This window comes from Lontra canadensis, unplaced genomic scaffold (assembly GCF_010015895.1).
Source record: "Lontra canadensis isolate GAN:19392208 unplaced genomic scaffold, GSC_riverotter_1.0 scaffold1, whole genome shotgun sequence".
NCBI classification, from domain to species: domain Eukaryota; kingdom Metazoa; phylum Chordata; class Mammalia; order Carnivora; family Mustelidae; genus Lontra; species Lontra canadensis.
The window spans coordinates 88,458,118-89,019,546 of NW_022630995.1; the positions used below are offsets into that span (position 1 = coordinate 88,458,118).

The 561,429-nt window shown below is 37.3% G+C and overlaps 5 protein-coding genes and 1 long non-coding RNA gene across 11 annotated transcripts; 3 read left to right on the plus strand and 3 right to left on the minus strand.

Annotated features, from left to right (window-relative positions):
* The first annotated feature begins 203,542 nt into the window (after nt 1-203,542).
* Nucleotides 203,543-350,169, plus strand: PDE5A (phosphodiesterase 5A). Of its 4 annotated transcripts, none has more exons than XM_032858621.1 (21): nt 203,543-203,982; nt 224,586-225,174; nt 236,537-236,626; nt 263,884-263,955; nt 266,037-266,126; nt 268,506-268,643; nt 270,674-270,741; nt 282,095-282,203; nt 283,214-283,301; nt 293,680-293,855; nt 297,234-297,293; nt 316,195-316,341; nt 321,241-321,366; nt 322,936-323,030; nt 331,491-331,578; nt 335,883-335,983; nt 337,930-338,007; nt 340,244-340,307; nt 345,949-346,023; nt 347,630-347,713; nt 349,263-350,169. In XM_032858621.1, the coding sequence occupies exons 1-21, from the start codon at nt 203,861-203,863 to the stop codon at nt 349,398-349,400; spliced, it is 2,598 nt and encodes an 865-aa protein (XP_032714512.1). In that variant the 5' UTR covers nt 203,543-203,860; the 3' UTR covers nt 349,401-350,169. The 4 variants fall into 4 exon arrangements, with proteins under 4 accessions (XP_032714512.1, XP_032714537.1, XP_032714520.1 ...); XM_032858646.1 differs by lacking the exon at nt 203,543-203,982 and adding an exon at nt 204,435-204,563; XM_032858629.1 differs by lacking the exon at nt 203,543-203,982 and adding an exon at nt 204,890-205,459.
* Nucleotides 350,170-355,858: 5,689 nt separating this feature from the next.
* Nucleotides 355,859-391,587, plus strand: FABP2 (fatty acid binding protein 2). The gene is made up of 5 exons (XM_032858656.1): nt 355,859-355,873; nt 388,219-388,333; nt 389,492-389,664; nt 390,836-390,943; nt 391,275-391,587. Exons 2-5 carry the CDS (start codon nt 388,267-388,269, stop codon nt 391,323-391,325), a joined length of 399 nt encoding a protein of 132 aa, XP_032714547.1. The 5' UTR covers nt 355,859-355,873; nt 388,219-388,266; the 3' UTR covers nt 391,326-391,587.
* LOC116868387 lies at nt 358,892-415,110 on the minus strand. The gene is made up of 3 exons (XR_004382807.1): nt 414,970-415,110; nt 378,894-378,958; nt 358,892-359,024 (listed from the first exon to the last, which is right to left on the minus strand). It is a non-coding gene; the product is annotated as an uncharacterized LOC116868387 (long non-coding RNA).
* A 106-nt stretch (nt 415,111-415,216) lies between these two features.
* Nucleotides 415,217-418,346, plus strand: CUNH4orf3 (chromosome unknown C4orf3 homolog). The gene is made up of 2 exons (XM_032858673.1): nt 415,217-415,450; nt 416,974-418,346. Coding segments are annotated over exons 1-2 (207 nt in total). The 5' UTR covers nt 415,217-415,244; the 3' UTR covers nt 416,975-418,346.
* A 2,837-nt stretch (nt 418,347-421,183) lies between these two features.
* Nucleotides 421,184-486,171, minus strand: USP53 (ubiquitin specific peptidase 53). 2 transcript variants are annotated; one of them, XM_032858687.1, is made up of 16 exons: nt 485,887-486,171; nt 470,629-471,297; nt 459,415-459,507; nt 455,217-455,351; nt 452,466-452,579; nt 452,240-452,322; nt 449,508-449,613; nt 448,546-448,692; nt 447,579-447,728; nt 437,283-437,445; nt 436,341-436,493; nt 434,719-434,865; nt 432,937-433,675; nt 431,779-431,855; nt 423,781-423,883; nt 421,184-422,852 (listed from the first exon to the last, which is right to left on the minus strand). In XM_032858687.1, the coding sequence occupies exons 2-16, from the start codon at nt 470,770-470,772 to the stop codon at nt 421,865-421,867; spliced, it is 3,342 nt and encodes a 1,113-aa protein (XP_032714578.1). In that variant the 5' UTR covers nt 470,773-471,297; nt 485,887-486,171; the 3' UTR covers nt 421,184-421,864. The 2 variants fall into 2 exon arrangements, with proteins under 2 accessions (XP_032714578.1, XP_032714584.1); XM_032858693.1 differs by lacking the exon at nt 448,546-448,692.
* Nucleotides 486,172-501,816: 15,645 nt separating this feature from the next.
* MYOZ2 (myozenin 2) lies at nt 501,817-539,159 on the minus strand. Of its 2 annotated transcripts, none has more exons than XM_032858703.1 (6): nt 538,995-539,159; nt 538,364-538,456; nt 521,384-521,553; nt 515,428-515,557; nt 509,872-510,055; nt 501,817-502,245 (listed from the first exon to the last, which is right to left on the minus strand). In XM_032858703.1, the coding sequence occupies exons 2-6, from the start codon at nt 538,437-538,439 to the stop codon at nt 502,011-502,013; spliced, it is 795 nt and encodes a 264-aa protein (XP_032714594.1). In that variant the 5' UTR covers nt 538,440-538,456; nt 538,995-539,159; the 3' UTR covers nt 501,817-502,010. The 2 variants fall into 2 exon arrangements, with proteins under 2 accessions (XP_032714594.1, XP_032714602.1); XM_032858711.1 differs by lacking the exon at nt 538,995-539,159 and adding an exon at nt 537,449-537,521.
* Between the last annotated feature and the right edge of the window lie 22,270 nt (nt 539,160-561,429).

The window sequence follows — 561,429 nt, forward strand, 5'->3', positions numbered from 1 at the left end:
AATGTCAGTGGATATAAAAGCTAATAAACCTTTCTTGTCATCAGAAAACTGACAGAACTATTGCTGCTATTTAGCTCAGTACAATAAATAAAGTATGAAGGAAGTGAATAGGATTGAAGCCTAATACAGAAAGACCTCAGCCTACTTGGAGGTAGTAGTAATTAGATCTGAGCCTAGTCTTACTCTACTCTAAACAGGAATTAGCCAGTTCGAGTGTTGACTGAAAGAAAAACATACCATCTATGGACAGGCAGAGACAAGAAATCAGGTGCTGTGAACTGAATGGGAAAATGTGACTAATGTAAACCTGTGGGACTTTTGGGAACTTCAGGCTATTATTGTGGAGACTTGTTGATTTTCCTGAACTTTCTATGACATTTCTATGTGATGGGAGTGAGAAGTGTTCAAAGAAGAGACTTTCCAAGTGTAAATTATAACAAAAAGGCAATTGACTAAAACTGCAAATTTAAATACAGATCATCAAATAAACAAAGAAAGTGAAGTGACAGAAAAGGTAGCCAGGACAGGATTCAGAAGGGCAAGAAGGATAAAAGAATTGACTGTATGGGGCCACTGAAATAAGAAGGAGGTAGAGGTACTGGAACAAACAGGTAGATGTTTTTAGGTAAATAGAACAAAGTCAGTAGACTAACACTACCTAACTTCAGGCCTTTATAAAACTATGATTATCGGGGCGCCTGGGTGGCTCAGTGGATTGGGGCCTCTACCTTTGACTCGGTTCATGATTTCAGGGTCCTGGGATCAAGCCTTGTGTCAGGCTCTGCTCAGCGGGAAGCCTGCTTCCCTCTCTCTCTCTCTGCCTGCCTCTCTGCCTACTTGTGATCTCTGTCTGTCAAATAAATAAATAAAATCTTTAAAAACAAATAAATAAATAAAACTATGGTTATCAAGACAGTATGATATTGGGGAAAAAAAGACAAATAAATGAATAGAACAGAACAGAGAGCTCTGCAAAAGACAATTTTAAGAGATTAAGACAAGCCACAGATGGGAGAAAATATTTGCAAAAGGCACATCTGATAAAGTACTAATACCAAAAATTTACAAAAAATTGTTAAAATTTAATAATAAGAAAAATAATCTGATTTTATTATTTTTATTATTTATTTGTTTATTTAGAGAGAGAGAGTACTCACATGTAAGGAGGAGGGGCAGAGGGAGAGGGAGGAAAATCCTACGCAGACTCCATGCTGAACACAGAGCCTCACATGGGACTTGATCTAATGACCCCCTAAGATCATGACCTGAGCCGAAATCAAGAGTCAGATGCTTAACCGACTAAGCCCCCCAGGAGCACCGATAATCTGACGTATTAAGGGACATCTCACCAAAAAAGATATAAAGGTGGCAGGTAGGCACATGAAAATGTGCTCAACATCATATGTCACCAGGGAAAGGCAAATTAAAACAAGATACCACTACACAACTATTAGAATGGCCAAAATCTGAAACTCTGACAGCGCAAATGCTGAGAGGATGTAGAGTAACAGGAACTCTGATTCGCTGCTGATGGGAATGCAAAATGGTTACAGTCACTTTGGAAGTCAGTCTGTCAGTTTCTTATGAAACTAAACATACTCTTACCCTATAATCCAGGAATCACACTCCTTGGTATTTACCTAAATTCGTTGAAATCCTTGTCTACACAAAAACCTAAATATGAAAGTTCATACCAATTTTATTCACAACTGCCAAAACTTGGAAGCAACCAACACGTCCTTCAGTAGGTGAATGAATAAATAACTGTGGTACATACAGACAATAAAATATAAGTACTAAAAAGAAATGAGTTATCAATCCACAAAAAGACATGGAGGAGCCCTAGATACATATTACTAAGTAAAAGAAGCCAGTCTGAAAAGGCTTCTTACTTCTTCTTACTGTTTGAGTCCAACTATTTGACCTTCCAGAAAAAGCAACACTGTGGAGGCAGTAAAAACATCAGTGGTTGAAAGCGAATAGGGAAGAGAGTGGGATAATAGGCAGAGCACAGAGGATTTTTAAGGCAGTGAAAATACTCTGTGTGATACTAAAATGGTGGATAGATGTCATTACACATTAGTCCAAACCCACAGAATATACAATACCTGGAGAGAACCCCAGTGTGAACAATGGACTTTGGGTGATAATGATGTGTGAGTGTTGCTTTATCAATTACAACAAGCATAAACTAGTGGAAGATGTTGATATACTGGTGGGGGAAGCTATATATATGTAAGGGCAGGAGATATATGGGAGATTTCTGTATCTTTCTCTTAATTTTGCAGTGAACCTAAAGCTACTCTAAAAGATAAAGTTTATTAATTTAAATAAGTAAATATATACATACACACTTCAACAGTCCTATTTCCAGGTGTTGAGACATCAGTTACTCAGCTTTTGAAAATTCCCCAGATCATGTAATTCTTTTTTTTGTTTGTTTATTTTCAAACAATGGTTATTTTGGATCACTGACCACTTTAAAATATCTGAGATATTTTATCACTCTTAATTTAACCCCTGAATGATAAGTTATCTCAAATTACTTGAGTATAGATAAAAAAGTAGTCAGAAATGGGTATTTACATTTCTATTTAAAGAAGCCTACTCCTTCTTGGAATAAAATCAACCTCTTTAAATGAAAAAAATACATTGCCATTGATATAGGTGACAAAACCTCATTCAGAACTATGCGATCCTGAGAGGAATTTAACTTATATTTTAGTGTCACTCTGTGTTTTTCAGGTTCTCTTCCCATATGTATCAGTTAAATTTCCAGGATGGTGAGGGACATAATAACTGGAATTATTATCTAATTACAAATATGAGTATGTTTTTCCTAAGTTTATATCCTGAAAATACATATGTCAATACATTCTTCCCAAACTTAATCATATATTAAATATTCTGTGAAGAAACTAATACTAAATAACTTTATGATAAATTAATTTGTTAGAAAAGAATAATATATAATATCAATCTAACTGAATGTGTGATTAGATTATAAATATTTTCCTAGGACTACCTAGAATAAATATGAAAGGAGAAGAATGTCTTAAAATTAAACTTTAACTAAATCTACAATTAAGTACATATCTCCTATGTTGTCCTCTTGGCCTGAAGAAAAGTTAAATCTTCACAAAATACACCTCGAAAGCATTACTATCACATTCAAACCTATTCTCCATCTACTTCATGTGCATCTGAGTATATATACTCTGCATATAAGACAACATTTATGTATTTAATGCTAGGGATCAAAACTGAAGAACAAATGTTGGTAAACAGGAATAAAGATAATTTTGACAATCCGTGTTAATTTATAACATATCTATTTGTAGTTCTGTTGCAAAAAGCAGCCATCATTTTCAATATGACCTCTATGTCTTGTTTTAAAGAATTATTATGAATTTCCAGTGATGGCAGGCAAAATAAGGACTAAGATTCAGGAGGAGAAGGAAACACAGGGAAAGGAGTCTAGCACTTCCCATTGTAGTGTATGCTGATTCCATTAAAGGTGATGAGAAGCTGAATGGGGCTTTTGGCCGCCTTTTGGGGCCATAGAGGATAGTGTAAGAATCCAGAATAGTGGCTTTTTAGAAGGAAGGAGGGAGTAAGGATTGAGAAAGTGCAACGATCTTTACATTGACCTTAGTGGTGGTTATACAGGTGTTCACTTTGCCCTAATTCATTGAGCTGCACATTAGTATTTTGTGCACTTCTCTGTATGTGCATTGCACTTCAAAGTAGACAAGCAAAAATGTTACCATGCTAAGGAATGTCAACTCGTGCTTACACTCTTAAATTCACTTCAATAAGCACCATCAAGCATCTTCTCGTGCCAGCCGTGATGTTGAGTGTTAATTTTACAACTTTAAGTAAAAGACAAATACCATATGATTTCACTCAGATGTGGAATTTAAGAAACAAAATAAACAAACATGGGAAGGGAAAAAAAGAGGAACAGATTTGTAACTATAGAGAACAAAATGGTGGTGGAGGGGAGGTGCTTGGCAGGATGGGTTAAACAGGAGATGGGGATTAAGAAGGGCACTTGTGATGAGCACTGGGTATTGTATGGAAGTATTGAATCACTAAATTCTACACCTGCAACTAATATTACATTGTATTTTACCTAGCTGGAACTTAAGTAAAAACTTTTTAAAAGGCCATAAAGGTTTTAAAAAATAAACTTATGTGTAGAAACAAAAAGAAAAAAAGAGAGATATGTCCCTGTTTTCATCAAGCTTACAATCTAGGAAAAATGTGGCATAATGAAATGCTATCGTATGAAAATTCAAGACTTCAGCAATTACACTGAAAGCCACTAACTTAATAAAGGAAATTACGTCAGTTCTAAATGATAACTTCTGAAGCATATATCATAAATTTATACATTTAATATTTAGTTTTCTATGGTCATGTTTTTGCTGTGTTTTTTTTTTTAGATTTTATTTATTTATTTGAGACAGAGAGAGTGTAAGTAGGGGAAGGAGCAGAGGGGTCTAGAGAGAGAGAAGCAAACTCCCTGCTGAGTGGGGAGCCTCACATGGGACCTGGTCCCAGGACCCTGAGATCATGACCTGAGCCAAAGGCAGATGCTTAACCAACTGAGACACCCAGGTACCCCTTTGTTATGATTTTTAACGTTAACTATATTGTAAACTCCCTGTGGTCAGAGTCCATATTCTATTCATCTGTCCATCCTCTATTCACTGCACAAGGTCCAACTAAGAGACATAAGTAAATAGACTGGATGAAGAAAAAAATCAAGATATATAGAATATCTTCTTTAATGTACCTGGTTGTTTGTGTGATTTTTGCTTTTTTTTTTTTTAAAGATTTATTTATTGATTGATTTGACAGACAGAGATCACAAGTAGGCAGAAAGGCAGGCAGAGACAGAGAAGGAAGCAGGCTCCGTGCTGAGCAGAGAGCCCGATGTGGGTCTCAATCCCAGGACCCTGAAATCATGACCTGAGCTGAAGGCAGAGGCTTAACCCACTGAGACACCCAGGAGCCCCGTGATTTTTGCTTTTTAAATATAAGCCAATTCAAGGAAAGAGACTTTATTCTTTAGATTTTCTGGAAGAAATTAAATTTCATGAATAAATTTAGTACTTAATAATTCTTTATTGTTTATTAAATATCCGTTGTTCAACCTCCAGTTTTTAATCTTAGACTTATTTGTAGCAATCAAGTAATAACTAATTTTCAGCACTTTAAGGATTTATAATTTAGTCCAAGTTTTTAATTTTAGAGATGAGGTAAATGAAGCCCAAGAATTCATAAAGTAATAATGTATAATACTTAAACAGCTCTGACCTGCAAATTTTCTCTTAAAAGATGAAAACTTAGTCTGAGATCACTTTATATGTCTCCAAATCTGTACTGTACTGGTGGTTTTTTAATTCATTAAAGAAAAACACTTCATATTCAGTGCAAGAAAAGCAGTGTGATTAGCTTCAAACAGGAAGCAAAAAAGTGAGATATACACAATCTTCAGGTGAAAAAAATCTGCAAGAATGTGTTTTTAATACCAACAAATGGTTTCAATAGAGTCAATGACATTTTCTGGGGATATATAACCACAAGTTTTGTTTTTTTTTAATTTTCTATTATAAAACTTGGAAAATAATCTATATTCACAATCATTTTCTATCTGCAATCAAGGAACTTATAGTCTACCTAACCACAGATTTCATATTTGTTGTTATTTTAATAATTGCACCACAGTTTGAAAAGATTCAGCCAAAGAATTGAGTCTCTACCTTAAACTATCTTATATTCAAAAGGAAAAGTCAAATAGACCACCAAATTCATTAAATTAGACTCTTGGGATATGTGACCACTTTCTAAAAGAAAAACCACATTATATTCACAAAGCAGAGAAAGGCTTTCACTTAGAAGACTTTTTCACAAGACAGGGCTGAGAATTGACAGTGAGGGCCTCTAGAGACCATCTCACTAATTAATGTCTCTGGTATCCAAGGGTTTATTATCTCCATCGGGGCCTATTCATAGGTGGAAAATAAACCTGAAAGTGGATTCATTTCCAAGTTGTTATGCTAAACAATAAAACTAGTCATGACCCAGTATATTATTTCTCCTTACCAGGAAACACTTAAGAGATTTGAGATGATGAGTGAATGACATAGATTTTAAAATTAATGTCATTTAATGAACCATGGATTTAATGATGAGTATATGAAAGAAAAGTATTCGATTATTAAAAGATTATCTAAAATTACAGATTATACAACTTCTTGGGCACTTGATCTTTTTAATCAAATTCAGTTAATAAAAACTGAATAATGAGTCATTTAATAGAAAAATTCTTGCACCAAAGAGATAATCTTCCTAGGTTCAAATGTTTCTTGGAGTTAAAGGTTGATTTAGAAAGAGATGACTGTCCCATGAAGACAAATTGGATAATAAATTCAGAGGAAAAAATTTGCTTTGCCCAAACATTTTGTAATCTAGAAATTAGAATGAAAATTAGCATGTAGAATATTTTCATAATCAAAAAGTTACAGCAGAGTTTCTATGTCCATTTTTTTCTCAAGTCACATCACTTCACAATATTCTTCCATACATGAATATTTTTGGTGTTTTATATTTAGAAAAATATGTTAGCTTCTTATTTTGCAGAGATAATATCCAGAGGAAGTTAAAGAAGCTGAAAACTTCATAATCAAAATCCTAACCCTCTGATATAACTGAAACAATATCTCCTTGAGTTATATTCTGGCACCAAATAGTAATTCTGGAGAAAAAATAAATACTAGTAAGAGCCCTGGACTTCATCAGCAACAGAAAAGACCAATATGTAAGACTTTCTCAGAGCTTTGCTACTTTAATGATAACCGATACCCCATTCAACCTGTTGAGAAAACTAGCAAAAGAGCAGGGGTATTGCATGGAAATGGCAATAGTGAGCAAAGACAATGCTCCCACTCCTGGCCACTGTGGCACGTGAGGGAAGACAACTGATGTCTCAGTCAAGGCAAAAATAAAATGAAGTAGAGATAACATTTGAAAATATGGTTGAGGATATTAGGAGAGTCTTTTAACCTTAGAAAATGAATTCCTTGAGCTACAGTGAAGAAATTTTGAAGAGGGATAAATAAGAGATAAACAAATATAGAGAAATGATGATAGCATCATGTAGACGATGGTTCCAAAGAATTGAGGAGGGCAGTAATTAAAGTTGGGCTTTGTCTGATGAGAATAATTATAATTATAATTATAATAATTAAGTTCAGTGAAATTAGCCTGTGAAGGCTTTCTCTACTCATGCTCACTTCCCCTTAATTTTTCCATCCACATCAATCTAGATTCTTTTCCCACATTCCACTGAAATTGCTCTTGCTAAGTTTAACAATGGCTTTCACATCACCAAAGCCAGTGAAACTTTTCTTCCAAATGATCTAACCTTAAGGAGATTGACCACTCTGCTTTCCCAGCACCACACACTCATGCATTTCTTCTTATTCCACTGGCTGCTCTTTCTGTCTTCTTCATTGTCTTTTCCTCTCACCCTAATATAATATTTCCTTCTCTTTCTCTACTGTCTTCTGAGGTAATACCAGCCAGTTTCATAACTTAATACCATTATCTCATGATTATCTACAAACTTATATCTGCAGTCTAGGCTTTTCCTTTGAGATTGAGTTACATTTATCCAACAGTTTACTTGACATTTGTACTTGGGCCTCTAATAAGCATTTCAAAATTAATGTGACTCTCAAATTCCTTTCTCTTCTATTCTCCCTCTACTACCACAATAATGTTGGTAGAATAAGTAAGTGAAGGGAAAACTACTAAGTTTAAATGGTGTACTGTGTTTCTTCTTCTACTTATAAATTCCTATTTTCAGCAGTCCCTTTCCAGTTCCACATGGTCTGCTAACAAGAATGTAATTATTGCCGTTGATTCATACCTTTTCAGTCATTATCTTCCTCTTTCCTTTTCCCTCTTCTGTTTCACAGTGAAGATCTGTGAAATCAGTGACTTGTTATTCTTGCCATATGGTGTCATGAGAAATAAATTATCAATAGGTTTTTTTTTTCCCAATACTTTTATTATTTATCAGAGGTGGGAGGCTCCTGGCAATTTTTATGAAGCTATAATAAGTAAGTACTTGCCTAAAATTTGGCATTGCTATGATTTGACCTTTATCTGTCTTTCTCCCTACTTGTCTGTTTGAAGGAAGTTCCTTTTCTATATGGGAGGATAGGTAGAACCTTTGATGTACTACTGGTGGAGAAATGTGCCAAGATTCGGAGAAAGCCTAGAAAAGGAGGTAAATGGTCCTATATAAATAAGGACATAGGGTCTCTCTTCTAAAATAGGCAAAAGAGACAGAAATAAAATTATAGAAATAGCAGCTGCCACATGAAATGGGATTGAGGGAACACTGTGTTGTGTGGGATAAACTCTTTTAACTGCTTCTTGAGGACATCCGTGAAGGTCTACATCTTTCTTTAAGGCTCTTGGAGTTGAATTTGTAAATATTTTGGATGTGTTACTGTGGGTCCTAAGGTCAAAGCAGTGTTATATTTGCATTACACAATATTGCACACAAAATTTACTTAAGCTATATTTAATTAAATACACAGTATATGGCCATGTTTCAGATGTTTATAAAAGAAAGAAATATATATTTCAATGATAATACCAAAAAGTTGAGAACCTGCATACTAAGTCCTATGCTTCTTCTTGATTTTAATGTGACAAATTTATATCAATTGTCTTTATTTTAGTTATTATGTTCTCTATAGAAGCAAGATAAGGTTTAAATCCCACAATAATACTGATTAGTGACTTATCTTGTAAACTAGAGCCACAGTGATCTTGAGTCAATTGGTTTGACTATGTCCTTTTTTCTCCCTTCTTTTTCTTACTTTAGGAAAAACCTCACATGTTTTTCTGGAGAATTTTCTTTTAGTAGCAGTAATTTAGAGTGGCAGTTAAGCTTGTAGACTTCCACTTTTTTTTAAATTTTATTTTTTATAAACATATAATATATTTTTATCCCCAGGGGTACAGGTCTGTGAATCGCCAGGTTTACACACTTCACAGCACTCACCATAGCACATACCCTCCCCAGTGTTCATAACCCCACCCCCACTCCCCCCATCAACCCTCAGTTTGTTTTGTGAGATTAAGAGTCATGTAGACTTCCATTTTAATAAATGATTTGCCTCTGTGTTTTCATCTACAATTTGGGGATAAGAATAATTTTATATACCTTACAGGGTGTTTTAAAGATGAGTTAATGCACATAAAACTCATAAAATAGTGTCTGACACAGTGTTTATATCACTACTTATTGCTCTAACGCTCCCATACCTCTGGTTCTTGCATTCCAATGAAAGCAGAAACCTCACCTAGGCTATCACTCATATTAGTTGTTTTCAAATAAACATTATTTTCACTATTGACATTAATTTCACCTCATTCATGACTATAATTCTTGGGGGAAAAAGTCAACAACTTGATCTTTTACTTTTGAGGAAAAACAAACTTACTAAATGAAATCCTTTAACCCACCATTTATAAATCAAACTAATCTTGTTTCAAAATAGTGAGAAAAGTAGGTAACTTGTTATACATTTTCAGACTTCACTTTAAGTAGGAAAATTCTTTCTTGAGTTATCTATTCAAACAAAAATTGAGTCTAATGAAGAAAAATCAGAGAGGTACAAAACTGAATGGTATCATACTTGCAGTTATAATATCCATCTATTCTAATTTGAAAAAAAAAGTATTATCTTTACAAAAATTAAATAGCTCAAAAGGTTCTCAAACATGGACTGATCTATAGCCTAATTTCTAAAAATTAGAAAACAAAGGTAAAATCTGTCCCTTCATTTTATCTTTTTGGTTTCATTTTTACAAATGAAAAAGCCCTGAGATTTTAACATTGTTTTTCTTGTTAGAATCATGCAAATTTAAAACATTCATATTAAATTAACTAAAAACAGAAATCAGGATAGCCTGGAAAAAATAAGCTTATCTTTAACCAAGTAAGGTTCAAGAAACATATTAAGCAATACTAGGCTCAGGTACCATTTTAAAATAGTTTTGGCACAACCACTGGAAAAATTGAGAGCTTAGAACTGTGTCGCACACAGTGTCAGTAAGCTTTTATTCTGCCAAAGTGTACAGATGATAATCAGATGGATTATTTTAATAATTCCATAAAAGAAAAACAAACTTGGTTCTTTTAAGGATTTATGAACTTTTACTAACTTAAAAAATGTTATATAAGTGTATTCTCTAGATTACCCATCTGTCAATCATTAAACTATAAAATACAAGTACAGTATGATGCCTTTCAGTCCCGTTGGCTTTCCCTCTTTTAAATGCAATAAAATAAAGTTAGTGCTCTTATCAGACACATGGGGAATGCTCACAGCAATGACAGTCTTATTGTGGGTTCTTTTGAGTTTATAGTAGTGATAAAGACAATTTTTTTAATGAAGGTAAGAATTAGGAGACAAGTTTGGAAAATGTTTAAAAGGTTATATGAAAGTGTAGATACCACCACTATTGTGACTAAATTCTAAGTAATTGCTAGTATCCAAATACACTAGAATAATTAGTCGTCAATAAATTTCATCATTTTATTGACAAATGTAATTTACTTGTTATGAAAATATTCTGTATTCACCAAATAATGCTTATAATAAATTAAGAGATAAATGAATCTCATCCTAATTTTTCACATTTAATTTTCATAGTAAGTATGCTCATAAATGGTGGTACAAGTTTTCATCAATCAAACTTTGAAGTTGAGAAAAAAAAACCTTCTGGATTAAAAGAGTAGTTTTAACAAACACATCCCATGTCACTGTCTCAAAAATTGTCACCATAACTGCATATTTCAAAGACAAAAATTCATAAAACAGGAGAGATGACAATAGTAACAATCATTTGAAACCTCAAAAAAAAAAAAAAAAAAAAAAAAAAGAAATCCAGAATGCCTGGTCCAAAATCAACAGTAGTGAAATCTAAGAACTTGGGTTTACACAGAAGAATCCTCAAAAGGTTCAGAAATTGTAACGGCTTTTTTTTTTTTTTTTTTTTTTTTTTTTTTGTAGTGGATGGGAAATTAAAATAAAGAGGACTGGGCAAAAGATGTGTGATAATTTAGAGTCTTAGGATCTCCTAGATATACTTTCCTCTTCATAATCTGATGGTGTCCCTCCTCAATTCTGATTAAAGACTGGAGAATTATTTTCTGGAGAAATGGAGGATTGACTAACTAATATTTACTAACACATAATAAATGTTGAAGGCTGAACCATAAAACTCAGTTTCCCTACTCAGCTACCAGGGCACTGACCCTTTACACCCCAAAGAGGATTTTATAAAAAAAAAAAAAGGTCTTAGAAACCTAAAATCTTATGAAAACCTCAACTACTGAGATTCTCCAGCAAAAATCCCATTCAAAATGAAACAAGATGGGATTGGGAGGGAGACAAACCATAAGTGACTCTTAATCTCACAAAACAAACTGAGGGTTGCTGGGGGAAAGGGGGTTTGGAGAGGGGGGTGGGGTTATGGACATTCAGGAGGGTATGTGCTATGGTGAGTGCTGTGAAGTGTGTAAACCTGGCGATTCACAGACCTGTACCCCTGGGGATAAAAATATATTATATGTTTATAATAAATTTTTTTAAAATCCCATTCATATCATTCTAGAACAGCTGAAGTCAATAATTTCCACCTATATTTTCAGTTAACATTTTAGTTTCCCACTCTTAATTATGACAATGAAATCAAAGACAACAGAAATGTGATAAAGTCTTTACCATGGTTCCAAACAGACAAAGTAACTTTGAAGAAATTGACACAATAGAGAAAAAAACTTAAAAATTTTTTGCTAATATCTTCAGAAAGGTAAGAAAATATATTACATCTGTGACATAAGAAAATGATGATAGTTTTAAAAAAGAACGTTCAGAAACTAATAAAGAATTCTTCCCAATAAATATAGATAACCAAATATGAAAAATTCAATAGGAAGTTTTGAAAATGAAGTTAAACTCTCCAAGAAAGGGAGCAAAATGATAAAGAAATGGAAAGCAAGGAAAAAATACATAAAACTAGAGAACCAAGAAAGTTAACACCTGGATAATGGCAGTTGAAAAAGATGAAAGACAGAGAGAGAGGGAAAATGGAAGTATAGAAGCCATTAATAAAGTAATTTGAGAAAAAAACTTGTAAATGAAAGACATAAATTTCTAGAATGATGTTTCACGAAGTACTTGGATGAAGGAATGAAAAAAACCCTCTTGAAGGTATATCATTGTGATATTTCACAGCACTGGGATAAGGCAGGGAGATTAATTTATACATAATAAGGAATCAGATAGTCTGAGAGTACTCAGGAATAGTAATGGAATTAAGAGAATTGAAACAATCCCATCAAATTCAGAGGAAAATACTTCCAACTTTATCCAAACCATAATTCAAAAATAAGAGTAATATGAACATCTTATAGATGCCTAAATTTTCAAAACTATTATCTCTCTTATATATTTGCTGAGAAATTAACAGAAGGATGTCCTCCGACAAACAAGTCAAGAAATAGGATATAGAAAACAAGAGATTCAACACAGGAGGGAAACAAAAGATTCTATAAAATTGAATCCCAGGGGCATGCCAAGATATCAAGTATTCAAAGTGTAGTGGAAAATGTGTCCAATTAGAGCAGAAGGACTGAAGAGACATTTATATTGAGGTCAATTATCAAAATGCCCCTTTTCTTATATTATCTTTTAGCATGATAAAGTATTGGAAAATGAGTTCCCCTAAAACAAGGGAATATATGTAAAATGAGAAAGAGCAAGAGTGAGAGCAAGAGAATGAGGGAGAGATGTAAAATAAACTTGGAATCCAACTTTGGAGAATGGCAAAGGGAATTTTCCAAAGATAATCAGAAAGATCCTTGTCAACAATTGTTTCTTGTGTTTTCATTTTTAGCCATTCTGGCAGGTATAAGGTAATATCTTATTGTGGTTTCATTTGCATTTCCCTGATGATTAATGATGTTGGTTATCTTTTCATGTGTCTATTGGCCATCTCTATATCTTCCTTGGAATAATGTCTATTCTACCCATTTTTAATCAGATTATTCAGGTTTTCTGATGTTGAGTCACATAAGTTGCTGATATATTTTTGTTTTGAGGTAATTGCAATAGCTTATTTTTTGCATTTGTTTCCCTTGCCTGAGGAGACTTATCTAGAGAAATGTTTCTACAGCTGATGTCAAATTGCTGCCCATGTTTTGTTCTAGGAATTTTATGGTTTCAGGTCTCACATTTAGGTCTTTAATCCATTTTGAGTTTATTTTCATGTATGGTAATAAGAAAGTAGTTTAGTTTCATTCTTTTCTGTGTAGCTGTCCAGTTTTTCCAGCACCATTTGTTGAAAAGACTGTTACCCATGGTATATTCTTGCCTCCTTTGTCATAGATTAGTTGACCATATAAACCTGGGTTTATTTCTGGGCTTTCTGTTCTGTTCCATTGATCTATGTATCTGTTTTTGTGCCAGTACCATATTGTTTTGATTGCCACAGTTTTGTAACATAACTAATATATAAAATTATGGTACCTCCAGCTTTGTTCTTCTTCAAGATCGCTTTAGCTATTTGGGATCTTTTGTAGTTCCATACAAATTTTAGGACTATTTGTTGTAAGATTATTGTTCTGATATCATGATATTGATATTTTGGTAGGGATTGCATTAAATCTATAGATATTTTTAGTAGAATAGACATTTTAATAATATTGGCTCTTCCAGTCCATGAACAGGGACTATCTTTCCCTTTGTTTGTGTTGTCTTCAATTTCTTTCATCAGTGTTTTATAGTTTTTGGGAGGAAATGTCCTTCGCCTTCTTGGTAAAGTTTATTCCTAGCTAGGTAATTTATTCTTTTTGGTGCAATTGTAAATTGGATTGTTTTCTTCATTTCTCTTTCTGCTACTTTATAATTAGTGTATAGAAATTAAACAGATTTCTGTATATGAATTTTGTAACCTGTAACTTTAGTGATTTCATTGATCAGTTCTAGAAGTTTTATGGTGGATCTCTAAGATTCCTATATATAGTATCATGTCATCTTTAAATAGTGAAAGTTTTACTTCTTCCTTACCAGTTTAAATGCCTTTTATTTCTTTTTCTCATCTAATATCTGTGGCTAGGACTGTCAGTCTACTGTGTTCAATAAAAGTAGTGAGAGTGAGAGTGGATATCCTTGTCTTGTTCTTGATCTTAGAAGAAAAGCTCTCAGTTTTTGACCATTAAGTATGATGTCAATTGTGAGTTTTCCATGTGCTTTATTATGTTGAGTACATTCCTCCTTTTTTTTAACCTTTTATTTTTAATTTAAATTCAATTAACCAAGGTATGTGTTAGTCACCATACAGTACATCATTTTTAAATTAACATATAATGTGTTATTTGCCCCAGGGAGACAGGTCTGTGAATCATCAGGCTTATACATTTCACCATACTACATTTCACCATAGCATATACTCACCTCCCCAATGCCCATAACCCAGCCACCCTATCTTTCCTCCCAACCCCCCCAGCAACCCTCAGTTTGTTTCATGAGATGAAGAGTCTCTTATGGTTTGTCTCCCTCCCGATCTCATCTTGTTTCATTTTTTCCCTCCCTTCTCCATGACCCCCCGACCTGTTTCTCAAATTCCTCGTACCAGAGAGATCATGTGGTAATTATCTTTCTCTGATTGACTTACTTCACTTAGCATAATACCCTCTAGTTCCATCTATATCATTGCAAATGGCAAGATTTCATTTTTGATGGCTACATAGTATTCCATTGTGTGTGTGTGTGTGTGTGTGTGTGTGTGTGTGTGTGTGTGTATACCACATCTTTATCCAATCATCAGTTGTTGGACATCTAGGCTCTTTCCATAGTTAAGTTGTTGTGGACATTGCTGCTATAAACATTGGGGCGCACATGCCCCTTCAGATCATTACGTTTGTATCTTTAGGGTAAATACCTAGTAGTGTGATTGCTGGGTCATAGGGTAGCTCTATAATCAACTTTTTGGGGAACCTCCATACTGTTTCCAGAGTGGCTGCACCAGCTTGCATTCCCACGAACAGTGTAGGAGGGTTCCCCTTTCTCTGCATCCTTGCCAACATCTGTTGTTTCCTGACTTGTTAATTTTAGTCATTCTGACTGGTGTGAGGTGGTATCTCACTGTGGTTTTGATTTGTATTTCCCTACATCATTAGTTTTTGATGCAGTATTCCACGATTCATTGTTTGCATGCAAAAACCAGTGCTCCATGCAATCCATGCCTTCCTTAATACCCATCACCAGGCTCTTATCACCCCAGCCACCTCCCTTCTAAAACCTTCAGTTTGTTTCCCAGAGTCCATAGTTTCTTGTGATTCATCTCCCCCCTTTGATTTCCCCCCTTTATTTTTCCCTTCCTTCTCCTAGCATTCTCCATGCTATTCCTTATGTTCCACAAATAAGTGAAACCATATGATAACTTACTTTCTCTACTTGACTTATTTCACTAAGCATAATCTCCTCCAGTCCCATTCATGTTGATGCAAAAGTTGGGTATTCATCCTTTCTGATGGCTGAGTAATATTCCATTCTGTATATGGACCACATCTTCTTTATCCATTCGTCTATTGAAGGGCATCTTGGCACTTTCCACAGTTTGGCTATTGTGGACATTGCTGCTATGAACACTGGGGTGCATATGGCTCTTTTTTTTCACTACCTCTGTATATTTGGGGTAATATCCAGTAGCACAATTGCTAGGTCATAGGGTAGCTCTATTTTTATTTTTTTGAGGAACCTCCACACTGTTTTCCAAAGTGGCTGCACCAACTTACATTCCCACCAACAGTGTAAAAGGGTTTCCCTTTCTTCACAACCTCTCCAACACTTGTTTCTTATCTTGTCAATTTTTGCCATTCTAACTGGTGTAAAGTGGTATCTCAATGTGGTTTTGATTTGAATTTCCCTGCTGGTTAATGATGATGAATATTTTTTCATGTGTCTGTTAGCCATTTGTATGTCTTCTTTGGAGAAGTGTCTGTTCATGTCTTCTGCCCATTTTTTTTATGAATATGTTTCTTGGGTGTTGAGTTTGAGGAGTTCTTTGTAGATCTTTGATATCAGCCCTTTGCAGTATCATTTGCAAGTATCTTCTCCCATTCTGTGGGTTACCTCTTTGTTTTATTGACTGTTTCCTTTGTTGTGCAGAAGCTTTTGATCTTGATGAAGTCACAAAAGCTCATTTTCACTTTTGTTTCCCTTGCCTTTGGAGACTTTCCTGAAAGAAGTTGCTGTGACTGATGTTGAAGAGGTCATTGCCTATGTTCTCTTCTAGGTTTTTGATGGATTCTTGTCTCACATTGAGATCTTTCTCTTTGACTTTATCTTTGTGTATGGGGTAAGGGAATGGTCAAGTTTCATTCTTCTGTATATAGCTGTCCAATTTTCCCAGCACCATTTATTGAAGAGACCGTCTTTTTTCCATTGAATTTTTTTTTCCTGCTTTGTCCAAGATTATTTGACCATAGAGTTGAGAGTCCATATCTTGGCTCTCTATTCTTTCCATTGGTCTCTGTGTCTGTTTTTGTGCCAGTACCATGCTGTGTTGGTGATCACAGCTTTGTAATATAACTTGAAATCAGGCAACGTGATGCCTCCAGCTTTGTTTTTCTTTTACAACATTTCCTTGGTGATTTGGGGTATTTTCTGGTTCCATACAAATTTTAGGATTGTTTGTTCCAGCACTTTGAAGAACGCCATTGGCACTTTGATCCGGATGGTGTTGAAAGCATAGATTGTTCCGGGCAGCAAAGATATTTTAACAATGTTTATTACTCTGATCCATGAGCACATAATATTTTTCCATCTTTTTGTGTCTTCTTCAATTTCTTTTATGAGTGTTCTGTAGTTCCTAGAGTATAGATCCTTTATCTCTTTGGGTAGGTTTATTCCAAAGTATCTTATGGATTTTTGGTGCTATTGTAAATGGAATCAATTCTCTAATTTATCTTTTTTTGGGTTATATTGTTAGTGTATAAGAAAGCAACTGATTTCTGTGCATTGATTTTATATCCTGCCACATGACTGAATTGCTGTATGAGTTCTAGTAATTTGGGGGTGGAGCCTTTTGGGTTTTCCACATAAAGGATCATGTCATCTGCGAAGAGACTTTGACTTCTTTGCTGATTTGAATACCTTTTATTTCTTTTTGTTGTTTGATCACTGCTGCTAGGACTTCTAGTACTATATGGAACAATAGTGGCAAGAGTGGGCATCCTTATTGTGTTCCTGATCTCATGTGAAAGGTTCTCAGCCTTTCCCCCATTGAAAATAGAACTTTCTGAGGGTTACTGGAGTGGAGGAGAGTGGGTTATGGACATTAGGGAGAGTATGTGCTATGCTGAGTGCTATGAATTGTGTAAGACTGATGATTCACAGATCTGTACCCCTGAAACAATAATACATTATATGTTAATAAGAGAACAGAACTTTCTCCAGAATAGACCACATACTGGATCACAAATCAGGTCTCAACGAATACCAAAAGACTGAGATTATTCCCTGCATAGTCTCAGACCACAATGCTTTGAAACTGCAATTCAATCACAAGAAAAAGTTTGGAAGAAATTCAAAAACTTGGAAGCGAAAGACCATGCTGCTCGAGAATATTTGGGTCAACCAGAAAATCAAGGAAGAACTTAAACAATTCATGGAAACCAATGAGAACAAAGACACATCGGTCCAAAATCTATGGGATATAGCGAAGGTGGTCCTAAGAGGGAAATATATAGCCATCCAAGCCTTACTCAAAAAAATGGAAAAATCCCAAATACACAAACTATCTTTACACCTTAAAGATCTGGAGAATCAAGAAAAAATTAAACCCAATCCATGCACAAGATGGGAAATAATTAAGTTTAGACCAGAGATCAACGGATTAAGAAACCAGATATACAGTAGAGCACATTAACAAAACTAGAAGCTGGTTCTTTGAAAGAATTAATAAGATCAATAAACCACTGGCCAGACTCATCCAAAAGAAAAGAGAGAGGACCCAAATTAGTAAAATTATGAATGAAAGGGGAGAGATCATAACCAAGGAAATAAAAACAATTATCAGAAATTACTATCATCAGCTATAAGCCAATAAATTAAGCAACCTGGAAGAAATGGACACATTCTTGGACCTGTAAACTACTGAGTCTGAAACAGGAAGAAAATGACAATCTGAATAGGCCAATAACCTGTAATAAGATTGACGCAGTGATCAAAAACCTCCCAAAAAACAAGAGTGAATAGCCCTTTTAATGTACTGTCGGATCCGAGTACCTTGGTGAGAACATTTGCATCCATGTTCATCAGGGATACTGGTCTGTAATTCTCCTCTTTGGTGGGGTTTTTGTCTGGTTTGGGGATCAAGATTATGCTGGCCTCATAGAATGAGTTTGGAAGTTTTCCTCCCATTTGTATGTTTATTTTATTTTATTTTATTTTATTTTATTTTATTTTATTTATTTATTTGACAGAGAGAGATCACAAGCAGGCAGAGAGGCAGGCAGAGAGAGAGGAGGAAGCACGCTCCCTGCTGAGCAGAGAGCCCGATGCAGGGCTCAATCCCAGGACCCCGAGACCACGACCCCAGCCGAAGGCAGCGGCTTAACCCACTGAGCAACCCAGGCACCCCCCATTTGTATGTTTTGAGACAGCTTCTGAAGAATAGGTAATAATTCTTCATTAAATATTTGGTAGAATTCCACTGGGAGGCCATCTGGCCCTGAACTCTATTGAGAGATTTTTGATCAACAGTTTTAAGAAAAGAAAAAAGTGGTTGCTTCTTGGGAAGGGAATCAGATAGTGAGAGTTGAGAAAACTGTACAGAAACCAATGTGTTTTGTCAGACACAGCTGACTTGAGTTATTGAACTGGAAGATTAGAAGAAATTGTGTATTACCCAGAAGAGGGACAAATGGAAATAAATATGAAAGAGGTTGAGACAAAGAGGATAAAATGTGAAGTTTTTTTGTTGTTGTTAAAATTTTATTTTTAAGTAATCTCTACACCCCATTTGGGGCTCAAACTTATAATCCTGAGGTCAAGAGTCACATGTACTACCAAGTGAGCCAGCCAGGCACCCTGAAAATATGAAGTGTTGAGAAATAACTGATTGGAGTTCCAGAAAAGAGGCAAAAAAAAAAATAATGAAAAAAGAAGTATGTAGAAATAATACCTCAGGATGTTGCATTTATAGAGAACTACAGTGCAGCATAGATTCAGGACACACAACTTATCCCAAACAGGATAACTATAAATAAATTAACCTTTGGGTATTTAAAAACACAAATTATGTTAAGGGTTTAATGAAAATTACAAATTGCCATCAAAGGAAAAAATAGTGACATCTGACTTCATAATAGAGAAATCAGAAGATATTGAAAATTAATGTAATACTATAAACCCGAAATTTCATTCCCATAAATAAATATAGATTTATATGTGTATTTTATATACTGGTCATTAAACATGCACAGAAAAATTATACAGAATATACGTCAGAAAGAAGGAAGTTAACTCCAAATGAAAACTATGAGAAACAAGAAACACTGATTTTTTTTTTAAATGTGATAATATATGGGTAAATTTAGATATTTGTAAATATAGGAACACATTATATCTTTCAGTACAAAAAAGACAGTCCAGAAATATATGAAAATAGGAAATCATATAACTTCTTAGTGAAAAATTATTATAAAAATTATAAAATTAATTAGTGAAAAATTAAAGCTTTCCATTGTACATTGTATAAAAGGAGGGCAAAATACTAATTAACTTCAGATTTTGATAAGTAAAGTATGGATGATAAAATTTATAAGACAACTACCAAAAGGATAGAAATTGTGTATCACTTACTGACTGACAAATAGCTAGAGAAAAATGTAGAGGGAAATACTAACTCAATCCAAATGAACTGAGAAAAAATGAAAAGAGCAGAGAGAAGAAAGGCAGAATACATAGAAAACACAAAATAAAATAATATTAATAAATTAAAATGTATTAGTAATGACAACAAATCTAAATTGTCTAAATTATTCCTTTAAAAGACAGACTTTCAGACTTGAAAAAAATTAAGTTATATGCTGTTTAAAAGAAACATTGAAAACATAAGAATACAGACAGTTTGAAAGTAAAAAAAAATAAGAGATATGTCAGGCAACAAATAAAATTGTTTTATTAATAAAGTTATATTAATGTCAACAAATTAGACTTCAGTGCTAAAACCCTCACCAGGATTGAAGTATGCCACTATATAATACAAAGCATATATGCAAGTATATATAAATATATAAACAAACATTGATAGAAATAAAAGGAGCAATAATCACAGTGGGGATTTCAACACAGTTTTCTCAGCAATAAGTCAAGAAGATTTTTCAGACGCATGTGTACTCTAATTTCAGTTAACAAGCTTGACTTATATGTAAAATACTACATACAACAATTATGGAATATATATTCTTATCAAGTCCACATGGAATAATTTAAAATTGACCACATGCTGTACCTTATGCTCACATAAAGCCTTTTATGTGTATGTTCATAGAATCATTATTCATAGTAGCTTAAAAGTGGAAATAATCCAAATGTTCATTTGCAAGTGTAAGGATAAACAAAATATGGTATATCCATATAATGGAATACACTAAAAAAATGAAACAAACTACTGATACATGCAATAAAGATACTACGCTACTGAACAAAGTCACAAAAGTTTGCATATTGAATGACTAAACTTACATAAAATTATTAGAAGAGGCAAAATACTATGCATTTAGAAAACAGATATGAGGTTGCCTGAGACTAGGAGTAGGAGAAACGATTGACTGCAAATACACAGAAGGGAATTTCTGCGGGCTGGGGTGGGGGACGGTCTGAAAAAGCTACCTAGTGTATGATTCCAACTTCATGACATTAGGAAAAAGCAAAGGTACTGTGATAGTATAAAAGTCATTGGTTGCCAGGGTTCTGGGATGGAGGAAGGATGTCAGAATGGCTTAAAAAACTAGACCCAACTATAAGCTATTTTGTTGGATCTCATTTTCAAATCCAATCTAACATTTTCTGCATTTTCATTTTCAGTGGAATTCTTATTCTATAAATATTGATGTAATTATTAATATGATCGTGTCTTTCACCTTGCTAGTTGATTTCTATTTGTCCATCTCTTTTTCCTTTGTTCTACATTTCATAGCCTCTTATCTATTATTTGAATATTTTTTAATATTTCATTTTATCTATTCTATCGGGTTTTTCATTGTGTATCACTTCTTAGTGGTTACTTAAAGATTATAATATTCATCCTTAATTTATCACAGTGTTTAGTTAATGGTATACAACTTCACGAACAATGTAAGAAACTAACATATGCTCTTCTTCCCACTGTGCTATTGGTATGTACATATTTTATGTCTACATATTTCAAATTTCACAATGAATTGTTACTGTATTTTCTTTACTTTGCATGTGGGGAGGGAGTTCTTTTTTTTCTCTTTTTTCAAGTTTTTACTTAAATTTCAGTTAATTGTATTTTCTCTAAACAGCCAACAGTATTTTGAGGCAAATTTTTAAAGTATATTTTATATCTATCCACATATTTACCTTTTCCTGTGACTTCCATTTTCTTCCTGAAAATCTAATCCACCATTGGAATCATTTCTCTTCACCCTGAAAAAAACCTCTTTAATCTACTATTCATGCATGTCCCCTATTTCTGCTAGTGCAGAATAATCTTGTTCTTTGAAAACATTTTTATTTCACTGTAATTATAGTGGATACTTTCATCAGGTAAAAAGTATGTGTTAACTTCCTTTTAGTATTTAAAAGATGTTATTCCATTAGCTCTGGCTTCCATATATTTAGTCAGCCACCTGTTATTCTCAACTAAGATTGTTTTTAAGGTTTTTCTTGTTGTCTCGGTTTTGAATAGTTTGACTATGATGTACCTAGTCTATTTTTCCTGCTTGGTGTTTGCTGAACTTCTGCGGTCTGAGACTTTAATCAATTTTGAAAACTTTTCAGCTACTCTCTCTTCATTTTGTTCCCTGCCCAATTCTCCTTCTCCTTTCCTGGGACATCAGTTAGATGTATATCAGGCCACTTGATATTTTCTCCCAGATACTTGCTTTTCTGTTATTTTATTTTATTTTATTTTAGAGAGATAGCATGCAGGTGCGAGTGTGGTGAAGGGGCAGAGAGAGAGGGAAATTCTTTTATTTATTTATTTATTTATTTATTTATTTATTTATTTGACAGAGGGAGAGAGATCACAAGTAGGCAGAGCAGCAGACGGAGGGGGGAAGCAGGCTCCCTGCTGAGCCGAGAGCCCGATGTAGGGCTCGATCCCAGGACCCTGAGAGCATGACCTGGGCCTAAGGCAGAGGCTTAACCCAGTGAGCCACCCAGGCACCCCAGAGAGAGAGGGAAATTCTTAAGCAGACTCCACGCTCAGCATGGAGCCCAATGTGAGGCTCAATCTCACAACCCTGAGATCATGCTCTAAGCCAAAATCAAGAGTCAGATGCTCAACTGACTGAGTCACCCAAGTGTCCCTGTTTAGTAATTTTTAAATTATCTTTTTCCGTGTGTTTCAGTTTTGATTATTTCTATTGACCTGTTGCAATAATTTATTCTGTTTAATTCAGTCTGGTGTTAGTCCAATCCAATAAATTCCACATGTCAAATGTATTTTTTCAAATAAAGCTTATTTTCTGGGCAGTTTTAAGTTCATGGCAAGACTGAGCTTACTTAGTAGAACAGGGGGAACCTGGAGTAGGGGGAAGGCAGGGCTCTTATGGCTTCCTCAGATTCCAATCAAACGGCCCAGTTTGGCTGCCTCCCCTTTTCTTCACAATTTTTCTTTGCCTATAGTAAACTTACTATTGCATTTGCCTATGATTTCCAGACTACCCCCAAGATGCAAATGGCCACTGACCTGTCAAAACTAGGAAAGATTTATCTTTGGAATTTATTTAGACTTACTTGATTCTGTAACTATGTGATGGCTTAAAGTAAAATACCTATTTTTTAGTTCATCCATTTATTTCTCACTGCTATAGCGGAATTAATGGTCTGTTTTTTGTCCTACATCCTAACCAGAAGTGCAGTGTTTGATACATTTGGCTATTCACTACTTGGCATCCAGTATGCCATAATATTCAAATTTTCCCTTGCCCAAAATTCTTTCTTTTTCCTAATGTTGGCTTTCCTCAGGATTATTTCCTCTATCCTTTTTCTTGTTCTGTTTTCTCTCTCAGGATGCTCTCTCTCTTCTTTGTCTAAACGTGAGGGGATCACATGATAATGTTAAGCCTTTCTGAAACATAGAATAGCTTTGGAAATTAGAGACTTCTTAAGAACAAAGAATAAATGACTCTAGTTTCTAAAGAACAGAAAAGGGTAAGATTTTAGGGCAAGAGAGTTTATTTAAGTAAAAAACCCCATACTTATTGACAATCATGTTTAAATGTTTCACTATAATTTGTAGTCTAAGGAAGAAATTATAAATTTTATACAGATTCTTTCACCACCAATTTACAAATATAATTTGCTTTCAAAGAATCATAGTTTTATAAATAACAAAGTGAAGTCTCATAGTGGTTAGGCAGCCTTGTAATTAGCTTTCAAAAATCATATTAAAAAAAGCTGGGGGGTGGGAGAGTAGGGACAGAGTGGTTGGGTTATGGACTTTGGGGAGGTATGTGCTATGCTGAGTGCTGTGAAATGTGTCAGCCTGATGATTCACAGACCTGTACCTCTGGGGCTAATAATACAGTATATGTTAATAAAAATAACTTAAAAATAATTAAAAAATAAAAAAATTAACATGTCCATAATACCAAAGATACAAAACATAAAACAATTATAATTGGTCCATGAAACTATATATGATGACAACACAGATTTATTATTATGTTATACTCCAACTTACCAATTTCTTAGGAAAAACAAATATGGATATAAAATAACACTTTTATTAGACCATAAACATGTTTCTTATTAGATCTGCCATCATGTTTGGACCATGGAAATACACGCTAATGCTTAATGTTACAGAAAAGTAACTTACACTACATTACCGTCATTTGTGGAGCTTAAATCAAACTCTACAGTAAAGCTTCCCACTTCAGATAATAGATAGATAATCCTGTCTCTTATGTAGTCGAGAATAATCAAATATTCAAAAATTTTTTAATTGGGCATCAATGCCTTATATGTATTGGACATGAGTTATTAAAAAACAAAATCCATATCTACTTCAACTTCTTAAAAAGCTATATTTCTTAAGTTTGTCCAGTGAAAATATCAAAGCAAAGCCCCTCATAATCTCATATTCAAAGCTATCCAAATAAGCATCAAGTCCAAGTAAAAATAGTGACCTTGTTATGAAAACACAGCTTCAATACAAGTTTCCTAGAATCTCCTTCCAAACAGATTCAGAAATTCTGGAACTACTACTCCATAGTAGCTTTGCTTCCCAACTACAATATAAAATTAGACTTTAATCTTGATACGGCTTAGATTTAACTAATACTAGTCTTGAATCCTAGAATCCCTGAGTCAGAACTTTATAAGCCATAAGCACATATAATCTCTGAAATTTTTAGAATAACAAATGCTTTATTTGTGAAATGTGCTTTAAAATACTTCAACATAGATAGTATGGCATTATGTATCTGCTCTTTAGCTTAACTTATACCCTAGAGTCAATCAACTATCATAACTGAAAATTCACATTCCAGGGATGGTCACCTAAGTACTATAGCAGAAAATTCACACTTCAGATGCAGCTACTCCTAGGGCTTCAGCTATTTTCATTTCTGATCAATACTAGATTTTTCTAATTAAAATGATGAATATTAAAAATGGGGTTTCAATAAATAAAATCTTTTAAAAATGGGGTTTCATTAGTGAAATTAATGCTTCTTTGTCAGCATGAATATTAAAAATGAGTTCTCAAGGTAATATTACTGATATTCAAGATATGTGGGTTACCTTAAGTTTTGGAGACACTCTCACCCTTGCATGAAAAGTATAATAATCTAGGAAGCCCTATTACCTGAATCTTTGGGCACAGAGCTTGAGGTGTTGGTTTTACCGTTCCGAGATCTAGACTGTGGAGTGGAGGATTCTTTTTTTCTGATGCTAGAAATAATTAACCAAAACCTGCTTTCAGAATATTATTGCAATTGTTTCAAGTAACTGTTTTGTCTAAGATGGGCTTTAGGGAATCTAAAAAGTTAGAGGCTGGAACTTTATCAAACTTTCAGAAGAGGATGTACCTACAATTTTGCTCACCCTTGGTAATCTGTGTTTGCTTAATAATTTGGTTTCAGATTTGCATTTATTATAATCTAGTAATGAGGTTGTAGGGAAATCAATAAACTGCACCTCACCAAAAACATTTTGGCAGCTACTAATGTGTTCTAAAGGGACCTTAGCAGTTGAAGGGTCTCAAGCCTGTTTGCATAAGTATTTATCTCTAAGCTCAGAGCCCTGACATGAATGGTTTCCTAAGACTCATTTTATAAGCCTCTTTGAGAAGCTAGGAATTAATGTATGAAAATATACCAGGAATTAGTGTATGGAGAGGTGTTAGCAATTAAACATCTCATAAGGTGTAAAAGTTTCAGCAGTTGACAGTGAGAACATATTGAATACAAGTTCAGGGAGCTCCAGAACCATAATTTTGCACATCAGCTATGATTGGAGGCATCACAGACGTAGGAGAGACTAGGAAGGAGGAGCAGCAGACCTCTACATTATTGGCTGTTGGGAATCTATGAATGTTCTGAGAAGGAGAGAATACCTATAAAGAAACATTTTGCCTTACACAATAGATAATTAATGCTTATTAGTAGTTTGATAACTCATTACAAGAAACCACAAGTTGATTCTTTCAGAAGCAAGCAGATTTTTCCTCATTCAGCTTTCAAACATCCACAATACATGCTTAGTCACATGTTTTCAATGCATTTACTCATTGAAGGCCATTAACATACAACCTACACTGAGCATTTTGTTTCCTGATACAGGGTCTGAACATCTTCGTCCAAGTCCCAGGATCACCCGTCTCCAGATCGCAATTTCTCTCTGGTCCCCTTCCTTCCTAGGTTGTCTGTGTTTTAGAAAGTATTTAGAGATACTTGACCAATTGGCATAAGTTTACTGGCAGAAACAAGAAATGGAACAGGTGAAAAGAAGAACAGAACTTTTCTCCAAGTACCAGAACCAAGAAACATTCCAATTGTGACCATGTTCTCTTATATCAAGAGCCTAACATTTAAAGCAATTCCAAAGAAAAAGATTTTCTGTATCTGTTTTGGTTAAAAGGAAAAGAAGTGAGTTCTGATTAACTTAAGTTACAGGAAAAAAAAAAAAATTGGAAAGACCCTAAGTGTCTTACTGCCCCTTAGGTAGAGCTCAATAATCAAAATTCAAGAAGAAAACAAAGGAGACTTAGTAAAAGGTGTTGGTAGTCTCTACAGAGTCATTCTGCCATAAATTACTCTGTGTGGTTTTTTTTTAAGATTTTATTTATTTGACAGACAGAGAGCACAAGTAGGCAGAGAGGCAGGCAGAGAGAGAGAAGAGGAAGCAGGCTCCCTGCTGAGCAGAGAGCCTGATGCGGGGCTCGATCCCAGGACCCTGGGATCATGACCTGAGCTGAAGACAGAGGCTTTAACCCACTGAGCCACCCAGGTGACCTAAATTACTCTGTTTTAACTTTCTCTTCCTCTCATGTATATCCTCTAGAGATTTATATTTCTAGGATAAAGAATCATTTTGGCATTGCTAAGATCATTTGCCCACTCGTATTATATGAGAGTAGAGCACGTTTTGTACCCGGCAGACAAAAAAAAAAGCTACTACACACTGAAGCAGGAAAAAACATTCTTACACATGAATAAATTCAAGTATATGTGTGAAATTAAAAAGTATGAATTTATATTCATACCATCTAGTCAATTATTAAAAGTATTTGATTAAAGAAAAAGAAATGTTGACATTTTTAGTCCTTGATTTAGTCCTTGATTATAAGCCTCCTACATTTGAAGTTAAGGTGGAGAGACATTTGCCATTATGAGTTCAGGATAAAACTGATTTGTGTATGCTTTCTGAATCTCAGAGGTTCAAGACAAATCTTTACATTTATTTTCAAACACCAAGAAAGGATCAAAGCAATGGAAAACTCAATGGAACTAAGAGTTTGTCATGCATTTCAAGAGCAGATACTGAGTTTGACAATGTTTTCTGAGGAAGCTGCTATAATGCTGATGAAATGGCAGCTGAGGAAAACAGATTTTACTCTACAAATACTCATCAAATGATACTAGTCTACGCACAGCACCATAGAGAGACACAGCAAAATCTGCCCCCTGGGGAGCTTAAAACATAATGGGAAGTATAAACTAAATTCTCAAAGAACCATAGAGCGTATGGATTACAAAAAAGAAGGGATAGATTATAAGTAATTAACAGAGTCCAGATATGATTTATGAATGAGCAGAATGTAAAATGAGTTCAACAGGAAAAAAAAATCAACACTTTCTTATTTCTTACTCTTTAAAAAAATTTTTTTATTTATATAGTTAACAGAAAAAGAGCACAAGCAGGGAGAGCAGCAAGCAGAAGGAGGAGCAGTCTCCCCACTGAGCAGGACCTTGGGATCATGACCTGAGCTGAGGGCAGGACACTTGAACCAACTGAGCCACCAGGCTCCCCTTATTTCTTACTCTTTTATAGAGACTTTACTTTCTTCACCTCATTTAATCCTCAACACTGTCCTCTAGAGTAGATATTTTTGTCCACATACACAAGCTGAAGCACACAACAATTTAGCAACTTACCCAATGTTACCCAGTTAACAAATAGCCTAGTTCTGCCTCATTATACAACTCATTCATTTTTGGAGTTGTGCTTTGAAACATGATAGTGGATAGACTATGGTTTTAAAGACAGGTTCAACAAAAACAACCTTGTCTTTTAATGCTTAGGTTTGCTATGAAGAGATTTCCAAGACAGAGAAAGAATTACGAACCAGGTATGTTTCAGTTCCTTATTTTAAAAAATCATACTGGAAGAACTTTTAGTCAGAGCTGGCTGAATTTATAAAAAGGCACTATTTACTATTCCTTTGACTCAAAGCCCAGTTAAAACAAAGGAAAAATTTTTTTTAAAAAATAAGGGAAGGATTCTGATTCTAGTACAGACAAAGTAAATACCATGCCAGGCAGCTCCCCCCCAAAAGAAAATAACTGTAAAATCCAGACATCATACAAAAAGCAATTGCCTGAAGGCACTGAAGTACAGTGAACAGACTCTTGCACTATGTAAACATCTGCAAGGAAAGAGAGGAGCTATACCAAGAAAATTCCCATGTTCATGGCTGTTAGCAAGAGGCTAGGTGGTGTTAGCATGTCACGCACAGGATAGGTGCTGGTGGGAAGATTACAGTTTTTCTGTCCAAGAGAACAAGAAAACTAAAATCATGTATACCATGGATGCTAAAGAAAGTGGGGAAACCCTTGAAGGGAAAGAGCCATTTGGAGACTAAATCCTAAATCTGTCTACCCATATTTTTTGCTGGCCCCTGAAACATGCATGTGTGGCACAGAATCAAAGCAGATTAGCAAAAGAAAAAAAATAAATTAAAGAACAAGAATTGACACTATAGTTCCATTAAAGAAAGGGAGTGCATATGTCAATTTCAGCCATGATAATAATAGCTTGATAAAGAAATAGCACTCATTGGAGAAAAATAACAGAATCCAAAATCCCCCCAATTTAATAGTCATAAATATCTGGAATCCAATCCAAAATTGCTTAATATACCAAAACACACACGCACACGCACACACACACACACACACACAAAGTGAAAGACATTTCAACCACAACAAAAAATCAAACAAGATCTGTCTTGAGAGGAAAGAGATGTTGAAACTAACAGGGAAACTTCTGGAACTATTCTGAATGAAGTAAAACAAAATAAACTCATAATAAAATTATAAGAAATCTCAGCAGAGATATTTAAGTTAAAACTAACAAAATGAAATCTTTAGAATTGAAATATATAATAGCTGAACTAAAAATTTCACAGGGTGAATTTACCAACCTAAGCCTAAAATAGATAACAGAGGAAAGTTAAAAAAAACTTGAATTTAGATCAGTAGTAATTATCAAATATGAAATATATCAAATTGGGAAAACAGAACAGAGACTCAAGGACCTATTAAATAGCAAATGATCTAAAATATAATAATGGGAATCCCAGAAGAAGAGAGCATGAAATAGAAAAATTACTTGCATAAGTAAGGGCTGAAAATATCCCAAATTTGATGAAACAAGGAAACTTCTAGATATTTAATGATGCTAAATGAACATCAGAGTAAACACAAGGAAACCCTTGCTTATCTTTCTTATTCCTATCAAACATGCATTATTTAATCTTTATCAAATCTTCAAAAGATAGGTAATAATAGTATCCTTGTTTTTAGATTAGGAAACTGATACACACACTAGGAAAAAAGTTACTTAAAGTGCATAAACAAGGTCTTAGAGCTAATAAATGACCAATCAATGATTTAACCCAGCAAATTGACTCTGGTGGCCCTGCTTTTAATACATGACCTTACACATACACTTATTTGATATCCCTGAGCTCTTGAAGAGCAAACTAAAAATACGAAACAAAAAAATATTTATTCACATATAATAGAAGAAATGGAGACATCATGGCCAAGGAAAAACTAATAATGATTACCACTGACCCAGCTGTGGTGAAGTTATTTCATTTCACGCACACACACACACACACAGAGAGAGAGAGAGAGAGAGAGAGAGCGCAAAAGGAAGTATGGGTATCTAAACAGAAAAAGCAATTCATAAGCAAGCTAGAAAATATTAGACTGGCCTTAAACTCTTGTACAGCTGGGAGTAGAACACATCTAATCTATTTAAAAAAAACTACTTGAAATCCAGCCAATTAAATAAAATTCAAAACTTAAGAACTCAGCAGGGAAAAGTCCATATTAAAAAGAACTGTTTGTGAGCTCTGAAATTTTTATACTTCCACTGAAAAAGAGTTAATTAAGACTAAAAATTGGATATTATGGTGACAAAATGAAATATAGAATTACAAATCTTGGTGATATTACTACCAAGTATTAATATCAAATTAATAATAAATACTTAGAAGCAGATGAGAAAGTGGGAATTAGTATAGGTATGTGAACCGGTTATTGCCACATAACAAATTACCTCAAAATTTAGCTGCTAAAAATAACACACATTTATTATCTCCCATAGTTTCAGTGTGTCACACAAGTCAGCCCTATTCAGTGAGGGAGGGAATGGCACAAGTGTGTGAAAGAATCCTTAGAGGCCATCTTGGCAGCTGGCAATACCCATGTGTTCATTTTCTCATCTTTTATGATAGGGAACTTATTAATATTGTCCAAAGTTGAAATATGAGATTACATAACAACTCCAAATTCAAGTTTTTAAATTGCATGAAACTATTAAAGAGATTTATTTTCAAGTTGCTTTAATTCATTTTGGTAACTACTTGGAATTTTTTCTGTCATATGTCAATAATTTATACCAGAATTGTTCAATATCATGATAAATTTTCTTACCAAAGTTTATAGCTTATATGGAATGATGCTATGTTTAAGGATTTCTCTATGGAGTTTAATGTTATTTTATTTTGGAAATATAATTTAATATCTAATCTCTCATTTTAGGAACAATGTGAAGAATACTAAATAGAAGTAGGCTTTTATACCTTTTCAAAATCTATTTTACAAATTTCAAGATTAAGAAACTAACAGAATTATAGAGAATGTACAGATATATATATATATAAAATATAAAAGCACTGACATGTCAAGGTAAAAATAGAGAAAAGTCACCCTTTTGCAATATGGAAAAAAAAATTCCTTCGATATGACTTTGGAGCTCTTCCATTCTCTATCTTGATCTTATCATTCCATCTCATTTCCCATTTTTTCCCAAAAGAGGACTTAATTCTTTAAGATCAATGTCTTCCTGTCAAAAACATGCTATTTAAAGACTATTAAGAATTTGGAGTTGTTAAATAATGTTACCCCATATTTCAACTTTGGACAATAAATTCTCTAATATGAAAGATGAGGTAATAAACACAGAATATAGCCAGCTGCCAAGATGGCCTCCCAATGATTCTGATCTCCCTTTATTTTTTACAGTGGTTTGTATCATGTCCTTAAAGGAATGTGATTTAAAGCATGGACTTCCTCTCCTAACTCCTCCTAACTGCTATTTCTCTATCAGAACCTTAGATGCTGGTTTTAGAATTTGTCCTATTCTCCCTCCTCCTTTTCATGGACTTTCTAAGGCAGGAGAAGTATTCCTAACCACCACTTACTTAGAGGAGGGGTATGAATTTTAACCAAAAGGACGTGTCACAAAGGAACACCCTAGAGATTAGGCAAATATAAGGACCCTTGAGCCTCCTCTTCTTACCTCTGCTGCAGTCATCTTAAGATTCTGCCTCTGAAGAGAACTGAAGAGAGAGAATTCAAAGACTGGTCTCATAGGGTGAAGTGATATTCTCTAAAGTTTATTGGTTTTGATTAGTTTTCTAGTTTCTGCTGCCCTGGAAGGCTGCCATTTCATTTTAAACAAACATTTAACACAATTTCTCCTCTGGTTATTATAAGCAAGAAAAGTGTGCTAAAGTCAAGTGTTGGCCTGATTTTATGGAATGGAATGTTATAGGAATTACTATTTATTCATTCAGTCATTTCATAAATATTTATTAACATTAACTCTGTGCCAGCCACTACTTAGGTCCTAAGACTCAGTGATGAACAACAAGAACAATAAAATCTCTTTCCTTAGAGTATTTACATTCCTATGAATTGCTCATTGCCCTTGTAACATTAATTGGTATTCCAGTTATACACTCTTGCATAAAGAAAACACCCATTGGAAATTTTATTTTTCAAAGATGGCCCCACCACTATATCCCACCCAACATGCTCTAAATACAATATGACGCTGATGCTCCTTCAGAACATGGGGTTTAGTAGAATGACCAATTCATCCTGGTTTGCCTAGAACTTTTCTGGTTTTAATACTGAGGGGTTCTAAGAAACCCCTCAGTCTAAGAAACCCCTCAGTCCCAGGAAAGATACTCTGGACTTGGGCACCTGAAAATTATCTTCCCTACCCTTAATCTAGGTGGCTTACGACTACATTAGAAAGAACATATATGACTTTTAAGACCAGGTCATAAAAGGCAATAGAGCAGTCATGTCTCTTAGAACCTAGCACCCAGCTCTGAGGAAGCCTATTCTAGGCCATGTAAAGAGGCCATAGGGAGAGGACACAAAGCCACATGATGTTCCACCCAACAGTCCACTGAGGTTCTCGCTAACGGCCAGAATCAACAACCCGAAATGGAAGGAGAGATGTCTCCATATAACTTAAGTCCTCAGCCATCAAGTCACCCCCAGCTTTCAAGTATTCCCAGTTCAGACATTGTGAAATAGAGATAACCCCGCCCTGCTGTGCCCTGACTTCCCGACCCACACAAACACTGAAACTTAATGGTTTTTATTGTTTTAAGTCATTAAGTATGGGTTTGATTCGCTATTCAGGAATAGATAGCTGACACACTTTCCCAAAATTTGGTGGCTTAAAAAAAACACTATCCTAATGCAGCTGTTAGTTTCATGGAACAAGAATTCAGGCTGACTTTGGCTGGGTGATTTTTTTGTTTCTCACAGCAATGACTGAGGCTACGTAGTGGTAGTCAACTGGCTAATAGACCACTTTGAAGAGTCCAGGACAGCTTCACTTACCCGTTTGGCATCCAGGAAGCTATAGCTGGAAATGAGGGCTAGCTAGGACGGCCAGCTGAAGCACTTGTCCAGCATGGCAGGCTCAGGTTAGGTAGATTTCTTATGTGGCAGCTCAAAGCTTCCCTAAAGTGTTTGGGGGGCCCCCAAAAAAGCTGCAAGTTTTCTCAGAACTATCTTCAAGTCTCAGAAAGTATTTGCCACTATATTCTACTAGTTAAGCAAGTCATTAAAGCCAGCTTGGATTCCAGGAGAGAGGCATTGGACTCTACCTCTCAATGGGAAGAGTAGCAACAAGTTTGTATCCATGTTGCATCTTCCATATTTGATATCACAAGAATAATACATGAGCACCAAGAGTTACAATGATAAGACTGAGACTTTAAAGATAACAGTGCATCCCTCTTCTTTATATTTAGGTTGGGATATACCCCTCAGCTGCTATTTGGACACTCAACCAAATGTTAACCATTTTATGATTTCAAAGGCCATTATATTAAGGTCAGTATGTTATGCTAATTATCTAAAAATGGCAAATGCCAAGCTTCTGTGTGTATATATTGGGAATTTGAAATGGGTCATGTGGATTACTACTATAAGTATATGTTACTTTTGTAAATAATAAAAGTTATTTTTAAAACTAAGATTCTCTGAATCTACAGCTAATCTTTATTAACAGTCTGGGAAAATTATGTAAATTATAAATGAATATAGGAATCAGTGGAAATTCCAAGCATAAGGCAAGGGATGAATGTTCTAAATTTCAGACTTAATATTTTCACACATGTTGTTGCAAAGTATTTTGCTTTCTGTTATAATTGCAAGTAAGATTCTGCCAAGGAGTTATTAAAAGCAAATTTAACATTAAACAACGATTTTCACATCAATAGCTGCTTCCCAGCAAGCTTTCTATCTTAGGCACATGGAGCTAGTGGTTATTTCAATGAATTACAGTCACTGACTTAATAATCAGTGAGTGACCATTGGATTCCTGCTTCATGACTTGGGTAGTTTCAAAGTCCAGTTTCCAATCTACTATTTATTTCATTTGTACATTCCACACTAAGAATCTAAGAATGATTTCTTAAAGAAATTTTATTTGAATGTATTCCTTTTTAAACCTTAGTGTATCTTCCCAAATAAAGATAAAAAAAATTAAGAGAAGTTGAAACTAATTAGACATATTCTTCATTTTAGATTAAGAGAGATGTGAGCTCTCTTACTCTTTCAGTTTCTTATTTTTCTTGATCATCATTATTAATACACTGATTTAGGGCCCACTATATACAGGGCTTGCTGAAAAACATCATAATTTCAAAAAGATACAGAAAACAAACCTTATTTTCAAGGGTTTACAATCTTGTTGAAGATCTGTGACATATATATTTAAATAGCATTACAAGGTAATTTAGAACTGAATGTCAGAAGGACAGATGCAAGATCCCTTGAATATAGTTGAGCTTGAATGATGTTTTCTAAGAAATCATGACCTGAGATATTACATCTCCCTTTTGGAGAACCAATCTCTGGTCACCTCAGCTCCTAGGGACATCATTCAAGGTATCTTCAGAATTAACCTCATGCACTCTTTGTGGAAGAGTCCTCATCTAATTCTCCATCTGACTACTGCAAAGAGTTGCCTTTGATAAAGAGGCCATTGAAAGAAGCTATTAGTTTAAAACCAGGAAATTTAATATCAATAGGAATAAGGGGAAGATAGAAAAATAGAGAGAGAAAGAATACTAAAATAGTCTAGAAATGGTGTGACTAAGGCATGAGAAAGAGCAGGAAGAGTGAAAAGGCTGATACTATTAGGGAGCACAAGTTCCCTTAATGTGAGTTATCTAATAAGAGGTCAAAGTGAATTATCTAATAAAACTGAAATGATATGTGACAAAGAATCACAAAACCTTGGTGACATACAATAAGAATTTACTGCTTGCACAGATGTGGTGATCAGGCTGTTCTGCTCTGATCTTGCATAGGCTTGCTCACAAGGTATCTGGAGATGAGTTGGCTGTCAGATAATCTAGAATCACCTTGGCTGCCTCATCTGGGGCAACTTGGATTGCATCTCAGGTCAGTCATTTTCCACCAGACCAGGTCAAGGCAAACAAACTCAATTGTACATGTACTTTACAGGACTCTTTAGTAGAAACAGAAGCTCAGTGCCAGAGAAGATCATGAGTGTATACATTATCCTACATGACCTGAAGCTTTGCAGAAATCGTGGAAGGGAAACTGGAGCCAATCTTACCTTGACTGAAAAAGAGAAACCAGCTGACAACTAGTGTATCCATTTCCTGTTGCTGCAACAGCAAATTACCATGAATTCAGGAGCATAAAACAACACACAAATATATCACAGTTCTGTAGGTCAGCAGTCTGGGTTGGCTCCACTGGTTTTTCTGTTCTGATTTCACAAGGTCAAAGTCAAAATGTCAGCTAGCTGAGTTCTAGGAAGTTTTATGAAAAATCCACTTCTGAGTTTACTTAGATCATTGTCAGTTTCCCAGTCCTTGTGGTTGCAGGACTGAGTTCCTGGGTCCTTGCTGTCTATCAGCCGGGGGTTATTCTCAGTGTCTAGAAGCCACTCACATTCCTCACATGTCTTCATCTTCAAAGTCAGCTTTTGCAGGTTGTGTCCTTCTCATACTTTGAATCTCCCTGACCTTACCCTCTAATTTATCTCTACCACCTCCAGCCAGAGAAAGTTCCCCACTTCTTGGGCCCACAAAATAATCCAGAATAATCTAGTTTAATTACATTAAATTACTTAATTAAGTTACCCCCATTAATTACTGTAATCCTAATCACATCTGGAAAATTCCTTGTGCCATGTAATATAACATGTTCACAAATCCCATGAATTAGGGTATGGACATTTTCGGGGGCTGGTCACCTATCATACCTTGGAATCAACATTTCAAAGCCAATCTTTTCCAATGAATAGTTTACCACAAATTCTGTAGTCATAAGCTCACATTGTCTCACTCTGACTTTTTACATTTTATCAATTGCCAGCCGGTATGTTATACCATGTACTCTCCTTTGGGTTTGGGAAAAAATACAATGGCTATAGCCAGGGAAGAGGATCTATTCAATTCATGATCACTTTTTTCTCTTCACCACTAGTTAATAAATAACTAGGGCAAAGGAATAGTCAGTAACCTAATTATCCTAGAGCATTTCCTTTTCAAATACAGAACCCTGTCACCCCCACCACTAGACCCAGATTTTCAGACCAAGAACTCTAATTCATTTACAGGTTTTAAACATGTCCAAAACGTGTTTTGGATTGAAATTATGTCTGCCCTGTTGTGGCCAGCGCAACAAATCGACCAGGAACATAAGGGTAAGAGGATGAAGAAAAGAACTCGAGAAGCAGAGAGATGGGGGCAGGAGGAGCACTGAGGAGGATGTCCAACAGTGCTAAGTTTATTCAAAGCATTAAGGTCATATATATATATAGTGATATTACAATAGGAGAAGCAATACATCTGAGTCTAGTTAAACAACCACGAGTTCCCATAATAAATTTCACACTTAACTATAAGCAGACCTCCTGACGCCAAATGGCGGATGCCAGTACAATTGTTCTGTATTGATACAGCAAACCTGAAAGTAATTTATGGGCTGTACTAGGGCAGCAAGGACCAGCCATGAACTTATGACCCCAAACGAATTGTTCTCATTTGTTTAACAAGCATGTGGGAAGTCACGTAGGTGAGCACACAACACATAGCACAGACCCTTTCTCAGCGTTACTCAACTTTTCCCATCCTAAACCTTTTGTTAGGTTATTCAGACTTTAAAGGAGGCACAAGTCAGGGCCTGGTTTGGTCCTCGTCTCCAGCCTTATTGCGGCCTCCCATACTGCCCCAAAACTCTTATGTTGAAGTCCTAATTCCCAGTACCTTAGAATGTGACCTTATATGGAAATAGGGCTGGTATACATGCATTTAGTTAAGATGAGTTCATACTGGTGTAAGGTATGAGTACCTACTCCAATATGACTGATATTCTTATAAAAAGGGGAAATTTGAACAAAGACACAGTGAGAACCCCATGTGAAAATGAGGGCAGTAATCTGCAAACAGAGAAATGCCAAAGATTGCCAGCAAACCACCAGAAGTTAGGAAGAAAGATGGAACAGAGTCTCCCTTATACCCCTCAGGAGGAGCCAACACTGTCAACACCTCATCTTAGCTTAGCTTCCAGAACTCTAAGACACCTTAGCTTAGCTTCCAGAACTCTGAGAACATCTTAGCTTCCAGAACTCTGAGACAAAAAATTTGTGTTGTTTAAGCCATCCAATTGTTGTGGCATCCAATTTGTAATGGCGGCCCTAGCAAGTTGATACACTAATTAATTTAGATAAACCACTAGGGGGGGAAAAAAAAAAAAAAGCCTGGGCATAATTACAGCATTTTTAAGGGAATGCACATGTGACTACTTTTAATTATAACCAGTGGCTTTAAAAAAATGTATTACTTAGGACAGCTGTAAAGGAAATAGCTGGGAGGGGGTATGCCAGGCTATGAGCAAAAATAAATATTTATAAGAAATATATATATAAATAAATAATATAAATAAATAAATAAATATTTATACCAAATTATTAGGATTCTTGACCTTTTGCTCATGCAGAAATTAAGCCTTTCCCTGTCCCCTTCTCCTCCATCTAGGAATCTCCCCTATATATTTCTGAAAGTCTTATTTGAGGTCTTGCATTTTCTTGTAACCAGTCTGCTTTTTGTGTCCCTCTGCTCCAGCTTCTTTATCTAGGTAACCATCCATTGCTTCTGCATCTGATGCCTTCTGTGGGGGCACCGTATGGCATGCTCAACAGTCCCAAACCAGTGGCCTCCTGAATCTTAAGGTGACAATGCAACAGTGGGCTCTGTGGCTAGGGGAGGAGGAAGAGGTAGGATTGGGGATGATCCTCCTACCAAATCTATGCTCTAAGTGTTCTGATGGGCCCTAAAGCAGCACGCTTGTATCTGATGTCTCACTGAGTCCTTCATGATTACAATTCCTCCACCCTTCACCTCTCTTTTTCCCCTGGGGTTCAAAATTCAATCTTATCGCCCTTATTGGCATAATGTCTTCACCACCCAACTTCCACAAAACACTTCCCTCCTTCTACTACTGAAACAGAAGATTGACAAATCTTGCATATAGATCCCTAAAGGGATCAACAGTCTATCCATTGCACAAACAGCCTGCTTCTATTTCCCCTTCAGGTTCAACTAGGATTTCCAGCACCATAATAAAAGAGTAGCTAAGATAAGTCAGAGAAAGGGGAGCTTACTGAGAAAAGAATCAGTAAAAGTAACTTAACAGAGAAGGTGAGATTTTTTTCATTTTTATTTTTTAAATTTTAATTTCAGTTAGTTAACATACAGTGTAATATTAGTTTCAGGTATATAATATCATGATTCAACACTTCCATATAACACCCAGTGCTCACCATAACAAGTGTACTCCTTAATCCCCATTGCCCATTTATTTCGCTCATTTCCCATCCACTCCCCTCTCTCTAAAGTTCTCTAAACTTAAGAGTCTGTTTTTTCATTTGTCATCAAAGGAGGTAAGATTTTTAAGAGGAAACTGTGGGATTTAAATAAATAGAGAGACAAAAGGCATTCTAGGCCACTAGTAAAGAAGAAAAAATTGGCTGAACAAAATCAAAAGTAAGATTCATTTCTCTCAGTCATTGCAATTTGTCGCAGGCAGCCAGTAGAAGAAATCATCCTTAAGTCAAACTCATGGAAATCTCTCCTTTCACTGTCTCTTATTCTCAGAAAAAATCTATATTCCTGGGAATGAATTAGTCAAAAAATATTCCTTTTCCAATCTCTTAAGAACGGAAATTTTAGTGAGGTTTTCTTTTGTTTTGATTTTTAACCCAGATCACTCACCCTGGCTTTGTCTACATTGAGTAATTTCAGTTTGTTTCACTTCACCTATGCCACAATTTTGTTTTCAGTTGAATTTCCATGCACTCTCCTCAGGTGAAATTGTTTTCTTCTTTTCTCCTCATGAGAAGCACCACAAACTCCAAATGGCTCTTTCTACCTTTCTGTAAAGCTCTAAGGAGTAGAAACATCTCCCCCTCCATTAGCTCTTCCTAGCCACTTCAGCCTTGTTCACTGTATCCTCAGTGGCGGCAGGACAAAGAAAGTTACCTATCATTCACATTTAAAGCTGAGTGGACCTTATCTAGGAAAAGCATGTCTTTTCTGCATCTCAAGGTATCTAGGCCACTGTGAATCCAGACCTAACTTCCATACCAGGCCTCTCTGCAATCATGATAGCTACAATATAGGTCTGGTTTATGCCCTCTGAGGGTTGTGTGTGTGAGTTTCTGTACCAGTGTGTGTGTTGCAGCGGGGTGGGTTCTGGACAGTGCTTATGTACAGTCACTTACCCTAAAGCAGAACACACAGAGGTTCTAGAGTTACTAATATCAGTGATTATTGTATCATGGCTCATTTTATGGCTGTAACAAATCTCAGAGGAACATGTTTTAGTGAACAGAATTTGCTCAGGACTTAAAGTGCTCTAATCATTTAATGTATCAAGTGTTCTTTTTCCAAGAAAGGGAAAGTTACTTGCTTGTTAAGAAAACAAGCATTACAATTGGTTGACAAAACCCAATTGGAATTAGTTATGAAAGGTCATATAAACAGACACATATTTTTGTAGGGCTTTTTAAAATGCAAAATGTCTATAGATAGTAAAATAATTCCGGTGGTGATACAGCAGCATTGTGAAGTCTTTTTTAACAGTCTGTTTAATGTAAAAGAGATGAAATTAACTCACGTTGAAAAGGTGATGAAATACACACTAATCTATTACTGAAAACTTACCACTTAAGGGTTTCAATCCATTACATTTCAATCTTGATTTTTTTTTTTTGTAGTCACTGAAATACACTTGCATTAAAAAATAGGTATGGTAATCTGTGACTGTCACCGTTATTAGGGTGCAGCTGAAGCCTGTTTAAAGCTTCCAAAAGAGTTGTGTGTGGTTTTGGGGTGGGGGTTGTTGTTGCTGGGGTTTTTTTGTTGTTGTTTTTTGTTTTTTTAGAGTAAGTGCTATTTGGAACAAAATTTGTTGGCAAGAAAGAGAAACAACATTTTCTGAAGATTTATGATGTCTTGGGCACTTTGTCATAGAGAGCTTTAACTTGCACACCAACTTTCAACACAGGGATTATTATTTTGATTTTATGAATGTGAAAGTAAGAATCCTAGTTGAAGGAACTTGCCCACTTAGGTTCACAGATGACCATGTTTAGATTCTAGTCTATATCTAACATGCCAATTTTTTCCAACTCAAATTTTTGCCTTTGTTTTGTTGGTCTGGAATACTCTCCAGTTTCCAGGCTCTAGCTCTCCTTCTTACCTCTCAGCCTCTTGTTGGTATCCTCTCCAAACTCCCTCTGTATCCCCAGTCCATCACCGAGCCCTAGTTCAGCACCTTGTTCCTTTCCTATAAAGTACTGAAAATACCTCTTTACTTGGTTGGTTGTTTAGTTTGTTTGTTTAGTCAGCTGGCATTTTGCCTATAGCTTAAAATGTCAACTCACCAAGGACAGGGACCATATCTGTCTTACTCACTTCAGGACAGCCAAAGCTTAGCAAAGGCTTGCTGAATAGCAGATAATTCAGTAAATACCAGTTGATCCTAAATGACTCCTGGCTTTTTTCACTCACTACATTTCCTGTCATGGGCCATTAATTCTCCAGGAAAAAACTATTTTGTTCATTAATTCCCAAAGTAAAAAATGCTAAAGATAAAATAATAATGAAACGTTCCTGCTAGATACTTTATAGTATCATATTACTGTTTCTCATACAAATCCTTCTCATTTCTTGTATCACTTGAAAATCAAGTTGTTTCAACATCCCTGTGATAAAAATGAGTATGGGTTTAACTACCCCTACAAAAGATCAATGTGGAATACTCAGAGAAGAGACAGTCTCAAGAGTACCATGTTTTGTGGAAGACCCAAACTTCTGTGCTCATGACACTACTTTTTATCTTTTTCATGATAGGGGAGTTGGCAGAACTGTATGATGTGTGCTACAAATATATGTGAAATGGCATTATGCTGCTTTTGGGCAACTAACATAAACTAAGCATTGTTCTGTCTGGGGATTCAAAGAATCAGTAGGGGGGCGGCCTGGGTGGCTCAGTGGGTTAAGCCTCTGCCTTCGGCTCAGGTCATGATCCCAGGGTCCTCTGTGCTCAGCGGCGAGCCTGCTTCCCCCACCCCGTGCCTGCCTCTCTGCCTACTTGTGATCTCTGTCAAATAAATAAATAAAATCTTAAAAAAAAAAAAAAGAATCAGTAGGATATGATTCCCTGTCCTTAAAGAACACAGAGACAAGTAAATAAGTTCATGTTGGTGTAGTTTCATGTTTGCAGTTACTAAAAGATTAACACTGACAGTCACCTGTCTCCTAGGAATACAGAACTGGAGGAACAGAGGGCAGAGGAACAAGTGAAGAGCAAAAGGGTTACAAGTTTTTATTTCTTCTTTTATTATTATTAGCCGCAGTGCAGTGTATGCGCCAGAGCTGACCAAATCCAAGCCAGGACTTGATTTGTTAGAATTTGCCATTTGTTTCTCACTAGTTCCCATTGCTGGTTGCCTAGTCATAGTCTAACTTTACTAAAGCCCAGGGGAAGTTGAGAAAGCATATTTCACTTCTCACTCCGTTAACAGTGGGAAAGCTGTGGGAAAGTAGATATAATAACACTTGCTGCCAAAAGTCTAAAGACCATCAAACATGAGCATACCCAGGTGGGAGCTCCACACACAAGTGTGATCACACCACAGATCAAGCATAATTTTGAATTGGAGATTTTATTAATTAGGTTTGCCTAGTTTACAACAAATTTCACTGAAACTATTTATCTGCCTAGTTTTATGGCATCGAGATCCAGAATGAGTGGTCTTTGTGTTGTATTCTCTCATAAGGTATTTTATGCATTTAAGACAATAGAGACAATAGACAACAGACAACAGCAGAATCTCAGAGAAGGAGGCATAGAGAAGGGCCTCAGTTGTTTCCTGAATTCTTCAGTAACACCTGCTTACTATGTAATTTTACCTTCAAGAATGTTATCTCCAGGTCCACCTGGGTGGCTCAGTCCATTAAGTGTCTACCTTCAGGTCCAATCATGATCCTAGCATCCCGGGACCAAGCCCCACATCAGGCTCATTGTTCTGTGGAGAGCCTTCTCCCTCTCTCTCTCTCTCTCTGCCTGCCACTCTCCCTCCTTGTGCTCTCTCTCTCTCTGTGTGTGTATGTGTGTCAAACAAATAAATAAAATATTTAAAAAGAGAAAAAATGTTATCTTGAAATAGAAAGATCAATGATGGAAAATGGTCTCTACTATCTATAGAGATGTTCGCTGATTTGAACCACAGCCTTAAAGAGGTATTTCCCAAAGCTTGCTTTCCTCTCTTTTCTTTCTTTTTTTTTACAATAAATGAAAAAAAAAAATGTTAAACCATTTTTAGAGCGAGAAATACAAAGCATATTGCTCTAGTGCCTGCTTTAGAGACAACTCCAACTAAAATGCTATTACACTCAGTGGTAAAGTGACATCCGTTTTCCTAGATTTCTGAACAGCCTTTAAATTCTGTGAGTATGTGTGATTTTCTTCAACTCTCTACAGTACTCCAATATTCCAGCTGTGTGGGAAATGTTTAGAGGCAAGGTTAACAGATGCATGGGTCATGCAAGAATACCATACCCAACTACCACCTGTTTGAAATAAAAAAACATTAACCCCAAGATTTTCAGTACAGACACAAGACAGTGCCTTTAGGTTCTAGCTCTTAAAGTAAGGGGCTAGAGTTTAAGGGCATCATATCAGAGTCAGCATCTTGGTCCTCTCTCCATGAAATGCTAATAGGAGACACACTTCAAGATTTTAGGACACAAGTTCTGTACCTATATTTGTCTGTCCTCTCCTTTCCTCTTTCTCCCTCCTTTCCTGTTGGAAGATATTTTCTATACAGATTGAAAAACAGTCTTGTTTTGTTTTCCTTAACTCAAGATTATTCCATGTGACTTTTCTTTTGATTTATATTGCACCAATTGTTATCTTTCTATCTTTACTCTAGTAACCTGTTATTAAACTGTTTACTTTACTTATTTAACCTTTATTTTTCTGTTCATTTCCTTATATTTTACCCTTAGAATTTGAGATCTATTTATTTCTAACTTTAATTTTCTTTTTCTAATCTCCATTCTTCATTCTTTGATTTTATCAACTTCTTCAATCTGGGGCTGCTACTAAGATTCATATCAATAAGACTCTCTTTCCTTTGTTAAGTATTTTGTTTTCTTTACAGAAACTTTAGGACTTTTCCCTTCATCCTTCATGCTCCAAAATCTCTTTACCAGGTAGCCAGGAGTATACGTATATGCTGTGAATACATCCCACTCAGGATTTGGGGATTTTTCACCACATCTTTATTTCTGGAAATTGTCTATCTTTTCTTTCCCTTAAATATCACTTCCATTTTCACTATTTTCTCCCTGTGGTACTCATTCTGATAGATGTTAGAACTCCTAATGCTCATCCAGGTCTCCACTTGTAAATTTTTACTTATCCCTCTTTGACATGTGTCATTTTATGCCATTTCTCACATTTCCAGTTCATTAATTTCTTCTTCAACTGTTTCATGTTGTTTTTCTGGAAATGGAGTCAGAGTTTAATGTGAATAATTAGACTATATTTCATATATTCACATTCTCTAATCTTTGCCATTACTGTTACTCTTGTTTCATGGATTCCTTATCTTATTCCTTATTTCTGATCTTTGCTTATAAGTCTTAGGACATATATGGTATCTATTTTAATTTCCTGTATTGATATTTCTATTAAGTCTGTTCCTCTTTCTCCATGACCAGGTAGAGTATCAGTGGTCTTTCGGACGAGCTATCTCTGTGCCACCAGGACATTTGCAGAAACAAGGGCAAGAGCTTTTCTTTCTACTTGAGTTTCCACTCACATGTCTCTGGCCCCAAAGCAGATATGTGACATATGCTGCCTGGGTGATAAAGGGGAGAGACCCAGAGCTTGACCTGATTGACTGCTCTAGTGCAGAATCCCTGAGTAAGTGTCCTGGAAGATGTCTGCTAGGACTCCTCTGCTCCTGGCTTCTGCTCTTGGCAGCATGAAGAGCGCTGTCCCCAAACTAAAGTGTTCCATTAGTCCACATGGACTAGAGGCTGGATCCTTCATTATATTCACATGTACCAAAGTACAGGATTTAAAAGTAATGGCTCTGGATCTGTGAGCAGTGGATGCCAAAATATAATTCTACTGCTGTGTGTGGGGGCATGTGTATACACATGTACACTAATGGATTTGTTTATATAGAGAAAAAGATTTAACTTTTAAGCAACTTGGAAAGTAGAAGTGCATTTTATTGTATTTATTCATATTACTTAAATATTTTACACACAACTCTTCTATTTATTTTTATTTTTTAAGATTGTTCTTTTTTTATTATATTCAATTAGCCAACATATGATACATCATTAGTTTTTGATGTAGTGTTCAACAATTCATTAGTTGTGTATAATAGCCAGTGCTCATCACAACACGTGCCCTCCTTAATACCCGTCACCTGGTTACCCCACCCCCGCAACCCCTCCCTTTTGTAACCCTCAGTTTGGTTCCTGCAGTCCAGAGTCTCTCATGGTTTGTATTCCTCACTGATTTCTACCCATTCAGTTCCCCTCCCTTCCCCTGTGGTCCTCCATACTATTCTTTATGTTCCAGCTTTCCTATTTAAATTTAAAACAATTGTTAAAACAGAAAAGAATTATAATTTTGTAATGAATAAATTTCTGAATACTCAAATTTACAAGCCAGCAGGAGTCTGCATCTGTACTCTCCCACTCTCACTTTTCCATTGGAATACATCTTAAATGAATTAGTCTTCAGTGTTATGCCATTGATGTAATTAAGAAAAATGTTCAACAATGTCTCTGTAAACTTTGTCGTTGTATTTATCCTATGAATACTGTTAAGAAAACAAGTTACATTTTAACGCACTATTTTATTTTTTTGAAGATTTTATTTACTTATTTGAGAGAGAGAGAGAGTATGTGAGAGAGAGAGAGAGAGAGAGAGCACCAGCAAGGAGTAGGGATAGAGGGAGAGGGAGAAGGAGACTCCTCACTGAGCAGGGAGCCGGATGCAGGGCTCCATCCCAGGACTCCAGGATCATGACCTGAGCTGAAGGCAGACACTTAACCAACTGAGCCACCAGGTACACTTAACTCAGTATTTTAGTACCAGGGATATTGTACAGGTCTCCTGAGTAGCAGCCTTGTTTATATCTTAGCGAGTTTGTGATTCTTGCAACTAATTACCATTTCCCTCTCAACAATGGCTGCTGAAAAGCTCTGAGTAGATAGCCAACCCACTTTTAGCAAGCAGACAGAATCTGCAGCAAGCATTTGTTACATTCTTTCACTCCCCACTTCATCTTGTTTTTCTATAATATTTTCCCTTTACTTCAATTTCCTCACTTATTTGTTTTTATGTTGTATATTTTTATACATTGCCTGAAATCTTTTTTAAAATAAAGTAGGGTATAAATAACTGAAATGGTAAATATGCAAAGCAAACACTGCCAGGACAAAGTGACATTTCCATTTATGACCTAAATATTACTAGTTTTACTTTGGTACTAATACCCATAATTCTTTCATTTCCCCTCCATAGCCCTAGGGCAGTCATTTATTCTTAATATACTGCTGCGTCTATTAAGCATCCATGAGTGTTCTGAAAGGAAGATTGGTCAGGGAAAAGGCAAAATTTCATCATAATTTTCAATGGGTTCCCAGATGAAAAGTTTCCTCAGGAGGACCATACAGGGAAAAGACTATATTTATCACATGTTTAATAATAAACAATGTGGAGTTTTAAGCTGTCATTTGCATTTCCCACCAGTTAGATCCCAAATGAAATCATGATCCATCTAAATTTATTGACTTCATTCTCTTTATATTGTTGCTGTTGAGCCCCACTGACATGCAGAAAAGGGTTAAAAGCCACATAACTGAAAAGAAACTTGACTTTCATTTTATTATAAAATACTCTGCTGAAAGAGAAAATTCTAAAATATTCCTTTCAATCTCTTTCTTATTTCCATATTTCTGGCAAATATGTCACAATAAAGCTGTTTTTATTACACAGTACTAGCTGAGCCTACAACATGACAAGGACCAAGAGGTAGAAAAAGAAAATTCTCATAAAACTAGGAACAGTCATGATCCCAAACCATAAACTGTAAAGAGTATCTGCCAAATCCAGAGAATGCCACAAACTAATAATATACTGCTCTCCAGAGTCCCTGCAGGGAATGGAGTTCTCAACAAGTAGATGGCATAGCCCAGGCTCAGCAACTATTATTTACTTGCATCGTAAATGAGTTCTGTAAGTGCCCAGTTCCACCCACACAGAATGGAAGAGTAGAAAGGACCAAAGGAAAAACTACTTATACTTGCCACCTTTACTTCCTGAGACATAGCTTCCTAACTCAGCAGTTAGAGTGGGGATGAGGCAACAAGTATAATCGTATTTGCGGTAGATACCAGAGTCAGTTAATAAGAGACCTAAATAGAGAGTGAAGGGCTATCAGTAATTTCCACAAATTCACAATTTGTGGAAATTACTGATAGATAGCCCTTCACTGTCTACTTGCCCAAATGAAGGAGAATGTGCCCAAAAAGAAGACAGAGAGTAAGTGAGAAACGTTTAGTGATAAAGTTCATGAACTGAGGCTGGTGGCTGCCCTAGCCTCCTGCTAGAACTAAATGGTGGGACCAGGAAAATCCATGGCCTGCATTGGTAAAATATTTATTTAAATCATCACCTGTGATAGCCTGCAATGAAGCGCCTTTTGGAGTCAGTGCTTTGACAGCCCAAGTGGCTGCTACACAAAATATTATGATAAAAAAGAAGAATCTAAAGTTCATGAGGCTATCAATAAGGTCTTCTAACTACATTATTGAGGCCAATAAAAAAAGAAATAACCAGTTCAATATTTTAAATTCTCAGGTCAAGTTATGATGAATATAAGTTAACTCTCAACCTCATCAGGCCTTTCTGGAAAATTTAGGACATTGATTGGGAAAGAGGGGTAGCATGATGATTTGAATGGGTGCATTTGGGAAGACCCACATAACTTTGAGTACCCCCAGATTCCTAAGTGCCACCCTGGTCAGCAGGAGTTCCCCCTTCCCTGTCTGATAAGTAGAGACTTCCCAGACCAGAGATCCTCTAATGGCTTCACCTGAGCAGGATACCTTCCAAGAGAATGACAAGTTTTGTCATGCTGTATTTTCATTTTCATTGCCTCAAGATCAATAACTAAAATCAAATCCAAACATTTCATTGTAAGGATGGTACAAAGTGTAATTTAGAAAGTGAGTGGCCTACACACCAAAAGAATTAAAATATTTTGTTGTTATTTTTACCTGGTGATTAGCCACAGGGAATATCCTGGAAATGGATTCTAAGACCACTGGGGAAGGGACAAAATTATAGACCAGGATGAATTTGTAGACATGGAAATTCCAAGATTTAAGAAAGTAGAAATATTGGAATAGGTTAATCAGTACAACCATCTCCTGACTAGATCTCCTAAGAGGGATCAAAGTATACCATCTACACCAAAGCACAAAGAAATACATTTAGTTAATATCCTGCCAAGAAAGACTGAAACACACCTTCCCTGTAAATATCTCCATAGTGGCTATCCTTCCAGATTGAAAGATGCTATTTAACCAGTCTCCCTGATTTCAATGAGCCAAAATAGAGCATCACTTAACTAGAAGGGGAAGACAACCATGATAGACAGCAGGACGATAGCAATTATTAAAATGATTTGGCCTGCAAGATCTTTGGTATGAGGTAACTGATGAAGGGCTGAGACATAGGAACAGAACTAAGGTTCTACTTGATTTGTATAACACTAAAAAAAACCCCTTCTACATCTGATGAACAGAGGCCTGTCTTGAGTCAACATAAAGGAATTAAGGCTTCTCATCCAATTTCCAGGACTGAGTCACTAAACACAATGATAACCCCTGAATGAGGATGAGACCAGGTAGATTTTCAGGAGGACCTCGCAATAATACCACAAGTATAAATTTTCCTAGAAGATTCCTAGAAACCTGCTCCAAAAGGACTAAGGACATTTATCAGGACGTGATGGTTAACTTCATGTGTCAACTTGACTAAACTAAGGGATGTCCAGGTGCAGGTAAATCTGAGAATGTTTCTGGAAAAGTTTAACATTTGAATCAGTCAAAAGAGTAAAAAAGATACTCCTTCACCAATATGGACAGGTTTTGTCCAATTTGTTGAGAGCCCAAACAAAACCAAAAAAGGCGGAGAAAGGGTGAATTCTCCCCCTTTTTTCTTGAGTGGGACATAATCCATCTTCTCCTGACCTTGGACACTAAAGCTCCTGGTTCTCAGGCTTTTAAACTCTAGGACTTAGATCAGTGTCTCCTCGTTTCTCAGATCTCAAGCTTCATACTAAGAGTTACACCATCAGCAACCTGGTTCTCAAACCTTTGGACTTGAAACTGAATTATACCCCTGGCTTTCCTGGTTCTCCAGCTTGCAGACAGCAGATTGTGGCATATTGCAGCCCCCATAATTGTGTGAACCAATTCCCATAACAAATCTCTTCTTTCTTTCTTTCTTTTTTTCTTTCTTTCTTTCACCCATCCATCCATCCTATTGGTTCTGTTACTCTGGAAAACACTAATACACAGGGTAACTATGTGTTGAGAAAAGGAACTATCCATACCTTCCAATAATAATTGGATACTGATTCTGAGATGACATAAATCCCTGAGGGCCCAGAATGCCATTGGTCTAAGAATTAGAAAAGATGTACTTAGGGGCAGAGTTATAACTGGAGCTTTAGATCAATTCCATCTCAGCAGAGGCTCAGTGCATCTAAAAACATGCTTTCAGTTATTTCCTCAGTTCTGGAGTGCTCAGTTGGAATAAACATACTGTTACAGACTAAATCACAACATTGGTCCCTTGAACTATAAAGTAAAGGATATTATGATAGAAACAGCAAAATGAAAGCCTCAAGGATAACTCTTCTCTACCAAAATAGCAAGTCAAAATCAGTTCTTCACGTTTAAGGGGATTTCATACATTAGTGCCTACAGCGAGTACTTGAAAAATACTGGAGTTATAAATCCTCCTCTGTCCACATTTAATTGGCCCAAGTAGAAAACAAATTGGCCTTAGAAAAATCAGTAGACTATTGTTAATTTAACTATGTGGTGATTGAATCACAGCTGCTGATCCATGTGTAGGGTGTTTAATGGAAAAGGGCAATGTGGCCCAATACCCTATATGCTCCAATTCTCAATCTCTCTCTCTCTCTCTCTCTCACACACACACACACACACAAATACTTACCTTCAATCTCTCTCTCTCTCTCTCTCTCTCTCTCACACACACACACACACACACACACACACACACACACACACAAATACTTACCTTCAGCCAGCAGGGACAGAGATTAGGTCATCATTATTGCTCTACAACTCTTGGCTCTGTACTAGAGTTTGGTCTATTAATACTTATATCATCTTACCATTCCATAGGCTATCATGCTGATGCCCTACATGGTGATGTAATGTTAACAGAGTCTGGTGGGCAAGAAGTATCAGGGTACTCAGTAGCAATAAGAACCCTAGACACATGAAGAGATAATTCCTAGGAAAACCCAATGTCCTTCCAACTCTTTAAGTTTTAGGGAGCTCAAAACATGTCACAATATCTCCTCCAAAGTGAAAGACAAGGTGCTATACTTTGCTTCCTAATTACAAAAAAACAGAGACACAACTTCTGGTGGCCTTTTGGATTTTATAATAAATATTTGGGTGTGTTTCTTCCTCCAACTCACTAAATAAATAATCTGTAAGGCTACCAACTAAGTAGAACCCAGATCACAATAAAATATTCCAGTTAACCCAGTCTGCAGTTCAAACAGCTTTGGAATCCAGCAACTTGAGTGGGGATCCAGAGGATTTATTATTGATCCAAAGATCTTTGACAAAACAGACTATTGCATGGACCCAACAGCAAACCCTAACTAAAGATTCATAGACAGACCTCTAGGATTCTAGAGATATGCTATACCATTTTTAGAAGATAAATTCTCTGCTTTTACAAAATTTTGTTCTCTTGCTACCAGTCTCCTTGGGAGAGACTGAGACTTAACTCTGAGATACCAGGTAACATGAAATGTGACTATTCATCATGAACTGGGTATTATCTAACCTAGCCATAAAGTTGACATGTGAAAATGACATATGTAAGACTGTACTCTGGCAGGATCCAAAAGCACAAGTAAGTTGTATGAACATATGGCCCCTGCCTGTTCCTGCTGTGCTATCACTACTCCTTGCAGTTAATACCACTTATGAACACCTAGGGATTTCCCCAGGGTCAGTTGACTGAGGAAGGAAAACTCTGAAGGTGGCTTGCATGACACACCACACCAGCCAAAGAGGTCTACTGAAGCATTAAATATTTCTTACTCATACTCAAAGCAAAGAATATCACTGAAGACACACGCCAAAAAATCCCAATAGAAGTAATGGAAAAACTGGGAAACTCTGTTGTTGTTCTCTGAAAGTAAGTGCTCTGCACAGAGTTTGTGCATTAAAATAATAATTACTGAAATCAGGAAGTCATGTTAACAAAATCTGCTGTAAAATTTTTTAAAGATAGTAAAAATACTATTAAATTTTTGTCACAATAGTGTATAATTATCAATACCTTGATACATACACACACACACACACACACACACACATTTGTAATCCATCTGGACATATGGATTCAGATGGCTATGAGATGCATTGAAGGGGGCTAAATTGAGGCAGAAACCTATCAAGATCATAGAACCACAGAGACATGTGGTACTTGAAACTGTCAGGTCCTGGAGAGGGCAGGAGTGAGATATGGCACTAAAAATAAACAGATTAGCTGAACATTTGTATATACAAAATAACTCCCAACTCTGCCCTCTACCACATACACACACTTATATACCACAGACACATACACATCACATACAAGTTTCTGTCCCCAGGGAAAGAATTAGACATAGAAATGTAAAATTTCAGAATAAATTCAGATTGACACAAATTTCTTATCAGAAACATTGGGTGCTAGAAGACATTTTCTGATAATCAACTTTTATTTCCCATATTCCCTCTCTTAGGGAGCTATGAGAATAAACTGTAGCAAAATAAAGATGTAAACCAAAAATATGTTGGAATGAATCCAGAAAAGCAAGGAAGGAAGCACTAACTGCTGAGATGACAGCTGTGTGGCAAGATTAGAGAGCAATAAGTCTGGAGAGGAGCAGGGAGGTGGAGCTCCAAGAGTGGGGGATTTCCATGATACCATGAGGAGTCTGAAAATGAGAAGAGACTTCCACTGCAGCTTTCAATATGTAAAGAGCTTGGAAGCTGTCACTCATCCTCACAAAAGCAAAGTTGTACAGACTGCAAATCAATGACTTCTCTTAGATCAATCAGAGAATGGAGATTATAGGACAAACCACCACCTCAAAATCCAACAGAGAGACAAATACAGAATCACAGCTGAAATGTACATACCAGAAGCAGAAGCCACTGGAGCCACTAACTGGTAGAAACACAGAAATGACAACCTCTGTGAATTGCTGAATTGGACTAGCCTGAGTGAGGCGCCCAGTCTTAAAAGATCCACCACATTCTCATGAGTTTTACCTCCAGGAACTCCAGCAGATTCTCACCTTAAAGATAAAAAAAAAAAATCTTCTCATGTTTTGGGCTAGGAGAGGTGGATGTTACCATTCTGGTGAAATACTCCAGGGTGCTTTCCATAACAAGGTCTTCCCTCCAGAGGGAAGACCAGAGCCTTAGAGGATCTGAGGGAAAAATAATTAGTCAACTCCAGGGCTCTCTAGCCTCCCCATCTCACAAAAAAAGGCTAAGAAATGCTTCTAAAGGTCATAGCCAAGGGATTCAAGTCCATTAGTAAAAATGAGATTTAGGGGCACCCAGGTGACTCACTCAGTTAAGCATCAGGCCTCAGGGTCCTGGGATCCAGCCTCACATCAGGGTCCCTGCTTAGTGGGAAGTCTGCTTCTGTCTCCCTCTGCCCCTCCTCCCACTTGTGCGCTCTTTCTCTCTCTTTCTCTGTGTGTGTGTGTGTGTGTTTGTCTCTCAATTAAGTAAAAAAATTTTTTTAAGTGATATTTAATCAAATTAAGATAGAAGGTTGCCCTTCCCCATACCTTGCCACCACGTCAACAGGGCTTCAGTATAATGACAGTGAATGAGGGCACCTAGGTGGCTCAGTCGTTAAGTGTCTGCCTTCAGCTCAGGTCCTAAAACCAGAGTCCTGGGATGGAGACCACACCCAGGCTCACTGCTTGGAGGAAGCCTGCTTCTCCTTCCCCCACTCCCCCTGCTTGTGTTCCTTCTCTCACAGTGTCTCTCTCTGCCAAATAAATGAATAAAATCTTAAAAAATAAAAAAAAAAGTGAATTATAACAGAGAGAGCTGCAAAACACAGATTCTATTTAAGAAGAAGTTCTTAGGGAAATTCAAAGAAAACAGGGAGAAAAAAAATAAACCAGAGAAAACTGAAACCTCTGGCACTTACAGCTATAGCAAACATCTAAACACAGCCACCTCCTAAGCAGATTAATAAAAAAAACTCAAATTAAAGGCCTAATGGCCTTAGTTCCTACTACTTGTTCCTACTTAGTTCCTACTACTATATCACATGCACTTTCAACAAAAATTATAAGGTATGGTAAGGCAAGAAAAACACAGCTGTAAGAGACACAGCAAGCAACAGACCTAGGCTTAGATGTGATACAGAATTTGGAATTATAGATCGGGACTTTAATATACTATGATTAATATGTTAAGGGTTCTAAAAGAAAAAATAGACAAATATAGGAACAGATGATTATTGTAAGTGGGAAAATGGAATCTCTAAGAAAATGATAAAAGTCAAAAATATCATAAGAGAAATAAAGCCTTTGCAATACATGGGTGGACTCATCAGTAGAATGGTGAGAGAACTGGTGAGCTTAAAGATGTACCAATAGAAACTTTCCAAACAGAAAAGCAAACAGAAAATTCAATGGAAAAAAAAAAGTGTATCCAGAACGGTATGTCCAAAAACTGGGACAATTACAAGAGTTTTATATATACATAATGATAATAATAGAAGGAGAAGAAAGAGAAAAAGAAACAGAAGAAATACTTGAAGTAATAGTGGCTAAGAATGTTGCCAAACTAGTAACATACACTATAAACCATACACCCAGGAAGCTCAGAGAAGCAGGATGAATACTAAAAAAAAAAAACAAACAAACAAACAAAAAAAACCCACCTATTTTAAGGGATCTAAATTCAAAGAAGAGAAAGACAAAGACAAAGAGAAAACCTTGAAAGAAGCCAGAGCATAAAAACACTTTACCTACAGAAACCAAAGTACACTGTACACCTATAAATTCCCCTTCTTCAGTAAATTCTCTCAAATGTTTCTGATTTTCTGTGTATATAGACTGAATGGTAAGGATGAGGTCCACAGACCAGTATGATCACCTCTTAACAAGTCCTCTGAGTATCTGTTTCTCTTGAGAATGTGCAAGAGATATTTCATGGTTTGTTATCCTCATCTTTCAGACTCAGTCAAAATACTAAAAAGACATGAAAATTCCTAGTGAATGCTCAGTTAACATATATATTAAATATATATACTTTATTTTTCTCTTATACTTGCTATTATTGATATTTATCCCCATTCAGGCAGTGACCAATGTCTCCATATCTCTAGAAGAGGAGATAGAGAAGAATATACAGAATTAAAAAAAAAAAAATGATTTTGGCTTTTGGTGTTCAGCAGCAAAAGCCCAAGTACAAGCGAAAATTGAGAGAGAAGAAATGACCAGGCAGGGCCACAGTGACAACCAGAGAAACAGAAAGAATGAAAAGGTGAGGTCTGGTACATAAACATGACTGTGATCCAGACCAGATGCCCTTGACTCTACTTAGTCTCCCCCTATTCAGAGATAATCAGAATAATGGAATATAGTAATTAAGAAATAAAAAGTTCAGAAAGAAAGAAAATTAAGTTCAGCTCAAAAGCTAAAGTTAGATATTTTCAAAATCAAGTATCTACCAATTTATACAGGAAATAGGGGCGCCTGGGTGTCTCAGTGGGTTAAAGCCTCTGCCTTCGGCTCAGGTCATGATCCCAGGGTCCTGAGATCGAGCCCCACATCGGGCTCTCTGCTCAGCGGGGAGCCTGCTTCCTCCTGTCTCTGACTGCCTCTCTGCCTACTTGTAATCTCTGTCTGTCAAATAAATAAATAAAATCTTTAAATAAAACTTATACAGGAAATATCTAGAACACCCAAGAAACTGTTAAGACAGTTTATCTCTAGGAAGCAGAACAGGAAGTCAGTAGGGAGGAATAAGAACTACTTTTCTCTCAGAAACTTCTGAAATATTCATGTATTTTTGGAATTTCACTTATTTATTTAACAAAATATGTTATTTTTATTAAAAAAAACAGGGAACACAATCACACACAAAATAATGCTAAGAAAATGATTTAATGCAAATTTTGTTCAGGTCTATGAAGATGACATAAAAGAAAGTGAACAAGAATTCAGTGGGAAAGGAAAGCAATGGAGAAGGTAAGAAAGACCAGGAACCACAAAAAGAAAGTCAGCAATAAGGAAAAGGAAACATCACCTTCTTGTACAAATAGCACAAGGTCAAGGGCCTCAATTAATCTATCTACAGCCACCGTACTATTAGAAAACATGGACAAACTGGTGTGTGCCCAAAAGGAGACAAGCAGGCAAGTTAAGGATCTGGGATCCATACGGGCTAAGGAAAAAAGACCCGCTGGTATTTAAGGAGGACATCAGAAGCCTGACGAGGGACTGCAGCCACCAGCAAATAATTGAATGTCCATCAAATGGCAAAACGATTATGCTTAATTTTTGCATCTAGAGCAAAGAATTAAAACCAAAGAGTCAATTAAAAGGAAGCAGATTTATATTCTCTAGTGTTCCCTTAAAATTAGATACATTAATTAAAAACCAATCAGGGACATCCCTTCTGACATCACAGTCAGAAGCACTGTGAACTGTTAATTCCTTTGCTTTGCTTTGGACTTAATAGCAAAAGTAGCTGCGTGTATGCGGAAGGAAAACTTAAATACTTAAATACACTTTTCATGTATGAAAAGTGAAGGTGAGTCTACTGTGGAGGGACAGCCCTCCACTGGTGAAGCAGAAGAAATTGCTTTTACCTTTTATAGTAAAGAGGAAGGCATAGCTGTAACCAGCTCCAGATAACCAGGGTAGCATGACTTTAAGGATGCAATAGAAAAGTTTCTGCAGAGAGGGTGTCCAAAAAAGAAATACGGGTTAAAGAATAATGAGAGAAAACAGTGATGATTAACCTGATCCACTTCACACGGCCTCAAGTCAGATTTTCCACTCCCTTCATGACTTCTTTCTTCTTCTTTAGAATAATGCCTACCAGTGAGCAACAATATGTCTTAATTCTGAATGTCAATCCTAAAAATTTATGTGTTTGCACAAGCGCCCCTGCATTAGATTTCTGATGGCTAAGAAGTGTTCAGAATAGTTCAGCATGATAATCAAATGTGAGCATTATTTTAGTATGGCAAAATAATAGTGTAAAAATAGTCTACATCCCAGTTCTCTTCTAAACATTAATTACAAGAAAACAGGCACTTCTAATTATCTTTAATTAATAAGGAATTCATAAATGACAGCATGCTATTCGCAGGTCAAAATCAAGATAGTATGTGCTATTTAACAATCTGAAGGCTGGAAAATTAAATTGGTGGAAAGGAGAGAGAGACCAGATACAAATTAAATTGGTAGTTGTCTCCTTATTAGGTGTTTTCAGGGGGCACTAAATAACTAAATAGCAAAGGTCTTCATTAAAACAAGAAAAGTTTTCACAGTACTTGTCATGGAATAAATAATGATTCAGAGACTTGGTTAAATGTTTTCCCTTGGAGTCGAAGACAGCAAGAGTTCTCTAAACTGATTGTGGCAATAAATTCTCAACACATACATATATCAAATCATTATGTTGCACCTCTTAAACTGACACAATATTTTATGTAACTTATATCCCAATTATCCAATAAAACTGAAAAAAAGGAAAGAAAACCCAGACTTCTACATAAAATAAATAAAAGAGCTCTTAAATAAGAATCATAAGACTGAGTAGGTGTAGCTACTTTTTTTTTTTTTTAAGATTTTATTTATTTGACAGAGAGAGAGAGAGATCACAAGTAGGCAGAGAGGCAGGCAGAGAGAGAGAGGGAAGCAGGCTCCCTGCTGAACAGAGAGCCCGATGTGGGGCTGGATTCCAGGACCCTGAGATCATGACCTGAGCCAAAGGCAGAGACTTAACCCACTGAGCCACCCAGGCGCCCCTCATAGCTACTACTGTATAGCTCTACACAACTGTACAAAACTTACTCATAAGTTAACTTGTTTAATCATCACAAGAACAATCTTCTTTTCTAATCCTCTTTCCTGAACACCCTCTTCAAATTAGAGGTGAAGAAACCAAGAACTGGAGAAATCAAATTCTTAGCCAATGCATTAGAGCTAAACAGCTAAGTCAGAGTTCAACACATGGTGACCTCAAACCCATAAACATTCACCTTGGAACAATACCTCCTTCTCTGAGATGCTGGTTCTGTCATTAACAAGCCCCATGACATCAGATAAAATGATTAATTTCTCTGGATCTTACTTTCCTCCTATGTAAAATTCTCTGAAGACACAAATTCCAAGTTCTCTTTTTTGTCTGCAATAACAATCCATCATTCCTCTAGTACCAGCATATCATAAAGCCAGAAATAAAACATGTGATCATACTGTGAAGTCTTTTTTAACACGGGTGATTATTTCCCTCAGAAAAGTAAATACTACTTGGAAAATCAATAAATATGTAATCATTAAGTTCATACTTATTGAAGACTGACTGTGTACCCTGTGGTTGACATGGAGAATGTAACGATAAAAAAATAAGAAGAAGATGACTGCCTTCACAGAGCTCAGAGACAACTGGCGGAAAATGGGCGAGGCAAGGAAGAAATAGAGCATCATGTGTTACTGGAAGAAACTGCACATGAAAGAAACATGTAATAGAAACCAGGAAGGCAAGCAGTCCCCTTGCAAACCAGTGTGGAAATAACCTTCAAGGACTAGAGATTAAATAAATAAACAAGGAAGAGAAAGACATTTTATGCAGAGGGAGCTGAAGATAAATATAAAAGAACTAATAACCTAAAAGCTAATTTGCATATTTAACTATTCAACTTCCCAAATATACCCATAATTGCCATTTAAACCACAAGACCTGATATTGCAGAAATGATCCTAAATCAATCCAATTCTACAATCACACAAAATAATTTTCACAGAAGTTAAGTGGCATGACAAAGGCAATCCAGTTGTGCCTGATTCCAACATTAGAAGTCTATGTTTCTTTTTACCACTAAGCTTTGCCACCTTCCCACACATATTTTTCCTTGAAGATCACTAAACACAAAAATGATCCTGGCGCAGAAACGCATTTAAGGACACTGGATCACTGAAATAATGAGTAAGTCAAGAGAAAAATACATAAATATAAACTCACTGAAGAACCAGATATGAACCTGCTCTAAAGCCATTTGGAAAGCCTCCTGATTCTGTTATACCCACACATTAGGGCATCTCAAAGAAAGACACCTTTTTATGGAAAACGGTAGTCAGAGAATTTTCTCCCCTATAAGGTTTAAGAGGGAAAGCCATCAAGCCCACAGAACCGTAAGAGTACAATCAGGTTCATTTTACATAAGCAATAGCATAATTTTACTTGTGGCTTTGCAATAAATGGTAATTTATAGATTTATATATTTTAATAAGGTATTACCATCCTATAATTTTTAAACCAAAAAGGTAAAACAAATTTGAGTTTTCATTACTGACTTTTGCATCTCAAGGAAAGATGATCAATGATTCTTTCCAAAGTCCATCACATGATATTCACTTCTTAATTGCATGTCTGTTGTAGTGAGAAAAGTAAATGCCCTTAAGCATGTGGATTTTATATTTAACAGGTGTTTCTCCAGATTTGGCTGGCTTTGAAAAAGGTACAGACCTAGGAGTAACATTCTCAATGACAAACAAAATAAAAAAATCAATACACCAGAGATTAAAGCCCCCAAGAGAACCTTTAAATCACCCAAGAACCCTTTTTCTTCAAGAGGAATCCTAGGTGGAGCCTGGGTCACATGAAGGACCCCAGTCTCTCCTGACCGCACCCTTTCCCCCCAGCCAGGGCAGGAAGATAGGTTCTTTCACAAGATATATAGGTTAGGATTCTCCGGCATTCCTTTGAGAACTGATTGTGGTCACTATAAATTTCTACAGGCAATTGACATAGAAGATATGGAATTCCCACCAATAAAAACAGAAATCACTGATAACTCACACTTTGGCTTTTTTTTTTTTCACATGCTACTAAAAATAGCAAGCACTTTATTTTTAATGACTATATTCTACATATGTGTGTGTATATATATGAAACTTTATGCAACATTCAGTGCATAACTAACTGTAAGTAGGCCCATAACTAATCAATCAAAAATGTTTTCAAGGTATAAGCTTAAAGTACAATTTGAAAGAAAGAGGCCACTTATATTTAAGTTATATCTACCTGTCATCTTTGCAGCTGTTCCAGCTCCTAGCTCCACCAGTGACCAAGGGTGGGCATGGTTGCTTTTCACTAGTTTTCCAAAAACTTCTCCCAAAAATGTGTACATGCAGCAGACTTTTCCAAAGTTTGGTGCTATCAAAGTGATTTACATCAGAAGAAGTTAAGAACTTAAAATCAGATATTAGACAATTGTGCTTTCTGAAGACTGTGATTATCCTGCCGTGAGAAACTATTCATCTCTTAACTGGTAAGTACTTTTTTTTAAAAGGTTCCAGAGTCCCACAGAAGCACGGTTCCTTCTCCAACCTCTGATTACTAGTAACATCTTACAACAAGCATTTTAATCTAGCAATTTGTTTCATCTTAGTAGTATGAAGTATGCCTTGGTGTTTTCTCTGTCCTAACCAAAGTAGACTATATAGGTATTTTTCTTGAGGAGAGGTTCTCTTTCCAAAAGAAACTCTATGGAAGCTGTTTTTTTTTTAAGCTGAAAATTGTGTCCACTAAAGTAATAGTAGTTTTGTTTACTTACTCTTTAAAATTATTATGAACAGTGACATTAGCAAGGCAGACAAAGACCCAAGATGGGATATGTTAGTTCTATAAAACTCCTCATTTCACATTTACTCGATCAACTTTTACTGAGTGCCTACTCTCTGCAATGTGCTATCATAGATGAAGAATAAGCCAAAGAGATGTGGACTCTGGAGACTACAATCCCAAAGGAGTGATGGATCATGTTTTTGAAGTCTGCATACCCAAACTTGTTTGAGGTGATATGAAGAAAATAACTGAATGCAATGGTAGAGAGTAGTAAGGGAGACCTTCTTGGAGAAGATGGTCAAGAAGACTGTCTGTAAGGAGGTGACATCTGGGCCAATCTCCCCAAAATGGAAAGATTGTGGTCACCTAAGGACTTATGTTCAGAGTCTTGCTGGCAGGACAAGGCTCTGAGGAGAAAAAGGACTGAAAGGAATCTAGTGGGGCTAGAAGCACCACTCCTAGGCACAGAGGCACACATCTTTTTCCTACCTTGAGTCTACCCTTTATAACATGGAGCAGCAATGCCAACCTAGAGAAAAATGTGATCAACCAACTCCTATGATTCTACAGGCCACCTGCTAAGCAGTAGTAGCAGGAGCTCCTTTTAAGTGGAAGTTTGAAATGCTGTGTAGTGGTGACACTGTAGAAAACATCCGCCAAGCCCTCAGGACATGTCCGGGAACTGTAAATAATGATCCATCTGCAACTCATTTGTTGCCCCCTTCAAAGAGTAGACAAGTGACAAACTTGACTGATGGCTCCTTTTTTGTTTGGTTTGGCTTGGTTTTTAAATCTTGCTTATAAGTAACAGAGTCACCAAAATGCTATGCTTCGGCAGGGACCTGTGGCAGTTACTTGATGAAATGTAGCAACTGACATTGAGATAAGAATCAAAACCACTACAGAAAAGCCTTTAGAAAAACACATATGGAATAGGATAGCTGATGTTTTTCCAAAACACATGATGTTGTTTTATTCATGAGTTAGTGTAGTTCCAGTTGGATTTAAAGAAGTTCAAAGCCACTTCCCTTTCTATTCCATTGGATGGATAACTTCTATAAAGAACCACCAGGGCACCTATGCCTTATAACCTACCTCTCTGGCATCACAAATAAAGGCAGAAATAGGTACATGGAGCAATTTTTTTTCAGGATAAATTAATTTTTTTTTTCAATTAGAGACACTTATCTGTAGTCTCACCAATGTGTCCTCACAAAAATGAGCAGGGAAAAGTGGATAAAATCGTAATGGCAATTATTACTATCTGCAGATCTCAATAGTGATTCACCTACAGTGTAGAGTTCCTCAAAGCTAAGAAACTTTAGACTATAGGCTTTTTATGTAATCATAGGAAAATGAGAAGGAGTTCAAAAGCCATTTGAGATGAGATCTGGAAATTCCTACCTCCTTTTCATGGAAGCCCTCAACAGCTATCCTAAGTCTTATCTTTGAATGTGAGCTGGATGAGAATATATTTATCTGAAAAGCAAATCAAGGAACACCCAGGTGGCTAAGCTAAGAATCTTACTCTTAGTCTTGCAGTCGTGAGATCAAGCCCTGTGTTCAGCTCTGCATTCAGCGCGGAGTCAGCTTCAGATTCTCTCACTCCTCCTCCTCCTATTCACTTTCTCTCTCTCCCTCCCCCTCTCTCTCAAATAAGTAAGTAAATAAATAAATAAAGTCCTTTAAGAAAAAAAAAAAAAGAAAAAGTAAAGCAAATCAAATTCCATGGTTTTCTCTACTTGTCCTTATCTGTAAAAGAGGGTAGAGTTGATACATGAAAAATAGAGCCTGCCCATAAATGAGCATGTCTATTCACTAATGAGATTCTTCCAGCCATTACCTTCCATCCTGCTTATTGGTATTATTATTATCATTTATAATAAAAATACCTGCTTTGTTTGAATACTGGCTTTGTTTGAAAAGGGCTTGCACACAATGTCCATCAGCAATAAAAAACCTAGGACTTTACTCATGTGGTAATTAAATCTATAACCTATCAGCTCACATATACAGAGAGGCTGAGTCTGTTCTGGGTGGTAGAAGGGAGGAACCTAGGACCCTAAGAGGAACATTTCTCAAATTCCTTCACTCCAGGAATATGCACCCCAGGTGGGCAGGTCCTGGTACACATAGGAGGTAGGGAATTGGCAAGGAGTACCACTTATTCATGGGAAGGAGAGCCAAACAAGAGGTGAAACCCTCAGCAGACTGGTCCATCCAGAGCTCAGTACAGAGGGCAGCAGCATCTAGCTCTTCTGTAAAACCACGGTTTGTGTTATAGCTCTTGGGTTGCATTGCGCTTAAGTAAAGATTGTCCTACAATCTCGGGGGAGAGGAAGACCCAGGTTGGGTTGGGGTGAGGGAAGAAAACCACCAGCACAGGCGCTAGTAGGAGTATACGTCAGACTTGGGAAATGCAACACTAAATATAAGGAGCTATTCTATCCTCAACTCTACTGCTTCCTTGCTATGTGATTTTGAACAACATAATCCCACCTCTCAGTCTACATTCTCATGTCTGTAAATGGGAAATAATAGTAATGCCCATCTTTGTATGTTGTTTGTTTTTTTCTTTTTTCATTTCTTTTAATTAAATGAGTTAGTGCTTACAAAGTCACTCTTTTTGCACACTGCCCTGCAAAAAAACAAAACAGTCACTAGTAAATCCCAAACACACAGCTGAGGAGTTCTCATGTGCAATTTTCTAATTTAATCTTCACAAATATCTTAGGAGGGTTAGCAACTTAGAAATCAAGAGACTGAGGCATAGAGAAGTAAATTAACTTACTCAGAGACATACAATAAGCCATCTGTCTGACCCTAGCTCTCCTGTTCTTAACCACTATAATATAACAACTCCATACAGCTAATTCTCAAAGATGCTCATGATTAGCATTTCAGTGGCCAATATTCTCACTGATTTGCTTTCATTCAATAAAACAATAAGCTGCATTGTTTATTAAGAATCATCTTTTTAAAATGAGATCAAAGCTATGTTTCTTTCAAGTGGGGAAAAAGACTTTTTTCTGAAAAGACTATGTAAAGGTTATTCACCATCAACAAATACTACCTCACTGTAATATCATAATAAATCTATGATGTTGGAGAGTAGTCTGGGTTTTGAAGATATTTAAGTGATATCAAATAAATAGTAATGCCAGTAATCATTTACTGACACTATACATTTAAGCATTTTTTCTGGTGCTTTAGGTTATGTCTAATCCCCATGATAATATAAGGCAGTGTCCCTCTCAATTTCAGAAATGTAGAAAATCAGGAAATATTGCCAAGGGCTCAAACCCTTAAACGATGAAGTTAGATTCAAATTCAGGTCTCTCACTCTTCAAGCTGTGCTTTTTCTAGTTCAACAAAAACTGTCATAGATAGATACCTCCTTACTCTTTCTTAACTGCTTTTCCTTTCCCTTACTCAATTATCACGCAAATTCAAGCCCTTATCATGTCTCGCTGAAGCATTAAAAATGCCTCTGGATTTATTTCTCTCAAAACCACCCTACACACTGTCACCAGAGTTATATAAGTAACAGCAGTGCAAATTTGACTGTGTCTGCTATTCTTAACATGCTTCAACAAGTCCCTTCAAGTACATGCCAAAGCCCAACCTTCATTTGGCCTGTGAAGCCCTCTGTAGCTGGCCCCATGTCTCATATTTTACTTTCAGGTAATACAAAACTGCTCAGAGTTCCCCAAGCATACCTTGTTGTTCATTTGGCATTGCCTTTTTACTCTCTGTGGCTGAGTAATCTTCTGACCTTTCAGTCACCAACTTTTTTCCATCCCCCAAACCTGCCACATATGTTTACCTCTTAAGAATTATCCCAGAAATCTCTAGAAATAGCTGACCACCCTTTATTCCTCAAGCTGAAATAGGACGATCCTGTCAAACTCATAGTGCTCTGTATATACTTCTCACCCATTATTTTGAAATGTTCTATGTATGTCTGTCTCTCTCTGGGACTATATTTTATTTAGCTTTGTTTCTCTGGTGATTGGTAATACCAGAGATTTAGTAAAGAATTTGTTAAAATACACTTAACTGGCTTGCTCAGGTTTCTGAGAAACAGAAGAAGGAAGACTTTAACTTCAGGTCTTCTAAGGCTAAGACCAGTGTTCTGTTACATCCAGAAAAAAACACATCTATACAGTAGCAAATTACATTGCACAGACACAATCTTGAAACAGAGATTGGGGCAGAAGAATTAGATCAAGTGCCCATCACATGCCTGAAATTATTGTCGTGTTGGAAGCAAATGACAGAGAAATATTTTTAGGCAACTTCTCTTTAGCTACTACAGATTATCAAGGTGTGATACTGGTATCAATATCATTGGTAACAATATGTGGTAAATCTTTACCGATTTCTAGCATGGATCCGTGTATTTATGAAGTGTCTATAATACAGCAGGAAAAGTTTGCATAAATGGAATATATTTATACCACAACAACCTTTAGTAATTGCATAATTACTGCATTGCCTGGTACTATTTGCAGACATTCAATTATTAAATACAGATGCAGAAGCAAGGGAGGAAATCACAATTTTTTTTCTGGGTAGGTTTTCAATCTAGACATAATTAAAGACTTACTTAAAAGACAAAACATGAAAGACCCTCCACAAACCAAACAGTTAAACATACATTAAATGAACATTACAATTTACCTTAGAATTAGGAAAATGAAAAATACTTTATCTACTGCCTGCAAGGCAAGAACATATAAATTAAATAGCGAAAGAAATAATTTTAAATCAACTCCTTCAGTCTGATATTATCTCCTTGCTGGATTTCAAATTAAAATAGTTTGCCCTATTAGGGAAAATGCCTCAGTTTCCTTCACTAAATTCACTCTTCAGTCTTTCTTTTAAATGTGAGTGCCTCTTAGATACTGCTCTTGGCTCTTTTCTTCTCTCTTTTGCACTCCCTGGGGATTTCATCAAGGAACTCCATTTTAACCGCCATTCAGAACTAGATTACTCAACTCCTATAACTCAATAGCAAAAATAGAAATAAATTGAATTTTTAAATGGGCAAAGGACTTAAATAGACATTTCTCAAAAGAAGACATATAAATGGGCCACAGGTATATGCAAAGGTGCTCAACATCACTAATCATTAAGAAAACACAAATCAAAACCACATTCACCTCATACATGTTAGGATGGCTATTATCAAAAATACAAAAAATAACAAATATTGGAGAGCTTGTGGAGAAACAGGTACATTTGTATGCTGTTGATAGGAATGAAAATGGTGCAGCTGCTATGGAAAATAGTATGAAGTTTTTTCTGAAAAACTTAAAAATTACCATATAATCCAGCGATCTTGCTTCTGTGTATATATCCAAAGAATTGATATCAGGTGATACAGCTGATATATTACTATCTGAAGAAATATTTATACTCTCATGTTCATGGAATCGTTATTCACAATAGCTAAGCTATAGAAACAAATAGGGCGCTTGGGTGGCTCAGTGGGTTAAGCCTCTGCCTTCAGCTCAGGTCACGATCTCAGTGTCCTGGGATCAAGCCCCACATCGGGCTCTCTGCCTGACAGGGAGCCTGCTTCCCCCTCTCTCTTTGCCTGCCTCTCTGCCTACTTGTGATCTCTCTCTCTGTCAAATAAATAAATAAATTCTTTAAAAAAAAAAAAAAGAAACAAATATCCATCAACAAATGAATGGGTTAAAAAATGTGGTATATAGGCAATGGAATATTATCCAGCCTTAAGACAGAAAGGAAATCCTGCCATATGCAACAACATGGGTGAACCTGAAGAATAATATGCTAACTGAAATAAGTCAGTCACAGAAGAACAAATACTGCATGAGTCCACTTAAAGCTATCTAAAACAGTCAAACTTATAGAAGCAGAAAGTTGAATGGTGGTTACCAGGAGCAGGGTGGAGAGGCAACTGGGGAAAGCTTGTTCATTTCCCATTTCACGAATATATATTCACGAATATATATATACTCACGAGTATAAAGTTTTGGTTATTAAAACTGAGTAAGTTCTAGAGATCTGCTGTACAGCCCAGTGCCTTCAGTTAACAATACTATATTCATAACATAATAAAAAAAGAGTTATAAAACATATATGCACTAAAAAAATACTGTTACACCCTTAAAGATCTGTTAAAAGCATAGATCTCATGGTAAGTGTTCTTAGCACAATTTTAAAAAGAGAGAATGTGGTAAGTGTTCTTACCACAATTTTAAAAAAGTTTCTGACTTCAATCCAGTTGTTGCTCCTGGTTCTCTATACCCATACAAATGCCTTCCAGGTCAGAAAGAGGGATAAGGCACAGTAGGAAGATTCTGAGCTCACCTCATCCCATAGATAACAGCCACATCTATACAACTCATACTGAAAACAACCTGTAGACTAGTCATAGAGAGAACTAGTCATAGAGAGAAGGCCACACTGAAAAGGGTAGGAGGGGTGGAGGGCCAGTCTGGAACCAATCCTCTCCCCAACCTCCAATTATGACTACCCACAAATGGTAGGGATATCCCAAGCATGGAGGAACAAGACCCTGGCTTGGGAACCTACACTGGGAAGAGTCCCTATAACACTGGGCCTTGAAAATCAGTGGGGCTTAACTCTAGGAGCTTTAAAAATCAAGAGAGTTTAACTCTGGTTGAGCAGGAGGGTGATAGGAAACCAAGTCCTCACCATTAAAAAAGCCAGCATGCTAAATAACTTGTCGAAGACAAAGCACAAAGTATCAGTTTGAAAAGGACATGGGGTATAAAGGAGACTTATTGACTAATCTTAGAAAGTGTACCAGAGGGACAGGTAGCTGCAGATTTCTCTGGAACGAAAGTGCTGTTGGGCACCTCTTTTCTTATTCTCTCCCAGCTTAGATAACCTGGTGTTTACAGGAACCAGTTCTAACATTCTCCATCTACCTTGCTAGCACGATGTGCCCCACCCCAGGGTCTCCCTTGCAGACCCGCCCCATGCAACCTACCCACTTTGACAGGCATCCTTGCAAAGCAGTTCCTACCCCACTACACCAACAGGCAGCCCCAGAAGACTGGGATCATTCCAAAGTGACTCCTGCCCTGGAGAGCAAGGAAGATAACTCCACACACCAGCCTGTACACAGTTCTTGCATTCAGGCCTGTAAGCTGATTGTTTAGGGAGCAGGCCCTACCTTTTGGTGTGTCTGCAGCTGTGTGGCAGAGACTAATTGCAGACAGCTAGACTGAATGCCAACCCTGCCCACCAATGAGCCTGCAGTGGCCACAGCTGAACTTCTCAAAAGCCTGAGGAGCAAACTCTGTCCATTGTGCCCACAGCAGGTAAAGTGGGTTATCGTTGCTAGCTGGTCTAAAGGTGATCACAGCTCAGCCACAATAGGAGGCTGCACACAGCCCAAAGATACCCACAGAGTACTCGGTTCTGGTGACATGGGAAGATTTATCTATAAAGCACCACAGGATATCCTCTACACAAAGCCACTACTTTCAAGACCATGAGATGTAGCTTAGCTACCTAATACACAGAAACAAACACAGAGAGTTAGACAAAGTCAAGACACAGAGGGATAAGTCACAAATGAAAGAATAAGACAAATCACAGAAAAATAACTAAATGAAATGGAGATAAGCAATCTACTTGATAAAGAGTTAAAAGTAATGGTTATAAAGATATTCACTGGACTTAAGAAAAAAATGGATGAATTCTTGGGGCACCTGGGTGGCTCAGTGGGTTAAGCCGCTGCCTTCGGCTCAGGTCATGATCTCAGGGTCCTGGGATCGAGTCCCACATCAGGCTCTCTGCTCAGCAGGGAGCCTGCTTTCCTCTCTCTCTCTCTCTCTCTCTGCCTGCCTCTCTGTCTACTTGTGATCTCTCTCTGTCAAATAAATAAATAAAATCTTTAAAAAAAAATGGATGAATTCAGTAAGAATTGCAACAAAGAGATAGAAAACATAAAAAAAGAACCAATCATAGCTGAAGAATCCAATACGAAAAAAAAAAATGGATGAATTCAGGGAGAACTGCCACAAAGAGATAGAAAATAAAAAAAGAAACCAAAAGAACCAATCATAACTGAAGAATCCAATAACTGAAACAAAAAACACACTAGAGGGAAGCAACAGCAAATTAGAAGATGCAGAAAATGGCTCAGCAATGTGGAAGACAGGGTACTGGAAAGTATTGAAGCTAAACAGCAAAAAGAAAAAAGAATAATAAAAAATGAAAATAAGGAATTCTGTGACATTATCAAACACAATAACCTCTTCATTAGAAGAACACCAGAAAGAGAATAGAGAGAAGAAGACAGAAAATTTACTTGAAGAAGAAATAGCTGAAAACTTCCCTAACCTGGGGAAGGAAACAGATATCCAGGTCCAGAAACACAAAGAACCTCTAACAAGATGAATCTAAGGGTGTCCATCCCAAGACACAATAATTAAAATGCCCAAGAGTAATGATAAAGAGAAAACCTTTAAAAACAGCAAGAGAAAAGAGCTATCTACAAGGGAAATCCTGTAAGGTTATCAGATGATTTTTCAGAGTGCTAAAAGGAAAAAACCTACAACCAAGAATACTCAGCAAAGTTATCATTCAGGATTGAAGGAGAAATAAAGAGATCCCCAGACAAACAAAAGTTAAAGGAGTTCATCACCACCAAACCAACTTCACAAAATGTTAAAGGGACTTCCTTAAGTGGAAGGAAAAGGCCATAACTAGAAGTAAGAAAATTAGGAAAAGAAAAACATTTCATAGGTAAAAGCAAGCATAAAGATAGTAAATTGATTACTTACAAAGTCAGTATAGATATAGAAACACAAAAATAGTAAGTATCTATAAAAATTAGTCAAGGGATACACAAAATAAAAAGATGGGAAATATCATACCACACATGTAAAATGTGGAGGGGATAGTAAAAATTTAGTGTTTTTTAGAATGTGCTCAAACTTAAGCAATCACCAACTTAATATAGACTACTATACATATAGGATGTTATTATAATGAATGTAAAGGTAACCACATATCAAAAACCTAAAATAGATACACAAAAAATAAAAAGGAAGAAATCCAAGTGTAACACTAAAGAAACCCATCAAAGGAAGAGAGCAAAAGAATAAAAGAACAAAGAACTAGAGAACAACCAGAACATAATTAACAAAATGGCAATAAGTACATACCTATCATAATAAACAATCATACAAAAACAAGACCCCTCTATATGCCACATAGAAAACATTCACCTCAGGGGCACCTGCATGGAGCTCAGTCAGTTAAGTATCTGTCTTCTGCTCATGTCATGATCCCAGGGTCCTGGAATCAAGTCCCATATCAGGCTCCTGCCCAGTAAGGAGGTTGCTTCATCCTCTGTATGCCACTCCACCTGCTGGTGCTCTTTTTTTGTTAAATAAATAAGTAAAATGCAAAGAAAGAACGAAAGAACAAGAAAAGAAAGAAAGAAAGAAAGAAAGAAAGAAAGAAAGAAAGAAAGAAAAAAAGAAAGAAAGAAAGAAAAGGAGGAGGGAAGGAAGGAAGGAAACATTCACTTCAGATCTAGACACAGAGAAAAAGAAGAGCTGGAGAAACATATACCATACTAATAAAAGAAAAAGAAAGGCAAGGGTAGTCAGACAACATAGACTTTAATACAAACACTGTAGCTAGAGGCAAAAGGGGGCATCATATAATGATAAGGGGGTCAGTCCAAAAAGAAAATATAACAATTGAAAATATCTACGCACCCAACATAAGAGCACCCAAATACATAAAGCAAAAATTGACATACATAAAGGGATAAAGGGTAAATTAATTGTAGGGGACTTTAATACCCCACTTACATCAATGAATAGATCATCCAGTCAGAAAATCAACAAGGAAACAATGGCTTTGAATGGCACAATAGACCTGATGGACCCAACAGATACATACAGAGCATTCCATATAAAAACAGCAGAATACACATTTCTTTTCAAGTGCACATGGAACATTCTCCAAGATAGATCATATCTTAGTCCACAAAACAACTCTCAATAAGTTTAAGAAGACTGAAATCATATCCAGCATCTTTTCCATCCATAATGGTCTCAAACCAAAAATCAATTACCAAAAAAAGTGGAAAAAACACAAACACACGAAGGCTAGAAATCATGCTACTAAACAACCAATGGGTCATGAAGAAGTCAAAGAGAACATTTTAAAAAAACACATGAAGACAAACTAAATTGAAAATAGTACAGTCCAAAATCTTTGGGACACAGCAAAAGCAGTCTAAGAGGGAAGTTTAAATTAATACAGGCCTACTAAAGAAACTAGAAAAATCTTCAAACATCCAATCTTACAACTAAAGGAACCATAAAAAGAAGAGCAAAGCCCACAGTTAGAAAAAGAAAGGAAATAATTAGAATTGGAGTTGAGGGGCGCCTGGGTGGCTCAGTGGGTTAAAGCCTCTGCCTTCGGCTTGGGTCATGATCCCAGAGTCCTGGGATCGAGCCCCGCATCGGGCTCTCTGCTCAGCAGGGAGACTGCTTCCTCCTCTCTCTCTGCCTGCCTCTCTGCCTACTTGTGATCTCTATCTGTCAAATAAATAAATAAAATCTTAAAAAAAAAAAAAAAGAATCGGAGTTGAAATAAATTTTAAAAAGACTAAAATAACATAGGGAAGATTAATGAAACAAAGAGCTAGTTCTTTGAAAATATGAACAAAATTGATAAAACTTTATAAAATCAGAAATAAAAAAAGAAATAAAAAGGAGAAATAACAACAGACTTATAGAAATATAAAAAATTATAAAAGAATACTATATAAATTATATGCTAACCAACTGGACAACCCAGAGGAAATGGATAAACTCCTAGAAAACAATGATCTTCCAAAACTGAATCAGAAAGAAATAGAAAATTTGAACAGATCAATTGCTAGCAAAAAAATTGAATCAGTAATGAAAAAAACTCAAAATGAACAAAAGTTCAGGACCAGATGGCTTCATGGGTGAATTCTATCAAACATATAAAGAAGAGTTAATATCTAGTCTTCTCAAACTATTCCAAAAAATAGAAGAGAAAGGAAAACCATGAAATTCATTCTACAAGGCTAGCATTATCCTGATTCCAAAACTAGAAGACAGGAATGAAGGAAGATAGGAAGGAAGGAAGGAGGAAGGAAGGAAGAAAGGGAGGAAAGAGGAAAAAAACTGCAAGCCAATATCCCTGATGAACACAAACTCAAAAATCCTCAAAGAAAATTTGGGCAAACTGAATTCAACAATACCTTAAAAGGGTAATTTGCCATGATCCAGTGGGATTTATTCTAGGGATGCAAGAATGGTTCAAAATTCCCAAATCAGGGACGCCTGGGTGGCTCAGTTGGTTAAGCGGCTGCCTTCGGCTCAGGTCATGATCCCAGCGTCCTGGGATCGAGTCCCACATCGGGCTCCTTGCTTGGCGGGGAGCCTGCTTCTCCCTCTGCCTCTGCCTGCCTCTCTGTCTGCCTGTGCTTGCTCACTCTCTCTCCCTCTGTCTCTGGCAAATAAATAAATAAAATCTTTAAAAAAAAAAAAATTCCCAAATCAATCAAGGTGATACATCACATCCAAGAGGAAGGACAAAAGGCCATATGATTATCCTAAGAGATGTGAAAAAAAAACTAACAAAATATATCTGTTCATGATAAAAAACACTCAATAAAGCGGGTTTAAAGGGAACATACCTCAACATAATAAGAGTCATATATGAAAAACTCACAGCTAATATACTCCATGGTGAAAAGCTGAGAGCATTTCCCCTAAGATCAGAAGCAAGACAGCAATGTCCACCCTCACCACTTTCATTCGCTATAGTACTAGAAGTCCTGGCTACAGCAATCAAACAAGAAAAACAAACAAAAAAAGGCATCAGAATTGGTGAGAAAGAAGTGAAACTGTCACTATTTGCAGATGACATGATACTATATATAGAAAACCCTAAAGACTCCACCAAAAAACTATTAGGATTAATAAATGAATGTAGTAAAAGTTGCAGGATACAAAATTAATATACAGAAATCAGTTGCATTTCTATACACTAATAATGAAGTAAAAGAAAGAGAAATGAAGAAAACAATCCCACTGACAATTGCACCAAAAAAAAAAAAAAAAAACTGAGAATATATTTAACAAAGGACGTAAAAGACCTATTCTCTGAAAACTATAAAAAACTGATGAAAGAAACTGAAAACGAAACAAATGGAAAGATAGATGATACTTATGAATTAGAAGAATTAATATTGTTAAAATGTCCATACTAGCCAAAGCAATCTTACAGATTTAATCCAATCCCAATCAAATACAAAGAGCGCTTTGCACAAAAGGCAAACAAATAATCCTAAAATTTGTATGGGATCACAAAAGACCCTAAATATCCAAAGCAATCTTGAGAAAAAAGAGCAAAACAGGAGATATCACAATTTCAAGATATATTACAAAGCTATAATAATCAAAACCGTATGCTACTGGCACAAAAATAGACACATCGATCAATAGAACAGGACGGAGGGCGAAGAAATAAACCCACATTTATATGGTGAATTTATCTATGACAAAGGAGGCAAAAAACATACAATTGTGGGAAAGAGCCAGTCTCTTCAATAAATGGTGCTGGGAAAGCTGGATAGCAGCATGCCAAAAAAAAAGTGAAACTTAACTGCTTTCTTTACATTATCACAAAAATAAACTCAAAATAGATTAAACTTCTAAATTAAAGAACAAAATGTGAGACCTGAAGCCATAAAAGTCTTCAAAAAAACAGGCAGTGATCTCTTGGAAATCAGCCTTAGCAGCATATTCATAATTATGTCTCCTCAGGCAAAGGAAACAAAAGCAAAAATAAACTATTGAGACTACATCAAAATAAAAAGTTTTTGCACAGCAAAGGAAACAATCAATAAAACAAAAAGCAAGCCACTGAACAGGAGAAGATACTTGCAAATGGTGTATCCAATAAGGGTTAATATCCAAAACATATAAAGAACTTCTACAACTCAGTAAAAAAAAAAAAAAAAAAAAGTCCTATGACGAAGACGCAAATAGACATTTTTCCAAAGAAGACATACAGATGGCCAACGGACATGAAAAGCTATTCAACAACACTAATCATCAGGGAAATGCAAACCAAAACCACAATGAGATATCACCTTACACCTGTTAGAATGGCTAAAATAAAAAAGACAAATAACAGGTTTGGCAAGGATACGGAGAAAAAAATAACTTTCATACACTGTTGGTGGGAATGTAAAATGGTACAGCCACTGCGGAAATTAGTACGGACATTCCTCAAAAAATTAAATATATAAATACCATATGACCCAATAACTCCGCTATTGGGTATTTACCCCCAAAAAACCAAAAAACACGAATTCAAAAGATACATCACCCCTATGTCTATTGAAGCAACCTAAGTGTCCATCAATAGACAAATTAATAAAGAAGATGTGTGCACACATGTGCATACACACACACACACACACACACGCACAGCGGAATACTATGAAATCATAAAAAAGGATGAGATAAATCATTTGAGAAAACATGGATGGACCTAGAGGGTATTATGGTAAGTAAAATAAGTCAGACTGAGAAAGACAAATACTATATGATTTCATTCATAAGTGGAATCTAAAAAAAAAAGAACAAATAAACTTAAAGCAGAATCAGACCAAGAAATGTTATCTGTAGGACAGTGTGAGCTATGTGATTGGAGGTATCCACCCTTGGATTCCCCACTAGATTAACATGGGGATCTGTACTAGAATAAGGATAGCCAGAAGGAAAGTAGCAAGCACAAAGCAGTTTGTTATATAAAGCAGAAGTATACTGTGAAGGTGGGAGAGGAGGCAGGTTGCAAGAAGTAGAACAAGCCCTAGCTTGTTTTGGGATTGGGTATTTTGTCAGCTCTCTCAGCTGAGAGGAGTTATGACATACAGTGGGGTGGTCTCTAATGGAGGTTGCTTCCAGTCATTTGAGAAAACCCTCCCACGAGTTGGGAGCGGGAGTTCTTGACCTTACAAGGTTTGTACTAGAACAGTCAAAGCAGGCTTTGCAAGGGGAGGAGGGGCCAGGGCGGAGAGGGTTATTAATGCGAATGCATTATAATAAGTCTGGGGGTTACCCTGAAGCAGAGGTAGAGGGAGAGAGAGCATGCTCTGCACCTGTGGCTCTTGATTTGTCTGCCCCAAGGTCTTGGAAGCCAGAAGGTCAGGATGTCATGCTCCTGGGGCTTTTAATGTGTAGTGTATTTATCACTGTCCTTGCCTCCAGCTCATGTCTCTATCATTCCCCTTCACGGTCTTGGAACTCTGCCTCAGGATGTTCCTTCCTCTGCTTGTGTCTAGCTTCTTCTTTCTACCTGATATAAACACACAGAACAAACTGATGGTAGCCAGAGGGGAGGAGGATGGGAAATTGGGCAAAATTAGTGAAGGGGAGTGGGAGACACAGGCTTCCGGTTACAGAATTAATAAGTAATGGGAATAAAAGGTACAATATAAAAAGTATATTCAGTGATACCATAATAGCATTGTATGGGGACAGATGGTAGCTACACTTGTGGTGAACATAGCATAATGTATAAACTTGTCAAATCCCTATGTTGTACACTGGAAACTAATGTAACATTGTGTGTCAACTACGCTCAAATTTAAAAAATAAAAGTAATGTTGTAATAATTTATGGGGACAGAAAGTAACTACACTTACCTTGGTGAGCACTGAATGACAGAATTGTCAAATCACTATTGTGCACCTGAAACAAATATAACATTGTATGTCAACTATACTTTGATATTTTTAAAATGCCTTCCAGTCACATGCAGGGGGATATATTACAAGTTCCTTAGCCTCAGCATATCTATTGAACCTCATGATCTTCTGTACAAAACCTAGTCCTTACACAGATTCCTTATACTGGTAAATGGCTCAACCCAGTTGCCATCCTAGCCTCCTCCTCCTCTCTCCCCTACATCCAGTTTTTACCATGACCGTGTCAGCTGTGCATCTCTTAACCTGGCTCCTCTTCTACCCAGTTGTAACTGCCTTAATGCAAGCATCCTTTATCTCTCACTGTGCATTGCAACAACCAATATTCCAGCCTCTACTCTCTTTTAAAATCACTGCTTTATTCTGCTGTCAGAGACAGACTTATTTCCACACTGAAAATCTGATCACATTACTCTCCTGATTGAAACATTTCTGTGTACACTCACCCACAGGAAAGAAAATCCAAAGATGTCTCTTCTAATATGATTCTGGCTTACCTCCCCAGTCTCACCACCTACCCCCAACATCTTTAATTGCCTTTTTCCTTCAACTTTAAATGACTCATTCCTCTATATATTTGCTTATATGATTTCCTCTGCAAAATTTCTCTTCTGTTTTCCCCCTCCTACACCTTCCATTCTTCTTTACTCCTTATATATCTGGAAAAAATTTACTCATCCTTCAAAATCAGCCAAAGTTTAATCCTTTCTTGGAATCCTTCTGTGGTTTTCCTAAGGACTTCTTGCTCAAACTGTGATCACAAAAGCATCAGACTCTTCCAGAAGTTGGTTAGAAATGCAGAATTTCAGTTCCACCCCAAATGTATTGGGTCCCACTCCAGGTGGTTTTTACAGATGTTAAAATTTAAGAAGCAGTATGCTAGATCAGAGCTACTCCCAACAGCACAGCTGCCTTAGCAGCACCTGGGAGCTTACTGGAAATACAAATCATTATCTGATTTAAAAAAAAACAAAAAACACACAAAAACTTGAATCCAGAAATGATAAACAGACAACCAATTTTTTTAAGAGGTAAAAGACATGAACAAACATTTCACCAAAGAAAATATACAAATGGCAAATAAGCACATGAACAGATGTTCAACTTAATAAGACACCTTGAGCTATCACTATATAAACTGTCAGAATGCAAAGAATTAACAACAAATCCTGACAATACTCAGTGCTACTGGCAAGAATGTGGAGCAACTGGAACTCCATACATTGGGTGTGGGAATGCAAAATGGTACAGCCATTTTGGAAGGCAGTTTTGTCAGTTTCTTATAAAGTTAAATATGCACTCAGCATATGGCCTAGCAACCCCACTGCTCAGCACTTACCCAAGTGAAATAAAAACAACATTCAGACAAAAAATCATAGATTAATGTTTATAGAAGCTTTATTTATGGTTTCTAAAAAGTCAAACCAACCTGAATGTTCTTTAACTGGTGAGTGAATAAGTCAACTGTAGGCTATCCATACAGTGGAATACTACTCAGCAATAAAAAGAAATGAACTGTGGATTTACACAAGAACACTTAGCAAATTTATTATCTAACTGAAAGAAACTAGACTCAAAAGACTCAAAAGACTACCTACTACATTATTGCATTAAATGACATTTTGAAAAAGGCACAATTATCTGATGTAGAACAGATCAGTAGTTTCTAGGGCCTGGAGATATGGATAGGGACTGATTACATAGGAACACGGGGCAATTTGATAAGATGATGGAACTATTCTACACAATGCTTTTGGTGGTGGAATGGTTATATGACTCTTGTCAAAACTCACAGAACCATATACTAACAAAGATAAATTTTAACATACATAAATTATGCTTTAATAAAAAGTGAAAAATATTTATATATTTATTATATACATACTATATGTGATACCCACCTTAAAAAATACATGAATGAACTGTTGTTAAACATGAAAACTGATATAGCTCTCTTTTTTACTTGACCGTGCAATTCCATCCCACAGGTTTTTACCCTAATAATATAATATTTTGTACCTGGAAGCCTTTTATTGATCATTTTACTATACTTTCCTATACCAAAAAAAACATATAAACATTTACAGTTTGTTTTCTTTCTTATGACCAACAGAGTTTAAAGTTTCTTCTGGCCTTTGAGTTATCAGTACAACTCTTATTAGTTCATAATTAATCAAAAGAACTTATATATATTACAAATTTTAGTAAATAGTCATTAAATTTAAACATTTTACTAGAGTATACATCTTAATAAGCTGAATGTGGCTATGTTTTTCCCAATTAGTTCAAGTATTTACAAATAAATAAGTTTATGAATGGATCCATGTCTATTTTTTCTTTTTATAGTTAGAAATAATAAGTAAATTAATTCACAAAAATAAGTAGATAAAAACAGAAAGGGTTTTGTTAGAACATTAGCACCATTTCTTTTAAGTCTTCCAGTTTCATGACAAATAAAAATCACATAATGATCTATTAGAAAGGGGTTTCTTTTTTTTTTTTTTTTAAGTAGTCAGCTAAAAACTTGGGTTACCATCCAATTTTATGGAAAGTAAAAAGTTAGGAACTGTTTGACGTGCAAATATATTTGTATTCATTACGCTGAAACTTAAATCTTATGTACTTTCTCCAGTTCTCTTGTCCATCTCTTCCTTTTGCTGTCTTTTTCAGCATTTTACTTAAACAGAACCAATCCTCCACTTTTATCTTTAGATGAAACATTGTATTTCAAGGCATGGGGCCTGGTTTCCTGAGTAGCCACCAAGATGCAACCAAGAGGTATGGAGGAGATCCTTACAGAGGTAAACCTTGATCAAGGGGAAGAGCAGATGGGATGGAGACAAGGAGAAAATGTCCCTCTCCTTTTTCTCTTTCTTATGGACTACTCCAGGTTGAAGTTCCTCCATCCGAACCTTCCAGGAAAGTTCCAAACGCAGAGTGAATTGTGACTACTAATGTCTCTTTGTAGTTCACTATTGTGACCAGCATTGCAGCACATCTTTATTTGCCTGTTTTCTTTTCCCTGACCTCCACTTGGGCTTGTACCTCCCAAATAAAGTGTCCTATCGAGAGCTGTAAAAGGCTTGAGATTTCGCCCCTGCTGGTTAGCTAACAAGTGAGCCTGCCACAGTTTCAGATGCTGAGAGAAGACACAAGTCAGATGAAGGACTTTGTTACTCACAGCACAGCAGTCACTGTGTACTTTATGTTTATGTTGGCTCTCCTTGCCCACCAAGAAACGGGGGAGTGGGGAGTACTTTTGTATACAGTAGATTTGTGTTACTGCTGAGAAACTCCAAGCTTTGGAAACTCCCAATATTTTAAAGGGGCTGCTAGGAAACCTGTCCAAATTTTTTCCCACAGGGGCATATTATCTTTATTATCTTGGTCAGAAAAAAAAATCTGCACTCTGTTCCCAGAGTTGACACTATCCCTATCTTTCCAGGTTCTTTGCTACACAAACATCTTTCAAAACATAATCTTGGACAAAGCTGTCACAGATGTACAGAAACACCATGGAAACTTGCCCCCCCACCCAAAAGTCTTTAATCTTTGCCTTCAGTTCCACTTTCTAAAGGACAAAGCTAAGATAAACAATTATCAGAATCATGCATTTTTTTTTCAATTTTGGGACATTTCCCAGATCTTCTGGATCCTCATTTCACCCTTTTTCACTCTATGCAATGTTCTGGGAGGCTTTATTTGTGTTTAGTCAATGAGAGCTACCACCATCTGATCTGAGAGTGGAGATTGTGGGCAGAGTAGTTTTTTTCCTCTGTACCTCCCTGTAAGGTCATGGTGTCAGCTTCTTTCAGGTGGCAATTGGTCTGACAGCTAGGGTCTAATTTTATATTTTGATAGTAAGACAGAGAAAATGTTTAACTTTTTTATCAAATGAGAATTCATGGTAACTAGAATAAATCTTACACAGCATGACTTTAAAAACAAATTTTAATTACTTTAGTGAACAATATGCATTAAATCTGAAAGAAATCACATTGAAGTTTGTTTCACAAGTAGGCAGAGGGGCAGGCAGAGAGAGAGGGAAGCAGGCTCCCCGCTGAGCAGAGAGCCCGATGCGGGGCTCGATCCCAGAACTCTGGGATCATGACCTGAGCCGAAGGCAGAGGCTTTAACCCACTGAGTCACCCAGGTGCCCCAAAGGTTTTTTGTTGTTGTTGTTGTTGTTTTAAGATTTTCTTTATTTGACACAGAGAGAAAGAGCGAGAGAGGGAAAACAAGCAGGGGGAATGGGAGAGAGAGAAGTGGGCCTCCCACTGAGCCTGATGTGGGGGCTTGATCCCAGGACCCTGGGATCAGGACCCAAGCCCAAGGCAGACATTTAACAACTGAGCCACCCAGATGCCCCACCCTTCACACTGAAGTTTTACCCAGAGTTTTTTTCCAATATATTTTGAAAATTCTGATATTTTCAGAATAATCAGATTATATATATTTAAAGTTTTCCTACTCTGTATTCTTTGGCTATTCTTGGGTGCTTTCAGGTACTAGACAATAATGAGAAGAGTGGAAAAGGATTTCCATTGTTTAAATAATGTAGAAAAGGCCATTTTTAAGCATTTAAAATTTGTTACTGATGCTCTTTCTACTTTTTCCTCAATGGACTCTTCCTCAGACGCCATCAATTTTTTTTAAATAGTCAGAAGATGAAAGAAACAACATTGTTTAAATAAAAACTGATATTACTACCTTACCTTCTATGCCACATATCTGAATTGACCACATTCTTAAGTCAAAGTACTAGTTTCAACCCCAGGATTTATCCTTAATAGAAATATGTATAAACTCAGGGAAGACTCAAAGCCTTATAGCTTCATGGTACTGTGATTAATCATTGCGGAGACTTCTTTGTAAGGCACCCAGTAAGGTTTACCCTTCAGGCAATGTTCCTTAGTGAATTATAAGATAATGAGGAATTTGAATATCCTTTATAAAGTGAAATTTGAGCTTTTGTGAATATAGGCTTGTTTCCAAACAGACCAGTTCTGGGAGAAACTACAAGGGGAAGTAAACTATAAGGAAATTTGTTGTCTTAAAATCATTCATGCTTAGTTTCTTGGAAAGGCACTATCTCCAGGTTGATGAACATAGCACTATGCTACAGCATTCTTCCAAATATTCCAAAGAATGTTAAAAGCTCATGAAAATCACGAGTTACTGATTCATGATAGTTCAAAACTAACCAGTAAAAGGATAAATTCTATTTTTATTGTCCTATTGAAAAATACATTATAATTAACATAATGCTAAAAAAAGGACGGGGGGTAATCTTAGGTAAATCCGTATCATCCTACTATGTTTATCAGGCTCAAAGTTCTTTTGGCCTTCCATCACTCCCATACCTGTCTCTCCAGGTATCCATGTACCAAACAGCTTTACTTGCTGCAGCAACATACATTCCTAAATGGAGTGTGAATCAGTGAGCCCATTATCCTGATCTTTTCTAGGGTATATTCTCAACTCCTCTAGACTGAGTCCACAAAATCTGATAGTGGTTAGTTTGTAGACCCCTTTTATTGTCTCCTTCTCTATTTTTTTCTAGGTACTGAGAAAAATGCATTAGGCAAAAACAAGGAAAGCTCTTCTTTTTGCCACCATGAAATACGAGCACCAACTATATTTAAAACACAGAGAAAATCCTGCATAATTATAGGTTCTTTAAAATATGGTTGGTTTTAGGGGCTCCTGGGTGGCTCAGTGGGTTAAGCCGCTGCCTTCGGCTCAGGTCATGATCTCAGGGTCCTGGGATCGAGTCCCGCATCGGGCTCTCTGCTCGGCAGGAGACCTGCTTCCCTCTCTCTCTCTCTCTCTCTGCCTGACTCTCCATCTACTTGTGATCTCTGTCTGTCAAATAAATAAATAAAATCTTTAAAAAAAAAAAAATATATGGTTGGTTTTAAACCTTGTTGCTTTTATTGCATTAGGGAACTGTTTAGTGTAAGATGGCATGTTTCAGAGGTCCCAAATATAATTTTATAGTGTTCAATGAATAGGTTCCACATTCAATTCTAAATCTGTTTAAAAGATATATTGTAATTTAAGATATATTGTAATTATGCACCATTCAAAAACTTCCTCAATCCCTAATTAGGATACATTGCCACCAGGTGGCAGGGGAATACCTTCATTTCATGAACTGAACCATTTGGCAAAAACTAGTCCTGCTATTTTAATTATTTGCTTTTTATTATAATCTAGACTCAGTTGGAGACTAATATTAACAACATGATATTAATAATTTTTGCACTGATATAAATGGATGGATCACTTTCTGTATCCTCATGGCATTTTCATTACATATCTACTATGGCTCCAAACATCATGATTTCTTATTCACTAATGGACGGAGGTATGGTCTCCGGGGGTCTTCAAGACTGTTTCAGAGGCTTCGTTAAGTTAAGAATATTTTCTTAATAATGCTAAGACATTATTTGCCTTTTTCATTCTCATTTTTTCACAAGTGTACATATAAAAGAGTTTTCCAGAGACTACACAACATGTAACAAAATTGTAATTCTGTTAAAGAAGTGTATTATTGTTGTATGTTTGTATTTGAAATTTTCTCAGTTTTAATTTCAAATGTGGTAAATACTGATAGATATTAGTTATACAAACAGATATTCTTTGGGATCTTCAATAATTTTAGTGAGTCTAAAAGAGAGTTCTGATATCAAAATAACTTGAGAAAGTCCTACTCTAATTAATTAATTCATTTTAATTAAATGTTGATGTACTTTTCCGTTTCTTCTGAGGACAGAGGTCCTGTCAGATTTACCTCTGGATCCAATCCTATTGAGACCCTAACATTAACCATGCATACTAGCTATTCAGTAAAGATGTGCTGAAAAACACTGATAACTAGAAGATGTTACTGGAATGGAACACATTTTTTAGTGGAGACATATTTTTTAAGTTTACCCATTAAAATTAAATAATAAAATATTTGATTCAAATATAAGTTTTCATGTAAAAGCTTAAACCAATTATAATTTGGCTCCTTTATCACTCGTCTTCCATTGTATTAACAAATGTATCTGTCTTCTCTCCAAAAATCAAAATTTTAAAGACATTTTTTTACATGTTAAAATTTACTTTCCTATGCATAACCTGTCAAGTTTTGGTCCCAAAATATCTCTAAGCTTCCTCCTAACATCCAATTATAATAAAGTTCATGGATACTATAGATATTCTTTCTCAGATATCGGTTCTCAGCACTATTAATTCTAAAATTCTAGTTTGTTACTTTTTGTGAAATTAAGACTTAACAGTGGCACTTCACTTGTAAATATGACTTTGATTCTCTGTAAATTATTGATGCAAACTTTTTCTTTTAAGTTAACATATTTTACCATGGAGCATCACATTCTAAACATCCCTGGTTTTTTTTTTTTTTTTCCCTATAAATGTCATAAAGGTTTTTATAAAAAAAAAAAAAAACTTCGAACAGAACTATCACAAACATTTTATCTCAGTTCTAATGAAAATATATCAGAAATCATCAAAACTAATGGGAAGTCATGCTTAATTATGCACTGAGGACAGGAGTATTCAAATTATTTAAAACACAAAGATACTGTTACAACACAATACCATGAAATTGGAAATTGATCACTTAAAATAGTTATTATATGAGATATGAAGAAATAGCGATGCTGAGAACATCTTCTCAAACACAGGCAAATACAACTTCTTTGAGGAAAGCTAGACTAAGAAACAGCACAGCAATGAGAAATAGCCTTCCAAGCACACCCCCCACCCCCACCCCCCCAACACACTACTTTGAGGAGAGCTGGGGGATGACATACCACTTCTGACCACTGTGAGTACAAATCTTTTTTTTTTTTCAATTTTTATTGTGTTACGTTAGTCACCATACAATGTATCATTAGTGTTTGATGTAGTGTTCCAAGATTCACTGTTTATGTGTAACACCCAGTGCTCCAGGCAATATGTGCCCTCCTTAATACTCAATCTTGATTAAAACTGTCAGCTGGGGGCGCCTGGGTGGCTCAGTTGTTAAGTGTCTCCCTTCAGCTCAGGGCAGGATCCTGGGGTCCTGGGATTGAGTCCTGCATCAGGCTCCCTGCTCAGCAGGAGGCCTGCTTCTCCCTCTCCCATTCCCCCTACTTGTGTTCCCTCTCTCGCTGTGTCTCTCTCTGTCAAATAAAAATAAAATCTTAAAAAAAAAAAAAATGTCAGGTAGTTTTACTCAATTCCTATACCTAAAATGTTTAAAGGAATTCTTTCTTTATAAAAACCTGAGTTAAAACATTGATAATGACAGGATCCAAGGCACAGAACGAAAAAAACCATATAATTAAGTTTAACTGGGTATGATTATGGATAGGCCAAAACCTTATAAATAATACTATGTGATTCTGCTATTTCACTCAATTATTTCAAGCTAAAGAACAAGTTATACTCTAAACTTCAGGCAGGAGCTAGGAAAAGTTTTCATTAGTCAATTAACATCTTTCATTTTTTTGCCACCCAGGGGTTTTTACTGTAAACTAACTTCCTCTGTATTCCACACTATCCACATCTCATATGAGACTTGTTACAATTTTTTAAACCAGTAAGTGAAATAAATACCAAATATTCTTAGGTTATCCCACTGCAATTGTTCTAAGTTTCAGTTTTATTTAAAGATTATACATAAACAATTCCTGTAGCATTTGAGTTCTGTTGTTAGTTGTGTAGAATTTAATACTCTTTCTCCCCATCCAGTATGTGCTATAAATTCTTGCAGCAGCTGCTTATATGCAAGAAATGGGACTTCTAGTTGTGCTGTACATGGCTTTCAATTTCTCTTTTTGTTCTACCTGCAGGCACCTTGTGTTTCTCTACAAGGTCTAATAAAGTCCTTCTTTTATGTGTTTGTTTGTTTCCAGAACCCCTCATCTTTTTATTTGCCTCATACTGCATCAGTGGAAAGGATGAAATAGATCAATCCTTACCTTATTTAGTGAGATGATCTTGCTAAATAGTTGACATAAAAAAGACTCCTTCTCACCAATTTCACATGATACTGTGTAAAATTCAATTCCTATGGTAATAAATTATGATTCCATGATGTTCTCCTAGTCAACGAAAAATCCCCTTTCACCATTGACACCATTATAATCACTACAGTGTGGACAATACTTAGCCCTTTTTCATCCTGCCCCTTCTCAGTATGGAATCCATATTCCCCAAATTCACCTTTTCACATTTTTCAAAAATACTCATGTTTCAGAGACTATGGATTCTGAAAAACAATCTGAAGGGGCGGGGGTGGGAGGTTGGGGGAAACAGGTGGTGGGTACTGGAGAGGGCACGGATTGCAGGGAGCACTGGGTGTGGTGCAAAAACAATGAATACTGTTACGCTGAAAATAAATTAAAAAAATTAAAAAACAAAACAAAACAAGAAAACAACAGAAAAACCCACAACCAAATACAAACCTTTTTTTCTGCATTTCACAGCACTGGTTATTTATATGTGTTTTCCTTATAAAATCTTTGACTTTATAAATTGTGTACAGTTCAATTTTAAACCATCAGCTCCTTGAAAAGTTGTGCAAATAAAGAAAAATATGAAAAAAAATACTCATGTTTCCAACGGCAACTTAAAGGACTTTTAAAGAAATCTGAACTCTTGTTTAGTTCCATGGGTAACAACAACAAAACAGCAAATTATATTGTCTGAAAATGGCCAAAGATTTTGTCACTTTTTCTTTAAACCTGTGAGATGTTCTTAGAAGTTACTAGGCTTCCATTTAAAAAAAAAATAATAATCTTTGTTTCCTGAATAGAAACAAACTTCCTACATTGGAGGTTGATGACAGGGTTCCCAGCTGGACTCCTCATAAGCCTATTCAATACCTATTGCTTTTCTCTCTGATAGGAAAAAATAAAGTGAAGACTTGACATATTTACTTAGGTTATTCATAGAAAGAAAAATTCTACTACTGAAAATAAAGGGAGACTTAAGACTATATTAATTAATCAAATTTTCAGTTTAATTGCTCTACTCTCCTTCTTATTTTAATAATCCTCAAATTGTAGTGCCCCTGTAAGTCACCTGAACTCACCCAAGGGCAGATCTGGGAGGTGGGGAATAAATCAGAGATAGGCTAAGGCCAGATAGTCTTTATCTTGTACATTCTCTTCCAACCATGCTATTGCTGTAGGGTAACTGAGGATTCACATTTCCTAAAATCTCCCTTCCCTCCCTGGTTTAGCCCCCAAGCATCAGGAAACAACCCCTGGATGTGATTTAGGGGGTGGCCCTACCATGAGAGTAACGAAGCCTAGCAGAGTCTTCCTGAGTAGCAGGAGGGATGGAATTGATTTGTCTGAAAGCACTGACAAGGTTGAAGAGCAGACAGCCACTCTCTAATTACAAATCTCCCCCTCATCCTTCTCAGGGCATGTTATCAGCAAATTACCAGAAGAATTAGCGGTAAAATTCAAAGAGATAAGGTAAGAAAACAATTCAAAAGGACAAAACAACAAGCAATACATGAATTAAGGTAGATAATCAATAAAGGCTGTTGATTGACTTAATAGCATACATCTGTCTTTGTAGTACAGAGGTTCTTTAAGAAGAAGAAAATAAATCATTCTAACAAAACAACACAATGTATGAATTCACTTAACACAACTGATGATGATAATCACAAAGAGACTGATGATAAAGGATGGTTAATACAGTTCAGGTACTTTTATCAAAGAGGTATGGTACATTATATATGTCCACAAACACAGACTTTTCTTTTTCGTCTCTTCATCTATTTCTAAATTCATGAGCACTTTCATTCATTTGCTCAAAGAAATAAATAATGCATGCCTGTTACATGTAAGATGTCAGGCTAGTTATTAAAAATGAAATAAAAATAGACCAAATAAGATGATCTTTATGAAAACACACTGATAGTTTTAACATGTTATACATATGTATGATATTATTACCATTAATACGAGGAAGATTTATATGCTTTAACAAAATAAATTTTGGTCCTCTCTTGGGGCTTAGATTGGCCTAGTTTGTAGTCCAACACAGACACCGACAGGCAGAAAATCTCTTGAGTAAAGCTGCCATTACAAGTGCCCTATCCTGAGTAGACTGAAGCTAACAGTAACAAGAGGGAGAATCCCTATGGGAAAGAATGAAATATATGGCTTGGCTAGGAATCTATGCCCAACTATGGGCTAAAGAGCAAGATCTAACAGAAGAGGCCAGAGTACTGAGAATAGGTTGGTATGGATTACTACTGATCTGGGATTTGATCAAACCCTATTTATAAGCCAGTAAATTTGCCTGAAACTATTTCAAAAGTACTAGTAGAAGATATAAGACTTGTGGGTCCGAAGTAAAAGACTATTTCTCACACACATCAAAAGAGAAAATGTTATTTCACTTCTCAAGAATGTTCCCTGAAAATAAAACCACAAGAAATGGTCCAGGTAGAGTAGTCATGGCCTTGCAATCTTGGTATACCCAAAAAGATGTGAAGGAGTGAATATTGAGGCATATCTCCCAACAAGTACTAGAGCATATCAGGCAAATGTGTCAGAACTAAGAGTACAAAGTGAAAGGGTACTAGAATTCTATTTACTATCTGGCTAGTAGATTTACTGATGACTTAAAGCAATCATCTCTCAACCCAACTTAGTCGGAACATTTAAAAAATCCACATATCAATGATTCTAATCAGAATTCAATCAAACTGGTGTATCATGTAGTTTTCCTTGAGTATTTTTTAAAGATTCACTTATTTATTTTAAAGAAAAAATATGAGCACATGTGCCCACATGAGAGCAGAGAGAAGGGCAAAGGGAGAGAATCTTCAAGCAGACTTCCCACTTAGTGAGGAGCTAGGTGGTGGCAGGGTTCAATCCCATGACCTATGAGATCATGATCTGAGCCAAAACCAAGAGTTGGATGCTTAACCTACTAAGCCACCCAGTTACCCCACCATGAGTATTAAGTGACTCTAACATACAAAGTTTAGACTCCTGATTTTAACAGCCCATGTGGGATTATATCATGTGTCTCCATCTTCCCCAATGATAATTATCATACATAGCAATGGTTCTCAAACTTTAGCAAGCATGAGAATTATTTGAAGGGCTCTAAAATACAGCTTGCTAGGCTCCAAACCGATAGTTTTTGATTCAGTAGGTATAGAGTGGGGCCTAAGAATTTGCAATTCCAATAAGTTCCTTGGCCATGTTGCTGCTGACCTGGAAAATTCTTTGAGAACCACTAATTTAAAGCAATGCTTCGCAAATTTGTGTGAATACCTGAAGTCCTTATTAAATTCAAATTCTGATTTGACTTAAGTTTGAGGTGAGTTCTCAGAGTATGCATTTCAAAAAGCTCCAGATAATGCCAAAGTTATTGGTACATAGATCACATTTTCAATATCAAGGATCTGGGATTCCAGGTCCCATTTGAGACCCACTGAATCAGAATCTCCAGGAAGAAACCTGAGTTATGCTATCAAACACCACAGATGTTTCTCTTAAAGACAAGGAATAGTTACAATCTTGAAAAGTTGAATGTAAATAAAAATAATGTGATCAAATCTGAACTTTTCATTAACTTAGATCTAATTCCAGATAAATTTTATTTTATGATTCATGTTCAACTAACAGTAACTTTTAAGCCCCAGCAGAAAGCTTACGAAGGGTAGCAGAACACGTTGCCCCAAAGTATGCCATTTTGGCATAGGATTATTTTGAGCCAAAACAATTAAGAAGCAAATACAAGAAATCTCTTTTCCCTCCCCCATATGCCTAAAAGCAGAACATAAGCTCTCTATTGGGAAGGACAATAAATTAATCACTAAAGACAACTCTAGATCCTTATCAGCCCAAAGATGGCACTAGAGGCATCTGTATACAACAAATCTGAAACTAAACCTTATTTACCATTAGTTTCTCCATGTATTTGCCTTACTACAATTTGCCACCCCTAGAAGCTCAAAGTTCTCTTTCTTTTCCTTGCTACTTCTCTAAAAATTTATCCTCCTATTAAGATGCTATATAAGCCCAAGTTCTAACCATCCCTTTGAGTTACACGCTGTTAAGTGTTCCCCTGTGTATGCACAACACACATTTCAATAAATTGCTGTTTTGTTTTGTTTTGTTTTTCTTTTGTTAATCTGTCTTTTGCTAGTCTAATTTACAGGTCCCCAGTCAGAGAACCCAAGATGGGTAGAAGAAAAGATTTTTCCCCTCTCCTACATTTGGAATGAGAGAAGTTAAATTTCTTGTGTGGGGTCATTCTGAATGGGGGCCAACATGGAAGCCAGAATTTGAGCAGCTAAGATCCAGCCATAGAGAAAGTTGGTCACAAGAGAATTCTGTGGGAGTCCTAAATAAAAAGAGAACCTCAATTACAACAATAAAAGCCAAATGTAAAGGCTATTCAGAAAGATGTTCATTATGGAAGGAGGAGAAGATGCTGAAAGGACTCTAGCTGACAAGCCAAATAATCCAAGGGTGGGAGAAGTGGCTGGAAAACAAACCAGGGGAGAGGCACAAGCTGCGGTATAGTTTTCATGGTTTCAGAAACATGAGGCCATACACTGGCAGACCAGAATAACTTCCACTGAAGCTGTTTTGTTAGTGTTGTTTTAAGCCTCAAAACCCCATCTGTTCCCATAAAATAATTAAGGATCTGCCAATAAATGCTTAAATGCTAAATAAATTTATAAAGCAAATATTTTTCTCTAAATATAAATTAATACTTCTGAATTTATGTTTATATATATTTCCATCAAGTTGTGTTTCTTAAAACACACATCCTGATATTTAAAAGAATAGCATGTTTAAGAGAAAAAAAAGGAAAACAGAGAAAAAGTTAAACTATATTTTTATTATTATAATATTTTAACCATGGTTCTCTAATGTTCCCTTTTATATCATTTCTACCATATACTTTGCTCATTGCTGTCAGTAAGTAAAAAATATATATATGTTCAAGCTTTTAATCTAAAAAGAAGCTGAAATAAGTTTAAGGCCCTCTGAAGTCAGTACATAGGAGTCAAAACATACATCTAATCATCTCTGATGAACTTCAGTATTAAATATATATTAAACATGCTCTACTCTCAAGAGGATTCATTTTTATGCTTGACATTACAAATCTTTATTAAAGCAGAGAGCAAAAGGTGAGGCTCAGAAGATGACTAAATCATGAAGCAGAGTTATCAGCTGAAATGTGCACTTTGGAGTGTGTATTTTTAGCAAATGGCTGATATCCACAAGCATGGAAGAAAAGTTTTGCCTTTGCAGATTCTACATGAGGATTAATAATTCAGATATACTGTTTCTATTATGTTTAAGAGAACTTAATAATCAATTGCCTCCTAACCATCTTTATTTTCCAACTTTGCCTCAAATACGGCTCTTTCCTCAAGGATAATATTCACTTCCCACCTCAATTATCATTTCTATTCAGATGACACTAAATCTACCTCCTCATCCCAGTCTTCTTTTGGAATTTCAGACTCACATTCTCATATTCCAGCTGTTTATTGACCGTTATTCCCTAGATTACTTATCTAAACCATAAATTCATCTTATCCTAAACCAATTTAACAGCTTTCTTCCCCAAAGGAGATCCTTCTCTGGTTTGCAGGTAATAGTAACTCCATTTTTTTCATACTTTAATGTTCACAACTGCTGAGTCGTTTTCAACTTTTCTTTCTTCATCCCTTAAGTTCTGGCACTCATCAAGTCAAAATTTTTCTTGTGCTCTCTCTCTCTTCTGATGCTCATTTCCTCCATCTTATGTATGTCCTTATTATTTTTAAATAAAGTTTCATAACAGAAGAAGAATAGGGTCTTCTGTTTTATTGTCTGTCCTGAGCACAGTGACAGATTATTCTTCCTTAGCTGTAGGTCTTGACTCTGTAGCTCTAAAACCTTTAAAGGCTCATCACTGCCCATCATATTGATAGTTTCAACCTGGTATTTAAGATCCTTCTAATACACAGACCTGGTACACATTCCCAATCCTATTTCTTACTACTTTCCGTCATGTTCAACATGGTAAAAAGAAGAGCTTCAAGTTTTGGACTCACTGCATTAAAATCCCTACTCATCAGTTATGTGACTATGGGCAAATTACTTAATTTTTCAAATCCTGTTTCATATATGATTCTTACCTTGCAGCTATAGTTTGAGCTTTAAATGAGATAATCCAGCAAAAGAGGTCAGTACATACTGCTCTTACCTGCTTTCTTCATGTAGACAAACCTCAAATGTTGTGTTCTCACTCCATTTAGCTTACTTCATCTTCTATCCTAGATGTGATCTCTGCCTTATTTTTTAGCAATTTATACGAACCTTAGAGCAATAACTTTACTCTGTATTAAAATCATCTACCTAAAAAACAATCATTTACAAATTTATAGAATCTTTGATGTCAGTAATCTTGTTTTATCCATCTCAGGATCTCTGAGGCACTCCACAAAGTATCTTGAATCTAGTTTAGTAAATATTTGTGCAATGAAACTGATTTGACTATTTCCAAGAAAAAAACAAGATGCAATAAAAAAGCCCCTAACTAATCCCGGGGTCTTTTGGAGATAATCTACTAATAAGAGATGAGGCTGCAGGATGGAGAGACCATATATTCAACTACAGAGAGCAAGACTACCTTCTTGCAAAATTTATTTCCAGTTATGGAAACATAAGACTAAACCTTAGGGCCATGTCCCCAGGAGGGCTCAGAAGACTAATTGTTCTGTCCCATTTAAAGAATCCAGTGCCACTATAGGAAAGCAGACACCAAGAATTACAAACCTAGAGAGGTCATAGAGAAGGCCAACAGAGGTGATTTCACCAGATGATGTCAGACGTGACCTATGACACAAATACTGTACACAAAATCAGCATAGACAGGCATGGGTCTATCAGGTTAGATACACTTTCAAGCTATTTGTTATCATTCTATAAAATATCTCTTTTCATTTTTCTTATATTTTGCTATTAATTCATATTTCACATGGATGAATATGCAGTATGATGAAATGCCATTTATTGCCTACATATCAGTCCCTAAATTCTTATAAGGATAACTTTGGTAGTAAAGCTATTTTTATTTCACCAACTAGAATATCTTTGCATACACTTGCAACACCTTAAGAAGCATGGAGGGGCTCCTGGTGGCTCAGTTGGTTAAGTGTCCAAGTCTTGGTTGGTTTTAGCTCAGGTCATGATCTCAGCTCAGGTCATATAATCTCAGGGTTGCTTGATCAGGCCCTGCCTTGGTTCCATGCTCGGCAGGCAGTTGCTTCTCTCCCTCTACCTCTCCCTCTCTCCCTCCCCACACTGTTTGTGCTCTCTTTATCTTTCTGTCTCTCTAAAATAAATAAATAAATGTTTAAAAAAAAAAAAAGGAGGTATGGAAGTACCTTCTTCTTTAGTATCAATTCAAAGAAAATATTCTGATACATTTTCCCTTTGATCTGGAGATTACTGTGTTTTAATCTGCATTGTCAATGATGCTATTTAAAGTACTTTTAATTAATAGCCAAAGAAAACAACAAAAAGAAAAAACAAATGTGTAGAGAATTTCTTAAGGTTTATTTTACAGTTATTTCACTCTAGAAGAGAAGCAAAGGAGTATAAATACCAGGTGTGTTCATAAACTCAGATTAAAGAAGCACCAAGTCCATGCTGGAGGTTGCTGACCTGACCATCTAGATGTTTTGGTTCAAACAGTTTCCAAGCTTTGTTTCCCAATTGAACCAACAGTACCAGTAACCTAACTTGTAAAGAGTAGGACTTGAGAGATATGGAACTCCCTTTTTTAATAAAGCAGCCATGGAGAAGGAGCAGGCCTCCACTCTGGATTACAGAAGCAAAAGAGGGCTCACTGAAGGAGGATCAAGGCCTGGTCAAAGACCCATGCGGTACATGTCTTTCTTACTCAGAGAAAACAACAAACCCATCTCACCCTTTGGCTTTTGCTGGAATAGAGATCCTTGACAAGGATGCTTTTGGAATCACTAACACTGCATCGTTACCAGCCACATTTATCCCAGTAGATTATACTTAACTCATGCAAATATCCTGCCCTGTGACTAAGGGTGCAAAATGGGGGGAACTGGTACTCTTTTTATTTTTCTTTCTTTTCATTGCACCGAATAGACTCAGACCCTTTTTTGTTTTCTTATAGCCTAACGGTAAGTATTCATTTTTTTAAAAGATGTATTTTTATTTATTTTAGAGAAAGAGAAAGAGAGAGAGGTGGGGAAGGGCAGAGAGAGGAAAAGAGATTCTCAAGCAGATTCCCCACTGAGCACCGACCCTGACACTGGGCTCAATTCCAGGACCCTGAGATCATGACCTGAGCTGAAACAAGAGTCAGGCACTTAACTGAGCCACCCAGGCACCTCAGTAACTATTCATTTGAATGAGTTCATACAAATGGATTAGGAAAGAGTGGCATAAAGTAATCTTTCAACTTCAAGTGTTTCAGCCAATTCAGTGGCCATCGTTAAAAATCCTTCACAATATGCACATCATGAACCAGTTAATTTTGACTAAAGCATTAATAGTTTAAGGTTTGCTCTAAACAGTTATTGGAAGTCATTTTAAATAAGGCTAATAGAAATTTTAAAGAATCCTTCTGTTTCTATCTTTTGAAACAACTTCAGGAGAATAGGTATTATTTCTTCTTTGAATGCTTGGTAGAATTCTCCAGGGAATCCGTCAGGTCCAGGGCTCTTGTTTTTTGGGAGGTTTTTGATCACTGTTTCAATCTCATTACTAGGTATTGGTCTATTCAGGTTGTCAATTTCTTCCTGATTCAGTTTTGGAAGTTTATAGGTTTGCAGGAATACATCCATTTCGTTTAGGTTGCTTAACTTATTGGCATAAAACTGTTGATAATAATTTCTGATGATTATTTCTATTTCCTTGGTGTTAGTCATTATCTCTTCCTTTTCATTCATGATTTTATTAATTTGGGTCCTTTCTTTTTTCTTTTGGATTAGTTTGGCCAGTGGTTTATCAATCTTACTGATTCTTTCAGAAAACCAACTTCTAGTTTCATTGATGTGTTCTATTGTATCCCTAGTTTCTATCTCATTGATCTCTGCTCTAATCTTGATTATTTCCCTTCTTGTGTATGGGGCTGGTTTAATTTGTTGTTGATTCTCCAGTTCTTTAAGGTGTAAAGAGAGCTGGTATATTCTGGGTTTTTCAGGTTCTTTGAGGGAGGTTTGGATGGCTATGTATTCCCCCTTAGGACCATAGGTTTTTACACCGAAGTGTCTTCATTCTCATTGGTTCCCATGAATTGTTTAAATTCTTCTTTGATTTCCTGGTAAATCCAAACATTCTTAAGCAGGGTGATCTTTAACTTACAAGTGTTTGAATTCCTTCCAAACTTTTTCTTGTGGTTGAGTTCCAGTTTCAAAACTGTGATCACCAAGACATCATGGTACTGGCATAAAAACAGACACATAGACCAGTGGAACAGAGTAGAGAGCCCAGATATGGACCCTCAACTCTATGGTCAAATAATCTTCAACAAAGTAGGAGAAAATACACAATGGAAAAAAATAAAAACAGTCTCTTCACTAAACAGTGCTGGGAAAATTAGACAGCTGTGTATAGAAGAATGAAACTCGACCATTCTCTTATACCACACACAAAGATAAACTCGAAATGGATAAAAGACCTCAAAGTGAGGCAGGAATCTATCAAAATCTTAGAGGAGTACATAGGCAGTAACCTCTTCAACATCGGCCACAGCAACTTTTTTCGAAATATGTCTCCAAAGGGAAAGGAAACAAAAGTGAAAATGAACTTTTGGGACTTCAGCAAGATCAAAAGCTTCTGCATAGCACAAGAAACAGTCGACAAAACAAAGAGGCAACCCACGGAATGGGAGAAGACATTCGCAAATGACACTACAGACAAAGGGCTGATATCCAAGATCTATAAAGAACTCCTCAAACTCAACACACACAAAACAGATAATCACATCAAAAAATGGACAGAAGACATGGACAGACACTTCTCCAAAGAAGACATACAAATGGCTAACAGACACATTTTTTTTCATCATCATTAGCCATCAGGAAGATTCAAATTAAAATCACATTGAGATACCACCTTATACCAGTTAGAATGGCCAAAATTAACAAGTAAACAATAAGTGTTGGAGAGGTTGTGGAGAAAGGGGAACACTCTTACACTGTTGGTGGGAATGCAAGTTGGCGCAGGCACTTTGGAAAACAGTGTGGAGATTCCTTAAGAAATTAAAAATAGAGCTACCTTATGACCCTGCAATTGCACTACTGGGTATTTAACCCCAAAGATACAGATGTAGTGAAAAGAAGAGCTACCTGTACCCCAATGTTCACAGCAGCAATGGTCACAGTCGCCAAACTGGAAAGAGCCATGATGCCCTTCAACAGATGAATGGATAAAGAAAATATGGTCCATATATACAACGGAGTATTATACCTCCATCAGAAAGGATGAATACCCAACTTTTGTAACAACATGGACAGGACTGGAAGAGATCATGCTGAGTGAAATAAGTCAAGCAGAGAGAGTCAAATATCATATGGTTTCACTTACTTGTGGAACATAAGGAATAACACAGAAGACATTGGGAGATGGAGAAGAAAAGTGAGATGGGGGAAATTGGAGGGGGAGACAAGCCATGAGAGAGTGTGGACTCTGAGAAACAAACTGAGGGTTTGGGCGGAGGCTCAGCCTGGTGGTGGGTATTATGGAGGGCACATATTACATGGAGCACTGGGTGTGGTGCATAAACAATGAATTTCAGGACACTGAAAAAAAATAAAATTTAATAAAACTTTTTTTTAAAAAAGGAATCCTTAATGAAAGTATCAATTTTGTCCAGATGGCAGGTTCATGTTCCTGTGATATGAGGACTAGAAGTTACTGTGGTGCCTAGGATAGGGCCTCACACATTGTGCTGTGCATCCAGTCTCAATAATCAAGAGATAATCCATATTAAGACTGACCTGAAGTTCCATCAAATACGTAGCATATGCAGTTTTCCCCTAGATCAATGCTTCAAAAGAAAATAGAAGACTTATGTAACCTAAAGAAAAAGGGAAATTTGCTACCCACACAGGAGATAAAAGAGTGATCCTCTGTTCTGTGGCTGCTATTTTTTCCCCTATGAAGTATGTGATATCGTGAAATCATGATTGGAATACTTTCTATTAAAAAAAATTCTCCTAAGGAGAGCTAAGGAAAACTCTCAAAAAGTAAAAAGAACTGAAACCAGGATGCCTAGTTGGTTCAGTTGGTTAAGCATCTGCCTTTGGCTTAGATGCTGATCCCAGGGTCTTGGGATAAAGTCCCACACGGAGCATCTTGTTCAGTGGGGATCCTGCTTCTCCCTCCACACCTTCTCCTTGTTTGTGCATGCTCTCTCTCTCTCTAACAAATAAATAAATAAAATCTTTTTTTTTTAAGCTGAAACCTTCAAATAAGAATGTATTGAGTAGTAGCTGGTCTCAGGATTTGTCATCTCAGTAAGTGAGAATACACAAATATGATGATTTTTCCTTATCTGCCCTAATCTCCAGTGGCTCCCATTTACCCCAGGTAAAATTTCAAGTCCTGCATATGACCTACAGATCTTTCTAAGGCTGGCCTCTGCCTCATCTTCCATCCTCCTCCTTGCCTGCTGTTGTCCATCCACCTGCTCCCACCCCCGCCCTCTCTGCTAACAGCCTCACTGAGTTCCTTTTCCCAGCCTTTGAGTTTTGTGCACACTCCTCCCCTTCTCCTTCTTTTCCACCTTCTTCACCTGACTAAATTATCCTTATCTCCCAAGTCTCCATTTGAATGTCATCTACTTGCAACCTCCCCCCCACCCCACACACCCAGCTTGGGAGACCCTCACTGATGTTGTCATAGTGTCCATACGTCCCTCATTACACACTATTGTAATGGTGGGTTTGTTTTTCTTTGTCTGTTTTAATTGTCTGCATTTTCCATAACATTATATATAATTCAGTGGGGTCTGTGTTGTGTAATAGCATTCTTCAAACTAGAGTAGTTGTATTCCTGGGTGTACACAAAAAGTTTCCCAAAAACACATGGGTAAAAGTAGTTTTAAGGGACTCTGCTACCAGACCTTCCACTTCCACGTCTCCTTTCCCAAAACTTATCTGCCTAAAAACCTGCCTAAGATCAAGGCATGAATGCCAGTCCTCATTTCTCACTCTCTTTTCAAAATCACCCTTTTCTCACTTCATGAAAGAAAAGCCTACCTCTCACAGATGCCAAATCTTAATATGGAGCATTTCATAGGATATAAAACCATCAGGAAGGCAAACTCTTCAAAGAAAAAACTGAATAGTGTTACTGCAGCCTTCTTTAATTGAGTCACCATCAATCCTATAGCGTTGTCCCTATCTTTTAGAAATTTCTGTTAATATAAAATGTTGGTGGGAACCTGTGGTATTCGGCCTATGTATCTAAATCAAATTTATTCTGGGAGTGACACGGTCACAGTGATGATCATTTTTATTTTGCTCACCCAAACAAAAATTGTATCTATTTAGGGTATACAATATGATGATTTCATAAACATATACATTGTGAAAGAATTACCAAAATCAAGTTAACACACCCATCACCTCACATAGTTAACCATGTGTGTTTGTGTGGTAAGAATACAAAATCATCTCTCATAGCAAATTTCAAGTAGACAATACAGTGTTATTAACTATAATCACCATGCTGTAAATTTGATCCCCAGAACCTATTCATCTTATAATTGAAAATGGTACCTGTTGACCAACATTTCCTCATTCTCCCAGTCCTCCGGACCCCTGAGTAACTATTATTCTATTCTCAAGTTCTGTAAGTTCAACTTTTTTAGATTCCACATATAAGTGAGATCATATGGTATTCGTCTTTCTGTTTCTCTTTTATTTCACTTATCATAATGTCCTCAAAGTTCATCCATATTGCTGCAAATGGCAGGATTTCCCTACTTTTATGGATGAATCATATTTCATTGCGTGTATTTCTTTTCTTTATCCATTATCCATCCATCTTAGGTTGTTTCCATAAATTCTTTCCGTATCTTGGCTATTGTGAATTATGCTGCAATGAACATGAGAGTGGAGCTATCTCTTATATTTTGTTTCCTTTGCATATATACCCAGAAGTGGAATTGCTGAATCAAATGGTAGTTCTATCATTAATTTTCTGAGGAACCACCACACTGTTTTCCATAATAGCTATACCCATCTGCCAACTTTTTTCTAAGAATTCATACTTTTTATGATTCTTTTTTTAAGATTTTATTTATTTGTTTCAGAGAGAGTGATCAGAGAAAAAGAGAGAGTGAGTGAGTGGGGGCAGAGGCAGAGGGAGAGGGAGAAGCAAACTCCCCGCTGACCAGGGAACACCCCCCCAACCTATACACACACACACACACACACACACTTTCACCAGCCATGGGGGTTCAATCCCAGGACCCTGGGATCATGATCTGAGCCAAAGGCAGGTACTTAACCAACTGAGCCACCCAGGCACCCCAAGAATTCATACTGTTGAAAGAGAGCCCTGTGAAAGTGAAGCAAAAGGAACTTTGAAAAGAAATTTTGAAGAAGGAAAGCTTATTTCCAGGTTATAAACTCATCCATACATGACCCCATGCAAAGATTCATTTGTGGTTCTCAAACTATTCATTTCCCTAATTAAGAATTAGAATTCCCGTGCTTATCATGAGCATGAACATTAATACATTTATTTGAGCTTATTCTTTTTTCAAAAAAAGTTAATAAATATAATTTAGATGACTGACCTGACATTTTCAATGAATTGAATAAACTAATTGGAACTCCAGTGACTTAGTGCTGGGAGTGGGGCAAGGGGGAGGAATACACACACACAGTATTGTCACTGCATACAAACACTTTCAACTAACACACTCTATTATCAGAGTTTATTGAAATTAACAACACTTCAATTTTTCCACCCCTTTCTGTGTTAAAAATCAAAATAGTGTGTGTCTAAGAGAAAGAATAATACTATGTATGATTAATTGTCATTTGTTAGCTCTTCAAAAGATGCTTTTGGTGTATTTCCCAAATACTGAGAAAATAAATGACTCTAAGATTAGGTAACAAATTCTTTTGTAAATTCGAATCATTTCTTTTCAATGAAACTGAAAGAGGATTTGATTATTAGCTAACAGAAAACTGAAAATAGTATTTGACAATAGGAACATATATGATGAGTATTTTTTAAGTTTGTAGATGTCATCACTATTCTTTCCATTCTCATCTACTTTTTATGGGAACAATGCTTTTTAAGCACTTACAGCTATATCAGTCATTCTCAAAATGCTGTCCAAAAACACTTAGCAGTGCTGAGACTCTCAGGCATCCATCACATCCTCCCTTTTCCAACTACACATGTGTATGCAGCCAGATTTTCTTCACATATTTCAATCAAAACAACATACTGCAAAAGATTTAAATGCATAAGTAGAATGAGAATCCAGTTGCCTTTTTAAAGGAAGGCATGAGATTTGCAATTAAGGAAAACAATGTCAATATTTTCACTATTTTTAAAATATACATCCTTAAAAATATGTTACTTATGATTATATGTAATGGGTTTATTACTTCTATTTTCAAATTAATAAACAAATATTTTTAATTTCTCAGTTATACCTTCTAATACAGTAAACATTGATAAAGAAAACCCATATAAACTAAAGCTCTTTGGGGTACTCGACAATTTTTTTTTCCCCAGCAAAGCAACATGCTTCTTTATTTCCCTAACCCTGCTCCTTAATCTTCCCTCAGGATGGTGATGGGCTGGCTGGGAGGGCTCCCTCTGACTTGGGCCTTAGACACTCTTAGGAATTGCCAGGGCTGGAAAGTTGGGTAGGTTCGAGGACTGCCATCCCAGCTTTACTCTGACTCCACCTCCTGGGAAATCACAAGCCCTTTCCGCCCCCCACCCCCCTTCCCAGATAATGCTGCTGCTTTTTAAAAATTCCAAGTGGTCTTAAAAAGAGAGAGGGTGGGGGCGCCTGGGTGGCTCAGCGAGTTAAAGCCTCTGCCTTCGGCTCAGGTCATGATCTCAGGATCCTGGGATCGAGCCCCACATCGGACTCTCTGCTCTGCAGGGAGCCTGCTTCCTCCTTTCTCTCTGCTTGCCTCTCTGCCTACTTGTGATCTCTGCCTACTTGTGATCTCTGTCTGTCAAATAAATAAATAAACTCTTTAAAAAAAAGAAAAAAGAGAGAGGGTGATGGGGTTTGAGGGGGAAGAATCAGAGGGTTACCCTGTTTGGGGAGGGGATCATTGAGAAAATGGATCAAGCCAAAACTCAGTATTGAGTGTAGGAGGGTCCACCCTGGTTTCCTGGGGGCAGGCAGAGGGTTAGAGAAGAGATTCAGGAGGGAAGGTGATCAGCAGGTCCTTCTGCTGCCTCAGCTGCCCCTGCCAATGAGGCTTCAGTCTCCCCAGCTGTAATCTGCCCTCCTCAAATCTACCCTCCCTGACCATGTCTGTCTCCCTTAAATATCATTCAGTGGTTCTGAATGATATTAACACCATACACTAGGACCTCTACTTCCTTACCTCTGTCTCTTCTAACACAATGTGCCATATTGTGCTCTAAAAGACAAAACTGTATGCAGTTTTCTAAACCTCACATCTTTGCTTGATCCTTTGCCTGAAATGTTCTGCCCACACTTTTTATCTTAGATAATTTGTATTCAGTTATGGCAAGAAGACTTCAAGAAGACTTCACTGATCTCATCAGTCTGGAGGCTAAGAGTCTTGATGTATAGTTCTAAGTCATCTGTACAATATCTTTATTTATATATATGTATCTTCCACCAGACTATGATCCTATTAGGATATGGATGTTGTCATACACATCTGTTTGTCTCCAGCACCTTATTACGGTGCTTTAGTTAAGTCATTCCACAATCAACGTTGAACTAAAGTTTTGGATAATTACACACAATTCAGGGACATACTTGGGCAAACAAACAACATGAAATTATTGCTCCTGGGGAAAGTTAAAATCTGTTTTAAATGAAGCTTCACTAAGAACCTAAAAGAGAAACACAAGAAGTAAAGAAGGAAAGTGCAGAGGCCTTACAAAGCAAATTTGGTAATCCTAAAATAATTCAAATCTAGTTACAGATTATCTAAACACATTAATCTTTTATATTTCAACTCTATCAAGTTCTGATGCTGGTTGCATGTTCCCAACAGAAAAAAGCTAAGTTATCTGGAAATTTAGGATATGCCATCCTCTTTCCCATCTCTATGACTTTACCCATGCTGCTATTCATTATATAAAATACCCATCCCACTCTTCTTCACTAGCTAACTCATACATCTTCAGTCTCAGCTTATTTGTATGTCTAAAGATAGACATCACAATAGTTAATTGCAAAAAGCATTTCACAAAGCAATATGTATGGTTTGACTCTGTCTCAAGATATATTTGTCTCTGTACATTCAATCCAAATATATATTTTCTTACACAAAAATATTCAAGAAGGAAGGGTAAAACATCTACCTCTAAGGAGTGGGATGGAAGAATTTGTTCAGGAAATTTTTACTTCACTTTCATAATGTTTGAAAAGAGTTCATATTTCCACTTCTGGGAAGTCTGATGGAACTGTCCATGTTGGATTAGATGTTCCTTCTTCCCACTCCACAGCATCCTGGGAAAACTCTAGTGATAGCACCATCCCAAGGAGTTTTTGCAGTATGTTATTTGAGTATCTGTCCCACTATCCACAAGATTTTTGAAAGTGAAATTTATTTCTACCCTCCAAACTGAATAGAAATTGATTTTTCTATTCTAGAAATTCAACAAATATGAACAGTTGATTTGAATTCCCCATGACTATCAGTCCTGATGTTCCTCCCCTTCCACCCACCAGGAACAGGAGTAGTCAGTTTCAAGAGAAAAAAGTGCTCAAAGCTTTGGAATTTAGTTTTTTTAGATACATCCTGAGGTAATAAATTGTCCACATTCAGTCAAATTTGCAAATAGCTTTTGTAAATTTAGGAGACTAGCTATTATATCCTTATTAAAAATATATCAATCCATTGAAAGTAGGTACTCAATTATTTGTACATAAATGTTCATAGCATTACTATTCACAATGTCCAAAAGTTGAACATGACCCAAATGTGGACACATGGGTACATAAGTTGTGGCATATGCACACAATGAAATATTATTCAGTCATAAGAAATGAAATACTGATACATGTTACAACATAGATGAACCTCAAAAACATTATTCTAAGTGAAAAAAGCCAGACACAGAGGCCACATATTGTATGGCTCCATTTATATAAAATAGCTAAACCAGGTAAATCCATAAAAACAGAAAGCATGATTGGTGGTCACCAGAATTTGGGGCAGCGGAGAATGAAAAGCAACTGCTTAATGGATACAGAGTTTATTATTGTCATGATAAAAATGTTCTGAAACGAGACAGAGGTAGTGGTTGCATGACACTGTGAAGGTACTAGTAGCCGCTTAACTGTTTACTTCAACAAGGTTAATTTTAGGTTATGTGAATTTCACCTCAATAAAAAGAAATACTTCTGATTAGAAGTAAGACAAAAATAGTTACATAGGGGTTAATTTTATAAATATTTCCCAACATAAACCAAGCTCTAAAGGGGAGGAAAAATTAGCATATGATATAAATCTTCTTCATTTATGGAAAGCTAAATTTCCGTGACCATATTCTATTTTGTTCAAGTTTTAAAGGTTTGACTGGGAGGACAAAACAGAAGAACAAAACTCTTGGGATACAAGGTCTGTATCAATTAATTTTTGGTATGCCCTTACTATAAGAGAGATTAGTTGAATTTGCAAGGTTCACTTTTCCACAGCTCTTAAATCTGTTTTTAAAAGCTAAACTTAGCTGAGCTCTTTCTCATAACAATCAGAAAAATTCTTTTGTCATTATTAAATAATCTATCTCAATACATGCCATAAATTTGAAACTGCAAAAATAGATAACTCAAGAATATGAGACTTAAATTCTTTGAGAATGATGTAATCAAATTTATTTGGATTCAGCTATTAATGTTATCCCAGATGGCACTGCCTTTGCTGTCATTTCTATGAGAAAATAGAAATGATTTTTCCACTTGGAAAAATTTAAGGATTTTTAGAACAAAATAACATATGTATTTTGTTAATAATAATTAATGATATCTCAATGACATATAATAATAGATGTGACTCTTTATATGCTTAATTTATGGTGAAAATCACTTAGGTTTAATAGAAAGTCACAGAGGAATACATAGTATACAGTAAGGTGATATTAAAGTGTATGATATCATTTCTAGAAAAACTATTAACATCTCAAGGGAAATTGTCTAACTTACGGTTTCAGTTAAACCTGCTCAACAAATGCTGACTCTCTGTTTTATGCTGAACATTGTAATAGGAGATAAAAAGATAATAAAGACAGAACTATTTCCTTTAAGAAACTTACAATCTAACGGAAGCCACAGAATCCAAAAAGTTGTCACTAGAGAGCTTTATGCATAATAAAGTATGGGCACATTACAAATGTAATACAAGGAAAGCAGTAATGAATTCAATTTGGAGAAACCGGAAGGGATAGTATGCCAACTGGCCTTCTAGGAGTTCAGTGGGTGGGGAAGGTGCTTTAAATGGCCTAGACCTATAAAACAACCTTGTCATCTTCAGAAACTACAAACGATTTGATGCTGAAAGAAAAGGAAGAAGAGGAGGGTATGGAGAGAAAAAGAAGAAAAAGAAGGGGAGGGGAAGGAGGATGAAAACAGGAGTAAGAGAAAAAGAAAAGAAGGTAAGAAGTAAGAAGAAGGAAATGAGGCTGGAGAAGTAGGCTGGGACCAGATTAAGAAGGATTTTGTTGAGCTAGAACCTCCTCTTTTAAGCTTCAGGGAGTCACCGACAGAACTCATCTGGAGAAAGACATGGTCAGGTTTGAAATTTGGAAAGGTTGCTCCAGTAACAACGTGGAAAAAGAAAAAATTGCATGGGCAAGTCTGAAATAAGGAAGATCAAAAGGAACTTATTTTAATAGTTCAAGCTGGAAGTGAACAGTGCTTGAACTAACACAAGATCACTGGTGATGTTGTAGAGAAGACAGACTTGATAGATCACTTGAGTGACCACCTGGGTAGTGAAGGTGAGAGAACAGAGGAAGCACTGGATAACTTAGAATGATCTGGACTTTGGATAGCAGTGGTATCATATCATTAACGCAGACAGCAAAAAGAAAAATAGAATAGCTTCAGAGTGGAGAAAGGGCAACCACATTGCTCCGCTCTGGGTATGTTGACTAAGGGACTTATAAAACCTCCAGCTGAAGGTACATATTTAAGGCTATCTGTTTTTAAATTATACTCAGAGACAGATGATATTATCCAGGGAGAGAATATAATGAAAATAGGACTAATAACCCTGGAGAAAAGCAAAGCTAATCATACTTCAAGGAAGGGGTGCTCTAAAGATGATATCATAGAAATACAAAGAAATCCAGATAATGTTGTCATGGAACTCAAGGGAGAAAATAGTTTAAAGGAAGAAATAATCAACACTGTTAAATACCACAGAAAAACTGAGTAAAACAGTGACTGAAAAACATTCACTGGATTTGGCAATTGAGGTAAAAATAATATAGGGGTAATTTCAGTGGAATTGGGAAGGTGGAATTCAGATTTCAAATGGAGGGCAATAAAACAAAGGTATTTTATTTTATTCTCTTTTGTTATGTATTTATTATTTTATTTTATTTTGTTCAGTTTTTTAATGTTTTATTTTACAAAGGTATTAGTCCAGGAAGATGGTGGAGAAAGAGAAATAAAAAAAGCACTAGCCAGGGAAAGAAAATTGTCGAGGAGTATTTTAGGCTTCTTTTTAATGTCAGTTCATAGTCTTCCTTTTAAGAAAATAGATTCACTAGCAGTTTGGCCTCTAAAATGTTCCTGGTTGCAGGAAAATTCACTACTAAAAATTTTGAAGTCATTTGAAACAGCAGAAATTTTAAGATTTTAGGAAATCCTTGGCAAAAGAGAAAACAAGCTTCTGAGAGCAGGGCATCATAATGTCAGATATTGGCATGAAAAAGAATGTCTTTCAGAGGTGTGCATATCACAAAGCTACTGACACTGTGGAGGCAGTAATGCATGGTGGTTAAGAATGGTTCTGGGGGCACCTGAATGACTCAGTAGGTTAAGCATCCAATTTACGTTTGCAGCTCAGGTCATGATCTCACAGGGTGAGATGGAGCCCCACGTTGGTCTCTGTGTTCAGTGAGGAGTGTGCTTGAGATTCTCTCTTTCTCTCTCTCTCTCTCCCCCTCTGCACCTTCCCCCACTCACATGCCTAGTCTCTCTGTCTTTTTCTCTCTAAAATAAATAAATCTTTTTAAAAAATGGTACTGGAATCCACCTATCCAGATTCAAGGCCTGGCTCTACCACTTGCTCTGTGACCATGCCAGAGTTACTCATGTTGTCCTAGATCTCAGTTTTCTCACCTGTGAAATGGAGAAAATAACTCAATCTACATAACCAAGTTCTTCAGGAATAAATGAGATAAAATTTCTCTGGTACTTAGTGATAAGAATGATAATTCTGATTTAGTATATTTTGCTAACAAAGATGATTATGTTGATTACACACAATTTGTATAGCTCATATTTAGAACTATGAAATTGGATGAGACCATGAAGACAGTGAGTGTACGTAGAAAAGAGAAGTCTAGGGCTGTAAGAAGTTCCAGGGCTGTAAGATATTAGGATGTTGAGAAAGAAACAGTGAAGGATACTAAATTGGAGCAGCCAGTGAGGTAAGAGGAAAAGTAGGAGTGCAGGGTCATGGAAGCAATGGAAAGTCTTTCAGGGAATGATCAATTGAGTAAAATGATACTAGTACGTTAAGTAAAATGAAGACTGAGAATTGATCACTGGATTTAGCAGGAAAAAACAAAACAAAACAAAACAGAAATATCTGATGACCTTGACAAGAGAGAGTTGGTGGACACAGTTTGTGTCCCTATGTTAGCCCATGTGTGTGACCTTGATCATTAATGGGCAAGCCATTGAGGAGGGCAGATTTTTGTCCATTACTGCATATGATCCAAATAAAGAACATGAAATGTGCCTGATGTTTTCTGGGGGCTTCTGGAAAAGAAGTCTACATCCTCTTCTCAGATAGCTAATGGAAAGACCCACTTTTTGCCACTGGATGTGACCAGGAAGATCGCTATCCCTGGGAATTGCTGGCAGACATCTTATAATTCTGAGTTCTGCCACAGAAGAGATAGGAGCTAAGCAAAAACTAGTCACTAATGACATAATTATCCAGTCATCCAAAGTTCAATAGATCTCTACTTATTTTCCCCAAAGTCTATTAGGCTCAAGATACTAGCAAATACAATTTTTTTATATAAGCCTTATTATATTTTTCTGTTATCTGTAAAAGATGTATTCTTAACTGATAGTTCAGCTTATCAAGGCTGAAACTGCATGAACTGACTGAGGGGAAGGGCAGTAGTTACTGGAAGAATTTTGGACAGTCAATAAAAATAACTCCTATCACAAACTGTACATGACCAAATCCTGACCTTTGGTATTTCTATTTCCCAGTTTTAAATACGTCCTAACAATGTATAAAATCAATCAATTTTTAAAAACTAGAATCTGTTTTAAGAGAATTCTAAGACAATAGTGATCAAATTTGAATATCTTATTTTCTATCCAATTCTGGCTTAAATATATCCATCCACCTTGAGCCAAGCAGCAGTTGGTGGCGGTAAACCACTGAGTATAAGTAAGATGTTGAGTTCTGAAAAGATCCTGGCAGAGGAGAAAATGTGGGGCTTTTTCCAACATGGGCGAGGCATGAGTTTGAAAGCCAAATTCAGAAACTCTCAAGATTAAGCATTTGATGAATGCTGGGGATAGCTTCAAAGTTCTGTGTACCCCAAGTATCTAAGGATGACTTGGCCCCTTATGGGGGTTCTTAGTCTGACCCTCACAAAGCTCAAGGACTATATCTGGTATGCTGAAACTTCCCTTTTTCTGAGTGCAGGACAGTGTGAATAGAAAGAGAGGCAGGAAGGTTCTCTCTGCTGTCTAGATAGTCTGGATGTCTACCTTCTACACAATTCCCCAGGGAGTTAGGCAGGTAATGCTTTGCTTCCCATCACTTATGGAACCTTCAAGATTTGTACCCAGGTCTACATCCAGAAAAATAACAACCTGTTAGAATAACAACCTGAAAGTGAAAGTTCAAAGAATATAGGTACCCAACGAAATAGAGCTGCTGGGGAGATTTACAACAAGTTGGATCAAAAAACTTGAAGAGCATTTTAGTGGAGTACACACACACACAATCTAAATATACATTTACGTCTAAATAGATATTGGCAGACTGTCTGGGAATGTGTTTTTAAAAGTACTAAATAAGAATTCTTGAACTGAAAGTCAAATCAATTTAGACTAAAAGTATTTCATTTTCTCCGCAAAACCTAGAAGTTGGGGATGGTGGCAGGGTGGGGTTAGATTGGAGAGACTGGATAATAAAAATATTCCAAACCTCTCATCTGGTGGGAAGAAACAGAGAAATGAAGCAAGTGAAAGTCTGCGAAAGGATTCATCTTACTGGTGTGAGTGTAATGATAATTAGGAAGTATGCCACCATGGAGAAAAAAACCCAAACATCTCCTTTCACAATGTATATATATATATCAAATCATCACGTTGTACATTTAAATATTGTCAGTTATACCTCAATAAAAGAGAAAAAAAATGGAAGAAAGCAGGGAGAAACAGAAAAAAACAAGAATCTCGTGAGGTTTTTAATTTCTTCATCCTGCTGTGCCTCTTGGACATCATCTTCTGTGACTCAATATAGTTCTTTTAAGTTTGGTTTAAAAAAAAAAAAATATATATATATATATATATCTTGTTTTTAGACAGTAGCAGAGAGATGTATGTCTGACTTAGAGCTGCAGAAGAGGGGTACATAAAGTCAGGTAAAAGGGAACAGGATGAATAGTAACTTGAACAAACCAGAGAAATAAGAATAAATTACAAAAATAATGTAAAATAAGGGCAAAATTAAGGAAAATAATAGAATCAATCAATTAATATCCTCTATGTCAATGGACCATACACTTTCATGGAAGAGTCAGTCATATTGGATTAAAAAAGAAGAAACAAATTAGAGAAAATTATTTAAAATAATTAGAAAACTGATAATAAAGAAATAGGCAAGAAATAACAGGGAAATGCAAGCAAAATAAAAAAGAGGAATACCAAAGTTATTATCAGACAATACAGAACTTAAGGTATTGTCTTAAAGGGAAAAGCACTAAATTAGATAAAAAGGGAAGTCGTGTCATCATAAAAGGTACAAAAGCATGCACTCTATGAATGCACCCAAGTGCTAACCATATAAAGCAAAAACTATTACAATGGAAGGAGAACTAAAAAATACACTTATAGCATGAAAATTAAATACATCTCTTTTCAAATGAGAGACCTAGCAGAAAAAGAAAGACCTATAGAAACTGAAAAGTGTAACCAACAATTAAAAATATATACCTTATATATATTTTAATAGAGAATCAAATATCTCTCCACATTCTACCTCAGCATAATCTTATTAGTAGGAGAAATCTGTATGTAGGAATGACCCAGCACCTTTCTCTGGCAGCCTAAGGCAGGAGAAAGGGAACAGACAGAAAGAGAGAGGAAGGAGAAAAGGAGGAGGAGGATAAGGAGGGGGAGGGGAGAAGAAAAAGAGAGGAAAGAGGGTAAAAAACAAGAAGGAGACAGAGAAAGGATCAGAGAAGAGGGAGAGGAAGATGAAAGGGGGAGGGGGAGACCATCAGTTGAAATTCTGTCCCTGCCTCTCTATGGCCTCTGTGTAATAAGCAGCGTGGCACATTGAAATGAATGAATGGGTTTTTAGCGTTTTAGAAGGTAATAGTATTTAGCAGTGACACAAACTTTTCTGCCTATTTATCACATGCAAAACAAAGAACACACTGAAGTGATATACATAATGATACTTTATTTAGATTTTTTGGTTCTGCACAGTCATTAAATTCTTTTCCTGGAAAAGCTATTATTAACTGTGCTAATTGTAGTTCAGTTCAACAGCTCTCAATGGCTTGTCATGTTTAGAGGGTGTTTTTCAGTAAGCTTCTGAAAGCCCTAATTAATGGAAAAGACCAGACTCTCACTGCTTCTTCTATACATGCTTAAAATACAAAAGGGGCCTGATGAAACCATACCACCAAGTGATCAAAATGGACTTTTTCTAATCAAACAAATGTGGTTTACACAACCACAAATCTAAGTAAGACAATACATGAGCTAAAATATTTACTATCTCCAAGAATATTATAAAATGCTTTCATCAGAATATCTCAATTCCTTTTTGCCTTCTCATCAAAAAGAAATAAGTAGCCTCAAATATTATACTATTTAAATTCCATTATATTTAGCTATTTAATTTTTCAGAAATTCTATTATGGAATTTTTCAAATATTTATAAGTTGAAAGAATTTCACAGTGAAGACCTATATACCCACCACCTAATTCTAACATTAGCATCTTACCATCTTGTTTCATTCCATAACTATCCATCCTTCTATTCATCCATTAATCCACCTTGCTCTTTTCTTACGTACCTCAAAGTAAATGGAAACGTCAGCCTACTTTTTTCTTAAGTGCTACAGCAAACACTAGTGATTCGGTTTTTGACATGGACAAGATACATTTATCTCCGCTGCAGTAAACAATAAGATGCAGGGCACATATATCGGCATAGAAGCTAGGATCCTGGATATATGAATTTCTGCCCATGTCTAGAAAATAAGCAAGGCAACAGCTAAAGTAACAACCCAAAGTTCTGTGGAAAAATGAAAGCTACAGAGATTTTTAATAATCCTGCATTTCTAAGAGGAGGGCAATAAGTTCGTTTTTCCTTAGATTTCTTCATCTAAACCTATCGCAGACTCCTATAAACTCAAGCCAAATCCCCTGATATGTCAATGGGGAAAAATAATGTTTAAGAATTTTGCTACTCCAGGGGCGCCTGGGTGGCTCGGTGGGTTAGGGCCTCTGCCTTCGGCTCAGGTCGTGGTCTCAGGGACCTGGGATCGAGCCCCGCATCGGGCTCTCTGCTCAGCAGGGAGCCTGCTTCCCCCTCTCTCTCTGCCTGCCTCTCTGCCTGCTTGTGATCTCTGTCTGTCAAATAAATAAATAAATAAATCTTTAAAAAAAAAAAAAAGAATTTTGCTACTCCAGCAATAGAGAAGATTATAAAGAAGAAACAAAAAGATCCTGAAACCTATAATTGTTAACATTTTGGTGACTATCCTTGCCCAAACATCTCTATTCATTTATTCATTCATTCACCAAATAATTTTTGAGTGCCTACTGTGTGCTATGTGACACAAAGCCTAATTCTCAAGATGTTTATATTCTAGTCATATGTCAGGCAGCAATAGATGCTCCAAAGAAAAGCAAAGAAGGGTATTAGTGTCAGAGAGTAAAGATGTTACTTCGGGTAGGGTCATCAGGAAAGTCATTTGTAAAGAAGTGACATTTAAACAGAAGTGTGGAGGTGAGTGCAGGGAGATGGAGACTGCAAAGGGGACTGCATGTACTAAGGACTGCATGTACTAAGGCTGTGGGGTGACATGGCATGCAGGACATGTGAGAAACAGTGAGGACCAGCTTGGCTGGAGTGTCCTGAGGGAAGAGGAGAAAACAACATGAGATTAGATCCTGCTCAGAGTGGGGTGAAAAGCCCCAGGAGAGTAATGATCAGCACAATGCTGATCAGAGGAGGATCATGATCTGCCAGCTTTTCAAAGAAACACTCCAGCTGTTGTGCACAGCACTGTGAGAAGGCAGGCATGGAAGAGGGAAATGAAAAAGAAGATTCTTGCAGGAATCCAGGTGAGAGCTGATGGTGCTTGACCTGGGGAGGGGTGGTGGCAGTAGTATATACACATACCTACACAACCACACGCTTCAGTAATTTTACATGAATGGGGCCATGTATATGCTGAATGGGTTGTTCAAACTTTTCTTATGTACTCCTTTTTCTTCTCTTTTCCTCTTCCCTCATCCTCCATCCCACACTCCAAGGTGCTCCCTTCCAGCAACTAAGGTAAGAAGCCAACCATTTATGCCACCTTTCACATTTCTCTCCATTTTCATCAATTATCCATGGAGGACTTCTATTTAATGTCTTGCTTTACAAAAATTGAATTGTATTATCTGATTTTATTATGTGAATGGCCAATATTTTTGCTCACTTTTCTATTTGATTATTTGTCTTTTTCCTACTTTGCAGACACATTATAGGTATTGACTCTTTTTGTGTTTTGTTTCCCAATTTATCATATGAATTCTGACTTTATTTATGGTTTTATGGTATTTTATCATTCTTTAAAAAATTTTGCATAATTAATAACGTCTATCTTACAGTTTTTGGGGTTTCTGATTTTCTTTAAATATTCTCCCCTTAGCTATACATATATTCCAACTTCTCTTCTAAAATTTACTTTTTGTTTTTGGTAATTACATGGTAAAATACAAGTCCAATTAATATCTGATTTAATTCCTTGTACAAATTCCATTTTGAATACCAGAACTTGTGTTTTGTTTGGTTCTTGTAGTTTTTAAATTATCATGCTTTTCAGAAAGTATGGATATCTCCTTTATTACAGTTATCTGTATGCATGGCTCTTTACCAAGCCCCTTGAGGGCAAATTCTTGTCTTTTGTCTTTATGTCCCTGTGCTGGTCCTGAGCTTGTTGGCCCTCAATTCCATTTCTCATGCTCACCACCAACCACCCTCAGGAGACATTGGAGGAAACTTTCTGATGCCTGCTGCCTACATTTTCCCTGCTCCCTCCAGTTGGGTTCAACTAATAGGAGACCCTAGGTTGAAGGGTGGGAGGAAGGAAGAACTCAGAGCATTCCTCCTCCTTCTCTGAGTCAGTCAGCATCTCTGGAGACAGCTAACCCTCCTTTCTGATCCTATATGATCACCTCCTCCCTTTGGAAACCCAGACAGTAGTGGCTTCCTGGCATCACAAATCTCTTTTTTAACCTCACTGTCCCTTCTTTGGCTTCTCAGCTTTGCTATCATCTAAGTAAACCAATTCCCTGCTTTAAATTCCCTATATTTTCTTGGTTCAGCCGCTATACTCTCTTCAACAGTATTTATCCTTGTGTCTCAATCAGAGGAAAAGCTCAAATAAGTATTTTTTAAGCAATGATTATGATGATGGCCTTCCACACTTCAGCACAATTAGTGAGAGCTGTTCATTCTTACTTATTCAATACCATATGCAATATAATGGACGAAACATTGTTGACGGAGTATCACTTAATCATTACCTCCAAAAATATAGCATGCAGTTTCCCCATCACCACAATGATGGCACCATCCTCTGGAAGTGCCAAAGGCAGACCACCCCAAAGATGCGCAACTTTGGCATGAAGATTACTATGAGTTAAAAAGCAATCAAAACTCAGTAGATTCAGGAAAAGTTATCTCCCCCACAGGTGCCTAGAAATAGTTTAGATAGAGAACCTTCTCCAGGAGGAGAGCTATCACCAGATCTAACTACATTATACTATAAACTAGATATGGTAGACAAGAAAGAAGGTAGCAGGGCCTGTTTGATCAAAGTCCTCTATGGCCCATTGTTTTTCTGAGTGGCCCAGCAAATATTAGTTAACCAAACATTTATTCTTTTACATCTTCCTGTGAACTGCATACCTTTCCTTTGAAGTCTCAGACCCTTTTCCTTAGTTCAGAATGACATATATACCTCCTTTTGCTGGACTCTTTGGAATTTCCAAGTCTGTGTGGTTTCTCCATACACAGGAAATTAAATTTGATATTCTCCTATGAATCTTTCTCATGTCAATTTGATTTATTCCACCTGGAAGGACCTATGGGGGACAGGAAATTCTTGCTCCCAAATACCTCATTAATAGAGTCTATAGATTCTAGATTTAGTTCAAAATTTCTCTGTCCTTCTTTGCTATTTGGCAACATCTTTTCCCCTATGATTCTACTAAATGTATTGGTTATTAAGATCTTTTCTCCCTAGGCTTCCATGCTCTCTACTATCCAAACTGAACTGTCAACTTTTACTAAGCACCTGACAAGTATCCACTGAGATCCAATATCTGCCAAGCGCTATGGAAAACAGAAGCTAGAGTCACCAAGAAAAGTCTCTCTGGGATCTCAGCAATTTGGCAATTATAATGCAATGTGATAAAGGATATTTTGGTAGGCAGAATTCTGAGAGGGCTCCCTAGATCCCCTACTTCTGGTGGACACACCCAGTATGATGACTTCCCCTTACCTAAAGGCAGAATTTGTGAATACGATGGGATATCATTCCCATGATTATGTAATGTTACAAATAAGCTCCTATCTTAGCAGACCTCCTGCTGATCTTGAAGTACCAAACTGCCATGCTGTAGACAGGGCCACATGGTAAGGACCTGAATTGAGAGTGGGTCGCAGCCCACAGCTATTAAAAAACAAGAACCTTAATTCTATCACTACAAGGATATAAATTCTGCCAACAATCTAAGGGAGCTTGGAAGCCTAATTTTCCCTAGACAAGCTTCCAGACAAAGACACAGCTGGCTAACATCTTGATCTTAGCCTTAGTTCCTGAGCAGAATATCAGAGATACCTGACCCACAAAAACTGGGGGAAAAGAAATTTGTTGCTTCAAGCTGCTCCATTTGTGGTAATTTATCATATGGCAATAGATAAAACAGATTGGACAGGAGTAAGCTGAGGATGTTATTAGTACACACAGGAAAAGACCTAACCCAGCCTATGGTCAGAGAGGACTTTTTAAGAAAGACCTCAAGTTTAGACCTGAAGACTACATGGGTTGGTCAAGCAAGGAGGAGGGGAGTGGGGAGAGGAGGGATAGAGAGATAGTCCAGATAAAGAATATGGAAGTGTGAGTGTGGGCAGAAGAATGAAATGGGACCATTTCCTTACACCACACACAAAAATAGACTCAAAATGGATGAAGGACCTCAATGTGAGACAGGACTCCATCAAAATCCTTGAGGAAAACACAGGCAAGCAACCTCTCTGACCTCAGTTGTGGCAACATCTTCCTAGAAACATCACCAAAGGAAAGGGAAGCAAGGGCAAAAATAAACTATTGGGACCTCATCAAGATCAAAAGCTTTTGCACAGCAAAGGAAGTAGTCACCAAAACCAAAAGACAACAGACAGAATGGGAGAATATATTTGCAAATGATGTATCAGATAAAGGGCTAGTATCCAAAATCTACAAAGAACGTATCAAACTCAACACCCAAAGAACATATAATCTAATCAAGAAATGTGCAGAAGACATGAATTGACATTTTTTGCAAAGAAGACATTCAAATGGCCAACAGACACATGAAAAAGTGCTCAATATAACTCAGCATCAGGGAAATACAAATCCAAGGCACAGTGAGATACTGCTTCACACCAGTCAGAATGGCTAAAATTAACAAGTCAGGAAACAACAGGTGTTGGCAAGGATGCAGAGAAAGGGGAACCTTGCTACACTGTTGGTGGGAATGCAAGCTGGTGCAGCCACTCTGGAAAACAGTATGGAGGTTCCTCAAAAAGTCAAAAATAGGGACACTTGAGTGGCTCAGTGGGTTAAGCCGCTGCCTTCGGCTCAGGTCATGATCCTGGGGTCCTGGGATTGAGTCCCACATCGGGCCCCTTGCTCAGCTGGGAGCCTGCTTCTCTCTCTGCCTCTGCCTGCCTCTCTGCCTGCTTGTGTGCATGCTCTCTTTCTGACAAATAAATAAATAAATAAAATCTTTAAAAAAATAAAGTCAAAAATAGAGCTACCCTATGACCTACAAATTGTACTACTGGGTATTTACTATTTTTATTGTTTGGAGATATGAACAATGGGTTATTAATTCATTTTTGTCTTTGTTACCAGTCAAGTGCATGCAGAGCTAAGCTTTTCTGAGTGCACATTACATACCCAGCATTGTGCAAAATTCTCTACATGGATTATTTTATCCCACGCTCAGAGCAGACCTGTAGACATATGTAAAAACATATTCCTTATTATACAGACAGGGACAATAAAGCCTCATAATGAGCAAAGCAGGGATGCCAGTATCAGCACTGTGTGTCTACAGCCCAGGTTGAAACCACTATCCCATGATTTTCCTTCAGGTCTCAACCTGGCCATTACTGCATCCAGGACCACTGAGGCAACGAAATAATGTTGGGCCTAGGAAGTTGTCCCCTCCTCAGAGAGTTTTACATTCTGGCACAGACCTGGGGAACTGAACTGAGACTGCTTGGATTTTTCCACAGTTCTGCCATTTATCAACTCTGTGATCTTAATCCCATAGCCTCAATTACTTCATCTGTAAAATGGAGTCGGTAACAACCATCTTACAGGGTAGCCATGAGAATTAAATAAGATAATGCACATAAAGTGTTTATTCCCAAGACTGGCAGCTTGTAAGCACTCAAGAAAAATATGATTACTATTATTCTGCTCCTCAAGGGAACCAAAGAAGATACAAATACTTAAGATAATGCGCTTCCTACTGGTTGAAAAAGCAAAATTCCTCTTGAGTCAAGCATTTCTTCTTATGCATTAAATTGATAAATGTCACATGTGTTGAAAATTGAAATGTTCCTTTGAAACACTATCTTAACATTATTTAAATTATTTATAATAACCAGAAAGAAGACAGACTATAAATGAGTATTTTTATCTTTGTGACTTTTAATGGTGAACATTAAATAATATTGTTGTAAACTATGAAATATTTCAGTTGATTTCCCAAATTTCCAATAACTCTGCAATAAGGTAAAGAGGATGGTGTTCGAGAGAGAGGCTCAAAGCAGCTGTAAACAGAGTACACTGGAGAGGAGCAGTACATTCAGGACAGGAGGTTGAACTGGCTCTTTCATTATTTTCAAAGTAGCTAATGAAAGGCAAACCTCAAAATGTTCAGAGCTCTAGACCTTTGCAGATAAACACCAGACATGGTGAGTATAATTCATGTCCAAGGCTGATTTACTGAAAATACAGATGTGGAGAGAAAATTTCAGCATTTTAATCTTTCCTAAATATGGTCTCCCTGAAATACAGTGGGGAAAGTCTCAGCTGCAAGCCAAGAGATGTAGGCTCCAAGGCTGGCTCCTCCTTAACTGGCTGAGTGGCCTTGGCAAGCTGCACCATCTCACTAGGCTTCGAATCCTTATCTTTAAAAAAGAGAGGATGAGGAGCTCAGACTGCAGGACCCCACACACTCCCTCTAGCTACAATAGTCAGTGGAATAAATGACTTGGTATCTTCATTTATTTTTGGTGTCTTATTTTTAAAGTGGGTGATCACCTTTGAAAGCATACATTTTAAGTAAAAACATGGATTTAAGACATCTTAGAAAGGCATCTCAATGGCCACTGGCTGGAGGAAAATTGACTGCAATTAGCAGCTGGAGCCAATACAAAATGAAATGACACAGCAAGAATATTCAAATATTTTCCTAGGCATAGAAACAGATCTCTCAGGATTATCATTTTTTTTATTATTATTATTAGAGAGATAGAGAGAGACCACAAGTAGGCAGAACAGGCAGAGGAAGAGGGAGAAGCAGGCTCTCTGCTGAGCAGGGAGCCTGATGTGGGGCTTGATCCCAGGACTCTGGGATCATGACCTGAGCCAAAGGCAACCACTTAACCAACTGAGCCACCCAAGTGCCCCAGGATTATCATTTTTAAAATCACAACTATTTCAAAAGGTGCGTGGTTAGCAAAAAATGTGAAAAAATAAGGCACAGCATGTAATAAATATAATGTATTTTACATGGAAACCTCAAGTATAGAAAGCAAAGCCTCCTTATGAATTACTTTCAGACATTCAATTTTCATTCATTCATAACAGCTCAAATTTCATTTTCTGGGTGATTTTCATTCATAACAGCTCAAATTTCCAATGAACTTCTATTTCAAAATATTATACAAATTTTAAAATAGGCTTCAGTGTAATTGTTCTTCTAGAATTCATCTGGATATTCTTTTTTTTTTCTTCTTAAAAATTTATTTATTATTTATTTATTTATTTTCTTTTTTTCTTTTATTTATTTATTTAATCATTTTTTAAAATTTATTTTCAGCATAACAGTATTCATTGTTTTTGTACCACACCCAGTGCTCCATGCAATCCGTGCCCTCTAATACCCACCACCTGGTTCCCCCAACCTCCCACCCCCCACCTCTTCAAACCCTTCAGATTGTTTTTCAGTCCATAGTCTCTCATTGTTCACCTCCCATTCCAATTTCCCCCAACTCCCTTCCCCTAACTCCCCATCTGGATATTCTTGCTTCAGAGAGCTGTGTAAGTCCAAAGAAACAGACTAACCCTTTATCAGTGTCACATAGGAAGTAGGAATGCTAACAGCGACGTCGTACACAGTCCCTCCAACCTTCCCAGACGAGGACTATGTTCCACTAAGCTAGACTGGAAGCTAGATTGGAAGCACTTGTCAATGGTCTAATGGAAAATCATTTCAAAACTGATGAAATGGCATTTCCCTTGGTGACTCATGTGAATGTTACTGGCATCCTGCAAAATCTCTGACTGATTCCTGATTTATGAATCAAGTTTTTGTTTTCTTTTGCTGTTATTGACAGTGTTACATCTCCTGTTTTATTTTTGTTTTGGTCTTCCCTCTCCCAGGAACTATTATGAGTAGATGTGTTAATCTGTAGGCATATTTTGAAACTGTATCTTTCTTACCACTGTTTTTCTGTCAGAAGATGATCTAATCTCTAAACTATATTACAAACACCCAGTTTTATTCTGGTCGTCCTGATGAAATCAAACCCTTGAAATACATCTGAAATCCTCAAATCGGTCCTCTCTGTGTCCCTCAAGATACATAAACTAAACTGCCAAACCTCTACCAGGAGAACAGAAGACAGGTACCTCAACAAGTGAAAGGGTAAGCAAATCAAAGAAATAATCTACACAAGGAGCCCACACAGACACATGCACATGCATATACACGTGGATCCTTCTTTACGCTTTGACCAAACACCACAGTTAAGAAATATTAGGAAATTTTAGATAAGCCATATCCACGTTAAGCATAGGATTACCACCAATGTAATTCTGTAATCACCGTTAGTAAATGGTAATTGTGTGTCTTCTAGGCAGTCTCGACACAACTGATCTCCTCTGAATGGAAGGAGTTGCCTTCCAACATGGGTGACCTGCTGCTTTGGAGCTTTTACTTTGGTTGCTCTCGGAAGTTTAACAGTCATTTAATCAACCTTCAAGTACTCACTGAACAAGCTCTAACTAAACATTGTGATTTGAGTGCTGAGATTAGTGAGATACTGCTCCAGGGAAATTGATGTTTTGAGTGTTTCTAGGGCAACAGTTAATCTCTTCCAGCAGCAAGTCTGTTAGAAAATAAGGGGATGGGAATATTGAAAACTTTTTAAATTAAGGGAAACACCATATTTGAAGATTAAGGTTGATGAAGAGATGCAATCAAATACACACTAATGATGGAAAGGACCGTGCTGTTTAAGTAATGACATACTTACTCAGAAGAGCAGAAATCGAGAAAATTTCACTTGATTAAATAGTTTTTTGTTTGGGTAATTTGGGTTGGGTTTGATTTTGTAGGTTACCTTCTGTGGTTTTTCGATAGAGTTTAACTATTGATCTGCCTAGAGATTTGGCTTCAGGGGAATCTGAAGTAATTGTAGAGCCCTGATGGCAACAGAGATGAGTCTAGATGCAGAGTCATACAATGTTCAAGCAAATCCATAGAACAAAGACAACTATTTATTTGCCTTTCTTTTTTTCTGTTTTCTATGATCCCACCATTCTTTTTTGCGGGGGGGGGGGGCAGTCCTCATATGGATCTTCAAATGTCTCTTCTTTATTCCTGAACCAAGGGTGCAGGCCCCGGGACCAGCTTTTGGGACCAGACAACTCCTATACATTTTGGACTTTAGCAATAAACTTAGATACATATTGGCTGAAAGCAAGGGTTGCACTTTTACTGCTGTCTTCTTCTTCTTCTTCTTTTTAGATTTTATTTATTTATTTGACAAAGAGAGAGAGGGAGAGAGCATGCACCAGCATGGGGAGGGGCAGAAAGAGATGCCCCACTGAGTGAGGAGCTGGAGGTGGGGCTCAATCCCAGGACCTTGGGATCATGACCTGAGTCGAAGGCAGATGCTTAACCGACTGAGCCATGCAGGCACCCCCCGATCCCACCATTCTTCTTAGAAGGAAATTTTCTCCCTATTATTTATTTCCATTATTGTAAGCCTAGAAAACAGACATTCTTTAGCAGGATATTCTCAATTGTAGTATTGTTTTTCTCTTCTGAAGTCTGCAAAGGCTCAGATCAGGAACTAACAGTTTCCTAGAAATGACTGTCCTTTTTACACTTTTTCCTCTGGTTCATGGTGAGCAAGGGGTTGGGAAGAGGAAGACACAAGTTGTTTTGATATTATATACCTTAAAGGGAGGAGGATGGAAGTCTTTCCATTTTTAGGAATCCTATTGCATTATGCATATATGAGTAGAAAGGATCCAACTGTTACTAACTGACATAATATTTCACTAACTGATGATACTCCAGAGAGAACCAGAAATTCAAAAGGCTTTACAATAAAGGCTTTACAAAAGGCTTTACAATAAAAAGAAATGCTACAGCAGAAAATCTGGGAAGAAAATTAAAGGGAGCAAAATCACAAACATAATCACATAACCTGTCACCCACCAGATTAGTAATCTCCTTGGATGGGTAGTTTACTATTTGTTTTGGTGGGAAGGGTTCAGATTGTAGAGAGATTAAGTAACCATGATATACTCAATTCAAGGAAAAAAGATAAGCTGATTTAACACTTGACAACTCGTTCAAAGACAGGAAAGTCTTCAGGAAGTTTGTGTCCAGGAGGTTTCTGGGTCAGGGGAGTACTCACTAGTTTACTGTACCAATTTACCCTACCTTCTTCTTTTTAACAAATTTATGTTGGCCATACATCATGATCTCCTTCTAACATCCACCAAGAGGCAAAAGCTTTGTTTCTCTTCTTTTTTTCACCAAAGAAGCTACAGATAGAGAGGTGCTTTATTTTGTTTAATAGGGTAATTTGAAAAACAGCTCCCTAAAGAATCAGAGTTTAATCTCAATATATATAGAAACAAAAATGTAAGTGAACGGAAATTTCCAAACAGTACATTCTGTGACTGGTGACCTCTGTAAGATGTGTATCTGCTTGTTTTTCTTTTTAAAACAAATGTGCTATTTTAACACCTACTCATCTATCAATGTTTCCAACTGACAAACAGCCAATGCAGAAGGGTTAGGAAGAACATGGATTAATCATTTCCTTGGAGGTGGAAAGAAAAATGATCACTCACAGTGGGTTTAAAGGCAGCCCTTCTGCAAAGGGCTAAAGTCCTTGGGGAAGGGAGAGTTCCTAGTGCTTTACAAAATAAATTCTAAAAAAATCAATGCACTCTACTTGCTTTACCTGAGTATCTCTTAAAGACCAGGAAAGAGAAGTGTCATTTTCCAAGTTTTCTCTGATCTAATCATTCTTTTTAGAACCACCTTTCCTCTTCATTGTTCTAGAGCATCACCATTATGCTTCTCCAAGGACTAGGCAAGTTAAAAAATTTAAGTCCTTAAAAAAAAAAAAAAAAAAAAAAACTCAGTAAAGATTACTTGATTATGTTCTTTGGTAAATCTATTTCTTGGCCATACCTAAAAAGGAAAGATCACACCCAAGGACCATGTTAGAATCCATTTATTGTGAATGCACTCCTTACTAGCTGCCAATTAAAAAAAAAAAAAAAAAAAACTCAAGCAGCAAATAATTTAGTTAACATTGACCACCTGAGTCCCAGGCCTGAGCTGCTGAAAGAAATGAATGAAGTTAAGAAGCTTTTTCTTGTAACTTTTAATTCTGGCAGATTAAACAACTAAGTCTCTTTTCCCTAAATTATTAACATTTCCAGGTAGGGTGGGATTATTCAGAGGTTATTTTTCAAAAAATTCCCCAAACTCTGGCACAGGATTAGCAATATCCATCTAATGTCCTTTTCATTTAAATAAAGACCAGTGCTGAAGGAGGAAAAAATTCGTTTTAGTTATATATTGTAAACAGTCTAGTTGACAAAGAGCTTTCATAAGAATATTTATTTTGGTGAAATAAATTGGCCCTGGTGCACAGAAACTAATTTGAAGGAAAAAGGATACCAAAGACACAATGAAAGAATATAAATTAAAAAGTAATTCAAGGGAAAGTTTCAGTGACTGGTAGCAAATCATTTATTCATGTCCATTTATTGATATTACACTTCCAACAACATGCTATAAGTATTACTAAAATCTTTATTTTTGAGGCACATTTATTTATCCCAAAGTCTTAAGGAACTATTCACTCCATCTAATATACTCTTTCAATATATTTGGTGTAAGATTCAACTATAGCAAATATAGTAGAATTTTCCCGTTCTTCTCCCTATTATGTTGTCCGTTTTTCTACAGGTACTTGGAGGATCATAAGTCAGAGTAGTTGAGGTTCCATGTCCATGTTAGATAAACTGATTTGACAAACTCTTAAGTTTTGAAGATCATTTTATAGCTTGTACAAATTCGGTCTTGTCCAATATGCTGGAGCTGACTCATTCTGCCTTGTAAGAGCTCATTATTAAACTTTCAGGAGGTTTTCAAGCCAACTGACATCCCAGTGGTAGTCTGAAACTGGCCATGTAGGAGCATTTAAACCATGTTAACTGTCAAATGTTATGAATCAGGACTTCCCTAACCCAACTTCCAGAGCTGGGTAATAAACATTTACCAGTTAGCACACCCCTAGTCAGAGCTATTCTTGACTTTTTCATAAAATGCCAAGGAAAATAAAAACTATTATATAATACAACTTTGACCAAAAAGGCTTCTGAAACATTTTATGTTTATTTTTTCAATCAATAATTTTAAAATTTCAAGAACTGGTACTACTACTAAATTTAAAGAATATGGGCCAATTGAATCACATTAGATTATGCTTACTCTGTTTCTTATTTTAAAGTTGGAAATGATGTCCTTCAAAGATATATGCTCACTTTATTCAAACCCAGTAAGTTAGTGAGTTTCTCCATTTATTCGTCTCTTCCTGCTGTCCCACTTGTTCCTAGGATTTAGCTCTACTGATAGAGCAATTTGACATCCTAAGAATGCATTTATCTTACGAGTAACTTTATATATGAAAAAATATATATTTACATAATTAGTCATTGAACATTACTCTGTTGAAGTAAGACCAAAAAAAGTCAGAAGACAGTGGTCAAATCAATAGAAATCAGAGTAAACACAAATGTAAAATACAAAAATCCCAGAGGAGGAGACGGCTTCCCAGGTCCAACATTATTTGGCGACAGCGGTGGCCAGGGAGGACTTCGAGCATAGAAGGACCAGACCTAGCCCTAAAGAGACACCATGCTTTAGTAATTAAGACTTAAACTCTTGACAGTTCCTAAAAGGCAGTCAAAACACATTAATACAGTTTGTACATCAATCTATTGAAATTTAATCCAACTGAATTGTCATAGCAAAAATACGGTTGTTTCATTAATTTCACATCTGAGCAAAGCACAATGCTGGTAAAGAGAGCTCTTATTTTCCTGGTGAAAAATGGGCCCTGGGTCTCTGCATAATAAATATTTAGTGCTTTTGTTACAGTGTTCAGTTTCAGCCAGATCGTTAAGTAGGAGAGTCATATGTGTTCCAACATGGGAAGGGTTCACAGTAAGGGGAGAGATCCTTAACTTTTCTTTTTTCCTGGGTTTGGCTCTTGCTTAGTATCCCTCAGGAAATGAGCGGTTCAGGGATGTGCTGCCACATCGCAATTCTGAAAGAAGACACCTTCAAACCACCAAAGTAAACCTTCCTCTGTGGATAAGGTAGCAGGCTGATCATAGCACATTTCATCCCTGACCAAAGAACAGAAATAACTACTAAAGCCAAAGGCTCATTCCAGAAACATTTCTGACCAAACAGTTTTCTTGAGCTTTAGCTTCACGGTTTCATATTTAATCACTTCACCATTTTGCTGGTTAAACAACTCTGATATGAAATGTGAATCCGAGAAAGTGCCGTTTCATTCCAAACAGCTGGAAAATTGGTAATTCTTTTTTCTCTGCCACTTGTTATAGATTCAAGAAGATCATTCCAAATCCCCGCTATTTATTTTGTTCATTAAACTATCTTCTTCCACGGTTTTTCAGAAACTTTAACTAGCAGTTCTAATGTCTCATTTTAAATAACTGTTTTAAACAAATATGCTAAGCTTACTACCAAATTCATGGCAGCAGATTCAGACTCGAGTTCTCCAGAGCACTTGGTCTACACTCCACATAACACCTAAGAACCAAGTCTTCTAGGTCACCCAAGGTGAGCTCTCCTGATCAATGAACTGTTACCTCTTCTCTGATTCACATCATTGCTGTGACTTATAATTTTTCTCTAAATTGTTTTAAAATAAATCAAGTGTCTTTGTAAAATTGCATAATGTAAACATTATAACACTATTAATTTTCTTTATTAAAATCCTACTTCAATGACTAACTCTGAAAAGTTAAATGACAAGTGGCTTTTTCTTAGAATGTACCAGATACCAGAAACATTGCTGCTTTCACCAGTGATATTCATGAACCTGATCAATGTGTAATCATTTAAGAAACCTATTAGGTTAGAATATGAACTGGTTGGTGTGAATCTGGATGTGTCCACCATTTTTTATTGTCCGTGAGGGCATTGAGAATTGTCAGGTACCTCCCAATTCTCTGCTAAATTCTCTCTGCAGTGAACAGGAGGTGACCAGGAGGGACAGGAATGCAAGGGTTCCCTGACCGTGTGCCATTGACTTTGAATAATTTGAGGCCATGCATTATAATACTAGAATTTCAGAGTGTCCAAGTACAAGGTGATCTAATCCAGACTGACTCCTATTCAATGACTCTCTGAGTGGGTCAGAAAGAACCAGAACAGAACCAGCCCTTTCTGCCCCTTTCCCAGGGATCTGAGAACTGGTGGTCTTGGAAAGCGCTCCAGTTCTGGCTCTAGGTCTATCCCTCTTACCTACAGACCCATTTTTAAACTGATAGGGAATTCTGGGTAGACAATATATCTATATGAACCACATATCTATATGGTCATTCTCTAGATGTGTTTGGACTCTTCACTATGAAAAAGGCATTGCAAATCCCACAGAGCCATCTGATTCCAGGTTGGTTCCCTGTTAAGTTCCAGAAGTTTTAAGCAAAGGAAAAAGCCCTTCACAGCTGGTCTCACCTTCAGGTGCTGACACACTAGATCTAGGGGTCCCCACAGACCTAACTTATTGTAAGCCCAGCAGAATATTATATAACACACAATTTTTCTTCTTGTTGGCAGCAATAGTTTGGATACCAGAATAAAGTTGTGGGTTTTTTCCCTCCTGTTGGATTACAATTTTACCAGTAATCTGAAAATCACAATATTAATGTGTCTATGCTGCTTTGTCAATGTTATTAAGTTTGCAATGTCAGCATTTTGCCTCACTATATATACTTAATACTCTTCTTGGATGTGCCTTTGAACTGAACAAAGAAGGACAAGCCTTCCTGTTTTTCTATTTTCCTTCTTCCTCTCCTTATCCTTTGGGCTGCTATTTTACAAAACACTTTTAAATTTATAAAAGAATGGTCTCTCATAAGTGATGAAGTACAAGAATTTTAAACCCTTTAATTGCCATGCATGTTTCCAATCTTAAACACTGAATTCTAATTTAGTGCTCAACATTCTAAATTAACATTCGAGGAAATTTTTTAATCTAGCAATGATGCAAAATATCAAGTTGAAAATCAATCACAAAAAGACATAACTTTTCCACACAATTTAGGGTTTGTTTTTCTGTGCGTTCAGATGCCTGCAAGAACACTAGGGAAAGAATGCATGCCATTTTCAGGTCATGTCAGCTTTCACTGCGCAAGATACAACCAATTCAAAAGAATTGTTTAAAAAAAAGAATTTTTAGCATTCTCTTCATTTCTTACTAGATTTTCATCTAGTGAGATATAGCTTGTATGAATATGTCAGCTTATGTCTCATTTTCCCCAAATTTGTGATATTACACTTTTAACTTACAGGCTGAAAGTGAAAAAAAAAGATTCACATTGTTTACATTTGCTTTTGCCTGACTAATGGCAGTTGTAACACAAGGCCCTGGCCAATGTTTGAGGAAAGCTGCCAAGTACACACAGACAAGCCAAAAGTCACTAAAGATAAGCAAGTTACAAGGAACGGTCTGTGGTGGCACCAGATACCTGTGTAAAATAATTCCTCAAAATAAAAGAAAATTCACTTAAGAGAAATGCAGCTTGTTTTAATAAACTTTTCTCTAGTAATTGATATCTTTTTAGGAAATCCCATAAATATACTGCTGGATCTTCATGATTGTTTGGGCAGCTTTTCATATGAGGGCTATAAGTCACAAGGAGACATAGTCTTAGTTCCCTCTGTTCCACACAAAGACAACCTGGGGCCCTTGATTAATGCCTTGCTTTCAAATTCATGCTAAATGTTGTTACATTAACCCACTAATCAATTAAGCTATTTTTAAGAAATAATAGATTTTTTTTTAATATTAACCAGGCTTTAGTTGAATAAGCTGAGCTGTAGAAGTGTGGCTATATGTCCAATAACACTTGGATGAATGTAATCGAAAGTAGTTACAACTTAATACAGATCAATGAGACTGCATCAGAGCATATGGCAAAATATTTCCCGGCACTTGTATGTAGTTTGTTTTAAAATATACGGGGCGCCTGGGAGGCCCAGTCATTAAGCATCTGCCTTTGGCTCGGGTCATGGTCCCAGGTCCTGGAATCTAGCCCTGCATCGGGCTCCCTGCTCAGCAGGAAGCCTGCTTCTCCTTCTTCCACTCTCCCTGCTTGTGTTTCCTATCTTGCTGTGTTATCTCTCTGTCAGATAAATAAATAAAATGTTTTTAAAATAAATGATAAAATAAAATACATTAACGCAGTCTTTGGAATTTTAGATACATTTGTATCTTCTATAATATAACTATTTATATGTGTGTTAATATAACCATCGCATTGGCACATACTTACTAGACTCTTTCTAAGGTTAGGGTTATGGATTGAAATTATTGCTTTTAAAAAAAAAGTATTGCTTTAAACACCTGAGTTGAGACAGCTCTACTTTCAGCATTTGAGTCAAAGGATCAGGAATGGCCAACCAACAGAGGCACTGACTCAGGTTCAATACCTGACTGACCCTGACTCACAAGTATCTCTGACTCTATCACCCCTCCCACCTCATTGTCTCTGTTTAGTTCCAGCCTTCATTAATTCTAACATGGCTCATGACAGTAGCCTCCTCTCTACTTCTGGGCCTCCAATCCACCCTCTACTCCACAGGAATGTAGCCATTTGACCCCTGTCCTTAAAGCTCTGGAAATTGTTCAGTTGTCTATATTCCTTATAGTTCAAACCCTAATAAGTCAATCAATCAACTGATAAATCAATCTCTTCAGCCTAATGGCTAACTATCCATATGTACTCCCAAATACCCTAAACTGTAATTTTTATCACAATGGCTAAAATACAGACTATGTAACCAGACTGTCGGGGTTCTAACCCCAAGAGTACTACCTTCAAGATGTGTTAGCTTCAAACAAAGTACTTCGTTTTCTGAAATTTCAGTTTTTCCCATCCGCAGAATGGGGATCAAAGGTGTTGTTAATGTTGAATGACACATACTGATCCTCAGTAAAAAGTAGCTAGCAATAATTGCTGTTAAGCACAGCAAACACTTAACTCATTCTTACATCCATGCCTTTACCCAAAGTTCTCTGGCTGATGTGCTCCTCCCACCTGGCATCCTTTTCTCAATGAACTCCCATTTGTCCCTCAAAGCCTAGTTCAAATGGCAACTGCCTTTGAAAGTCTTCATTTACCATTTTACTTGGGGAAAAAAGTAGCTTTCCCCAATGCAGTACATTTACAGCATTCTGTGACTATTGCACTATTACAACCTGTGTCTTCATAAATCTACATATAAGACTTCTCCCTATACTGTAAGATCTGCATCGAAAACCATAATATCTTTGCATCCCTATATTCTGTTATGGGTGAACTATGCCCTCCCAAGAAAGTTATAGTAAAGTCCTGATACTCAGTACCTCAAAATGTGACCTTAATTAAAAATAGAGCTGAGGCAGATGTCATTAGTTAATACAAGATCAAAGTAGAGTGGAGCCCTAATCCAATATGAACGATGTCCTTATAAGAAGACAGCAACGTGAAGACACAGAGTCACAGAGAAATCATGGCATGAAGCTAGAGGCAGAGATGGAGTGATACATCTACAAGCCAAGGAGTGCAAAGAATTGCTGGCCTTCATCAGAACCTATGAAGAGGCAAAGAAGGATTCTTCCCCAATACCTTCAGAAGGAGTGTGGCCCTGCCAATACATTGAGTTCAGACTTCCGGCCTCTAGAACTGTGAGACAATAAATTTCTGTTGTTTTAAGCCACCAATTTGTGGTACTTCTTGTAACAGCCCAAGGAAACCAATACATATTCCCAGATTCAGCAGAAAGAAAAAAAAAAAAAAAAAACCCACAATATATTTGAAGAATATTTGAAGAAGCAAATGACTTTAAGGATTTCACTTCACCAATTTGGACTTACATAGAAAAACAGGAGTATTTATAGATGGCTATATTAGAACATCCTAAGTCTGGGTTTAAGAATCTATAAGTATGCAATTTCATAATTGAGTGTCATATTTCAGCTTCCTTCCCCATCTAAAAACTTAAGATGATTCATTCTGAAGACTTAGAAAATGTTGCCATATTCCTCCTTACCCTGTACCTGCACTGACTGTTCATAAAATGGAAACTATTATTATTCATCAAAGCAATGTATAAAAGTTTTTCAACAGAGGATTCATAAAAAACTATTCATCTCTATATGATATCTGTAATCTAAGGCTATTATGTCTTAGACTCTAGAAATTTTTTTTCCAAAGCATTTTTATTTACAACATATTTGCTACTAGTGATCTTTTAATTTATTATAATATACTTATGCTGATAAGCGTCTTATCTAGAAACATTCATTCACATGGAAATAACAGTGTAAAGACAGAGGAAAGTAATCTTATATTCTAGGCCAGAATCAAGGTCTACTCTTTACTTTAGTAACTGTAGCTACCAAAGAAGGGGAAAAAAATTTAGAAAGAATTTGTAAAGAGAAATGTAATTTCAGTCACTGTGGTTAGAAAGGACATTTATTGTATAACTGAAAATTCCAAAGTATACAAGGAAGGCAGAATGCCATACTATTTGATGCCTAAAATAACATGTTATTATAAAGTAAAGCAATTTCATTTTTGGAGCACGGAAAATCCAAGACTATGAAAAAATGTGCTTTCTGAGATCTCTGTGCTTTAACTTCAAGAACATGCAGTGAAGGTGTTAAATCTATCATGAAAAAGAAAGCTCTGCCCTCTCTGAATCAAACATTCCATTTCTGACACTTAATGTTGCCTCTAAACAGAGGTCTCATCTACTATGCTCAGGTCTTCGAGCACAGGCATCACAATGAAGGAAGCCAGTACAGCTACAGTCTGGTTCTCCAGCTTGTGGAACTCCCATGAGTGTACACACTGAACCCAGTCTGCTAATAATCCAACAGGCATTCAATAATCATGAGTTACGTCTTATCCTAGGCCCACCACTGATTTGCTGTTGGCAGCTTTCGGCAAATTCTGTTTCTCTGAAACTCAGTATTCTCATTTGTAAGCAAGGATAATGATGGTATCTGCTTCCTAGGATTTGTTATGATAATTAAACCAGAGAAGACTGATAGTGCTTCACATAGAACCTGGCATATGATAATTACCCAATAAAAGGTAACTGCTATCTTTATCATCATTATTACTGGAATGTGTTATAAACTAGTAAGCAAGTTGAGGGTAGGACTGTGTCTATTACTTACAGGATGCCAAACACTAACACCTGAAGCCAATGAATAAATAGTAAAGTAAATCTGTGTGCCAAATCCAGCGCAATGCCTCCTTCTGCAAATAAATGTTTACTGGAACACAGACACTCCTGTTCTTTTATATGTTGCCTATGTCTGCTTTACCCAGAAGATGTACATAATTGTAAAAAAGACTGGATAGGCTGCAGATTCTGAACTATTTGCTATTTGGCTCTTTAAAAAATAAGTTTGTTAGGCCTGCATTAGAGCCTTGCCATTTACTATGTGGTCCTTAGCTCATTAGAAATGCAGACTCAGGCTCCATTGACCTACTGAATAGAAACTATACATTTTCACAAAATCCCCAGATGATTCACATGCATATTAAGGGTTGAGCAGTGGTGTAGGCCAGGGGTTAGCAAACTTTCTGTAAAGCATCAAATGGTAAATATTTAAACCTTTGTTTCCAGACTGTTATACCTGTTCGACTCTGCCTTCCTAACTCAAAAGGAGCCAAAGAAAATATGTAAATAAATGGGCATGGTTTTATGCCAATAAAGCCTGAAATTTCAATTTCATACCATTTTCATTTATTACAAAATATTCTTTTAATTTTTTTTCAACCATTTTAAAATGTTGAAACCTTCCCTTAGCTTGTGGACGATACAAAAACGGGTAGCCAGTGGGATTTGGCCTGCAGATTAGGGTGCTTAGCCAACACTTTGCCTCCCCCCCCAAACTCCCCCCAAGACTCTGAACACCTACTTATATTTTCTCACTATGTACCTTGATAGAAGTTATCTGTTACTTACATAACTTATCCTAGAAAACATTTCTGTCCTTCCTATATAATTCTAACTTGTAATGTAAAGTTCCTGTCAAATGATGTCATGGTGTACTATATCCTTTTCATTGGCAGAATAGAGCATAGCATAGAGAGGCTGACCTAGGAAGCTATAGGTATGTAGACAGACAGGTAGACAGCTAAGATACCTGCCTCCAAAAGAATAGAAAACTAATCACAATGAAGAACTCTTTGCTCCTAAATTTAAGCCAACCATACTGAGCATTTCTAAATATATAGTCAGGATTCCTGTCTATTTGATATGCAATGTACTCCTTCTTGGCCCTTCAAGTAACTTGGAAAGTTACATAGAAGTCCCAACATCTTGCCCTTCCTTCTTCCAGAGGTTAGTGGGTCACAAGCAATTGAGAAGGAACAGCCACAGAGGGTTCCCTCTTTGGGGAAAAGAGCTTTACCCCAGCCTCAGGGCCCTGGGCCATGCTGCTGTGGGAGAGAGATGGCTAGAGGAGGGGATTCCTACATGCCTTTTATTTAAGCCATACTCACTTCTACTGCTTATACTGAGATGATACAAAAATCAGTTTCATAAAAGAAGCTTAGTTCATAAAAACCTTTAATTTATGTTCAAAGCTTATTGCAGCTACGCGCAATAAATGGGTAGATAAGAGAGCTTTGTTGAGTAAACACAACGTTAATAATTTAGATTTAGCAACTGAAGAAACATGAAAAGATTCATCAGAAGCATAAACTATATGAACTATCTGAACAACCTTAGAGGAAACATTTATATATACATATACATTGACAATATATATTTTTTACATTTTTAATTCAAAAGAATGTGTTAGAGTAGGTTCTGACTCCTGGTCTAGGCTATTGCCACATCTTGTTTGTTGTTGTTTAAGCTTACTGACTCTGTTTTATCTTTCTTTTTTTTTTTTTTAAAGATTTTATTTATTTATTCGACAGACTGAGATCACAAGTAGGCAGAGAGGCAGGCAGAGAGAGAGAGGAAGAAGCAGGATCCCTGCTGAGCAGAGAGCCTGATGTGGGGCTCCACGTGGAGCTGGATCCCAGGACCTGGGGATCATGACCTGAGCCAAAGGCAGAGGCTTTAACCCACTGAGCCACCCAGGTGCCTCTGTTTTATCTTTCTAATCATTCAATTTTCCCTCTCCTTTCTAAGATAATTTGTTTTGTGGGACAGGCTGAGATAAAAACCTTTCTACATAATCTGATAAATCCTTTAATTGTAAATCATTCACTAATGAAGTATTTCCCCTATGTATTAATTAGGAAGATTTCGGCTACAAAAAACCCCAGAAAATCCTGACCTAACTAGCTGAAGTCTTATGAAATTTATCATTTCATATGAGAAATTCTGCACTGAGGCAGCTTCAGGGCTGTTTAATTCAATGCCTCAACAACATAATCAAGGATTTTTCCATTTCTTTATAATACATTAGGATATAGGCTTATCATTAGGTCAACTATCTTATATCGTAACCAGACAAGGTACTATCCAGTAAAAAATACTGTCTTTTTGTGTCTCTTTTTAATTGTGACAAAATTTTTCCCTAAGCCCCCAGAAGATTCCACTTCATAGCCCATTGACTAGAAATGCATCATACCTATTACTAAGATATGAACAACCAAGAAGAATGAGATTACCATGATTGTAATGAATGGGAAGATATGCAGCCAAGAATACTCTGTCCATCAAGGCTGTCATTCAGAATAGGAGAGATAAAGAGTTTTGCAGAAAAGAAAAAAAAAAAAAAAAGCTGAAGGAGTTCAGGACCACTAAACCAGCCCTGCAAGAAATATTAAGGGGGACTCTTTGAATGAAGAAAAAAAGACCAAACGCAATTCAGAAAAGTTTATAAGAGAAAGTGTCTTTTATGTATGGACCTATGTATGCATGTGCACATGTGTGGGGGGGGGTTGTACTTACATAAACTGTTTATAAAGGAAGCATATCCAGAATAAGGTTAAAATTACCGATTGGATTCTTAAATGACATAACTACTATGTCAGAGTCCTGGAATAACTGTTGCTCAGAAGCTTCCAGGGTTCTAAGGGTTCTCAGAAGGTTCCAGGGTTCTAAGAAATCAACCAGGAAGTCTACAAGCAAATGTGGAGAAGTTTCATTAAAAGTTCACTATCTAATCTAAGGTGATTTGAGTACTTCTATAGGTGTTTATGAGATTTTATCACATATCGTTATGGTTCATAAAACACGTCATTTATACAAACAATAACCACATAAGTCAAATTCTCTAAACTTTCAAGTTACCATTAGCTAAACAATCAAATTACTTGCTTTGATTTAGCACATTGCTCTGGATTTTTCCTGGAAGACTAGATATTGAGAAAGCAGTTAAAGACACAGCTAAGCTTCTGATCTTTATTCTTTCTCCCTAGAAGGCATTTAATAGTACTTAGCTGTTGCAGACAGATAAATGATGTTGGTTTATGTATATTTTCGTTTATATCAAGTGTTAAGACCTTGGAGTCCAAAAGATCATTTTGGTTTTTCTAAAAACAAGGAAAAGGTAGGGCAAAGGCATTCCCTCATAAGTGTGTTTTACTCAAGTTACTTTTGCCATGTCAGCTTTTCGGAACAGAAGATGAGATCTCGATGAAGATCAGACCCTTATCTTACACAGCTAACTTCTTTTTCTTTTAATTCCAGTATAATCCCAGCATAATATCTAGCTCATTTCTTAAAGGCCCTTCCAGTCCTGTGCAATCCAGGATCCCATGAAGACCTGCACAGCAAATCCAAATTGTTTGATAACAAGATACCATTCAAATAAACGTGACTTTTAGTCTATGTGACTTTTACTCAAAACCAAAATTCAGGATATGGAATTTTCTAAGATCTCATTCTAAGACTTGTTGTGTACACTATTAATCAATGTTCCACGTACCTTTATTTAAATCTTCTTAAAAGGAAGAAAAGTTTAAATCTTCCCACCACCAAAGTGAACTACCATCTTAGAGCTACAGATGAGCAGCCTCATGTGTTCATAAAGCACCTCAGAGATCCCAACAATCTTGAGCACTCCTGTTCACATGCCTCAGCCTCTTCTGTCCATGGAGGTCACTGAAGAAGCAAATTCACTGATCAACATCAGTTGGTTTTAAGATGACATTTTGTGGTACTGTAGAGAATATTTCACCAACATTGTAAACCACTCATGTAGACTTCTAGAACAGAGAATACAAAACTGTTATTTTTATGATTGCAAATATCAATACATTATGGAAAAATAATATTAACAAATATCTACATTTGTGAAACATGAATCAAGACATGCTCTATTACTTTGTGTTCCTTTCTGAAATTATTTCCATTCTATCTAGTTCTGGTACTTTAAGCTCAGTGAATGAGATAAAAGGACAACCACGAAGCTATCTATCACTAAAGCAAAAGGAAGAACATAGCCCTACTTACTTGTTGATAAGATTTCTAGAAGCTAAAAATGGAATGCAAAACAGGAAATAATAATTTATTTATGAATAGTTTATTTATGGACCAAGCAAGAGTTTTACCCACACCAATGTGACGCTCCCACCTATCCCACCGCCCCTTTCCACCTCATGCGTGACTTTAAATGACAAAAGCGAAAATCCTGAAAAAGATCAAACTCTTAAAAGAATGAGGGTGCATTAGGGACCCTCTTACAGCTGCAGTTCACCCCCTGAACTTGTGATTATATTTGAGGGCACTGAAATGAAAGATAAAGTAGAAGGCAGAGTTGTTCTGCGAAGTTCAGTAGTAATGACCAACTGATATTTTGCCAGAAATTCAGTTTTCCCTCTTATTCTCCTAAGCACCATTAACATTTTTTAATGTGATAGATTTACTAAGGTAAATTTATTCCATCTAAATAGGAATGCATTATCTCAATTCATTTTTATAGCCTGAACTTTTAAAAATGTTCTGCAAAAAACAAATCCCCATCATTGCACCCTTATCCATCCTCCCCAAAACATTCCATCACCAATTTTTATTTTTTTTTTAACATTTTGTTTATCTATTTGACACAGAGAGTATAAGCAGCGGGGACAGCAGGCAGAGGGTGAGGGAGAAGCAGCTCCCCATCAGGCAGGGAGCCGGACTGGGGGCTTGATCCCAGGACCTCAGGATCCCAACCCTAGCCCAACCGACTGAGCCACCCAGACACCCCCCAACCCCCATCACCAATTTTTGTTAAAACCCTCTCATTGTGTGGTTCCAAAGACATTTCTGATTCCACCCCCACTCTCGCGCCACCTCGGGGATGCGGGGATGGCAAGACTAGGATGCCAGACGTACCATGGCTACCGGAAGCACGGAGCGGGTGAGTGTGGCAGGCACAGTGGTTTGTGTGAGGCCAGCAGCCCAGGTGGTGTCTCGAGGGAGCCGTCCTGGCTTGTGCCGCGAGGGGAGGCCGAGAACAGTGGCCTGGGTCAGGCGCCCGCAGCAGTGCCGGGTATTTTCAAGCAGGCTGCCATTCACAGGGTTCCCCCACCACAACCCCTGAATTTCTGAGACCGGCTGGAAACACTGGCGTCTCTCTCACAGAGCCGTCGCTCCTCGGCCGGTGGGCGTGGGTGCCTGCAGCCCTGCGGACCGCCAGCGGCGGCTCCCGTGAGTCTCTCTGCTTGCGCACACCTCCAGGCTGCTCCTCAGCACTGGCCTGTGCCAGTCGGATCCGGTCCAAGCCTGTCGGACCCAAACCTGTTCCGTACACCTGAGCGGAACTCGGGTTAGACCTCATGCAGCCCAGCCCCAAACCCGCTCGCCTTTGACGAGCGGTAGAAAGCAAGCTTGAGCCAGAACCCTTCTTGCCAGGAACTAGAACCCTTCATATAGGTCTACAGATCTGCTTGCTGGGTGGAGGCCACTGTCCCACACTTGAAATGGACTGTGCTCTTCCAAACCCAAGCCCCTCTCGCAATGGCGAGAAGGCTCTCTCAGTACCCGCGAGTTTTCCGGCCAGGCTTTCCCGTCATGACCTTCAACCCAGCTCTCCGCGACCCATTGACATGCAGCGAGGGACAAGGGCCCTGGGAAACGGGATCTCTCCTCAGGAGAACAGGAGGAAGAGGCTGGAGAACTTGATACTCCCACCCGCCCTGCGCTAGGAGAAGGGGCCTCAGCCAGCAGCCGGTGCCACGCAGCCTAGCAGGCCGGGAGAGAGGAAGAGGATGGTAACTCCACACAGCCCCGGCTTGCGGTGTGCCAGAACTGCACGGAGGTTGAGGCAGCAACGTAGAAAAAGCCTTCTCATTGGAGAGACGAAACCATTTTTGGAGCCAGGAAAGAGAGACTTCGGGACACTTTCCTCTTCCCTCCGGTCCCAGTTATCCTTCAGATAATATTATGCTAATTCACATACCTGAATTTTCCATTTCCCTATCTCATTCTCTGTGCCCAAAGTTTCATACAACTTACGTCGACATATGACATAGGTTTTGTTTTAAAAAACACCACGATACGTGGATCCTATGGTAAAGTGTATGTTTAACTTTTTAAGAAACAGCCAAACTGTTACACAAAGTGATTGCAGTGTTTTCCGTTCTTACGGGAGACACAAGAGAGTTCGGATTTTCTCTGCGTCCTTGTCGACAACTGAATTTGTCAGCCCTTGCAAGGTAAGCCGTTGGGATGGATGGATAGTGGTATTTTGTGGTGATTTTAGTTCGCATTTTCCTAATGATTGATGATGTTGAGTATCTTTCCATGAGCTTGTTAGCCACAAAGTGTCTTCTTTTATTAAGTACTCAAATCTTTATTCTTTTGCTCGTTTCTTAATTAAAGTGTTGCTTTTCTCGTTATTGTGTTAAAGAAGTTCCTTGTATATTTTGTGGCTATGTGTGTGGATCCACCTTTACTCAAATGTATGTTTTGCAAATATTTTTCCCATTTTGTGGCTTGCCTTTTCATTGTTAGTAGTGTCTTTTGACAAGTAAAACTTTTGGTTTTGGTGAAGTCCAATTAACAGAATTTTCATTTATGGCTTACAATTGTGTCTTGTCTAAGAAATCCTTGCCTAGTTCGAGGTTGTAAGGTTTTACAGGCGAGACACACACGATACCAGGCGAGATAGGCGCAAGGCAAGGTTTATGAAAGGCGCCCTCGACTGAGGTTCCACGACTCAGGAGAAGAGAGTGGGGGAAGCCGGCAGGCGGAAGGGGTTGAGTGAGCTTTTATTAGGCCAGGACAGGGCGGGGGCTCATAACCATATTTGGTAAGGTTAGACTTTGGGGGTTGGAAAGTCCCAAAGTGGCTGGTTTCTGTTTCTCGCATGGTTTCTGTTTACTCAGGGTGACGTGTCCTGACAGATGTCCTTCTGGCGGGAAAGTCCTGGTAGGGGAGGATAGCGGCCTGGCGGCCATTTTATCGTTCCTCCTGCATTCCCAGGGCCGCCGCCCCAAAAGAGGTTATAAAGATTTCCTCCCATTTTTTCTTTAAAAAGATTTATAGTTTTAGCTCTTATGTTTAGGTATAGGAGTGATTTTGAATGATTTCTTGTGGATGGGGTAATGAGAAGGCTGAGCTCCATTTTTGTGTGTGTACGTATATCCAGTTATTCTAGCACAGTTTACTGAAAAAAAAGGCAATCTTTTCCCCCACTGAATTTTTGACACCTTTGTTGAAAATCAATTGATTATATAGTTGTTGGTCTATTTCTGCATTGTCATTTCAGTTCCATTTATATGTGTATTTGCCATTCCTATACTGCCTTGGTCCTGTAACTTTATAATCTTGAGATCAAATAGTGTAAACTCTCCAACTTTATTATTTGTAAAAAAAAAAAAAAAAAAAAAAATCACTTGCAAATTCTAGATCACTTGAATTTCCCTATAAATTATATAATAAGCTTGTCAATTTCTCCTTAGCCTCATTTATGAAAGATATTTTGTTGAATATATAAGTTTGAACATTTTTTTCAGCATTTTAGAGAGATAAGCCTATTGTCTCTGATTTGCATATTTTCTGACAAAAAGTCTGCTGTTATGTTTGTTTCTCTGCATGCAATGTGTCTGTTTTCTTGATGGTTTTGTTTGTTTTGTTTTCTTGATGCTTTAGTTTGTTTTGTTTTCTTGATGCTTTTAAGATTCCTTCTTTAAAGCCTTTTCAGCAGTTTGATTACAATAAGACTTGGACAGATTTGATTCATGTTTATTTGACTTGGGTTTCATTTTTGTCTTGGTTTTGAAAGTTTATAACTTTTTAAATCAAATTTGAAAAAAGTTTGGCCATTATTTCATCAAATTTTTTTTTCCTTTCTTTTCTGGAATTCCAATTGCACAAGTGTTAAATCATTTGTTACTGTCTCAGAGGTCACTAAAGACTAATTTTTTTCAACCTTTGTTTTTCCCTGTGCTTCATTCTGGACACTTGTATCACTATCCAATATGTATATTGGACTTGTGCTAAAGTTCTTGTCTGTTGATTAATTTGATTATCTTTTTAATTTTGGGTCTGTTTTATTGACTGACGTTGCTCCAAGTTATGGCTCACATTTTTCTGCTTCTTTATATATGCATTGATTTTAGTTGGATGCAGAACATCATGGTTTTATGTTCTTGAATGCTGAATTTTGTTATATCTTTTTGGGTGAATTTAGTATATCTCTAATGCTGATTTAGCCCCACTTTTAAGGTGAGTTTTTTCTGGGCTGTCTACTAGATGTATCATATATTCATGAAGGTCTCTTCACTTGGGCTTATAAGAACTTGAATAATTCTCAGACCTTTACTAGCTCCAGGAATTGTTCAGCATATCGCTTGCTGGTAATTGTTCTGTCCTCTGAAATTGTTTATGTCCAGTAAATTATTTGTAGATTGATATTCAGCCAGAGATTTGATGGGACTCCTATGAAAATACCTGGAGCACTTCTGCATAGCTTCCTCTTCTTATAGGCAGTCTACCCCACAAATTCTAATTGCCTTAGCTTTCCCAAATGATGATTTCTGTCTCCTCAATTCATTGATATACCCAAGTTTTGTTTGTATTCCCCTTCCTGTACTTAAGTAGAAATTACACAAATTCTACAAAAGTGGAGCTCACCTCATGTGTTTCTCTTTCCTCCAAGATTATTGTCCTGTACAGCCTATCATCAAATTTCTTAAAACAGTTATTTCCTGAACTTTGTCCAGTTTTCTAGCTGTTTATGGATGGAGGTTGATTAATTACAAGTTTTTGTTCTCTCTTACGGCCAAATTCTGACAAAACTTAGAACAGAGTTTGGTTTTAGAAAATCCTGTAATTTAGTGTCTTAGACATATAGTAGAATTCAATGTAAATTCAGCTGTTAAAAAAAAAAGTTAGCTGCCTTTGTCATTTAATCTCACAAATCCTCTGGAGTCCAGTCCTACTAGCAGGAAAAAAATAAAATTGGCCAAATAAAAATAACTCAACTTCTTTTGATTTTTAGAATATTTGGGAGAAGGAATTAGTCAATTAAATATTAGACACAATTGTTTCTCCCCTCTACAGAATCTTCTCTAACTTTCCTTCCTTTGCAGCTGGCTTCTGGGTCTTTGCCAGCATGGTGAGTATAGGGAGGTCCACATGCTGAATGTGGACCACATGGTTCTGGAATTTTCCTTTCCTTCTCTCATCACTGGATAGCCCACAACAGTGCCTTCTGAGGTGTGACTGGTCTGGTCTTGTTCCATGATGTCACAACTGTTAATGCCTCTGGATCTTGTCATGTTCCCTCATCCTAACGTCCCCACAGTGACTCATTTCCGTTCTGTTGATTGTCTCAAATCTGTGATCCTCACTGGAGACCCAAGAACCATCAGCTGATTTTCCTCATTATGCCCCAGTATGCAGAATTCTTTGAGGCAGCCTTCAAACATTTCCTCAGATATTGCTTCTCTGTCCAGTGACTACATAGCACAGATTCAAGGTTGAATATAAGGCTTTGCTAAGGAGTTTACAGCATTCCATCTTCCCTCTCTCTGGGGGCATTAGTACCCAAGTAGGTGGGAAGGTCACTAATATCTATACTCTCCTTTTTCTCTAGTTTCCAAATCCTATTCTTCTTAGTGAAGGAAACTTTCTTTCCTGTCATAAGGAAACTTCCTTTGCAATATAGTCTCAGTTCTCCTTTTTTTTTTTTTTTAAAGACTTCATCTATTTATTGGACAGAGAGAGAGATCACAAGTAGGCAGAGAAGCAGGCAGAGAGAGGGAAGCAGGCTTCCTGCTGAGCAGAGAGCCCGACTCAGGGCTCAATCCCAGGACCCTGAGATCACGACCCGAGCCGAAGGCAGTGGCTTAACCCAATGAGCCACCCAGGCACCCCAGTCTCAATTCTCTTTATGCTGTCTTCTTATGTATACAATACTGTAGGAATTGCGTGAATCAAGCCCAGGCTTTCAATTGTAAAGATAAATTTTTGGAATTCAAAAACACTCTTGTTCTTTAACAAAGCGTGGCTTCCTGACTAAACTTTTGCAATGGATTAAAAGAAGCGAGCTTGAGGACTCAAAGAGGAATAAAAGAACTCTTTGTTCTGTACCTACTTTCACTCTGAAGCAATACCATTGATCCAACAGTTAAGGCAGCCAGTAATCATCTAGGACTAGGAAACAAAAAGTAAAGAAAACACTGATTTAATGCCTGTAAAAAGTATTTTGCTATAGTAAGTCTTTGCATGAGAATTAACTTTCCTTATATCTTGCTCATCCTTACTAACATCCCCATGGCCTAGCGGTAATAGTAGTAAGAGCTAAAACATCATGATTGTGTGAGGTATATAATCACTGGTCTATGTATGTACTGCTGTAAATGCTTTAAACTTACTTAACCCTTCTAACAAGTTCATGTCCTATGAATTATCATTACACCTATTTTACAGAAGGGAAAGCTGAGGCACAGAGAGGTTTGACACCAGCCCAAGATCACCCCGACACTCTATCTTGAATAAAAGTACTAATCTTTCATTTTTAAAATATTCATTTACAGAGTAAGCATAACAGTTGCAATAATATAAATGAGGCAATATGTGTAGCAATGAAGCAAAAGCTTCCTGCATCCACACTGCCTGAATCCAAATTCTGTGTTTCTGAGATACTAGCTGGTACCTTTGAGTTCCTTGACCTCACTGTACTCCGGTGCATCAAGTATAAAGCCAGAAGGATGATAAATGTATATGCCTTTCAGGATTATTATGAGGATAAATGAATTAAGATCAGTAGAACTTGGACCCAAACTTGGCACACAGCAAGTTCTCAATAAATGTTAGCTTTTTTCAAAGTCTGTCCTACCTTATCTAAAAGCCTGGAGGCCAGGTGAATTTAGAAATTTGGAGACTTTTTTATAATGGCAATATGGAGCATTACCTGAGTGGGGTCTAAGAAACACTCCATGACCAAACATTAAGGTTTCTATAGCAAAATGTATGAATATTCATTTTAAGTGAGATAAATAAAGACTAAGAATAGCCACATGTCAGTTCACGTCAGATTTTGTTGCTGAATCAATTATTTCAAAATTTTAATTTTCAGAGATTTTTTTTATTTTAAAATTTCAGATGAGGTATTATGGACTGTATGATTCCATATTGTGTGAGGATTAAATGAGATGATCTATGTGAGCTAAGCTAAGCATAATGTCAGGCCTATAGTAAGTAAATTTTCCATACATGTACCTTTGCCATTGTTATTGAAATTAATACTATTAATATTATGTTAATCCCATAAAATATTTACAGAGCAACATCTTCATGGGTTTTTTTTTTTTTTAATAGAATTCTCCTAGACATTCCCACAGATAACTTCCTATGATATTCCCAGGTTTCCTTACTGTATCATATTTTATGTCTGGGCATGAAACTCGACTGTCCATACTCTTTACATCATTCATCTTCCTTGGTGAACAGTCCTTGTTCAATTCCCAAGTTTTGTCGATGTCTCATCAGGAAAGACATGGTTTCACAGGAAAAAGGAAAAGCAAAATGAAGAAAAAGGAACAAAAGAATGGCTGTTATTCTTTGAATATTTTTTTCTGGGATCTGTGCTAGATACTTCATATAATTATTTTGTTTAATTCTTGCAACTACTTTTTGGAGTAGGTATTGTCATTCCCATTTTACAGATTGAGGAATTGAGACACACAGAGGTTAGGTGACTGCCTAAAGACTTTAGAAAGAAGCCCCTGAAATTGTTTATCTTCTCCTTCCCCCTCACCCCAGCTTGTGAGGAGGAACCAAAGTTTATTCACATTTTCTAAGGGACACACGCTGTTCCAAATTTTAAGAACCACGGAAGTATAGATGTCATGAAACTTCTAGATACTGTGGGTAGATTAATGAGTACTATCAGATTCCAGAATCGGGTGGAATTTCTTCACAAATCCTCCCTCTAACCTATGGTAGAACATTGGTCCCTCTTCAAGGATAGGGATTAAAAGACATCCCAACGAGAGCATTTCTGTTCTCAGAACCACAGGGGTACAACCTTCCCTTTGCAACTCACCATCAGCACTTTCCCCACAACCTCTATCTTGTTCCCTCCCTAAATCTGATTTGTGTACTCCCTTCAGTCTGTCTTACTCACTAGGTTAAAATCTTCTTTGAAAGCTGGGCCATGCCTAATTTTTCTTTCTATCCATCTCCAAACTACAATATTTTACACATAGTTACTTCTTGGTCCCTGAGCCTCTCTTTGGTGTTGCCACTATTCATATGGCACTTTATGTATTAAACTACATGAAACCTCCACTGAAAAATGTAAGTAAATTTTGGATTTTAAATTAGTAAGCATTGGCAAATAGAAGGCATTTCTTTTCTTTCTTTTTTTCTTTTATTTCCAAGGGCATATCCATTGACTCCACTACATTTTCTGGATAATACAAAGATACCAGATATTTTGGAATAGAAAGTGTATGGCTAACCCTAACATTGGCCTGGAAAACTCCTCAAATTGCATCTTGCAATTGTTGTCAAAGGAGTTCACTGAAACAGCAGTATTAATTTAATCACATATGGGGTTAGTTTTTATGATGAAATAGTTCAGAGGAATACGTTTGAGTAAATTCTTAGTGTTTTATCTGAAAGTCCATTCTGAAATAATAATAGGTAGGTACTCACATTTTTTCCTAATGTCCAAGTAAAATACCAAGACTTGGTAGGGCAAATCAATTATCTGGTCACCCAAGAAAACACAAAGTTTTGGGGAAAAGAGTTTCTTTTCACCTTATGCATAGGAAATCCAAATCAACCAAATAAGCCAAGGAATAAAGAACAAAATGTAATAAAGAGGTTCAGTTTCCATTTCATTGTCTGTGCAGTGAACATTAGAATTTTCTTTAAAAATTTTTAGAGAGATAAATGTCCTCTATGTATACTAAAGAGATGAATTTGAAGCACTTCTGATTTATATAATCAATTTTTAAATTGAAATTTTATCACGAAGCTAATAAAAAAAAAAAGGAGACAGTAATTAAAAAAAAAAAACAGGATGAGTGAGACATTCTACAGTTTCTCAGTTGAAAGGAAAAGCACTTCCTTTTCTCATAATAACAGAAGCTCCCTGGATAGTGGACCATATCTGATTAGAATGTATGTCCCTCCAGCAGAGCAGTTGTGTTTCTTTTCCCAGCCGCTGATTGGGTCAGTCGGTCTCAGGGCACTCAGCTGACCACCAAGTTATTACATTCCCAAGACTGAAAACTCTCCTTTTTTTTTTCCCAGCACTTAATGCATCATTCTTCTCTTTAGAATCTCAGGCTCCTTCCTCTGAGAAGTAATTCAAAAAGACTGCTTAATTGTGGCTCTTTCAAAGTGGAGCATGATCAGTTTTCTCTTCTTTAATTCCTGGAGAGTAAATGGAAAAATATGTTTAATGCCTGTGGTTAACTATGACCACCATTTGCTCAATTAAGAGAATGGGAATTTGGAATTTTTTCACTGAAAAAAATAATTACTACACAGTTACTGTATTTTAGCTTTATTTCAGGAAGACAAGAATTCCATTGGATTAAAAATTAATGGTAACATTAGGGAATAAAGAATTCATTAACCAGGAACTAGGTCACTAACCTAATTTATTTCCAATGCTATACATTCTACAAAAGAAAGACAATCTCTTCTAGCTTACACAGAAATGAATGAAAGAATGTGTGATGTGGGATCATTTCTGTGGCTTACAACTCTGGAGGGCAGTGGTTGTAGCCTGTGGAGCCAGAGTGGAGAAATGAAGCTGAAAGTGCTTTGATGTCTAAATTCCACTGATAACTTTTAAGCAAAAATAACAGTAGAGCGAGCTGTGGAAATAGTAGTAGAAGAGAGAGGATGTTTCAAGAAAAATATTCACACAATTGTTTAACATTGCGCTGATCAAACAAAATAAAATTGTGAGCCATTTTCTTCTAAGGAAGAAAATAGGATGTTTACATTCTTAATTTTTCCTTCATCTGAGTCCAAGTATGAAGAATCTAAGAGTCTAAGGCTGGCTGGATCTTTCAGTAATGCTCCTTCAGAAAAGCCTTCAGTGAGGAATAAAGAAAGCCAATGTCAGGGAAAGAAAGCTGTTTTAATGGGAATGGGGAAAGCTGAGGAGAAAAAGATGAGGATATGAAACAATGAATTCAAAAATGGAAATGCCTCCAAAAATCTATTATTTTTTTTCTCTGTGGTTCTTAACCAGGCATAAGCACAAGAATTACTTAGGGAGCTTTTTCATTATGCAGTTACCAAGATGTCACCCTAGGCTTTTTAAATCAGAAACCCTGAAAATTGGACATGGGCCTGAATCTTTTTTATAAGTTCAATCAGTGGTTCTGAAGCATACTTCCTCTTCAGAACATCTTAAGAACATCTTAAAAACTACAGAATTACAAGCCTATAATCCACATTTCCCCCAGGCTTGGCCACTCTGTGCTTACAAAACCACAATAACAACAATGGCTGAAAACTCATGGTCCTCTGTGTGTAATTGCACAGTCTCATCCACCTATTTCTGTAGTCCCCAAATGCATAGCATGGGGTTGGAAAGACCTCCTCCCAGATTTTTCTGTTTCTCATCCCTTGTTGAGGTCTCTCGAGCAGAACCACTTAAGAGTGGTAGTTAACACTGGCTCCTTGATCAGAGTGCTGACCCCTAACCTGGTTCTCCAAGAGGCCAAACCCTCAAACCTGAGCAGCCTTTGCCATCTCAGATTCAAGCTGTGTTATGCCCAGACATGATGAAATGGTACTCCTCCATGGCCGAGGAGCACAGGCTCACAAAGACTGAGACCCAGTCTGAGGACTATAAAATGCTTCTCCTTCCCTCCATACCTCAGCACCACATTACTAAAGCCTATTTACGGCAGTTGCTTTTATTGGGTTTATCATGTCCAACTATCATGGAAAACTTGCAAGACATACCAGAAGACAAAACAATTTGAAGAGATAGAGCAAGCATTACCACCAAACATGGTAGGAATATTGGAATTATCAGACAAGGAAATTAAAACAACTATTTATATGCTAAGAGCTCTAATGGATAACATAGAAACCATGCAAGAACTGATGGGCAATGTAAAGATAGAAATGGAAATCCTAAGAAAGAACCAAATATGCTTCAGATAAAAAATACTACAACAAAAATGAAGGATGCCTTTGATGGGCATATTAGTCAACTGGACAAAGCTTAGGAAAGAATCTCTGAGCTTGAAGATATGACAATTGAATCTTCAAAAAGCAAAAAGAACAGAGACTGAAGAAAACAGAATACCCAAGGATTGTGGGACAACTACAAAAGGTGTAATATATGTGTGATGGAAATACCAGAAGAAGAAGGAAGGAAGAGAGAAACAGAAATATTATAACAGTAATTACTGAAGATTTCCCCCAAATTAACATCAGATGCCAAACCACAGGTCCAGGAAGCTTAGAACACCAAGGGTGATAAATGTCAGGTAGAGAGAGAGAGAGAGAAAGAAAGAAAGAAAAAGAAAGGAAGGAAAGGAAAGGAAAGAGGAGAGGGAGAGGGAGAGGGGGGGAAGAAAAGAAGAAAGAAAGAAAGGAAGAAGGAGAGGAGGGAGGAAGGAAGGAACCTACCTATATGTCACCAATATCATCTTGAAATTACAGAAAATTAAAGATTAAAAAAAAAACTCTGAAAGAAGCCAGAGGGGAGAAAAACACCTTACTTGCGGAAGAACAAAGAGAAGAATGACATCTGACTTCTCAGAAGCCATGAAAAATAAGAAGAGAATGGAGCAAAATATGTACAGTGTCAAGAGAAAATGATGCTCTTCCTTAACCTGTTCCTCCTTCATCAGCTAGATTTCTAAGCCACATGATAGGTGATTCTGTGCCAGTGAAAACAGAACCCTAAGATTCTTTCCTGCAGCCCCTGTCTGCTCACTGTGTGTTATCCATTAATTACAGAGACAGCACCCTGCCCACTTATATCCCTTTCCACATCTGTCTCCAGGTGCCTTACTCTTTGGAGACACTTTCCTACTATGTAAGCTACTCTACCCAAATAGCCTCTGTGAGCTTTAGGCTGTGCATTTCATCAAATCCATGTCAAAATTTCAAATTCCAGTTTAGGTTGAGATGAGATCCCTGTTATATTAGTAATTCTTCTATGACAGTACCCTTTTCTCCCAACTTACATAAAATCTAGCTACATCCAAGAGGATCACAAGGTCTTTGATCAAGTGAGTTACTAAATACCAGCCTCTGTAGTTGCCCAGAAATGCCATTAACAGCTGTATTTTCAAACCAAAGCCCAAGTACCATTTGGATTGCCACATGGGTAAAGGGAAGAGAAAGGGTGAGAGGGTATTTGGTAGAAAATGTATCCTCATATCTCCAATCCTAAAAACTGCTTGAAGAAGTTGCCTGTACCATGTCAACATTTCATGATCTCCTTGCTCCCTGCACCCTTGCTCTGTTCTCTCCTTCACCCCCATTTCCCAAATCTTCTTGTCAGGGCTTTGTATTTTGCAAGTGGCCCCACCATTCAGCCAGTTCTTTAAGCCAATAATTGGTTGTCAAATTGGGGTCTGTCTTCTTCCTCCCACCTCCCACAGCAAATTTAGCACTACATCCTATTGGTTCTATACTCTAAATTTCTATTGATTCTTTTCTCCCCTTCTTTGCATCACCACAGTCTCTAGTCTTGACCAACATCATAACTTGCTGAAACTAAGGGGAATAGCTGGAACTGACTTCCTCACATCTAGTTTTGTTCCCTGGACAATTTTTTCCTTTGGTACAGAGTTTTTTTTTGTTATTGTTTTTTTGTTTTTGTTTTTTTAATATCTGCTTCTCCCACTCTTAGAAATCTTAAAATCTTCCTAAATCTCCTGAATGTCAGGGCCTTCAACTATAACTAAGGATAATGATTTCTACACCAATAGTTAGTATAAGAATTTGAGAGAATATAAAATATGTGTATAGAGAATAGGTGTATAAAAAGCTTTATATAATATATTGTTTGGCATGTGTCAAAAGTTATCCTTATTTTTTTCTAAGGTAACTGGGAGCATTGGACTAAATGAAGAAACAAAAGTCCACTCTAGCTCTAAACTATTATGATTTTATGTTACCAAAAGAAGCTGGATGAACCTAAATTTTAAACTTGATGCCATACCCTTCAGATATTCTGTTGGTAATAAAATAGTGAAACAGATGGACATGGATATGATGCATATTAGGCTATGTTGAAGGTGATAAAAATCACTCTTGTCTCCATACTGTATGTTGCTAACCCCAGCTCTGTCATCTTGCTTTCTGCTGGGTCATAGATCGTCAACAGATTGCTCAGGCTAGGGAATTAAAAGAAGGGAGTCAGTGCTTCAAATAAGTCAAGCTTTTAAGCAAACTGAAATAAATTTAATATAAGCACCATTCATCTCATCTTTGCCTCAAACAGGGGTGGGGACAGGAGGAGAATTCCCAAAGGTGGAAGTGATTATGTTTTTCAAGTTAACCCAGAAGAAGGGAGGAAAAAACAATCAAGAGAGGCATAACAGATGGTCTTGTGAGAAAATTAATACTTTTAAACTGAATTAAACTGAATTTAATTTAAGGGTCCTCTCGGGTTCTCCTCCACAGGAATTTGAGGGTCAAAACTCTGGAGAATGAGATGTTTGTGGTATTTTCTCTGATTCCTAGAACTCTTTCAGGTGTTCTGGACCTGTATGTGTCTGATAGCTGGAGAACAGGCTGACTCCTAAGTGTGGAATAACTACTTAGGAGCCAGCTTAAGGAATGTGGTGTCCCTCAGCACTTTGAGATTCAAAATGAAAATGTGAAATCTGTATCTATAAGTATGTAGACAGTACCTTTTCCAGAGGCGTAAGTCTGTGTTCTAGTCTTTCTCTGATCCTCTTTTCTAGATTCTAAACTCCTGCCCCATCATCCCATTCTTGAAATGAGCTTCTTGGATCAATGGCCCATCACATACTCAATCATCCCTGGAGTTCTTGCAGACGTAGGAATTCTGCCATTTCCTTTATAATCTGTAGTAGATAAATATATCTTTCTCAATGAATGAAGCATTAGTTTATTTGCTTAAGGTAAATAAATGAATGAATGAATGAGTTTGAGAACGCCCCACAAAGCTAGTTCTTTGAGCCTGAGTCACAGAGTCTTCATCTACAAATTGTGGGTAAAATGCCTACTTTGTTGATTGTTACAAAAAACTGAAAGTTATAAATGAAAAACCTTATATTCTGCTTGGCACAGAGTCTGGAGTTATCTTTTCCTGTAATAAAGTTCAATGAGATCCCAAATTTGGGAATTGAAATTTCAGGCATATCCCCAGAAAGATTTTTCAAATCATAAAGATTTTTCAAATAGCCTATAGCTCATGGTCCGAATATACATGTTTTAAAATGTCATATAACTGATGAGACCCATTAAACTTCAAGGACTATTTGGCTTTCTATTATGAATTCCAATACTTGAAAACCTTGAGGGAAAGTCTTCTGTAATAGGGTACATCAAATACAAGCTCTGTTTTTGCTTATTTATACTAAATAGCCTCTAGACCCCAGTCCACTGCTCTGCACAAGATTTATTTACAAAGTCTTTAGCCAGAGCTAGAGTTCCATGAGTTCTGAATATACATGAACTTCCCTCTAGCAAATTATTTGGGGTTAGTTTTTGTGATATGACTTTGATTTCAACATATTTGTCCACTTAGGTTTAGAAAATACATGGTTATGAACAACTTTTTTCCAGTGAGCGATGTTTTCATTTAAGGGTATACTAGGTAGAACAAAGACTAAATGTATTGAATACAGGCCTCCGTGGGTTATAAATTTACTTTCTGGACAGTGACATGATCCTTACATCCTAAGCAAGGCAGGAAGTTATGTAATTTTTAAAATGTTTAGTGAGATCAGTTGACCCATATTTTGAAGAGCATTCAAATTTCTCCCCATGGAATAATATGAATCCCATATAAACCCACATTTATCTATTTTCCTATCTTTTAAAATGTAGAAAAATTCAGTTTCTTTTGCTAAGTAAATTACATGTTATTCTTCAAGATAATTGTCATGTGACTGCATTAGTTGGCTAACCTTGTGTTCTTGCTAAAATACGTTATTATTTGAAAAGAAATTGTTTTCATATGAGGTATGGAGAAAGAGATTCTAAAAATACAAAATCCTCATCCATGTCTTCAGTGTTTAATCAGGTATTTTAAGCACACTGGTAAAACTGAAAATGGTAAACATATTTGAAAGTGACATTTATTCTTAGAATTCATTTTGATACTATTTTTTGTACAGCATTTATAAAATAATTTTCTAAATGAGATATTAATATACAAAATTTCATATGGTGGAAAAGCTACTTCCCACAGAAATCTGACTCAAGTACACACTTAGTAATAAGCTAAAACATTGGTTTATCTTGAGATTACTGGGTGTGCATATGATAATATCCCCACAAGCACCTGTAGAACTTTTAATACTATTTAAAATGCTTTTACATACATTACCATTTATCATTTAATCACAGGTAGTTACAAATATCAGTAAATTCTTTGGATGGTCAAAATGCAGGAAAAAAACTAATTTCATATTTCAAGTAACTTTTATCAGCATTTTGCTTATAAGTAAGTAGAGGACTTTACCAGAAGAAATAAATATAGGTTCAGAGCAAATATGTCAGAAAAGTGGTTTCTCATTTACAAATAAGAATGCCTATACCACGACTACAATCAGTCTTACTTAATTCACTCTTAAATATATAACAGCATTATACTAAATGGGCTCACTTGGGGCACAGGCCAGATACCACAAAGCATAGGAACTAGATCCTGACACGTTAAAGCTAGGTTAGGAATTCGAGAGGAAGGAGCCAAAATCCAGAAAGAAAATGGAGGGTACAAACCATTGTCCTTAAGAAACACAAGGAATCATAGCTGGGAAAACCAAATATTACTAATAGAACCACAGTCTGGAACAAGGCTGCCCGTGAGAGTGTGATCCAAGGGGCAACAAAGAGGTGCAACTGGAATTGTATGGGAACATGTGGCAAGTCGTGGGATTATTGGGTATGGAATGGGGGTTGCATGACCTCATGGGTCAGCTGGTATGAGGCACAGAGGTGGATCTTACTTAAAGGTGCACTTCAGGAAAGAGAGAAAACACATCAACTCTTATTTGTATTAACTAATTATAGTATTAGTATTAATTCATTACAGTATTAGTTAGTATTAACTAATTAACTAATACCTGGTTGTGATAACAGTTATTAAAATGTAATTCTAGATGGAGATTACTTGCTTATCCAGAATGCTTTAGTGGGAGTAGTCACACAATTGCTGACTTCTGCTTATTGATTTAAAATATTATTCATACTAAATATTTGGGAATCCTGTTCTGTAATTAACATCTGTAAATGATTAGAATGATTATTAAATATCTACCAGATTCCAAATAAAATTACTTTTATGTCATTTCGAAGAGGATGAAGCTTAAATTTTTCATCCTGATAAATAAGAATAGAAGAATTTCATCATTTTGACTAACATATGATAGGCATAAGAAGGGAAATGAGACATCACTCCAGAGGGTGACCTCACCAGGGCAGGAAACAGTTTTTCTGGGAACTGCACAGCATTTACGTCTCTTGATAATTGCACCTTTAGTGTCTTGGTTTGCTTCTTGAACTCCTACTGTGCTATACACTGCCAACCAGTGTGAACGAACACTGGGGCTTTCCCTAGTTTTCAGTGCAACCAGCAAGTGTGGCTGCTGCAGACACAAGAAATTGAGGGATGTGGTTGATGTGGATTCATTTAAAGCCCAATTACCAAGATACAGTTTGTGAGAGGGATTAGGGAACTGGATTTCTCTTCTGTGCCCAGAACAATATGTCTTTGCACTCTGAGATGTCGCATGATAAATGTAGTGGACATTTATATGTGCCTGGGTCTTTTCCAATATTCTGAGAGACTGCTGAAACACACACACGCACACACACACAGTCTCACAGTCTCTCTCTCTCTCTCTCACACACACACACACACACACACACACACTCTCTCTCTCTCTCTCTCTTTTAGCAGCAAGGCAAAAAGACCAAATGTGTTGTAATAAAACTTATTTCAATCTTCAAACTAGAGAGATTGGCATCATCATTAATAAAAAAAAAAAAGTTATTTGGGTAAGACTGCCTGAAACCTCACCCAGGCCAGAGGTTTCTTTCCATCATGACAGCTTTGGAGAAAATCAGGAAAAATCTCTTAGAGATTCTGGCTTCTTAACCCTAAATGCCACCAGGGAAGTGGTGTCCACAGTTAGCTGTCCTCTTTGCCTCACCCTCACCTGCTCACTCACACACACACACAAACACCCCTATGCACATATTCTCTACAATCTTTACCTTCTGTTTTGAGATATGCGTCTTCCTTCTGCTCTTTCCTCAGACCAGAGAGTCACATGCTTTGAGACATGTACACAGAAACGCATAGGCAATCTCCTAAATATTTATTTGGCTAACAGTCCAGCAAATTCCAGTACTCTAAGGATTAACTAGTCACTCTATTTCTTTTGGAAGGCCCTGCTATAACCGAAGCCCAAAATTTTGTTTATCTTCCACTGTTTATCTTTCAAGGAACGTGCTCAAATGCACTCATCATGACAAAGTACCTGCTGTGGAGATACATTTTTAAATTGTGAAACTTGAAGGCTTTTTTGCAGGAGCAGCAGTTATTATCTGATTTTTAAATTTTTTTTACATTCTTTGTAGGAATGGACAAAATACAAGATTTTTAGAGATTTTCAACAACTTGAAGCCGTGCTTCTAGGCCCTCCTTAGTGTATAAAGTTAAGCAGATCTACTTTTATGTTAAATGGATATTTGAAACCTATAAATATAAACAAATTTCACCTAATTGTTTGACCTGCTCCTCCTGCAACAACACTTTTTGGAGAACTGCTAGCAAACAGTAAAAGAAAGATTTGCATTTCAGAGCCCTTTATTTCCTCAATCATGCACTAGTATAGGTTCTCATGAATAATGCAAAGATTCAGTGGCAGGAAGAAAAGAAATGCAAAGATGGAGATAACAAATGACTCCACAAACTGTAGCATTAATCCTTGAATGACTGAGAATTGATTATTAGTGAGCTCATTTTTTTGTTTCAGTTATTGACTAGAGAAGGATGGCTTTGCAGAGGATCATAAAACATGGTTGAAGAGAGGATCTCCCAAAATGCTCAAGTCGGTATTTTTTCCCTAAATGGATGTGAACCCCAGGAATATTTAAAGTAATATGGTATCACCAAGAAAAGAAATTAAGTAAGATCTTAGTTCTTTCTCTAAATATATTTTCTTGGAAGTAAGGGAGCTAAGGAACTCAATTGCTTGTCTCAATGGCTGCATTTTTGGCATTTATATGTAAACAAATAACTCTAATATGATGTAATTGCTATATTCACAATATGTGCTATGGGAGGACAGACAATAAAATATATCAGTAGCAATTAAGTATACACTCTTAGCCTTTTCTTGACCCACATTTTATTCAATTAACATTCAATAAACATTTAGTGGGCACATACTGTATGCCAGACATTTACATTTTAACAATGCCAACTATTATCTCAAAATTTTTTTAAAAAACAAAGATTATTAAATAAATGGGGATTAACAGAGATAACGAATGATTTGTCTTGGGAACGTGAGAGAGAGAGAGAGAGTTCAGAGACCTCCTGGGATCAGTAATGTGCAGTAAATGTTTAACAACTGGCTTTTCAGGTTTAAAAAAAAAAAAGGAGGTCTGATTTGTAGCATTCATGAATTAATATGATATAATTGTCATGTTTGATTTCAAGCTGTATTCTGACATCCCCGAATGCAGCATTGGGAAAAGATACATATAACGTCTTCTCCTGATTCATTATCAACCCACTGTAGCCATAATTACATAATTGTTAGTACCCACTGGACAACTTAAGACTGAGAGCCTATTTATGACTATGAAACAGGCAGAACTGGGAGACTGAATAGCTTTGCAGAATGACTCCTAAATGCACATGGACATACTTACCTATGCTCCCATTGTCTTTATCTCTTGTCTTCTCTTGATTTTCGAGTGTCCACTCTCAAATGCTGTCTTTCTTTAGCCCTCTGCTATGTTGAGCATCTGATCTCTGCTACTACAAAGAGAAAACAACTTCTGCTGTGGGAAGCTGACAAACACCTTGAGCTACTTCAGCAACATGGTTTACAATTTTGTCACACAGTATTAAAAAGGTGTGTAGTCAGCATTGAGATTTAATAAAATTAGTAAATACTTCTACTTCACTAAGGAAATTCTTAAATAAAACTTGGGGTTTTTTTTATCAGGAATATGTTGAGATGAAAAATCCAGTAACTGTAAGCTTTCATGGGAGCTAAATTTTCAGTTTACCTATTATTGCTTTGCATGTCAGTGCAAATGTCAAAACAATTTAAAGGGCAAATAATATCTTAGTGTTATTATGAAAATAACTTTTAACCTTGCAGGCCCTGTGAAAGGATTTCTGGGTGCCCTAGGGGTCCTTGTACAACACTTTGAGAGCTACCCGCTAGTCCAAAGTCACAAATATCTCTTAATTTTGGTTACTGCAAGAGGCTCCCCTCACCATTCTGGCCACTTTGTAACCATTCAACGACAAAGAGCCAAAGTAGACTTGGAGTAAGGCAATTCTAATCATGTCTCTTCCAACTCAAAACCCTTTTATGATTTCCCATTACTCTTAGGATAAAATTAAAAACGTTACCAAGGCTGACAAAGCCCTCTGTGATTTGGCGTTTGCCTACTTCTGCAGACTTACCCCTCGCCCAGCCCCGTTCTCTTCAATCTATTTGTAACAACCACACTAGCTTCTTTCTTTTCCTCAGACAGAAGAAGACATTCTTGCCCCCAGGATCTTTGCACATGGCCTTCTTTGTACTTATAATGCTTTCTGCATTCTCCATTTATCAGATTAACTTGACCTATCTTGCAGATGTCAACCCAAGTCTCACCCTAAGAGGCTTTCCCTCCATGATCCCCATTAGATTAGAGCCTTCTGTTTTAAGTTCTCACGTTCTTATAATTATATAGTGCTGTACTTATTTGTGAGCTCTGCCTCTTCCATGAGACTATAACTCATGGATGAGACTGTGTCTGTCATGCTTCCTACTGTATCCCTAATACACAGACTAAGGGCTTTGAATGCTGTCTGATTTTATTAAATGGTGTCACCTACCATAAAAAAGAAAGAACTGGATGATTATCTACAGTAAATGTCATTCTGTCTGCTCCTTTGACCATGTGTAACACTGACCTTATGGGCCTCAACTGAAGGAACAACAAAGCACTTTAATCCAACACCAACATATCTCATAAATACTTTTATAATTTAAAAAAGTGCAAGCTGGAGGTGAAGAGAACACATCTCTCATTCCCTACATGAATCAAATTGGAGCCAGACTAGTATGGCTATACTCAAAACTGAAACTCATCTCCAATAATGAGGGTATTTTTACATAGATAAATATGTCATATCTAAATTCCTTTCCTTTAATTTGATGTCTTTCCAAGGATGTTCCTAAATTCTTCATATAAACATGCTTTAGACAATCAGCAGTCATTTTATTATCTCATCTATTCCTCCATTTCAGTAAAAATGTTGAGTCAAGTCTGTAACTTCTTGACTTTCTGGAAAAATTATTATACTCCCAAGCTTAACACCATGGTAAGTTTTACCTCTGAAAATACTGTGTCTCTCCTACTATTAGAGAAAAACGTGCCATAAATCAAGTAACTCCAGGAGGCTCAGAGTTCTCTAGAATCTGCCCAATATGACGTGCACATGTCTTATGCCAAGAGAACAACCAGCAGGGGACTAGACACAGTAGTTTAAGAAGGTACCATTAGATATTATAAGTTTTAATGTTTATTTTTTGCTCAGTTCAAAATAAGCCACCAAAATGATTTAAAACTTCCTGAAATACTCCCATAAATATTCTTTGTTAATGCTACTTAAGATGAAATTGATGTGTCTTACACAATGCAGTGTATGAACAAGTAAGTCGTAAGACTCAGGATTGCTTGGTGATAAAAAATTTTGGTTAAATCACTAAATATTTTATTTATAATGTCTCAACTACATTTGGAAGCATTGGAGACATTGTTTCCTTTTCTGTTTCCTGCAGTATTCCTCACAAAACTAGAGTTTGTTTTAAAAAGACAAAGATTAAACACTGCAGTGATTTATTTCTCTGCTTATGTGCAAACACCTTTTTCTTTTTGTCTTTGTGAATTTTTGAAATCTAATATTTATTATTACATTTGTTTAAAAAAGAGACAGGTTAAAATGCAGCTCGAAAAAGAGAGGATGGTAACTATAAGAGATCTAATTACAGTGACCTACTGTAACTGGGTCAGCAAGAGGCTAGGAATGAATGTATTTGTAACAGAAATAGGAAATTTTCTGGAACATTTAAATAGCTGATATTGTACCATTGCCTTGGAAACCTACTTGGATGTAACCAGTCTTTTTTTGTTGTTGTTGTTGTTAGGCTTGAGAAAGGAATTTCAGATGGAAAAGTTCAAATATGAGATTAATATCTAGAGGAGAGCTAGTGGTTGTGTTTGGAAACCTAGACATCAAGAACCCACTGAAGGGGACTGATTGCTAGAAGAAAGGAAGACCTGGGAATCTCCACAATGTAAGTTTGGAAGCATCATGGAAAAATTCTCTCCTCTGCAGTAGTTGAATTGCTATTGGATGGTTTGGAATTTACCTATGTCCTTTTATATTAACAGTTTCTAATTTCTTTTTTTATTTGTACTGTTTGGTTGTAGGCTAATCACCCAACTGATGAGTCACAAAGGACTCTATAGTTCTATTACACCTCCTTTAAGGAAATCTTTACTCACCAAAGTTTGTAAGAATAAATGACTCATCTATGGTGTATTATAGACAACTTTCTTGATCTCATAAAAGCTGACTGTGCAATTTGTGTATTATCCTGCTTCTTTTTGCTTTTCTACTTGCTTCCTTCATTTTTTTTAAGACTTTATCAGCTTATTTGACAGAGAGAGAGAGAGAAAAAGAAAGCACAAAGAGGAGAAAAGGCAGGCAGAGGGAGAGGGAGAAGCAGACTCCCCACGGAGCAGGGAGCCCAGTGCAAACTCAATCCCAGGACCCTGAGATCATGGCCTGAGCCAAAGGCAAACACTAAACCAACTGAACCATCCTGGTGCCCACTAACTTGCTTCTTTTAGGCATGCTTTTTCCATGGCTAGTGCCTTCTCCAGACCTTGAGTTAGAGGAAGGTAAGACTTCAAATTTAGGCCAGCCATGTTATTAGACGCTTGCTGGAAGAGGTTATGGAAAATAAGAAATTGCCAGCATAAGTGAAGGTTTTTTTAATTATCAATGAATTTTATTATCTATTTTATCTATCTTAATTATCTATGAATAAAACTGATTCATATTAAAAACTCTCCCTGTCTTGGCATGCCTGGGTGGCGTAGTCAGCTGACTGACTCTTGGTTTCAACTCAGGTCACGATCTCAGGGTCATGGGATTGAGCCCCACGTCAGGTTCCAAACTTAGTGCAGAAACCACTTAAGAGGTTCTCTATCACTGACTTCTCAAACTATCAAAAAATGAAGAAATGGCTGATAAAGAAATACTGATAATCAGATTAAGATAAAAAGTTGCATAAGAGCAGAAACTACAAAAACTAATTTAGAGCCATTAAAACTATTAATAAATCATTTATAAATTAATAGCAGATTTGTTAAATGATGAATCGCTTTCATTATTCATTGATGTGAAGCAGGTCTAAATGAGCCCTTACATGGAAACACTCTGGAGATGGTTAATTTTATGTGTCAATTTCACTGAGCTAAGGGATGCCCAGATAGCTGGTAAAACTATTTCTGGGTGAGTCTGTGACGGTATTCCTAAAAGAGGTTAGCATTTGAATTAGACTGAGTAAAGAGATCTGCCCTCACCATTGCAGATGGACATATTCCAACCCACTGAGGGCCTAAATAAAACAAAAAGATGACGGAAGGGCAAGTTTTCATTCTTTCCTCTTGAGCTGCGAGATCCCTCTTCTCCTGACCTCAGACATCAGAGCTTCTGGGTTTTGGACATTGCAACTTTGGCCCTTACATCCTCAGCTCCCTTACTTCTCAGGCCTTCAGACTCGGACTGAATTATACCACCAGCTTTTCTGTCTCTTCAGGTTGCAAACTACAGATCATAGGGCTTCTTGGCTTCCGTAACAGTGTGAGCCCATTCCTATAATAAATCTCCTCTTACATATATACATATATACATATATACATATATAGCCCCTTGATTCTGTTTTTCTGGAGAACCCTACCCAATACAATTCTTTAATATTTATATACTTAAGCATTTAGTCAAACTACATGCCAGATACTAGACTAACACTGAAGATTTTTTAAAATTTTTTTTTAAAGATTTTATTTATTTATTCAACCCAGAGAGAGAGATCACAAGTAGGCAGAGAGGCAGGCAGAGAGAGAGGAGGAAGAAGGCTCCCCACTGTGCAGAGAGCCCTATGCGGGGCTCGATCCCAGGACCCTGAGATCATGACCCGAGCCGAAGGCAGAGGCTTAACCCACTGAGCCACCCAGGTGCCCCTGAAGATTATTTTTTTTTTTAAAAACTTACTCTGAAGAAGCCCATTTTTGCCCGAAAGAATAAATGTATACTTTTAGCTTAGTAGAATTTAATATTAATATATTTGGCTCCTTGAAGATATGCAAGGACACTAAACCATTTAACATCCAAAAAAACCTCACTTTTATTTCTAAATATGTCACCATCACTTTAATGTGTTTCATATTTTATATTTTTCACATAAATAATACTAAACCTTTCTCAGATTAATACAAAATAAAGATATTTTTAATATTTTATTGTACTTTATAGTGATTATGTGATTATTTCTTTAGTATAACACATTAGCATATGGTATAGTATAAATATATGTGTATTATATTAAATATTTAAGGTTTTTGCTACATTTTTAAATAATAATTAGTTTAAAATGTTCCCAGTATTTAAAGCATAGATTTAGTTTTGTGTATAGTGGATAACACTAGTGTACTAATATAAATATAAATACTAATATAAGTATTATATTTCCCATAATAAATACTATAGGTCTAACTGTACTTACATAACCATAAAAACAACCGTAAGTATATGGACTAATATAAGATAAGTACTAAGAGTTTCTTTTCTAATTTCTTACATTAGGTGTTAACACCTGACATGTAACATCATTAATAAAAATTATGAATTGATTTGCACATAATGAAAGAAAAAACCCTTCCAGATACATTGAGCATGGGCTGTGGAGCCAAACTACAAGATTGTTCAATTCCCAGCTCTTCCACATACTAGAAATGCCTTTGAACAAGTCATTGTTCTTCAGTTTCCTGTGCTCCAGTTTCCTCATGGGAAGGTAGAAAATAATACTCATCTCTTCATTGGGTCGTTGTGAGAGTTACATAAAAAGATTCATGAAAATTGAAAGGATGGGCGTCTGGGTGGCTCAGTCAGTTAAGAGGCTGCCTTTGGCTCAGATTGTGATCCCAGAGCCCAGGGATCGAGTCCTGAATCAGGCCGGGAGTCTGCTTCTCCCCTCTCCCTCTGCTCTCTCACTCTCTCTCTCTCTGTCAAATAAATAAATAAAATCTTTTTTTAAAAAAGAAAATTGCAAGGAATATTGCAAGGTAAACTAAATACATTTGGGACCCTGTGTCATCTACTTAGAGGAGGTATTTGACAAGGGGGAGCTTACCAATGTCAACATACTATTACAGTATCTGTTTTCACAGAAAACTAAACCGGAATTTATATACTGGAAGATTTTTGCTCCAGGTGCCTAAATTTGTAGATAAAACCTCCAAATATTTTCATTTCCTTAAGGAATGTTAATGTACATACCTTTTTCTTCTCAGCACAAGATTGGAAAATCCATACTCTTTTGTAATTTTTGTACTTTGTTTTGAAGAATATATTTTGGACATAGAGCTATTGCAAAATATGTCCCCCATGTTGAAACAAGTGCATTTTTCTCTGAAGAACATGTGCATGAAATTTGAAAATAGGGGCTTTACTCTATCTGCCTATAAAGCCAAAGAACGGATGTATTAAAAATGGAAAAAACTCCTAAGAAGACTTTTCTATAGTGAATACTGCCCTAGAAAAGATGCAGTATTTGTGAAAGGCTTTCATCCAAAAGCATAATCAGAAGTTTTCAAGTCGAGCATTGAATTAGATTTCTAAATGCCACCATGCACTCAGTAAACAGTTAACTGGCCAGACAAATCACGTTGGGAAACCTGAACATGTCAGTAATGCTGCCAACTTCTCAAGCCTCCAGGATTTAGACCTTTGAATCCATGCTTAAGTCAGAAGTATAGTATATGAAATGTTCCACGAGTTTAGTTTAAACCTTACCTTCAAAGGTATACACTTGGGATTCCGTTCCCCAGTTGATTCCTCAACTGTATGCTTTTAGGAGATTTGAAGGAAGTAATTGGCTCCAAACTGGAGAGCTAAATAGAGAAATGTGGGCAGTAGACAAGTGTGCTTTTGAACCCCTGTTTCTCTCTTTGTATTAGCTTTTTTTTTAAAAAAAATATATATTTATTCATGGGGGATGGTGAGGAAAGGCAGAGGGAGAGAGAGAAGAACCCCCCCCCCCAGCAGACTTCCCGCTGAGCACAGAGACTGACACAGGGCTCAGCAGGGCTCAATCCCAGGACCCTGAGACCTAGACTTGAGCCAAAAACAGAAGTTGAGCACTCAACAGACGGCACCAAACAAGCGTGCCTATTTGTATTAGCTTTGAGACTATTAGTTTACAGAGGTATGAGAGCTCAAATACAGTAGACATTTATCTCCTCCTCATTTTAAGTCCAAATGGGAGTTCTTTTTTGACAGATGGTCTCCTTTGAGCAGAAATTCAGAGACCTAGGCTTCTTTCAGTTTTGGCTCCATTCTTTTCAACATGTTTCCAATATGGCCATGCTAGCCTACAGCCAATCAAAAAGGGAAGGAATAAATAGCATCAGGTGGAAAGGTTTCCTGGGCCAGGCCTTCCACTCATACTCCACTGGTTGAAACATGGTCACATGCAAAGGAAGTTGGGAAATATAGCCCAGGATATGCCAGGGATGACAGGCAACTGTGCCTTACCCTTCTGAATAATCTCCAGCCTGCAGACTGTATAGTTTCCTCTCCTCAGTCACTAGAGCTTTCCCAGCTGCCTCCATCATCTCTTCAATTGCAGGAGGAAAGTAGACTCATTATTAATTCACAGTAACGTGTCAGCCCTGGGTGTGCATTTTAAAAACAGAAGCCTAGAGAATGGTTATTCACTCGCAAAAGACACACGTAGGAGTTTTGTTGTTGTTTTGTTTTGTTGTATGTTGTTTTGTGGGTGGTTTTGTAAATCAGGATAAAAAAACCTTTAAGCACGAACTCCTTAGTCCACAAGTGAGGCAAATTCTGAAAAGCAGTCAATTTTCTGGAAAATGGAGGGGGGGATACAAATTAAGGACTAGATATTATAAATAGCATCTATTCAATTCTGGTTTTTTCCTCATCTCTTCAGTTATTCACAATGTAAAATAGTGGCAGGCAGGTGTCTGCTGGTATTAGGTGAAAGCTGCATCTTAATTCAATAACAGAGACCATATGTCTTAATTCCTATGCTGAGCTGGCACTCATAAAAGATCTAATAGAAATCTTAAATGTAACATGTCCCCAAACTGGAAAGTTGACTTTATCCTCTACAAACCTGCTTCACACACATCCTTTCCCTTTTCTGCTGATGCAACTCTATCTGAATCCTTCCACAGGACTAAAACTTCAGAGTCATTTTTTACTTTTATCCTTCTCTCACACATTTTATCTAAGCTTCCAGGAAATACTGTTGACTCTATATTCAGAATGCTCAGAACATAAGTGCTTCTCCCCATCTTCCCTGCTCGGTGTCAAACCCCCATCCTCTGTTGCCTGGATACTGAGAAAGACCACTAAATAATTTCAGTGCTCCTACTTCTACCTAACGTCGTCACCATGACCACCTCCATGCTCTTACACACACACACACACACACACAGAATCTACTCTCAACCCATGGGGGAGGAGGAAGGGGAAAAAGGAGAAGCAGTGAAATTAGGAGGCTATTGCAATTATGACGTTTAGAAATAATAAGTGCTCCTACTATTCTCTCTCTCACTCAGTTGGCTTCAACCATAATGACCTCATTGCTGTTTGGGCACAAACTAGATATTCTCTTATCTTTCTTCCCAATGTTGCCTTCTAAACAAGACTTATCCCTTGACTATCCTATTAAATATTCCAGTGTGTTACTTGTCCTCCTACCCAGAATTTCCAAGTCTTCTTTTTTTCTTTTAAAGATTTTATTTATTTATTTGAAAGAAAGAGAGATCACGAGGAAGGGAGAGGAGTAAAGGGAGAAGCAGACTCCCCATTGAGCAAAGAGTCTGATGCAGAACTGGATCCCAGGACCCTAGGAGCATGAACTGAGCCGAAGGCAGACCCTCAACCAACTGAGCCATCCAAGTGCCCCCACCAGAATTTCCAAGTCTTCTTAAACTGATTTCCCTTTTTCTTTTTTTAAAATTGAGGTATAATTGACATATAACATTATATTAGTTTCAGGTGTGCAGTGTGATAATTTGATATTTGCATATATTGTAAACTATGTAAAATAAAATATATACAGTATATAAATAAATAAAATAAAATATATATAATATATAAATAATATAATGAAATAAATATATAAAAATATAACATATTTTATAATATAAAATACATAATATATTTAAAATATAAAATTATAATATAAAAATTAAAATACAGATAAAATATGGCCTTAAATATATGAAATATATTTTTTAAATTTCAAATATCATTTAACAAAATAGATAAATATAAATAATATATTAAATATATTAAATAAAATATAAAAATAAAACTACAAGTCTTGATAACATCCATCATCTACATAGTTACCAAAAACAATTTTTTTGGTGATAAGTACTTTTTAAGATCCATTTTCTTTGCAACTGTCAAATATGGAATACAATATTAATTGTAGTCACTATGATGTACATTACATCCCTGTGACTTATTTACATTATAACTGGAAATTTGTACCTTTTGACAACCACCTTCATCCATTTCAACCACCACTCACTCCCTGCTTCTGGCAACCACAAATCTGCTCTCTTTATCTATGAGCTCATTTTTATTTGTTTGTTTTAAAGATTTCACATACAAGTGATATTGTATGGTATTCATCTCTCTCTGACTTATTTCACTTTGCAAAATGCCCTCAAGTCCTATCTATGTTATTGCAAATGGCAAGATTTCGTTTTTTTATGGCTAAATAACATTCCATTGTATCTATATATCCTATTTTCTTTATTCATCCATTGATGAACACTTATGTTGTTTCCATGTCTTGGCTATTATAAATAATGCTACAGTGAACATTAGGGGTGCATACATCTTTTCAAATTAGAATTTTCATTTTCTTCAGATAAATACTCAGAAGTGGAAATGCTGGGTCATATGGAAGTTTTATTTTTAAGTTTTTGAGGAAAGTCCATACTGTTTTCTGTAATGACTGTACTAACTTACATTTCCACCAAGAGTGTACAAGGGTTCCCTTTTCTCCATATCCTTACCTATATATGTTATTTCTTGTCTTTTTTATAATAATCATTCTGACGGGTATGATGTAATATTGCATCATGGTTTTGGTTTGCATTTCCATGATGATTAGTGATGTTGAGCATCTTTTCATCTCTCTGCTGGCCACCTGCATGTCTACTTTGGAAAAATGTCTATTCAGATGCTCCACTCATTTTCCAATTGGATTGTTAATGTTTTGCTATTGAGTTGTATGAATTTTTTAATGTATTTTGGATATTAATGCCTTATCAGATACATGATTTGTAAATATTTTCTCTCACTCAGTACATTGCCTTTTCATTTTGTTGATGGTTTCCTTTGCTGTGTAGAAACTTTTTCATTGATGTAATCCCACTTGATTATTTTTGCTTTTTTTGCCTTTGCTTTTGTTTTCAAATCCAAGAAATTATTGCTAATGATTTTTTTAATGTAATATACTTGATTTTTCTTTTTTATATAATATATAATGCTCTCTAACATACTTTATAATTTGCATGATTTTTATATTCATTATTTGCCTCTCTTCCAGAATTGAAGCTTCATAAAAGCAGAGATTTCTTTTGTACTATTTTCCCATTGCTGTCTTTCCAGTGCCTAGAAGAATACCTAGAGCATAATAGACATTCTATAAATATTTATTGTATGTTGATTGAATTTTTCTACATAGTAACATAATTTAACATTGATGATCCTATAAATTTTAAGCTTTTCTGTGTCACTACTAACTGATGGAGAAGTTTAATCAAAATTCTTGGGACCAAATTTCTTAAGGTATGTTTGATGGACAAAATACTCTTGCCAGATAAATTTATAAAATATGGCTTACCATACCTCCATACCTCCATCTTGGAGATATGAAGTGTATTAATATATTATAGTCTCTGAGATAGTCTGCTGTACAGATACCTGTTTAATTCTAATCCAGCATTTCCTAAATTTACTTAATGTACTTCTTTTTTTCATGGAACAGCTATTATCATCCCTATGGAATGTTTGCTTACACTGGGGAAACACTGTTCTAGACCAGTGGTTTAAAAATAATAATAACCAAATGGGTTTTAACCCAGAAATATAGGTTGGCTTAATATATTAAAATCAAGCATTGTAATATACTATGTTGCATATTACACTATAATGTAATATAGTATATTAGCTAAATAAAAGATAAAAGTCTCATAATCATCTCAATAGATGCAGACAAAGCATTTGACAAATTCCAGATTTCAAAATTCTTTCATGACAAAAACATTCAATCAGGGGCACCTGGGTGGCTCAGTCAGATGAAAGTCTGCCTTCAGCTCAAAGTCATGATCTCAGTGTCCTGGGAACGAGTCCCACATTGGGCTCCCTGCTCAGCAGGGAGTCTGCTTCTCCCTTTCCCTCTCTCTGCCCCCTGCTCATGCGTGCACTCTCTCTCTCTCTCTCTCTCTCTCTCTCAAATACATAAATAAAATCTTAAACACACACACAACACATTCAACCTGATAATGACATAAAAAATAAAAAAAAAAAAAGCCAGCTTATGTCATCAATGGTGAAAAACTGAAAAATTTCCCCCTATGATCAGGAATCAGAAAAAAATGTTCAATCTCACTATTTCTACAGAACATTAAACCACAGATACTAGCCAGGGCATTTAGACAAGAAAAAGAAATAGAAGCATTCAGATTGGAAAGGAAGAAGTAAAACCGATTTCCATTTGCAGGTTACATGATTTTTATGCCAAACACACACATACTATTAGAGCTAATAACTTGAGTTCAGCACTGTTGCAGGATATAAAACCAGTATATGCCCTTCAACAGATGAATGGATAAGGAAGTTGTGGTCCATATACACTATGGAGTATTATGCCTCCATCAGAAAGTATGAATACTCAACTTTCGTATCAGCGTGGTCAGGACTGGAAGAGATTATGCTGAGTGAAGTAAGTCAAGCAGAGAGTCAATCATCGTATGGTTTTGCTTATTTGTGGAGCATAAGGAATATCAGGGAGGACATGGGGAGATGGAGAGGAGAAGGGAGTTGGGGGAATTTAGAGGGTGAGACGAACCTTGAGAGACTGTGGACTCTGAAAAACAATCTGAGGGTTTTGGAGGGGAGAGGATGGGAGGTTTGGTTAACCTGGTGGTGGGTACTATGGAGGGCATGTATGGAGCACTGCGTGTGGTGCATAAGCAATGAATTCTGGGACATTGAATAGAAATCTTAAAAAAGAAATAAAAATTAAAAATATTTTAAAAAATCAGTAATGTTACTATACACTAAAAATGAGTAAACCAGAAATGAACCTAAGACCACGATTCCATTGGTAATAGAATCAAAAAGAATAAAATACTAAGAATAAATCTAACAAAAGAAGTGTAATATAAGTACACTGAAAACTACAGAACATCATTAAAATTTAAGTCAATGAAAACCTAAATAAATGGAAAGATATGTTTGAATGGAAAGAATCAATGCTGTTAAGATGGAAATACTCCCCACATTAATCTATAGATTCAACACAGTCCCAATCAAAATACCAGTTGACATTTTTATCTGAAATTGACAAGGTGATCCTAAATTCGTATGGAGATTCAAGGGATCTCCAAATAGCAAAAACAATCTTGAAAAAGAACAAAGCTAGAAAACACGCTTGCCTACTTCAATACTACAAAGCTACAGTAATCAAGATGGTGTGGAACTACCCTAAGGATAGACATACAGATAAAGGAAAAGAATTGAGAATTTTCACAGCAAATTAATGATGGAGCGGAGATTCAAACCCAGATCAGACATCAAAATATATGTTTGTTTGTTTTTTTACTACCACCTAAGTTTTCTGGGTTGTTCTCTATATTCTCCACAATATCTACCCCAGGACCATGTCCTTAATAAACACTCAATAGTAACCAATGAATGAATGAATATGCTCTAGTAATAACAGCTATCCTATAAGGCAGTGAGCAGAATATAAAGAAGGATAATTACATTTTTAAGTATAATCCACCAGTAATATTTCAGCCAATAAAAGAAATTAAAAGCTGTATTTGTTTGAGCACCTGAGTGGTTCAGTTGGCATCCAACTCTTGAGCTTTGATCGGTTCTTGATCTGAGCAATGAGTTCAAGCCCTGCATTGGAGACTACTTTAAAAAAAAAAAAAAAAAAAGCTGGGGCGCCTGGGTGGCTCAGTGGGTTAAAGCCTCTGCCTTTGGCTCAGGTCATGATCCCAGGGTCCTGGGATAGAGCCCTGCGTCAGGCTCTCTGCTCAGCGGGAAGCCTGCTTCCTCCCTTCCTCTTCTCTCTCTGCATGCTTCTCTGCCTACTTGTGATCTCTGTCAAGTAAATAAAATCTTTAAAAAAAAAAAAAAAGCTGTAATTTTCTATGTTCTGAATAAAAACACAGATGGAGTTTCTACACTCTAATTCTTCACTCTTCAGAATAGATTGGTAAGAATATGAAGATAAAAATTATCAGTCTGAAATATAAGAAGACACCACCGAACTTAAGACCAAAACTAAAATTAATTAGGAGGCATTAATTAGGAGATTAATTAGGATTAATTAGGAGGCATTCACCTCCTAGTTCCACTTCCCCTGCCAAGCTATTATTTTCAGCAAGATTAAGATGTGTTAGCTACACGGGAGGGGATATTTTACATACATACTACAGGTGGCTTTTCTGGGAAGTCCCGGGGGCTCTGCAACCTTTAAGATCCTTGGAAATTTTTAGTCTTGGAATAGATTCACAAAACAAAACAATCCTAAGAAGTTTAAGGTCATCAGTGACTAATGTGCTCCATCTCAAAGCTGCCTCCTCTGACACAGAGAAGAAAAAGCTGTCACAATCAAGCTTAGAGGCGGTAAGTGGTGGAGCAATAAGCCTGTTTCTAACAAATTCAGATTTGACCGTTGTCGTTCTCCTGTCCTCGTGGAGTAGTCCACAAGAACGTGGCATATTCTCCAGAAGCTGAGGGAATGCACACCAGCCCATCTGCCTGCAGGCTGGGATGGACGCCCTACAGATCGGGCTCTAGGGAGTACTTGTGGCAGCTGCTTGACAACACAGGGGAAGGATGTCAGGAGGAGATTGGGGGTGAACGCTAGGCCAAACTGCTTAACTTCTTATTAGTCTCCTTTTATAGACTTGAGAGCTAACCACAAGCAGTTGCGTGCTTCGATAAAAGTGGATCATAGAAATGGAAAAAAATGCCATATCTGGCACACACCGTAGACTCATTTCTTTGGAGAGTTGAATGTAAACAGTTGTCTTTTATGGGGTGGTAATGCCCAGCAGGTATTTTTAAAGCATTTATATTTTATCTTGTAACATTATATAAATTAAGCTATTTTTAGGTAAAACAAATAACATCTGAATATTGGTATTTCATTGTCACTAACCCATAAAAGTATCTGGAATAACTTGCTTCATTTTTAGAAACTTAACTTTCCTCTTATGAAAACAACAATAATAAAAGTCATTTTTCTATTCCTGTGTTAACAGAAAAGCTATTGCACAGATAACATAAAATATCACTTTGGTATGAATTTAGCCCTGAAAGAGTGATGTGGGCCTGGGCTGGAAGAGTACAGGACCTTATAGGGTACCTTCTTGAGAGCTAAACTCAAAAGGTTAATTTATCTTCCTGCCCTTGTTTATCCTTTGCTCTGATTTTAGTACTTATCTCTTATAACTTGTTATATTATGTATTTTGTAAGGTACCTGCTCAAAACCCTTTTGGAAAAAATGAGGGTATAAATAATCAAATTTTAATGAAACTGTATAATCTGCTGGGCTTTCTTGAGCACACACTGGGTAATTTTGGGGATGATGAAACAAAGGAACAGTAAAAATATCCCAATGTGTTGCTTAGAACATCTACTTGTTAACCACTTAAAATGCATAAATCATGGGGTGCCTGAGTGGCTCCGTCGCTTAAGCATCTGGCTCTTCATTTCAGCTCAGGTCATGATCTCAGGTTCCTGGGATGGAGCCCTGTGTTGGGCTCCAAGCTCAGCAGGGAGTCTGCTTAAGATTCTTTCTCCTTCTGCCCCTCCACCCACTCACGTGCACACACACACTCTCTCTCTCCAATAAATAAATAAATCTTTAAAAAATGCATAAATTATATACAGATAAGGCTTACCCTAACATTTGGGGGCAATTTTGAAACATAAAACGCTAAAAGTAGAATTAAATATTTATTAACATACTACACTAGTCTGATTATTTTGTATGTATTATGTATGTTATGTTGTTAATAACCATCCCCATTTTCCACATGAGGAAACAGGATCAGAGTGGCTAAGCATCTTGCCTAAAGACATGCCAATGAAAAGTGGCAGCCAGGATTCGAAGCCAGGCAGGCTAGCTATAGAGTCTGTTATACTATAATGTAGCATTAGTTCTCGAGACAACAGAAAACAGGTGTGTGACTAGGTCTGTGATTACCAATCCTAAAGGCTCAGCAGCAGCATCTTAGGAAGGGGATGTGGGAGGTTAAAAACACATTCTGACATATGGGCCCCACTTGAAAATCATGTATATTCTCTAAAAACCCTGCAGGTGATTCTCTTCTTGCCCCCTGGGTTAAGAACTATTGAAACAGATGAACCATCGACTTCACTTTACAAACTGAAGAGCAACTAAGACTTTGAAAAGATATTCTATATTCTGAACAGGCTCACTCAAATCTGTGGAATATAGGAATGCTACGATGAGGGCAGTGTCATCATGATAAAACAGGAGAATATTCATGACCCAAAGAAACCAAGCCATATCCAGGCTCTCAGCTATTTTTCTTCTTTCAACAAAGACAGCATTTATAGCCATAGGAAGTAATTATCTATTTCCAAGAGAATACAGAGATATAAGTCTTGAGTGAGCAAGGGCAGATGGAGGGTACCTCCTTACAGCCTGTGTCGGTTACACTTCCCATGAACAGAAATGGGAAGAGGTACCATTGTAACAAAAGCTACCCACTCAGCTAAAGATAGAACCACATACTTCATTTTCACTACATGAACAAGAATGTCCTTTTTAACTTACATTTTATGGTTAAAACAAGGCAAAATATCTTCCACAACTTTAATTTGTGATAGACAGTCACAGAGATTGAAGGTTAATTTACTGTGCTCAAAAACAAGACTTTATTTGGAGGAGAGAAAATAAGAGGAAAGGAGCAAGAAAGCAATGCAATGAGAGAGGCTTGGTAAAGCATGATCAAGAAATGAATTAAAATTAACATGTACTTTTCTTGAGAGGTGTTGAGTCCACATAGAGACATGTGACGCCGTGCCTTTTAATGTCAACCCTCCTAGCCTTTTCAGTTGTTTTAGTTCCTGGAGTTTCCCAGTCGCATGAAGGATTTAGCAAATTATAAAGACCACATCTGTGAATTATTTGCTGGACTCTTCACTGTATGTTTCATTCACATCAACACTGCTAGATACAGTTGTGTTAGGTACCAAGTTCCTAAAAAAAAAAAAAAAAAAAAAGTTTGTCCTTTTCCAAATAACAGCTTGCTTCAGACTCTTTATGCCATGATGGGGGTATAATAGAATATGACCTCCAAACCTGTCCATGCTTACTCTAGCACTAATATTAAACTGATTTGCTAATGAGGTGACTTAATAAAGTAGTAGTTATAGTTTTCCACTTCTATTTCACTACAAGCTTCTTAACTTTAGGGAATAAACTGCTGTTCATACCAGAAACTCACTCTTTTACCTAATTTTTATATTGACAGCCATGTAGTAAATAGTCCTTAGCTCTTAGGTGACTTATTTTTTTTTTCTATCTCCTTGGGCTTTGCATTTTATAGAGCTGTTTTACAATTAGAAACTATAAAATAATGCCTCAAGAATTGGGAGAACTCACCCCACATAAATTTGAATTAACAGAAGATACATTGTTCTATATAATCCTCTAGGGACTTTCATTTGTGAGGTATTATACTAGTTGTTTGATGCTAAGGAATAAATCTGCCAAACAATATAGAAAATGATAACAAAAGAAGGAATAATAATAATCTGGAATTACAATAATTTGGACAAGGTGTAGGTGGACATTTTCCCCAATATGACACAAGTAGTTCAAAAAAAGTAGGCTAAACAAGTTAATACTCTGCATAAGAATACAGAGCAAATCGTATTTAAAATAAATATTTTCTGGCATTTTTTAATTTTTGAGAGAAAGAGAGTATGCATGTGTGCGCCCACAAGCAGGAGGGGGTGATGCCAGAGAGGAGGAGAGGGGAATCTCAAGCAGGTTCCATGCTCAGGGCAGAGTCCGATCTGGGGTTTGATCCCACAACCCTGAAAGCATGGTCTGAGCTGAAATCTAGAGTCGGATGCTCAACAGACTGAGCTAGCCAAGCATCTCAAATATTTTCTGGCATTTTAAAAGCAGGGTATGCTGTCTTCAGGGGAATTGAAGGGTGTATCTGAGAAGAGTCAAGCGCAGAAGTCACCAGGGCTCATCTTTCTCCCTTAAACCGCACTCTGCAGTGTCTGAGTTTGCCAGGCAGACCTGGGGGTCTCTATGGGGTTGGCAGGTGTATGTGGAGTCAGCTTTGCAGAGAGCCCCATGGTCTTGATTTTGAGGCACAGTTACAGAACACTGCCATTCTAACTTCATTCCCAGCTGGGTTTGTAATCCAGCATTACCAGCCATTAATACATTGACTCTGATTTTTTTTTTCTTTTCTTTTCTTTTTTCTAGTATTTGTGTCCACCTTCTACCACTTAGAACTCAGAGAAGAGAAGGAATGATTCATTGACTCCTAACTTTCAATGGCCACCTTAGGCAAAATATTTTGCTTCCCCACATTTTTCAGATATAAAATGAGGAGATTGCTCAATACTAATGTTCTCTCCAGCTATTTCATTTACAACTTTCCTAGGTAACATGTTTTTTAAGCCAGATTCAACTGGTTATAAGCAAAAGTAGCCAAATGTGCATTGCTTTTAAAAACTATAATTATATCCATGTGTTCAACTGAAATTTGTCCAAATTTGTGAGAATTTAAAATAGGGATTAGAAATACAAAATGACTTCTATTTTATATATTCCTCTCTTTACCTTTAAGATAGATAGTAGATCAAATATTTTCTTTCCATTAAAGGAAAGTAAAAACTAACAATATCATCATCTTCTTACAATCTTTCGGTATAGAGTTCATCTGAAATATTCAAAAGGGAAAAAAAGTCTATATGAAAAGATGTGTAGATCTAATCTGTATTTGTAAAATAAAAATCCCACAGCCTATCATGTCCAAAACTGGATTGCTGTGAACTGAAGATTCAAATAAAATTGCACACACACCCCAAAATAATCCAATTAAAAATGGGCAGAAGACATAAGCTCACACTTTTCCAAAGAAGATGCAGATGGCCAATAGACACATGAAAAGATGCTCAACATCACTCATTATCAGGAAAATGGGAATCAAAACCATAATGAGACATCACCTCACACCTGTCAGAATGGCTGAAATTAACAACACAAGAAACAAGTGCTGGTGAGGATGTAGAGAAAAGAGAAACCTCTTGCACTGTGGGTGTGAATGCAAACTGGTGCAGCCACTCTGGAAGACACTATGTAGGTTCTTCAACAAGTCAAAAATAGAACTACCCTATGATCCAGTAATCACACTACTAGGTGTTTATCCAAAAAAACACAAAAATGCTAATTTAAAGGGATGCATGCACTCCGATGTTTATAGCAGCATTATCTACAATAGCCAAATTATGGAAGCAGCCCAAGTGTTCATGGACAGATGAATGGATAAAGAAGATGTGGGGTGTGTGTGCGTGTGTGTGCGTGTGCGTGTGTGTGTATATATATACACACACACACATAACTCAGTGCTTATCATGGTAAGTGTATATATTTTATTTATATATAAGCTATCCTGCATATGGACTATCCTATATATATATATTTTATATAATAGGATATATATGAATATTACTCAGCCATTAAAAAGAATAAAATCTTACCACTTGAAATTACTTGGATGGAGCTAGAGAGTATTATGCTAAGCAAAATAAGTCAGTCAGAGAAAGACAAATACCATATGACTTCACTCATATATGGAATTTAAGAAACAAAGAAAATGAACAAAGGAAAAAAAAGAAAGAGAAAAACAAACCAAGAACCAGACTCAACTACAGAGAACACACTGATGGTTACCAGAACGGAGGGGGAGAGGAGATGAGTGAAGTAAGTGAAAGGGATTAAAAGTATACTTATCAAGATGAGCACTGAGTGATCTGACCGCTGAGAAATATGTAGAATTGTTGAATCTCCATAATTTACACCTGAAACTAATGTAACACTGCATGTTAACTATACTGGAATTAAAATTAAAAACTTAATGAAAAAACAACAATAACAAAAAACTCAAATAAAATAGCAAAGTATTCTAACAACATATTTTGGCCTAAAAAGAAAGAGGATATAGAAGAGAAAATAGTTCATTTTCTGAACATCTAGATGTGTTAAATATTATGTCAGAGACTTTATACATCCATGTAATTGAATTTCGTTTCAACAGCTTTGTGATGTACGCTTTTTATACTCCAATTTTTATAGAGAAGTCGATTAAGTGGGGAGGCTGAATGCATGATCAAGCATACATTGTTAGTAAGATCTAGGGTTTGAATTCCTACCTGATGACCTTGGAACCCACGTCTTTTCCAGACCACTGCCACCATGTGCTCTGTGGGCTGCGGTGGGTGATGGCAGTGGACAGTGTGTGAAGCAGCCCCCAGCACACCATGGTGATACAGTGGTTTTCCCCTTCTGACAGGATAAACTCCCTCTATACTCTCATCTTCTTCTTTTTTTTTTTAAGATTTTATTTATTTATTCGACTGAGAGAGATCTCACAAGTAGGCAGAGAGGCAGAGAGAGAGGGGGAACAGGCTCCCAGCTGAGCAGAGAACCTGATGTGGGGCTCGATCCCAGGACCCTGAGATCATGACCCAAGGTGAAGGCAGAGGTCTAACCCACTGAGCCACCCACGCGCCCTATACTCTCGTCTTCTGTGCTCTTTTTTAAAGAGCATCTATTTTGTCATAAGCCTCACATCCTCAGGAAAAAAAAAGTCCCATCATTTTTAGAGGGCTGTTGTTTCCTTAAATGTTAGAAGGGATGAAGTCACACATCAGGCCATGGCAGCTGCACTTTGTTTAATGTTTGATAGTGCCTTTGTCTTAAGATCAAATGGAATTATTACCAGAACCCTACTGAAATATAAAAGGCAAATGGAAAAGTGACAAAAGCAGGGTTGGGTCAGAACTCCAAAAAAGATAATAATGCAGAATTAATTTGATGTAAAAAAAGCAAAACCTGTGGACAAAATAGCAGTAATAAAGATGTATGTTACAAGTGTTGTGAAATTTGTTTAAAAAACAGATTTCAGTTATGCAAGGTAAAGGAGTAAAATTAGGAAAAAAATTTCTTCTTTGCTGTAGAGGGAGAAAAAACTAGTAACAGACAACATTAACAACACAAAGTCTAAATAATTTTACTCCTTCAAACATTTTACTTCTTACTGAAAAAATAGCACATGCATATTAAGGTGTATTCATTAGCCTGCATATACATAAATATACATCTCAGTGCATTTTCATAAAGTGAACACACACAGGTAACCAGCACCCAGGTCAAGAAAGAGTACATTTCCAGGACTCTGGAAATCATCCTCATGCCCCTGCCAGTTGCTTATCCCTCCACTCAAAAGTGTCTATCCTGACTTCTCACACTAGATATCAGTTCTGCCTGTTTTTGACCTTGATCTAAACAGAACCATGCAATGTGTTCTTCCTTGTGTCTGACTTCTTTTGCTGGACATTGTGTTTATGAGAGCTCACCCGCATTGTTGTGAGTAGCAATTGTTTATTGCTGTTCCCTGCTGACCAGTATGCCGTTGAATGAATAAAGCACAATTTATTTATCCATTTTATGTTTATAAATATTTGAAGTGTTCCCAGTTTTGACTATTATGATGCTTAGAAATATGCATATTCATAAATATGATTTTCTCTTGGCCATATATCTGTTACATATATACTTAGGAGTGGGATTCCTTACTCGTTGGCTGTGCATTTGCTCAGTTTTCATATTTATTGCCAAAAGGTGGTCTGAAGTTGCTGTACTAATTAACATTCCTGCTAATAGTGTATAAGAGTTCCGGTTGCTCTAAGCATTCCTTGAGTTTGTATTATCTTTTTCATTTTAGATTTTCTACAGAGTGTGAAGTGGTATCTTTTTGTGCTTTTAATTGTATTTCCTGGCAACAAATGCGATTGAGAACATTTTCATGTTACTGGCAATTTGGATGTGCTTTTGGGTGAAGTACCCTTGTAAGTCTCTTGCAACCTTTTCTAATAGGCTTTCTATTTTTTTCTTATGATTTATTGGAATGTTTTTTTAAGTGTATTCTGATTCTGAGTCCTCTGTTGGTTTATATATTGTAAATATCTTCTATTCTGTGGCTTGCCTTTTTACTTCCTTAATATATTTTTAACAACAGAAGTGTTAAAATAGTATGATTTAACGATATGTCCCCTTATGGTTAATGTTTTCTGTATCCTGCTTAAGAAGACTTGCCCTCCTCCAAGTTCATGGAGACATTCTCCTGGGTTACCTATAATTTTACTGTTTCATGTTTCACATTTAGATCTCAACATCACTTCGAATTGATTCCTGTGCATGGTAGGAGTTTCCTTTGTCTTTTTGAAAAAAAATAACAATTATAGTCAATTATCCAGGACAAGAGATAGAAGGAAATGGCACTAAAATGAGAACATCTATTTTGTTGCAAAGCAGTCTTAAAATCCAATGTATGTCCAGATTACTTGAGTTTGAAGACGGGATCCTTATTTACAAAACAGATAGGCAACTGTCATTGTAGGGTCAGCAGCTTTCCTCTGAAAGGATAAAAGAAAGAAATAGAGTGACATTTTTAGATGCTAGACAGTACAAAACCCCCAGTCATTTATTGAGGCAAGAGAGTAGGCAACTTTCTATTCAGAATAGTTCTGTAGCTTCAGCAGGGGCCTTGGAGACAAAAAGAACTGGACTGACTTCTCAGGACTGCCCCGTACCAGCTGTTACTGCTGCCCTTACTTAATTCACTGCGCATGTAAAGGGGGGAGGCAATTAGATACCATACATGTCTGTTCATCATTGTGTCTCCAATACTTACGACAGCTTACATCACATAGTAGGAACTTCATACTGCCTTCCCATCTGCCTTACACTATCATTATTAGTTATTTACACTCTAATTGGAATAAACTTAGAGATTTTATTTATTTGTCAGAGAGAGAGAGGGGGAGAGAGCAAGCACAGGCAGACAGAATGGCAGGCAGAGGCAGAGGGAGAAGCAGGCTCCCTGCCGAGCAAGGAGCCCGATGCGGGACTCGATCCCAGGATGCTGGGATCATGACCTGCGCCGAAGGCAGCTGCTTAACCAACTGAGCCACCCAGGTGTCCCTGGAATAAACTTAGAGGCTTCACTGAGGAGGAGAAAGCAAGAGATCATGAGGTAACTTGGAAAACAAGAGACTACTTTCACAACGTTGTCAAAGAAAAATTAGAAGAGACAGCTTAATGCTGACACCCAAGAAGAAAGTAGAACATCATCATTTTGAAATGTCCTTGAAGGGCCAAAAATAGAGTAACCAACATGCCTTTGTAAGCCCAAATAGTGCTAGAAAGGCCAATTTAATTTCCTGATATATGACAAAGCAATATTGATAAAGGGAAAACTTCACATTTGATTTCTTTAATCATCAGTAAGGCCTTTCATTTCATCTAACCAAACATTCCTGGGAATATACTACATTCTTGCTCCTCAGAGCATGGTCCTTGGCCCTGGACCAGCAGCAGTATCACCTAGGAACTGTTAGAAACAGACCTGGACCCTTCCCTAGACCTACAGAGTCAGAACCTGCATTTGTGCAAAATCTCCAGGGAATCCTCATGCACTTTAATTTTAAGAAGCACTGGAACAGATAGTTCAAGTACCTACTAATCTGATAACCCACATTCAAAAACTAAATTTAGGAATGGAAGGAAGGATAGAATGGTTAGGGGTGGTGGAGTCCAACTGAAGAAATGGCAACCATCCCGTATAAGGTTCAGTTCCTTTGCTAAGGTCATTCTGACTGCATGTCTTGGGAACTTGGCACTGCGTGATCTTGACAAGGGTTATTTATCTTTCCACATATCCCAGTTTTTGTCTGTTTTCTCCTCAGTCTCAAACAAAAATCATAAAGGTTAGATCCTTTTACTTTTGACTTCTATCTTAATTCAAAGAGGACCACAGACAAACCGAAGGAAGAGCGAAAGGAAGGAGACAAAGTGTCTAAAGGAAATTGCAGCTGACATGACTGTCTTATCTCTCACTCTGCCACTAATTCAGCCAAAATCCATGCTTCTTCTCAACTTCTGACTTACAAGACAAAACTCTCTATCTATACTTTCTGTGTCCTCCCTTTGAAGAGAAAAATCAGCATGAATGGATTGGGCTGCAGAGTCTCTAAAAAGTATTTTTTGTCAGTTGGTTTGTGGAAATAAACTCTGATGAGTTAAATAAATGGAATAGGTGGCCCCAATCATAGTAGTGGTCTGTTGACCTCAACAGTTGGGTTATTGCTAGACAGCTAAGTTCATTCTGTTAAATGGGTATCCCAAAGACTGACTGTATATAATCAACTATCTTTGTTACAAGATGATTATGAAATAATCATAAGAGTAACAATCACTAATAGGTATTGTTTGATTAATATATACCAGGCACTGTGCTTAGTATCGTCCATATATCCCTGCATTTACATTTCTTAATAATATAATTAGATGTGTTAGGTCGCCCTTATATCAGTATTCATTTTTTGAGTTCAAATATTAAGAGAAAGTAAAAGTCACTGTAACACAAAATATTCACTAGTAAATTGACCACTTACAGAATGAATTGTGCTCAAACATCCCTTCCATTTAATGTCGGCATCCCAGTACAAGAGCCAAAGTTTTTGTCCTTCAGTTTCTTATTAATTGAGTCAAACATCCAGAAACACAGTAAAAACCAACAACAAATCATATCATACTTGTAGATTTTGGGAAAGATGTGTATTTCATAAGTTGATAAAAAAATATGTTGGAGCACTATTCAAATCACAATCAAAGACGTGAACAAATGAGGACTTGGCAGAATTTAGAGCAGTTAACAACTGAAAAAGAAAATCAAACTGTTGGCAGGTTATGTTTTTCAAAAAAGAGGAATTTAAATATCAAAAAATATTGATCCCACTTTAAAAGCCAAGTCTGAAGTGAAGATTGTCTATCATGCTATCGTATAACTTTACCCCTCCAAAATTATGCCAAAAATTAATACCTGCTTCATTCTGTCTTTATGCTAAAAATAGCTTATCTTTGCAATGTTTGACAATGAATTAAAATGAATTCATTATTAGATAGTTTGGTGTGAATGTTTAAAGATGAACTCACAAACTTCTTATAATTTGCTATAAAATTTATGGTATTTGAAGCTTATTCATTTTAAATGGGTTTTTCTTCCAGTATGAGTTCTGCACAGGTAAGGAGGCTCTCCTATTTTATTATTACCCATTTTATATATAGGAAAACTGAGGCTTTACATGGATCTGTAACTTGACCAATAACACAGTCAGGCATCTAGTCTGCAACATCCAGTCTCCATTCTACAGTGCATTGCTACTAAAATTAAGATTCTAAAATCATTCTAATAAGAAGAATTTGACCAATGAAGTCAACAAAATGGAAGAGAGGAACGTTAAATCCTTGACTTTTAAAGTTGTTGAAAGCAATATGATGGTATGATATAGAATAGGACCTACTAGTTTAGAAGCCAATAAGAATTCATTATTTGGGGGTCAAAATGCTTCTTCGTCCTTAGATAAAATGGATACAATTGGCAATAGAAGAAAAACAATTCTAAAAAAGATGGATGGATCACTTAGTTCAAAGCAAATTTGAAAAATTTTAAAACATCTGAAATCATAAAACCATGTTGTCCAAGCCCAATGCTACACTCTGTTCAAGTTTATACACTGTGGGTATATGATAAATTACACATTCAGATTGAAACAAATGCTGCATAACTGGAAACTCTTCATACACTTTCCATTTACAGACATCCCTGTAAGTCCCAGACTTTGCAGGTGTACATGCTAATTATAGCAGTGGTAAATTTCCTCACCATGTAGACTTCATGATAAATGGGATATGTTCTGAGCTTCAGCTTCTTTTAATTCTGGTTGCTAAAACACATGGCTTTGCTCATTCCTGCTCTTTAATTTGCCTCAAATTTTTAGTTGGATAAGCATTATATTCTTGGGGGAAGGGGAGAAAGGGCACTTTTTTTATCGTCCATCTTCAGAATTCCCAGTGGCATAAATTAAGTGTAATTTTATTAGAGGTACAAACAATAAGAACAAAAAATTTTACTGGTGGGAAACATATACTTGAAGAGGAAAGTTAGATGCTTACCAATACCAATCTTAAGAATCAATGAAAAATATTAATCCCCTTCTTAAGAAAAGTCAATGTAACAAAGAAATTGAAAACAAAACAAAATGTTTTTTTAAAGATTTTATTTATTTATTGGAAGAGAGAGAGATCCCAAGTAGGCAGAGAGGCAGGCAGTGAGAGGGGCGGGAAGCAGGCTCCCTGCTGAGCAGAGAGCCTGATTTGGGGCTCAATCCCAGGATCCTGACACTATGACCTGAGCTGCAGAGGCTTAACCCACTAAGCCACCCAGGTGTCCCTCAAAATAAAATATTTTATATTCAAAATGAATTAGTAGGTAAAAATGAGACATAATCACTCATCATTGATGAGACATATTTAAGGTAGTGTAACTTTCTAACATTTATCAGTTACAAATTATTCCACATGATTTGCTTTCCTTCCTTTAAAAAATCACTGTATAGTAACAGACAGAAATATGGATGCTTATTAATTTTGACTTCTGCTTCAAGATAAAATAAATGTGCATAATTGGTAAGGTGAATTATATGGTGGTCAATGTGTAGTTGTGCCTATTTGTGAAGGTGAATGCTACTATTTAAGCTGAATTTTCAGCTACGCACTCACATGAGAGTGAAATTAAAATATTTGATCTGAGCTATTTAAGGTAAGATTATATGGAATGGGTCAATTAGGTTATACACAGCTACATAAATACACAGAAGCTTAAGGAAAAGTCAGAGAAATCTTTTTAGTGATAATAATAATAATAATGAAAATCACAGGCACCCTACTGAGGATCCACGGTGAATAAATTGTGACTGAATGAAGAAAGCATTTAGTCAATGACTAACCTAAAGTCTCCGAGCAAAAGTGAGAAATACTTAAAGTGCATGAACACAAGATCATTGGATGAATGTTCTTCTGAGCCTGGAAAAAACAGAGCAACAACCCTATGAGAATATATTTGGGACATGTCAACAGAAGTCTCTCAAAAGCTCTAACGCTGCAGAAAATGTCCTGTATCATCTGGCCATATCTTATCAGCTTGGGAATCCATCTGAGCAAATCATTGTCACTATTTTTTTGCAAAAGCTGGAATAATCCTTTCTTCAACTAGAGACTGGAGTGCTGGCCACAATCACAGTCACCTCATTCGTAAGACTCAGCCAAAGGAATGTGTCTGTAAAGGTACAAACAGCCACTATAACAAATGTCACTCCATACGACTGCATGTTCAAACAAATTACCCAACTTCTAGAACGCACTATCTATGCTGAATATCCATCCCCATGTTGTGCAGCAGAAAGGAATTTATAATTTGTGTGTTTATAAAAATTTCAAATAATACTGATCTGGGTAGGTTAAATGCATTCAAAAACAAAGTAATTGCTAGTTATCAGAAAAGAATAAAGAAAAATAAGAAAAAAAAAAGTCTAAAGTCACAAGGGAGACAAATAAATGTGTTATCTTTTTTCCCTAGTCTTAAACTGACATAATGCTTAAATGTAGGATAGATGGGAGCTAGAAAGTATTTTTCCCTCAAAATCAACATGAGTCAAATCTTAACAGCATTCAGAGGTCTTATAGTGCCCCCCCCACAAAAAAGGGAGGGGGGAAGCAGGAGAATCTTGGAAGTATTTTAGGAATAATAAATAACAGGGAGGAGTCAAGATGGCGGAGAAGTAGCAGGCTGAGACTACTTCAGGTAGCGGAAGATCAGCTAGATAGCTTATCTAAAGATTGCAAACACCTACAAATCCAACGGGAGATCGAAGAGAAGAAGAACAGCAATTCTAGAAACAGAAAATCAACTACTTTCTGAAAGGTAGGACTGGCGGAAAAGTGAATCCAAAGCGACGGGAAGATAGACCACGGGGGGAGGGGCCGGCTCCCGGCAAGCGGCGGAGCAACGGAGCACAAAATCAGGACTTTTAAAAGTCTGTTCCGCTGAGGGACATCGCTCCAGAGGCTTAACCGGGGTGAAGCCCACGCAGGGTCAGTGTGGCCTCAGGTCCCGCAGGGTAACAGAAGGATTGGGGGTGTCTGAGTGTCGCAGAGCTTGCAGGTATTAAAACGGGGAATCCGGCTACAGAGACAGAGCCGAGGAGTGACTCTCAGCTCGGGGTTACCTTGAACCGGTCGCAGGCTCGGTCAGCTCGGAGCGCGGCCGGAGGCCGGGGTGAGGGGAGTAACTGGGCGCTGTTCTCTGAGGGCACACTGAGGAGTGGGGCCCCGGGCTCTCGGCTCCTCCAGGCCGGAGACTGGGAGGCCGCCATCTTCATTCCCGTCCTCCGGAACTCTACAGAAAGCGCTCAGGGAACAAAAGCTCCCGAAAGCAAACCCGAGCGGATTACTCAGCCCGGCCCCTGGTAAGGGCGGTGCAACTCCGCCTGGGGCAAAGACACTTGAGAATCACTACAACAGGCCCCTCCCCCAGAAGATCAACAAGAAACACAGCCAGGACCAAGTTCACCTACCAAGGAGTGCAGTTTCAATACCAAGGAGAGCAGCGGAATTCCAGAGGAGGAGAAAGCAAAGCACGGAACTCATGGCTTTCTCCCCATGATTCTTTAGCCTTGCAGTTAATTTAATTATTTTTTTCTTTTTCAATTTTTTTCTCTTCTGCTAATTTTTTTTTAACTTTTACCCTTTTCTTTTTTAACGTTTTTTAACTAGTTTATCTAATATATATATATATAATTTTCCTTTTTATATTTTTTCATTATTGGTTTTCTTTTTTTTATTTGTTTTTTTTTTTTTCTTTCTGTTCCTTTTTTTATCCCCTTCCCCCCCCCCCCTCACGATTTGGGATCTCTTCTGATTTGGCTAAATCATATTTTCCTGGGGTTGTTGCCACCCTTTTAGTATTTTACTTGTTCCTTCACATACTCTTGTCTGGACAAAATGACAAGGAGGAACAATTCACCACAAAAAAAAGAACAAGAGGCAGTACCAAAGGCTAGGGACCTAATCAATACAGACATTGGTAATATGTCAGATCTAGAGTTCAGAATGACGATTCTCAAGGTTCTAGCTGGGCTCGAAAAAGGCATGGAAGATATTAGAGAAACCCTCTCGGGAGATATAAAAGCCCTTTCTGGAGAAATAAAAGAACTAAAATCTAATCAAGTTGAAATCAAAAAAGCTATTAATGAGGTGCAATCAAAAATGGAGGCTCTCACTGCTAGGATAAATGAGGCAGAAGAAAGAATTAGCGATATAGAAGTCCAAATGACAGAGAATAAAGAAGCTGAGCAAAAGAGGGACAAACAGCTACTGGACCACGAGGGCAGAATTCGGGAGATAAGTGACACCATAAGACGAAACAACATTAGAATAATTGGGATTCCAGAAGAAGAAGAAAGAGAGAGGGGAGCAGAAGGTATATGGGAGAGAATTATTGGAGAGAATTTCCCCAATATGGCAAAGGGAACAAGCATCAAAATCCAGGAGGTTCAGAGAACCCCCCTCAAAATCAATAAGAATAGGTCCACACCCCGTTACCTAATAGTAAAATTTACAAGTCTTAGTGACAAAGAGAAAATCCTGAAAGCAGCCCGGGAGAAGATGTCTGTAACATACAATGGTAAAAATATTAGATTGGCAGCAGACTTATTCACAGAGACCTGGCAGGCCAGAAAGAGCTGGCATGATATATTCAGAGTACTAAAGGAGAAAAACATGCAGCCAAGAATACTATATCCAGCTAGGCTATCATTGAAAATAGAAGGAGAGATTAAAAGCTTCCAGGACAAACAAAAACTGAAAGAATTTGCAAACACCAAACCAGCTCTACAGGAAATATTGAAAGGGGTCCTCTAAGCAAAGAGAGAGCCTCAAAGTAGTAGATCAGAAAGGAACAGAAACAATATACAATAACAGTCACCTTACAGGCAATACAATGGCACTAAATTCATATCTCTCAATAGTTACCCTGAATGTTAATGGGCTAAATGCCCCAATCAAAAGACACCGGGTATCAGAATGGATAAAAAAACAAAACCCATCTATATGTTGCCTACAAGAAACTCATTTTAAACCTGAAGACACCTTCAAATTTAAAGTGAGGGGGTGGAAAAGAATTTACCATGCTAATGGACATCAGAAGAAAGCAGGAGTGGCAATCCTTATATCAGATCAATTAGATTTTAAGCCAAAGACTATAATAAGAGATGAGGAAGGACACTATATCATACTCAAAGGATCTGTCCAACAAGAAGATCTAACAATTGTAAATATCTATGCCCCTAACGTGGGAGCAGCCAACTATATAAACCAATTAATAACAAAATCAAAGAAACACATCAACAATAATACAATAATAGTAGGGGACTTTAACACTCCCCACACTGAAATGGACAGATCATCCAAGCAAAAGATCAACAAGGAAATAAAGGCCTTAAATGACACACTGGACCAGATGGATATCACAGATATATTCAGAACATTTCATCCCAAAGCAACAGAATACACATTCTTCTCTAGTGCACATGGAACATTCTCCAGAATGGATCACATCCTCAGTCCTAAATCAGGTCTCAACCGGTATCAAAAGATTGGGATCATTCCCTGCATATTTTCAGACCACAATGCTCTGAAGCTAGAACTCAATCACAAGAGGAAATTTGGAAAGAACCCAAATACATGGAGACTAAACAGCATCCTACTAAAGAATGAATGGGTCAACCAGGAAATTAAAGAAGAATTGAAAAAATTCATGGAAACAAATGATAATGAAAATACAACGGTTCAAAATCTGTAGGACACAACAAAGGCAGTCCTGAGAGGAAAATATATAGCGGTACAAGCCTTTCTCAAGAACCAAGAAAGGTCTCAGGTACACAACCTAACCCTACACCTAAAGGAGCTGGAGATAGAACAAGAAAGAAACCCTAAACCCAGCAGGAGAAGAGAAATCCTAAAGATCAGAGCAGAAATCAATGAAATAGAAAAAAAAAAAAAAAAAAAACAATAGAACAAATCAACAAAACTAGGAGCTGGTTCTTTGAAAGAATTAATAAGATTGATAAACCCCTGGCCAGACTTATCAAAAAGAAAAGAGAAAGGACCCAAATCAATAAAATCATGAATGAAAGAGGAGAGATCACAACTAACACCAAAGAAATACAGACAATTATAAGAACATATTATGAGCAACTCTATGCCAACAAATTTGACAATCTGGAAGAAATGGATGCATTCCTAGAGACATATAAACTACCACAACTGAACCAGGAAGAAATAGAAAGCCTGAACAGACCCATAACCAGTAAGGAGATTGAAACAGTCATCAAAAATCTCCAAACAAACAAAAGCCCAGGGCCAGACGGCTTCCCGGGGGAATTCTACCAAACATTTAAGGAAGAACTAATTCCTATTCTCCTGAAACTGTTCCAAAAAATAGAAATGGAAGGAAAACTTCCAAACTCATTTTATGAGGCCAGCATCACCTTGATCCCAAAACCAGACAAGGATCCCATCAAAAAAGAGAACTACAGACCAATATCCTTGATGAACACAGATGCAAAAATTCTCACCAAAATACTAGCCAATAGGATTCAACAGTACATTAAAAGGATTATTCACCACGACCAAGTGGGATTTATTCCAGGGCTGCAAGGTTGGTTCAACATCCGCAAATCAATCAATGTGATACAACACATTAATAAAAGAAAGAACAAGAACCATATGATACTCTCCATAGATGCTGAAAAAGCATTTGACAAAGTACAACATCCCTTCCTGATCAAAACTCTTCAAAGTGTAGGGATAGAGGGCACATACCTCAATATTATCAAAGCCATCTATCAAAAACCCACCGCAAATATCATTCTCAATGGAGAAAAACTGAAAGCTTTTCCATTAAGGTCAGGAACACGGCACTGATGTCCATTATCACCACTGCTATTCAACATAGTACTAGAAGTCCTAGCCTCAGCAATCAGACAACAAAAAGAAATTAAAGGCATCCAAATCGGCAAAGAAGAAGTCAAACTATCACTCTTCGCAGATGATATGATACTATATGTGGAAAACCCAAAAGACTCCACTCCAAAACTGCTAGAACTTGTACAGGAATTCAGTAAAGTGTCAGGATATAAAATCAGTGCACAGAAATCAGTCTCATTTCTCTACGCCAACAACAAGACAGAAGAAAGAGAAATTAAGGAGTCCATCCCATTTACAATTGCACCCAAAACTATAAGATACCTAGGAATAAACCTAACCAAAGAGACTAAGAATCTATACACAGAAAACTATAAAGTACTCATGAAAGAAATTGAGGAAGACACAAAGAAATGGAAAAATGTTCCATGCTCCTGGATTGGAAGAATAAATATTGTGAAAATGTCTATGCTACCTAAAGCAATCTACACATTTAATGCAATTCCTATCAAAGTACCATCCATTTTTTTCAAAGAAATGGAACAAGTAATCCTAAAATTTATATGGAACCAGAAAAGACTGTGAATAGCCAAAGGAATATTGAAAAAGAAAGCCAAAGTTGGTGGCATCACAATTCCGGACTTCAAGCTCTATTACAAAGCTGTCATCATCAAGACAGCATGGTGCTGGCACAAAAACAGACACATAGATCAATGGAACAGAATAGAGAGCCCAGAAATAGACCCTCAACTCTATGGTCAACTAATCTTTGACAAAGCAGGAAAGAATGTCCAATGGAAAAAAGACAGCCTCTTCAATAAATGGTGTTGGGAAAATTGGATAGTCACATGCAGAAAAATGAAATTGGATCATTTCCTTACACCACACACGAAAATAGACTCAAAATGGATGAAGGACCTCAATGTGAGAAAGGAATCTATCAAAATCCTTGAGGAGAACATAGGCAGCAACCTCTTCGACCTCAGCCGCAGCAACATCTTCCTAGGAACATCGCCAAAGGCAAGGGAAGCAAGGGCAAAAATGAACTATTGGGATTTTATCAAGATCAAAAGCTTTTGCACAGCAAAGGAAACAGTTAACAAAACCAAAAGACAACTGACAGAATGGGAGAAGATATTTGCAAACGACATATCAGATAAAGGGTTAGTGTCCAAGATCTATAAAGAACTTAGCAAACTCAACACCCAAAGAACAAATAATCCAATCAAGAAATGGGCAGAAGACATGAACAGACATTTCTGCAAGGAAGACATCCAGATGGCCAACAGACACATGAAAAAGTGCTCCATATCACTCGGCATCAGGGAAATACAAATCAAAACCACAATGAGATACCACCTCACACCAGTCAGAATGGCTAAAATTAACAAGTCAGGAAATGACAGATGCTGGCGAGGATGCAGAGAAAGGGGAACCCTCCTACACTGTTGGTGGGAATGCAAGCTGGTGCAACCACTCTGGAAAACAGCATGGAGGTTCCTCAAAATGTTGAAAATAGAACTACCCTATGACCCAGCAATTGCACTGCTGGGTATTTACTCTAAAGATACAAACGTAGTGATCCGAAGGGGCACGTGTACCCGAATGTTTATAGCAGCAATGTCTACAATAGCCAAACTGTGGAACGAACCTAGATGTCCATCAACAGACGAATGGATAAAGAAGAAGTGGTATATATACACAATGGAATACTATGCAGCCATCAAAATAAATGAAATCTTGCCATTTGCGATGACATGGATAGAACTAGAGGGTATCATGCTTAGCGAAATAAGTCAATCGGAGAAAGACAATTATCATATGATCTCCCTGATATGAGGGAGAGGAGATGCAACATGGGGGGTTAAGGGGGTAGGAGAAGAGTAAATGAAGCAAGATGGGATTGGGAGGGAGAGATAAACCATAAGTGAATCTTAATCTCACAAAACAAACTGAGGGTTGCTGGTGGGAGGGGGGTTGGGAGAGGGGAGTGGGGTTATGGACATTGGGGAGGGTATGTGCTATGGTGAGTGCTGTGAAGTGTGTAAACCTGGCGATTCACAGACCTGTACCCCTGGGGGAAAAAATATATGTTTATAAAAAATAAAATTAAAAAAATAAAAGAAATAATTTAACATATGCTGAGTCCTATGAAATATTTTAGATAAGAAAAAAGAATAGCTCCATCCTCTGAGAACCCTACCTCCCATTTATTTCAGAGTAATATAAAGTGAAATATTTGCTTAGAGGGTTTGTTTTTTTTTTGAAAGATTTTGTTTTTTTAAGTAGGCAGAGAGGCAGGCAGAGAGAGGTGGGGGAAGCAGGCTCCCCACTGAGCAGAGAGCCCAATGCGGGGCTTGAACCTAGTATTCTGAGATCATGACCTGAGCTGAAGGCAGAGGCTTAACCCACTGAGCAACCCATGTGCCCCATTATAGGTTTTAAATAGAATGGAAATTTTTATAATCCTTTTATGGGAGGATGATAGCAAACCCTGTATAACTGCTATGACATACCAGTTCATACCCACCAAGAGGACTATAATCAAAGAGATGAACAATGGCAAATGTTGGCAAGGATGTATAGAAATTGAAACTCTTATACATAGCTCACGGGAACATGAAATAGTGCAGTCACTTTGAGACAGTTGAGCAGTTCCTCAAAGAACATAGAATTATATGACCCAGTAATTCCATCCCTAACATTTACCCAAGAGAATTGAAAACATATGTCCACCTCCACAAAAATTTGTACATGAATGTTCACTGAAGCATTATTTGTAATAGCCAAAAAAATGGAAATCTTTTTGAAATATCCATCAATTGAAAATGGATAAACAAAATATGGTATATCTATACAATGGAATATCATTCAGTCATAAAGAATAATAAAACATGCTACAAGATGGACGAAACTTTAAAATATGATGCTACATGAAAAAAGCCAGACGTAAGAAGCCACATATTACATAATTCCACTTACACTAAATGTCCAGAATAAGCAAACCACTAGAGGTGGAAAACAGATTAATTGATCTGGAGAGAGGGTGGGGATGAGGAATAACTGCTAAAGGGGGTCAGAATTTTTTTGGAGATACTGAAAATGGAATTGGAAATGTCCTGGAGTCAGACAGTAGTGATGGTTATACAACTTTGTGAATATATTAAAAACCACTGAATTGTACACTTTTAAAGGGGTGAATTTTATGATGTGGGTTATAGTTCAATATTTAAAAAATAAGTGTATAAGTGAGAAACTCATATTAGGAAAATAGTTCTGTTTTGGAAAAAAGAAATTTTGTCTTATAATCTAAACTTCTGCAGTTTAAAAGTATTCATTATATGATAGTGCATATCAACTGTTCCCTGTTCTTTACAAAAGATGAAATAAAAATTAAAAAAATGAAATTATAGGATTAATAATATATGGTCTCTACCTGCATAGTTTTCCCTGTACATTGAAGTAGACAAACAGGTAAATAATTACACTATATGAAATACATAGAAAAAAAAGATGTATATACAAGGTATAATAACACAGAGGAGAGATGACCTAATTATGGGGAGTGTCAGGGCTTAAGGGCCTTCAAAGACATTATAAGTTGATCTGTTATTTATTTATTTATTTATTTATTTATTTGAGAGAGAGCACATGAGCAAAGGGGAGGACTAAAAGAAGGGGGAGAGAAAGAGGGAAAGAATCCCAAGCAGACTCCACACTGAGCATAAGCCCCATGTGGGGCTCGATGTGGAGCTCAATTTCATGACCCTGAGATCATGACTTGAGCAGAAACCAAGAGTCTGATGCTAACTGACTGTGCCATTCAGGCACCCCAAGCTGATCTGAGTCTAGATGGAAGATACACATTCAACAGATACAGAGGGTGTGGAAACGTATTCAGAGACAAAAGGTCAGAAAAACCATGTCCACCTCATAGACCTACAAGTCATTCTTTTTGGGCCAGAAATGTCAAGTGTTTGACATCAAGAAGAGCTGATGAAGTTCACATGTTTTATTCTTACAAGGAATCATACCGCGAGCTTTTCTGTAGGAAATGGAGTACCATCACAGATGTTATTTCGGAGCAGTGAAATGTTCAGATTTCAATCAGGTAAATGATGCTGGCAGCAAAGTGGGCAAGAGATGGAGGAATACAAGAATGGAAATGGAGAGATCCTTACAGGAAAAATGCTTGTGGCATGTCAAGTGATGAAGCACTGTTAGTAGGAATGGAGATAAGCAGACCATTACAGAGATACTTAGAAAGGCCCGGTAAGCTAAAAGAAGAGGAAGAATTGAGAATGATTCATGTCTGGCTTAGACAGGAAGGGCTTCAGCATTTGTATTGTTTGCTTTCCTAACACAATTGCATTTAAATTGTATTTTTGAATTTGAAGTGTCTGTTCTAGGTTTAGACATCTAGTGTGTAGAATTTTGGGTTTGCAGCTTTGGGGAGAAAGTATTTGGAGGTAGTGGGTATATGAATCGGGAGGAGGGTCCTTAGCACATATCTGAAGTATTGGGAACAGATAAAGTTGAATAAGCAGAAATGATAGGAAAAAAAAAAAAAAGAAGAAGAAGAAGAAGGCAAAGACCAGAAACCGTTAGAAGCCTAGATTATGGATAAGCCAGAATATGGTCTGGCACATATTGCTCAATAAGTATTTGTCAGATGAATGGACAAATGCCTTCATGTTTGATCCCAAGAATGAGGGGATAAACATGGAATCATGGAAAGAGGGATGCCATTTTCCAGTTTTATGTCGCAATTAGAAATAAAGTCAGTCTTGTTCTGCATTGATGGGCATAAAATTTTGAAAGTTTTCAGCTCAAAAAAGAAATTACTGAAGACATTAATAAGAATACAATGGGGACTGAAGACTGATCCTTGTTGGGAAGAGAAGGAAAATCCAGCAACTAAGAGAGATAAGCAAGCAGCCAGTGAGTTGGGGTAAAGGGAGATCAGACAGTTGCCTTAGAAACACAGTGAAGAACATGGAGAAGGGATTGTCACCTGTGCCAAATGCTGCTGATAAGCCAAGTTGAATGAGACTAAGAATTTTATACTGGTTATACCATAGAGGTCATTTGTGACCCTAACAAGCACTCTTTTCTGGAATGGATGTGGAATAAAGCATAACTGCAATGGGTTCAAGAGACAGTGGTGTGGAGGAGAAAAAGAAGTGGGTTTGGGTGAAAGATCCAAGTAGAGAAGGAGAAAATGAAGAAAACAGCATCAGAGATGGAGCACCACAAAAGGGAGCAGAGAAATTAACGGAACTATAGTGGGATGTGGAGTCAAAAGAGGGCTTTTTTTAAATAAAAATAAGGTAAAAGATATTACAACATGCTTTTATGCTGATGTGAATAATTTACTGCAGAAGAAAGGATGATGCAGAAGAAAGGGTCCACAGAGCCTCATGGAAGTGAAGGAGGAACTGTATTTGACACAGAAGTGAAAGGATAGGAGCCGAGTTCCTGCAGGAAGAGCAGAGGATCTGGGTCCAGATGTAGGAACATTGATAGATTAGGTGGAACTTAATTTAATTTAATTTTGCAGATAAGAAAAAAGAGTAATAAATGACTTCTCAAGAACCAGGAAGCCAGCATAGCTAATTTAATTTCTGTCTAAACTTAATGTGACATACATTAAATGTTGGTCTAAATAGCATCATTACTTTAAAATAATACTGTTATTTTTGTCAAGTAATTTGTCTCTTAGGAACTGTAAGAATAAAATGGTATAAAAGTTCGGATACAGGAGGTCGTTGGTTTTTATGTACCAAATAATATGAAAGCAATTACATTGGAATCTATGTAAAAGAAATTTTAACACAACCGGAAGATTTCTAGGGTCACTTGACTAGCTTAACATTAAACAGGAAGCCATCAATAGCAATATTTACTTTAGGAATACATATCCAAATCAAACAAGCTCAGAGGGGTACATTTCCTTGCAAAATAAACAGAAAATGAATAGCCTAATAGCTGTCCTCACAGTAACGGTATACTTGCAGAGAACACTTTTGAGGAATTACAATTTATTTTACTTAGGGGGCATTCAAAAATCCTTTATCATTGAATATATGAATAGATGAATAAACCTTGAAGAAACAGTGAGGAGCTTTCTAGAGCCTATGAATAGTTGAATTATTCTTCTATTCATGACTTATATCCCCTTCTAGAACAGTGCCTGTCTGGGACCTAAAGCAACAACTACAAAACAAAGCAAAAATAGTTTTATAAACTCTAAATCCGTAAGTTTTTATTGAAAAAAAAAAAATACCATAAGGGATACACTTACTTACCAACGTCAGGCTTTTATTGGATATTGGAAAGAGGCTTGAGCAGGCAAGGTGAGAAAGGGTTCCAAAGACATTAGGAAATATTATTTTATAAATGTAACACTCAGTGAATGTTTGAGATGATAACCCTGATCACTATCTCTGTTTTGCAACTTGTTTTGCAACTAGATTTTTTTATATAGTTAGTGATTAGGTTTTCCTTACTGTAAATAAAGCAATTGGGATACTGTCTCAACTATTTGTTCATTTTCCAGTTGGAAGGTAGTTACCAAATGATCAATTGGGGACAATACTGTGATTATATGCAAACACATTTTGAGCAACAAAGCAGATATCCTGCTACTTATTCAATTTAAAAAAAATAGAATTACTGTTTTTTGCATAGTACATAAATACAAAGCAAATGCAAAATACAAAGAAGAAATCTCTCTGAGACTCCAAATGTCAATCCTCTAGCTTACATAAGAGTTGGATTTGTTTTAACCCCTTTACTCCAAATAAATGTGCCATAAATACTAGTTGGGAAGGAAAACAAGCAAACTTAAAAAATAATCTTTCTTTACAAGAAAAGAAATGCCGGTTTTTTTTAAGTTTATAATTTGATTATTGGCCAAAATAATCACTTAACAAATAAAACCATTTAAGATTTTAAAGTAAATTTGGGCCTTATTTTATACTCAAGAGCATATTTATTCAAGTCACAAGCATACTTTTGAAATCTGAGTGTAACTAAAATGATAATTCATAAGTTGCTAATTATTCTTTCCTTCTAGTTCTTTAAACCAGATGGACACATTATTTTAGATTAATTGTTTGAGGTAGTCTCAATTTGAAACCCTATATTGATAGTTCTGTGATAATTTAAATTCAGAATGGTTTTTAAAAATCATGTATACTATTATCATCTACTCAAGTGTCAAATGTTCTTAGTGCTTGAAACAAATTGTAATGGCTCTGATTCTAGCGATTTTCTTTAAATGTGCCTAAAAAATAATTTATGGTATTTTCTTAATTAGTTGGATTTTTAAATTCTGTAAGGATTTTTTTTTAATTCAAATCATTTTGCATGATGTTAGAAATATGCAAGAGTTCTATAGCACTCCATACCTAAATTACATACTCATCTTCACTCTTCACTGTCCTTTGCCAGGTAGATTATTACTTGGGTTTCTTGCTATCACAGGAAACATATAATTTCACAAAACACACAATGTACAGTGTCAGGGAACTAAAACTTGATGACTTCAGATGAATGGGCATATTTGAGTTGGCAAGTTTTTTAACCAATTAGGTCTTTAGGGGGTGTGTATATGGCTCTGTGGACCTCTAAGTATAAACTTCTGGGTTTGCAACAATCTCATCATATTGATCCCATGAGAAGGACTGTCTTTTTTACTTCTTTTATTGACTCAAAGCCAGAATGTACTGATAGCAGAACTGTTGATGAGAATAGAATGTTGATGGTTTATACGTTGGCATACTTTCAGCTCTAAGTGATGGAAAACCCAACTAAAACTAGTTAAGCAATCAGAGATTTATGGGCGCAGTTGACTAGAAGAGAAGGAGGTGAAACCTTCCAGGGGACAATCCTGCAGCGCTAGAGGTCTCTTCCCACTCTAAACAGAAGCTTCCTCTTCAGAGTACTAGCACAGTAGCAAAACTGTGACCAAAGAATGATGGTAATGTCTAGAGGAGCGTCACTCTGAGAATCTCTGTCATTGTGATGATGGGTCATTCTTTGATGCCCCTTGAGAACCTCTCCTCATGTTAATTAGATCACAGGTCATCTCTGGCACCCGTGGCTTGTTCTAGGGATGGCGTTCACCTAAGATGTAACAGAACCACCCTGGAAGGAATAGTGAGCTCAGGTTCTCCTGAGGCCCATGGGAGGTGTGAGGAAGGGGAAGATGCTTGAGTAAGGTCCAGGTACTATTGGAAAGAAGAGAGAAATGAATGCTTATGGGCAGCAGAAATGTCTATTTCAAATGGTGATGGGTGATCCTATATAAAATATAACCCCTCCAAAAATCAAAACCAAGTAAAAACTCTGAGAGAGCACTACTCTTCCATAGGTAAAGAAGAATGTTTATTTTGTAGTTTTGGAATCATCATCAGGAGACTGTCTCTTTTTTTTTTTTTTTTTGTCAATGCTGTCTTTCAAATACATGGTGTGTTTTCATCCTTTTCGCCAAAAGGAGTTATATACCACGTTGGTCATTTCATAGCTACTATTTTTTAAATCAGGCTGTAACTTTGGAAATGGTATCAAACGTTTTCTTTGCCTCTCCCATGTGTTACTGTGCATTTCAGACTATGTTTTTGCTAACCTTCATTGAACCAAACTTTAATGAGCCCTTCTCCCAGTTTAAAGCACTGTGCTAGGGGCTCCTTACCATCCATCATTAGCTATTGGCATATGTATAGTTTAGGGAATTGGTGAAGGAGGTAAAGTTTATGCGGGATATACTGGGCTAGCTTCTGATAAGATTTGTTTAGCGTGATTAACTGATACAAAATAAGAGATATGTAAACTGTTGTTATATTACAGCTTATGTTTATGTCTTGCTTTTGTCACTACACTAAATGCATTCAAGCGTCCTACTAACATTCATCCTTCACTTGCTACTTGGTTTACATAAGATCTTAATTAACACTTATGAAAGCAATAATATGGTTAGAGATCCAACTATTATTATAACCTGGAAGAAACTCCTGAACCCTATGAACGTATTTCCTCGTTTATAAAATAGAAATAAAATCTATGTCACTGAATTGTGGGGAAATTTAAATAAGATAAGCTATGTAAAATCATAATGTGTGCTATAAAGTAGGCCATCCATAAAGGTTAAGCAACTTCTGGAAAATGCCCATTGATGGAATCTCCCAATTAAAGAAGCTGATGTTATAGGAAGGTGAGGCATATAAATGCATTTCCTTTAATTTTATGGAATTACAAGATTATTTGTTTGATTTGTTTTTAATGAAGAGCAACAATAAAGAATACAGAAACTGAGGGGAAAAAAAGGAATATAGAAATTGGTGTTTAGTTTCAGATTCCAAAAAATACATAAGAAGGAACCTAGAAATTTTTTTCCTCTTTATTTTTCCAACAGAACACAAAGATGTATATCCAGTGTGATCTGCTCCACAAACTTAGAGAATAAAAATTGATGCATATCTCTTATTTCGTTCCAATTAATCCAATCAGTAAAAACAAAACTTATTAGTGGAGAGCTCAGTATATCCCTTTAAACTTCACTTACTTCTCCCCAGAGTTTCTTTATCCAGTAAGTTACTAAATAAGGTGTGATTAGGGGGCAGTATGGTCAACAGCATGCTTTGAACATGAAACTCAAAACTTGCCATTCCCATGATCTATCCCAAGTTTCTTCTATTTGCTGCTGGGCCTCCCTGAAACTCAGGTATCAGGACATCCTTTATAATTCTCTGCTTGGATTCAAGACTGTCCACCTTTTGAAGGGCAAACTGGTAGGTAGGTTAAACTACTTAAGACTGAGACTGCCATGAGCTATAGTAAGTAACATGCCTACCTCAAAAGCTTTGCTGACTTTGTATTTTTATCTTGGCTCACCCCTGAACAACCAAAAGAAAAATGCTTGATGAAGTCTAATCAGAGTACCTAGCCCACTTAAATATTTTAGACAGTCCTGACTCAGAAAATAGTCAACCATAAAACAATGGGAAGCAAAATTTTCCATTATCTAATGTGAGTATTTATTCATTTGTAACTTGACTGGAAAGTACCCAGAATATTAGGTTGAACCATATGAAATTGACAATTTTTCTAATGTTTTAACCTTAAAAATGGCAATTTCATATGGTATGCCATAATATAAAGTCTGATAAGGGTGACATTACAAATTACAGTAGCATTCACCTGAAGTCTGGTGACCCCCCCCCCCAAAAATACTCTTCACTCCCCACCACCTACCAGCAGTCATATTTTAATGTGTTGGGTATCTTCTGTCCAGGCCCATTCTCTACCTTTCTTACCATCACTCTACTCTGTGGTCCTGGAGCTGGCCTTTATGAACTGGTCTAGCCATATGGCATCCACTTGGTTTAGATAAGTAGAAGATCAGAGGGCAGGAGGACAATGAGACAGGAGTATTTATTCACCCTCTTTCTACTCTACCAACTCATCCATGGTTATCTGCATTCCTTCCTAAAGGCCACAGCTCTTGTCAGACAACTTTACAAATAGCTCCCCTCAGGATTCTGGTCCTGGGAGAGACAGTGGTTCTCAGCTGTTGAGTCCTGGGAGAGACAGTGGCTCTCTGCTGTTGAGTCCTGGGGTTCTACACCATCCCTTATTTTTTTATTTCTTTAAACACTCTTCACACTTTTATAATAATTCTTTTACCAGGTTTGAGCTTGACCTCTGCTTTCTTCAGAAAGCCTGGATGAAACAAAAAATCATTTAAGCTAGGTTTTCCAAAATTGTACTTCCCACACATGAAACCATATGTCATTTGGAGGGGGGGTATTTCCTCTCAGCACCCCTGGAACCAGATGGAGGGGGAACGGTATTCCAGGTTGCAGACTCAGCCATGCCCACACGGAACTGAAGGAGTCTTCAGATGATTCCAACCCCAACCTCCATGTCTTCCACCTGAGATTCCAGATATGGCAGATTAGAGATGCTGCTGGACCTTCTCTGAATCCCGGACCCACAGAAACCGTAAGACACAACAATCTATTGTTGCTCTAACCCACCACATTTTGAGACAATTTGTTACACAGCAACTCATAACTACTCCACTTGTCCTCTCTAGTGTTTGTGCTTTCAGGAGCTCCTGGTCTGTTTCTCTTTCTCACTCTCCATCATCTCTGATGTCTGTGAGAAGAGGAGGCCCCAGCAATCACTGAGCGCAGTCACACAGAAATGAGTCGCTCCTGGGGCGACTCATTTCTCCTGTTTTCTAAGTCTTTCCTGGCAAGACTTAACAGTGTGAAACAGGGGTAAAGAGCACACACACTACAGCTGAACATTGTGGTTTCTAGTGCTAGTTCAGCCACTTACTAGCTGTGAGTCCTTGGGCCCATTATGTAACTTCAACACCCCCTGGTTTCTTCCTCTGTAAAATGGTGATAATAACACAGAGCTGATAGTAGTATTAGGGTGATTAAATGAGTCATTATTTGTAAAGGTCTTACAAGAGTGTCTGGAGGGGCATGTGGGTGGCTCTTTGGTTAAGTGTCTGCCTTTGGTTCGGGCCATGATCTCAGGGAGCTGGGATGGAGCCCCAAGAAGGGCTCCCTGCTCAGCGGGGAGTCTGTTTCCCCTCCCCCCTGCTCCTGCACGCGCCCTCTCTCTCTCAAATAAATAAAACCTTAAAAAAAAAAAAAAAGAAGAAGAAGAGTGCCTGGAATATAGAAAGTGTAATATATAAATGCTTGTTAAAGAAAATAATGCAGTGTGTTAGAGAATAATGGCTTCCCTCACAAACAAAGCAAAAGGGTAAGACTTACTGAATCCAGAAAACCTTAAGGATGACCTTCAAAACTTAGTCTTTTCTAAAGTATTTCATTAAGAGTAGCATGCTACGGGGCACTTGGGTGGCTCAGTGGGTTAAAGCCTCTGCCTTCGGCTCAGGTCATGATCTCAGGGTCCTGGGATCGAGCCCCGCATCGGGCTCTCTGCTCAGCAGAGAGCCTGCTTCCCTCTCTCTCTCTCGCTCTGCCTGCCTCTCTGCCTACTTGTGATCTCTGTCTGTCAAATAAATAAATTTTTAAAAAATCTAAAAAAAAAAAAAAAAGAGTAGCATGCTAATTACTTCATAGAAGTATATAAATGTACTGTTTCGCTAGGCAGATTTTTCTGTGGCTATCTGAAGAATAATCCTGAGCCTCTTTCCATAGTCTGTAGCTTTCTCCCCTGCTCCTGAGACATGTGTAACAGGTCTGACACATGAGCTGAGATTCCAACAGGAAACAGACAATGTCCTTAAACTGGGGTAATTCAGGATAGTTTAATTAAGGGGCTAGTTTTAAAAGGTGAGCAAGATTTAAGAAAGTCACAAACAAAAGCTAGTAGAGCTAGGGATAGCAGGGAGCCATTATCTCTGATAGGCTAGAAAGCATGAATAGCTATATGGAGAGGGCTGCCTTCAAGACACTCTGTCAGAGAAACATGGCCAACCAGTGATGACACAGCTGGGAGGTTACCAGGTGTCTGCTTATTTACTGCTCCATAACAACACACACCCCCAAACTAAGGAGTGTAAAACATTATGTATTATGCTCACCATTTTGTGGGGCAGAAATCCTGGCAGGTCATAGCAGAGATACAATGCCTGGAGCCTCAGCCTCAGCCGGGGTGGCTTGAAAAGCTGGAAATGTCTGCAACAGATTAGTAGGGGTCAGATGCTTGGGGTCTTAGTTCTGCTATTGGCTGGGTTTCCCGATTCTTCACACACTGGATCTGTTGGGGTTGCAATGTCCTCCAAGTTGGTGTCTTCACTCACATACCTGCCTGGAAAAGTTGGAACAGCTGGGCAATGGCTGGCATTGTTCTCTCTCTCCATGGGGTCGTCTCTCCCTACAGCCCACTCCAGCAGGGCAATCTCGTCAGATTTTTTTTTTTCAAGATTTTATTTATTTATTTGAAAGAGAGAGTGACTGAGACAGAGAGTGTGAGCACGGGATGGGAAAGAATCAGACTCCCTTACTGATGAAGGAGCCTAATGTGGGGCTCAATTCCAGGGCCCCGGGATCATGACCTGAGCAGATGGCAGATGCTTAACTGACTGAACCACCCAGGTGCCCCTGGGTTGTCATATTTCTTACGATATATATCAGATCTCCAAGAATGAATGCTCCAAGAGACCTGAGCAGATGGGAGCTGCAAGATTTCTTATAATGACTAGCCTCAGAAGTCCCAAAATGTCACTGTCCTGCACTCAGTTGTTTAAGCCAATCATTAGGCCAGTCCCAATGAAAGGGGAGAGGAGAATCAGATTTTACCTTTCAGGGGAGAAGTAGCAAAAAATTTGCCACCATGTTTAGTCCATCATATTGGGCTAATAAAAATTCTGAGCTCATTCTCTTCCTACCTCATCATTTCTTACTGATGTTCCCTGTTAAACAAGGCAACCACTAGCCAGAGGGCAAAAGACCTTGCTGATGTAATGTTTATAGATCAGCTTCCCGGGAACACAGTAGGACCTGGGGGGACAAAGAGAAGATATTCAGTATGTCCAATGACTTTCCTAATGCTCACTGCTTACTTTAGGGCTTTCGAGCACTGTGCCAGAGTTATGTAGGAGTATGTTCTTGAGAACATAGGAATGACCCTGAGGACACAGAGAATGGTGTAAGCCCTCCATTACCTTCATTTGTACCTCCCACCATGGTACCATTTACAATTGCAGTTTTAATCAGTGTTCACACGGAGTTTTCACTTGGACTAGAATTTCATTTCCAGAATACACCCTCCATTCCTGTTATATCACTTTTTCAAAGCCTACAGGAAAAATGGTCTCACCTCTGGTTGGAATCCCCTCATTGAAAGTGAGTCTTACCTTAGGGAAACCGGCAACACGCCAGTCCATATGTGCTAGTATGTTGAGGCTTGGGGTTCAGTACATTTATACCTCAATAGTCTAGCAACATTAGACCTGTGCCTGCCCTCGTCCATCATGAAGTTTGCTTTAAAAAAAAAAAAAATGTGGGTAGAGGGCCGGAAATGGTAGAGTCTCAGGGAAGGCCTTAAAAATTATATCCTACATCCTCTTTACTTTCTTGTTTATCTTGGAAATCAAATAGTTAATATCGTCTTCAGCAAAGACTAGTAAAGCATTCATATCAGACTCCATGACTGGCTGAAAAGAGAGAATTACAAAATGAATTAGTAACACCAAAGAGGGGAAACTGATTTCAGAGGATAGATTTGCCGTAAGTTTCGAATAACATGCTTGATTTGGAGGAAGGAGTTTGATGGGAAAATGATGCTAGAATCCCCATTATATAGTTATTCTCTCAATAAGAATTATTAGTAAGAGTTAAGAGTGCCTGGTGTAGGAATTAGTAAGAAGAGCTTAGTGTGCCTGGGTGGCTCAGTCAGTTAAGTGTCTGATTCTTGATTTCAGCTCGAGTCATCACCTAAGGGCCATGGGATCAAGCCCAGCATAAGGCTCCCCACTCAGTGAGGAGTCTGCTTGAGATTCTCTTTCTCCATCTCCGTCTGCCCCTCCCCCTGGCTCTCTCTTTCTCTCTCTCTAAAACAAATAAATGAATCTTAAAAAAAAAAAAAAAAAGAATCATTGAGCTATATGCACTGGGCACTCTAATTATTAGTGTTGTATATTTATTATATCACTTAATAGTCACAACAACTCTATGTGGGCTGCTCTTACTTGTGTTGTAGATAAAGAAACTGAGGCATGTAACAACTAAAGTTGTTACATAAATTCCCTATGGTTTCGCAGCTGCAAATATATCGCAGATGATACAAACTTCCAATCTAGAGAACAAAAATCAGTCCCATTACTTTATAATCATTTCTTATTTTATAAAAAGAAAAAATGTATTTCCCATCAGACCATAGGAGGAGTGACTTTTGGCTGTTTAAAATATACAAAGAAACAAATTCCCTCTCATCATAAAATAAACAAACCAAAATATTGTCACTAGTGAAGAGACACAAGAAAACTAATTCAGTCTCTGAAAACATTCTGAAGAGGAATTTACCAAAATGTTTTCAGCAATGGCAACACAGTTTATAAAAATATATAGCCTTCCAAGGTAGCTACTGCAAAGAGAAAATCACTGGCATTGATAAATTCTAGAGTTTTAAAACATTATTGAAACATTTTTCAGATTCCTAGCCCTAAAATAAGAGATTATGCAGGACTCTCATGCTGGAATAGCTTATGAGAAGCTTCTAATTGATGCACTCAGTGATTTCATCGGCAGAGAAGAATGAAAACAAATGAACTTGAAGGCATTGGGGTCTGTTCTATGGATGTAGTTCCTTCTTTCTATTGATTTATTGATTAAGTCTCTTGGGACTGCAATTATGTAAAGACAACATTTTCTGTGAGCATCGCTAGAAAATTTTACCATGGAGCTTCTAGATTTGAATGGCTGCAAGTTATTCCCTTTCAATACATTGTTAATTTCCCTATAAGAAAAAAATGGGAAAATGGAATCACTGTGACTGTATCTGTGAAGAATGAACTTCTATTTTAATCTAGATTTCTATACAGCCTTTGTTTATTTAAAAAATACAACTTTTTCAAGGCATGGATCAAATTTGAGTGAAAATTTTTGCTAATTTTGAAGGCTGCTTGAGTTTTGCTAAATTGATTTTCATTAAATTATAAAACATAGGTTTTTTAAAAAAGAAAATCAGTTCAAAGAAGTTTACCCAAAAGATGAAAATTATCACCGTTCATGAGGTTCCTTCTTTTTCTCTTGCTCAATAATTAAACCACACTTTTCCTTAGAAACTTGGGAAGAGGCAGGCTCCACCATGGTGTCTACAAAAAGACATGAGATTTCTAAAATGAGACTGTCCACATCAACTGAAAATTTTTTACCTGTAATTTATATTTTTTAAAAAAGACAAGTGATTCTCTAGACTAGAAATTCAAGATCAATAAATCTCTGTTTCTCCAGATTTTCTTTTAAAAGTACACATTTTTGTTCCTCCAACATTTAAAGAGTCTATTTTAAAAGACCTACTTTTAAACTGGTTTTTAGTTAAGTGTGTCACACCTGGATACAGTTGGCTTAAAAGTGTTTCAGTCCTTGCTATTTCTTTCTAAACTAATTATTTTATTTTTAGTCATTCTGACTAGTGCAGGATATTTTCTCCAGAGAATGGAATCTCTCTTTTAATAGGAAAGTGGATGATTGGGAGGGAGACAAACCATAAGTGACTCTTAATCTCACAAAACAAACTGAGGGTTGATGGGCGGAGGGGGGTTGGGGGGGTAGGGATATGGACATTGGGGAGGGTATGTGCTATGGTGAGTGCTGTGAAGTGTGTAAACCTGGCGATTCACAGACCTGTACCCCTGGGGATAAAAATATATTATATGTTTATAAAAAATAAAATTAAAAAAAAATTTACTCAAAAAAAAAATAGGAAAGTGGATGAGAAGAGGATAGATATGTTCCGGGTCTGAGTATTTATGATATATGTTATGTTTCTATGAGCGGTTAATATTATTTATCAATGAAAACCACATAATCGCTCTGTTTAACATACTCTCCATATGCAGGTGAAAGGGCAGTGAGGAACCTGAAGAGCCCTTGAGATCAATCTGTCTCTGATACAGGACTTCAAAGCATTATCAACAGATGGTTGTCCACCCCACTTGTAAAAGTCTCTAGGGAAAAATTCCACAGTTGTTTTTCATCATAAATCCATCTGTGTCGCATCCTTCTGTCAGGAAAGTGTGTCTAGTATCTGTCCAAAATCCCTCCTGTTTTCATGGAAGTCCATTTCCTCTATGTGTGACCTTCGCTAATACAAAAAACAGCTGCTCACCATCTTCTATGTAATGTCTTTTCACATGGATCAGCCTTTGTATGTCAAACTGAATTCTGGGCTGCCACAAGAGACTTAAGTAGAAAACCCTATGTTTGATTTGGGAAAGAAAATGCTATGTACTGATCGGAATAATTGCACCATTACACAGTTTCATTATTCATAAGCTGGCTCGGTCTTTGAAATGAAAAATTATGATCTAATTTAAATTCACGCATTTAAGATACTGGGCTGATACCAGCTGTGCAACAGTTTGAAGCGTGTATTCCAACACTGTCCTCAGAAAACTTTCACAAGAGCCCAGGGCTGCTGAGAGTAAATGTGATTTTGTTAAGTGTGATAAGACTTCCAAGACCATAAAAAGACATAACCCTTCCTTAAAGATCAATTACTAATGTATTTACATACACTATACAAAGATACTGCCAAAGTAATCTAAGAAAACTTTTTTTTTTTTCAAATTGCCCCCACAAATATTTATTTTTGTGCTACATCTACTCACTATGCTTTATGACACAGTGTTATCCTAGAAGGATTCCTGAGGTGGCCTCCATGGATCCTTCTGGTGTTCATACCCTGTTGTGATTCCCCTCCCCTCATGTGAAGGCAGAACCTTGACTTGCTCCCAACAAACAGAATATGGCAAAGGTGATGGGATGTATGTCATATGTGAATGTGTGGTTATGTACATAAGATTATAGTCCCATCTCACTGGGGTCTCTCTTGCTGGTTCTGAGGAAGCAGGCAGTCATGTTAGGATAATGAAGGCAGGGAAACAAAGGTGCTTCTTGAGGTACAGGGTGGCTCCCAGCCAACAGCCCTTTAGGTCTCCAGCCAGAACTCAGCAAGAAAAAGAATCCCTCAGTTCAACAACCACAAAGAACTGGATTCTGCCAACAGACTGAGTGCACTTGGAAGCAGAACTTTCTCCCACCGACCCTTAGATGAGATTGCAGTTCTGGCTGACCACCCCGATTGCCTTGTGAGACCTCCCCTGAGCACAAACACAGTTTATTATTTTTAAAAGACTTTGTTTATTTGACAGAGAGAGAGAGAGATCACATGTATGCAGAGAGGCAGGCAGAGAGAGAGAGGGAAGTGGGCTCCCTGCTGAGCAGAGAGCCAGATGCTAGGATTGACCCCAGGATCCTGAGATCATGGCTTGAGCCAAAGGCAGAGGCTTAACCCACTAAGCCACCCAGGCGCCCCAGAAAACACAGTTTAGCGGAGCCTAGACTCCTTATTCACAAAAACTGGAAGATAACAAATGTGCATTGCTTCAAGCCACTAATATTGTGGTAATATTGTTACAAAGTAGTAAATAACTAGGTCCTCAATCTCAAACTAGGTGTGTTTGTTTGGAAATCCCTCAATCCGATCCTCATGTTTAGATTTAGATTCAGGAATAACATAAAAGTGATATTGTGTCCTTCTCAGAATATCCTATTAAAAGGTGTGTATGCTTGGTTTGTCCCAGTATAAGTAATATTAGAGACCACTTGCTTAGAAAGGTATCCATAAGTTCTCTCCATTGTAAAGATACTATTTCCCCATGATAACTAATAAAAAACTTACAAGGAGATACTTTAAGACTAGTAAAAACCCATTCATCATCAAACTCTCCCTGATTAGTTTTAGCAAACATCAATGATTCTCTTACTACGTAACTCCTTTTGTATTTATTAGTTAGCATTCTACTGTAAGGGACATTCTCTTCTTTCCTATTTACTTACTTATCTAGTGATTTATTTATATCAGAGTGAAATTACAGTTTCTTGTTTTAGTCAGTTGTTAAAATTTGTTACTATTACTGTATATTTTGATATTCCAATTGCTCTAGATTTATCCTTTGAAAACTCTCTGAAGATACATCATCTGCCCTTCTGATTTATTGCCATCATCTTAAACCTTTCTAATTTTCTAGCTAAACAAGATTTTCCAGGCTTATCTTATGCTTTTTGTGTCCTAGATCTGGATTTTTTTCTCCAAAGAGTTCTGATTTCTTTTAAAGTGAGGAATGGTATTTAGAAACCAAAATCTGGGTAATAAGTGTGCTCACTGCTACCGAAATGTCATTGCTTCTAGTACTTCTCAGTGACAGAGCTGAAATAGATACAGAAATATATTCAACAAAATATGTGTAAGACAAATATACTAAAAATACTGGGAAAAATCTTAAAAGACTGGAATAAGTGGATAAATATACTATGTTCATGGATTATAGGACTCATTATTATTAGGATGTCAATTATGAAAATGTCTTAGCATCTTATAAGGCTGCAAATCTATATATTGGCTGGAATTGTGGTCACATCTGGGGGCCAAATGGGGAAATATCCACTTCTGTGCTCACACAGGTTGTTTGCAGAATTTAGTTCCTTATATTTGTAAGACTGAGGGATTCATTTTCTTACTGACTGGAACTCCTTTGTAGGCTGTCAGCTGGAGGATCCCACAGCTCTTATAAACTGCCTGAATTTCCTCATCATGTGGGATTTCTCCACATGATATAACACATACATACACACACACACACACAAACACACACACACACTTAATTTTTAACCTCCAATTCCATTCAACACCACAATGTATCTTCTAGTCTTCTCCCTTCAATAGTGTGAAAATTGGAACTCATTATAAATGCAAATATATTAATTTTCTGAAGCCTTGAATATACTGTAAGGTTGCAAAGGGGACAGAATATATTGGTATTTGAATAAAAATATATATGGTATTTGAATTAAAAAAAACGAGGCAGGGAAGTTTCGTGACTTTAATAATTCACATTCCTTTTTGGGGAAAGGAATTTGATCATCACAGATTTATTTTTTTCTAGTTGTATGAGCAGAACCTCAACAGTAGAGGTAGGTAAAAGTCAAATCATGCAGAACTTTGTAAGCTACTTTAGAGAGTTTGGGTATTATTCTAGTACAATGGGAATTGGAGACCTTTCTGTTAGGCCTCTATTGCACATTTGTTTGTGTAAACACCATTAACAGCTTTTTAAAAGTTATTTTCTGGTAATGTTTATTATTTACTCAATCTTCAACTCATTCTAAAACAAGATTGGAGGTGCTTAGTGCAATCTATACCAGTAAGTTAAAACATTAAGCAATCTAGCAAATAGGGATAAAAAATAAAACAGAGCTGGGAAACAAGAGGTCAGGGTGAAGTCACCTTTAAGAACTTTAAAGTTACAGAGGTTTGTTACAAATTTTATCTGAGATTTCTGGAGACTAGAACAGTTTGAAATAACTCATCCCCCAATCTCCTGTGATATGCTCACTTCAAATAACAGGCCTTCACAGGAACCCCCAAACTACCATGTACACCACACAGAATTCAGACTCATTAATGGCAGAATCCTCGGATTGTTTTTCTTGCACTAACTTTTCAAAAAACTTTCTGGTTTCTGATAATTTAACCCTTTCAGTCTAATAGAAAAATGGACAGGGAGTGCTTGTTTATTTAACAGCAGCCAACTGAAGCAAACGATTCAAGCCAAAAATTCACTCCATTTTTGTAGGAAAGTATAGTTTTAAATTGTAATTGACCCTCTGTTAGGAGAAATACATGGATTTCCACAGGGAAAAACTGAGCACTGAGGACAAAGTCTCTAGTTCACGAGCACTGTAGTCACACATCAGGATCACAGTATTAAATTAGAGACAACTTGCACATTAAAATCTGATATAATTTATCACACGTTATTTCACATTCTACTGCTTTGCTTACTTTTTGTTGGTTTCTGTTTACTTGCATACATCAGTAAAGTTTCAGAAAAACTTCAATTATAGAAGGACAGTTATTTAATGCAGGAAGAATAAACAATTGCATTGGGAGACTGGAAGACATTTTGTAAAGTTCTTATACTATCAATTTAATTATGTATTTCTGTGTAGTAATACTCATTCTATGAGTAATGTCTTACATTCTTGCCAAGAATATTTTGAAAGGACTTTGTTAAAAGTATGTCAGCTAAATCACTATGGGTATATCACCACTAATGGTGTCATTCATACGTTGTGAAACATACAACTCCAGATCTAATTTTGTCCCCAAATTAGGTCATTGCAAATTATCATATTAAAACTGCAAATTGAGGGACAAGGAGATGGAGATGAGAACAAAGCAAAAGGAAGACACCAATTCCTTTTTGTAAAACATGATTGGGATAGGACAAAACAGAGTAGAAAGGCTGAGCCCTTTGAAACGGATACTTTTTTTGTGGGGTGTGTGTATTAATTCCGTTTAAATATAAATATAATTAAACTTCGGCTAACCAGCCCGCTCCGCACTGTACCCGGGTAGCACCTGTGCTCTCAAGTTAACCTAATTGTACAGAGGTGCCCGTTTTCTAACTTCATACACAAGCCATCACTATTATTTGAGTTTTCCTTTTTCTTTTCCCGGAAAGTCTTGTTCCAGTCATGAAAAGGGTATGTTTGATGCAAAGACACGTAGTTTATAATTATTACTGTCGTTATTACTAACATATTAAGTACGGGAATGTCTTTGTTGGAAGTTACCCACCAGGGCCTGCAAATCTGCGGCACACACTTCCCCACCACCCCCCGCCCACCGCCCCCCACCGTGCCCGGCGCTGGCTAGGCTCGGAGAAGGTCTATCCCTGCACCGTTCAGAACCAAGCCCTGGGTTGGAGGAAAGCGAGGCGCGATGGTCATTGTTCACTCAGGCCTGAGGAAAAGTTGCCAGAATACCAGCACCTCTTACTTTTGGCGAAAAGTTCCCCTAACTCCAGCTTTCAGCACTTGGGATGGGCGCACACATCGCGACTCTCCGTTTCTTACTGTGGGGCACTCTGCAACACACCCAGAGTCACCTCTGCGCGCTCCACTGGAACCCGCTCAGCACACAGCGCACCCCAGCGGCGGCGTGGCCTCCTTCCAGCCATGGCCACTTAGCTTCCGGAGAGCTAGCCAGTTGCCTCCGCCGCCGCCTTAGAATCTGGGGACCCGACAGACTGCAAGACCAGTTTCCGTTGGACCCCAGGGAGGACGCGCGGCTGCTGCGCCTGCCCCCACCCGCCACACCTGGGAGCGGTGAGGACCAGGAGAGGCGGGGCGCGGCGAGAGGCTGGCGAAGTGCGGGAGCGGCTTCGCTGAAAGCCAGCCGGACTGGAGCAAGGAGGAGGGGGAGGGTCTCGAGGCAGAGTCCTGCTACTCCGAGGGAGGGACCCCAGCTGGGGTGGAAAACAGCACAAACCAGCTGCAGAGACGCTGGGCGCGGATCATGGAGCGGGCCAGCCCTGGCTCCGGGGGGTCGCAGCTGCAGCGGGACCAGGATTGCGTGGAAGCGTGGCTGGATGACCACTGGGACTTTACCTTCTCTTACTTTGTTAGGAAAGCCACCAGGTAAGAAGAGGACCCCTGGAAGACCCACCCGGGGCTCTGAGAGTGACCTGGGGGCGCATCTCTCTCCCTTACTGAATATTCCTCTTCCTTTACCATTAAACAACCTCTGTTCCCAGGCCCTTTGCTTTTGAAGTAGGTCTTTGGAGCTGTTAGGGTGTAAAGACCTTGACTTCATGGCTAGTACAGTCGAAAAGCCCAAGTGTGGGATTCGATCTAACTTGCTCACAAAGTTCAAATACAGAAATGTACATGCGGACGCCCCCCCCCCACCCCCAGCCCCAGTCACATACCCCGGCTGCCCTGGTATTCCCTGAGAGCATGATTATTTACATACGTCCGCGCTCACGGGCCTTCCCGCAGCCCTTCTCTAGCCTCCTGGTACCCCTAAATATCCTTAGCCAAACCAAAACAGTTTTTGAGCCCCTTCCCTGCAGCTCCGGAAGCACCATTTCCAACTCGGTCCCAGCGGCTCCGCTCCTCCCCTGTCCCCCCTCGCTCTGGCCCTTGGCGGGGCGGGGAAGCCGGGGTAGGGGCGAGACCACGAGGAGCCCAAGGCAGCAACATGCCGGAATCTTCCCAGAGTAAGTGCTGTCGCCTTTTGCCCCCCTCCAATCCCTTGCTTGGCCCGGGCCCTTCCTTTCACTCTTTTCTTGCTCCCAAGGCGGCGCCGCTGAAAGGGCTCCGCGGAGGGGTTCGCGGCGCGCACACAAAGGTCGCTGGGGAGGCGCGGCTGGAGCGGACAGCGGGGGACCGACGGGTCCCGCGCGGCCCCAGCCGACCCCAGAGTCCGGCTCTTCTTGGTCCGGAGCCAAGCGCCGGGGCGGCCGCTGCGGACCGCGGGGAGGAGGGCTGCCTGTCCCTTGGGAAGTGGCTGCCGGGGGGGGGGGGGCAGTTGGGGCGCGCGTGGGAAACGCTCGCTGTGGAGTTGGGGAGGAATTGAGGCTGAAGCCGAGGAAGGAGGAGCTGGAGCAGAGAGTGCGAGGCGGGCGGATCCCCCGAAGCCTGAGGAGTTGGTGAGAAGCCGCTGGCCCGGGCAAGATTCCTCACGCGGACTCAGGCCGACTCCTGGAAGTGCCTCTTTGGGGAACGGTCCCGAACCCGCCGCCGCTGCCGCCTTGTCCAGGCAAGGGCCGTCGGGCAGCTGACGCTGGCTGCCTTGGCCGCCCGGAAAGCGCGCTCAAGGCGGTGATGGTAGAGCGGCCGGCCAGGGCAGGGCGCTGGGCTCCCACCCGCGGGCGCTCGGTCTCCGCTGTGCCGGGCGCTCCCCGCCAGGGGGCGGCGCAGCGCGGGGCGAGCGGGCGGCAGCCGGCGGTGGCGCGGTGGCGGGGTCGGTAAGGGAGCAGGCTTCGAGTCAGCACCTCACCTGGGCACGTCGTCGCCCCCCGGCGCCTCCTGGAGTCCAGAGTCTGCGGAGGCCGCATGGTCTGCACTTCGAACTTCCCATGTTTGCTATGTTGCCCTTTGGAGACAAAACAAGGTAGTCCCTTCAGCATCGCCCCCACCCCCACTTCCCACTTTCCCTTGGGGGCGCGGAGCTGGGTGTTGGGTGATGGCGCCCGGGGCACAGCAAGGGGGGGATGCTTCACTGAGAATGGACTGTTTGATATTTTTGTCTTCCTTTATTCTTTTACGGTGAATTACTTGGGATCTGTGAAGGGGCTCGTTTTAAGGCTGTTTCTCCTAACGAGTTTGTGTCGATTTCATCACTTTTGGGGGTTTTGGACTGAGGCGACAGCTTAGGGCAAGTCTTATCTCTTCCGTTTAATTACTCCGCCCTCCTTTCAAAGTCCTCTTACCCCGCTTTGGTAGTCTTCCTTCAAAATCCCAAATCTGGAGCAACCAGAGGATAAACCCTGAAAAAAAAAAAAAAAAGATTTCTTTTCAAAGGACACTTTCCTGCGAGTTTGGGGTGAGGCACTAAGGCCATCTAGATCTGGAAATATTGATTGTTGTGGGCCCTCAGTTTTCAAAGGTCACCTGCTACCCGAGACCATCTGTCCCTAGTTTCCTTTCACCCTTGTCCACTTCCACTTCTCTGTCCTTACTGAATGGGAAGGGGGCAGGAGAGCCGGGCTGATATTTTTCAGTGTGTCGGGGTGTTCTTTGGAGGTGTTCTGTAGGCAGATTATTAGTAGTTGAAAGAAAAAAGTGATTTGTCTTATAAATCAGCATCAGTGTCCTCTTTTTTCCCCCTCTCCCTTTAGAGACGGAAACTTGGGATAGTTTGGTGATCGTTTCTAAGTAGTCATAGATAAGAACACTTCACTCAAAGCCTGCTGGTTCTTTGAAAGTAACATTTTACTGGAAGTTAAATGGAAAGGGTTAAATTTAATTTTCTTTTCACCTTTTTCTGCCAAGTAGCATTCGACTAAAATCCTCATTTCTCAAAGTTACACTGTTCACTGTAAAATTTAGATCATCTGAAACTCTATCTAAAGACTTTTTTTGGCTATGGTTTTTATATTATAGTTGATGTTGATAATATGACAAGTATGTGTGTACATGTACATTTTTATATATTTGTAAGAGTTTATGTTGAGTGTAAGTTGAAAACGAAAGTGTAAAATATTTAAGAGTAGTACAGGCCCTCATTAGGAGATATAAAGTGCTGAAAGTTGTCAGTTTAAAGAATATAACCAATATAGTCAGAGGTTCCTGTTTGGGCTTATATTTGGTGGCATTAACTGGAGATTTAAGTTTGAGAGATTAGACAGTAGTTGGTTATAAAAATTCCAAACTTCTAAACCCAGTGTGATTGATATGGTTGTGGTAAAAACTTATTTCAGATGGTCTAACTCTACAGCTAGGGTCTTTTTTTTTTTTTTAACTGGAAGCTGTTACTTTGCTTTTTTCCCTTTGTTACACTTTGTAAGCGTAAAATGAGTACTGTATGTGATCCAGGACCCCATGAAACAAGATAGTTCTGTAGAAATATTTAACATGTTTTAAAATTTTAAATAAATTTGGAGTCACTTAGATTGGCCATCTGTGCTTGTAAACAGGTATGTTAATGGAACTATTTCTACTTTATTCGATTTAATTGTTGTCTTTGGACATTCATGCATGCTTTTTTATCCTATCCCTGGACTGAATGATCTGTACTCAGTAGTTGTCATTGAACAGAATGAAGGTTTCTGGCATTCCTAATTCTCATTTAAATACCTGTGAGTTTTCATTGACCTTGAAAGAAGTTCTGCTGCTGTATTACGTTGTTTCCTATAACTGTCTTCAAATACAGAGTTAAGCACCTAGTTAAAAGCTGCAAGCTTGGGGCATAGATGCTTTTGAGTAATCACAGCCTGTTTATGTGAATTTGAGTGTCACTTGAACAATTCATAACAATCTATTGGCATAAAAATTCATTTGAGACTAGTAAACTACAACATATGGAAACTCCCACCCTCAATTCTAGACAACTTTGCAGTTCTACCCCCCTGAGATTCTTTGTTAATTAAGGGCTCTAATCTTCATGCATTTGCAAATGAAGGCTTCTTGGTGCTAATGCCACTTTAACAGCTGTCGTTGTTTTTGACAGCATTTTAAAATAATGTTACCTTTCATTAGTTAACTAATCATTTCTGCCATTGTGCATGTTTTAGATCATTTAGTATTGTAGGGGTAACGTGATTGACTTTTTATTGCTTTGTTTTGTACTAGGCAAGAGCTTGAGAATATTTGGCATATAATGGAAATAGGAGTTACTAAGTGAGGACAAGTTTTTATGACCGCTTGGATCAAAGTCCAGAAACAGAAGTTTTACACTTCCATGTAGCTTTCTATGATAGACTTTTTATTTGACACTGCAGAACTGTGCTGAATTAGTTGACATTCTGGGTCCTGTATTTGGGATTTTTTTTTTCTTTTCTCTTCTCTTTCTTACTTTTTTCTTTCTTTTTTTTCATCATTTTTTCTTATCTCTAAAAACTGTAACATTTTTATTTGCAAGATATTTATACTAATCAGATGATTGGATATAAAATAAATATTGCCATCCACTTTTTAGAAATACTGTTTCTGTAATTGTATAGGAATATAATTTTTAATTTTCAGACAAATGATTTGCTAAGCATATTTTATTAAGCTGTCACTAGTGTTGAAGATAATAAAACCCTGTGGTTATTGACTCAGTCTGACTTTAATATTATTTATAATATTTTTATGATGGTAATTCTGATGCAGTAATGACCTTTTCTTTTCATATGGCTTATAAGCAGGGTTCTTTTGGCCAACTTTAAGCTGTTTTTTAGTGCCCTGAAAGTACTCATGTGTATCAAGTTCTTTCCTCCTAGAAGAAGTTATAGGAACCCCTAAAATGATATTTTTCAGTGCCCTTCCAACGATAGTGTTCTCAAGGTTTCAAAATAAGATCCACTTTAAAGTCTGCAGTGCAAGCTCATGAGTCCTAACAATGTGGTAGAATTATTGCAATGACAAATAGTCATAGATGAATATCTTAAAATAAATCTATTTGCTTTGCTAACAAAAACTTAAGTAGGCATATAGTACAATTCAGTAACTTTTTTTTCAGATCTGTAGAAATCACCAATATTTTCATAAGATCATGTTTCCAACACCTCAAGGTGTACAATTTTTAGCATTTTGAATATGTTGTGCAATAAAGTTTTCTTTTAAAGTAATTCCACCTAAATATTTAGATATTTAAAATATCTGAAATTGGCTTTTAGGTTTTATAGGTAAAGTCTGTATCTTCATCCTTATCTGATTACAAAGAATGTCTAAGATACCCCTTCCTTTAGATTTGAAACACAAATTAACTTAGAACTTTGCTTGAACTTCCTAATGCATTTTAATAATGCTCAGGAAAGATTTCTTCTGTAATTGAAAAGGCTACACAGAACTGTTTGGTGTTTATTAGTTTATAATTTTTCAACCTAATAATTTATTAAATCTGTAACTGTTATGTTGAGTTATATTTGTTCTTTGTTCTCTGAGCTGGTTTTAGGATCACAGGCCCTTTCTACGATGAAAGCCTTTGGTAAGGACTGCAGGGCAATTGAATAAATCACTGGGTTGGTTGATCGTGGAGGGTTGAAAAATGAATTTAGGATAATTTCTTGAATTTCTGAATTTAGGATGCAGGCTAGCTACTGACTTTGCAGGACTTCCTGTGAAATTAGTTTAGCTGGACAGATGTAGATTCAGTTTGACCAGTGTTTACAGCTGATTGATGTGGTCTTGGAGATATCTGTTATATCAGGTGTTCAGTAAAAAGTCCCTGTGAGCTACATACCTAGGAATAAAAATTGAAGAAAGTATTTCCAACATGAGTCATTCATTTGTTATTTAGCCCTGTAATCTTATTTATTGACTTGGCATTCCCATTTAATTTGAATTTTATATATATATATATATATATATATATATATGGTGATATAAATGCTTTATTCATTTTCTTTAACTGGTAGGAATTTACACTTATTGCTAACCAAATGTTTAAGGCAGGTAAAGCAAACTGAGTGTTAAGTTCTTAAGAATCATTTTGCTAGGGATACCTGGGTGGCTCAGTCAGTTAAGCGTCTGCCTTTGGCTCAGGAAATGATCTCCGGGTCCTGGGTTTGAGCCCTATCTCTGGCTTCCTGCTCTGTGGGGAGTCTGCTTCTCCCTCTGCCCCTCCCCCTGCTTGTGCAGGAGCACACGGGCATGCTCTCTTTCTCTCAGATAAATAAAATCTTTCATTTTGATAAGTATTCTAAAAAACTTCTAAAAAGCTCTTAAGGATATCTATTTATTATTTCTCTGGTTTGTAATTTGTACTCAACATACTTTTTCAAATGTTTTCTGCCATTGCTTTAGCTTCTGTATTCTTCAAGACTTTTCCCTTGATTGTCAATTTTAAAATCAACCTTTTGCAAATTATCTTCTCTGAATAATTTTATTAAATCTAAACTTGGGAGAAGAAAGATCCCCCCTCTAGTATCATATCCCTAGTGATAACTATAAAAAATAGCAATCATTATTTCTACTCTTTGTTGAATACATATGCCAAAGTTGTAAGAAAAGGTCCTAATCTTTTAAGCTGATGAAATAATTAAAGCACACACACACACACACACACACAGGGTTTTTGAATTAGAGGGATCATGTAATCCATTGTTTCTTACACTTAAATAATGTTCCTTTGTTAAAAAAAGACATTCTTATTCATCTCTAGTATATTAGTTAGAAAGTGTTTGGTCGTAACTACTTCAATTCATACAAAATTGACTTACATAATTAAGTACGTGGAGATTGTTTTGATTGTAAAATTCAGCTGATCAAATATTGTCAAGATTCTGCTTGTCTTTATATCTTTTTATCTGGCCTTCCTTCAGTCCATCCACCCATCCATTCTTTCTTCCTTCCTTCCTTTCCATCCATCCATCCATTCATACTCCATTTTTGGGCCCTATGTTGTGTTGGCTTTATTCTGTATGCTTTCATTATATGCTGGAAGCTATTTTCAGGGCAACTTTCTATGGGTCTTAAAATTCTCATGTTAGATAAATACCTTGTTATTTATGTCAGTCCTTTCAAAATTACACTGGCCTTGCTTGGGTCATGTGCCTGCTCTGGACCAATCACTGTGTCCAGAAGAATAGGGTTATCCAAGTACTTTGATGTGGCAGGTAACCTGTAAGATGAAATGCCTTTAGGGGACAGGGAATTCCCAAAAGAAAGTGATACAGACACACCCAGAAGTTCCAGATATCGATCACACCTAGTGTTGGACTTCCTTTTATTTAATGTTAGTTAAATGTGGAACTCTTAAGAGTAGGTATAATTTAATCATAATTACAGCATTTTCCCAATTATAATACCAAAATAAATTTATAAGTTAACTGTGAATAAAAGTGGTACATCTCCAGCCAGATGCTAATTGACAGCATTTATTAAATCAACATGGCAGAGTGAAGATGGCGCTGACTGCCCAGTAAAGGGTTTGGTGAGGTCAGCTCACCTTTGCTACAGTTGCCCTGATGATTCACTTCTCCTACTGGGTCTGCTCAGTCACCAAGCTTTTATTCCCATAGCACAGCATACCAGCTTATAGTTTGTACTTGATTTGAAAGCATATTTGCATATATTAAATTTGTCTCTTTTTTATTTTCTCTTTTATGCTAGAACCACGGAGCTATAGTGTGATTGTAAACATAAGTATAAACCTGGTAGAATTGCAGGACAGTGCTTGATTTTAAGGTGGTCATCCCAGTCTTTTAAAGTATATGTCTTTCACCTTTTTGTTTTGTTTTGTTTTAATTATCATCATTGTGAAAATGCAAAATTAATAGCTTTTCATAGAAAAATTACAGATATTCAAGACATACTTGTTTGGGACTCTCAGGCTTTCACATACCTCAGATTGAAAAAGGCGAAGCCAGTGCTATCTTCCCTTATATCAGCTACAAAATGAATCAGATTATGTATTTACAGCGTCGGTGTCTGTTAGTTATTATGCTTCCTTTCAGCTATAAGTAGGTTTTCCTTTAAGGAATATTTTTCACATATGTGACTGTGAATGCACGGAAAATTACAGAACATGTTTCGTTCAACTCTTGGTCAAATTTGAATGTAAAACCATAAGATGCAATTCTGTATTTTATTTATATTTGGTCCCAGTTAACTTCTCAGATGTTTTCATAACTAAAGTGAACTTGGAAATACTGAATAACTTCAGGCAGAGCATTCATTTCCTTTCCATGACAGATCCAGGAGAAGTAATCACTATAAACTCAGCGTAGAGATTATTCAAGGGTATCACTTGGACGTGCTCCAAATCTTCCCAGGTTCATTTAATAGCCTGTTATAGTATAGTCATCTTTTTTGTCATCTAAGCCAGTGCTTTTCAAAAGGGTTGTTATTGGGGGTGCCTGGGTGACCCAGTTAGTTAAGTGTCTAGCTCTTGATTTTGGCTCAGTTTGTGATCTCAAGGTTGTGAGATTGAGCCCCACATCTGGCTTGATCCTGGGTATGGAGCCTGCTTAAGATTCTCTTGGGCGCCTGGGTGGCTCAGTGGGTTAAAGCCTCTGCCTTGGGCTCAGATCATGATCCCAGGGTCCTGGGATCCAGCCCTGCATCGGGCTCTCTGCTCAGCAGGAAGCCGGCTTCCTCCTCTCTCTCTGCCTGCCTCTCTGCCCACTTGTGATCTCTGTCAAATAAATAAATAAAATCTTAAAAAAAAAAAAAAAAGATTCTCTCTCTCTCTCTCTCCCTCTGCCCCTCCCATGCCCCCCCAAAAGAAAAGTTGGGGGGATGCTATTAGCATTCAGTGGTGACCTTTTTATGTTGTTGTGAGAGGCTGTTCAGCACACTGCAGGATGTTTAACATCTCTGTGGCCCAGACATTAAATGCCAGAGCACCCCCATCAATTATGATCCACATTTGCAAGTGCCTCCAAGGGCATATTACTACATACATATTGCTTGTGTTCTAATACTAAAAACATAGTATTTTGAACTGTTTAATATTGATTTCTACTGATGGTGGGTAAGGGCCCTAGGTGGGAAAAATCTTAGCTTCAACTGTAGAACTATCTCTTTAAAAAAGTATGACCTTAGGTGCTTTGTCTGCCTTCTCTGTAAAATGTAAATAGCATTATTTCATAGGCTTCTTAAGAAATTTAAAGGAGATAATGCATATTCCTTTCTCGTTTTTTAGAGTGAATTTCAGTAGTTTACTGTTTTACCTTGAGAATCATTAGCACTTTAAATATAATCATATATTTTAATAGTCATTCTTTTATTCTGGTAGTGGGAATTAGAACCAATGAACAGTGATTTCATAGATTTTAAGAGACCTTATTTTTTACGTGAAAATTAATTAATGATTTGAATAGAACCATTTATGGATTGTGTGAGGTTCTGGAAAGGGAATTTGAATGAGAGTCCAGACCTCCCTGTGTTGTCCACAGCCCAATCTGGCCCAAATCAATAACCCTGAGCTTTCAAGTGGGAGCGGGTAGGGAATCAAGGCAGAGAAATTCATTAGTGAGTTTAAAAATCTCTTTCCATTCTTTTTTTTTTTTAATGTAATTTGAGAGAGTGAGAGAGAGAGCACACAAGCAGGGGGAGCTGCAGAGAGAGAGAGAGAGAAAGAGAAGCTGACTCCCCACTGAGCAGGGAGCCCAACACTGGGTTGATCCCAGAACCCTAGGATCTTGACCTCAGCCTCAGCCAAAGGCAGCTGTTTGACTTAACCACTTGGGGCACCCCCTCTCTGAGCATTCTTGATTCTCACAAGGAGAACAGATTATCAGATTCTCAAATTAAGTAGTTTTCTTCTTTAACTACTTTCCAAATATGAGTAGTGGATCCAGGTCAAATTATGCAAGCGGTATAACTGAAACTATAAAATTAAGATCTAAAAGCAATTTTTGTGCTTTTCCTATAGATAATTTTGGCAGATTTCCATATGAGTTTTTAACCATCCCTTTCTAGACAGGAAATTAGTACACTTTTCCTAATCCTGGTTTTAAAGTGATTAATTCACACAACTTAAGAAAAAAAGCATTGGCTAGAAAGAAAAAAGGATTATGTTTTAACAGTAAACTTAAAAACATGGGAATGCATTGTGTTTTGTGCATTACTCAGGGCCTGCAACTTTTTACTGTTTTATCTGAGACACCCTGCAAATCTCCCCAAATGTTGCTGCTCAAGGACTTGCTGCATAGCCTTCCATGAAGCCCAGGCTTCAGCCTAGTTAGAGAAATTCCTCATGAGCCCCTTAGGATAGGAACTAAAATGGACCAACTTCAGTCCCCAAATCTGTAGCAGAGTGTTAAAGTATTATTTTGTCTAGTATTAAAACCATTCTCTAGTTTAGAATTATGGTTATTATGAAATATTGCTGTGGTTTTCATTACAGGTAGTTAGGTATATATTTTCTCACATTTGTTGTCAGTTATTTTATCTTCGATAATTTGAAAAAATCATCTTTAAATCTCTAATTTATTTTTGCAAAAAATTAATTTTTGAGTGATAATGGAAAAACAAGTTACGTTCTTGCATTTATTTTTCTGAGCTAAATGTTCAGCTCTTGATTCACAGACCTGTACTCCTGGGGCTAATAATACATTATATGTTTATAAAAAATTTAAAAAATTATAAAAAAATAAAATAAAATGTTCAGCTCTTTATTTTTATATATTATTCAGAAAATTATGTCATATGTAAGTGGAGTTATTAGTCTAGGGAGTCTTAATGTTTTTTCAGTTCTAATTTGAAAAAATACTATCATTAAACCAACTATGTTTTTCATATGTGTTTCTGTAGAGACATTAATGTTTCTAAACTAGGAGCTTAAGAAGCAGTGGCTAACATCTAGTTATTCTGTACAAGGCCACTGAATAAATTATTTTTATTTTTACAAAAAATTGGTTTTGAAGATACACTCCATTTAATAATGTTTGATTAACTTAAAAATAATAACTATCATATATTAAATATTGTATTGGACATAGAGTTTGTGTGTCCCAGACTCTGTGCTATCATTTTATATGCATTATTTCCTTTAATTTTTTACAAAGATTTATTTATTAGAGAGAGAGAGAGAGAGTGTATGTATGTGTGCATGTGCAAGCTAGGGGAGGGGCAGAGGGAGAGAGAGAATCCTCTAACAGATTCCTGGCTGAGCATGGAGCCCAACACGGGGATCAATGGATCCCTGAGATCATGACCTGAGCCGAAATCAAGAGTCAGCTGCTTGACTGACTGAGCCAACGAGACACCCCTACTTTAGTTTTCTTAAGTACCAGAGGGAGGTTTGTCATTATCTCCATTCATTTATGGAAAGAGTTAATAATGTACCTAAGGTTTTACTGTTAGAAAGAAGTAGCCCTGGGGTTGAAGCCCAAGTTTGTCCCACGTAGGGCGCTTACCCACCAGGCGCTACTGGAGTTTAGTGTCAGTGGTAAGGGAAGCAAAGCAAAGGCTCATAGATTTAATGTCATGTGGACTCTAACTCAGGAAAAGGTTCAGGTTTCTCCTAGGGCCATTTAATGTGCATGCGCATTACTAAATAATGGGCCTGGAGACTTTGCCCAAGTGGGTTTAGTTTCCATATATAATTTTAGAGTATAAAAAGTGGGAACTCTCAAATGACATTTTAAAATAGAATGGCTGAATATTTAGGTACTAGGCCATCACAATTATATTTTTAGTATTAGAACAAAAATACCCTAAGTACAGTATATTTTCAAGAATTTTTATCCTTTGATACATTATTTTAGGCAAAAATACCAAATACATTAAACTATTGCTCTACAATTAGGTTTCATTTAATTGTGTTTTTAACTTAGGAGAGTTACAGTGTTTATATCACAATTTTACTTTGCTTTGTAAATTTTTCTTCTTTTTTCCTCAGTTTTCCAGATGCCAAGAAATGTTATATAAAACCTAGGCAAAGTATTTTAATCATTTTCCCTTTTCAGGACATCTGGAATATTAAATACATATTTTAAGGCATTTCTGTCTTTTTTAAGATTCATTTTGTAAGATGAGTGAGCACTTCAACGTTGGTAGAAAGTTAAGTTATTGCTGCATAGAGTCCTTATGGACTCAGATACCTGTGTGCGTGTGTGTGTGTGTGTGTGTGTGTGTGTGTCTTTTGCCAATCGTATTTGAAATACTATGCAAGAGTTTACATCTCTCTGTCCTGTCAGTAAGTTGTGCACTTCCTACTTAATATTTTTAGATAGAAGGCATTTTGAGGAGGCTGTTACATATCTAGATTAGTGGAAAATTTCTAGAACACAAACTATAAATTGTAGTTTTCTTTCCTGTGATAGGTTTTTAATAATCTTGAGTAAAAATGAGAAATTGGAAAAGGAGGAAAAGTTTTGATTGTTAACAGCGTGTGTGCCTTACGGTTACCTTTCATATTTTCAGTGAGGATTACTAATCAACTTGTAATATTTTTAGAAAGAAGAAGAAGTGTACTCAATAAACAAACTTAAGTCTATTTTAATATCCATAAAAAAGGTATGGCTAGGTTTGAACCATTAAATTAAATCATTAAGTTAGTTGATGTTACCATTTTAAGAATGATACACTTTTCATCAACTTAGAAAAATATAAGCACACAGGGTTCTGCCACATTTATAATTTTGAGGAAATAAACTCTGTTATAACCACTGTAAAAAATGACAATTCATCTTCTAAGCTTTCCCACTACCCCGAGTTTTTTTTATCTTTTTTATCATTCACAAATGAATGAACTTGGTCATCCCTCTGTGTATTACTAAAGATTCAAAATGTCCAACTAGAAATATCCAGCTCAGCCTTTTCCTGCAGCAGCTGCTAGAACCCAGCTTCCTGGCCTTTTGAGTGCATGAACTCATTTGGTTTTGTAGGGCGCTCCACCTACTTTGTAACACCATTTTAAAGGGTGCAGTGCTGGTAGTGTTAATAAAGAACCTCAGTGAAATCAAAATGTGTTAAACATTACTCTTCATGACACTGATTTTTAAATCAAATTGCCATTGCATGAGCAGTTTGGACTGCAAGAGTCTTCCCTAAAGTAGAATATTAAGAAAATAAATTTCTGATTGGACTTACTAATATTTAAAAGGATTTGAAATGTAAAATTCAGGTCACATTTGTGACAAGTCATGGCAAGTTTTTGATAACTGCCGTTTAGCTTTATTTCCTGTCATCGAATTAGTATCAATATTTTGGGCTCTTTACTTGCTCAGTGTGGGAAAGTGTCCCGTTGTGAGCCTGAGCAGCATCTAAGGTATATACAAGTTTGAAACCACAGATGATACTCACATTGTGTTACCTGAGAGGAATAACTCCCAACATGGATTTTGGTACCCTCCAGGGTTTCTCTATTTATTTTAAGACATGCTGTAAAAGTTAAAAACAAACACACACAAAACGAAATTTTAATTTAGCCATTTAAAATGAGTACCACTCATTTATGAGGTAAGAAATTCTTTGTATCATAAAATAAGGAAGGATATAAGTGAGTGGAATTTGGTATGGAGAGAAGGAATGATTTGGACGGGATGTTAAACATCAGGATCTTGTCACTGAATGTAAATTTTTGGCACCGATTTTCACAACATTTCCCTTGACCGGGGCTTTATTTCAAGTGTCTAGGTCCTGTTAGCTTTCCCTTACAGCCTTGTAAAGTGAAATCAACTGAAAGACTTAAAAGAGGGCCGCCCTGCTTTTAATTGCTGACAGCTTTGCTGGGCAGTTAGCAAGGACATGCTTATCCACGAAAGCAGAGCCCCTAAGTGCTTGTACATTGGTTCAGAATAACTTACAGAACTGTGTCTCTTTCCTTCTTTTTGCTCCGATAGTTAGGCTGCAACTTGTATAGAGTTATGATAGGACTCTTATTTTTTTGGAAGAGGGAGAACTTCGTGGGATTCTATTAAGAATGCCATTCTGTAGTATCTGCTTTGGCCGAGGGCTTTGAGTCATCAGGTTGCCTGTAGCCATCCTGTTTCCAGACCTGTTAGCCCACTCAGCCTCTGTACACCAGGAGCACCTTTTTTCCCCTCATTGTTTCTCTGATTCTTAGAACTTTATGAAGAAAGGAACAGCCACCGCTTCCTACCCCTGCCTTGCATCTCCATTGGAATGAGTGCTTAGGGTACAGGAAATAGCAAAATCTTAAATATATGGAGGAGATTTTGAAATGCCTTTACAAGTGTTTTCTAATTTGATTCCTGTATCAGCCCTGCAAGGGTGAGTGAAGGAGTAAGGAGGTCCTTCTTCCATTTAAAAAAGAGGAAGTAGAGAGGGAAAAAAGTTATTGAGTTGACTGACCTAATGATCACCCACAGGCCTGTTGAGAAAGGAAGCCTTTGTTGGGGGGGTGGGGGTGTCTTCATGGCCTGTTAATACAGCTGCCCTTGTTTACAACTGAAAGACTGGAAATCCAGAGAAAGTTGTAAATGGTTCAGGCTCACTTCTGTGTAGTCTTATAGCTTCTGATGGCCTGTTTGGTATTCTTGATTTTATACCCTGCTGAAGACAGCACCTTGCACTTCATCAAGATGTCAGTAGAGATGGTATTTTCCCTGTTTTTATAGAAGATGAAGTTGAAACTCAGAGGAGGAAAATTGTTTGCTTCTGGACATACAATTCATTTGTAGGAAATCCTTAGATTAGATTAGAATTTAGGATTCCCAAAAACTTAGCCCCTTGATGCTTTGTAGTCCCAAGGATTTTTAGCAATTAGTCAGCCTCTCATTTATGAGTCAGTTATAATTTGTTTTTTCTCTATTAAATACATGGTGTGGTTTTGAGAGTAAAATGAAAGACCTTGATTTAAAAAGAAATTTTATACCACAAATCATTAATCTATAAGCTTTCCAAAGGTTCAGTTATTATACAAAGGATCACAGTGTGGTAGTCCTTTGTGCTCTTTAGATGGTAAAATTAGTGTTAGTGCTTTGATAGCCTGGAGCTCATTAGTATGCTGTATAGAACCTACCTTTTCTTTGTTGTCTATCTGCCAACAATTTCAGTTGGGGAAAGGAATATAGAATGAGTGGTGTGGTCAGAGGAAATACAGGATACCCAGTTAAATCTGAATTTCAGATACCACTTAGACTAAAAATTATTCATTGTTTATCCGAAATTCAGTTTTAACTGGGTGTTCTTTATTTTTCTTTGCTGAATCTAGCAACCTTAAGAATCACTGTTCTCTTGAACACATTCATTATACATATTTTTTTCAGTGCATTGTTTTAGATTTATAAAACATGACCTGATTTTAGAGAAACAGACCTGGGATTTTTTCAGGACACAATCCTTCAGAATCTTTATTTTCTGAGTCCTTTGAGACATTTTTTACCTCAATGGCTTAATGTGCCATCTTTTTATGATCTGAGTGCAAAAAATTAAGTTAGAGAATGTGTTATTTTAAGTGATCTTATTCTCTCTATGCCTTGTATGCTTGAATTTGAGTTTGACTCTTCTGGATGCAGCCAGAAGTTACAGAGTGCCTCCTTTGGGATAAGCATTGATGTTCTGGGAACATTTATATTCTTACAGGCCATAAGACTTGGAAAAGGAGACCTGGATTTGACTCCTGATTTTGCTATCAAATAGAGATCTTTGGTTCAGCCATTTATTTTTAGCTTCATAATTTAGGAAACAGGATTGTTAATGCCTGCCTTACCGGGTTTAAATAAAATGGTGCCCCCCTTTTTCTCCCAGTATCATTCATATAAGTACTTTTCAAAATCCTAAAAATTAAGGAAGAGAAGTGAAAATAGAAAACCTATCCTATCCACAGGAGTGATTTGCCCAGTCAGAAGTACCATCTAGGTTTCTTGAATCCCATCTGATGCTTTTTTTTTTTACCCTTATATCTGACATATTCACAGTTGTCTTTTCCATCTTTGTTCATTTGTATCCATTTACACTTAACTTCATATGTTGGCAAAATCCAATATGTATATAAATTAACTCCTGAACACAACATAAACTTCAGTTTTGGAGGCGTGGTCACTGAATGGTTTGCCTGGGGAATTTAGTACTCTCTGGTGTGCAGCATAGTGCCTGACACACTCAGATCTTTACCTTAGGAGAATAATTCATTCTGTAAGAAAAATGATATTTAAGCATGAATCCAATTAAAATGGGGAAAAAAAATCAGTAGAAACGATTGATTGCAACTTTATCTTGAAAACGGACCCAGAGATTATGAAAGTAAATTAACCTTGTCCTAGATTTAATAAAATTTATATTATAATGAATATTTCATGCTAAATTTTAGAATAAACAATTTTTAACAAAACTATTACATAATCAATTAACTTCTCCATGTTTGACTTTTATGACAGGGTGAGAGATTCTTTTTTTTCAAGAAATAGTTTTTCAAATTAATATTTTGAAGGTTTCTTCAGATTTTTCAAGGATATTTCTTAGTCTTGAAAATAATTATTTAAATAAAATTCTCTTTTCAAGTAACTTATGTCATTTTCCTTGTTGATTATTTTTGTATTTGTTAGCTGGTCTTTAATTGGGCATAGCCCTTAATTGTTAGTGGCATTGTATAATATTATAATTGTCATGTAATGTAATTGTAAAAAAAATAATATATTGTAATGGTTCTCCAACATTGATCTACTTCTAGAAATTCTGTATCTTATATAAGAATTTTAATTTTGATTTGCAGATTATTTGTATTTGTATAGAGACTGAAATATTAAAAAATTATCGGAAGAGGATTAATAGTCTTAAGAGGAAAGGCCCACTTCATATGGCCACCTGGGTCATACACTACAAAACTTTAAGGGATGTGTGATGAGAGAGAGATGTGAGAAATGATTTAATTTTATTTGTGGGTTGGTTCCTAAGTAAGTGTTTTGATATTATGATAATGTATGTTTTCCTGCATAAGCATATAACTACAGGGACTCAGATAATCAATAATGTGGTCATTATAATGTGGTCATGAGAAACCCCATCCCCCAAGACTGCTGGTTAATAAAAATTCTTGATTGAATGAGTGAATGTACAAGATCTGCTATTCCGGGGCTGCCTGGGTGGCTCAGTGGGTTAAACCTCTGCCTTCAGCTCAGGTCCTGATCTCAGGGTTATGGGATCAAGTCCCGCATCAGGCTCTCTGCTAGGCGGGGAGCCTGCCTCCTCCTCTCTCTCTCTCTTTCTCTACTTGTGATCTCTCTCTCTGTCAAATAAATAAAATCTTAAAAAAAAAAAGATCTGCTATTCCTGTATAATTTAATATTAAATTCCCTCACCAAGAAAATAGCTAGAAACAAAAACACTTGTGAGGCAGATACAGTAATAAAAAAACATAGAACAAAGAATTTTTAAGCACTGGCTCTATTTAAAACATATAGTAGGTCCTTCAGGTTATATGAGAATAAATTAACCATAGTCAGTTGAGACTTACATCATACCATAGTCAGGATGAGACTTACATCCAAGGAGTAAAGAATATTAACAGTTAAACCACAGTGTTGATTTCTTGTAACAAATATACCAGCATTCATATATTCAAAGACTGTTGTCCCTTTTGGTGTAGTTAATTTAGGAGCCTTACTTTTGATCCATTCACTTTACTCAAGAATTATTTATTGTAGACAGACTATGAGACAGGCATTTTCTAAGACAGACAAGTAGCTCTGATGAAATTTACATCTGGTTGGAGGGGACAGACAATAAAACAACAGATTAACCAATAAGAAAAATATCCAGTAAGAAGCATTTAGGCGCTGGGAGGTGAGAACATCATGTGTCAGAGGCCACTCTAGGGGGCATGACCAGGGAAGATTTGTCTGAGTGGAGAACATAGAAGCTATGATCAGCCAGACGTAGGTGAGGGGAGAACACTCTGGACTGGGGACAGTTAGAGCTTGGGGTGCTTGAGGAGGACCAGGGAGGCCAGCCTGGCCAAGTGGAACTGTGGTAGGGGATTAAAAGATTTTGGGTTTTGTTCTCTATTCACTGAGAAGCCAAGTAGGATAACTGACGATGTTAAGATATATTTTGTTCAAAGATTGCTCTGACTGCTGTGGGGAGAATGGATTGAATGGGGGCGAGTATAACATATAGAGACCAGTGGGGGCTTGTGGCCACAGTGGACTTGGACCAGGATTTAATGCAAGAGATAGAAATGAACAGATTGGGATATAAGGTTTGGGGAGGCACATTGATGCGACTTGACTTGGACATGAGATTTGAAAGAAAAAGAAATTTAGAGTAATTCCTACATGTTGATTTGAGTAACTAGGGAGGTGATGGTGCCCTTTGTTAATAGGAGGAAAACTGGCAGAGAGTGAGATTGGAGTAAGATGATGGGTAGGGCATTAGGAATTCTGTTTTCACCATTTTAAGTTGTCTGTTTAGATAGCTGCATGGATCTGTCATGTAGATATTTTGATTAAAAAAAAAAGTTGGGGGCGCCTGGGTGGCTCAGTGGGTTAAAGCCTCTGCCTTTGGCTCAGGTCATGATCCTGGGGTTCTGGGATCCAGCTCCTCATCGGCTCTCTGCTCAGCAGGGAGCCTGCTTCCTCCTCTCTCTCTGTCTGCTTCTCTGCCTACTTGTGATCTCTGTCTGTCAAATAAATAAATAAAATCTTTAAAAATATATAAAAATTCGGAAAAAAGTTGATCACCATTTTCCAATAAGAAGATAAGAAATAAATTGGACTTAATTTTATAATGGTAGCTGAAATAAACGCCTCTTTTATATTGATTTAACAATTTAAGTTACATGTACATATGTTTAAATCACATAAAATATGTTAATTTAGACATAGAGCTTTTTCCCTATCTGTATTTTACAAAACAATTTTAGTCAGAAACTTCCTGTACATTTTTGACAGCTTCACATGCTTTTTTGATATCAATGTCTTTGGCACTGCTACTGCAATTTTGGGGGGTTATGTAAGTGTTTTTTCTTAAAGGGATCTTTGAAAGGTTTTTATAACTGTATCTAACACTTGAAATTCTGAGGTCATTCTGATAATATCTGTTATTATTTTTTTTACCCATTCCTTTCTAGACTGGTACTATTTCAGAGTAATAGATATCTACCAAATAATACAGTGTTGTTCAAAACAAAATAATCAATAGAGTATCTCAAAAATGGAAAACTTAGTAGAGATTCAGAAATGAGTCAGCCTCTTCTTTTTCCCTCTGTATTCTTCTTTTTTCACTTAATAAATTGTGGAGATTATTCACAGCGGCTCATACAACAATTTTTCAGGACTGCCCTAGTATTCCATTGTATAAATGTATCATTATGTATTTAAACAGCTGGTCCAGGTAGCTTGTTTATCTTTGCTATAACAAACGGGTGCTACAATAAATAGTCTGGAACTTCTTTGGCCACATGGATAAAATCTCGGGAACAAAGGATAAATGCATTTGAAAATTTTTTAGAAATTGCCTGTTTACCTCCAGCGAGGTGGTAAAAAGATTTTTTTTTTTCTGGAAAAGTCTCTTAAGGTAGAGAAGGAATTTTATTTTACATCATTCAGTATCAGAAGATTGTGTTGATCTGGACCCAAGGCCCTCAGATAAAGGAATCCTATTTAATATATACATGCATGCAAATAAAGCATAATATTGAATGAATAATGCATTTTAAAATAAATTGTCACAAGACTGCATGCATCATATATACAAGAAAGATAGAAAACAAACTTGAATCTCTTAAACGTGCATCTTAGTCATAGTATAGATTTGTAGGTAAACGTTAAAAATAGTCCTTTAACATTAAAATCACAAAACATTTTGCTATAAATGTAGTTTTATCATTCTATTGTGTAAAACTAATATGTTATTTTCCTTTTTCATATTACTACAGCCAAAATGATTGAAGAGTGTCCGTATACCAACACTCTCCAAAATAGTGCATTGTCCAACTTTTTGTCCTGGCCTTTTAGTGAAAATAATCAATATGTCATTGTAGAGTGGGGATTGTTTTGCTTTTATTATGGGCAAATTCTTTTAAATATCATCAGTGATAGCTAGTTTTTATCTTTTGAATGTGAATTTGAGTCTTGGGAAAAGTCAAATCCGCATAAGAGATATTAAGTTAGCTGTTACTCTGGGGTTTTTTTGTGTGGTATTTTTTGTGGTTTTTGTTTGTTTGTTTTGGCTTTGGTTTTGGTTTTGGTTTTGGTTTTATTTGTTAGTTTTGAGAGGAGGGCTTAGTGAAAAACAAGATGTAACTTTTAGAGGAAACTAATATACTTATTTACCTTATAAATTTTCTTAAAAGTTAGTTTCAGAAGAAGAGCCCCAAAAATGTCTAAAGTAATGTCACTGTCAATTGGTATAAGATTACATTTTTTTCAAGGGAAATCATTTGAACTGAACAGTCATTTTGATGTATATGATCTGATGATTGTTTAAAAAAAAATCGCCTACCATGAAGCCTTTAGCTCAAGTGGATTTCTTTAACAGAGAGGTATATTTAAGACAAATGACTTAAATTTTCTTCGACAAAATTTTTAAAATTAGGTATTGCTTACTTTTTAATTTTCTCCTTTATATAGGAGTAGATAATCTGGAAGAAGAGATAATTGTTACTATTGTTGAACAAGCATTATTAGAATAATATTTACAGAAGTCTATAATCTTTGTATATACCAGATCAAATTGTTTATATTTTCCCCCTTCTAAATCTAATTTCTAAATAGCAATATAGATAAAACTATAAAAAATTAAGCATATTATTAGCTAGCCAAATTTAGATAAATATTTGTTTTAAATTTTCAAACGTTTAACTTCAGAACAAAGTTGTATGTTTTTGACAGCGAGTTATTTTTTATATTTATATTTTCCTAAGACTTGTCAAATTTAGTGTCTTTTATGCTAATGTAAACTGCTTTTGAGAGAAAAAGACTTGCTGCTTTATGCACTGTAAATCAGATATCTAAAAATCTATGTTTATAGGCATCAGACTTTACTAAAATGTTTATTGAAGCAATTGTTCTTTATAGTTTTTCAAAATAAAACTGTCTTAAATAAACTGCCTTGTTTTTATTTTCTATGAAAAATTGAATTATTATCTAATCAGTTTGCTATGGGAGAATTTTTAGCAGTTTTCAGGGATAGCCCCTTTCTTTCTTAAATGTTTACTAAGTCTGCCTTCTGTCCTGCAGAGAAATGGTCAATGCCTGGTTCGCTGAGAGAGTCCACACAATCCCTGTGTGCAAGGAAGGCATTAGAAGCCACACGGAATCTTGTTCTTGCCTCTCGCAGCCGAGTCCTCGTGCAGACAGCAGTGCGCCTGGAACACCAACCAGGAAAATCTCTGCCTCTGAATTTGATCGTCCTCTTAGACCCATTGTTGTCAAGGATTCCGAGGGCACTGTGAGCTTCCTCGCTGACTCAGAAAAGAAGGAACAGATGCCTCTAACCCCCCGAAGGTTTGATAATGACGAAGGGGACCAGTGCTCAAGACTCTTGGAATTAGTGAAAGATATTTCTAGTCATTTGGATGTCACAGCCTTATGTCACAAAATTTTCTTGCATATTCATGGACTTATCTCCGCCGATCGCTATTCCCTGTTTCTGGTCTGTGAGGACAGCTCCAATGACAAGTTTCTTATCAGCCGTCTGTTTGATGTTGCGGAAGGTTCAACACTGGAAGAAGCTTCAAATAACTGTATCCGCTTAGAATGGAACAAAGGCATTGTGGGGCATGTGGCAGCATTTGGTGAGCCCTTGAACATCAAAGATGCTTATGAGGTAAATAGGGAATTATTGAGATGGGGGAGTGGGGTGAGAAAGAGAGGGTGTGGGACAAGGTGGAACATTGGACACCTGCCGTGAATGATGGGGAGGGTGGGTATTTCAAAGTCAGATGGAATAGGATCACTGACATGTAGGAATTTGCATACTTACTTAAAACTGGTAAGTGTGATAAGAACTTTCTCATCTTTTATTTATTTTTGGAAAGATTTTATTTACTTATTTGAAAGAGAGAGAGCATGAGTAGGGGGAAGGAGAGGGAGAAACAAAGAATCTCAAGCTGACCCAGTGCTGAGCACTGAGTTCCACTCAGGGTTCAGTCCCACAAGCCTGAGATCATGACCTGAGCCCAAACCATGAGTCTGATCCTTAACCAACTGAACCACCCAGGTGCCCCAGAACTTTTCCATCTTTTAAATGAGTTTCTTTACTGGTGTTTCAGTCAAGGATATGGGCCATAGAGAAATCTTGTCTTGTTTTTCTCCTTCATGATAATTTAACATGGCTCATCTCACAGTTGTATTCTCTTCTTTTTTGCCTACTGACTATCCATATCCTTATCTATTGTCTGCACAAGAACTTCGGAGGATTTCACTGAGATTCTAAAATCCTAAGTCCAAAAACTCAAAAAACCAAACCAGTAGTCTTTTTCCATTCATTTGTTCATTCAGATTAATAATGTTCATTTATTTGAAGTCCCATTGACACAAAAATCTGATTGTCTTTCTTTTCATCCTTTTTTCATTTGTTTGTTAAATAAATTTATGTCTTCAAAAAATAGAAATTGTTGCTCTAAAATATTTCAGTGGAAATACTGGGTATTGCACTTTTTTTTTTTTTTGAAAGATTTTATTTATTTATTTGACAGAGATCACAAGTAGGCAGAGGCAGGCGGGGGCGGGGGGGAGCAGGCTCCCCGCCAAGCAGAGAGCCCAATGTGGGGCTCAATCTCAGGACCACAGACCACGACCCGAGCCGAAGGCAGAGGCCTCAACCCACTGAGCCACCCAGGTGCCCCTGGGTATTCCACTTTTGTCTTTAATTATGGACTTAAAGATCACACTATATAATTCTTCTGATTTCCCATTTAAAATGATCTTTTTATTAGTAGAATTGTGTTTTTTAAACAAGGCATCTTACTAAATGACATTTTGTTTATCAGGTGTTTTCTAGCACCTTGATAGAATAATTGATCTAGCCAACTATGTGATGCCCTCTAAATGTTCCGTGGTGGGGTGCCTCGGTTGCTCAGTGGGTTAAGCCTCTGCCTTTGCCTCAGGTCATGATCCCAGGGTCCTGGGATCGAGTTCTGCATCGGGCTCCCTGCTCAGCAGTGAGCCTTCTTACCCCCTCCACTCTGCCTGCCTCTCTGCCTACTTGTGATCTCTCTTTCTGTCAAATAAATAAATAAATACATAAATAAATAAATGTATGTATATATGTATGTATGTATGTATGTATGTATGTTCCGTGGTAATCCCAGCTTGCAACTCCTCTGTGTAATTTAAGCAGTCATTACTGTTTTATTCACACCTGTATTTCTGATGCTTAATACAATGCCTGGCATATAGTCAAGTCTTAATAAATATTGACTGAATGAAAATTATCTAGGAGGTAGGATAGATAAGTAGCATAGAAAGCAGATCGTAACAGATGCCAAGGAAAATGTAGTAGGTTCAGGGAAGCAGGAGATAACATTACTTGGGGAATTGAGAAATGTTTTTTTGAGGAAGCCGTACTTGATACCAACCCTGGAAAATAGATAAGATTTGAATAGATTGGTTTGTGTACATGGTGAGGTCCAGATGTAAAGAGAAGTTGAAAAAAGCAACAGGGCAGGTGCACCGTGTGGTGCTTGTATGGACATGTGTGGGCAACAGTCGGTATTGACATTGAGGAGCTATGGGGGCAGAGCATGCAGATTACTGGAGCCTTGAATGCCAGGCTGAGGGGTATGTGTGTGGTCCAGAGCCATGAGGAATAATTGAAGATGGTTTCAAAGGGGAATTGGTATGATTCAAACTGATTTAGCAGGATGAATTGTACAGTGCTCATAAAATGAAAAATACTGGATACTAGGAGGATAAATTACTTAATGGTGTGAGGAAATGAGGATCTGAACCAGGGCACTGGCCTTAAGGAGCAAAAGAAGGGAATGGATTTCCAGTGAAGAAGTGGAATCTGCCAGAGTTGGCAGCCACTAGCAGATGGAAATGAGGGGGAAGGAGGAGTCGAGGATGACAGGGTTTAGATGTGGGAGAATAAATATGGTCACAAGGGAGTAATACTGAGATATGATAGTTTAGGTAGGTGAAATCATGAGATATTTTTCAGAATCCCCTGTATACGAGCAGTCTATTCCATTTTGATTCTTCATGGAGCTATCTCCATGACTTCTGTGAGCTCTGTAGTAACGCCACACCGTAGCGGACTACAACAGGGGTATTAAGGACACAGCTGAAGGATTGCTGCCAAATTTGCAGAATTCCCTTCCTGTCCTAGGTGACAGCTGGGTTTCCGCTTTTCAATGGCACTATAGTCCCAAGTACAGTAGGACCATAAATATGCTTCAGCTTTGCTGAGAAAGCCTTCATTTGTCTATGTGGTTCTAAGTTTCTGCAACTCTGAGAATTTCTTCACTTATGTGCATTTTGGCTGAATATGCTTACCATTTTCAAAGTTTGGACAGTGTAATTTTTGTTTCGGTTAGTAATGACTTAATTCTTGTGCTACTGTCAGAAAGAGGCCCATGTCCTTGATTTGCAGTGCTTCCAGGGTGAAGCCTCTTAGCCTGTGGATTCTTCATGGTGCCGCTTCACCCTCGGTAGCCTTCGTCCATGTTTACAGGGGCCTTAGCAAAAGTCATTCGTGTCCCAGGAATTTCATTCTTAAGGTGTGGAGCTGACCTGTGACATACAGTTTGCATCTGTGTTGACAGTGGAAGTGAGTTGGCTATTGGATAATTCATTATTCAGCTCCACCCATAATTTGAATAATAAGAATTGTGTCTCATGGTTTCTTGAGAAGTCAGAATAGGAAAATGCATTCTGTCTTCTGAATCCTACCTCTTTAAACATATGTCTGTAAAAATAACACCTTACAGCAGTATTTCTTAAAGCCTGTTTGACCACAGAACCCTTGAAAAGTTGCAGTGTAGCAATGGAAAACCATGAGGTGGTCATGAAATATAATCGAGTTCAGTTTGAAGCTAAAAATACGTAGCAGTCTCATAGATAAGTCATTCGTAAGAAGTGGTCAACATTTGACTCATTTTTTTTAAACTTTATGACAGAATGATATAAATTTGAGAATTGAGCTATTTTATTACTAATAAGATAGCACATTCGTATATTTAAAGTATAAAACAAGATCCACAGCTTAAACCAGTGATTCTCAATCAGACCACAAGTATCGGTGAGAGGGTGTTTGCTGCCTAAATCGCACAGCCCTCCTGCATCAGCCCCATCATTCGTGTAACTTTCTTGAATGTGGCACAGCATTTATTGATACTAAGATATAAACACATAATGATCAGAACAACTGTATAAATGTGTTTGGTGTTCTCCTTATATGTGAAAACTAGAATTTATTATAGAGGTTAGCTCAGTTGATTATGGAGGCATGGAAGTTCTACAATCTGCCTGTTGCTTGCAAGCTGGATAACCAGGAAAGCTCATGGTGTAATTTAGAGTCTGAAGGTCTAAGAATTGGGCAGCCAGTGGTGTTAAGTTTGTGGCTCTGAGTCCAAAAGCCTGAGAGCCAGGAACCTCATTGGAGGGCAGGTGAGCAAAAGAAGGTAGATGTTTTAGCTTAAGCAGAGAGAGTGAATTTGTCTCCTTTGCCTTTTTGTTCTGTTCAGGCCCTCAGTGATTTGGATGATGCCAACCTGCTTGGTGAAGATGTTTGCTCAGTTTTTTGATTCAAATGCTAATCTCTTCTGGAGACATCCTTACACGCATACCTGAAATAATGTTTTACCACCTATTTGGGTATTCCTTTGCTTAGTCAAGTTGACACTTAAAACTGACCATCACAGATTGCCTTGAACACCTAGTTTCATGTCCTACGGAAGCCTTGAGATTCCCCAAGATTTCCTGTCAAAGGATTTATGTGGTCAAAACACTCCTCTCTGTCCCAAGTCAACTGAGATGCAAAACGTGGGCTCCTGTTCTGTTTCCATAGGAAACGGAAGACTAGGGAGAAGACTTGCAGGGTTTTAGGGAAGGGTCTCATTGCCATTCATGCAGCCTTTACCATGTAGCTACTATTCTTCCCACCCTGATGACTTCCTTCCTCCTTTTGTATTCCTTATTTAGATAAATCAGTCTCTATCATCTCTCATTTGGCATGTCTCACTTTATCAAAATTTTTTTACTAAAAAAATATAAGCTCTTTCAAATGAATTTCCTATGAATAAAATGATGTCCAAAATGAATTTTAGGAGAAAGAAGTAACACCAGCAATTGTTTTAATCTTGATAAGTCTATTAATCTGTCATGATCTAATTGTGCCCCAGGGACCATAGTTTGGGAACTGCTATATCTTTGTTCAGTGTTCTAATAATCTTTAGGGACTGTATTAAATGCCACTCTGTGGAAGAAAACTAGCCTATAAATCGGGAAGAGTACTGTATTGTTTTCTGTTATTTTGATTTTTATATAATTTCAAACTTAAGGAAAAGTTGTAAGACTTAAAAAAACTTACATATATACTTTATGCAGATTATCGGTTAGTAATGACTTAATTCTTGTGCTACTGTCAGAAAGAGGCAGTTGTTTATGTTTTGCCCCATTTGCTTTATCGTTTTCTTCTTCTGTATACAATGCATGTCAGTAATACATGCATACTATTTTTCTCTTTTTTAAGACCTTATTTATTATAAAGAGACAGAGCATGAGCAGGGGAAGGGGCAGAGGCAGAATGAGAGAGAGACAGAAAATCTCAAGCTGACTCCATGCTGGTTGTGGAGCCCAATGAGGGGCTCAATCTCATGACCCTGAGATCATGACCTGAGCCAAATTCAAGAGTTTGTCACTCAACCCACTGAGCCATCCAGGTGCCCTTATGCATACTGTTTTTCTGAACCACTTAGTAAGTTGGAAACATTTTTACTAAATACAATTCAGTGAATATTTTCTAACAATATTCATTTATACAATTATAGTACATTTTTCAAAATCAGGAAGTTTTTTATGATACAATGCTATTACCTACTAGTCCATAGTCAAATTTAGTCTATTGTCCCACTCATATTCTTTACAGTTCTTTTTTTCCCTCTGATCAAGGATCTAATCCCAAATTACATAATGTATGTGCTTTCCATGTCTCTTTAGTGTCCTTTAAATCTGGAATAATTTCTCAGTGTTTCTTTATCATTCTTGATGTATATTTTGAGAGTACAGGCTATTCTGTAGACTGCATTTTGATGAGATTCAAGTTAGGTACTTTGGGAAGAAATACCACAGATGTCAGTGTTGAGACCTTGTTTGATTTTCTAGAACAGTCAGTTCTCCCCTTCTTCGACACCAGCTGGGTGTCCTACGATCCAATTCAATTCTGATGCTAGTAGTAGCATCTAGTAAATAGCTTCTGACACTGTACTACTACCCATTAGCACAAACTCCACAGTCTGAAGACTCAGTCCCACTAGATTGTCCCCAGTTCCCAGTTCAGATACCAACCACAAACAGGGTCCTCTGGCTACTCACATATTTTTTTTTTTAAGATTTTATTTATTTATTTGACAGACAGAGATCACAAGTAGGCAGAGAGGCAGGCAGAGAGAGAGAGAGAGGAGGAAGTAGGGTCCCTGCAGAGCAGAGAGCCTGATGTGGGGCTCGATCCCAGGACTCTGGGATCATGACCTGAGCCGAAGGCAGAGGCTTTAACCCACTGAGCCAGGTGCCCCAGGCTACTCACATATTTATGTCCATGTACAAATCAGGTGATTTCCCCACTTGGGTTCAATAATTTGCTTGAATGACTCACAGAACTCAAAGGAAGCACTGTATTTTATTTTATTTTATTTTATTTTAATTTTATCTTTCTTATTTATTTATTTAATAAGAGAGAGAGAGTGAGTGAGCATGTAAACACAAGCCGGGGAGAGGCAGAAGGAAAAGCAGACTCCCTGCTGATCAGGGAGCCCGATGCAGGACTCTGTCCCAGGACGCTGGGATCATGACCTGAGGCAAAGGCAGAGGCTTAACCAACTGAGCTACCCAGGAGCTTAAGGAAGCACTATATTTACAATTACAGTTTTATTATAATGGATACAATTCAGGAACACCTAAATGGAAGACATGCATTAGGACATGGAATGGAAGGTGGGGGGACACAGTAATCCCATGCCCTTTCCAGGGGGTGTACCACCATCCCAGAACATAGATACCTTTAGCAATCCAGACACTCCTCCAAACCTCATTGTTCTGAGTTATTGTTGTTGTTGTTGTTCTTGTTTTAATCAAGGCTTCATTATGTAGGCATTATTGATTAAATCCATTGGCCATTGGTGATTAATTTCAATCTCCAGCCCCCTCTCCCTTCTGTGGAGGTTAAGGGTAGGGCTCAAAGTTCTAACCCTCTTATAAGTTGTTTGGTTTTTCTGGTAGCCAATCCCCATCTGGAAGCCGCCTGGGGTCCACACCCCTATGACTCATCTTACTAGCATGAAGTCAGGTATGGTTGAAAGGGGCTTGCTATGACTATCAAAAAACTTTCCTGTTTCTCAGGGAATTACGAGAGTTTTATGAGCTCTTTGCCAGGAACCTGGGACAAAGACTGAATATATAATTTATTAAATACCCATAGTCTTCTCAGCATATGTTAATAGGAAGTATGGCATGTGAAGTTAGTTTACCCCAGTGTTGTTGATGTTAATGCTGAAAACTTGGTTAGTGGTGTCCACTAGGTTTCTCCACTATAAAGTTACAGTTTTCCTATTGTAATCAATAAATATCTTATGATGAGATACTTTGATATTGTGTAAATATTCTATTCTTCATGAACCTACATTTACCAGTTTTAGTGTCCCTGATTTCCTAACTCCATCATACCTTCTGTGTTTTTTAGTTGGCATTCTCGTGTGAAGAGGAGTTTACCTTCTTGATTCATTCATTCATTCATTTACTCATTAGTAGCACTGTGGGCTCATGGATTTTTATTTTGTATAATGAGTTATGATCTGTTTTTATCTTTATTTATTCACATTCTCAAATTATATTGAATTGGCCAGGTTCCTGTGTCTTTTTGATATGTCGTTGTCACTCTGGGCTTTCTTGCTTCCTTGTGGGCTGAAAGTTCTAACTGGCTTAACAATATGTTCCATGCTCAATTTATACTTTCTCCCTTTTAGCCCTAGAATCATTCTTTTTCCCAGGAAACTCTGGTTCCTTTCATTAGAGGGAATGGTAACCAAGATAGAAGCTAAGATGTGAGCACTAGATGCATTCATTGCTTCTGGTATGTGTTTGTTGCTGCCAGTATGTCAGTAGACAGGACTAGGAATAAAATATATAAATACACATTTCTGTATTTTATTTATTTTTATATCTACTTCCTATATTAATAACAGTTTCCTATGTTAATAACAGTGAATTCTTACTGATATCTCCAATTTCAATCTAACACCTCAAGGTGCAATTTGGTTTTATTCCTTCTTTTTCTGTTGGGTTGTTCCTTCTCCAAAAATAAAGACCCAAGCTTCCTTAATCTTTGTGCATATGTTTAAGCCAAGTTCCAAGCTCTTCACTCCTTTGTGCACATTCTGTTAGCTTTCCCTTCAGGCTGCACAATTCCCATTAACATTTCTTGTAGTACAGACCTGTGGTGACAAATTCAGTTTTAGTTTATCTGAAAATGTCTTTATTTTGCCTGTATTCTTGAAGGATATTTTCACTGGATAGACAGTTCTCACTTAATGGTAGTTTTCTTTCAACATTTTAAAAAGAGTTTTCCTACATTTTTTGGTCTTCCTTTTCTCATGAGAAATCAGCTATCCTCTGTATTTTCACCTTACAGGTTTCTTGCTATGTATCATTTTCATACTATATGGGTAAGTTTAAGTTTTTCACTAACTTTGGGGAAACTTTGGTCTATGTCTTTAAGTATTTTTCCACTCAATTCTCTTTTTTCTCTTTGGCACTCCAATTATATATATGTTAGACCACTTGATGTTGTCCCAGAAAACACCCAAGGCTCTGCTAATTTTTACAAGTGTATTTTTCCCCCTCAGTCTTTCTGATTAAATATTTCCTGTTGATCTGTCTTCAGGTTCACTGACATTTTCTTCCATTGTTTCTAATGTGCTGTTAAACCATCAATGAACTTTTCATTTTAGACATTGTACTTTTTAGCTCTGGAGTTTCCATTTGGGTTTTTAAAAATAGCTGTTTTGTTTTGTTTTTTACAGTTTCCCATCTATTCATTATTACCACATTTTCCTTTAAGTCCTTAAGTACATTTATAATACTGGGTTTAAATTCCTTGTCTCTTAATTCCAACATCTGAATCATCTTGGGGTCATTCTCTTTTGACTACTTTTTCTCCTCACTGTGGGTTACAGTTTCCTGTTTTCTTCACATGTTGTGAGTTTTGATTATATGCTGGACATTGTACATGTTTTCTTGCAAGGTATTTGGATCATAATAGTCTTTTTTAAAATGGGGCTGACATTTGTTCTTCCAGGCAGTGCAATTACTTTTTGGCCTGTCAGGCTTGGTGTTATTGTTGGAGTGGATCCATTTTAGTTTGAATTCGGTCTTAGGGAATGCCCTCCAAATCTAGGGAATGTTTCTTACTCCTAAGGATTGGCTTTTCTGTGTCTCAACTGAATGCTTGAGGTGGAATAGCTGAGCTGGAACTCCAGTGTCTCAAAACCTTTCTCTAATTGGTATCACCATTCTGCTTTCAGCCTTCAATACATAATTTTTAGCTGGTTCTCTAAGAGTCTTGCTCTATACATGTCTGAAGCAAATAGTCACTGAGTCTTTTACCACTCCTTTTATCTCTTCCTCTAATCCCCCAACGTAGCTTTCTTATTAGTTATTTTTCCTTGCAAATATTAGCCACTTTAGTAGCTCCAAATTCCTTTCAATTCCATTTGGAAGCCTTGATACACTTGGGTACTGCCTGCCTTCTTGCCAGCAGGAAAATGGTCCCAGGAAGAAAGCCAGAGTGGTTGTCCTATCTATTTCCCTTTTTCATGGTCGGTGATTTAGTTGTCTTCTATATTTGGTCTAGTCTTACAGTTTTCAGTAGGGGGGCAAATCTGGTACCAATTGCTTTATTTTAGCAAGTGGACTTCCAAGGCTTATGTTTTTGTTTTTGTTTTTGTTTTTGTTTTTGTTTTACACTGTCATGTTCTCATAAATAATGAAAGGAATAATCACAGTAGTAGTACTGCTCCATTTTTTTCTTTGGTGTTTCCTGGACCTAAAGGAGTTAAAAGTTTTCTATATTGCCTTTGCACTGAGTACATTGTTAGGAAAATTCTTTGAGATGCCAGAATTCACCTAAAGTGAATTTGAAACATACATTATTCCCACTCCTTCAATGAAATGGAATCCAGGGCTGCTGTTGATTTTAAATTCCCAATATGCCCCCAAAGCTGTGAAAGCCCTATTAATTTCAGTTTGTTAAACTCTATTGCTTTGATTAGTTAAGTCCTCTTCTTTATAAATTGGTTTGTAATTCAAATATTCATTAACAAAATAATTTCTGAGGATGCATTTTTATTCATGTTTTGATTATTAGCTTGTAGAATAATCCACTATAAGTTAATAGTTGTTTTACTTCTTTAATTCATCAATACCAGTGTCCTATCTGCCTTTTTAGTATGTTAGTTTAGAACGATTTTTAAAAATTTATTCAGCCAACATTTTCTCTGTATTTTAATATAACTTTGAGCATGTTTTCAAGAAAAAAAGCAAAAATGCAGTAGTATTTATTAACAATATAAAATATTTATACTGATTTTCTGCCATTTTATAACTTTCCTTTCGAAATTGTCTTTAATGCCAAGTGTGGCTCTCCTGGGAAGATTGGCCTCATTTCTGACCCCAGTTGACAGAATCTACTGTAATCATTTACTTCATTCACAGCTTTGGCCTTGCGTGACTTTGAACTAATTAAAAAATAAATAAATGACCTTCAAAGATGAGGGTTTTCCAGTGTGGCTATTCCATATTCTCTGAAGGGAATTCCAAAAACAGAGTTTTTAGAGCAGTGTTGCTATTATTAGGTCGAGTATGTAAACTTCCCAAGGCTTTTGCTTTGAGGGGAACAACACTCCTTTAAATGTTCATGTTCTGGTATGTTTGTTTCCATTCTAATCTTATTGCATATAGTAGTATCTGTCCATTTCCTCTAGCATGTTTTCCTTCTTACCTACAGTCTTTGTTTTAAACTATAATAAGCTAAAAATGATCACATCTGATGACTATGATATCATTTGTTAATGAATTCCTTCATTTATTTAACAAATGCTTTTGAGTTCTTGTGGTTGTATTGGGAATACGGTGAGGGACCAAAAAAAAAAAAAAAAAAAGCCCCTCCTGGAATTTACCGCCTAACTCTAATCTTCCCAATCTAAAGTTCAAGGGAAAATAGCCTGTATCTTTCTTTCTTCAACCCACATTAGAACCTTTACAACTCTCAGAAGTCCTTTGTGATTATTGGATATGCGTGACATACTTTGTAAAAGGGAAAAGAAGTACAAAGATTAAGGAGTTGTTTGCAGTCTGATTGAGGCCATGCAGTTTTGTTTTTTTTTTTAATGCACATATATACATGAAAATATTTAAAATTCTTTTTTTATGCACATATATACATGAAATTATTTAAAATTCTTACGAACACCTGGGATAGAAGAACAGAATACTGAGGGAATATATAAGCAACAATTACGAGGGAAGTAAAGTCAGTGTTAGGCAGGTTGTTTTGGAGTGGTAGGTTTTACAGGAAAAATTTCAGAGCAAAGATGCTTTCCTTTGGATGGCACAGAAGAATCAGATAGTGAGATGGGAATAGGCAAATTGTATTATAGTGGTGGAGAGTTGCCACTTTTCCTGAATCTAAGGAATGCCATCTAAATTGGTTAATATTTTGAATTTCCTTTATTTCTGAACATATTTTGTCTGTATTTTTTTGTTTCTCACGAACACTAGCTGCTAAAAAAAGTAAATTTATCTTGGTCAAAGATGATTTGTTTACATGATATGATGTCTTTCCAATGATAAAATTGTCGTTCAGAGCAATAAGGTAAGTCGAAAGTTAGATTTTTCTAATCTTATAAATCGGAAAAATCAAATCAATCTTTGAACAGATCAGTCATTAAATTGAATTTCTTTTTCCTTACTAGGATCCTCGGTTCAATGCAGAAGTTGACCAAATTACAGGCTACAAGACACAGAGTATTCTTTGTATGCCAATTAAGAATCACAGGGAAGAGGTAAGCCAATTTTCCGTTTTATAAAGGTCATTTGGAAACATTCTCTTTTTTAAAAAAAAAGTTTTACTTTGCATAGTTATGAAATAATACTATAGGGACAAGTTAATTACAAAGTGCTTAAATATTCTACTTGCTTTTTTCTTTTTTTATTATTTAGATAGGGCTGAATCTTGATAGAGACTTTACGTTGACTTAGAAATACATTTCATACATTTTATTTCCTTACCCCCTCTCCTCCATCACCACCCAGGACCTTATTTTATCCTAAGATGCATAACTGTGGTTGTGGTTGGAATCTATTTCATATTATATTGGAAGTGTCTGAATAATGCTCATTTCATAAATGGTTATTCAGTTTTAATGGTTATCAGCTGATATTTGGGGCACTTCAAAATGAGGTTTTGAAAATGTGAAAATTGTGGCTAATTCCAAGTAAGTTTCACTGTGAAATTATAACAAGCAAATAAAATGCTTGGGCTTATATTTCACCTAACTAAAAGTTTGGATTCTGTTAGCACTGAATTCCTTCTTTATTAATAGTTACTTAAAAAAATAGTTAATAAATTATCAATCAAATTATATCTTTCAGTTAAATGCTCTCAACTCTGGCTGCAGTTACAATCAAATGAGGAACTTCTAAAATATTACCATTTAAATCTGAATCTAAGAGCAGGATATAGACACTGATATATTTTTAAAGCTCTCCAAATAATTCTGAAGTGTTGCCAGGTTGCAAAAATCACTACTCTAACTGAAAACAAATAGATTGAAAGCACCCGTACTCGGGGATCTCAACCTTGACTGTTCATTAGAATCACCTGGAAAGTATTTAGAAATTTTAATGCCAGGCTTCACTTTAAATCAGAGTCTCTGGATTTGGGTCTCAGGCATCAGTATTTTAAAGCTCCCAGGTGATTATAGCATGCAGCTAGGTTCCAGAACCACAGAACCACTCCTAAAGATACTAGAAACTCTTTGATGATTCTACTTGACTTATATTCACATTCTGACATCTTTCCTTTCTCTCCTCCATCCAGTCCTTTTCCAAATCCCATTGATTTTTTTCCCATTGAGAGTTTTTCTCACTTCAGTTCCTTTCCTTTCTTACCTACTGCCGTAATTCAGATATTGCAGTAATGCTTGAACTTTAAAAATATTTTCGTAAGAGGCTTCTCTACTTGCAGCCAGTTTCTCTCCAATCCAACCTGCTAGATGTCCTGGGAATTTTCCTAATACACAGCTTTCTAAACCAGTGCACCTAAAACATTAATGTGCACATGAATCCCATGGGGATTTATGAATTCCATAGCTGCAGGTGGGACCTGAGATTCTTTTCTAACAAACACTAATTTGATGCTGACACCCCAAGTCTGCAGATCACAATTTGACTAACAGGATCGTAAACTAGTCACTTCTCAGTAGTCTAAAATAAATTCTCGGTGCCTTGGAGTTGCTACATGGTTTTGTTTTTTGTTTTTTTTTAAGATTTTATTTATTTATTTGACAGAGAGAGACACAGCGAGGGAGGGAACACAAGCAGGGGTAGTAGGAGAAGGAGAAGCAGACCCCCTGTGGAGCAGGGAGCCCAATGCAGGGCTTGATCCCAGGACCCTGGGATCATGACCTGCTCCAAAGGCAGATGCTTACCTACTGAGCAACCCGGGCGTGCCGCTACATGGTTTTTTAAGAGGAAAGTTAGAGTCAAAGTCACTAAAAATACCTGCAGTTAAAACATGATTATGAGATTGATTAATTTAATTGGTTCATTAATTAGGTGGATGAATAATTAAAATAGAAAAGGCCATACATGGATTAATGATGAGTTTGCCAGATATAACAAATAAAAAGCATGACCCATGCAATATTGGGGGCATAGTTATGCTAAAAATTATATTTTGCAAAAAAAATTATTTTTTGCTCCTCTGAAATTAAATTTGACTAGCCTGCCTGTATTTTATCTGAGAGCCCCCAGTATAAAACCATAGGCTGTGATTCTGTGCACTTGAGAAGACAGCGTTCAGATTCCAGTAGTTAAGTATATGGTAACATTGTGGCCCACAAAACAGCCTTGTAGTGGCCAAGAGGCCCAGTTTGAATCATGCTCTGATTAAACGTCTCTTTCTAAATAGAAACTGGGGCCCGGGGGAACCCATGAGTATGTGCAACAAAATCACCAGGACGAAGTGCGTGGGATTCCCCTTCCGTAAGAGTGACTGCAGCACATATGTGTTTGTGTATGACGACCTGAGAGGATGATTTAAATTAAACAAGCAACAACAGCCCCAACTGTGTTGAAGTATAATTTAACACGAGAAAATTCACCCATTTTAAGTGTACGTGTGATGAGTTCTGACAGACGTGCACGCATCTGTCGTGTAACCACCGCTGTAATCAAGATACAAAACATTTCTGTCACCTCAGATGTTTCTGTGTACCCCTAGCCGTGACGGTCCTCGCCCTCCCTCAACCCGGACCTCTGACAATCACTAGTCTGTTTTTGTCTCTGTTCTTTCTGCCTTTTCTAGAATGTCATGTAAACGGAATCCTGCTGTAGGTAGTCTTGTGTCTGGGTTCTTCCCCTGTGTACATTTGTGAGATTCATCCGTGTGGTTGCATGCGTCAGTCATTTGTTCCTTCTTATTGGCAAGGGATGGATTCTCCGGTGGGAATATACCATTTTGATCATTCATTCGTCAGTTGATAGATACTTGAGTTGCTTCAAGTTTTAGGAAACAAGCCCCTGTTCTGAAAGAAGCCACTGTCAGAGTTTGCATACAGGTCTTTGTGTGGACATAATGCTTCCATTTCTTTTGGGTAAATAGACAGGAGGTGAATTGCTAGGTCATTATAGTTGGTGTTTAATTTTATGAGAAGCTTCAAAGACTTTCCCAAAGTGGCTGCACCATATGCATTCTTACCAGTAATATATGAGTTTCAGTTGCTTCAAGTCCTTGGCAACATGTGGTGTTACCAGTTTTTAAAACTTTTAGCTGTTTTAGTAGGGATGATTTGAATTTGTTGTTTTGTTTTGTTTTATTTGAGACAGAACATGAGCAGGAGTGAGGGGCAGAGGGATAGGGAAAAGTAGGCTCCCCCACTAAGCAGGGAGCCAGACTCGGGGCTTGATCCAGAACCCTGGGATCCTGACCTGAGATGAAGGCAAATGCTTAACTGACTGAACCACCCAGGAACTCCTAGGGTGATTCGTATTTGATCACATGAATATATAACCCCACTCTCAGCCAATGGCTGTCAGCTCACTTCTAGATCTGATGACAATGGGTCCAGCTGTAGGCCCCAGATTGTGATTGTCCAGCACTCCCCCTAAGATTCCAGCTGGGTTCCTGAGAATCCTTGGGAGGCCTGCCTCCATGTTCCTGCATCCTCCTGCTATCTCCTCTTCACCCTCTAATGACCAGATAGGAAACTAGGGCTCTTCACTGGTCTCCCCACAAATTCACTCACACCAAGCATTTCATGGGACAAAGAAGCCTTCAGTAACTTCACTGGAGACTTAGTCACATCACTGACTGGAGGCCTTGCTGACTCCCCATTTTCAGCCTTCTCCCACCTGCTCCCTCCCCTGCCCCCAACACTGGCACTACTCAGTTCATGATTATGTCCTCTGAGTATTTTCTTCAGAGAAAAGGAATGAAGAGAAACAGAAGAATAGACATACTCTGCTGTCGTTAAAAAGAAAAGAAAAGAAAAAAGTTATTTGGCTAACGAAGAACAAAGGCAACTAAGAAGTTGCAATATATGACTTCCAGAATTATTTTAAGATTTATAGCTATGTAGACAAACCCAAGGCAGTGTTTACTTTTGTAAGTATAGAGTACATACAGAAGTACTCTTTTTTCTCACAAAACTTTTGAAATTGAAATGAAGAGGCATCAGTAAGGCTTTTTGGGAACAGTTGCTAAGACTGCTCTGGGCTTGAATCCCATCTTCACCACTTACTTGATAAGTAGCCAGGATGGAATTGGTTAATCCCTTCCATTTTCAGTTTTCTCATCTGCAAACTGGGTGTTATGAAAGGGCCTACCTTGTTGTGAAGGACAGATGCATTCCTGTACGGTGAGGGGTTTACCATAGTTCCTGGCATACTAAAAGTCATCAATAAATGCTTTTTTTGTTGTTGTTTTACTTTTTATTTTTTTATTTTTTTCAGTGTTCCAAGATTCATTGTTTATGCATCACACCCAGTGCTCCATGTAATACGTGCCCTCCTTAATACCCACCACGAGGCCCACCTCCTCCCCTCCAAAACCCTCAGTTTGTTTCTCAAAGTCTACAGTCTCTCATGCTTCGTCTCCCCCTCCGATTTACCCCAATTCACTTTTTCTTTCCTTCTCCTAATGTCCTCCATGTTATTCCTTATGCTCCACAAATAAGTAAAACCATATGATAATTGACTTTCTCTGCTTGACTTATTTCACTCAGCATAATGTCCTCTAGTTCCGTCCATGTTGATAAAAAAGTTGGGTATTTATCCTTTCTGATGGCTGCATAATATTCCATTGTATATATGGACCAGACGTTCTTTATCCATTCATCTGTTGAAGGGCTTGGCTCTTTCTGCAGTTTGGCAATTGTGGACTTTGCTGCTATGAACACTGGGGTACATATGACCCTTCTTTTCACTACACCTGTATCTTTGGGTAAATACCCAGTAGTGCAATTACAGGGTCATAGGGTAGCTCTATTTTTAATTTCTTAAGGAATCTCCACACTGTTTTCCAAAGTGGCTGCACCAACTTGCATTCCCACCAACGGTCTACGAGGGTTCCCCTATCCCCACATCCTCTCCAACACTTGTTGTTTCCTGACTTGTTAATTTTGGCCATTCTAACTGGTGTAAGGTGGTACCTCAATATGGTTTTGATCTGAATTTCCCTGGTGGCTAATGATGATGAACATTTTTTCATGTGTCTGTTAGCCATTTGTATGTCTTCACTGGAGAAGTGTCTGTTCATGTCTTCTGCCCATTTTTTGACATGATTATCTGTTTTGTGTGTGTTGAGTTTGAGGAGTTCTTTATAGATCTTGTATATCAGCCCTTTGTCTGTAGTGTCACTTGTGAATATCTTCTCCCATACCATGGGTTGACTCTGTTTTGTTGACTGTTTCCTTTGCTGTGCATAGGCTTTTGATCTTGATAAGGATCCAAAAGTTCATTTTCACTTTTGTTTCCTTTGCCTTTGGAGTCATGTCTTAAAAGAAGTTGCTATGGCCAGTGTCGAAGAAGTTACTGCCTATGTTCTCCTCTAGGATTTTGATAGATTCCTGCCTCATGTTGAGGTCTTTTATCCATTTCGTGTTTATAATAAATGTTATTTTTTAAAAGGAGACATAGAACTAAGAGAACTTTTCTGAGAGATAAGGGATGATAAAATTACATGAAGAGATCATCAGCACCATACGATAACCAACCAGCTAGGCTCAAGTGATAATGAGTACAGTCCCTGACTTGGCTGATCTGTTACCCTCCAACTTTCAGCTTAAAGAGAAAAATGCTTTGCATTGTTTTTGCTTATAAATGAGGCAGAATGAATTTGGTGCCTTCCCCTTGTGTTACTGAGTAAACTAATACCAATTCCAGCTAACTACCAGGGAACCTAAAATTAAGTGTGATCTTATGAACAATCGATAGTTTATTTCATTGGCTGTTTAAAAATGTCCTGGTACTTTTGAATGACCCGTTAAGACATAGGCACTGACTCTGGAAAGCTGCTTGAGTGGAGAAGCTGAATATTGAATGCTAAAGTCTGAACTATAACATAGTCCAGGAAATTGAGGAAGATTTTAAGATTCAGTGAAACATATAATCTCATTTGTATCTTTTTCCTGTTCAATATTCCATCTAATTAAAAATTTTCAGGAGTTCTTTTCATTGATGTTGTAATCTTAAGTGTAATGGATACAGCAGTGCCTTTTTAGGAGTAAGAATCATAGATACTGTTAAAGTTCTGTGACAGAAATTTTTGAAAAGAATTGTAGTGAGTAAGTTTTGACAATCTTTCCCTTTCCTGCTCCCTGCCAAGAGAATGGGGTTAATGGGAAAAGTCCAGGGGGAAAAATACTGGAGAAGCTTGAGGAGACTAAAATCATTTATTTTAGAAAGGTCAAAGAGCTGTTGGCTAGAGAAAAATAAATGAAGACAAGAAGAGGAAAGGTCAAGGGAGAGAAGAGATCCAGCCCAGGCTGTGTATTAGAGTGGTTTGAAGAGAGTGGGGTAGGACCTTGGAAATAACTGCTGTCCCATGGAAACTATTCTAAGGACCTGGCATATATTACTTCATTTAATCTTCCTAGAATCCATAGGAGGTAGTCATTATTTGTTCCTACTTAATAGGTGAGGAAACAGAACATTTAGGAAACTCATCCAAAGTCACGTAACTAAGAACTGGCAAAGCTGAGATTCAAATCTAGGGAAACTCTAGGTGAAAGAAGTCAGACAGAAAAAGACAAGTACCATCTGATTTCACTTATATGTGGAATCTAGAAAAAAAAATAAGGAAACAAAAAAATCAGAAATAAATACAGAGAACAAACTGGTAGTTGCCAGAGGGGAGGAAGGTAGGAGCAGGTGAAACAGGTGATAATGGATTAGGAAGTACAAACTTACGGTTAAAAAATAAATAAGATACAGGGATGAAAAGTATAGCATAGGGAATATAGTCAGCAATATTGTAATAACTATGTATGGTGACAGATGGTAACTACATTTGCTATGGTAAGCATTTCATAACATATGTAATTGTCAAATCACTATGTTGTGCACCTGAAACTAATGTTGTAGGCCAACTATGTTGTTGACTATGTTCAACAACAACAACACAAACTAGGCAATCTGGCTATAGTGTAATAATGGGGGAAGGATGGTTTCTTAAAATTCTGCTGTCTGCATCCACTTTCTTCCCCCTGCAGTTAAGTTATTTGGGGGCTGAAGAAGGTGGTAGGAAATACACTGATTTTTTTTTTTTTTTTTTTTTTTTAAAGAGAGAGTGTGTGTGTGTGTGTGTGTGTGTGTGTGTGCACAAGCAGGGGAAGCAGGAGAGAGAGATACACTGATGTATCTAGCATAGCTCCATATGGAGACAGGATTTGAGGGTGAAAACAAGGAGTGTTCTGATGACTTTTAATAAGTGTTTAAACCATTCTGCAGACAGACATTTTTAATTTAAAAATTTTTTTTTAAAAAGCTACAGAAAGAGGGATCAGAGTCACATCCTCTATAGTATCCTAAGAGGAGTCTGTCCAGTAAACAGGAGGAAATTTTCACCAGGGATAAAAGAGTTACAGGAGCATGTTTCATATTAATCTGGGCCAGTGTGCTCCAGAGAACCATGATAGGCACATGAAGCATTATGAGAAAAGTTGCAGCAAAGTATGAGTTTCTAGGGCTGCTGTCAAGTTTCTTTCATACTTAATGCTGCATTTTTGGGACCTGGGCACTTAGACCAGTTTTTATTTTTGTCACTTGGCATTAGTTATTTCGGTAATGAGACAATTCTTTTATGTTTAGTAAAGAAGTGCAGGGAAACTCAACTCTTTCTAACACAGATGACCTATTTCTGAAATACTGCCCTCCCCTGAAGTATTGCTCATTATGACATGGTAGAGATACGTGTTCTTTTGTATTAATAGGCATTACACCAGTGAAGTAGAAGGCATTATTTCGAAGTAATGTGAGTTCTTTGAAAATTTCTTACTGATCTGTGCTGGAGGTTATAGCCAATAATGTCTCTCTCTCTTTTTTTTTTAAGATTTTATTTATTTATTTGAGAGAGTGTGAATGAGAGACAGAGAGAGGGAGAGAAAGCAGTAGTAGGGATAGGAACAGAGGGAGAGGGAGAAGCAGACTCCCCGCTAAACAAAGAGCCCGATTTGGGGGCTCGATCCCAGGACCCTGGGATCATGACCTGAGCTGAAAGCAGAACTTAACCGACTAAGCTACCCAGGTGCCCCATCCACTAATGTCTTTCAGGCTGGGTTCTTGGTTGTGTGTCAACTCTAGTTACTAAGTAGAAATCTAATTTGGAATCAGATTTTTTTCTCCTCTTTTTTTTTTTTAGCATCTTGATTTTTATCATACTTGATGATGTACCCATAATTCTCCAATGTGGATATAAGTTATAATAGAGGATACATGATAACTTTTTTCCAGTGTGATAAAGGAGCATTTTAGCTAACTATCTAAATTTATATCTTCTTTAATTAAAAAAAAAAAAAAGAAAGAAAAACACCTGAAAAATCTTAGGACACTTGGGTGGCTCAGTCCGTTAAGCATCTGACTAGATTTCAGGGTAGGTCATGGTCTCAGTGTCCTGAGATTGAGCCCTATGTCAAGGCTTCACACTCAGCTTAGGGTCTGCTTGAGATGCTCTCTCTTCCTAGCCCTCGCCCCTCCCCCAGCTTGCTTTTATGCACACTATGCATGCACATATGCTCTCTCTCTAAAATAAATAAATCGTTAAAAAAAAAGACAAAATGAATCTAAAAATATTTAAAAACCTAGTCTTCATGAGTTTTTATAAGTACTTTGATGAATCAAAGAAATTTAATGCATATTAAAAATCACAAAATAAAGCAGTGGAATCAGATGTATAATTCTAGCTGCAATTTGCAAACATAATTTTTTCTAGAATTTAAGTTATATGACCTTCTCTGCTTGTTTTAAAGTAATCTCATATTTTTTCCCCCTCTGAATTCTCTTGTTTGAACAAGTAACTATTAAGTCACTGCAGTAAGTAGAACCCTGGTCTAGGCAGGGTATTAAAAAAAATGAAGCAAAGAAGATACTTGCTGGAATTTTTTTTTCAACTTCTAGATGTTGTACACCACACATTAACTATCAGTACATGCTAATAAGACAGATGTTAAATGAGTTCATTATTCAACTCACTAATTTGAAGGAAAAGACTGGATTTTGAGAGCTCAAGAAGTTACAAAGGAAAGATACATGCTGTGGTCTCGTTTGGCAGATTCTTGCTGTTTATCCCAGAGCCTTAAGGGAGGCACATACATGCTTTAATGAGGGGGCTGAGGCAGAATAGATGCTTTCCAGTGATCTCGTGCTCACAGTGTTGACTGGGTCTTAAATTTGACAAGTAAGCTTGAAACAGATAAACATCATGGCTTTATGCATAATCCTTCAATTCTAAGTCAAGCTAGATGAAAATGCAGCTACAAAAAGAAGCAGAGTTGAATTGCAGACTGTCAGGGTTTAGATCTATTTTAGTCTTAAAGAATTGGCTAGTTTTATGATTTAAAAAAAAATTAAAAGTGTTCATTGCACTTATTCCCCTACGATACTCTTTCTTGTAGCTTTGTTTTTAGAAACAAAACAAAAGTAGTCTACAAAGTTTCCATTTGTTCTGGACTTGATGTCATGATGGTGATGATCTCTTCTCTTTGCTTTTCCACATTGCCCTTTAAATAATAAGTGTATTTTACAAAGAAGATGGTAACCACTTCCCTAAGGAAAAAAACATTTGTTAACAGCAGCCAATGAAAACTCCAGTGCTAATAGGTTAAATCCCTGAGGCCACGCTGCTGACCCAGGAGAAGAAAGGGTGAATGAGGGCTTGAGGCTGATGATTACATTCACCATAGGCTGTATTTCCCCAAATCTTACCTTTAATGGACAGAAAATTTGGTCCAGACTGAAGGTTATGTGTTTTATTCAATATCAAGTTTATCTTCACTGGTAATTTTGGAATAACTATTCCAGCACTTGTTGGAATGCATTACATTTTTAATGTAACCATTTATAAATTTAATTTTGAGAAGTTTCATATAGGCCCTGAATAATGAATGTTAGAGGTCTGGAACAAGTTGCGGATAAGCATAAACAATTTTTTTTTGTAGGATATCTAACCCAGAACTACATAATTAGGCCCTTGGAGGGGGTCTTTAATTATTAAATAATTTTCATTTTCTTCATGTACTCTTAAAGAATTAAGGTGTTGTCAATGACATTGTTACTCTCAATAGATACAGGTGCACACATCTGTGTTCACTTTTTAAGAGCCAAGTCACTTAGGTAAAATGCTTTATGTAAACTGTTAAAGTACTCTGTATTCTTTCTTATATGCTCATCTAAAAATCTCTACTTATCTCTACTTACTTCTACCAGAGAATGGAAATGAATATTCCAGGCTCAAGAAAAAAATTTTTTTTTTAATTTTTATTTATTTATTTATTTATTATATTTAAGAAGATTTAAAGAACAAAGAGCAGGGGTGCCTGGGTGGTTTAGTCTTCTAAGCGCCTGCTTCCGGCTCAGGCTCTGATCCTGGAACCCTGTGATTAAGCCATTGAGTGTCTGGCTCCCTGCTCAGCGGGGATTCTGCTTGTCTCTCTGCCCTTTCCCCCACCCCAAACTCATATGCTTGCTCTCTCTCTTTGTCTCAGATAAATGAATAAAGTTTTTTAAAAAAGAGCAAGAGGGACGCCTGGGTACCTCAGTGGGTGAAGCCTCTGCCTTTGGCTCAGCTCATGATCTCAGGTCCTGGGATCGAGCCTCAAGTTGGTCTCTCTGTTCAGGGGGCCTGTTTCCCCCCTCTCTCTCTGCCTGCGTCTCTGTCTACTTGTGATCTGTCTGTCAAATAAATAAATAAAATCTTTGAAAAAAAAGGAGCAAGAGATGATCTTATAAAAATTTTGAATGCTATTTTTCTTTTTTGCATTACTTCATAGCAATGAAATAAAGTGAAAGTAACCTAGATTTAGAATCCCAGATCTATTTGATGATTACATATTATTTCATGATCATCAGTATTGTACTTGTGGTCTTATTCAACATGACAAATTGCCCTAAGCTTAGTGATTTTGAACACCAACATATATTCTCTCAGTTTGTGTGGCTCAGGAATTCCTGCTGAGTGGTTCTGGCCCAGGCTCCCTGCAGGGGGTGACACTAGGCATCTAGGCAGGAGGTTTGACTTATGCTTGAGTACCTACTTCCCAGGGGGCTCACTCACATGGTTGTTAGCCAGAGGCCTCAGTTCCTCACTAAGTGGGCCTCTCCACAAGGCGCTCAGTTTCCTCACCATGTGGCAGAGAGTGAGCAAGGAGGAAGCACTAGTACCTTGTCTGACCAAACGTCCAAAGCTGTTCACCTTCATTTCATGGTATTCTGTTCTCTAGAAGCCAGGCTTCAAGGCCAGCCCAGACTCAAGGTTGGTGGGCGGGATTAGGCTCCACCTCTTGAAGAGAGAAGTATCAAAGAATTTGAAACCACCAGGAGTACTAGATGTACTTTGATGCTTTATTCTCCTTCCTTAAAACTGGCCAAAGGATAAACAAGGAATTCTGCTCTTTAATTAAAATGATTATTTCTCAACTTTTCATGTACTAAAAAGTGACATGAATTACCAGAAGTGACATAGGCTGAGTTTAAACAAAGGTGGAGGGTTGGTATGTATACTGTGCCCAGCTGGCATGAGTTAAAGGGAAGAAAGGAAGCAGAAAATTTAAAAGAAAGGAAGACTGAGGAGAAACAAGGAAGATGTCTGCTTCTTCCGCTGTGGCAAGTGATTGAGACATGAAGAGGCTTCTGAAATGTTATGTCACAAATGCTAGTCTACATGAGATCACTATTTGTATGTAATTTAAATGTTTTGCTCCAAATACCTGCAGGAAACACTCATTGGCGTCCTTACTATCTCTCTACACCATTGTTTTTCAAGTCTACTCATGAATCAAAAGCAGAAGGAATGTGTGTGGTCCTTTGGCACAGTGTTTGAGTATAAGCTGGAAGGAGGGAAGAGCTTGGAGATGAGGCTATGCAGGCAGGCAGAGGCGAGATCATGAAGAGCCCTCCAGGGTCATGCAGAGGGAGTGTGGAATTTTTTTTTTTAGTTCAGGAAATATTTGCTGTTATCGAAAGATCTGTATGGCCACAGCTTTAAGGATAGACAGGGGTTTTTTTGTTTAATATATGACTCAAAGCCACATAATTTGACACTTGATAGATTTTGCTAAGTAAATAATTTCCATATTTGTCCATACATGGAGAAAGTACTGTATCCAGAAGCAGGGAAGTTGGTAAGGAAGCTTTTGCAGTAATCAAGGCTAGAAGTAGACCCAGGCTGAGGCAGAGAAGACAAGAAGTGGATTTGTTATACTTCTGTGTAGAAGGTGGAGGGATTGATATAATGGAAAAATCAACAGAACGAAGAATTTAGAATACATTCTAGGCTTTTTAGATAGATCTGACAGAGGAGAGTTGTGATGTTCTCTAAAGTAAAACATGCAACAGAAAGTATTGGTTTCTGAGGATCAAAACAATTAGCTCTGGTTTTTGGCCATGTTATTTTACTGTTGAATACTTTCTCTCCTCGAATCTCAGTTTTGCCCCCCCCCCCAATCCCCCCACTTTCAGCTGATGGCCTTGATTTCAGTGAAGAAAGCAATTAAAAGCATACTTCTGCGGGAGAAATTATTCTGTCTCCCCCCCCCACCCCACGCCTCTGAGTCCATATACTCTAGTCTCCCTTTTACTTCTAGGGTCAAACTGTCAAACTGTGAAATGACAAAGGTCAGTCTCGCACATGTGCACCAGATCTCTTTCTGTATGACCTGCTCAAAGCCACATCTCAGCAGGTCCCCTTCCTCCCCAGCATGGGCAGGATCACCAGAATTTCCCTCTCTATCACCCGGGTTCATCAGCATACAAATATGCTATTATTTCTCCCATTTTAAAAGCCCAATACCCACTGAACCACAGGTGTCCTTTCAGAGACCACTTTATTTCTCTAATCACCATCAGAGCGAATCTTTGAAAAGAGTCGTCCCTTTTTCCATTTCCTGCCATTCTCCCCTGAATGTACTCCATCCAAGCCTTGGCCCTCCCCACTCTGTGGAAACCACTCTTGGCAGGGTCCCATGACTTCCACGGGGAGCCAGTGATATTCCTTCATCCTCACCTCACCAGGCCTGTCAGCAGCATGTGACATTGTTGGTGATTGCTTACTCCTCCAGGACAGAGTGTTTTCACCTACTCTCCAGGACCTCAGTCTCCCCAGTTTTCCTCCTGGCTCTGGCTGCCTCTCTGCCCCGTTGGCTGGTGCCCGCTAATCACAGGGGTGCTTCGCGGCTCAGCCCTGGACCCTTGTCTCTCCCTTAACTACATTCACTCCTTCAGTGATTTTGTCTGCCTCCATGGGTTTAGGTACATTTAGGTACAAGTGAAATGTGTCTTCAGTTTAGACTCTTCTGTTCAGCTGCTTACTTCTCTACCTCTGTATGTCTAATAGGCCTCTTGAACTTAACATATCCGACACCAAGCTCCTGATCTTCCCTCCCACCAGATCTGCTCCGTGCTTGTCTCCACCACGCTCAGCAACTTCTCTCATTCCTGCTCTTGACTCTAAATTCCTTGAAGCCATCTCTGCCTTCTTTCTCCCACTGGAGAGCTCTAATTCATCAGTAAACACTGTTGGCTTTCCCTTCAGTCACTGCTCTCACTGCACGCCCACCACCCAGGTTTAGGGCACTGCTATGTAGCACATGAGTCACTGTAGTAACTGTAGTAACCCTCTAGCTAGTATCCCTGCTTCAAGCTTTTGACTCCTAATAGTCTATTCTGAACACAAATTTTATAAAACTTGTTAGATCTCATTACTCCCTGTTCAGAACCCTGTCCTACCACCTCATCCCATAAGAAAGTTCCACATGGTCTGGCTCCTGATGCCCCTCTGATCGCACCTCCTATTAGTCCACCCCCGTTCTCTCCAGCACACTGGCAGTACATCAGGGAAGCTCCAGCCCCAGAGCCTTTGCACGTGCTGTTCCCTCTGTCTAGAAGAGTCTCCCCCCGCCACCTACCCAGCCTTAGTTAATCCACATGGTTCACTCTCTCATCTCCCTTGGGCTTTTATTCAAATGATATCTCAGCAAGACTCTCTTTAGCTATCCTTATTGAATTTCAACTATTACTTCCTTCACTGCTCTGTTTTCTCCATAACATGTGAGCACTTAATCTCCATCTGGCACACTACATATTAACTTACTGGGATATTTCTCTTTCTTCTCGTGAGACTGTACCCTCCACAAGAGCAAGGTGAGACAAGAATGCTTCACAGAGCTGGTGACGTTTAAACTGCATTTATGGTATACAGTAATCTGGTTGACCCAAGAACTTCTTTTGCAGAAGTTTTTCTTTGCCATCTTGAAGCATGGTATCCAAAATAGATGGATAAGTTAAATGATCTCAGGTAGAAATTTAATCAAGGCTGTATGTTAAATAGCAGTAGGGCTGGGGGCTTCATGCTGACATACTTAGAGATCAGTAATAACACTTTTTGTTGATATTATCATCCTCATTTTATTTTATTTTTAAAGATTTTAATTTTTTGAGAGAGAGAGAGCCCAAGTGGGGGACAGGGGGAAGCAGAGGGAGAGGGAGAAGCAGACTCCCTGCTGAGTGGGGATCCAGATGTGGGACTCCATCTCAGGACCCTGGGATAATGACCCAAGCCAAAGGCAGATGCTTAATGACTGAGCCACCCGGGTCTCTCATCCCCATTTTAGACAAGGAAATACGGACTTGGTCAAGTACAGAAATTCCCCAACATTCTATATCTTCTAAGTGGCAGAGCTGGAATTTAGATCCACATCGTCTTTATTCTAAGGCTGTATTTTTCTTACCATGAAGTAATTACCGTCTTTTATCTTTATTAATGGTTGTACCTGAAAAGCTACCAACCAGCTCTTTTACTATTTTAGTTTTTGAAAATGCGAATTATGGATTGGAATAATTTAATAGCAAAATACAGAGTTGCAAGCAATGATTCCAAATACTGTTAATTTCTTTGTGTATTATCTGGCACAGCTGTGTGGAGGAGGGCGTGTCTTTTTTTGCTGGTGACACCTACAGTTCAGAGTTTTGCTCGTGAGACAGATGTCTGCATCTGAGGCTTCATATATGATTACCTTCTCAGGCTCATTTTCCATTTGAAGGAAAAAACAGAGATAAAATTATGTTTTGGCTCTGATGACATAATAGACTGTATTCTCTATGTGAAGGATTTGCTAAATGTAAAAAGAGATGATAAATAGGCACATACACTCTTTTTGCCCTGACTCCCTTGAGCTAAATGATGCGGCTGTCTAGCTGAGGGCCATGAGGTACTTCGCTGGACCAGTACAGGTGAAAGCACTCACCTGAACACTCAATTCAGCTCTAATGGAGAAGATGTTCTCTCAAAATCTTTGATGCCAGCTCTAGCTTGTAGATGAGATTCAGCCTACATAGTGTTTTGATGCACAAAGCTTGCCTTTTGCCACTTCTACTGTGTTCTCTTCTGTTTGTATTAGTGCACATTGTGGGCACTCCACTTTACCCCGTAATTATCAGGAAGCCTTAGGAGTGCAGCATCTTGCCAAGCTGTAGAGACGGTGACCTGTTATAAGTGTGGGCAGTGCCGGAACAGAGTTGACCCTGGTTTAACAGAGTCCAAATCCAACGACACCATCCAGGGGTAAGCCTGGGCTTTGCAGACCGGCCACTGGCAGAATGCAGAACACCGCCCTGAAAATAAATCTGTTATTAAATAGACCCAAGGCTCTAAAGTCATTTTTGGCAATGCCATGTGTAAAGGTGGGCACAAACAGTGTTAGGTTTACTCTGATACAAATTCCAATTATATAATATATATTGAGTATGTAATATTTTTTGTTGTTTTGGACTTAGTCCCAATTGGGCAAAGGCTGTTTGAAAGAGAGACTCAGAATTTGTAGCAAAAACGACTTAGTCTTGCATGCTGCTGGCTTCCAATCAGCAACTCCTTGAGCAATTTTCTTCACCTCTCTGTGCCTTAGGTGACTCATCTGTAAAGTTTCAACATGAAATGCAAACACACAGGGTGGTTTTAAAGATCCTAGTGAGGCAAGGAATGTGACAGTGCCCACCACAGAGCTCTTCACCTAGTAAAGGTTTAGAAAAATGTCTGTTTCCTCCTTTTATAGAATGCTGGGAGGCCAGACACATGGAGGAATGGAAAAGTTAAATGACGGTAAATGCTGAGCGTACCCTGCCGTGGGAAAGACAGCAGGCTCTTTTCTGCTATGTAACCTTTGTGTCTCTGGCATGTTTTTAAAGGGCACGGAAGGAGACTTTGCACAATGGCTATGTGCTGCTTCGTCTCAGGACCAAATCTCTATATCCCGAGGGACAGAAATGTCTAAGAAGAAGGCAAAAGCTTCCTAGGGTTCTAGATTTAGGACCTTCACCTCATCGCTTAAAAGCTAGTGAGGCCCAGAGTTTAGCATTTGGCAGGCAAGAGGAATTTTTTGTGTGCAAAGGGATGAGAATAAACATCAGGATCAAGAATTGTGCCCAGTATCCCCTTGGCTGGAAGGAACCCAGTCTCGGGTTGGCACCACTCCCACTGGATGTTCCCAGGGCAGGACAGCTACTGACCCCCAGAGGCTGGATTTGTCCTGGCCCTATCTGGGGAACGTCCATCCTGCCTAACAGCACAGGGCAACCGGTCAGAACCTCTGCCTGCTTTACCATTGCCAAGACAGCTGGGAACTCAGTATTTGGACCATCATTTGCATATACCATCGGAAGTTATAAATTTACTTTTGAGACTTTTGAATAGTTTTTGAAAAGTGGGTTAAACTTTATATACAGTGAAGTACACAGATCTAAATGTCCAATTTGATGAGTTTTAACAAATGTGTGTTCATCTGTGTAACTAACACCCCAATTAAGTTATCCCACAACCTTTGGGCAACACTGTTTTGATTTCTGTTACCAGAGGTTAATTCTGCGGGGTTTTTTTTATTGTTGTTGTGTTGTTGTTGTTGTTTTTTTTTAAGATTCTACTTGTTTTTGAGAGAGCATTATATATCCCTGAAATATAGGACCTTTTTATTGCATAAGAGATTCTTGGATATAAAGATGTGCCATAAGATTTACAATGGAAGTAAAAATGACTTTTAGCTGCCATTTTGGATTTGTCTTTATTTCTTAAAAGTTCTAATTTTGAAATTACACCATTCTTTTTGGTAAAAATATGCATTAACAAGATAGGCATATATATGGGATTTGTATATAGCCTTTGAATGTACTGGAAAGTCCTTGGTCTTCATGATTCCTTTAAAGAATCATGCCTAAGAATCTGTATTTTATACTAGTGCAGGTTTCACTTTCCTGCTGGAAGGAGCAGTGGAAAGATGCAGGTTAGGGATCAGACCTGCAGAGCATCTGTGTCGCACATTCTGGGGCCCCTATTTAATTTTTCTGAATGTCCGCTACTTCTGTGATGAAATGAGAATTGTAATATCCACCTCAAAGGGTTGTGGCAAAGGTTAAATGAATTAACAGATACAAAGCGCCTGAAATACAGCAGGCCCTTCCTTCTCCCTTTTTTAAATGGCAAACTTTTTAGCATTGTGAATTTTTTTTTGGCTAGGAATAGATTTTTAACTATCTTAGAGATATTGGCCCTTAGTCATGTATTTCGATGCCAGTTATCCTAGGCAGTAGCTGTTTACATTTTGCAACTTCCTCGAAGCTTCTTTTCAACTTGGCTGCCTCTTCCTAGCCTCCCAGGCCAGGAGAACAAACTAAAAACATCCACTTCTGTGTTCATACTTGTGTTGTCTGTAACCTCGGAAGAGCCATACACAGCTCTTGAGAGAAACAGTGGGAACAGTGGTGCTTCTACATATACGTGGATAAACTGGAGCACAACCAAATAAAGTCAGTCTCACCAAACTTCAAAAATCAACCCTCGACTTTCAGATTTTTTAGTAAATGCCAAACAACAACAAAATGGTCAAAACTGGAAAAAATACACATAGGCAACACAGAAGAAGAGAACCAGAATAGGCAATAAAAATTAAAAAGTTGTTTATTCTCTCTAGTAATCAGGAAGATGCAAACTGAAGCAACAGTGAGATATAGTTTTATGGCCGCTAGAAGGACAAAGATATAAAAGCCTGCTAATACCAGGTGCTGCTTAGAATGTAAGGTTGACAAAAACACTTAAGCATTGCTGGTAAAGGTATAACTTCCCCAAAGAAGCTCTTGCATATGTGTACAATAGAAATGTTTGTTGTAGATGGTTTTATTCTAATAGCAAAAAATTGCCAACAACTCAAGCATCTGTCATTTGGGGATTAGATGAACAAAATTTGGTATGTAGTACGACACTATATATAAAATGAATGAGCCAGATCTATAGATACTGATTGAAAAACAACATTGAGGGGCGCCTGGGTGGCTCAGTGGGTTAAAGCCTCTGCCTTCGGCTCAGGTCGTGATCCCAGGGTCCTCGGATGGAGTCCCGCATCGGGCTCTCTGCTCAGCGGGGAGCCTGCTTCTCTTCCTCTCTCTCCGCCTGCCTCTCTGCCTACTTGTGGTCTCTGTCTGCCAAATAAATAAATAAAATCTTTAAGAAAAAAAAAAAGAAAAAGAAAAACAACATTGAATACAATAACGGGTTGCAAAATTAGGCATATTATATGATTTTGTTTGAGCCACCTTTTTGAAAGATGAAAGTACTATGTCTTGTTTATAGATTCATATATTTCTCTCTTTTTTAATTTTTAATTTTTTTAATTTCTTTTCAGTGTACCAGAATTCATTGTTTATGCACCACACCAGTGCTCCATGCAATACATGCCCTCCTTAATACCCACCGCCAGGCTCACCCAACCTCCCTCCCCCTGGCCCTTCAAAACCCTCAGATTGTTTTTCAGAGTCCATAGTCTCTCATGGTTTGTCTCCCCCTCCAATTTCCCCCAACTCCCTTCTCCTCTCCATGTAGTGAAAAGAAGGGCCATCTGTACCCCAATGTTCATAGCAGCAGTGGCCATGGTTGCCAAACTGTGGAAAGAACCAAGATGCCCTTCAATGGACAAATGGATAAGGAAGATGTGGTCCATATACACTATGGAGTATTATGCCTCTATCAGAAAGGACAAATACCCAACTTTTGTATCAACATGGATGGGACTGGAAGAGATTATTCTGAGATTCATATATTTCTTAAGAATGCATTGCTAGGGAAACCTGGGTAGTCAGTTAGGTATCTGCCTTTAGCTCAGGTCATGATCTCAGGGTCCTGAGATCGAGCCCCACATTGGTCTCCCTGTTCAGCAGGAGCCTGCTTCTCCTTGTCCTGCCTGCTGCTCCCCCTGCTTGTGTTCACTCTCTCTCTCTCTGACAAACCTTAAAAACCTTAAAACGTTAAAAAAATGCAATGCTGGAGGTTGACTCTGGGGAGGAAGGGCAGGAGGAAGAAGAATGGGGCTGGAAGGAGAAAGTCCAATTTAATTTTCTTAATTTAATTTTAAAAAGGGAATATCCCCAAATATTAACACTTAGCAGTTCTTTATCAGTGGTTCTCAAAATGTCTTTTGTCTCTGGGCTGGCAGCTTGTGGCATCACCTGAGAGCTCTGAGAAATACAAATTCTCAAGCCCTAACCCAGATCTGCTAAATCTGAAACTTGGGGGTGAGGCCCAACAAACCGTGTTTAAAAAGCCCCACACTGCCACTGTTGTAAACAACAGAGATATGGATGTTTACTATCTTATTCTCTGTGGTTTTCTGTATTTTTAAAATTCAGTGTTAAAACGATCAATCTTAAGCTTTTCTTTCCCACTCTCCCAAAATCTTTCTAGGCTCTTAAGTTCCAGCTCCATAGCCAAAGGCTTATTAAAAGCATAAACTTCTTACTGCTACATAAAGCTCTCAGATGTGGAGAGATCACTTAATATCAAGCAAATGGCAGAGAAAGAAAATGGGCAGATATAGTTAACTGTTATTCGAATATGAATTGTCAAGTAAGTACATCACCCCAAAAAATATTTGATTCCTCTCTCCCTTCTCCCATTATCGTTGACAGCAACTATCTGTCAAGCATTTAGTGCATTCAGGACAAAGCAAAGTACTGATGCTACAATAAGGCATAGATATAAATCATGTCCTTAGAAGGCAATCTAGTTGGAGAGCCAGGGTGAGAGTAGAGGAAATGAGGTTAAAAATGAGAATACCTCATTGTGAAATGTATAGCATACCCAGCTGCCACACAGAATTTCAGAAGAGTTTGAAGGGAAGTTTTTTGTAGGCTCAGTCTCAAAAGAGAAAGGGGAAGGTAATATTTCAAGGAATGATGTGAACAAGGTCACTATAGCGTTCTAATTCAGAGAGCCATTGAAGTGATCTTAGTTCAAATTGGGGGTGTGGAATTGGTCATCAATTTTTATCCTGTAGATGGGTGGAACATTAAAATATTTTGAGTAAAGAGGTAATTTGTCTGTGCAAAGCAGTGTCCCAAGAAGATAAATTTGGCATTAGTGTCAAAGGTCAACTGAAGGCAGAAAAACAATTAGCATTGAGATGTCAAGGCTTTCACAGAAAGTGAGGATTTAGATGGTGAAACACAAGATACAGTATGGGATGAGGAAAAGTGAAAAGGGAATGAATGATTCTAACAGAATGTATTGGTTTCTTATTTCCTCTGTAAAAAAAACTACCAAAAGTTTAGTGGCTTAAAACAACACAGATGTATTATCTTATAGTTTTGGTTGCCAGAGTCTAAAATAGTTCTCACTGGGCTAAAATCAGGGTGTCAGCAGGGCTGTGTTCCTGTGTGGAGTTTCAAGGGAAGAATTTGTTCTCTTGCCTTTTCCAGCTTCTAGAGGCTGCCCACATGTGTTGGTCTGTGGCCCCTTTCACTCTCTTTAAAACCTGGAGCAAACCATCTTCAAATCTTTGACTCTGACTCTTCTGTCTCCTCCTGCTTTCCCTCATAAGGATTCTTCTAATTACAGTTGGACCCAGCCAGATAATTCCGGATAATGTCCCCATCTCCAGATCCTTAAGTTAATTGCATCTGGAGAGCTTCCTTTTGCCATTTAAGGTAACATTTTGACAGGTTCCAGGGACTAGGATGAGTACATCTTTGGGGGACTTTATTTTGCCTACCACATGGACTATGGCCATACTTTGATAATTGCCTAGGAATTGGAAGAGAGATGAGAAAGCCCTGATTAGTCATACCAACCCTGTCACTTACAGTTTGCTTTCTTGTGAAATGGAAGGAGAAGGCTGTGTACGGGTGGGATTTTCTTCCAAGCCTAAAATTCTGACTAGAATGTCAGGCCATAAGGACATGGGTTTTGTTCACTACTGGGTCTTCGTAGCCTAGAACAATGATACATGAGGGACTCAGTGATTATTTGTTGAATAAAATATTTTTTGTTGAATGAATGACCAAGTCATGAAAAAGTTTCAGTAGAGCACTGGGGAGACTTCTCCACTGGCTCCTGTACATATTAAATTCTCATTTTCTTGGTGAAGTAAGATGTCAGCTCAGGTTATAGATGGAGATATTCCACAGATGGGAGAGGGATAGCTAAGATTTGTAGAGTCTTTTCCTTTCCTCCCTTGCTTTTAGCCTCCATGCTGAGTATCCCTTGGAACTGGGAATGAGGAAGTGTATTGAGATTGATGTATGGCCTCAGTAAGTGTCTGGGCAGCTGCTGATTGAAGAAGAAATTGCTTACTGTGGCAATGATCAGTTGCCCCTGAATTGACCAGCTGTCACATTCCACACTGTTCACTCAGCAAGAGTCAAGTCTTGCCCTTTGCATTCCTAAAAGAACACTTGACCCTGTGAGGACATAATATCCATTTATGCTGTGGAAAGTGCCAGTAAAATAGAAAACAGAAGCTTCTTTGTGCTTAAAAAAAATAGCGTGGAGTACAGGCGTGTGAGGGCCCAGGTAGCCAGCAGGTAGGCAGTGTGACCGGGCTTTCCGGTGTGGAAGCTGATACGTTCAGGGACTTTGCCTCTCAGATACAAGGTCTGACATACACTTGTCATCAAAGCTGCCTTTCAAAATTGACATGTAAAAAACCTATGGTTAGCAGTTACTTTGCTTGAAGACAAAGAGCTAATTTGTTTAAAGGAGCAATAGATGACAGAGGAAGAAAATCAATGCAAGGAGGGCAGAGGGTGCTAGTTTTGCTTAGGATCCTTGAAATTCAGAGAATTAAACTCTTTTTGGTCTTTTACTGCATTATGTGACCTTGGACAGACACTGTGCCTTTTCTCCTCTTTCTACCTGTTTTTATCAGTGCTATTTTTAAAATATCACCCATCTATCTGGGGATAGAGGCCCATGTTACATATTAGATATATTTTCTTGGTCTAATAACTTGGTCTAATAACTAACATGCCTATTTTTTAATCAATTTTATTTAATTAGTTGTCTGTTAAACAACTTAACCTCTAATATCTGAAATCTGTAAAATTATTAGAGAAATATTTGGTTACCAGAAAGGATAAAAAATCCATCATTGGAAATCCTCATTCCATGACATTGCCTAAAAGTAAATATCTTGCTCTAATGTTAGGAGGGAAAAAAATCCCAAATATAGAAAAGATCTGGTGTTCACAGGGTACAAAGTGGGTTTTAAAGCCTATAAACAAGACTCGTCAGTTTGCCAGACTATATAGATGCAGAAGAATCTCCCTCCACAATTCTGCCAAAAAGTAGAAGATAAAATTTCACCAAAAACAGTTTTACAAATTGCAGATGAGCTCGTGAAAGGGAAAACCCCCAGGTGTCAGAAACAGAGCGGAACCCAAGATAAGAAATGTGAGCATGGAGTATTGGCCAGATGGGGTCACGGAGGTCTGAGATTCAGGAGGGAGATGAATGTCTGGGGATAGCATCCGCAGGCCAGGGCATGTATCCACTCTGTGGGAGTGAGAGGGTGGGGCAGGTAGCTGAAGCCTAGATGAGCGGTGGTTCCATTCATGAAACAGCCTAGCAAACTCCACCAGCAGCCAGAGAAAGCCTCAAGGAAGCTTGTCTCCTGTCTGCTGCTGTGAGAGAAAGAAGAGACGCCTGTGAACCATAAGAGCACAAGCCTGTACCACACACTGGTATGGGGTTCAAAGTCACACCCCCAGGACAGTGCCAAGACAAACAGGAAGTCATTGTGCATTCACACTTCATGACTCAGGAAACGTGGGACTCCCATGCAAAACAGTCCCTGCTAAAGACGAACTTACAGGCAAAATTAAGTGTGTTCGAAGAGATGAAGGACATCGGGTACTAGTATTTATAGGAGAAGGAGGAGGGTACCTGGGTGGCTCTCAGTTGAGCCTCTAACTCTTGATGTTGCCTCAGGTTATGATCTCAGGGTGGTGAGACTGAGCCCTGCCTTAGTCTCTGGACTCAGCATGGAATCTGCTTAAGATTCTCTCTCTTCCTCTGCCCCTCACACCATCCCAAGTAGCTCAGTTGGTTAAGCATCTGCCTTCAGCTCAGGTCATGGTCCCAGTATCCTGGGATCGAGTCTTGCATTGGGCTCCCTGTTCCACAGGAAGTCTGCTTCTCCCTCTGCCCCCTCTCACTTGTTCTCTCAATCTCTCTCTGTCCCTCTCTGAAATAATAAATAAATAAAGTCTTTAAAAAAAAAATAAAAGAAAGAAAGAAGTCCCAGAATGGAAAATTGTTATTGAACTGTGTGAATACTGTTGGGTTCGTTGAACATTGTGAATAATGGCTGATATTTAGTATGGTTTTAAAGATGTTGTTCTTTTAACCAAAGAGAAAACTTTTCAGCCCATAGTTAGAAAAATGCCTACCATATAAATGGTCCTGAGTGCCAAACATGCAGATTGAAACCGAAGTTGAAATTGGCCTGCAAGTTCTAATTAAGGGAGAGCTGAAGGGATCATCCAAGTGTAACAAAGAAGCCTTGTTTGAAGTGCTCTTCTTAAATGGAGTAGCGGCAGACCCACTGGGAACAGGCCACGCTTTGGTTCTGCTCGATAACCCACCTCTAAAACATCTCCTCCCTTCTCCCAGCTCTCCCCCTCCCACCCTGGGGGTGGTGGGATCCACAGGTCACTGACTAGGTTGAGGGTATCTGTAGCCGCAGCCTTGGACCACGGTGTACTCTTGGGCCCGCACCAACTCTGCCCTCATTCTCAAGGGACTCTAGTGATCTAAACAGACCATCAGTACCACTTCTACTAGAACTGATTCCAGAAAATATGTAATACAGCTGATCTTCCTCTTTTCTTTTAAGACTTAGAAATTAACTGTCATCCCACTGTCAATTTATGGTGACATCATGATCGACTAAAATGCCAACATAGTTTGATTGGTGACCATTTAATAAACAGCTAGCTTTCTGTGTCTTTGTATTTTCGAACGAGCAGGAACTTTCTCTTTCCTTTCTTGTGTAGTACTTACCTCAAACAGCTCCAGGTACATAGAGCACATCAATACATACTTTTCTATACTGTATAATTATCTGAGAAGTTTTGTTTCACATTCTTTTTAACTGTTTGTATACTTATCTTCCTTAAAATGAAGATTTAAAACTTAAGTCTTCTTTTATAAAACCATCTATTAAAGACAAATAAAAACTCAAATGTTATCGTTTCTGAGAAGCTGCCTCTTTGACCATATTATATGACCTCTTCAGCCTCTTAGCAGTTTGTGGGCATCTGTACCATCAAACTGATCACCCCATGTGCTTTAAGTGTTTGTTTAGGTATTACCTGTTCTTTTTTTATTATTATTATGTTCAGTTAGCCACTGTATAGTACATAATTTGTCCTTAATACAGTGTTCAGTGATTCAATAGTTCAGTGTAACACTCAGTGCTCATCACAGCATGTGCCCTCTTCATACCGATCACCCTGTTACCCGCTCCCCCCCATCCTCCCCTCTGAAACCCCCAGATTGTTTTTTGGGATCCATAGTCTCTCATGGTTTATCTCCTGTCTGATTTCTCCCCCTTTGGATTTCCCTCCTTTCCCCTATGGTCCTCTATGCTATTGCTTATGTTCCACATGAGTGAAACCGTATGACTATTATCTTTCTCTGCTTGACTTACTTCCTTAACATAATCCCTTCCAGTTCAATCCACGTCAGTGCAAATGGTGAGTATTCATTGTTTCTGATGGCTAAATAATATTCCATTGTGTATATGTACCACATCTTCTTTATCCATGCATCTATTGAAGGGTATCTCAGCTCCTTCCACAGTTTGGCTCTTGTGGACATTGCTGCTATGAACATTGAGGTGCATGTGCCCCTTCTTTTCAGTACGTCCATACCTTTGGGGTAAATACCCAGTAGTACAATTGCTGGATAAAGATAAACTCAAAATGGATGAAAGACCTCAATATGAGACAGGAATCCATCAAAATCCTAGAGGAGAACACAGACAGTTACATCTTTGACATGAGCCATAGTAATTTCTTTCAAGACATGTCTCCAAAGACAACTGAAACAAAAGCAAAAATGAACTTTTGGAACTTCATCAAGATAAAAAAGCTTCTGCACAGCAAAGGAAACAGTCAGTAAAGCTAAGAGGCAGCCCACGGAATGGGAGAAGATATTTGCAAATGACACAGGCAAAGGGCTGATATCCAAAATCTATAAAAAAGTTCTCAAACTCAACACTCAAAAAACTAATAACCCAGTCAAAAAATGGGCAGAAGACATGAACAGACATTTCTCTAAAAAAGACATACAAATGACTAACAGACACATGAAAAATGTTCAATATCAGTAGCCATCAGGGAAATACAAATCAAAACCACAACGAGATACCACTTTACACCAGTTAGAATGGCAAAAATTAACAAAATAGAAAACAACGAATGTTGGCGAGGATGTGGAGACAGGGGAACCCTCTTACATTGTTGGTGGGAATGCAAGTTGGTACATACACTCTGGAAAATAGTATGGAGGTTCCTCAAGATGTTAAGAAGAGAGCTACCCTATGACACCAATTCTTGACTCTGATCTCCTTCAGAGTAGTCTTCCTCCCAGTTTTTATCATTCCTCCATACATAGTAGGCACGTCAATATTTGTTGGGTGAATGAATGAACACTTGAAATAACCAAATTACACTGGTACCACTGTATATCAGACCCCAGTGACCCTCAAGTGGCTCCTGTCACTTATACTCAAGTGACTATATCTGCAATCCAGGTGCTTTTTTACCTTAGACTGAAGTTTTTGTATGCATTTAGTCATTGAGATTGGAGCATCTGGAAATCTGTTAGCCATTTTCAAGAGCTAAAGAGAGTATAAAAATAAGGGAGAGCTGAACTAAGAACAATTAAAAAGGTGCAGGATAAATGGAGAATTCTGCCCTTTTTTTTTTTTTTAAACATCGCTTTATTCTGCATGGTGCATGGAGTTAAGGTGTTGAGATGACCAGGAAACTACATCAGGCAATCCATTTCCCCTTCCTTTTCTGCTTCTAACAGGGAATTTTATATCCTAGTCTTAGAGCCAAGGGACTTAGAAGGAGCTGAGGGAAAAAAAAGGAGGAGCAATATATATAAAAAACCAAGGACTTCATATTCCTAAAGTGTAATCCAGGGAGGGAATAATAGCTTATTCTACTGATGTTAAATCACAGAAGCAGGGAGAGAGTAGAATTTATAAGAAGAAAGAGGAAAAAAATAAGTTTTGAAGGCCTTTAAAACACTAAGGCAATAACCCAACTGAAGTTGGTACACAGGTAAGTAAAATACAGAAAGATGAGAAAATTCTTGCAGTGTTGCTAAACCTTTTGTGGAAACTTAAAACATATTCCCAGACAGAGTTTTAGTCCAGTCTCCTCAAGATATAGTTTATCTTTGATCCATTTGAAGTAAGACTCAGCCTGCTAATTCCTGTTTTGGTTTTTCAAGGAAACCACCTCTCCCAAAAACAAATCTATTGAAGGCAAAATAATTTTTAAGGTCAGAGGTTTCAAAAGACGTTGGACTACCCCCACTACATTAGGAATTCTTTTTTACCCTAATTGGCCACAGGGTCCTGTTTCATTTTTAGTAAAAGAACATTTTTAGCCCATTTGAAATAATAAATTTAAAGGCAATGTAAAGCGTTTATCTTATATTTAATTTGAGTGTGATAGAAATTGATGGTTTATTTTGTATCCAGAAATCTTGAAAAATATTCACTTAAAATGTGATTGCCAATAACTCTTCTCACAAAGCAGGGTGAAATTACAGAACCATAAATAGTGGGACCCAAGAAGTTGACAACATTCGAATTCTTAGGAGCAAAAAAGGATGTATGATAGATAACTAACTCAAATACTGAGGGGGTTTTTTTGGCTTCATAGCTTATTGTTATTTTAAAGCACACATAGAAATTCATTTATAAACACATTTTGGTGAATTTATACCAATAATTACAGCCAGTGAAACTACCACTTTTTTCTCCTATTCCAGGTTGTTGGTGTAGCCCAGGCCATCAACAAGAAATCAGGAAATGGTGGGACATTCACTGAAAAAGATGAAAAGGTACCAAAACTTGTGTCTGACATGACATCAGTTTAAGAAGATGTTTTTTCTTTATAGTGTATAGACCTCTAGAATTAGCTGTAGCTGAAATTGTTGATTACAAAAACCATTATGTTTTAAAATGATCTGAACCGTTCAAAAGTGTCTTTTTCCTGTGGCTAAATACGGTGCTAACTTTGGAGTACTCGTGGTATCAGTCCTTGGAAGCCCCCCAGCTCCCTCCTCACTGTGCCGCCAAGCCTCCTGGAGGCCTGTGTGCGTGTTGGGGCCATCTGGAGGGTGACACGGTATTTTAACTATCCCATTTAACTTTCATCGCTGCTATAAAGAAATTCAACCCGAGTAAAAAAACCCTTGAAGCACTGCTCCAAGTTCAGCACTCCAGGTTGGCTAAAAATTGGAGTTGCCTCCCGATGAAGCAAATTTCAGAATGTTTTATAAGCTTTGCACTCAGACGGTGGGGCGCCAAGGTGTGAATTCCGGCGGAGTGATGTGAATTTAGCTTCAGAAAGAGCAGCAGTCAGCATTATTTTATTATTCTTCACATCCAGTGCTGAAGAAATACATCCCATACACTACGTTGACATGCTTTCCGTTTAAGGACGGAAGCCCCTAAACCTGTTTCTAACTTCATTCTGTCAGTAGGTTTTATTATTTCTCTTCTTGAATACGTAATTATATGTATATCATGGGAGCCCAATGAATTCTTCTTATTCAAGCCTGTTGCTATTTAAGTCACTCCCCTGAAAATTAGTAGGAGCTTTTGGACGACATTCAAACAAGACAGAGTTATTTTTGTCTCCGTGGTGTAGGCTGTATATTGGCATTTGTCTGGGTCCCCATGTCCTAATTGATTCAGAACATAGCAAGTACCTTTTAAAATCAGTATTCTAGACATCTAGTCTCCTATTCTGTTAATGACACCTGAGAATATTTGGTGGGGGAAATGGTTCTAGATTGACTTTATATTTCATCAGTTGTTTATAGTCCATAAATGTAAAGCCCTCTTGAAGGATTTGTGTTCTTAGGCTGTATCATCTCTTGGCAAAATAAATCTATGATTGTGAATAACGTTTGCCATGGAGAGACTTCTTTTAATCAAAAATTAATATAATTGTGAGCATATCACCTTAGAATAGTATAATGAGGATGACAGATCCGTGTTAAAACATATTTAAGCTAATATTTTATACAACTTTATATGAGACTACTATTGCCAATATTCTCAGGTAGGTGTGTTAGCTTTTATTTGCCCCAGTAATGAGTTACAAGGTATTTATATGGTCTCAACACAGACCCAACTCTTAATATCATTCAGAGACTACACTAGATTTTGCATAGAGTGAATTTCAGTTTCAAATGATATAAAGAGATCTGTGTCCTACTCCCTTCCCTCTTCTTCTTAATTTGTAAGTAATGTAGGACTTGAGGAGACTGTGTTCATACTTATCATCTATTTGTTGTGCTAGTTAGCTAACTTGCACTCGCTTTTCTTTTAAAATTTTTTTTTAAAGATTTTTATTTATTTATTTGACAGAGAGAGATCACAAGTAGGCAGAGAGGCAGGCAGAGAGAGAGGAAGGGAAGCAGGCTCCCCGCTGAGCAGAGAGCCCGATGCGGGGCTTGATCCCAGGACCCCAGGATCATGACCTGAGCCGAAGGCAGAGGCTTAACCCACTGAGCCACCCAGGCGCCCCTTGCACTTGCTTTTCATTTGTTCTTAATTTTGTGCAGAATTAACATGTACCCTTTGAATTTCTAATATTTATTTCAACTGTAAACATTTTGGGGTGCTTTTTGTGTTTCAGGCGATATAACAAGGCCAGTTAGTAGACACTTTTATTTTTTTTTTAAAAGATTTTATGTATTTATTTGACGACAGAGATCACAAGTAGGCAGAGAGGCAGTCAGAAAGAGAGAGAGGAGGAAGCAGACTCCCTGCGCAGCAGAGAGCCTGATGCGGGACTTAATCCAAGGACCCTGAGATCATGACCTGAGCCAAAGGCAGAGGCTCAACCCACTGAGCCACTCAGGCGCCCTAGACACTTCTTAATTTAGCTGTTGTCTTACCTGTTTTCTAGGACTTTGCTGCTTATTTGGCATTTTGTGGTATTGTTCTTCATAATGCTCAACTCTATGAGACTTCACTGCTGGAGAACAAGAGAAATCAGGCAAGTCTGATGACTAAAGAGAGAATATAGAAATTGTTTCTTTAGTTGTTAAATTTTGTCTAAGTAATATATGTATATGATTTAAAAATCTAGTTAATATTTTAGCTGGATTAGAAATAATTATTAGATAATTATAAATTAGATAATTGTAAAATAATTAGAAATAATTATTTCCATTTTCTATTTTCCATGCTCAGTTGCCTTTTCACTGTTAGACAGTATTTCATTAACTTAACAGATGTGGATTTATTTGATTTATATCACTCTTTACTTGCCATTGTCCTTATCCTACCAATATCATTATTTCTGTTTTAAGTTACTGGATGGACTGCATTTGTCATGTTAAATAAGGCTTTTAGTTCTTGCTGTCTCAACTAGGGACATCATCTCATGATTCCATGCTTTGTAAAATGAGGATCTTAGCATGCCTCATCTCTCCTTCCCAACTGCTACTCCTTACCTCTGCTTTTCCCATCTGGACTTTTTCTGTTGCCCATGACAATAACATATATATTGTACTGCAATCATGGTTAGCTTTTAGTAAGTTTTGTCTAGTTTAATTCTAGAGTTGTGATTTAAAATAGAGTGTTTATAAGTACCATGACTATGTCAATGTTGTTCTTATTACATTTGTTATACGACTTTTAGTTTTTCCTGATGTTTCTGAATTGCATTCTTTTTTTTCCCCTTGATCTGTTTGCTCTAGTGTAGGTTGGTTTTTCCTCCAAAACTCCCCATTATTTAGGCATCCTGCTGAGTTCTTTTCTTGGAGATCTCCAAGTTGAGGTTCTCTGTTGTTTCTCTTCCAAGCTAAGCTGTTTCTCCCCATGCCTACTGCATAGGTGTCATCACAGAATTTTCCTTCACTGCTTTCTCAGAAGGATTCCATTGGTTATTCCCTGGATCCCATAACTCTTTCTTTCTCAGTTTGTACCCTTATTTTACTGCAGCACATTCTCAAATAATTACTTGAGAAAGAGTATTGATCAGGTAAGTTTTCTGAGTCCTTGCATAGTGTGAAAATACCTGTTGTACCATCCTACCACTTTGGCTGGGTAAAAAATTCCAAATTGAAAAATCATTTTCTCAGACTTTAGAGTGGTGCTTTGTCATCTAACTAACATCCATGTTGTTCTGATTCTTGGCTCTGTGTTGATGTTTTTTCTGTTTTGTTTTCTGTTTTTGTCTGTAAGCTTTTCAGATCATTTTTTCTCTTTGCTTTTATAATTTAATTTTATAGTCTGACTCTTTTTTTCATTCATCATGCTGGTACCTGGACATCCCTTTCCACCTGGAGACTCAAACTCTTCCATTTTATATAATTCTTTTTCATTATTTCTTTGATAATCCCTCTCTCCCACACCCCATTTTCTCTTTCTTGAACTTGTGTTAATAAGATACTGGATCTTCCATTGCCTTTAACTGTAGTTTCTTCCTAACTGTTGTCCCTGCTCCATTCTTGCCACTCATTAATCCAGTCCCCATGTTTACAAACATAGCTGCAAGGCTGTCATTTTCTTTCTGCAGTCCCATCACCATGCAAGCTGCCTCTAAAGACACGCAGGGCTTTTGAGGATCTTTCTCCATTTGATTCTGCCATTCCATCTCCCCAGCTCTCCTCTTTATAGTCTAGATTCTCTCTTAAGAATTGATTAAGATTTGCAGTATGCTACTTTCTCTCAATTCAGTTGTTTTTGACTGAAGTATTTCCCTTCCCCACTTCATCTAAACAATTCCTGCTTATCTCTCGGGCCTCAGCTAGGATAGTAACTCCTCCAGTCAATTTTCTGTGATACCCTTTCTTCCTCCTCATCACACAAATATTTTGTGAGATTAGAAGAAATTCTGTGGAATTCAAAGGAAAGTGAGATTACCAGGAAAAACTCAAAAGGAGCTCTTATAACTTTGTTTTGGACAATATTTACTGTGCTATGTGAAAATACTTATAAATGTTGATCTCAGAAGTTGGGAACAACAGCAATGTCAGTGTTATTTCATGTATGAGATGCTGTTCAGAATGCTTTATAAATGTTTGGATATTTAGTCCTCACAATAGTCCTGTGATTTGGTATTATTTTTTACTGTTATTCCCATTTTTAAGGAACTAGCCCTACATCACAAAGCTTGCAGGAAGGGAAGGCAGGATTAGAAACAGGTGACTCTGGTTTTCAAGTCTGTGATTGTAACCACTGTACTAACAGTCAATATGGAAGGAAGCTCTGTTAGTAAATAGAGACTTACTTATTTAATACTTGAATGCAAACTTGGCTATAACTTGTTAGTTTATAAATAAACAACTTATAAACCATATAAATCATTGTATTGCTTTAATAATTACAAATACTTACTAAGTAATAAGCTCTAAATTTTCCTGTTTAGGTGCTGCTTGACCTTGCTAGCTTAATTTTTGAAGAACAACAATCATTAGAAGTAATTCTAAAGAAAATAGCTGCCACTATTATCTCTTTCATGCAGGTGCAGAAATGCACCATTTTCATAGTGGATGAAGATTGCTCCGTGAGTACAGAGTATGACTTTTTTATTTTTAGAAAGACAGCAATTATATTCCTTAAAGTGTCACTTTTAAACCTCACGTTAGCCTCAGATGTCTCTGAACCCCAGGTATATACAGTTGTGTATGCAAAGCCAATCAGAGTATGAGCTGTTCTGGTTGAAAGGAGTAGACGGGAGGTTGGAGGGTGCCTTCAAAGCACCCTTTCACCTTTGTGTCCCTCCACTGAGTGGTTACCTTGGGATTGTCTGTGTGCTATTTTTGTCAATGGCCATACTTCCTTGATGGAGAAATACACTGTCCTTATAGTATGCAGACCCATCGTGATCAGGGATAGTGGTGCCCTGGTTGCTCTGAGCAAGTAGAGCCCCATTCTGAATGGCTTGGGAAAAAATTTTCTTTTTATCAGGAATTGTTTAGAAACCAAAAGGTATGACCCAAGAGAGGCAGTATTATTAAAGGTGCCTATCAGTCCTAAATCTTTTACCAGCAATGGAAAACCACTAACTGTTCTACTTGGTAGATTTTAATCCACTGATGTATAACAGAAAGAAACAGATGTGTGTGGAAAGATGGAGTGTTCTCATCAAGTGCTGGTTACTTCTAGACAGGCCAGTTGAGGTTGCGATTAGAATCAGAGCTCCTAGCCTACGGCAGTTTTCCTTTATGCAGTTTCTTTCCCTTTTTAACCTATGATCCACTGTTCCTGGGATATTTCTTTTTGAGGTCATTGTTTATTTTCTTTTTTCTTTATACCCTGAGAATAGGCTCTTCATTGGTGGGTTAGGAAAGAGAGTGGGGATCACCACCACTGTGTGGTCAGTTGTAATCCATATATGATACCTGAATTGATGGGGTTTTGGGAAGTAGAATAATAAAAAATATGTAATACTTAAATTAAAATTTTAAAAATTGTTTTAGATAGTAAGACTGTAGTATATGACTCAACATTATCTCAGTCATTTTGAGTGTGTGTGCGTGTCTAATTCTTATTCACTGGATATCAAATGAATATACCGTGCTATAAGGTAATCAATATTCTCGTAGTTATTATTTCATATTTTCAATCAGTTATAAAGTCCTTAATATGGAGATGATTACAAGTAGTCATCCTTTTAAAGTTCAGGTCAGAATTCATTAATGTAGCAAGTCAATTCACAATTTTTGCTCTGTGACCTGTTCGTTAGCATTTAATATTTGAAAGTTATATGTAAGACACTCCTTTTTTAGACAACGTAAATGCCACCTTCATTAACAGTCATCTCGTGCTTTTAACAGTTAACATCTTTTGTGGTAGCAACTGACTTGCATCATTGGTACTTTGAAGTATAGCTCACTTATATGCCAGTTAATATATTTTGCTCACTTTTTAACTTGATTTTAGGAATCAAGTGTCTTGATTATCATTTATAGTATAACTTTTTGATTAAAATTATTTCAACAACATGAGCAAAAATCCAAATGTAAACAAGAAAAATACAGTACTCAGTTCTTCCCTCCCCAAATTAAACTAATATCATTGTTTTATATCTTTATTCAGTTGTAAATACAGCATGGATATGAATATGTATTCTGTTTTTTTTAATGTACTTTCCAAAGTACCTCTCCATGTTGTTAAAACCTTCACAATTATTTTCATTAAATATTCATAAAATATTACTGAATTGCATGTCTTTTAAAAAGCTCTAACAACAGCAATCAATGTATGCATAAAAACTAAAACATGAGCATTTTGAATAAATGGAAAGAAAATTTGAAGCTAACATATTCATTAACACCTGCTAGAAGAACAAAAAAAAAATACGCAAATGAGCATTTTTGCAAGTGAGTCTCAGAAACAGTAAGAACATAGGCAGCCGACCTGAGGCTGTCAGGCAGTGAGTACTTGTGTCAGTTTAGTCTGAGAATAAGTTCAAAAAAGATCACAAGTATTGGTGTCTTTCATCAATTCCACTGACTTGCGTGTGTATATCTAGATAGATCTCGTTACATTGTCAAACTTACTTCTCAGTCTGTGTTGTCGCTTTGTTTTCAGGATTCTTTTTCTAGTGTGTTTCACATGGAGTGTGAGGAATTAGAAAAATCGTCAGATACCTTAACAAGGTAAAATAACTCATTCTCTGTCTTTATCACAAGCAAGCTGACCCTTGAACAGCATGACTGGACCTGTGAGGTCCACTGAGAGATAGATTTTTTTTTTTATATAAATATAGTACAGTACTAGAGATGTCTTTTCCTTAAGTGATTTACTGAGTAACATTTTCTTTTCTCTAGCCTACGTTATTGTAAGAATACAGTATATAATTCATATACCATACAAAATATATGCCAGTTGACGCTTTATGTTATCAGTAAGTCTTCTGTCAACAGCAGGCTATTGATAAAGTTATGAGGGAGACAGAAGTTATCTGCGGGGTTTTGACTATGTGGGATGTTGGCACTCCAAACCCCTACATTGTTTAAGCCAGTATATGTAATGCTGGCTACATGGTTATTTCATGACCTGTTTAATTTAAGACATAGAAGCTACATGCTGCTTCCTCCCGACCATCAATAATTTTATTTGTGAAAATACTTAACTATTTGATGACAGAGTTCTAGGATTTTTTTCTCCTACAGTTGACCTATAGGAAAATTGCTAAAACAGTGAATGGTGTTCAGATTAGTATAGACCTGGGTATGGTATTTTTGTGAACTGGCTCATTTAAGATCCATAAGTCTGTATTGCAGTTACATGTTTCATATTGGATAGTTGGATTCCAGTATGCAATTCATATTGCATATTGGACCCTCACTGGAAATTTGATAGGCTTCTGAACAAACTTCTCTTTGAGTCTGCTGTGATTTGGAATCAGCCATGGGGATTTAATTAATAAGAGAAGGAAGCCCATGAACCCCATCACACCAATAGCCATCTACCCAATGGCTAGAATGAAACCAGATCTCTATTGCAGGTCATTTCTTTCTCATTTTTTTTTTTTTTGTAACTTAAGAATTTTGTATTAATTTTTTGTTGTTGTTAATTATCACGTGGATAATAGAAAGTATTGATATGATTGAGGTTAGAGATCTTACTGCCCCAATTTTATTTGTGCTTTTCTAAGAATTTGGGAAAGGATTTAGAGTAAACTACCAAATGTTCTTTCACAGATTCCCTTTTCACCCTTAGCAAAAAACTGGTGGTGTTTGTTTAAGTGACAGAATATTCTAAGAAATACAAATCTGCCAGGATAAAGCGGCAGGAATTCTTGGGTATAGTGCTATTTATCATAATTTTCATTGTTCATTTGTTACCAATTATTTCACTTCCTAAAATCGTTTGTCTGAAATTACTTTATCCCTAATTATTGATGTTATATCTAAAAGCTTTTTATGACCATGGAAATAGAACATTGTCTTAAGTTTACTATCTGATATTAAAGTTTCACATTTTTTTCACTACAGTTGGCCTTTTAGAGCATTATTTCATTTAGTGTATGGTGTTGCAATTATCACAGTCCTCAGTAACCAAGCTCTTTGGTGGTAGTGCTTTAAAAATAACCTTTGACAGATCTAAACTACAGAACATTCTATGAGATAACTGGCCTGATCTTTTTTAAAAATTAGTATCATGGAACAAAATGGAGGGAAGGAATATCTTGGACATAATAGCCAAACACAATGCATAAATCTTAGTTGGATTCTCATTAAAACAGCTATCAATGAACAGTTTTTGAGAACGATCGGAAATCTGAATTTGGATAAGGTAGTAGATAGTTGATGGGGAATTGCTGTTACTTTTCTTTGGAAATAGGAAGATACTGTGGTTAGTAGGAAACTGTTTTTATTTTTAGGAGATACATCCTGGTGTACTTAAGGATGAAATATTAGGATATCTGCACCTTACTTTAAAATGGTTCAGGTGGGATGCCTGGGTGGCTCAGCTGGTTAAGCTGCTGTCCTCAGCTCAGGTGATGATCCCAGGGTTCTGGGATCGAGTCCCACATCAGGCTCCTTGTTCAGCGGGGAGCCTGCTTCTCTCTCTGGCTGTGCCTGCTTGTGCTCGCTCTCTCTTTCACTCTCACTGACAAATAAATAAATAAAATCTTTTAAAAAAATAAAAATGGTTCAGGCAAAGATAAATAAGTACATATATCTAAATTTCATATATTTAGACAAGTATATTCACACAAACATATAGATAAAATACATAGGTAAAACATTAAAAATTGTTGAATCTAGAGTAGGATATTCATTTGACTTTCAACCTTTTTGTATATTTCAAAATGTTCATTAAAAATTTGAAGAAAATATTTGTAATAAAAAATTGGAAACAAGGGGTGCCTGGGTGGCTCAGTGAGTTAAAGCTTCTGCCTTCGGCTCAGGTCGTGATCCCAGGGCCCTGGGATCAAGCCCCGCATTGGACTCTCTGCTCAGCAGGGAGTCCGTTTCCTCCTCTCTCTCTGCCTACTTCTCTGCCTACTTGTGATCTCTGTCTGTCAAATAAATAAATAAAATCTTTAAAAAAAATTGGAAATGAAAATCATTTCTGTAGATCATGTAAAGCAGAATTGCAAAACACAATTGTCTGAGTTTAGAACACAAGACTAAAGTGCACAACCTGGTTTTGTTCAAACCCTCTTAAGACTGACCCCTGGGATCAGTGTGAGGCCTGCATACCTGTCTTCCATCCCCTTCTTCTCCTCATCTCTTTCATGTGTCCTATCTTCTCATGTCTTCCCTCAGCAAGATGGAGACACTATTGACCACAGTGACTTCAAGTTTAGATGGCTAAGTGATTCTTTGTAAATAAAGAATCATTCCTTCTAAACTATTATTTTAACAGTCTGATACAATGAAATACGTTTTATCTGATTAAAAGAATTTGAGGAGTTAGCAAAGGGACAGATGTAACTTGGGGGCAGAAAGGAAATTCATTTAACTCATGGTACACCTGACTTAGGACTTTTTTGCTGACTGGGGCCTGTAGATAAACCATGTTCTCTCAAGAGATTTTTTTTTACTACCTGGAGTTTTTCATTCATAAAGTTGGAATTACATAGCCAACGTCTGCTTCCCTCTTGACATTGCTGGTTATGACAAGTATCCCATTTCCATGTGTATTCTTTCCTAAACCCCTCTGTGTGCCATTGTATTTTCTGGCATATTGGACATTTAGTTCTTTAGCTAGTATTGAGTCCTTTCTGAATATGTGATAGTAAGTCCTTGTCTTCATGATTATGTTTGTATCCCTTTTAAAGTCTGGTATCTCCTGCCTAAATCAGTGATGAAGTTTCTTATTCCTAAGAAGAACATTAATATAATTTTGATTTATGATGCTATAAAATTTTTGTTGCTTTTTATAAGGAATGTTTTATAAAAAGCAACAAAAATTTTATAGCATCATAAATCAAAATTATATTAATATAATCTCACATATAAATATTTGATTCTTTCAAATATATATCACATATAAATATTTGATTCTTTCACTTTTCAGATTGCATAATGAATTGCTACATATAAACATGTATATTTAATGTGTTTACATATATCCATAGGTATGACAAAATTCTGGAATGCTATAGCCTATAAATAATATGAAAATAACACATGACATAAATGATATAAAATGACCATATATGGAATTTAAGAAACAAATGAACAAACAAACAGACAAACCAGAAAACAGATCCTTAAATATGGAGAATAAATTGGTGGTTGCCAGAGGGGAGGTTGTTAGGGGATGGGTGACATAGATAAAGGGGATTAGGAATGCACTTATCTTGATGAGCACTGAGAAGCATATGGAATTGTTCTAAGACACCTGAAACTAAGACAACACCGTATGTTATAGTTGAATTTAAAAAGTAAGATCAAGAAAAAGTATAAAATGATGAGTTATCTACATTTACCTTTGAATATTTGTACAGCAGCATAAGTCTACATAATTACATTTTATGTACTGGCATTTTGATTTTATTACCAATTCAGCCTGGTCCTCTAATTTCTAATGGTACCTGAACAAGCCCATTTGGTGTGATAGTGACCTCTACTGGTAAATATGCATTTTTAAAAAGTGTAGTCTTCCTCGATTTATTTCTGACGAATACTGTGTTCCCTCTCTGCAGACAAAACAAAAGGTATTTTTCCATTTTTTAAAATCATTCCAAGACAGTCTTAGTATAAAGATTTTTATAAAGGATACATAAGTCAGTGTGATTACCTTAAAAGAGAGTAATTTAATGGATCATTTTAACTGATCCATTAACTAATTTTACAGTATTGAAAAGTATTCACTAATGCCTTATATCACCTAAACATTTTATTTCTTTTAAAAAAATTTTTTTAAAGATTTTATTATTTATTTATTTGAGGGGGAAAGAGAGCACAAGCAGGGAGAGCAGCAGAGAGGGAAAGGGAGAGAGGCTCTCCTGAGTAAGGAGCCTGATGCAGGGCTGGATCCCAAGACCCTGGGGTCATGACCTGAGCTGAAGGCAGACCCTTACCAACAGAGCAACCCAGGCGCCCTTTAAAGTTAGCCTGTATACTAATAATACAATAAAAAGTCTTTAAATGATATAAATATATTTTATTATTTTAATAAAAATGAGACATTAGGCCTAATGTTGCCAGACCTCTGAATTAAAAATGATGTGTGGTGCCTTCAGCATTTAGACAAAGGACTGAACTGATAGTGACACTTCACCAGCAGACTCTTTATCACCTTGCTGAAATTATTGCTAGAATTCAGGACTCTTCGATGCTTATTCTTAAACACTTTGCCAATCCAAACACTCTCCCATGAGATGAAATGCTAGGCAATTCTATGATGTCAGCAGTAAGCAAATCATTCTTTTAGACCAGCCATTTCAGTTGAAAAGCATTGCTCATTTGGTATTTGTCCAACCAACCCACTAATTATCCTTTATAAATTAAAATAATACGTTGAGGACGGACTTGCAATGTTAAGCATAAAACTAAAAAATAAATATTCAGGGTGAAAATTATACATAATTATCAGAACCATATCGTCAGTGAGATAAAGTACAGGAAGGTTTTGGGACTTGGGTTGCCTACAAATTTCAGAAGAGCAACTAGCTCATTTCCAGATGGCGGGACGTTGTGGAGTTTCTGTGCCTCTATTCATAAGAGTCACCCAATTAGAAGGAAAAATGATATTTTAGTGCTGTAATTCCATGTCAGTTAACTTGATGTTAATTTATAAATGCACATCTTCATCATAAAATGACAATTGCATAGAATTAATTCTTTAAACCTTCTTGGAATATATATACTAGTAACACTGTAAAAAGTAGTATTAAAAACAACTGTGCAGAGGTGCCTGGGTGGCTCAGTCGTTAAGTGTCTGCCTTCGGCTAGGGTCATGATCCCAGGGTCCTGGGATCTAGCCCCACATCGGGCTCTCTGCTCAGCGGAGAGCCTGCTTCCTCCTCTCTCTCTGCCTGCCTCTCTGCCTACTTGTGATCTCTGTCTGTCAAATAAATAAATCCTTAAAAAAAAAAAAACTGTGCATACTGAGTAGAAAAAGAGTGTAGACTCTAAAGTCAGGCTGATTGAAATTTAAGTTCCACCATCTACTAGCTGTGGGGCATTTTGTAAATGAATTAACCTCTGAAAGTCTCAATTTCTTCATCTGTAAAATGGGGATACTGATAGCAGGATTGTAGTAAGGACTAAATGAGATAATGCACACAAAATGCTTTAGAAAATTTTTGGCACATAGTAAGTATTAAGTCAGTATGAGCTGCTATTACTGTGACTCTGATGTACTTTTCTGTCTTTGGCTTATATAACGTGCAATGATTCCCATTTAGTTCTAAAGCACAAAAATTTCTCAGTGAGCCCCAGCTCCATGTCCCTGTCTCTCCAAGGATATACTCATGTACATTCCATTGATAGCCACTGTGCAAAAAGCTTTAGATGTCAAAATTAGCCCAAGTCCTCCAAGAAAAAATGACAAGACTGGATTAAATATGCAAGAAATTTATTAGGGGAAATCCCCTGTAAAGATAAAAGAAGACAGAGCTAGGAGACCCGTGGATCCCCACACAAGTCTGACCTAGAGTGAAAAAGAGGGAAAAGAAGGGGAGCAAAGGAATGGGTAAAAGAGATGAAGGGAAGTAGGAGACACAGGCTTGCAGTTATGGAATGAATAAGTCATGCGAATGAAACCTGCAGCATAGGAAATATAGTCGTATTGTAACAGCACTGTATGGGGACAGATGGTAGCTACACTTGTGAGCACAGCACAACATACAGAGTAGCTGAATCCTGTGTTGTATACCTGAAACCAAAGTTAACATCGTGTGTCAACTATACTTCAATAGAGAGAGTGTGGAGGTGGGTGAAGAAGGAAGGAGTGTTTTGTAGACGCATCCTGGACAGCTGGGCAGTTGTGAGGAAAGTTTGGCAAGACTTCTGGGGAGACCTCTGGTCTCCTGTCAGAAGAGTCCCAGGTCTCCCAGAAGGGGACCTGCCTTCATATCCCCACTGGGCTCAGTCTTCATCTGGAAGCAGCTGTGGGAGATGTGGTCTTCATCAGGGTCCTGGGATCTAGATAGAGCTCAATAGCTAGAGACACCCATCAGAGATGCTTCCTATAGTTGGAGCTCTGAGAGGCACGTGTTTAAGGCCACCATAATACTCCTGTTTTGTTTTGTTTTTCTCCATTTTATTTTATTTTTCTTTTCAGTGTTCCAAGATTCATTATTTATGCACCACACCCAGTACTCCTTGCAATATGTGCCCTCCTTAATACCCACCACCAAGCTCACCCAATCCCCCACCCCCTCCCCTCCAAAACCCTCAGTTTGTTTCTCAGAGTCCAGTCTCTCATGGTTCGTCTCCTGCTTCGATTTCCCCCATCTCACTTCTCTCCATCTCCCAATGTCCTCTGTGTTATTGCTTATGCTCCACAAATAAGTGAAACCATATGATACTTGACTCTCTCTGCTTGACTTATTTCACTCAGCATGATCTCTTCCAGTCCTGTCCATGTTGTTACAAAAGTTGGGTATTCATCCTTTCTGATGGAGGCATAATACTCCATTGTATATATGGACCATATCTTCTTTATCCATTCGTCCTTTGAAGGACATCTTGGTTCTTTCCACAGTATGGTGACTGTGGCTGTTGCTGCTATGAACATTGGGGTACAGATGGCCCTTCTTTTCACTACATCTGTATCTTTGGGGTAAATACCCAGTAGTGCAATTGCAGGGTCATAGGTAGCTCTATTTTTAATTTCTTAAGGAATCTCCACACTGTTTTCCAAAGTGGCTGCACCAACTTACATTCCCACCAACAGTGTAAGAGGGTTCCTCTTTCTCCACATCCTTTCCAACACTTGTTGTTTCCTGACTTGTTAATTTTGGCCACTCTAACTGGCGTGAGGTGGTATCTCAGTGTGGTTTTGATTTGAATCTCCTTGATGGTTAATGATGATGAACATTTTTTCATGTGTCTGTTAGCTATTTGTATGTCTTCTTTGGAGAAGTGTCTGTTCATGTCTTCTGCCCATTTTTGATGTAATCATCTGTTTTGTGTGTTGAGTTTGAGGAGTTCTTTATAGATCTTGGATATCAGACCTTTGTCTATAGTGTCATTTGCGAATATCTTCTCCCATTCCATAGGTTGCGTCTTTGTTTTGTTGACTGTTTCCTTTGCTGTGCAGAAGCTTTTGATCTTGCTGAAGTCCCAAAAGTTCATTTTCGCTTTTGTTTCCTTTGCCTTTGGAGACATATCTTGAAAGGTATTCAAATTGGCAATGAAGAAGTCAAACTCTCTCTTCACAGATGACATGATACTTTATATGGAAAACCCAAAAAACTCCACCTCCAAACTACTAGAACTCATACAGCAATTCAGTAATGTGGCAGGATACAAAATTAATTTACAGAAATCAGTTGCTTTCTTATACGCTAACAATGAAAATATAGAAAGGGAAATGAGAGAATCGATTCCATTTACTATAGCACCAAGAACCATAAGATACCTGGGAATAAGCCTAACTAAAGAGGTAAAGGATCTATACTCGAGGAACTACAGAACACTCATGAAAGAAATTGAAGAAGACACAAAAAGATGGAAGACCATTCCATGCTCATGGATTGGAAGAACAAATAAACATTGTTAAAATGGCTATACTGCCTAGAGCAGTCTATACTTTCAATGCCACCCAGATCAAAATTCCATTGGCATTTTTCAAAGAGCTGGAACAAGCAATCCTAAAATTTGTATGGAACCAGAAGAGACCCCGAGTTGCTAAGGAAATGTTGAAAAAGAAAAACAAAACTGGAGGCATCACGTTGCCTGATTTCAAGCTTTACTACAAAGCTGTGATCATCAAGACAGCATGGTACTAGCACAAAAACAGACACATAGACCAGTAGAACAGAGTAGAGAGCGCAGAAATGGACCCTCAACTCTATGGTCAAATAATCTTCGACAAAGCAGGAAAAAATATACATTGGAAAAAACACAGTCTTTTCAATAAATGGTGCTGGGAAAATTGGACAGCTATGTGTAGAAGAATGAAACTCGACCATTCTCTTTCACCATACACAAAGATAAACTCAAAATGGATAAAAGACCTCAACATGAGGCAGGAATCTATCAAAATGCTAGAGGAGAACATAGGCAGTAAAAACTTCGACACTGACCACAGCAACTTCTTTCAAGATATGTCTCCATAATAGTCCTGTTAGTTAAAGAAGGAGTTCCATATTCTTTGCATTGTTCTTTCAGAATAATCCACTGTCTGCCCAGGCTAACATCTTCAACCTGAAACCATCACTTTATTCCTAACAATCTATTTCGTGTTCTCCAAATACCCATAGATAGAACTCTTGCATTTCAAAGGTGTGTTTTATGCTGAGGAGTTTTTTTGTTTTGTTTTTTGTTTTGTTTTGTTTTTTTCCTGCTGGAACCCCCTCCCTTTCATCCCTGATGTGTTTCTCCACATCCTTAAATCTTATCCCGCCTTTTACACATTTCTCTAATGCTTCCTCTTCCCTAATCCACTCCATGTAGGTGTTAGCTATTGATCTGCTCCACATGTGTGGTGCTTGCATTTTGCCAATTGCATTAGCGAGGATTAGGCTTGACTGCAAATCATAAAATCTCCCAAACAGAAGTAGCTTAAACAAGAATGCAGTTTAATTACTCTTTCCTTGAAAAGCCCAGAGGTCAGCAGCTCGGGTGCTGCAGCTGAGCTCCCCAAAGCCTCAGGCCCCCAGGCACTTTGGGGCTTTCTACTCCATGTCTCCAAGGTATGGCCCTTGCCTTCCTTGTCAGGGATGCAGCTCCTTTTGTCGCAGCCATCTTTTAAAGGGGAGTGGGGGGGGGGCAGGGGTGGGCAGTGAAAGAAAAGGCAGAGAGCGTGCAACAGCTTTCTTGTACATGAGGTTTCTAGAAGCCGCCATATGTCTTCCTACATCTATTGACTAGAATTTCCAGTATGGTGGCTGGGCAGCACAGTGTTTGTTCTGGGTGACCGTGTGTCCAGATAAAGACGAACGGAGGAGAGTTACAGAGGGACAGCTGGCATCCTTGGCACTGGACTCTACCCAAACAGGACGGGCAGCTGAAAGGATTGTCTGTGCTGTGTCGTGGCCTCTGCCAGGTTGTAAGCTCCTTGTGACAGCTACTGGCCTGCATAAGCTTGTCTCCCATGTGACACCAAGGGTGCCTCTTGTGGAGCAGGTGCTCAGTCTGTGTTGAGTGCAGGGACTCAGAATTCACCAGTATTTCTTAGAGAGTAAGAAACAAAATGTATCACATAACTTAATAAATCTTAATACTTATTTTTCACTAAAGTCACTATTAAGAAAACTGAACATTTGCAGGAAATTTAAAAAAATCAATTTCTATTAATTTAAAGGTAATTAAAATTACTTCTCCTTCTCTATGTTAATGCCTGTGGGTCTGATTTTAGGATCTCTGGCAAGTCCCTTAACTATTTTGGGTTTCATCCGGTTCCCACTGTGAACATAATGATGGTGATAAAAATAATAAAAGTCATTAACAGTGTTGTTATTTTTAAAAAAGATTCAGACAAGGGTATCTTCTCCAGTGTACTTGTTCTCCTTGTAACCACCATTCCATTTTTCTTATCTTTATTAAGCTTCTTATTTTCTTTTCCTGAGACTTTAGCTATCTATGAATAGTTTTTAAAATTGTTTTAGATTCCACCCAATTAATGAGTGAAAGAGGAGTCAGGTCCTAGGTCTGATGTGTTGGACAGTACGCATGCCTTCCTGGATCATCATTGTCATCTCAGTAAATGTCCATGCTGGCATTTATGTACTCCTATGTGACTATTGTCATTTGCTCTTTATTCTTTTTCACTTATATACAGTACTGGACGTGGGGTCAAATTTCACCCATTTTGACCAAATTACACTTAAACTAAAATGTACTACAAAGAAAGGAAAGGCTAAAGTTTCTTGGTCAGGAATGAGGCCACCGCCTTCAGGAGTCTTGGTGGACTCACTAGTGCTCAAGACAGCCATCCCAAGAGGCAGTTTGGTCAGGTTGGAGGTGCAGGGGTTGGGAAGGAAGATGAAAGATAGGGAAAATATTGGAACTTCGAGAAGCATGTATTTTATTCTGAAATATCTCTCAATATTAGACTCTCCTATTTCTTCAGTTAGTGATATTATAGTTAAGATAGGCATATCCTTATCATTTGAGTAAATTTCCACAACCTGACACTCTTTGCCCAAATCATCCCCATTGCTGGGAACATACAAAGTTTCCTGATGTAAAAACATGGTCTATCTTGTTTTCCCAGCTGCAGCCCTGGCATTGTGCTTATGTACCCTCTAACATCCAATTAATCTTTAATATTCAGCCTTTTAAGCAAGCAACAGGGAAATAACTGGGGAAAAAATTGTAACCTCAGGAAAATTTTTTGAAGAAGATACATTTTTCATTTAAAAAAGTATCATAAATTATCTCAAAGCAGAAAAAAAGAAAAAAGCTTAATAAAATTCTTCTAGGCATGCTTGATTTTCCCCTTGGTTTGAAATGTGTAAACGACTATTGTGGTGGAGAAAGTAAATAACTGAGGAAGTCAAACAGGCACTAGATCTTAGTCATTCTATAATCTGATGAAAAAAGAAGACATGAAAAGAAAAACTCCTACGGATTTTACATAAACAGCATAAAAATCAACATGCCCATTAACGGGAGTGGTAGCATTACTTAATGGCATTTTAAAATTTGTTTTAGATGGCTGAGGAATTGTGGGCCTTTGTCTTTTCAAAGCATTTCAATTATAGTAACTACAAAGTTGTAAATCATCACATTGAAAGTGCATTTTCCAATGAAGAGACACACTTTAACCTATGATTTAAGGCTAGTGTGGATCTAATATTATCATTTATTTAAACTTTGTTTTGCCCCTGTTTTTTCACTGCACAGGAAGAACTTATATCTGTTTTTTCCACAGGGAACGTGATGCAAACAGAATCAATTACATGTATGCTCAGTATGTCAAAAATACTATGGAACCACTTAATATCCCGGATGTCAGTAAGGACAAAAGATTTCCCTGGACAGTAAGTAAACCAATTTCAAACTTGGAGCTTGAACACTGTTTTCCCATCAGATCTGTACTTCTAGGGACTCTTCAGCTGAAGGCCTGGCCTGAGAACTGGCTATATTTCAGAGTGAGCAGTGCTTTCCCTGATCCGGTGAAGGAAAATAAAATAGCTCATAACATCTGTTGAGGGGTGGTCAGCTGTACTCAAGTATTTTTCCCCTGTACTTTTCAGCTCTGTAATATATAATAATGAATTATCTTAAACTAATTTATGAGACAATTTAATTATTACCTACTTAATGTCAATGGCATTCCTTACATAGTGTTGCTGGAGTTCTTGAGTTTATCCTCAGAAATTAAGTTCCATATGGCTCGAACTTATAGACCTGGTAATCTATTACGGTGAGTAGCTCTGTGGAGAAATGAGTATGTCTTCTTTGACAGCAAAGCTACAAAAGTCCGTTTCTCAGGCATTGAAAACTTTGAATTCTAGTCTTTTCTCTCATCTCTGGAAAAGCATTGCACTTTCAGGCAGCTGCCTTGATTTTGTTATTTGAGTATCTAGAAGACCTCTTTAGAACTTCAGCAGTATGGGCAATAGAAACAGTGGCAGTCCTAAAGAAAGACAAGTATGTAGCATGTAGCATCCGAGGTAGTGTAGTGCTTTATGGATTCTGCCTGTCTTAAGTTATTGAGACATCTGCTACACCGGCATAGTAAATACTTGTGTTAGTATTTTGCTGTATATTATCAAAGGCTGCTTAGAAAGTTTGGAATGAAAAAAAAAAGAAATATAGGATATTTATTAATCTTAATAATGTAAAGACTAATTGCTGCATATTGCATTTACGTGAACTTCATTATAATTTATACATTTTCTGTACTCTGATGTTATCTACAGCTAATAAAAGATAAATGAATAGGTTAGGGATTTCAGATGTCTGATCTAGTTTATATAGCACGTAGTGGGCAAAACAGTCTCTTCATAATTTGTACCTGTTTTGTTTTATTTCTGTTTTTGTTTAGAATGAAAACACAGGAAATATAAACCAGCAGTGCATTAGAAGTTTGCTTTGTACACCTATAAAAAATGGAAAGAAGAATAAAGTGATAGGTAAAGCCTTTTACTTCCCTCTAATCTGCACTTACTAAAGAAAAAAAAAAATGTGTTCCCAGACACTTTACTTCAAGTGTAATTTTGAGGAATAAAATGTGTTAAAAAAAATTGGAATAATAAAAGAATTTTCAAGTAATTTTATGTTGATAAATGTTAGCAGACATTCTTAAATATCTTAACTATAATGTATTTTAGTAATTATTATAATGCTTTTCAATTATTGTTGAGATTTTTGTTGAAGAATGTGTTGATAGTTTGTGGAGTGAGAGACATCAAGTTGAAAATGTGAATTGATTTAGAGAGTCTCATTTCTTGCTTCTGATTTTTTTTAATATGGGGTTCACATTTTAGATTGTATTCATTTGTTCAAAAACATTTATTGAGCACTCCAGTGTTCTAGTGATTTGGAATAAATTGGTGAGCAAAGTGGAAATCCCCACCCTCAAGGAGCTTACATTCTTATATTAAGGTAATAGAAAAATGCCTACTTAGGGATGTTGGAAGAATGCATCCTCTGAAAAATATATATATTTTTTGTTTCTTGGCATTGCAGGTTATATTAAGAGTAGTACAGAAATTTTGAGGTTTTATATGCCAGTCATGCATGACTGACATGTGAAAGTAGTCTGAACTGTTAACATTGTCCCGAGAACTTGGAAATAGAGGATACAGAAGGACCTTCTAAAGGCCAAACTTTTTTTAAAAAAGATTTTATTTATTTATTTGAGAGAGAGTGAGAGAGAACATGAGAGGGGAAAAGGTCAAAGGGAGAAGCAGACTTCCTGTGGAGCTGGGCACCCAATGCGGACTTGATCCCAGAACTCCAGGATCATGACCTGAGCCAAAGGCAGTCACTCAACCAACTGAGCCACCCAGGTGCTCTAAAAGCCAAACTTTTAACTAGAAACCCTAATGAAGTGAGACTTAGAAATATAAATTTACCTTAAAAAGTCTCAGTAGTTTCCAGGTTGCAAGACTTAACTGTAATTTTATTGAAGGAGGGCTATCAGTCAGAACGGCAGGGGTAGGGGATATTATTAATGAAAATAAAAAAAAAAAAAAAGACAAGTACCTATTGAGGTTCTGTCTGGGGGTCAGGGAATCTTTGCTCCTCGAGCAGAGACAGATGTAGTAAGTTGTATTGGCATGGGCAGAGTATTCTGACCGCGTGGTGAGGCCGTCACTCAGGGGACAGCTGGTGTAGCAGGCTGTAGTGCTCGATGATTTCCAGCCCCTTTGCTGGTGTACGTCCTTCCTGTGAGATTTCAGTGGCGTCTGCCACTGAGCATTCCAAATCTGACTTCCATTGTTCTGATTATTTTTTCCCAATGTAGCTTAACTCCTAGGAGGAGAATGTATTATTCATATACTCGGAAATACATCGATTGCTTTGACAATTGTTTGAGCTGGGCTTGAGGCCGTGGGATTGCAGGTGCACATGCTCCTGTTCCCCGGGACAGATCTGTTTTGTGCTCCACGTGAATATTCTGGTGTTAGAGAGCAGCCTCTTGAACTTAGTGACTGTGACTCTGCCCCAGAGAGATGGTTCAGTCGTCAGCCATGGTCTTCTAGTGCACTGCGTCGTCAAGTCTCAGAAACCAGACTGGCAACTCCTGGCTGGGCTGCTGGGCTATTTGGTCCCCTGCACTCTTCACAGCTCTGAGAGAGAAAGTAAAGGCTGACGAGTGTGCAGTGTGGGGGTTTTCTTATCAAGATTATCACCCATCAGTTTGCTAACATAAGCAATAAAGAAACTGTAGGAAACGTTGTATTATAAGATTTTATTTCCTATATGATTTTATTGCAAGGTGAAAACTACATTAGAAATATACCTTATAAATATATATTTTTAATGCTTTTTGATATAAGCATGAAGACTTATTACAAAGCTGCCTCTGACCTTTGAAAATGTGAAGTGAAATTCCAGAAGGGATGCATTATTCCCTTGTAAATTTTCATAAGGAGGACTGAGTGGCCCCTTACCACATCCAGTCACATCTTTGCTTTTCCTCAGCAGCATCTCTTTGGAATAATAATGGGGAATGGGGAGTCACTGGAGGAAGTTACATATCAGCCTTCCTCAGCATTTGACGTAAATGTGAGCTGGGTCAGTGAAGTGCACACAGCCCCAGGTGGGAGCAGACTCAGGGTGTCCATTTGGCTCTACTCTTCCCTTAACCATTTACAACATTATGAGCACATGACTCACCTCTGTGGAGTTGAACCAAATAACCTTTCAGCTCTGCTCAAAATTCATATGCTATGATCCTGTCATGTTTCCTTCAAGTGAGCAAAAAACATAAAAAAAAAAAAAAACCCTTTGAAGTAATCAGACTCGACCTGCATTTCGTGTTACCCTACTTGATAACAGAGTCAAAAGTAAGCAAATGTTATTTTCAGAGAGGAAAAACTCCCTATTAAGAAAGGAAAAAATGGGGGTTTGGGTGGGTGTTCAAGTTGATTCCAAGTACAGGAAGAAACAGCTCCAGTGCTCCCTGCTCTTTCAAAAGTGTGACAAAACAGAAAATTTGAGTTCTTGCCTGTATTTTGTGCCCACAGATGCAGCATGGAAAATGTCATGGCTGTAGATAATTTTTCTTGCATAGCCCAGGCCAGATTCCTCTATTATGTAATTCTAATAGAGAATCCCCATAGAGCTACATGCAGAAAGGCAGACAGGCCCATGTGTTTTTTGTAATCTTACTTCCCCCTCCTATTTTTCCATTACTGACATTTAGATGAAATTATAGACATTAGACCAGTATGGGGCCTGTTGTATTCCCCGAGGTATTGTTTCATATCAAATGTTTTCTTAGTGCTCTGGCTAATACAGAGTGTTTCCAGAGTTTTGCTTCCAGTGCTATTAAGGAAATATTTTCCTCATTCAGCATTCATTTATTTTAACCAATTATTTCCCCTATTTATTGGGCTAAATATGCCTTTTTCCCCAAATCATATTTACCAGAAATTCTTACTCCAATTTTCCATGCCAATTTCAGGACAGTTTTTGAAGAAATTAGTCCCATTCCCATCCCCCCCCCCCAAAAAAAATGCTGAGAACGTCTCCACTTTAAATAACTTACATATTCATCTCTTTGTTAATGAAAAAGTAAAACAAAAATTATAGTCCTTTGTCACAATGAAGTATGAGAAATATGTACAGTGTACTCTTGAACAATGTGGAGCTAGGAGCACTGACACCCCATCATGCAGTCTAAAATCCATGTATGGCTTTTTCTTTTTTTTTTTTTAAGATTTTATTTATTTATTTGACAGAGAGAGAGAGATCACTAGCAGGCAGAGAGGCAGGCAGAGAGAGAGAGGGGGAAGCAGGCTCCCCGCCGAGCAGAGAGCCCGATGCGGGGCTTGATCCCAGGACCCTGAGACCATGACCTGAGCTGAAGGCAGAGGCTCAACCCACTGAGCCACCCAGGCACCCAAATATCCATGTATGACTTTTAAATCCCCCAAACTACTAAATCCCCAACTACTAGTAGCCTACTGTTGACTGGAAATCTTCCCAGTAACAGAAACAATTGATTAACACTTATTTTCTATGTTAAATATATTATATATTGTTTTCTTACAAGAAAGTAAGCTAGAGAAAAGAAAATGTTACTAAGAAAATCATAAGGAAGAGAAAATACATTTATTGTAGTATACTGTGTTTATAAAAAAAAAAAACCTGCATTTACAGTACCATATTGTATTTATTCCAAAAATCCACATATAAGTGAGCCCTCACAGTCCTAATCCATGTTGTTCACGGTCAGCTGTATTTCCTACTGAATGTATGTTCTAAGCTGATTACTATCCTAATTCTCTGCTCTTCTATGTGTTGCAATTTGAGTCTGAGCCACAGATAAATATTCTAAATTATATGTTTAAATTTGACACTACTTCACATTATTTTTCATAATAAATGTTGCCATTTGGCAATATCACTAACTGCTCATTTGTTTATAAAAATATTTGTTAGGATATTCCTAATGCAAGTATAATTAAACTGTGCAGTGTCATCCATTATAAGCACATTGCTTATAATGCTTAAAGTATCCGCTTTTTTTCCCCAGAGAATTGTAAATTATGCTTAGTTATAGTAAGCTCCAGGCAATACGACTGTAGGGGCAATAATAATTGGAAGAAAATTAGAAAAAAAGAAATAAAACTAAGGAAATAAGATTAAAATATAAAAGTTAAAATATATAATATAAAAATAAATATAAACCATAAGAGACTCTCAAACTCTAGGAAACAAACTTAGGGTTGCTGGAGGGGAGGGAGGTAGGGGGATGGGACAGCTGGGTGATGGACATTAAGGAGGCCATGTGATGTCACAAGCACTGCATATTATATAAGACTGATGAATCACTGACCTCTACCTCTGAAATCAGTAATATACTGTATGTTAATTAATTGAATTTAAATTAAAAATAATTTTAAAGGGATGCCTGGGTGTCTCAGTGGGTTAAGCCTCTGCCTCTGGCTCAGGTCATGATCTCAGGGTCCTGGGGTTGAGTCCCACATCGGGCTCTCTGCTCGGTGGGGAGCCTGCTTCCCCTCTCTCTCTGCCCATCTCTCTGCCTACTTGTGATCTCTCTCTCTGTCAAATTAATAAATAAATATCTTAAAAAAATAATAATAATTTTAAAAAGAATTATACTTTCAAGAATTGATTGACAAAATAGTAAGAAGAACTTCACAGTGTTGGAGAACAGAAACTTACCTTTACTGGACTAGAAACAATGAGGGAATTTCTGGAAGATATGAGATCTATACCATTCATAAGAGCACATTTTACATAAGATGGGCAAATTCGGATAGCAATGACAGTATCAGAGAAAGTCGAATTTAAGGTAAAAACATCCTGTAAAGGGATGCTTTGCATTGATTAAAGTTAAAATCCACCAAGAAAGTATAATTGTCATAAATGCTTCTAATAAACTAACATCATTGATATATAAAAGCCAAAGCTATTAAAAACAAGGAGAAAGGGACAAACTGGTAGTCATTGTGGTGGGAGCCTTTGGTATGCATCCCATAGAAGGTTAAAGTACAAGGGAACATTAGAATAAATTAATATAAAAACTGAAGTGGATTTAATTAGCAACTATAGATTTACATTTATAGTTCATAATTTACAAATACAAACTTCTGTCAGATATCCATCAGAAACTTACAAGTATTGATGATACACACATGCAACACAAACCAGCCATTTCTGAATTAAGAAATAATAAAATTTGAATTAACCATTAAGTAATTGGAAAAATAACACCTCTCTTTCTCACCTTCTGTGCTGCTCCCCAATAAATGAATAAATTGAAAGCAGAGAAAAACAATTGAAATGATAAATTTATGAAGTGGGAAGGGATAGTGAAAAAAAAGAGATAATAGGGAACCCAATAATAATAAACCAGTAACACAGATAATGAGGATAATAAGAGAACTACACAAGTGAGAATGAGAAAGGAAATGTAATTATAGATACAGAAAAAATTTTAAAAGATGTTAGGTAAAACAATATACCAAAAAGGTAATACATTTTGATGAAATGTGGAAATTCTATAAAAATTGGTAATAACCAATACTGACTCAAATTTTAAATTTTTCATAGAAGTAAAATAAATAAAATAATTTTTTTCATAGAAGTAATTGAGAAAGTTTCTAAAGTCATGAAAAACAAAACTAAACCAAAAAACTACTGCCCGAAGGAAATTCTAACCAAAGCAGTCAGAGGGGAGGAGAGGAAACAATGTGAGATACAGAAAAAGGAAAGGCGAAATAAAAAAAACTTACAAAAAAATAAGATTGTGAGGTGGAAAACCCAGTGGAATCAGCTGAAAATACTTCTCTACAGAGAGTTCTAAAAGTTCCTGGTTATCAAGGTATTAAAGAGAAATAACTTTAATTTCTGCCAAGACAAGTTTGTTTGAAAATAATAGAGAAAAAAAATTTATAATAGTAGCAAAAAATAAATGTAGCCAGAAATATGTAGCATCTTTATGAGGAAAATTATAGTATTCTCCAAGTAACTTAAAAATCTTTAGTAAGTGAAGTGACATAACATTTCTCAATGATAAGAATCTATTCTGTAAGACATCAACTTTCCCCAGATTAGATTTATATCAATTTTAATACGTATCCTCATAAGAGTTTTTTTCAGAGGGAAGGGGAATTCCTGTGACCAACATTTATAAAACTCATCTGGCAGAATAACATATGAAAAGAATCAGAGTTGATGAATAGAGATTTGCTCTGTCAGAAATTAAAATAATGCTGTAAAAGTAACATAATTTAAAAGTATCATATGTCAGAGCGCCTGGATGGCTCGGTCCATTGAGCGTCTGACTTTGGCTCAGGTCATGATCCCAGTGTCCTGGCATTGAGCTCTGCAGCGGGCTCCCTGCTCAGCGGGAAGTCTGCTTCTCCCTCTCCTTTTGCTGCTACCCCCTGCTTCTGCTCTTTTGCTCTCTCTCTCTCTGTCAAACAAATAAAATCTTAAAAACAAAAACAACAATAAAAAAGGAAAGTATCATGTGTGCCAGAAAACATGGACAGGTAGATGGAATACAATAGAAAGTGTAAACGCAGACCCAAGTCTGGTACATATGTATACATTAGTATTATTGTATATAATAGATCATTGTTTCTAAGGTGCCATTGGCTGATTTCCTGTACTTCCAAGAAAGAAAAAAATGATTTCAATTAAACTATGACAGGCAGTTGATTAGGATGCAGACTGATTTCAAAAACATTAAAATGTGAAAAAAGTACGTAGTAGTTGAAAAACATATGACCCTAGTACTTAAGGTAGCAATTCAAATCATTGGAGAAGAGATAACTGTTCAAGTATTTTAAGAATCTAGTAGCAATTTGGGGAAAAAATTAAGTTGAATTAAAAAATTAAATGTAATACAATGAATCTGTAAAAGTACCAGGGGAAAATATAGATTCATATATAATCTTAAAATGAGGAGGCTTCTCTTAAAAGCAAGACGCTGTACAGCAGAAAACCTCAGATTAAGATAATTGACAAATGACGAGTGCAAAAAAAAAAAAACCTCTCAAGATTGGTGATGAGGGCAGGTCTTACATAGCAAGACAGGATGCTGGCTTTGCAGTCCAGCCCATACAGTAGAGAGTACATGAGACTACAAGCAGGATCTCAGTGACCACCCCCTGCTCTGTCAAAAAGCCAGGAGGAAAACTGGTTGGTAGCAACATCGATCCCTGGAATTATGGAAAAGGAAACATAATTGTGTGATTTTAGAAACCCATCTAGTCCCTTCCACGTGATTGCTGGAGATGCCTTTGGTACCAGCTGAGCTCTCAGAGCTGCCATGATGACCGCGTGAAGCGACGTCAGTACCAGTACCTCATGTGCTCTAATAATAGGCAGTGGCACAGATTTTGCTAACTGCACTAGCTCTTGGTTTTCGCCTCATGTTTTTGAGGATTTTCTTTTATGATTGTGTATATTAATTGACTTTTGCTGAGTGGTTTCGTTTTATTTTGGGTTCTGCATTAAGTACTTTGTTTTTGTAGAGAAGTGATTCTGATTTTATAGGGATGCTGGTTGATGTGGCATCTCAAGTGATTAGTTTTAAATTGCATTATTGTACTCTTTATCTACTCTTCCAGTTGTTAATGAAGTTCTAAAAACCCTATCTGTAAATGTGTCCGGGCTTTATATTTTATCCCATAAAGGGACCCTGTTTGTTTATTATAAACCTTTTTCTTCTTATTTTTTAACTTGGCTATTTTTGTTGCATAGAATTCAATTTTCTGAAGAGTATAAAGAAGTCAGCTGGATGCTATATAAATATCACTGTCCATTCTGCTTTCTAAGAATTAAATTATACACCTAAGTAGATAATTCGTCTTCACCCTTTTTCTTGCACTGAGCTTAGCTCTGTCTACACATCTGTGTCTAGTCTGGTAGATTGCAACGCAAACACACCTTAGCTGTTCCACTCTGAGCTGTGGTTGTGACAGCCAACTCCTGATATTGGTGCATTTGCCATTCACTTTGATACCTTTGAATTCCAGAGGTATAAACTAATACTTGTTAATGCACATTTAGTGACTTTTCCTAAGGCCTTGATTGGAACAGGCGTGCAAGAGGGTTACAGCCCCAGGGGCTTCAGCCCCTTCCTGTTCTTTCCTTTCTGGATGTACAGTGATTCTTAGGAAGTGTTAAAAAGAAAAATCCTGTTTATGAAAAGGGGCCATCAAGTAGGAGACAACTTTAGTCAGAATTGAAAGGCAATTCCATTTTGATGGGAGGATAAGGCATGAAACACGGGCTTTCAAGAAAATGTGATTTGGAAGATAGCCAGATCCTCGATAATCAGTTCCACATGTATAATTTGGGAATTTGCAAAGGCTGGAGGACAGGACCCCCGTGTTGTACCATGTACATGGGACGTGTGCTTCTAAGATCATGCCAATTGTCACTGAGTTTGCAGTGTCCAAATTCATTATGTTTCGTTTAAAGTATTTTTTGATAATGGAGTGTAAGAGAAGTAATCCTTATGGTACTAAGGCAGATAGATAAGGATGTCTTTCCTGTCGAATGTAGAAGAACTCCCACAACAAACAAGAAAGAGTAAAAATGAGAGTATGGTTAATGTGTAGGGTTAAAAATAAATTGCACATTGATGGTGATAAAGAGACTTAAAGTGCAAGCATGTATCACTGTGGCCCCTATGAAATCCTTTTGTGCACTGGGAAAAATAAGAGATAACAGAGTATAGTCTTCATGAGAAAGTAGTTTGGGTCAGAGCCACAGTCCTGCATTCTTTCATTAAGTCAGTAAACATTTTTCAAGTTCCTGCTATATAGGCCAGGCATTTTGCTAGCTGAGGAAGTGGAACTGAAAAAATAAAATCTCTAGGCCACGATACATGCAGCCTAGAAAGAGAGTCAGGAATAAAATCCACCATGATACACCGAGTGATCATTTTTTTTTCTCTCCAAATTTTCATGTAAATTCTAATTAGTTCACATATAGTGTTAACATTGGTTTCAGGAGTAGAATTTAGTAAAATAAGCCAGTGGGAGAAAGACACATACCGAGGGATCATCTTAAGGGCAAAGGAAAGAGAAGTGGGCCACCTCCAGGATCTATGGTGAAGGAGACTAAGGTGTTAACTGGATCACAGGAGGGAGCATATGGGAGCAGTGGAGGCCGGTGAAAAAGCACAGGTCAAGGTGTGAGCAAGCGGGATGCTACCAGCAGTGACCGGAAGCAGGTACAAGGGCACAGAGCAGCAGCGTGTGGGAAACGGTGGCCTTGGGGACTGGCCCAAGCTGGGTTTGAATTTTAGATCTAAGCCTACCTGCTAAGTGAACTTGAGCAAATGACTTAACCTTTCTGAGACTCAGTTTTTCCATCTGTGAAATAGGGATGGTCACAACTACCTCACAAGCCTACCTGCTAAGTGAACTTGAGCAAATGACTTAACCTTTCTGAGACTCAGTTTTTCCATCTGTGAAATAGGGATGGTCACAACTACCTCACAGTAAAGATCACATGTGTCCTGAACAGAACTCTGTGATTATATATTCAGAGACAGAAGAAATAAGGATTTAACAACACTTGTTAAACCCAGAGGTAGAAGGTCACCAAACCCTTCAAAGAGAGGCCACTAGGCTCAGAATCCCATAGAACTAGTTCAGCCAAGATTTATCATAATGTTGATGTAATTTTCCATTTATATTGACTCTACATTTGACCTTCTAAGAGAAGCCAAGATTTAGGTGGTTATGATTTTCTTCAAAGATTCATTCTGCTTTTATTTCTAAACAAACAGTCATTTTTATTTGCATTTATTTGTAGTATCCAAAGTTGTCTGCAAATAGGATTCTCCTGGATACAGAGGTGCTTATCTGAAATTTGAGACCGTCTATGTGAATTGCCTATTTTCTGCATTCTATTTTGTATGTAATTGTGTTTTTTAACTTTTGGTTTCTCAGTCAGGAAAGGCAGTCTGTGTGACCCAAAATTCTGATGTGCATCAAAATTGTTCTCTTGGCAAGTGTACAAAAATCCAATTAGTCTCCAAAGGACAAAGTGTCTTTGGGGACTCAACTGATCTAAAATTCGTGACCGAGTCTGGAAGAAAATAGTACTCTAGGATTTTTTTTTGAACACGGGCAACATACATTTAGGACTATGTGAAACAAGTTCTCATATAAATTAATTCAGTTTACTTCTCTAGCTTATATTTGTGAGGATCTGTTTGCTTCTTTGGAGATTCCAAGCATTCCTAATACGAAATTATAAGACAGTCTTTGGGGAGGGAGATTTTAAAGTCAATAAAAACTGTAATAATAATAATATTTACTCAGATTTCTTGGATTGTTATAGGGGTTTGCCAACTTGTTAATAAGATGGAGGAGAATACTGGCAAGGTTAAGCCTTTCAACCGAAATGATGAACAGTTCCTGGAGGCTTTTGTCATCTTTTGTGGCTTGGGGATCCAGAACACACAGATGTATGAAGCGGTGGAGAGAGCCATGGCCAAGCAAATGGTCACACTGGAGGTGGGCTGGCACATGCGGGACCCTCTCCGTCTCTGTGGCCACACACTCAGCTTCTTCCCTTTCCCCCGGAACCACTTGTTGGGGACACTGTCTCCTCAGAGAATCAGACTGAATCCTCATATAGATAGCTAAGAAACTGACACTCAGAATATTGTAGAAACTTACCAAAGGTCGTATGACCAAATCAGAACTCAGACTGGCTTTCCCTTTACTCCTTCAGCCTTAAGAATCCAGTCACACAGACATCTGCTGTCACCTGCATCCTGTCCCTTTCCTGTTGCCTGAGCTTCCCCATCTCTTTGTGAACAGTTGTAGTCACACATCTTAAAAGATAAAAACAGAAACCCGAAGCACTTGGAGAATCAGAAGTGAGGCATGGGAAACCCCTTCAGATGACAGATTTACGGATCCCACTTCTGAAAATCCTGATTCCTAAGTCTTCAGAAGAGGCCAGGAATCGACATTATTCCAAGCTCCCCTGGTGATTCTGAATGTGCGGGCAGCTAGTGAGCTACTGGCTTGGGACATGACCTTGAGCAGGCTCCCTCCCACGTCGGACTAGCCTGCCTGAGCCGGGCCAGCCCTTTCCAGATGACTTCCATGAACTGTCTGAAAATGTCCACTTTGTATAACACAGAAGTGTCTTACATCAGAGACCAGTTTAGGACAGACTTCAAAAGGGCAGTGTCTTATTCATACACTGGCATGAAATATATTTGAATGTTTGCCTACTCTTAGTTGATTGAGATCAATGCATATCAGTCTTTGGAATATGGTAACTTTTACTCCAATCCTCTAAAAAAACACCTCACCTAAGTAGCTCAAAAGATATACATTATAAAGATTTACCAGTAACCAACATGGTACACTTTAATTTCTAAAACGAATATATAACACTAATAGTTTTGCCATAGTATATAAGAGATCTTGGATTATAAGCCATTGGAAATCTTTTTCAAATACACACACACCTATGTGTTTGTTTGCATACATATGTACACACAAATATATGTGTATACATATGTACACACATACCTCAAGTTACACTTATAGAATACATATGTACACATGTAGTTTCACACATATATACATATATACACGTGTGTGCATGTGTGTGTAAGTATATAATTTTTAATCAAATTTTTATAGTTCCCACAGTTTTATACTGAATTGAATCTAAGCCAGTTATCAGTTAGAAATTATCTCTTTTTGTAAAACTTTTTATTATGGGAAATTGCAAGCGTATACAGAAATAGAATACCTTAGTGAGCGCCCATGTACTCATTAGCCGTCTTTAGTTTAACCCTGAAAAATATTTTCCTGTTCTTATGAGGCACTGGATAAAAGCCAGGGACCCAAACTCGTCAGGTTTTCTTATGGTGGTGAATTATTTTGACCTGGAAACCATGATCATTATAATGACAATAAAACAACAACAATAATAATAGCTAACCTTTATCAGATGTGCTTACTGTGTGTTCTAAGGCTCACAGGTACAGACATACCTCATTTTGTGGTGCTTTGCTTTATCGCCTGTCACAGATACTGCATTTTTCATACACTGACCGTCTGTGGCAACCCTATGTTGAGCAGGTCTATTGGCGTCATTTTGCCAAAACATTTGCTCCCTTCATGTCTCTGTGTAGGATTTTGGTAATTCCCACAGTATTTCAAGCTTCTTTTGTTATTATATTTGTTGTAGTGATCTGTAATAGTGATTAGGACCTGTTGAAAGTTCAGGTGATGGGTTCACTGTTTTTTTTTAAGCAATGAAGTATTTTTTAAATAAGGTATTATATTGATTTTTTAAGACATAATGCTACCGCACACTTAATACACCCTAGTGTCAGCATAACTTTCACATGCACTGGGAAACCAAAACATTCATTTGACTCACTCTATTATGATATTGGCTTTGTTGCAGTGGTCTGGAAACCCGCAGTATGTCTGAGGTATGCCTGTATTAACAAAATTAATCCTTACGGCCTTATGAATAAGGTACTATTTTTACCTTCATTGAGACAAAAATCTTTTTTTTTTTAATTTAGAATGACATGTTCTTCCCATAACCATTCATCTGTGTTGCATTGCATTTATTTATATCAGACTAGTGTATGGCCACAGTCTGCACTTTCCCCAACACACTAGCTCTGTGGTCCCAGCAGCAACGCATTAGCCGCCATGACCCATCGATGCCATGTAAGCAGAAGACAGCAGCTCCAAGTTTCCCAGGCTTTCCTAGTGCTTAATGGTTCAAATGTGAAGACAAACCTGATGTAGTACAGGATTATAAATGTTCTGAATCACAAGATAGGAGATACATACACCATTTTAGATTTTCAATTGCTTCAAATTTTAAAGACTGGTTCAAGGAAAACTAGTTCAGGCCTCTCAGTTACTCAGGTCACCGTTTAAAATCTGAAAATGTCTCGCCTTCTTATCAATCATACTAAAATCTTTGGGGCTTTTAGTAAATCTGTATTGTCTCTGTCAAAAATGAACTTTCAAAAATATTTTTTAAAAATATGGTAGATATTTTAAATATGACCACTACCTCAGATAAAATATTATCCCATTACTTTGAAGTTATTACTTTTGAAATCGAGAATTAATGACTCTTGCGTTAAGGTATAAGACAATGGTAAGCCTGTCTTTTTAACTCTACTCAGGTAACTGAAAGTGTACTAGAGTAGGAGTTGAAAGCAGGCCTCCCTGTCCTCTCACTAAGTGTGAGCTTGCCACCAAGTCATGAGAACACCTGTGCCTCAGTGTCCTCAGATGTTCACAGAGGGGTTTACAGGCTAGGGCTATGCTTCTTCGCTCTTGACACATGAGTGGAAAGGAATCCCTGAATCTGTATGACATTATATTCCAGCCATGCAATTTTTCTTTATGAAATTCTACGCTGGTTATGGGCCTCATCTGAGGGCCACTTCTATACTGTCTTTCCAAATATCAATGTTAAAATGTCAGTGTATGCAAAGATTTTTTTTCTTAATTCAATACAAAAGTAAAAAAAAAATTAAAGTCACTATTATTTTTTAAAAAGCAGCACAAAAAGAAAAAAAAATTACAAAATAAATATCCTGCCAAGTCTGAGCCAGTAGCATGGCTGATAAATAATGTGCAGAATAAAAGTGACAAGACTTACTCTGCATGTAGGGAGTATAACTTTTTGTCTTCTGAAACATGCAATCGAATCAAAATCTGGGATTTTTCTTTCTGTTGAAGAAAGCAGGAAACAAGATTTGACAGTTTGAGGTATCTAGTTCGGTCTCCAGGAAGTTTTTAGCAGAATCTCAAGCTTAAGACTGTCAAAGTCTACATTCAGTAGTCCTCTCTTGGATAACCTGTTTTCCTTTGTTTCTTATCCTGTAGGTTCTGTCATATCATGCTTCAGCAGCAGAGGAAGAAACAAGAGAACTCCAGTCCTTAGCGGTAATTCTCTTTCTTTGTTAAAGTGACTAAGTGCCAACATCTAATTAATACATAAACATGGTTCTCTTAGGATAACTGCTTCTAGTAGCAATGATCCCGTTGAATTCAATGTGGTAAATACGTAGATGGACATTCATAAAAATGTTTAATTCTACTTTCTTGTAAGGCTACAAAGTCACTGAGGATACAAAGCAAAAGATAACATACTGACTTTGTAATACATTATATGATTCTGATTTTTTTTTCCAGTAATGTTATACCTTTCTTAGGCCAAAACATAACTTACCTTTCAGTTCCTGGGGAAATGTGGCCTGGTGACCATGAGGTGGTGGCTTGGTAAGGGTAATGACAGCAAAGATTTTGTAGTTTGTTGCCAATAACCTGCTCTGCCTTATTGAGAATTGAGAGTGATTTTAATGTCTGACCATGTGGCTTATGGAATGTTATTTGAAATTGGGTTCAAATAAGGTCAGTTCCTGAATGCTCATTATGTTTTTTATTTAGTATGCTATGAGAAAAAAAAATCCTTATATGTAAGTAGAATGTTAAATGTTCTCGGTCTTGGTTGAGATCATTTGAGACACTTACACATTGACAACAAAGGCAAGTGGCCTTTTGAGTTGAAATTTACTTGGGGCAACATGGAGAAGGTCTACGTGAGATGTGACGAGAGTCTGTAAAGAATGAGAAGGGTGCGAACAGATGATTGAGATTCTTTTTCATTGTCATCGTCATCATAGCTTGCCAAATGCCAACCTGCTATGGCCTTACGTACGTTTCCTTATGTAATCTGCACAGCTGTGTTATGGAGGCCACCCTGAAGCTAGAGAAGCCAAGTGACTTGCTCAAGGTCACACCGGCAGAAAGTAGGGAAGTCAGGATGCGAGCTCATGTGGTCTAGTTCCAGAGGTCATGCACAGACCACTGTACTGTCTGTTATGAGCTGTTAGAGAGACAGAAGATTAAAGATGATTGAAGTGCTTTGACCTTCATAATTCAAAAACTGATGGTGTCATTAACTGTCAAGAGTGGAAATGTTAAGAAGGGAAAGTGGTAGATTTGACTTAGAACGTGGTAAGTGTGAGGCTCTGGTAGAATCACCAGAATGGACATTTTCAACAGTCAGTGGAGTCAGGACTAGGGGCGGGGTGTGGAACCAGATTTGGAGGTCCCACCATGGGGTTTGGGGGTGTCCAATGGGAGTGGAGCAGTTGGGAGAGGGGTATGGAAGACTGAGGGCAGAACTCTTGGGAATCAAGTTTCAATGGAAGAAGTAGGAAAGGAACCTGATTGAGAAGTGGTAGGTAAGCAGGGAGGAAGATTTAGGATAGGGCAGTGGTGCAGAAGGCAAAGGGACGAGTTTCAAAGGGGAAGGAGGGCCCATCAGTGGCAGGAAGGTTGAGAAACAGGACTGAGAGAGGGCTGCCGGGCTCTGATCACGTGATTGGTAAGGAAGCAACTTTAGGTGTAAAACTGCCCGAGGTAAGAGTGAATGGTGACAAAATGGAGGAAATGAATCATAGCCTAGTTTTAAAAGTTAAGTTTTATGTAAAAGTGGGAGTGGAGAAGTAGTTATGAAGGGTATTGGCTGAACCATGTGAAATTTTGTGTTTTGGTTTGCTTAGTTGTTGTGTGCGGGGCTTGCTCACAGCTAAACCAGCATGCTCTTGGACAGAGGGTGAAGGTAGGGGGTTGAGTGAGTGCAAGGCAGGGAAGAGATCTAGACCTTGGAGCAGCCTAGGCATTGAGTGAGACAAGAGGGAAGGGATCATAATAATAATAGTATTATTGAGCACTTACCATATACCTGGCATCTTTGAAGTTCTTTGCGTGTGTTTAGTATATTTAGTCCACAGCAACCCCATGAAGTCAGTACTGGTTAGCATTTGGAATTTGAGGAATTTGAAGTTGAGAGGATCTCAGGATCTCCCGGGTGGTAAGTGATGGTGCAAGTACTACATCCAGGCAGCCCGCACACCCAGAGCCCACACTCCATTGTGCAGCACTGGAGAGGTATAATGAGCTAGAAAAGAAGGAAGGAGGAGAACTTACAGACGTTCTCAATTAAATCAGTGAGTGGGAAGTGGAGTCCTTTGGCAAGAACAGTTTCAGAAATTGAGGTGATTTGTCCTGGAAGGTTAAGCTGCTTCTTTTGGGGTTAGCCTTATTCCGAGGTTCGGTGGGCTGTATTTATTTTGTTCACGAGGTATTTGAAGAAATGAGCAGTTTTTCAGTTATTTACAAAGGTTTATAGGTTTTAAATATCTTTCACATCAGGCTTAATTGCCCCACTTGTCTAATCCTCCGAGGATGATGAAGTTTTGAACTAAAGACATACTGTGAGTTGGAAATCATCACTTGGAAAGACATCTTGAAGTGCTTGCAGTCACTGCAGGAGTATTACATTAGTTCTAAAATGAGGACAAGGTTACAGTCTGCTATGTGTTGTTTTAGATAAATAGAAACTAGCAAATAGAGCAATGTCTAAAGATAATGCTGGAAAAATCACTTAGGTTATTAAACTTTGCTTTTCACTTTGAAAACAGCAGTCCTTCAGAAAAATTTGAAAGTTATTTTCTCAGTTATTTTCATAATTTTAACCAGACAAAAACCCTTTGCAGTAACTGAAAATTGCCATATTGCAGTATTGTTCAAAGCCATCTGTTGTTTCATTTGGAAAATAGATTTCTGGCAGCTGCATTGAGAAATTTAGGGTTATAAGCTTGTAGGTCAAGTACTTTATTTAAATTGGTTGAAATTCAGCAACTGAGTTCAATGCTGGTTTTCTACCAATCTAATAAAAATTCCTTTACAGCCCCAACTACACAGGTGTCTTCATTATCCAGCAACTACCAAAGCTGCTGCCTTTGTCATGTATCTGATGATTTATATCAATTCAAAACCTAAAATAAATCGAAAAGCTGTGTAATGTATTCTTAACTTTTATTTTTTACAAATTAGTTCTTGAATTAAATAATATACTTCAGGATGCTAAATATTTATGCCTGTGTCCAGAAAAGTTCTCCAATTACAACAGAAGTGTAACAAAGTTGACAGGAAACTCAGAATCCTTATTATTTTTTTCCTTGTTTTACCTGAGGTTTTAATCTGATTTCTCTTGACTTAAAATTGGGTATAGCAGAAATAGAAATTAAGCTTCTACCATATCCCGTTTAATGATCTTTAGGCACAAATTGTATCGCATAAAAATAAATGGACCCCAGCTACCTGGTTATGGTTATTAGAAAATTATTAGTTAAGATGTCAGAGAGTAATCAGTGTTTATTTCCAGTAACTGAATATTTGATTGACAGATTGCCCTTTCTGCTTTCCTCTCTTGTTAGAAGAGCAATAAGTAAATATGTCTTAGAGTTTAGTTTTTTAAAATAAGCTTCTCAGTTTTGTCACGGACTCGGTGCTTTTTCAGGTCAGTCCGTACAACTTCTGTGATCAGACGTAATGTATCTAAAAGCAAACAGAGCCTTTTGTATCCTGAAAGGTTTTCTGCTTCAAAATAGTGAGAGAGGAAGAAGCTAACCACTTAGGCAGGATTTCCTAGGACAGAATTTTTTTCATCTTGACCTTAATCTTTCAGAACCAGAAACTTCACAGGAACTCCCTTGATCAGGTGTGTGTGTTCCTGCTGTCACCTACAGCAAAGCTGGCTCCCTGACCCACATCTCTGATGTCTTGGTCAGTGTCAGAGTATAGATCCAATTCCTTGTATCAAGATGATCATCACGTTCCCTCATTTTTGAGGAAAATCTGTATATGGACAGTCAAATTACAAATGGAAAATTTTGAACCGATACTAACAAAGAAGAGTTGACGTTATGATCTCGATAACCAGTGTCCCTGAACTGTAGTAACCTATGGCATCTAGTAAGGCGCCCTCTTCCTCAAACAGGTGCTAGAATTACCCTGAAACCATCTGAGTCCTTTGGACTTCCTGTTCGCCATCAGTTGATACATTCATTTTTTATAGGTGTCTGTAACACTAACTGGGCTATATCTTTTCCGCATTGGCAATAGATTCTGTTTGATTCTTCCCTGTTTCCCTTTGGCAAGCTAATCTTATCTTTTCTGCTCTGATTTTCCTAGTGGATTACTTTCAACGGTAATCTTAGCTCCAAAGTATAGTGGCGCCGTTCTTGAACTTCTTATCCTAACTAGATGTTAACCAGATCTGTGCTAATTATTCCTAACTGTAGTCAGAAATTTACCTTGAAGGTTTTACTTAAAAGCATATATACATTTTATCAGAATCTTGACATTGTCATGTGCCATCTTTACATGGTTTTGGAAAACCGTGTGCTCATTATTTTTTACAATCTGTGCCTCTTCACCATGAGATTTAAAAGATTACATTTATATAATATTAGAAAGAAAGAAAAATCATAAAACATGTTGATGTAGTTATTAAAGAAAATATGCTAATCCTGTCCTGCTTTGCCTTATTCACTTCTTTATTCTGTGTTAAGATTTGGTTCTTTGAATATTCACCTCCCTTTATATAAGTAGATTTCTTTCTTGTATGCATTTGGATTCACTTCGCTCTTAGAGAAAGATAAATTCTAACAGGTTTTTGAATGGTGTGGATTTTTTTTTCTTTAAGAACATATTTTCTGTGCATGGTAAAAGTGGGGAAGAGAGACATTAGGCTCCTGTAAAGTATAATGTGATGGCTGTCAAACGGCTTTATTCAAGACCTGGAAGCCAAACTGGTCCACTCTGTGTAACATGGCGCTCCACTGGGTGGGGGGTAGGGATCAGGGACTGATGGGCAGAGCCCAAAACGCCTAACTGAGGATCCCTCCTTGTAGCTACCAATAAACTCGTCAGTTATCTTACATTAATTTTATCCCTGAAAATGATTTCCTTGAAGAATGGATCATTAAAGAAAATCTCTTTTCTTCCTAACATTTATATTGAATAAATATCCGGAGGAGTAATGTAACACAATGCCTTCATGAAACACTGAAGCAAATTGGAAGAATCTGACATTTTATGAGAGACCAAGTTCAGTATTCTGCTCTTCTTTTCTTTTTTTTTTTTTTTTTTAAATTTTATTTATTTATTTGACAGAGAGAGACTACAGTAAGAGAGGGAACACAAGCAGGGGGAGTGAGAGAGGGAGAAGCAGGCTTTCCACTGAACTGGGAGCCTGATGCAGGGCTCAATCTCAGGACCCTGGGATCATGACCTGAGCCAAAGGCAGACACTTAACTACTGAGCCACCCAGGTGCCCCACTGCTCTTCTTTTCAAACTTATTTTAATAAATAACTTTCTGAATAAGGAACATTTTCTTAAGGTGACTATTGGGAGCTGTTTTCATAATTTTATTTTTGCTCTTGAGATTTGATACTTCAGATCTAAGGCAGGTAGAATGCCTTTGATAGCAGTGTGACTTTTTTGTATAAAGATTATACAATTGAGCAAATTGTGTAGCCATGTAGCCACATGTCTTTATTTTCTTCTGAGGTTACCAGAGACTTTGCCACAGGCTAAATATAAACCTTTTTCATGAGGCATCCACCAAAAATAAGAAACTCAATAATTTTTAAATGATTCTTTTATTTACCTTACCCAAGTGTATTATTTTTCTATGGACACATGCTTTTTGGGCTTCAAGGAGACTGTACACTTTATAAATAGTTTATTTCCTATAAAGTTTTATTTTTCTATTAACTGAACAAAGAGGGACCCTCTCCACTTGTGTAAAAGCCTCCATAATAAGAAATAGTTGAATTTTAAAAAGTCTGTCATTCATCTTATGTAAGGCACTGATGATGCTAGGGATAGATTCTCTTTGACTTTTTTTTTTTTTAAGATTATATTTATTTATTTATTTGCCAGAGAGAGAGAGAGGCAGCGAGAGAGGGGACATAAGCAGGGGAAGTGGGAGAGGGAGAAGCAGGCTTCCCAGCACAGGGCTCCATCCCAATACCCCGGGAACATGACCCCAGCCAAAGACAAATGCTTAACAACTGAGCCACCCAGGTGCCCCTCTCTTTGACTTTAGAAAAATATGTGACTATATTAGCCAGGGTTCTCCAGAGAAACAGAACCAGTAGGTAAGAGATTTATTCTGAGGAATTGGCTCACACAATTAATGGGAGCTGAGAAATCCAGCAGTCTATTGTCTGCAAGGCTGGAGACCCAGGAAAACCAGTGGTATAATTCAGTTTGAGTCTAAAGGCCTGAGGACAGAGGAGCTGATGGTTGAAATCCAAGTCCAGTGACCTGAGAAGATGAGATGAGTTATCCTAACTACATAGGGAACAAAAAGCATCATATTCTTCCTCCATCTTTTGTTCTCCTCAAGCCCTAAACGGACGGATGATGCCCGCCCACACTGGGGAGGGTAGTCTCCTGAGTCCACTGATTCATTGCTAATCTCATCCAGAAATACTGTCACAGACATACCCAGAAATATGTTTAATTTGGGCACCTTTTGTCCAGTCAAGTTGAGACAAAAAGTTAACCATCACAAGTGACTAAAAAAAGTAGTTAAATGTGTACTTACATTGTCTGTCATTGTGTTGTTATGGCTCAGTTGCAAATTACTAACATACTTGTGTCATCACTTTAAAAACTGTATTTCAACTATTTATGTGCCTGTCTTCTCTACCAGCCTGTTCTTGACCCATCCTCATCGTCATAGCTACCCTTTACTGGTTGCTTAACAGGAACCGGGTTTGCATAGCTTGTTAGATGATTGTGTGAATGAATCAATCAGTAGATTTTGGAGAATCCAGACTTTTAGAGAGCCTATACTCTAGCATGAAATATACAACTCAAGCTTCTTCAGTATTCAACAAGATTTTGCTTTCTTTTTTTTCTTTAAAATGATTATGAAGCTAGAAATAATTTATTTGTTGATGAAATATATAAAGCCACATGGGTCTGGAGAAAAACTAGCTTCAACTTCCAGCTCCATGATCTCAGGCAAATCTGTGACTTCTTTTGTCTCTCAGGTTCTTTATCTATAAAATGAGGATAACAAAAGAATTTACCTAGCAGAGTTGTAGGGACTGGAGTTTCTGGTACCTTATGCGCCAGTAAGTATTAGTTATTTTTAGTAGTGGTAACGGCAAGAGGAAAATCAGTTCTCAAAATCTAGTAGTAGCAGCAACAAGATCTTGATGTGTCCTGTCATGTTTCATTTCTTTTTGTCTGAGCGATTCTAATAATGTGCACTTCAAGGAAGTACACACTAATTTTTTTTTAATTAGTCTAAGTGGAGCAGGTAGGTGGAAAATCTAGAAGGAAAAAATACCATGTGTCGTAAGAACAAATGTAAACCTTTGTTTATGCCGTACGACCAGTTCTCTACTTGAGGGGAGTAATCTAGGATTGACTGGTAACTTCTTGCCAGAGTTACTAAAAAGTGGATTGGGTTCCTAGCTTTCCCATCCTGTGTTCCCAGTGTTCTTGGAATGAATGAATGAATCAAACTTTAGTGAGAGTTAAGGCAAACTGAAGCCGATTTTTTAAAAATTACAGTAATGAAATATTTATTGGGCAGATGAAAGGTGTTCAGCTATATTTAAAAATTTTTAAAGCAAATAAAATTAAAAACAACTATAGCATGAGAAAGCATATATCTGTTGTTTCTAACACACCATGGTTCATTATTAATGTTAACATTTATATTATAACTCTTTGCCAAATTAAATTAAATTTAATATTATGGAGAACTGGCTAGGTGCTTGATGATCACAAAAAGATTTTCATTTACACATTTGTATTTACCTCTGACTCTGTGTGGGCATTATATTAGGTGTTCCACATGACAAAAATAATAAATCTCTACCTTCTCAGACCTTGAATAGTGTAGGGCTATATACAATATATAATTATACAATATTATATTATTATAGCCAGAAACAAAAAGCAATGACTTTAAAGTGTATTACATTGTGAAATTACATAATATAGAGACATTCTAGAATGAATGGTCTGGGGTATGTGTAGTTTTTCATGTAAGAGATGTGGCAAGTCTTTGATTTCATCCTGCACTGTATTCAGCAACCTGCAGGATAAAATTGCATCTAGGTTTTGGCTACTGCTTCTAGAAATAGCATGTTTGGATTTGCAATAAAAATTTAGAACTCACTGCCTTCCATAGACACACCAAAACTACAACTACATATAAAACATCTCTGAGAATGACTTGAAGACTAGTAAAACTACGATTTTATGGAACTAAAGATATAAAGGAAAAGTCACATCAAGACAACCAAGGGAGAGATGCAGTCTCTCAGGACCCACACTGCCTAGCATGGAAACCTTCAAACAGGAATATACCACAATTGCAAAGGCTGTCTCTGAGGAATAAGGGCCCAACCTCCACATCGGGCTCTCTAACCCAAGAAACCTGCACTAGGAAGATGAGCTCCCATAACATCTGGCTTTGAAAACCAGTGGGGCTTAAATCCAGGAGATCCAGAGGACAGTAGGAAACTAAGACTCTGCTCTTAATTAAAGGGCTTGTGCGCAGTCTCACTTGTTCTGAGTCCCAGAGCAGAAGCAACAGTTTGAAAAGTGTTTGTGTTACATGTGAATGACATTCGTTGACTAATTTAATTGACTAAATTTAGGGCATGGAACTAATTTGGAGATCTGTTGGAAACTTCCCCAGGGATAGAAATACTAGTGGATGCCTTTTTTTTTTTTCTCTCCCCTTTACCTGGCTACCCTGAGAAGCTGCCCTGCCTCGCAGGTATCATTTCTGACATTCTCCATCTACAGTGCTAGTACTGCTTGCCCTGCCCTGGCATTTCCCTGCAGCCCACCCACCCTGGCCTGTGCTCCTCCCAAGTGACTCCACCCCACTGCCCTGACCCGTGACAATGGCACAGCCCCAGGTAACCTCACCCTACAACAACCGGTGGGTGGTCCTCCACCCTGCCATACCCAGAGGGGCTGGGTGACCATGGGAATTTGCACCTCAGGGTCCCATAAGACACCTTCTACATAAAGCCACTCCTTCAAGACAAGGAGACATAACTGATCTACCTAATCCATAGAAGCAGACAGAGAGTCGGGCAAAATGAAGAAACAGAAGATTATGTTCCAAATGAAAGAACAAGATAAAACTGCAGAAAAGAAATAAATGAAATGGACGTAAATAATCTACCAGACAGAGAGTTCAAAGAAATGGTTATAAAGATGCTTACTGATCTTGGGAGAAGAATGGATGAATGCAATGAGAACTTCAACAAAGAGATAGAAAAGACAAAAAGAGAGCTGATCAGCTGAAAGAATACAATAACTGAAATTAAAAATACACTAGAGGGAATCAACAGCAGATTAAATGATGCAGAAGAACAAATCAACTTCTCTAAAACAGGGGAGTGGAAATCACCCAATGAGAGCAAAAAGAAAAGGAATTTTTTAAAATGAGGATAGTTGAAAGGACAACATCAAGCATACTAACACTCAGATAGGGGTCCCAGAAGGATAAGAGAGAGAGAAAGGGACCAAAAACCTGTTTGAAGAAATAATGTCTAAAAACTTTCCTAACCTAGTGAAGGAAGGAAACATCCAACTCCAAGAAGTACAGAAAGCCCCAAAAAGAAGAACCCGAAGATAACCACACCAAGACACATTATAATCCAAGTGTCAAAAGTTAAAGAGATCATGTTAAAAGCAGCAAGAGAAAAACAACTAGTTGTATACAAGGAAGCCCCTACAAAACTATCAACTGATGTTTCAGCAGAAACTTTATAGGCTAGAAGAGAGTTGTACGATATATTCAAACTGCTGAAAGGAAGAAACAAGACTCTACCTGGCAAGGTTATCATTCAGAACTGAATGGGAGGTAAGGAGTTTCCCCAACAAACAAAAGCTAAAGGAGTTTACCACCATAAACTGGCCTTATAAGAAATTTTAAAGGTACTTCATTAAATGGAAAAGGAAGGTCATAATTAACAATAAGAAAATTATTAAAGAAAAAATCTCACTGGTAAGGTGAATAGACAGTAAAGGTACTGGGTCAACCATTTATATAACTATTATGGGGGTTAAAAGACAAAAGTAAAAAAATCCTCTACATCTACAATAATTAGTCGGAGGCTACACAAAATATATGTAAAATATGGTGTCAAAAACAAAACATACAGTGGAGTAAAAATCTAATGTTTTAGAATGTGCTCAAATTTTAGTGACCATCAACTTAATATAGACTGGTATATACCTAGGATGTTGTATATGAACTTTATGGTAACCAGAAATGAAATACCTATAATAGATACATTAAAAAATTGAGAGTAAGGAATAAAAACATAACACTAAGGAAAGTCACCAAATCACAAGAGAAGGAAGCAAGAGTAAAAGGAACAGAGAACCGCAAAAACAACCAGAAAACTACAAAATGTCAGTAAGTACATATCTATCAATAATGTAAATAGACTAAATGCTCCAATCAAAAGAAATAGTGTGGCTGAATGGATAAAGAAACAAGACTCATCTACACATTACCTACAAGAGACTCTCTTGAGATCTAAAGATACACACAGACTGAAAATGAAGAGATGGAAAAAGATATCACATGCAAATAAATGGGAAAAAAAAGCAAAGTAGACTTTTTTTTTTTTTAAAGATTTGTTATTTATTGTAGAGAGAGTCAGGGAAGGAGCGGAGGGAGAGGGACAAGCAGGACTCTGCCCTGAGTGCAGAGCCCGACGTGGGGCTCAGTCACAGCTCTGAGATCATATCATGACCTGAGCCAAAACCAAGAGTTGGATGCTTAAGCAATTGTGCCACCCAGGCACCCCCACAAAATATACTTTAAAACAGAGACTGTAACAAGAGAAAGACATAATGATAAAAGGATCACTCCATCAAGAGGGTATGACACTTGTAAATATCTATGCACCCAACATAGAGGCAGCTTAGTACATAAAACAAATATTACCAGACATAAAGGGGGAAATTGACAGTAACACAACAATAGTAGAAGATTTAAAACCCACTTACATCAAATGGATAGATCATCCATACAAAAAGTCAATAAGGAAACATTGGTTTTAAGTGACACATGAGTCAAGATGGACTTAAATATATACAGAGCATTCCATACAAAAACAGCAGAATGCACATTGTTTTCAGTACACATGGAATATTCTCCAGGATAGGTCACATGTTAGGCCAAAAATATGTCTCAATAAATGTAAGAAGCAAATATATCAAGCATCTTTTTCCACCAGAACAGTATGGAACTAGAAATCAATTATAAGAAGAAAAGTGGAAAAAACACAAGCACATAGAAGCTAAACAATAGGCTACTAAACAACCAATGGGTCAATGAGGAAACCAAAGAGGAAATCAAAAAAACTCCTAGAGACAAATGAAAATGGAAATACAACATTCCAAAATATATGGGACAGAGCAAAAACAAGTCTATGAGGAAAAGTTAAAGCATATAGGCCTACCTCAAGAAACAAGATAAAGTTCAAAAAATAATCTAACTTTATGTCTAAAGGAACTAGAAAAAGAACAAACAAAGCCCAAAGTTGGTAGAATGAAGGAAATAACAAAGATCAGAGTAGAAACAAATGAAATAGAAACTAAAAAATCAAATAGAAAACATCAAAGAAATGAACTGATTCTTTGAAAAGACAAACAAAATAGATAAACCTGTAACCATACTCATCATGAGAGGGAAAAAAAAAAAGAATAAAACCAGAGGGCTCAAATAGAAATGAAAATTAGAAATAAAATTAGAAGTAAAAGAGAAGTTATAACAGATGCTACAGAAACACAAAGGAACTTGGGGCGCCTGGGTGGCTCAGTTGGTTAAGTGAAAATTGGGTCAGTTCTTAGAAACAATTTTCCAAGACCCAACAACAAAGAAATAGAAAATCTGAACAGAACAATTCCTAGTGATGAAATTTAATCAGTAATTTAAAAAAACTCCCAATAAACAAAGTCAGGACCAGATGGCTTCACAAGTGAATTCTACCAAATATTTAAAGAAGAGTTAATATCTACCTTTCTCAAAGTATTAAACCCCCCCCAAAAAAAGAGGGCAAAGAAATGCTTCAAAAATCATTCTATGAGGCCAGCATTACCATGATACCAAAACCAGGCAAAGACACCACACAAAAAAGAAAATTATAGGCCAATATTGCTGATAAACATAGATGCAGAAATCCTTAAGAAATATTAGAATCCAAATGCACCAGTACATTAAAAGGATCACCATGATCAAGTGGGATTATTCCAGAGATGCAAGGATGATTTAATATCTGCAAATCAGTGTGATATACCACATTAATAAAATGAATGGTAAAAATCATGTGATCATCTCAATAGATGTGAAAAAAGCATTTAACAAAATTTAACATGCACTTATGATTAAAAACTCTCAACAGAGTTTTTAATAAACTTTTAATGTTCCTTTTAATAAAAGGAACATACCTCAACATAATAAAGGCCATGTATAACAAACCCATAGCAAACATCATATTCAATATGGAAAAGTTGAAAAGTTTTTCTCTAAAATTAGAAATAAGACAAGGATGCCCACTCATGCCATTTGTATTAAACATAGTATTCTAAGTCCTAGCCAGAGAATCAAGCAAAAAAATAAATAAATAAAAGGCTTCCAAATTGGAAAGGAAAAAATACAACTCACTATTTGCAGATGGCTTGATACTATATAGGGAAAAGTCTAAAAACTCCATCAAAAAACTAATAAATGAATTCAGTGAGTCACAGGATACAAAATTAATATACAGAAATCTGTGGCATTTCTGTACATTAATAACAAAGTACTAGAAAGAAATTAAGAAAACAATCCCATTTGCAATTATATCAAAAAGAATAACTACCTAGGAATAAATTTAACCAAAGACATAAAAGACTTGTTCTTTGAAAACTATAAAACCTTGATGAAAAAAAGTAAAGACACAAATAAATGGAAAAATCAATCTGTGCTTATGGATTCGAGGAATTAATATTGTTAAAATGTCCATATTACCCAAAGCAATTTCTAGATTCATTGCAATCCCTATCAAAATACTAAGAGCATTTTTCACAGAACTCGAACAACCAATTCTGAAATTTGCACAGGACCACAAAAGACCCCAAGTAACCAAAGTGATCTTGAGAAGGAAGACCAAAGCTGGAGGAATCACACTCCCTGTTTTCAAACTATACTACAAAGCTAAGTAATCGTAACACTATGGTACTGGCACAAAACAGACACACAGACCAATGCAGCTGAATAGAGAGGCCAGAAATAAACCCATGCTTATGTGGTCAATTAATCTTCCACAAAGGAGGTAAGAATATACAGTGGTAAAAAGACAGTCTCTTCAATAAATGGTGTTGAGGAAATTGGACAGATACATGGGAAAGAATGAAACTGGACCACTTTCATACACCATATACAAAAATAAACTCAAAATGTAACAGTGGAAACCACAAAATTCTTGAAAGAAAGCATAAGCAGTAAACTCTTTGACATCAGTCCCAGCGATATTTTTTTGGATCTGTCTCCTCAGGCAAGGGCAACAAAAGCAAAAATAAACAAATGAGACTATATCAAAGGAGAAAGGTTTTACGTAGCAAAGGAAACCAAGACAAAAAGGCAACCTACTGAATGGAGGGAGATATTTGCAAATGACTTTTCTCTAGCTACAGAAGTCCTACCCAGCACTTCTTCCAATAGGATATGCTTCATCTACATTGAAAATCTGTACTTCGGTGTAGCCACCTTCATGGATGATCTGAGCTAGATCTTCTGGATGGTTTGTTGTAGCTTCTCTGTCAGCCCTTGCTGCTTCATCCTGTACTTTTATGTCACAGAGACAGTGTCTTTCCTTAAACCTTATGAATCGACCTCTGCTGGCTTCAAACTTTTCTTTAGCTTCCTCTCTCAGCCCTCATAGAATTGAATAGAGTGAGGGCCTTGCTCTGGATTAGGCTTTGGCTTAATGGAATGTTGTGGCTGCTTTGATCTTCTCTCCAGACCACTGCAACTTTCTCTGTATCAGCAATAAGGGTACTTTGCTTTCTTATCATGTGCGTGTTCACTGGGGTAGCACCTTTAATTTCCTCCTTTGCATTCACAACTTGGCCAACTAGAGCACGAGGCCTTGGCTTTTGACATGCCTTCCTCACTAAGATCGATCATTTCTACCTTTTGATTTAAAGTGAGAAACGTACGACTCTTCCTTCATTCGAACACTTAGAGGTCATTGCAGGATTATTGATTGGCCTAATTTCACTATTGTATTGTCTCCGAGAATAGGGAGGCCCAAGGAGAGGGAGAGATGGTGGAACAGCAGGTCGGTGGAGCAGCAGGACACACACAGCATTTACCGGTTAGGTTTACTGTCTTATATGGGCACAGTTCATGGTGCCCCAAAACAATTACAGTAGTTACATCAAAGATCCCTTATCACGGATCACCATAACAAATGTAATGATAATGAAAAAGTTTAACATATTGTGAAAATTACCACAATGTGACATAGAGACACAAAGTGAGCAAATGCTAGTGGAAAATAGTACTGACAGACTTCTTGATGCAGGGTAACTTAAATCTTCAGTTGGTTCAAACAACAACATCTGCAAAGCACAGCGAAACAAAACATGTCTGTACCTCACTGACGAAACCAGAATCAGTCTGGAACCCTAGCTGCAAGGGAGTCACAGAAATTTATTTTTGAGCCTTCTAGACTCTTCAGAAAATGAAGGCTCACTAGCAGAAGGTTGAAATAGATGCTGATGGAATCTTGGTATAATATCTACTAAAGAGACACACCGGTGAGTGTTTCCCTGGTGCGGCTAGGAAAGATGAGAGATCAACTAGCTTATGAAAACTTGGGGAGGGTGGTGCGTTCTAAGGAGGAAAAATGGTTAAAGAGGACTGGAGGTTCTGAGAAAGAGTATTAATTAACCTAAAAAACAAGTGGGAAAACTTTAGGCCTCCTCCCTTACCCTTCCCCACAAAAATACAAATGGCAATTTCAGGAAACTCAAATATTCGTTTAGAGCATTCTTGCAGCAGGTTGAGATGCTACCCTGTCTAATCCTCTACACGCTCGCAGAAGTTGTGGCCCTTATTTAGCCAGGAGTTGTGGACGATCCCTCCTCTTGTGTGAGAAGGCCTGACAGTGACGTGAATGTGGAATCAAGCATGAAAGACACAACATAACGTAACAGCTAAGGTGTACCCACCCATTTCCCTTAACTGAGGAGAGGGTCCCAGACAGGAGATGGAGCCCTGTACAGGGAAGTCACTGGGAAGATTCAGATGCCACCTACAGGGTGGTTACTTCGTTCCACAGTGAGAAGGCAATAAGAGATGCTGGAGTCCTCTGGCCAGAGAGATAAATAGAATGTGAATTCAGAATATTAAACCTCGGAGACACTTTAACCCAACCCCCTCATTTTACATGAGAAAACAGAGAGGTTGAATGTCTTGTTGAGGGTGAATAAAGTCAGTGGAACACTGGGACTAGAACCCTTAATAGCAAACATACCTTTTTTTAAAGATTTTATTCATTTATTCGATAGAGCGGCAGGGAGAGGCTAAAGGGGAGAGAGACGGGCAAGCAGACACCTCACTGAGTGCAGAGCCCAATGTGGGGCTCGATCTCATGACCTTGAGATCATGACCTAAGCCAAAGTCAAGAGTTGCCCCCTTAAATGACTGAGCCACTCAGGTGTCCCACAAATATACATTTTACCGTGTGTTTCACTTTGCTTTAAAATTGTTCTTTTGGGGTGCCTGGGTGGCTCAGTGGGTTAAAGCCTCTGCCTTCGGCTCAGGTCATGATCCCAGAGTCCTGGGATCGAGCCCCACATCGGGCTCTCTGTTCAGTGGGGAGCCTGCTTCCTCCTCTGTCTCTGCCTGCTTCTCTGTCTACTTGTGATCTCCGTCTGTCAAATAAATAAAATCTTTTAAAAAATAAATAAATAAATAAAATTGTTCTTTTATGATCACTGTCTAATGCTGAACTGTAAATGTGGTAGTTAATCTAGCTAATTGTGATCACTTTAATATTTAGCTCCTTATCAGATGGCATTCAGAACAACTGTTTCTGAGTTAAGAACAATAAGAAATTAAAATATTTTTAAAACTCTGAATACTGCTTCCTTTAGCCTAGTCCAGTCTTACTCCCAAAGATAGGCTTAGTTTCACCCTTAATGAATTTCACTTCCGGAGTCGGTTGTGTTTTAAGAAATATTGCAAAAATGGTGTAAAGGGGTCGAAGTATTAGAAATAAAGGGTCATTAAGAGGTGACTTAAATGAAGAATTTCCTCTTGCTTTATGAAACGGTAAGAATTACAGGCAATAAGTTTTATTTAAAATCACCTTTATCCCAAGCCATTTCAAGACACACAGAAAGTTGAATTGCCCCTCAGTGGTCAAAGAGGCAGTTTACAAGGGCTGTAAGTGACCTCCAACGTGCTCACGGCTGGCTAGCAATCAGTTCTGAGAATGCTGAACCTCTGTATCACTGAGCACAAGGTTCCCAAGGAAAACATTTGCGCGTCCCCACCAGGGTCTGCTCAGAGAGGCTGAGTCGTGGTGTGGGGTGACTGAACACGCCCCAAGACTGAACACGGTTGGGAATTCGAGGGTCAAGGAGAGAGGCGCAAGCTGAGTTGGCTGTCTTTATCCCATAGCATCTAGAATATTCTTTGTGGAAGGAATGAAAGACAACTTCTATAAGAATAACGATGCCCTAAGGAAAAAGAAAAAAACATCTGTTCTCTTGTGGAGCGCAGCCTGTTTTGGGAAGCAGCTGCAATCTGCTTTGAGTTACAAGGTGGGCTCATTCCCACCTCCGCACTGCCGGCTTGCCCAGCAGTTGAGGGCTCTCACCTCTGAGGCTGCTGTAAACAATGGAGCCCTTTATCTCAACATGTTAAATCCTCCTCATTTCCCCATTTCAGCCCACGCAGTAGGCCTGTGGAACGGTCTCAAGAGAATGCATATTTTCTTGTGAATGTTGGGCTTGGGAAAAGAGTCTTAGTCTGGACTATGAAGAGGGTGACATTAAAGTTTAAACGTGTCCGATATATGTAAGTACCATGTGAAGGGCAGGAGAGCAGGAGAATGGGCAAGTGCCCTGAGATTGGTACGGGAAAGCTGTGCATTGCTCAGTAAAATTTTATTACTTTGGCCTTTTTGCTTCGGAAACAATGGAAGAAAAGCTGAGTAGTGATATCCTAGACACTCCTAGGAAAACAGGGGTTTGGAGGGAGTCAAGGAAAAGACATTAAAAGGAAGGAGCCGGGTTCAGATTTCCTAGTTTGTCTTCCCTCTGCCTGGCACCAAATTAAAGCCTCTTTTCATCAGGTGAATCGCAGCCCAATCTGGCTAAAGCAGTTAAAGCGCTGGCAGGAAAAATGGTCAAGAGGGTTGGGGGGGTGGGGGTTCCTGCAAGTTCTAATGCTCACCGGGCCGGCAGGAAATCAAAGAGAGAAGCCTGACACCTCTGGGCTATCCAAGAGAGGCAGGCACCTTGGCCTTGGCCGGTGTTGCTTCATGAGAATTGGGGCTCAGAGTGGCCTGACTTCTCAGAAGCCAGAAATCCATTTTTTGTTGTCATTGTTGAAATCTCCCAGTTTTAAAATAGTATAACAGATTGGAATGCACTCACCAGGTCTGCTAGTTTTCCAACTCAGGTTCATGAGCTTCACCCTCCTTCATGGTTTTGGGACCTTCAAACTGGAACTTATGACTCATGTTAAGTGAAGGGAATAAGATTTTCCCCTCTTGCGCATTTAATGAATCTTCATGTTAGCAGTTATCAAAGCTGTATCCGTCAGTATTCTTGATGGGTGGATACAGGGATGTGTAAGATACAGTCCTGCCTATAGGTCCCAGGAGACTTAGGAGACAGATAAACAGGAAATTACCTGACAATGAACTTCCTGTAATTAAACAGATACTCCCAAAGTGGGGTCTGCACTGAAGGGCAATTAACCTTTCTTTGGATGCAAGCTGTGCCCTAAAGGAGTCCATCAGTTCAGTTGAAGGGAGTAGGTGTTTTGTAGAAGCCAGAGGTACAAATGAACAGTGATGAAAAGAGGTATATTTGAAGAAATTGCAAGTGTTTACTACAATTAAGTGATTATCAATTCAAAACCAAGGGTATTAATTAAAAAAGAGATTCTCCTCCAGAAAATAAAAACTGGCTTCTCAAGACCCATCCCAGATTTACTGAATCAGAATCACTGAGTTTGTTTTTTTTTTAATGGGCACCCTGGGTGAGTCTTATGATCAGGCTTGAGTGAAGTGGCTTCTGTTCATCTCCACAGTAGAGATTGTGTCAAATCTGAAAGTAGGATAGTCTGCCTGGATTAACCAGCTGAGCCACTCTGGGTAAGGCTAGCCTCCTTATGCTTAAGCTTCTGTACCTGAAAAATAGAGCTAGAGTCTCTGCTGAGTAAGATTGTCTAGCCAGTTAATCAGAAAATACTTAGAACATTATCACTGTCTTGCTCCCTACCTGATCCCCAGCTCGTAGTACTAGGTTAAGGCCAGAATAATTCCTCATAACTATCTGTTGAATGGCTGAGACTGGGGAGGTATGAAGGGGTCAGATCCTTGGAGTCCTTAGTTCTGCTTACTGTTCTAGGTACAACCTCCAGGCAGCCACCCTCTCTCCTCCACATAACCTACCTGGAACCATATTTGTTACCCCCCAAGCGACTCATTCTAAAACAAAACAAAACAAAAAACAGAAGTAGCTCTTTTATCCAAAGATTTCTAGGGTATACTTTAAAAAGAAAAAGTAAAAAAAAAAAAAAGGTTATTTCTTAAAAACCTATGCTATTTCCCTGTAGTAAAGTGAGAAAACTTTGTGAATCACCACTGCTTTAAAAAATTAACAGTTCTACTTCATTTTGTTCTTCTCTTACCTAAGGCCGCTGTGGTACCATCTGCTCAGACACTTAGAATTACTGACTTCAGCTTCAGTGACTTTGAGCTATCTGACCTAGAAACGGCACTGTGCACAATTCGGATGTTCACTGACCTCAACCTTGTGCAGAACTTCCAGATGAAACATGAGGTAGGAATACAGTCGTGTCCTTTGGAGGAGAGAGAGTGTGTGTGTGTGTGTGTGCGCGCGCGCACGCGTGTGCACGTGTGCATGTGTGTGTGTATGTGTGTGTGTGAGAGAGAGAGAGAATTAATCAATACACTGTCACCTAATGCCTACCGAGATTTTTAAAGAAAACGACATTTACTGGGTTCTTACTATTTGTCAAGCACCAAGTTGAAGAACAGGGAGAGCACTCCCAGCAGTGGGAGCAGGGTGTGCAAAGGCAGGAGGAGTGAGTGGGGCTGGGTCTGGGGCTCGGGGTAGGAAAGTAAGAAGCAAATCGTATATATCCCTGTGAGCTAGTCAGAGGAATGTGGATTTTATCCTGAAAACAATGGTGAGTCATTGAGGAGTTGTAAACAGGGAAGTAACCTGATCTGATCCAGAGGTTGTGATAACACGGTATGGTTCAGAGAAGGACCAAAACACAGTGAACTCCTTTGGAAATGAGGGACTCCAGGCACTTGATGTGAGGCCAAGCCTGTGGTTTGAACAGGGGTAACCCATGTTAGGAGGGGGATGAAAACTGATTTTAACCCCTGCCGATTACTTTAGTCACCTCTCAGAAAACAACAGGACTTCAATCAGTATCTTCTAATACCCATCTGGAGATACCAGGGGATAGCTATGTGTATAGCATCGAAGAATAAGGGAGAAGAGAAAGGATTGTTTGGGGAAGAAAATGTAGTAATTTGGCTTGAAAATTAATTTTTTTTCTGGTCCGTCGGATTTCTAGTCTTATACAGATTTCCTGTCTGGAAATGTAAATACCTTGAAGGTCTCGACTATTTTGCAATCCACAGATTCATAAAATGAAGCTTTATTAATGTATACAGTGTACCCAGCACCGTGCTAAGTCTTCATTTCAGCAAAGAATTGTCCCTGCTCTCAAAAGCCTCACAGCTGGGAATGAAAAGGAAGGCCTCATGCAGCTAGGTGAACACAGAGCCATGGATGGAATTCTTGTGGTATTCTTTCTTAAATGTAGCCAAAGTTGGCATGACTCTTGGGTGAAAACAAAGAATGACCATCTCTGGACTCATAATACCTCACTCTTCATGTTGATGGAGGGACATCATATTATGTGATTATTTCAGGAAGCTCTCAAGAACACTTCTCAGTGGTTATTGCCCCTGTTTGAAATTCAGATAACATGAGAAGAGTAGAAAGATGGTGGATTGTGAGTTCTAGCTCTACTGGTCATTCACTTTTATTTCTTTAAGCAATTACTCTCTCACGGTCTCCGTTTCACAGTCTGTTAATTGGGATAATGGTGTGACTTCCCCGGTGGCAGTCTTGTGAGAATGACACGTGCACCCACAATGTGACTGTATGAGGTGTACACACGTGTGTTCCTGTCTCCCGTGATGTTTTTGCTTCTTATTGTATCACCCCATAGATGTCTCTACAGGAGGCTATAGGGTTCCTTTTTAAAAGCCTTTTCTATTAATGGACTAAAGACCTCACTTAGAGCCAGTTCTAAATGTGAAACTCAGTTCTGCTTCTTGCTAGTTACATGACCTTAAAAAGCAAGACAGCATTTCAAATCCCTTTCCGTTCTGAGATTTCCCATACGTTAAACTGGCAGTGATCTGTTGAAAGCGCCCAGCCAGAACAAAGCAATCTGATGCTTATACTTATTTATGAAGTTTTTAGAAGTTGATTTCTTATTTCTTAAAAACCTGCAAGTTTTCAGATCACGTGTGAGTGTTAGATATGACGATAGTCAATCAGAATTCTTTTTTTTTTTAACGATTTATTTATTTGAGAGAGAGTGCGTGCAAGCGGGGAGAGAGAGAGGAGAGGAAGAAGCAGATTCCCCGCTGAGCAGGGAGCCCTGAGCCCAAGGCAGACGCTTAACTGACTCCCAGGTGCCCCAGTCACTCAGAATTCTTTAGCAATCTTTATTCTTACCTTTTCTTGAATTTTTTTCATTAGACAGGTATTTTTCTTCAATGTCTCATTCATTTACTCTCCCTTTTTTTTTTTTTTTTTTTTTGAGTAACTGCTATCTGATTCTGGCCAACATCAACTTGAATACCACAATCATTCTGATTGGCCTTCCTGCCCTAGTTACTCTCCTGTCATGTTTATTTGAGATAATACTCAGTGTAATTTAAGGGTGATAAAATTAAAATGTTATTGCTGGAGAGGATGTTGGCATCATGAAGCTGCCCTGACAAAGAATCTTTCCTACTGAAAGATCTGTCAAATCTTCATGTCCCTTCTTGTCTTCCAAATCTTGAGTTACTCTCCTACAAACATGGCAGCCATTGCTCCAGCTGACCTCTGAAACAGACTCTTGACTACTTGAACAAATCTGCATGTGCTATGCTTATTTCCACCTTCCGTCTTTCACATCATTCCTCTCTGATGTGGATGGGCTGCCTGATGTGATGTGATGTGAATGGACAGTCTGAATGGACCGCCCCACTTGCAAGGCTTCTCCACTTCTTGCCACAACACGCTTTTCTCTTCCTCAGAGCCTGACTCAACCCTAGTTTTGACTTCATACCACTTAGAATACTGTGGACAGTTTGTGGTCTCAATTTTATTTACTCCTTTTATATGTGCGCTTTTATCATTTTCACTCCTGATTGAGATTCTTGAGGACAGAAACTGAGCTGTTTTCTGGTTCTTCTCTTTCTCCCAGAGCATCTCGAGTCTGCCCCTCAGGACATAGGAAGCCTTTGTCCTTGTGGGAGATTGATCAGTGTGTTGAGCATGCTCCCTAGCGGCACCCACCTCGCGCCTAATTATTCAGTAATCCCGTACAGAAGACTGTATTGTGGATTTGAACATGCCAGACATATCAACCAAGCACTGAGGAGATCTGACTGTAATTTTCCTAAATGCTATTAACATCCTGATAGACCTATAAATACACAGAACAAACTGGTCGTTACCAGAGAGGAGGAGGTTGCGGGGGTGGGGGGGTGGTCAAGATGGGTGAAGCAGAGTAGGAGATACATGAGTAGGTCACAGGAGTAAAGCGGCACAGCATTGGGAACATAATGATATTGTAATAAGGTTGTATGGTGACAGATGGTAGTTACACGTGTGGTGAGCATAGCACGACATATAGAGAAGTTGAACCGCTACTTTGTGCACCTGAAACTAATGTAACATTGTGTGTCAACTGTACTCAAAAAACCCATGTTTTTAAAAGATTATCCTGATAATAGAATCCAAAACTGTACTTAAATTTAGTTCCTAACCACTGTATCCATTGGATCACCTAGTCCTCTTAGGCCCATGTTATTAGAAGCATAATAGAATAGTCCATCAGGAATTAGTATTTCAAAGAGTCATTTTGGTCATTATTTAACATTATATGATATATGTGCCCATTTAATTATATCTACAGATTTATGATTAGTAAAGAGATATTCATAGGTTAAATTTCTGGGTCTTCTTGCTTACTTTCCTTGATTCTTTAATTCATCACCAGCAATTTTCTATAACACTTTATAGTTTCAAAGCACATCAAAGCAAGTTCAGAGCCCTTACTTAAATTCTGCCAATAAGAGGGAACTATCATCTTTCTAGCCGGTTTTGTTCAGAAATGGTCATGATGAAAGAAACTGCAGTGGACTTGGGATTAACGGACGCCAGTCTTAGGCACACAGAAATCCTCTGCTGAGTAAGGTGACTTGGAGCTGCAAGAGCTAGGGGACATTCGAGTTGCTTGTTACCAGAATTCCCTGTGAACTGTGTTATAGAACAGGAACAAAAAGACCGAAAAAGAAAAAGAGGGTTATGAAAGCACTCATGTTCCACCAAATCCTGTATAAGCAATTTCTACCAACAAAGAAGGAACCTTGTTTTTAGCCTACTTCTGCAGCCAGTCATTCTGTGTTGCATATTGTTAGAGCAACGTTCTTTTGCCTGGTACTTTTTCCATACCCCAGGGCAATGCTCTTTGTGTTTGAAGTATCTCCAGTGATATATACGTAGGAAGAAGCACATATTTATTTTTACAGATCCCCCAAAGTATAGTAAATCATTCAGAATTGAAGAGAGACAGACTCTGATGCTAACACAAACAAAAAATAACCATGCTTAGGGCCCAAGAGTCTCTGGGGATTTTGTTGAATACACTACTCAGAAGTTGAATTAAACCCAGCTTTTGAGATTTTTCTGAAGTCTGTCCTTTTTTTTTTTTCCATCTTTTAAAATAAATCTTTTTCACGGGAACCCCAGGGCTTTATTTTGCATATATATTTTTAAAAATTACTTCTTGGTAACCAAGCAGTAACTCTGCCTGAATACTTAAACATAGTTTAAAAGGGACAAAAGACCTGCTGATTGTCTCAGGACTTGGGAGCTCCATTCTGTGCTTGGCCATGTGCTTTGTATCTCAGCCCCCAATCCATCTGCACAGCCTTGTACGCATTACCTTTAAAGAACTAAAAACCAGGAGCGTGAGAAGAACTTGAGAGCCACTATTTCCATGACTCTCTAAAAGTGAATCCATACATAGTTATCTATTTGGATTCTCCTGATGGCACATGAACACGATATCTTTTAAAAATCTAGTCAGTGCCCTCCCTACCTATGCAAAAAATACCTTCCTTAGGGCTCTCTTACATTTTACATCTTGTTTAGTTAGTGTGGTGGTCAGCATGGTGGGCTCTGAAGTCAGACTATTCAAGTTTGAATTTTAGCCCCTCCCTTTACAAGCATCGTGACCTTGGGCGAGTTACCACTCAGAATGTCAATTTCCTCATCTGTGAAATTATCTGAGTAGTAGTGCCTCCCCCAGAGTCCTGAGGGTTAGCGGTGAAGGCTTTGTACAGTGCCTGGAACATAGTAAACATGTGATATTAGCAAGTATTTTTACTACTTATGCTTTGTTTCCTAAAGGTTCTTTGCAGGTGGATTTTAAGTGTTAAGAAGAATTATCGGAAGAATGTTGCCTATCATAATTGGAGACACGCCTTTAATACAGCTCAGTGCATGTTTGCTGCTCTAAAAGCAGGCAAGATTCAGGTACTTTTTAGAGCCGTTCTTATATTTAAGACTTCTTGCTTTGGTAGTAAAATCTACAGCATATTCTTTCTTTTTTTAGTGTGCAGTCAGTAACGATGAGTGGAATAATATTTGTTGCCACTTACAAAATAAATGACATCTTGTCAGTTGAAGAAGACTAGCATGGCAAAATACTTAGTTATTAATTTTCTTCCATATGCAGTATATATATGGCCTATTTTTAAAAATCTTTAAAATAACTTCATGTTAAGTTTAATAGTCTTTGGGCAAATAGTTTCTCCAGAAGATTTTCTTCAGTATAAGAAGAAAGTATCAAATTTCTTGTGTTCCCATTCAACCTGCTCCATAGTAGAATTCCTCCAAAACCACTCAAGTGGCTTCATAGCTAATTCCAGCGCTCTCTATCACATTTTCTCTGGAGCACTCAGTTAGATTTTGTTAAGTCGCATCTCACGGAAAGGGTTTTAATATCATCTACATTGACCAGTGACTGTGTACAAGGAAGATCAACGCAGAAAGCGTTCAAATAATTCGTTCCTTTCCAGGCCGTATTTTATCCATAGCTCTGTCTTAGGTGTTAACTTCAGTGGGAATTGACTAGTTCTTCTAGGTAAGTGATTCCAGGCATCCATCAAATAACTGTTTTTCATTCAGAGCTTCCATGCTTTTTTTTTTTTTAAGTAAATTCTAAAAATGTTATTCTCTGTCTCTCTTTCCATAGGGAGCACATTTTAACTGGCTAGAGAGAGCTAAAAGAAGGAATTGTTGTCTAAGAGGCCATATAAAATACCATAGTAGTATTTCCCTGCCATAGCAAACATTTATAAAAAAAATAGGATCAACTTATTTTGGGCTGTGGAAAGGTCATCAGGATTATACAGCTGAAGACTGTCCATGCTTTTTATGAAGAATAACAAAATGATGATTTTGTCTAATGTTGTAAACATACTACATAGAGTGTTGAGAGTTTCCAGCAAAGTGGAGCTGATAATGAGTTCAACTTTGTTTTTTTACTGATGAAGGAGACCAGCAGGATAAATAATACAAATGACAGATATTACCAAAATAACCTCTATTTGGCTTTGGAATATATTGTGCAACCTTTTAAGGCCAGATTTTTCACTTCCAGTCCTCTTTTTTATGTATTGTTTTGCTTAATATTCGCATTGTCTCTGTTCCTTGAGGATCCAGCAGCTACCAGCAGAGCGAGGGCAGCAGAATCCGCAGGCAACTCGAAGACAGAGAGACAGCCATTAATTAAAGTTTATTTTGATGATGCCACATAGATGTAGAGAATGAAGAGTTAATGCTATTTTACTGTAGGTGGACTGATGATTGATTGCTTGAGGCACTTACCCCTTTTGTGTGGATAAATGACGTTTATAATAATCCCCTTCTGAAGACAAAGTACCGCTAATTCCCTGCAGAATAGGATTCTAGCCCGAGTCCTTTGTGACCCTAAGTGCGGAAAGCACTCAGAAAAACAAGCACGTGATTTGTGAACAGAGGTAGAATCATGAAACTCACCAAGTGGTCTTTCTCTTTCCGGGGACATCTCGGGTGGAGCAGAGCAAGCTGACTGACCTGGAGATCCTTGCACTGCTCATCGCGGCTCTCAGCCATGACTTGGACCACCGGGGTGTGAATAACTCTTACATCCAGCGGTAAGGCGCCTTTTCCCCAGCTAAAGAAGAAAACGTTTCTCTTAAATCGGAAGGCTGTCTTATTTATTTATTTATTTATTTATTTATTTATTTATTTATTCATTTGGGGGGAGAAAGCATGAGCATGTGAGAGAGAGCATGAGCAGTGAGGAGGAGCAGAGGGAGAGGGAGAATCAGACTCCCCGCTGGGCAGAGAGCCCAGCTCCGGGGCGGGGCGCATCCCAGGACCCATGAGATCATGACCTGAACTGAAGGCAGACCCTTAACCGACTGAGCCACCGAGGCGCCCCTAGGGCCATCTTTTTTAAAGTAAAACCGCAGCAAAATTTGATGGTACCAGGTTTCAACTGATTGAGGCCCCATAACATACTCTGGTTTTACTTAAGTGAAATGGAAAAAAAAATACTAAATCCAATATTATGTTGGTAGCATTTCTGGCCTGAAATTCAAAAAACCATTGTGTTGAGAATCATCTTTCACGAGATAATTACCAAGAGTGTTGCTTTGGTTTATGTATACCCAGCTTAAGAGCTTCATTAGGAAACGATATATTAAGACGAGTTCAAAAAAGATAGAATTTTACCCTGAAATAGAGAAGATAATATCTGAAAAGTGCTTAGCTTGACCCTGAGTACTTAGTGAGCACTCAGTAGAAGGAGGCTGTTGGTCTTAGAGAAGACAAGTTGGGGCCTGCAGTCAGACAGGATGCAGACCCTCTCTTTGCCACATGATTCCTGTGTGACCTTGGACAAAGGAGCTGATTTCTCTATGCTTCAATTTCCCTATCTGTATGATGGCGATAATAGCTTACCTACCTCATAGGGTTGATATGAGTTTTAAGAGCTAACATGTATTGATAGCAGGTGGAATGAACCTTGTGTATTTAAGTGTTAATTCTTAGCAGCAGATGCTAGTGATGGTCCTGTCGACATTAAAAGCCTGCTTTTTGGCTGCTTTTCAGAGCAGATACTAACTGGAGACAAGCATTTCAGGCTCCTCCCTCCCGGGCCATCCTTAAGTGACATTTGCAATGACAAATGAGATGATAAAGGTGACATCACTTGTCAGATTTTTGAGCCACTGGAACATGTTTATTTAGTCATAGCAATGTAGTTGAGAAGCCTACATCTTAATGGCAAAATCTCTTACTACTGAGCATTTCTTTAGGTATGCAAGTGAGGCAGCAAATGGGGAGACCCCTTAAGGAAGTTCCAGATGTCTGATATCTCGAGGGAATTTCAGAGAGCTCTCGAGTCACATTCCCTTTATCTAAATAAACGGAAAACTTCATATAACAAGAATTGTAGTGATGCGGCCACCATGTCCTCTGCTGACCTTTAATGGGAAAAGATGGCAAGCTCTTGCCCAACTGTCAGAGACTGGCTGTTTCCTCTTTAAGATCTGAACTTAAAGAGGAAGCGTTTTGGAGAACAGGCTGGATGCCATGTCCTTTGTCCTATGTGCTCTGCCATGTGATCGTGCTCCTGAGCCTCATGTTGACACGGGAGTAATTACGAAAGGGAAAAATGACATGGAAAGATGTTAGTGTGGATCAAACACAGCCAGAAGATCCAAGACAGTGGTGTATATTGCCTCCATACCTCAAAGCTGAACGTAATATTATTAGTGTATGGTTGGCTTTAAGATGCCATGTTGCCCTGCTTTAGAGTGAAAAAAACACTCAGCTATTTTTTCCTTTGTTTATTTAAAAATAATTACCCGGAAAAACATCTGGAGAAACGTCATCTTCTCTTCAAAAAAAAAAAGTCCTGGGAAAAATTCATAATTCATAGACTGGAGAATCTTGCCTCCACACACCCCACAAAGCAGACTTCCACCAAGTAAGAATAACTTTAAGAAAAAAAGTTAAAGGAGTTTCAGAGATTTTTATTTCTTCCTACATCTCTGTGGTTTGAGTAGAGGAAACCAAGAATTTTCCAGGGATATTGCTTTTTTTTTTTGCTTTCCTTAGTGGTAAACGAGTAATACTTCAGGAGGATTTTCATAACCAGGGGACTCTTGGGAGAATGAGAGTACCATAAACATTCCCTTGTAGAGCTAACTTGTAAAAAGGGGTACCATGTCCAGTCTCGTCAGTACCAAACACTACGTGAAGAAAACCATTACAATCAGAGAAGGCACAGAACTGAAACTAATATATCAAAAAGATGGAAAGCACTCATGTCGAACCGAAGTTAGAAACTGAACTTCCTCTGTCATTCGTTCTTCTTGAACATCTTTTCAGAAAATTAATTTGAAGTAAGATATATAGGAAACCATGTTTTGATCCATTATTTGGTCCTTTGATGGCTTCCTTAATTAGGAAAACTGTCATTGTGAGGAGAGCCACAAGTATGCCAGTGAAATATTTGGAGGAAGTGTTCACTGCTATGCTCTCTTCTCCCATTTGGGTGGGTAAAACCGAGAGTGGTTTCTGATAGATATTAAATTGTTATTTTAAAAACAGGCAGTAATGGGGACAAAATGTCACAGACATCTACTAGAGAAAGCACAGCGTGACCCTCGGCCCATGTTGAGAATCCTCTTGCATTAGGCCAGCAGTCAGTATAAGAAGACTGTTGTGGATGCATTTATTTGGTTAGATTCGAGTTTAGTATTTTATAAAAGAATAAGTGAAAGTGTCCTGCCTTTTAGGCAGCCTGCTAATGGACAATTACTAGGGCCCAGCACTTTGTGAGGCAGAAAGAGAGCTATGAAGTATAAAATGCAGTTCCTGTAATTAAGTAATTTTCATAGTCTCATGAAATGGTGGTGCTCGATATAAGAAAAGTGCCCAGTAAGTGCTGAGGTGCTTTGTAATGTGGACTGTAAGTATTCGGCAGAGGAGATGGGTCAATACCTATGCAGTCCCTCTCCAGTCAAAGGACCAAGTGAGACAAAGTGGATCCTGAGATGTGGGTAAGATTTGGAGAGGAGAGGGAATGAAGATAGCCCAGAAACACTTGGAGGTGGGTAGGCATTCTCAGGGAACAGCAATGGCTGGCCCAGTGCAGAGTCCAAAGGCTCCACTGACCGGGATGGAGAGTCAGAGCATGAACAAGTAGAAGGTAGCGGCCCCTTGGAGGGAGAGCTATAAAACTAAGCAGTGAGCTCGAGCTGTGGTAGAGTGAAGATACCAGGAGCCATTGCAGTGAGTCATAAGGACCTTGCTGAGGAAGGAAGGATGACTGAATGTCAGATACAAGGTGCAGTGGGTAATAATTGGGAGCACGGAGTTCAGCCTGGAGGCTGGTACAGCTGCCGCATACATGGTGCCTCTCACATACTGGCTACAGGGAGGAAGAGATGAGGGAGAAGTGCTTTTCCATTTACTACAAAACAGATGCTAATATGCATGAAGGAAGGGGGAAATCATGACTCGTGACCCAAGAAACTGGAACAGCGATGGAGCCATTGATGAAAATGGAGGAACTGGGAAGTGTGTGCATGTGTGTGTACTTAGGGAGGAAGGAACGAGAAGGGCAGAAGGGGGAGGAGTGTTGGCAATGAGGAGAAAATAATAAATAGTGTGGTATTTAGAAGAGGTAAAATGATTAAAGGAATGGGTTTTTTCTTTTTTGCCAAGTTTCCGTAAAACCAGAATAAAAGAGTTTCCTGGTAACCATAATCAGACCATGTCTGTGTCCTGGGTCTGTGCCCTGGTCTCCCCGACTCTAGCAGAGGAATGGGAGTGAGCTGGAGTCCAGGCCCGCATGGGGACAGTAGACGGTCAGCGGGCTCCGAGGGTCTCACCAGGGGAGACAGCACAGGAATCACCATTTGTGAAGTTCAGCTGGGTAGAGTCTATATTAGCCAGAAATGAGATCGCTCCTGATTAGGGTGGAGGGCTTGAGAGACTGGAGTCTCTGAATATGCAAGAACTGCAAGTTCAAGGAGTCCTAATGTCACTAGCTAATAATAATCATAATAATAGAAGTTAACACTTAATATGGCCCTTACCATGTGGCACTGGGAACTCTTTTTAGTCCTTTATATACATGAGTTCAGTTAGTCCTTAGACTACCCCACAGTGGCTACGATGGTTACCGTGGTTAAAGGCTGGCTCGAGCCAGACGCCTGGGTGCAAAAGCAAACACTGACTCCATCTGACCTTGAGTGAGTCATTTAATATCCCTCTTTCTATTTCCTTCTCTGTGCAATGGAATAATGACAGTATCTGTCTTGCAGTTTGTTTTGTTTTAACAAGGATTAAGGAGTATAAATAAATGTAAAGGACTTGGAACAGTACCCAGCACGGAGTAGATACTCTACAGCTTTTAGCATTTTCTTTCTTTTTTTCTTTTTTGTAAGGATATTATTTATTTATTTGAGAGAAAGAGGGTGAGAGAGAGCACCAGAGCACAAGCAGGGTCTGGGGCAGAGACAGAAGGAGAAGCAGACTCCCAGCTGAGCGGGGAGCCTGACACGAGACTCGATCCCGGGACCCTGAGATCATGACTGGAGCCAAAGGCAGGCAGTTAACCAGCTGGGTCACCCAGGTGCCCTAATCTTAGCATTTTCAAATGGGGATACTATTAAGGACATACATCTGAATTCAGGATCTTGCTTCATCCCACGGTGGGACATGGAGCAGGCTACAGCAGAAATACTGCATCTGGCAGCACCTAGCAGCTGTGGAACACAGAAGGGCGTACATATCATTGACGTGAACAGAGACTATCCGTGGGGTCCAGGCAGTCAAAGAACGCAGGTCAAAAGACCCAACGAGTCATGAGCTTGAATATCTGTGGCATCTAATGTGATCACAGAGAATATGAAGGTAAAATGACCCCCAGCCGCTCAAATACAGCAGTGATGATTTGGAAAGAATGTGGGAAGTAAAGAACTCAGTGGGGCTGACAAAGTTTACCAAGAGCAGTGAAGAGATCCGAGCTCAGAGCCATCCACCTGGATGAGAAGCAGAAGCAGGGTGTGTAAAGAGTCTATAAAAAGGAATCCTAGGGCAGCAGGCATTGTTTTTCTCACAGAGCTTACACTTTCTATTGATTTCTGAGGCTTTCTATTTCTAGAACATTATTCTGATTTGGGCACTGGCATCCTAACGCCGCTCTCAGAGATGGACAGACGACTGCAGGACAAGAGGAAAATGTGGGAGGGTGTCCAGTCCGTACTGCTCACTGCCTTCAGTGGGGGCATAACCTTCAGTGGCGGTGGTGACTTACACAGGTCCCTCTGACAGGATCTCACAGAAAGAAGCACAGCCTTGTGTTTGAAAGAGTGGAAAGCAATGGGATGTAGAATACATGGGTGTCCATGAATATTTTTATAAACAGGAAACTTGGGGCATTTGTCACCCTTTTATTGATTCATAAATCCATATTTTTAGAACGTAAGTAAAGACAAACACACATAATTTATATTCATCTCTCGCACACCCCGAGAAGTTTTTCTAATATGAAACAGTCCTTTCTGCATTGTCTAAAAATGTGATGTGCGCTCAGCATTTTAAACTTGTTTGCATTGCGGCCTCATAATCGCATTTCTAGTCCGGCTTCTAACTAGGTCAGTGAGCAGCTGCTGTGTGCAAAGTGCTTGTGGGGTCCTGGGCCAGCATGACGTGGTGAGGGGATGTGTTCGAATCCCAGCTCGGCCATTGATATTGACCTTGAACAAGTTAGATAATCCCTCCGATCTCTTGATTGTCTAAAATATAAATGCTAAAATGCCCATTTTAGAGAGGTCTAGGCCTGGATCGCCCCGGGGAGGCACAGCCTGACATGAACGCTGGTGTGCACACAGCTTATTTGTATATGTGGTCCCTGGGGAGCAGGAACGCAGGCCGGCGGGTGGGAAACAGGGAAGGAGACGCCAAGGGAAGGATGAACTACCAGCCGTCCACCCATCCAGGCAGCTGGGGCTCCGTCCTGCCAGGTGCTTTTGAGAAGTCTTAGGAAATGAGACCCAGAACTGTTTGTATATGGACAGGGACAGAGCAGGGAGGGGCAGCTGTCCACAAGCTCCCGTGCCCCATTGGTCAAAGATGATCTCTATGGACCTTGACTCCTCCATCCCCTAGGCTCAACACGTGGGGGTACAGCACGAGAGTTCCCGTGGACACCAGCTGTGAGGGCAGAGAACTTCGGGCAGAGTCAAGAGGGACTCACGGTGGGGTGGCCACGAACCTTCTAGAAGGCAGAGCATCTTCTAATCGACCCCTGCAGGGAGTCTGTTAAATCTCACACGAAACTCAACGCTGCATCAGTGGCTGGAGTCAGACATGGGCTGAGGATTTGGATGTGGAGAACGGAAATGTCCCATATTAAATAAAAATTAAATATAAACTACTTAGTACAACAGTGCCTGACATGTTCGAGGCTCTCCATAAATGTTAATTATTATCATTAGGGAAAACAGAGCTGACCAAGCTCAAGAGGTTTACAGTCTAACAAGGTAATAGATGTATAAACAGCTAACAACAGGCAGAACAAAATGGACATTAAACTAATACCATATGTCCTTGGATTTCTTACATAAGTGAAAATAAGCAGATACTCTAGATGTGAAGGGAATGGGGAAGGCTGCAACTGTCCTGTTGAAGCTGACTTTAGCATAGCTGGCCTGAACGGTGAGAAAAGGCTGTGGCCAAAGTAGAGAACGTACAGAAGGGAGGCCATCGTTCTGTTTACCCTGGGCCCTCCAATCCTCAGCAGCGGCCCATCCAGTCCTGTGATGCGGATTATTACCTGTGTGGGCTGATGCGTTTCAAGTCTGCATCTCCAGCCCAGACCCGACTACATACCAAGTACTTTCTAGACCTCAGGCACCTTAAAATCAACAGATCCAACCCTCAACTAGACACCTTCCCCTCCTTCACCTCCCATCCCTGATCATTCTCTCCCTTTTTCCCTCTGTCTGTAAATGACAAGGCAGACACTTGGCAGGCATACTTTCCCCTGACAAACATCCCTGCTGGGTCCCCACATTGGGATCCATGCCAACTCCTACTATCTCCTAAACAGTTTTTAGGTAATTCTGCTTCTCAATATGCAGGATTCCATCACCCAAGTCTGGGCTGTCTTATACCAACATTACTAGAACTGGGACTGCTAGCTTCCCAGTAGTCTCCTAACTAACTTCCAGTCATCTCCAGTTTTAATTCCAGCAAATTTCTCTCTCTCTCTCTCTCTTTTTAATAAATCTCGTTTTACTTCATCTATTGTCTTCCTGTTGTCTGATGATAAGGGCAGTATCTAATCCATCATACAACTCACTAAATGTGGAAGGAGCAAAGAAGACAAGCAGGCAGGAGTTGACTTGGAAAAGTTACAACAGCACAAAAAATGGAGGTCTGGGGGTCAGCGGGATCAGTGGTAGATTATACAACAGGAACAGATGAGATTGCCCGTTCTCTTGTCTTTATTTCCCTTTTATTTTTTCTGTTTTCCCTTAAGCATCTCTGACTCTGCTCAGTTTCTTCCTGTGTCCCGTTCCTTCAGTGTTGGGCAGCTTCTCTGTCTTCAAATTAAATGATTCATAAATTATTGATTCAAATAGTAGTATAAAGAAATAACAGGTCAACTGTATTATCTAACACTTGTGTTGTACTTTACAATTCATAAACCCCTGTCCTATAAATTTTTAGGAACAGAGACTGGCAGGAACTCTAACTTCTTCTTTTAAAGAAAAAAATAGTGAAAATTATGCTTCATATTCACATGTGACGGGTCATGAGAAATATGAGGCAGAGGAGGGTGCTTGTCATGCTTTAGAACTTGATTTGTGACTCCCTGTTACATATAATGAACTGAGTAGAATATCCTTCCCACTCCCTTCACTCAGCCAAATGATCTCTACAGTGTTCCCCAAGTTCAAATGAACGAGCTCATGGGATATCCTACACTGAAATAAGCTGGATCCCACAAAGGGCACTTGTTCTGACTCCTCTGTCTCCTTCCTGCCTTCAAAGGAGGATGTGCGCCAACTCTGCCCCTTTTCTGTGCCTTTCCTCACTCGCGCCTGATCATTCCGTCTCAGTCCACTCTCTCTGGGTATGTAGGCACGCGTGAAGACGCTGACCTTCAGCCTTGTTTCAGAGGAAACACTGACCTTGACATTTGTCTCAGATTTTAAACTAATTGCAGTTTTGAAATTGAAAAATATAATTGGTGCAATTATTTCAGAGTTTTTTTCATGTTTAGAAGAATGAATCTTTTGTCCTTATTCCTTCTACTGTTTTATCAATATTAAAATCAGTGAAATTGTTCATACTCTGAACTGGCACTAATTACACTGATTATTTGAGAACAACTTGACTGTATTCCCCAGAGATTAATTCAACCTCTTCCTCGGCAAAAGAAGAGAATATTGTTAGTTTGGTTAATTGTGTGCAGTACCCTCTTTTTTCATTAACCAGTATTGAGGAGACACTAATACACTGACATGTTGGGGAAATGGGTAATTGTTAATCAGTTTTTCTCCCTTCAACAAAATCTGTTTCAGGAGTGAACACCCACTTGCTCAGCTCTACTGCCATTCGATCATGGAGCACCATCATTTTGACCAGTGCCTGATGATTCTTAATAGCCCAGTAAGTACCTACTTCGTGGCGGCAGAATTTTAAAAGAGACCTTTATAAATTCAGTTTTATTTTTAAGTTTTGGATGGGTTCCCAGCACCATAAATTCTTGAGCCTGCTTTATTCCTTTTTGGGTAAGGAAGGCAAAGCCAAAACATTTAAGATCTTCCCAGCCTCGCTTCTCTACACAACCAAGACTGTCTCAATGTTGCCTGATAAAGGATATCTGGTTACTCACCTCAGTTTGGTTTTTGCAAACTAGAAACAAACAAAACTAGTATTTTATGGCTCACAGTTAATTCTTTTTTTTTTCTTTCTTTCTTTTTTTTGGTCAAATGAAGTGGCTTATATAGCTGTCAGAGGTTTGCTTTCACAAAACCAGGCCTGTTCCTCTTCTTATTGAATATTCTGACTACTCACAAACTGTTATGTTAAGGAATAGAGCTGTTCAACAGTTTGGTTAAACGAATATTTATCAGTGCAGAAAAGCATATGATATGCTACGCTAGACAAACTTGTGTGAAGGGAAATCAAATAATGTACACCAAAGCATTAACAAGGGTTGTCTCAGCCTAGTTAACTTATTAATACTTTTTATGTTCTCATTTTGATTTGTTCATTATTCACACTATCTACTACACTCATATATTACCTTTATAATAAGAAAAAAGTGAAGCTGTAACTATCACATGGAACAAACACAAAACATGGTATATAATCTTAAAGCAGTTTTACCTCCATCTTTTTATGCTTGCTCGCTGGGACTAGCTCTTCTCTGAGCCCTAGAACAAAACTTAGGAGGCCCATAACTTTTCTGGTCATTCTTTCTTCTTATCTTTTCTTTCCAGAGAGACAGGGGGTGGGTACAGAGGGAGAGAGAATCTCAAGCAGACTCCATGCCCAGTGCCAGCCTGATGCAGGGCTTGAGCCTGTGATCCCATGATCCCAAGGTCGTGACCTGAACCAAAATCAAGAGTCGGACGCTCAACTGACTGAGCCACCCAGGCGCCCCATTTTCTGGTCATTCTTTTTTTTTTTTTTTTTTTTTTTGGCCATTCTTTTTAAGTAAAAGCCTTCTAATTACCTTAAGTCCCAAAATACAGTATACAGGTCTCAATTTAGAAACCAAAATATCACCGGGCGTGGCGGCCCATGCCTGTAGTCCCAGCTACTCGGCATTCTGAGGCAGGAGGATCACTTGAGCCCAGGAGTTCTGGGCTGTAGTGCACTATGCCGATCGGGTGTCCACACTAAGTTTGGCATCAATATAGTGACCTCCCGGGAGCGGGGGACCACCAGGTTGCCTAAGGAGGGGTGAACCGGCCCAGGTTGGAAACAGAGCAGGTCAAAACTCCCGTGCTGATTAGTAGTGGGATCGCACCCGTGAATAGCCACTGCACTGCAGCCTGAGTGCAACATGTAGCTAGACCCTGTCTCTTAAAAAAAAGAAAAAGAAAAAAGAAACCAAAATGTCTAGTCCGGTGTAAGTCCGGATTCTGGATTTGGTTTAAAGTCTTCAGACTCTCCCCTTCCTGCTCTGGTTGGCTTCTTTCATCCCTACCTTATGTTATTTCTAACTCCTTCCTCATTCCTAAAACCCATGTAGTTTCCTATCCCTCCAGACTTGGAGAGTAGGAAGGGGGAATGAGTAAGAAGAGGGGCAAGAACCCTCTCAATAGACTGGTACTATTAGGAATGTCTCACTCTTTGGGTCTGGTAGGTGTTTAAACCAAGTTATTTTCTTGTGGGCAGGTTCATGATCCCTGCCAGGCTCCCTTATTGTGGGGTTTTTCTACCAGATGTTTCTTTAATGTGAATGGTCATCTCTGTCTGCTCTATGCATGGCTCCTTCCTCAGCTCCTGAAAGTCAGATCACTCACTTTGAGAACCTTTCTACGAAGGTTCTTTAGCCTTCTTTGTGGCCCTCTTGAAAAGGACAGGGTGGAAAAGAACCCCTGCCTCCAAAACTCGGAGAATGCAAGCCGTCCCATATAGTAGTAAGCTTTCCTTTACTGCCAAAGTCAATGTGGCTAGTTAACTTATGTCTTGCCTTTTAGATTTTCCGGACAGGATTTAGACATGAGACCACTGCGGGCCCTCCCGTAGCCTAGTGGGTGTAGGTCCCTAGTGGGACATATGTAGGGACTTCATGCTCCTCTCTTACCTGAGGTGACGGGGAACATGATCACACCTCTCCCTAAACATCTCAGTGTGGGTGAGGGGTTAAGAGTTACACAACCAGATCGGCAACCTCATTACAGATTCTGCATACAGTCTCATACAGATTGCTAAAGTATGTGATTGTTTAATATGAATTAGTTCATGTGTGGTTGGTGCTTAAATGACATTAGCATAAGTGTACAGGTTGTATTCTTTCCTACACACATTCCCTTGGGTACAGTACCGGAATTATGGAAGTTGAATTTTGACCTTCAGCAAGAAAGCAAAAAAAAAAAAAAAAAAATCCCTCCCCTTGGCTTTTGCTCATGCACCCTTTCTGTCCTATATCAAGAAGGTTGACAAGGTCACTTGCACCTGATTCGTTGCTCTTTTGCTTTGGACAATGGCTTTGGGCTCGGAGGAGGGTGCTCTTCCTTCAGTGCCCACCTAAGCTGCCCCACTGTCTCCAGATCCAGTCCCAACCATGTTGTCTCTGGGCCCCCACACACCAGCGTGCATGCCCTTGTTACGTACGTCTTGACCGTTCACAGAGGGCCTCCAGACTGGCCGGTCTGAGCTGTCCAGGTTACCTCCACATGCACCAGTCTTCAGTCTGCTTTATGCTCTGCTTCCTAAAGTTGCACAGGTTTTGTGTGATCTGCCCCAACACGATTTGTCCCACAAACCGTATCATTTTTAGTGTGTAGGGTTTCAGAACAGAGACTTTTCAGGAATCACATATTGTGTGGTAGTAGAAGCATCTGTACTTTTCTTGGGGTTTGCTATCTATGTGCCTTATTTAAAAATATAAAACTTTTATTTCAATATCCCATTCAGTTTTAAAGAAAGGAAATATGCTAACCTTTTCCTAAAGCATATTTAACAGTATCCCTATCAGGCGTACCCATGTCATTCAATAACATAGCTTACTAAGTAGTATGTTATAAGACCGTGTGTATATTCTGTCTTTGTAAGCACCAAAACATAAGAACTCACGGTCACTGTTTTCGGAATGGAAAATAAAAACATAACAGCAAAAGATACTTCCTTTTCCACTTGAAGTTGTTTTATGTTTAATAAAAGTAGCAGGAGTTATTTTCTAAATAGTTTTCTTTCTGGCCTAGAATCTAAAATGACTTCATAGCTAAAAACAATGTGCATGGTTACAATCACAGATTCATTAATTAGATTCACACCACAGTGTTGGCATCTAGTTACCCTCAAACCAGTGTTGCCTGCCGCACTCAGCAATTTCCCTGTCTTTAGAACATATCCTTTGCCTCCAGATATCATTCCTACACTTCTGGGTCTTTTTTTTTTTTCCATTGGACCTGCGATTTAGGAAGCACATCTCACTTAATTTACAGATACTGTTTTGAGGATATGCTGAGTACCCAAGGAATGTTTTCTGTAGTTCAAGATGAGAGAACTACTATACTTTAAATTACAGATAAGAAATTTTAAAAAATGGTTATATGGCAAAAATGTTCCATTATTTACAGCTGGATTAGCCAGCTTTTCAATATTTCTTATAGATGTTTCAACCCACGTTTGCTTTTTATCACCAGTAAGCGCACCTTTGGCTCATGTCCTGTACCCATCTGTATCAGCGTGTTCCTAAAGAATACACAGTGTTCTCTACATTGATTAAGTTAAATTATATAACTTTGCACCCAAAGAGTGTTTTTGGATTTATTACAAAAGCCATAGAGAACTGATTTCTTTAATAATCAATTGTTTAAAAGTTTCACTACTCCATTCTTTATGTCCATTAACACGGCTTTGGTCTTTCAAAGGTTTCTCTTGCTGTTACAGCAATTCACCTGCCCAAAGGTCAAAGATGTAGAGTTATTAGATTTCAGGCCTGGCCCAAGGCCCAAGGGGTATAAGATTTGGAAAGACATACATTGTAGGCAGATGAACCATTATGAAGCTGTCTTTTCTTTTCTTGACAAGGTGGTGGAGGTGGGAGCATAGAGGGCAAACATCCTTTCATGGTATTTACTCTGAAGTAAGCAGCTGTCCTCTGTATTCATGAGTTCAGAACACTGTGTTTAAGGGGCCTGTGTTTAAGATACGTCACTCTATCTTCAGATTTTGTTCTTGTCAGCCCTTTCTCCAGGTGGAGTGCTAATGATGGTTTTCTTTTTATAAAGGGCAACCAGATCCTCAGTGGCCTCTCCATTGAAGAATATAAAACCACGCTGAAAATGATCAAGCAAGCTATTTTAGCTACAGACCTAGCACTGTACATTAAGTAAGTCCTAAGAAATATTCTGCAATAAATAGGTCTTGGAAGTGTTTGCACTGTTTCAAACTTTTAAAATGCATGTTGGCAAATTTTTAGATTATAAAGACAAATGTCTTGGCGAGTCAAATGTCTTGTTTTTCAAACTATGAAGCAGTTTCCTAAAGGAAGCCAGAAAAGGCTATTTCTTTGACTTATCACTTAATGCTACAAGTTCCAGAATACAGAGTTATTTGTGCTGTTGATCTACTGCTATGTCTCTGAAGTGATGTACAAAGTAAATTATCATACCCAGGTCATACCAAGCTAGGTTGTGCAACCTAAAGATGATATAGTCTGTTTGCTTTTCCTTCTTTCCTTCACTGCCCCCCTGCAGCTTCTGACTGTGTTACAGCTCCTTTACACTGTCATCTAAGCCTAGGTGGGCAGGAAAAGGAGCTAAGTGCCAGACAAATAAATCTTGTTTCTTTTTATTTGATCCTGGCAGAAGAGTATTAATATAGAACTTTAGTTAGTGAAGTTACAGACTCAAAAATTAAAGTGGGCATTAGAGTAATATTTGTCATGCATGTATGCATTTACCTATAATTAAACTGCCTTTCTAAAAGCGAGAAAAGCTTTGCTGCCTTCGGGCAGGCCAGTTTCCCACATGCAGACTGAGATCTTTGCTGCACTTGTAGGAGTGAGGGGAGAGGAGTCTGGAGGTCACACTCACGGGATTTCCTTGAAGCACAGTGCTCTCTCCCTCTACACAAAGATTCACACCCATGGCTTTAACCACTCTGATGAGAAGTAAAAACAGAACAGACACACAAAATCACATACCAGATACCCACTCTTGTACATTTAAAAGTAACAGCATCTAAAAGGGTCTGGGTCATTGGATTTTGGAGCACTTGAAAGTTAATTAGGATGAAAGAAAAGACAGCAAACTTCAGTTTATTTAAAATGACTGCAGAACAAAGATTATCAGATTATGAAGAATTTAAAAATTTCTGTAACCACAAAGACTTCCCAGGCTTTCCAGGCCACATGGGTCTTGCCTCTGAACCTGTATGAAACCTATTTTCCATTTTTGATACTCTAATCACATACAGTCCGTTTTGTTATATAAGTGTTTCTTACATTTGTTTTGTGTCTCCGACTAGATTTTAAACACGATCAGAAAGGCTCATGCCTTATAACTTCCCAACATGCTTAACAAGTGCTGGGCACAGAGGAGTTATCACTCGACACTGAGTGAATATCAGTGTACACTTTATTTGGTCTTTGCTTCAGAAGACCTTTGCTACTTTATACTGAGTATAGGATATAGAGTAATTATGAATTTTTCTACTCTATACCATAATGTGTAAGATAAATGAAATTAAACCGAAGCCATATAGATCTGATTATGCCATACCCTTAAAATTTCTTAAGTCATTCTTGGCATCAAATTTTTAACTCATTTGTTTCATTTTCTAAAGATCATATTTAACAATTGAAATGACCATTATTTGTGAGCCATAGTGAAATAATAATTTGAAAATAATTTCAATTTTAAAATAATCTGTTTTACCCAAAGAAAATGGTAGAAGGGAGGACAGTGAGATATTTTTAGTTTTTTTTTTTAATTTTAATTTTTATTTATTTATTTAACAGACAGAGATCATAAGTAGGAAGAGAGGCAGGCAGAGAGAGAGGAGGAAGCAGGCTCCCCTGCTGAGCAGAGAGCCCAATGCTGGGCTCAATCCTAGGACCTGAGCCAAAGGCAGAGGTTTTAACCCAGTGAGCCACCCAGGCACCCCGATATTTTTAGTTTCTTAAATGATGACTTCTATATTGGATTCTAAGGTGGGGGAAAAAATTTAGAGATTTTTTTTCCAAAAAAATTTACTCTATGGGTCTTTGTCAACCAAAGAAATAAGAGCCTGGGGACTCATCATAACTACCAAATGTTTTTCTTTATTTTCAAGGAGACGAGGAGAATTTTTTGAACTTATAAGAAAAAATCAATTCAATTTAGAAGATCCTCATCAAAAAGAATTGTTTTTGTAAGTAGGTTTCCTGTCCTTAAAGCTGAAGTCTTGTTACCCAATTAATTTTATCACTATCAGATTTTATTGCAATTATTTGTTACAATGGGATGATCTTAGAGGTTGTTAGAATTCTCTAGAGTGTTGTATAAAGGGCTGAATATGAATATTTATTTGAAAAGAAATGCATTTGCCAATACAAGTGAATAAATCACTCCTTTGTCCTAGAAGGACCTTTAAAATGTGGTAGAATATCAATACAAAGCTGTAAGGTTCCCTTGCTCATATTCCCAATTGTTTGGAATGGAATAGCTGAAAATAGCATCTCCAAGACTGTGGGAGCAAGAAGGTCACTGTGAAGTGTTCACTTCTCTTGAGTGATGGCAGAGTAGCACAGTCAGAACGTCAAGATTTCCATTTCCCTCCCCTGTACACCTGTCCTTCCCTTCTAGCTGCAGAGACCATCCCTTCGGTGTTAGCATTCCTACCTTTGCCATGGCAAGAACCGGGTCCATCACAAAGAACAGGCGGTCAATCATAGAGAAAAGAATGACTCAGAACACCAAGGAGAGTTCTATCATAATTTTGAAATCAACATTTCTTTAAATGGATTGATACTACTTAGCATGCAAAAGAAGATGCAAATTTTAAGGAAACAACGCACAAATGCCCAGCTTGTCTGTTCTGTTCGGCGCAATCATGCTTGACTTAGTCTCAAAATGTTTTTCATAACAGTTCCTTAGAAAAGTAGAGACCTGTAGGGGCGCCTGGCTGGCTCAGTAGGTAGAGCATGCCTCTTGATCTTGGGTTTATAAGTTCAAGCTCCACACTGAGTGTAGAGATTACTTAAGAATTAAAAAAAAAAAAAAAATTAAAAAAAAAAGTATAGACATGCTACTGTAGTTAGTGAACAGTTTGTCCCAATAACAAAAAAGAAATCCAAAGGTAGTTCCAAGTCTACAGCTGCTCCCACTGCCAGGTCCTACGTGCTTGCTGAGAAGAGCTCCCAGTTCTAGAACACAATGTCCCATGAGCACCCATTTTTCAGATTTTAGTGAAGCTCACTGAGGGGTATAGTCTTCTCTGGGGCTGACAGTTTATACTGATGAGCACCGAAATCCTGCATGACAGCGGGTTTATAGTGATTGCAGATATCTCTCCTGCTCCCACTTCTCCAAGAGAGTTGGTGGAAGAGGTCAAGTAGCAGCAGCAAACCACTTCCTTTTTGCCTCACAAATTTAAGGGAGAGCGTGCTTTTAGGTTGGGTTTCCCTGCAGGGATGAGGGATACAGCCCTTTACCGCAAGTGTTTCTGTATTACAGTGATGGCCTTTCTGCCTCTTCATTCAAACGAAATTATTACAGACATGCCTCTGGCTCCAAGATGGGAAACATTGCACTAAGTACAGAGCCATTGTCATATGACAGTTATGCTCCTGGGTTTCTAGAGCACCTTGTATCAACGCCAGAGCCCAGCATGACTTTCGCTTCTCTCAACCACAGAAAGACAAAAGAGCACTGTCCTCTCATTCCCCCCTTTCTCTGGCAGATACTGTTTAAATCAGAGCTTTTCACACAGAAAGAAGTCACTTCATATGCTGAGGTCAGCATTGGGATGACCCACGATCATTCTTGCTCTCCTAGAACTTCTATCAATAGAATATCTGATGTTACCCTTTAATGGCAAATTACTTACTAGTGGACAATGTGGTTTCATCATAGTGTCACTGAGAATGGGATACTAAGGTGAAAAAAAATAGTAACAGCAGGCAAGCTTTTGCCCAAGGTTAGTAATTTCTCTCCCTGTGCCAATCTGGAGCGAAAGGAGGCAGTTTCAGGGCAAATCCCAATAGTTCAGTGGACAGCCAAAACCGTGACACAGTGCTGTTGCTGAATCAATCAAACTTTAGAAAAATTGTTCCTGTTTCTTTAGTCTTTATAAGCAGGCATCCTACATAGGTTAGGGGGCTTTAAATTTAAACTTTTTACCAGTAACTATTTACCAAGCGTATATATTTGCATAAAAAGGAGGGGGAGAAAAACCATGAGAGACTGTGCACTCTGAGAAACAAACTGAGGGTTTTAGAGGGGGGGTTGGGTGAGCCTGGTGGTGGATATTATGGAGGGCATGTATTGCATGGAGCATTGGGTGTGGTACATAAACAATGAATTCTGGAACACTAAAAAAAATTAAATTAAATTAAAAAAAAAAAAAAAGTAAATCGTAGCCTTGGGCTTCTTTTTTCCCTTAACAGAGCGATGCTGATGACAGCTTGTGATCTCTCTGCCATTACCAAACCCTGGCCTATTCAACAACGGGTATGTTGCTTGCTGATAGTAAAAGCAGGGATTAAAAAGTCAAAGGAAGAAAAGTCTGTATTCTATAAGTAGCTTCGGGAGTATTTGTGGTATTTTATCTAATTTTTAAGTGGTATTAAAAGCAGATAATTGGACACAACCAGGTTTTCTTTTTTAGAAGTTTCCTTAGCATGTACTAATATTTATAAGATACAGTAAGAGAGAGAGCACCTGTATTAATACAGCAAAAATCCAGCTGTTGATAATCTTTAATTCCAGTACTTCTGGCTCCCTTGGGAATGTTTTTAGCACATTTTTTTTAATAACCTTGAAAAACAGAAGCAGCAAATTATTTTTCTTTTGATGATTTTTCTTTTTGGTTAGCCTTCCAGGCTATACCTCCGCTCCAAGTAGGCATTAATGAGTAGAACTTAAACATGTCCTGGGGCTTATAAATATAGGAAATGTTGATATAAAGTGTCAGGAAGGATGTGATCAGGGCCTGTGGTTGGGAGGCTAGAAATATATCCTTCTCTCTAAATAAGTAACTGCCATAACATTTCTTAGAGGCAGTAAAGGCCCTGGGCTCAGACAAGGGACGGCTGTACATACAGTGCTGCAGATATCGTGCTTTTGGGTTTTAATCCTAAGTGCACTACTCGAGACTGTTGACAGTCTGCTGCTGGTCAGGGCTGGGCTCTGAGCTGCACAGTCATGGAGGCCAGTGACAGGTTCATCTCATAAAACACAAATGCTGAGAAAACAAGATTAGAAATGGACTCTGCAGGCACCATAGCTGCCGACGTGCTGTAAGCACTCGAGAAAGATGGTCTTCATGGACTGTCCTGCTCCGTAATAAATGGGACTATCTGCCCATTTCCAAATAGGGAAGAGGGTGAAAGAGGGAAGAATTTGTCTTTTCATTTATCATTTCAGCTTAATCAGATCCCAGAAAGGTAGAGCCATGAGGTTGGGGGTCCAGACATAAAAACCAATACTTAAAGCCTCTAATTAAAATAGTTTGGTATTGGGACGCCTGGGTGGCTCAGTTGGTTGAGCAGCTGCCTTCGGCTCAGGCCATGATCCCAGCGTCCTGGGATCGAGTCCCACATCGGGCTCCTTGCTCGGCAGGGAGCCTGCTTCTCCCTCTGCCTCTGCCTGCCTCTCTGTCTGCCTGTGCTCGCTCGCTCACTCTCCCTCTGTCTCTGACAAATAAATAAATAAAATCTTTAAAAAAATAAATAAATAAAAAATAAAAAAAATAAATAAAATAGTTTGGTATTGGTGATAGACCAGTGGAACACAATAGAGCATTGAGAATTGCATAGAACATTTAGTGTATAATAAAGATAGCATTTCAAGTAACTGGGGGAAGAGAGAGACTTTTTATGAAATAATCTTAGGGTGACTTTCCCATCTTCCATAACCAGATGCCAAAAGACAAAATTGGATGTACTTTGCATACTTACATTCCAAATGGAGCATAGAGTTCAGTGTAGAGAATTAAACCATAGAAGTACTAAATAAAAACATCTGTGGATTCTTCCATAACTTAGGAGTAAGAAAACTTACCTAACTATGGCTCAACATTTAGAAACAATGGAAAAGATTGATAAACTTGATTACATAAATTTTTTTAAAAAGCAAACTTTTGCATGGCAAAAGACACTGTAAGCAACGTAAAAGTAAATGAGAAACTGATAAAAATATTTACAACTTTTATTTTATATTTAATACCCCAATATTAAAGAACTCATAAAAACAGAGAAGAAAAACAACAACAATCTTTCAGAAAAATGGGCCAAAATTTTGAACAAAAAGTTGATGGAATGTGAATGGCTCTTACTCATTTGCAGAGGTCCTCAGAACTTCATTCATAAGAACTACAAATAAACTTGACACAGAAAAGCTTGTATAGAATCTCATAACAGGGGGCACCTGGGTGGCTCAGTCCTTAAGTGTCTGCCTTCAGCTCAGGTCCTGATCGCAGAGTCCTGGGATCAAGCCTGGTGTCAAGCTCCCTGTTCAACAGGAAGCCTGCTTCTCTCTCTCTCTCACTCTCCCGTGCTTGTGTTCCCTCTCTTGCTGTCTCTCTCTGTCAAAGAAATAAATAAAATCTTTAAAAAAAAAAAAAAAAAGAATCTTATAACAGCTCCATTCCTAATATGGTAGTATTATATATGGCAGACACGTTCCAAGACCCCCAGTGGATGCCTGAAACCACAGATAGGACTGAACCCTTATATATACTATGTTTTTTCCTATGTATACATCACTATGGTAAAGTTTAATTTATAAATTAAGGACAGTAAGAGATTAACAACAATAACTAATAATAAAATAGAACAATTCTAACAGTATACTATAATAGAAGTTATGTGAATGTGGGGTCTCTCTCTCTCTCTCTTATTATATTGCACTCTCCCTCCTCCTCTTCGTGATGATGGGAGATGATAAAGTGGAGAGGTAGTGGGGTGGATGATACAGGCATTGGGATGGAGCGTTAGGCTTCTGTTGGGCTTCTGACCATATATCAGAGGGAGGATCATCTGCTTCTGGACCGCAGTTTGAAACCATGGAAAGCAAAACTGTGGATAAGGGAGATTACTCTGGTCAGGACTAGAAACAACCCAAACATTGATCAGCAGGAGGATAGCTAAACATACTGTAGTGTATTCCATATAACTCATACAAGTTGTTGTATGAACTACTTAATATTGTAGTGTATTCCTTATTCCTTACATATTCCTTATGTAGTGTAATATTTATTCCTGTAATGTATCCACTGATACAGTGGAGTACTGCTCAGCAGTAAAAAGAAACTCACCATTGATACATGTGACAACACGATGAGTCTCATAAACACCATACAGAGCAAAAGAAGCCAGACGCAAAAGAATATGTTCTGTGACTCCATTTCTATGAAGTTCTAGACTAGGCAAACTAATCTCTGGGGAAAGAAATAAAATAGTGATTGTGACGGGAAAGAGGAAAGAAGGGGCAGGAAATCACTGAGAAGGGTCATAGAAGTGATAGAAGTATTCTGTATCTTGGATGGGGTATTTATTACATGGTTATATGCATTGGTCAATACAGTGAACTCATGAACTGTGCGATTCAAAGTATGTAAATTCTACTTCATTTAAAAACAAACAAACACTGAGATACTATTTCTTACTTATCCAGTTGGCAAAATCCAAAGACTTCACGAGATACTCTGTTGGGGAAGTTGAGGGAAAACAGGAATGCAAAATACTGTAGCTCTTTGGAAGTTTATAAATATATTCATTTACCATTACTTCTAGGCATCATATCCCAAAGATATACTGGAAAGAATATAAAAAGATATTGATACAAGGCTACGCACTTTAGTACTATTTGTAATGGCAAAGACCGGAAGTAACCCAAATATTCATCAGTAGGGTACTGACTGAATAATTTATAGCACATTTACACGATGAGTTCTGTGCAACTGTAAAAAGAAATGGGGGAGTATCTGTATACTACTACGGAGCAATTACAAGAATGTATTTTTAAGTGAAAAAAGCAAGGTATAGAAAAAAGTATATTGTACTCTACCATTTATCTAAGAAGAGGGTAAAATATGAATATATGTACATATTTGCTTCATATTTTAAAAACCCAGGATTAACTACAAAAAAGTTAATGATTCCCTATAAGGGAAGGAGGAAATAGCACTTAGGGGACAGAAATGGAAGCTAGAGTTGCTGAGTGTACTAGTTTTGTAGATTTAACTTTGGAACGGTTTAAATCATTTCTAAAATTATAAACTTGAATTTTAAGTATCCATAAGCCTTGAAAGTAAGTGAAACAAGCCTGATTTTGGTTGCAAAACCATACATGAAGGGAACTATTTCATTCCAAGTGACATTAAAACAATACTTTGACCATGTATCTCTAGTGGGGTGTACCCTAAAAACAAAAAGGAATTACCAAAAAAAGCTTTAAACTGTTTTTAGTAATCTTATTATTAGTGGTGATTTTGCATAGATACTCAATCACTGCTTTAGATGATGCGGGATAAAAGCAAATAAAAAATACTGTGTTGGTGTTGTTGAGAGCTAGGATCATCAGTGTAAGTAGAAAGATAAATGTGGTTAAGGTTGGGCAGAAATGGTGTAGTTCTGAATTTGAATTGAAATGTTGTATGGACTTCTGTTGTGTCCTAGCTCCATCCTCTAAAAGGGCTTAAAAATAATGACCAACCTTGTGCCCATATTGAGGTTTCTAAGTACTTCAATTTAAAGGAACAAGGGCTCCGAAAAGAAACAGCTGATAGCAGTTCTAAAGCAGGACATGAACAAAATGAGCCTAGAACATCTTATTGTATCAGAAAGCAGGGAAGCTATTAAAGACTGGTAGGGTTTTTTCAAAAGAACAGAGAAGCCAACTTAATAAGCTCCCACTGGCTGAGATGGGACAATCTGAGTGTCAATAAGGATTGAAATCCATTAAATACGTTTCAATCTAAAAGTTCGAATTAGTAATAAAAATAATAAAACGAAACCTTCCCTGGTCATCCTTGATAGTTGCTTGGAAACCAAGTTGCTTTTTTTCAAATGGCAATTAAAGTGGAAAAAATCAAGCATTTCTCCTGCTTTTCTTATATGAATCGTGCTTTAGAGTAACTAAATAATTGATATGGGGAACTTTCTTTTTATTGTACTTCAACTAATAAAAGAAAAAGAAATGATCGCTTTGAATATTACCTTTTTTAGCCCCTAAAGTAGTGGATCTAGACGAAGATCATTCCTGGTGTCTAATATTACAAAAAGAGAGGTAGCCAGGCTTTATATGGCTCCTGATGGAGGTACACAGCAATGCCTATGAAGCAGCCAAAAAAAAAAATAATAATAATCTAATCAAGCGTCTAGATCTTATTAGCAGTGTGTGGAAATACAGGGCACAGAGGAACATGAAATGACATAATGGGAATGCAATCAGCAAAATCCACATAGAGGAGAACTGCAAGATAAACAACCCAGTTTACCTAACGACAACAACAAAAATGATAAGGACAATTTTTGAAAAGAGGAGGAACATGTAGATTAAAATAAATTTAGGGCGCCTGGGTGGCTCAGTTGGTTAAGTGACTGCCTTCATCTCAGGTCTTGATCCTGGGGTCCCAGGATGGAGTCCCGCATCACTGCTTCTCCCTTTGACCCTCCCCCCTCTCATATTCTCTCTCACTCTCTCTCTTTCTCTCTTTGACTCTCAAATAAATAAAATCTTTAAAAAGTAAATAAATGAACTTAAAAGGCATATCTATCAATCACCATGTACGCCCCTATACTGATACCGTGTTTTTCACAGCACCTGGCATAACAGGTACTTAACAAATAGCTCATTGATTATATACACAGATGGGCACACTCTACCTTTCCCCCACTGATTGCTAAAGTTGAAATAACATGTTGCTTTTTTCTGCCTAATTACAGGTTATAAACTCTAGCCTTGGTGATTAGGCACATATTTAAAAGCAAATAAAATATAATTTCTATTACTCGTTATTGTTTTATTATCTTTTTACTGAAGTGGTTGAAAGCTAGCTTTGATAGATTTCATTATCTTTATTCAAAGTCTCTATTTTATAGAGTTGTATGCTTTTAATTGCCAAAACTTAATCGGTTATTTATTTCAGATAGCAGAACTTGTAGCGACTGAATTTTTTGACCAAGGAGACAGAGAGAGAAAAGAACTCAACATAGAGCCTGCTGTAAGTATGAGACCTTGTTGGTAGGAATTATTCAAATACACTTGTTTAGTATAGACTTCTTACACTTTCTGTGGGATATTAGGAACACAGTTTATTTTCATTTTAGTTTTTAAAACATCTTTCTTATTAAAAGAATTACATATGTTTGTTACAAAAAACATAAGCAAATAAAAGAAGACAAAAAAGACTCTTGGGGCCATCATATTATACCTACTTTTTTGTAATTTGTTTTTTCTATTTCAATATCATAAGCTATTTTCATTCTAATGGATACTCTTATGTGTATTATTTATGATGATCACATGAAACAGACAGAGCCACAGTTTACCTACTTCCTTGGTGTCATGTCTGCAACGTTCACTAGGACCAGCAGCACTTTGATAAACGTCTTTGTTGCTAATGCCAGTTTTCATTCTCTTGTTAAGACAAATTCCCAGAATTGCTGTGTTGAAGGGCACAGATTTTTTTTTTTTTAAAGATTTTATTTATTTATTTGACAGAGAGAGATCACAAGCAGGCAGAGAGAGAGGAGGAAGCAGGCTCCCTGCTGAGCAGAGAGCCCGATGAGGGGCTCAATCCCAGGACTCTGAGATCATGACCTGAGCTGAAGGCAGCGGCTTAACCCACTGAGCCACCCAGGCGCCCCGAAGGGCACAGATTTTTAAAGGTCTTTCATACATACTGTCTTTTTTTACATAGAGTGTGGCTCTCACAGACAAGAGTAAGAGTCTTCACAAACCATTTCTGGCTTTTGGAGTACATTTTCCCTGAAAATGAAGCATAGAGTCTTTTTTTTTTTTTTTTTTTTTTTTTTTCAATTCAAATGGACATTTATTGAGTCCATATTAAATGGGACATGATCCTCACCCCCTCCCCGTGTACAGTTCCATCCACTCTGCTCACTCTTTAGCCTCAGCTGGGCACATCCTGTGTCTCACTAGTCTTTCACAGCTACTCCCTGTCTTCTGATGTAATGGTGGACTCATTCCAAGGCTCAGAACCTTCTTAGAAAGTGGTGGGTAGCAGAGTGATGATCACAGCTAATGGGGAATTTGCTTCATTTTAAACAAGCACTTGGTACAGACTCGTTGCTTCCCATGGCCAGTGCTGGGCTCGTCTGCTGCTCCAGTCATGACCTCCTGGGAATAAGCAGGATTACATCTGCATAATTATCCTTCAGAAAGCTCTCTGCATGAATTGAATCGTAATCAGCTGTAGCCTCAGTGGCTTCTTCCACAAAGCTGAGGGTGTTCCACTCCGTATCAATAGATGATTCAAAGCTGTGTGTTCTCCAAATACACAGCAGTGGTCGACTCTGGGTCAGTGATTGACTCTAGACGAGTGATCAATGCCATGGGTAGGGTGGGAAAAGCCAACCAGGATGAACAAGCCAGAGAGGATCAGGGTCTCCCTAAGCCCAGTGCCAGCAGAGTGCAGGAGACCGAGGGGGAAAGAGACATATAAGCTTGTGTCTGGCCTTTCTCAGCTAACAAAGCGATTGATGTTTTGGGGGCCAACTTGCATTGTGTTCTTTAAGTAACTAGATGTGTGTGTGTGTGTATGTGTGTGTGTGTATGTGTGTCTGTTTCTGTGTTTGTATTTTCAGGATCTAATGAACAGGGAGAAGAAAAACAAAATTCCAAGTATGCAAGTTGGGTTCATAGATGCCATCTGCTTGCAACTCTATGAGGTATGTATATGAAAACAGACTTGCTAAATTTAGACTGTGTTATGAATTAAAACCTCATGTAAATTGAAGCAATTAACACTAGGCTGTTTTTTTCCCCCCTGATGAACATGCTGTTTGCATTGAAGAAAGAACACATTTTACATTTGATTTTTCTCAAAAACTTTAATTCATCAGTGCATGACTATCTGCTGAGTGCCTACTCTGTGCTAGACTCTAGCAAACTGATGTGAGAATACTAAAAAGAATTATATGTCAGTGTTACCCTTAGGAGGGATACTGTGCATACTCTATGTCAGCATATTCTCTTTTTTAAGTTTAGGCCTAAATAAAGAAAAAAATTATCCAACTTTTTCTCATTGTATAGTGTAGCTTTAATATTATTAAAATTTCTATGAGGATGTAAAGGAGATAACTGGACAAATATTATAAGTTCCCATTTCCTTACACCTTCTAGCTTGGGATTTTTATTTTTTGAGGTAAAGATATTCTCCCTAAAACATCCTGGTTTGCTAGTTTAGATGCTTATTCCCAAAGTACAGAAAGTAGACACTATCCTTGTTTTTAAAGTTTATATAGGAAACCATCTTAAGTTTTAATTATTTGGGAAAAGCACATTTATCATAGAGTTATCATAGAATGTCAAGACCCAAAGAAACCCTAGAATCGTCTAATCGAGACATTTCACAATTCAGTAACTTTTTTCCCCTACATTTCATATATGTACATGGATTTACTTCATTTGAATCTGTTGTTAAATTCTATGTAATATTGATATGTATTTTTACTATTATTTATTAGAGTCGTTATAGAAAACTAAGAGAATTTCACTACTCAGACAACTACTGTTAATACATTAGCATATATACTTTATGAATTTTTTTTCACTTAGCAAATTTGGTTTTTGTAATTCATAATACATCATAATGTATATTTTTTCATGTCATGTGTGTTTCTGTGATATTTTTAAAGGCTGCAAAATAGTAACATAGTATACCTAACCCTGTTGTTGGGTATTTAAAGTTATTTTCAGAGTTTCTCTATTACAAAGAAACCTGCAGTGAACATTTTGTATCTAAATATGTGTGCCACTAATAATTGGTAAATAATACCATTAATAAGTTAATCTTTATTATGATCTTTGACACAAGTCTATTTAAGTACATTGTATAAAACTGTTTTATAGGAGAACACAAATAAGCAGTTCCTGATAGGATCACACTTCAGGAGAGCCATCTGTACTACCAAAAAGCAAAATGTATTGTTTCCCTGAGAAGTGGATTCCCTACAGATCTGTCTCTATTGTAACTCAATACGGTTACTTTGGAATGTATGTGTCTGCTCTATCTCTCATCACATACTCGTTGTCTGCACAGATTAAGAGAACTCAGTCATAAATGACCTGCATATTTGTTCACACAGCTTGTGAAAACCCGTATGGTGAGCCTGCTGGTGAAATGAGTGTGAGATTGTGGCTCTTGGGAATAGGCCCGAGAAGGGGGCTTATTTCCTGGATGCCTTCTAGTTGTTTGCTTTCTTTTTCTTTCTTTAGGCCCTGACCCATGTATCAGAGGACTGTTTCCCTTTGCTGGATGGCTGCAGAAAAAACAGGCAAAAATGGCAGTCTCTCGCAGAACAGCAGGAGAAAATGCTGATTAATGGGGAGAGCAGCCAGGCCAAGCGGAACTGAGCGGTCTGTGCACGCCGAGTTCAAGTTTACAGACCGTGTATTCTGCAGTATGTCTCGTTTTGCTATACACTGTACGAGTTTAGTGTATACTTTGCCACTGCTGTATTTTTATTTTTGCACAACTTTTAAGGGCACAGCATGAAATGTTTTTAGGGGACTATTACATATTTTCTGTATATTTGTTTTATGCCACTGATCTGAGATTATCAACGACACCCACTCACTCACTCTTAGCACATGGATAAGAGCTCTGTTTGTGATATTTTGTGTACTACAAAGTGCAAGTTAAATTCTTGTGCTGAGATTTTTTTGTTTTATTTTGGGGGAATTTTAGGGGTTTTGTTTTTTGCTTGGGGGTTTTAAATCATTGTTTTTGTGTTTTCTGAATTACCAATCTTTTAAAGAATGTTTGGAATCTTTTCATTCTCAAAAATAGTCTAGGAGCAAATTGAATGTATTATGTGACATTTAAAACCTATCTTTTTTTTTTTTTTCTCTATCATAGGATAGAGAAAAGTGCTGGCCTAGTGGATTTAAGGGGAAAGGATAGTATTTGTCAACAAAAAAGTAAAACTCTGAAACAAATAGCAAGTACTATAAAGCAGTATGGTAAAGAAAAGGTATTGTTAATTGATTTGCTGTTTTTGTTAGTGAGCAGGAAGGGGAGAACTCTTTCGTTTTAGTACATATGTCTATCCAAACACTACCCATAAAATCACTGCAGTCTACCCTCTCTGATGGAAAGCAGGGAAAACCTTAGGAAGAGACACTGATTTAATGGACTTCATGGTCTTTGACTTTACTAAGGGATAGGTGTGATCCAGAAATGGAATGGCCATATCTATCGGTCAGTGAAGAGAAACATTCTGTTGGAAGAGTCCTCTGAGAGTCAGTGTTTTGAATATTGAACTTCCTCTTTTAAATAACTTCCTTATCGTTTCTCTTACAAACCGTAGTTTATAAGTGAACAGTTTAAGTCTCGACAGAAAACTGAGAATAAAAGTGATCATGGGAGCACTGACTTGAGGTAAGATACGACTGCAGATAAAAGGTAAAATGAATCATTATTTTTCTTTGTCAAAGGAAGCATAGAGAATAGTTTTAATTGTATAAACAGAAAGGGGCTATCCTTGATGTTCAGGTCAAAAATTAAATTGAAGAAGCGGGAGAGGAGGAAAGCTTAGGCCTGAATAAAACTTAAGCGTATTGAGTCTGCAGCTGAGAAACTGCCATATTTCAATTTATAGGACTAGTCAACTCAGAATCACAGAAGTTTGGGTGTGTGCACTAAATGCTGACCCTGAGCTTAAGGTTGTTGATACTTTTCATAGCTTTTTAGCACATTTAGAAAACGTTAACATTGTCTTAGATTTGAGCCCATTTGAGTGGATTCCCATTGATCATGTGTACCCTAAATACACATTTATTCATCATTAGAGAAGCAGATACTGAATCGAGCAACTGGTTCGGGAAAGGAAAATCTGTTCCAAGCATGCGGAAATGTTTGGACTTAAGGAAAGTAGGAAGAGAAGTATTTGTCTGATTTGTTAACCACCAAAAAAAGTTTCTGAGTTTCATTCACTAATTGGGTAGAAAATCTCTTGGGGACATGGTGCAGCATCCTCAAAGGACTTTCACTAAACATTGTTTCCTATTCATATTGTTTTTTCTCTCAACTGCCTAAAACTCAATATCCTCATTGCGTTTTTAAAATTCTGAGTTGAATCTTACATAATGTGATTTTATTCTTAACATTCATGTAAAAAAAAATTGTCTTGCCATTACTTTAGAGTGGTAAATGCTGGTCTAGGAAGTTACCAACTGTTGCTATATGTGTAATTGTTGTAAAACTTGTATTTTGAGGATGCTATTCAGTTTTTATTTGACTCATATAGGTGAGATCTGTAAAGTTGCCTCTTGGTGGCGCTGGTGTGTAAGTTACACAGGCTGTCACTAAAATAATGTATCTATATACTGGTATACACCCATGCATGCAGACATAATTCTTTAGTATAGAAAAATCATTTAAAGAAGAGCAGTCTTTAGTAACGTTTTTATCATACACCTTGTGATTTAGCAGTTATGCTAAAATCTGTAATCATGTACTTTAGTAGTTTTTTAGACCCATCTAATATGTCACTGAGATGTATGTATGGAGGTTTTGAATGTGTGCCATTTTAACAAACAAGAAGTTCTATGTAGATTAGAAATTATTTGGTATCCTTTAGATAATGGTTTATTTTACTTTACTAGTTTAGCAATTAAAAGAAGTTGGGTAGCGCCATATTGTTGGAAGTTTTAGTTCTTACAAGAATACTTCTTTAGGACCAGTTAGATGGTTCAAATAATTTTTACTTTTTAGGAAAATCATTCCATACGTAGGTTATCTGGTACATGGGCACAAATCGAAGCTTTTGTTCTTATGTGAATTTTTTTTTCCAGTATCTTCCCAAGTTGGAAAAAATATATTTATAGTCCTTCCTCCCCTGCAATGTATCTGTATTACTAGTAAGAAGCTGGTTTTTTCCTGAAGTTGTTATAGTTATAGCTGAATAATGACATATCATTTCAATTTTCAGCCCCAAAAGTGCCCACTATTTTACTAAGTCGTTAAAAGATGTCTATAAAATTGCCAGGCCTTATATTTTTCGCAGTATTGGCCCTTGCCAGTCACAGTCCTTTGTGAACCTGTGTGAGTCACTTAACCTCTGTGTGCCTGAACAAGTGTTATTAGAGGAGTTATGTTTGGGCAAAACCTCTGTCTTCATGAAGGATGTCACAGAAGACAGCCACCACAGCAGCCCTAATGGGCCCTGGAGACCACTGTCAGAAGTGGGATATTGGGCTGCAGAGCACGGTATCTAATCCCACATGTCACTTCCTCTGTTTCAAAGACTGAAAAAAAGATAATACATTTATTTGGTTTCTCATGCAGATCACAAGTGAATGTGAGATTTTGAGTACCTTGCCTCAAGGTACACACTCTGGGAGTGATGTTGTCACCACTTATTTGTTAATCGTGAAGAATAGTTTCTATTAGATAAGAGTACTGAGATTAGAAAGTGTATGAAAATACACTGGAAATCTTGAGATCTGGGAGGAAACTGGTCACAGATCTGTTCTTGCCTAGCGGTAAAGTGCCTTTATTTTCAGCACAGAGCACAAATGTTAGACATACTCCGATCTGATTTTCAAGTTTTCTGTGTTTTTCACCAGATTTTACTCCTAATGCTTGATAGGTCATCATAAGCAGTGCTGTTGTTTTGGTTTTTATTTTGATTTGATTACAAGAGTGATTTTAAGATGAGAAGAGGAAAAGGTGAAATTGCCGTCGTCTCCTGTGAATGAGTGTAGTTGAAATCAGGTGGTATAACTGAATTGCTCAGTATCAGACATGGAATGGTCCACCCTTTATTGAGTCCCTGTGACACAACAGGCACTGTGCTCCGCCGTGGAAATAGAGCAGTGACCTCAAGTTGCCCACAGTCTGCAAAAAGGGCGAGATGAGAGACTTATCAGCTTCTGATCCTGCCAACTGAACCTGAAAATATAGGGTACATTATATCACTTGCATTGTCATCTATAACATATGTATTATAGACCGTTTTCCAAGGACCTTCTTTACCTGGAACTTACTAAGACTCCATCAGTGAATATCCTGTCTTCTAACAAATATGCATCATTTACCCTGTTGGTAGCTTAAAGAACACATTATGTAAGGAGTCATATATTCTACTATATTGAGTTTTGTTTTTGTTTTTGTTTTTTTTTTCCCCATATGCTAGCCAGGTAGAGATTACTCAGAGTTCTTTTAGATTGTTAAATTGTGCACAGTTTTGGACCCCTTCTGCTCCCCTACAGGGAGCAAGGAAGAAAGTAATAAAGCTCACTTCACCTTTCCATATGTTTCTCAAAAGCCTGTGTAAACGTGTCTTAATAAATGTCGTTGAAAGCAGTGTAAATAGTTGAAAATATAAATTTCTATTACAGTTTAAGAAAAGAAAACCTTATGAATCATCACTAGCCACTGTTAATATCTATTTGTATTCTTATACCTTTTTCAATATATTTGAACAAATATATAGTTTCTGGCACTATTTTTGTACTAGGATAAAGGAGTTATTATGTATATTATGTTTAGCTTTTAAGTCCTTTTAAATAACTGCGACTGTTGATTTCATGTGTTTCCTCTCCCCCACCATAAGAACCATTTCCAATGACTCTTCTATGACAAAATCACTTTAAAGGAACACCTCCCCACCTCTGATGCCCATAAAATCAAGAGATGGTCAGGGTGGTCTTCTGTTGCGCAAACTCTTCACCTGTCGGTTGTTAACTCATTTTGCTATGCTTTGTAAAAATAAAAAGAAGAATGAACAAGTAGGTATGAGTATTGTGTGATTTTTAGGGGAATTTTAGGCAGGGAGAACGGACCCAATGGTTTGAGAGACCTCAGTCAAGCTAACCTGTGGTCCTATTAGCTGAAAAAAATGTGATTTAATCAAATCCTTTCCTTAACCAAGACCCCTCTCAGTAATAGTCTTCTTTGTATTAACATCCTTTGCTACCAATCTGAGGGCAACATTTTCTATACCTTCTTCACATCAAGCTCCTAACAGCTCCATGAAGAGTGATTATTCCCAGTCTCCTGTTGCAGGAGGAGCTAAGGTGGAGGAGTTCCATACTTCAAAGGGCACGAGCTGGATTTGAGTCCAGACACGTCTAGTTTCAAAGCAGGTATTTATTCCATTTAGTTCTCTTTTTGAATTTTAATTGTAAAAGGTCTCAGATCCATTCTTGGTGGATCAAATGGACTATCTAGAAGCATTAGAGGTAAAATTTCCTTGACCTAGCAGATTTGGTTTTGTTTGGGTTTTTACTGTTAACATTCCTGGAGTTCATCTGATCATAGCAAATGATAGGCCTTCACAGAACCCCAGATACTACCATGCTTCTGCTGCTAATGTAGAGATGTGGAGGTATAATTAAATTTCGCGTTTTTGATTCATAATTCAGTTTTGCCACTAGACAAGCCCTCTTCATGTGGAACAGAATATCTAGGCTATGCCTAATTCACAAAACCGAAGACAAAAATGAAATGAAAGCTCATGTAAAATAATAGTTTAGATCTCCTGACCACTTGGGGGCGCCAGAGTCCCTGATTTTTCAAAGAAGTAATACCTTCCCGGGAACAATGAATAAAACTGCATTTTAAAAAAATTTTACTAGCTAAAGAAAAGCAAAATGGGAATAATCAGTAGAGAATTAATTCTTGCTTCCTCTTTGATCAGTGATCATTTCATCAAGATGTTCTCCAAACAATAACTGGTCACTTGAAGTCTCCGATATTCCAACCATGGAGACATCACCCCTTTCTGTAGAAAAAGGAAGTATTTGACAACTCTCTTGAATTCACATTCTTGCTATTAGCTGTGCTTCCTTCTCAGCAAACAGGAATTGCTATGTTTGATATATGCAAATGTCAGGGTATGATTTTCTATTCTTAAGGCACATGACATTAAATTAACAGAAACTCTTTGAACTTAAAGAGAATATTCTCTGATTGTAAGCTACATTCAGCCTTGGCAAACAAACAAGAGCTATCTTTCCAGTTCACAAACCACATTTTCAAAATAAACATTCACAAAGGTTATGCATGGAATCAAAATAATTATTTGAAACTAAAAGAAATCTGATTAATTAAATGGCATGCATGATTTTTTCTCTCTGACTTGCCTCATTTTAACTGTGTGCGTGTGTGTGTGTGTGCGCGCGCACGCAAAATATACAGGAACTAAGTTGATTCTCAATCATCTGACAGCAATCCCAATGGCACCTTTTAGGATTCCTCTTTCTAAATTGCCATGTAAAGGACAAGCTTCCATGGCCAATGGCAGGGGAGAAGCAATAAACAAGGACTGTTACAATAACTTTCAACCTTCATATCCCCAATATTAATTACTTTTAAAACATATTTCACTTCTCATCACTGTTTCCCCTTACCCAGCAGGAGTGTTTTTAGGTTTTATGTAACACCGATCTAACATAAGCCTGTAAGAAACAATATTCACCCTTTACCAACCAGCTCTCTGAAATTCAGAACTTCTCTGGTCTCGCTGATCTGCCTAGCCCAAGAAGGAAAGGCATAAAACATGGTCAGCGACTGCCTCAGCTACAAATGCTCTCTCACTCATACTCTCCGTCACCCGTGCACACAAGCCAATAGGAGTGGTTTCTAAGGGTGTTCTACTCAGTTGTTAGAATAAGTTATAAATTTTCCTGGGCAATGAAAGGGAGACTGTGTCCTATCATTATTCCCTTTTTCTTGAAACCTCTGCTTCTCTTTTCTATTCTAGCTCCATACCCCAGGCCTTCAAACATATTTGATTCTCCTGTGGCCCTAAGAAAACCTGCTATAATCACACAGCCCTCCTAAGTTACCAGCATCTCTGCATCTTTCTTGTACTTTAAAGGTACTCAACAAATATTGAGCGAAAGAATGGATTTCCATACTTTGTCACCTGATATAAAATTGAATTTTTTTATAAAGAAAGGGGAAAGTAATTCCAGTGAAGGGAAACAAAAATCAATACAGAGTTTTTAGAAATTCTTAGTTGGACAAGAAGTGAAATTTGGGGCCCCTGGGGGGCTCAGTGGGTTAAAGCCTCTGCCTTCCACTCAGGTCGTGATCCCAGGGTCCTGGGCTCGAGCCCCACATCAGGCTCTCTGCTCAGCGAGGAGCCTGCTTCCCTTCCTCTCTCTCTGCCTGCCTCTGTCTACTTGTGATCTCTGTCTGTCAAATAAAATAAAATCTTTTTTAAAAAGTGAAATTTAAGATGAAAAAACAAGCTGAATAAAGCAAGTTTTAGGAAAAAAAATTTGTTTTCTATTGTGAAAAATAAGTTAGCTATCAGACTTTCATTAATAAATTGCTAACCATTAGTGTCATTACTCTGAATGGCAGTTTTACCATATTGCTACAAACCAAGGAAAATTCATAAAGTCTAGAGGCCAGTAATCTTACAGAAAAGATAAGATTTACACTTAAAAATAAATAAGCAACAGTTTGCTTCCCCACCAACAGTGTGAGAAGGTGCCTCTTTCTCTCTATCCCTGCCACTCTAGAAAACAGTATGGAGGGTCCTCAAAAAGTTAAAAATAGAGCTACCCTACAGTCTAGCAATTGCACTTCTAGGTATTTATCCAAAGGATTCTATTGGTATCTATTGATAAAACTATTTATCCAAAGGATAAATACCTAGAATCACAAAAATAGTGATTTGAAAGGGCACACACCCCCAATGTATAAAGTAGCAATGCCCACAATAGCTAAAATATGGAAAGAGCCCAGAAGTTCATCAACAGATGAATGGATAAAGATGTGGTATATAAATACAATGGAATATTATTCAGCCTTCAAAAAGAATGAAATCTTGCCATTTGCAAGGACATGGATGGAGCTAGAGTGTATTATGCTAAATGAAATAGAGAAAGACAAATACCAAATGATTTCACTCATGTGAAATTTAAGAAATTTTAAGAAATTTAAAAAACAAAAGGGGAAAGGGAAAATACAGTAAGATAAAAACAGAGAAGACAGCAAACCATAACAAACTCTTAGCTATAGGGAACCAACAGGGTTGCTGAAGGGGAACTGGGCGGGGAAATGAGGTAACTGGGTGATGGGCATTAAGGAGGGCACTGGATGTAATGAGCGCTGGGTGTTGTAAGCAAGTGATGAGTCACTAAACTCTACTCCCAAAACTAATACATGTTTACTAAATTAAATTTAAGTAATTTTTTTAAATAAAAATAATAAATAAATAAATAAGCATACAAAAGTAAGCAGAAGATGCTCACTCATTCGCAAATAGTTGGTTCTCTACTCCGTATCCAGCTGGGGTAAACTAAACAAGCATGGCCTCACAGAGCTTCTAGCCCAATGGAGGCCAAATACAACGGATAGTTACATTTGTGCACTGAGGGTGGGGAGTGGAGGGTACTTAATTCCAAACTGAGGCTTCACAATTGACTTCTTTAAGGGTGAGATATCTGGTTTAGCCACGTGAAAAGGAAGAAGAACATTCTAGGCAGAAGAAAGAGTATGTGAAAATCTAAAAGCAGACTAGAGAAGTTGAAGGTCTTCCCACTATTTATTTAAATAATTATGTTTTATAATTATGAATGATGATTTAAACTATTTATGAAGTATTAGTATAATAGTTAAATATAAATATTATAACATAATACATAAATATAAGCGTATAAAATTTTAAAATGTTTTTTAATAAGTGTATATTTGAACTCTTAAGAAAGAGAACTCTCCAGAGACCAAAATAAAGCTACTTAAGAAATAAATCAGTCAGCATATGAACTGATATTATGTCAGATCTAGGAATATTTGCAGACCAAATCATGAAGGGGGCTTAATACCCACCGAAGAAGGAAACAGTGTTTGGGTACTGGCTCTCCAAGTAAGGCTGAAACTTGTGAAGAGTTACGCCCTCACTAAACATTAAGAAGGTGGAAGGGGGCTTGTGGGATACAGAAGAAATCTACTTGGAGACACAGAAAAACAAAGGAAGCATGCCTGTCTTAATCTGGGCTAATAATAACATTGGGTTCATCCTCATTAACACAGATTTGACGTTTGAATATGATCCAGGACTACCCAAATTAGATTACAATCACAAAAGAAGTCGCAAGCCAGTAATATCCCTTAGATACCAGGCAAAAACAAAGGTAAATTGTTTTTGGAAGAACATAACCCCAAATAGACCCATAAAATGTCTATAGAAGTTATGCCACTAAAGACAAATTCCTAATTCAAAACTGCAAAACACAAGAGGAAGCAATTCATAGTGCATGAAGTCAGAAGCCATAAGACTAGGATCAGATCCCCAAGAAATCGAGACAACAGAACTCTGATAGAGGCTATTGGGAGAAATCATTAATACCTCATTCTTGTATTTCCAAATGAAGGAACACCCCTAAAACAACACTCAGCCTTTTGTTCCACCTCTCACTCAACTCAGTCAGACACCCAATTGGAGAGTGATGGCCACACCACTCCACAGTCCTTAAGTGGTTTAAATGGATCCAATAAAAAGCAGTGAATGCTGGAGATTTTTTTCTTTTCTTTACCTTTCTAATCCTGATCCATTTTAAGTCCAAAATCCTAGGTAAGTGTCTGGATATGTGGCCTGTCTCAAGATCTAAGCTTCTGAAGGGGCTGAGGCAGGGATTGTTAGCAAACCCATTTAACCAGAACATGTTCTCCAACCTTTGCACTTGCTTCAAACACTTCACTTACCTAACCATCTCCACAATGCTCCACACAAGCCAGCAGCACGAGGGTTTTTCGGAGTGCTGTGCCTATCTCCTAGAAGGTACTTCTAGACTGTCGTTCTGCAAAATGGGCCTTTTCTATCAATGGCCTCTCCTGCTTCTGATCAGTGCAGTAAATCTGCTTTCCCGAGTCTGTCATAGGCTGTGCTGTTGGAAGGACGTAATGTACGAGTCAGAACGTTCTTCTTACTCACCTGCCAGTGGCTGTAGAGAAGGCAGAAGTGAAGTCAACACTGAATGAGATCCCATTTTAGGGAGTAATGCAGTAAATGTGGCCTAAAAATTCAGGAAAAACGTAGTTGTAAGATATGTTGTCCTATTTTGTATTATCAATTTCTGAAAAAGCAGATTTAACAAGACCAAAAATTATCATTCCTATTTTTCTTCTGCCTATTCTAAGACTTGCATTGATGCTGATCACCCCCGGATGACGGTCGGCTCACTGATAGCCGGGATGCGTAAGCAGTACATGGGATGTGCTGGTGCTAGAGAAATAATATAACCAACACAGATAAATGGTATCAGGGAACTGCAAAACCAACAAGATACTATTTTCGTACAAACAGTTTCTAAAGAGCCACAACACTGTGAGTATAAGAGAGTTGCTCTCTTTTTCTCTCAGCAGAGATTATGAAATTTGGGAGGAGAGGAGGATCACATATGACAATGAAAAACACAAGCAGACGATTCCTGAACTTGAACACGAAGAGACAGTACCTGGACACTACCGGTGGGCATTGATTTTCACATGTACTACACCTGGACAATGAAATATGTCAACATCCCTTCTGTACTCAATTTTCTAAAACTTTCCTTGCAAAGACATTGTATTAGTTTCCTGTCACTGGTAGGAAAAATCCTACCCACAAATGTATGGATTTAAAACAGGAGATCCACAGTCTAAAATGGGTCAGCACAGCTGCCTTCCTGCTAAAGGCCACTTCCTTGCCCTCTTGAGCTTTTGGCTGCATGCTCTGCTTACTTCGTGGCCTCTTCCTCCATCTTGGAAAAAAATTTAAATTCTGTCTATATTCCTTTTAAGTAAGCAAAAATTTATATGATAAAATATGATACTTATGTGATAAAATATGATTAAAAATTTATATGATAAAATACATAAGGTTTTCGGAAGCTATAAACAAAATGTATTAAGTGCCCAGCCCAGAAAGTACACTAGGAGACCAGAAGACCACGATTATCATTACTATTAGCACGATGATGGTGATGATGAAAGATTTCTATCCCAGAAGTTAAAATAAAAGCTTTTATTCTCAAGAAGAGAAAACCTGACTATTGAAGCCACATCCAGGATCTGTTAAACTTAGACTGTGCTTTGCCATTTACCAAGCTCTTTGTCACACGTGACCTTATCCCATCTTGCCTGCAGTTCTGTGATACAGGCATTATTCTCATTCCTGACTTTGTGATGATGAAACTGAGTCTCAATGACTCAGCTGCTTCATTATTAGTAGTCTGTCCCCATCACATATGCCATACTTTGCATTACAAAATAGTTCTGCTCTCTAACAGTTCCAAATGGTCAGGCTTTTGTTATATAAATCGGCAATTTTCAAAGTGTGGTTCCCGGACCTCAGCACCAGCAGCATCTGTTAAAAATGCAGATGCTCAGGCCCTGGGCCTGATCTGCCAAGGGTCAGGCTGAGCAAGATGAGTTTCTTATAAGCCCTCCAGGTTATTCTAATGGACGCTGAAATTTGGGAATTACTGATCTAAAACATTGCTCTTTTCTTCTAACTGCTTACGATCTTAAGACTAAAGGCCTAGCCACACAGAGCCACTGAAGTAATGATTCAGTGATGAACACGTTTATTAGAAGGACTCCTAGAAGTTGGAAGAGCAACTCGTTGAAAATTCTATCCTCTCTCTAATTACCTGGATTTTTCATCTCAACAAAAGTACAACATATTCCATCTACATAGGAAAGAGAGAAGTAAAAGATTGAATTTCAACAGTAAGAGAAGTAGGCTAATGATGGTTTCCAGTGATTTATTCATGGACACATGGCTGCTTTCATAGTTTGACTAATATAAATAATGGTGCAGTAAACATTGGGGTGCATATACACCTTCAATTTTTTTTATTCTTTGGGTAATTACCCAGTAGTGCAAATTCCTGGATTGTAGGATAGTTCTATTGTTAACTTTTTGAGGAACCCCCATACTGTCTCCCACAGCAGCTATACTGTTTGCATTCACACCAACAGCGAATGAGTTCCTTTTCCTCCACATTTCACCAACACTTGTTGCTTTGAGTTTTTGATTTTAGCCATTCTGACAGGTGTGAGGTGATGTCTCATAAGGTTCTGATTTTCATTTCCTTGAAAATGAGTGCTGTTGAGCATTTTTTCATGTGTCTGCTGGCCATCTGGATATCTCCTTTGGAGAAATGTCTTCATGTCTTCTGCTCATTTTTTAATTGAATTATTTGTTTTTTGGGTGTTGAGTTGCATAAGCTCTGTACCCTTTATTAGATATGTCATTTGCAAATACTTTCTCCTACGCAGTAGATTTTCTTCTAGTTTTGTTGGTTTTTACCTTTGTTTGCAGATGCTTTTGATTTTGATGTAGTATATGTATACAATGGAATATTATTCAGCCATTAAAAAGAATGAAATCTTGCCATTTATAATAACATGGGTGGATCTAGAGAGTATAACGCTAAGCTAAATAAGCCAGTCAGAGAAAGACAAATACCATATGATTTCATTCACACCTACAATTTAAGAAATAAAATAAATGAGCAAAGATAAAAAAAAAAAAGAGAGAGAGAGGAGACAAATCAAAAAACAGATTCTCAACTATAGAGAACAAATGGGTGGTTACTAGAAAGGAGGTCGGTGGGGGGATTGGTGAAATAAGTGATGGGAATCGAAACACATTTATCTTAATGACCACTGAGTAATATATGGAAGCGTGGAATCACTATATTGCACACCTGGAACTAATATAACTCTGTATGTTAACTACACTGGAATGAAAATTTAAAAAATAAGTTGTGGGGTAAATCAATAAATAAATGATGGCTTCCAGAATTTCCTATTCTTCTATATTATCTACAGTTGCTTAAGAAAGACCTTGAAAGATTAGATCCACTACCAGTCCTCTTCCTCCTCCTCACAGATCATGTGCTTGGAGAACACTTAACTGCAGCAGGCCAGATCGATGAAATTAAGTCCTCTCATGGTTGGAACAAAAACCAATTGGGTGTGGCATGCCCTAGGCCGAGAGGGGCAAAGGGAGAGCTGACATTCTGTATGTGATAAATATTGCTTACTGGTAATTCACCAAATTGTTTCTAGATCTGGGAGTAAGGGCAAAGGTTCTTGTTCTGATTTATCGTCTATGTCCTGATGGGTTGACTCAACACCCAGGAGCAATTTGGGAAGGCAAAGATTCCTACAGGTTGCCACACCAGAGGTCTGACAACCACTGTTCACTATCAGAACCAAGGGATCAGGGATGCCGGATGGCTCAGACGGTTAAGCCGCTGCCTTCGGCTCAAGTCATGATCCCAGAGTCCTGGAATCGAGTCCTGCATCAGGCTCCTTGCTTGGCAGGGAGCCTGCTTCTCTCTCCGCCTCTGCCTGCCACTCTGCCTGCTTGTGTGCTCTCTCTCTCTCTCTGGCAAATAAATAAATAAATAGATAGATAAATAAAATCTTTTAAAAAAAAGAACCAAGGGATCAGTCCAGCTTCGAGAGAGGCCCTGGGGAAGACAGGCAAAAAAGCGTCCCTGAGGAAAAGCAGCCTGTTTCAAGTCTATCACAGACAGCAAACATTTCAAGGAGATTTAGAAGAAGAGGTACCTTCCTTGTTGCTGTAGCGTGGAGCTTCTTCAAACCCTAGGGTACATTCCAGATGGGAAAAGGGCTATTCCAACTCTCCAGGGGAAGAGCTCTACCCTGGCCAGGGAAGAGATCCTGATGACTGCCCTGCCACAGGTATAGTAAACATCCTTCTGCCCTGAGCCCTGCACCTTAGTCGGCCCGCAAGAGCCATAATGCCTGGGTCCTGGGCACCACTGGAAGGTGATTTCATGCCTATGGAGGACTCTTCTATAGAATTACCAGAGAATCATCCTCTGCATTATAGCAAGGCCTCCTAGCAGAGTGGAGAGAAGGAGGTGAACATTTATTAAACAGTAACTATGTGCCAGGCCTTTTCCATACACTAACTCATTTTATCCTTACAAGTCTCATCATGTAGATAATTTTGTCCCAATTTTTCAGACAAGAAAACAAAGCAGAGGAAATTAGGTTACTTATCCAAAGCCATACAGCTTGCAGTTGGCAGAGCCAGAAGATGAACTCTGGTCTGACTACAAAGTCCCTTCGGCAAAGTCCCTGTCAGTGCTGTCACAGCAGAATGGGCTCACCACCTGTTTCTGAGCAAAGGTCACTTCAGGCCCTTCTATGTGAGCTGTTGACCCCAGATCAATGGAGATCACAGTGTGGACATCACCCGCACCATCTTTGTTGGCCCGCAAACATACATCCTCATTCTGCTGTCCTGCTGGAGAAGCAGCATGCCCTTCCCCGACCACTGAGCAAGGGGATGGAGATCCGATGACAGCCCAGCTGGGAGTTTTTCTTGTGGATGATCCTTACTTAGTCTATCTATTCCTCTTTCTCCTTCTAGACCTCCTTCCTCCATGTTACCCCCTATGCATACCAATTAAACAGAAAGCCATCACCAATTTTTGGTTATCTCTTATGTGAGGGGAAAAAAAAAAAAAGAAAGGCTGAGGTGAATGTTTTATTGCAAAGGAGGACAAACAGCATTTGCTGGAATCTGCTTATTCCAGCATAATTCTCTAAGTGCTCTTTTATTTGCCCTAAACAAGCTTGATAGACAGCACAGTCATAACTATCAGTGACATTTCAGCCAGTTAATCATTCATTAGGCTACCTATGTCAGAAGAACTGTTTTCTTTGAAGTTTGTATTACCATTTTCAAGTTGCCCAAACTGACCTCTTTCAGAAACAGACTCCTTTCTTCTTGGAAGATATAATTTATTTTTTTGGAATATAAAGTTTATTATTCCCCACTAGGGATTTTTAACTATTATAGGACAGTGAGATATTAACGAATGTTTCCCTTTGCGTTTCCCGGCTACAATTACATCCTTCTTTTTACAAGCTATTTGCCAGGACAATTCCACATCAGAATCCATTCCATTCCAGAGCAGGGTTCCTGAGCAGAACTAACCCAGGCTGCTACTTGCCAGGCAGAGCAAACAATTTGGAATGGAATAGGCGGAGAGCATTTGTAGACGGCCCAGGGTGTTCTGTCGTGGCCTAGACCTCGAAAGGAACACGTACTTTCATCTGTGTGAGCTGATTTTACTATGGTCATTTGGTCATCAAATCTAAATCAGGAATTTTGCCTAAGGAATGGATATGTGCACACACTGGCAGAAAGGGACACCAGCCTCCGGGATACAGCATATACTTAGAAATAACCATTACATGGTGCTCTGGCTTCAACATGGAGAATACAGGGGTCTGAGAAACAAAGAGTAAAAGTAAAAGTTGCCCTGTTGCCACCATTTCCCAGCCCAGCTCTGGCCTCTATGAATTAGGAGCTCTATTCCCAAGAGGCCAATAGAGAAGGAAAGAAGTCACCATCCAGATGGCAGGAATAATTAATGACAGAGTGTCAGAAGATAGGGTTGCTCTCGCACTGTGGGAGCAGGAAAAAATAGGTTTGGTACCCTGATGATCCACTGAAGAGTCCTTTAGTATTTCTTTCCTAAACTTTGGAGGAAAATGGATAAGTACGGCTGCCACAGTGTGAGCCAGAGTCCCAGGCTCCTCGGGGAAATCTCCTAAGGCAAGGCAAATCTAGAATGCGGAATGGAAGAGAGAGATTATAAACTCAGTCATCTCCCCAAGGAGAGCTGCCTTCCTGGGGCTAACAGCTCTCCACACTAACCATCCGCGTTTCCCCAGAAAGAAAGACCCATCAGCATCCTCGAGGAACTGGGTATTTTTGTTTTTGTTTTTTTTTAAGATTTTATTTTATTTATTTGACAGACAGAGATCACAAGTAGGCAGAGAGGTAAGCAGAGAGAGAGTAGGAAGCAGGCTCTTCGAGGAGCATAGAGCCCGATGCAGGGCTGGATCCCAGGACCCTGGGATCATGACCTGAGCTGAAGGCAGAAGCTGTAACCCACTGAGCCAACCAGGCGCCCTGAGGAACTGTTTCCAGATGAAGTGGACTTATTATATTAAGCAAGTTGATCCACGTAAGGCAAGAGGTAGACTTTACTGGATGCTGGATGTACTGACAAGATTGACCTCTCACCCCAGCCACTTCCACCCCAGCCCTACACATGCCACACCACGTATATACGCACAAGGAACTCACTGCCCAGGCTGTTGGGACCATCGGCAGCTGCCAGTGTCAGCTTACAGCTGGGCCAAGAAATTGTCCCAGGCCTAAGGGAGCAGCTGCCCAGCTCCTGGTGGCACCTTCTCTCCAGAGGCAAACTGTCCTGTCCCTGCGCGATGAGAGTTCAGAACAAAACTCCAACCCCCTTGTCTGAGTGAGGCACAACTCTGAAGGGCTTTTCCAGTTCCAGACTTCCTCAGAGGACTGGTTAAGGACTTGGTTGCTATGACAAAGCAGACTAGCTTCTCCTCACTTCCCAGTCCTGCTGCCTCCACTCACTTACTGGGGTTTTCCCAAGAGCGCCCCAGTAAGCTGCACTGAGTTATCTGTCTTCAAGTCTGTCTCTCAGGGAACCCAACCTAAAATAAATATGAATAGTGGCAATTCCTAAATGAAGGGATTATTGAAGGTTCTTATCTCCTTTTTGCTTATCTGCATTTTCTGATTCTCAACAATAAACATAAATTACTTCTGTAGTAAGAGCTATAGATTCATACATACACGTTGCACACATATAAAGTTTCTTAGAGTCATTAAGTTCAGGGTGAAAATAGCCATTTAGGTGTGAGTGACCTACAACATACAAAATGAAGAGGAGATATTTGGAGGAAAGAATATTTTATCACATTGTTAAATTTGTATTTTTCTAGTTTTAGTGAGTGTGAATAAATATTTCATGTTTAATGACCAAGAAAATAAAAAGAAGAGGAGACAAAACCAAAACAGACAGATTTTATACATTAGTGAAAAAAATTTTAGTAACAGATAATAGAAAAACATCTAGAAACAAAGAATTGATTGAAACTGACTAAAAATATAAAATATGTATTTACAGTAGTAAAAATTAGAGTATTAAGTATAATAATATAATATATGTATTATATATATTATATTATTATACTATATCTTTATATATATTATTATAATTAAAGGAATTAAATTGCTCTTTTAAAACTTTTCCCATAAGACAAAAATGATGTGTCAGGCTGACAGATTCACAATTAGCACTATCAAATTTTTAGAGGAAAAATAATTATTAATGAAGATGTGGCTAAGGTACTCTTACATAACACTGTTTTATGGATTGGACACTGATATACCACTTTGAAAAAGTTATTTGGTATTATTTTTCCCCAATTTTTTAAATCTGTCTTACGGGTTTTTTTAAATCCAAGTTTCAAATGCACATTTGTCCTCCAGTAGCTTCTCAGAAAAGATGTTTATGAGATAAATTTTTTGAGAAAATATTCCAGTGTAACTGGAAAACATCCTAATACTCAGTTGATAGTTTGGATAGAATTCCAAATTAGAAAAGTAAGCAACAATTTCCTTTACATTTTGAAGGCAATGCTCCTTGATCATCTTTCAGTATGCTGTTGAGAAATTTAAACCCATTATGATTATGATGTGTATGGCACCTGTCCTTGTCACCTCACCCTACCCCCCAGAATCACAGAAATTTATAAAATCATTTGTTTCTCCCCACATACATGAAATTTCACTTTGTGCCTGAGTGTGGTCCTATTCTCACCCACTGTACCAAGTACTTGGTGGACCCACTCAGTGTGGAAAATATCATCTTTCAGTTTGGGGAATTTTCTTGTGACTTACATGCTACATGGCTTCCTGCCTTCCATTCTTCACATTCTGAATTTCTGTTTCTTAAACATTATGACTCCTAGACTATTCCTCTAATTTTCTTTTTTTTTTTTTTGTCTTATTAATATATTTTCTGGGATGTTTCTTTATCATCCAACTCTTTTGTTAAGTATTTCATTTCCTCCATCTTATTTTTAATTTCTAAGAGTGGTTTCTGGTTCTCTGTTTGATTTTCATGGCATGCTATTTTTGTTCCAAAGAAACATATTCTCTTAAATTTCTGAAAATACTAATGATGGTTACATTCCTACTTTTTTCTTAAGATTTTTTTTTTTTTTTAATTTGAGAGAGAGAAAGCATGAGAAGGGGAAGGGTCAGAGGGAGAGGGAGAGCCAGACTCCCCGCTGAGCAGGGAGCCCAATGCAGGACTTGATCCCAGGACTCCAGGATCACAACCTGAGCCCAAGGCAGTCGTCCAACCAACTGAGCCATGCAGGTGCCCTGCACTCTTACTTTTATTTTTGAGGTTTTATTCTTCCAACATAGAACTAAAAGAATTTCATCAATTTGTTTTGCTCTCTCTTTCAGATTAGATTTCTTTTCACAAATAAATTTCTTTTTGGAGTGCCTGGGTGGCTCAGAGGGTTAAGCTTCTGCCTTGGCTCAGGTCATGATCTCGGGGTCCTGAGGAACCTGCTTCTCCCTCTCTCTCTGCCTGCTTGCTTGTGATCTCTCACTCTTTCTCTTTCAAATAAATAAATAAAATCTTTAAAAAAAAAACAAATTTCTTTTCCTTAATTAAATGTTCCTTTTTCAAGGTTTGTGACTAAAGCCCTGGTAAGCTTGTCAACTGTGAACTTCCCTTTGGGGGATCTAGGTGGGCCATTTATTGGGGAAAGTGCAATGACATTTTCTTCAGGTCTTTCTCCGTGGGCTGGTCAGATCCCCCAGAGAAGACTCTTCTAAAATCTTATACAGAGAGTAAAGGCCTGGCTTCCAGTGTTCTAAAAGTGAACAGGGTAGATCTCTCAATAGTTAATAGGCACACATTCAATTAATCTTCCTGTTTCTTTACAGTATTTTTGTCCTCAGCTGTGTCTACTTTTCCTCAGTCAGTTCTGTCCCAGCTTCTCTGGAGAGTAACTCGGCTGACTATGAGGGAGAAGTGCTCACGGGCTTAGCATAAAGAAGGTGATTTGAGAATTTAACTGCTTCTTTAAACTTTCAGTCAGTTCACTATATTTCAGCTAGCTCCTTTAATCCCACCAATTATGGGGTCTTCTGAAGATTCTGCGGTGTAAATTAAGTTTGTTTTCCAATTCCTTCCCTTCACCCCTTACCCTAACTTAGGTTTGGCTTTCTCAGTTCTACCAAGCCGTTTACCATTTATCCATCATCCTTTCCTGTCCTGTCCAGATTTAAAAATGTTCTTGGTACTGCTTCATCTCTTTTCCCCATCTCTGTGGATTTTTGTCTTTTTAAAAGCTTTAGTGAGACCTTAAAAGGAAACAAAATTAGACATATGTATTAGAACTACTGTCTTTACTAGGAAATGGGACTTTAAAAAAAGAAAGATGCACAGAATCTATTACTCAGTAATTTCACTTCTAGGTAAACTCTTGGTCCATGTGTGCCAGCAGCAATGGGCAGAAATATTCAGAGCTTTATTGACATATCAACAAAAAGCAACTCATGGATGAGTCTCAGAAACATAATGGTTAGTTCTTTAAAAATTACAGAAGGATATGTACACTATGAAATAAATTTGTTCAGTTCAAAATAAGAAATCCTAAACATGTATTGTCAATTACTGATATCTTTAATATATCTAATTAAACCATTAAAAAGGCAAAGCAGTGATAAACAAACAAAAAAATCAAAGCAGTAGTTACCCTTGGTTGGAGAGAAACAGAGCGTTAAAATTTGGGATGAAAATAAGGATCTTCAAGAGTACTGGCAATTGTTAGAGTCCCTGGAAGCAAACCCTGATGCAAGAATTTTGAGTGTAAGTAGGAAGTTATCCCAGCAGGTACTGGTAAGGGAGTAGAGAAGTCACATGGGAAGGGAAGGAGGAGAAAGGAAGTCTACACAGGGTGAATTATAAGCTGATTATTACTGTGAGCAACCAAGGCTCAGTATCACTGGGGACCTCTTGAACACTGTAGAGAATACATGTCAAAGTCATCCCACCTGAGGGACAAAGACACTTAGATATCTGTCAGCTCCTGCCCATTATTACTTGAGGGTTGCTCCTGATGGCTTCATTCCCTGGCACCTCCAGCAGGCCCTGCTAGCCAGGACTGAGCATGGTTCTCAACCAGAGGAAAGCCTGCAGGCTAAGCCTTCCGGGGCTTAGGGCAGAGAGCCATTAGTGCTTTTGGGAATAGTGAGCATGAAAAGAGTAAGCCTCCTATGGTACTATTCTACTTTTCAAATTAGGAGTGGCTAAAATGGGATTTATTTGGTTATTTGAAATATGTATGTAAAATGTATTCTTTCACATCAATGCTCATGTTAATTAAGAATATTAAGTAAACTTGTACATGTTTCTTGAATTCCCATTTTGTTCTTTGGAAGATGTTTGTTAAGAAATGTGAACTTCATAGATGCTTCATTTTCACTGGCCTTCTGCTCACTTGCCACGATGGGGCTGTAGAGTCCCTGGTGTCACTGGGCCCTAATTCATTCTCTGAACAAACCGGCCTCCACTGCAGGACGGCTGTTGTATGGTCATTTACAAACCAGCAGGAACTGATTTGCAAGAACTCTTCAGAGAGTATATTTTAGGAAAACAACATGTTGTGAAATTCAATTTATGTGTCTGTTTTTGTATTATTTTTACATAGTAAGGTTTTGGCATTTGGGGTTTTAGAATTCCTATGCCATGGGCTAAGACAATTTTTTGGATCATGATTAATTCAATTCTCAATTATGTTATTCCAAGCAGGAAGAGTTCTGCAAAATCCTCTTTTCTGTGGCCAGGATATTACAGTTCCGTTTAGTGAGCCAGGTGCATTTTAGGCTGTGTTTACAGAACAGGGTCATTCAACGGACCAAGGCAACGACAGCTGACACCTGGATGTTACTGAACCATACAGGGCAGCTGGACTCTAGGGGCTACCTTACTAATCCGTGTTGGGTTACACAAACAGGCCAACGGTTCCTTAATTGATTTTGGAGACTTCTTCCTAACTACTCAGAATCATTGGAGTCAATAGCTCTGTATGAAGTCAGCTATATAGACAACACCTGTTTATGGACTAAATTACCCCTTTGATACGTCAGCTTAAAAAAAAATAACTTTGAATATAAGTTTCAAAAGAATCTCAGCGCCTACAATGACAGGCATACCTGTATTCTTTGGCACAAAGTTTGACTTAATCCACTATATTAAAACAATTGAAAACACTCTTTACAAAGGAAATGACAATTTAGTAGCTTGAAGATCCCTCATTTTCCTCTGAACAATACAGGCTCATCATTCTACCTCTGAAGGTGAGTCTCTATTTACACTCCCAACAAACTGATCAGAAAGTACGGAATGAGCTGTTTCAGAAGAGCCCATAAGAACTGACTCTGTAGAGGTGGAGATGTAAGCAGAATAGGGAAGCTGGTAACAGGCATGTTTTAAGGGACATCTCTAACAGGAGAGTAAAATGTACTGTGACTCCCTTTAATTTTATACATCAATATGGCCTCAGGGCCTACTTGGTGAGGCAGACCAATTTCATATTCCCTTTGTAACTATAAATATTTCTATTTCATAGCCATTAGTTTAGCCGTCTCTTAAAATGGATTAGTCATTAGTTTTTGAAAACCGTCCTTTAAAAAAAATTTATGTATTTATTTAAATAATCTCTAGACCCAATGTGGGGCTTGAACTCATGACCCTAAGATCAAGAGTCACATGCTCTTCTGACTGAACCAGCCAAGTGCCCCCAAAGATCATCTTTATTTTCCTTCATATACAACCCTAGTATATTAATGGGTGGACTGATGGGTTGATGGGTAGATTAGATGGATGACAGATGAATGACTATAATTTAAATTGGAAATTTTGACCAATACAACAATACGCAAAATACATTTCAAAGGGAGCTCTAAAACCACAGAGCTCAAATTTCAACATAGGTATAAAGAATCATGGCAATTGTGAGAATTTTTTTTTTTTGAGGACAATTTCATTGGAAAGATAGATGCACTGTGGGTGAACAATGATCAGAATTGTTTTCAATGTACCTCAAGACAGTCATAGAATTCACGATCTCCTGCACTAACCCTGTCTTTATGTAAAATATTGATATCTTGGGGTGTCTGGGTGGCCCAGTCAGTTAAATGTCTGCCTTTGGCTCAGGTCATGACCCCAGGGTCCTGGGATCAAGCCCTGCAATGGGTTCCCTGCTCAGTGGGGAGTTTGCTTCTCCCTCTTTTCCCCACTCCTGTTCTCTCTTGTTATCTCTGTCTCTCTCAAATAAACAAAATCTTAAAAAAAAATAAAATTTGATATCTTGCCCATCATATTTGTTTCCATTAATATTTATTTTTTCAAAAGTTTGATGAAAGTATTATTTACCTTGCTGATTATTTTGGCATCCCCTTTAATTTTGCTCTTAAGACGAGTGCCTCACTAGTTTCACCCTAGTCCCAGTCCTGAGTGAGGGGTACCAGGTAATGACGTCTGCCTCTTACCTGTGCCTGTTAAAGCACACTAATACAGCAGGAAAGGGCCAGGTGACTAGGAATGTATGGCACACTCCTCTCAGAGTGGGTCAAAAGTGCGGGAATTCTAGGAACTAGATGAAAACTAATGGTAGGAATATTATCCTGGGGTCATTTAAAAAAGTGTCCTGTCCACGAGGATGGTCTGAGAGGATTGGAGACAACCAAGCAGCTGGCAGGCAGAAGTTGAGGGGCACTGAGGATGAGGCACTGCCACATCTGGAGAGCTAGACTGAGGGCCAGGGCAATAAAAGGGGCCCCACCTCTCTCTACCTTCCATTCTGCCACCCAGTCCTAGAGGTCAGAAGCAAGAAGGTTTACGGAAGACTCTTCCCCAAAAATTGCTGGCTTGCCTGTGGGCCCGGCCCTGGAATGAAGGTAGAGTGTAGATGAGATGTCTCACCTTTGAATAAAGAGTAAAGTATTCTTTAATATGTAAGGCAAAACATTCCTAAATATTGAATTAAAGCTATGGTTTGGATATGAATGTGGCTTTCGAACTCAAGGTCCTGTTGCAAAATTCCAGGGGCACAATTCCCATTAGAATCTACTGGAGCTAGGGGCTGCCTGGGTGGCTCAGTGGGTTAAGCCTCTGCCTTCAGCTCAGGTCATGATCTCAGGGTCCTGGGATCGAGTCCCACATCGGGCTCTCTGCTAGGCAGGGAGCCTGCTTCTTCCGCTCTCTCTCTCTCTCTCTACTTGTGATCTCTCTCTCTGTCAAATAAATAAAAAATCTTAAAAAAAAAAAAAAAAGAATCTACTGGAGCTAAACTCTAGGAGACTCATACACGAAGACTACAATGCAAGTGGTGCCCCTGGAGCTGTGTGACTCCAAGGCCCTGATAGAACATTTTATTACTTGAATGGGCAGAAAAACACAAGGGACTGCCTAGGTTTTTAAGCAGTCACAGGAAAAAATTCCTAGTGAAAGATAAAGACAAAAATAAATCTGCATTTTAGTTAAACTCCATAAATTGTGCTCACTCAACCCCTAGTTACAGAAGGATAAGCAGAGGAATGAATGGATGAATAAACAGACTGCAAAAGTTCAATTTAAGTTTAAAGAGAGTGATTCTATTAAATTAATCTGTTTCTTTAACAGGGAGATGATTTAAGAAGCAAATGCCTACTGAAAAAGGAACAAACATTCATTGGGGGCAAATTTCAATGTCTGACTGACTGAGGTTGTTTAGGGACTTTATCTGTATTTCAAAGGTTGGTCTTCCATATAGATAATATCACTGCAAAGAGAAAACTGCCCTTATGCCCTTGGGAGAAAGCATACACATCTGGCACAGCTGGCATCTGCTATCTTGTCCGCTAATCTAGTCTGACAGCCATCTAGAGCATTCCCACATCTCTGTATTTCTCTTTTCTCCAGTCTCACTTTCACCATCTTATTTTCAGTTCTCATTTCTCAGCAAGGTTATAGCAATATTTAATTAGCTTTTTCTTCCAGATGAGTCCCTCAAATCCCTCCTCTACTTGGTGCCAAATGAAGCCTTCTAAAATATGAATCTTGAGCAAATGAAGATATGTGCATGGGTCATGTGCATGGGTCTCTATGCACAAACAAACTTATAGGAGTATACACATATACATACCTATGTGTACATATACATACATATGGGTCCATAGAAATATATATATACATATATATATATATATATATACACACACACATACACACACACACACACATAAATATATGTGTCAGTGTATTCAAACATACTTAAAACTAGATGAATTGTATACAAACATAATATTAATTATGTACAGTTGGTGGGATAATAAGTCTTTGAGTAATTTTTTCTTTATGCCTTTTTGTACTTTCTAAGTTACCTGCATTAATTGCTCATTAATTAAAAAAAATTCTTGGGGCACCTGAGTGGCTGAGTCAGTTAAGCATCCGACTCTTGATTTTGGCTCAGGTCATGATCTCAGGGTTGTGAATTAAGCCCCACATTTATAATACAAGTTATAATTATAAATTATAGTATATATTTAATATAAATTATAATATTATGTTTATATTTATAATATAGGTGAAATATTTATATTTCATTTATATATATAAATATATATATAAAGGCTAGCACCAACTACGTTGAGAGATAAAACCTTGAGTAACTTTTACTTTTCTTTGAGCTGAGCTATATTTTCAAAATTTTCTATAGTGATATACACAGTTATGGTAGTCTGCCCACTAAGTGTGTTTCTCTGTGGCAAGGATGTAAAGCTATGGTATAGCAAAGACAACTGATGCTTTTCCTAACATTGGTTACATTTTCTTGATTTCTACAGGATTACTTCTGCCATGCCTGAGAAGCAGTGCTTTGGCAACATTATTGTTTCACTCTGAGATAAAAGTTTGCTTCATTCCATCAAGGAGTCAAAGTCCCTTGTGGTATTCTGCCAACCAGATAGCTGTGGAGCCTATGATCTGCAATTAACTTTCCTTTGGAAAGCCTACAGATGGAGGCTCCTCAATTTGGTTGCAAAATAGGCAGGGAGTCAAAATATTACACTGGATAAATCCGTGACCCTAGCATCAGATTAGAAGGCAGTGGGGGTACTATTCATTATTAAACAAACTGTTAGCTGATCAAACTCACACACTGAACCCAGACTGGGAAACAAATGGCACTTCCAGCCAGGCAACAAAGGCTTTAATTAGGATACGTAAGCTTACTTTGTACCTTTTTTGTACCCATTTTGAATTGTCTCTGCCCCTAAATCTGAAAATCTCTTAGAAGAAACAACAGGTTAACAGATTCTACAATCAATACGTAAATGTAAAAGGGTTCTGTTGGTGATACTGGAGTACAGACAAAGAAGAGTTAGCCCAGACCAGCAGGAAGGGGGAAGGCAAGGCAGTCTGTTGGATAGGTGACACTGAGCTGACTCTGAAAGTCTAAGTGGCTGTTAGGCTGGGACAGTACGTGATAAGGGGTGGATTTACATGCAGAGTTAAGAAGATGTACAAAAATATAGAGAGGGGAGAGATCAGAGCACCTTGGATAGGGGAAGAATAAAGCAAGGTGAACAGGAGAGGTAAGGAATATAGAATTGTATGCTGATGGCAATAAGGAATCACTGAATGATAATATGCAAAGATAGGACATGACCACATGTGCAGTCTATGAAGGTAATTCTCTAGACAAAATGGATTCTGAGAGACCGGAGGAGGGGAACACCATTTAGATTATTGTAGCAATCGAAGTCAGTGATGGCAACTACTAGAAAATACAAAGAAGGGTTATATTTAAGTGATAGTAGGGAGTAAAAGTTGATTTGTTGATAAAATAGAAAGCTGAGAATAAAGGAGAGGAAAGATGTTAGAATTATCCCTAGAATGGCAGAATCAATCACTGACACAGGAAATAGAAGACAACAAGGCTGAGTGGAAAGTTAAGGTCCTTTCTGGTTGTGTGGAGTTTGAGGTGCTGATAACGCATGTAGGTAGAGAAACCCAGTAAGGAATAAGTACCTGGTAGGAGAGAGATCTGGGTTGTAACTCTGAATTTGGAATCACACAGATGGGAAATGAAGACACGGGAACGAAAAAGATGGCCCAGGTAGACTGTGTGGAATGAAAAAAAGATCTTAAGATACAACTTTAAGGAGTCAGGTGAGGAACAATTTGCCCATGGAAGAGTCTAGAAAGGAGCATTCCAAGAAGTAAGTTGAATGTCAAGAGAGAATCAAGTCAGGAAAAGAAAAGGAGAAATTTCAAAGGGGGGGGGGAGAGTCAATGATCTGGAAGGCTGCAGTGACATAAAATAAAGGCCAAGATGTGTGCACACTGTTTGGCAACAAAAAATTCATCTATGACTTCAGTGAGTAGCTTCAGTGGAGTGGTGAACATGAAAGCTTATATTGCAGTAGATTGAGGCACTAATAGAAGGGAAGAATGTAGAGACAAGCATACATTATTTTCTCAGAAAGCCTGGCTATATAGGGAAGGAGAAAGACTGAATAGTTTCTAGTAACATCAAAAGAATCCAGAGAGTCTTTTCATTTCTTAAAATGGAAAAGACTTGACCATCTTGATATGAAGGAGAGACGATCCCACCTCAGCTTAATAAATCAAAGAGAAAGGGAGGGGTAAATATGAAGATGCAGGGGGGAAAAGTCTTTGCATGTGCCTCACTGTTACAATTTTAAGCCTTGCTTCCTCTTGACTGAAACTGTATGTATTCATTCTTCTTCTATACTTTAGCATAGTGCCTGGGTCACGGTAGGAATTCTAATATTCATTGAGTAAGTAAGTGGGTAAAAGAATTTATAGAAGTAAAGAAAGTACTAACAGGTAATATTGAAAATCAGAAGGCACAAAAATTGAGGGAATTGTTATTTGATGGTTTATTTCCCCTGTGGAGTAATGTGTAGGTCATCTGCTGGAGGCCAGGGAAGAAGAGTATAAGAAAATGATTAAATCCAACATCAAAAAAGTAAATAATCTAATTAAAATGGGCAGAGGACCTGCATGGACATTTTCTAAAGAAGAAGATGGTCAACAGACACATGAAAAGATGTTCAACAGCCCTAATCATCAGAAGAATGCAAATCAAAACCAAATGAATTATCACCTCACACCTGTCAGAATGGTTAGTATCAAAAAGACAAGGAATAACAAGTGTTGGTGAGGATATGGAGAAAAAAGAACACTTGTGCATTTTGGGGGAGAATGTAAATTGGTGAAGCCCTTACAGAAAACAGTATAGGGTCCCTCAAAAGTTAAAACTAGAAATGTCGTATGAGGGGCACCTGGCTGGCTCAGTTGTTAGAACATGTGACTCTTGATCTTGGGGTTGTGAGTTTGAGCCTCATGCTGGGTGGAGAGATCACTTAAAAAAACAACTCCTTAAAAAAGAAGACAATATCGTACAATATGGTAATTCCTCTACTGGGTATTTACCCAAAGAAAACAAAAACACTAATTTGAAAAGATATATGCACCCTTATGTTTATTACAGCATTATTTACAGTAGCCAAGATAGGGAAGCAGCCCAAGTGTCCATCGAATGATGAATGGATAAAGATGCGATGTAGATAGATAGATAGATAGATAGATAGATAGATAGATATAATGGGCTAGACATAGTGGAATATTACTCAACCAGAAAAAAGAACGAGAGCTTGCAATTAGAGACAACATAGATAAACCTAGGTCATATCATGCTAAGTGAAATAAGAGACAGAGAAAGACTTATGATATGATTTTACTTACATGGAGAACCTAAAAAATAAAGCAGAAACAGACCCATAAATACAAAAACAAACTGGTCGTTGCTAGAGAGAGGGGGTTGGGAGGATGGCAAAATAGGTGAAGGGGAGATATAGGCTTCCAGTTCAAGAATGAATCAGTCACAGGAATAAAAGTCACAACAGAGGGAATACAGTCAATGACGCTGTAATAGTGCTGTATGGTGACAGATGATGGTGACATTTGTGCTGAGCACAGCACAAGTGACAGAGTTGCTGAATCACTATGTTGTACACCTGAAACTAATGTAACATTGTGTGTTAACCAGACCTCAATAAAATAATTTTTAAAAAGAATAAAACTCTGCTTTTACTAGAAAAAAAAATTGTTAAAGAAGCTGTCATGAAATGAGGAGGTAGTTGACTGGGACACAGAGAAGTCTTGCCAGGCGGTACAGACAATTCAGCTGAGACTAGGAACCACGCATGTGTAATAGCACAGGGGGTGGTGCAGGAAAAATGTGCAAAAGAGTTTTTTTGTTTGTTTGTTTTTTGTTTTACTGGCGATAGGATATTGATTAGAGAATGTAAAGAAACCAGGAGGGGGCTCCAATCTGGGAGAAAATAAAAGGAATTGACTGATGTTTTCTCCAAGCCAAGGTTTCCTGATATCCCAAGATCTGGGAGAAAGTAAAGAAGCTGAGAGGATGTAGAGTTGTGGTCAGAGAGTCCCTTGCTAAATTTTATAGAAGGAACAACTCTAGAAATTGCAAATAACAGGTTATTATCCTGGATTTAAGTGGATCAAGTATAACAGAAGTAAAGGTTACTAGAGATGAGGAGGTTAAGGAACTGTGAGGCCTGCATGACAAATGATTTATCTATATGGACTTTGAGGTCATCCAGGATGATGGCAGGACACAGATGATGATGTCAGCTGCCAAGATCTTCAGTGATAGATGGTAGATAGTAATGTTAGATGGGGACAGATGATAGATAATGATAGATGAGGTAAATGGCAGGTAACTATGATGAAGTAAGCTGGAAGGCGATAGCCACAGTGGTCCCAAAAGAAAAGACTTTCTTAAGAAAAGGTAGAGGGGCAGAAACATAATGGTTTGGATGGGGCATGGAGAGCTGAGATAACGCAAACCCATCTTCCACTTTCTGTGGTATGAGGAGCATAGGAGATGAGTAACCTTCCATCCAAATTGCTTGAGGGAGACTGATCACTTTGGGGATAGACCTAGACTACAAAGAAGGCAGAAGATGGAGTTATAAATCCTTCATGCGAGGGGAGCCTGGATGGCTCAGTGGGTTAAGCTTCAACCATCAGCTCAGGTCATGATCCCAGGGTCCTGGGATCAAGCCCTACAACAGGCTCCCTGCTCAGTGGGGAGCCTGCTTCTCCTTCTTCCTCTGCCTGCTGCTCCCCTAGCTTGTGCTCTCTCTCTCTCTCAAGTAAAAAATAGAACAAAACAAAACAAAAATCCTTCATGCAAGATTATTCAACTGACACATGCGGGTCTCATAAAAGTCTGTCCTGTTATCAAGAACAATCAGCAACCCATGCTGGCCATTATGTGGCAGATGTCCTGCTATGCACTGTTGTAACTCTATAGTCTTTCTGGAAGAAAACCAACCATCCATGTCAGATGCAAAATCTAAGACATAATTTAGCAGGTCTTAAGATTTCTAAAATTTAGAAGACTACGGTTAAAACAGAATGAAGCGGTCTCTGTAAGCAAATACTAGAATTCTTTCTCATTCCCCATTCACTGCTAGGGATTGGACAATAATCTTAAAACTTCTTGTTGCTCCCTGAATTGGTCCCTCAAATCTCTTACAAGGGCCTAATAGAGACCACTAGTTTTCTCTGACATGTAAAAGTTAAAGAAGTTGGGATTGAAATTCTGAGGTGATAAGAACAGGCCTGGAAATGCCATTTTCCATAAATGATATATTTTTTAATTACTCTTAGAAAATGTTCCCTCCTACTAAACAATGTGGTGAAAGGATTTCTGTGATCGCTAGAAAGTTATTCCTTTGAGATGAGCTTGGAACATTGTACTGCCCTTCCTCATGATGTCTCCATCTTCATGATGATACTAATATTTCCTAGGCTATCATGAATCAGCTGTTTTTGTCTTTTATGACTTTTATGAGACATTTAGAAGGTCATTACATTTGGGAGAAGTAGGCTTACCTGACCCACTCACTCATGGTAGTTCAGGACAAGCTTCTCAGAGTAGTCAATGACCAAGCTGGGACCTAAAGCAACAGAAAACATGCACAATCAGGAGAGCAGAGACTGAAAGCAGCTTAGTGTTAGACCTTAAAGGACACAGTAAGAAATGGCAAGAGACTGAAAATATGAATAAGGGTCTCGTAAGAGATGTTAGGAATGTAATTTGTATAATCCCCTGCAGGAATGAGATATGGATCACCAGGAGCTTCTTTTGATTTCCATTTCTTCCATATCACTCCATGACTAATAGGGACTATGAGCCTAGAGAGAGAGAAAGAGAGCATCTCTGCACATATAACCCGATCCACCCACTCTCCCAAGCAGCAGGACCCTAAGTCTTCCAGTTTTATCAGAGAAGAAAACAAAGAACTGGGTCAGCCCTTAGCCGGATGGTCCAATTGTATCATTAGTAGAAGAGGTCTGCAGGGAACTTGTTCTATAGGTTCTATACAATCTTTTCTAGGTGGGGTCCAGGTGAGTGGTAAGAATTAAGAAGCTACGGAGCTGGGAAGCTGGAAAATTATAATGTTAAAAATTTGATCTATTCATTGAAAAAATGATGACATTCTACAGACAACAGGGACTCCTAATTGACTTTAAATTAGGATATTGCCACTGGTAAATAGACGACTGAAAAGTTTAACATGCCCATTCTGTTAGTAGGTTGGCATGCATCCAAGTGCTATTTACTTAACTGATCCCTTTTCAAGTGGAAAGTGTACTAGGGTGATGGTTCCCGAATGATGTGGTTTTCATTATCTTTGATAAAAGGGAGAAAAACAAAGACAAAGTAACCCATTTTTTTTTATCATTTTTTTATTTATTTTCAGCATAACAGTATTCATTGTTTTTGTACCACACCCAGTGCTCCATGCAATCTGTGCCCTCTCTAATACCCACCACCTGGTTCCCCCAACCTCCCACCCCCCCACCTCTTCTAACTCTTCAGATTGTTTTTCAGAGTCCATAGTTTCTCATTGTTCACCTTCCCTTCCAATTTCCCCCAACTCCCTTCTCCTAACTCCCCATGTCCTCCATGCTATTTGTTATGCTCCACAAATAAGTGAAACCATATGATAATTGACTCTCTCTGCTTGACTTATTTCACTCAGCATAATCTCTTCCAGTCCCGTCCATGTTGCTACAAAAGTTAGGTATTCATCCTTTCTGATGGAGGCATAATACTCCATAGTGTATATGGACCACATCTTCCTTATCCATTCATCCGTTGAAGGGCATCTTGGTTCTTTCCACAGTTTGGCAACCGTGGTCATTGCTGCAAAACATTGGGGTACAGATGGCCCTTCTTTTCACTACATCTGTATCTTTGGGGTAAATACCCAGTAGTGCAATTGCAGGGTCATAGGGAAGTTCTATTTTTAATTTCTTGAGGAATCTCCACACTGTTCTCCAAAGAGGCTACACCAACTTGCATTCCCACCAACAGTGTAAGAGGGTTCCCCTTTCTCCACATCCCCTCCAACACATGTTGTTTCCTGTCTTGCTAATTTTGGCCATTCTAACTGGTGTAAAGTGATATCTCAATGTGGTTTTAATTTGAATCTCCCTGATGGCTAGTGATGATGAACATTTTTTCATGTGTCTGATAGCCATTTGTATGTCTTCATCGGAGAAGTGTCTGTTCATATCTTCTGCCCATTTTTTGATATGATTATCTGTTTTGTGTGTGTTGAGTTTGAGGAGTTCTTTATAGATCCTGGATATCAATCTTTTGTCTGTACTGTCATTTGCAAATATCTTCTCCCATTCCGTGGGTTACCTCTTTGTTTTGTTGACTGTTTCCTTTGCTGTGCAGAAGCTTTTGATTTTGATGAAGCCCCAAAGTTTATTTTGGCTTTTGTTTACTTTGCCTTTGGAGACATATCTTGAAAGAAGTTGCTGCGGCTGATATCGAAGAGATTACTGCCTATGTTCTCCTCTAGGATTCTGATGGATTCCTGTCTCACATTGAGGTCTTTTATCCATTTTGAGTTTATCTTTGTGTACGGTATAAGAGAATGGTCGAGTTTCATTCTTCTACATATAGCTGCCCAGTTTTCCCAGCACCATTTATTGAAGAGACTGTCTTTTTTCCACTGTATATTTTTTCCTGTTTTGTCAAAGATTATCTAACCATAGAGTTGAGGGTCCATATCTGGGCTCTCTACTCTGTTCCACTAGTCTATGTGTCTGTTTTTATGCCAGCACCATGCTGTCTTGGTGATCACAGCTTTTTAGTAAAGCTTGAAATCAGGTAACGTGATGCCCCCAGTTTTATTTTTGTTTTTCAACATTTCCTTAGCGATTCGGGGTCTCTTCTGGTTCCATACAAATTTTTGGATTATTTACTCCAGCTCTTTGAAGAATACCGGTGGAATTTTGATTGGAATGGCATTAAAAGTATAGATTGCTCTAGGCAGTATAGACATTTTAACAATGTTTATTCTTCCAATCCAAGAGCATGAAATGGTCTTCCATCTTTTTGTGTCTTCTTCAATTTCTTTCATGAGTGTTCTGTAGTTCCTCGAGTACAGATCCTTTACCTCTTTGGTTAGGTTTATTCCCAGGTATCTTATGGTTCTTGGTGCTATAGTAAATGGAATCGATTCTCTAATTTCCCTTTCTGTATTTTCATTGTTAGTGTATAAGAAAGCCACTGATTTCTGTACATTGACTTAGTATCCTGCCACGTTACTGAATTGCTGTATGAGTTCTAGTAGTTTGGAGGTGGAGTCTTTTGTGTTTTCCATATAAAGAATCATGTCATCTGCGAAGAGAGTTTGACTTCTTCATTGCCAATTTGGATATCTTTTATTTCTCTTTGTTGTCTGATTGCTGTTGCTAGGACTTCTAATACTATGTTGAACAAGAGTGGTGAGTAATATCTATTACTAGATATCAGTCTATTTAGGTTGTTGATTTCTTCCTGGTTCAATTTTGGGAGTTTATAGTTTTCCAGGAATGCATCCATTTCATCTAGGTTGCTTAGCTTATTGGCATATAACTGTTGATAATAACTTCTGATGATTGTTTCTACTTCCTTGGTGTTAGTTGTGATCTCTCCCTTTTCATTCATAATTTTATTAATTTGGGCTTTCTCTCTTTTCTCTTGGATTAGTGTGGCCAATGGTTTATCGATCATATTGATTCTTTCAAAAAACCAGCTTCTAGTTTCATTGATATGTTCTACTGTATCTCTGGTTTCTACCTCATTGATCTCAGCTCTAATCTTGATTATTTCCCTTCTTATGTGTGGAGTTGGTTTGATTTGTTGTTGATTCTCCAGTTCTTTAAGGTGTAGAGACAGCTGCTGTGTTCTGGATTTTTCAATTTTTTTGAGGGAGGCTTGGATGGCTATGTATTTCCCCCTTAGGACCACCTTTGCTGTATCCCATAGGTTTTGGACCGAAGTGTGTTCATTCTCATTGCTTTCCATGAATTGTTTCAATTCTTCTTTGATCTCCTGGTTGATCCAAGCATTCTTAAGCAAGGTGGTCTTTAGCTTCCCAGTGTTTGAGTTCCTTCTGAACTTTTCCTTGTGATTGAGCTCCAGTTTCAAAGCATTGTGATCTGAGAATATGCAGGGAATCATCTCAGTCTTTTGGTATCGGTTGAGTCCTGATTTGTGACCCAGTGTGTGGTCTATTCTGGAGAAGGTTGCACTTGAGAAGAATGCATATTCTGTTGTTTTAGGGTGGAATGTTCTGTATATATCTATGAGGTCCATCTGGTCCAATGTGTCATTCAATGCTCTTGTTTCTTTATTGATTTTCTGCTTCGAAGATCTGTCTATTTCTGAGAGAGGCGTGTTAAGACCTCCTACTATTAATGTATTCATATCAATATGACTCTTTATCTTGATTAACAGTTTTCTTATGTAATTGGCTGCTCCCATATTGGGGGCATAGATATTTGCAATTGTTAGATCATCTTGGTGGATAGTCCCTTTAAGAATTATGTAGTGTCCTTCTGTATCTCTGACTACAGTCTTTAGTTTAAAATCTAATTTATCTGATATGAGAATCACTATCCCAGCCTTCTTTTGAGGCCCACTGGCATGAAAGGTGCTTCTCCATCCCTTCACTTTCAGTCTGGGTGTATCTTTAGGTTCAAAATGGGTCTCTTGTAGACAACATATGGATGGGTCCTGTCGTTTTATCCAATCTGCAACCCTGTGCCATTTTATGGGCTCATTTAGGCCATTCACATTGAGAGTGATTATTGATAGATACGTTTTTATTGACATCGTGTTACCTTTGAAATCTTACTTTCTGTAGATTGTCTCTATATTTCTGTCCAATGCTATTCTTGGGATTTTTCCTCTTTTATAGAACCCCCCTTAATATTTCCTGCAGTGTTGGCTTGGTGGTTGCATAGTCTTTTAAGCCTTGACAGTCTTGGAAACTCTTTATCTCTTCATCCATTTTGACTGTCAGTCTTGCTGGATAAAGTATTCTTGGCTGCATGTTCTTCTCATTTAGTGCCCTGAATATATCTTGCCAGCCCTTTCTGGCTTGCCAGGTCTCTGTGGACAGGTCTGACGTTCTTCAGATGGGCTTTCCTCTGTAAGTAAGGAGCCTCTTTGTCCTAGCGGCTTTCAAGAGATTATACCTACAATTATGATTCCTCAATTTGACTATCAGGTGCCTTGATGTTTTTCTGGAATCTATAATCTTGGGTGGAGACCGTTTGGCCTCTAGTACATGAACGCTGGTTCCATTCACGAGATTGGGAAAATTTTCATGAAGAACTTGTTCCACTATATCTTCTAGACTTCTTTCTTTCTCCTCCCCTTCAGGGATTCCAATAATTCTGATGTTGGAACGTTTCATGGCGTCATTTATTTCCCTGATTCTGTTTTCATGGCTTCTAAGCTGTTTGTTCCAGGCCTCTTCTTGATCCTTTCTCTCTATCTGTTTGTCCTCCAGATCACTAATTCTATCTTCTGTCTCAGTTACCCTAGCTTTGAGAGAATTTACATTAGATTGGAACTCATTGAGAGCATTGTGAACCTCAGCCCTGGCAGCTTTTAGCTCTGCCCTAACATTGTGAACATCTTGTCTGGTCACTTTCAGCTTGGCCCTAATCAATTCCGTTTGGTCATCCATGGCTTTCTCCAACCTAGCTACTGCCTGGATAATTGTTAGCCTGAATTCTCTTTCCAACATATTGTCTATGTTAATAGCCATTAGCTCTGTTGCAGAAGGTCCATCCTCTGTATTTTTCTTCTGTTGGGCATTCCTCCTCCTAGTCATTTTGGTGAGAGATGACTAAACAGATCTAGCTGGTTGTACCGACCGTGGTGCAGTCTGGGTGCACCCTGGAACACTTCTGAGAAATCAGGATTCCCCACCCAAATGAGGAAAAAAGAAAAGAAAAAGAAAAAAAGAGAGAGAGAGAGAGAGACAGGAAAGAAAGGGAAGGTGAAAGAGAAGGTTCAGCCCAAATGGGCCCCAAGGTAAGATTTATGAGGTATACAAACAAAAACAGACAAACAAAAAGACTGATAAAAGTATATAACAAGAGAAAATATATATATATATATGCAAATAAAGGAAGGACCTTGTCGAAAAGAACCCCAAGTGTAAGATTTATATACTATCAGGACAAACACAAAAACACAGAAACACTGGTGGAAGATAAAGATGGGAGAGTGGTTATAAATTCTCAGTGTGGGCGAGGAAGGTTGTTTTGATTCTTCCTGGATGTATCTTGATATCTTTGTTAAAGGACTCAACTTTCCTAAGATAAAGGGGATTAAAAATTGGTTTACCTATAGGGGTAGTATTGATTGGGGAAAAGGGATTATTTTGAAGTTTAACTCTATATGAATATTAGAAAATAAAAATAAAAAAGGAATAAACTAGACTAAACTAAAATTAAAAAAAAAGAAATTTAAAAAATAGAATTGCAAAAGAAAAACACAGGTGTATATATCAAAAAGTTCAGGTTAGAAGGTTATTATGGAATTTGATGTACCAGACGGCTCGCTGTGATGGTAAATAGGTTAAAAAATTATCTATATAAAAAAAATGAGCCAGAATAGTGGGAACAAATTAAAAATAAAAGTTGTCCTATGAAGTAGTGGTGGTGGTTCTCTTGTCTTTTTTTTTTTTTTTTCCTGGTTGGTTTTCTGGGGGAGGGGCCTGCCACGTGGGTTTTCAGTCAATGATGTTCCCTGCGTTAAGTCCTCCAGTCCCCCTCAAGGGGGTGGGCTCTAAGGAAACTGGTTTTTTCAGGCTTTTGTTCTCTGGAGGTTTTTATGTTTGTTCACCTTTTTCTTTTTTTTTTTTTTTTCCTCTCACCTTGACCGCTTTTGATGGTTTTTGTAGGTTTAGAGGAAAGCAAACTGCACCCTGACCTCCCTCTCAGAGAGAAGCCTCAGTCTGTTCTTCTGTGGGTGTTGCAGAGCCCATATAAATCCCCCCTTGGCTGCTGGCAGAGCATGTTCCGAGTCTTGGTCCCTGGGGATGCAGGATCTTCTGCTGCAGCTGTTTGGGCAGCTCCAGACCGCCAGAGAGGTTCCAAGCAGCGATCACACACTGAGATTTTCCCGCTGGTCCGGGCTGGGAGTGCCTGGTCTTTCTGGGTCTAAGAGCGCCCGGCTTGCGCGCACCTTTTTCAGGGGAGGCTGTGGGTCACGTGCGCGTCTCAGGCTCTGAGAACAGGGCGCAGGTCCAAAAGCACCAGGCTGGGCCTTCGCGCACCTCTCTCAGGGGAGAGTTTGGGGGCGCGTCTTAGGCTCTGAAACAATGGCGCGTGTCAAAGAGCGCCGGCTGGGCCTTTGTACCTCTCTCAGGGGAGGGTGAGGGGCACACGCATCTCAGGCTCTGTAGCAAGGCTCGGCGTTCTGCTGTCCTGCGTGGCTCCCATCCCCTTACAGGGGCCAGAACCCACGCAATCTCGGGCACGCTGTCGGCTCAGGGACCAAGACCTGGTTTCTCCACCGCACTCTCTCTGGCTCAGCGCCAGGGGAGGCTGTCCTGGGACCAGGGACTTAAGCCCCTGTCCCTAGCCACCCCGATTCCCACAATTCCCCCCGCCCCCTTTTGCTCTTTTGGAGTGCTTTCAACCAGTCTCAAAGTTAATTCTGGTCCCCAGACGCAGGGCACTCTCGCTCTTATTAGGGGTATTACTTTCCAACCGGTAACCTCTGGTGGTTCCCTCCCCATTTTGTTTATCATCCGTTATCAGTCCGCCTTTCCCACTCCGCTTTACCGGCCCACTGGCGTCTTCTGCCCCTGTAGAGATCCAGATGTGTATAAATCTGATCTCAGGCTGATTTCATGGGTGATCGGAGTTCTTTAGTAGGTAATCAGCTCACTTTAGGGTACAGGTAGAAAAGGCGCCTCCTCCTACTTCCCCGCCATCTTGTCCCCCCCTGGGTGGCTCCACCCCTTTTTTCATAAAGTTAGTTACAGATGTAAAGGACTTCTATTATTCTAAAATTACAATCTCTCTTCCCCAATACCCCTCTCCCTCTCTCTATGTTCTGGTATCTTTTTCTCTCTTAATGAAATAATGGAGTTAGTAGAAGGAAGTTAGATTTTTAATGTGCTTACTTGATAAAAATAATAAAAAATAATAAAATAATGGGCAACTCCACTGAAAAAGTATGCCCAATGGATACAATCAAAGTTAAGAACTAGAGATGCTTATGTGATTTGGTTGGTTAAGCGTCTGACTCTTGATCTCAGCTCAGTTTTGATCTCAGAGTTGTGAGTTCAAGCCCCATGAGTTCATTCCCCAGCATGAAGCCTAATTAAAAATTAAAGACTTAATTCTCTTCCCCCAATTTCCTGCTCAAATGCATTAGATATATCCTTCCTCTAACTCTGAATGAAATGTTGGGCAAGCATGCTCTTTAGTTTCTCTACTGACCCTGAGTTAAGAAGACTTTCTTTGGTCACATTTATTCACAATAATGGTCTCTTTTTAGCAAGTGATATATTCAGATTAGTTAATAATGAAAACTCTGCACTTCATGTAAGTTAATGTGCTTCCTCCACCAGCTCAGTTCTGTTCCAGGCTAAAAGCCTACAGTGGGGGAAGGGAGAGATATGGTGACTTCCTTGTCTTTTTACCTTTTTAGCTATTCTCCATAGCCTTGTCCCGCATACACATTGAGTTTCAGCTTCTGATTGCACCAGGATTGGGGAAGAGAGGGAATAAGAGTAAAACAAAGGAATGGTTTTAATTAATGGCATAGCTGGTATCTGGTTTTTGTTTTCTCTGTACATGGCAGAATATTTAAACCTGATTGTTTCTCTAATGGAAGTTTTCAGATTATCTAGCTACATTTCCACCTCTTAAAATTTTTCTCACTGGCCAGTCACCATTCAAGACCAAAACCTAGTGAACACCTATGTGTCATGAACTATACCAGTTGTCAGGATATTTACCAAACTCCTGGCAACTCAAAAGCACAATGCAAAAGAACATATTAGTAAAATAAACAAATCTTCAGTCTCAATATCATATTAACTTTAACTTTTTATTCATATTTGATCATAAAATCTTACTTTGTAAGGTAATTGCTATTGTAAAAAAGGGATGGGTCATTAATAGTCTCATTTCCCAGATGTTATTTGATGTATGTTCTAAATCGTGTTACCACCAATGTAGTACACACTTTGAACTTATAAACAGAAAAGCTATTATAAGAGAGCACACATTCTAGTTTTTGAAATAAATGTTCTCACAAGCTGTAGCTTGACTACATGGGGGGGTGGTAATAAACAATACCTATTCTATTGTTCATCATGTTTCATAGTTTTATAAAACTATAGTTTTATAGTTGACTCCTGAACAACATGGGGGGTCAGGGGCACCACCCCCAACCATGCAGTCAAAAATCCTTGTATAACTTTTGACTCCTCAAAAACTTAGACACTAATAGTTCACTGTTGACCGGAAGTCTTCCTGATAACATAATCAGTCAATTAATATATATTTTGTATGTCATATGTATTACATACTGTATTCTTACATTAAAGCTAAAGAAAATATTTAAAAAACGAGGAAGAGCAAATGCATTTACAATATTGTACTGTATTTATAAAAAAAATCCATATATAATTGGATTCGTGCAATTCAAATCCATGTTGTTCAAGGGTCAACTGTAATTCAGTTGAATTTCAGGAGAGGATCTAAGAAATTTATAGAAAGATAAACTACAATGGTTGGGCATTAGTGTAGTTAAGTGACCTTTTAAACTTTAAACTTCCACATCACAGTATGAAGTTGGTTCTAAGATAAGAAGTAGGATAAATTGTCTCCTAAGGACAGACCTGGATCTCTGATCGCTTAGAGGCTGACTCAACTGGAGATCATGGCTTTTGATGGTACTTGGAAGATAGACCGGAATGAGAACTATGACAAGTTCATGGAAAAAATGGGTAAGGGCTTAATTCTTCAGTGGCTTGTTATTTTGTTCTTCACAGACATTTTTTTTTTCTAATTCCTTCTAAACCTCAGGGTTTAGGGAATGGTTCCTGTTCTGGTGGTGAGGATCCAGAATGTATGAGGCTCAAAGTAGGGAAAACAATACTCTCACTTCTTCTATTAGGAAAACTACAGTTTCATTAGTGGGAGAAAAGATTCTTTGAGTTCTCTGAAACAAAAAAGATTCAGGTATGATTCATTCACTCTTCAACTGCTGCTTGGGCCTATGTCATTGAAAACTTACTTTTTTTTTGGTTTAGAGAGTAAAAAAGGGAAGTGCATAATGAAAATGTCAAAACTTTAAAACGTTGAATTCCAGGGGATAGAAAAACAAAGATCATATAGTAAAGTAATGGGGAAAAAATTCTATCATGATTCCCAGCTCTAAATCAGACTTAATTCTCATTTACTCTGACATAAAATTTTGGGAATAATCTCGTGATTCCATGTGGTTTCTATATGGGTTTTAATTTAATAAATTTAATATCTATTCCAATACTCTGGCAGCTCAGACACTTCCCGAGATATGCAAACAAATTGGAGTCATTCCCCCAAAACAAAATTTGCATCATTATATCTTATAGCTCCAGAATTCCATATTAAAATTTATGGGATTTGCACATTCTTACAATAATGAATTTGACTGCAATATTTGCCAATTTTCTCATTTTTGTGATGGAAATGCCACAAAAAGCAAAGAGAATTAAATTTTAAAGCTATTATGGAAAGTCAAAAAGTTTGTAAGTTCCTTACAAATATATTAATATATTTAATCCTTTGTTTGACATTTCTGGAATTTAGTTTACTTAACACTGAAGCAAAGAGTTTGATAATTATGTTAAATTACTTGTTCTAAGATTCTACAATTCTGTTTTTCATTTAATTTTTCATAAGTTTTGGAAAAATAGCTTGAAACATTACTCTTGATCTGATTGAGCTTGAATTTTTTCTGTAGGAGGCAATCTGAATGCTCTTGTGCAAAGGCAATGCTATCAGGTTTTCCTTCCTACCCTTCAAACGTACATAAACAAATAAATATAACAGAACGTATTGAAATAAACGCTTTCTATGGCATTTTGATTTTATTTTCTCCAAAATCTTTTGCTTTGCAGGTATTAATATGGTGAAAAGGAAGCTTGCATCTCATGACAATTTGAAACTTACTATTACACAAGAAGGAAATAAATTCACCGTCAAAGAAGCAAGCAATTTTCGTACCATTGAGATTGTTTTCGAGCTTGGTGTCACTTTTAATTACAGCCTAGCAGATGGAACTGAACTCAGTGTAAGACACTTTTTATAAGCAATGCATTCTTGATTTTTCTACACAATACTAAAATAATCTGTTCTCTGTCACTGAATGGTTTAATGTTAAGCTTCCTTCATTTTACTGAAGCAGCCAATAGAGTTTATCCACATTATACATCACACAAATTGGCAGGATATTTAAATCTAATGTTTTTATTTTCATACATCTGTAAATAATCTGGATTGATCAATAAGAATTAGAGGAACATCCTCTGGATGATTAAGTATAGACCCATTATTCATAAAGAAAACTAAAGCTCAGTGTTTTCAACTTTACATACCTGGTAGCAGCAAAAGCTTTTAGATTTATCTAACTTAAACATAATAGTCATTCAATAAATACACTGAAATAATAAAATAAATGAATAAGTTAGTTAATGAATGAGTGACCAAATGGAAAAGTCTGATGCATGCTACATTGTAGGTCATTGGGAATATACCTTTTAATGTTTAAGATAAAAAATTTTAGGTAGTCGTATTTTTCAACTGATTTTTTTAAATCTTTTTTGTCCTTAGCATTTTTCAGTTAAATTATATATTTGTAATGACAAACTGTCAAATATTTTATCAATTATGACCATTTACTTATTTATTTATTTAAAAATTTTATTTGTAAGCAATCTCTACACCCAACATGGAGCTTGAACCTACAACACAAAATCAAAAGCTGCATGCTCCATCAGCTGAACCAGCCAGGCATCCTAATGGTCATTTTAAAATTATTATAATAATTATAAAATTACAACATACACAGAGGTGTTAGGCTCGTCATGAAACTAACTTGAACCATGACTAAATTTAGGATACTCTTTTTAACATGAAAGATTTAGAAAAGGGAAGCATTGCTCATCTACCTTAAAATTTAGCATTTGGAAACAATTGAGTAAGATAAGCAAAAGGGTTACCAGCATATACTCTAGAGCCCCAAAAGCTAGGTTCAATCCTGGCTCTATGACTTTAGGTGAATTATTGTGTCTCAGTTTTCTCAACCATAAAATGGAGACAGTAATATCTACTTCATAAGGTCATTGTGAAGATTGAAGAAGTAGACCTATAAAACTCAGAACAGTGCCTGATATATGTGAGATCCTAAAAAAAGCTATTTGTTATTATTATTATTACTTATTATTATTATTTTACATTTATAGGGTACTTGGAACCTAGAGGGAAATAAACTTGTTGGAAATTTCAAACGGATAGACAATGGAAATGCAGTGAATGCTGTCCGAGAAATTATAGGTGGTGAACTGGTTCAGGTGAGTGGTAAAAAGATCATAGCTGTTTCCTAAAGATAAAAATAATTACATATAATAATAATTTTATATTTGTTATTGCTGAGTTATATCTTCAACAAATAAACTATTACTTTTCTCATAAACCTTACTTATTTTAACTAAAAATGTAAGTGACTAAAAATCAAAAAATATGTTTTTAAGTGGGTATATCTTCTATCTGTATAAAATGTTGCTATCAAGATTAAGAAAAAAACATTATAATCATTTCAAAGCTATAGCAATACTAATATTTTTCTTAACGGAGCCTTAAATCTTAATGGCAAATTCTTCTATGTTTGTTAATACCTTGCAGACTTACTCATATGAAGGAGTAGAAGCCAAGAGGATCTTCAAAAAGGAATGAGCTTTGTTTTTGGAGCACAGCCCAGAACACAAAATGAATGGAAAATCTATATTGTACTAAAACTGTTTTTCTCTCCTTGATTAGTCCTTTTGTAAACATAACCAGTGACTCACATTTCTAATCTTACCAAGGCAAAACAAGTAAAAGCTAATTAGGATTCAATTGTTTTACATTCCCTAAGATATACATTTATTGCTGTATTGGTGTTCTAAAAGAATTGGTGACTTTTTTTAACACGGATAAATAAACTTTGTTTCCACAATGCTTTATACGTAGCTTCATCCTTTCAAGAAAGAAAGAAAGAAAGAAAGAAAGAAAGAAAGAAAGAAAAAAAGAAAAGAAAAGAAAAGAAAAGAAAAGAAAAGAAAAGAAAGGGGGTGCCTGGGTGGCTCAGTGGGTTAAAGCCTCTGCCTTCAGCTCAGGTCATGGTCTCAGGGTCCTGGGATCAAGCCCCACATCAGGCTCTCTGCTCAGTGGAGAGCCTGCTTCCCCCTCCCTCTCTCTCTGCCTGCCTCTCTGCCTACTTGTGATCTCTGTCTGTCAAATAAAACAAATAAAATCTTTTAAAAAAAAGAAAGAAAAGAAAAAAGCTATGTGACATATACATTGATAGACTGTATGGGTTTTGGATTTTTCTTTTCCACATTTGGTAAACTAAAAAGACAGCTTGCATGGGGGTCTTTAAAATCTTATATGGGTCGTGACTTTTCAGCAGAAACTTTGCAGGCCAAAAGAGAGTGGCAGGATATATTTAAAGTGCTAAAAGGGAAAAACTTACAAACAAGAATACTCTACCCTACAATACCCTACCCTACCTTACAATGATACAAGGGTATCATTCAAAATTAAAGGGGAGGGAAAGAGTTACCAGACAAGCGAAAACTAACAGAGGTCATCACCACTAAACCAGCCTTACAAGAACTGTTAAAGAATCATTAATTGGAAAAGAAAATGCTATAACTAGAAATAAGAAAATATATAAAAGAAAAGATCTCACTAGTAAAGCAAATATGTAGTCAAGGCAGTAGATCAGCCACTTAGAAGCCAGTATGAAGGTTAAAAACCAAAAATAGTAAAAATAACTATAACCACCTAATTAGTTTAAAAATATACAAAATAAAAGGATATAAAATATGATGTGAAAAACACAAAACATGGGAAGAGGTACAAAATGTAGTGCTTTTAGATTCATTCAAACTTAAGTTACTATCAACTTAAAATAAACTGCTATATAAATAGATGAACAGAGATAAACCTAATGGTAACCACAAACCTAAAACCTATAACAGAAACACAAAAATTAAAGAGAAAAGACCCAAACATAACACTAAAGAGAACCATCAAACTATAGGGGAGAAGATAAAGAGAGGAAGAAATAAACAGAGAAGAACTACAAAAATAACCAGAAAACAATTAACAAAATGGCAATAAGTACATACTTATCAATAATCACTTTAAATTTAAATGGACTAAATGTTCCAATAAAAAAACACAAGTTGGCTGAATGGATAAAAATAGAAGACCACCAATATGATGTCTACAAGAGACTCACTTCAGATCTAAGACATACATAGGCTGAAAGTGAAGAGATGGAAACAGATATTCCATGTAAATGGAATGAAAAGAAAGAGTAGCAATAGTCATATTAAATAAAATAGACTTCATTTTAAAAAATATTTTATTTATTTATTTTGAGAGACAGATTGAGTAAGAGAGGGAGTGACAGAAGTAGCACAGGGAGGGGCAGAAGGAGAAGGAGAAGCAGACTCCTCACTGAGCAGGGAGCCCAATGTGGAGCTTGACCTCAAGACTCCAGGACCATGACCAGAGCTTAACTGACTGAGCCACCCAGGTACCCCAGAGATAAAATAGACTTTAAAACAACGACTGTCACAAAAGACTAAGAAGGACATTACATAATGATAAAGAGGGCAATCCAAGAATCAATTAATTTATAGATATTAATGTATCCATCATAGGAGTACCTAAATATATAAAGCTAATATTAACAGACATAGAGAAATTGACACTAAAAAAGAAAAGAAAAGAAAAGATCAATGAAACTGAAAGTTGGTTCTTTGAAAAGATGAACAAAATCAATAAATATCTAGCCAGTGTCATCCAGAAAAGACAGAGGACCCAAATAAAATCAGAAATGAAAGTCACAGCTGACACCACAGAAATATAAAGGATCACAAGAGACTACAACGAACAATTTTACCAACAAAATGGAAACCTAAAAAAAAAAAAAAAATGAATAAATTCCTTGAAATATACAACCTTGCAAGACCAAATAATAAAGACAGAAAACTCAAGTAGACTGATTACAAGTAATGAAATTGAATGAGTAATTTAAAAATTCCCAGCAAACAAAATTCCAGAACCAGATGTTGTTACAGGTAAGTTCTACCAAGCATTTAAAAAGACTTACTACTTTTCCTTCTCAAATTATTCCCAAAAAAAACTGAAGAGGAAGGAATGCTTCCAGACTCATTTTACAAAGGTAGCATTACCCAATACCAGAACCAGACACAAGAAAAGAAGAAAATTAAAGGCATAGTTTCCTTAAAGGACACATATACAAAAATCCTCAACAAAATAACAGCAAAATAAATTTTAAAATATGTTTAAAGGATCATATACCTCTACACATGAAATACCTTTACACGTGAAATCCTTTACACATACACCTTTACACATGAAAACAATCAAGGGATTTAATCCAGGGATACAAGGATGGTTCAACTTCCTTAAATCGATCAACATGATACACCACTGTAATAAAACAAAGGGTAAAAATCACATGATCATCTTAATTGATTCAGAAAAAGCATTTGACAAAATTCAGGATCCATTTATGATAAAAACTCTTCAAGTGGGTATAGAAGAAATGTATCTCAACAAGATAAAGGCCACATAGGACAAACACATAACATTACATTCAACAGAGAAAAGCTGAAAGCTTTTTCTCTAAGATCAGGAATAAGACAAGGATGCTTCCTTCCTCTTGCCACTTTTATACAACATAGTATTGAAAATCCTAGCTACACCAATTAGGCCAGAAAAAGAAATAAAAGGCATCTAAATTGGAAAGGAAGAAGTAAAACTGTCACTGTTTACAGATGACATGATACTATATACAGAAAATCCTAAACACAATTGGAGCTAATAAATTAATTCAGGATATAAAATTAATACACAGAAATTGGTTGCAGGATACAAAATTAATATACAGAAATCGGTTGCACTTCTATACCCTTACAACTTATCAGAAAGGGATATAAACAATCCATTTCCAACTGCATCAAAAGAATACAATACCTAGGAATAAATTTAACCAAATAGGTGAAAGACCTGTACTCTGAAAACTGTAAGACGCTGATGAAAGAAATTGAAGCTGACAAAAACAACTGGAAAGATACACAGTGCTCATAGATTGGAAGAATTAATATTGTTTAAATGTCCATACTACACAAAGAAATTTACAGATTCAAAGCAATCCCCATCGAAATAGCAGGGCATTTTTCATAGAACTAAAACAAAAAAATCCTACAGTTTATTTGAAACTGACAAAGACCCCAAATAGCCAAAGCAATCTTGAGAAAGGAGAACACAGCTAGAGGTATTATGCTCCCTGACTTCAAACTATACTACAAAGCTATAGTAATCAAAACAGTTCAGTACTGCCAAAAAAGAGACGCGTAGATTAATAGAATAGACTAGTGAGTCCAGAAGTAAACCTATGCTTATATGGTCAACTAATCTATGACAAAGTAGGCAAGACCATACGATGGGGAAAAGACAATCTCTTCAATAAATGCTGTTGGGAAAACTGGACAGCCACAAGCAAAAGAGTGAAACTAGACCACTATCTCACCTCATGTATTAAAGACTTGAATGTGAGGCCTAAAACCATAAAACTCCTTGAAGAAAACATATGCTGTAAACCATCTGATGTTGGTCTTAGCAATATTTTTTGGACAAGTCTCCTTAGGCAAAAGCAACAAAAATAAAATAAATAAATGGGATTATATCAAAGTAAAAAGCTTTTGCACAAAGAAGGAAACCATTAACAAAATGAAAAGACAACCTAATGAATGAGAGAAAATAACTCCAAATCATACATCTGATAAGGGGTTAATATTCAAAATAAACATAGTTTATACAGCTTAATATAAAATTTTTAAAAAGCCCAAACAACCTGATTTAAAACTGGTCAGGGAAACTGAGCAGAGGTTTTTCAGAGGAAGACTTACAGATGGTCAACAGGCACATGGAAAGATGCTCAACATCAGGAAAATGCAAATCAGGGAACTGCGAATCAAAACCACAATTTTACCTCTTAGCTGTCAGATTGGTTATTATTAAAAAGACAAAAAATAAGTGTTAGCAAGGATGTAGAGAAAAGGGAACCCCCATATACTGTAGGTGGGAATGTAAATTGGTACAGCTGCTATGGAAAGAGCATGGAGGTTCCCCTCAAAAATTAAAAATAGAACTACCATATGATTCAGCAATTCCACTTCCTGATATTTACCCAGAGAAAACAAAAACACCAATTTTAAGGGATATATACACCTCCATGTTCAACACTATGCTTTATTTACAGTAAACCAAGACATGAAAACAACCTATCAATAGACAAATGGATAAATAAGATGTGGTACACACACACACACACACACACACACACACACACACACTGGAATATTACTCAGCCATAAAAAAAATGAAATCTTATAATTTGTGACATGGATGGACGTAGAGGGTATTATGCTAAATGAAATAAGTCAGAGGAAAACAAATGCCATATGATTTAACTTACATATGGAATCTAAGGAATAAAACAAACAGAAACAGTCATAAATACAGGAAATAAACTGTTGATTACCAGAGTGGGGAGGTGTTGAGGGTTGGGCAAAATAGGTAAAGGGAATTAACAGGGACAAACTTCCAGCTATAAAATAAATGTCATAAGAATGTAACATACAAAACCAGAATACAGTCAATAATACTGTATGAACTTTGTATGGTGACAGAATCTAGACTTACTATGGGGATCATTTCATAATGTATAAAAAATACAGAATCACTACAATATATACCTTAAACTAATAGGATACTGTATGCCAATTATACCTCAATAAAAACAAATCTTGCACTGGTTGTAAATATTTTCATTAGAAACATCTATTATGATAAAAATAACATACGCTCAACCAGAACTCAGAAATAAGAAAAACAATTGCAAAATAAATATTTCCATAAACCTACAATCCGGAGATCATCACTATTCTGATTTTGATAGATATCTTCCTAGTCCCCTTCCTTGAGTGTAGATACATATATTTCCCTATAAATACCACTTCAAATAAATGTAAGAAATAAATGATATACTATGTTAAGGAATTCTATTATCTTTTTCTACACTAGAGATTCCCGACCTGGCAGAGAATCAAGATCACCAGAGAAACTTTTTTTTTTTTTTTTTAACTTTCTTGATCTCCACTGTTAACCTACTAGATAGAATCTCTGCAAAGGGAACCAGAGATTTCAGAAAGCTCCTAAGTGGGTCTTGGGGTCTTTGAGAACAAAGCAGTCTTTGAGAACAAAGGGCTATCAGATACCAAAAGTGTCACCTTCAACTACCACCTCCTCCCATTTTTTTTTTCCATAAACACTGATTCTGACAATCAGCTAGGGTCCCCAAAGTCTTATTTTCTTCATATTCTCATATGGTATACTATGTTATATACCTCAAGCAATTACATTTTAAGAAGGTGGGTATTACACAGTAGAGAGGGGAGTCAACTTTTTTGGCATTTAACTCTATGAACTCTTGTTCTGACTAATTCTTTTTCATATCGATGAAGGTAACAGCTAACATTTATATAGTTCTTACCAAGTATCAGGCACTGTTTTAAGTGGTACATATATATGGCAGATACAGTGTGGGAAGAAGAACATTTGAGCACATGATAAAAAGAAATAGATTAGAGAATATGTAATCTTTTGCAAAAGTAAGAACTGAAATCCACTGTTTTATAACTGCATTAAAAACTTCACATGGGGGCGCCAGGGTGGCTCAGTGGGTTAAGCCTCTGTCTTCAGCTCAGGTCATGACCTTGGGGTCCTGGGATCGGGCCCCACATCAAGCTCTCTGCTCAGTGCGGAGCCTGCTTTCCCCTCTCTCTCTGCCTGCCTCTCTGCCTACTTGTGATCTCTGTCTGTCAAATGAATAAATAAAATCTTTAAAAAAAAAATTCACACAGAAAATAGCAATTACTTAGATGTTCACTTTTTAAAAAAATAAATGTTCACTTTTATCTCTCTAATCTTACTTGTCAATGTATGTGAAATAGAAAAGGGCAAGTATTAATCTCATTTGAAAGTAGAAAAGCTAAGGCACAAAGGAGTCTATTAGCTTGTCTAATGTACAGAGTCCATAATGAACACAGAAATCAAATGTACCTTTTGACTTTCAATCCAGTACATTATGATCTTCGCTATTACTCAGCCTGTTATAAACTAAAACACCTTCAGAAAAAAACACCCCTTAATTCCTCAGTGGCACCCAGAAATAGCACTCTAAATGAGTCAAGTCAGACAGTAAAATAATGGCAATTAAGTGGTTAGGTACTTACCAATTTCTAGCTTTGGTGCACGCTCACATTTTTTCACAATTTATATCCTTTGTAGTATTACATTTCCACTATTTATTAGTATTAGAGATCTGCCTATCATTTGCTAATGGAGTGCCATTGCCATTACCCCTCTTTGAAAAATTGACCTTAATATTATGCCAACTTGACTGACCAAGAGAGGGAGACAGACTCAAGAACAGTTTATAACCTCTGTGCAGAGAGAATGATACAACAAACTGAACCTTTAGAAGAACCTCTCTTGAGGCACCTGGCTGGCTCTGTCAGTAGTGCATGCAACTCTTGGGGTTGTGAGTTCAAACCCCATGTTGGGCATAGAGCTTACATTAAATAAAAGAAAAAAACTTTCTTTAGGGAGTCTCAATTTGAGAATACAAAATATGTAACTTATGGTAGGAATGAGAAAGGTTTAAAGAGGGCAGACAATAAGTAAAAAGTCGTAAGTATGCCAAAGAACAATCAAACAGAAAGCAAAAAGGGCAATCAGAAGTGGTTGGAGTAGTAAAAGCTGAAATATTTACACAAGAAATATGGTGTCTGGGATTTGCTTCACATTGCTTCTTCCCTAATCTAGGATTGGGGAGATGGGGGAGGGGAGGTGTAATATGTCCAACAAGATTGGTTACAAGTTCACAATTATTACAGCTGTTGGAAACTACCTAATACAAGACAGTTCCACTGGGTGCCTAGTAGGAACATGGGAATTCATGATAATTTTCTCCCTACATTCGTATATTTGAAACTTTCTGTAACACAAAAGTTAAAATTATTATACTTAAATACATGTATAACTCCAGAAGCCAAGCCTTTCCTATCACTTGCACTGCTGTCACCTTGATTGGAATCACCATTATCTTTCCCCAGGATTAATATAACTCCCCGAAAGACCCTCCCAACTTCTACTTTTCCTTCCTTACCCCCTTAGTCTCTTTTCAACATAGCAGCCAGAAGCATCCTTTAAAAATTTAAATCAGATCATACCACTCCAACAAAACCTTGCAGTGTTTCCCTTTTCATTCAGAGGAAAAGCCCATCTCCTTACAGTTGCTCATGATCAAGTCCCCTATTTAGCTGACATGCATTCCTGTTTTCATGGATTGTCCAGGGGAATAATCCCAAATGGAGGGAACACCCTGGAGCAAAGGCCCTGAGGCAGTATTCAGATGTAAGGTTGAAGAACACAGAAAGTCTAGAAAGAGGGGCGCCTTGGTAGCTCAGTTGGTTAATTAAGAGCCTGCCTTTGGCTCAGATCATGATCCCAGTGTCCCAGGATCAAGACAGGCCTCCTGCTCAGCGGGAACCCTGCTTCTCCCTCTTCCTCTTCCCCTGCTTGTGTACCCTCTCTTACTATCTTCTCTGTCAAATAAATAAATAAAATCTTTAAAAAAAAAAAAAAAAAAGAAAGAAAGAAAGAAAGTCTAGAAAGAGTTCCAAGATCATCTAAGCTGACCAAAAACAGGAGCAAGGGTTGGGAACTACAGGCTGATTCAGCATTCCTAGAACTGAGGAATGATGTGGTAAAAAGAAAATGGGTTTTGGAATCCTAGAGACCTGCTTAAACTCTTGTCTTCCTACTTATTAGAAGTCAAATTCTGAGCCTTAATTTTTTCTTAACTTGAAAAATGAGGAAAATTGTAATGAATTTCTGCAATTGTTTTAAATTGAGGCATAATATATAAAACATTTAACATGGTGCTTAGAATATAGCTGGTATTCAATAAATCTAAGTAATAGGAACCTGTACCCTTCTCTTGGAGAGAAAACAGAACAAAGTAATCTTTGGTAGATTGAACAGACAGGACAACTCTTCGCAAGATATCCCTCACCAAGCCTATATGGTAGAGTGAGCATTGGCCTAGTGGGTGAGAACTCTTAGTTCCACTCCAGTCTGTGATACAACTAGTTGGGGACTTTGGGTGAGCCACTTCGTCTTTTCAGAATTTAGTTCAATCTTTTTTTCTTTTTTTTTTTTTTTTTAAGTAGGCTCTATGCCCAATGTGGGGCTTGAGCCCATGACCCCAAGATCAAGAGTCATATGTACTACTAACTAAGCAGCCAGGTGTCCTAGTTTAGTCATCTTTAAAATAAAGCAATTGGACTAGATGATCTCTAATTCTCTCACAGTACTAAGATTCTATGATGTCTGGGGGTGCCTGGGTGGCTCAGTTGGTTAAGCATGTGACTCTTGATCTCAGCTCAGGTCTTGATCTCAGGGTTGTGAATTTAAGCCTTGCACTGGGCTCCATGCTGCGTGTGGAGCCTATTAAAAAAAAAAAAAAAAGAAAAAGAAAATTTTATGATGCCTGAATAACATTTAGTGATTCTTCCTTTGACTAGCCCTTTGGTGTGTGTCACAGGACAGCACTGAAATAACAGAGGGAGGAGTGGGCAGAGAAAGAGATCTTTTAAGTTTATGAAAGCATAGTTGGCTTCCTGCACGTACACACTGTATGGGTTCAGAAGGGCCTTTGTGTTTGATTTAACGTGCTGCTGTTACTGTCTTAAAAATCTCAATAGATTTTTGAACAAGAAGCCCACATTTTCATTTTACACTGGGCCCTGCAAATTATGTAGCTGGCCCTGTTCCTGACAGCTGATTATGAATAAATGTGAAAGATACTTCTTGTGAGCAAATAGAGACTGTCTGCAAGAGATCCCTGGGAGCCTAAACAGAGGTGATTGGGTGGGTAAGATAGTTGTCTGGGGTAGAAAGTAAGTGGGAGGGAATTTGGGGGGGATCAGTAAGGGAGGAAGGGCACTGTGAATGGATAATTCAAACAATTTCTGAAATGTTTCTTTACCTTCTGCTGCTTGCTTTCTCTGAATATAGTATAAGACTGCCATCTACTGGTCAATGATATGAACTCTTTCAAAGACTTCCAATGCAGGGTCTTTGCATTTCAGTGTCCAAAGGGTGATCCAGAATGGCTTGAGTGAACATATTTTGCAGCTAAAAGCAATAATTATTAAGTGCTTCCACAGTTCTAACTTCCAAACTAAAGTATTAAAAAGACAGACCTTTTCTATCCCCCTGAACAATCCCTTATAACTCCTTTCCTTGGTTTAACAAAACAAACAAACAAAAAGAACAATTTTTAAAGAAGAAACTATGTGCCCGAAATCAAACATTCAATGATGAACACTATTAGTACAGATATCCAGGTCATTAAGAACTTCATCGAATGAATTCAAATTCTCAGGTTCATCTTAGGTCTGAATGCCAGAATATCATCATCATCTTTAAAACTGGTCAAGTAGGAGTAGATTTGTACTTTTATATTCAGTGTATGCTAATGTGTAAGGTGATATCACCTAATCTATCTGTGATAGATAGGCATCTATCTGTTGTACCACAGATATCTATGACCTTCAGGTCCAATGACCTACCTTCAGGCTATCAGGTGAAGCAGACATTACTGGAGAATTCACTGGGAAAAAAAGAGAAAGTAAGACAGTGGCAGAAGATGAAGAAAGTTAGGGGACATGGAGAAAATTAATAGTCACCAAAAAAGAATAGTGTTCTGGGGGCATATCGTCATAGAATATCTACCCCTACTGAGAATTCTATCACAATGAAGGGTTACCACAAGCCCTCCCTTGTACAGTACCTAGATTACCAGAAAGAAAAGAGGGAATTTAGCCTAATGTATAAACTTGTCAAATCACTAAGTTGTATACCTGAAACTAATGTAGCATTGTATGTCAATTATACTCAAATTAAAAAAAAAAAAAGAGGGAATTTAAATGCCTGTCCGGTAATTACTGGTTAGAACTGCTATGAAGGGAGAAGAATAACAGAAATCTGAAATCAGGATGAGGACGAGGAAGTTCTCCCCAGATCCCAGCCCAGTTTATGAACACATCTCTCAGATTACTGGGCTATAACTGGATATTTTCAAACAATTCTGATACACTCACTACACTCCCGGGGAAAATATCTGAGAGCCAAAGACTCTGTTGCTTCACTCAAAAACAAAAGTCCAGGGGCACCTGGATGGCTCAGTGGGTTAAGACTCTGCCTTGGGCTCAGAGCATGATCTCAGGATCCAGGGATCGAGCCCCACACTGGGCTTTCTGCTCAGCAGGGAGCCTGCTTCCCCCTCTCTCTGCCTGCTGCTCTGCCTAGTTGTGATCTCTCTCTCTCTCTGTCAAATAAATAAATAAAACAAAAACGAAAAACAAAACAAACAAACAAGTCCAGGGCACCTAGCTGGCTCAGCAGGAAGAGTATGCAACTCTTGACCTTGAGGTCATGAGTTTGAGCCTCATGTTGGGTGCAGAGATTACTAAAATAAAATTTTAAAGAAAAAGTCCTTTAGGTGAAAAAGTATATGCTTTTTTTTTTTTTTTTAAGATTTTATCTATTTATTTGACAGGCAGAGATCACAGGTAAGCAGAGAAGCAGGCAGAGAGCAAGGAGGAAGCAGGCTCCCTGCTGAGCAGAGAGCCGGATGCAGGGCTCAATTCCAGGACCCTGGGACCATGACCGGAGCCGAAGGCAGAGGCTTTAACCCACTGAGCCACCCAGGTGCCCCAGAAAGAGTATATGCTTAATGCCATTTCTTGGTTTTGCTTTAGAAAATTTTTTATACAAGATATCAAGATAACAAGGGTTATTAAAGGACATAAATGTGACACGGGACTTCTCTTCAACAATCCTTAGAACAGAAAAACCTGATTTCAGACGGTGCTTACTTCACATTCCCAGTTCCCACTGGCGGTTCTTTTGTGGTCCCATAGCACAATGTGCTCACCAGTATCATACCATTATTCTGTATTCAATTTGCTTGACTGTTTCCACTAGTCTATGAGGTGTAGGGGAGCGAGGATTGAGTATTACATCTCTACCCCTTTCCCCACCATGCCCCTTTAACATCATAGTAAACGTTAATAATTGCAACTGAAGGAATAGATGGGCATGCTGAGCAGCCCCAGCCTCAGCAAGCCAGCCTTCACCATCCTGTACTCTGAGAACTTATACACAAAGGCTGTTCTGAGGGAATCAGCGCGAGCTATTCCTTATACCCAGATAATCTTATTCTGAACCAGATCACCACCACCCTGGCCATATCAATTAGGCCAGATGATCCAAGGGCAGTCAATCTATAATACTTGAGAGCCGCCTATAATATGAGAGTTTCGTCCAAGACCAATAATAGTACTTAATTAAGCCAGTTGGGGTCTCTCCCTTGTAAATTTGACTTCAACACACAGAAAAAGTCATCAGCTAGTAATAATGGGATAAAGTTCAAAGGCACAGAGGGAAACGTAGGCAATAGAGGCTGTGAGGCAAAGGGCGGTCATGACTGCAGTCCAGTAAAAAACTGGATAGAAGACAAGAGTATGAACGTAGGCTCTTAGAGGCAGAAATAATAAAATCTTGCTTCTGGTGGTTAAAAGTATAACTTTGTTCACCATTGCTTCCTTGGACCCCAGGTGGCCAAGAGTACATATTTCTTTAACCAAATATGAATTAAGCACCTACCATGTGACAGATGTGACACGAGTTTTAGTGGTAAACAAGACAAGTCTATTTCATTTCCATAGAGCACTACCTTCAAAGGTTAGAATTTAGAAGTTGAACATTGACACTGAGCAAATACAAACAACAGTGAAGTTGTTACAGAGAAATAGTGTAGCCTCTCATAGGCACAGATAGTATCTTGAATTATATCTTCTTTTGGACTCTTTTTTCCTAAAATGCCTGATTATATGGCCTTTCAGGAATTCCAAGATGCCTAACTTCCATCCAAGATTCTTTTCATTCTTATTTTCATCTGTAACAATACATGAAAAGGCTAGTTCCCAGGGTCTACAAAATCTTCAAAATCCAGATCTGCTCTAAAATACAAAGAGGAAACTGCAAAATCTAAACAAACAAATGTTTTATGCACAGAACACAGCACTAATTCAGATGCATTCAGTGCAGCTCTTACTACCACTACAAGTTAACACATGACAGTGTTTACAATATGCTAGGTATTGTTCAAAGTGCTTTATAAAAATCAGTACACATTGGGATGCCTGGGTGGCTCAGTTGATTAAGCCTCTGCCTTCAGCTCAGGTCATGATCCCAGGGTCCTGGGATTGAGTCACTGAGTCCCGAATTGAGTTCCCTGCTCAGCAGAGACCCTGCTTCTTCCTCTGCCTGCCACTCCCCTTGTTTGTGCTCTCTCTCTGACAAATAAATAAATATAATGTTTTTAAAAGAGTATCTGCTCATGTTAATCCTCAGAACAACTCTGTGCAATAAGAACTAGTATTACTATTCTCATTTTACAGATGAGGAAACTGAGGCAGAGAGTGGTTATATAACTTGGCCCAAGGTCAACACCCAGTAAGTGGCTGTACCAGGATTTGAACCCAAGCAGTCTTGTTCTAGAGTTTATGTGTTCTAGAGTCCAGATTCAATTTAATTTAATGTGGTTATAAGTAAATTTTCTTCCAAAATATCATCCAGCAAATATTAATTGAACATTTATTATATCTGGGTGCTGATCTAGCTGTTAGAGATACAACAGTGAAAAAAACAAAACAAAAGAAATCTCTGTCTTCATGGAGGGGATATGGATAATATACAAGAAGTAAAATATATGGTACATTAGATGGCATAAATAAATATATGGTACATTAGATGAGAAAATAAACCCAGGAAGCAGGACAGGGACTGCCTCGGGTGACACTGGGGATACAGTTTTAAATGGGATATTCAAGCTCATTCGAGCAGGTGATGTTTGAGCAATAACTTGAAAGAAATGAGGGACTGTGCCATTCTAAGTATGTCTTATAGGATATTCAGTAGAGTAAGAGCCCTGGGTTTGGATCCTCGGACCCAAGACAGTATTAAAATAGCTCTGGAGTTACATTTAGTGGCTTTCTGGGATTTATGATATAAAGAGCCTAAACTAGCACATTCTGTGAGGGCTCCAATCTGCTAGCTTAGGAAGGGCAGAATAAAGCAACTGAATGAGCATTATTAAACCAGCAACAGCCTCCTCATTTATTTTGAGCTGGAATTTGTGTAGGATTACTTTGTGACTTGGCAATGTTGAATACTTCATGAACTCATTCTTCCCATTTTCTGAAGTCAGTAGAATATTTTACTCTGCCTGGGTCACCAACTGATGTAGTACAGTTGGGTGGAATATCCCATATATGTCTGTTAGGTCTGATGATTTATAGTGTTGTTCAAGACCTTGATTTTCTCTCTCTCTCACTTTTTTTAAAGATTTTATTTATGTATTTTAGAGAGAGAGAATCAGTGGGGGTTGGGGCAGAGGAGAGAGAATCTCAAGCAGACTCCATACCGAGCTAGGAGCCTGACATAGGGCTCAATCTCATGATCCCAAGATCATGACCTGAGCAGAAATCAAGAGTCAGGTGCTTAACTGGCCGAGTCACCCAGGTGCTCCCAGACCTGCATTTTCTTACCGATCTTCTGTCTAGATGTTTTACCCATTATTGAAAGTAGGGTATGGGAGTTTCTATTACTGTAGAACCGGCTATTTTTCCCTTTAATTTGGTCCTTATCCTCTTCATATATTTTGATTCAGCATTTTCTTTTTTTTTTTTTTTTAAGATTTTGTTTATTTATTTGACAGACAGAGATCACAAGCAGTCAGAGAGGCAGGCAGAGAGAGAGGGGGAAGCAGGCTCCCTGGGGAGAAGAGAGCCTGATGTGGGGGCTTGATCCCAAGACCCTGGGATCATGACCCGAGCTGAAGGCGGAGGCTTAACCCGCTGAGCCACCCAGGCTCCCCTGATTCAGCATTTTCTTGGTTGCTGTAAACCTTTGACTATTTTTCAGAGTTCTGACAAACTTGCTTCAAATCGTTTCTGCTTATTTTTCAATGTTTCCTGAGGCCTGGCATGGCCTACTCCACCATGAACATGTGTCTCCCAAGGTGACTTTTTGACACAGCTTTCACCAGAGTAGAAAAAAGATAAATATGTTTTCCAACAGGGCATATTTATAGATACGAACATAAAAGCTGACCTTCTCCAGGAGGGGCTTGAAGCCTCATTCCCTGCATCCAGCTCTTCCATTTCATGCCAGCCCCTGAAGAGTCAGAGAACTCCATGAAATGTAGTTTGAAAAGCACTATTGTAAGTCATTATAACCCCCTGATAGCTATGTGCCTGGTGCTTATGATCTGGTATTAGAAACAGTTAAATAGGGATGCCTGGGTGGCTCAGTCAGTTAAGCACCTGCGTTGGGCTCAGGTCATGATCCCAGAGTCCGGAAGATGGAGTCCCACATTGAGCTCCCTGCTCAACAGGGAGCCTGCTTCTCCCTCTGCCTGCCACTGCCCCTGCTTGTGTTATTTTTTTTTTAAGATTTTATTTATTTATTTGATAGAGATCACAAGTAGGCAAAGAGGCAGGCAGAGAGAGAGGGGGAAGCAGGCTCCCTGCGGAGTAGAGAGCCGGATGTGGGGCTTGATCCCAAGACCCTGGGATCATGACCTGAGCTGAAGGCAGAGGCTTAACCCACTGAGACACCCAGGTGCCCCCTGCTTGTGTTTTTGTGCTCTCTCTCTGTGACAAATAAATAAATAAAATCTTAAAAAAGAGAGAGAGAGTTAAATAGACTATCTCTTTTTTTTTAACTTACTATTTTCAAAAAACTTTCTTCCCAACTTCTTTTTATTGTTACTTAGTCACCAGAAAATACATCATTAGTTTTTATGCAGTGTTCCCAACTTCTAATGCATTTGTACTGAGATAATTTGGAAAACAGGAAAAAGCACAAAGAATAAAATGATCTGTGATCCCATCTTCCAGAGATAACTGCTGTTAATATGCTGACATTTTTCATATTTACAAAATAAGTCTAATTCTGGTTAACATTTTACATATAGCAGTTATCACCTTTGCATCCATTTACTTAACACTGTTATTCTATTCACATCTATGTTAAGGTTGTCATGTCTACTCTTAGATGCCTATTATATAACTTTATGAGGGAAGACTTTTCATGTGTTGACTAACCTGTCAATCTTTACCCTCAACGACTGTCCCTTCCAACACCTTTCAATAAAACAAAAACATGTTGGTCACTCAGTTGATTAACATAGTGAGATTTCAAGATTGTAGATGTCAACATCTTATCATTTATGCTTACCAATTTAAGCCTGGCCCTATTGAAGTTGTTTTTAAACTTTTAAAAAGCAGCAGAATCCCTTCTTTATTTTGAAATGAAATCTTTTATGAGACCCTAAAATTAAAATACACAAAACTGAGCTTTTATGATTGAAGTGTGCACATGTATGTAGGTAGAAGAGGGTAGGTAGTTTGTTCAACAGCCAACCCTGCTTAGCCTTCCTAACACCAAAACCATAATGCAGAACCTCTCGGGGCTCTGGGACAGAGTGTTTGAATAGCCCATTGTTCGGTTAAATGTCCTCAGTCAGTGCCTCTAATGAATTGAATGACTATTGCCCCACTTCCTATGGCTCCTCAGACAGTGCCTGACACTCGGGAGGCATTCAAAGAGTATTTATTGAAATTAAAGCCAAGAAATTCAAAAGGGGGGAATAGGTTAGTGCATACCTATTACTAGTACTTGAAAACAAGACAAAACAAAAAACCTCAGAAAGTATCCTCACTGAGAGTGGTAGATAAGTAGTAACATATCTTAGTGGTATCATTATAATATTATGTTACACCAGAGGTTATTCAACAAGTATTTTTTGACCAGGATTGTAATAATGGTTGCAGAATACAACAAAATATAATTGAATAAATATTTTATTGTTTCTGTATTCAAGGAACTGTTTGAGGGACTGGGGAAGCTACAAAGATGGTAAAAGTATAGTTTAGATTCTAAAGGATACCTAGTACTCTAATAGGGGAGAAAACTTACATAACATTGTGCTATAAAACAAGACAATGTGCCAGACAATCTCAAGAAAATTCTGCTGTTTTTTGAGTTGAAGGTAGAAAATTTTGAAAAATGACCAGCCCAGGAGATAGCCTCATCCATAGGTAGCTATTACACAATGCCAAGAGTAATAACTAATGCAGAGGAAGGTTTAAAAGGAAGGAGAAGGAGAAGGAGAAGGAGAAGAAGAAGAAAAGTATGGAATACTTCACTGCCTTGATCTTGAGAAGATAACCCTCTCCCCAAGAAGAAAGCTTGGTATACAAAATAGAGACAAATGTGAAGTTTTCACAACTAGTATGTTAGAAATACTGAGAATGGAGAGATCAATGTGAATTCTAGAGGGAAACTTTATGAAGTTGACATCTGAATTGAAAAATGATGGGTAGGATTAGGATGGGTGGGAAGCATTACAGGTTAATGAGAATAACAGGCACCAAAGCCCAAAGGCCAAGAAGAGAAGAGTTTCCATGAAAAAGATGGAAGACAGCAATCTGGCTGGAACAAAGGGTGCCTACGGGACAGGAGGTTGGCTAAGTAGGATGGAGGTAGATTAATGGTGGGATACATGGATGGCAGCTGCTGTAGGCCAAGATGAAGATAAAAGGGAAGCTGCAACAAATAGCAATTAGCTATGATGATGATGCAATTCTCAGAGGAAAATATAATAGAAGTGTATAGCAATGATGATGGAAGAGGAAAAAAAAATGGATAAAATTCCCAGAAGACAAACAAATAACTTGCTGTACCAATCAACAGGGTTATTGGAATGCTCATTCAATTTGGAAAGTAGACAAAAATGGAATGAAGATAAGAAAGGGATAACTTAAGGAAAAAAACCATGTTTTCAGATGAAAATTAGCAAAGTTTTTTTTACTGTTGGAGAGGTTACTCTATAAAATTAGTTTAATTCCTAGAATGATCACATGGAGGATTTATTATATGGACATACTAATTTGACAGCTGCCTGAAGAAATCTGCATTATCACCTTAGGTTAAAGCATAATTTATCACCTCCCTCTTAAGGGCTTAATGCACTTGAACTTCAGAAGTTTAGAATGTCTTCCTAAAAAATATCTAGCTTTGATCTGATTGTTAGGGCATTCTCATACCCTATCTTCACTACCCTAGCTCCAGTCAAATAAACTGTGTTGACAGTATTTTGAACATGCTGGATCATGGTTGCAGTGTAATAACTCATTTCATGGTTTCTGGTGCATCTTTTTCACTTGGACATATCAGGCAGAAAAGTTTAAGGGGGTGGGGAAAATGCTGAGTTCCTACCTCACTAACAGTGTACCTGGATTTCAGTAAAGCACTTTCTTTGAAATTAAATTGTTTTTAATTTAAGGATATCGCAAATTCCACCACATACTCCATATTCATTTCTGTCACATGGAATAATCAAGAATTACTGGAATTTTAACAAGGGTGAAGCCAGAAGAGGTGACAGGCTCTTTCAAATGAATTTAGTCCAAGTGACCCCTCCCTGTGGGCATTATTTGCTCTCCCAAATGTGACAGACCTACCTGACTCAAGAGGTCAGACTCTAGTACCAACATCTCTCACAGATGAGCATGTGACTCTTTGCCAAGGACAAATTTATTTTTTTTAAAGATTTTATTTATTTATTTGACAGGCAGAGATCACAAGTAGGCAGAGAGGTAGGCAGAGAGAGGTGGGGGGAAGCAGGCTCCCCACTGAGCAGAGAGCCCGATGCGATGCGCAGCTCGATCCCAGGATCCTGAGATCATGACCTGAGCCGAAGGCAGAGGCTTAAACCCACTCAGCCACCCAGGCGCCCCATCCAAGGACAAATTTAAAACCATTTCAAGCTATTTCTAATAATTTCAGTAATTTTTATCAATCCTTTTCAATAAATAGAAGCAATTGATTCAACCTTGCCACTGAGAATGCATCCATCATTTGCATGGGCAATAGTTTACTTGTCTCCACTAATTTTTGTAAAGGTTCCGTGTCACTTACCATCAGGGCCTTTTCCAATCTACTACCAGCCTATAATCTGGGCTACAACACACAGTCTAGCTAATTTTCAGGCAATGGTCTTCTCATTCCCAGAATCTATAAAGCAAAAGGACAATGGTATTTTTCTTTAAGGTAGTATACTGTCTTTGTCTCTATTATTGGGTAACAGATTTGGAGGTAAATTAGAGCAAGGTTGAGCATCTATAGAACAGCATTAAAAATGCTGGATGTGGAATCAATTTTAAGCTTTATAATTTTTTTTAGTAACCTTAGACTATGTACTCCTTTTGTGTCTCATTTTCAAATTCTATAAAATAGAGTAATCACAGCTTTGAAGAAGTTTTATGAAGATATAGTGGTACAGAGTCATATCTTCATTCATATCACACTAAAAGAACCACTAATACATACCTGTGTTTTCTGAATAATCCAAGATTCGTAATGTGACGAGGGAGAAAATATTTAATATTGGAGTCATGAGGGAAAATCCAGGCAGAAGTGAAGGAGTTCAGAGTATGTCACCCCAAAATGCACACCCTAAAATTGGCATACTATATGTCCAGGGAACAATAGGACTGACAAGGCTGCTAAATATGCAGCCCAAAATAGAATCCCTTCCCTTTTTCCACCCAATTTATAAACCTGCCTTTATCCCTGACTGATATTATTAACCATTCAGGCAAATACCCTACAATCTTGAAAAAGACAAAGGTATACAAAAGGGTGACAAACAATTAGATTATACATTGGGTCAAACAGACTTCCTGTGGTCCCCTTTCTTTTGACCTTTTGGCTTGTATTTATTTCCCATCAGATGGGACATATGGGTAGATGGGAGATAGTTAAGGAACTAAAAGATAATTCATTCTCCCTTGGCACCCACAAATTTTCTAACCAAATTATCTCCCAGTGTACTACTACTTATTAATCTCACCAAGTTTCTGGATGAAACCAACATACCTCAGGAAATCCTCCAAGGCCCACATTGCCCCTTGTGGAATCCCAAAATGGATTCCATAGATTTATCTCCAGTGTCAAGCTATTCCCACTATTTGGTTATCATCTGTGTATTTAGTGGGTGGACTGAATGTTACCCAGCCAGAAGTACCAATGCCGCAACAGTGGTGAAGAATTACTAACTGAGATTATTCCTTGTTTGGGCATTCCTTTATGGATTGGGTCAGATGAAGGAACTAATTTTACAGCAGAAATTAACCATCTGCAAAACTTTGGAGTACTCATTAAAATTTCACACTCCGTATCATCCCTAATCCTCATGGCAAACAGAACATAAAAATCCAAACATCAAAAGGACTTTAGAAATAATCTGTCAAGAAACTGGATTTAATGTCCAGGAGCACTACCTCTGGACCTTATAACATCTGGAATACTCCAAATAGAAAACATAACATCTGTTGAAAAAATGTTTGGTCACCCTATTCCTATTGGCATCTCTAAACCTTCTATTCCTTGATTGAGTGAACATTATAGGGCGTGTAAGTGAAAAATGTGCTATTGATTTGATGTGGGCAAGGAGCAAACAGTCAAAAATAAATCTTGAGACAGTGCAAAAATATGTTTTTATTATGGCAGGGGACAGGGACCGTGGGCAAACAAGAGCTGCAATGTGATTGTAAACAATGACTGAGTATATACTTCAAGTTGGAAGAGGGAGAGATACAGGAAGTTTCCAAAAGGATTTTCATATATTAAAGAAGACTTACAGGATCCTGGAGGTCAGACTAATGTCAAGCTAAAGCTGCTTTTTGCCTCTAGCAAAGCACTAACCTTACGGCAGTTGTGGGTTCCTTGAGGAGTGTCCTACTCCACCTGCCTCAAGAATTTGTGAATGGACTGCAAGTTGTAAAGCGATTTAATTTTATCTACAATTCTTTTGCCTTTGTTCTCCATGTCACTATGACTAGCTATATACAAGAACTAACTAGTATAAATGGAGCATATCATCAACAGGTAAAAATGGCACAGGCTCTGCTTACTGGCAAGCTTTGCCATCCCTTTTGACCAGAAGACTAGATGTACATTGATGTTTCTAGAGGAGCACACACATTATCACCTCACTGAGAAGACCTTTATAAAGGACTACTAACGACTCACACTGCTATCAAAATAAAAGAAAAATCCTTCTGGATTCACACAAGCCATGCCAAGTTAGACCAGGATCAGCACTCCCAGGACAATTGGAAGACCATTCCTAAGGTGAGCTTAAAGTAAGGATTTCCCAGGCAAATTCCCAGGTCCTAGAAGCAGACAAAATCATGAAGTAGACAGCTTTTCTCAAGATCACAGATCAAGAAACTTCACTTCCACCTATTTTCTCCCCCACTGGGTCTTCCTACTCCCAGAGGAAAATAAAAAAGAGAAAAAAAAAATCTTCCTTTTAACAAAGCTTCCCCTATCTTTAGCCAATTACGAAAAGGCTGATTGGACGGGCGCCTAGCTGGCTCAGTACCGTGGAGCACAAGATTCTTGATATCGGGGTTGTATGTTCCAACCCCATGTTGGGTGTAAATATTACCTTAAAATCTTAAAAAAAAAAAAAGAGGCTGACTGGAGACTGATTGTCTCAGTCTAACATACTTTCCCTCTGATCCTCTACTATAGGCTGTCCTTCAAACTGGTGCTCACTTTACTAACTCTTACTGTTCCCTCAGCAGGTTATGCACAGACCTGACACCCCCTCAACCACTCTTCCAAACCCCGGCCACATTAACTAAACACTCTGGTTTTTGGTAATGTCAACATCTAGATCATGCAAAAGAACCTGAAATTAATTTTTATTCCTGCCAAGAAGACCAACTGGTGGACCAACTCTGGAAAATAGATGCATGACAGGTTATGACACCCATGGCCAAAAAAATTATCATTCTTCTCTTTTTGTGAGTCAGTTGTACATGGAAAAATCTCTGTGGAAGCTCAAGGACTGTCCTTTGCTCAGACATTAGAAAAGACTTTTTTCCCCTTTGCACTGAAAATCGCGATGGTACTGAACTTTCCCCACATGACATACTAAGGCAATATTACAACCAAACCTTGTGGTCTGATTCCACAGGTAGCATCCTCAAGCCTCTCATGAAGGTCAGAAATGGTCTCATTACTGACTCTTAATGCTATCAACACCTGCCAAACCACCATATTTCACAGCAGGCTCCAAAGCCACCCTTGTGTAACGTGGGAGCAGCTGCACCGCCAAAGGCCAAAAATTACATATTGGGAACCCCAAAATTTGCACTCACCTGGTCACGTAACAAAACCAAGCCTTACAGCTGCTAAAGCCTAATTGCAGGCCTCTTCTATCTGATCTTTCACAATCTGTTCTGCTCCTATTGACTGACAGGGATACACGGAAGATGGAAATGGGCAGGTCACCACATGACAGGTGACAAGATCACCAAACCCCAACTTAGTAAGTCACAAGTTTCATTCTGACCTTATCCATGAACAATACTGGTCTTTTTATCTTAGGTGATGATAAGGTAATAAAGAGTTCCACCTAGATGGTCAAGAGGATGTGGACTCAGATTCCTGACACTCTCTATAACCAGGTACTCCATCTTAAATGCCAGCCAAATTACAAACTTGGGTTCCTTTGATCATAAAATAGAGCCACATAAATATACTAGACATGATGTTACAGAAAACTGGCTTGTATATCACAATTCTAAGTTTTTATGAATATTGACCTCCCTTTTCCCAGGCTTTGTAACTTACGAGTTGGAAAGCCTGTTCTAAATCTTTCCATAGAAATGGAACAAGAGTTCAGTATCACCACACAAACACTGGAAGCCATTCTATGAGAAGTTAATAATTTAGGCTCTGTTATACTCCAAAGGTACCTCGCCCTGGACACACTGACAGTCCAAAAGGAGAAGCGTATGCAATCATTGCTGAAGAATGCTTCTTCTGTGTAAACTGCTCGGGACAAATAGTGTCTAACCTGACCCTTTGAAAGACAAGATAAACGCCCTCCATCAGATAAATGAGGTCCAGCCATTCTGTTGGACTGACCTATTTCCGGGGACAGGAGACTGATTTAATGGGGTGTGAGGAAATGTGCTTGGATTTGTCATTTCCTATTTATTCTTATTCTAATCTATGCTCTTCTTTTCCTTTGCTGATAGATCCCTCCCCACTTGGTAGCTAAGCCAATTCTTTCCACAACCATCAATGCAGCTTTTATGAGAAACATCTAAGGAATTTTCAGACAGAGGAAATGAAGTTCAGAGCAAGTCACCCCAAAATACACACCCTAAAATTGGCATACTGATTAAATTAAAGAAGCTTGAGAAACAGCAGGTGCAAGAGGGTCACTGCGACTTTCCTGAATTCTTCCTGACAGGAGATAAAACTCTCATGGGAAAGGTGCCCTCCCTCTACCAGGAGGAAGAAAAACAGTCTTATCACCAGAGATGGGGAATCAGGCTGAGAAATCTGTGCAAACCAACCTTGTTACACTAATGTTTATCTTCCTAGTCATTCTTCCACAGTTTGCTACCCCTGACCCAAACCCTTTGTCTCACGTGATTCTTTGTCTAAAAGGTATAAAACGTTCTGTTCCGGTCATTCTTTGAGTGTTCATTCTACTGCCAAGGTTCTCACGTACATGTTTTTAAAAAAAATTAATAAAACTTGTGTGCATTTCTCCTGTTAATCTGTCTTATGTCAGTTTAATTTTTGGACCCTGTTGGAAACCCAAAGAGGGTAGGTAAAGAATTTTCCCTCCCTTACAATGGTCAGTCATTTTCTTTCTGCTAGCACTCTAATCTCATAGGGGACTACACTTCCAAACCTTTGGGTTATTCTACACGCAACATTCTCATGATTTGCTCTCTGGCCCCCTAAGAAACTCACACTCATAATGACGTCTGTCTCATTATAGCTTTTACAGGATTAAATAAGTGTAACGTGTTATATACACAAAACAAAACCTATCAGAGGGGGCCCTAAACCTGGTATAAGGGACCCCAAAGAGCAGGGATAAGGAAAGGGGACCGCGGGGAGTGGCTGGGTGGAATCCATCACCTGACAGGAACGGGACTTGATAGTGACTTCTGGCGAGGCGGGCGCCTTTTCCTTCCAGCGAAACCTGTCTAACCAGCTTTTCCCCAGGGTGCAGCAGAACCCGCGGGCGGGCGGACGGCTTACTCCGCTTCCGGGTGGTGACCGAGCTGCCTGCCGGCTGTCACGGAGACAGCGGACTTTCGGGCGGCGCCTGCGCGTTGGAAGAAGAGGGCACCGGGCCCGTTTCCGGAGATGAGGAACGCGCATGCGCAGGCGGCCAGACTCTGGCCAGTTTAGGGCAAGGTGAACGCGGAAGTAGGGTACTTGTTTTTCTGGCTGCTCCGTCTGTGGTGGGGTGCTTGCTGCGAGATGGAGGCGGGCGCAGCTGCGGAAGATGGTCGGGACGGTCTCCGGGAGCGGCGAGGCTTGGATGAAGCTGGGAAGCAGCAGCAGAACCACGAAGTGCGATCTCAATCCCGGGCCGACCGGTTTCCAAAGCATTCCTACTGGTTGGATCTCTGGCTCTTCATCCTCTTCGATGTAGTGCTGTTTATCTTCGTCTATCTTTTACCATGGTGAGGACTCTGAACGCAGAGTTGAACTGGTAGGGAGTTTACCACCACAGTTTGGGGGGGTGGGGAGCAAGGTAACCGAATTCCAGAAAGTATGGTATGCCATATCTATCTATCTATCTATCTATCTGGTTAATGGCGGTGTCGAGAGGCGGGTGGTATTTGGGGTCGGGTTGAGGCTGGAATGAAAGTGTTCTTCCTTGGCACCTCAGTGAGCATCTTCAGAGAGGTGTGGAAGAAACTTGGCTTCATAATTTCTCTTATGTTTTGGAATGAAACGAGCTGGGTTTGAGTATCTGCACTACCACAAAGAAATTAAAGAGGTTATTTAACTTTTCTGAGCTTTATTTTTCCATTTGCCATTTGGGACCATAATAACAAGGTCATAGGGTTGTAGCGAGGATTAAATGAGTATTTTATCTAAAAGCGATTCGCATTTTTGCCTGGCAGCAGTAAGCGCTTGACTAAAGGTGTTGTCACTATAACTATAGTTTGACCTCTAGTAGGCCAGGTAGGTATCTCAAACAGGTCCAAGCCTGAACTCAGACTAATTTCTTACCAAAATGTACTTATTTTTCAGTGTCCCTATTTCAGGAAATTTAAACTTTATTCATTCAGTATTCCTTCCAGAAGCCTGGGACTCTGATTTTCCCCTTTTATTTACACCCACACATCCCAAAACACCCAACTGTTAATCACAAAATTCTGTAGGTTCCACTTGCAAAATCCTTGCTCTCCATTTTCATTGCCACTGACTCTGAAAAGACACTTTTGGAAGAGGATAAGGGGAGGAAAGGTAGAGAAGGCGCTGGGGAGCAGAACAACAAGAGGGACAAGGACCGAGGTGATAGGAAAAGTTCAGGAGAGAAGCAGTGAGCTGAAGGGCGGGCCAGTGGAAGAAAAGCAGTGCAGCTCATTTGGACATTAGGGAGCTCTCTTGGACTTTGGAGTTGTTGACTTATAAATTAACTTTTCTCAATCATTATGCGTATGAGTTTGCAATCCATGATAGGCAGTTATGTCTTCTTTCTCCGCCCCAGAATTTTGGCAAAGATTTGGGCATGACCTCCTTGTATCGAAGACCCCATTGTCACTGATTTCTTGGATAATGTGGCAGATTAGAAGGCAGAGGGTTGAGTGGAGTGAATGGAAGAGGTGGATATTTCTATAAAATACTCTGCCAGACTCTTTGTAGAGTTTTCACTCTCCTCTACTTCCCCTCCTTTTTTGGTAGAGACTGATATCTCAAATACAGTGTTTTTTTGTTTTTGTTTTTGTTTTTTTAAATGAGTTTTCAGCTCTGGATAGAAAATGAAAAAAAAAAAAAAAAAAGAAGAAGAAGAAGAAGAAGAAAGAAAATGGAAGCGATGGGAGGAATAGTCCAGGTCTTTTTTTTCTCTCTTATCAATACATAAATCATTTAGGAACAGGAAAGTGACTGAGACAATCTAGATTTTCAGATATTGGGTCTAAAGTATAGAATCTGGAAGGAGGAAACATTGTTGACAAATATTTGGTTTTTACAGAATGGTTTGCCTGATGTCTAGATTAAGAAGTTGACTCCTGGAGTGGATTCTGAAAATGACTGCAAACTTCTTGAACAAAGAAGACAGGGTTGTGCAACAGAATTTCAAACTCTGAGGAACTTTTCTTTGATTTTACATACTCTTGTTACTCCTTTTGGGGACTATATTAAATGGGTAATGATCTCACCCGTTCATAGCTAAGTTCTTAAAATTACTCTGATTCATGTTTAAAAGCTTTTCAAACATCTGATGGCTTTATAGGGGCTGAATATTAAAGTATTTATATGTAAAGGTTTAGGGTATTCATTAAGAAATATGGTAATGTCTTGCCTTTAACAGTTTAAGGGTTAGCCCGGGTTTAGTATGATGCAAAAATGTGATAAAATATTAAGATGAAGTATTTAAAAATAAATTACTTAAAAACAAGGGTGAAAAAAAGGAGTTAGAGCTGTACAGAAAATGCAGGCCCACAGTGTACTGGCTGTAAGTAACAGTTTAATTTTGAAATTAAGTGGGCCTCTGTTAACAGTTACCAGATTGATAAAGTCCCAGAGAAAGTATATACAATGCAACTGTGCATGTCCTCTTACCTGGATGTCCCCTTCCTTCCTTTTAAGTTCTTGAACTTCCCTAAAATAGGACTGTGTTTGAAACCCATTTTTTATTCTTATGGTTTTATAAAGAATGCTTGCCAAAATATGGGGCTTTTTGTTTTGTTTTGTTTTTTGAATAATGTCTGTACCTTAAATACTTCAGCAAAGTCATTTCAACAAATATTTGAGCACTTACTCTGGGCCAGGTGTGGTAGAGCAAAAAAGACAAAAATTTTTTGCCCTCATGGAGCTTGCATTCTTTTATTTATCTAACAGTGTTAGTAAGAATTTACATTCTAGGAGTGATCAGCTAGTGTTTAATTAGAAAGGTCACACTTCCAAAGCAGCTACTAAAAGCCCTTCGGAAGCTATTCCTATTACATAACAGATACTCCTTTATGTAATGGATGTTAGAAAGGGGCTCTTGTTGAAATTGGTGACATTTGATACATGTGAATTGCCTAAATATTTTGAGGATATTCACCTCCCTTAGAAATAGGGCATAGATCTGGTAAACTCTATACCTTCTCTCTTTTAGAATGACTTTAGAATGAAATCCAGGACTGATTTTGGAAAATTTTAGTTGCCTATTGCCAACTACAAGGTAACAATTATGTGTCCAGGGTATTCCATCTACTTGAGAGAGAACCTTTTATGCAGAGGTTGATGCATCTAAAGAAACACAAAACTGGAATTTTATTGAGTATACCAAACAGTATGAACTGTTTTTCTGCTGCTTGCTAATAATTTTGTCCAATAAATGTTTATTATGTAGCTAAATTTGGTCTGATTTTGGATTTTGCATGTTTAAACAAATTACTTGGTAAGTAGCAGGGTTTGGAAAGGATTACCAGTTCTCATGTAGCTTAATGTTGGGTTATACACAAAATTTTATAATTCGTACTATGTTTCTGAGCCTGAAATCAGCCTAGTACCACAACTACTGAATATTTTGAAAATTTCTAGCAGAGGGAATGTAGCAAGGTCTTGCTGTTATGACGTGACTGTAAATGGCATACAAAAATGGTTCCAGTAGGAGGGCTGAATCGTTTCTACAGCTAATGAATAAGAAATTATACCTACTGTGCCATCTCAAGTATAGTGAGTTCTTACAGCACCCACACTTGAAGGCTAAATGGGTAAAGGGTAACTAACTGGGTAAGGCTAAAGGATGAATGGGACACCAAGAAAACTTGGCAAACTTGCTATGATGAAAACAAAGAATAACATCAATGTTTTAATCTGATAAATTTTAATCTGATAAATTCCTTTGTAAATTTCAAAAACTTAATTTCATGTAAATGAAATGATTATTTTAATAACCATTTGAAATGAACTGGCTGACCAGTTATTGTGGCAAAGTCTTTAAGATTTAGGAGTCTGTGAACCTGAAAATTTAAGATAGAAACATCTCCATGTATCTAGTCCCTAAATGGCATGGGGATACATTCAGAGACTACAGGATTATTTATTTAAGGTCTTTAAGGTTACTTAATGTAAATTATGTTCTAGGATAAGGATCATCAAACTGTGGCCAATGGGCCAAATCTGGCCTACTACCTCTTTTGATCTGGCCTGTGAGCTAGGGATGATTTTTACATTTTAAAACGGTTGGAAAAAAAATGACTATGTCATGATGTAAAAATTATATGAAACCCACGTTTCAGTGTCAAAGTTTTATTAGAACACAAACATGCCATTCATTTACATACCATTTATGGCTTCTTTCACTACAGTGGCAGAACTGTAGCTGTTTGTTACAAAGACCCTGTGGTCCACCAAGACCAAATTATTTACTATGTGGCTCTATGGAAAGTTTGCCAACTCCTATAGGAGCCCTGCTTTAGACCTCACTGCAGTTACACTTTTAGGAGCCTCTAGTGATAACATTTTATGATTAGTGATAGTCCAAGTACCCTTGAACTTTAAGTTGATTTACATTTCTCATAAAATACATAATCAACATAATACATAATCAACATGTGAGGAGAGGAAGCCATAATTCACGAATGCACAGAAAAGTCCAAACATGTTAACTTAAAAATCAGTTTATCCTAAAAATAATTCTGAACCAAAAGAAACTGATTTCACAGAAAAATAGAACATTCTGAAGATATGTATTTTGGACATTACAATAATTATTGGTTGCATTATTTCAGAAGTTACCATAATTTTATAACAAGAAGAAAACACCTACAAAAATTAGGTACTCTAGAAATTTATTTTACGTGTGAATAGTTAGTAATTATGTATTCAAATCTATATTTGGAGTGTTGAATCAACAAAAACCATTTCTGGTTTTGTTAGTACTATTACATGATTCAGGTAGTTTAAACTGGACAGTACTTTTAAAAATAGCCAAAATGAGATATTTCTATTTTGATGTTGCAACTCAAATGTTGAGTTGAAAATACGTATCTATGAGACTGTTAAATACGAGATATTAGTTTATAGGTGTCAAATAATACATTTTTAACTGGACATCTTGACCAAATAGAAATCTTAGAAAAAAACCAGACAATGTTTTTCAAAGTTACTAAAAATGCTTGAAACCCATTTTGTAATATTTTACAATGTTATAAAAGCAGTAATTAAATACAATATTTCAAATACAATTTTAAAAACTTTACAGTATTTACAAGCCTTCCATACTAAAATTTATGTTAAAAATAAGCTTTCTTAAAAGATAAAAGTTTAATATAGTTCATAGTCAAGTATTTCTAAGTTAAGAGAATATAAAGTAATAATCACGTACTGTTATGTTAGAAAAGGCAAGTAAAAACTTCTCTAAGTGGAAGACAATAATTGACCAAGATTTATTAACTGGGTAAGATTAGGTTTTTGCAAGCAATTATTTTATAGTTATCTAGGAATACTCATTTTTAATCATTTACATTTTAGGATATTTTAATTTATGGAGTTGGTCAAACATTAAATTTAGTAATCAGTTTACAGAATTAAGTTATATGTATAAAACTTATGAATGTAAGAAAATTTCTAATATTGCAGTTCTCAATTTTCCTACATGGACAATACAACACTTAGCCACAATAAGTTTACCAACTTAGTACAAAATAAAATGACAACTAATGAAATAAGGCAATTAACGTAACTTAATTTCATTTAGAAGGTCATCATGATAATGGAAAATTCTTTTATTTAAAGAAAAAAAAAAAAGCCCTCTCCATGAAAGTAGGGTAAAATGACTGTTTAGAGAAGAAAAATGGAAGGGATGCTCAAATTAATACATTTCATTAATACTAAACCCTCTATATGAAAGTAGAAATTGGATCTGGAACCCAGAAATACTCGGATTCAAGAATCTGAAAATCATTGAAATGGGTTGACAGCCTATAAAGAGAGGTTAAGATGATCGCAGGGAAAATTTAGGCAGTCACAGTGAGATCCCCAGTGGGCCCTAAGTTAATTCCTAACACTGGTTATTAGCAGCCCAAAGTAAACCAAACCAAAATAAAACCTTTCACATTTCTTATAAAATTAGAAAAAATGTAACACATAAATACACTAACGTTAAGGATTTCACTTACTTTTAGCTTACATGCCTGAAGTAAGTTTATGATCTAACAGAGGCCTAATATACGTTAACTAGGCATTATGAAGATTGAAGTTCCAGAAGCAAAATTAAGTTTCTTCTCTTCTGACCTTAAGAATTTAGTTAAAAAAACTTGCTTTATCATTAAGGCTTCCCCCTTCCAAATGCTATCATTTCATATGATGCCATATGAATATATGCTTCTAATCCATATGATAACCATATCATGGGTTGATATTTTTTAAGACACTTAAAGGGATCATAGGTAGTAGACTATCACAGAAGTCAGAAACAAATGGGTGAAGCCCTCTTTTGGTTGGTTACCCATTAGAAAGTGCTTCTTCATAAAGCAAATACTGCTTTGACTACACAAACTATGTATCACCTGGTATTTTTCAGTTAGCATAGCTTACCCATCTATACATGTGAGTACTGGTTAGTTTAATACTTACGGGTCTACCAGCCACATACAAAGGAACAAATCACATTTTTATTTAACTGCAGCAGTGACTTTTTGCATACCCTCTATTTTCTGTTTTGCAGGCACACCAAAACTGTTCAAAGGGAATTTCTAAAATACCCAATAAGTTGATCAACACAAATGAAATATATATATAGAAAATTAATGTGATTAATAACTTTAGAAATGCCATGGTTTTAGTTTCATATATCACCAGGTTTGGTCAGTCGATTCCTATTATATTTTTGTGGCGTCTGAGAAGTATAAGCTTACCAGTTTCATCACTTATCTATTACAGTGTATACTAGGTTTATACCTCTGCTCAGAAGGGCAGTTTGAACCAAGACTGTTGTGTAACTCAGGTACTAGCCTTCTTTCACTCTGAGATAGTGCATTATCATTACAAAAGCTACTGCTCTCTGGAACATGGAGCTTGGGTCTCTGGTGGTATTTCAGTCTGTATGTATCAGTCATGCAGCTATCAACTGAAAAATAGGTAGTTAATGAAATGGTCTCATTTGGACAGGCAGAACTAGAGTCTATTTCTGGTTGGCAAAATGCATCAACAGTTGTACCCAAATCTGCCTGAAAATCTTTAGTTGAAAAGCTTGATAGGTGGTTTGCTGTGTTGCCAACAGCCTCTTTTACTTGAAATGTTTCCTTAAGTCTTTCATCACGCACATATGTACCCATTTCTGAACCTGATTCTGAATCCAAACATAAACTGTGTTTTGGAAGACTACAAGAATTAGCTTTAAACATCTCTGTAAGTTTGACATTAGGTGTGGGATTATTTTTCTCTGACTGTAGCACACTGGTTATAGCATATTTCTTTGGTGGCAAAGGAGGCGGTGGATTATGGCTAACAAATTTTGACATCTGACAATCATCAGACCTGTAGGTTGACTGAATTATATGCTCCCTGGACAGAGAGTTCTCAGAACAACATTGTTCCATCATAGTTTGCTGCTGGATGAGGGGAGAAGTTTCTGGCTTTAACCCAACAGTTCTCATGTGTGAAGACCACAATGAAGATGATGAGACTACTTCATTACTGTTCATTCTCTTTCCAGGAGCAGAATTATCATCATGAGAAAGTAAACCTGTTCTTTCAGAATTTTCTGCACTAAGCCACTCAGAAAGTTTGCATTCACTTGAGGTTTCAAGTTTCTGTTCACCTGACTGGTGGATATGCTCTCTTGCTGCATTGTCCTGGAGTATCTGTGTACCTGAAGAAAGGAATAACTTTCCATTGTTTTCATGTATATGTGACCTGTAACATAAAAATAAGGACAAAGCTAAAACACCATATACAAATAGGCAAAATTGTAGGAAAAACAAACTTTTGTCCTGTAGTTTAACTTCTCAATATATACCTGATGTTACTTTTGTAACATAACAAAAATGGGAAGATATTTGTAAACATTTAACATTTTACACTCTGACTCCAAAATGTATGCCAAGATACATGAATGCTAGAAACACCTGTCATTACCAAAATTAGATTTCTAAGAATTAGCATAATTAAAAAAATTCATTTCAACTTACACTGAAATTACATTTATTTGTGACAAAATGTAGCATAAGCTTGAAAAAAATGTTATAAGCAAACACTTCAATATCCTAAAAGGCTTCTTGACCAACATTATAAAGCTTATACCAATAGAGACAACTCTGATATACAATGCTATAAAAGGATAGTAGACGAATTAAAAATAATTTAATGAAGATTACCTTTTTTTAGATAACAATTTCTCAGGTGAAGATAAATGATATCACACTGCAAATTATTTTTTGTCATGAAAATTATTTTTCTCACATAAACTTCACAGAATTCAGTTAGAGCAAAATGATGAAAAGAATAGAGGCTTTGCTAGGTAGATAAGAGCTGTATTCAAATTTCAGCTCCATTGCTTTGGGCAAATTACTTATAATAAAAGCCCCTAATTTTCTCTTATGAAATACCTCCCACCTCCTACAAATGCTATGAGGATTACAACAATCATGTATTGTACCTGGTACTCTGTAGGCCTTATATCCTTAGGTCTATATCCTTTTAATGATCCCCAATAATAGAGGCATCATAACATTGTAGGCCCATTGTTTTCAGAGTAATAATACGGATTTTTGCCCTGATAGAGTTCCTATAATACATGCATTTAATACAAAAGATTTTAGTATTTCTAAATATCTTTGATTACCTTTTTATCAAAGGATTTTTTATTTGTAGATGTGACTCTGGGTGGAACTCATGCGAATTACAGCCTACTTCCAAATTCTTGAGTTCTTTTTTAAAGGCTGAGGCTAGGAGAGAGAGAAAAAAAATTATTTAAATGATCTTTTCTAATTTACTGAGCATATACTTCCCCATAATTTACGTAAGGTTTCCTACAAATAGGTTATTCTCTTACAACTAACAAAGATTAATCAAGTTTCAGCTCAAATAGCTCTTTTCTGAATACTTTGTACAAAATAAGTAGCTGTTTCTATTATCACTTGAAAACGTCAGCTATGCCCAGATAACACTATTGCTGTTAGACTGCAGGGAGCTATGTGTTTCCCCTTAAGACATAGTCTTTGCTGACAAAATGTTGGGGAAATCCTGCATTTGAAGACAGATGGCTTGGGTTGAAGTCTGGATTCACTACTTACTGGCTAGTAGCTTTAAGCAAATTTCTCAATCCCTTAGAATCTAGTTTCCTCATTCATATGAGATAATGACACCTATTTTACCTTCCTCACAGGAACATTAGGAACATCAATGAATTTAAATGTGTGGGAGGGTAATATGGTTAACATGTAAAATGTTAACACTATCACTCAGTAGCTACCATTTATTGACTGCTGACTCAAGTTGTAAGGAGTTCATAATTATTTCATTTAATCTTTATAACTGAACATCATTTTTTACTTGAAAGATAACAGATAGGGGCGCCTGGGTGGCTCAGAGGGTTAAAGCCTCTGCCTTCGGCTCAGGTCATGATCCCAGGGTCCTGGGATCAAGCCCCACATCGGGCTCTTTCCTTGGTGGGGAGCCTGCTTCCTCCTCTCTCTCTCTGCCTGCCTCTCTGCCTACTTGTGATCTCTCTCTGTCCAATAAATAAATTAAAAAAAAAAAAAAAAGAAAGATAACAGATAAACTTTGGTTACTCAGACTTGGGTATCTGGCAGAAATTTTCTTGAAAGTAAAAGTGAACCTGTCATTTCTAAGGAAAACAACTAGCATTATTTATTGCCATTATATAAAATTTAAGTTTTTAGATGAAAATAAGAATTTTGGAAACTTTTATCCCCCACCATGAGTTTTTAGCTTCTCAAGAATTAGAAAAGCTTTCTGCTAATATTTGTGGTGATATTAACAAATGTATTTTTTAAATATAAAGAAATTTATCAACATTTGGAAGACTTGTATAATTTAGCAAATCAGTATTTTCCAAATAAGGATATACTGATGTTACAAAATCATGCATGAGTAAAGTAAATCATTCTTTAAATGAATAAATAAATTTTCCTTTTTTAAAAATAATACAGTAATTATTAACATATATAGCCTATCAAAACAAAAGCTCTTTGAGGTCCTCAATATTCTTTAATAGTATAAAAATATCCTGAGGGCAAAGCATTGCTTCAGTTGATTGAAAATAGTCCTTAAAAAATCTGTCACAACTGTTCTGTGAAGCAGTTCCCCTCTTTATACCCAAGGAAGTTAGGTGACCCAAGTAAGGCTATATAACTGGTAATTGACAGCATTTAAACCAATCAAGGACTAATTCCAAAGCCAGTGCTCTTTCTACTACCTGCAAGCTCTCTTTTGCATATGCCACTAAAATCCAAGATCATCATACAAATCTCCCCCTGAGGAAACTAGGCCCACAGAAGATATAAAAATAAATGGCTTTAGCTTAAATATTCAACTAATTCCCTATACTTCTGTAGAATTCTAGTAAGTTTTCAGTATTCTCCCTTATTTTTAGATGGCTTTTTCATCATGTTCATTTCCTTTCATTCTCATACTCCTGACTGTACTCCAAGTCTATGAATTGAAGAATGTAAAGAAAAAAAAAAAGACATTAAAGCAGCAACTTTATTTTTTAAACAATAACAAAGAAGTTTATCTTAGATGGCTTTTATCCCTAAATTGATTTTCTAGGTACATTTTTTAAAAACTACTCTGTCATTCAAAATTCAACTGGAATATATAATTGACCAAAACATCTAAATATTATCTGGTGAAAAATCTATATTCGATTATCAACAGCCTCTGCTAGTTATATCTTGAATTTCTTATATAATATATATGAGAATTTAATACCCTATATTATTGCTCACACAGTAAATGTTACCTTCCAATAAAAACCCAAGATAGTAGAATGAGGGGAACTATAAGTCTGGCATTCATTTGCTTAAGATTTCACATTCCTACATCCACTAGACTGCAGTAAGTTCTTTATTATTGGACAATATGTCCCCTTTTTGTTATTTCCCCCCTAGTACAATATCTAGCACATAAAAGATATTCAGTGAAAGTCTAGAGAATGAATAAACAATTACATGGAAAACATAACTGTTTTTCTTCTTGTAAATCATCCCCACCCTGTCCACCATGTTCCTGACTCACAGAACCAGGACTAGGTAAGAATAAGCTAAGATAAATTCTTCTTACCTTTCCCCCTGACCTATCTTGAGTCTATCAATTGCCACACTAATACAAATTTTAAAAATAAAAGGCAGTATAATTTATCCCAAAGAGTGTTAGTTGCTTGTAAGCCTAACCCACTGCCAAGACTCAAAAAACAGCCTCTCTTCAATAGCTACTTTATGGGGGGCGGGGTTAGTAATGTCAAAAAGAACTTCAAAAATTCTTTAGCCTGGAAAATTTAAGTTGAAATTACATTATAATTATCCATTCACCTTGATTTTAACTTCAGAATGTTTACTTAACTTATCCATAATTCCAGGTTTATTATTCACAAACACCAGAAAAAACAATTCTTAAAAACCTCTTTACTATTATTAATGTATCCATATAACAGACAGCAGGAGGCAGCAGAAGTCTTATAAATATGTTTGAAATTTTAATATCACTAAGGCAGGCATTCAACCAAGTGGTTTGACTTCAGAATTCCAACTAACTTAAAAATAGATGTGTTATTTTTCTCTTCTGCTGACATAAACATCCATGTGTCTTTGCTGGGAATTTTGGCTCCAGGTTCTTTGCAAATCTAAAATGGTCTGATTTTTACACTTGGCACAGAAGACACCTTAACATCAAGGCAAGAAGCTTTAGTTAATAATACTAATTTTGATACTTTATTTTTTTAAAAAGCCCAATAGTGAAATAGTTAAAAAGCCCAAAATATATGTTTCATTTGAAAAGATGATCTATATTTAAAATAGGCTTAGGCACCAATAAAACTAAACTGCTGTTCTAGACAATGTAATCTTCACTCTTGTATAGAGGGATTTCAAAATATAACCCCAAAACTACTATTACAAAGCCTAAACATACAAGAGCAATAATCTAATCAATGATCTGATTTACAGTTTAAAAAGGTGTTAATAAAATTTGAATACTTTCGAAAAAATCACATGATTTTAACTGGCCTCTTTACCTTCTTTGTTTCATTTTCCTTCTACCTCCAGAGATCTTACTCCATCAATTACTGGTCTGTTCTATTGTTATTTTAGTACCTTTCTTTTCTCTTAAGCATCATTAATTCCTTATGCTCTGTAAAATAAATGCAAAACTAAGCTCTTGGTTGCTTCTTTGTCCTCTAAGTACTGCTTCTTTGAACAGACATTTCTTTACTTCTGTTTCATTAACTTTACATTGTACTATAATTTCCTAAGACATTTTATTTGCAAATAATTTCAAAAAGTTCAGAAAAACCAAGATATTAAAACTACTACAAAAATTACCTGTATATCCTTTACCCAGATTCACCCATTAACATTTTTTTCTGAACCACTTTAAGTTACAAACATCATGGCCCTTTACTATTTCTAAATACTTCAGTCTACCTCAAGCTTGCTCCTATTTCTAATGTTCCTCTTATACTGCTTTTCCTCTATCACTAATGACTTACTAACTGCTAATCAGACCTGCATTTTTAAATCCATATTCTACTCAATCTGTGGCAACCTGTCTTCTTGAAACTCCCCATTTTCCTGGTTTCCCTGTGATAATCTTCTCTCCTTTTTTTTTTCTCATCCTTTTAGCTACTCCTCATACTTCCCAAAGTTGCTCCTTCTCTCTATCCTTAGCTCTTTTCTCTTATTTAGCAAACCCCACGTTTTTTCCTTTATCTATTTTTTTCCTTTGTCTCCCTTTCTCCTGAGTGATACAGTCCATGTCTATGGCATTTAATTCCCATATATGTGGCTGGTTACCGAACGAATCATCTCTCCTGAGTTGTAGACATATGTCCTTAACAGCCTAATAAATCTATTCACCTAGATGATAAATCAAAAAATAAATTTGGCATCTTCCTCTCATCCCCCAAAAGTTGTTTCTTCTTCCTATATTCTTTGATTTGGTACCTTGTGATCTACTTATGTAAGTCTCAAATAACAGCTATCCCCAGCTTCTCCTCTTCCTCCCTTTTGTACATATGTCATAAAAACTGACTCCACTGTCTACACTTTCTTATAAACTCTCAAATCTTCTTTTGTGATATTGGTACTTTTCTTTCCAGACTGTTCAAACAGTCATCTAACTACTGTTTCTCTCACTGCTCCAAATTCACTCTCTACATTGCCACCAGTCTTTCTGAAATGCAAACTGGAGTGTATTACTCTCCTTGTCCTCTGGTGCCTTTCCACTTACTATAGGATTTAAAAATAGCATAAAAGTTTCATCATGATTTGGCTTCTGTCCACTCTCTTAACTATCATCTTACAATTTCCATATATGCTCTCAGCCTTGCATAGACCAAACTACCTGTATTCTTACAATATGTGATACTTTCTCCCAACCATGTAGTTTTGAACATATAAATTCTTCTGTCTTGAATGTCATTTAAGGCATCTGAAATTCTCCTGATCAGTGACCCATTTTAAAAGAGGAGCTATAATAATCTAAATGGCACTGTGTAAATTTGAACAATGTTCCCAAATAATGGCTTTAGGCAGCATTCAAACCCATAATGACATAGGCAGAGAAACCTATGTAAAATCTTTGTCAATGAAAAAAATACCAATGAAATAATTACAATGGCACTACTATAGATTTTTAGTTCTCTGACATGAAGCAAACTTGTTTGGATTGTGTTAAAACTCACTTAAATATCAAAGAAAATATGAAAATAAAATTCTAAAGCTCTTTAGCTTTCTAAATCTGTTAGCTATTTATAGAAAGTGATTCTTCAGGGCAATAAGTATGCCCCCATTTTACAAATAAGTAGGAGAAAAGTCATGCCCAAGAAAGTCATACCAAATCACAAAGAATTAAATTGTGCCTTACTGAAAACAAAATCCACACAGGGTATGTTTTTAGCTTGGGGAAAAAAAAAATTCCTATACCACCTTCTCAAAGGGTCAGGAGGGGAATGCAAAGAGACACGGTAAGGCAGGAACATTAACAAAGATTCTCAAAGCAAAGACCAGCTTAAAGAACTATGGCAGGCTTTGACATTTCTAAATAAGAAATAATTTTAACATAATACAATTTTTTAAAAAGATTTTATTTATTTGACAAAGAGAGACACCGTGAGAGAGGAAACACAAGCGGAAGGAGTGGGAGAGGGAGAAGCAGGCTCCCCGCTGAGCAAGGAGCCCAATGCGGGGGTTCCATCCCAGGACCTTGGGATCATGACCTAAGCTGAAGGCAGACACTTAAGGACAGAGCCACCCAGGTGTCCCTTAACATAATTTATGCGGTTAAATAAGTGGGCTACACAAAACCACAAAAAGAACTGCACACTCATTAGTGATTAGTGATGATAATTATCAAAACAAAATCCCAGAAAAGAGCAAGTGTTGGTGAAAATATGAAGTTGGAACCCTTGTGCACTGCTGATGGGAATGTAAAATAACCCAGCAGTGTAGAAAACAGTGTGGTGTGGTGGTTCCTCAAAAAAAATTAAACACAGGGATGCCTGGGTGGCTCAGTTGGTTAAGCAGCTGCCTTCAGCTCAGGTCATGATCCCAGCATCCTGGGATCGAGTCCCACATCGGGCTCCTTGCTCGCCTCTGCCTCTGCCTGCCATTCTGTCTGCCTGTGCTCTCTCTCTCTCCCTCTCTCTCTCTGATAAATAAATAAAATCTTAAAAAAAAAAAAATTAAACACATAATTACCACAGGATCCTGCAATTGCACTTCTGGGTATATACTCAAAAAGAAATGAAAGCAGGAGTCTCAGATATTTGTATACCAATGTTCATAGGTATACTCACTATAGCCAAAAGACAGGAACAACCCAAATGTCCATCAGTGGATGAATGGATAAACAAAATGTGTTATATAATGTAACATTACTCAGCCTTAAAAAGAAATTAAATTCTGACACATGCTACAACAGGAATGAACCTGAGGACATTATGTTAAGTGAAATAAGTCAGTCACAAAAAACAAGTACTGTATGATTCTATTTATCTGAGGTATCCAGAGTACTCAAATTCATAGAGACAGAAAGTAGAATGGTGGTTACTGGGGGCTGGGAGGGAGGGGGAAATAGAGAGCTATTTAATGGCACAGAATTTCAGTCTGAGAAGTTGAAAGAGTTCTGAAGGTAGATGCTAATGATGGTTTTAACAGTGTGAATGTTCTTAATAACACTGACCTGTCACTTAAAAAATGGTTAGAATGGCAAATTTTGTTATGTGTATTTTATCACAATAAAAAATATCTTTTTTTCCACAATAAAAAAATATTTTTAAATAGGTTACACACACACTCTTTCATATTAAATGGGGAAACCCACTGCAAAGCTCTTACAGCAATGCATTCTTGACCATCAAAATCTCTCTGGTGTTGTGTTGTTATTACTATCAGGAAGCAAGCATCATTTTGTAAAAAGTACTGAACTTGTAGTTATTGTTCAATTACACCGACTTCTGCTGTTGATTTCTGGCCAGCCCTTTACTGTTTCCTGTAATACTTGCTTACCAGACTTACCAGATTTTCAAAAGAGGCGAGACATTTTATATAGGAAAGGAAGGTTATTTCCTTAATATAAGTGTTTCCTTCTGATATTATACCACTTGATAAAAACAAAATAATTTAACATTTAATCATATTCAAAGTCTGTAACCTTAAAATAATCCCCACAAAAGCCTTAAGAATGATAAAGATTAAAAACAAACTTTAAAATTTGTTCTTCATGGCTATTTTTATTGTGAAAAATTTTATCTCTTCTAATCCTCTGAATTCTAACATTTGAAAATACTGTTTTTGATTGCAACTTCAATAATCCCCTTCCTCATCCTTTTCCTTCATCCTTCTCCCCCAAATCCTTCAGGTATATCCTCTCATTAGCGGCCTGAATTCTGTACACATTCAAATATGCTGTGTGTGGGTAATGGATCACCCATAATAATGCCACCCCAATAATATATTTACTACTTCCAAACTGAACTTTTCCAACAGGTTGCTTATCCATTTTTCTATCCTGTCCCTAACTCCTATGGCAGACATTAGGACTGTCCAACACATTTCAGATCCCCTTCCAGGCACAGGTTAAGACTGTACTTTTCCACCATCTTTGAAATTAGGCTTATCTGTAAGACCTGCCTCGGCCAATGAGATGTGAGTGGAAGTACATGTGTCACTTCTGGGTTGAAGTTTTAAGTGATTGTTGTGTCCTCCTTCAATCTCCTCTCCCCACAATACTGCAAGGTTCAGAGAAGCATCTATGGAGATGGAGTCTCATTAGTGTGGGGCCCTGAGTGTAGTAAGAAGAGGCTCCATGAGGACCTCCACTGGTCATATACTATCAACAAAAATCTCAGGTGTTGACACCTGAGATTTTGAAGTTATTACCACTGTGTATCCTAGAACCCAGCCTATCCTGACTGACACACTCCCCTCTTTGCCAGTTCCCTGAAGTGGCTACTTCCGTCCTCTCAAAGCCTTTAAAAGCATGAACTCTATCAACTTCCATCACCGTTACTTGTATCTTATCAGTAACAGGACCGTTCTTAGATTTTTTACTCTTATTACAACTTATTCTTTACAGCTACTATATGTAAGTAAAATTTTACCTTCAAAGTAGTTTTTGTTCTGTTGGGAGGAAGAGCTGACACATTCTATATTTAGGTTGTTTGTCTTCACCTGGTCACTAAAACACAGAAGAAAACATACACCAAATACATCAGCTATCATGAATTATTATTTTAGTTAGAATCTGAGAAGAAGAAAGGAAATAACATGTGTTAAACAATTATTATATGTGTTGTTCTAGGGGATTAATCTGCATTATTTAATTTATATCTCCACAACAACACTTAAGTAGTTATTATCCTCATTTTTTAATAGGCGATTAAGGTTGTCAAAGTCAAATTCATTTGCCCAATACTTAAAATCCAAGTCTATCTGGTTGCAAAACCCTGATCTTTCTACTACCCTAGGCTACCCCTTTCTGAGATGTGTTATGAAATTACCCTGCCAAACAAAAAAGTTTTCTGAAGTCCTTATTGCAATGATTATTTGAATAAAATACAAACATTTGATTTTTGCAAATCTGGCTTTTAAATAATAAATGTGATCAAAACACCAGCTAATAACAAATTAAGGTGTCTTAGGTGGGTTAAAAGCAGAAACTGTGACTAGACTGATGTAAGAAATCAGCCAATTAAGCTGTGGACATATTTTAGAGGTTACAAAGAAAAGGGCAAATGTACTGCTAACAATAATATACAAATACATTCAGAATTAATTAAAAATTAATTGAACACAGACTTAGTTATTTGGCTGCATTCTTTTATATTTGCTAAAGGAAATAAATCTCTCTTCCATGAAACTGGCTATGAAAGTAGAAAATATCCCAGCTCTGAGTTACCGATGTTAGAGATGGGATAATGGACATTAAAGAGACCAAAGAATTAACTAATTAGCTTAATGAGCAAGATGCAGCCAATTTAAACTATGATTTGAAACCTGCAGTATGTATTAATAGTTATCAGTGGCAACAATAACAATGTATTTCTGTACTTTTAAAATTTCCTAAAAATATTTTTGGAATCAGGAAATAAATATTAAAAATAAACCCCCTGAAATATCAAATAACCTGCAATATCTCAGGTCTCTTCACTTTGCAGTCAAGCTCTTTCCATTACACTTAATTGAACCCAGACTTTGAAATGACTTCACATAACAGGAGAGAATGATGGGGAAAATCATTCAGTTAATATGCGCATTACCTGCTGGATACTGTTTCTTTAACACCACTGATATCTGTTACTGTGCCATTTCCATCGATAACAGGTGAATCCAAATTAGCAGATCCATTACTGACGTGATCACTACTTTCATATCCAGACTCAGTTCTTTGCATCTGCCAATTGTCACCATGAACTTTAGTCTCTTTGAGGCCTTTATTTTTCTCTGCTCCTTTTCCATTAGATTCAAGGGAACTCCTGCTTCCTATTTCCTGCTTCATTTCATCTTCATATATGGTCATTAAACATTTTTGCTTTAGGTTCTCTTTTGGCCAATTGTTAAAGGTCTGATCTTTGCTACATTTAGGTTTGTTACTGATACTTGGTTTATGTCTTGGACTATGCTGCCTTTTTTCACTTTCATTAAAAATACTATCAACATTTAATGTTTCTCTCATAGGTTTCCAACCTCGGGCCCGGCTTTTACTGCTGCCACTATAGCTGCTTCCTTTATCCCTAGAATCTTGGCTGCTGTCTGTATCATATCCAGTGCCACTGTCACTCTTAACTTTGCCAGTTACTTTCACTCCTGGGGCAAGAATCTGGGATTTACTTGAACCCAGTGTTTGTGCAGAAGCTCGACTCTGATGGGCAACTCGGTCATGTTTACATGGTCCTCTTCCTTGACTATGATAGAGATGTGGGTTTCCATATTGTCTAAAGCCATTTGGGGCAGGAGGTGATCCAGACTTGAAATGTGGAAGGTCTTCATCAACCAAATCTTTAAATAATTAAATAAAGATACAAATGAATACTCTTCAGAGATATTTTTTAGTTACAAGCCAAATACCTTGTTTGAGAAGAAATGTTAAGCAGTAATAAGTGAATAGTAATTATAAGATTCATATTATATCACATAGTGATTTGACATTGAAAAGTGTTTTCCTCATTCTCTATGTTTATGAGAGGCATTTGTAAGGTAAGCAGTTATATACTGATTTTAAAAAATGACCTCTAAAGTAGATCATAATTAAAGCTTTAAAAAAACAAACAGTATTCTATCTCACTCATCATTAATGAAAATTATAATAATAAAAGTATTTTCCATCTCTTATACTGGTAAAGATTTAAAGTTTGTTAAGCCAACTTCTGCTAAGAGTGTGAAGAAGCAGATAATCACGCAGTCAGTGGGAGTGCAGACTGGTTCAGTCTTTTAGGAGAGCAGGTGAGCCACAGCCATCAAAATTAAGAACAAACACTCCTTAACCCAGCAATTCCCAGAAAAAATTTCATGCTCTGGCTATACACAAAAAAGTACACAAAGGTGCATGTAAAAGGATATCACTGCAGCAAAAATCTTAAATCATGTTTCAAAGTCTAGCAAGGATCATTTAAATTATGGTATGTCCATAAAGAAAAGAGGATAAAGCCATAAAGAGTAAGGCATGCTCATAATGAACTGCACACTATTAACAGAGGGAAGGTGAGAGGCTGCTTTTCTCACATAATTTTATAATCTTCCTTCTTATTTGAATGTACCATATGGGGGAACTGAATGTGTAACTAAAAGGAAAGTTAAACCATCAGAACAAGCACAAGTATTCCAGGCCAGAATTAAATAAGAACCAGAAAAATTGCGTATTTATAGATTTAACAGGTATATTAAAGACATCATATTGAGATACGTAACATAACATGTAAACAGATATATATAACAAATATAAATAAATTATATTAAGTTGTATTAAAGTTATAAAATCTAGTTTAAAAATAAGATTTTAGCAACTCCTTTTCAAATGAATACTATTAAGCTCTTAAACTTACCTCTGTGTCGGCCCAAATCTTTTCTTTGTTCCCTCTCCAAATCTTTCCTTTGTGAGGAAAGTATGTTCCTCTGTTCAATGGCTTTTAAAGCACATTCTCTGGAAATGTCTTTTATTTTTTCCCTTTGATCACTGTGACTTAACTTAACTGTAAAAGAAATCATTCTTATAAATGATATAGATCAGTTTTCAAATTGCTCAAAAGTATGAACTGAACTATAAAAATTTTAAGATGCTATATATTTAAAAATATATATAAAGTATACTATGAACTCATTTTTATGTTTAACCAAAAAACTCAATGTGATTTATCCTCACACTGGAGATGGATGTTGGCTTTTATAACTTTTTGTATAGCTCCTAAAGCCAGGTAAAGGAAAAAAGAGATCTTGCACTGAAATAATAAAGACTGAAGGTGAGTGGTCACTATGTGTGACTATTATAAGTCAGACACTATTGTAAGTCTTAACTCATTTAATTCTTTGAGGTAGGGGCAATTATTGTCTCCACTGTGGATCAGGAAACTGAGGCGGAGAAAAGTTAAAAAGCTTGTAAATTTAGAAACTGGCTTATAAACCCAAGTTGCCTGGTTCTAATGTTTGTGTTTGTTATCACATACAAAGTTTCTGGGCTTAAAAGTAGTTATCTTTCGACAAACAGCTTAATCTAAGAGTATGACAACACAGACGGTAAAAGGTATAGTTCCATTAAGAACTTTTAAAAGCATTTATTGTAGTTCTTTATTGATGACAACTGTTAATTCTGGATCCTACCACCCTTGATTAAATGGGTTAGTTTTATGGTTAGACATTACTTCATTAATGTATTTTACTTTATTTATTTATTTGAGAGAGAGAGAGAGATCACAAGTAGGCAGAGAGGCAGGCAGAGAGAGAGAGAGGGAAGCAGGCTCCTGACCAAGCAGAGAGCCTGACGCGGGCCTCAATCCCGGATCCCAAGACCATGACCTGAGCCAAAGGCAGAGGCTTAACCCACTGAGCCACCCAGGCACCCCTCATTAATGTATTTTAAAGCTGCTTATAAAATCATCCTGAACATCCACCTACTCGGAGTTCAATGTATTTCTAAACCACAACTATACACACCATGCTGCAATGTCTCAATTTGGACCCAAGTCACAGAACTTGGTTTGTGAAAATTAAAGTTGTGGGATGACAATAACAAGACAGTTGAATAAAAATGAGGTTAGGTACAAATTACAACTATAATAACTTTGAACTCCTACTGTTGCATTCACTACTGGTTAATTTAAATTTAGCATATGTGCTAAATTATTAACTCATGTTTTTCCCCTCCAAGTTAATAATTAACTCCTAAGAAGGCCATATTATGACTTTCTTTGGTAACTGTCCAGATTGCCTCCAGCCTACTACAGCTCTGAGAGTATGGAGAAACCCAAATAATAGTCAAGTCCAGTTCAAATCAAACTACAAGTCTGAGAGAAATGTGTAAAAGACAAAATTTTGTTATCTAGTTGTAGGGAAGTTAGTTAAGCACCCTCTTTTTCTATGGTACTTAACAGAAATTACAGATTCAGTAAAAAGGAAAGGGGGAAGCATAATTACTCAGGGACAATGTGAAAATGACAATTTAAACACATACCTGGTCCTCTACCACCACTTGTTTGAATATGGCTCCGGCTAAATGATGAAATATTATCTGTTTGAAGTTTCTGATTTTCTCTCTGTTTCGCCTGATCACCAAATCCATTTTCTTTTGAATTATCTGACTTATAAATTGAGGACTTTTCACATCCTTAAAAGATAAAAATGTATTATTCCCATCCTCCTCCCCACCAAAAGAAAAGAAGTCTGAATTTTTTTTTTTTTTTTTTTTTTTAAAGCAATTTCTACACCCAATGTGGGGCTTGGGCTCACAACCCTGAGATCGAGTTGCATGTTCCACTGACTGAGCCAGCCAGGCTCCCCTGAATCATTTTTTTTTTTTTTTAATGTGATGGATAACTGCTTATAAACTCAAAGGACTGACATTTTTGAAGGATTTCTACCTGCTTTGCAATGCATTAATAATGGCCTATGTCCTTTGGACTTTTTTAGTGTAGAACTCACTTTAACTCTCAATTTGTACTGCTAGAAAGAGCTTCCAGTCAAGTTTCCCCTTCTGTGCCTATTACCACAGAAGTGGGTGGTTCCTGAGGGTGTTTTAGAGGCCACTGGTGAGGAAAGGCTTCTTTATGAAGATTAACTCAAAATAATCTAATTTTTCTGAACTCTGCTTTACTGAAATTAAATTTTGAGATTATTCTCAAAATTAATTTTATCCTCACTATATTAATACTTAGTATGATAAAGAACACTAAAAAGAACTTTTAAAAATTACCCATATTTGGGGCGCCTGGGTGGCTCAGTGGGTTAAAGCCTCTGCCTTTGGCTCAGGTCATGATCCCAGGGTCCTGGGATCGAGCCCCACATGGGGCTCTCTGCTCGGCAGGGAGCCTGCTCCCCCCTCTCTCTCTGTCTCTCTGCCTACTTGTGATCTCTGTCTGTCAAATAAATAAATAAAATCCTTAAAAAAAAAATTTACCCATATTTCCTGCAACGGATTTATAATGTGACCAGTTGATGACCTGCCTAAGTGCATCTTCCGTAGAAACTGCTGTGCCATCGGGGTTTGCATAAAACAAAAGCAATGGCTGGAAATGACATCGGATACATTTGGAGACCACATCCTTCCATCTAGTCCCAACCTTCAAAAAAAAAAAAAAACCCACAATGAATAAAAGCAAGACAAAATCGTGTAATCAATGTGTTACATATTTGAATAGCAGAGACTAATTTGTATATTAAAAATTTTTAAGGAATTCAGACACTAGCAGTTAAATGTTCATATTATAGGATTACTTTTATCTTTAACTAGTCTAATAAACATCTTTACAACATTATTAAAAATTGAGAAAAATTGTACACACTATATCAAGATTTAGACTACCAAATTTTTTTTTTGCTTGATGTTCATTTTATTTTTTTAATTTTTAACTTTTTTATAAACATATAACGTATTATTAGCCCCAGGGGTACAGGTCTGTGAACTGCCAGGTTTACACACTTCACAGCACTCACCATAGTACATACCCTCCCCAATGTCCATAACCCCACCACCCTCTCCTGTCCCCCCTCCCCCCTGGCAGCCCTCAGTTTGTTTTGTGAGATTAAGAGTCTCTTATGGTTTGTCTCTCTCCCGATCCCATCTTGTTTCATTTAATCTTTTCCTACCCCCCCAAACCCCCCACGTTGCATCTCCACTTCCTCATATCAGGGAGATCATATGATAGTTGTCTTTCTCCGATTGACTTATTTCGCTAAGCATAATAGCCTCTAGTTCCATCCATGTCATTGCAAATGGCAGGATTTCATTTCTTTTGATGGCTGCATAGTATTCCATTGTGTATATATACCACATCTTCTTTATCCATTCATCTGTTGATGGACATCTAGGTTCTTTCCATAGTTTGGCTATTGTGGACATTGCTGCTATAAACATTCGGGTGCACGTGCCCCTTCGGATCACTACGTTTGTATCTTTAGGGTAAATACTCAGTAGTGCAATTGCTGGGTCATAGGGTAGTTCTATTTTCAACATTTTGAGGAACCTCCATGCTGTTTTCCAGAGTGGTTGTACCAGCTTGCGTTCCCACCAACAGTGTAGGAGGGTTCCCCTTTCTCCGCATCCTTGCCAGCATCTTAGACTATCAAATTTTAAAAAGCTTTTCTACATACAAGGTTGATTGACAAAAATTTAAAGGTAATTTAATGGAGAACTATGAGTCTATTCAACAAGGTGCTGGAACAACTGGATGGCCATATGAAAAAATGAAGTTTGACACCACTACACATAAAGCACAACAATTAAATCAGAACGAGTCACACAAAAACTTAAAGCTTATAGAAAAAAACAAAAGAGAAAATCTTAACAACCTTGGAGAAGGTAAAGATTTCTTACTACATCAAACAGGGGCGACTGGGGGGCTCAGCTGGTTGAGAATCTGACTCTTGATTTCGGCTCAGTTCATGACCTGGAGATCATGGGGTCCAGGGCTCTGTGATAAGGTGGAGCTCGCTTGACATTCTCTCTCCTTTTCCCTCTGCCCCTCCCCCTACTTTTCAACATGCACACACACACTCTCTCTCTCTTAGAAAAACAAAACAAAAGAAGATAGGACATCAAACAAACCACAGAAGAAAAAAGTTATAAAATGGGATTCATATAAAAATAAATTAATAACTTCTGCTGTTTAAAGGTTACCATTAAGAAAATGAAGAAAACAAGTCACATACATCGAATAATGGACAGGTGTGCAGAATGAAGAATTCCTGCAATTCACTAATAAGAAGATGATCAAATTTAAAATGGGCAAACAACTGAATACACTTCACCAAAAATAAAAAAACGAAAGAATGGCCAATTAGCACAAAAAGGTACTCAAAATATTGCTAATCATAAATAAAATGCAAATTAAAACCACACTGAAATAACACTGTACTTTCTTTATACGGGCTAAAATTAAAGACTATCAACATAAAACTCTGCTGAGAATGTGGAGCAACTGGAATTCTCATACACTAACAGGAATGTGAATTGTTATAATCACTATGAAGATCATTTTGCCAGTTCCTTATAAAGTTTAACTACACTTATACAACCCAGAAGTTCCACTTCTGAGTATATATATATATATATATTTTTTTTTTTTTTTTTTTTTTTTTTTTTAATTGGAGGGGAAGGGCAGAGGGGAAGAGAAAGAATCCTAAGCAGGCAACACATCTGGCACAGAATGCAATGTGGGGCTTAATCACAAGAACCTGAGATCATGACATGAGCTGAAATCAAGAATCTGATGCTTAACTGACTGAGCCATCCAGGTGTCTCCACTTCTGAGTATTAGCTAAGAGCAACGGGGAAAAAAAAATCATGTTCACATAAAAATTATTTATAATTCAAAAGGTAAATGGATAAATTGTTATATAGGCATGTAATGGAACACAACAATAAAAATGAACCACTAACAGAACATGAATCTTAAAAGGCATTATGCTTGGTAAAGGAAGCCAAACACAGAGAACTGAGACTGTGAGACACCATTCTTACATAATTATAGAATGAACCAGACTAATCTATTGTGAGATCGGTGATTTCCTAGAGCCCAGGATAGGGTGGGGGGGTACTGGCAGTAAAGGGACATGACAGAATTTTCTGGGTGATAATTGTGTAGGTTACATAGGTGTGTACACATTTGTCCATACCTATGTATAGGTGCATTTTAATGTTTGTAAACTATACCTCTAAAAAACTGATTCAAAACAAAATAAAACAAAAACCAACCAAATATAAAACAAAGCATTCTAGAATACTGGCTTTGGTATAAAGAAGAGATCTTTAAAAGTCCTAAGGAGCTTTCTCAAACCACACATATTTAGCTATTTAACCTTCTTACCTTGGAATCTGAGATACTTGAGGAACTAGAGTAATTTGAAAACAAAACAAACCTAAACCTCAGAGTGACTATACATCCAACTCTTCCTTCAAATATTGACCATTTAAACTACGTAGATAGAAAGGAGTGCCAAAATATTACTAAACACTGATTCAAGGTGGAACTTGCTGATAAACTGTTATATAAAAGTACTATAATATGAGCAAAGTGTTTATTTTAGAATACCCAAATTTTTTCTTTGGATTGAGTAGAATTTACATGGAATAAAACTACTCAGTTATAGTATACCAGTCAACGAATTCTGCCAAATACATACATACAATCAAGTAGCTCCCCCTCTGCAGTGACTGGACCAATGATTTACTTTCTGTCACTTTGTTTTTTCCTTTTCATGAGTTTTAATAAGCAGAATCATAGTTTCTTATGTCTCACTTCTTTCATTTACCATATCGCTTTTCAGATTTTTCCACAATGTTGCATGTATCAATAGTTCATTACTTTTTACTGCTGAGTATTATATTCCATTGAATGGTTATACCACACTTTGTTTATCCATTTACCTGTTGATGGACATTTGAGTTGTTTCCAGTTTTGGTTATTATGAACAAAACTACTATAAACATTCAAGTACAAGTTTTGTGTGTTTTTACAGGAGTGGAATTACCAGTATCTATGGTAAGTACATGTTTAAGTCATAAGAAATTCATAAAGTTTTCTAAAGTAACTGTTCATTTTGTATTTCCATCACTCTTCTGTGAGAGATCTAGCTATTTCACATCTTCACCAACTCTTGGTATGGTCAGTCTTTTTAGTTTTAGCTATTCTTACACATGAGATATAGAATCTCATTGTGAGTTGAATTTGTATTACTTTATACCTAATAATTTACTGAACATCATTTTTTAAGGGTAGGGACCCAGCTTCCTATGGTTCTTCACTCTTGGCCTCTCTCACACTGAGCCCACAGATTTTTTTAAATTCCAGGATTCTTATTTAATAAAAAACTAAACCTTTATTTTAGTTACGCAAAAAAAAAAAAAAAAAAAAAGCAATTACAACTAATAATGCATGCACACAAAAACCTTGCAACTCTTTTTTTCATTTTGATCTCTTTCCTTCTTTCATACCTATGGCTGGACCCCAAATTCTCTTTCATCCCAAACTCCAAAAAGACCTTGTTTTACAGACTCAGACTTGGAAGGCTATGGTGTCTCTCACCCTTCTCTTCTTTCCATGCCTGCTCTCTCTCTTCCTATGATGTTTGCCTTCAGCTAGGTTCTCTGGCTACTCAAGTCCTGATGTGTATTATAAAGGTTCAGGTCCTGATGAGCCAAAACGAAATGCGCTTCATGTCACAGGAGAGAAGAGAAGCCCATGAGGGGATTCTCCTACCTGTGAGGCAAGAAGATGCTGTGAATACTCATCTCACCTTGCCATGCCAGCTTTCCAGACTGCCCTTAATGTATTCCCAGAAGGCACCAGGGCACTCTACAGTAGTGGATACACCCAAAAACCCAGGAGTTACTCTGGGTTATGGAATCATTTATAGCTAAATGAGCCCTAAGAAGTCCTCATCCTACATAGTCCTTGTGACAGTACTATTGAGTTTCTTTGCTAATATTAAGACACCTGAGTCAGATTTACTTTTCTCATGACTTTTTCTAAAGGTAAGTAAGGTGAACAACTACAATATGGTGTGACCTTGGTAGCTCTCTGTAGATCTTCCTGGACCTACCTATTTTCCTTTCACTTGACCTTGCTGCTAAAAAAAATTTTGGTAGAGTCAAAACACCAAAAAATACAATACCAATCCTGGAAATAAACCTACTCAACTTTTTCTGGAGCAGAGCCTCAACAGTTGTGGAGTCATAGAGGTCAGGAGCTCTCAGGGAGAGGGACACATCACAGTTGGGGAAAAGGAAGAAGAAATGGGATGTGGAGACCTTCAAGTTCAATTTATATGTCAAAGTTTGCCTGGGGGTCCTTATTCCCTCCTTTTCTCTACCTCCATTTCTGGATTAGTATCATAAGGAAAATGGTAGGCAAGTCACATATGTATCGTGAGCAACTGTGTGTGTGTGTGTGTGTGTGTGTGTGTGTATGTGTGTGTGTGTTTATGTAATTTAATTTTTTAAAAGTTTTTATTTAAATTCCAGCTGGTTAACATACAGTGTTAGTCTCAGGTACATAGTGATTCAGCATTTCTACACAACACCCAGTGCTTATCACAAGTAAACTCCTTTGTCCCTTCCCCTCCTATAACCATCAGTTTATTCTCTACAGTTAAGAGTCTGTTTCTAGTTTTGCCTTTATCTCTTTTTCCCTTTGCTTGTTTGTTTTGTATGCTATTTGTCTTTCTCTGACTTATTTCACTTAGGTTAATACTCTCTAGCTCCATCTATCTCATTGCAAATGGCAAGATTCCATTTTTTATGGCTGAGTAATATTGCATTGCATGCATGCATATATCCACCCCACTTCTTTATCCATTCATCAGTGGATAACATTTGGACTCTTTCCAAAATTTGGCTATTATTGATAACACTGCCGTGCACGTATCCCTTTGAATTAGTTTTTCTGTGTTCGTTGGCTGAATACCTAGTAGTTCAATTGCTGGATCATAGGGTAGTTCTATTTTTAACTTTTTGAGGAACCTCCACACTGTTTTCCAGAGTGGGTACACCAGTTTACATTACCACCAACAGTGCAAGAGGGTTCCCCTTTATCCACATCCTTACCAACATCTGTTGTTTCCTATGTTGTTGATTTTAGCCATTCTGACAGGTGTGAGGTGATACTCCATTGTAGTTTTGATTTGCATTTCCCTGATTATCAGTGATGTTGAGAAGCTCTTCATGTGTCTATTGACCATCTGTATGTCTTCTTTGGAGAAATGCTCATGTCTTCTGCCCATTTTTTCTAATTGGATTATTCATTTTGGTGAGTTTTATAAATTCTTTTTTTTTTTTACTTTTAAAATTTTGTTTTTGCTTTATTTGTGGCTGTGACTTAAAAAATAATTAAAAGGTTTTTTGAATACATTATAATGAATATTATAGAGCATCCTTCAATTGGAATTGAATTGAATTGAATCGGAATTCCTTCAATTGGAATACACGTAGATACTAAAAACTGGTTGTATTTGATGTAGTGTCAGTGCACAAAGTTTGTATTATCTATATTAAGTGAAATATCTTTAAAGGTACAGTTGTTTCTGTAGAGCAATAACATCTTCTGATATTTTTTGAAGTTCTTATTGTCAGCAGCAGCTACCAACTTCATTAACACAGTTAAGGATCTTAAAGTAATCTTTAACACATTTACATCAAATTTCACAGTCTAAGTCATTATCTGTGTTATATTAACCAGAACTTTATATGTTGGCATTCCCGTTCATGAACATTTGGAGGCAGCCAGTCTTTCTCAATTAACCCAAAGCAAATTTACTAAAGTTTTAGTTCTGTGTATTTTACTATACTCAAATTCTTTGGATACTGGTTATATGCTTTCATATATTAACTACTATACTTACAGAACATGATAATGGAGTTTACCATGAATTCAAATGAGATTAATTAAATTTTTCTCCAATTCCTACTTTATGCAAAGTAATGTGGAGAATGATGGTGGTTATGGTGAAGGATTGGGTACAAAGAGGTAGGGATTTGAGACAAAGTTCTCCCCTGCCTACTATTAGTATAAAAAGACTCTCATCCAAGGAATTTAACTAAAACTATGTGTTTACAAATCTTTTATTTTTTTTAGTGCAGAAAATCCCTTCATAGGCCAGGTTAAAAAGAAAAAGGAAAGGAAAGAGATAAGGGCACAAAAAAGTAGCAAAAGAAAAAAACCTAAGATTGTATCATAATTAGGATTGTGTGTTGGGGCCAGAGAGAGGGGCAGAGAGAGGGGAAGAGAGCGAGAAAGAGAATTTGCTAGTAAACATTTTGGATACTAACCCATTATCATATACGTCATTTGCAAATATCTTCTCCCATTCTATAGGCTGCCTTCTAGTTTTGTTGACTGTTTCCTTTGCTGTACAGAAGCTTTTTATTTTGATGAAGTCCCAAGAGTTTTGCTTTTGTTTCTCTTACCTCAGGAAACATATACAGAAGGAAGCTGCTATGTCTAATGTCAAAGAGGTTACTGCTTGTGTTTTCCCTTAGGATTTTTATGCTTTCAAGTCTCATATTTATGTCTTTAATCCATTTTTAATTTATTTTTTGTATGGTGTAAGAAAGTGGTCCAGTCTCATTCTTCTGCATGTTGCTGTCCAGTTTTCCCAACACCATTTGTTGAAGAGACTGTCTTTTTCCCATTGCATTTTCTTTCCTGCCATCAAGACTAATTGACCATATAGTTCTGAGTTCCCTTCCTAGTTTCTATCCTGTTGCATTGATCTATGTCTGTTTTTGTGCCAGTACCATATTGTTTTATTACCACAGCTTTGTAATATAACTTGAAGTCCAGAATTGTGATGCATCCAGCTTTGCTTATCTTTTTCAAAGTTGTTTTGGCAATCTGGGGTCTTTTTGGTTCCATACAAATTTTAGGATGGTTTCTTCCAGCTCTGTGAAAAATGCTTGTGGTATTTTGATAGGGATTACATTAAATGTGTAGATTGCTTTGGGTAGTAAGGACATTTTAACAATATTTGTCCTTCCATGAGCACGGATGTTTTTCCATTTCTGTCATCTTTAATTTCTTTCATGTGTGTTTTATAGTCTTTGGAGTACAGGTCTTTCAGCTCTTTGCTTACTTTTACTCTGATGTACCTTATGGTTTTGAATGCAATTGTAAATGGGGATTGATTTCTTGATTTCTTTTTCTGCTGCTTCATTACTGGTATATAGAAATGCTACAGATTTTTGTATATTTTGTATCCTGTGACTTTACTGAATTTGTATATCAGTTCAGGCAATTTTTTGGTGGTCTTTCAGGTTTTCTATATAGAATATCATGTTATCTGCAAATAAAGTTTTCTTTTTCCTTACCAATTAGGACGCCCTTATTTCTTTTCATTGTCTGATTGCTTTACTTCTTTTCATTGATTGCTTGGACTTCCAGTACTATGTTAAATTAACAGTGGTGAGAGTGGACATCCCTGTTAAGTTCCTGACTATACAGGAAAAATTCCGTTTTTTCCCATTATGATGTTAGTTATGGGGTTTTTATATATGGCCTTTCCTACATTGAGGTATGTTCCCTCTAAACCGATTTTGTTGAGGGCTTTTATCATTAATGGATACTGTGCTTTGTTAAATGTTTTTGCTTCTACTGAAAAGATCAAAGGGTTCTTATCCTTTCTTTTATATTAATGTGGCGTATCATGTTGACTGATTTGTGAATATTGAATCACCCTTGCAAACCCAGGAATAAATCCCACTTGACTGTGGTGATTGATTTTCTTTTTAATGTATTGTTGGATTCAGTTTGCTCTTATTAAGTCCTACTGGTTGTTAGAACTTGCAAAGTTTGGCCCTTCTGGTTTTCAAAGCCAAATGTTAAAGGGATTTGTCTTCCCAGTGTGACAAGTCTGTTTCTCTCCCTTATCCTCAGCAAATGGCATATTGAAATTTATATTTTTGGGTAAATTTTGTTGTGTTCCTTTAAAAAGTACTGTACTTCATTCTGGCATTTGTTAAATTATGTAGGACCATCCTGGTGCTTTGAAGGCTTCATTTTAAGCTTTTTATGTCAGGTACAGAGTAGTATTCATTCTAGGTATAATTTAGCCCCAAAATTAAGGTGATACTTTTCTGAGGATTCTATCTGTTGCTCTTTGCATTGCAACATCTTTCTATTCCTGCTGGTGTGGATGCAAACTATTCCTAGCCCTATATGACTTCTGAAAATTGCCTGACCTTCTGCTTTCCAGTAATTCTTTCCTCAACCTTGTGCAGGTTTGGCAACACAATGTCAGATCACTATTCAGCCAAAGATTAAAGGTGACCCCTCTACCAATCTCCAGAACTTTCCCTCTGTGCAGTGTTCTTTCTGGTAATCTGTCCAGCAAATTTTAGCCATCTTAGCCTCCCTGAACTCCAATTTCGGTTTCCTCAACTCAGTGAGACTGCTTTATCTGAATCCCGCCTCCCTGCACTATAAAAACTACCTGTAGGTGGTAAACAGGAATAACCGTAGGGCTCATCTTGTTTCCTTTTTTCTGTTCAACTGCCTGCTGGCCAATGTCTAAAAAAGTTATTTTGTCTATTTGATTTTCTAATTTTTTAATACTGGAAGGGCTATTTCCATAGCAGTTCATCCTTCAAAGAAACAATTAGAAATCCACTAAATACTGAATATTTGAACTTCTGACTTAGTAATTCATAATGATGATAAATGGCCCTTTCTTATACATTAAAATGAAAGGAAATGGAATTGTACATCATTTGCTTAGCACAATGAAATAATTTGTACTTTTAAATCCATTTACTGCTTAATAATAGGATTCTCAAAGCCAATAAACCTAGGCATAGTATTGACAAGATCAATAGTTTTCATATGTGGCAAAATCTTAATCTCCTATAGAACTTAAAAAAAAAAAATCAGGTATTGGCCTCTATACCTCTGAATTGAGAATTTAAGAGTCCAGGCAGATACACATTTTTTCAAAAGTTCCAAAGGTGATTCTGATAAATAGTCCTTATTACAAACTATTATTCACTAGTTTTCTAGATATTATAATTTTGAATAAGTTACTGACCAAAAGAAAAAGTAACCATACCTAATTCTGAATACCATATACAAAAAAAAGCAATCATAATAATTTAAAAAATAAGATTTTCATCACTAATTATATAAAGCAACTGTGAATCATTCACAAAGAAACTCACAGAGCAACTATGTATCAGACAAAATGTACCAGACATATGGATCACTGACAGCTACATATTTACATTCTAACATTTATTTGTCAACTTTTTCATTATTCTGGAAATGGACTGGTTTAAAAATTGGCTTTAAAATAAACCAGATTTCATGGGTGCCTGGGTGGCTCAGTGGGTTAGAGCCTCTGCCTTCGGCTTGGGTCATTATCCCAGGGTCCTGGGATCGAGGCCCACATCGGGCTCTCTGCTGGGCAGGGAGCCTGCTTCCCCTCCCCTCTCTCTGCCTGCCTGTGATCTCTGTCAAATAAATAGATAAAATCTGTAAAAAATAAATAAATAAATAAAATAAACCATATTTCAAAAATTAATAAAAGTATGAACTTAGCAATGCTATTATCATTAAGGTCATTTATTATTTTATATAAGAAATGCTTATATACAATCATTATTTTACATATAATACTACATAATATACATTTTATATTATTATTTCATTTATTCCTAAAAAGTAAGAAGTCACAATAATTATCCTGGTTAGTGAAAGTGTCAACTTACCTCTTTCACATTTGCATCATCAAAAAATACCCATTTGGAACTCTTGGTATGAAGAGCAAAGGCACAATAATGTCGGCTGGTGTAGCAGATCATACCAACTAGATGAAGTTCACTATTTTTGGCATTTTCATCAGTAACTCTATAAAAAAGCTGTTCAAAAAAATGAAAATGTATATTTAATACTGTATCTTTTAAAAAACAAGGAACAATAATTTGGTGAGTCAGGTATTTGACTATCTATGAAAAAATTTCTTATGCAAGCTTCCTTAATCCAATATTATATAAGTACAGAAAGTACCACTAAGATTGGACTGAACAGAATTATCATTAACTATTACTTACTATTAACTATAGCTATTAGCATTCCTCCAATAAAATGAATTCACTACAATTTAGTTCAGTAACCCAGTATCTTGACAATTTATATACATAAACTGGAAATGTGGGATAAATTACACAATTCCCAATAATTTTTCATTGAATCACATATTTGAACATACATTAAACATATTATCTGAAAGTTAATTATCTAAAAGTTTAATTATAATATAAACCAATCAAATATTAAGATGTTAATAAGCATATAGAGATCAGTGCTGTAGATGATTTTTAACCCACTGAGCCACCCAGGCGCCCCAACTGTAGATGATTTTTGACTCTTTACTTTTCTAGGTTAATATTTATATTTTGTCATTACCACACTCACATACACACACACACATCATTATCATCATTCTAGAGTGATACAAAACTAGAGCATGAGACAGTTTATAACTGAAAGTCATTCCCAGTCTATGCAAGAAAGGCATTCCAGTTAGCTCGATTTGATGAATTTTATCAGGATTATATCTGAATATTATTTCCTTTAGAAAGAAAATTTAGTTTTTAAAAACAAAGTGTGTTATAATATATGAATACGTTTATAATAATTTAAAAACAGAAAAGAGAATGAAAACAGCTGAGATACCCCAGGAAGATAAAGATGTGTTGCTAGATTCCGAACAACATCTTCGGTCAAGTCAGAATGTTCAGAATCCCATACTAAACCAATTGTAACAATCTCTGGGCAATTCATTAAAACACGGCGAATTTTTATTTTTTGGCCACAGTTACTCTAAAGAAAAACACAAAAGGCACATTTTGAAATTACTGAAATAGGTATACCATAAGTAATACCTTACAGTTTGTATTAAACAGTAACAACCTTCACATATATCAGAAAATTCTTTGCTCAGAATACTAAAATTCACTTTTATCCAGCTATTTGCTTAATTATTGATTAAATGGTAAGTTTGTTTTAATCAAAGTACTTTCCTTTGGTATTTTTAAAATCTGCTACAATAAGAATTCAATCTAAAAAAATGAGAAATAGAACACTGAATTCATTAATAATATTACATTAGAAAAGAATGGTACCATTTGTAGTGCTTATAATGAAAATAAAAAACTTTCTCTTTAAACAAATGATAGATTTCAGAACTTAAAAAAAAATAATCAGGAGGCACCTGGGTGACTCAGTCAGTTAAGTGCCTGACTCTTGATTTCAACTCAGGTCATGATCTCAGGATGGTTGAGATCAAGCCTCACCTAGGGCTCCATGCTCAGCAGGGAGTCTGCTTAACATTCTCTCTCTCCCTCTCCTTCTACCCCTCCCCTCCAGCCCTCCTTGCATGCACACGTGCACCCTCTTTCTCTCAAAAAGGAAAAAAAAAATCAGCATACACTAACTTAAATCCTTCACGAAAAGTTTTTAAAGAAATAGTGCTCAAACAGCTCACCTGGTATAAAGAGTTGCCTAAAATAATATTGAAAAAATAAATTCTTAAAATCAAGCCCATGTATAGTTAGTATTTACATGGTAATTTCTGAATATCTATTTTCAAATTTATAAACATAAAAGCACATTAATATTCTCCAAATTATACTTACAGGACATTTCCTATAGTCATCAGTTGTATTTGCTGCTTGCAGCAATTCTGCAAACATTTCAGGCTTAAAACGTTCATGCCTTTCCATCATTCTTTCTACCTCGTTGCTACAAAACAAAGGAGCAGTGTCAAATTTGTCCCTTGAACTTTAGAAAGATCTAACAAATTATGCATGAAGAATATTAAGTTATCAATATGGGTATTTTATATCTTAAAACAGGTTGTTTGAAAAATTAACCATAAAGTGAATTTTCGTAGAGTGAAAAATTATGAAATTTGGCAGGTTAACTTATGATGAAAAAAATTAGGTCAAGAACAAAAGAACACTAAATTTTACCATCGTTTGGAACTACATGAACGAGGTAATAAAATGATCCTAGTTCTGTCTGGAGGTAGTTCTAAGTCAAATGTTTCTTTTACATTATTATTTAACAAATAGGGACTTGAGTTTAAATTTTGGCCTAACAAGAAAAACAAATTGTTGGAAAGGCTTCCCCTCTGGCCTAAAGTTCTCAGAAACAAAGTTACCATTTTCAGCTAACAGAAGGCTCCTTTGCTGATTAATGCAGAAGTCAAAACCAAAACTATTTAGGTCAGGCTTATGCCTTATGCTAACCATTTCATTACAGCCTAGGCAGGATATCTGTGCCACTTTTTGTTTAGTCTATTTTAGAATCAAATTTTTATATAGCAAGGTATTAAGTATCTTTAAACAACTATTTAAACACTTCCAAAAAGATAGGTCATATAAGTTCAAACATCCTTACTACTTTCCATTCTAGATGCTCTGGTTCTGCTTAGTGGTAATATTAACTGTCTTAGAACTAGATATATTTTACAGTTCCATGGTTTAATATACAGTATTCAATAACAACTAAAAGCACCTATTCTTCTAAAACACTTCACAAGTATATTAGAAAGCACTAAATCTGATAAGCTTGTTCAAACTGTACATTTAAAATGATGTTTTTGTTAACATTACAAGTAATGATTTATGTGAAGCCTGGAATTCTGTAATTGGTATTCAATACTTATTATCAATACAAAGGTGATTATAGTTGACACTTAAACAACATGGGGTAAAGGGCACCAACCCTCACACAATCCAAAATCCGCATATAACTTCTGACACCCCCCTCAAAGTTAACTACTAATAGCCTACTATTAACTGGAAGCCTTACCAATAATAGTCAATTAACACACACTTCCTGTTATATGTATTATATACTGTATTCTTACCAAAAAAGCTGGAGAAAAGGAAATGTCATTAAGAAAATTATAAAGGGGACAATCAGATGGCTCGGTCAATTGAGTGTCTACTTGATCTCAGCACAGGTCTTGAACTCAGGGTTATGAGATCAAGCCCTGCACTGGGCTCCACAAACAGTAGGAAATCTGCCTGAGATTCTCTCTCTCCTTCTCCCTCTGCCCCTGCTTCTGCTTGCACATGCACGCTCTCTCTCTAAAATAAATAAATAAATCTTGAAAAAAAACTAAGGAAAATACAATACATTTACAGTAATGTACATTTATTATTGAGAAAAATCTGCATCTAAGTGGACCTGTGCACTTCAAACCTGTGTTATTGAAGGGTCAACCATAATTAGAGTTCAAAGTCTGGTTTCTTGCAATTGATGGTGTGGACCAGGAAGAGACTGATGGAGCTCCAACTCTTGTTACATAAGATACTGAATCAGAGCACTGTCATTTTATATAAGAGTTTCAGAGTAGACTTAAAATTTTACGGTTTCTAATGTGTGGCCTATCCTTGTTCAAACGCCATCCTACTTTTCATACAAAGTGAAAAAAAATGGATCTAAAATTGACTGAATTTTAGGGAATGGTTCCCTAAAACTATGCTCCCAAACTCTGGATATATTAAGACACTAAACACACTCAAATAATGAAATTGCTATTATTCAATAATCTTCAAGAAATATTGTGTCATATCCAAAAAAGCCAAGAAGTGTAATAATATAATGAAACCGATAAGCACCTGATATTTATTTTGCACAATGATAAAAATATTGGTACCATTTAGTAACTGTTATACTAATGTACTGATAATTATTGATCCATGTGTTATTTTTTATATCAAAATACCTATAAATATTTATGACTTTATTCAATGTTCCTATTAAATATTTATATTTTCAAATACCTATTCAAAAGTGTTTAAACTACTCTTATTATGTAAAGTCTAGGGATCTTTTTGGATCCCTAACTCACTAATGTTTCATGAGCAGGGAAGGAGGGGACAGGCAAGCTGGCAAATTTTTATTTCAGGTGAATGTTGAGGCTTTAAATGCAATAAATCTAATGGAGAATTAATTTCACCTTTTCTTTCTTTTCTCCTTACCCTGGCTTCCATCACCATGAAGGGACATGGAGATGAAGGGAAACACTGTTACTACAAAGATAACACCTTAGCAAAAATGAAGAAATCACATGCAACTCCATTTAACACTGAACTTGTTGTCATTTTAAGGTCTCCTTTGCAATTCCCAAAACTTGCTATAAACATAAAGAGACACAAATTTTGACTAATATTTGGAAATTTCATCAAGTATATGTTTCTGACCAAATCAGAAACAGCTAGCTGAGCTGGACATCACTCAGCACCTCTGATGGTTGCGTATTTTCAGGTCTAAGACAGAGAGCTGATATTCACATACATTATTGTTCTATAAAATAAATGCTCAATGTGGTAAACATGCTTTAACAGGCTCTCACCATAGGGCTGTTGTAGAAATGTACCGCACAAATTCTGTAAAAGGCAGAGGATCTGATGATGCTCCACAGCTGCAACACACACACTACAGGGAAGAACATATGTTTGATTGATCAACCATAAAACATAAATATAATACTATGTTACATATATTTAAATATGTTACATATTATACATATATAAACGTATGCAAACAGAGTAACTAATGAAGTGGTTGAGCCATCTCACCTGTTCATACAGCGTCATAGCAAACTTCTGGTGAGTGATACAAGATTTAGAGGTACACATGTCTGCATCTCTGCTTGGCACTATATGGAAATGAATCCTCTCCAATATATTTTCCTAATTTAAAAAATTAAATGACAAATGAGTTGTGAAACTTACAGATGACACTATACAATATAACTCTTTTAAACTTTACAAATTTAAGAATCTTTTTAAGGGGCTGCCTGAGTGGCTCAGTTGTTAAGCGTATGCCTCTGGCTCAGGTCATGATCCCAGGGTCCTGGGACCCTGCTCAGGGTCCTGCTCCCTGCTCGGCAGGAGGTCTGCTTCTCCCTCTCCCACTCCCCCTGCTTGTGTTCCCTCTCTGTCAAATAAAAAAAATAAAATCTTTACCAAAAAAAAAAGAATCTTTTTAAGATTTTTTCAAAGTGTTAAATTGAACAGTGTCATACATACTGTCAGCTTTTCAGCTTTCCTCTTTAATCAACCCTTCAAATGCTGTTCAATTACTCACCTTTTGTAGCATTAGCTCTTAAAAAAATTTAATGAAAGAAACATTATAACATTATTTTAATAAATATTTTAAAAGTCCTTTAAAAGCAATTCATGGTGGCTAACATCTAGAATTTAATATTAGAAAACATAAGTTTCCTATGTTTCCAGCATTCTTACATTAAGAAAAGCAGTTATTCTTTCAAAAATCCTACTTGGAACATTTTTATAGTCTCTATAACTCACATTAAAAATAGCAATCATAAAGGTTTACAATACCTACACTAACATCCTAATGCAAGGAATCTGTCCGGCAAACAAATTTCATATGAAATTTCAAATTCGTAATACAGATCAATAAGGAGTATTTATTTAACAAGTAATCCTTCTTTATGGGTTGCAAAGTTTATCCAATGGATTCTTTTTTTTTTTTTCTTTCAAGATTTCTTTTATTTATTTGACAGAGAGAAAGACTGCAAGATAGGGAACACAAGCAGGGGGAGTGAGAGAGGGAGAGGGAGAGAGAGAAGCAGACTTTTCACAGATCAGAGAGCCCAACACCAGGCTCGATCCCAGAACTCTGGGATCACAACCTGAGCTGAAGGCAAAGCCTTAATGACTGAGTCACCCAGGCACCCCTCCAATGGATTCTTTTAATTAGCTAACTTACCCGTCTTCTGCCCTAGGAAATTTAAAAGCATTCAATTATTTAAGCCTAAATTTCTAGATAGTCCATGAATTATCATATCACTTATTAGTACATTTCATTTAAATGAAAATAAACTACAAAGTTTGGTATTGTACAAAATATATTTATATTTTAAGTGATGGATCAATTAGAAACATGAAATATGAACATATTTTATGACTATGTGTGCTGTTTTTGAAACATTTTAATCAACAAGAAAAGTATGCTAAGCAGTGCACTAGTCAAAGAGCTTTGCATCTGTCCAAGGAAACAGTAAAGATGATCATTAAGGAAATAACAACAGGGGCACCTGAGTAGCTCAGTCAGTTAAGTGGCCGATTCTTGATATCAACTCAGGTCATGATTTCAGGGTCCTGGTATCAATCCCTGTTTCGGGCTCCACACTCAGCAGGGGGTATGCTTGTGGATTCTCTCCCCCTCACCCCCGCCTCAGCCTCTCCTCCCACTTGTGTATGTGTGCAAGTGTGAGCACACACATGCACACATTCTCTCTCTCAAATAAATTTTTAAAAAAATGAGAATAACCTATAAATGCCAATTTACTATCTACAGATAGTAAATTCTACAGAAATCCAGTGAATTTAAAAGACATACTTCAGGAATAGAACAACCTACATTAGGAGGGAAAATTATAGGAGGAAATAAAGAGGTAAACTGGAGTTTAACTGTAAATGGCCTTAAATGTCAGAAGAGTCCAGACTGGAGTCACAAGAATATCTGAAGGGCAAAGATTAATCTGAAGAAAATTTTATTAATCCGTTGGCCACTAAGAAACACTGTTAAGGGGATAGGCTGAAAGGATACAAGAAAGGAGGCTTAAATAATGCTGAGAGTAAGGGCCCAAACTATTAAGAAGTGGTTTGAGGAAAACAATGTGTCAAGGAAAACAAAAGATTTTCTGATGAAAGAATGAATAGAATTTTTAAATAGATATAAGACTATGAAAAAAAGTTTACCTCTTTAAATATAAGTAACATCTGCAACATTGACACATTTAATAATCAACACATATTTTAGAAGGTATGTATGGTTTAGTTACTATTCAAAGGAATGCTCTACGTATCAATATGGTGGTAAAACAGAGACTTGGAACATCAACCCCAGTTAATGATTCTCAATCCAGAGTGAGATGTATAGCAGAACAGCTGCCCCGATAGCTGCCCACCAAGCTCCTCTTCTCTCCCAAAGAGAATCATTGTATGTAATGAGAAATGCTACTGCTGGGAATGCATTATTGCACATATCAACACTGTGGAGGCAGAATACTGACTTAAGTGACATAATTCATGTTTAATAAATGTTTTTTTCTAATAAATAAATTTTAAAATATTCCAGGGGTCTAATAGCCAATAAAAATGACAGCAGCACAAATAACCAAAATCAAAAGTCATGAGATTTAAACTAAGCTCTGAAGGGCAGGTAAGACATGGATCCAGGGAGCAGTTATGATTTGTTTCCATTGTTAGAAATTTATGTTTAATTAACCTTGAAATTCATATCATTTAAGGAAAACAAGCTACTGTCCTGATTTAAGAATTATCCAAAATACTTACAAAGCACTCTGCAGCATCATCCATAAGGCCCAACTGAAATCGCTGCTCATCTTTGAAGCTCTCTGCTAGAGCGTGCCTTATGTTATCCGAGGGAAGTGCTTTTTCTCGACTGTGTTGAAACTGCGCAAATATATTCTGGGGAGCAACAAGTACATCAGTAAGTGTAAAGCCAACCACTAAAGAAACATGTCAGTAACTTCATTATAACACAGTGAAACTTACAGCTATACCCAGAAACTAGTAGTCTTTTGCTCTAAAATTCCATATAAAGATTATTTGTCTCAGTAATGTACAGAAATGGTTGCCTCAGCCTCGAAATCAAATGTTAGTGTGCACAGAATTCTCAGTTCCCATCCTCGAGGTTTCTAATTGAATATGCTGAAGTGAGGACAATTTTTAACCATTTCCCAGCTCATTCTGATCTAAACTGTTTAAGGAAGAGTTCTGAGATAAGCTGCTATAAGTCTAAAAGTATGCTATAAGGAATTAAAATTATGTTAACCAAAAATAAATACATAATCGCATAAAAATTAGTAGGAACTCACTAGTCTTTTAAAAAAAGTAGCTTGGGGCACCTGGATGGCTCAGTTGGTTAAGCATCTGCCCGTCTGCCTTCAGCTCTGGTCATGATCTCATGGTTCTGGGATTGAACCTGGCATCAGGCAGGAGTCTGCTTCTCCCTCTCCCACTGTCCCTCCCCTGATTCCTTCTCTCTCTCTCTCAAATAAATAAATAAAATCTTAAAAACAAAAAACATAGCTTAAATGAACTTTAATAATTTTTTTCCTTCCTAAATAAACCCCAGAAAATTACAAACCCTGGTTTAAAAATAAACAAACGTCAAATAACTTCAATACAATTAAAATTTCCCACTATTTAAATTTGCCTCTAAAAACTGACACTCTACAATTTGCATGAAGTCAGAAAAGATGAGCTATCCAGGCATCCCTGACTTTTAATTTTTAAAGAAAATTTTTTTTTCAAATTATCAGTTTTCCTCACTTAGAGCATTATTTCTAATCCAAGCCTAAGAAATACTGGAAACACTCAAGAATATGTGATTATAGGTGTTAATCTGGTTTTTCATTTTCCTTATTGAATCCAAATAAGATAAACTTTTTAATAAGTTCCAGTTTTATGACAATCATCTTAGGTGGGGGAAAGGCTTTCAGTGACAACCTACCAAATAAGGATTGGCCATATTAAATTCTTAATTAGTCTAAGGGGTATGTCACCTCAAAAACATTTTTTTTCCTCAGGTCAATATATGGTAGGGTAGGAAAACATTTTAAAAATCTGTTTCACTACTTCCAAAAAATGTACTTTATAAATAAATTAAAAATTGAAGAATAATGATGCTAAGTGATATTAGATATCCAGATCTATAATTTTCTAATTATAATTACAAAATGAAAAAATAAAAAAAAATTTTCAGATGTCATTGGTTATTCAGGTAATTAACTTTTCAAGATAATGCTTGAAATATTAATCCTATGCCTGAATGTCACTCATTTGTTATCTGTTTTCTGTTTAGTATATGTGAGGCACCTTCACTAGAAAACAGAAAAACCCTGCCCTCATGGGGCACACATTCTAGTTATAGTAAGGAGAAAGTAAGTAATTATATGGCATGTCAATCTGTGATAAAATAGAGAAAAATAAAGAAATAAAATACAAGAGAGAAAAATAAAGTATTATAAATAGAAATAGAGATACTGAGAGTAGGAAGGAGGTTAACTATTACCTAAGGTAGTCAGGGAAGGCCTTACTGATGTCCTCATTTGAAGACTGGCATAAAGGAAACAGGCTGTTAGCCACAAAAACATCTAGAAGAAAAGCACTGTAAACAAAAGGAATAATAATGAAAATAGTCAGAGATGGAAGCCAGCTCTGAGAAACTGCAGGAGGCAGCCAGTCTGGCTAAAGTACAGTATCTGAGACAGTGAGAGAGAGAGAGTGAGAGAGAGAGAAAATGTTTTGGACTAGTGTGGAGGCAGGCAGGTGATTGTGTAAGGCTATGAAAGATTCAGGCTAGAAATTTTAACTATATTCATTTTACAATTGGACAAAATATTCAAAATTGACTGTGGTGTAAATAAAATGTGATACTGTAATCTGATCTAAATTCATTCTTCATCCCCTAACAATAACCCTATTTTGCCAGTTTCTAAAAAAGAGAATATAAAATTGCCTTCTTTGATGATTTATATTCAGGAGTATAAATCAAAATAAAGCAGGAAAATGGCACTTTATTTTCTTGCATGTTTATATGTGTGTAAGAGTATTCAAGAATGTAAAAGAATGAAATATTTATCTCTGAAACATGTTAATAAAATTTTAAATTCTTGGGCAAATTTCAATGACATAAATGAGATGCTAATAGATACATGACTCCCTGTTTCTGCCTTTGCCTCTCTTCTATTTATTTCCATCCAAGTAGACAAAGAGATCTAGTCCAAACATTCTATCTAGTTAAAACAGATTATATCACTCTTCCACTCGAAACAATCCAGTAATCCTAAATTACTCAGGACAAAAAGCCAAGGACCTAACAAAGGTCTAGAAGGAACTACACAATATGGATTCCTGTTCCAGTTATTTATTGCTCCATAACAAACCACTGTAAAACTAAGTTACTAAAAATAACATTTATTATGATTACAAATCATTAATTTTGGTAAGGACAACTCAACGCTGCTCCATTAATTTTGGTAAATACAGCTCGACACTGGGACCTAGAACAATCTGAAGGCTGCTCACTTACACTGAACAGTTGATGCTGGTTGTTAACGCTGCCTGTCCACTTAGACTTCTGGTTTAGTTGCGGCTAACTTGGCTTCCTCACTTCATGACAGCTCACTCCCAAGAATGCCAGCCCAACAGACAGAGCCAGATGGAAATTTTATCATCTTTTCAAATCTAACCTAACCTCAGATGTCTGCAGTGTCATTTCTGCCATTCTATGTGGTGGGAATGAATCCTTAAGGCCAGTCCATATTCAAAGAATAGACTCCACTTTTTGATAAAAAGGGTGCAGAAGAGGGGCACGTGGGTTGCTCAGTTGGTTAGGTGTCCAACTCTAGATTTCAGCTCAGGTCATGAGCTCAGGGCTCTGAAATCAAGCCCCATGTCGGGCTCCGTTTTGGGCAAGAGAGCCTGTCTAGGATTGTCTCTCCCTCTCTCTCTCTCTGCCCCTCTCCTGCTCATGCTCTCTCTTTCTTAAAAAACAAAACAAAACAAAACAAAACTGCAAAGAATGTGCAGACATGTTTTACTTTATTTTTAAAGATTTTATCTATTTATTTATTTATTTCGAGCTCACGGGAGTTGGGGGGAGGGAGAATGGAAGAGAAAAAAACCTCAAGCAGCAGCCTGCTGAGCACGGAGCCCAAGGTGAAGCTCCTCAATGTCATGACACTGAGATCATGACCCCAGCCAAAAGTAAGAGTCTGACACTTAACCAACGGAATCACCCACACACCCCTGCAGACAGGTTTTAAATAACCACAACTCACCTTACTTCTGAGCTCACCTCTTATCAGTCTTCCCCTTACTCATAAAGCTTCTGACACCCAGGTTTCCTTGAATGTGTCACGTATGCCCACCTCAGGGTCTTTGCAGTTACTGTTTCCCTGCTTCCCTGGAATGCTTCACTCCATCATCTTTTCCAAGTAATGGTTTAAACTTTCCCAGTGAGGCTTTCCTGACTATTCAACACACTCTATTATTCCCTTTCCCTGATTTATTTTTCCCCCTTTGTAGTTACTACCATCTAACACACTTTATATTTTGCTTACTTGTTTTCTCCTCCCCTATAAGAATATAAGCTCCATGAGAACAGAGTTTTTATCACCTTGTTCACTGCTGTATCATAAGTAACCAAAGCAGTGCACAAAATTCAGTAGTAGTTCAAAATCCATTTCATAAAATGAAAAAAGAATTGTTCCAAAATAATGAAAAATGTAATATTCTTAATGTTTTTATACTACTTAGAATATTAATTTTAACTTTCTTTACATAAGAGTGGAAAAAAAATCCATACACTTGAATAAATCAACTTTAAGAATTCACCTTCAAAGCTCTAAGTCACTTGACAATGAACTTTAATTTCAAGTAAACTGACCAAATAAACTATCAAATAAAATTAAATTTTTGGCAAAACAATTAATAGTAATCTTCCATAACATTAAAAGGTTACCTTCAATGCACAAAATATGCAGGCATCTCCCTGACAAACATGTCCAGTTAGAACCCGCAAGCTTCTTCGGAATATATCCAATTGCCATAAAACCTAAAAAATTATAAGAAAGAAACAGTGAAGAAAGAAATACAGTAAGATTTTTCTCCCTATGACAAAAGACAGATTTGACTTAGACTGCAGAAGGCTAACAACTTATTTTAATCTCTTGTGCACAATCAGACATATATAAGCACTGAAACAGCAACTATGAAACTGCTATACACATGCAATAAATACATAAAAGAGGGATTTAGAAGGTATTCCTATTGATTCACATGTCAAAACTGACAGGCAGAGAGTTAAGAAAAAACTAATTCCTCAGTTAAGGATTTAATATGACCGGGAAACATGGGACACTGAATGGAGGTCTTGGCAGTGACATGAAAGAGGAAGTGATTATAATACTTGGAACAGACTGAACTTTAGGAAGGAAATATAATTGGAGTTGAAAGCCAGGGTGTATCAAATAAGGGTCAGTAAGTAACAGCCAGAAAAAAAGGTGAGCAGCGGTTTGTGTCCTTGTGTATTGAATGACAAGGCGGCCAGCTGTGTGGTAACAGGGGGACAGTACAGTAAAATGCATCAGTTAAGGAATAATATGAATATAATTTGCTGCAATTATCCATTCATCATTTGCTACTAAAAGAAAAAAGCAAACAAAAAACACTAAGTGTTTAAATAAAATCAGTCCAGTATTTAAAATCTAAAAAACTCTTAAAACTATAAAGTGAGGATAACTCTGCCTGCCTCATGGTGTTCTTGTAAGGATTAAACAATATGTACTACTATATAAAATGCTTAGAGGCGTGCCCAGTACATAACTGGAATGCAATGAACGCCAGCTGCTATTTATTGCCGCAATTACTATTACAACAAACAGACTTCCAAGTCTCCCTATATCTTTCAGTCATTTCCTCAAATAATATAACTTAGAAAATCTATTTATGATCTCTCATTTCTCCCAACTAGAAACAAAGATTAAGAAAAACAAATGATTTTAACAGATATCCTATATTTTCAATTACTCAATAACTAAAGGCCATTTCAGAATTTCCCTTTGAGAGTTGCTTTTCCTTAAAGAAAACTAATAGGATCCATTTATCTATTACAAATAATTCAGTGTTTTTGCAAAACACTTGAAAATGTCTAATAATTCTCTTGCATATCATACATATCTGATCATACCATAAAATATGTGACACTGGAATTCATTCATCTGTTAAGATGAAGACCAGGACTGCACAACCTTGGGAAGTAGCATAGCACTGTGCTTAGTAATACAACATTTGAAGGCCGACTGCCTGGGTATTAATTCTGGATTTATTGCTTATCAGGTCTTGGGTTGACTTAAGCAAAATATTTTCCGAAACTCAATTTTCTCATCAGTAAAATGAAGATTAAAGCAGTACTTATCCCTTTGGACTGTTGTAAGAATTAGATTAGAGAGAACATATAGTGTTCAGGTAAGTACCAACACAAGTAAGAACACAATAAATGCTATTTATTAAAGATTATAACTTTGCTTTTAACTTAGAGAATTTAAAACCATATCAAGTGTCATAACTACTTAATTATGGTTATGTCAGATAAAATATCTGACATAAAATTCTAAAATATTCAGAATATTTTAAAATTAATATTTAAAAGAGAATACCCTCCATAATCTGTTTATAAGGCCAGTGAAGTATCTCTTCAAATGTAACTGGAATGTTTTCTGAATTAGCAAAATGTTTAAGTTATACTGGATTCAAACTACAGAAAAAATAATATTTATGTAACTTTTCTATACATTATTTAGTATAATAGTTTATCCTCTCTTTTAACAAATCCATATCAAAAGTTATTCTAATTGTTAATTTTTATCCTACTTCATTTTAAAATATTGATTATAAACAACAAATGGGTAAACAAACAAATTGAAAAAAAAAATTAAGTAAAATCTTGCCATTTGCACCAACATGGATGGACTAGAGGACATAATGCCAAGTGAAATAAGTCAGTCAAAGAAAGACAAATATCATATGATTTTACTTATATATGGAATTTAGGAAACAAAAATGCACAAACAAGGAAAAAAAGAGCCAAACTAAAAAAAATTAAAAAAAAAAAAAGGACTCTTAAATAGTCTGGGGGATGGGTGAAATAGATAAAGGGGAAGAGTACTCTTATCCTGATGAACACTGAGAAATGTGCAGAACCGCTGAATCACTATATTGTACACCTGAAACTAATATAACACTGCATGTTATGCACTTGAATAATAAAAAGACAAGGGGAAAAAAGTGCTTAGAAATGTGAAGGTGTGTGTTGGGGGGGAAACCCCTGGGATAAATGAAAATGGAAATACAACTTTCCAAAATCTGTAGGATGCAGCAAAAGCAGCTCTGAGAAGGAAGTTCGTGGCAATATGGGCCTACCTCAAGAAACAAAAAAAGTTCAAATAAACAAACTAACTTTACATGTAAAGACTCTAGAAAAGAAGAACAAAGCCCAAAGTTAGTAGAAGGAAGGAAATAATAAAGGTCAGAGTAGAAATAAATGACACACTTAAAAAAAAGAAAATTAGAAAATAATAGTGAAACTAAAAGCTGGTTCTTTTAAAAGATAAAATCAATAAACTTCTCACCAATAAACTATCTCACCAGACTCATCAGGAAAAAAAGAGACAACCCAAATAGACAAAACCAGAAATGCAGGAGATGTTACAACTGACACTATATAAATACAAAGAATCTTAAGAGACTACAATAAATGATAGGCCAACAAACTGAAAAACCTAGAAAAAATGGATAAATTCCTAGAAAAAAACAACTTTCTAAGACCAAATCACAAAGAAATAGGAAATCTGAACAGAATGATTACAAGTAATGAAATTGAATCAGTAACTTAAAAACTTCCCCCAAACAAAAGTCCAGGATCAGACAGTTTCACAGGTGAATTCTACTAATCATTTAAAGAGTTGGTAATTATCCTTCTCAAATTACTCCAAAAAATTAAAGAGGAAGAAACACTTTCAAACTCATTTTACAGGGCCAACATTACCCTGATATCAAAAACAGGAAAGGAAAAGGAAAAGAAAAGGAAAAAGGAAAGGAAAAGAGAACAGAAGAGAGGAGAAGAGAAGAGAGGAGTGAGAGGGAAGGAGGGAGGGAGAGAGAAAGAAAGAGAGAATATAACAGACCAATATCCCCAATGAACATAGATATAAAAATCCTCAACAAAATATTAGCAAATGAAATTCAACAGTACATGAAGAGGATCAGATGCCATTATCAAGTGAGATTTGTTCCAGGGATGCAAGGTAGCTCAACATCTGTAAATCAATTATCATATTACACCACATCACAAAACAAAGAATAAAAATCATATAATGATCTTTAATGATCTTTATACAGAATCAGCATTTGACAAAAATTCAACATCATTTATGATAAAAACTCTCAATAAAGTGATTATAAAAGAAACATCCTCAACATAATAAAGGTCACAATAAACCCACATCTAATATTATACTCAACAGTGAAAGGCTGAAAGCTTTTCCTCTAAAATCAGAAATAAAAGTACTCACTCTCCTGTTATTCAAGAAGTGCTAGCCACAGCAATTAGGCAAGAAAAAGAAATAAAAGGTATCTAAGTGGAAAAAAGTAAAACTGTCACTATTTGCAGACAACATGATAATTGTATATAGAAAACCCTAAAGACTCCACCAAAAAACTATCTGGATGAATTCTGTAGTTGTAGAATACAAAATTAACACACAGAAATCAGTTGTGTTTTATACTAAGTTGTGTTTTATACTAATAATACTAATAATAATAAGTTGTAGAATACAAAATTAACACACAGAAATCAGTTGTGTTTTATACTAATAATAATATATACTAATAATATACTAATAATAAAATATACTAATAATATACTAATACTAATAATCAGAAAAAAAATTTTTTAAATAATCCCATTTAGAATTAGATCAAAAAGAATAAAATACCTCGGAATAAACTCAACAAAGGAGGTCAAAGACCTGTACAGGCATACCTCTGAGATATTGCAGGTTTAACTTCAGGCCACTCTAACAAAGCTAATATTGCAATAAGTCAGTCACATAAACTTTTTAGTTTCCCAGTGCATATAAAGTTATGTTTACACTATACTGTTGTCTATTAACTGCGCAATAGCATTGTGTCTAGAAAACAATGTACATACCTTAATTTAAAAATATTTTATTGCTAAAAATGTTAACCATCACCTGAGCTTTCAGAGAGTTGTAATCATTCTATTGGCAGAGGGTCCTGCCTTGATATTGATAGCTTGCTGACTGATCAGGGTGGTAGTTGTTTAAAACTGGAGTGGCTGTCATAATTTCTTGAAATAAGACAATAATGAAGTTTGCCACAGCAATTCCATTCTTCCTTTCACCAACTACTGTTACATAGCATGCAGTGCTGTTTGATAGAATTTTACCCACAGAACTTTCAAAATTGGACTCCATCCTCTCAAACTCTGCAGCTGCATTATCAACTAAGTTTTTGTAATATTCTAAATCCTTTGTTGTCATTTCAACAAATGTACACAGCATCTTCACAAGGGTAGATTCCATCTCAAGAAACCACTTTCTTGGCTCACCCATTAAGATGTTCTTACCCATTAAAGTTTCATCATGAGATTGCAGCAATTCAGTCACATCTTCAGGCTCTACTTCCAATTCCAGTTTTCATACTTTTTTCACCATATTTTTCTGCAGTTACTTCTTCTATTTAAGTCTTAAACCCCTAAAAGTCATCCATGAAGTTTGGAACTGACTTATTCCAAACTCCTATCAATGTTGATATTTTGACCTCTTCCCATGAGTCATGAGTGTTTCTAATAACATCTAGATTCAGTCTTCAAGAACGTTTTCAATTTACTTTGTCCAGATCCATCACTGCTTATGGAAGCTACAGTCTTATGAAAACTACAGCTATATGTCATTTCTTAAATAACAGGACTTGAAAGTGAAAATTACTCCTTGATCCATGAGCTGCAGAATGGGTATAATGTTAACAGGCATAAAAACAACATCACTTTCATTGTCCATCTCCATCAAAGCTGTTGGGCGACCAGGTACATTGTCAATAAGCAGTAATATTCTGAGAGGATTCTTTTTTCTGAACAGTATATCTCATCAGCAGGATGATTCAGTAAACCATGTTGTAAACAATGTGTTGTCATCCACGCTTTGTTGTTACATTTATAGAGCATGGACAGAGTAGATTAAGCATAATTTTTAAAGGCCCTAGAAATTTCAAAATGGCAAATAAGTACTAGCTTCAATTTAAAGTCACCACCTATATTAGACCTTAACAAGAGAGCCAGCCTGTCCTTTGGATCTTTGAAGCCAGGTATTGACTTCTCCTCTCTAGCTATGAAAGTCCTAAATGGTATCGTCTTTCAATAGAAGGCTGTTTTGTCTACATTGAAAAATCTGTTGTTCAGTGTACCTAGCTTCATGAATTATCTTAGCTAGATCTTCTGGATGGCTTTTTGCAGCTTCTATATCAGCACTTCCTGCTTCGTCTTGCACTTTCTGTTACAGAAATGTCTTCTTTCCTTAAATCTCATGAACTAGCTTCTGCGAGCTTCGAACCTCTCTTCTGCAGCTTCCCCACCTCTCTCAGCCCTCACAGAATTGAAAAGAGTGAGGGCCTTGCTCTGGATTAGGCTTTTACTTAAGGGAATGTCATGGCTGGTTTGATCTTCTATCCAGACCACTAAAATTTCTTCCATAACAGGAAGAAGGCCGTTTCACTTTCTTATCATTTGTGTTTCCACTGGAGTAGCACTTTTAATTTCCTTTAAGAACTTTTTCTTGGCTAACTGTTTTTGGCACAAGAAGCCTCACTTTCAGCCTATCTCAATTTTTGATATGTCTTCTTCACTTAGTTTAATCATTTCTAGCCTTTTGCTTTAAAGTGAGAGGACAGGGGCGCCTGGGTGGCTGAGCTGGTTGGGCATCCAACTCAACTTTGGCTCCGTTCATGGTCTCAGGGTTGTGTGAGATGAAGCCCCACGTTAGGCTCCATGCTCAGTCCAGAGTCTGTTTGAGATTCTCAACCTCTTCCTCTCCCTCTACTCTTCTCCCACTTGTGCTCAATGGTGTGTGCTCTCTCAAATAATAAATACATACATACATACTTTTCTTTTTTTTTTTTTTTTTAAAGATTTTATTTATTTATTTGACAGAGAGAAAGATCACAAGTAGGCAGAGAGGCAGGCAGAGAGAGAAGGGAGAAGCAGGCTCCCCGCTGAGCAGAGAGCCCGATGCGGGGCTCGATCTCAGGACCCTGAGATCATGACCTGAGCCGAAAGCAGAGGCTTTAACCCACTGAGCCACCCAGGCGCCCCCATACATACTTTTCTTAAAAAATATAAATAAAGAAGACATGAACTCCTTTCATTTGAACACTTAGAGGGCACTGGGTTATTATCTGGCCTAATTTCAATATTGTTGTGTCTCATGGAATAGGGAGGCCCAAGGAGATGAAAAGAGATGAGGGAACAGCTGGTCAATGGAGCACTTAGAACACATATACCATTTATCAATTAAGTTTGCCATCTTATATAGGAGTAGTTTGTGGTGCTCCAAAACAATTACAATAGTAATATCAAGATCAGTGACCACAGATCACCATAACAAATATAGTAATAATGAAAGAGTTTGAAATACTGCAAGAATTACAAAAATATGACAAAGCCACCAAGTGAGCAAATGCTATTGGAAAAATGGTGTCCACTGACATGTTTGATGTAGGGTTGCGAAAAAACCTTTAATTGGTAAAAAAATGCAGTATCTGCAAAGTGTAATAAGGTAAAGCACAATAAAATAAGCTCTGACTATACTCTGAAAACTGTAAGACATTGTTGAAAGAAATAAAAAAAGATACAAATAGAAAGATAGTCCATGTTCATGGACTGGAAGAATTAATACTGTTAAAATATCCATACTACCCAAAGCAATCTACAGATTCAATGCAATGCTCATCAAAATAGCAATGACATTTTTCACAGAAGTAAAAATAAACCCAAAATTTGTATAGAACCACAAAAGTACCCAAATAGCCAAAGTAATCTCGAGAAGGAAGAACACAGCTAGAGGCATCATGCCTCCTGATTTCAAACTACACTACAAAGCTATAGTAATCAAAATGGTATGGTACTGGCAGGAAAACAGACACATAAGTCAATGGAACAGTATAGAGAGCCTCAAAATAAACACATGCATATATAGTCAATTAACGTGTGACAAAGGAAGCCAAGACTATACAATGAAGAAAATATCGGAGTCTCTTCAATAAATGGTGTTAGGAAAGGTGGACAGCTACACGGGAAAGAATGAAACTGAACCACATTTACATGACATACAAAAAAACTTCAAAATGGATTAGAGACTTGAATGTAAAACCTGAAACCATAAAATTTCTAGAAGAAAAGAAATGCAGTGAGCTCTCTGACATCAGTCTTAGATATATATATAGTTTGTTTTGACCAGTCTCTTTGCTAAGGGCAAAAAAGTAAATATAAACAAATGGAATTATATTACACTAAAAGTTTTTGCACACCAAGGAAACCATTAACAAAACAAAAAGGCAACCTGCTTATTGGGAGAAGATATTTGCAACTCATATATATAGTAAGGGGCTGCTATCCATAATATATAAAGAACTTATCAAACTTAATATCAATAACATCATCAATAACCTGATTAAAAAATGGGCAGGGGACTTGAATAGACATTTTTCCAAAGAAAACATACAGGCAGCCAACAGAGATCTGAAAATATGTTCAACAGGGAAATGCAAATCAAAACCACAGTAAGATATGACTTCACACCTATCAGATTGGCTACTGTCAAAAAAGAAAAGAAATAATAAGTATTGGTGAGGATGTGGAGAAAGGAGAACCCTCAGGCACTGTTGGTAGGAATGTAAATTAGTGCAGCAACTACTGAAAACAGTACATTTTAATAATGTCCACTTTTAATAATTTCTTATAAGACATATTCCACAATTTATTTCTCAGCAATTTTAAAAACTATTCATCAAAATGTATAATAATATTTACAGACTGCATTTTAAAAAATGAAGTCAGGCTTTTTCTATCAGAAAATATATACTTGAATACCTGTCTTGTTAGTGAAGACTGGCTTTGCAAATTAGTTTATGGCAGACATTTTAATATTTGGGCCAACAGATCTCCTGAGCTGAAGAGATAGAGGTGGAAGTTCAGAGATGCTAAAGCAGCTAGAGTTGGCAGGGCAGAGTACAGCAGAGGAGAGAGCTGCACACAGAGTAAACACCACAGCTCTACAAAGGTTCCCTGTTGAGTATTCAGGCAAATACTGTGAGGAAACTACCTGAGGCTGAGAAAAGAAATACCTCCCCCAAATTAGAGGGGATAGTGCCCAGAGCTCTTACCTGCCTAGGATAGTGTTGCTAATAGTCAATGTAGAATGCTTCATAATCCACAGAGCATTAGCTAAAGAAGGAAGGGTCTTATCCAGATTACTCTATTCTGATTAATCCTGGAATAAACACAACTCTGGGACTGCCTAACAAAGCTTAAAAGTAAAATGATCAAACAGCTTCTAAATAAAGCAACTTTATCCCAGAAGAAAGTTCAAGAACATTCCTAGGAATAAAAAATATCTATCACCCAATAAAATAAGACTCAAAATATCTGACACCCAATCAAAAATTACCAGGCATTAAAATAAACAAGGAACTATATTCCCAAATGAGGAGAAAAAAAAAAAATCAGTCAAAACCCAGAGTGTGCAGAATGACAGAATTAGTAGACGGGTACATTAAAAATATTATTATAACTGTATTTCATATGTTCAAGATGCTGTAGAAGAGAATGAACATGTTAAGTAAAGAGTTGAAAGATTTTTAAGAGACCCAGCTCAAACTTCTAGAGGTTAAAAATACAATGTCTGAATTTAAAATATACTGGATGGGATTAATAGCAGATTAGACGTTGCAAAGGAAAAGATTAATGAAGTTGAAAACACTGTAATAGAAACCATAAAAAAGGAAACAGAAAGAAAGAAAAAAAGACTGAGAATGAAAATTAAGGGAGTATCAGTGAGCTGTGGGACAACCTAAGATAAACAACTATATGCAATTGCAGTCCCTCAAAGGAAGAGACAGAAAAATTTGAAGAAATGATGATCAAAGACTTTACAAATTTGATTAAAATTATAAATCCACAGATCTAAGATGCTCAATAAACCCAAACACAAGGAACATGAAGAAAACTATGTCAAGGCACATCAATATCAAATTGCTTTAAAGTAGTGAAAAAGAAATCTTAAAAGGAGCCAGAAAAAAAGGACACATTACATACAGAAGACAAAGAATGACAATAGTTTTTCACTAGAAATAATGTAAGGTAGAAGTCAAAGGACCAAAATCTCTAAAGTATTGAAAGGGAAAAACTGCCAACTTAGACTTCTTTAATTAGGAAAAATATCTTTCAAAAACAAAAGTGAAAAAGATTTTTTTCCAGAAACACTAAAGCTGAAAGAACTCACCAACGACAGACCTGACCTACAAGAAATGTTAAAAGAGGTCCTTGAAGGAGAATACATGATATCAGATGAAATGCTGAATCTACATAAAGGAGTGAAGAGCAGCAGAAATTTAACAACCTTCATAGTAAAGATCACTGGACTGTTCATTAAAAAAATATGTATTATATATGTATTATATATATAATCATTGGAATGATTATATTATTATATACATTATTATTATATTATATATATACTCATTGGAATACTTCTCCATTTTCTTTACCATAAGTGTCCTTACTCAGAATTTTGTTATAACATGCTTTTCATCTCACTAACTACACACAGCATTTGGGAGCTACAGAAATAGAAGGAAATACATAAACATAAAAAAAGAACTGGAAAAGGGTTAACAGAAAAAGATTTAAAGTGATAGAAACCCTTTCTCACAGCCTGATTTAAACAAAAGCATTTACTTCTAAGTCTTTTGGTATAAACTATTTCCCTATATGCAGTGATGGTCAATAAATATTTTCCTGCAATTTTCATAGCACTTAATGCCAGTAAAAACTTTTGGCCACAGCAGAAGAGTGTCTCCCATTTAAGGGTCCCAATGCACTTTAGAATGCCAATTAGATCTCTTTCCCTGAGCAAATTACAGAACTTTCAAGTTTAACATCTGTCTCAGACAGAGAACAATTGAGAAAACAAATCTGAGTCAGATGTGTAAGCATGTGACACATTCTATATATGTTCATTTATCATATGAGTTAATTAACCAATATTTCTCTTTCTACTGTTTTCAGGAGAAAAAAAATAATGGAAAAATATGTGAGAAGTGATTTATTTTAAATAAATTCTTTTAAGGTATATTTTACAGTCAATAGAATAACATTCCAACATTCCAATATTCTAAATCTTCCTCATCTTTAGTACTATACAGTCAATGGTCAGAAAGACATAAGATCCTACAAAATCTGGAACTACTGAAAAAAAACTACATCTTACATAAGAAAGGATATTTATCTAAAGAAGAAAAGCAGGTTAGCACATAGTTGTTAATTAAAAGAATTTTAACAAGGACTGGAGCAAAATGAATCAATCTTCAACTCCACTAACAATGGTGTCCAAATATGATTCCAGAGAAGCGATTTAAGGTCAGAGTGGAGGCTGAAGGAAGTTTGAGTCCTGAGAATTAAAACCGCATTCTCATTTCAACCCAAGCTATCTACAGGGATTCTATTGGATTCCTTTTAAAAAAAAAGTGTGTGTGGGGAGGGAGTAGTGGGGGGTAGATTAGCAGACTCTAAGAAATTATTTTATATATTTTAGATACATAATTTTAATTTACTAAGTAAACATTTTAAATCAAAATATTTTATATCATAGTAATACATTATTCTGTTGCAAAACCATTCCCATTTATATTAAATAAATAATATCAATTTCTGTTTATAATAAAAAAACAAAATTCTAAGTCAAAATATCTTTGATACCATTAAAAGTAATATTAAAAAGTCATTTCAGGCAACAAAAACTTTAATCTTACACTTTAAGAAACATTAAACAAAGGATTTCCTGAAAAGCACTTTTGTAAATTTAATAAGAAATTATGGTCTCACCTGTACAGCACTATTAAGAAAGCAGCTGTTTTGTCCTGGTTCATTTAACAAGCCTTTGGTAGGGGCAAGGGAGAGCATACTTCCAGGTTGATAAACTTTTCCAAGATTGCCACTAGGTTTCCGTAAGAATTTTACCCATGCCATTTTCAAGAAAATTGTTTACATTAAAGCCAAGAATTATATGTTTATGTGATATTTCTGATGATAAATGGGATGATGTCTTGAATTGTCCACTTAAATTCACTGTAGTCAATTACAGTAACATAAGTTTCCAAGTACCATATCTTTCCTGATGCTGTATATTTCTGATGACTTTGTCAAGCAAAAATAGGGTATATAAACACTGAAGTTCTAAAAAAAGAAATCTTAAAGATTTTTATATGCATTAAATTTTATAAGAGAGTTGTATAGTTAAGGTAAAAATGGATTTTTTTTAAACTGCTAAAAACAATGTCGATGAACAAATAATATTCTTTAAAGCACAAGCCATTTATCTTCATGGTTTAAAAAACAGATGATAGAAAAAGATGTTGAGTTCCCATCTGGCATGATTCCTTTGGTCATTTGTTTTCCTTATGTTTTTTTAGTAAAAAAGAAGACTCTCTCTTTCACAAGTGAAGTTATCAAAGGTGGCTCCATATTTCTTATCAATGTGACCTCAAAGCAAATCTACAAGAAAGAAAATAAATGTTTAAATAAAAGCAAAAGCTAATCAAGAATGGCTAAACAAGAAAATTCCTGTTTTACTATTTGAATACAAATACTGAATATATAATCATAAAAGGATTATAATAAATAATGTTCTAAAATATAAAAAAGAAAACATTGTTCTTCTTTAACAATTTTTTAAAGTATCAGTGTGACATCAATCACTACATACTTGAAGATTTCAGTGGTCACTGGTTTCATAAGGAAAATATTCTAAAGGAAACTGTAATTAAATTGGATCTCAGCCAGTATTTTCAAAAATACTAACTTTGTTGTCAACACTAAATTGCTTTGTTTATTAAAACAAATACACACTCTATGTTGTTACCTGTCTTGCACAGAATCATATTATTTTTCCAAGAAATTCTACATAAATTGGTATACATTAAAACTCAGAAGAAACCTTAAAGTGACAAATAAATTTTTCCAATAAATTTTACATAAATTGGTATACATTAAAACTCAGAAGAAACTTTAAAGTGATAAACGAATCTTAGTAAACTTAGTGAAGTAAATTTCTATGCTATTCATGAATGCATGATCCTGAGTAAAAGGACTTTAAAACTTCATTAAAAACAAGTATTACTAACAAGGTCTTGTTTAACCGATTAAATTTCCTTCTTATGTCCATTCACTGAACAAACGTTTACTGAGCCAGGTACTGTGCCAGGCACTGGACAATTTAATAATGAGGAAAGGCAAACATTAATACAATAAATAACAAATCATATCTTGTATTGGAAGAGTTATGTGCTGAGTGCTAACAGGAAAACAATGCAAGGAAAGAGGATGGAAAATGTATATAATATGAGAGAGAAATAGGATAGTTATGAGAAATCTAATTGAACAGGTTAACTTAGCACAAATATTTGAAGGAGGTAAAGATGTCACCTGGAAGAAGGTGTTTCTAGCAGAGTGAATAGAATGCTTGGCATACTGGAAAAACAGTAAGCAGCCCAATGTGGCGTGAGGAATATAAACAAAGAGAAGCTGAAAAGGAGGGATGGGAAACAGATCATGTGGGCGTACTGAAAAACCTCTGTTAAGGACTTCAGCTTTAAACTCTTTTAAAGTCATGAGCTCCATTTTCACAGCACAAAAAGATAAGACAGAATGGCAGGGATCAGAACAATACCATTGGTCAAATACCCACTAATACAGGAAAGCACTGAGGAATAAAGCATCTTATCTAAAGAATTAAAGTCAGGACTTGTTTCCAACCCCATATATTAGCTCATCATTTATTAGCTATTTAGTCTTAGATAAATCCTTGTTCTCCCTGGCTTCTTCATCTATAAAATGGAGACAACAATAACAGCCCCGATTAACATAGATTACATGTTTCAGGAAATCCAAAACACTATACTATGTTAGTTGTTTTCTTTTTATTTTAACTCTGTGGGCTGCAACTTTCTCTAAAGTGATCTGAATGATTCCCAAACCTTTCATACAAATTAAGCTGTTAATAAATGCATAATTTTACAACATTAAGAGAGCTCTATATTGGTAGTAAATTTATATTTTTGATGAAAGAATCCTTTTGAAATTATATTCTTTCATCATTTACTAGGCACCCAGTTCGTACCATAAACTGTCCTAAGGTATATGAAACAATCTCTACCTTTACTGAGCTTAGTTTTGTGAAAAGCAAAGACAGGAACAGATAATTTAAAAATACTCTGGCTTCCATTCTTGCACAAGACATCAAATTAGTATACACTTCTGGTTCCCTACCTGCAGCCCAAGTCTGGAGATTACACAAAAGAAACCTTAAGGACACCAAAAGTAACTGGCTTCTAAAGTGGGAAGGAAACAGCAGCTAATATATAGAGAGGGCCAAGTGTTACAGACTGGAAAAGATCTTTCTAGTTAAGACCTTTTCCATTCCTCACTGGCAGAGAATTCCCACCTCACACAATGCAACAAAACAGGAAAGTTCAGCTACCACCCTACTGCCATCTGGAGGGTAAGAGAGATTATAACAGCAGAAAAGCCCTAGATCACAACCAATTTGGGAATGGTAGCAAGTATGTGCTAGGCGCATGTGTGTTCTGCCCTCACCCCTACTTCTGAAATAGAACAGAGGACAGCAGGATCTGGGGAAGATCATGCCGCTAGGCACAGAAACAGAAATTTCTTTTGGGAACCAACGCTCAATCTGCATCACTCCAAATCAAGCCCCTCTACTCACATCCCACCTCTACTCTCAGAAATCATCTAAAGAAACACAAGCGACAGCCTAGTGCTTTCACACGTCTCATGTAAATATCATTAGTTTGTAACTTGGTACTCGAAGAAAAAGAGGACCAGACACCTGAGGAGGCCCAGAAAGGTGAAACAAAGGCAACAAACTGAACATCCGCTAACACAGAAAACAGAGTGAACAGACCAAAGGGAACACAAATTTAAAATAAACTTACAACTGAAATTTTGAAAAGAATGAGCTAACTAGCAAAATTAATAGAGCAAAAACCATATTGAGTAGTAAGTTCAGGTCAGGAAATTTTCCTACAAAGCACTAAAAAAGGAATAAAGAAGTGGAAAATACAAACATTTTGAAAAAGCTAAAAGGCAGGGATGAAATCAATACTACCTAAAAGGATTCCCAGAAAGAGGATAAAGTAAATTGAGTAAATATTTTAAGAAATGACTAAGATTTTTCCAGAATTAAAGCCCAAAACCTCAGAGACAAAATAGGTAACAAAAAATCCAAACATGATGTGGGGAAGGAAATAGGATGAAAATTATGAAGACTTACACTGAAAAGAGAGAGAGAAAAAGAGATTTTCAAGTCCGTTTACAGGCAAACAACAGAAAGAAAAAAGAAATTCAAAAGTAAACTTTTGTAAAAACTAATAGAACATAAAATCTTCACAAGCCTGATTAAAGAAAGGAAGGAAAAGAGGTATATCAACACCAAAGAGATTGATAAATGAGAAATGACCACAGATATACAAGCAACTTATGTCTTAAGTCTTTGGGCAATAACTTTTAAAACCTAAAGGAACAGGTAATTTCCCAGCAAAATACAAATTAACAAAATTAACCCAAGAAAAAGTAGAAAACATTTTCAAAATCTAGAATAATATGGAAACAAAAGTTTTCCCATTGAAAAAGCCTTCTGAATCAGATGGATTCAAAGTTCAATTTTATCTAAAAGTTAAAGAACTGTTAATTCTAACATATTATTGCAGACCAGATGGAAAATAATATACAAAGTATCCCAAATCATTTCATGAAGCAAACATAGCCTTAATATCAAAACATGATAAACCTCAGACTAATGTGACTTGGATACAAAACTTGTAAATAAAGCACTAGCAGATATAATCTATCAATGTGTCAAAAGAATAATGTACACTATTCAAAAGAATAATAATCAAGGAGGGTTTATTCCAGGAATGCAAATGTGATTCTATATTTATTCTTTCAATAAATACTTGGGAGATTATGGAGGAAAGAGCTAACACAGCAATGTTTCTAACAGCTGAAATGTGGAAACAACCCAAATGTTCATCAACTAATGAAGGGATAAACAACATACAGTATGAGTGAGTATGTGTGTATACATACTCAAACAATGGAATATTATTCAGCCATAAAAAGAAAAGAAGTACTTTTACATGCTACAATATGCTAAGTGAAAGACTTCATTCAGGAATGACCACATGTTACAACTCCATTCATACAAAGTGTCCAGAACAGGGAAATCTACAGACAGTTAGGAGATAAGTGGTTGCTTGGACTGGAGAAGTGGGGCTATAGAGATGAGAAGGGAAGAGTGAAACCAAAGGGGTACAAGGATCCTTTCTGAGGTGATGAAAATGTTCTAAAATTGTGGTGATAGGTTTACCTTCCTGTAAATATACTAAAAACCACTGAACTGTACTCTTTCAATGAGTGAATTGTATGACATGTGAATTATATTACAATAAAGCTACTTAAAAAACAAGGAAAAAGAAAGGACAGCATAGCAGGCCAGAGACTGCTATCCTTAGAAAGCCTGCTTGCAAGGTTTTAGGCTTTTCGAATTTAAATTTCTAGAAGGATTCCCACCACAATAACTAGTGAGAGCTGCTCACTATACCGAAACTGCAGACAATGTGGTTTATCCTGAATACCTGCTTTCCTTCTGGAAGTCTGGAATGCTGATAACATTTGAGATAGACAACAACTATGTGGCCCCTTCCCAATAAAAAATTCTACGGACTGAATCTCTAAACAGGTTTCTGGTAGACTGCATTTTATATATGACACCACAATTTGTCGCTGAAGGAATTCATGTGTTTCATGTGACTCCACTGGAAGAAAATCATGAGAAACTGCCTGATTTCTACCACAGTTCATCCCATGAGCTTATCCACTTGCTGATTTTGCTTTATTTCCTTTTGTTATAATTAATAAAGCAGAGCAGGAAGTATGAATATATGCTGAGTGCTCAAAATTCTATAAAATCACCAAACCTAGGAATGTCAGGAATCTTGGAGACCTCAACAGAGGTATCATGAGAGTAATTAAGATGTAATTTGTTTCTTTCCATCAGCTGACAAAAACTTAAAAGAAACACTGTCGGTGGAGATAAATGGAAAGAGGTACTTTCTCTTATTGTTGACTAATAAAAAATGTAATTATACTATAATAAACCTGTAGAAATATTATATCAACCTGGCAACAACTGTTAAAATTAAAAACACAATTCAATCTAAAAACCCCAATACTGAGAATCTATGCCACCCCCCAAAAGTACTACTTTACTGAGATATAGTTGGTAGGTGCAATAAATAAGGAAAGAAACAAAATCAATGTCCATAAGTAGGGACATAATTATATAACAGGGTATTTTTGAGTGACAAAGGCAAAATGCAGAAATGTAATATAATCCTAATTTGGTAAAATAATATATGTGAAAAAAATCTATATGCTTTCAATGAACATCTGAGCAAGCAGTATATATATATATCTTGTTAAAATGGGGATGGACAACCAAACTTGAAAATTAAAGTGGAAAAAAAAAAAAAAAGACCTGTACTAAAAAAAACTATAGTATATATATTAGTTAAATTTATGTATTATATTTAGTTACATTTATGCATTATATAAGTTATATATGTATCTATACACACAACTATAAAATTAAAATGATATACCAGAAAAGTATAAGCCAAAAGAAATTTGATGTAGCAATTTTAGGGTCAGATAAAATTGAATAAAAATGCAACTGATCTCTGTATGTTGATTTTGTATCCTGCAATTTTACTGAATTGGAGTTATTAGTTCTAACAGGTGTTGGTGGAGTCTTTAGGTTTTCCACATATAACATAATGTCATCTGTAAATAGGAATAGTTTTACTTCTTCCTTTCTTATTTGGATACCATTCTTTTTTAAAGATTTTATTTATTTATTTGACAGACAAAGAGATCACAAGTGGGCATAGAGGCAGGCAGAGAGGGAGAAGCAGGCTCCCTGCTGAGCATAGAGCCTGACGCCCAGCTCGATGCCAGGACCCTAAGACCATGACCTGAGATGAAGGCAGAGACTTAACCCACTGAGCCACCCAGGAGCCCCAGCCATTTATTTTTCTTGACTATTTGGACTGTCTAGGACTTTCACAGGTGTGGTGAGAATGGGTACCCATTCTATTTCTGATCCTAGAGGAAAAGCTTTTGACATTCATAATTGAGAATGATGTTAGCTGTGGGCTTGTCATATATGGCTTTTATTGAGACACATTCCCTCTATACCACTTCGCTGAGAATTTTTATATTGAAAGAACACTGAATTTTGTTAAATGCTTCTTCTGTATCTAATCTTTCCTTCTCTTAATGTGGAAATGATATATATTGATTTGCAAATGTTGAACCATCCTTGCATGCCAGGCATAAATCCCCCATGATCATGGCGTTCCGATTCTTTCAATAGGCTACTGAATTTGGTTTGCTAATATTTTTTTGAGAATGTTTCCATCTATATTCATCAGGGATATTGGCCTGTATCTTCTTTTCTTAGAGTCTCCTTATTTATCTTTGCTATCAGAGTAAAAATAGCCTCATAAAATAAGTTTGGAAGTGTTCCCTTTTCTTCAATTTAAAAGTGAACATTAAGCTATAAAACAAGTTGAATTATGTCCACCAAATGGCATATTAAAATCCTAACCTACAGTGCCTGTGAACATTTGGAAATAGGGCTTTTGCAAATGTAATTAGGTTAAGATGAGGTCATTAGGGTGGGCCTAATCCAGTAAGACTAGCAGTTATCATTAGAAGAAGAGACAGACAGACAGACACACACACACACACACACACACACACACACACAAAGAGAATACTATTTAATGACACAGAGAGAATACCACTTAAGGATTGGAGTGATACAGCTACAAGTCAGAGAACACCAAGAATTGACAGCCATCACTAGAAAGGGGAAAGAAGGCTTCTGCTCAGAGTCCCTTAAAGAAACCAACTCTGCCAAACCTTGATTTTGGAATTCTAAGCCCCCAGAGCTGTGACAGAATAAATTTCTATTGTTTTATGCCATCCAGTTGGTTGTACTTCATTATAGCAGCCCCAGAAAACTAACGTAATAGCTGATAAAGCCATGAGACTCCTTTGTTCTTTTATATTTATTGGGTGGGGTTTGTTTTGGTTGTAAAACAGAATATTATATAGACTTTTAAAACAACACAAAAGTATTACAATAAGAAAATTAGAAATACCCATAATGCTATAGAAGTATAGAACTGCTGCTAATAAAGCTATGGAAATATACTCCAGCCGAGCCATCACACTGTAAAGTAAAATTTCATTTTAACATCTTTTCACTAATAAGAAATATAGCAGCTCAAGGATACACTGAAGACTTTCTATAGATATACTACAACAGTTCATCTAACTAGTAAAAGTATTTAAGGTTTCATTTTCGATAACTAGATAAGAAGGTAAAGATGCACAGCAAGTTGACACAATTAAAAATATAATTCATTATAGAAGTATCTTCATTTTCTAAGTTAAAGGATTAAAGAAGATATAATTGAAGAATAAATGTCCTTCGACATACAAAACCCGTTACTCTACAAGTGGAAGTACTAGAGAAGAGTGTACTAGAAAATTTATAAAACAAAGAAAATGAGATTAAAGTAATAAGAAAATATTGTACCGCCACCAATAAAAACAGCAAATTTTAAATAATTTTCAATGTTCTGCACTTTTTTGCTCTATATCTTTTTGTCCAGAAAAGAACTATGTTTATCTCTTATGGCTTTTACCTACTTACTAGTTCCCACTGGTAGCTAACTAGATAAAGACATGAGTTCATGTGTATCCAGAATATAGACTATGAACAGTAAAGACAATGGATTATAGCAATCTGCTTTAGGATACCATCTCCAGAAAAGAATTATACCTAAGCAGGCATAACATAACATTTCTTTGCCTTGACAAAACCCAAAAGTGAACTCCTATTTTATCTATACCTTCCTTCCCCATCTCTGTTGATGGTAACATCATCTTTCCAGTTGCTCAGAACAAATACTTGGAATGATCTTTAACTCTTCTTTCTCACATATCTGTTAGAATGTGACCAATTCTCACCACCTCCACTTCTATACTTGTATTACGCATCTTCAAAACGTGCCTGGATTGCTAGAATAGCCTCCTAATTGTCTTCTAGCTTCTGCCCCTACCTTTCAAAATCTATCCTCAAGAACAGACAAAAAGATCCTTCTAAAATAAAATCACAGTGTCACCCCTCTTCTTATAATCTTTCAAAGGGTCTTTATTACATTCAGAGTAAACCCCAAAACGTCTTTATAATAGCCTGCGAGGCCCTGCACTAACTGCTAAAGTAAAAACCATTTTCTTCTATACTCTCACAGCACTTGAGACCAGATGTGTTTTTCCACAAGCCATTCTTCAATTCTCAGTGGACACCAACAGGGTGCCCTACAATTTAACTCAGTTTTGACACTATCTACCTGAGGTTAGTGTCAGATCCCAAGTCAAGGGCTCAGTCCCACAAGGCCATCCCTCCCACTTCAGACACTGATCACGTGTCCCAAGTTGTCACTCATACTTCTGGTCAATCGCCTATAATTTGGGGGGTCTCCACAATCTTTTTCAAAGATGATTAATTTGATTAATTTGTTAGTACAGCTCGCAGAACTCAGATTACTGAGTAGACCGGCAGAAACAGCCAGATGGAAGAGATGTGTAGGCAAAGTACGTGGGAAGGGGCATGGAGTGTCCATGCCCTCTCCCAACACACCACCCTCTCAGCATCTCCGCATGTTCACTAATCCAAAAGCTCTCCAAACCCCTTCAGTTAAGATTTTTTTTTTTAAAGATTGTATTTATTTATTTGATAGAGAGGGAGAGAGAGAGCTCGTACAAGCAGGGGGAGCTGCAGGCAGGGAGAGAAGAAGAGGAAGAAGCTGGCTCCCTGCTGAGCAGTCAAATGTGGCGCTTAATCCCAGGACCCTGGGATCAAGACTTGGGCGGAAGGCAGACTCTTAACTGGCTAAGCCACCCAGGTGCCCCCAGTTAGGATTTTTCATGGAGCCTTCATTACATAGGCACAACTGATTAAATCATTAGCCATTAGTGATTAGCTCAACCTCCACCACACTCCTCTCCCTGGAGGTGGAGGAAGGTGCACAAACTGAGAGTTCAATTCCTCTAATCACAGAGTTGGTTCCCCTAGCAACCAGTCTCCAACCTACGGCTATCCAGGAGCCCCCAACCAGCAGTCATCTCAATAACATGCAAAAAAAAAAAAAAAAAGAAAGAAAAAAAAGAAAACGAAAAAATCACTTCCAGAGATGCTCCAAGGGTTTTAGGAGCTGTATGTCAGGAAATGGAGCCAGAGACCAAATACAAATTTCTTACTATGTCACACCTGCCCATCCCCTCACCTTCATCTCTAACTACTCCCTTCACTTTCTCTATTGCCGCTATTTCAGCCTCCTTCTTATTTCTGAATATACCATGCAAACACCTGCTTTAAAGCCTTTACTCTGGCTATTCTTCTGCCTGGAATACACTTCCCCTTGATGCACACTTGGCTTCTTCCTGGCTCTCTTCATGATTGCCTTTTTCTAAAATCACCTTCTAAATGAGGTCTTTATGGACTTAAAATTGCAACCCATCATAACCTCCACTCCACACTCCAAATCCCCCTTACCATGCTCTATCTTTTCTTTTCTCCTTGGTATTCACCACCATCTTATATGCTGTATAACTGACGTATTAGGATTATTATTGTTTCTCCTCCCAATCATCTTAGAATATAAAGTGAATCCCAGGCATGTAAATCAGTACCCAATACATAGTAAGTACTCATTAAATACTAATTGAAGGAAGCTCAGGAAATAAAGTGAAACTTTAATGAACAAATGAGTATTCCTAACAAAGATGACCTAGGCCATCAGAGTTCAGAACAATTTCCCACCATCTGGCCACTAGGTCAAGGAGGTAGGATTATTTCAGGCCTATACAGCATATATTATAGAAGGAAAATCTTTTAGGGTTCCAAGAGCCTGCTTGCCTAAACACAGGGAAGACTACCATGAGAGGAGCAAGAGTTTATTATGCAGGCTAAGAAGTTTCGAAGATGCCAAGGCATAAAACACCTGGTGGACAAAGAATGCCCTGGTAGGTTCTTGACAAGGATGGAATCCATGGTCTGATACTGACCTCGTGTGCCCCACAATCATTTCCTCCACCTCTGATAAAGTTCCCAGTAGCACAGAACATCACTCAACTATTCAACCATTAAAATCATATCAGTTACATAATCTATAATCACAATTATATAAAAAGATCATAGTCTGGGTGCCTGGGTGGCTCAGTTGGTTAAGCGTCTGCCTGTGGTTAAGCACCTGCCTCCGGCTCAAGTCGTAATCCCAGGGTCCTGCATCGGGCTCCCTGCTCCCGCTTCTCCCTCTGCCTCTCTCTCCCTCTCTCTCGGTCTCTCATGAATAAATAAATAAAATATTTTTTTAAAAAGTCATAGTATCATAAACCATGTATAAAATATACGTATTTTATATGTCCAAAATATAGCAGGCATTCAGTAAATGTAAGTTAATTATAATGACAGAAACAACACTATCTTCAAAGTATTATTATTTTTAATAATATAAACATCTGAAAGAAAATAAAAACTGTATCATACTATTTTATATCTCATTTTGCTATCTTTCTCCATTTCCTTAAACTGATTTATCAATCTTGACTATAGCCTTAGTTACATCAGATATATTGTACAATAAAGTAACAATTTCTGAATTGTAATATCTGTTAATAAGTCATTCTTAGTAGAAAATAAATGATTTCATTTATAGAGATATCCTACTTCTAAGAAAATTTAACATGAAAAGTCCTAATTTACAAGAAAATGTTGGGAAATGCTTCACTTTACAAGCGGTTTCATCACAGTATTATTTTAAGCATTCATCTACAAGCTTTTAGACTAGAAAAGGAGAAACTGAGGTAAAACGTTAGAAGGCAATACATCAGAAATCAATGGAAAGCAACTCTGCAATAACAATGTAAGCAACAGAGATTTAATTTAGAAAAATTCAACCTACATACCATTCTTCAGAAAAGTAACTACAAACTTCCTTAACCACAATTTAGATTCATAAATAACATGATCTATCCAGCCATAAAAAATAACTAGAGCACCCAAAACATACATGGACATTGCTCTCATCCTGTCTCTGGGTCCCCTAGAAAGCTCCTCTGCCTACCATCCTTTGCACTGTGCATACAGTACTCTTCTTTACACTTAAGATAGCAGTACACATACCATCATCTCCAGATTCCCTTATTCTGGCTTCCCTCTATAGCAACACAGTATAGATCTTTGTATGATATAGATCAAAATACAGTGGTAACACAAGAATGAAGTGATAATCTATTGTCTTTTGATGGATTAGAAAATACTTCACAGGTATGGTATGGGTGACTGGGAAGTTGAAAGAGGAGAAGAAGCATCTTGCAAAGGCAAGGATACAAAGGAAAAAAAAAAAAAAACTATTTTATCTTTGGAAACTCAGTTCAGTTGGGGGAGGATTGGGAACAGCCAGAGATAAGGCTCTGAAAAGGAAGAACTCAAATTTTTGACGACTTTAATGTTGTCTTATTAATTTTACAATCTCTGTGTCTAGCATAACAATAGATAAATGTTCATTGAGTAAATTTGTTTAGTCAAAAAATCACAAAAATTTAAGTAAAAAAGTTTCCAAATTCCAAAGGAACAGTATTTCTTTTTTTTTTTTTAAAGTTTTATTTATTTATTTGACAGACAGAAATCACAAGCAGGTAGAGGCAGGCAGAGAGAGGAGGAAGCAGGCTCCCTGCTGAGCAGAGAGCCCGATGCGATGCGGGGCTCGATCCCAGGACCCTGGGATCATGACCTGAGCCGAAGGCAGAGGCCTTAACCCACTGAGCCACCCAGGTGCCCTGGAACAGTATTTCTTCAAACTGCTTTTTGCAGGTCAGTATTTACCAAATAGAAGTTACATTTACAAAATGTATTCAAAAATACCAAATTAATTTAAAAAATGCCACAACTCAGATGACTGAAATAATAGCTAAGATATTGAAATATGGTTATTGTTGCATAATATTGTATTTTTTGATGAATTACAAATATGAATATATGCCGCAACTTTTCTGAAGTGACTTATTTAAAACAAAAATTCTTCAACCAGATGCAATGGTTTGTAGCATTTTTGTGAATGTCAGAGACACTTTTGGTGGCCTAATAAGGCTTATGGGCTCCTTGGAATGATGTTTGTAAATGCATAAAATAAAATTCATAGTTGAAAGGAAGAAAGAAAAAATCATAAGACCACAAAGAAAACCAATTATATTAAAATTCAGTTCTAACCACAGACCACAGTTCTAATCATGGACCCTACTTTAAGAACTACTGATAGAGGATATGGGTTAACTTGGAAAAGCAAAGACTAGATATTTCTTACCTAAATAATCTATAGATAGATACATAGATATAAAAATATAATATTCCCATTATCTTAAAAGTAACTCATCAAAATTAGGATATTATATAAAGTTATTTAAAGTTTAAATAACCTTTGAAGATTTTATCTGTGGTGGAACAGGTTGCATCCATTTCTTGTTCCTACTATGTGCATCTTTTGTAATGCAAAAGCTTCTAAAATCATTACATCTATACAAAATTAATAATAATATACATTTGTATTATCACCAATCTCTAGCTAGTTCTCCAAAGATGACATAAATTAGTACACTTCTTCCCTTAATCCAAGAGCTCAAGAGAACCAGTAGGCTTTACAATTTTGGGGGCCCTATTATCCTAGCACACTCTGTATTCAAAATACTTTCAGATACATTACATAAACAACCTTGCTGTAGGTTGTCTTTGGGGTCTATAATTAAGAAACACCTTATAGTTAAAGCTGTCAAATAACAAGATCTGCTAAGTATTGTAATAAGTAAAGGTCTTTGTAGGGTAGCTTAATATACCACTTCATAGATTTCAAACATACTTTTGGAAAATTGTAGGGTAAAGCAACATCCTCCCTAGCATGGTAGGTGAGTGAATTCCAAACAGTTTCAACAGGAAAAACAACACGGATTTTAACTTTTTGATGTGTACATCACCTTAAAATAACTAAAATTTTTCATTTTTAACTCTCCGTTTCACTAAAACAAGCTTCTAAACCATAATTTCAAAATTATATTTGACACTATAGTTTAAAAGAAACATTTGACACTAAATAATATAAAAGATCTTGAATCACAGTACATACTAAACTTATAAGTTTTTGAAAAGAGATTTCCTTTTTCAAGGAGAAGAACACACTAGGCGGAAAAGGGTACCCCCCCCACAGTAAAATAGCAATCTTTTAAAAAAACTAATGTCAAGTTCCCATGAACACTATGCATTTATAAAAAAGTTTTTAAATTGGCACGCCTGGGTGGCTCAGTGGGTTAAGCCTCTGCCTTCGGCTCAGGTCATGATCCCAGGGTCCTGGGATGGAGCCCCGCATCGGGCTCTCTGCTCAGCAGGGAGCCTGCTTCCCTCTCTCTCTCTGCCTGCCTCTCTGTCTACCTGTGATCTCTGTCTGTCAAATACATAAATAAAATCTTAAAAAAAGAAAAAAGTTTTTAAATTAATAGAGAAAAAAAGATCTGTTCTTGGTCACTTATTTTTACACTGTAGGAAAAAAAATACACATAACTACCAATGACTTTAATTTATGAACAAATTTAAATAAATCACTTTCACGGGTTATCACCACTAATCATGAACCTAGGCATACTGTCCAAAAAGCTTATTTTAAGAGCCTCTAAAATGTAAAACAAAAACAAAAACTGTGTTTTTGTTTGACTATAATTAACTCTTAGCAACAGTGATTCTGTCTATTTGGAATTCTTATGACAATGGCAGATAAATCCTAAATGACTTTTGCAAAATAAGGGTTTTTTGTTTTTTTTTTTTTAATTTCTCTTTCACAAGATGAAAGAGCTTTGCCGAGGCCCATCATCGGGAAACTGAAAATAGGAAATTAAACTTAAAAGTATCAATTTAGCCAAAAGTATACTCAATCAGCATTTTGTGTTAGCACTTGCTACTTCTTTTAGACACTGAGAATTAGCAAGGCTTTTCTTTAAAGAACAGAATTAAAAGCGAATCAGACCCTAATCTAAACATCCCTCACAAATAGCCTTGAAAAATCCCTTGCAAAAATACATATATTTTTCCAGATAAGGAAACATTCTGGCATACTCTGCTGTCTAACAAATAAAGCCTTGCTGTACATTTTGCAAGCATTAATCAGACTTTGCACTGACAGAGAAAACCCTGTGGCAGGATAACAAAACCTCAGAACACGCTCAGATTGCAGGCTTTAGAAAGCCTCCGTAGTACACCTGTACAAGTACTTCCTGTTCTCCAACGATGTTTGAAAGTAGTTTGATAAACGCCCCATAAGTCGCCGTTTAAAAGCTAAACATTAACTTTATAAATTACTACTACCACCCAGAAGCCACCAGCCCAAATATTCTACGAATCCAGTCATCTCTCCTCTCCAAGGAGCGCAACACAACCATCCAGACCCCTTTGAAAAGCTGCTGCTGGGGCGAGGCAGTGGCTGCTCCGCAGGTGAGGGGCAGGGGCCAAGTAAGCGTGATATTCATAATTCCAACGCACTAAGCGACCCAGCTGGACTCCTAGGTTCTGCCTCGTGTCTGGCCTCAAACACAACAGCAGTGAATAACCACGACCCAGGAAATACAGCACCTCCCCCCTCCTCCCGCGCGCCTCCAGCCTGGCCAGACGCTTCTCCTCCCGGCCGGGACCCGGCGGGAAGGGGGCGGGAAGGCTGAGTGACCTCGGGTGCCTGAATCCCGGCAAAGAGTCCGCGGAGCGGGGGCGGAGGATGTCGCAGGGCTGCTACGGAAGAAACGAGGTCTGGCATTGGAAAGGGTCTCCCACTCAGGCCCGGGGCGGGGGTCGCAGGTCGCTGGATCTCTATCCAGGGGCTAGTTTCGGAGACTTACCTTGAGCTCTGCCTTCCTAACGAGAGGGAGAGTGTGTTCCAGATAAAGAAATACGGGCCTTCCACTTCCACCGGACTACCTCCCGCTGGCCCGGCTCTACCTCGCGCCAACACCCGTCTGACACTCCAACAGCTGCCACCGCAGCCGAGGTTTACCGGGAACTGAAGCAGAGGCGTCTGGTCTCGCTGCCCAGAGCTCGACCCTGCGCACGGAGCATGCGCACACGCCCCAACACCCAAGGGCCAGTCAAGGCAGTGACACCTGCGATCAACAGGTCCCAGGACACCCGCCCCGCCTCCTCGGGAAAGGCCCCGCCTTCACGCTCGTCGAGCAACCCCGCCCCACACGCGATTTCCCGGCTTTCGGGACCTGGAGAGCTGTATTCCCGCGGGGGTTCGACTGGGCGCGCGATCCAGTTGACTTAATCCAAGGCGCGAGATCCCGCGAGAGCAGGAGCTTGAAGTTCCCCTAAGGCAAGAGAGGAGTGTTAAGACTTAGCTCTTGGAGAAGGTGTGTGTGGCTTGCTTGTGTGGTGTAGAGGGAAGGTGGGGCTAGGTCTCCTGAGTGGAGGTGATTATTCCGGTGCTCTTGGTCAGTATATTCGGTATTTTCTTAGGAACGCGGACCCACGAAGGACTGGGTTAAGTATTGTTACCGGAGAAAAAACAACCTGTACGGCTTGGCTTCCAAATCGCATGTGGGTATGCAATTTCTTTTAGCTTTCTGTGAATCATTATCGTTTGCTTACAGTTAAATGGCTTCCATTGGCATGAATGTATATTGCCCAACTGGTTGTGTCGTGACTATAAATAAAGCGAAAGCCTGGATAAACGTGTTGACTCGGTTAATAGTTAATTGTGGTAAGAAGAATTTGGCTCTCTCCTTACTCTGCTTCAGAACAAGCTTTAAGTTACAAGCTATTGCTTCGAAATTGGGCTAAACTTTGGTAATATATTGTTTTTTAAAAAAACAGAAGTTAAAAAAACCCCACTGCCATCTTTAGTATCAAAGATCCTTCTCAATAAGTAATAAAATTTTGAAACTCATTTCAAAGCTGAGGCAGGTAGACCATACGGGTTATGAAAGTTGATGTAAGTAAACTCATAGGCAACTAAAAGTTTATTTGAAGAATTAGAATGAAGAAACATTTTACATTGATATAGGTGCATTTTGCTTGAGACTGAATGAATGAATTTATTGAGCACTCACTATATTCCCTTGACTGAATTAAGCACTAAAGAAAATATAGTGAAAGTTAAGACATAATTTCTTCCTTCAAGAAATTCAAAACTTCTGGAGGAAGAGGGGGGAAAAATTCATTAAAAAACAACAACACTGGGGACGCCTGGGTGGCTCAGAGGGTTAAGCCTCTGCCTTCAGCTCAGGTGATCTCAGGGTCCTGGGATCGAACCCCACATCAGGTTCTCTGCTCGGCAGGGATCCTGCTTCCCCCTCTCTCTGCCTGCCTCTCTGCCTAGTTGTCTTCTCTGTCAAATAAATAAATAAAATTTTTTAAAAAACAACAACGCTATTAACTCTTCTTTCGGTTTCCCTAGTACCACTATTTCTTGGTTCTGCAACTACATCTCTGATACACTTTAAATATTTTTTTAAGGCCCTCTGTGTTCCTAAGCTCTCCATTTTCTTTTGTTGTCTGACATTACTCCTCTTGTATCCTTGAACAATCTCTTTTCCATCAGGGACTTAGCTACCAGGTGTCCCAGTGCACCAAGGACTCCCAGATGTATATCTTCAGGTTAGACTTTTAAGCAACAACGTCTTCATTTGAATAGCCCACAGATATCTTAAACAGGTACTAAATTGATCCTGCTATCTTCAACATTCCCTATTCCTAATACCATAACGCTCCCCACCTATCTGGAAACTAGCCCATTTTCATTCCCTATTTCAGATAATGGTACCCAGTTACCCAAGACAGAAATCCAGGAGTACCCCTATATTACACTTCCTTCACTTCCTCTATCCTAATTCTATTGACTCATCTCCTTATATATCCCTCAGATCCACTCCTCTTCAATGTTTACTCTCACTGTCGGTCCATCAAGTAATTAGCACATCTCCTGACTCATCTCTTGGACAATTGCAATACCTTTTGTTCTTTCCCACTCCACTCCAACCTATGTTCTATTAATTTTTCTAACATGAAAATATGATCACGATATTCCTCTGCAAAGATTTTTTTCAGGGGCTTCCCATCACCAATAAGGCCTTTCATGATCTTGCTTCAGACTGTTATCTTTTACCATTCTTGCCCATTTACTCCACACTAGCCATACTGAACTCCTTGCTTTTCTGTGATCCTACCACGTTCTTTCAGGGTCCTTTGGGTCTCAGTGGAATTGAAAACTTACCTCCTTTATGGAACCTTTCATAATTTTCCAAGACAGCTTTGCCTTTCCTTCACCTTTTTTGGGCGTATTTCTATTATAAAAATTATATTGTACAGTAATTATTTATTTGCAAATGTAATTGACAAGGCAACCCCTCTCTCCACTCTTGAAAAATAATTTGAACTGTGGATAATAGACTCATAATATCTCCTCTCCTCATTTAGAGATTACGAAAGAGTGCCCTTTAGTTCTCCCCGCTCGAGAATTTGACTAAACCCTGACTGAACACTTTTTAATCCTCTACATTCAAACTTTCTACCAGTTCTTGGCATATCTGAGTACTGAGTTTTAAATTATAGGCTTGTAATAGGTCACAAGTTAAGCATCAAAAAGGCAGGCTGAAGCCAACAGATGGGAAAAGGAAATTGACTTTGTACTACCTATCCCACCCAGAAAACTTTGTAGGTAGGAATGTCTTCCTGCTTTTAATAATAACACACCCACAGGTTTTAATAATAACTTAGCCATAGGGTGGGCATAACTCCAAGTGGAGTATTTCACCCTTTACTGGCCCAGTGATTGGTGTATGGGTGACTCAAACTAATCAGCATCCTTTCAGAGCAATTTCATAATTGGATCTTCTCTCTGATTGTAAAGCTGTAGATGGGACCTCAGAGCTGCTTGTGGCAATGCATGTTGCCATTTAGAGTAGTTGGTCTGAAAGAATAATGCAGATATGGGAGGAAATGAGGTAGAGAAGAGAATCCCTGAAAGCCCTCTAGGCTCTTCTAAGATAGGAAATTCAGGAGTTGAGTGTTTACCAGACTTCTTAAAGCTCTGCAGCATAACATTTTGTTAAACACCAGAAGGTCAAATTCAATATCCTTAGCATCGTAACCAGCTCTTCCTTAATCAAAACTTTACTAGCCATACATCCCAATCTTTCTAAGCCTTTACTATACTTTAGTCAACATCTATTAGTTAACCACAGCTAGTGATTAGCCAGTGACCTTAATTTTTGCTGAGTTATTGTCAGCTTAGGCAATTTCATTATTCTTCTATGTTATTTCACTTTGAAACATTCTAATTTTCTTGTTTGTAAAACTGTGATGAGAAATAATACTTACATATGATATCTTTTGAAACTTACATATAATATCTTTTGATAAAAGCAAGTAAAGTCCTATAATCTATTATTACAGCCATTAGTGCTATTGTTATGATTACCAATACTGTTGTCATCAATGACAATGTGATGCTATAAGAACCTATATATTGTTTTTCTTGCAGTACTATGTATTTTATTACAATCTCAAAGATGTGGGAGGCTTTAGATTATATCTGATCCAGCCTCCCACTCACTGAAGGATCATCCCTACCAGTGGTTGTCCAAGTTCTGTTCAAATATAGTGACATGGTAGAAAATTTCGTGGTACAGCCTATTCCTTTTTAAAACTAACTTAAGAAATTTTCATCACAATGAATTGAAATCTATCAGTAATTTCCACATACTGGTCTTATTTCTTTCTTTGTAACAACAGAAATCTATATTCACTTTAATATAAGACACTACTTCACTGGGAAAATATTTTTGTTTTTTCAAGCCAAAAATACTCAGTTCTCTCCCAACAATTTTTTGAAGGCTTAGTAAATATTAAGCTAATCAATCCATTCATTCATAATTCACATCATCCTAAAAAAAGTATTTAAAGTGAATTCTGAATATTAATAATAAAGTGAATTCAAACAAATAGCATAAAGTAGTGACAAAATAAAAGTAAAAAGACAAATCAGAGCTATGAGAAATTAAAATACAAGTAGAATGTAAAGAATGAGAGCAAAAGAACAAAAATATGCAGAAACCTGTAGCTTAAACTTGTTTGGCTCTGATCTGAAATCAAAAGTGATATGATATTTAAGTTATTGGTAACAGGAAAACATTTTTCTGTCATCACCTAAAATTGTTTTTCCCCGTGTGGGCCTTCATCTAAGGAGGCTCTTATCTATGTTCACTGACAATGGACTTATCAACATATCTCTGGAAAATGCAGTAACAGGCTCCATATACCATCTGTGAACTGAGCTCAGGATGCACTTTTGCTGTCAACTTCTGAAAAAATATGACACCCAAAAATAAAAACAGATTTTTTTCAATTAGCCCAATTATGGTTTGTATGTAAATATTCTTTCCCTTCAATTTCTTTATAAAACAAGTTTTATAACAAGTTTTACATAAAGGGTTTTTTAAAATCTTAGAAATGGAAAGGATCTTAGAGATTAGTTTGTTAAAGTCTCTCAATGTATAGGTGAGAAAACTTAAGTTCAGGGAAGTAAAGTTACCCAAGTTTGTGCTGGATGCTAAGTAGAACCAGAATTGACACCCAATTCTGAAACACTTGGAATTGGCCTGTGTGAAATACTTTCCCTGAAATATTCTGAGGTTTCATAAGAGATAGTAGTCTTTTGTCTCTTAAAGTACAATGAAATTTCTTCTATTTTCAAGCATTGGTGATAAACATACTTGGCATCTTTGTACCCTTTTGAAAGACAAGGGAAGGAGGACATAAGGAAGTCATTGAGAGCATTTCACAAGTAAAGATTTTCTTTTTCTGAATTGTGATATCTATAGTAGTACTTTGACTTGATGAAAAATTCTAAGATGTTTGGGAATTTATCAAACTTACTTTCTCACCCCTGGGAAATTAACAAAGCTAAGCCATGCACACACACACACACACACACACACACACACACACACACGACTTTACATCTTGGATTGACTTGTTTTTAAAGTAGTTCTTTAAGAAATACAATAGTAGAATAACACCATATCTTTTGCTCATAGCATATTGGCTGAAGCACTGAGCCCAAAGGAAGTTGCCCTGGAGAGCACTTTTCTTTGTAAAGATGACAAAAATATTCAGGGCACCAGTGTTTTCAAGTTGAACTTCCTTATTGAAATTCACTGCACAGTCAAAAGAAAAGAGGGAAATACAACACCTTTTAATAGAGTAATAAAACTATTGGAAAATATTTAGTGATGGAAATACTTCAAAGAATTATAGGTATGTATAAAGCAGCCATTCTAAAGGACTGAATTTATTTCTAATTCTCAACTATTAGTGTTCTTGAGTCTTTCTTTCTCTTATCTGTAAAACAAGTCCTGAAACTGAAATTGTGCTGGGAGAAAACAATCTAATTCTTGGGAAATAATATCCCAGGAATGTATGTTAAAGACTTGTTACGTTTTATTTTTTTTTAAGATTTTATTTATTTATTTGAGAGAGAGAGCATGAGCAGGGGGAGGGGCAGAGGAAGAGGGAGAAGCTGACTTCCCACTGAGTTTGGAGCCAGACTCAGGGCTCAATCCCAAGACCCTGGGATCATGACCTAAGCTGAAGTCAGAAGCTTAATCACTCCATGGACTGAGCCACCCAGGCACCCTAGACTTTGTACATTTTAAAATCAAAATTTTCTGATTAAATTGTTTTCTACAAGTTTTGTCCTGTTACTGTTTCAAATTCTTTTTATTCTGAATAACTCTCTTTATAGAATTAGTTATAACAGTTTTAACGTGATGAAGGAAAGTCATTTCAGTTGCTAAAAACTGCGCTGACCTTTCCATTTCAAACAGCAGCTAGCAGTAGGTAGAAGAGTAGCCTTCAAACATTGTAGACTGCAACCCAGAAAAAGCATATTTTACACTATGATCCAGTTAACATGGACATGTATAGAACAAAATCATTAGTTTCTTAAAACAATATTATGACTGTGAGTGATGCACTCTCATGTTTTATTCTTTTCTATTTCATATGAAAATATTTTTTTTTAATTTTATTTATTTGATAGAGAGATCACAAGTAGGCAGAGAGGCAGGCAGAGAGAGGGGGAAACAGGCTCCCCGCCGAGCAGAGAACCCAAAGCAGGGCTCCATCCCAGGACCCCGAGATTATGACCCGAGTCGAAGGCAGAGTCCCAACCCACTGAGCCACCCAGGCGCCCCTCATATGAAAATCTTTTGATCATAACCAATGAAATTGATTTCTAGATCCCCTAACAGAACAAAACTATAGTTTGAAAGATGTGAACAAGAGGTTTTTAATAGAAGGAGCAGTTCCCCCTTCAATATAGTGTAGAAATTTACTCCCTTCCAGTTAGAAAAAATATTCATTTTGGTTTGATATTATCACATTAACAATTTTTTGCTGACTAAAAACTTCCTAACGTTATAAAAAGGCCATTACTCTTTGGCTCCACATTTTGCTAACATTACCCCTATTCACAGCTGTGATTAAAACTATGGTTGATAAATGAGATGTGCAAATTATATAAGGCTATATCCATATAATTATAGATAAATATGAAATCATATTTACAGTATGCCACTAGAAGGTGTGCAGCTTGTGTCTATGTGGACGACTGTGTTCTCAACTGAGATAGGAGAGAGAGAATAAGATAGTGGAAAGAATGTGAGATCAGAAGCAGAATTCTGGTGTCCTAATTTTAGATGTGCATTATGAGATTGGGCTAGTTTCTGAACTCCTCTAAATTTCCATTCTGTAAATGAGGGAATTAATCTAGAATATTTCAAGATTGTATCTAAAGTTCTTTGATGATTGTTTATTTAAACCAAAGAGAGTATTTTATTATGCTATTAACATAGTCCTGGTGGATTATATTTGGAAAATAATAACTTATTCTTTACTTGTTCTTATTATATCTAAAATGTTAATGTCCTTGTTATGCTAACAAGAGAACACTTAAGTAAACATCAGGGTATGGAATTGTACAAATAACATAGTCAAATAATTTTGATAATTATGATCATTAACCATATATGTACATGTATACATCTATGCATCTAAAAATATGATTTTTCTGTTTCTATGTGTCTTGGTATGCTTGGACTACTATAACAGAATATCATAGACTGGGTAGTTTATAAACAACAGAAATTTACTTCTTACAGTTCTGGGAGCTGGGAAGTCTAAGATCAAAGTGCTAGCAAATTCAGTGTCTGGTGAGAGCCCACTTCCTGATTCATAGACAGCTATCTCACTGTGTACTTATGTGGGGAAAGAGGTGAGGGAGTGCTTTGATGTCTTTTTTATAAGGGCACTAATTCCATTCATGAGGGCTACACCGTCATGATCAAATCACCTCCCAAAGGTACCACCTGCTAATACTATCACATTGAGGGTAAGGATATTAGCATATGAATTTTAGAAGAGACACATACATTCAGTCTCTATCTAAATAAGTTTGGTAACTTTATGATAAGTTTAATGTGTTTTTTATTATTTTGATGAGTTTGTGAGAAAAGTGACTGTAATCATATACTATGTTCACTGTTCTTTCTATGTCTGAGATATAGAATATTTTTCTTTTTTTTTAAGATTTTATTTATTTATTTGACAGAGAGAGAGAGAGAGATCACAAGTAGGCAGAGAGGCAGGCAGAGGGAGAGGGGGAAGCAGGCTCCCTGCTGAGCAGAGTGCCAGATGCGATGCAGGGCTCAATCCCAGAACCCTGAGATCATGACTTGATCTGAAGGCACAGGCTTAACCCACTGAGCCACCCAGGCGCCCCAAGAATATTTTTCTTAAATAAATGTGGCTCATGTTCACATTTGACTTTATGTTTCAAAACAGGTGCCAAGCCTGGAATGCTGCATGGCCCAGAACAAAGCCTTATAAAGGAAGCCTGGGACCTAAGGCAAATCAGCTCTGTTGTAGAATCTTCATTAGCATCAATTTTTCACATGGGTAGAATTAAGGTAAAGTGGATATTAGAAAGTGAATTTTAAATTTAAGCTTGAGAGTGGAAATTGGAAGGTATTCCTGCCTGCTTTTACCGGGTAAGGTGGAAAAGAAGAAAAGGTTATTTCAGGTAGATTACATTTAGGTGAATTTTTCATTATTTTAGCATTAGCTCATAGAGGGATCAACTCCTTTCCCTGGATATGAACTCCAGATGCCTACTTTCTTTAAGCAAGGCAGGACACCCTCCACCCCTCATCTTACCCGCTCCCCACCCTGCCCTGAAAGGATATGGGAGTGATTGTTTTTATTCACCATACTCTAGAGATATTTGTACCAAAACGTTAGAATCTAGGGGCAATATAGCTTTTTTTTTTTTTTTTTTTTTTTTTTTAATAATCTCTATACCAACGTGGGGCTCAAACTCACAACCCCAAGATCAAGAGTTGCTGGCTCCAGGACTGAACCAGCCAGGTGCCCCAGGCCATTACGCTCCTTGATATGAAACATTCCAAACAGGAATTTAAATGAAAAATTGTTTTATTTGGGGAAAAAAAAAAAGAAAGGGTTATGTAGCAATCAGTTCCATGGAAACTCCGTTCTGATTGTGCGATGGGTTTTCTGAAGAGGTAGGTACACTGATCAAGGAAAGTATCAGCCATGTCGATTTTTAAAAATTCCTAAGCAGCAGGCTGCCCCCAGGGCATGGCGGCCTTACTGCCCCAAAGAGGACTTTTCTCCTTCCTTTCTTCAGCACTTCACTGGTCCCAGCTGTCAGCTTACCTCTCCACCCCTGAAGGCAAGCATGACACACAGCAGGGTTTCAAGATTCTGCCAAGAACATCTTGCCATGATTGGATAGGAATCCTAGATAAAAATGCAAACCTTTGATTTGTTCTCTTGGACGTCCCTGAAAATTGAATCACCATTGGAATAAAAGCTAAGAGAACTAAGACAAAAAACAGAAGGATATAACCCAACAGTTCTGTGCAAAACAGAATTTGGCTTTTCATAAGAAAAAAGAAGAATTTATTCACTCAAGACTAAAAGCTAAAGGCCTGGGAACTGAAGCGGAATCAGAGCAAAAAAGAGACACTGCATGCAGAAGAAATGGCTGACTTTTACAAGGAATTTTCGAGTAAAAATTTTCAGCAGCACATGTTTTATAATAGATATAACAGAGAGTGGCACGGCCTAATTTTGCCATCACCTTCTTCATGCGGAGAATGGCCCTGGAGAGGATTTGGAACACACTTAGAATGAAACCAGAGAAGACCAGAAGACCAGAGCCCAGCTGACCCACACACTTGGTGTCTGAGTTTCTACAAGAAATGGCTGGTTTGGGAGCTCATTTTAGGATGGCTCTAAAAACCTGTAAGTTATCTGCAAAAACCTGTAAGTCCCACACCCTCGTTATGCAGGCCCCTTGGCTTATGTCAGCACAAGGTGGGCTGGGAGAACGTGGGTCCTGCTGAGTTATGAGCCATGTGGCTCTGTTCTGACTGTGGGTTCCAAGCTGGCTCTCATTCCAGGGTGTGACATTAAATAGAGCCCAAGTACTATGAGAAAAATTTCTTAAATGACATACAAAATATGTGAAAGCTCACAGGAAATAAGACTATTCTAACAAGATCCTAAAAAGGCTATCCTAACTGCAGTTTTGAGTCTGAAGAACGAAGTTAATGCTAATGCTTATCCTAAAAAGGTAGTCAGTTTAGTTTTTCTATGTCTATATTTAATAAATTCCTTGCTCCAACATATGTTTGTTCCAAATCAGAGCAAAGTGTATTTATCCCAAAGAATTTTCAATATAACCTCTAATCTAGCTTAGTTCTAAGTGTCTTTGATATCTTACTGCATGATGTTGATATATTTTTATTATATTCATAACAACATTTATCGAGGACTTACTATATATGGGGTAGTATACTTTATAATGCAGTTATTTTTAAGATGGCAACTAATATTATCCCCATAATTCAGATACATTTATTCATCTAACACATTTTTATTGTTCTTTACTGTGTACCAGGCACAGAGGATAGAGCAATTAATAAAAAAAGGCAAAGTTTCTGCCCTGAGAGAACATTCATTCTGGTGGGCTAGATGAACAAGGAAGGAACAAGTGTGTATTATTTTGGTGGGCCCTAAGAATGCTCCTTGCAGATCTCCAACAACATTAGTGACCAAGGGCCCCAGTGCTGGTGCACTGTGACCTCCATCACTTCATTCAGGCCTAGGCTGCCTTCCACAGTCTACTCCCAGCCAGTGACTGACCATGACAGGGACACTAAGGTGGAACTGTTTCAGGGAAGCACAGGGCCTCTCCTACAGGTGACTTTGGCTCAAGGATCCTCCAACAGCTGCACTGCATCTTCCCTCGACTGCATGGTAGTGTGGAACAAGTAGTGCACTTCTGTTTGAAGTCTCTTGGCTTTCCTAGACCTCTAGATTCCTTCACCTTTTTCACTTTTGAGGGCATTTTTCCTAATATTTTCAGATTTAACCCCATCTTGACATCTGCTTCTCAGAGGACCCAGACTAACACATTGTGTTAGGGAATAATAAGCGTGAGTTTTAGGGGCGCCTGGGTGGCTCAGTGGGTTAAGCCTCTGCCTTCGGCTCAGGTCATGATCTCAGGGTCCTGGGATCAAGCCCCGCATCGGGCTCTCTGCTCGGCAGGGAGCCTGCTTCCTTCTCTCTCTGCCTGCCTCTCTGCCCACTTGTGATCTCTCTCTCTCTCTGTCAAATAAATAAATAAAATCTTAAAAAAAAAAAAAAGAATGCTTTAAAAAAAAATAAGCGCTAGTTTTAAAAAATCACAATAATGGGGTACCTGGATGGTTCAGTTGGTTAAGTGTCTGACTTTTGATTTCAGCTGGGGTCATGCTCTCAGGGTTGTGAGATCAAGCCTTGCCTTGGACTCCAAGCTGGGTGTGGAGCCTGCTTGGGATTGTCCCCCTTACCCCCACTTGTGCATGCACTCTCTCTCTCAAATAAATAAATAAAATCTTAAAAAAAAAACCACAATAATGTGTTAGAAATATATGTTCTGAAATAAGGGTGGTCAGGGAAGGTCTCAGGCAGAGGTAGCACTTGAGCCACATAAAGAATTGGAGAAGACTGACAGAGTGAAGTGAATTGCTTGAGATTACATGGCTGATTTGTAGTAGACCAGCAGCCAGCTGGCACCTTCCAAACAACAGCTTTTACGTTATCTATAAGTAAGTAATGATACAGAAGATGTGCTGAGAGGATCTGTTTGAGGACAATTCACATTAGACAATTGTGCACAGGTAGAATCTGAACTACTTCAAAAGGTATGAAGAAAAACCTGCAGAAAGCACGAAATAACACAATTAATTCCTGTCCAGGCTAGCCTGTATTTCTTTTCAGCCTGCTTCATTCTGGCATTCCTTTTTTGCCCCTTTCATTTATATTGATTTTGCTAGTCCTGCAGCTTCTATACTAGTTCTTCAATCAGCGGTTTTAAAATAGGGTATGACATTGAATTTATCTTTTTTCCTTCCGACTTTTTCCTGTCCTATTTCCTGACACATCTCCATCCCCTTCAGCTCTTACTGAAATGTGTTTCAAAATGTAACACAGTACAGAAAAATAAGCACATTCTTTTTAGTTCTGAACTATAACCTCTTAAAATTCTGATTTCGCCTATGTCTGCCCATACATACCAAATCTTCCTGTTGATCTCACATTTATTGAGAAAGCAGGAAAAAATTTCTGTCCTGAGTTAAAATTCAGCCCTTCTATCTAAGGAATTCAAATAGAGACACACCCTGTTCTTTATCTAATAAACACTCCAGCTTCAGCTTCAGCCCTGAAAATCTTTACACAATTTTACTTATTTTTTTTCCTTAGTTCTGGAAAGTCTAACTTTTTAAAGTATTATAATTTCCCAAAGACTCTTTGATACGTTGGTGAAGTGCTTTGATCAGTAGATTCCCCTTGCTTGTTCTTTGGGCAAAAGCTGGCATTCTTCCACCTTTCATAGAAAGCGAACTGTCCTTCTTCCTACAGAATAGAGCATGTGGAGGTCAAAAGTATTTTTCATAAGAAAAGCAGCATTCAAAGCAATACTTTCCTAAGCTTAATAAAAAGCAGTTGAGGCTGAGAAACTGCAATGATGTCATGCAAGTTTTATCTTGCATAAGCAGCAGAGTGAGGAAATTCCAGAATTAATAAGTCTGCTGGTACAGCTGTGCCCCGAGTTGGAAAGTTCAGGATGTTCTTTTCATACTCACGACTGGACATTTTGCTCCACATTAGCCTTTGCAAGAATAATTGCCCCCCTCCATCTCCAAGCTGCTAAAACATTTATAAATGGATCTATTTAGAAAATGTAAAAGTTTAAATGGATTCAATAAATGGTCACTTAGACTCAAAATTATTGTTTATATTTGCCTTGATTCTTTAATGACCAGTAATTAGTAATTTTTAATTATCAAGTGCTTTTGAATAGTGAGTTAAGAAATGGAAAATCCTAACTTTGAGAAATGATTGAAGGGAGTAGAGTTAAAAGCCAAGAATGGTCTTTTTAACCATAGCTCTAGTTATTAGTGCAGCTCTAGTTATCTATTTTTTTAACGATTTTATTTATTTATTTGACACAGAGAGAGAGAGAGAGATCACAAGTAGGCAGAGAGGCAGGCAGAGAGAGAGAGGAGGAAGCAAGCTCCCTGCTGAGCAGAGAGCCCAATGCGGGCCTCCATCCCAGGACCCTGAGACCATGACCTGAGCTGAAGGCAGAGGCTTAACCCACTGAGCCACCCAGGCGCCTGTTCTAGTTATTATCTAGAGAACAATTGGCCAGCTGATCATTAGGAAATTGGCTTACATAAAATAGGAGATATAATTTCATGATCTGGAAGTCTGTTGAACGGTGTAATGGAAAGGGAGAGAATTCCATCTAAAGTTTTGGGGTTTTTTTTTGTTTGTTTTTTTGTTTTTAATTTTATTTATTTGACAGACAGAGATCACAAGTAGGCAGAGAGGCAGGCAGAGAGAAAGGGGAACACAGGCTCCCCACTGAGCAGAGAGTCCGATGTGAGGCTCCATCCCAGGACTCTGAGATCACGACCTGAGCCAAAGGCAGAAGCTCTAACCCACTGAGCCACCAGGCACACCCCCATCTAAAGTTGTGAGAAGTAGAAAATATTTTCCTTTAAAGGAATGGCTTTGGTGTATTATCACACTAGATGACTTCTTTCAACCTTAAGATTTCTTAGTGTCATGCATTCTTTTCCTTTCTTTCCTCTTCTTTCCTCCTTCACCTCTGCAGGGGAAAGGAAAGGAAGATTACACAGATCAAAAGGATGCATGATGCTGAGCAGAAATGAACAAATTTAATCAGAGTTTGCCTTCATGGTCCTCACATTTCAATATTAAACATGCATTTTGCTGGTTTTATTGAGTTCATGTTCAACACATCCTAGCAGCACAGTCTCCTCTGATCATGAGTGCCTGAGTGACTTTGGAGGATAACTCTGAAATTGTCCAGCTTATAGCTGTATTTGCCTCAAGTTAAGATAAAGGAGATTTATCATTATTTTGTCTAATGTAAAAAAATAGCTTAAGGCTGAATTTTATTCTGAAAGAGAAGATAAACAATGACAAGAGCATATATTTTTAGAGCCAGACTTACCAAACCTTTGTGCTAGAATTAAGCAAATCACCTTAGTTCTCCAGGGCTCAATGTTCTTATATAAAATTGAGATTATTTATTATATCTTCCTTGCAGGATAATTATTCAAATAAAAAATGACAAATATATGTTAAGGAGTCTTTAGAAAACTGTGAGTACACTGCCTGGCATTTAGTAGTCCATCAATGAAAGTTATTTTTATTCTTTTACTTTTTCTTTTAATTTTCATTCTCCTTTATTCCATTTTTCATGTATACAAATGTGACTGGAAAAGATGCCACAGTCTTTCTGCTGTTCTAAATAGACTATCATATTTCTTCAGACTCTGAAAGATTTAGCTGCTTTTCAGGTCAATGGAAACCTATTCAAAGTTCCTTTCAAATTCTCAATTATGTAACAACCCGAGTGTGAAATTTTGGCATTTCTAAAGGTGTCAGACAGCTGAGTTAGAATTAATACACATTTCCAGGAAAGGGAGAAATATAATAGTGAACAGAGAGTTATTCCATCATTTTCTCTCCAATCTTTTAAAAAAAAAAAGGCAACTGAAGATTTTCCCTTTTTAAATATTCCTTTATGGTAGTTGCAGAAGGGGGAGTATTGTTCTTTTAGCTAGTGTATTTAATCGCCGGGCTCCCTTTTAGTGGTTGACAGAATGGTGACATTGAGCACACAGTTAAATTATTTGGAGATCATTGAAATCATGCAATAAAATTTCAATTTAATGAGAAATAGTAACTCATTTCAAACTGCTAGTAAAAACTAAATGATATCATCACAATGTATAATAAAATATGACAATTTTTATTTTTTAAAACACTAAAAATGGACAGAAAATTGTCATGATGAGAGCCTTGTATTTAGGTCATCACATATGCCAATGTTATTTTAAAACAGATAAACACCAAAACTTAAACTAAATTATCTTAAAGATATATTTTAAATTATATAAATTCTCTATAATTTCAGTATGTATTAATACAATATTTTGATATTGCTACTTTGTAGGGACTTTTTTCATTAACAATTTTATTTTAAATTCTCTGCTTACAAGACTAGTGAATGATTAAAACCACCAATTCCAACACTGCATACGCAGATTCTTTTGTAAATATGTTGTTATGTGGCATTTTCTTTACTATCCTCTCTCCCTAAACTTAAGTCTGGGCATAGCTTTCTATGGCTGAGACATTCCTTCTCTGGCAAAACCTTCTATCACAGAACTCTTAACTGAATTGAAATGGGAAAAATTGATACTTATTTCTTATTAGCTCTATGCTATCTACTCCCTCTATTGTATTTTAAGACAGATCTATAACTTTACATTAGTTTGAGCCTTGTATATCAATATGTTTGCGAATCTCATGATTGATGTGTGCTGCCTTGCTTTCAGATGTTTTGTGCTCTTTCATTTCTTGTTTTTATCATATTTTATAGCATATACTCCCTAGTATTTAAGGACTAGAATTTAAAGATTCAGAAAAAAACACCCTGTCAATTCAAATTATACATCTCTCTCATGCATACATATGTATATTTTACCTATATTATTATATATTTCATTTGTTATTACTCCTCTAAAAATGTATACATAAAGTCAAACATAATCAACACACAGCTTTGGGATTTATGGAGCTTGAATTCCAAGTATACCCTGGCCATTAAGACGAGTATAATATTTGTTGTATCATTGTCTCTTTGTGTGGTTGACTTAATACTAAATGAATATAGTCACCCAACTGAACTTTGGAGAATGTCATCTGGAATAGTTACCTAGTGATTCAAAGCTGGTCAAAAAATACAAAGCAGTTTAGAAATTCTAATAATGACTAATGAAAAGGCTTTATCCAGACATGCTGTTTTATCCTGGTCACCAGAAAAGAATGCTTTCCAACACTTTTCTCCATCCATAATGTTTGTACATTGGCTTCCATAGCTTTCATCCCTTAAACAAAACTCCAAATGTGTCTAAATATCTTGCACTGCTCTTTAATTCTAGATCCCACTTGAAAAACTTATTCAAAAATAGCTCATATTAAAGGAAAAGAAGACGCAACCTTTTGTTGTCAGTTACTCTTCTGGACTTTCTCAGTGACAAGTCCGGATTATTTAGACTGGGTGAAAACAAAATTATGAATAAAGACATGTGAGTTGAAAGTTTTTAAAACAAGATTTCAAATTGTTTATTAGTGTTTGATCTGAGATTTAATTTAAATGCAATCAAAGGAAAATTGCTAAATTGCTATTAAATTATTGTTACTAATGAAGAGTGTAAGTGATATTGCCAGTAAGTAGAATAATGAAACAGCAACATTTATATTTAGAAGGTTTTGTGGCACATACAACTTTTTTTCATAGGTCTTCTGTTTCTGGTACAGTGGTATCCTCTGTAGGCTCAGTTGTTATCACTATAGGAATATTCTCTGATATCCATCCCTTTGGAGTCCTATTAAAGGACCGTCTACCAGAAAGAGGATTGGCAAAAGCCATAAACCTGGGATCTGTTAGAAGTAGTAGCTCAAAATCTGGAACCTTGAATTTAACCATTTTTGATGCTTTTTCAAAACCTCCAAATGGGGTGGCAACTCTGTGAGAAGTGAAAAGAAAAAGAATACATTAATTAATTTTCAAATTCACTTGCCAGAGAATAGAAAAAATTTAATTTGTAATTCTATGGGAATGTTTTTATATTCTTAATACAATTTTTAATTTCTTAAATCTGAGGCAAGCATTTTTATTTTAGAACAATGTTTTTATGATAAAACATATTTGTTAATACATCAATATAAAGTCCCTTTGTATGTACTCTCAGTTTGGGACTAAACTAATCTATTGTATACTCTGAGCTCATTGAAAACATTTCTTGCCTTTGTGTCTTTGCTAACAATGTTTCCCTGCTTCAATATTTCCTCCCTGCCTTCTCTCCACACGTGTATATCTTATGGCCTTTAAGTTCCAACTTTCTCTCAATTATCCCAGCTGGCACACGGTTCGTTAGCCAAATTCCTATAGCATGCATTGTTTTGTGTCAGTCATTTGGTGCTTATGATATGGTACTTTGGCTTGTTAGCTTTTTTTTTTCCCCCATAATACGATTCGGTCTGAGTTTACTCTTTTATAATATGGGTTGGTATAATTTGTGAATTGTAAGCTCTCTGAAGGCAAGAAGTGTGTCTTTTTCAAAAGAAAAAATTCTATTTTTCTTTTGAATAAAGTCCAACTTATTTTGGCATTCAAGGCCCCACATAACATTCTAGCTTTCTTTGATTTAGCCATTAATTTATTTATTCATTCAGCAGCAGGCATTTCTAAGTGATAGGGATGTAACCGTGAACAGTGAGCTCAAAGTTAGAGCTCTCTTATTCATTTTTTTTTTTTTTTAAAGAGTGAGAAAACATGCATGCGCGGGACAGGGGAGAAGCAGAAGGAGAGGGAGAGAATCTTAAGCAGACTCCACACTGACATGGGACTCCATCTCACCACCCTGAGATGACCTGAGCTGAAAATAAAGAATCAGACACCTAGCTGACCACCAGGCACCCCAAGCTCTTATATGCTAATGAAGAAGACAGACAATTTATATATATATATATATATATATAGAGAGAGAGAGAGAGAGAGAGAGACAAAACATCTGATAGTAATGAGAGCTATGCAGGAAATTAAAGTAGTGTAATTTACTAGGGCATAGATGAATAACTAGCTAGCTAGTTGGGGAAGACTTCTATGAAGAGGTGACATTTAAACTGTCATCTGATGGTAAGAAGTTAGCCATGTTAGCATCTCAGGCACAGGGAGTAAGTAATGCAAAGAATCTAAGGCAGAGATATTGTTGATATGGTCAGGAAAAGAAAGAAGGCCTATGTTGGTAGACAAGTAGGTAAAGAGAGGACAGAGGTAGAAGAGGTAGAAGAGAGGACAGAGAGGTGGATTGTATGGGACTTTGTCCAAGTAAGGGATATGAATTTCATTCTAAGTGTGAAGGGCAACACTGTAAAATGTTAAGTAGAGGAGTAGTGTAATTTAATTAAATTTTTGTAAATGTTACTCTGACTGCTGTTGCTCTGTGAATAGATCGTAAGAGGACAAGAGTGAAGGAGAGAAGATATTGTGGCAATTCAAGTGAGAAATGATGGTTGCTTGAATTTCAGGTATTTTCCATGAAGATGGAAGGAGGTGGATGGTTTCAGGATGGGTTTGGGGAGTAGAGTCAACAGGATTTTCTGATAAAATGGATAAAAATTGTTGAGGAAATGTAGAAATCAAGGATTCGTTGTATATACAGAGTTTTAGCAACTGGCTGGTGGACGATATAGAAAGGAACAGGTTTGGTGTATGGGTGGGAAACAATTTTGACATCCCAGTGGAAAGGTCAATCATGTCCATTTGTCCTGTTCTCTTTTTATGTCCCTTCTGTTCCAGCCAAATTTAATGCACTGCTTACTCTTCTCCCTTATGCTCTCCTACTTTTAGTCATACTCTTTTTTCTCTGTTAGAGTACTCTGACACTTATTACCACATTTCTATATCTCCTTTAGGTTATAACTTTTTCTAATTTGCACTTCCAAGTAAACTTTAAGTTCTTTAAGTTCTAAGTTTGTTATTTAAGTAACACATGTAGCTTTCTTCTTAAAGCTTTCCTTGATCTCCCACAGCCAGAAGTAGCTCTTTCTCTAAGTTTCCATGGATTCTGTTTTTACCTCCCCTGTAACCCCATTTCCTGTTTTCCATTACATCCATTGATATATCTGCCTAATTTTTGTGCTAAACCATACTCCAAGAGGACAGGAATTCTTTCTGATATATCTTTGTAACTCATTACAATATACTTGTATAGTGCATTATATCTAGAAGATTCTCATAAAAATTTGAACAATGGAACCGGGAAGACTATCAGATTGTCTAATGTTGTGGAGATTATTTTAAAGCCTGGAAGAGATCTGATTTTCTTTGTAGCTCAGTCACTCTGTGATCTTTCTTGAATATCTTAATTTCTGTGTGACAATAGTGAGACACCATGGAGTGTGATTTAGTAAGGAGACAGTGATTGATGGACTTTGAAATATGGGATGGCTTTAACATGTGGAGCTGAAGTTTTACTGAATAAAAGAATAAATGAAAGGTAAAGATACAATGTGATAGAGAAGAGGGTGCTTGAAATGCTTCTGAAGGAAACACAGGTATTGGTAATGACAAACTTTAAGAAAAGCCAGGGGTGGCTGAGGTGGGATTCAGAAAGCGATCCTTAAAATGAGAGAAAGACTTGAAAGGGTGGAGAGTTCAATAAATCATATATGGATTGCGAAGCTACCAAGAAGTATGAGCAGAATAGTCCTGGGGAGGAAGACAGTGAGCCGGACACTAAAATCCTCAGTGAAGGGAACATCCATTGAGTGGACAGAGGATCTCAACAATGGCTGAACAGATGGTCCATGGTATAGAATCTCTGTCTTGTTTCTCATCATTTTCTTATCTTCCACTAATTTGCTCCTCTCTGATGAGCAGTATGTTTTATTTTCTGTTGCATCTGTTTTCAGGTTGACTGACCTGATGATATTTCCCCCAAATTGCTATGGTAGATATGGATAATAACAGGTCACTGATTGGTGCAGTAACCTCAGTCCAAGGTAGTACTTAGCAACGGTATCAGTATAGATTTTCACATTCAGGGCCTAAAACCATACTCTGGAGGTAAAAGAGATCAGTTTAGAAAAGAACTCAAAGAATTTAGATTATCATTTCAGGTTCTTTATCATTATTAAGCTCCAGAAGGCATAGTAATGATTACAGCTATTATTTAGCGACTAGGTACTAATATATCAGACCCTTTTTTACATGGTTCTCAAACTCTATTGATAAAGGAGTCACATTGGGGTCTCGTTAAAGAGCAGACACTAATTTAGTCAGTCTAGTGTGTGTCCTGAGACTCCACATTTCTAACCAATTCCCAGGTAATGCCAGTGCTACTGGCCTGTGGGTCAAACTTGGAAGACAAAGGCTTTGCCTGTTTTGTTTTGTTTTTTTTTTTTTTTCATTAAATCCTCACAACCTTATAAATTGGTTCTACTTATGTCCCTATTTAATAGATGACAGAAACACAGCTAAGTTGAATGACTTACCCAAAGTCCCCCACCTATTAAGTTGTAGAACGAGGATTTAAACCCAGTCTCCCATGAGTCCTATTTTTCTAGTCACTACTCTATACCACACCCTCATGAGATAATTCTTGGGGTATATGGGCCTTCTGAGATTATTTGCTCAGTAGAGCAGTGTGTTTAGGAATGTCACCCTGCTTGGGCTGTGTCTAAGTGATGTCAAGACAGGTTGCTGTCCCATTCATGATGCAACTAGCTGATTCAATGTCTCACATTTTGTCATTTGATTTAGTGAATTGAAGAGTCTTTATGACTCAGAGTTGATTCAGTACATAAGTAATACTTATCCTTGGATGTGCAAGATGTCCAAGACAGTGTTTTATCATTTTAGAAGATGGCCATTGTAATCAATAGTTTGTTTATTTGTTGATTCAGTCATTTATTCATGCAACAAATTACTGATGGCTTATTATGTCTAAATACCTTAGTATGTGCTCAGAATTCAAAGATGGAAAGATTGCAATAGATCTTATGGACAAGTAAAGAGTGAAACATGAAGATAAAAAAACATATCATTTAATAAGGTAGTTGCAAGAGTGTCCTGCATGCAGAGAAGCTTAGGGTAAAAAGCACCTTAGTCCACCTGATTGGTCAATAACCACTTCCTAAGCTTGGAGCCTTGGATTAAGACCAGCTGTGTAATTTGTAGGCCCCAAATGAAAACCTAGGGCTCTTGCTAAAAAATTGTTAAGAATTTCACATTAAAGACAACAAAGCATTGAAAAACCAATCATGACCCTTCAAAGCATGGGCACCCCATGCAATTGCACAGGCCTCGCACCCACTCATGGGAGTTCAGGAATATATGGTTATCCATTGGATGCAAGATGCTGATTTACTTTTGGCCACAGCAGGCAGTTTGACATAAAGGAGGTGATTTTTTTATCCAACCTAGGATTGTGTTGATTAGGACCAGTATTTATTTTCATGAAAGCTGATCTATTATTTGTTCACCTTTATTCCAGTGGGATAGCCTGTAAGAATCCCAACTAAAAGCTTAGAATGTTTGGGCTTCTCCTCTTAGCAGACCCTATATTCCTATTTTTGGCCTTCCCAGATTCAAGATTATTGAAAAGTTTGCTTACTTTCTCTACTTACTAGCTGTGGCCAATAAATCAGCAAAATCCTTAACAGGGAAAAGTGGTACCAAATGTGAATTTACTTCTCTAAATTTACCTCATGTCTAGTTTGGCCCTTAAGTCCTTAATTCCTTGATAGGTTTTCAAACATTTTATAATAACTAGATTTTCTAGTTATTTGTTTGAAGTTGTTCTAATATAAACTAGTCTTCTGTAGCTAGAAACAGATTTCCATTTCCTACCCATGTAATTTTTTATAGGCTCATTTATTTAGCAAGCATTCAAGGCAAAGATATGGTTATACTGTTTAAATGTTTGTTAAGTAGGCTTTTAGAGCAATGTATGCAACAGACAAGGCCTCAAATTTTGTGTAGCCAGATACATATACTTTAAGGGCAAAAAGGCTCTTAAAGGTACCTGTTTGGGATTATCTATGTATCATATTTTGTTTCATCTGTTATTTAACAATAAAAAGAATCTAAGAACATTGCAGCATTATTTACAATAGCCAAGATATGGAAGCAGCCCAAGTGTCCCTCAGTAAATGATTGGATAAAGAAGATGTGGTATATATTCCACTGGAATATACACAACAGACTACTACTTAGCCGTAAAAAAAGGATGAGATCTTGTCATTTGCAACAACATGGGTGGACCTAAAGTGAATTTCACTTATATTTCACTTATGCTAAGTGAACTCAATCAGAGAAAAATACCATATGCTTCCACTTATATGTGGAATCTAAAAACAAAACAAAACAAATGAACAACAACAAAAAAGCAGAATCAGCCTTACAAATACAGAGAACAAACTGATGGTTGCCAGGTGGGGAGGGACGTTGGGAGCATGAGCAAAATGGATGAAGGAGTACAGGAGATACAGTCTTCCAGTTATAGAACGAATGTCATGTGACTAAAAGTACAGCATAAGGAATATAGTCAGTAGTGTTATAATAGCACTGTATGGTGATAGATGGTAGCTACACTTGTGGTGAGCACAGCAGAAGCACTGTGTTGTACACCCAGAACTCATGTAATATCATGTGTCAACCATACTCAAATTTTCTTTAAAATTTGATTAGTGCTTATTTACTGTCTCATAAAATCAGTGACAATGACTAAAATATTGTCATATCTGTATGAAAAGACATTTGTACACATTAAAATAATAATGAAATGTACATTGACTTATACCAAACTATGTTCATAAAAAAGAATCTAAGAATAGGCTGTAATATTAACATTAAGTTCTGGAGTTTTTATTTATATATTGATGTGTATATAAAAAGAAAATTTTTTCAAGGAAAGGAGAATTATTAACAGGTTAACTTCTCTTTTTCTCTCTCTCACTGAACTAGCACTCATTTGGTGTTTATACAAACAAGAGGCATCTCTTTATAGCCAACCCAAATATCCCAGTGTGTTTGTAAAACTGGAAGCAAGCTGCTCAGCAGGCATGGGATAGGAAAGCCACAAGGTGCACAAGAAGTCACACAACATCTCTAAAGCACTAATCTCAGAAACAAGCCTCAAGTATTCCATTATTTTCCATTTTCCCTTAATGTCTTACTTTTTGTAATTTTCTACACTCTCATTGTGGGAGAAAGTTCTATCGTTGATTACAGTGGCCATCCAGTCTCCTTTCCCAGACACTCCTCAATCCTTCCTTAAATTCTATGGTATACCTCATTTACGCAGTAGATGTAATACTAGTACTATTAGCGTTACCAATTAGTAATAGTATTAGGAGCAATCCTAGTAGCTCTATTACTAATAAGAAGCATAATATTAATACCACTACAATAGTAGGATGTGAAAACTAACATTCTAATAGTGTAATAGTTTTAAAAGTACTAAAGAAGATCACTATTTAAATGTAGACTTTGTGGTATTCTTTTGTGAATCAAAGACTTACTCCTTAATTTATTAATGTTCAAGTGAATAGTCATTAAGCAGCCTATAAATTAGGAATACTTTTCTGTGGGTGCAAAACAGCATACTGGAGATACTTCTATTTATTTATTTATTTATTTATTTATTTGAGAGGGAGTATGTATGTGAGCAAGGGTGGTAGAAAGGGACAGGAATCTTTCTTCATTTCCTCAGAGAGAGAGGGAGAGGGAGAATCTTAAACAGGCTCCATGCTCAGCACCAGCCTGACATGGGGCTTGATCTCACCACCCTGAGATCATGCCCTGAGCTGAAGTCAAGGGTTGGACATTCAACAGTCTGAGTCACCAAGGCATCCCCCACACTAAAAATACTTTACTGTAAAAATGAAAACCAAATGATCAAAGAATGGACTAGGAGACCATTAAAATATATATCTAAAATGCCCATTAATTATTAATTATTATGAATTATTAAAATTGGATAATAGGGAGAACTAGATATCTATTGTGAATACTATCATGCAGATATTTGGCAATATTTTTAGTAGCATAAATTTTGGTGATACATATACTGGAGTCTTGGGCCATAATTCCTTAAATTAACTTTAATCTGGTTTAAAAAATATAAGTTGGAGCCTAGAGTTACACAGCAACTCTCATAGTCATATATGTAAATTATTTCTGAAATTCTTGAATAGCACTCTCACTTGAATCAACACATAAAAGCTAATATCAACCTTTGAGAAATTATTACTAATTTTTTAAAAAACTTCTTAATAAAACTTTTTAATAAAAATGTTTTAAAAAACATTTAATAATGTGGGAAATCATCTTGATGTTTTAATAGTGATGGTTTCTGAAACAGTTCCTTCATTTTTGTACTAAAAAAAACCCCAAGTCTTGCCATATTGTAAATATGTAATATTGCAAAAATAGGTCCTTGCCTAGGCTTAGGAGTTATCCTGTATGACTATTTTGAATCTATTATTAAAATTTCTTTTTCTTCCAGAGAATTCAGTTCTCCACACTATGATATAAAACCCTCGGTATTAGATGCCAACAGTATCACCCAGGATAATTGGATTACCTGTTAAAGCTTCTGTAATCAGGCAGTTCTACCTTTTCTTCAGGCTTTAAAAATTTAGGGTATAAAGCCTCTAAAAGCTCCGGATCATCACTAATGGCCTGTTCCCAGGGCGACTGATAGTACTTAGGGACAGCTGTGGTGTTGAACTTTTCAGGAGGAATTTCCTTCAGTGGTCCAGAATATCCTTTGGAAAAATATAGCAAGAATAAATAAATACAGAGCCCTAGGAGTTACTGAACTCCACCTAACATTTTACCATGTTTAATTTTTCAAGTGGGGGTGAACTTATGAAGAATGCATCCTTTTTATGCTCTCTTAGAAAAGAGTAGTCTGAAACTGTAAGACATTTTTAACCCCTTTAAACTTATGGAATTTCAAAAGAAACCACTTTTCCTTATGTTTAATTATACCAAATCATACAAGTATTTCTTCCTTGATTATCCTAGTATGTATTTGTTCAGTGCAACTATTCATTTAATTGTAAAAAATTGTTTCCCTTACATTAATTTTTTAAAAAGATTTTATTTATTTATTTGACAGACAGAGATCACAAGTAGGCAGAGAGGCAGGCAGAGAGAGAGGAGGAAGCAGGCTCCCTGCCAAGCAGAAAGCCCGATGTGGGGCTTGATCCCAGGACCCTGGGATCATGACCTGAGCTGAAGGCAGAGGCTTTAACCCACTGAGCCACCCAGGCACCCCGCCCTTACATTAATTTATAGTAGGCTTTAGATATCAGAGTGTATGAATTAATTTAAAAATATACATTGAGTGTCTACCGTGGTCTAGGTGCTGGGGAAGGATCAGGGAAGACAAAATCTCCCTCCTCTGGGGGCTGATCTGGTAGAGGTAATTTTTAGGTCTTGTCTATCTTAAATTGCTAAGTGATCTGCAAACCATTTAAACTTCAAAATGGTGAAATAACTTGTTTCCATTGCCTTAATCAGGCCCCAATCTTATTCTCCGGTGTGCCCCTCCCATGCTTACTTTGTTCCTAAAGATTTCTTACCTAACTTTTCTGCTTGGTCTCACCTCCTCAACTTCTTCTGGGAGCTGGAAATTTTTTGTAAGTGCCATTTAAAAATCACACAAATTTCTGGCATCAACTTTAAACCTCTTTCACCTGCATCAAAGTGACATTCTTCAAGTACTCAAAGGCAGCTGGGTACTCTCCAACTACACCACGGTACAACCTTATTGTGTCCTTTGCCTAATTCTTTTTTCCACGATGTCAAAACCCATCTGTTCACTCTTACTTTTAGGTTTTTCTGAGGCTCTTTCTCTTCTCTAAAATGTTTTCTGCTTTCTCCTGTACAATCATGTCTATCCTTTCTTTACACTGAAGAGTTTATCTCCTCCAAAATATCTTGCTGATAATGCCACGTCTAGGCAGTTACTTGTTTGCAGTAACTTAATTTTTCTTTTGGTTACCTACAGTATCTCACAGTAGTCTCTTTTGATGCTTGCCACTTAGCTACTCAAAGCTCTTTTCTTATACTATACATTCTCCCCAGAAAATTCCACTTATATTCCTGGTCACAATTGTGACCTACATATTGATGATTTTTTTTTTTTAATCTCCAGGCTCTTCTGTTCAACCTCCCATTATATTTGTCCAAACGAATATCCCCTGACATCCTTAATAATCTGTCTAGACCTACATGTAGCCATTTTCTACTTAGTTCTTCCTTTATATTAGTTATCCTTGGTGATACCAACACTACCCTCAGATGCCCAAGATAGAAGCATTGTCCTAAACTTCCTCTCTTTCCCACAGCAGATCACCAAGTACAGCTGTGCTTCTTAAGAATTGCTAAAATAGTGACTCTCAACTTCATTTCTGAGTCACTTTGGGCTAAATGGGTTCTTCCTTGCAGAGATTTGGCTTTAGTAGGTCTCAAGTATGGCTTATAAATCTTAAGCAAGGGATTTGCAAACAGAACACTGGGAAAACTTGCTCTGGAAAGTTCCTTTTCTTTCTTCATTTCCTTTACTACTACCTTGGTTCAGGCCTTGGCCACCCCTTGCCTGGGCTTTCACGATAGTCTTCGTACTCGTCCTTTAGTCTCCAACTCCTCCCCAGACTCTCCACAATGCTGCCTGAGTGACCTTTCCAACTGGAAAACCGGATCATGTCGCTGACCTCCCTTTCCCAGGGTGCTATGATGGCTACCCATGACCAAAACCTAGGTTACTCGGCACAGCCTCAGCTCCTGCCATTCTCCTCCCACACTTTTATGCTCCAGAACTTGGATCTGCTTGACACATGTTGTGTCCCCTTATGGTTCTCTACTTGCTCCATTAGTTCCCTGTGCCTGGAATGATCTTTCTAATTCTTGCTACCTGCAAATGCTTCCCTTAAGCCCTAGCTTAACGTGACCTCTTCTATTTAACCTTTCCTATCTCCCCCAGAAAAGCAGAGTTACTTTTCTTGTGCTTTCCATTTGTATGGTATACAGAACTCCATTATCACAACGAGCACATTTTATTTCCCATTCCTTTCCTAAAAGTGATCAGATATCAACCATCTAGAAACTGGACATTTTAGAATTTTATATTTTAAAAAAATTCCTTGAAATCCCACTACCCTAATACAATTATTTTACCTTTGTGTATTTTTTCTCAGTTTTTTTCACCCGTAAACATAATGATCACATAACTGTAATTCTAGTAAACCTTCTATCTAGTATTTTTTATTCCTAACCAAGTTTGCTTAGAATATTTTCATGTTTATAATCATTTTCATAAGAGTTTCATAATAACCTCCTACACTGAAAGATGATAAGGGGTCTAATCTTTTCACATTTTTAAAATATTCCTGGTTTTTTAATTTCTTTTTATAGATAGAATTAACTAATAACTCTTTTTTGATATGCTGAATTATGTACAGGAAGGAATGTAATGTGTTTAAGTTCTCAGATATATTACATTTCAACAATGCTACATGATAATATAAATACTGTCCTTAACATAACTGATTTAAATTCAAAGAACTTAATTCCTGCAATATTATGGCATCATAATACTCTTATTGATTCATGTTTGAAGAAACTTTTCAAAAAGCTTTTGGATACATAGTATGTTAACTAAGGATAATTCTTGCTAAATTAGGATAAGCTTAAGTTTGCTTCTTCAGTTTGCTATACTTTTAAACTTATCAACCAAGAAGAAAGAGTCCATTACTCTGTTTCAGGATAAACTACCTGATAACCTCCACACTCCCCCTTTTCTTAGTCTATGTTACATAGACATTTCTTAATATTTAATAACTGGATATTTAGATTTAAAGAACTGTATGAGTTTATACTTTTAAATGCTCTATTTATATATGTATAAATATTTACACATATGTGTGTATATATATATTCCTGACAGTAAATAAAATGCAAAAGATATTAAATTAGATATGCAGAGAGAAAGTGAGACAACAAATGTAACATGAACTTTTGTACTGTCTCAAGGGTGAATTCCTTGAGGGTAGAGATGAATTTTTTTTATTCCTTTTGCCATGATATGGTTTACAATGATGACCATATAACAAAAGTTCTAACACAGTGTTGAAAGTACCAGACTGAACCAACACAAACATTTCTATATGTCTTCTCTTTACTATTTAAGAAAACAAACAAAAAACACTCTAAACATTAGAAATCAGAATGTTGTCAAATAGTGGTGGGAGCTAAAAGGATATGTATGTGTTCTTTTCTGTTTTAAGGATATAAAGTTGATAGGGAAAGAATTAACTTTAGCTAAATACAGTAGTATCTCTCTTATCCTTGGTTTTACTTTCTGCAGTTTCAGTTAAAGGCAGTTATCCTTGTTCTGTCCGGTCCTGTCCCAAAGCAGCTGCTCTTTCTTCTGACTCATGGTCAGAGTCAATAATAGCCTAACGCTATGTCGCAGTGCCTACATCATTCGCCTCACTTCATCTCATCACACCAGCATTTCGTCATCTCACATCATCACAAGAAAGGTGAGTATAGTACAATAAGAGATTTTGAAAGAGAGAGAGAGACCACATTCACATAAGTTTTACTACAGTGTATTGTTATAATTGTTCTATTTTGTTATTGTTGTTAACCTCTTACTGTCCCTAATTTATAAATGCAACCTTATTTTAAGTATGTATGTATGGAAAAAACTTTGTATATATAGGATCCGATACTACCCACAGTTTCAGGAAGCCACTGGGGTCTTGGGTATATGCCCTGTGGATGAGGAGGACTACTGTACTTTATTATATGGTTGGGATTATACTTATCACACTTAATTCTCAGAACCCTGTGCAGTGAGATTTGTTTTGCTTATTTTACTGATGAAGACAATGGAGACTCAAAGAGAGTTACTTTCGTCCCCAACACAGTAGTAAAATGGGCAGGGATGGATGGAGCCAGAAGGTTAAACCCAGGTCTGTCTGATCCTTAGGCTTGTTTTTCTCCTGTGTGCTTAACACTGTATATGTAGAATCTGTTACCTGCTTTTCTGCCACCAAAAAAAAAAAAAAAAAAAAAAAAAAAGGCTACTTTAAAGCCATTTGACAACTTTATTATGATGCTTCACTTAAGAGTTCTATGCATTCTAAGTATGTTCTTGGTCTCCTTCAGGGCTATTTTGTCTATCAGTGCTTTTTCTCATGGTGTTCAGTAAGAATGTCCTAATAAATCTAAGCACATCAATGACTGAGTTAATTTATTTTTAAGTAAGATTCAATATGGTACATTTGCTTTACTTACATATTTTCAAAAACTGGCTATTTGAGAAGAACTCGAATTGCTTTTGCTAAATTTATTGCTTATTTTACAAAAATATGACATAGATATTGCTAATTTCAAGTCTTTAAAAAATCTACTTTGTACAGTACTCTTGAGGGAATACTTGAAGGTACTTGCTGTCATTTATTTTGAAATGGTGTTGTCTAGATAATTCTTGTGACATTTAATATTTCAAAATCTAACAATATTTCTGAGTAACATATACTCATTAGATAAGGATTTATTTCTCTTTTAAGATAATAAACAAATAGGCAATCTTGAAGAATTGCATTTAACATCCTTTAAGGAAGCAGAGAATAATGACAGTAACCTCCACAAGGTCAATTTCACAAGGCATCTGTAAATTTGGTAACTGGATTTAATTCTTGATCATTCAATGAGTTTATAACCATTTGTGACCTCAGTTTCTTAATTTGTAAAATGAGGACTGTAATAAATATATCAGAGTTATTTTGAAATTAAAGAAGACAAGATTAGCACTTCATAAATTATGGTCCTATACAAATAGAATGTCAATGTAATTATAAGTGACTCAATTTTTAATATAACAAATATAAAGAACCATCTGAAAGAACATAGTAGATGTTTTACATGACTCCTTAGATCTGAATCTTTATATTTATCTTGAACTTAACCACAAAATAGACATGTAATGAGTAAAGCCATGTCATTTAGATACCATTTACTAAAGCATCCAGATGACCTGAGTCATAGATTTAAGTGCACAGCAATTTCATCCTGTTTATTTTACTTATTGTTTATTTATTGTTTCTAAGGGAATAGTTACCTGGTGCAATGTTTTCTGGATTTGGGGGACTTCGTGGATCCGGAGTGTTGGGAGGGGTAAATGGGGCTTGTTGTGAGCCACCTTCCAAGTTGCTTCCATCCAGTTTCCCATTCTGCATGGCAATGTTGTGCTGTATGTGATCAGAAATAAACTCTGCTGAAAACCCAAAAATACTAGACACACTAACATGGAGACACCATATGTGCAAAACTCCACTGGTATATTTAAAATTTAAGTACGGCGCCACTGCCTTGTTTCTTGGGGTCTCAATAGCTTATATGTAATTGGAGCTATTGAATGAGAACTTTTACTGATACTAACTTAAGATATGTTTTATGATAACATTCCAGTTAATAATAATTAATTGAACCTTACTATGTGCCAGGCAGTATCTAGGGCTTTGTATCAATTAATTAATGTACTATTCACAAAGTCCCCATAAAGGTGAATCTATTTAATTTTTAAGTCTTTAATAATCTAGTATTATAGAGCATACTGGCCAAACATTTGGCATAGTCATTGTTACATTACTATCTCTATTTATAGTGTTTATATTTAATTTTAATTTAAAATTTAATCTGAAATTTGAACACCAGCTGTATAAAAAAATATACTTAAAGCTGCATAGATCTGTAAAAGGAAGAATTTGGGATTTCTGGGAAACAAAATGCTTAAAAGAGATGTTTGTCTTTTAAGTTTTAGGTGAATTTGTTTTATGATTATAATTTAGGATTTATTCTATGACATTAATATAGCACTTCTAAAAACAGTCAATCTTCATTTTAACAGAGAAAAAAGACATTTTAATAGGTAATGTTCTTAGAAGCATGACTAGGCCTTATCTCTATAATAAAGAATTGTTTTAATTATATCTGAGAAATATTTATGTTTTATTTTATTTTTTAAAAGATTTTATTTACTTGACACAGAGAAAGAGAGAGAAAGAAAAAGAGCACAAGCAGGGGAAGCAGCAGGCAGAGGAAGAGGGGGAAGTAGGCTCCCTGCTGAGTAGAGAGTCCTACAGTGGGGTTCCATCCCAGGACCCTGGGATCAGGACCTGAGCCAAAAGCTTAACCAAATGAGCCACCCAGGCATCCCAAAATATGTGTTTTAGAAAAGAAGCCAACTGGGGCGCCTGGGTGGCTCATCATTAAGGGTCTGCCTTTGGCTCAGGTCATGATCCTAAGGTGTTGGGATTGAGGGATTGAGCCCCACATCAGGCTCCCTGCTCTGCGGGAAGCCTGCTTCTCCCTCTCCCAGCCCCCTGCTTGTGTTCCCTCTCTCACTGTGTCTCTCTCTGTCAAATAAATAAAATCTTAAAAAAAAAAAAAAAAGCCAATCTACGAAGTATTTAAAGTCAATTTTTTTAACCCTAAAAAGAAAAATTTAGTGAAGAGAACATCAAATAAAAACCAACTTTGACTTTTCTCTGTGTGACATAAGCAAAAAATAATTGGAAATGCTTTATCACTTCTGCATTTATTTATAATGATATGGTGAAAAATAATTTTGTATTTAATACCAATATAAACTTCACCCTCATTTTCAGGCTTAACCCAACCAACAGCCTCTTGCCAGGTGATTTTTACAAAATTCACCTTATTCTCTGCAGCACCAGGGTAAAGCTGCTGTGGAAATGAATAGGGCACATGTAAGCAATGGTGAGTTGGCTTGTGGAAAGGTGCAAAGACATGAGAGGTAATGTTTGTTAGGTGAGCACAGGGTTTGATTACTAGGCAGAAGAGTTGATATTTTATTTCATAGACAATAAAGAATAATTTCTAAAGACTGGTGTAATGCTGTACTCAGAAATATTAGTATTTAGCATTTTGAATGTAGTTATTATCTTAAGTGTTAGACTTATTTGACCAGATTAGTATTTTTTCTCACTCTGAACTTATACCACCTCTTAAAATGTTAATTATAAACAAAAAGCCAGTTGAGATAAATATAGGACTATCATGCATTTAGGATTCTTTTTCTAAGTTCTGTGAAATGCATTTCAACTAAACTTACAAATCATTCTATCTATGGTATTTTAAGAATTGTAATACTGACTTTCATTAGAGACTTTTTCCTGGGGATTAGTGAACAGGACAATCAACTGTTTCTAGCTAGTCATTAATTATCAGGAGACACCCAGTATTTCTATTGTCATTGTTAAGTATACAAACAAAGCCTAATAATAGTTGGGTAGCAACTTACTTTAGTTATGACAAGCCTTAAATTATAGAGTTCCATCATATGTGATTCCCTTCATGAAAAGTTGAAGAGTAAATGAAAATGTGTTTCTTTTTATTTCAATTAAGTTGACCCTAAACAAAATAAAACTAATGCAGCATCTTATAGGTTATAAACATAGAAGTTATAGATAAGGTCTATTACATGATTTCTGTTGAAATATCAATAGAAATAAAAGGATTTAAAAAAACTGTTCTATAATTTGTACTAAATACATAGAAGTTATTTTTTGTAGCAAATAAATATATTTTGAGAATCTCAGTATATTTAGTTTAGTTTTATTTTGGAATTACTTTTTATAGTATACTTCCTCTTTCCCCAGTATTATATAAGTTCTCAACAGATTTCAAAAAGTCCATGATTACCAAATACGTATGTAATCTTTACTATAAAATGTAGATTGTTTTCCTCAATATCATTTTATAGTGATTTGTAGAAGATAATTTTAATTATCATGAATCATTCCTCTATTTTGTTTTTCCTTAAATGCTCATTTTCTTCATCCATTTTATTTTTTTGTCTATTGGTGCAAGAATTTCATGAGTTGGGGTACCTGTGTGGCTCAGTCAGTTAAGTGTCCAACTCTTGATCTCAGTCCAGGTCTTGATCTCAGGGTCATGAGTTCAAGCCCTACATTAGGTTCCACATTGGGCATGGAGACTATTTTAAAAAAGGGAGGGGGACCTGGGTGGCTCAGTGGGTTAAGCCTCTGCCTTCGGCCTAGGTCATGATCTCAGGGTCTTGGGATGGAGCCCCGAATCGGGCTCTCTGCTCGGCAGGGAGTCTGCTTCTCTCTCTCTCTGTCTCTCTGCCTGCCTCTCTGCCTACTAGTGATCTCTCTGTCAAATAAATAAATAAAATCTTAAAAAAAAAAAGAATTTGATCAATCATGAACTAAGGGTTCAAAATTGGCTTGTGTAGCAAGCAGTGGATCTTTATTTCTTGTTAAGAAAGCACATTTCCTGTTATTATTTATGTCATAAAGTTTGTGTGGCTTGAATATGCCAATTTCTCAGCAGCAGAGTGTGACCAAAGCTAACCTATTTTTTAAATTTTTAAGATGATAATTAATATTTGAACAAATGGCATTAAATTACCAGGGAGTTGCTTTATATTTTCATCTAATGATGTCCTAAACATTATAATAAAATAAGACATGTATATAGAGTTAAATAATTATCTTGACAGTATAGCTTAAGGGAAACAGTAAAAGTTCGCTTCAGAAAATATAGTCAATAAATCAGGAAAATGTTATTTAAATCATATAAAGATGATTCAAGAAGTAGACTATAAGTAATAGTTGTTTTCTATCTTTCAGTGTTATTTTGTTTCCCTTTCACTACACAAAAGCTGTATTTATTTGTCTTTGAACTCCCAGCATCCTATCTAGAACATAGTAGGCATTCAATAAATATTTGCCAAAAGTGTAAATAAATGAATGGAAGTAGATCTGAACCTAATATTGTTTTAAAAATTCCTCTCATATTAATAAGGCTTGCTCCAAGTTGCAATCTAATGCCTTGATAAAGCAAATATATCATTATATAATGTGGCTCACTATTTTCCTCAATAATTTATCATACAGGTCAATTTTAGAATTAAATATAGATCATTAAAGAAGACACTTTAGAGAACATTTGAGTCCATTCACTCATTTTCTAAATGAGAAAACAGGTCCAGGAAAGCAAAGAAACTTTTAAATTGACTCCGAATTGCATGGCTTGTAGGATGGCTGGGATGGAACCCTGGTCTCCTAGTTTCCAACCCAGTTTCCTTTGATTATACCATGATAAGTGTCAGTACCAAGAATTCTAGAATTCTGAGAGTTGGGTTTCAATCTTCTTTATTATAGTGTTGCTTAAGATAAATGAATATACTTCCTTGAACACTACGTTCCTCATTTCTAAAGAGAGAGTAGATTTCATCAGACTTCAGAGTATGTATGTTATGGAGCTGAATGACATACAAGTTCATGGCATACATTATTATTGTTTGTTGCTCTAAGTTACTTATCAGCATTTAATTGTTTGTTTCAATATGGCTGTTTTGGACTATTTTATTTATTTAGTGTCCAACTTTCTAGGAATACTGAAAAACTATCAAGGCATGTTCTTAGATTTTATGTATAATTAGAACCTTTGGCCACAGGTTAATGAAAATAAACTAAGACCCTGGAGATGAGGGAATATGTAGTGTTTATAATTACATTTAAACACTCATTGTCCCTTGCTCCAGAACTATAAAGCATAGACTTAAAGATGTAAGTATAAGTTATGAAAACTGGATTTACTCATTTATTCAGATGTCTAGACTTGTAGATGACTTCTCAAAGAATTTCCTTAAGCCACCTTATTTTATACTACTCCTTAAAGCTGTTGTCATTATTAAAAGAATATGATTATATAATTAGACTCCATCAGCTGAGATACGGATTATTTTAGTCTCACACTGTATTAGCTACAATCATTTTTGATAACTAGATATTAGACATAATGATAGAGTAACATAACATTATATTTATCCATGACTTCAAGTGAAAAATCATCCCTCACAAATGTAAATACTGTAGTTCAGTAAGATTTGATATCTAACTGAATTCATAGTTAAAACTACACTTTTTGCATGTTGGATGAGACTTATTAATGTGCAAAATAAATTTTTTCATTTAAGTTGTTCTCCATTTATTGTTAACCAGAGAAACAGACATTTTGAATAACTAACATTTCAGTGTTTCTGGATGTGGATGTTAGTTATATAACTATAAAAGATCCCAGTGAAACTAGTCTGTTTGTTGCAAAGAAGTGAGATGTCCATTCAAAACAACTGGTTAGTGATGGCAGCTAGCAAATGGTAGGGTTTAAATTCACAAGTAAAGGTACAGACTTCCCATAGCTATAGGAAAAAACCCTCAGTAAATAAAATTTAAATTTGTTATAGTCTCCACCACCTCTCCAAATTTAGAACCAATTCTTTATTCCCTTTTGATTCTTCATGCTTGGTATTTTATTTTTAAAGCCAATCCCCCAAAACTAGTTGTTTTCCTGTTATTAACTTCTTCCTCGACAATCTCTCTACATGACAGTTTAAAAGAACATAGTTTAATGCAGTATGTAAAATATAATACAATTAATTTGTCTGTTCATTTGTTTATTATTTTTCAGCTGAGGAAAACTTTGGTCTAAAGAGTTTTGTCCACCTTGGTTTTGTTATTAATAGGTATCAGACTTCCTTACATGATGTGGAATAAATGCTTTGAGGGAGAGAAGCTCAACTAGGTCTGTAGCTCTTAGGCACATTTCAGTGCCAGGATGTATTCAGACAGAAAAATGCTTATGCTTACTTTGTGGAGTGCTGTGTGCTTTGGAAGTGTTTCCATCCCAAACATTTAACTAGTAGAGATAAGACCATGGAAACTTTTAGTTCCGCCAATCTCTACTCCCTCTCCCTCCTCTTAGCAGAACACACCAGCTTTTCAGTGCCAAATTTACAGGTTTGCCATGTCCCTACTGAACTAAAAAGATACTCATTACATATATAATACTTCTTTTGTTTGTTCATCTAAACTATTTATTATCATAAAAAAAGATCTAACAAAATCCACAGAAAAAATACATTGAATAAATATGTAGAATACTTGTTTGGGAATCCAGTGATACAAATACACTTAGAAATGCTACCTCTTTATTTAGATACCACATAATCAAGTTATACCTACATTTATTTGTGCTTTAGATTCATACTGGAAGTTTTCAAATGTGTATTTATCAGATCTTCTTTGTCGCATCTTAAATAGTCTGGCGCCACGGTTACTGAGATGGGATAATTCTTCCAACATGATGTCTCTGGGGATGCTGACTTTTTTGCCCAGGTGCATGGCATCTACATCTGTAAAACAACATTCATGTACATGAAAACCCCAAGGTAAGCATCTTTAAAGTCTTTGCTAAATTCTATAATTTATTGCCTGCTATATGCTAGTGTAGTGGGTAAGATAGAGACTCTTTACTCAGACTGCTTTAGGTTGAATCCTAACTCCCTTACTTTCTAACTGTATGATTATAGATATGTTACTTATTTTTCTAAGCCTGAGGCTCCTCATCTCTAAAGTTTGGATAATACCTACTGAATACGCTTGATATGAGCCTTAAATAAAATGCTTCATATAAATCACTTATCTATGGTATCTGGCACATAGAGTAAATGAAAGTTAGCTAATAACACTATTAGTATAATTTAGTGTTTCCAAATTTAATGAGTTTTCAAACAGCACTGCTTATAGTTTTAATAAGTTCTGTTTGGCATCCCAAATTTGTATGTGTGTTTCAACTGTCCTTATTGCTTGAGTGCCTACCCTGCCATCTGTGCCACTCCATTTCCTGATCTCTGTCAAAATACCATTCATTCTACAGCCATCATCAAGGAACCTAATATAAAGTAGGCAGGTGGTAACTACTGAATAAACAAATCATTCCCAACCTCGCTTATGTTATTTCTGTGAATCCCTTCACTAAATCTCTATTCATAATTATACATGCCTTTTTCATATCCCCATAGCACTGAATCACAATTACTTGATTCCATTTTACTTATTTAATAGTTTGAATTTTTTTTAATGTTTTAGTCTTTGTGTCCCCCATGCCTTAAATATAGGAGATGTTCCCTATAATTCTACGAAATACAACTATAAATCCTGGACATTATGTATACAACATAAGAAGACTCTGAAAGGTGAAGAGAAGAAGACAATTAACTAGGAGACTCAGGATTCAAGGAACAATGTGGTGGTGAGTTATCTGGGTTTTATAAGCTAAATCCCAGACTTGGAGCTAAGATGATAGCATCCCAGACATACCAACAAGTGCTGACAAAAAAAAACCCTAACAAAAGACAGTTATCATTAGCTAAAGGACTAGGAAAGGAGCAGCCTAAAAAAACAGAAAACTTAGACAATAGCCACTCTACTTCAGCAAGATACCAAAGAAAAACCTTGGGCCCTATCCATAGCAACAAAGTCCAAGTGAGGAGCTCAGAATTTTACCACTCTGAGGCTGTAAGAAGGTGCCCCAATATTCCCAAAGAGGTGGTATAAGAAAAGCCAAGGAAGAAGCTGGGACTTTCCTCTCTGTCGGCCAGTAACAACCCTCCCTCTCTGTGTGTTAGTGGAGACCATGTGGGGATCTCAAACTACCACCCCATCCTATTAGTAGTTAAGAGCTCTTCTCCTCAAGTTTCAATGAAGCCAGGTGGGGAGCCTGGACTTCTACTTCCACCTGATAATGATGGGTGGCACTGTTCTTCCCTGGCTGAAGCAGTGTCAGACCAGCATAGACAAAAAAGAAGGCTTAAATAAGAACAAGAGTCTTAGAACATAATATGAAAATTTCCAAGCTCATAAAAAATTTTTTCATACCAGGAACCAGGAAGATCTCAAACCAAATGAGAAAGGATGCCAACATGAGATGACTGGGATATTAAAATTACACAACCAAGATTTCAAAGCAGCCATGATAAAAATGATTCAAAAAGCAATTACGAAGCTCCTAGAAAGAAATGAAAAAATAGAAAGCTTCAGCAAAGAAATAAAAAGTCATGGCAGAGAAATAAAAGCTATAAAGACCTAATGGAAAATTTAGGACTGAGAATACATAACCAAAGTAGAAGTTTAATGGATGGAGTCAGTAGCAGAATAGAGGGGAGAAAGGAAAAAAAAAAAAATCTGTGAACTGGGAGATAGAATAATAGAAATCACTCAATAAGAACAACAGAGGAAAAAATAAACTGAAAAAAAAAATGAAGAAAACCTTAGGGGTTAGTGGGACTACAACAAAAGATACAGCATTTGTGTCACTGAAGGCAGGAGAGGAGAAGGAAGTGGGGCTGGAAAAGTACTCAAAGAAATAATGGTTGGAGTACCTGGGTGGCTCAGTCAGTTAAACATCTGCCTTTGGCTCACGTCATGATCCTAGAGACCCAGGATCAAGCTCCACACCAGGCTCCCGGCTTGGCAGGGAGTCTGCTTCTCTCTCTGACCCTCCCCCTTCTCGTGCTTTCTGTCTCTCTAATAAATAAATAACTAAATAAAATCTCTTAAAAATAAAAGAAATAATGGTTAAAAACTCCCAGATTAGGCAAGAAAGATAAATCTACAGATTCAAGAAGCTAAGAGTGTCTTATACAAGATATATCTATAGAATGTCACAAGACATATTATAAACTTCTAAAAATTAAAGACAAAAAAACCTTGAAAGCAGCTGGAGAAAAATGACAACTTACCTATAGGGAGGGGGAAAAATGAGAATTACAGTGAATTTATCACCAGAAACCATGAAAACCAGGAGAAAGTGGCACAAAATTATGGAAAGAAAAAAACTGTCAACCCAGAATTTGATACCCAGTGAAAATATCCTTTAGAAATGAAGGAGAATTTGAGACATCTTCAGATGAATGGAAACTAGGAGAATTTGTTTCCTGGAGACCTATTCTAAAACAATGGTTTGGGCAGCAATAACAAAACACCAAAGACCAGTGTCTTCTAAACAAAAGACATTTCTTTCTTATAGTTCTGGAGGCTGGTAGTCTGAGATATAGGTGCCAGCATGGTTCAGGGTCTGGTGAAAGCCCCATTCTGGGTTCCACATTGATGGTTTCTTGCTGTGTTCTCACATGGTGGAAGGGACAGGTAGCTCTCTTGGACCAATTTTATACAGGCACTATCTCTTTCACAAGGACTCCACTGTCAAGACTTAATCACCTCCAAAGATTCCATCTCTTAATAATCACAGGAGCATTGGGACTTCAGTATATGAATTTGGTGGGGACATAAACATTCAGACCATAGGAAAAAACTAAGGGGAGTTCTTTAAACAGAAGGAAACAAAATATAGAGCAAAGAAAGACTACAGTGAGCAACAGTGTGGGTAAGTACAATAATCTTCCCTTCTCCTCTTTAGGTTTTTAAATTATGTTTGATGTTAGAAGCAAAAACTGATATAATTATAAATATATATAGAAGAAATAGTTAAGACAATTATGTTATAAATAGAGGAGAATAAAGGGACATGAAAGTAAGTTTTCTGTACTTCATTTGAATTGATAAAGTGATGACATCAGTAGACTTTGTTTATTTATTTATTTTTAAAGATTTTATTTTTATTCATTTGTCAGAGAGGTGAGAGAGAGCACAAGCAGGGGGAGAGGCAGGCAGAGGGAGAAGCAGTCTCCTCACCGAGCAAGGAAGGACCCTGATGCTGGACTCAATCCCAAAACTGTGGAATCATGACCTGAGCCAAAGGCAGACACTTAACTGACTGAGCCACCCAGGGATCCTGTCATCAGTAGACTTTGGTAAGTTATGCATTTGTAATGTAATTCTTAGAGCAACTACTAAAAAAAAAAAGCTATTACAGATAGACTTGAAATCACTGTAGATAAAGAGACACGGAAATCTTAAAAAAGTTTAAGCAGGCCATAGAAAAATAGGAAAAAGGAAACAGAAATGTAAAACAGTGGCAACAAACAGAAAACAAAAAATAAAATGATAGAGTTAAGCCCTAACACATCAATAATCACATTAAATATAAATGTTGTAAATACATCAATGAAAGTACAAAACCTGCAGATTGGATTAAAAAATGTGATCCAACTGTATGCTGTCTACAAGAAACTCACTTCAAATAAGTAAGTTAAATAATATAGACAAGTTGAAAGTAACAGGCTGGATGGGCACCTGCGTGGCTCAGTCACTTAAGCATCTAACTCCTGATTTTGAGTCAGGTCATGATCTTAGGGTCATGAGATTAGGCCCTGTGTCAGGCTCTGTGTTTAGCAGGGAATCTGCTTGAGAGTCTCTCTTGCCCTCTCTCTGCCCCTCCCCCCACTTGCACACACTTTCTCTCCCTCCCTCTCAAATAAATAAATAAACTTAAAAAAAAGAAAGAAAGGGGCGCCTGGGTGGCTCAGTGAGTTAAGCCCTCTGCCTTCAGCTCAGGTCATGATCTCAGGGTCCTGGGATCAAGCCACACATCGGACTCTCTGCTCGGTGGGGGGCCTGTTTCCCCCTCTCTCTGTCTGCCTCTCTGCCTACTTGTGGTCTCTGTCTCTGTCAAATAAATAAATAAAATCTTAAAAAAAAAAGAAAGAAAGTAACAGTATGGAAAAAGATACATCAAGCAAACATCAAACAGTGGAGATCAGGAGTGGTCATATTAATACCAAATAAAGTAGACGTCAAAGCAAAGACATTTACCAGAGACAGAAAAAGCATCATATGATGATTAAAAGATCAATCCACCAAGAAGATCTAAAAATTCTAAATGTGTATGCACCAAACAACAATAGCAACAACAGAAAGAATTAAAGAATGGAAAGGAGAAACAAATCCGCAGTTATAGTTGGAGATTTCAACATCCCTCTCTCAAAAAAGGATAGAATAATAGAGAGAAAAACCAGCAACATTACAAAAGAACTCAATAATACCATTAATCAGGAAGATCTAATTGACATTTACAGAATTAGATTCTACTGAACAACAACAGAATGCCCATATGTGATCATGGAACATATATGATGGTAGACCATATCCTGGGCCATAAAATAAACCTCAACAAATTTAAAAGAGTTAAACCTTGTGCAGAATGTGATTTCTGGTTACAGTGGAATCACATTAGAAATCAGTAACAGAAAGATAATAGAAAATCTCTAAACATTTGGAAACTAAACAACATACTTCTAAATAATCCATGGGTCAAAGAGGAAGTCTCAAGGGAAATAAGAAAAAAAAAATCATTGATTTGAATGAAAATAAAAACAAAGCATGTCAAAATTTATGAGATATAGTTAATGCAGTGCTGAGAGGGACATTTATAGCACTAAATGCATACACTAAGAAAAAGAAAAAGTCTCAAATGAATAATCTAAGCTTCTACCTTAAAAACCTAGAAAAAGGGGGTACCTGGGTAGCTCAGTCAGTTAAGTGTCCAACTCTTGGTTTCAGCTCAGATCAAGACCCCAGCATCCTGAGATCAAGCCCAAGGGGGGCTCCGCACTGAGCATGGAGCCTGCTTAAGATTCTTTCTCTCCCTCTTCCTCTCCCCTTTCATGCACCCCCTGGCTTTCATGCATGTATGCATACATTCTCTTTCTTTCTCAAAAAAAGAAAAAAAAAACCCTAGAGAAAGAAGAGCAAAATAAACCTGAAGCAAGCAGAAGGAAGGAAATAATAAATATAACAGCAGAAATTAAAAAGTAGTTAAACATGGAATTGAGTTTTGAATGATAAATAGCATTGACAAATCTCTAGCTAGACTGACACAGACAAAAATATAAAAGACACAAATTACCAATGATAGGCATGAAGGAAGAAACTACAGGAGAAATAGACACTCTAGATAGCAAATGGATAATAAGTGAATACTATGAACCACATTATACATTAATTCACATAAATTTGAAAACTTAAAAAAAGTCACCAATTTTTGAAAAACACAAAATGTCACATCTCACCAGTATGAAGTAGAGAAGTTGATTAATCCTATAAATAGAATCTAATTTATAATTTTAAAATCTCCCAAAAAAGAAATCTTCAGAGGTAGATAATTTCACTGGAGAATTCTACCAAACATTTCAAGAATTAACACCCAATTCATAATCTCTGCCTGAAAATGAAGATGAGAGAACTGTTCCCAGTTTATTTATTAAGATAATATTACCCTGATACCAAAACTAAGAAGACACAAAAATGAAAGCTACAGACCAATATTCCTCATACATATAGAAGCAAAAACCCTTAATAACATATTAATAATTAAAATTCAATAATATATAAAAAGAACTCTATACCATGAATAAGTAGAATTTATTCCAGGGTACTGACTGCTTTAATATTCAAAAATCAATGTATTCTCCCATATTAATAGGCTAGAGAAGAAAAATTACATGATCATACCTTTGGGATAGAGGGTGGGGCAAAACACAATTAAACTTGACACCGCAGACACAATTCATTAGAGGAAAAACTGATAAATTGAACTTCATCAAAATTTAAAACTTTTGCTCTAAGAAAGACTTTTACATGAATAAAAAGACAAGCTACAGAGTGGGAAACCATATTTGACAACAAGCTAGAATATATAAAGAACTCTCAAAACTCACCAGTATAAATGCAAACAATCCAATTAGAACATGGGCCAAAGACATGAAGAGACATTTCACCAAAGAGGATATACAGATGGCAAATAAGCATACACAAAGATGTTCAACATCATCAGTCAATTCAAATTAAGGAAATGCAAATGAAGACCATAATGCGATGTCACTATCAGAATGACTAAAATGAAAAATAATGATTGCTCCTAAAGCTGGGGAGGGTATGGAGAAGCTAGATCACTCATACATTGCTGTTGGAAATGTAGAATGGTACAACCACTCTGGAAAGTAACTTAGTAATTTCTGTTAAAAACCTACCATAGAATTAGTAGTAACACTAGGCATTTATCCCAGTAAAATGAAAGCTCATGTTCACGCAAAAAGCTATGTACAAATGTTCATAGCAGGTTTTTTTCTCAAGAAAAAACAAAACAGAAATAATCCAGACATACTTCAGTGGGTAAATGGTTAAAAACACTGTGGCCTATCCATACCATGGTACTCAGTACTCAGCAATAAAAAGGGAAAAACTATTGAAACATGCATCTCCTGGATGTATCTCCAGAGAACTACACTGAGTGAAAAAAGCCAATCCCCAAAGGTTACACACTGTATATATAAATCATTTATATAACATTCTTGAAATGAAAAAAATAGAAATAAAGAGCAGAGTAGTAATTGGCAGGAGTCTCTTGACCATATTAATGACAATATTCTGATTGTGATAGTATACTATAGCTTTGCAAGACATTACCTTGGGGAAAATTAGGAAAAGGTACATGTTGTGACAGCTCTGTATTATTTCTTAGAATTGCATATGAACTACAATTACCTCAAAAAAAAAAAAAAGCTACCAAGCCATGAAAAGACATGAATAATCCTTATTGTAAATTGCTAAGTGAATGGAGCTAGTCAGTAAAGACTACACACTGTATGGTTCCAACTACATGATATTCTGGAAAAGACAAAATTCCAGAAGACAGTCAAAGAATTGGTGGTTGCCAAGGGCTTGGGGTGTGCGGGGGGGAGGAAGTAGGGATAAACAAGTAGAGTACAAGGGATTTCTAAGGCAGTGAGACTATTCTCTATGGTATTATAATGGCAGACATATGACATTATGCATTCATGAAAGCCTATAACACAAAGAATGACCCCTAATGTAAACTATGGACTTTAGTTATTTTTTTAAAGACTTTATTTACTTATTTTATAGAGAGAGAGTGTATGTGTGCATGAGGAGTAGAGAGACAGGGAGAGGGAGACAATCTCCAGCAGAGTTGGCACTGAGTGTGGAGCCCAACTCAGGGCTTGATCCCAGGACCCCAAGACCATGACCCCAGCTGAAACCAAGAGTTGGATGCCTAACCAACTGAGCCATGTAGGTGCCCCTGGACATTAGTTTTTAATAGTGTATCAGTATTGGTTCATCAGCCAAAACCAGTATATCACATTAAGACAAGATAAGATGTCAATAATAGGGGAAACTATATGTTGGGAGGAGAAGGGGTATATGGAAACACACTATTTTCTGCTTAGTTTTTCTGTAAACCTGAAACTGCTCTAAAAAATTACGTGTATTATTAAAAAAAACTTAAATGAAAAAAATTTATAGCCTCCCCCACCCCAAAGCAATGCAGGGCAGCTTTGTCTGATCTCCCATATGGGAAAAAACAAACAAACAAACAAACAAACAAAAAAAAAAACAAAAAAAAAAACATCTATGCTTTATATGCTTCACAATCCCCAGGGAGGCAGAGATTACCTGTGAAAAAGGATTGGAGGAAGAGAGCAAAGTAAATGAGGGTGTTTTATAACAGTTGCCTGGGATTTGCTTGCCAACCCTGCTGAGTTCTACAGGGAATATTCACCTCCGTTTATCTGCAAATGTTTGGAAACTTTTTTACTGTGTTCTTGGAACATGGAAGGAGAAGCTAGGTTATTTTCAACATATCTATGAATATATACCTCAGTATTCTGGAGAGAGTTACAGGATGGGCTCTTTCAACTTTTTGATCCTTTTTTAAAAAGATTGTATTTGTTTATTTGAGAGAGAGAATAAGAGAGAGGGGGCGCCTGGGTGGCTCAGTGGGTTAAAGCCTCTGCTTTCGGCTCAGGTCATGATCCCAGGGTCCTGGGATCGAGCCCCACATCGGGCTCTCTGCTCAGCAGGGAGCCTGCTTCCCCCTCTCTCTCTGCCTGCCTCTCTGCCTACTTGTGATCTCTCTCCATCAAATAAATAAATAAAATATTAAAAAAAAAAAAAAAAAAAAAAAGAATAAGAGAGAGAAGGAGAGAAGCAAACTCCCCACTGACAGAAGCCCCACGTGGGGCTCAATCCCAGGGTCCCAGGATCATAACCTGAGCCAAAGGAAGTGGCTTAACCAACTGGGCCACCCAGGTGCCCAACTTTTTGATTCTGTAATAAAAATAGCAAGTTCCTTTTAGATACAAAAGATAGAAGAAACAGTATTGCTTAGACTTTGTGCAGTTATGGGAAGGGGGAATCTCCTTTAAATGCTTATGAAAACAATTCAGTCAGCAATGAGAGAGAACATGAAATAGTAACACACACAAAATCAAAACTGCAGATTTTTTCCCATTGAATTTTTCTAGAAATATATATTCTATATAACATAATATACTACAAATAATGTATTTAAACACATTTATGTTTTTCCTGAAAAACTTTTCTAATGAGACATTTTCAGGAAATGAAAAATGCCCCAAAACAGGCAGCCACTAGAAAATGCAGAGATGATAATCTTCAAAGTTATGGAATCTTTCTCCTTATAATTAATGCTACAGAGTTTTTCCATAAACAAACCACAACAGAAATGCAACTTTTTTATTCCTCCCCATTTCTGTTACTGGTTTGAGTCATTACAAATAGTTAAATGAAAAGAGGGTTAGAAAAAGGAATAGCATATTATTAATTTTTCTATCTTCTAAATTTCAAGCTATAGCATAAGTTTAATTCTGTGACACCAAACATGTTTGAGAAAATGTTTTTATCTCATGGCCCTCTTCCTAATAGCCTCCTGATATTCGCTGATTCCACCAAAGTTTCTGAAATAACCACATGACTTAAGTAGATTCCATCCCGCTTCTCTGTGTGATTTATAGTAGTCTTCTGGGGTGTGTTTGACCAGAGTTGATCTGCTTTGTGATTGATTCAGAAACAAGTACGAGACCTGATCCAAGTCAATGAGAGTGACTATCAGGACTTTTCTCTGTGAATGTTGTGCCAAAGATGTTTTCTTTACACTGATGCATGTAAGCCTGGAAGTATACTGCCCAGGAAACTGTTGGCAGGTACTTGGTAGAATGATACAGCCAGGCTTGGGGTGAAGCTTACCCCAAGGAAGTCAAAACAGAGACAGAGAAACCAGAGAATCCTTGGTGGCATACTTGAGTGGCTAGATGAAGCTCTGAATTTTCAGATGTATGAGTCATAAATTCCCTTTATTGCTTAAGCTAGTTGGCTTCTGACTTTCTCTTGTATTCAACTAAAAGCATGCAGATACAGTTATTCTCTCCAGATCTTCATGTTACTGATGTAGGTCGAAAAAGTATATTAAGATTAGAGTCGTAAGGAAGAGTGAAGAAGACCAGCTTAAAAGCCTGGAAGTGGGGGCCTCAAAGAGGAAAGAGAGCAGAGAGAAGAACTATAACAAAATAGATATACGGTTGGTCACAGACTCATCAGGTTTCATAAGAAACATTCATCCTTTTAAGCAAAGCACTAGAACCCATCACTCAAGTTGCTTCAAGGAATAGATGTTCAGTGAGAGCCATAAGGAACTTATCCTCAATGTCAGGGATACCAAGAAATAATCAGCTGGTGCAATCTGTTATTATTAGTAAATTTGTATCATGAGAGAGAAGAAGTGAGAGACAAAAAGGAAAAAATAGAGGGTGCATAAAATAATGGACACTCAACCTCTTTTCTTATTCTTCATACTCCATTCCACTTCCTCTGAGCCTACATTTTCTCCCTCCTGCTCTGTGATAGACAGTGAGTTAACTAGCTTTGAGTGGCCATCTGACAGAATTCAGAATCTCTGGGGCCAGAGATACTAGATGATAAGTCAGCACTAGAGCAATCTTCTACTAGCTCACAAGAGTCAACTGATAAATTTTCAAGAATTCTGCGAGCCAGTAGTTAACTTCAGTAAACATAGTCCTAATTAAAATTATTTAAGTTTAATAATTAGATAAAGTATTTAAAAACAAAGCAATAAATACTCAAAAAATATCACTTTCAAGTCTTTTTACTGCATTTTGCTATTATCTATGATCCTGATGTTATTTATATCTGTTTGTATGTGTATGGTGGAAATACTGTATAATGTATTACTGTATATATTTTCCTGAATCTCCATTCAGTACCTTTTTGATGGTAGCTTGAAATCAGCTGTGGTGGGTGTATTTATTCCATAGAAATTGGCAAACTCTAGAAACCAAGGCATTCCCCCACCCCAAAGAACCCACTGTTTACTAGCAAGGTACTAGACACAGGAATATGTTAAGTAAACCTATTTTGCATAAACAAACAGCGAAGAAATATCTAAATTCTCTAAGGTTTTCTTCCCTTCCCTTCCAATAGTTCAATTTATAACTGGAACAGGAGTTCCAGACCATCTGTGAGGGGGATCTAATGTTAAGAATACTTTCATTACTTAAACTTTCAGAGTGTAGACACTGTCAAATGAGCACATAGAATCCAAGTTCAGCTGTTCCCTGCCCTTTATTGCAAACCCCTCTGTCGGTTCTCAACAGTGTTTTTAAACTGGATGCCTGATAAATGATATAACTTATTCAGGATACATATCCTTGCCTTGATGGATTAGAAGGTTTTTTTGTGGCATTAGATCATCTATTGAAAATAATATTTCTAGTGATGTCACTTAAAGTAATCCAGAATTTTCCCTTTGTTCTTTAAAGATTTTATAGGACTTGATATATATTTTGCTACTATTTCAAGAATCAATGATTTTTTATGAACAGTTGAATATGTAATTATAAATTGATACAGACATATAATCTAAGGGTCATGATGGCCATAACCAGATTAATTTCTACCAAAAATCCCACAATTTTTAATCTACTAGAAATATTAAATAATTGTTAACCAATATTCTTCCTCAATAGTATCCTCAACTGTACAATACTTTTATAGTTAAACTAAGATTTAAAATCTTATATTAAAAAGTTCAAATATTGATTTTTGAGTATACTTTCCCTCTACCTTTCATATTGTGGAGTCCCATTTTTATGAGTATTAGAAACCAAATGGAAAATTACATTTTACTGAGACAATCTGTGATCTTCAAAAATGTGATCAGTTCCTTTTTCAAAGCTTACATTTTGCATAGTCTTATGAACAACTATTGGACTTAAGTTGCTCCAAAAGGAAACATTATTTTTTTCACATTTATTTCATACATTAAAGTTCTGAAACTTGGTCAAATGATTTATGAGTGCACAGGTAGTTCTACACATTTCATGGGAAATTTTGATCCTACTAAAATCTACATATTTATTTAGATCAGTGAATCTAATTCATAGTTTGTAAAGATACTCATTTACACATAATTGTAGTAAGACAAAAGATCTTTAAAAAAAATCTCTTTCCCCATGATTCTCTGGCAGCTACAATTCTGGTAAAATGGGCAAAACCACTTGAGGAGAGTTAACTGAAACTGACTTGCTCTAAGGTGGTCCTATCGATTTCCTTAGAAGCTTGAGGCCAACGATTTTCTCTGTACTTGCGCAGGTCTCCTGCTTGTTTGCAGATAGTTGGCCTAAATGGATTGAATAATAGTGCATAAAATATGCTTTATTTCAAAATGTAACATACATATATACATATTACATGAAAGATAATAGTCCAGACTGTGATTTTTTAATAATACCTGGAAAGACTACAATTGATAATAAGGCCATTAATAATTTTCTTTGCATTAAGAAATTGATTTTGAAATCCATCTGAGATTCTTTAACTTCCCATTTTATATCTCTTTGCCTTGATTTGAATTCTACAGATATTTTATAAAGTTTTCAAAAACTTACTATTAAAATATTATCATTTAATAACTGTAATTTTATAAAAATTTAAGAAAATGAGATTACCAGTATATTGAATTACACAATTTGAATTACACAATCATCTAGTACTGTTTATGAAATGCACATGTACAACCTATTAGAGTGAAAAAGACAACAAAGAAACAAGGATGATAGAATAGTATGGTTAGACTTAAATACTGTGATTTCTACTTGGGTAGTAACTAGAATTTAGCCTACCTCTCTGCTGCTACTTTTCTGAAGGACCTCATTAGAAGTTTAGAAACCTATGGCATGCTCAGAAAATCTCTGAATTCACAAGATGTTACTGCATACCAATTTCCAAAAAAAACCCACACTTTTTGGGGGGGTTTATGGAACACTAATATGAAAAGTTAAACCAAGGAAAACTAATAAACTTGTACACTGAAGCATTTGGTTAAGATTTTTTTCTCCCCCAACTTTCCATATTGGATCTGTGGTATTTAAGACCTTCTCAGAATCCTAATTTTAACATTGATAGCTTGATTTTAAAATTATAGTTTAAGATATGCTGATGCAGGAAAAGCAAAAGGGGTCTTCACAAATCTTCCATCTGAATTTCTAGATTTTATACTCTATACTTTTCAAAATACCCTTGAAATTTAAGTCAATATTATCAGTGTCTTTGTTATTGGAGAAACTCAAATATGCTGATGTTTGACTACCGCACACAGCTCAGTAAATCAGAATCATGGAATGTTAGAATTAAATGTATCAGCAGATCGAACCTCCTCATGTTCAGATGAGGCATCTGATGTCTGGTCTGGAACCCAGGGCTCCTGGTACCATATCAACAACAGCACTCCATTTAGAACCCAGGCTTCCTGTTTTCAGACCACAAAGCTAAACTCTTTTCCTGAAGTCACAAAAACAGGCTGCTCAGTCCTCTTCTGTGTGCTGGGAAAAGCTGTTCACCAGTCATGCAGGGAAAAATTAAAAACATAAACAAAAAACATACCAAAACAGCCCTCACAGAGCCTCAGCAAAAAAACTGTAGGGTGACTGAAGCAGCCTTCCGAGGCACTGTGGTCTTCTCTGTTCCTGAAGTTCTTCTAAACTGTCAATTATATCTGTGTGTAAGCCCCGGGGACAACATATGCCCAGTTCTTCTTGTAGGTATTTTCATTCCAATTCCTTTTCCCCACTACTTCTTTATTTTATTATTGTTATGTTCTGTTAGCCATTGTATAGTACATCATTAGTCCTTGATGCAGTGTTCAGTGATTCAATAGTTAAGTATACCACCCAGTGCTCATCACCGCACGTGCCCTCCTCAATACCTGTCACCCTGTTATCCCTTCCCCTCACCCACCTCCCCTCTGAAACCCCCAGATTGTTTCTCCAGGTCCATAGTGTCTCATAATTCATTTCCCTCCCTGGTTTCTTCCCACCACTTCTGGACAGATGCCAGTTGCTCTAGAGAGCATCGCCTCCTTCTAATCTTACGCCCCCTCCTTTTTCTGTCAACATATCACTCCCTATCATTTGATGCTTCCTATCTCTCTCCCTCCTCCTCCAGTATTCAAGTCTGAAAGAGTTACTGAGTGAGAGAGGAACAGGATTAATAGCAGAGAATATGTACTAATTAGGAGTAAATGGCACAGAGCTGGTGGGCATGAAACTTTGATAAGCCAACTATTCTTGCCCCCACAACTAATTCATGCATGGATAATAGCAAAATATTTGTGTATTTTTGCCTTTCTTTTAGAATAGCACTTGTTAGATGGCAGCAACATGGTTCTCTTACTTCTGTATAAACCCCAGAAGTTTTGTTTCACAGCAGTAACACAAGACAGCTACTACCATCAGCTCTACTGCTTCTAAAATTGAGGCTGAGCATCATGATGATCATGATATAATGACATAACGATATGGAAGTATAGAGCCTTAGTGTCAGGGGATACTTTCTATTTATTATTTGTTGGGAGTGTGGTATATTTGCTGCTGGGACATAATCTGACATGACAAACATAATGGATCCATAATGAGTAACAATTTGAGGTATAGTTAGTAGAGGCTGGAAGTTATCTGCATTTTTACTCATTCTATCCAGTTTTGTGTATTTTAGTCTAGATGGGTAGGATTTTTCATTAAATCTTTGCAGTTATGTCTCCTTCAGATGGAATGAGTGCTCTGATGTAAAACTCTCCTTTTTTGATTCTTACATTTTCCTACCAATTGATCTCAGAGGTTCACCAGCTATTAGTGTGTCTCCTATACGGTAAGAATTGGAGTGAACTTGCAGTTCATGTAAAAAGACAATACATTTAGTCAGCTCATTGTCGTGTTTCATTCTTCCCCCAGGTTAAACATTTTTGAAAAGTGATATAAGAAATAAAGGAGTTACAACATACTAAAGAAAAAAGATCCTGATGCACAAGGAGAGGAGGTGAGAGAAGGGCTTGGGAAACATCCTTCTCTGTTCAGTTTTATAAAGGAAAATCCAACTCATGTTTGATTTACTAAGTGTTATAATTAAGATCGAAAGGGTTGCATGCTGTATCTTAAATTATCCAGATTTTTTCTGCTGTGTAATATTTGAAAGTTTGGAAGATTATTCCCGCAAAGGTATTTTTGCAGTCTGTCTCATCTCTGCATCTACGACAATTCCCGACAATTCTAGACAACATGTCATATCCAAGTAGTAAAATTCCATATAAGATGTCAGAGTAGAAAAGAGAGGGAAATTATTTAAGCAGTTTCATAAAGTACTACAGCTATTTTATCTGAGATGAGTTAAGAAAGTCTGCGATCATCCTGCATTATCGGGATACTTGACCTCCAAACACAGGCAGAGCATGTGACTCCACTTAAAGGGGTTGGAAATCTACCCGTGACTTGGGAGGGAGGCTTCAGCAGACTTTACATGGCCAGGACCTACTGGTAGTAAGATAATAGTTTGGAGAGTTTTTCCCCTTTGAGATAGAATTGTATTTTTTCTTTATATTTCATAAACACAAAAGTTATGTTATAAGAAAAAGAAAAAGATATTCTTACCCTTGTAGGTCTATGTCAGGGCTAACATAGAGTAGAATCCAACACATGATTTAAACTGGGAATACATTAAATGGATCAATTGATTAATGATTAGAATGCAATTAGAAAATAACTTAAGCCCAGTTTTAAGGTAAATAATTTATTCTCAAACTCAAGTGTTCATCTAGTTTTTCCTTGTTGATCAGGAAAACTATAAAAACAATTTCAAGCAAACTACCTGATGCAGGAACTACAGAGAAGCACAAACATTTAAGAGAAGTGTGAATTTTTTAACTTTGAACAGGTACAAGTTTAGTTCTAGAATCTGATCAGAATTATTCTCTCTTTATTCTGGGCTAGTCTGACATCGTGATAAAACAAGGAAACTAAATTGAATCCAGTATGCTAATTTTATATTGCAGAAAATAGAAAACGAAACTTAACAGGACTCTTTAGATATAACTACATTGTATGGGGCATATCTAAAACAATCTTTGATTGATTCTATGCAGTGTGCTTTATGGAAGGTGAAATATGAAAACACTATACTTACCCCTGTTCCTGGCTGCCCCCACCAGATCTCATGCCTCTAGGTCTCAATAGTGTTCAGGTGAAAGGCTACATTCCTTGTCAATGGAGGGGAAATAAGGAGGCATTCTGAAAATTCCACAAATATATCTGGAATGGCTCAAATCAGCCCTTAAAAGCATCTAGATATTCTACCCATTTACTTTTAAAGTTGATGCTATCCTTTGCTCATAAAGTTGATTTTCCTTTATAACAATCATATGCAGTTTATAAAGCATTGCTTTTTAGAGTTATTTGCTAGAACTTAAGGAAAAGGAGAGTGGAATATCTGCTTGGACCTAATTTATATTAATTTTTTTGAGTCATATGCTTTGAGACTACATAAACTTTATATTTCCCTAGAGATTATAAATAAAAGTAGATTTCTACTGCAAATATCTTAGTAAGCCAATTATTAAATATGAAGACTTGTTTCAGGGTTAAAGAAATTCACAATATGAATTCCAACATAACAGCTTTTGTACAAAAAGGATGATAGAATATAATTTAATGTTTATGTACTATAAGGTAAAAGAAATCAAGATATGCCATGTGGGTTGGACCATGAAGACAAGTATGAGACGTGTCCCAAAAAGGAATCGAGAGTGATATTAACTTATAATGTGAATGTGAAAGGCAAGCCAAGCAGAATGTACATCAGCTGTCTGATTGCTTCATTCCTTTAGAGCAGTTGTTCATCTGAAAATAGCTTTCAGATGAGAAAGGATGACTACAAAAGGATTAGTTACCATAGGCTTTTCTACACCCTTAGAGCTCCAGGTTTGTTATGACAGAATAGCAAGAATTTAAGGAAGTAAACTATAGAATATAAAATAACATCAGGAAGGATCTTTGTTAATGCTGAGTTATAGTAATGCTAAAAAAGGATTTTTATTGATACCATTTCCATGGATTTCCTTCATGATGGCTGATGCTTGCTGTTTTCTCTGCTTCACCATGGTATTATGTGAAAGCATGTTTTTTTTTTTGTTCCCTGTAGAAAATAAAGGAATGTTATTGAGGCAATGTGAAGAACTCATTTGGAGTGTTTTATAATCATCCTTTTGAAAGAGAGCATTTATTATTGCTTTCTACTGAGTGACTTTAATATGCATTCTCTATCTGGTGACAGAGCATGTTATTCATTGACAGGCAGTGTCACAGTGAACAGAAGATAATACCCAGAGTTTCAGGCCCAGTCTTATCTATACACTTGTACAATGGTCACCAGGCAATGAGAAACAATGAAAGACTGCCTCCTGTCCCCTCCCTCTTTCTTTTCCACAGTGTATTTTAATCTGTCTTTGTTTCCTTGTTGGCCTTCATTTGTATCAGCATCACGGTACATCAGTTCTAGTAAACTGTAAGAATGAAGAAAGCACACTAGATTAAACCAGAACTCTTTGGCGGTGACATTTTAATATTAGCATCAACAGCTGTCCTTTAAAGCAAGAATGCCCATTTATGAGTCATAACTCTGAACCTCCCCGGACAACTGACTAATAAAACATTTTAGGAAACAATATACTCACCTTGCTCTTAGACCGTGCTTTTCAGCAGGGATGAGTCCCAATTTGTAGAGGGAAGAGTGGAGATGGAATATGGATGGCACTGGGGCCCGATGGTTTTTATCCCTGAGCCTGGGACGGCATGGTCCCTAGCTCTGACTCAAACTAGGGACTGAGCCTTTCTGAAGAGACTGGCATCCAGCTGACATCAACTGACTATATATAGCACCAAATACTTCAGCTACTCATATCTTCCTGGCGAAAGGGAGGAACAGAGAAAGATTAGGTTCTCTCCATTGTGTTTGTAGTTTGCGAGATGGTTGAATGAACATACAGAAAGTTTTTATGGAGCACCTTCTCTTTGAGGAGATGGTAGCCAAAAGGGATTTTTAAAACTTTTTAAGATGTGGATCTTATGCTACATCTTATTGAGGTGGCAAGAGACATACATGAATTAGACCAGAATGATAGGTCATTGACCATTGAAAAGAAAGTATGAGGAATATCTACAGAGTTTCAAGAATGAAGAAAGCAATGTGGAGTGGATGGGTGGAACCATTTCTTGGGTGGGAGTGAGAGAACTTATGCTAGATTCAGAAAAATGGGTAATATTTGAATGGCAAAGTGGGGAAACACTTGGAAATGGTGTTAAAGATTGAGCCATGAAGCTATTTGAGTAAAAGCTTAGACTCATAACTGGGTCATACTTTTTGAAGAGACCCTATAAAGAACAGTGCCTACAAAGTTGACTAATCTTTGCAAGGTCTGAAGTCAAGGATTCTTGTTTGGGAGAATGACAGAATAATAGGTTTGGATGGTGGGCCTTGTTGGCTTCCTTGCTGGTCTTTGAACACTGAGGAAGTATGTTCTCATTTCTGGGCTTTTGCTTTTACTATTTCCTGCTTGCTGTAACATGCTCTTCTTCTACCCATTTGGCTCACTCTTTCATGTAATCAAGACTCCACTCAACTACTGATTCCTTTTAAAGCACTTCCCCAGTCACCTTGTCTAAAATATCACATGGTGCCATTGTCTGTCTGGTCCCTAATTTTGCTTCATTTTTATTTATATTTTTCATTAAGATTAAAGTCAAATGGAAGGAAGAAAAACCCCAAAACAGAAATTTTAAAAAGACAGAAGTTTGTTTTTCCCACATATAAACTTAGTCCAGAGGTAAATAATCTAGGATTAGTGTGATTGACATAATCATCAGGGGCTCAATTACCTTCTAATTTTTTGCTCCATTATCCCTAAAATGCGGTCCCGTTGGGCCTACATGGCTACTCCAGCTTTAGCCAGCACATTCATATTTTAGTTAGCAGAAAAAGGAAAAAGTAATGAGAAAGGCACACTGTCTTTTCTTCAGAAGATGTTCTGACATTGTTCAGATATCTTTTGCTTATATCCCTTTGTCCAGAACTTAGTCGAATAGCCATACAGAGCTTAAGAGAGGTCAGGAAATGTAGATTTTATTCTGTGTGGCTGTGCACCCAGCTAAAATTCAGAGGTAAACTTAATGACAAAGGAGATAAATGGTTACTGTGTGACAGCTCCCAGATTTTGACACAAGAATATATCGATATTATTTTATCTATCTAGTGTCTCTTTTTCCTACCAAAATACAAGGAACTCCATAAAGGCTTGGGCATCAAGAATTGTGACTAGTATGTGGTGGGCACTCAATAGTCATTGAACAAGTGAATAAGTGAGTGGGTTGGAGATTAATTGTGGAATGCATTGAAGGTTTGGTAAGATTTTGGAATTCTCTTCCTTTTATGTCAAACACATAGGGGAAAAATAGGATTCTAATAAATGAAGAATAACTTTAATAAGAGAAGATGATAGCCACTTATGGGAGAAATTGTTTTGAATGAGATCAAAGTAGGTTATACTTTTGGTGTCTGATCATAGGACTGCCTGATCATGGTTCAAGGTAGTAGTGGGTTTAAGCTAAACTATTACAATTGCTTCTAAGCTATTGTTTGCATTAAGATATGAATTAGGTACCATTGAGAAACCATTTTACCAAAGTCAAATGAATTTAAATATCCTCCTAAGATTCTTCAATTACTCTTAAATTCCTGGCTCTAGCATTTACTGCAGTATGCTCTTAGTTAAGTCTCCTGAACTTTAGTTTTCTTACCTGTAAAATGGAGATTATAGTTTCTACCACATCATGTCATGGACATTTTACATGTAACAATTTTAGAAATTTCTGATATTTAATAAAAGCTTAATGAATGTTAATTTTTTCATTTACTGTTATTATTCCTGCAATATGAAAGCATTAGAACAATCAACTGCATTATACAGGAAAAAATAAAAATATATTCAGAAAATCCCAGTTTTCCTATGTATAACCTTCATATGTTTCCAGTTTTGTGTTATGTAGTTCTACAGTCTGAACTGGAGTCCTCAGCAGATAATAATTGTTAAGTTAACTTTGATTTCTAAAATGAAAGTAGATTTTTAAAATTTTTTATTATTTTTAAAAATTTTTGAAGAGATATATTTTTTAATTAATTTATTTATTTGAGGGGGGTGGGGGGAAGGAGAGAGAAACCCACGCAGACTCCACACTGACAGTGGAGCCTGATGCAGGGCTTGATTCAGGGCTTGCGCTCATGACCCTGAGATCACAACCTGAGCTGAAACCTAGAGTCAGACGTGTAACCAACTGTGCCACCCAGGAGTCCCTGAAATGAAAGGAGATATTTTAAATAATAGGAAAAGTTTTAAAGAATATGACACCTTGTTTTTGTTTTTCAGTTATACTTAAAATTGTTTGCCTTATTTTTTAAGCTCATTCATATGTATCTTTGGTTATTTTCTGGTTTCTGAGTTATTGTTTGTTCTGAAAAGAAGAAAGAACAAATCATTGGTATTGTAGCTTTCAGGCAGTGTATGTATCCGTGTGCCCCATGACAAGGCTAAATTTTAGAAAAGAACATTACTCGTTTTTACGAAGTATTTTCAGATGGTCCATTCTGAAAGGCAATGCATTTAAATTTTAAATCGAGTCACAGTTAATATATTTCTATTTCATCTGCACAGAGGTCTCGCTCTAGATGAAACTTCCTTTACATTTATCATATTGCAGTCTTCCTTTGTCCTCAGCACCCCCTCTCCCATCCCCAAGACCCAGGACAGCTCCACCCCCACCACACACACACACACTCTGTACCAGAAAAGGAATGGCAGGAAGAGGGAGAAGCAGGCTCCCTGATGAACGAGGAGCCCTATGCGGGACTCAATCCCAGAACCCCAGGATCATGACCGGAGCCGAAGGCAGAGGCTTAACTGACTGAAACACCCAGGCGTCCTCACCCTAAGCATTTTAAATGAAATGGTGCTAACAATGAAAGATGAGATCTTTTCTTGCAGACAAAATAATGGGATTCTAATGGTAGAACTCAGTGCCTTGGGAGGCTAGTGAGGAAGAAGCTTATGGCAGAACTTGTCAGTGTCCCTGTAACCAAACCATTTTCATTGCTGGGGCTGCCACAGTGTGTTTCCAACTCCTTTCACCACTTGCTACAGGAAAAAAAAGAGATTAAATAAGGTGAAAAAATCCACACCATGAAGACCATGAAAGTTAACCTTATTTAGCCAGTGTAGTAAATATGAGCCCTTTAGCCAAGTGGCAAACAAGGTCTACATTGATCTTCCTCTGACTAAGCACTTGTTTTTAAATTCTGTGTTTCTCCTTGTCCCATTTGCTGTCTATATTAGGTGACTGTGGGCAGTTAGAGATTAGGGCAGGATCCGGGGGATGGGGGTGCCCAGGATGTGGGAACTGGCTGTCTACTAGATGGGCAGACAACATATCACCATTATTGAGGCTCAGTTCTGGAAAGATGCACACACCACCCAAACAGGGAAGCTCCCAGGCTAATGTTAAATGACAAACCTGTTAAGATGATCAGTTGTTTACCACCTTCAGGTGTCACATATGGTGCTAACCCTGGGAGAAGAGAAAGGATAACAAAGGTGTAAAAGCTTACAATCGGTGAGGCTGTCTAAGGACTCGTGGATTTTGGTGTGTGTGAAAGGCCTATCCATTCTCCTTATGGCTAATTGGCTTGCCATGTCTTCCGTGGTTCTTATTGTTCTACGTCTAGGAAGGCCCAGCTTAAAATCAATCTCATTACCCAGACAAGGCCAGAGTAGTTACAAGCAGTGTTTGCTGACCATCCCACTGGCCAAAGTGAGACAGTAGCAGACAAATTGGTGAGTTTGCAACTGATCTCACCAAAGCAAAGGCCTCAGGGCACCTGCAGGGGTGAGAGGAACTGTTACAGCCACCTCGTAGTTCATGTTTGCCAGGCAGGGCTGTTGGTCACACATCAGTCTACACTTTCGTAACCCGCTTTGCCTATAAATCGAGGATGAAATGTTTCACCTTAATCTGGAAGGAGAAATCAAGTCCCCCAAATGTGTGTATCATATGTACTAAACAGCATCATGTGAACACATATATGCAGTGTGTGTGGTCTAAAAGCTAAAGTAAGTGGAAGAGAGAGGAAGAAGTAAAACCATATGAAACAGCAAAAACATAATGTCTAAGGTAGACAAAGAGCGTTTTCTTAAAAAATAAAGCAACTTTTAACTTCATCATACTTTTTTAGTCTTGCTCTTACATTACAGAGGAGGAGACTGACCTTCTGAGAAAGTAAAACCCGCACGCATCATCATCTTTGTAAATTATAGAGATGGAATTAACCATTTGGTTTGTCTGATCCAAAGACTTTTGTATTTTTTTTTAAAGATTTTATTTATTTATTTGACAGACGGAGATCACAAGTAGGCAGAGAGACAGGCAGAGAGAGAGGAGGAAGCAGACTCCCTGCTGAGCAGAGAGCCCAATGTGGGGCTTGATCCCAGGACCCTGGGATCATGACCTGAGCCAAAGGCAGAGGCTTTAACCCACTGAGCCACCCAGGTGCCCCAAGACTTTTGTATTTTCACTATACTATGCAGAAATATGTATCTTCTCAATCTCTAAATATCTCTGCATTGATATCTTTGTAACAAAAATAAAGAAGCAGAGTTGAGAACCATCAGAATAATTATTTCAACGTGTTCCTTGTCAAGTCCCTTTAGAGTGCAGCATCCCAACACACGCTTTATTTTGGCTGGGGTCCTTTTTACTTATAACATTAGTCACTTTTTTCCAACTCGTGTTTTTCTCCTTTGCAAGCTTCTAGAGTTCTTCCTGGTGTCTATTCTCGGGGTGCTTTCTTTTCCTTCAGCTGTGCAAATACTAAAGTTATTAAAGTGCTGAACATAAACAAATGGAAACATGTGCCATTTGCTTGCATACCTCTCCTTCCTTTCCTGGCCAGTGTACCACACACACAAACACACTTACCACCTTCAGGGCCAAAAATAAGAATCAAATCCAACTCTATCAAAATAATCCATTTATAAGCAAACCCAGGGTTTTACCTGTCTTCCTCTGCAAATTTATTCCTCTTGCTTAAACATTTCCTTCTAGGCTCTTAAATTAAGCCTTAAGGTAAACTGGGGTGAAAAGGAGAGTTAAGCAGAACCTGATGACCAGCTTGTCAAGGACGGTTCATGCAATAGGGTTGGGAACTTGGAAAGAAAGAAAGTTTCATATACAGGAATATTAAGAAATAAGTTGCCAAAGCAAACGCGCAAATCATTTTTTTCCCCTGCTTGCATAATTCCAGCATTTATCCAGAACTTTGTCACATTTCCTTTCGTGATGCTAGCCAACCTGTATTTTTCCTACAGTCTATGGAAGCATTTTCTTTGACAGTTTTCTCCCCTGCAAGAAAATGTACCCTTGCTTTTATATACAAATTTAGCATGACCTAATTAAATAAAAGTTCATTAAAGAAAACGTGAAGTTTTTTAAAGAATGTATAGTCCACATTTTTTTGTGACAGAATCTGGATTTCACAGCTACGTGTCACAGGCTTGCATATCAGCAGTATTGACTGTACATAAGTTAAGGACGTCCATAGCATCAATGTCATAGAGCAGGTCAATGGCATGGGGCTTATCACAATGCCTGGCTCATATTAAGTGTGTAATAAATGATAACCATCATTATTATTATCATCAAAATTTACCTGTAGCATAAACATGTAAAAGGATGACAAGCAAAATATCTGAAGTCATCTTCAATAACAATAGCTTAGTTCCCATTTTCCAGCGAGATGCAGAGAGGTTAAATCACATGGTAAAGGTCACACAGAAAAAAAACAAAATGGCTCCTTAACCAAGAAAGATGGATGTGACTTGAGCCATGGTATTAATACACAGAAATGAAGCATGTGTAGATCAGAAGAGGGATTGCTAAGAAATAAATATTCCAGAAATGAACAGTGAAGGTTCTGTTGTATTTGATAAGTAGATATCTTATGTGAAAATGATTTGTCAGTGTATCACAACCTAATGGTATTAATAAATGAATAGGAATAACTCTCCATGTTCTGAATCTGCTCACCATCCAAGTGTCCACTAATTTGCTGGTTTCCTATGAGTTTGCCTAAATCCAATGCACCTACTTTTTCTAACTAAACTATGACACATTTTAAAAGAAAAATGTTGTAAATGTTTGTTGAATGCATAAGAGAGTTAAAAATAATGAATAAGAAAAAAAATTAAAGAAATTAGATAAGAACCAGGAGACCAAAGTTCAAAAGAAAAGAGAATTTCCAGGCACTCTTAATTTCTGCAGAGTATGACATATGAGAAAGGTCATTGGATTTGGCAAGAAGTCGGTCTTTGGCAAATTGAGACATCTTTTTAATGTGGTAGTCACAGAATCCAAACAGAAAGGATTTAAGACAATAATGAGTGGTTAGGAAGTGTCAGCTGAAATGGAAACTATTTATTTGAAAGGACTGGCCATGAACTAAAGGGGAGAAAGAGTTCAATTGCTAAAAGGAAAACAAGTTGCATTTGTGTGTGAATGTGTGTGCATTCATGTTTTGAAAGAGGAAATTTGAACATGTTTGGAGATAAAAGAGGAAGAAGTATTCATTTGTGAAGTAATAAGAATGTTGATAATTTGAGATTTGGAGTGGTGCACTTCATGGTAGTTGTAGGTCTATGATGGTTGATCATTGGAGAGAAATCCCAGGAGGAGGAAAGAAGTATGTGACATGCAACGTTTAAAAGGAAATGTGCAGTGAGGTTTGGGGTCAGGGCCAGGTGGTGCCATCAGAAGGATCTCCAGCATGACATCACCAAGATAAATCTGCAAGGGACCAGGTTCTGAGCAGGTGCAGACAAGGCAGCTTCCCAACTACATTAATCTTAGTAAGTCTATGCCCTGTCAGTTCATGAAATTACGTTTAAGACAGTCGTAAATGGCTAATCCTGACCTATCTCCCCGCCTTTTCACCTGTTTTTCCAAATTGCAATCAGAACCCCCATTTTCATGTCCTCCAAATGGCATAACATTAACATATCCCAAACTAGGCTCATCCCCTTTCCTCTCAAGTGAGCCCCTCATCCTGAATTCCCCAGATAGACGTCTATAGAATGTTGGCATCACTATCTACACTGCAGACCAAGCCAGGAATCACCATAGAATCCTCTTTTTTGTTTTCCCCTTACAATCTAATCAAGCACTTAAATCACTTTTAGGCTGGGGAAAGGAAGTCTACCTCAACCCCAGCCCTCTCACCCAAAAGAAAAGAGGGCATAATAACTTGAATGTTGTCTCTCAAGACACAAATCTGACCAGATTGGGTGGTAACTATAGGCACAGTGTGTTGATAGGACCTACAAGCAGGCCTCATTCCATTCTTTGCTCTCTATTCCAAGCATCAGCAATGGTTATAAGGCAACTGCAGCCCCAGCCTTCTTGCTTGCTCTTCTCTCCTGTTTTTCATTTCATATGATTGACAAGATTATATTAAAATTACGTTTCGCTTGAGATGGGTAAGCTCTCACGTCTCTACCCATGTTCATTGGGAACCTGAAATTTTGCTAACAATAGGTTTTCCCCTCTACCTGATGAGCTCTCTTGGTGAGTTTCCACTGATTTTCTGATCGCCTCCATCTACAGATAGTTTCACCTCCTTGTAATCTTTTCTGATCTTCCCAAGTAGTTTGTGCTTGCTCTTGGGTCACTTGCTTTTCTGGATTATGTTGTATTGTGTTTAAATGTACAACACATCTGTTAGGTATTCAATCTCTTTGTTCTAACAAGACTCTGATGTTTTATTCCCTAGTAGATTAAGTCACTTTGTAATGCCAGCATTTAAGATAGCAATGGTATATCGTAGTCAGGGGGCAAATATCTGTTGGATAGCATAGTATAATGCATGGGCCATGGCAGGAATGTAATGAATCGTAGTTCCTTTCACCACTGTTAACTTAACCTTTCATTCTTATCTCTTGATTGTATGATATGCAGCAGTGGGTCAAGAAGTGATGCTGGTTAGGAGAACTTTAGCTCCTTTATTTTGTGTCAAATCTCTTGAAGCTGAAATCGTATGCATGCCATGCAAACACAACGTCAATACATCTCAGATATACACATAGATCTTCAGTCAAAATGCATCTTCAGTCTTAAAAAGGCTTTCTTTTTTTTTTTTACTGAAGTATAGTTAACACATAAGTTACATTAGTTCCAGGTGTTCAATACAGTGACTTTTTTAACTGTATACCTTATGCTGTTCTCACAAGTGAACTACCTACCACCTGTCGCCATACAATGCAGTTGTAATACGAAAAACTTTGTCTCTTGATTCCAGGAAACCATATATTCCTGGTCTTCCTCCTGTTTCTTCTTAGTTTGTTCATTCAACAAATATTGACTGAGCAAATGCATGTATTAAGTACAATTCTAGGCACTAAGTAGTAAATCAATTTTTTAAAGATTTTATTTATTTATTTGAAGAGAGAGATCACAAGTAGGCAGAGGCGCAGGCAGAGAGAGAGAGAGAGAGAGAGAGAAATAGGAGGAAGCAGGCTCCCTACTGAGCAGAGAGCCCAATGTGGACTCGATCCCAGAACCCTGGGATCATGACCTGAGTCGAAGGCAGAGGCTTAACCCACTGAGCCACCCAGGTGCCCAGTAAATCAAATTTTTAAAATTCCCATCTGCATGGAGCTTACATTCCAGTGGGAGAGATAGGCATAGGGCAAGATAAGCAAATAAAATATACCATACACTAGATAATGATAATTGTTAAGAAAAACAATAAAGTAGAGAAGGCAGGCAGCATTGTTGGGGGGGATTTATTTTAGAATGACCAAAGAAGGCCTCATTGAAAAGATGATATTTAAATATAGACCCAAAGGTAAGGCAAGAGGAATCCACATGGATGTATTAGAAGAACATTCCAGGAAGAAGGAACAAGTACTCCAAGGTGTTAACATGTCTGGCATATTTGAGAAAAGTGAAGAAGCTAGCATGAGGAGGGCAAAGTAAGGGAGAAAGAAGTCCAGAGATTGGTCAGAGGTACATCAGTCTGCTATTTCTACATGTATTTCTACATCTCACTCAATTGAGTGCCTTTTCAAAAGGTAGCGAGGACATTTTAAAAATCATATTTAACTCCTCTTCTCAAAAATGCTCTCATGGATTCATATCTTAAAGTCCAGCCCCAAGAAGAGCCTAAAAATATCCTCCACATTTTTACCATCTGATAACTCTCTGACCACATCTATTCTCTCTCTTGCACTTGCTGCTATAGACCTCCAAGCTTCTTTGCTTTGTTCAAATATTCTAGGCTGTTCCTTCTGCTGTTCCATTTTCTTCCAGATAATCTGTGTGGCTCTCTCCCACACCACTTCAGGTCTTTACTCAATGCCACCTTCTTAATGAAGCATTCCTTGTCTACCCTATTAAAAAATACAATACCTCCTCCCTCCAGAATTCCCTAACTTCCCTGATATAATTTTCTCCATAATACTAATCGTGATCTACCATATTTGTGTAAATGCCACAAAACAGGGATTTGTGTAACCCACAAGTGGATTATCATTGGATCAATTAGTGAGTGAGGATATAATATGAAAAAACTCTCCTCAATTTATTCTTAAAATTTCCAAGTTGAACATTACTTAGTTGAATTGATTAGAATGCTAGGGCTCTGGGACTGCTGGGGCAATAACCAGAAGTTTCTAGGTGATGCATATGTAAAAGGAAGCATTGTCAACACTACTCTATGATTACCATTTATAACAATTATCATTTCTATACCCCTTGTAGTATATCAGAGACTGTTCTATGTGTTTTACATAAATTAACTCATTTAATCTTCACAACACCCTAGATAAGTTCTCTTATCATCACCGCTTCTTTACAGATAAAGAACAGACACATGGAAGACTAAGTAACCTGCCCTAGCTCAGAAGCATTGTTGCAAAGACTCAAACCCAGGTTGCTTCGCTTCACAATAGATGCTCTTTACACTGCCTCAATAGTAATGAGGAGCCAAACCATCACAATTCATAATTCCCCATTAAATTTAAAATCTTTAAGGTAGACATGTCTTTTACTCCTAGAGATGCTTGTTGTCTTACATGTACTTGTTGCTATAAAAACTTGATGCTTTAGGAATAAAGCCGTTAGCAAGAGAAAGAGACTTGAATAACCAATTTAGCTGATTTTGGGACAGATTCTCCTTCCTATGTGCAGAAAATTTACAAAGTGGTCATGAATTGGAACGACTTCAAATGTGGATAACACTGCTAAGTCTTACCTTACACAGTTGAGCCTTGAACAACATGGGTCCAATTATGCGCAGAATTTTTTTCTCATAAATAGAGTGCAGTACTGTAAGTACGTCATTTTCTCTCCCTTATGTTTTTCTTAATAACATTTTCTTTTCTCTAGCTTACTTTAATATATACTACATTCTGTAATACATATAACACACAAAGCACACATTAATTAACCATGTATGTTATCAGTAAGGCTTCTGGTCAACAGTAGGCTATTAGTAGTTAAGTTTTTGGGGAGTCCAAATTATATGCAGATTTTTGACTATGCAGAATGGGGTTGGTTCCCCTAATTTCCATGTTGTTCAAGGCTCAACTGTGTAATTCAATGGCCCATCCCATAGCGAACTACAGCAGTTGAAGTGTCTCTGTGTGAAGAAAGGCCCAGGCAAATTTAACTATTTCCTTTAGGCAATACACAATGGGAAAATATTTCACTTCTTAAGAATTGGAGGAAAAAAAATAGATGATTTTTAAAGTAAATACACATTTACTTAATATACTTATGCATATGAGTCTGTGTATTTAGAAATACTTTTTCTTTTAATGTCTATTTCCCCTAGTTTTATTACTAATATATGTACATTATATGTAAGTTATGAAGCACAATTTTAAAATGAATACCTGTGAATATATTGCCCAACTTAAGAAACAGGATGCTATCTGTGCTATTGAAGCCCTTATCTGTCCCTTCTATCTTCTCCCTGCTTCCCTGTCCCTTCCCAGAAGTACTCATAGTAATAAATACTTGAAGTCATGTCCTAGGTCTTCTTCTTGATTCCAGGTTTTCCAATGAGCATGTATATATTGTTAAACTACGTAGTTTGCTTTGGGTTATTTTTGAACTTTATAAAATATCAAGAAATTATCTATATTCTTCTGCTACTTCCTTTTCACTGAAAAAAATTCCAAGATTCATCCATGTTTTGTTATAGTTGCAGGTGAATATTTTCGTTACTGTTTAGTATTCATTGTATGAATAGCCACACTTTTACTAATCTAATTTCTTATTGAGAGATACTTATTTTTTTGTTTTCCATTAGAAGCAGTGTTGCTACAAATACTCGTACATGTCTCTTGGGGGCACTTATGCAAGAGTTTTTCTGGAGAATAAAGCTAGGAGTTAAATTCGGAGCATATAATGATTTTTTTTTTTTTGGAGCTTATAATGATTATACCAATTTATCCTCCAACTAGCAGCCATTAAGAGTTTTACCACATTTCGCATCCTCTACACCTGCAGAAGATACTAACTCCTGAGTCAGAGATAATGTACTTTACTTAAGGCACAGCAAGCAGCATGGGCTTCATGTTTGCATCAGTTCTTGTTTCCAAGTCCAGCTGGGCTCAGATGGATGCCTGCATATGCACTGGGTTGCATTTTAGGATAAATCTGAAGCCTAGGGAACTTGAGCCTTTTTTAATTGGCAGTAAGTGTTGGCTGCTTTTTGCTCCAGAAAGAGACACTGTATCTTCCAAGGCTGTTCACTATACAAACATCCTCTACAAGTTAGTCCAGAACAAAAGACAGTCAGTGTCTCTTATCTTTTAATACTTCATGTATTCTTTTATTTTTAAACTTTCTGCTACATCTGTAGTATTCCTCTTTTCATTCCTAATATTGTTGATTTTTTACTTTACCTTTTTACTTGAATCAACTTTTCTAGGGGTTTGTTAATTTTATTAGTCTTTTCAAAGACCAACATTTCATTTTGTTCTCTTCTCTTACATGCTTGTTTCTATTTCCATTCTTTCCATATGATTTTCCTCTTCCAACTTTCTTTGGGTTTATTATTTAATTCCAGTATTTAAAAAATCTTTATTACACTCTTCTCTTTAACTTTCTTTTTCTCTTTAACTCTTGAGTTACCATAATAGTGTTTAGAACTTTATGAACAGAGAGAATTATTTTTAGCTCTCATTTTATTTTTAATTTCTGTGTTCTTATGATAAGCTACCAGCTACAACAAACAATTCCAAATTTCAAAGGGCCTAACACAGTACAGGTTTATTTCTTGTTCATTCAAAGTCCATCCTGAATATTTCTATGTATGACACAGAGAGTAAGCTTTTTCCCTTTTTCAAATTGCCAGCATTCTCAACGTGTAGCTTTGTATGTTTTAGATGAAGGGGAAGCAAGAGTGTGTAGAATTGCTCAGGATATTTTGTGTTCGGACCTGAAAGTACATGCATCACTTCTTTCTACATTCCATAGGACAGAACTAAGTCTTCTAAATATAGAAGAGATTTTAAACTGGGGTTTAACTCTATGATGAGAACTGAGAGGAAGATCAGAATCCTTGCCATGATTTCTAATGGTCAGAAAAATGTGTTCTGTATGATACCAATTCTTTCCAATTACTGGTTGCAGACTTCTATATATATTAATGAAATCAAACTTGATAATTTTATTGTTCAAGTTATTTGCAATATTAGTTTTTCTTTTTTTATTCCCATCATTTTATTTTTTACTGAAATACATTTGACATACAACCTTGTGCAGATTTAAGGTATCTGTGTTGATTTATTACATTCGTTACAGTATGATTGCCCAATGGCAGTGATAGTTAGCATCTTTAACATGTCACATAATTATCATTTCTTTTTTGTAGTGGGAATAATTAAGATCTAGTCTCTTAGCAAGTTTGGCAATTATAATACAGTATTGTTGTATATTCAGTATGCTGTGCTTTATAGATCTCCAGGACTTAACTTATTATCTACTGGTTGCAACTTTGATGGTTTTAGCTGCTCTAAGTATTAGAGCAAAGTCTAAAGCTTTAGCTTTAAAGCTTTAGCAAAGACTAAAAGTTATGTGTTACATATTCCCTACAAATATTTGCATTTGTCAATTTCTTTTTGTAGTTCTTTTTGTTTATATGTTATTTATTTTGAGGCTACAATATCAAATAATATAAACCTATAAATGTGATATTCTTTTGATTATATCCTGTTATTTCTATAGAGTTTTCTTCTTTACTAGTAGTAATTTTTTCCTTCAAAGAATAATTTTGGGGGCACTGGGGTGGCTCAGTCTGTTAAGGGTCTGCTTTCAACTCAGGTCATGATTCTGGTGTCCTTGGATGGAGCTCCACGTCCAGCTCCCTGCCCAGTGGGAAGCCTGCTTCTCCCTCTGCCATTCACCCTGACTGTGCTCTCTCTCACTCTCTCTGTCAAATAAATAAAATCGTTGTTGTTTTTTTTTTTTTTTAAGAATCTTGTCTGACATTAGTTACAGCTAAATTACTTTCTTTTGGTTGAATTTGCTTTGTTGTCCTGAAACTCTAACTAGATATATTTTTGGACTTCCTCTTTAATATATTTTGGACTTCCTCTGTTTTCTTTATGTCTTCAAATCTTTTTAAAATTATTTCCCATTTTTTAAAATCTCTATTGCTTTATTCTGCGTAATTTCTCTTTTTGAATAAGAATTTTCCATTTTATTAATTTTGTTCACCATGGTATCTATCTGCTGCTTTTCATCCCTACATTGAATATTTACTTTTAATTATTATATTTTTATTGCTAGATCTCTTTTCCCAAATCTACCTGATCTCTTGCTTATTAGTGAGGTTTTTACCTCCCCCTCCCCCTTTTAAAACTTCTTTAAACATATAAATTTATTTTCTTTTTTTTTAATGATTTTGTTTATTTGATGGGGGAGGGGAGAGCACGAGCAGGTGGAGCAGCAGGCAGAAGGAGAGGGAGAGAGAGAAGCAGGTTCCCCACTGAGCTGGGAGCTCAGTATGGGGCTCGATCCTAGGACCCTGAGATCATGACCTGAGCCAAGGGCAGATGCTTAACCAACTGAGCAACCCAAGTGCCCCTATAAATTTATTTTCTAATATATTCTCTGTATTTGTATATTTCCAGTATCCAAGCTCCTATTGTTTATAATTTCTATGACAGTGTTTGTGGTGGCTTAGTTTCTTCTCATGTGTTTTGTGATTTTTCTCTTACTGCAAACTTTCTTCACAATTAAAACACAATCCTTTGGACTTTTCTAATTCATTCCTCCAGGAGGATCTGTGTTTCTTTCTAGCACATGTATGAGGACATTACCAGCCTGGGTTTAGTTTAAATGGGTCCAGACATGAAAATTTTTAGCTTACAATTTTCCATATCATGTGAACTGTGTAAATTTTAATCCCAAGTGTGTGGCTGAAACTTCCAGTGGCTACAAATTCTCAGGAGAGCTTTGGCCCCATATTTAAATCTCTTTTAGACAGTTTTCTTTGTTGCTTGCCTCTGTGAAGGGCTATTTATTCAAATATTTCTAGTGAACTCTTTTCCTACACACCTGGCTTTTCCTGAGAATGGCTTTCATGCTGGAGGGTCACTAATGGAGCTTTCTGCTCTGGGAAGATGCAAAGTTCTAGGCATCCTGGATATACAGGTTCTCCCAGGACACCCAACCGCTTCTCACTGACTTAGCTAAGCTCATACTCCTGCTTAATTCCTGGCAGCCTCTTCCATTTACTTACAAAGTGCTGTTGGGATTTTATCTAGCACTTTTTCAATGAATTAAGAGAATTATGAATGAATGTCTTTGCTATTTTTTTTAAGTAGCATTAAATACGATTGAAATCAGTAAGACATTTGTGGGAGAGATCATCATTTTTGCAATCTATTGGGGTGCCTCAGTGTATTGGTGGGTCCCTTCAAACGACTCCTCCACCAGTGATAGGAACTGGTAAATTCTGAGTGGCATATAGACTGGAACTACTGTTCATATGAGACGTGTGAAAACCCAGTGCTCACTCTCCCACCAAGTGACTTTGTTAACCTCTTTGGTGTCAAGCCACACTTTGGGGCTTGAGTTCTCTCTTCTCTAAGATGCATTGGTTTATCTAGTATAAACTTCTTGAGTGGTATGGGTTACAGAGATTCTGGGAGATACTAAGCTTCTGACACTCACCCACCGGCAGCAGGATCCCCTTGCCAGTCATCTGTAGCCTCCAACAGTCTCAGCTCTTACCCCGGTGTGCCACCAAATACTATTTTCTGTTGGTATTATAGAGTTTCCACTCTATTGTGGAAAAGTTTAACAAGCATGGCCTAGAAAATCTCTAACAGTCTTTCTGCCTCTAAAAACTCTTTTTCTAAAGTTAACTTCAGAAGTGATTAAGTATTAATGCACTTTTTTTCTCCAGGCACTTGTTCAGTGAATGAGCATATTGCATCCGAGAGAAGGGAGGGTGGGTTTTACAGAGTTACTTTGAACTGAAATCTTCAAAAGGAGTTGCGTAATTTTTTGAATGAGGAAAATCCCAAGAATTTTGGGGTAAGTGACTTGTTCAGAGCCAGTAATGCCAGTCTAGGATAATAGTTCTGCTGATTTGAACAAGCCAAGACCCTTGATGGCTGCTTGGACAAAAATCATATATATATATATATTTTTATAACTAGTCTCATTGTGCTTCTCCTCTTCACTTTTTTCCCCTATGAGTGAGTACAGTTTTATAGAGACAGTTTACATAACTTCATGTCCTTTTCTTTCTTTCTTTTTGTATATATTTAATAGTTTATGCCTTTGTTTTATTTTATGTGAAACAAAGTTTTGTTTTACTTTATGTTTTCAATCCCTCTATTTCCCTGGTATTTTGAACAGCTTGAAATAACAGAAGCTGATTTTACTTCCCAAAGACTCATACACATAAAACCTGTGAAAAACAATGATTGGTTTTATTAATTTCTGAAAACATGGGTCCCCACATGCTCTACTTCTGGCTGTTTCCAGCATGATCCTGAGTCATGCTTTAAGAAGAATGTTTCGCGCTCAGCAACCCAGAGTTCAGTCTGGCATTGTTTATGTTGGGATGTAGCATGTTTTTAAAACAACAGATTCCTGTCTCCACCGCACTCCTACGAAATCTGAACCTCCATTTGTGGAGGTCAGAGAATGCAGTTTTACAAAACTTAAGTTTTAGCTTTTGGGACAAACTTCTCTGGAAACAGCTAAAAGAATTAATCACTTGGCTGAAAATGGAGGAAATGTTGAAAAAGACTTTGTAGAAGCTATATATACATCTTGTAGAATATATGTGTGTGTGTGTGTGTGTGTGTGTGTGTGTGTGTGTGTTTGCCCTTGAAGGACACATCAAATATTTGCCTGATGAGGAAGACTGGGGCAGGATATTTTGGTCAGAAGGAGTGACATGAGTCGAGTGAGACTCCATGGCACGTCTTTGAGGACTGTGAATGGTCTAGTGTGACCAGGCTGATCCCTAATATAAGAGGTGGAAGTGAAAGAAGATGGGTCAAAAAAGTATAGTAGAACTAAATTGTGAATAGTCTTGAATGATAAGGAATTGCATGTTATTTCGTAGGCAACAAAAGTCACCAAAAGACTCATAAACATGACAGCAACGTAGCAAGATTTTCTTTTGATAATATAATCATGGCAACAATATGGAGGGTGAATCCAAGGGAAAAGAAATAGGTGGCAGTGAGACCAATTACAGATTATTAGAGTAGTTCAGAAGAATGATTATAAGGCAGCAGCCAAGGACAGGGAGAAATGGGGCATAGATTTGAGATTATTCATTTACTCAGTAAGTATTTGTTGATTATTTATGTGGTAGGCCCTGTGCTAGCTGCCAGAAAAATAAACAAAACCAACCAAACTATGACTGTTCTAAGACAAATAAAAAATATATAGTGTGGGTGTGTGCATGTGAGTGTGCGTGTATATGTATATGAATAAAAGAGCTATTTTTTAAATAATGGCATTTTCTTTGGGAAGAAATAGAAACAATTTTGTTTTTGTTACACATTATTGAATTTTCGAAGGTGCCTACAATGAGAATGTATCACATTTTTTAAGTGTTATAATTTTTTTAAAAAATGTATATATTAGTTTGCCTCCCAGAATAGTAGTGAGAAGATAGATGTGTGAACAAACAATTATATAGCTCTAAGGTAATTGTTATAATAGAGAGATGTTGACAAATTAGCTGAAAGCATGTGAGCACTAGCATTGAAGTGTGCCGTCAAGAGACAGGAAGTCTTCCTGAAGGAGGCAGCATTTCAAGTGAAGCTTTTAAGATCTGTGGGAGTCCCAGAAAAGATTTACTCCAGACCATAGGAATAGCACTGAAAGATTAATCTGAGTGAATGGGCAAAAGTGTTTTTGCAAAAGCGTTCAGAATTGATCTTATACTGTATTATGAAAATGGAAGCAGGAAAAAGACGCAAATGTTCATGCCACGAATGCCATTCAGGCCGCAGTATGGAAGTTAGGTTGAGGTGATATGGACTGTGGGATGAAATTATAGGCAGGCAGGAAAATCAGTAACGAGACACTTGTGATAGTTTAGGTGATAATTAAGAGGCAATAGTGATTGGATTGGTTAAATAGTGTGTGGGTTGAGGGGGTGTTGCGCATGATGCATGTTTGGTGGGTAGATGGTCAAAGGAGCAGAAAAAACTTATGAAGTCTATCAGATTACATTTTTTCCTCCAATGAGGGGATAATGGTGTTATTCACCATAATAGGATATATATGATTAAGAGACTGGTGGGAAATTATGGTGAGATTAAGATACATGTGGGATATCCAACTGGAAAATTTTAGTAGGCAGATGTATATATGAATATAGACCTCATGAAAGAAATGAAGAGGTAAAAAAAATCTATAAGATCTGATGCTTATATGCAATCAAGGGGATGGTTATGAGACTGCCATCCAGTCAAGTTTTTGAAATTTAGTTTTTAGTTGTTCAGAAATAGAAGATAAGACAAAGAACAAACTTGTAGTTGTTTCTCAAGACAGGGCTCTGTTGTGTCCATCATGACCATGAGGCTCTCTTGTTCTCTTCCAGGTATGGTAGATTATTTTGGATCTCCAGGTGGGGTAGTTGGAAGACACCCTTCTCATTGAAGTCCATCATTGCTTCCTTTTTCTTATGGTTAAGCAGTGCAGACCCAGAAGTGAGCCACCAAAGGGAAGTGGACACCGGGAATATGACATTGTTTAGCCATATCCTCTCAATTGCTATGAGTCATATTGGTTATATCTTTTAGTTTCTTAAGAAAAAATGCAAAGAAATGAGCAGTTCGGCTCTCAAAGTTTTCTTGATCTTGTGTTCTTAGATGCAAGAGATGAGTGGATTTTAAGAGAGACAGCTGGATAAATGTTTAAGGTGTTTTTTTTCTGAAAGAATAAATGAATCATATGGTCTGATTATTTATTTATTTACCTTTATAAAAGACTTTATTTATTTACTTGTGTGTGTAAGAGAGAGAGAACACAAGCAGGGGGAGTGGTAGGCAGAGAGAGAAGCAGGCTCCCTGCTGAGCAAGGAGCTTGATGAGGAACTCGATCCCAGTACCTTGGGATCGTGACCTGAGCCAAAGGCAAACACTTAACCGACTGAGCCACCCAGGGGTCCCTGGTCTGATTATTTAAATACCTGTCTCTGGTAATGATAAAATTGCCAGCTGACTCACATATCTTTTCAGATCCTTATTCTTAGAACTAATATTTTTGAGTGTCTATTGCATAGGAGTCATTGTTCTAGGTTCTTTGCATATTTTAATGAATTTAATGTGCACAACAGCTCCGAAGATGAGGTAGGTACTATTACTGCATACCATTTTATTGATTAAAAAATTGAGAAATAGATAAAGCAATTTGTTCTAGTAAGTGGCAGTCTGACTCAAAACTTTATGAACTTAATCCTGATACTCTGGTGTGTATTAATTACTTTAAAAGAATTAATGAAAAATCATGATAAGGGTTATAGATGCATTTTTTGGGTTATATTTTTGAAGAGTTTGCCTCATTATATATCTTTAGTAAAGGGTATACAAATTCATTACAATTTTTATAAAAGTATTTTACATGTCATTTGACATTCCCAAAACCTCTATGGGTAAAGCAGAGAACAATCCTTTTGTCCCCATTTTCAAATGAGAAAATGAGGTTCAACAAGATTAAATGACTTACCGAAGGTTACATGGCATATAGTAAAGTTGGGGCAAGAATTTATATTTATCCAGACTTTTTTCTTTCAAGCCATCTTCCTACTTTCATAAACAGTAATCCCCTGGCAGCTTTGCAGGGTAGAGGAAGTGTGGAGTAAAATGTGACATTTTTGAAATGGGTGTTTTGCTGAATCATAGAAAAGTGCAAAGTAAGGTAAACATCTACTATTGGTACAGTATTTAATACCAAATCTAAATTTCAAGTGAAGAATAGCTAAATCATTTTATTCATTTATCTATATATTTATCACCTATATATCTATCTACCCATCAGAACTACAAGATCCAGTCTTACCAATCCAGTTTTAGAAATGACAGTTTCTCAAAATGAATATTTTGGAAATTAGACTATCTTCATTGTCCATTGGTCTTTTAAATATTTTTTCTTAAATAAATTTAAAGTGTTGCTGAGAAGAATCAAAAATTTTATTTGATCTTATTTAAGGTCATTCTAAAAACCAATCTCTCAATGTTATTATTCACTGAAAGGAGTTTTGAAGTAATTATTGTGATTGTATTATAGATTAGTACAGTTTATCCCTTCTGATTTTTCATTTGTTTTTAAAATTCACAATATCTTTTGGCGGTTCATCACTTTGCTCTGCTACACATTTTGCATTAATAAAATCATATGTTTAGAACATTCTAGAGCCATCCTTTCCAAGTTGCTACTTCAGTTCAGTAAACCATGTTTCCTTCCAGGCATAGTGATTTTCTGGAACTTACTCTGAGAGCAAGAACAATAGAAATGCCCCGAGTTTGTTACAAACCTAAGAAATAACTATAGGAGGAAATTTACAAATGAGATATATAGGAAAACAAATTAAGAGAATGAACGAGGGTAGAGAGGGAGGTGGTGGCATAGCTAAAAAATCAGGACAACTTTTTTCTGTTGTCTTACTCTTCCTACAGAAAACATCTAATCACTATGCTTTCAAACAATTTAAGAACAAGCCTTCTGTTAAACGGCATCTTGGTTCTTTCCATAGTTTGGCGACCGTGGCCATTGCTGCTATAAACATTGGGGTACAGATGGCCCTTCTTTTCACTACATGAGTATCTTTGGGGTAAACACCCAGTAGTGCAATTGCAGAGTCACAGGGAAGCTCTATTTTTAATTTCTTGAGGAATCTCCACACTGTTCTCCAAAGTGGCTGCACCAACTTGCATTCCCACCAACAGTGTAAGAGGGTTCCCCTTTCTCCACATCCCCTCCAACACACGTTGTTTCCTGTCTTGCTAATTTTGGCCATTCTAAATGGTGTAAGGTGGTATCTCAATGTGGTTTTAATTTGAATCTCCTTGATGGCTAGTGATGATGAACATTTTTTCATGTGTCTGATAGCCATTTGTATGTCTTTATTGGAGAAGTGTCTGTTCATATCTTCTGCCCATTTTTTTTATATGATTGTCTGTTTTGTGTGTATTGAGTTTGAGGAGTTCTTTATAGATCCTGGATATCAACCTTTTGTCTGTACTGTCATTTGCAAATATCTTCTCCCATTCCCTGGGTTGCCTCTTTGTTTTGTTGACTGTTTCCTTTGCTGTGCAGAAGCTTTTGATTTTGATGAAGTCCCAAAAGTTCATTTTCGCTTTTGTTTCCTTTGCCTTTGGAGACATATCTTGAAAGAAGTTGCTGTGGCTGATATCGAAGAGGTTACTGCCTATATTCTCCTCTAGGATTCTGATGGATTCCTGTCTCACGTTGAGATCTTTTATCCATTTTGAGTTAATCTTTGTGTACAGGGTAAGAGAATGGTCAAATTTCATTCTTCTACATATAGCTGTCCAGTTTTCCCAGCACCATTTATTGAAGAGACTGTCTTTTTTCTACTGTATATTTTTTCCTGTTTTGCCGAAGATTATTTGACCATAGAGTTGAGGGTCCATATCTGGGCTCTCTACTCTGTTCCACTGGTCTATGTGTCTGTTTTTATGCCAGTACCATGCTGTCTTGGTGATCACAGCTTTGTAGTAAAGCTTGAAATCAGGTAACGTGATGCCCCCAGTTTTATTTTTGTTTTTCAACATTTCCTTAGCGATTCGGGGTCTCTTCTGATTCCATACAAACTTTAGGATTATTTGCTCCAGCTCTTTGAAAAACACTGGTGGAATTTTGATCGGAATGGCATTAAAAGTATAGATTGTTCTAGGCAGTATAGACATCTTAACAATGTTTATTCTTCCAATCCAAGAGCATGGAATTGTCTTCCATCTTTTTGTGTCTTCTTCAATTTCTTTCATGAGTGTTCTGTAGTTCCTCGAGTACAGATCCTTTACCTCTTTGGTTAGGTTTATTCCCAGGTATCTTATGACGAATGGATAAGGAAGATGTGGTCCATATACACTATGGAGTATTATGCCTCCATCAGAAAGATGAATACCCAACTTTTGTAGCAACATGGACGGGACTGGAGGAGATTATGCTGAGTGAAATAAGTCAAGCAGAGAGAGTCAATTATCATATGGTTTCACTTATTTGTGGAGCATAACAAATAGCATGGAGGACAAGGGGAGTTAGAGAGGAGAAGGGAGTTGAGGGAAATTGGAAGGGGAGGTGAACCATGAGAGAATGTGGACTCTGAAAAACAATTTGAGGGTTTTGAAGGGGCGGGGGTTGGGAGCTTGGGGGAACCAGGTGGTGGGTATTGGAGAGGGCACGGATTGCATGGAGCACTGGGTGTGGTGCAAAAACAATGAATACTGTTACGCTGAAAATACATTTTAAAAATTAAAAAAAACATATATATATATA

Bases quoted from the DNA above. Each gene is read 5' to 3' on its own strand.
- FABP2 (XM_032858656.1), top strand. From the start codon at position 388,267: ATGGCTTTTGATGGTACTTGGAAGATAGACCGGAATGAGAACTATGAC. The intron at 388,334-389,491 runs GTAAGGGCTTAA...TTTGCTTTGCAG, and splicing joins CAAGTTCATGGAAAAAATGG to GTATTAATATGGTGAAAAGG. The intron at 390,944-391,274 runs GTGAGTGGTAAA...AATACCTTGCAG, and splicing joins TAGGTGGTGAACTGGTTCAG to ACTTACTCATATGAAGGAGT.
- PDE5A (XM_032858621.1), top strand. From the start codon at position 203,861: ATGGAGCGGGCCAGCCCTGGCTCCGGGGGGTCGCAGCTGCAGCGGGAC. The intron at 225,175-236,536 runs GTAAATAGGGAA...TTTCCTTACTAG, and splicing joins ACATCAAAGATGCTTATGAG to GATCCTCGGTTCAATGCAGA. The intron at 263,956-266,036 runs GTACCAAAACTT...CCTGTTTTCTAG, and splicing joins TCACTGAAAAAGATGAAAAG to GACTTTGCTGCTTATTTGGC.
- CUNH4orf3 (XM_032858673.1), top strand. From the start codon at position 415,245: ATGGAGGCGGGCGCAGCTGCGGAAGATGGTCGGGACGGTCTCCGGGAG.
- USP53 (XM_032858687.1), bottom strand. From the start codon at position 470,772: ATGGCATGGGTAAAATTCTTACGGAAACCTAGTGGCAATCTTGGAAAA. The intron at 452,323-452,465 runs GTGAGATGGCTC...TCTTCCCTGTAG, and splicing joins CTATGACGCTGTATGAACAG to TGTGTGTGTTGCAGCTGTGG. The intron at 447,729-448,545 runs GTATCTCAGCTG...TTTTTTGAACAG, and splicing joins CACATCTTTATCTTCCTGGG to CTTTTTTATAGAGTTACTGA.
- MYOZ2 (XM_032858703.1), bottom strand. From the start codon at position 538,439: ATGCTTTCACATAATACCATGGTGAAGCAGAGAAAACAGCAAGCATCA. The intron at 515,558-521,383 runs GTAGGTATAACT...GATCACATACAG, and splicing joins AATCTAAAGCACAAATAAAT to CACAACATTGCCATGCAGAA. The intron at 510,056-515,427 runs GTAACTATTCCC...ATTTTTCCAAAG, and splicing joins TCCAGAAAACATTGCACCAG to GATATTCTGGACCACTGAAG.